At 39.7% G+C, this 576,716-nt stretch overlaps 4 protein-coding genes, 1 long non-coding RNA gene, 2 other non-coding genes and 10 pseudogenes across 44 annotated transcripts, besides 36 other annotated features; 8 read left to right on the forward strand and 9 right to left on the reverse strand.

Annotated features, from left to right (window-relative positions):
* On the reverse strand, positions 59,497-73,379 carry GFI1 (growth factor independent 1 transcriptional repressor). 6 transcript variants are annotated; one of them, NM_005263.5, is made up of 7 exons: positions 73,180-73,379; positions 69,827-70,040; positions 69,318-69,500; positions 67,055-67,542; positions 66,802-66,939; positions 65,042-65,207; positions 59,497-62,661 (listed from the first exon to the last, which is right to left on the reverse strand). In NM_005263.5, exons 2-7 carry the CDS (start codon positions 69,939-69,941, stop codon positions 62,483-62,485), a joined length of 1,269 nt encoding a protein of 422 aa, NP_005254.2. In that variant the 5' UTR covers positions 69,942-70,040; positions 73,180-73,379; the 3' UTR covers positions 59,497-62,482. The 6 variants fall into 6 exon arrangements, with proteins under 6 accessions (NP_005254.2, NP_001120688.1, XP_011539548.1 ...); NM_001127216.3 differs by lacking the exon at positions 73,180-73,379 and adding an exon at positions 72,468-72,553; XM_011541246.3 differs by lacking the exon at positions 73,180-73,379 and adding an exon at positions 72,125-72,553.
* Positions 62,521-62,750: an enhancer, noted in NCBI's record as "active region_1314". NCBI's record gives its function as "activates an Ori minimal core promoter by ATAC-STARR-seq in GM12878 lymphoblastoid cells {active_cell/tissue: GM12878}" and the evidence as "EXISTENCE:reporter gene assay evidence [ECO:0000049][PMID:35858748]".
* Positions 68,836-68,925: a silencer, noted in NCBI's record as "silent region_1070". NCBI's record gives its function as "represses an Ori minimal core promoter by ATAC-STARR-seq in GM12878 lymphoblastoid cells {active_cell/tissue: GM12878}" and the evidence as "EXISTENCE:reporter gene assay evidence [ECO:0000049][PMID:35858748]".
* Positions 69,562-70,161: an enhancer, noted in NCBI's record as "H3K27ac-H3K4me1 hESC enhancer chr1:92948665-92949264 (GRCh37/hg19 assembly coordinates)". NCBI's record gives its function as "activates a minimal SCP1, AML or CMV promoter by ChIP-STARR-seq in naive H9 embryonic stem cells {active_cell/tissue: H9 hESC(naive)}" and the evidence as "EXISTENCE:reporter gene assay evidence [ECO:0000049][PMID:30033119]".
* Positions 69,562-70,175: a biological region, named in NCBI's record as "H3K27ac-H3K4me1 hESC enhancer GRCh37_chr1:92948665-92949264".
* Positions 70,046-70,175: a silencer, noted in NCBI's record as "silent region_1071". NCBI's record gives its function as "represses an Ori minimal core promoter by ATAC-STARR-seq in GM12878 lymphoblastoid cells {active_cell/tissue: GM12878}" and the evidence as "EXISTENCE:reporter gene assay evidence [ECO:0000049][PMID:35858748]".
* Positions 70,762-71,362: an enhancer, noted in NCBI's record as "H3K4me1 hESC enhancer chr1:92949865-92950465 (GRCh37/hg19 assembly coordinates)". NCBI's record gives its function as "activates a minimal SCP1, AML or CMV promoter by ChIP-STARR-seq in primed H9 embryonic stem cells {active_cell/tissue: H9 hESC(primed)}" and the evidence as "EXISTENCE:reporter gene assay evidence [ECO:0000049][PMID:30033119]".
* Positions 71,956-72,135: a silencer, noted in NCBI's record as "silent region_1072". NCBI's record gives its function as "represses an Ori minimal core promoter by ATAC-STARR-seq in GM12878 lymphoblastoid cells {active_cell/tissue: GM12878}" and the evidence as "EXISTENCE:reporter gene assay evidence [ECO:0000049][PMID:35858748]".
* Positions 71,956-72,635: a biological region, named in NCBI's record as "H3K4me1 hESC enhancer GRCh37_chr1:92951066-92951666".
* Positions 71,963-72,563: an enhancer, noted in NCBI's record as "H3K4me1 hESC enhancer chr1:92951066-92951666 (GRCh37/hg19 assembly coordinates)". NCBI's record gives its function as "activates a minimal SCP1, AML or CMV promoter by ChIP-STARR-seq in primed H9 embryonic stem cells {active_cell/tissue: H9 hESC(primed)}" and the evidence as "EXISTENCE:reporter gene assay evidence [ECO:0000049][PMID:30033119]".
* Positions 72,336-72,385: a silencer, noted in NCBI's record as "silent region_1073". NCBI's record gives its function as "represses an Ori minimal core promoter by ATAC-STARR-seq in GM12878 lymphoblastoid cells {active_cell/tissue: GM12878}" and the evidence as "EXISTENCE:reporter gene assay evidence [ECO:0000049][PMID:35858748]".
* Positions 72,486-72,635: an enhancer, noted in NCBI's record as "active region_1315". NCBI's record gives its function as "activates an Ori minimal core promoter by ATAC-STARR-seq in GM12878 lymphoblastoid cells {active_cell/tissue: GM12878}" and the evidence as "EXISTENCE:reporter gene assay evidence [ECO:0000049][PMID:35858748]".
* Positions 73,006-73,115: a silencer, noted in NCBI's record as "silent region_1074". NCBI's record gives its function as "represses an Ori minimal core promoter by ATAC-STARR-seq in GM12878 lymphoblastoid cells {active_cell/tissue: GM12878}" and the evidence as "EXISTENCE:reporter gene assay evidence [ECO:0000049][PMID:35858748]".
* Positions 73,206-73,415: a silencer, noted in NCBI's record as "silent region_1075". NCBI's record gives its function as "represses an Ori minimal core promoter by ATAC-STARR-seq in GM12878 lymphoblastoid cells {active_cell/tissue: GM12878}" and the evidence as "EXISTENCE:reporter gene assay evidence [ECO:0000049][PMID:35858748]".
* Positions 73,536-73,585: an enhancer, noted in NCBI's record as "active region_1316". NCBI's record gives its function as "activates an Ori minimal core promoter by ATAC-STARR-seq in GM12878 lymphoblastoid cells {active_cell/tissue: GM12878}" and the evidence as "EXISTENCE:reporter gene assay evidence [ECO:0000049][PMID:35858748]".
* Positions 90,856-91,045: an enhancer, noted in NCBI's record as "active region_1317". NCBI's record gives its function as "activates an Ori minimal core promoter by ATAC-STARR-seq in GM12878 lymphoblastoid cells {active_cell/tissue: GM12878}" and the evidence as "EXISTENCE:reporter gene assay evidence [ECO:0000049][PMID:35858748]".
* Positions 95,150-378,864, reverse strand: EVI5 (ecotropic viral integration site 5). Of its 28 annotated transcripts, none has more exons than NM_001377213.1 (22): positions 371,290-371,562; positions 322,852-323,081; positions 291,009-291,198; positions 290,295-290,375; positions 289,849-290,073; positions 288,595-288,669; positions 284,314-284,439; positions 281,764-281,907; positions 280,753-280,842; positions 280,256-280,353; positions 263,612-263,672; positions 252,393-252,446; positions 249,874-249,906; positions 249,173-249,319; positions 222,656-222,790; positions 212,248-212,388; positions 210,630-210,788; positions 194,035-194,181; positions 191,761-191,856; positions 150,096-150,191; positions 122,491-122,500; positions 95,150-100,424 (listed from the first exon to the last, which is right to left on the reverse strand). In NM_001377213.1, exons 2-22 carry the CDS (start codon positions 322,998-323,000, stop codon positions 100,375-100,377), a joined length of 2,307 nt encoding a protein of 768 aa, NP_001364142.1. In that variant the 5' UTR covers positions 323,001-323,081; positions 371,290-371,562; the 3' UTR covers positions 95,150-100,374. The 28 variants fall into 28 exon arrangements, 27 of the variants coding, with proteins under 27 accessions (NP_001364142.1, NP_001337127.1, NP_001337126.1 ...); XM_017002269.2 differs by lacking the exons at positions 122,491-122,500; positions 371,290-371,562 and adding exons at positions 101,400-101,498; positions 378,798-378,864 and having other exon boundaries at positions 100,022-100,424; XM_017002282.2 differs by lacking the exon at positions 371,290-371,562 and adding an exon at positions 378,798-378,864 and having other exon boundaries at positions 100,022-100,424.
* LOC107985727 (succinate dehydrogenase assembly factor 3, mitochondrial-like) lies at positions 161,417-171,071 on the reverse strand (annotated as a pseudogene).
* Positions 170,923-171,072: a silencer, noted in NCBI's record as "silent region_1076". NCBI's record gives its function as "represses an Ori minimal core promoter by ATAC-STARR-seq in GM12878 lymphoblastoid cells {active_cell/tissue: GM12878}" and the evidence as "EXISTENCE:reporter gene assay evidence [ECO:0000049][PMID:35858748]".
* Positions 233,302-234,184, reverse strand: HMGB3P9 (high mobility group box 3 pseudogene 9; annotated as a pseudogene).
* Positions 268,566-268,860: a silencer, noted in NCBI's record as "tiled region #13174; HepG2 Repressive non-DNase unmatched - State 15:Elon". NCBI's record gives its function as "represses a minimal TATA promoter and a strong SV40 promoter by Sharpr-MPRA in HepG2 cells {active_cell/tissue: HepG2}" and the evidence as "EXISTENCE:reporter gene assay evidence [ECO:0000049][PMID:27701403]".
* Positions 279,150-279,651: an enhancer, noted in NCBI's record as "H3K27ac hESC enhancer chr1:93158253-93158754 (GRCh37/hg19 assembly coordinates)". NCBI's record gives its function as "activates a minimal SCP1, AML or CMV promoter by ChIP-STARR-seq in naive H9 embryonic stem cells {active_cell/tissue: H9 hESC(naive)}" and the evidence as "EXISTENCE:reporter gene assay evidence [ECO:0000049][PMID:30033119]".
* On the reverse strand, positions 287,273-287,388 carry RNU4-59P (RNA, U4 small nuclear 59, pseudogene; annotated as a pseudogene).
* Positions 310,231-310,757: an enhancer, noted in NCBI's record as "OCT4-NANOG hESC enhancer chr1:93189334-93189860 (GRCh37/hg19 assembly coordinates)". NCBI's record gives its function as "activates a minimal SCP1, AML or CMV promoter by ChIP-STARR-seq in primed H9 embryonic stem cells {active_cell/tissue: H9 hESC(primed)}" and the evidence as "EXISTENCE:reporter gene assay evidence [ECO:0000049][PMID:30033119]".
* Positions 318,472-319,072, forward strand: LOC100289500 (zinc finger AN1-type containing 1 pseudogene; annotated as a pseudogene).
* H3P3 (H3 histone pseudogene 3) lies at positions 335,629-335,784 on the reverse strand (annotated as a pseudogene).
* On the forward strand, positions 342,125-343,707 carry CCNJP2 (cyclin J pseudogene 2; annotated as a pseudogene).
* Positions 360,799-361,462: an enhancer, noted in NCBI's record as "NANOG hESC enhancer chr1:93239902-93240565 (GRCh37/hg19 assembly coordinates)". NCBI's record gives its function as "activates a minimal SCP1, AML or CMV promoter by ChIP-STARR-seq in naive H9 embryonic stem cells {active_cell/tissue: H9 hESC(naive)}" and the evidence as "EXISTENCE:reporter gene assay evidence [ECO:0000049][PMID:30033119]".
* Positions 371,143-371,412: a silencer, noted in NCBI's record as "silent region_1077". NCBI's record gives its function as "represses an Ori minimal core promoter by ATAC-STARR-seq in GM12878 lymphoblastoid cells {active_cell/tissue: GM12878}" and the evidence as "EXISTENCE:reporter gene assay evidence [ECO:0000049][PMID:35858748]".
* Positions 371,683-371,962: an enhancer, noted in NCBI's record as "active region_1318". NCBI's record gives its function as "activates an Ori minimal core promoter by ATAC-STARR-seq in GM12878 lymphoblastoid cells {active_cell/tissue: GM12878}" and the evidence as "EXISTENCE:reporter gene assay evidence [ECO:0000049][PMID:35858748]".
* Positions 418,243-418,292: an enhancer, noted in NCBI's record as "active region_1319". NCBI's record gives its function as "activates an Ori minimal core promoter by ATAC-STARR-seq in GM12878 lymphoblastoid cells {active_cell/tissue: GM12878}" and the evidence as "EXISTENCE:reporter gene assay evidence [ECO:0000049][PMID:35858748]".
* Positions 418,296-418,934: an enhancer, noted in NCBI's record as "NANOG-H3K27ac-H3K4me1 hESC enhancer chr1:93297399-93298037 (GRCh37/hg19 assembly coordinates)". NCBI's record gives its function as "activates a minimal SCP1, AML or CMV promoter by ChIP-STARR-seq in naive H9 embryonic stem cells {active_cell/tissue: H9 hESC(naive)}" and the evidence as "EXISTENCE:reporter gene assay evidence [ECO:0000049][PMID:30033119]".
* On the forward strand, positions 418,440-428,378 carry RPL5 (ribosomal protein L5). Of its 2 annotated transcripts, none has more exons than NR_146333.1 (8): positions 418,440-418,571; positions 419,843-419,912; positions 419,999-420,114; positions 421,233-421,334; positions 422,681-422,846; positions 423,910-424,087; positions 427,005-427,093; positions 428,220-428,378. NR_146333.1 is itself a non-coding variant. In NM_000969.5 (8 exons), the coding sequence occupies exons 1-8, from the start codon at positions 418,569-418,571 to the stop codon at positions 428,317-428,319; spliced, it is 894 nt and encodes a 297-aa protein (NP_000960.2). In that variant the 5' UTR covers positions 418,494-418,568; the 3' UTR covers positions 428,320-428,378. The 2 variants fall into 2 exon arrangements, 1 of the variants encoding a protein (NP_000960.2); NM_000969.5 differs by having other exon boundaries at positions 418,494-418,571; positions 421,233-421,367; positions 422,644-422,846.
* Positions 418,463-418,782: an enhancer, noted in NCBI's record as "active region_1320". NCBI's record gives its function as "activates an Ori minimal core promoter by ATAC-STARR-seq in GM12878 lymphoblastoid cells {active_cell/tissue: GM12878}" and the evidence as "EXISTENCE:reporter gene assay evidence [ECO:0000049][PMID:35858748]".
* Positions 418,935-419,572: an enhancer, noted in NCBI's record as "NANOG-H3K27ac-H3K4me1 hESC enhancer chr1:93298038-93298675 (GRCh37/hg19 assembly coordinates)". NCBI's record gives its function as "activates a minimal SCP1, AML or CMV promoter by ChIP-STARR-seq in primed H9 embryonic stem cells {active_cell/tissue: H9 hESC(primed)}" and the evidence as "EXISTENCE:reporter gene assay evidence [ECO:0000049][PMID:30033119]".
* DIPK1A (divergent protein kinase domain 1A) lies at positions 419,183-547,916 on the reverse strand. 5 transcript variants are annotated; one of them, NM_001252273.2, is made up of 5 exons: positions 547,830-547,916; positions 462,750-462,884; positions 437,302-437,409; positions 433,637-433,813; positions 419,183-419,488 (listed from the first exon to the last, which is right to left on the reverse strand). In NM_001252273.2, the coding sequence occupies exons 1-5, from the start codon at positions 547,881-547,883 to the stop codon at positions 419,474-419,476; spliced, it is 489 nt and encodes a 162-aa protein (NP_001239202.1). In that variant the 5' UTR covers positions 547,884-547,916; the 3' UTR covers positions 419,183-419,473. The 5 variants fall into 5 exon arrangements, with proteins under 5 accessions (NP_001239202.1, NP_001006606.2, NP_001239200.1 ...); NM_001006605.5 differs by lacking the exon at positions 419,183-419,488 and adding an exon at positions 428,621-430,649; NM_001252271.2 differs by lacking the exons at positions 419,183-419,488; positions 547,830-547,916 and adding exons at positions 428,621-430,649; positions 463,415-463,604.
* On the forward strand, positions 423,743-423,837 carry SNORD21 (small nucleolar RNA, C/D box 21). Its single transcript, NR_000006.8, has one exon. It is a non-coding gene; the product is annotated as a small nucleolar RNA, C/D box 21 (small nucleolar RNA).
* Positions 427,173-427,305, forward strand: SNORA66 (small nucleolar RNA, H/ACA box 66). The gene has a single exon (NR_002444.2). It is a non-coding gene; the product is annotated as a small nucleolar RNA, H/ACA box 66 (small nucleolar RNA).
* Positions 432,513-432,636, forward strand: LOC124900443 (uncharacterized; annotated as a pseudogene).
* Positions 488,818-489,317: an enhancer, noted in NCBI's record as "H3K27ac hESC enhancer chr1:93367921-93368420 (GRCh37/hg19 assembly coordinates)". NCBI's record gives its function as "activates a minimal SCP1, AML or CMV promoter by ChIP-STARR-seq in naive H9 embryonic stem cells {active_cell/tissue: H9 hESC(naive)}" and the evidence as "EXISTENCE:reporter gene assay evidence [ECO:0000049][PMID:30033119]".
* MND1P1 (MND1 pseudogene 1) lies at positions 518,032-518,640 on the forward strand (annotated as a pseudogene).
* Positions 536,322-536,381: an enhancer, noted in NCBI's record as "active region_1321". NCBI's record gives its function as "activates an Ori minimal core promoter by ATAC-STARR-seq in GM12878 lymphoblastoid cells {active_cell/tissue: GM12878}" and the evidence as "EXISTENCE:reporter gene assay evidence [ECO:0000049][PMID:35858748]".
* Positions 536,366-536,660: a silencer, noted in NCBI's record as "tiled region #12717; K562 Repressive DNase matched - State 7:EnhWF". NCBI's record gives its function as "represses a minimal TATA promoter and a strong SV40 promoter by Sharpr-MPRA in K562 cells {active_cell/tissue: K562}" and the evidence as "EXISTENCE:reporter gene assay evidence [ECO:0000049][PMID:27701403]".
* Positions 537,787-537,876: an enhancer, noted in NCBI's record as "active region_1322". NCBI's record gives its function as "activates an Ori minimal core promoter by ATAC-STARR-seq in GM12878 lymphoblastoid cells {active_cell/tissue: GM12878}" and the evidence as "EXISTENCE:reporter gene assay evidence [ECO:0000049][PMID:35858748]".
* Positions 540,962-541,145: a silencer, noted in NCBI's record as "fragment chr1:93420065-93420248 (GRCh37/hg19 assembly coordinates)". NCBI's record gives its function as "represses an EF-1alpha promoter that drives an FKBP-Casp9 reporter gene in an ReSE screen in K562 erythroleukemia cells {active_cell/tissue: K562}" and the evidence as "EXISTENCE:reporter gene assay evidence [ECO:0000049][PMID:32094911]".
* Positions 543,496-543,595: an enhancer, noted in NCBI's record as "active region_1323". NCBI's record gives its function as "activates an Ori minimal core promoter by ATAC-STARR-seq in GM12878 lymphoblastoid cells {active_cell/tissue: GM12878}" and the evidence as "EXISTENCE:reporter gene assay evidence [ECO:0000049][PMID:35858748]".
* Positions 547,477-548,036: a silencer, noted in NCBI's record as "silent region_1078". NCBI's record gives its function as "represses an Ori minimal core promoter by ATAC-STARR-seq in GM12878 lymphoblastoid cells {active_cell/tissue: GM12878}" and the evidence as "EXISTENCE:reporter gene assay evidence [ECO:0000049][PMID:35858748]".
* Positions 548,197-548,276: a silencer, noted in NCBI's record as "silent region_1079". NCBI's record gives its function as "represses an Ori minimal core promoter by ATAC-STARR-seq in GM12878 lymphoblastoid cells {active_cell/tissue: GM12878}" and the evidence as "EXISTENCE:reporter gene assay evidence [ECO:0000049][PMID:35858748]".
* RNU6-970P (RNA, U6 small nuclear 970, pseudogene) lies at positions 556,058-556,164 on the reverse strand (annotated as a pseudogene).
* Positions 560,191-560,380: an enhancer, noted in NCBI's record as "active region_1324". NCBI's record gives its function as "activates an Ori minimal core promoter by ATAC-STARR-seq in GM12878 lymphoblastoid cells {active_cell/tissue: GM12878}" and the evidence as "EXISTENCE:reporter gene assay evidence [ECO:0000049][PMID:35858748]".
* RN7SL692P (RNA, 7SL, cytoplasmic 692, pseudogene) lies at positions 561,281-561,568 on the reverse strand (annotated as a pseudogene).
* On the forward strand, positions 564,724-573,861 carry LOC124904219 (uncharacterized). The gene is made up of 2 exons (XR_007066223.1): positions 564,724-565,107; positions 571,762-573,861. It is a non-coding gene; the product is annotated as an uncharacterized LOC124904219 (long non-coding RNA).
* Positions 565,821-565,870: a silencer, noted in NCBI's record as "silent region_1080". NCBI's record gives its function as "represses an Ori minimal core promoter by ATAC-STARR-seq in GM12878 lymphoblastoid cells {active_cell/tissue: GM12878}" and the evidence as "EXISTENCE:reporter gene assay evidence [ECO:0000049][PMID:35858748]".
* Positions 573,862-576,716: the final 2,855 nt, after the last annotated feature.

Here is a 576,716-nt window from a genome sequence, read left to right on the forward strand (position 1 = left end):
ACCACCACCTTAGGATCTTGATTTGGAATAAAAATATTTCCCAGCATCCCTTAGACCAAAACACGGCCACATCACTCAGCTCTGGTCAGTAAGATGTGAGTAAAATTATTATGTGGCAGCTTCTAGGAAATTTCTTTAAAATACACCCAGAATGTACCCTTCATCTCATCTTCTTCTCCTCCATCCTTCTTGGAACATGGATATGATGGCTGGACTTCATCCTGGACCATAAGGATAAGGGTCACACCTGACGGATGGCAGAATGGAAAGCTAGAAGCAATCTGGGTCCCGCAGAACTGTAGAACCTGAATTGCCTACAATAGGCTTTCTTTTATATGAGAAAGAAAGAAATGTCATTATGTTTAATCCACTGTTTTTAGGTCACTGTTACTCACAGCTCCTCACAATAGAACTGAATTCTACTAACACAATGCCCTACACACACAGTCAATTCTTCTGCTTTTCCTTGGTCTGCTTACTTTCCTGACCCACTCAGGCTCTAGGGCAAGACAGTGTCTCACAGTTTTCAACACACTCAACTGCCACCCCTTCCCTAATCTCACCAAGTGACCTTCCAGTCTTTAGTTAGGTGGCTAGATACAAGATAAACATTTTAAAATTCATAACCTTTCTCTATTCCAGCAGCAAGCACTACAAAGGAAATGGGGAAAGTATTGCACTTAGGCAGCCAAAATTATAACACATTTAGAGATCTATTTAATACAAAGACACTGAAACCTAAATGAAGAACATGTATTAGAAGATATAAAACAATATCTGGGTAATAGAAAGCTATGGCATTTTCTTGGAGAAGACCTACTGGCTTAAAAAATGTCAGTTTGGGCCAGGCATGGTGCCTCATGCCTGTAATCCCAGCACCTTGGAAGGCTGAGGCAGGCAGATTGGTTGAGTCCAGGAGTTCAAGACTAGCCTGGGCAACATGGTGAAACCTCATCTCTACGAAAAGTACAAAAATTAGCTGAGTGTGCGGTGGCATGCACCTGTAGTCCCAGCAACTCAGGAGGCTGAGGTAAGAGGATCCCTTGAGCCTGGGAGGTTGAGCTGTGATCATGTCACTGCACTCTAATCTGGGCACCAGAGTGAGACCATGTCTCAAAAAAAAAAGTCAGTTTCCTCAAAATGTGTGTGTGTGTGTGTGTGTGTGTGTGTGTGTGTGTGTGTGTGTATGATTAGTTCCAATTAGAATCCCAACAATGTTTTTAATAGAATTTTATGAAGATCCCTGAAAAGAATAAATGACTGAAAATACTAAGAAAATTATAAAAAAAGAACAGTAAAAGGGACTTGCCTTACCAGAACATATTATAAGGTCAAACGGAAATAGAGAAATAGATCAGTAAAATAAAATAGAAAATCCACAATCAATAGAAGTATTTATGAAAAGTTACCACGATGCATGTGAAAGTCTAATTTGGTAGGAAATAAAGTTTCCTTTTTTTATAGTGTATAATGTGAACTTTTGATATCTGTATACATTGTGAGATGGCAAAATCAAGCTAATTAACATACCCATTACTTCACATACTTATCATTTGTTTTTGTAATAAGAATATTAAAATATACACTCTTAGTAATTTTCAACAATACAGGCCATCGCTGGGTGCGGTGGCTCACACTTGTAATCCCAGCACTTTGGGAGGCCGAGTCAGGAGGATTGCTTGAGTCAAGGAGTTAGAGACCAGCCTGGGCAACTCAGCAAGACCCTGTCTCTAGTTAAAATAAAATTTAAATTTAAAAAAGACTCTATGGCCGGGTGTGGTGGCTCACGCCTGTAATCCCAGCACTTTGGGAGGCTGAGACAGGTGGATTACCTGAGGTCAGAAGTTCAAGACCAGCCTGACCAATATGGTGAAACCCTGTCTCTACTAAAAATACAAAAATTAGCTGGGCGTGGTGGCAGGCACCTGTAGTCCCAGCTACCCCGGAGGCTGAGACAGGAAAATTGCTTGAACCCGGGAGGCAGAGGTTGCAGTGAGCTGAGATTGTACCATTGCACTCCAGCCTGGGTGACAAAGCAAGACTCCGTTTCAAAAAAATAAATAAATAAATAAAAAAGACACTTATCATTCAGAAAATAAGGAAAAAAAAGAATACAGGTCAAGCTTAGTGGCTCATGCCTGTAATCCCAAAACTTTGAGAATCCGAGGTGAGAGGGTCACTTGAGCCCAAGAGTTTGAACCAGCCTAGGCAATATAGTGAGACTTTGTCTCTACTAAAAATGAAAAGAAATAGCCAGGTGTGGTAGCACATACCTGTGGTCCTAGCTACTCGGGAGGCTGAGGTGGGAAGATCATTTGAGCCCGAGAGGTCAAGGCTGCAGTGAGCTGTGTTCATGTCACTGCACTCCAGCCTGGGTGCCACAGACAGACCCTGTCTTCAAAAAAAATACTAAAAGAATACAATACATTCTTGGAAAGCTGAGTCAGGAGGATCACTTGAACCCAGAAGTTTTAAGACTGCAGTGAGCAATCATATCATGCCACTGCACTCTAGCCCAAGCAACTAAGCAAGACCCCATTTCAAAAAAAAAAAAAAACATAAGTGTGATCCAACGAGTATATTAGCATGACCCCAAAACCGTGTGTGTGTGTGTGTGTGTGTGTGTGTGTGTGTGTGTGTGTGTGTGTGTGTGTGTTAGGGCTTGAAGAAGTCTTCCATGAATAAGTAGCACCCTTCTTCCTTGCCCAAGGGTCTGAAAAAGTTGAGAGTAAACAATGAATAAATACAGGGCCAAAATATCCTTTTTTTCTTTTTCTTTTCTTTTTTTTTTTTTTTTTTTTGAGACAGGGTCTCACTATGTTGCCCAGGCTGGTCTCAAACTTCTGAGCTCAAGGGACCCTTCCAGCTTGGCCCCCCAAAGTGCTAGAATTATAGGTGTGAGCCACCATGCCTGGCCATTTTTTTTTTTGAGACAGATTTTTGCTTTGCCACCCAGGCTGCAGTGTTGTGATCACGGCTCACAGCATCCTCAAGCCCCCACAGGCTCAAGTGATCCTCAGCCTCAGCCTACCAAGTAGCTGGGACTATGGGTACATGCCACCATGCCTGGCTAATTAAAAAAAATTTTTTTTTTGTAGAGATGGGTGTCTCACTCTGTTGCCCAGGATGTTCTCAAACTCATGAGCTCAGTGATCCTCCCATCTTGGCCTCCTAAAGTGCTGGGATTACAGGTGTAAGCCATTGCACCTGGCCCACAATATCCTATTTTTAATGATGCGGCTGATTCCCCTACCATCAGACTGTCACTCCTTAAGCCCCTCCTCTGTTAAATTCTGGATTGCCCATAGCCAGTCCAAATATCTACATCCTATCTCAGTCAGTCTCATAGAAAAGAAGATGACTCTTTGGGTAACTAACTCTCAAAATCTGTAGTTTTTCCTTATTTCAGTAGTTGTGAGTATACCTCTGTCCCTGAACTGATCACAGTGATAGGCAGAATGGGATATGTTGATTGGCTTAAACAATCAGACCCCTGCCTGGAGCTTGGGGAGAAGAGTCAGTCGTACCAATGAGGGGGTAGAGTGAATTTCCCAAATGGGAATCCAAGAACTGCCTGCAAGAGAAGAAGGAAAATAAGTCTGGGCGAGGTGGTTCATGCCTGTAATCCCAGCACTTTGGGAGGCCGAGGCAGGCAGATCGCCTGAGGTCAGGAGTTCGAGACCAGCCTGGCCAACATGGTGAAACCCTGTCTCTACTAAAAATACAAAAATTAGCTGGGCACAGTGGCAGTCGCCTGTAATCTCAGCTACTCGGGACGCTGAGGCAGGAGAATCGCTTGAACCTGGGAGGCGGAGGTTGCGGTGAGCCAAGATCACGCCATTGCACTCCAGCCTGGGTGACAAGAGTGAAACTCCATCTCAAAAAAAAAAAGAGAGAGAGAGAGAGACGGAAGAAGGGAAATAGAAGTAGGGAGCTAACTAGCAAATGCCCCCTACACATGGGTGTGAAGTACCCAGAACTGGAGAGCCAGGTCACAGTCAAGCTGAGACCTGAAAGTGAGAAAGGAGTTAACAGGAAAAGAGGGATAGAAGACATTCTGGGCAGAGGGAACAAAGGTACAAAGCTTGGAGGTAAGAGATAATATAATGCATGCAAGAACTGCTAGGATTTCAGTATGCCTAGTGCACAGAGTGATAAGAGATGACAAGAGAACGTGCTGAATGGGTGAGCAGAGAGCAGACAAGGATTGTGAGCTCTTTGGTGATGGGATGGAATTTATATCTCCTAGGCAGTTTAGCACAAGCTTCAGATAAACAGACCTGGGATCGAGTTCAAATCCCAACACTGTCCCTCAATGATTTTGGACAACCTCTCTGAGCTTCAGTTTTTTTAATGTCTAATTTTATAATCTATAAAATACAGCTATTAATAGCTCTTTTTCAGAGTTGTTGAAGGGTTATACAACAGGGTATATGTATGGTCTCTGACATATAGATAGTCTGGATAAAAAGTAACTGTTATTATTACTATCAGTGCTTCTCTCAGGCCTGGCATCCCTGCCCTCAAAAACCAAACAATACCTAAGTAGTATCAGTAAACATCTGTGGATTGAAGGGCTGGCATCCCCTGTGAGTCAGCCTTGCCCCTGTACATAGCTCCATACTCCAGCAACTCCTTAGCCCCTGACCCCAGTCCTGCAGTGTCCTCCTCAATTTCACGGTGCTCACAACTGCCAAGAAATACCCAAAGCACAGGTATCAAAAGACTGGGACCCCAGGCTGTTGGGCCTGCAGAGATGACGGACTCTGCCCCACATGTGTACTCTGGCTGGCAGGTCCTGAAAAGACACAGCAACCAGGGCTTGGGAGAGACCAAGAGACCAAGGAGGACACAGCTGCCTGAAGATTAGGGAAAGCTTGGCTGAGTGAGACATCCCAAAGGTGATTTTTGTTGGCCTCCTCCAGAACCTAGGAGACTAACTCTTAGTGGTATATATTCCGGGATCTTAGCACCCCTTTCAGGGCATTTGGAAGTGTAAAGGATCACCATGTCTGAAGATCTGGATGTCAAATCTGTCACTGTCTATCTCCCCAGAGGCTGAAGGCCTTTAGGTGTCTATTCAGAAGCTGCTGGACACAGACCTTTTTCAGGCATCCCTAAAGGGTCTAGAGAATTGGTAGGTGTTGACCACATTATACCTGCCTGATCATCAGTGTGCACAGTGCATAAAAACTTGTACATGGAGGCCAGGTGCGGTGGCTCACACCTGTAATCCCAGCACTTTGGGAGGCCAAGCAGGGCGGATCACTTGAGGTCAGGAGTTCAAGACCAGCGTGGCCAACATGGTGAAACCTCATCTCTACTAAAAATGCAAAAATTAGCTGGGTGTGGTGGTGCATACCTGTAATCTCAGCTACTCGGGAGGCTGAGGCAGGAGATTCACTTGAATCCGGGAGCTGGAGGTTTCAGTGAGCCAAGATCGTGCCACCACTCCAGCCTGGGCAACAGAGACTGTGTCTCAAAAAAAAAAAAAAAAAAAAAGAACTTGTACGTGGAACTCTCACAGAAATAGGCTTGAACCTCAGCTCTGCTATTCCATATTTGACTTTGGGCAAGGTACTTTACATCCTCATCTTCAGTTTTCTCATCTGTAAACTGGGGATGGCAATGCCGAGAATTAAATAAGAAAAAATACGCATAGTGCAGCCAAAAGCGGTGGCTCATGCCTATAATCCTAGCACTTTGGAAGGCCAAGGCAGGTGGATCACTTGAGGTCAGGAGTTCAAGACCAGCGTGGCCAACATGGTGAAACCCCGTCTCTACTAAAAATACAAAAATTAGCCAGACATGGTGGCATGTGTCTGTAATCCCAATTACTTGGGAGGCTAAGGCAGAAGAATAACTTGAACCCAGGAAGCGGAGGTTTCAGTGAGCCGAGATCACGGGCCACTGCGCTCCAGCCCACGCAACAGAGCGAGATTCCATCTCAAAAAGAAAATATATGTGTGTGTGTGTGTGTGTGTGTATACACATACATATATGTGCAAAGTGCTAAATATGAACATCCTTCATAAATATTAGTTCCTTTCCTTCCTTTGTTGCTATCAGGCTTTTTTCCTTACTCTTGGGTTCTTTCTCCTATTCTTTGGCACCCATCCATCTTGTCTCCTATTCTTGCTGTGTACTGACTGTCAGGAAGCTTCATAGTGCTGTCCTCTTGGATTAACTTCCTCCCAACCCACGGCACTGGCACTTCAGAAGACTTGGCAGTAAAAAGAGCCATAATCATTCAGTCATGCAAATTGAGCACTCTATGCTAGGTCTTACGCTAAGCGAAGGAAATACCAAGGAGAATAAGGCAGTCTGTTCCTCATGAAGCTCCACCCCAGTGAGAGACACCAGCACAAAAGAGCTCATAATAACGCTGTGTAAAAATGCAGTGACTTTGGCAAAGAAGGGCCTACCTGCTGGGTGTGGGAGCCTCTAGGAGGAAGCAACACACAAGATGAGTCTTAAAGGATGAGTAGATACTGCCTAGAGGAGGGAAGGCGAGGGGAAGCATAAGCAAAATCAAGGAGGAGACCTAGAGCCTGGCATGTGCAAAGAAACATGGGCAGTTCTGCATTGCTGGAAAATAAAGTGGCACATAGCCTACAGTAGATGGCCAATTAATATTTGTTTGGGTAAGCATAGAAAGAGACTGATGGACAATACAGCAAACTGTTCAATACTATGAAGTTGAGAACAGGAGGCAAGGGAATCCTTCAGTTTTCACATTATACACTACCATGTTGTTTGAAATTGTTACAAGCATGTATCAATTTTATAATTTAAAAATACACTTTTGGCCTGGTGCAGTGGCTCATGCCCATAATCCCAGCACTTTGGGAGGCCGAGGCAGGTGGATCACCTGAGGTCAGGAGTCCAAGACCAGCCTGGCCAACATGGTGAAAACCCGTCTCTACTTAAAATACAAAAGATAGCCAGGAGTAGTGACAGGCACCTGTAATCCCGCTGCTCGGAAGGCTGAGGCAGGAGAATTGCTTGAACCCAGGAGGCAGAGGTTGCAGTGAGCTGAGATTGCATGATTGCACTCCAGCCTGGGTGACAGAGTGAGACTCCACCTCAAAAAAAAAACAACAAAAAACACTTTTTTGAAAATAATAAAAAGTTAATTTTGGCTGCAATGTGTAGAACAAGTTGGAGTTGGGGTAAGCCTGAGGCAGGGCGACCCAGTTATAAGGCTACTGCAGATGATGAAGGAGTCTTTTTTTTTTGTTGTATTTTTAGTAGAGATGGGGTTTCAACATGTTGGCCAGGCTGGTCTCAAACTCCTGACCTTGTGTTCCACCCTCCTCAGTCTCCCAAAGTGCTAGGATTACAGGCGTGAGCCACCGCACCTGGCTGATGAAGGAGTCTTAAACCAGAGAAGTAGCTATGGGGGTCGGGAGAAGGAAAAGTCTAGAGCTTCAAGATTGTACAGCTGTGTGGGTGGTGGTACCTTTACTGAGACAGAGACCATGAGGGAAAACAGGTCTGGGTTAGGAGGGGAGGAGAGGTAGAGACAATGAGAGTAGTTTTGTCCATGTAGGAGCTGTGGTGTTCATGGGATACCCAGCTGGTAACTTGACTATATGAGTCTGATGTTTCAAAAGAGACAAGAAGTGCCGGGCACGGTGGCTCATTCCTGTAATCCCAGCACTTTGGGAGGCCGAGGTGGGTGGATCACAAGGTCAGGAGATGGAGACCATCCTGGCTAACATGGTGAAACCCCGTCTCTACTAAAAATACAAAATTAGCTGGGCACGGTGGCGCATGCCTGTAATCCCAGCTACTCGAAAGGCTGAGACAGGAGGTTGCTTGAACCCGGGAGATGGAGGTTGCGGTGAGCCGAGATCATGCCATTGCACTCCAGCCTGGGTGACAGAGCAAGATTCCGTCTAAAAAAAAAAAAAAAAAAAGCTAGGTGTGGTGACACACGCTCGTAGTCCCAGCTACTAAGGAGGCTGAGGTGGGAGAATCGCTTGAATCAGGGAAGCTGAGGTTGCAGTGCCAGGGCACTCCAGCCTGGGCGACAGAGCCAGACTCTGTCTCAAAAAAAAAAAAAAAAAAAAAAAGACAAGAAGAAAATGTAAATTTGAGACATACCAGCATGTAAATCATTAAAACCAAGAGGATAGATGATACCACACAGGAAAAATATGGCAAAGAAGAAAAAGAGAGGGTCTGGGATGGACACCAGCCTTTAAAATCAGGCAGAACAGGCCAGGCACAGTGGTTCATGCCTGTAATCCCAGCACTTTCGGAGGCCTACGCGAGTGGATCACCTTAGGTCAGGAGTTCTAGACCAGCCTGACCAACATGGTGAAACCCGTCTCTACTAAAAATACAAAAATTAGCTGGGCATGGTGGGTGCACCTGTAGTCCCAGCTACTCGGGCAGCTGAGGCAGAATTGCTTGAACCCAGGAGGCAGAGGTTGCAGTGAGCCAAGATCACACCATTGCACTCCAGCCTGGATGACAGAGTGAGACTCTGTCTCAAAAAAAAAAAAGAAAAGAAAAGAAAAATCAGGTGGAAGAAGAATCCATGGTGACAGAGGAAGAACAGCCAGAGGAGTAGGAAGAAAACCAAGAGGTTATATGCTTCCTTGGAGGAAGAATGGTTTGGAAGAGGGAATAGATACCAGTGTCAAATACTTCTAAGAAGTCAAGGAAGATGAAGTCTCAAAGTGACCTTGACATGTCCATCAAGACCTCTGGGTTTCCTGGGAGTGTCACTCAGAATAATCCTAGGTAGGAAGGGCAGATACTGGAGCTTCCATCCTGCTAATGACTGTATGTGTGAGCTGACTTTTGCCTTTTCCTTTTTTATCCCAATACTGCAGGACCCAAACCTTATCACTACACTTAGTCTGGCTTTGTACATTCTGAGTTCTAGAAAGTCTCAAATGGAAAGGGCTGCGAACCACCCTTGGGCATCCTGAAAAAGGCACCAATCCTGGCACATCCCTAACTTTCTTTTTGACCCTGAGTAAGCCATAGTTCCTCTGTTGGCCTCAGTTTTCCCATTACTAACTAAAAGGGTCAGAGGGAATCATATTTAAGGGCCCCCTCCCAATCCTCATATTCCATGATCCAATAAACCCCATGAAGAGACAGCCTAGCTTTTTCTGAGCAGGGAGCATTTTAAGATCTGGCTTTGGCCGGGTGCAGTGGCTCACTCCTGTAATCCCAGCACTTTGGGAGTCTGAGGCCCAGCAGATCACGAGGTCAGATGGACACCATCCTGGCCAACATGATGAAACCCCATCTCTACTAAAATACAAAAAGCTGGGCGTGGTAGTGCATGCCTGTAGTCCCAGCTACTCAGGAGGCTGAGGCAGGGGAATCATTTGAACCCAGGAGGCAGAGATTGCAGTGAGCCGAGATCGTGCCACTGTACTCCAGCCTGGCGACAGAGCGAGACTCCGTCTCAAAAAAAAAAGATCTGGCTTCCTGGCTGGATGCCATGGCTGACGCCTATAATCCCAACACTTCGGGAGGCTGAGGCAGGAGGATTGCTTGAGTCCAGTAGTTCAAGATCGGCCTGGACAACATAGTGAGACCCTGTCTCCACAAAATTAAAATAAAAAAATTAGCTGTGCATGGAGGCACATGTTTGTAGTCCCAGCTACTCGGGAGACTGAGGCAGGAGAATTGCTTGAGCCCAGGAGATTGAGGCTGCAGTGAGACATGATGGCCCCACTGTACTCAAGCCCAGGTGACACAGTGAGAAGCTGTCTCAAAAAAAAATTAAAATTAAATTAAATTTTTAAAATCTGGTTTTCTGATGTAAAAGCTTGCTCAGAGATCACAGGCTGTGGTTTCCTTTTTGTTTTTTTTTGTTTGTTTGTTTGCTTTGTTTTTTGAGATGGAGTTTCGCTCTTGTTGCCCAGGCTGGAGTGCAATGGTGCAATCTTGGCTCACTGCAACCTCTGCCTCCCGGGTTCAAGCAATTCTCCTGCCTCAGCCTCCTGAGTAGCTGGGATTACAGGCATGCGCCACCACACCCGGCTAATTTTGTATTTTTAGTAGAGATGGGGTTTCTCCACGTTGGTCAGGCTGGTCTCGAACTCCTGACCTCAGGTGATCTGCCTGCCTCAAGCCTCCCAAAGTGCTGGGATTACAGGCATGAGCCACCGTGCCCAGCCAAAAGCACATCTCTTCTAATTGCTGCCACAGAACAGAAAGGAAGCTTTTCTTTCCAAAAAATGTTTATTCTCCAGTTGCCTAAGGAGAAACAGCGCAGGTTAAAACGGAACAGGTCAAAACTCCCATGCTAATCAGTAGTGGGATTTCACCTACGAATGGGCACTAATGGGCACTGCACTCCAGCCTGGGCAACACAGCAAGAACCTGTTTAGAAACGTATTTTTGTTTCATTAAAAAAAGCTTTAGTATGTTTTCTTCTCACTTGCTGTAATTGGAGGAACCTATTCTTGGAGGTAGGATGAGGTCAGTCCCATCCAAACCTATGGCTCAACGGAAGACAGTGGACAGGTCCCCAGAGGAAGATCAGGATATAATTTGACCAAAGGATGGAAGATGTTTACTACAGGTCTCTACTAGACACCAAGCACCATGCTACATTCTGGAGACATAATGTTCAAAGACACAATTCCTGCCTTCCAGGAGTTCACAGGAGAACAGTGATGAGGAAACAGTTATAATACAGCACAAGGAGAAAAGCATGAACCTGAGAACACACAGGAGCTCCTCCTGCTCAGCCACTCCAACGGGGTGAAGGGTCATAAAAGAGTGAAAGTGGGGGGTTGTCATGGAACTTCCCAAAAGAGGTAAATCTTTTAAACTTTTTTTAACATTATTTTTTACACACAGCCTCCCATAGGAGAAGGGAGTGAAATCTTGAAGGATAAGTAAAGCTTTATCAAGTGTAGATGGAAGAAGGGATTTCTAAGCACAGAGCACATCAGCAAAAGCATAAAAATCTCAAGAAAATGGGAGTAGCTGAGAATGACTGGACCATAAAGTACATGCAAGAGCCAAGGAGAAGAGGAAGCAGTCAGGAGAGAGTGGTGACACACGAGGCTGGAGAGGTGGGCAGACCTCAAAATCAGGCCGTGCTGACATTTATGCCAAGATTTAAGTGGCATTGACATAAACTCGACAGTTGGAGATCTGGGTAGGGTAAAGCATGAGGAAAACGTCAGGCAAAAAAACAGGGAACCAGAAAAAAGCCTGAAAAGGTGTTACCACAGAGGTGGAAGGACCAAGTAAAACAGAAGGAAAAACATTTAAAAGGGAAAGATAGGAAGTGGCAGTTGCTGCAAAGAGATTAGGGAGGCTAATTCCTGAGAAGACTTGTGATTAGTAATTAATATTGACCTTGACCTCTGACAGAACGATTTCAGTGACAGTGAAAGGGTTACGTTTGCTTGGAATTTAGTGAATGGGATTTAAAGTTGAAGTGACGACAGTAGGCTACTCTTTCAAAATATTTATGTTTTGCAAAAGCTATGTATCCAAATACTTATAAGATGCACTCAGTAATTCCCCTTCAGAAATTTATATTAAAGAAATAATCAGAAATATGTGCAAAGATGTATCACAAAGGTTGTACTGTTACTAATTATAGCAAATAATTGAGAATAACCTTGTGGTTATGGTTTAAAATGGCTAAATAAATTATAATGCATCCATATAATGAAAAGTTTAATGCCATGATTAAAAAATAATGTGGTAGAATACTTACTGGTAGAGTAGAAGTGTCAGATTACAAAATATAACATCCAGAATGCTCTCAATGTTGAAATAAATGAATATTATATATGCACAGAAATAAGATTTGAAGGATATAAACCAGAATGTGAACCTCAGTAGTTACCTCCAGAAGTGTGATTACAAGTGTTTGAAACATGTTTAGTTATTTGTACTTTCCATTTTTCTACTATAAATATATATTACTTTTGTAATGAAAAATACTAAGAGCTTGACAATAGAGAAAGGAGGAAGGGATTAGCTTTGAGGGAAACATGGTAGAGGCTTCTATAGTTCGAGGAAGATTTGAGCTTGTTTATGGGTCAAGGGAAAAGAAGGGAGAAATTGAAGCTATATGAGAGGAAATAATAGGAGAAGCCTGCCCTGGGCAGAGAAGAGGGTACCTGGGGACGAGGGCCCTGGGGAGATGAGGTGAGGATGGCAAAGAACCCAAAGGCAGCAGGAAAGAGAACTGTTCACGGATGCATGATCACCTGCCACTGTGTTGAGAGCAGGGAGGGGATTAAGGAGATGGAGGAGAGTGGAAAAGGTTTATAACAGCTGCTATGAGGAATTAGGAAGTCAATTAGCAATAAAAAAGGGGATTGCAGAAAGGCTCCAAGGGAGGGCCCAGCTGCCACTGAGGAGCAGGACTTGATTCCATTGCCAGTTAATTTACTAACTGCAGCTAAAGAGGAGCTATGTGGCCTGGATCCATCCAATGAATGTCCAAAAAATATCCAGAAAATGTGACTCAGAATAACTACAATCACTAAGGTCTATACTCACATATTAACTAATTTAAGTGCTGCTTCCTTCTTCTGGTTTGGTCCCAGGCAGTTGTACATCTTCACTATAATTATTATTTTTAAAAATAAGAGAGGTGAGCAAAGTTAGTAAAATGAAAAAGAATTTAAGAAAATGACATTTTATCAGTAAAATGAAGAAGTGTCAAAACACCACTAACACATTCGACCAAAAGACAAAGCTGTTTTCAGGGCTGCTGGTGCTTGTTCACATCTAGATGAATGTTTGTAGAAGCCTTCCTAGTGTCTGATAGTAAACATTTGCTTTGCTTTGGCCTTACAGGTAGGTGATTACAAGGGATTCTAGTCACATAAATAAATGATACCCAGATTTTTCCAATCTGGCCAGTATAATCATTATAATTCACCTGGAAGGAAAAGTATGAAGAAATTCAGGATTGCTAGCAACCAAGCAGAATTCTCTTATAATGTAGTTTGTGCTTAAGGAAATCATTTCCTGGACTGAAGGAAAAGAGCTACCATCTGTTAAGCACCTACTATGTGCATGTTCTTTGTTCAGCCCTTTATGTTCACTATTTGTATGTAATCCTCACAACAGTTCTGCAAGGTAGATATAATTTTCCTCATTTTACAGATGACAGAAGAAGCTCAGAGGTGGTAAATGGTAAAAATGATAGTACCTGCCTCATAAAACTGTGCATTACATGAGGTAACATCTGTAAAGCATTTAACACATAGCACTTAGCACATAGTATACTTAGCATAAGCATTAGCTGCAATAATGATTTAGCCACAATAATATACCAGCATTTATGATATTGTTTGACAAAATAAGGTGGATCTTCTTATCATCATCCTTACTTCACAACAAATGAAACTGGTTTACCCAAGGTTCCAGTAAGCTCTCTATAGTCAATATTTCAGTAATCACTTTCACTAGGATCTACTGGGCCTTCATGCTTCCCCCCTAGATTTGAATTTATGTTTTCTCTGTGTTCCCAATCAAATAATTTTGCAATCCCTTGAGCACACATCACTGGGGAGGAGGACAGCCCAGAGAAGCAGCTTAGTTAGGCTCCAGCCAGAATAAATTTGGCATCAAAAAAGTGCTGCATATAGGGAAAGGAAAATCTTTTCAGCAAATGGTGTCAGGGAAACTAGATGTCCCCAACCACAAGAATGAAGTTGGACTCTTACATTATATCATATACAAAAGTTAAATCAAAATGGATCAAAGACCTAAATATGAGACCAAAAACCATAAAACTCTTAGAAGAACATGGAGGGAAAAAGTTTCATGACATTGGATTTGGCAGAGTATACTTAGATACCAAAAGCACAGACAATGAAAGAAAAAATGGACTGCATCAAAATTAAACAATTTTATGCATCAAAGGGCACTATCAACAGAGAAAAGGCAACCCACACAATGGGGAAAAATATTTGCAAATCATTTATCTGATAAAGGATTAATATCTGGAATATATAAATAACTCCTATAACTCAAGAATATAAAAACCAAATAGCCCAATTAAAAAATGAGAGAAAGACTTGAATAGATATTTCTCCAAAGAAGATATACAAACAGTTAATATGCTCAACATCACTAATCACTAGGGAAATGCAAATCAAAACCACCATGAGGGCCGGGCGCGGTGGCTCACACCTGTAATCCCAGCACTTTGGGAGACCGAGGCGGGTGGATCATGAGGTCAGGAGTTCAAGACCAGCCTGTCCAACAAAGTGAAACCCCGTCTCTACTGAAAATACAAAAATTAGCCGGGCGTTGTGGCATGTACCTGTAGTCCCAGCTACTCAGGAGGCTGAGGCACTTGAACCCAGGAGGCAGAGGTTGCAGTGAGCCGAGACCGCGCCATTGCACTCCAGCCTGGGTGACAGAGTGAGACTCTGTCTCAAAAAAAAAAAAAGAAAAAAAAAAAACTCGCAATGAGATACCACTTCACATCCATTAGGATAGGAATTATCAAAAATTGAAAATAGGTGGGGCACAGTGACTCACTTCTATAATCACAGCACTTTGGGAGGCTGAGGTGGGAGGACTGCTTGAGTCCAGGGGTTCAAGACCAGCCAGGGCAATATAGCGAGACCCCTGTTTCAATTCTTTAAAAAAAATGGAAATAACAAGTTGATATGGAGAAACTGGAACCCTTCTGCACTGCTGACAAAAATGTAAAATGGTGCAGTTGCTATGGAAAACAGTATGGTGGTTCTTCAAAATGTTAACCATTGAATCAGTACATGATTCAGCTATTCCACTCTGGGTATTTTCAAAACAGAATTCAAATTAGGGATACAAACAGATATTTGTACACCAGTGTTCATAGCAGCACTATTCACAGTAGCCAAAAGATAGAGATAACCCAAATGTCTACTGACAGATGAATGAATAAACAAAATGTAGTATATACATATAATGGAATATTATTCAACCTTACAAAGGAAGGAGACTCTGGTACATGTTACAACAGGGATGAACCTTAAAAACATAATGCTAAGTAGAATAAGCAAGACATGGCCGGGCGCAGTGGCTCATACCTGTAATCCCAGCACTTTGGGAGGCCAAGGTAGGCAGACCACCTGAGGTCAGGGGTTCAAGACCAGCCTGGCCAACATGGTGAAACTCTGTATCTACTAAAAAATACAAAAAATTAGCTGGGTGTGGTGGCAGGTGCCTGTAATCACAGCTACTCGGTAGGCTGAGGCAGGAGAATAGCTTGAACCCAAGAGGCAGAGGTTGCAGTGAGCCGAGATCGTGCCATTGCACTCCAGCCTGGGCAACAAGAGCGAAACTCCGTCTCAAAAAAAAAAAAAAAAAGATAAAATAGACAAGACACAAAAGGACAAATATTGTATGATTCCACTTATATGAGGTACTTAGAGACATAAGGTCAAATTCATAGAGACAGAAAGTAGAAGAGTGGTTGCCAGGGGCTGGGGGAGAGAATAATGGGCAATTATTGTTTATGGACATAGGGTTTCAGTTTGGGATGTTGAAAAGTTCTGGAGATGGATAGCCATGCTGGTTGCACCACAGTGTGAATGCACTTAATGCCACTGAATTGTACACTTAGAAATAATTAAAATGGCAGGGCGTGGTGGTCACACCTGTAATCCCAGAACTTTGGGAGGCCGAGGTGGCAGATCACCTGAGGTCGGGAGCCTGACCAGTATGGAGAAAAAAACCCGTCTCTACTAAAAATACAAAATTAGCCGGGCGTGGTGGTGCATGCCTGTAATCCCAGCTACTCAGGAGGCTGAGGCAGGAGAATTGCTTGAACCCAGGAGGCGGAGGTTGCGGTGAGCCGAGATCATGCCATTGCACTCCAGCCTGGGCAACAAGAGCGAAACTCCGTCTCAAAAAAAAAAAAAAAAAGAAGAAGAAATAATTAAAACGGTAAATTTTACATTGTATGTGTGTTTGTGTATATATGTATATGCGTTACACATATAATTTTTTTGTGTGATTCTTCTGCCTCAGCCTCCCAAGTAACTGGGACTACAGGCACGTGCCACCACACCCAGCTAATTTTGGTACTAATATTTTTAGTAGAGACGAGGTTTTGCCATTTTGGCCAGGCTGGTCTCGAACTCCTGGCCTCAAGTGATGCACCCGCTTCAGCCTCCTGAGGTGTTGGGATTACAGGCATGAGCCACCGCACCCAGCTGGTGCACTGTGTATATTTTATCATAATTAAAAAATGTAGTAAAAAAAAGTGCCGCAGATAAAACAAGAAGACAAGAAAGGAGTTCATTTAAAGCTTCACAGCGATTATCTTTGGAGTGCGGATTACAGGCAACTTTGTTTTCTTTATACTTTTTCTTATTTTCTACATTTTCTTCGATGAGCTTTTAAAATGAGGGGAAAAAACTTTTGGGGTTTTTTTTCATATCAATTATATTTATTTGATCATACAGCTTCTTCTTTCCTACCTCACCCCCCTTAAAAGTAGATTATGTATAAGGTATTTTAAAAGTAGATATGTATAAGCTGTTTTACACACACACACACACACACACACAAACTTATTTTTAGAGCAGTTTTAGGATCACATCAAAATTGAACAGAAAGTAGAGAGATTTATTATATGTCCCCTGCCCCACATGTGCACAGCCTCCAAGTTTTGGGTTTTTTTAACTGCTGTATCTCCACTGGGATGACAATGGAAATGATGTCATCAAGCACCAATTTTAAAATGCCAATAATGATTTTCTCCAGAACAAATATGGAGTTTATCCTAATATTATGCGTTAAAACAGTTTAAAGTATTCTGAAGAGCAGACAAGCAATTTTGATACTTTGGGGAAGATTGATTTGGAATTTTTTTTAAGATGATTGTTCACTGTACCAGCAATAAACTTTAAATTACATAATACATACTGAAGACATGCCAGTCTCTCTTAATCAATTTAACAGACATTAGTTGAGCACCCAGGATGTGTCAGACCTGAGGCTCGGTGCATAGAAAACCCTTATCCTTTGAGCCTAAAATGTAAGGGGGTGGATCTTGACTGCTGAGAGTTCTCTCACTCTTCTATCACCACTTCCACCCCAGGGGTAACCATTGTTAATAAACTGAAGTATATGCTTCCAAATCATTTTGCAATGCACACCATATAAAAATACTCTTTTTACAAATATAGTTACAAAAATTACATTTTATGTTTTTAAATTTTTATTTTTTAATTCTTATTTATTATAAGTTAGTTTTATTTTTATTATTTTTTATTATACTTTAAGTTCTAGGGTACATGTGCACAACGTGCAGGTTTGCTACATATGTATACATGTGCCATGTTGGTGTGCTGCACCCATTAACTCGTCATTTACATTAGGTGTATCTCCTAATGCTATCCCTCCCCATTCCCCTGATCCCATGACAGGCCGTGGTGTGTGATGTTCCCCACCCTGTGTCCAAGTGTTCTCATTGTTCAATTCTCACCTATGAGTGAGAACATGTGGTGTTTGGATTTCTGTCCTTGCGATAGTTTGCTCAGAATGATGGTTTCCAGCTTCATCCATGTCCCTACAAAGGACATGAACTCATCCTTTTTTATGGCTGCATAGTATTCCATGGTATATATGTGCCACATTTTCTTAATCCAGTCTATCATTGTTGGACATTTGGGTTGGTTCCAAGTCTTTGCTATTGTGAATAGTGCCACAATAAACATACCTGTGCATGTGTCTTTATGGTAGCATGATTTATAATCCTTTGGGTATATACCCAGTAATGGGATGGCTGGGTCAAATGGTATTTCTAGTTCTAGATCCTTGAGGAATCGCCACACTGTCTTCCACAATGGTTGAACTAGTTTACAGTCCCACCAACAGTGTAAAAGCATTCCTATTTCTCCACATCCTCTCCAGCACCTGTTGTTTCCTGACTTTTTAATGATCGCCATTCTAACTGATGTGAGATGGTATCTCATTGTGGTTTTGATTGGCGTTTCTCTGATGGCCAGTGATGATAAGCATTTTTTCATGTGTCTGTTGGCTGCATAAATGTCTTCTTTTGGGAAGTGTCTGTTTACATCCTTTGCCCACTTTTTGATGGGGTTGTTTGGTTTTTTCTTGTAAATTTCTTTAAGTTCTTTGTAGATTCTGGATATTAGTTCTTTGTCAGATGGGTAGATTGTAAAAATTTTTCTCCCATTCTGTAGGTTGCCTGTACACTCTGATGGTAGTTTCTATTGCTGTGCAGAAGCTCTTTAATTAGATCCCATTTGTCAATTTTGGCTTTTGTTGCCATTGCTTTTGGTGTTTTAGACATGAAGTCCTTGCCCATGCCTATGTCCTGAATGGTATTGCCTAGGTTTTCTTCTAGGGTTTTTATGGTTTTAGGTCTAACATTTAAGTCTTTAATCCATCTTGAATTAATTTTTGTATAAGGTGAAAGGAAGGGATCCAGTTTCAGCTTTCTACATATGGCTAGCCAGTTTTCCCAGCACCATTGATTAAATAGGGAATCCTTCCCCATTCCTTGTTTTTGTCAAGTTTGTCAAAGATCAGATGGTTGTAGATGTGTGGTATTATTTCTGAGGGCTCTGTTCTGTTCCATTGGTCTATATCTCTGTTTTGGTACCAGTACCATACTGTTTTGGGTACTGTAGCCTTGTAGCATAGTTTGAAGTCAGGTAGTGTGATGCCTCCAGCTTTGTTCTTTTGGCTTAGGATTGTCTTGGCTATACAGGCTTTTTTTTGATTCCATATAAACTTTAAAGTAGTTTTTTCCAATTCTTTGAAGAAAGTCAGTGCTAGCTTGATGGGGATGGCATTGAATCTATAAATTACCTTGGGCGGTATGGCCATTTTCACAATATTGATTCTTCCTATCCATGAGCATGGAATGTTCTTCCATTTGTTTGTGTCCTCCGTTATTTCGTTGAGCAGTGGTTTGTAGTTCTCCTTGAAGAGTCCTTCACATCCCTTGTAAGTTGGATTCCTAGGTGTTTTATTCTCTTTGTAGCAATTGTGAATGGGAGTTCACTCATGATTTGGCTCTCTGTTTGTCTGTTACTGGTGTATAGGAATGCTTGTGATTTTTGCACATTCATTTTGTATCCTGAGACTTTGCTGAAGTTGCTTATCAGCTTAAGGAGATTTGGGGCTGAGACAATGGGGTTTTCTAAATATACAATCATGTCATCTGCATATAGGGACAATTTGACTTCCTCTTTTCCTAATTGAATACCCTTTATTTCTTTCTCCTGCCTGATTGCCCTGGCCAGAACTTCCAACACTATGTTGAATAGGAGTGGTGAGAGAGGGCATCCCTGTCTTGTGCCAGTTTTCAAAGGGAATGCTTCCAGCTTTTGCCTATTCAGTATGCTATTGGCTGTGGGTTTGTCATAAATAGCTCTTATTATTTTGATATGTCCCATCAATACCTAGTTTATTGAGAGTTTTTAGTATGAAGGGCTGTTGAATTTTGTCGAAGGCCTTTTCTGCATCTATTGAGATAATTATGTGGTTTTTGTCTTTGGTTCTGTTTATATGATGGATTACATTTATTGATTTGTGTATATTGAACCAGCCTTGCATCCCAGGGATGAAGCCAACTTGATCGTGGTGGATAAGCTTTTTGATGTGCTGCTGGATTCGGTTCACCAAGTATTTTACTGAGGATTTTTGCACTGATGTTCATCAGGGATATTGGTCTAAAATCCTCTTTTCTTGTTGTGTCTCTGCCAGGCTTTGGTATCAGGATGATGCTGGCCTTATAAAATGAGTTAGGGAGGATTCCCTCTTTTTCTATTGATTGGAATAATTTCAGAAGGAATGGTACCAGCTCCTCTTTGTACCTCTGGCAGACTTCAGCTGTGAATCTGTCTGGTCCTGGACTTTTTTTTTGGTTGGTAGGCTATTAATTATTGCCTCAATTTCAGAGCCTGTTATTGGTCTATTCAGGGATTCAAATTCTTCCTGGTTTAGTCTTGGGAGGGTGTATGTGTCAAGGAATTTATCCATTTCTTACAGATTTTCTAGTTTATTTGTGTAGAGGTGTTCATAGTATTCTCTGATAGTAGTTTGTATTTCTGTGGGATCGGTGGTGATATCCCCTTTATCATTTTTTATTGCGTCTATTTGATTCTTCTCTCTTTTCTTCTTTATTAGTCTTGCTTGAGGTCTATCAATTTTGTTTATCTTTTCAAAAAACCAGCTCCTGGATTCATTGATTTTTTGAAGTGTTTCTTGTGTAACTATCTCCTTCAGTTCTGTTCTGATCTTAGTTATTTCTTGCCTTCTGCTAGCTTCTGAATGTGTTTGCTCTTGCTTCTCTAGTTTTTTTCATTGTGATGCTGTGGCGTCAATTTTAGATCTTTCCTGCTTTCTCTTGTGGGCATTTAGTGCCATAAATTTCCCTCTACACACTGCTTTAAATGTGTCCCAGAGATTCCGGTATGTTGTGTCTTTGTTCTCATTCATTTCAGAGAACATCTTTATTTTTGCCTTCTTTTCGTTATGTACCCAGTAGTCATTCAGGAGCAGGTTGTTCAGTTTCCATGCAGTTGTGTGGTTTTGAGTGAGTTTCTGAATCCTCAGTTCTAAATTGATTGCACTGTGGTCTGATAGACAGTTTGTTGTGATTTCTGTTCTTTTACATTTGCTGAGGAGTGCTTTATTTCCAACTATGTGGTCAATTTTGGAATAAGTGTGATGTGGTGCTGATAATAATGTATATTCTGTTGATTTGGGGTGGAGAGTTCTGTAGATGTCTGTTAGGTCCGCCTGGTGCAGAGCTGAGTTCAATTCCTGGATATCCTTGTTAACTTTCTGTCTTGTTGATCTGTCTAATGTTGACAGTGGGGTGTTAAAATCTCCCATTATTATTGTGTGGGAGTCTAAGTCTCTTTGTAGGTCTCTAAGGACTTGCTTTATGAATCTGGGTGCTCCTGTATTGGGTGCATATATATTTAGGATAGTTAGCTCTTCTTGTTGAATTGATTCCTTTACCATTATGTAATGGCCTTGTCTCTTTTGATCTTTGTTGGTTTAAAGTCTGCTTTATCAGAGACTAGGATTGCAACCCCTCCTTTTTGTTTTGTTTTGTTTTCCATTTGCTTGGTAGATCTTCCTCCATCCCTTTATTTTGAGCCTATGTGTGTCTCTGCACATGAGATGGGTTTCCTGAATACAGCACACTGATGGGTCTTGACTCTGTATCCAATTTGCCAGTCTGTGTCTTTTAATTAGAGCATTTAGCCCATTTACATTTAAGGTTAATATTGTTACATGTGAATTTGATCCTGTTATTATGATGTTAGCTGGTTATTTTGCTCATTAGTTGATGCAGTTTCTTCCTAGCCTCTATGGTCTTTACAATTTGGCATGTTTTTGCAGTGGCTCGTACTGGTTGTTCCTTTCCATGTTTAGTGCTTCCTTCAGGAGCTCTTGTAAGGCAGGCCTGGTGGTGACAAAATCTCTCAGCATTTGCTTGTCTGTAAAGGATTTTATTTCTTCTTCACTTATGAAGCTTAGTTTGGCTGGATATGAAATTCTGTGTTGAAAATTCTTTTCTTTAAGAATGTTGAATATTGGCCCCCACTCTCTTCTGGCTTGTAGAGTTTCTGCCGAGAGATCAGCTGTTAGTCTGATGGGCTTTCCTTTGTGGGTAACCCGACCTTTCTCTCTGGCTGCCCTTAACATTTTCTCCTTCATTTCAACTTTGGTGAATCTGATAATTATGTGTCTTGGAGTTACTCTTCTCGAGGAGTATTTTTGTGGCATTCTCTGTATTTCCTGAATGTGAATGTTGGCCTGCCTTGCTAGGTTGGGGGCGTTCTCCTGGATAATATCCTGAAGAGTGTTTTCCATCTTGGTTCCATTCTCCCCATCACTTTCAGGTACACCAATCAGACGTAGATTTGGTCTTTTCACATAGTCCCCTATTTCTTGGAGGCTTTGTTCGTTTCTTTTTACTCTTTTTTCTCTAAACTTCTCTTCTCGCTTCATTTCATTCATTTTATCTTCAATCACTGATACCCTTTCTTCCACTTGATCAAATCGGCTACTGAAGCTTGTGCATGCATCACGTAGTTCTTGTGCCATGGTTTTCGGACATGTAAGTTCTTCTCTACACTGTTTATTCTATTTAGCCATTCGTCTAATCTTTTTTCAAGGTTTTTAGCTTCTTTGCGATGGGTTCAAACATCCTCCTTTAGCTCAGAGAAGTTTGTTATTACCGATCATCTGAAGCCTTCTTCTCTCAACTCATCAAAGTCATTCTCCATCTAGCTTTGTTCCATTGCTGGCGAGGAGCTTCATTCCTTTGGAGGAGCAGAGGTGCTCTGATTTTTAGAATTTTCAGTTTTTCTGCTCTGGTTTCTCCCCATCTTTGTGGTTTTATCTACCTTTGGTCTTTGATGATGGTGACGTACAGATGGGGTTTTGGTGTGGATGTCCTTTCTGTTTGTTAGTTTTCCTTCTAACAGTGAGGACCCTCAGCTGCAGGTCTGTTGGAGTTTACTGGAGGTCCACTCCAGACCCTGTTTGCCTTGGTATCACCAGTGGAGGCTGCAGAACAGCGAATATTGCAGAATGGCAAATGTTGCTGCCTGATCCCTCCTCTGGAAGCTTCGTCTCAGATGGGTACCTGGCTGTATGAGGTGTCAGTCAGCCCGTACTGGGAGGTGTCCCCCAGTTAGGCTACTTAGGGGTCAGGGACCCACTTGAGGACGCAGTCTGTCTGTTCCCAGATCTCAAACTTCATGCTGGGAGAACCACTACTCTCTTCAAAGCTGTTAGACAGGGATGTTTAAGTCTGCAGAGGTTTCTGCTGCCTTTTGTTCGGCTATGCCCTGCCCCTAGAGGTGGAGTCTACAGAGGCAGGCAGGCCTCCTTGAGCTGTGGTGGGCTCCACCCAGTTTGAGCTTCCCGACCACTCTGTTTACCTACTCAAGCCTCAGCAATGGTGGACACCCCTCCCCGAGCCTCGCTGCCACCTTGCAGTTTGATCTCAGACTGCTGTGCTAGCAGTAAGCGAGGCTCCCTGGCGGTGGGACCCTCCAAGCCACGCACGGGATATAATCTCCTGGTGTGCAGTTTGCTAAGACCATTGGAAAAGCACAGTATTAGGGTGGGAGTGTCCCGATTTTCCAGGTACCATCTGTCACGGCTTCCCTTGGCTAGGAAAGGGAATTCCCCGACCCCTTGCACTTTCTGGGTGAGGTGATGCCCCACCCTGCTTCAGCTCACACTCCGTGGGCTGCACCCACTGTCCGACAAGCCCCAGTGAGATGAACCTGTTACCTCAGTTGGAAATGCAGAAATCACCCATCTTCTGCGTCACTCACGCTGGGAGGTGTAGACTGGAGCTGTTCCTATTTGGCCATCTTCAATTTTTATTTATTTTTTCGAAACAGGATTTTGTTCTGTCACCCAGGCCAGAGTGCAGTAGTGTGATCATAGGTCACTGCAGCCTCAAACTCCTGGGTTCAAGGAATCCTCTTGCCTCAACTTCCCAAATGGCTAGGACTACAGGCAAGCACCACCAGGCCAGGCTAATTTTTTGTATTTTTTTATTTATTATTAATTTTTTTTTAGAGACAGGATCTTGCTATGTTGCCCAGGGTGGTTTCAAACTCCTGGTCTCAATCGATTGATCCCCCCGCCTCCCCCAAAGCTCTGGGATTACAGGCATGAACCACCGCACCTGGCTCAAAAATTACTTTTTAAATTCCACATTATGTTACTGACATTTTTCTATGTTACTACATAAAGACCTACCTTTTTGTTTTAACAGTTACAGAGTATTTCAAAGTGAGGGTATTCCATTATTATTTATTATTTAGTTAAGCATGTCCTTATTGATGGACATTTAAATTGCCTATAATATACAATAAAAGCACTTGAATATTTACCCTTGTAAGCACCTATGACTTTTATTTATTTATTTATTTATTTTAGAGACAGGGTCTTTCTCTGTCTCCCAGGCTAACGTGCAGTGGTGGCGTGATCATGGCTCACTGCAGCCTCAATCTCCCACCTCAGCCTCCCAAGTAGCTGAGACTACAGCCATGCACCCACTATATCTGGCTAATTTTTTGATTTTTTATAGAGATAAGGTCTCACTATGTTGCCCAGGTTGGCCTCTAGTACTTGGCCTCAAGTGACTCTCCTGCCTTGGCCTCTTGAAGTACTGGGATTACAGGTGTGAGCTACTGCAGATGGCCTTCTGTGACTATTTCTGAAGAACAAATATCTAGATGTGAAGTTGCTGGATCATGTCATACACTTTTAGTTTATACTATTTAATTGTTTTTATAATCTTTGTAGGCCATCTTAATCCATCTTATAATATAGTGTAAACACATAGAGTGAGAACTTTACTTTCAAAAGACACAAGACAAAGAGGGAACTTTGTGTCTTTTCAGGAAGCCCACAGAACTGGAGGTGGGTCAGGAATGTTTAGTGAAGGCAGAGCAGATTAAGGGATTTTATTCTTTGTGCTCATCACTCTTCTTTGTACCTCTTTCTTGTTTAGATAACAGGAAACCATTTTGGACAACTGTCTATGGTTTGAACCAACAAATAAAGGGAAGACATTCTAACTGATGAAGCTGCTCAACAACAAAACCAGGAATCTTCTGAGACAGTGAGCTTCCCATGACTGGAATGGTTATAGCTGAAGCCAAAATGGCTTACAAGAGAGGCCACACATTGTGCTGGTTAAAAGCACAGACCCTGGAGCCAGGATGCCTGGATTTGAATCCTGATTCTCATATATAGCTGGGAAACCTTGGGCAAGTTTACTTGACATTTTTTGTGCCTCAGTTTATTTATTATTGTTATTTTTTTCCAAGACGGAGTCTTGCTCTGTTGCCCAGAGCTGGAGTGCAATGGCACAATCTTGGCTCACTGCAACCTCCACTTCCCAGGTTCAAGTGATTCTCCTGCCTCAGCCTCCCAGGTAGCTGGGATTATAGGCGCAAACTACCATGCCTGGCTAATTTTTGTATTTTTAGTAGATACGGGTTTCACTATGTTGGCCAGGTTGGTCTTGAACTCCTGACCTCGTGATCTGCCCACCTCAGCCTCCCAAAGTGCTGGGATTACAGGCATGAGCCACTGCACCCGGCCGTGCCTCAGTTTCTTCATCAGAAAATAGGAATAATAAAGTACCTACCTCATAGAGTTGTTATGCGTCACTTGTTCTCTCCATGTTTAAATATACCTTTCAAAAGAAACAAGGAAGAAATTAGCTTTCTAAGATTATATACCTTGTAACAGTTTTTTTTTGTTTGTTTGTTTGTTTGTTTTTGTTTTTTAATTCCCATAGAAGTTAAATCACCCAAAATGAGGTTGGGAGAGGGAAGACCCTGAGGATAAAAAACTGATCAGGAACTTTGGCTCTGAATCCCTCAGGCCTAGGTCCATTCCAGAGTTGTTAGGGGAGTAGCATCATAATAAGGAAACTAACAAAACAAAAATGTATTTAAATTCTTCTAGGAAATTCTCTGCAGGAAAGTTGGAAGTCAAGCATCACATCTCATCATGGTGAAGTGAAAAGAACACTGGATGGGAGTCACAGACTAGGGTTTTAGTTCTAAATCTGTCACTGTGCCACCTTGGTCAAGTGACTTCACCTGCCTGAGTCTCATTTGCCTTAAAATAAAATCATCTCCATGCACTTTACACCCATTAGCTCCCCAAATCTTTGATTTTAACAATTAGTACTCAAGTTCAGAAGATAGCTGCTGGTCAAGCCCCTCACACTAAGGCAAATGAAGGGCTGTGGTATGTACGTAAAACCCCTCCATCAAGGAAGCAAATCAAGGGAATCCCAGAGGGCTGAAATGTAGAATAGGGTGCTTATCAAGGATTCTGTTCTCTAGGGAACAGTTTGATGTAGATGTTTCTTTCTAACCATAGATTGTCAAAACTGGAAAGTACCCACTCTTGCCCTCTCATTCTGCAGGTTCACAAAGGTTAACTAACCTGGCTGAGGTCATCCACCCAGGAAGTGGCAGAGATGGGACTAGATCTCATGTCTTCTGACAGATCAGAGTTTTGCCACTACCCTTGTTATCTGGAAGTGTGGGGCTCAGGGCCTAGCACACAGAAAGTGATCAGTTACATTAGGTTTTTAGTAAAATAGCATCCTGGACACAAGCTGGGCTGGGACTAAAGTGAGGCAATAAAGCACCTGTGTCAAGTACAAAATTTAAAAAGGGCAGGGAGCAAAATGCTCAGTATTCAAAACAAATAATATTTTACAAGTTGAATATCTCTGATCTGAAACGCTTGGGACCAGGAATATTTTGGATTTCAGTACGGGTTTTTGCTTGGTTGGTTGGTTTTTGTTTTGTTTTGTTTTGTTTTGCATATACATAACGAGGTATCTTGGGGATGGGACCCAAGTTTAAACACGAAATTCATTTATGTTTTCATATATACTTTACACACATAGTCTGACGGTAATTTTATACAATTTTTTTTTTGTTTTTGAGACGGAGTCTCACTCTGTCGCCCAAGCTGGAGTGCAGTGGCACAATCTCGGCTCACTGCAACCTCCCAGGTTCAAGTGATTCTTCCGCCTCAGCCTCCTGAGTAGCTGGGATTACAGGTGCCCGCCACGACGACTGGCAAATTTTTTGTGTTTTTAGTAGAGATGGGGTTTCACCACGTTGGCCAGGCTGGTCTCAAACTCCTGGCCTCAGGTCATCCGCCCGCCTCAGCCTCCCAAAGTGCTGGGATTATAGGCGTGAGCCACCACACCCAGCCTACAATATTTTTTAAAATGTGCATGAAACCAAGTTTGTATACACGGAACCATCAGAAAGCAAAGGTGTCACTATCTCAGGACCCATGTAGACAATCTGTGGTTGTTTGGCATCGCCATCACTCACTTAGGGATGCTGAATAAACTGTGTGTTGTGTGCCTGTGTTTTGACTGTGACCTGTCACATGAGATAGATTGTGGAATTTTCCACTTGTGGTGTCATGTCAGCACTCAAAAAGTTTTGGAACATTTTGGACTTTGAATTTTCTGATTAGGGATACTCAACCTATAATGCACTATTTAATTTTTTTAAAATCCATGATGAACAAAATACAAAATATAAAAATTTAATCAAAGACAAGCTCTGGCCCTGCACTTGGACAATCCTGTCTCACCCATCTCACCATACTCCCTAGTTCCAATAAAAGGTTGTTTACAAAAAAAGGCAACAGTCCATGGTTTGCAGATATGATTGTTTAAAATGCTACATTAAAATATTATCCATCTTGGCCCAGCGGGGTGGCCCATGCCTGTAATCCCAGCACTTTGGGAGGCCCAGACGGGCAGATCACTTGAGGTCAGGAGTTCGAGACCAGCCTGGCTAACGTGGTGAAACCCCGTCTCTACTAAAAATACAAAGATTAGCCAGGTGTGGTGGTGCGTGCCTTTAATTCCAGCTACTCGGGAGGCTGAGGCAGGAGAATCACTTGAACCTGGGAGGTGAGATTGCAGTGAACCGAGATTGCACCACAGCACTCAAGCCTAGGTGACAGAGTGAGACTTCGTCTCAAATAAATAAATAAATAAATAAATAAATAAATAAATAAAATATTATCCATCTTGATTTCCATACTTTTGTATGGCCCCTTAAATTGTGTATCCAACGCATAATTTGGACACTCCTCAACCTAGTCCTATCTCTGGGCACGACAAGAAATTCTGGGTCCTCAGGCCCAGGTCATCGGGGCATGCTGTACCTAGAATCCAAGGTTTCCTAACCTGGGAGTCTGTAGATGGGTTCCTCCGATTACAGGCAAAATACTGTGTTGACATTTCTCTTCCCAGGGAAACGGCTCTTAGTTTTCGTCTAAATCTCAAAAGACCCCAAAAAGGTTAAGAAATGCTGCCACAGAATGAGACATTAAGTTTGCTTCTAATACTCTCAACCTACCCCCCCCCCCCAATTTTCCTATGTCCCCATTCCCAGCCTAAAACTTGCTGCCTTAAAACGTATCGCCCTGCACGTTTTCAGGTAGGGAATGCGGACATACGAAAATTTAAGGAATAGGCTAAGACATGCATTCCCACTGAAATGCAAATGACTTTATAAGACACAAAGCCCAGAGCACTGTTTATTCACGGCAGCTCAAAAGCCTTGGGCCAATTTTAAGTCTCCCTAGGATAGCAATTAACGCAATGGACACAGGCCTTAGGAGGCCTTTTCCAGGCCTTTCCCCTCAAATCACGCCTGTCACCATGCGTCCTTGGAAGCCTCCTAACCCTTCCCTGGCATGTCACGACACCTCCAGACGGCCACAATCAACACCCTTTCGACAGGTCATGGGGCGTGAGCAAAGGCAACACCTGCCTGAAAAGGTTATTAGCTCCGCGAAGCGAGCAACTCAGCAAAAACGCCTCCTCCCTTCTCAGGCATTCGCCTCTCAGAAGCGCAGGCCTCGAGGCCGGAAGCGTGGGGGCGGCGCCTGCGCGGGGGCTCACGGGAGAGGGGCGGGGCCGGGACTCCCTAGCAGCTGCGCCGGTCCCGATTGAAAGTTGATTAGTGGGTCCCTGTTTCATGCTACCAATGTTACTGCAATCGAACTGGCAAATATTTGCCTTGGGATTAGAGTGACTGAAAATATTTGGTTGGAGCCAGATGCGTCGCGTGTCTGTCCCTGAAATATTAGCTAAAGGAGTGATTTAGCAAAATAAAATGGTGGGTGGGGCCCCTGCCTGGCGGAGCTGTTTACTCGGAGTGGAGCTTCTAACAATCCCGGAGGGAAGGTGAACAGCTGGGAAGCAGGCCAGACCCAGAGGGAGAAAGGGTCTGTTTTGGTTTGGGGCAGATGGTTTTACATAAATCAGAGATGTGAGAATACACATCTTCCTTAAAAAGTTCTTTGTAATATTCCGAAACAAATGACTGTCTGGAGATAAACCGTGAAGTGGTTTTGTTATATACAATTGTAGAGCTCATCTGAAATAAAGGCGCTTGTTACTAGGAAACCAACAGCACCACTCAGAAATGCTGCTGTTCTCTGAGCAGCTTGTCTGTTCCTGAGGTGTTGGTGAGCCAATTCATACAGCTCAGTGTTGTCCAACATGCCTACTGCTTCATACCTAGCAATGTGGTCACCTCGGTTGGCGCATTGTCTAGCAGTCTCACAGCCAGCACAAACCCAAGATGAGTTATCATTAGCTCCATTTTGTAGATGAGGATCAGTTTCTGAGCCACAGCAAAATATGCCCAAGATCTCCGAACTCGAGAGTGGCAGAGCTGGGATTGGAACCCAGACTCTCTCTGGACCCCTTGAGAGTCCACGTGATTGTGTGATAGGTCCTATAATTCTACACATGAGGGCAGTGGGACTCATGCTGCTGATTGGGACACTTTGTGTGTCTGTGGCCAAAGGTAACCTCTTTCGCTGATCCTTGTTGCTAACTATGCAGTACTGGGAGATGCTGCTTCTAAAGAAAATAAAACTAAAAATAAAACAAATGCAACTACAATAAGCTGCTAGCAAAGCACTCAAAAGAAGTGGGCCGGGTGCGATTGCTCACGCCTGTAATCCCAGCACTTTGGGAGGCCCAGGCGGGCGGATCACCTGAGGCCAGGAGTTTGAGACCAGACTGGCCAACATGGTGAAACCCCGTCTCTACTAAAAATACAAAAATTAGCCGGGCGCGGTGGTGGGTGCCTGTAATCCCAGCTACTCGGGAGGCTGAGGCGGGAGAATAACTCGAATCCAGGAGGCAGAGGTTGGAGTAAGCCGAGATCACGCCACTGCACTCCAGCCTAGGTGACAGAGTGAGACTCTGTCCCCCACCCCCCAGCAAAAAAAATAGTGAATATTTTATTTCTTTTTTTTTGTTTTCAAATGTAAAGAGAATACAAAGTTTGTAGGGGCATGGACTCAATAGAAATTTTATTTCCTAAGGGCAGACAAAGATTCAGAGGAGGCAGGCCGGGTGCGGTGGCTCACGCTTGTAATCCCAACACTTCAGGAGGCCGAGGCAGGCGGATCCCTTGAGGTCAGGAGTTCGAGACCAGCCTGGCCAACATGGTGAAACCCCGTCTCTACTAAAAATTCAAAAATTAGCTGGGCATCGTGGCAGTCGCCTGTAGTCCCAGCTATTCAGGAGGCTGAGGCAGAATAATCGTTCGAACCCAGGAGGCGGAGGCTGCAGTGAGCCGAGATCGCACCACTGCACTGAAGTTTGGGCGACAGAGGGAGACCCTGTCTCAAAAAAAAAAAAAAAAAAAAAAAAAAAAAAGGAGGCAAATCACCTATAACAGAATGTACCTACTTTCTCTAACCCTAGTGTGCTTTTTAAAACTATAATCTGTGTCTAAAGACATGACTTTTGTTTTAAGAGGTTACTTTCCAATCAAATAGTTACTTTGTAACAATTGATTGTCTTTAATTAAACAAATATTTTTTCTAGAACAGACTCTGTTTACACAAGCCATGTAATATGAAATTACAGTTACCAAAATGTAATTTCCAGCTTCCCAATCACTTGGCCTAGAAACCTCGAAATTAGCTTCTGCCTCACCTTTGCCACTCACATCCTGCTCAAAACTTTTAGTGGCTTCCCTCTGCGATGAGACAATCGCTTAACTCTAGCCTGGCATTCAAGATACTCCTTGGTCTGTCTCAACCTAACTGAAAGCTCAAGCTGGGAGCCAGGAGAGCTTGAGGTCCAATTCCTTCCCCACCACTGAATAACTGAGAGGACCCCTGTCTCTGTGAGCCTTAGTGCCTTCATCTGTCAAATGAATGTGTTGGGATAAATTATTCGCTGCCCTTTATAACTGGAACTTTCCTGGCATCTGCTCTTCTAGCCTTCTTTCCTGTGTCTTCCCTTCTTGTACCACATGCTCTGGCCCCTACACAACCCAGGACGCTTCACATGCTCTGAACATTCCCACTTCTGACTTCCTGCCTTTATTTAGAATGCTCCTTCTCCTTCTTCTCCAGATGACCAAATCCTTCACTTAAAGACTCAAAGATACTGCCAACCCCCCAGGAAGTTTCCTCAGTTTCCTTGATAGGAAGTCATTTATTCAGCTGAGGAATTGCATAGCCTGGTATCTGACATCAGCACCACCACCCACTTTTGAGCACAGAGCCATGTTTGGATTATTTACATACCATCAGGTCTAGGTCATCTTTGTGTCTTCCCCAATGCCAGGTTAAAATAAGCCATTTAACTAAATAACAGCAGGTAATAAATGGATATTAAATGTTAACCAATATTAGCTATCAGCAAGTAATAAACACCTATTAAATTGTAAACTACTATTTTTAATACTAATGATGATAACAGATGTTTGTTAAATAAGTAAATGAATGAAATAAATTGCAAACCAAAAAGCCTATGAAAATATGCCAAGTTTTGTTAGGCTGAGTCCCTAGAAATAAAGTCAAAGGACATACATTCCCTGGAAACATCCAGGAAACAGAGCCAGTGTTTGGGGCCAAGATTTCCAGTTGTACATGTGTAGATATGTTTAAATTTAAAGACAACCCATAGGAATCTTAAAGTTTTGAATGGGTAATTTACATCAGATTTTAATCTCATCATCTTGAAATTCTCCATTCTTCCTATTTGAATAAATATCCTCACATATTGAATACTTTTTAAAAAATGAAACTTTAAAATTTCAAAAACAGTATGACTCCTTTATTAGTTTAACTGAAAATGGTACATAAATAAATCTCAAATTCAGTGGTCAAATATGACACCAAGCTACCTCAAGTATTTTAATATATAAATATCTACAGGTACATGCCTGGTTGGAAACAGTCATTGCAAATGAATGAAGGCAAGAAGCTGCTATTGAGCACTGTGGAGTAAGACCTGCAGTTATGGAAACAAAGTGTCTCTGGGTCTCAAGGAAACTTTTTTTTTTTTTTTGCTTTTGAAATGGAGTCTTGCTGTGTTACCCAGGCTGGAGTGCAGTGGCAAGATCTTGGGTCACTGCAGCCTCCACCTCCCGGGCTCAAGCAATTCTCCTGCCTCAGCTTCCTGAGTAGCTGGGGCTACAGGCACCCACCACCATGCCTGGCTAATTTTTGTATTTGTATTTGTATTTATTTTTATTTTTATTTTGAGATGGAGTCTTGCTCTGTCTCCCAGGCTGGAGTGCAGTGGCGCATCTCTGCTCACTGCAAACCCCACCTCCTGGGTTCAAGCAATTCTCCTGCCTCAGCCTCCTGAGTAGCTGGGACTACAGGCTACAGGCACCCACCACCATGCCTGACTAATTTTTGTATTTTTAGTGGAGACGGGATTTCACCATGTTGGCCAGGCTGGTCTTGAATTCCTGATCTCAGGTGATCCACCTGCCTCAGCCTCCCAAAGTGCTGGGATTACAGGTGAGCCACTGCACCCGGTTCAAGAAAACATTTGACCATGAATTCGAATCAGCACCAAATCTTCACCTTGGCTAGTGAGAGGGCACAGCAAGCATCAGTGAGGCTAGGAATGGAGAAATGTTTCTGACACTGCCTTTCTTTTCTTTCTTTCTCTTTCTCCTTTTCCTTTCCTTTCCTCTCCCTTTCTTTCCCTTCCTTCCTTTTCTTTTCTTCTTTCTCTTTCTTTCTTTCCTTCTTTTTCTTTCTTTCTTTTCCTTTCTTTCCTTCTTTTCTTTCTTTCCCCTCCCACCCTCCCTCCCTCCCTTCCTTCCTTTTCCTTTCTTCTTTCTTTCCTTCTGATCCAAAAGTAATGCAAAGTTATATAAAATTCAAACATTGCAGAGTACATAACACATATATCATAATCTCCCCAAGTTCCATCCCACTTCAGCCCATCCCCATGTAATCAATGTTAACATTTTGGTGTACTTGTATGTTCTTCTGATTTTTTTCCTATGTATGCTAACATTATTATTGTTATCATTGATTTTTACCACTCGGGAACTTGCTTTGCCACATATCAAATCGCTAGCATTATGACATACGGATGTGCCCATGTCTTTGCTGAGCAGATATTACCAAGGTTTCACTTGATGAACATCTTTGTGTATTATATCTTTTGCTTATGACATTACTTTCAGACAGGGCAGACTCCATCTTCAAAAGCTGTGGAGGAGGAGATCCAGCGGATTTCTCAGTGATAAAGCAGTTAGTCAGCAGAGTAGTTTCAAGGCAGATTAGATAAACCATACTTGAGAACAGCAGAAGGAATCCCACCACACCCACATTCAAGGGAACTTTCCCAGAGGCTTGGATAAACCCAGCTCTCTGCCCTCCTCCCTCAGCAGCCACCACACAAGACCAGATTTATCTTTGGAAACCAAGCCAGTTATCTTCCATACCCAGTTCTCTCTGCAACACGTAGATCTGGAGGGCATTATCATATCACAATGTGTGTAAAATGCATAAAGAGCAGGCTATCTCATCTGTGAATTAGAAGGATGATTGGTGTGAGGAGTCAAGAAGTTCAACATTGAAGACTTTCAGTGGTGGGTGGGCGGGGGGCAGTGAAGTGGGGGTACATTCGAAAAGTCTTCGTATAATTAGGAGAAAGGTTGGCAGCTTCGCACCCATCTAGCAGCCCAGACCCAGTGCTTCCATGCAGAGCTCTCAGCCTGCAGGCTCCTCGGAGAGCCTCTGGAATTCCTTCTGACTGGCTGGAAGGGTGCCTTCCCAAGCAAGGCTCCTCTGAATGGGGGTTTGCTTTGTCCCTGCTCAGCCAGCCTCCAAACCAGTCAGGTTCTGGTATGAGAGAGAAGAGCCCCTGCTTCCTATTTGGTGAGCACTGAACTTCTGAACTTGTGAGTGCTTATGATGTTGTGAGGGCTGCTCACTCAAATAAACCATTTCTGACCTTTTTCTTTCTTTTTTTTTTTTTTTTGGCTTGAGTCAAATTTCCTCTTTCTCTGGGTTCATGAGGATTTAAAAATACAGTATCATCCAATTTGAACTTCTCCAACCCTCTCATTTGACAAGGAAACTGGGGCCAAATAATGAAATGACTAGCCTCAGGTTACACTTTGTGAGTAATAGAGCTCTTCAGTTCCTCCACATTCCTTCTTGTCTTTGAATTAGTATCATCAACTCGTTAACATCAGGAGCTATCAGAACAAGTAGGACTTGCCTATTAAAGGGTCCCTGTCTTGAATGCCACAGAGAGAGATTTATCAAAAAAGAAATAACAGCAATAATAATAAATTATTATATGTGTAATATATTTTTATTTTTTAATGTAATAACTATTATTATAATGATAACATGCCAGGCACTGATCTAAGTGCTCTAGACCCTGTTAGTATCTGTTGCTTTTTTCTCTCTTTCTTGCTTTGCATTCTCGTGAATTGATTTTTTTTTCCAATTTCATTTCCCTTAACTTGTTTGGAAAGTATATGCATTGTGTTTCTTATTTCAGGGGTTACACTAGCTTGTTTAGCATTCTGACCTAAGGTGAAGTCTGAAGTTGATATCTTTACCTCACTCCTAAATAATCAAGAACTTTGGACAACTTTAATTCTAGTATAAGCCCAGTATGTTAATTCTCTTTTTTCCCTCCAAAAGTTGAACATTGTTATAGTTTGTTGTTCCATAGTCAATGTTTGCTGAGATATGCCCTCATATTCCATATTCACTGCTCCTTTTTATTTATTTATTTTTTTGAGACAGGGTCTCACTGTGTTATCCAGGCTGGAGTTCAGTGGCGCACACAGGCTCACTGCAGCCTTGACCTCCTGGCCTCAAGTGATCCTCCCACCTCAGCCACCCAAGTAACTGGGACTACAGGCGCATGCCACTGCATCTTTTTTTTTTTTTTTTTTTTTTTTTAAGAGATGAGGTCTCACTATGTTCACCTGGCTGGTCTCAAACTTCTGGTCTCAAGTGATTCTCCAGCCTTTGGCCTCCCAAAGCACTGGATTACAGGCATGAGCCACCGCATCCATCCACTCACCACTCTTTTTTGCATCTTGGGCTTTTCAGTTTTTATTCTCTTAAAGTATATCCTTTAGGATTTCCTTTAATGAATCTCTTTGGATGGTAAATTTTCAAGTTATTGGGGAGGCAGATGTTTTCATTGTTTTTCTCTGTTTTGTTTGCCTGAAAATATTCTGTGGTTTTTTTTTTTTTTTTTTTTTTTTTTTGAGACAGAGTTTCGCTCTTGTTGCCCAGGCTGGAGTGCAATGGTGCGATCTTGGCTCACCACAACCTCCATCTCCCAGGTTCAAGTGCTTCTCCTGCCTCAGCCTCCCGAGTAGCTGGGATTACAGGCATGCGCCACCATGCCCGGCTAATTTTGCATTTTGACTAGATGGGGTCTCGAACTCCGTACCTCAGGTGATCCACGTGCCTCGGCCTCCCAAAGTGCTGGGATTACAAGCATGAGCCACTGTGTTGGGCTGAAAATATTCTTTATATAATTTGTTTTTCTTGAAATATAACCTCACTGGGTGTGAAATTCTGGGTTGATAGCCATTTTCTCTCAACACATCAAAGAAATTATAACATAGTATTCTCTTAATTGTTCTTAAAAAGTGAACTATATGCCTAATTGCCCATTTTCTTGTAGGTGATTTGTCTTTTCTCCCTGGAAGCTTTTACGAGTCTCCTCTCTCTCTCTCTCTCTCGTTTATGTGAATATCCTGCAGTTTCACTATGATGTCTCTAGGTGAAAAGTTTCTTTAATATATCCTGCTTGAGATTCACTGGGTTCCCTGGATCTGAGAAATACTGTTCTTTTCCATTCTCATTATTATTTCCTTCTGCAACTGTTTGCTGACTTTCATACTCTAGTCTTAGTCTCTTTATAACACATCCCTCTTTCTAGCTCTCTCTAATACATGTGGATAATATCTTCAGATCCAGTTTTTTAATTCTTTCTTCAGCTATGTTTAGTTTCTTTTTAGTGCATTGAGATTTTTAAAAGCAGCTTTATTGAGGCATCAACATAAAATCAGCTGCACATATTTAAATTGTACATTTTGATAGATTTTGATATGTGAATGTGCTTATGAAACGATTACTACAACCAAGATAATGAGTAAATCCTTCGCCTCCAAAAGTTTCTCATGCCCCTTTCTAATGTTTTCCTCTCATCTTTCCCTACCCTCACTCCCCGCCAAGCAACCATTAATTTGCCTTCTGTCATTATTAGTTTGCATTTTCTAGAATTGTATAGTACAAAGTCATACAATACAACTTCTTTTTTTGGTCTGACTTTTTTCACTGAGCAAAATTATTTGAAAGTTTATTCATGTGTTTATCAATAGTTCATTTCTTTTTATTGCTGTATAGTACTCCACTGTATGGATAGACCACAGTTTGTCTTGTCATTTGGGCATTTCCAGTTCTTGGCTATTACAAATAAAATTGCTATAAACATTCATGTAGATCTTTAAATTTTTTTAAAATTTTTCTATTGGTATATAATAATCGTACATATTTATGGGATACATGTGACATTTTATTTATTTATTTTTTTGAGACAGAGTTTCACTCTGTCACCCAGGCTGGAATGCAGTGGCCAGATCTTAGCTCACTGCAACCTCCACCTCCCGGGTCCAAGTGATTCTCCTGCTTCAGCCTCCCGAATAGCTGGGATTACAGGTGCCTGCCACCATGCCCAGATAATTTTTGTATTTTTAGTAGAGACGAGGTTTCACCATGTTGGCCAGGCTTGTCTCGAATTCCTGACCTTGTGATCCACCCACCTTGGCTTCCCAAAGTGCTGGGATTACAGGCATGAGCCACCATGCCTGGCACATGTGATATTTTAATACATACATAAAATGTGTGATGATCAAATCAGGGTATTTAGAGTATCCATTACCTGAAACAGCTATCATTTCTTTCTGTTGGGAACATTTCAAAACTTCTCTTCTAGCTATTTTGAAATATACAATAAATTATTGTTAACTATAGTCACCTTACTATGCTATCGAACACTAGAACTTATTTCTTCTATCTAACTGTGTGTTCGTACCCGTTAACCAACCTCTCTTAATTCCACCCCACCCCTACCCCCATGCAGACACCCATCCCAGTCTCTGGTATCTATCATCCTACTTTCTACCTCCATGAGATCTACTTTTTTAGCTCCCACATATGAGTAAGAACATACAATATCTGTCTTTCAGTGGCTGGTTTATTTCATCTAACATAATGATCTCCAGTTCTTTCCACGTTGCTGCAAATGATGGCTTTTTATGGCTGAATAGTATTCCTTTGTGTATATATACCACATTTTCTTTATCCATTCGTCTGTTGGTAGACACTTAGGTTGAATCCATATCTTTGCTGTTATGAATAGTGCTGCGATAAATACAAGGGTGCAGATATCCCTTTAATTTACTGATCTCCTTTCCTTTGGATAAATATCCAGTAGTGAAATTACTGGATCATATGGGAGTTCTATTTTTAGTTTTTTGAGAAACATCCATACTGTTTCCATAATGGCTGTACTAGTTTACATTCCCACCAACAGTGTGTAAGAGTTCCATTATAACCACAACTTTGCCAACATTTTTTTTTTTTGTCTTTTTAGTAATAGCCATTCCAACTGGGGTAAGATGATATCTCGTTTTGGTTTTGATTTGCCTTTCCTTGTTGATTACTGATGTTGAGCTTTTTTTAATATGTCTGTTAGCCATTTATATGTCTTCTTTTGATAAATGTCTATTCAAATCATTTGCCCACTTTTTAATGTTTTTTGTTTGTTTACTGTTGAGTTGTTTGAATTCGCTATCTATTCTGAATATTAGTTCCTTTCTGGATAAATAAGTTTGCAAATACTTTCTTTTATTCTACAGGTTGTCTCTTCAGTCTGTTGATGGTTTCTTTTGCTGTGCAGAAGCGTTTTACATGTATATACCTTTATTTTTCTTTTCTTTTTTTTTTTTTTTTTTTAGATGGAGTCTCCCTCCAAGTCGCTCAGGCTGGTGTGCAGTGGCTCAATCTCGGCTGACTGCAAGCTCCGCCTCCTGGGTTCAAATGATATTCCTGCCTCAGCCTCCTGCGTAGCTGGGACTACAGGCGCCCACCACCACGCCCAGCTAATTTTTGTATTTTTAGTAGAGACGGGGTTTCACCATATTGGCCAGGCTGGTCTTGAACTCCTGACCTTCTGATCTGCCCACCTTGGCTTCCCAAAGTGCTGGGATTACAGGTGTGAGTCATTGTGCCCAGCCTAGATGTATATATCTTTTTATAGACATGTGCTTTCATTTTTCTTTGGGTATATATGTAGGAATGAAATGGCTGAACTATATAATAGGTGTATGTTTAACTATTTTTTTTTTTGTCTCGTTTTGTTTTTGAGACGGAGTCTCGCTCTGTCACCCAGGCTGGAGTGCAGTGTCGCGATCTCGGCTCACTGCGACCTCCACCTCCCAGGTTCAAGCAATTCTCTTGCCTCAGCCTCCCGAGTAGCTGGGATTACAGGCACTCTGTACCCTGACCGGCTAATATTTGTATTTTTTGTAGAGACGGGGTTTCACTGTGTTGGCCAGACTGGTCTTCAACTCCTGACCTCAGATGATCCGCCTGCCTCAGACTCCCAAAGTGCTGGGATTACAGGCATGAGCCACCATGACCGGCCTGTTTAACTATTACTTAACATACTGCCAAAGGGTTTTCCAAGTGGTGATACCATTTTACGTTCCTACCAGCCATGAATGAGGGTTTTCCATACCCTTGCCAATACATGGTAGTATGAAGCCTTTTTTTTTTTTTTTTTTTTTTTTTGAGACAGAGTCTCGCTTTGTCGCCCAGGCTGGAGTGCAGTGGCGCGATCTCGGCTCACTTCAACCTCCGCCTCCCGGGTTCAAGCGATTCTCCCATCTCAGCCTCCCGAGTAGCTGGATTACAGGCACACGCCACCACTCCCGGCTAATTTTTTTGTATTTTAGTAGAGACGGGGTTTCACCGTGCTGCCCAGGCTAGTCTCGAACTCCTGAGCTCAGGCGATCTGCCCCTTCGGCCTCCCAAAATGCTGGGATTACAGGCGTGAACCACCGTGCCCGGCCTTATGAAACTTTTTAATTGCAGCCGTTCTACTGGCGTATAACAGTGTGTTTTTAATTTGTGTTTTCCTAATGACTAATGATGTTGAGCATGTTTTCATGTGATTATTTGCCAATCATATCTTCTTTGGTGAATGTCTGTTCAAATGTTTTGACTATTTTTAAATTAGATTGTCTTCTCATTAAGTTGTAATAATTATATATTCTAGATGTACGAATTTATTTTTTTCACCCCACCTTCCCTACTCACCCAAGATATAAGAATTTAGATATATATTTTGCTAATATTTTCTCCCATTCAGTAGTTTTCCCTTTTTTTTTTTCTTTTTTTTTGAGATGGAGTTTCATTCTTGTCGCCCAGGTTGGAGTGCAATGGTGCAATCTCGGCTCAGTGCAACCTCTGCCTCCTGGGTTCAAGTGATTCTCCTGCCTCAGCCTCCCAAGTAGCTGGGATTACAGGCACCTGTCACCATACCCTGCTAATTTTTGTATTTTTAGCAGAGACGGGGTTTCACCATGTTGACCAGGTGGTCTCGAACTCCCGACTTCAGGTGATCCACCTGCCTTGGCCTCCCAAAGTGCTGGGGTTACAGGCATGAGCCACCACTGCACCACGCCCCCTTTCCATTTTTTAATGGTGCCCTTTGAGAAGCAAAACTTTATTTAGTTATTTATTTTTGAGACAAAGTCTCGCCCTGCCGCCAAGCTGGAGTGCAGTGGCGAGATCTCAGCTCACTGCAACCTCCGCCTCCCGAGTTCAAGTGATTCTCCTGCCTCAGCCTCCCGAGTAGCTGGGACTACAGGCGTGCATCACCACGCCCAGCTAATTTTTCTATTTTTAATAGAGATAGGGTTTCACCATGTTGGCCAGGATGGTCTTGATCTCTTGACCTCATGATCCATCCGCCTCGGCCTCCCAAAGTGCTAGGATTACAGGCATGAGCCAACGTGCCCAGCGAAAAGCAAAACTTTTAAATCTTGATGAAGTCCAGTTTATTTATGTTTCCTATTATAGTCATGATTTTTGTGTCACACTATTAAAAATCTTTGACAAATTCAAGGTAAGATTTTCTTGTACATTTGCATCCAGAAATTTCCTAGTTTTGATTCTATATGTTTAGGTGAGTGTTGAGTTCATTTTTATTTTTATCTATTTTTTTTGAGATGGAGTGTTGCTCTTGTTGTCCAGGCTGGAGTGCAATGGCACGATCTTGGCTCACCACAGCCTCTGGGTTCAAGTGATTCTCCTGCCTCAGCCTCTCAAGTAGCTGGGATTGCAGGCATGCGCCACCATGCCCACCTAATTTTTTTTTGTATTTTTAGTAGAGACGGGGTTTCATTATGTTGGCCAGACTGGTCTCGAACTCCTGACCTCCTGATCTGTCCGCCTCGGCCTCCTAAAGTGCTGGGATTACAGGCATGAGCCACCGCGCCCCATCTGAGTTAATTTGTAAATATGGTAGGATGTAGCATCAAAGTTGATATCTTTCCATGTGGCTATCAATTATTCCAACACTATTTGTTGAAAAGATTATTTTCCCCCATTGAATTATCTTGGTAGTTTGTTGAAAAGCAACTGACCAGATATGCCTGGGTCTATTTCTTGACTTTCTGTTCTTTTATACTGATTGATTTGTCTATCTTTACACCAAGACTATGCTGTCTTAATTATTGTAGTTTTATAATAAGTTCTGAAATCTGGCAGTGTAAGTACTCCAATTTTGTGGGGTTTTTTTAATGTTGCTTTAGTTATTCTAGGTCTATATAAACTCCATTTCTATGTAAACTACAGAATAAGTAGGTTAATTTATACCAAAAAAGCCTGTTGGGATTTTGATTGGGACATAATTGAATCTATAAATCAATTTGGGGAGAACTTATATTTTAATGACACTGAGTCGTCATTGTCTTCTTCTTCTTCTTCTTCTTTTGAGACGGAGTTTCGCTCTTGTTGCCCAGGCTGGGGTGCGATGGCATGATCTTGGCTCACCACAACCTCCGCCTCCCAGGTTCAAGAGATTCTCCTGCCTCAGCCACCTGAGTAGCTGGGATTACAGGCATGTGCCACCACCCCTGGCTAATTTTGTATTTTTAGTAGAGACGGGGTTTCACCATATTGGTAAGGCTGGTCTTGAACTCCCAACCTCAGGTCATCCACCTGCCTTGGCCTCCCAAAGTGCTGGGATTACAGGTTTGAGCCACCACGCCTGGCTGACACTGAGTCTTCTGATCCATGAGCATATAGTTTTTCTGTTTTTCAGTCTGTCAATATCGTTAATTATATTAGTTAATTTTTAAATTTTTTTTTTTTGAGACAGAGTTTCACTCTTACTGCCCAGGCTGGAGTGCAATGATGCAATCTCCTCTCACCCCATCCTCCACCTCCTGGGTTCAAGCAATTCTCCTGCCTCAGCCTCCCAAGTAGCTAGGATTACAGGCATGCACCACCATGCCTGGCTAATTTTGTATTTTTAGTAGAGACGAGGTTTTCTCCATGTTGGTCAGGCTGGTCTCGAACTCCCAACCTCAGGTGATCCACCCACCTCGGCCTCCCAAAATGCTGGGATTACAAGCGTGAGCCACCCCACCCGGCCTGCAATTTTTAAATGTTAAACCAAGCTTGTATCCCTGGAATAAAATTCTCCTGGTTACAATGTATAATCCTTTTTATATATTGTTGAATCTGATTGGCTAAAACTGTTACAAAGTTTTGCATCTATGTTTATGAAAGATATTGGTAGACTGAGGCAGGAGGATTGCTTGAGCACAGGAGATTGACACCAGCCTGGGCAACATAGTGAGACACTGTCTCTATAAAAAATACATTTTAAAAATTAACCAGGTGTGGCAGCATGAGCCTGTAGTCCCAGCTACTGAGGAGGCTGAGGTAGGAGGATTGCTTGGGCCCAGGAGTTTGAGGCTGCAGTGAGCTATGATTACATCATTGCACTTCAGCCTGGGCACCAGCAGGGAAAGCCCTGTTTCAAAAACCAGAGAGACAGAGAGAGAGAGAGAGAGAGAGAGAGAGAGAGAGAGAGAGAGAGAGAGAGAGAAAGAGAAGTTTTCTTGTAAATGCCTTTCTCTGGTTTTGATACCAGGGTAATGCTGGTTTCATAGATTGTGATGAAAAATATTTCCTTCTCTTCACTTATCTGGAAGAGTTTTTATAGAATTTGTATTATTTCTTCTGTAAATTTTTGGTAGAACAAGGAAAAATGGGGAGGTATTGGTCAAAGGGTACAAAGTTTCAGTTATACAAGATAAATCCCAGAGATCTACTGTACAGCATAGTGCCTATGTTAACAGCACTGTATTATATACTTGAAACTTTGCTAAGAGAGTAGATGTTAAGTGTTATCACACATATATACACACAAATAATAATAATAAATAAAGAGGGCAGGAAATGACTTTTGAAAGTGATGGACATGTTTATGACATTGATTATAGTGATGTTTTTATGGGTATATACTTATCCCCAAACTCATCAAGTTGGATACATTAAATACATACAGCTTTTTGTACTTCAATAAAGTGGTTAAAGAATATTTAGGATTGTGCAGAATGCAGTGGCTCACACCTGTAATCCCAGCACTTTGGGAGGCTGAGACAGGAGGATCACTGGAGTGCACCACTGCACTCCAGCCTGAGTGACAGAATGAGACCCTGTCTAAAAAAAAAAAAAAAAAAAAAAGGATTGTGACATTTTCTTGGAGAATTGTCGCCTTTATCTCTTTGAAATGACCTTCTTTATCTCTGGTATATTCTTTGCTATGAAATCTGTTTTGACTGACATTAATGTAGCTTTCTTTCTTTTTTTTTTTTTTTTTTTTGAGATGGAGTCTTGCTCTGTTGCTTAGGCTGGAGTGCAGTGGCATGATCTTGGCTCACTACAACCTCTGCCTCCCGGGTTCAAGTGATTCTCCTGTCTCAGCCTCCCGAGTAGCTGGGAGTAAAGGTGCATACCACCATGCCCAACTAATTTTTTGTATTTTTAGTAGAGATGGGTTTTTACTATGTTGGCCAGGCTGGTCTCGAACTCCTGACCTTGTGATCCGCCTGCCTTGGCCTCCCAAAGTGTTGGGATTACAGGCGTGAGCCACTGCGCCCAGCCAGCTTTCTTTCAGTTAGTATTATCATGGTATATCTCCTTCCATTCTTTTAGTTTTAATCTCTTTGTTTCTATTTTTAAAACGAATTTTTTTGAAGCCAACATATAATTAGATCTTGCTTTTTTATCTACTCAGATAATCTCTGACTTTGAATTGGGGTGTTTGGAATTGTCATGTCCAATACAATATGTGTAGCAACTAGCCATATATTCCTATTTAAATTTAAATTAATTAAAATTAAACACAATTTTAAAATCAGTCACACCAGCCACATTTCAAGTGTTCAATAGCCAAATGTGGCTAGTGGCTACTGTATTGGACAGCACCGGTTACGTCATTTGCATTTATATATAATGGGGATTATTGATATGGTTTGGTTTGAGTTGTAACATTTCACCATTTCTTTTCTTTTTCTTTTCTTTCTTTCTTTCTTTTTTTTTTTTTTGAGACAGAGTGTTGCTGTGACACGCAGGCTGGAGTGCAGTGGCACGATCTCGGCTCAGTGCAACCTCCAGCTCCCGGGTTCAAGTGATTCTCCTGCCTCAGCCTCCTGAGTAGCTGGGATTACAGGAGTGCACCACCATGCCTGGCTAATTTTTGTATTTTTAGTAGAGATGGGATTTCTCCATGTTGGCCAGGCTGGTCTCAAACTCCTGGCCTCAAGTGATACGCCCTCCTCGGCCTCCCAAAGTGCTAGGATTACAGGTGTGAGCCACCGTGCCTGACCTCTCCAATTATTTTCTATTTGTCCCATCTGTACTGGTTTTATTTCTAGAAGTTATATTTACTTTCAAATCTGCTTGGTCTTTTTTTTTTTTTCCCCGAGATGGAGTCTTGGTCTTGTCACCCAGGCTGGAGTGCAATAGGACAATCTTGGCTCACTGCAACCTCCGCCTCCTAGGTTCAAGCAATTCTCCTGCCTCAGCCTCCTGAGTAGCTGGGATTACAGGTGCCTACCACCACACCTGGTTAATTTTTTTTGTATTATTAGTGGAGACAGGGTTTCACCATGTTGGCCAGCCTGGTCTTGAACTCCTGACCTCAGGTGATCTGCCCACCTCGGCCTCCCAAAGTGCTGGGATTACAGGTGTGAGCCACCATGCCTGGCCCTCTGTGGCCATTCTTTATTGTCATTATTCTCTGCTCATATTTTTAAGCACTTATTTTTTCTCTTTAAACATAATAGATTATTTCATATCTGTTTTCCAACATCTGAAATATTTGTGAGTCTATATTTGCTGAAATTTGTTTATATTGATTCTCATTTATGGTGTCTTGCTTACATCATTATACGTCTTGTGATTTTTTAAAAAAAAAAATATAAGCTGCCTGTTCTCCTTGGAACTTAACCTGTAGGAATTCTTTAAGGTCTGGATTACAGTTAAATCCTTCCAGAGAAATTTGTTTTTGTTTCTATCAATTGCCCCAGGTGCTACCAATCTGGGACTATAGTTGAACTATAGTTAGTTTAAAATTTTAGACTGAATTCTCACAAACACACACGAAGGCCAACTTGCTTTACGAACTGTTAGGGAAGATTTCCAACCCCTCCACCAGCGCCAAGGTGGAAATAGGCATTTCTTCATTATCTCCTTCTGTGCAGAGTGACTTCCTATTCATCCTTACACTGAGGGTATAGAGGGGTGAGTTTCCTAAGATTCTCCACCTTAGTCAGCCCTAAGCTTTAACTCCTGATTCTGTGCCTTCTTCATACAGCTTCATGCAGCCTCAAAGAAGGAAGGACTCTCCAGAATTTGAAAAAACCCTGCTTCCCCGACCAGATTTCCTACTTTCACTACTGTTTCTGAAATCAACAAATTCCTTATTTTGGTGACAGATCAGTGATTTATTTATAATTATGTAAGAATAGTTTACCCAGAATTTTGGTTGTTTTAATCTACAGAGTTATTCAGGATATCTAATCTATGATACTGCCAGAAATGGGAGTTTCCAGCCCTGTTACACTTCTTTTTCTTTTTTCTTTTTTTTGAGACAGAGTTTCACTGTGTCACCCAGGTTGAGGTGCAGTGGCTCCATCTCGCCTCACTGCAACCTCCACCTCCTGGGTTCAAGCGATTCTCCTTCCTCAGCCTCCCGAGTAGCTGGGATTACAGGCATGCGCCACTACGCCCAGCTAATTCTTGTATTTTTAGTAGAAGACAGGGTTTCACCATGTTGGCCAGGCTGGTCTCGAACTCCTGACCTCAGGTGATCCACCCGCCTTGGCCTCCCAAAATGCTAGGATTACAGGTGTGAGGCACTGCTCCTGGCCAGCCCTGTTACATTTCAAAGTCATTGATTAAGAATAATAGGATAATAACTATTATATGTTGGTTGTTTCCTCTGGGCCTGGCATCTTGCAGGTATCTGCAATCCTCACAATAACCCTACAAGTAGGAATTATTCTTCCCATGTATTCCCAACAGATAAAGCAACTAGGATTAAATTGTCCAAAGGCATGCAACTAGTCAGCAAAGGAATTTGAATTCTGCTCTTTGCAATCAATCTTGATCTACTTTTCTTTTTATTTATTTATTTATTTATTTATTTTTGAGACGAAGTCTCACTCTGTTGCCCAGGCTGGAGTGCAATGGTATGATCTTGGCTCACTGCAACCTCCGCCTCCCAGGTTCAAGCGATTCTCCCACCTCACCCTCCCAGTAGCTGTGATTACAGGCACCTGCCATCATTCCCGGCTAATTTTTTTTTTTTTGTATTTTTGTAGAGACGGGGTTTCACCATGTTGGCCAGGCTGGTCTTGAACTCCTGACCTCAGGTGATCCGCCTGCCTCGGCCTCCCAAAGTGCTGGGATTACAGGCATGAGCCACTGCACCCAGGCCTGATCTACTTTTTAAGCCACAGAGATGTTTTTCTTAATATTGATGGAACACAGTGGCTTTCATATTTTAGAGGAGGCACTGAAAGCAAGGTAAGCAGAGAAAAGATTTTATGGGGTAAGTCTTTCCACTTCAGAGTTCCAACACATGGGCTCCCATCAGCTCACTCCATATCCATGATAGGTTTAATCAGATTCAGGTTTAATCTATAATGAAATAATCGTGCAGAAACCGACTTCATGATACTGGCAGTCAGAACTCTCAGATCTCCCTTGTTCTCTATTATTTCCAAAGGTGACCTTTGTTTGCTTGAGACACAAAACCAGTTCCTTCATCTGAATTGTCTTTTACACCCTCACGTATCTAATAGGACTTTCTCTCAAATACAGACTTTGGATGTCATTTTCTTCATTTTGGGGGGTTGGTGGCTTTTGTCCTTAGCAGCTGTGGCCTTAGACTTTATCTAGGTTTGCAATCAGGAAGCTGTGATACTTCCTGAGACTGTTCTGGGTAAAATTTACACAATACAAGTTGAGTTCTCTTTCTTCACTTAGGAGTTGCTCTGGGCTCTTGAAAGGACAGGCTGTGCTCTGTCCAGTTTGCTACAGGTTGAATCCAACAGTTGGTAAGAACCAGCCTCTGTGGTTTACAGCTACTTGTGCTTCCTGAGCAACACTCGTGGAGAATTTGGAAAGAAGGCAATGATTAGGATTAGAGTCTAGAAAACCGTTAAGAAGGAGGAAGTTTATCAACTTAGTGGGAGTAAATCTCCAAACCACTCTCAGAATGCTAACACGCACAGTTTCTCTTTGCCATGACCAATCGTCAGGCTGTTGAAGGAAACCAACCTAATAGCAGAGGCAAAGGGAGAAGCTGGAGAAGAATAATCATTTAAAAATATTCACATCCTTTGACCAAATAAATAAGTCAGGAATGGACATTGTTAGGTGCCCCCCCCAACTTTTTTTTGTTGTTGTTGTTGAGATGGAGTCTTGCTGTCACCCAGGCTAGAGTACAGTGGCACCATCTCAGCTCACTGCAACCTCCACCTCCTGGGTTTGAGTGATCCTCCTGCCTCAGTCCCAAGTAGCTGGGCTTACAAGTATGTGCCACCACGCCCACCTAATTTTTTTTTTTTTGTATTTTTAGTAGAGATGGGGTTTCGCAGTGTTGGCCAGGCTGGTCTCAAACTCCTGACCTCAAGTGATCCACCCACCTTGGCCCCCCAAAGTGCTGGAATTACTGTGCCCGGCCCTAGAGCCACTTATTATACACAAGTTTTTCCATTTGTGAAATGCTCCCAAAGTTGTAACCATCATTCTGTATTTATTTCTTGACTTATAGACAGGGTCTCCCTCTGTTGCCCAGGCTGGAGTGCAGTGGTGCAATCATAGCTCACTATAACCTCCAACTCCTAGGCTCAAGCAATCCTCCTGCCTCAGCCTCCCACAGTGCTGTGATAACAAGCATGAGTCACTGTGCTTGACCCTATCACTCTATATTTAAAAGTTATTTCCTTGCTGGGTACACCTTGGAACTCTCTGATGAATTAATCTATTTTTATATTTATTGATACAAATTTTAATACTATTTTAAATACTATTAAAAGTTTCATGAGCTTATTATTAAGTTTGTGTGCTAGGAGTCTAGTTTCTGGGCCTTCATCCCCAGAGTGCTGTCTTTGTCTCCTGTTGGTGAGAGGACTTAAAGGAGTAGGAGAGGGGAAAATACACAAGTTGGAGTCTGTGTAAGCAGATTTGGTAAATGAAAATGAGAGAACAGGGTGGCCTGAGGTTTGGGATGATGTCTGAATTAGAGGTGTTCAGCTTTGCCAGCCTCCACAAACAATAGTAATACAGAAGAAAATGTCAACTCACTGCCTATCAGAAAATAGCATAAATAATGCCTTTGACGACTATAGTATCTGTTCTCTGAAATTTAAAGTATTGCCTCACCAAATCCCATAACACCTCCTGTGAAGTGAATAGGATAAGTATTAGCATTTCCACTTGAAACCCCTTATTTCAGTTAGGAGTAGATTAGGGGTAGGGAGAAAAGCAGAAGAACCAGATATCTAGGAAAGAGACTGCCTGATCCTCATGAGGCTGAACTTGTCCACACATCTCATGCCTTTTCACGATCACATGCCCAGAAGACCTGATTCAAATCTTGTCTTCACCATTTAGTACCTCTCTGAGTTTCAGTTTTCTCATGCATAATACAGATGTAATGACAATCATCTAACAGGAATGTTAAATTGGGAAAATATTGGCAAAACGCTTGACACATAATAGGTGTTTAAGATATGTATGATCTCTTCCCTTCCCCGACAGTTCACAAAAGCGAAATTATTATCACATGTTTTCTATAATTGGAAGGGAACAAAAGTAGTAGAATATCCCTAAGGTTGGCAGATACCACAGTCAAACCACACTCCATTTAAGATGTGCTAAACAAGGTATTTAAGAAAGTGACCACATGGGGGAATAAAAGAGACATTTATAATGGCAACCCAAAGAGGCAAACCCCACAAGGACACAATGAAAACTGAAACCACAATAATCTCTAAATAGAGAAGTAATAATTGTAGCCTATATTTAAGTGTACGGGAAGCAAAGGTTTAGGTGGGTAGGGTTGTCTGCCATGGCAATCATGCTTATTATTTCAAAATTTGTGGAGAGAACTAGAACTATTTTTTTTAAGTCACAAAACATTTCAGGTCTTTCCACTCTTATTGAAAAAAAAAAAAGTACAGAAATAAAAGAAGTAATAAAAAGTGAGGCTGGGGAATGGGCCAGGGCAGGAGTATACAGGTAGAATCAACTGTATTGATAAAATTCTTTTTTTTTTTTTTTTTTTTTGAGACGGAGTCTCGCTCTGTCACCCAGGCTGGAGTGCAATGGCACAGTCTCAGCTCACTGCAAACTCAACCTCCCAGGTTCAAACAATTCTCCTGCCTCAGCCTCCCAAGTAGCTGGGATTACAGGCATGTGCCACCATGCCTGGCTTTGTATTTTTAGTAGAGACGGGGTTTCACCATGTTGGCCAGGCTGGTCTCGAACTCCTAACTTCAAGTGATCTGTTCGCCTCAGCCTCCCAAAGTGCTGGGATTACAGGCATGAGCCACTGTGCTCGGGCAACATAATAAAAATTTCTAAGTGGATTTGAAATAGGTGGTCAAGTTACAATAAAAAAGAATCATCGATATCTGCAGGGAGTTCTATCTGCAATCAAAAATGAAATGTGTAATCCCACTTTCCAAATGCTGCCAGAAAACATATTTGCACTTCTGATTTTAGAATCAATAAGTTAGTTAACAAAGAATACAGCTTTGCCCCTGGACACTAGTAAGTTGCTGGATCAGGTGCCTCATACAATTGTACTTATTCAGGGACATAGAGAAGCCTGGTCTCCATCAGGCAGATGGAAACAACTTGGGCTATGGCAGCAAAGGGCACCAGGCAATGGAATAGTCCTGGGCTTGGGAGAGGTGGTCTGTAAATTGCTGCCGTCAGCAATGAGTGGCTAATTTCTTAAATATCCTTGTGAATTTTTAAGAGAAAAAAATACACCAGGATAGACTTAATTGAATGTATGTGATTTAATAAGGATAAGAATAATAAGATTATCAGGGTTTCCAGAATAAAATTTTGTCATGATCTAATTGAGAAATAAAATCAACCAGTGACGTGAGCTGACCCCAAAGAAATAGTACAAATAATCTGAGATCAGCCTTGAAAACCAGACTGCCTGGGGTTTAATACCAGCTGTGTCACATATTCACTATGTGACCTTGGAAAGATGGTTAACTTTTCTGTGCCTTAGTTTACTCGCCTATAAAATGGTGATAATAATGATAGATACTTTGTTTCAGAGGAATATTGCTAGGATTAAATGAGAAAATGTATGCAGAGCATTTAGTTCATTTCTTAACATAGAGCAAAGTCTTAATAAGTGGTGGTAGTTATTCATATTAGAAGATATCAATAATGATAAAAATAGTCATGACAGCGGGTTATTTATTGAGTGCCCACTCTGCACCAGACTCTTGACATAGATGATATGGTATATATATTTTTCCTGCAGATTTACCTTACAAATTGGGTTTAATATTTAAGGTGAGGTTGTGAGCAAAGGAAACCAGACTTTTCAAAGGGACGATGATCACAGTGAAACTGAAAGCATAAATTAAGGAAAGATCAGTTATGCCCTTTTTTTCAGGGACAAGTTTCAGGAATCCAGATTTTCTTTATTTGATAGACACATATGGAGTAACTCTTAGACTCCGCTGGACTAAAAAGAGACAGCTACACTCTCCAGTTAGAAATGGCTGTTCATACTCTGAAACTGATCATCATCTAATGTAAGTACAGTATGGCATATCTCTAAGATAAATGGAGAAAGTGCAACCCAACTGAACGCTGATGGCAGTTGCTTCCTGGCTTGGAGAAACAGCGATTGCATTCTTAGTTTTAACCTTTCTGGGCCCCAAGCTTAGGATAATATAGTCTATTATTGGCCTGTTTCTCATATTATTCTGAAATTTCTAGTGTCTACCTTGTAAGAGAAAAACATTACTAGCCAGGCGCAGTGGCTCACACCTGTAATCCCAGCACTTTGGGAGGCCGAGGTGGGCGTATCACCTGAGGTCAGGGGTTCGAGACCAGTCTGGCCAACATGGTGAAACCTCTACTAAAAATACAAAAATCAGCCAGGCATGGTGGCGGGCGCCTGTAATCCCAGCTACTCAGGAGGCTGAGGCAGGAGAATTGCTTGAACCTTGGAGGCGGAGGTTGCAGTGAGCCAAGATGGCGCCACTGCACTCTAGCCTGCGCGACAGAGCGAGACTCTGTCTCAAAAAAAAAAAAAGAAAAAAAAATTACTGAGTACATAAATATATGTATGAATTTAAATGTACTCCCACCTCCCCAGCCAAAATCCTATTGCACTGAACTTAGGCTAAATTTAACAACATTTAAGTAATATTTATTCATTTAAAAAAATACTTGCTTTATAGGCCCTAGAGATGCAGTAGTAAATAAGATAGACATGATCTCTGACTCATGGGAAGTCAGATAATAAACAAGAAAACAAGTAAATAAATCACAAATCATCAGAAAATGCAGAAAGGAAGGCAATTTGTGAACAGAATGACTCTGACACAAGCCAGTCTTTTGTGAAGCCCTCTTCCAGGCTAATCTGGGCCCAGGATGTATATAGTCTCTGTCCCTCTCAGATGGTACTCCAACATCTTAGGGGAGGAGCCCTAGGGGTCATGGCTTTTCACAGCATGAGAATCAGAAGGAGAGGAAATAAGGGGGAAATGTCATGGCCACATTAGTGTTCGCACACACACACCCAGGAAGGGGTGCCGGCACTATGACCTAGGGTAAGGCTATACTCTGTAGGGGTGTGGCTGTCATCCTGATTCTTGGGAACATGAGGAAGTGAATGAATTTCCCAGGCACTGCAGGTGTCGGTTAGAAAATCCTTGGGGGAACTCTGATTCTTGTTCTTCCCTCTTGGGCTGGGAGAGACCACCTCCAAGCTGGGTGTTTCCAGGGCCCAGCCAAGGTTTTGATAGAATCATAGGACTTAGATGGTCAGAGCTGGAAAGTCCCTTCGAGAGCATTTGACACATCCTCCTCACTTTACAAAGAAGAAAACAAACTCAGAGACAGGATAACCCCAAGTTTAAAAGCTAGCTAGGGACCAGGCATGGTGGCTCACACCTGTAATCCCAGCACTTTGAGAGGCCAAGGTGGGAGGATTGCTTGAGGCCAGGAGCTCCAGGCCAGCCTGGGTAAGAGGAGACCCTGTCTCTACAAAAAATAAAAAAATTAGCGGGGGATGATGGTGCACATCTGTAGTCTTAGTTACTTGGGAGGCTGAAGCAGGGGGACTGCTTGAGCCCAGGGTGTTGAGGCTGCAGTGAGCCATAATGGTGTAATTCCAGTCTAGCCTGGGTGACAAAACAAGATCCTGTCTCTTTAAAAAAAAAAAAAAAAAAGACTCACTAGAGGCTCACCATTTTTTCTTCCTTAACAGAAAGGAAAATTACATTTCCCAGCATTCTTTGCAGCAAGGTTGGGATTTTGTGTTGAGATCTGATCAAAGGAAAGTGAACAGAAGCAATCTATACATTGCCCAGTCTGGCTTTACAAAGGTCCCATATGATCCTCTACACACCTTCTGTCTTCATTCATCAGCCAGCTAAATGCAGACAATGCAGAAGAGAACAAGAAATCCCTGGAAGATGGCAGCATTGCAAGATAGAAGGAATTGGGAGCTCTCAATCACCAGTGAAGAAAGCAGCCTGAACACACTCAAATTCACTGTGATATGTTAATTATTTATTTATTATGTAAGCTACTGCAATTTTGGAGTTATTCGTTACAGCACTAGTGCTCTTTACTCTGATAAATATACTGGCAATTTGGAGACCATGATGGTTAGTTTTTGTGTCAGTTTGACTGGGCCTCAGGTGCCCAGAAAGTTGGTTAAACATTCTTGCTTGGTATGTCTCTGAGGGTGTTTCTGGATGAGATTAACATTTAAATCAGTAGACTGAGTAAAGTAGACTGCCTTCCCTAATGTAGGTGGGCCTCATCCAATCAACTGTAGATCTGAACAGAACAAAAAGGCTAACAGGGAACTTTGCCTGTCTGACTGCTTGATCTGGGACATCTGTCTTTGTCTTCTCCTGGTCTTGAACTGGAACTATATGCAGATAAGTAATCAATATACCATATTTAAGGATCTCCTGACCTCCAAATTCAATGCAGTTTTTAACTAAACAGTTCTGCTTCTCCAAGCTAATAGAAGGTTCCCTAGGAAAGTTCAGATCCATTTCTCACACCTGGAACCTGCCAGTCTTGGACCAACAGTGACCAGTGGAAAATAAACCTCCATATAGACCCCAGGGGGTCCTTAGTGATGTACAAAGAATAAGTGTTGTGGGTGCCCTGAAATCAAATCAGCTAAACCTTTGACACTAGCATTTGGATTGCAAAGAGTCTTCCAGTTCACTGCCCACTGGTTTTTTTGTTTGTTTGTCTGTTTGTTTGGAGACAGGGTCTCACTTTATTGCCCAGGGAATTAAAAAAAAAAAAATATCAGGGACCAGGTCTCATTATGTTGTCCAGGCCGGTCACGAACTCTTTGCCTCAAGAATTCTCCCACTTCAGTCTCCCGAGTCACTGGAATTACAGGCATGAGCCACAATGCCCAGCTCCTGGATTGAAAGAGTTTTGAAGGTCATCTGGTTCTACCTTTATTTTAAACTTTTTATTTTATGTTATTTTATATAGTACCTAAATATATCATGTAAACAATAACCATGCAAAGATGACATGCAAAAATATTACACTGTGGTGGGACTCCCTCAGCCCAGTTAAGAACCTGTTACTCTTGTTTATTAGAGTCCCATGAACAGTGGTTTTTAGTACAGGGAAAGAGGAAGTTGAGTTTGTGTGATGTCTCTGGGAAGGTATATCCAAGAGGTGAAACACAGACAATTCTACTAAAGGTTAATGAAAGGATGGTTTCTGGCTCTCCCAAAAAGTCACAAGAGGCATCCACTCAGATTTTCCTTACTCTAAGAAAAACTGAAGAACTGCTATTGCAGCAAATCTTATAAAGGCGTGCCAATCAGTTCTTCTCAGAAAGGGCAACCTAGGAAATTGTCTAATTCATGTTAAAAGACAGAATTGAAACTAGGCTTCCTACTTTACCAAAAATTAAAAAACTTCTCAATGAAGTTTGTAAAACTAGCATCAAGAAACAAACCTAACTTCCTGCTTTTGGGTCTCCTTTACAGTTAAAACAAATGCAAGCTTTAAAAAACCTTGCAAGATAGAATCCTTCCTTGAATACCAAAAAATGGACTAGCAGAGTAAAGCAGTAAGCATCATATTGTTTTGGGCAGAGTGAGTACTTTTCTCTCCTGTGTGTGTGTGTAATTCTTTTTTATCAGTAAAAGCTCATTGGAAATGAGAAAACAGCAACAGATTCCTATTAGATTAAGTTGCTTAGAGATGAAAAGATCAGGTACATGTACACCACACATACATATAGTGAAACAGTATCAGAAATTATATTTTCAATTGGAAATTTTATTTTACTTATGTCTGACTTTAAAAAGGTAAATAATATTGAATTAATGCTATTTACAAAGATATATTCCTAAAGCATAAGAACATAAAAAGATTAAAAATAAAAGGACATTAAAAATACCATGTAAAAATAGGCCAGCCATAGTGGCTCACACTTGTAATCGCAGCATTTTGAAGGCCCAAGGTAGATGGATTGCTTGAGGCCAGCAGCTCAAGACCAGTGTGGGAAATATGGTGCAACCCCATCTCTACAAAAACTACAAAAATTAGAAGGGTGTGGTGGTATGTGCCTGTGGTCCCAGCCACTCAGGAGGCTAAGGTAGAAGAATCACCTGAGCCAGGGAGGTCAGGGCTGCAGTGAGCCGAGATAGCACCACTGCACTCCAGCCTAGGCAACCCTGTCTCTAAGGAAAAAAAAAAACTTAAAAAAAAAACAACCAACCAACCAAACAAAAAACTAAAGGCAATGAGTACAATAGAATGATGATTAAAAAAGGAATAATTCACCAGGAATACGAAATAGTTCAAAATTTTATGCACCTAATAACAACCCTCAAAATAGGTAAAAGAAAAAGAGTTAACAGAATTCAAAGGAGATTTTTCTCAAGCTCACATGGAAAAAAAAAAAAGAACTTAAAGGAAAAATTTATAACTTAATAATCACCATGAGAAAGTAAAACCTATCTCTCTCAGTGATTGGTTGATTAAGCAGACCAAAATTATTTAGGATATAGAAAATTCGAACAATATAATCACAAGCTTAATCATAGTGGAACTTGCACTTGGCAATTAGAATATATACATTCTTTTCAAGCACACATTATCTATAAAAATTGACCATGGAGAAGGCCACAAAATAAATCTCAACAAATATTAGAGAATTAATATTATGCAAGTCAGGTTCTCTGATCAAAATATAATTAAATTATAAATCACTTACAAAAATTACTGAAAAAACATGTTTAGAATTTTATTTTGCAACTCTAAGCCAGAGATGTTTAGAAATTTTAAATGTACTTCTAAATAATACATCTGTCAAATAAGAAATATTGTTAGATAAGATATAGAAATGAATGACAATGAAAATATGCTGCAAAAACTAATAAAATAGGGACCTTTGGCAATATTAAAGAAAAAAGATAAAGGTACAAATGAACAATATCAGAAAGAAAAATTGAACATAATTATAGGTGGAGTAGACATTTTTTAAAAATCAGAGAACTCTATGAAATGTCTGTGGCAATTAATTTGGATACTTATAAATATGCTGATATATATATATGATACAGCATTTTTTTTTTGAGATGGAGTCTTGCTCTGTCACCCAGGCTGGAATGCAGTGGGGCGATCTCGGCTCACTGCAAGCTCCACCTCCCTGGTTCATGCCATTCTCCCGCCTCAGCCTCCCAAGTAGCTGGGACCACAGATGCCCGCCACCACGCCCGGCTAATTTTTTTGTATTTTTAGTAGAGACAGGGTTTCACCATGTTAGCCAGGATGGTCTCGAACTCCTGACCTCGTGATCCAGCCGTCTCGGCCTCCCAAAGTGCTGGGATTACAGGCATGAGCCACCGTGCCCAGCCATGATACAGCATATTTAAGAAAAAATTAAAAACCTGAATAGACCTATAGTAACTAAAACTTAAATATACCCTCCTCTTTGCTAGCCTTCATCAAAAAAATCCCAGGTGAGTTCTATCAAACATTCAGAGAACATATAATTCCAGTCCTTCACAAATTGATCCAGAAAACAGAAGAAGAAGAAATGTTACCCTGTTCATTTTGAAACATGTTAAACCTTGGGCAGCATAAGAAATAAAAATTATAAGCCAATTTCACTAGTAAGTATAATGCAAAAATCCTAAGTAAAGGTCAGCAAACCAAATCAGCAATGTTGTTTAAATGACTAAGTTGGAATTTATTCCCTCTAGGTGGGGGTTTTTTCCCCAAATAATACAAGGATAATTTAAAACATTAGAGAAAATTATAAATATAATTTGCATGTTGACAAAGGATAAAAGATTAAAAATATATTTATTCTCTCAATAGATGCAGAAAAATCACACAAAAATAATTAAATACCCATTGATTAAAAACACACATACACAAGTGGAAATTCTTACCAAATAGAAACAGAAATTCCTAATCTCATTTTTAACAAGTTATCTACCAAAAACCTACCAAAAACATCACATGAAGTTGTGAAAAACTAAAAATATTTCCCTGGAATAAGGGAATAAGACAAAGATGACTATTATTCAGCCCCTATTCAGTATAGCCCTGGCCAGTGCAGTGAGGCAATAATAAGATGGAAAGAATGAAATAAAGCTATAATCACTTGAATATCTTATGGCTATCTTACTCTGAAAATCTAAAATAATCTGCAAAAACCAAAAAAGAGGGTTCAGCAAAGTTGCAGGATACAAGATCAACATATAGAAAAATTAATTTTGTTCCCATACATCAGCAGCAATGACAAAATTCAATTTTCAAAAAAAGAACTAAGAAAATAAGTTTAAAAAGTAATTAAATTATGCAGACAATGACAAAGTGTTATTGAAAGCCATAAAAGAAGATTAAATAAGTAATCAATATACCATATTTATGTATAGGAAGAATCAATAGCAAAATAATTTCAATTCTCCCCAAATTAAATAATAAATGTAATACAAACCTAAATTCCAATAGAGTTTTTCACATGCAAGAACGAAGGGCCAAAGGTAGCCAGGATACTCCTGAAGAGGATGAAACAGGTCACAAGGCAGCCTTCCCTACTAGCTATTAAGAGTTTATTGTAACTTAAATTATTTAAGACACTATGGCTTTGGCATAGAGATAGACAAAATGACCAGTGGAACAGATCAGCAAGCCTGGAAATAGAACCATACAGAAATAGAAACTTGACATATGACAGAGGTGGCATTACAATCAGAGGGAAAAGGATGAAAATAGCAATACATAATGTTGGGATAATTGGTTATCCATTACTAATGGTGAAGAAAATTTTTAAAATTAGGTCCTACTTTATACTATACACACACAAGTGGATTAAAAAGCTAATGTTTCACGCCTGTAATCCCAGCACTTTGTGAGGCCGAGGTGGGTGGATCACCTGAGATCAGGAGTTCGAGACCAGCCTGGCCAACATGTTGAAACCCTGTCTCTACTAAAAATAAAAAATTAGCCAGGTGTGGTGGCACATGCCTGTAGTCTCAGCTACTTGGGAGGCTGAGGCAGGAGAATCGCTTGAACCCGGGAGGCAGAGTTTGCAGTGAGCCAAGATTGCGCCACTGCACTCCAGCCTGGGTGACAGAGTGAGACTCCACCTAAAAAAAAAAAAAAAAAAGAAAACCTAATGTTACAAACAGAAATTTAAACACTTTTAGAAGAAAATATAGGGAATCTAATGACCACCAGCTAGGGAAAGAGTGTAAATGATATGTAAGAAGCATAAACCATTGAGGAAAAGACTAATACATTTGATTACACACAAAAACAAAACAAGCAAACAATCCTCTCTTCAAAGTGAAAAGGCAAACCATAGACTGGGATAAGTATGCAACACATTTAACTAACATAACAGTGAGCGTTTAGAATATATTTAAAGAACAAATTGATAAAAAGCAAACAACCAACAGAAAAATGGACAAAGTACATGAAGAGGCATTTCATAGGAAAGGAAATCTGTCAGGCCCATCAACTTATAAAAAGATACTCAACCTCACTAGGAATCAGGAAATGCAAATTACAATGACATTCACATCCATCTGATTGGCAGACATGTTTAAAGTTTGACAATACCAAGTGTTGGTAAGATTTGGAGTAACAGGAATTCTACATTGCTGGGGAGACTGTCAATTGGAACAACCATTTTGAAGAGCAGTTTGATAATATCCAGCATTTTCATTCCCAGGAATACATCCTAAAGAATCTCTCACAAAAGAGATACATAAAAGGTTGTTTGCTTCAGAATCATTTGTAATAGGAAAAACTGGAAATGACCCAAACTCTCCCAACAGGAGAATAAATTACCAAGCATTCATCCCATGGAATTCCATATGCAGTGGTTAAAATAAAGGAACTAAACTGCACATATCAACATGGATAAATCTCAAAAACAATGTGTTAAGCAAAAAAACCAGAAAAGTGCAGAAGTATAAACTATGATCCATTTACATGAAGTTAATATGCTAAATTATATATTTACATAATTATATATTTATATATAAATACAATTATATTTTTATTATATTAATTATATATTTATATGATTATATATTATTTATGGAATTATGTATAAATTAAAGGCATACAAATATTCGTGGCAATTATATATACTGATTTTGGTATAATGGATGCCTCTGAGGAGAAAAGAAAGGAAATGGGGCTAGAGAGGAATATATCCCAGAAGAAATTCAACTATACCTGTAACATGTTATTTCAAAAATAAAATCTGAAGTAAATATGGCAGAATGGTGGGTACACTGATGTTTATTATTCTCTGCAATTTCCAGTATGCCTAAAATGTTTTATTCAAAAAGTGATAACATTAAACTTCAGAAAAGACTTTTTCTCAATGATTGATAAGATTCCCAATAAAATACTAAGATTTCAATAAAATTTGGTCATAAAATTGTCCAAATTCTCATTGTGAAATATCTGTTTTAAGTATGTGTCCATATAATAAAAGAGCTATCTAGACAAAAATTATAAAATATAAATATACGCACATGTGCCTAAAGACTAGAAAGGAACAAACTAGAAAGGAACGCATACAAAAAGAACATAAGCTTTTAAGCTAGAAGGATTTAGGGTGCAATTTCTTTAACTTTTTAATTTTTAAAATCTGACTTAATGAATGGGAAAAGGGGGTTAAAATAAACGTATTATATACTTCCTAAAAAGTTTTTTCTGTAGAAATAATAATGGCATTTCTGTAGAAATGCCCAGTAAAAAGTAGTGAAGTCCTTTCAGGATTTCCTCTGAGTTCATTTCTTTCTGTGAAATGATCAGGTTGAACAAACAGGCACACAACAAAGTGACTTGGGTCAAATCACTATCACCACCCAGTTTTCAAGGGCAATGGCAGTCAAGAAGTCGCCGGGGAGTGATACTCTTCTATCCCTTTAATTAAGGCGGGGCTTTTAAAACTCAATTGTTCCATCCGTGTCTCAAATCAATCAGATGAAATTCACCTTTTACGTGGCCTGAATCCTGATAGCTCAGCACACTTGATAGGTAATTTAATCACGTCTGGTGTAGATGAACGCAAACTCAAATTAGCGCTGAAAGAGTTGGTCTTCTCAGAGATAGCTGTGCTTTTCCACTTTTATGCAAGAGCTGAGCTTCACCAACTGGCTAGCTGGAGGTGTTATTAAAAATTTAGTGAAAGAAACAAAGGTGTGCTCTGGTGTCTCTTGTTACCCTTTCTACTGTTACTCCAGCAGACAAAAGGCATAGAGCCTGCCTCATGAATAATGTGACATGGAATATTCACAATCTATTTTTAATGGAGTCAAGTAATAACATTAAGAGAGATATTTGCAATCTTCAAATTTCACACGGTAACAGGCACAGTAATTTGTTTTGATTCTGAACTGGGGATATCAAGATACATTTTTTACCAAAAAAAAAAAAAAAAGGCATACAGTTAACATCAAAATTACAATTCCTCACTTAGAGCATAAACAGGGATAACAAAAATGGACCAAATGTTCTAAACGTCATAAGGGAAGAGCAGGACAGCACAGGCACCTAGATTTCAATCAGTTCTACTTACCCCTCAGTGCAACTTCTTTACTTTTCAAACCAGGTTGGAAATAACCAACCAGTACACAGGGTGACTTCTGTGGGAAGGATGTTTTTGTCATTTTCATTCACTGGGAGGATTGTCTCCCAGGACACTAGGAAGTGGTTCCTGGACGCTGCAACTGTTCATCATCCATCAGTTCTGAAAAACTATCTTAAACTCCATTACAGAGTAAACGAATTTAAATTCTGAATGAGAGTAAACTGACATGGAAAGACATGGTGCTGGAAATCAGGTGAGGACAGCCAAGGACTGAGATTTGGAGAAACCAGAGAAAAGCAGCATTCAAGCCCCCCTTTCCTGCCAACCTGGAGAGAAAGTCGTGTGGATTCTATTTGTTTCCCAGGCTGTCAAGCAATCTCTCTTCCCTTTGTGCTGTAGAGAGCAGAGCCAGGCCCTAGGATGAAGCAGGAGCTTATTTTCTGTTTATTCACTTAACATCTCAGTAAATATTTATTAATCTCCTACTGTGTGCCAGGCACTATTCTGGGAACTGAGGATTCAACAATGAATAAATAAAGCTTCGTAAGACATTGTCCTCACTGCTATATCTCCACCCCCTAGAAGAATGCCCAGCACATACTGGGTGCTCAATTATATGTGTGAAATCAATTTGAGTTGGAAATGGGCAATCTGCTGGTTCTCACCATGGGGCATGCATACCCTGAATGTCTGGCTGGGAGGTGTTAAAGCACTAGTAGTAGGGATTTTGGCCAGGATTTTATTCTGGTTTCATTCTCTTAAAGGATTGACTTATGCAAAAAACTCCCACAGGTGGGACAGAACCAGAAATAACCCAGATCCTCATGGGCCTTTAGATTTGTGACTTGCATTAGGGGAGGCAGCTAACCAATCTCACACTTTTTTTCCTTTCCAGTCTCCACAGAATCAAAGCGGTCAGGGTTGGACAGGAATGACAGAGCTGTCTCCGTATTACTTGATCAAGGAAACCAGTATCGGGGAAGTCAAAAGATTTACACAAGTCACATGATGTGTTGGTGACAGAGCTGTGACTAAAACTAAAACCTAGACCTAAGACCTGTGATTTCTTTATTCATCTGGGAGCCTTCAGGCCCCTAAAAAAATATGTTGACATTTTCAGAGGAAAGAGCTTACTTACGTGCCTGTGGAACCATCAGGGGCTCTACAAGGTAGTAGCTTAGTTTTGTACACCTCCTAGTTTTTCTCTTATGAAAGAAGATGAAAGAAGTATCTCTGAGGTGTAGCAGCAAAGGAGAAAGTATATGGAAACCCGAGCAATTGGATTTTACTCTTCTGGATATTAGCTTGTGTGCTTCACTTTTATACTCCATTGCAGTTTCCTTCAGTGCCAGCTTTCCCCCTACAGACTAAAACAAAGGTCTTCCCCAAATTCCCTGCCTAAAGGAAAGGCAATCTGTAATACTCTTAATACTTTATTAACTTAAAACATCACTCTAATAAATATGTATTAACAAACATAATGCTTACCAGAAGATCTAAAAACATTTACCAACCTCATCAAAGTGAAAATACCACCTTTCCCCCCTCTATGGTACACATGGAGGGTCAAAGAGTTGAAGACAGAGCCTTCCTTCCCACATGCCTGCTAGCTCAGAAATCTTTAAAATATCAGCTTAACAATAAAAAACTGAATATACACACATATCTTTGAAGTAACTGTTCAGCTTTTTGTTTACACCTGATAAAATCCAAAAGGGTCAAAAGGGAAGGTTTACAATTCTGTGCTGTCTTCTCAGAATTCCCTCCAAGAGTAAGAACAGACCCAGCCACTTGGAGGTGCAACCGTTAGCTTTTGAGGAGCAGTCAGGGGTTGTGACTTCAGTCTCTCTTCCCCAATACCTAGCATGGTGCCTGGTACCTTGGTAGCCGGTGATCCATGAACATTTGCTGAGTGAATGAATGACATCTTGTCCACAGGCATTGCTTGTGCTTTTACCTCCAGTGATGAGGTTTTCACAGCCCTACTGAAGGGAGGACCTCTAATCCCCTCTCATTACCAACTTCTCTTCTGCTTCTTCTTGGGGGTAGCCTCGATGGTGCATCTCATGACTTCAAAGTATTAAATTCCTTCCCCAAGTCAGTTTCTGAATCAGTTTTTGAGGAGGAGAAATGATTCCTCCAAGATTTATAGGCAGCACCCAAAAGAAAGGAGTCAACAGACCCCCCAGAAGGAAAAAAATAAAAGTTAACACTCACTCTTCTTTCTAGATAAAAATATTAGCATTTGTCCACCTTGTAAATGGTGATTCCTCCTCTTCCACACAAATATCTGGGGTAGGTCAAGAGGGGGGAGGGAAGAAACCTGAAGGGCATTCCTGTCTGTAGATTAGGGCTGGAAATGGGAAGGACTGTGGGGTCTAAGATTTATTCTGGTCCCCATTTGACTTTGCCTTTGTCTTCAGGTGTAGAGGAGCCTATTTGTGTCCGAAGCCTAGAGAGTCACTTGGTTCTCACTCTCGGCTGCACTTTGAAAAGGTACCTCATTTCTTCTGGCAGCTCCAGGAGGTAAGGCGAAGGAGGAGCAACCTGGTAGGATCTGCAGACTGGACCTGGGGTCTGGAAAGTCAGAAGGGAGTGGAGGCAAGCAGGGAGCAGAGTGGTGGCAAGCAGGGAGGCTGCCCTCTGTAGTGTTGTGTAGCTGCTGCTTGCAGCCAGCCAGGGTGCTCATTTGAGCCCATGCTGCGTCTCCCGGTGCCTTCGGAGGTCCACCTTCCTCTGGAAACCCTTCCCACAGAGGTCGCAGCCGAAGGGCTTGAAGCCTGTGTGTTTGCGGCTGTGGGTGATGAGGTTGGAGCTCTGGCTGAATGCCTTGCCGCACACCTGGCACTTGTGAGGCTTCTCACCTGTGGGGATGGGAGGGGGAGGGGAGAAAGTATGAGTCTATGATAAAGCTAGAGGGGACCCACTGTGACCCACATGCTCTTGGCAGCAGCTGGTTGCACCACAGTCTAAGGCCTTCAAGCAACTTGGAGGGTGACGTGTTGCAACCTGAACTGACTCCCAGCCTGCAATGCGAGTCCCTGGAAGCACCATGGGGGCACCAGGTGAAAGGGAGACTTTCTGAAGGGGGGTTCCCAGCCAAAGGCCTCAAACGGTTTCCTGCTAAACGGAAACAGAGCAAAGGCCACGTGCCCTCCCCAGCTGAATCTACCCCGGGAGGACTCCCCTGACTTTATAAGCCATGAACACTCAGAGCAGATGTTCAACAGGAAGGGGAGGGGGAAGCTGTCCTAAAACCGTGTGACTCCGTTCTAATTCAGAGGAAGTTTTCAAATCTGAATTTCCAAGTGGGTGTTAGTTTGTATGGATCAGTGAGCCCGTCTTCTTTCTTGTTCTTGAAGGACAGCAGATTATATCTGAAAAAACATCTTAACATGGACTTTCTTTCTTTCTTTATTTCTCTCTCTCTCTCTCTTTCTTTCTAAGTTCCGGGGTACATGTGCAGGATACGTTTTTCAATATCTTATTTTAAAAATCCACATTTGGGCCACAAAGGATTAAGGCAGCTGATACTTTACTGTCTTGATTTTTCCTTAATTTTATGGGGTTAATCACATGATTCTTTATATACCAGCAATTCTTCACCACAAATTAATAAATAAGAGAACACAAGAAGGTTTTGTCTTGTTCCCCATCTCATGTGTTGTTGGGTAAATGGCATGAATTTCCAATAGCCCAGCATGGCATTATAGTCAGGGCTCAGCCTTGGAAAAAGTATAAAATAGATGAAGTTTGTTTTTGAGGAACCCTCTGTCCTCCTTGCTAAAAACTCTTTTCTGTTTTCATGCTTCAGATTTCCTTGATAAGAAACCACCCATCAAAATGTATTCTATCCCTTTAGGGTCAAACAAATCTGAGAAAACAAATTCTAGGTATAACGTAAATGTTTGATAAGGGCTTAATGTTTTATTCAGTCAAGATCCTAGTTGCATTTTGATAAGTGTCCTGAATACCTTACTTATAAGGAGTGAATTACATGGAAATTTCAGGTAAGAGGGAATGATTAAAGTAGAATACTTTTCTGGGTTTTCAATGGAAATATATACATTACCCAAGTATATTTATAAACATCAAGGGTGGGTGTTTAGAATACACTGTGATTTGTTCTAAATCAGTATTCATATTCTGCAATAAAATTTTCAGAAATTCTGGGTCTCATGTAAATGTCTTTTGACTATTAGAGTGTTCTTGGCATTAAAACTCCCACCCGCACATAAAGTGTTAGACAAACAGTCCAGGATTAAAAGCCAGAGCATTACATGGCTACATTATTCATTCAGTCTTACTTCTGATAAATCATTCACTCTTTCTGAGTTTCAGGATGGTAAGAGCAGCTCCTTCTACTTTCTTGAGTGGCAATAAGAATCAAATGAAATGATAGATTTGAAAGTACTTTGTAAATTATAAAGCATTATAATAGGTAAGGAATTATCATTATTATGGCATTAACTTGCAGATATTTTGAAAAGGGCAATAAGTGAACAGAAGCTTTCTGTCTACCAACCTCATGACTCTGAACATAAAATACAATAAACAGTGGTCAAGAGTGAACATTTGAGAGGTCAGACCTGAATTTGAGCTCTGGCCCTGTCATTTGCTAGCAGTGTGACCCTGGGCAGATTACCTAGCCTCATTTTTTTCATCTCTAAAATGGGGAGAAGGAGTAGTCGCTACCTCTCAGAGTTGTTGTGAGCATAAAATGAAATAATGCATTTAAAAAATGCTTAGCAGAGAGTTTAATCATATTTGCCATTATTTGTTCCTCTTCAATCAGAATAAGCTCTCAGACTCCTGAAAATGCAGCCGGAGAGTCCACACGAGTCCCTCCCACAAAAGGCCAGGTGGTTAGGGAAAGTCCTCAATCTCTAGGTAAGCTTTAGAGCAACTCTCTAAGAGGACCCTGGAGCTTCATATTTCACCCAGAGCAGGCAGCAGGGGAAGCAGCTGCTAACCTAAAGGAAAATGTTCTTTCCAAGTATAGAGTACCTGTGAGCTGACCTGCTGAGTGGCCTTTCAGACACAACCCCAAATCAAGGTGGCTCTGGGGAGAATTATGCCGGTAAATGAACCAAAGAACCCACCCCTTTGTTTTCTTTAACACAGAGCAGAGAATAACTCCATCAGAAAGGCCTCATCCACCACTCACTGGGGCCAGAAATCAGAGAAGATGAGTAATGTTGGCCTCAGGGTGTTTCCTACAAGCCAAGGGCCTTTTTAGCTCACCAGTGTGGATGAAAGTGTGTTTCTTCATGTCTGACTTCTGGTGGAACCTCTTGCCACAGTACTGACAGGGGTAGGGCCGAGTGTCTGAGTGGATAAGCAGGTGTGTGGACAGTGTGGATGACCTCTTGAAGCTCTTCCCACAGATCTTACAGTCAAAGCTCCGTTCCTGCAGAGAGAGAGAGAGAGAGAGAGAGAGAGAGAGAGAGATGCAGAACTCCTACTGCAGTCAACTAGACTGCTGCTCTCCTCACCCCTCAGCTGACCCTAAAATCCCTTGAACACTTTTTCTTTCTTTTTTTGAGACAGTCTCCTCTGTCGCCCAGGCTTGAGTGCAGTGGAACGATCTCAGTTCACTGCACCCTCCACCTCCCAGGTTCAAGCAATTCTCGTGTCTCAGCCTCCCAAGTAGCAGGGACTACAGGCACACGCCATCACACCTGACTAATTTTTGTATTTTTAGTAGAGATGGGGTTTCACCATGTTGGTCAGGCTGGTCTCAAACACCTGGCCTCAAGTGATTCGCCCACCTCGGCCTCTCAAAGTATTGGGATTACAGGCGTGAGCCACCGTGCCTGGCCCTTCAACACTTTTTCTACCAAAACATTCTTCACCCACAACCTTCCACACCCCATGGCAAATACATATCCACACCCTGCTTTTTTTGACACCCATTAGCACACACTTCTCCACCCTCCTCAACAGGAGGCTTAGACCTCAGTCACTTGAGATGCCACCTCCCCCCAGCCAGTGTGGGTGCTGGGGGAGATGGGCTAATACTCTTTTTAGCCTTCGTAAGTAGGCATTCTCCTGAGATAGCTATTGGCATATTTACTTGCTCATCTACTCTCCATCTCTCAGCTAAACTATAATCTTCATGTGGGCATGCTGTCAAGGACCTGATGTGTTATAAGATTCTTAAGTACTTGGCACCTGGAAGTTAGCCAACAAATATTTATTAATGAATGAATGAATAAATAGCGGCGGTGGGGCATGGTGGCTCACGCCTGTAATCCCAGCACTTTGGGAGGCCCAGGCTGGTGGATCACTTGAGGCCAGGAGTTCGTGACCAGCCTGGCTAACGTGGCGAAATCCCGTCTCTACTAAGAACACAAAAATTAGCTGTGCTGTAGTGGCATGCGCCTGTAATCCCAGCTACTTAGGAGGCTGAGGCACGAGAATCACTTTAACCTGACAGGGGGAGGTTGCAGTGAGCTGAGATTGTGCAACTGCCCTCCAGCCTGGGCAACAGAGCCAGACTCTGAAAGAAAAGAAAAGAAAAAAGAAAAGAAAAGAAAGGAAGGAAGGAAAGAATGAATAGCGGGGTGAATATGCTACTAGATGCTCTAAATGAGCTGAGATTCCTGCCTTTTCAGTCGAGAGGGGTCAATGCAAATTAAGTGACAACCATTTGGTGAAAAGAATAGGCACAAAGAAACAGAGCTAGTAAGTCTGATATATCAGCAGCACGAATCAGTGCATACAAACCTACCTCAAGCCCAAAGTAACAATGAGGATCACACTCTCGAGGCTCACAGTGGTGTGACACCAAAATCCAGGGCTGCCTCAAGGCCTGAGCCGGCCACAATCCTCCTTTCCCTACACACCTGCACCAGGGCAAGGGGACGCAGCGGAGGGCTTGGGGGAGGAAACTGGGGGAAGTCGAGGAGAAAACTTCCAGGCAGAGAGTGGCTGGTGCTGCACCGAGGAGATGCAGAAGATCCCCGAGCAGGGCCGCGCGCGGCGGTGCGCCCCGCGCTTACCTGCGAGTGCACGGCTTTGTGCTGCTCCAGGCTCACCGCGTGCCCGAAGGTCTTGCCGCACATCTCGCAGGCAAAGGGTCTGGTACCGCTGTGGGACCTGCGCACGTGCACCTCGAGCCCGTGCGGCGTGGAGAACACCTAAGGCGGGTGGGGCCAGAGAGAAGGCCGCTGAGAGGGGCCGCGGGGCGCAGGCGAGGCGCGGGTAGGGGAAGCGGGCGCACGGCAGGCGAGGTGGTGAGCTCGGGAGCCTCACCTTGCTGCACTTGATGCACTTGTAGGAGCCGCCGCCCAGCAGCAGGCGGGTGCACAGCAGCTCCGACTCCACCTTGACGCCAGCGCCCTTGTCTGCGTGCAGCCCGTGGCCACGCTCGGGGTACAGCAAGCCCGCCGCTGCCGTGGGCCTCTCATACAGCCCGGCTGCCGCAGACCCGAAGTCGCCGTAGAGCCCTAGGCCAGGGCCAGCGGTGGCACCGGCCCCTGCGCTGCAGCTCCCTGGCGCCCCGGCCCCCGCGCCGCCGGCAGCCCGCTTCGGGCCGTACAGCGCGGCCGGGTGGCCAGGCTCCGGGGCGGGTTCGCAGAAGAGGCCCAGGCCAGCGCCACGCTCCAGGGCCCCACACGGTCGGTAGCTCTGCACCAGGTGCCGCAGGTCAGAACCCGCCAGGCCGCTCCATGAGTACGGTTTGAAAGGCAGGGGGAAGGGCTGGGCTTCGTCCAGCGATGGGCACATTGACTTCTCCGAGGCTGTGGAGGCACAAGGGGAGCGTCCGGTCAGGCTTCAGACGGCAGAGCGGAGGCCGCCGGGCTGCGGCTGCGAGCGTGGCGTGTTCGCGGACTGCGGGGCACCCAGCGCTTGTAGAACACTGCGTGCGCCAGGTGCCAGGCTCGCCCCAGGGTAAAACGTGGCCCGGGCCCTGGGGCCTCGCAGGCCACTATAGGAGGCAGAACAGTAAACAGATCATTGAAAAGACCTCGGGAGAGGAGGTCGTAAATTCTGTGCGAGTGCAGCGGAGGCGCTCGGCGTTCCGAGGATCTTTTCTGGCTGGACCCGCGCACCTGGAGATCCTACAGGGAAGGGCGCATCTATAAATGCCCGTAGTTGAGCTGTTAAGAAGGAGAAGGTGGCGGCCGTTCGGCCCCTCACAGCACTCAAGGGCGGAAGGGTCCAGCCACCAGCGCAGGCACTCTCCCAGCCCCTACATGTTCCCATTCAATTCTTTTTCTTCCCAGAATCCAAGAGGAAGGAGGGAGAAGGTCCATAAATGCGGCCCCGAACTACCCGAAAGGCTGCTGTCTGAATAAACCCGAAGGTATTAAGATTTCACGAAGTTAAGTGCCCAGTGTACGTAGCAAAGGAGCAGCAGGAAAGGGGCTTTTGGGCTTAAATTGACAGCCAAATACTCCCCATTCCTGTTACAGTTTGATGGAGGCGGGGAACCTGAATTTCTCAGAGAATAACTATAACTCATAAGGTTTAGCCACCACCTGCAAGGAGACAGCTCTGAATTCTCGGCCTGCTACGCCCCCACCCACGTGAATTTTGCTAAAACTAGTGACCCCAACGCATGTGAGTGCATACGGCATTTACAAATGTGTGTGTGTGTGTGTGCGCACAACACTCCAGTTCAGGCTGGCCACTTCAGTGAGAGGCTGTACCCGGAGTTTCGTTCGGAGGGGTTCGGGGCGCGCCCAATCCTTGTCTGGCCACTTGACGCCCTGGCAGGAAGAATCCTCCCGCCGCCGGCTCCCAGACACACTTGCTGGAGCTATGGTTTTCGCCAAGTCAACTCACTGATTGTGGGACGGGTGGTGGTATCTTCTAAAACTAGCAAACATATTCTGGATATAACCGGCCCTTGACAGAATCCGGCTGGTCTGCTCATTCCTTCCCCCGGCCGGGACTCGAGACGCCCCCACCCAACGTGTGGTCACTTAGTTTGCCTGAAGCTGGATTGCTCGCTGGAAATGAAACCCAGAGAGCAGGCCCCTGAGGCTAGGTTAACCCGGCAAAACGAAAAATGAAACAGGCCCCCAATCTGCGCCTGTGAAGACCAAGCCGCGGGCTGAGATTTTCGTCCTGCCCCCTCCCTGCCGCCCAGCGCCTAGCTCCTCTGCCTGGCCCGTTCTGCCCTGTTCTCTGTTTGAGGTTTGGGGGTCTAGATTGCAGGATCCTAGCACTTTATAAAACAGTCAGGTCTGGTCAGAAAATGAAAGGTCAGCGTTGCCGCCAGTCGAAACGACTGGTTTGTTTTCCGTCACTGGCCAGCTCCGCGCAAACGAATCTAAGCGACAAGCAGCTAGGGTCCTGCCGCCTGGGATGGAGGCAGCAGCCCCAGCGGGCAAGCTGTCCAAGTCCCAGAGAAGCCGGATGCCTCCTTCCCCTACGAATCAGCTCCCTTCTCCCGGAAAGACTCTCCAACTCCCCGTTAGCATTTCTACGCCCAAGGTCGCGCCAATTCCCCCCCAGCACTGCCGGGTCCCTGCAGCTCCCGCCCAAGAGGTTCCCAGTGGGTTCCTACCTGGAGACGCGGAGGGTGACGGGGGCCTCCAGAAGTCCTCAAACTCCGAGCTCCGTTCGCAGACGCTGCCTTCGCAGCTGTCTGGGGATGCGGAGGCTCTGTCTGGGGCTTCGGTCAGCTGCGATTCGGGGGACAAACGGTCCCGGGGCTCCGCCTTCGCCCCGCCTGCATTTGAAGTGCTGTCTGCAAAGAGGAGGCAGGTGAGGGGCTCAGGCTGGGACCGGTTGAGTCTGAGGGTGCTGAAGGCTCCCCCAATCCCCCGACCAGGGCAGCCGAGCGTCTTCCCCTCTCCACCCAGACCCCGGCCGGGAACCCTCTCGGATCCGAGGGCAGGCGCAGAGAGGCCATGGCACCTAGGAGACAAACCCGGAGGAACCAGGACAGTAGGAAACAAAAACAGCAGCAAAAGGGACGTTGGGGCAGCCCCTCCCAGCTCCGGACTAATGGTGTGCCGAGGTGCAGTAGGCATCCGGGGGAGCAGCCCCGCCTGGCCCGCGCGCGCCTCGCACCTGCTCGGCTAGGCGCCGGTACATTCTCTAAACGGAGGGAATAGTCTGGTCCTGGGGAGCGCGGCTGGTGGTAGCTGTGAGCCTTCTTGCTTTTGACGAGAAATGAGCGCGGCATGGTGGTCCGGCACTTTCCCCACTGCGCCCCAAGAGTCCCTGGAGCCGCTGTCACCCACGGTCACTCCGAGGGCTTGCTCAGCCCCAGCCCGGAGGAGACCTGAGAGGGAAAGAAAACCAGGTGGAGACGTGGGTCAGTACTCTCCGGTGCGGCGGACTGGGCACCCAGGCGGAGGGAGAGCGCGGGCCAGGGAGGCGCGCAGAGGGCCCACGGGAGGAGGGGCTTGACCCTGCTGCGCCGCGCTTACCAGGTGGCACTTGGACAGGTGGCGCGAACCCGCCGTCGTTGCCGCCGCCGCCACTGACACAGCTCAGCGGTAAAACCTGTCCCGGGGCCCTGTCTCAGGCCCCTTTCCTCCTCCCTGCCCACGCCCCCCAGCTCCTCCCCTTTCCTAGCGAAGCTCGCTCCGGCAATCAAACTCCCTGGAGAGCTGTAGTTCCCATCGGGTGGGTTACCCCAACTCAGCTACTCATCGCCTGCCTGGCTGTGCTTTACGGCTGGCGAGGGAGGGCGGGGACACGCGGATCGGTTTAGGGGCCGGGGATGCCCAGTGGTCGAGGACCCGGAAGGGGCAAGGAGCCAAGACCTCCAAGAGCCAGCTACCAACTGGAGTGAAAGGACCGGGGGGAGGGGGGAACAGAACACAAGATAAAACTGTGGGGCGGCGGGAGGACAGCAGCAGAGGGATTGGGGACAGCAGAGGCCAGAGAAAGGAGGTGGGAGAGCAAAGGGACAGGAAAGTGAGGGGAACAACAGACGACCAACCCCCGCCCCAGGAGAAACTCGCATCTGGGTGATCCCACTCGCCCCTCACTAGTGCCCCACGTAGGAGAAACTTTGCCCTTGGACTCCCGGCTGCGGCGGGCACCGGTCGAGGCTGCGGCGAGCCATCCCAGACCATGGAGACCTAACCTCGGGAATCAGGTCCCGGGAAAAAAGCACTTTCCGTTCTGCTCACCAAAAAATCTTGTCCTAGGGAGGTGGAGCCCGATCCACGAACGTTGACTGGGAAATGCTAGGTGTCCCGAGTCGGTAGTGCACCGACAATTTAGCAGACAAAAAAGACAGGACGCCAGAGCGCGCAGGCTGCATTAGCAGAGAGCGGGGGTCGGGCCCGGGCCCGGGAGGGAACTAGCTGCCCGGGGCGTCGCTCTCATTAACCCCCAATCAGTTCACCTAATACCAGGTCGAAATCTGAGCGCAGCGGGAGGGCGTGGCTGCGCCTGCCGCTAGGCTCCAGCCGGCTCCGGGGGCGGTACCCCACAGTCGAGGTGGTCTGGAGTAAACGAATCTGCCTTCCTCCCGGGGTGAAGGCGATGGTGACCGGGTTCACACGTGAGCTGCAGTACAGCAGTTCTCCGTGGCCTCGGCTGGTTCAGAAACGAGGGTGCTGGGAACTCTGGGCCGGGGCAGGACCTGCAGTCCTCCGGCTTCGCGCTGTTTCCACTGCCGGACTAGGAGCCCCTCGGCTTCCTAGGCAAGATGCAGGCCACACAGTCTACGTCTGTCCGTTGGCGCTCTCAGCTCAAACGAGTCCTACAGGCCTTGGTCCCTGTAGGGTGCAGGCCCCCTGCTCCAGATCCCCAGCCCCATTGTGTCCCCTTCTCCGGAGGAATGGGAATAGACCTGGGAGAAAAGACGCCTGGGACGTGTCGCGGGGCTCCCGCGAAGTTTCCCGCTACCCAAGCGCCAGAATGCCCCTAGGGGTGAGAGTGCCATCCGCCTCCCTCCGGGGTGGCTCCTAGGGCTAGAGCTTTGTCGCTTCCTGCACTTCTCGTCCGTACAATTAGACGCCACAAACCCCAAACCCAATTCTTTAAACAGCCACGAAACTCGGAAGAAAAGAAAAACGGAGTGGCGTTGTCCCGAGGGTCCCGCTGCAGCTTGGACCCACGTTGGCTGGGAGCGGGACAGATGGGGGCGGGGTAACTGTCAGCGCCGGAGCTGGGTCTGGGCTGGCGCCACCAGAGACCAGGCGGACGCGGAGGCCGCCTCCCCACCCGGGCTGTAAGCCCACGCCTCTCTCGCACCCCGGCCCGCTTTGCTGGTTCCTGTGGGGAGCGACAGAGTTTGGAGGAGATAGGGGCCCCGGGGCCTGGGCCGAGCGCGTGGGAAGGCAACCCCGCGCTGCAGCTGGCGCGGGAGGTGGGGCGGCCCCTCCGCGCGCTCAGGCCTCTCCTCACCGTCCGGGCCCAGGAAGGAGGGAGCCGAGGGCGCTAAGGGGGCGTCCTCCCGAGCGCAGCTGCCGCCGCCTCCCCACCAGATGTTTCCTTCCCTGGTGGATTTGGCTCCCCTGCCGAACCACCAGACCGCCTGCTGCGCGCCCCCAGCTCCAGATTTCCAGTCACACTGCGCGGGTCGCGCCCTAACCCAGCTGCCGGAGCTCTCTGGGCTCCCGCACGGCGGTCCGCAGCAGGTGGGAAACCGCCCGCGCCCTCTGATCGCCCCCGCAGTGCCAGTGCTCTGCGAGTCCCCGCGGCCGCCCCCACCAGGGCAGGAGGCGCAGAACAGGCTCGGCGGACCTACCTGCGGAGTCACGGCGCGGGCACCGCGCTAGGAGAGTTTTCAAACGGAATCTTGCTTTCGGGAGAGACCGCTCTATCTCTCTGACTTAAAAAAAAAAAAAATTCTCCTTCCGAGCTCAGCCCCCAAAACCACAAGCTTCACTTCCTGAGCGTTACTGAGTCGCTCGCATAGCCCTCCCAGACCTGCTCCCAACCCCCGTCGGGCGGCCGGGCGCGCTCCTTTGCGCAAGTGGCCAGGCGGTGGGGGGCCTGGCCTTTCCAGCCCGTCCCGCGCGCCCCTTAGTAGTCCTCCCAGTTCTCTCCCTGTGGGTCGGCAGGGGATGGGGGAAATTGGAGGTCCGGACACTTAGGCACTAGAAATGACTTGAAAGAAAATGAACTATTCTTGGCTCCAGGGAGACTTCCGCAGCGAGAGAAGCCACAGATTGAGGACACAGATTGACTGGCGAGAGAGGGGTGGGGGGCGCCCCGCTCCGAGGACCCTCCCCGCCCCTCAGGCCTCGGTCACCCGCCCCCCCCACCCCCGACCCCGCCGCCTCCTAGGGCTGCACCACCCCCGGGTCGGGACCGTGAATCACCGGCCCGCGGTGCCGCCGGCCTGGAGCCCGGCGAGTGGCCACGGCGTCCGCAGAGCGAAACCTGCCCCGCAGGCCCCGAAATAGCTTGTTGTGGAAACACTTGGGGATAAATACGCCCAACGAGGCTGAAAATACCTTGACACCCAATCCGAGAGGTTTGCTCATTTCCCTTCGGATTTAGGTAATGGTTAAATTTGGAAGAGGTGGGCGAGCGCCGAGCCCCCGGCGGAGAGGGCCCTGGCGGCGCGTCCCGCGGGCGCCCGGCGGGACCGGTGGGCGCACCCTCCCTGCGCGGAGCTCGCCGGCTCTCGACCGGGTCCGCTCAGCCTTCGACTAATTTCCGGTGGTCGGAGCTGCAAAATTAAAGGCCGCGCGGGGGCAGCGCCGGCGGCTGCTAGGCTGACTCCGCCCTGCCGGGGCAAGCCAGGGAGAGCGGGACCTCGCACGCGGGCTCTGCCACCGCCTGAGGTCATACCCAGGCACTGGGTGTTGGCGGGAGCAGTAAAGCGCCATAAAAGCACCACTTGGATGACTATTGCAAAGTAAGCCTTCTTCGCTCGGATTCTATGTTTCATGAGGGTAGGCACTGGATCTTCATCTTTATGTCCTAGGCGGGCTCTTAACAAAAGGCTGTGGACTGAGTAAATGAATGAGTGGGGTTAATTAACTAATTAATTATATTAATAGAACAGGGGGAAAAAACTTAAAACCTAACTCATAGATACATGAACAAATGCAGCAACCTCCAACGCTAGACTGTATGCCATGACCCATAGTGTGTGGCCTGCTGTGTATACTCAAAGCCTACACCCTTTGCTCATTGGAGTGGATGGATGTTGTAGTCATGTTACTTTTCAAAATGAATTGACTTGGATTTTGATCACAACTTCGTGCACAATAGGCCTCCAATGTCAGACATGCACAAGGAGAAGAGAGTGGTGCTCCCCAGTTCTTGCAAAATAACTACCATGTTCTAGGTTAATCTTAAATTGTTATGGGGGGGGAAGCCCTTAAAGCTCTTTTTCTAGAAACAGTTTTTAAATTATTCTTATTTTGCACTGTAAATTTAAAATTTTGCAGGGAATATTTGGTTAGTATAGCAGTGCTTCGAGCATGTATTAATAAATTATACGTTTTGTTAAGCAATGACCTGTGCCCCTATTGTATGCCAGGCGCTGGGCAAATCTTGTCTGCCTAGCTGTCCTCCTTCATTTGCTCAACACATCCCTTCTTTATATATAAATGCAGAGGCAAGCAATTTTGGTCAGAAAGGAAAATTAAGGACATTTTGTTAATATTTTATTTCTTGTGTGCTTTGTCCTGGCCTAAGGTATAAAAATCTCACAGTAGTGCAAAAACAAATCTTTCCCTTATTCCCTTCTCTCCTACTCGATAGCAGAAAAAAACAAATTTTTAGAATAAAATTATAAATGGGACAAAATAAAATTTCTTATCAACCAAGTTCTAGAGAAATGGTTGGACTATTTCCTTTGCATATTAGCAAGTTCAAAGTCAAAATTTCTCGAAAAGGTGCTGTGACTATTTTATAGTTTAGTTGAGTGTTGCTGTTTGAAGTCTCAGAAAACTTGAGGGAGCCCATGAAGGGGGCAGATAAGCACCTTGAGCAGTGAGCAGTATCACCTTAGAATAAATCCCTTTCATTCAGATTTAGTCTAGTCATTTTGCTTTTCATTTGCCCTTCACAGACTCTTGGGATTTCTGAGTTTGAAAAAGAAAACTGAGAACTGGAACAGGGACACGCAGAAAGGAGCAGGTGGGAGGGAGATGGCACTGAATTTCCCTTTATGTCTTTTACATGTTGAACCATGTGTATGTAGTACTAACTCAAATAAATAAATACACATTTAAAAAGTATTTAACAAGTATTCAACACGTTTAAAAAGTATTTAACAATACTTTTTAACAACACAACACTCCCGGGTGTATAGTGTTGAAGTGTGACTCCCACACTTGGGGAAGAATAGGAGAAAGGTAAGAAGAGGGGAACCCAGAGAGGTTAAGAACCTTGCCAAGGACAGTGAAGAGCTAGGACTAGAAATAACGATACAATGAACCCATCTCTGACTTCCTGCTACTCCAAACTACCTCTTGCTTCTATTAAACTAAGGGCAAAGAGAATAAGCCACCCCTCCATGAACATTTTTAGAAGCTACAAATACTCCCTCTCCCTCCATATATTCCTTTGGAATTGAAATAGATCTAATGGTAAGCAAAATGTATACCTGAGGCACAATTTTCTATAAATAGGGTCTTTCCAAAGGAATAATTTTACATTTACTGCCTTTTCAATAATTTGAAACTAATTGTTTCAAATATTTAGAAACTAATTGTTTCTAAATAGCAATAATAATGTATCTGTCGATGCCAAATAACAACTGACCTTCTCATACCACAAACATTTCCAAGCCTTGGCCAGTAGCCCATTTATTTCAAGCAGCCTCTCATAGATCAGAATTTCCCTACAACAGAAGATTTGAGACATTAAAAAAAAAAAAGTGGAGATGGAGTCTCGTTATGTTGCCTAGGCTGGTCTCAAACTCCTGGCCTCAAATGATCCTCCTGCCTCAGCCTCCCAAAATGCTGGGATTACAGGCGTGAACCACTGTGCCTGGCTGAGACATTTTCAAAAAGAAAATTGTAACAGGATATTACCAGTATCTTGTTTATTTTTTCACAAAGCTTTACAATTATGATCTCTGTCCTTTGTGGGACGGCATGGGAAAAGTGGGTGATCCTGAAACCCCAGGGAGGGGCAATACCCCCATTTCCAGAATACATTTCTATGTTTGCCTCATTTGATTCTCACCATGATGATACCAGGAAGGGAAAAAAGAGTTCAGGCATTCAAAAGCTAGTAAGATGTGATTGTCAATCTCTGTTCTGCTAGTACCAGCTTTGAGACCTTGGATAAGTTAGCTCAACTCTCAGCCTGTTTCTCACCTGTAAAGTCGGAATACTGGTACCTACCACGCAAGACTGTGGAGCAACCTTTTTTTTTTTTTTTTTTTTGAGATGAAGTATTGCTCTTTTGCTCAGGTTGGAGTGCAGTGGCGTGATCTCTGCTCACTGCAACCTCCACCTACCGGGTTCAAGCGATTCTCCTGCCTCAGCCTGCCGAGTAGCTGGGATTACAGGCATGCACCACCACGCCCAGCTAATTTTTGTATTTTTAGTAGAGACGGGGTTTTACCATGTTGGCTAGGCTGGTATTGAACTCTTGACCTCGTGATCCACTTGCCTCAGCCTCCCAAAGTGCTGGGATTACAGGCATGAGCCACAATGCCCAGCTGGAACAATCTTTTAATTTGCACTCTTTACCTGTTCATTTGGGCAGCAAGAATGGGAGAATGCTCCAAATGAGGGTTTCTGAGTTTTAAATATAAACGTATAAGAAATTATGCTATATTATTTGTATATTATAAATAATAATATAAATAAGACTATATTACAAATTATGCTACATATATCTGATAAGAAAAGAATAAAACTCTGTAAAACAACTTTCAAGTATTCTTGCTCTATTATTTAACAAAAATTATAATCGTATTACAGATACAACTGAGTAGTCTGCTTTTCTTCCCGAATATTATAATTATTTTTCTTTTTTCTATTCTCTTTATTTTCCTGTTTTCTTAAATGGAATATAAACTTTTTATAGTAAAAATTATTTAAATAAAAATCATGACAATCATCTTCCTTGCTTTTTATATACAATCTTTCATTTTCAATTGCTATAAAAAAGTTCTATCAGCTAGTTTACTATAATTTACTCAATCACTCTCATCTTACTATTTAGCTTGTTTCGAGTTTTTACTATTTTAAGTAATACAATGAAAAGATTTTTGAATATAGCTTTCCCTACATTTGGAATTATTTCCTTAGGATATATTTTTAGGGGTGAAATTTCTAGATCCAACAATGATTATTTGTACGGTCCTTGATACATACCAGAACAAGTTTTATGGATGGCGCTTATGTAATGCATAAGCCAAAAGAATTCATACCACTTAACAGTTAAAAGACTACAAAAATAAACTAAGGAAAAGTTTGACTTGGATTAAAGACCAGATATAGAACTGGTCTTTATTTTATGTACAGGAAGTACTTGTTAGAACCACACCCTGTCATATTGCCATGGTTTTATCCTCATGTATACTAACAAACTATTTAATTTTTGTCTTTGGATTAGGTGTCATGATAGGTGTAGTCAAACTGAAATAAGAATTACATATATTTTAATTGTATTAATTCAAAGAAAATAAATGCAAACTGATAACTGTGTGATGCCTTAACTTGAATGACAGGTAATATAATTATCCCCTTCTAATCTTATAAGAAGCAGGCTATCAAAATAGAATTCCACTGACACCATAAGTCAGAATACGATTTAATGGTACCATCATTTGTGGGAAGTGGGTAATGTTTTTTGTACCAGCTCATGCAAAAATTGGGAAATTAAGTAAAGGAGAAACATGGAGATAAGTTAATAGAAGACTTAAGGTATAAGAACCAACTTTGTATTAATATTTTTTACTTTTCAAACATGAAGAAAAACATTTGCTTTTAATAAACATTTTGGGACTGATATATTTAAATCTCATTACATTTAAAAATATTATCTATTACTATAAAGTTTAAATTAGGCTTTTACATAAAGGATTTCAAACATCTGAAGAGGGAGGAGACTGTCAGCTTTGGTGTTCAGAGTTCAAATAAGAAAATTGTTAATCTCACCACATACGTATTTTTACATTGTTCCTAAGAATAGATTGAACGAAGTGTCATCTTACTGTGAGCTATGTGATATGACTCCTCATAGAAACACAGCCAGTGTGAACTTTTATAGGAAAAAAAAGGAGTATAGTTTGCTTTGTGAATGGAAAATCAAACGAGAGAAAATGCAAAAATTATCTTTCTTTTGAGTTTTTCACCATTTCCTCCAGTATGTTTGGTGATTAGTTCACCCTACCCCAGATGAAACACTTCACTTTAAAATAGTACAGCCTATATATTGTAAATTTTAAAAATTACTCACAAAACACAACTCCCTTAAAGGAAATATATGACCCCATATCTGGAGGTAAGGTGGGAGTTGAGGCTTCTGAAAATCTCTGGCCGCTGCTGTCTGCATGAGGCGGGGCTTGGAGGATCATCCCACATGAACAACCTCAGGCTCGCCCAAAGAGACAGACAGAAGGACAGCATGAACTGATGATAGGTAGATGCAGCCCACTGGATGTTCCACCTCAGCTGCTATCCTGGGCTTCATAGAAGAGAAAGAAATGCTGGGAGTTCTCCAAGGCAGGCATTCTGGTCATTTCTGTTTTATGGATAAGGACACCAGTGGTCCATACGTGGGAAAGGAAGGGAAAAAAAAAAGGGGGAGACACCAGTGGTTTAAGAAGCCCAGGTTCTGATAACTAGCAGCTTTCTTATTCCAACCAAATCTGTTGATTCCAAATATTGTTTCTTTCCACCAAATCACATTACTTGTTTCACATCCAGCATAGGGTAGAAAAGCCTGGAGCCAAAAGTCACGTGCCTGTCACAGACTTGAGAGGTAGTAAGGATGGGATGGTGGAGGAGAGACACATTCCCTCCTCTCCTGCTGCAAGGCCCAACCCATCACTCCCAACAGTGTGGACTTGGCAGGCATGCTGCTCATCCAAAGGTCAGAAAATAATAGTATTTAAGTTGCTGAAAGCAGCATAGTTATGTTAATTCAATAGAACATTTGTAAAGTAGACAAAATAAAAAGTAAAAATACAGCTCCATATCTCACTACCTTAGTTCAACCTCTAGTAATATTTCAGAGTGTTTTCCCCCCAGTCTTAAAAAAAGAGTCTACTATGATGATATTGTATAATTGTCCATTTAGATGATGTGCTGTGATCTTATTTATTATGTTACTGGACAGTTGGATTATTTCCCTTTTTCCCTACTATAAATGATGCTGTGATTTTTTTTTTAATTGTACCTGGGTTTTTCTATATGTAGGATTCTTTCTTTAGGATTCATAACCAGAAGTGATTCCCCTCCTGGATCAAAGGTTAGGAACCTCCTTTTTGTTGTGTTTTGTTTTTTATGTGTTTGTATGTTTGTTTTGTAGAGGTAGGCCCACTATGTTGCCCAAGCTGGTCTTGAACTCCTGGCCTCAAGGTGATCCTCCTGCCTTGGACTCCCAAACTGCTGGGATTACAGGTGTGAGCATCCATGCCCAGCTAAAGGCTAGGAACATTTTCAAGTCTATGGACACATATTGAGAAATTATTTTCCTGAATGATTGTAATAATTACACCCCTGCCAAGAAAAATTATAAATACCACAGTAGCTAAGAGGCAGAAGAGTGTAGCAATTAAGAGCATGGACTCTAAGCCAGATTTCTAATGTCTGGAAATTCTGGCTCTGCCTTCTTCTATCCTTAAACAAGTTCCTTAACCTCTCTGTACTTCAGTTTCTTCATCTGCAAACATGGTTACAATAACAACACCTACTTCATAGATTCTGGAACAGATTCAATGAGTTAATACATGTAAAGCATAGAGTAGGCATTTACTAAGTGTTAGTTATTGTCACTATTACAACAGGCACTATTGGCGGCCCTTTTTATGTACATTATCTCTAACCATCCCAATGAACAGGCTGTGGGAATAGACTCAGAGAGGCTTGCCTTCCCCAGATCACATAGCCAGAGAAGGACAGAGTCCTGATTCCAACGCAGGCCAGCCTGACTCCTGACCCTGGACTGCTGCAGGAGGTAGGCCTCAAGGCCTCCCATTGTAGGGGCAGTAGGTTTGTGCACTGCAGGCAGCCCCTGAGACTTGCCAGGAAGCATTTTTATGTGGATTTCTTTTTTTTTTTATTTTTTATTTTTTGAGACAGAGTCTCGCTCTGTCACCTAGGCTGGAGTGCAGTGGTGCGATCTTGGCTCACTGCAACCTCCGCCTCCTGGGTTCCAGCGATTGTCATGCCTTAGCCTCCTGAGTAGCTAGGATTACAGGCGCCTGCCACCACGTCCAGCTAATTTTTGTATTTTTAGTAGAGAGGGGGTTTCACCATGTTAGCCAGGCTGGTCTCGAACTCCTGACCTCAGGTGATCCATCCACCTCGGCCTCCCAAAGTGCTGGCATTACAGGCGTGAGCCACCATGACCGGCCATTTTTATATGGATTTCTGATATCCCAATTAGACCTGAGAGACTCAGGCTCCCTTCCTGAGCTCCTGGACCTTATCTCCCACAGGAGGCTTTCCAAGGATCACTTCCAACTGTCATGGTCTGTGTCCCCATAAAGCCAAGCAGTTCATCTGAGCTGAGGCTGGTAGAGAAGTGCTAGGGGATCATTGCCTCTTCCTAAAATATTCTCAACTGTTCTTACTGTCTGGCAAGGAGCAATTTATCAGTAGGGACTGTCATGAGTTTTCATTTGAGCTTTAATTAAAACACATGAAGGGCCAGGCGCAGTGGCTCAAGCCTATAATCCCAGCACTTTGGGAGGCCAAGGTGGGTGGATCACCTGAGGTCAGGAGTTTGAGACCAGCCTGGCCAACATGGTGAAACCCTGTATCTACTAAAAATACAAAAAGTAGCCAGGTGTGGTGGTGCACACCTGTAGTCCCAGCTACTTGGCAGGCTGAGGCAGGAGAATCGCTTGAAACTGGGAGGTGGAGGTTGCAGTGAGCTAAGATCGTGCCACTGCACTCCAGCCTGGATGACAGAGCGAGACTCCATCTGAAAAAAACAAAACAAAACAAAAAACACAAAAAACAAACAAACAAAAAACCCACATGAACATACACGCCACCTACACACACACACGTACACATACCCCCCACCCCTCATCAGCTGGAGAATGAACAGAGCTTCTGTACAAATCAGAGATTTGCTCATGTACCTCACAGTCACTTTGTTCGATAGTGGAAGAAATAATGGGGTGGTGGAGACAAGGAAACACCAGGCATAAACTCTGCTCAGGATGCTGACCCAGGGGTGACCAGTGTGGAGGTTGGTTTAAAAGCAGTCACTGAGGCCTGAGGAATGGAAAGTCCCAGTGCTGGCACATGTCCTAAAGGAGGACAGAGTTTGTGGACTCAGTTGTACAGTTCAAGTCAACAAATATTTACTGAACAATCTTTGTCATACGCCATGCCAGATGTGAGGTACATAGATTGGATATGGGGTCTCTGCTCTCCTTCAACTCACTCAGAAGTGAATGTAGCAAGGAAGGTGAATAAAGGAGCAAATAAATAAAGAATGTTTCCCTCCTATCCCAGGCCTCTGAGATGGCTGTCTGGCCTGGGATACAAGACTTTTCTTTTGACCAGTCAGCACTTTGCACAGTTGCCACTATAGTTCTGAAACCCACCTGATATGAGGCTGGGGTTAGGATTTTGCAGCATCAAAATATTCTACCGGCTGCAGAATAACGAGATCTACTTTTTGCACAAAGATATTTTTGCCTCTGGTTTGAGAAGCATTTAGCAGTTTGGATTGTAGAAAGCATTTGGCATATTCCACAATGCTTCTCTAACCCAAACTACTCATTGTTTTTGCTGGGATTCTTTGAGGAGGAAGTTGGAGGGCAGGTGGAAATGTTTTCCTTCTTTCCTTCCTTCCTTCCTTCCTTCCTTGCCTTCCTCCCTCCTTTCCTCCCTCCCTCCCTTCCTCTTACCCTCTCTTCCCTCCCTCCTTTCCCCACTTCTCTCCTTAATCACAAAATTGAGATAACTATGACTATTAACTGTTCTTGGTACCAGGAAGAACAGACATATTTCCCACTGCGATCCTAAAAAGTAGTTATTGTGATAGAAATTAATAGTGTTCTTACACAATCTTAAAATAAATGCAACAAATGTTATTTCCCATAACACTCAATATACATTGTTGACATCACACAAAAGTGCAATTTGATAAAAACTATACTTTGGGAAACTATGACACTGTCTAGCAAGGTACCAGCTGTCTACTGATCTGGTTTAATCCATGGATGTGTTTGAGACTAGACTGTCTGAAATAATCCTTATATGCTTCAAATAATCCTCTCTGAAAATTGCTTCTCCTTACTGAGTTTTTAATAAATATTTGATGACAGGATGAGATTATACTCTCAGCGAAATCCTGGAATTCTATTCTGTGTTGTTTAAAATTCAGATCCATATGCCTTAATAGACAATTCAAACGTAGGTTTGACCTGTTGTGAAAGCTGAGGTACCTAAGAACAGCTGGTTGTATCAAAGGCTTTCTCACCCACAAGGGAAAACCAAAGTCAGGTGTAAGCTTTACCCCAGGAAATTGTTTTGAGTCTGCATAGCACACAAATGAGACCCTACAAGGTCACATCCATAGAACAGGACCAAAATAGTATTTCCCCAAATTTGCAAATAGAGAAAAGTTTAAAGAATGGGTACAATGAACTTCCAAATAATCCAACTAGATTTGACATCAACATAATTTTAACATTAAACAAAATTTAAAACATTAACACCAATAGAAAAAAATCTTAATTTAATCAAGAGTTATTAGTATGAGTAGGGCTACTTCCTGTCACGCCCTCCAGGATTATTTGTGATGTACAGGAAGGTAATTAAACAAAGTGACTTTTATAACATTGTTATTTCTAAATCAATTAAAAGATGAAAAATACCTACCAGATACCTACCAAATGTAAATTTGCAAATATAATATATATTTTATTTTGTAAATATCAAATCTTTCTGACAGTGATTAGCCAAAAGGGTTTTATCAGGAGATCTGAGTTTCAGATAATAAGAATTATCTTATCTGCATATAGAATAGTGCATGCCTTTCTGTTTTCTACACTAGAAAGGAGTTGTGTTGCTCATCTAGGAAAACTTTTCTATTGTTCAGGTTCGTTCTTTTTTTCTTTCTTTTGAGACAGAGTCTTGCTCTGTCATCCAGGCTGGATTGCAGTGGCATGATCTCAGCTCACTGCAATGTCTGCCTCCTGGGTTCTAGCAATTCTCTTGCCTTAGCCTCCCGAGTAGCTGGGATTACAGGCGTACGCCATCACACCTGATTAATTTTTTTTTTTTTTTTTTGAGACGGGGTTTCGCTCTTGTCGCCCAGGCTGGAGTGCCATGGTACAAACTCAGCTCACTGCAACCTTCACCTCCAAGGTTCAAGCAATTCTTGTGCCTCAGCCTCCTGAGCAGCTGGGACTACAGGCACCTGCCACCATGACCAGCTAATTTTTTTGTATTTTTAGTAGAGATGGGGTTTCACCATGTTGGCCAGGCAGGTCTTGAACTCCTGACCTCAAGTGATCCACGTGGCTTGGCCTCCCAAAGTGCTGGGATTACAGGCATAAGCCACCATACCCGGCCATGTTCCTTGGTTCTCCACATAGTCAAAGGTATTATGTAGAGAGTCACTACACTGCTTGCCTCTCATGAGCGGTGAATCAGGAGTGTCAAATGCATTTATTTTGCATAACTCTAAACAGTTCACGTCAAGGACTATCAGTGTTCTCCATACTATTAGAATTACAGCCCTTAGCATTTTGGGGTCTTATCATATTAAGCAGCCAACCCCAGAAACCCAAAACCAACAAAAGAACTCCATCCTTAATATTCTGTTCCTCTAGAACCACTCCTGGTACCAAAATCTGTATTAGTCATGGGTCTCTAGAGGGACAGAACTAATAGGATACACACACACACACACACACACAGACACACACATGCACACACATGTATATATATAAAGGGAAATTTATTAAGTAGTGTTAACTCACATGATTACAAGGTCCCACAATAGGTTGTCTACAAGCTGAGGAGCAATGAAGACAGTCTGAGTCCCAAAGCTAAGAGCTTGGAGTCCGATGTTCAAGAGCAGGAAGCATCCAGCACGGGAGAAAGATGTAGGATGGGAGGTTAAGCCAGTCTAATTTTTTCACATTTTTCTACCTGCTTTATATGCTGGCAATTGATTAGATGGTGCCCACAGATTAAGGGTGGGTCTGCCATTCCCAGCCCACTGACTCAAACGTTAATCTCCATTGGCAACACCCTCACAGAGACACTCAGGATCAATACTTTGCATCCTTCAATCAAGTTGACACTCAGTATTAACCACCACAATACCCAAGTCAAGATCTAGAATATGTCCAGCACCTCAAGTGCTTTACTGAATTTGCATTTTAAATCAGTTGCTTAAAGTGGGAGACCATTACTGAGCTCTGGTTAAAGACTGGCTTGGTGGCTCCAAAAATCTGGGCTATTGACTATGGTTTGTAGAGTTAGGTAGAGTGGGCTTCCTATGAGCCAAGTTACATCTGGGATGCCAATCCTTCATCTTTCCTTGGAGATTGTTCACATTGCCAAATCCTCAGGTCCTCCCACAAGTTCACAGCAAAGGATGTTTTATTGTTTATTGCTTATTTGCATGAAAAATATTGAACATCTTTTTTTTAAATTTTATTTTACTTTAAGTTCTGGGATACGTGTGTTGAACATGCAGGTTTGTTACGTAGGTATACATGTGCCATGGTGGTTTGCTGCACCTATCAACCCCATCATCTAGGTTTTCAAACATATTTTTAAAAATCAAACTCTACCTAAGAGAATAGAAAAATATACCCAAAGTATCTATCACTCAGCTTCAGCAGTAAATCCATGGCTAATCATGTTTCATTTTTGTCCCCTGCACTGCTTCCCTCCTCCACTAGTCTACTTTGAAGTAAATTCCAATATCATTTCATTTCTTCCTGAAAATATTTCAGAATGTCTCTACAAAGAATAAGGAGTCTAATTAAACTAAAGAGCTTCTGCACAGCAAAAGAAACTATCACCAGAGTGAACAGACAACCTACAGAATGGGAGAAAATTTTTGCAATCTATCCATCTGACAAAGATCTAATATCCAGAATCTATAAGGAACTTAAACAAATTTACAAGAAAAGAGCAAACAACTCCATTAAAAAGTGGGCAAATTACATAGGCACTTCTTGAAAGAATACATACATGTGGCCAACAAACATGAAAAAAGTTCATCATCACTGATCATTAGAGAAATACAAATCAAAACCAAAATGAAATACCATTTCATGCCAGTCAGAATGGTGATTATTAAAAAGTCAAGAAACAACAGATGCTGGAGAGGCTGTGGAGAAATAGGAAAGCTTTTACACTGTTGGTGGGAATGTAAATTAGTTCAACCATTGTGGAAGACGGTGTGGTGATTCCTCAAAGACTAGACCCAGAAATACCATTTGACCCAGCAATCCTATTACTGGGTATATACCCAAAGGAATATAAATCATTCTATTATAAAGATACATGCACAAGTATGTTCACTGAAGCACTATTCATAATAGCAAAGACATGGAATCAACCCAAATGTCCATCAATGATAGACTGGATAAAGAAAATGTGGTATATATACGCTATGGAATACTGTGCAGCCATAAAAAGGAATGAGATCATGTCCTTTGCAGGGACATGGATGGAGCTGGAAGCCATTATCCTCAGCAAACTGACACAGGAACAGAAAACCAAACACCACGTGTTCTCACTTGCAAGTGAGAGCTGAACAATGAGAACACAGGGAGGGGAACAACACACACTGGAGCCTGTCGGTGGGAGTGGGGGTAGGGAGAGCATCAGGATAAACAGCTAATGCATGTGACGCTTGATACCTAGGTGATGGGTTGGTTGGTGCAGCAGACCATCATGGCACACGTTTACCTATGTAACAAGCCTGTATGTCATGCACATGTATACTGGAACTTAAAATAAAATTAAATTAAAAGAAAAAAGAATAAGGAGCCAGGTGCAGTAGCTCATGCCTGTAATCCCAGCACTTTGGAAGGCCAAGGTAGGTGGATTACTTGGGCCCAGGAGTTTGAGACCAGCCTGACAATATAGTAAGGCCCCATCTTTACAAAAAGTAAAAAAAATTAGCCAGGTGTAGTGTTGCACACCTGTAGTCCCAGCTACTTGGAGGCTGAGGTGGGAGGATCAGTTGAGCCCAGGAAGTTGAGGTTGCCATGCCACTGCATTCCAGCCTGGGTGACAGAGTGAGACCCTGTCTCAAAAAAAAAAAAAAAAAAAAAAAGAATAAAAAAAGAATAAGAACTGTTCCTAGCAATGGCTTTTGAGCCAAAGGAAAATTATAGAAAATCTTTAATTTTATATGGGTCGAATAGCCATTCCAGATTTTGGTTTTATTCATTCATCAATTTAAATTGGTAAATAAAGATGGTATATATTTATGATGTACAACATGATATTTTGAAATATATATACATTGTGGAAAGGCTAAATCAAGCCAATCAACATGTGCATTATCTCACATACTTACTATTTTGTAGTGAGAAAATTTAATATCTATTTTCTTAGCAATTTTCAAATACAGAATATGTTATTAACTATAGTTAATACTTAGTAGACAATAATTAATTGTCACCATGTTGTACAACATATCTTTTTAGCTTATTCCTCCTGTTTATTGAAATTTTGTATCCTTTGACCAACATCCCATCCCACCCAACCCCATCCCAAGAGTGGTTACCACTCCTGGTAACCACCATTCTACTCTCTGCTCTTATGAGTTCAGCTTTTATATATTCCACATATAAGTGAGATTGTGTGGTATTTGTCTTTCTATACCTGACTTATTTCACTTATGATTTTTTGTCATTAATCCTACTAAGTTTTCTTGGCTACCCAGCAGTCCTTGACAAATCATTTAACTAGGAAGATGATACCCTCATTTGCAGTGAAAACTGGCAATGAGTTTTCTATATCCAAAGCAGTTTATTTAAAATTCAGCTAATGATAAATTACCAGGTATCTGAACGCTCTCAGCCATTTCACTCTTCTCAGTGCCCTGACCACTCTAATCTCCAGGTATGCTGGCCCTGGGAGAGGGATGCTCTTAGTTAAACCAGAGAAAGGATAACTCTGTGTAATTCATAATAACCATTCTAAGGATGGTAGGAAGCATAGTAGCAATAACATATGCTATAACTACAATCTATGAAGCTATCCCTATGATTAGAGAGAAAAATAGGAAAATTTCCCCAATTATATTCAATATCACAAACTTCCATGTGTAATAAATAAAAGTTTTCAGCCTAAACATTGGTGGAAAAACTAGTAGAATCGAATAAAGTCTGTAGTTTATACTATTGTGCAATTCTTAATTTCTTAGTTTTAACAAATGTACCATGATTATATTAGATATTAGAGGAAGCTGAGAGAAGGGTATATGGAAACTCTCTACTATCTTTGCAACTTTTCTGTAAATCTAAAACTATTCCAACACAAAAAATTTATTTTAAAAAGCACTTGATTCCTACCTCTCACCATATACAAAATGATTCATCAACCTAAATGTAAGAGCTAAAACTATAAAAGTCCTAGAGGAAACATAGGAGTGAATCTTTGTGACCGTGAATTAGGCAATGGTTTCTTAGATATGACACCAAAAGCACAAGCAACCAAAGGAAAAATAGATAAAATAGACTTCATCAAATTAAAGTTTTGTGTTTCAAAGCACACCATTAGGAAAGTAAAAAGACACCTCATGGAATAGTAGAAAATATTTGCAAAATTTGCAAATAATATATCTAATAAAGAATTTGTATGCAGAATATATAAATAACTCTTACAATTAAGCAATAAAAAGCAAATAACCCAATTTTTTAAATGGGCAAAGGATTTAAGTAGACATTTTCCAAAGAATATATATGAAGGGTCAATAAGTACATGAAAAGATGTTCAACACCATTAGTCATTAGGAAAATGTAGATCAAAACCACAGTGAGATTCCACTTCATACCCACTAGGTTGGTTAAAATAATAAAAGACATAAAGTGTTTAGCCTGATTTAATCATTCTACATTATAAACATATATCAAAACATCACATTGTACCTTATAAACATATATAACAGTTATTTTTCAATTAAAATAAAATTAAATAATATTAAAAAAACAAAACAAAGGAAAAATAGTAAGTATTGATGAAGATGTGGAGAAATTGGAGCCCTTATCATATATTGCTGGTGGGATTGTAAAATACTTCAGACACTCAAAACAGTTTGGCAATTCCTCAAAATGTTAAACATGGAATTATTGGCCAGGCGCGGTGGCTCATGCCTGTAATCCCAGCACTTTGGGAGGCCAAGGCGGGCGGATCGCGAGGTCAGAAGATTGAAACCATCCTGGCTAACACGGTGAAGCCCTGTCTCTACTAAAAATACAAAAAATTAGCCAGGCATGGTGGCAGGTGCCTGTAGTCCCAGCTGCTCGGGAGGCTGAGGTAGGAAAATGGCGTGAACCCGGGAGGCGGAGCTTGCAGTGAGCCGAGATAGCGCCACTGCACTCCAGCCTGGGCGACAGAGCAAGACTCCGTCTCAAACAAACAAACAAAAAACCATGGAATTATTATATGACCCAGCAATTCTACTCCTAGGTATATGCCCAACAGAATTGAAAACCTATGTCCACATGAAAACATGTACATAAATGTTCATTGCAGCATCATTCATCATAGGAAAGAAATGACAACAGACTAAATCTTCATTAACTGATGAATAGATTAACAAAATGAGGTATACCCATATGATAGAATATTATTCAGCAAATAAAAAGAAAAAAACAATGAAGCACTAATAGATGCTACAACATGGATGAGCCTCAAAAAATTATGCTAAGTGAAGCACACACAGAAAGCCACATATTCTATGATTCATTTATATGAAATGTCCAGAATAGGCAAATCCATAGAAACAGAAAGTAGAATAATGGTTGCCAGGGGCTGAGAAGAGGAAATGGTAAGTAGTTGCCAGTGAGTATTAGGTTTCTTTTTTCATGCTGAAAATACTCTGAAATTAGATAGTGGTGATGGTTGTACAACTCTGTGCTGTACTATGCAATTGTACACTTTAAAAGGCTGAATTTTATAGTGTGTGAATTATATCACAATAAAGCCATTGTTTCTAAAATGTACTCAGAGTACTTGTTGGCACAGAGTAAGTACTATGTTTCCAAATAGTCACTGCCCTCTCCCTGGGATGTCTTAGCATGTGACTTACCTTAGCCAATGAAATGTGCCTCTGGTCGTGCGTGGTGGCTCACGCCTGTAATTCCAGCACTTTGGGAGGCCGAGACGGGTGGATCATGAGGTCAGGAGTTCGAGACCAGCCTGGCCAACATAGTTAAACCCTGTCTCTACTAAAAATACACACACACACACACACACACACACACACACACACACACACACACACAAATTAGCCGGGCATGGTGATGCACTCCTACAGTCCCAGCTACTCGAGAGGCTGAGGCAGGAAAATCGCTTGAACCCGGGAGGCAGAGGTTGCAATGAGCCGAGATCGCGCTACTGCACTTCAGCCTGGGAGACAGAGTGAGACTCCAGCTCAAAAAAAAAAAAAAAAAAAAAAAAAAAAAAAAAAGAAATGTGCCTCGAAATGATGTATATCACATCCAGGGAGAAGTTTTGGGAACGAGCATGTGGTTCACTGTATCCCTTTGCCCTCTGCCACAACACTCAGCAATGTTCAAAATAGAAGTAGCATCATCAGCCTGGGTCCTAGAGTAAAAACAGCATAGAGCAGAGCCACAGCCAGCATTTGATGGACACACAGCATGAGTGAGAACTGATGTAAACCACTGAGATTTCAGAGTATTTGTTAACACAGTAAAATCCAGCCTATCCTGACTAATGCAGGATATTACTGTATAATAATAACTACTATTATCATTACCACTACTAGCAATCAGAAAGTAGAGACTGTTGTGCAATCACCTCAAACAATACTTCCAATGTGCCACACATGGCAAACATGTGGAGATACCATGTGGACAGAGGACACAGATGAGAAGTCAAGTCAGAAGGAACATTCACATCAATAACTCCTTACCAAGCAGGCTGTACTGGTTCTGGGGAATTCAGAGATGCCATGCACAATCTTTCTCAGGGAACTCAGCTAACAACAGCAGCTGCTGTTGATTGAACACTTACTATGTGCCAAACCCTTTAGGCTCCAGTACACGCATTGTCTCCAGTCTCACCAAAGAGCAGTTTGGTGATGAACAAGAAACGTCTCCAATTTTCACCCACAAATAAACAATTCTATTTTAGAGAAATTAGTGAAGCAAATGAAAGGTTGTGGGATCCGTTTAAAATAGCTGCAGAGTGTCAGCGGCTGTGAGCCAGACCAAACAGCACACCTTCCCACACACCCTACTTGGGCCTGTGATTACTCAAATCCCAGCACTGGCCTGGGGAGCTGCCCACCAGGAACATCCCTCCACAGCACAACTAGAAGGCAGCTTGCCAGAAAAGGGCAGAGCTGGACCTGCCTTCAGCCTCTGAATGGACTAAGAGTTAACAAGTGGAAATGCATGAAATTGTTCTTTAAAAATTTGTGCTTAACATCATGACTCCCATGCTTTGGTTTTCTACCACTTCACCCGGCAGCTTGCTTTTGTAGTTCTGGCACGAATTCAGCCGGGCCGAGGGAGCTGGGAGAGGGAAATGGCTCACGGACTCCTGGGAAGCCGAAGCTTGACCTTAAGAGTATTTGGTGGTAAGGAGGCTGCAGAGACAAATATTCATTCATGTGCTAAAGGTTTTAAAACTCTCTCTTTGTAAATGGAGCATGGTTAGTCTAATTCTGCACTCCAGTGACAGGCACAAGGACAGATGCTGGACCTTGAGACATACAAAAGTGACAAAGCAGGCTGATGAATAAGATGTCATCTCTTCTACCCACGACGAAGTCATCCTGGTTGAGGTTAGGCAGGGACACACAAAATTGTGCCTTGAATGTAGAAGTACAGCAAGCACCAACGGGGTGTATCTGTTCCTGTCCTGGGACAGGAAGGGCATAGGTGACACCAGAGACTAGGAAAGCCTCTGCTGGAGGGGAAGAGCCCCTTGGTGGGGGGGAGAGACAAGGCTTGACTGGTTTGCTGTGGAGGGGGTGGTGTGCAATGGCTGCCGTCCCGCCCTCTGAGGCAGAGGCAGGGAACAGTTAGGAGCTCCCAGGTGCATCTCAACTGCCACAGCATCTCAGCCTTGGAGTCTCTCATGTGTACAGTATGCATTTCCTTTAAAAAAAAATCAGAGAAACAACATCTTTAAAGCCAACCAGTTTCTTTCCACCTGACCCTGCTTTCTCCTGTAACTGAGGACAGCCTCAGAGAAGACGCTATGTGGTCTCTGAAAAGGTGGCCAACCGTAGGCAACAGGGGAGTGAGGACACAGCAGCCTTCTGATCTCACCGTGGACACAGTGAACTGACAGTCAGTTCAGGAGGAGTTAAAAAGTTCTCTGGGCCTGGTTTAAGATGCTCATTTTCAGACATTCTTGGTAAAATCTGGAGTGCAGGAGAGATGCAGCTATAGACCCAGTTAGGTGACATCAGCAGGTCACCTCTGAGCAGGTCATAGGGTAGGAGAGAATGGGGCGTGGTACATAAAGGTTGTGGCAGGGTCACGGGCACCATCCTGTACACAGGGTGGGGAATGGGCAGGGAGGGGGTAGGGACGCAAAATAAGCCCCTCCCCCAAGTTGAAGGTAACCTCTGAATTCCCACGGCAGTGCTTCTGTTCTCCTGTATCTCTTGCCCCATGCATGAGGGTAGGAGTTGGTCTGGTTCATCTTTGCTTCCTCAACAGTGACTGATCTGTGCCTTGTGCCAAAGCAATATTGTGTAATTAGAGGACTCTGGAGCTAGGCTGGCTGCATTGGAATCCTGGACTTTCTACTGATATTTGTATTTCACAGATGTTTACCTCGTTTCAATAATGAAGACATTGAGGTAAAATGACTTCTTCAGTTATTCATGCATTCATTCAACAAATATTTATTGAGAGCCAAGGCACTGCTGGGATAGAGATAAAAATCTCTGCACTCATAAAGCTTGCATTCTGGTGTGGAGATAAACAATAAACCAACAAATATGTAAAATGGGTAGGATGTCAGACTGTAATCACTGCTATGGAGAAAAGTAAAGCTAGGAAGAGGCTTTTTCAACGGAAGGATCAGAAAAGGCCTCCTGTGCAGGTTGAGCAGAGACCTGGTGGAGGTGGGGAGCTGCCTTGTGGTATTTAGCTGAGCATCCTAGGAAGGGCAGGGTCCTGATGGGAGTCTGGTGTGTCCATGGATCAGCAAGGAGGTCATAATTTTTTGTTGTTTGTCCAGGATTAATCAATACAAAGCTTGAGTCCCAGTCTAGTGCTCTAGTGCTAGAATTTTACGCCTAAACATTTTCTTATTTCATGGGCGCTGCAAATTTTATAACCGCAGGTTTTACTTTTTTTCCTTCTAAATATCTTTATTTGAATATCTTTAGTAAATAAGTTGACTTTAAGTTCTTTATTTCTTTTGAGATGGGGTCTTGCTATGTTGCTCAGGCTGGTCTTGAACTCCTGGGCTCAAGTGATCCTCCTGTCTTGGCCTCCCAAAGTGTTGGGATTACAGGCATGAGCCACCATGCCTGGCTGATGCTAAATTCTTAACATGCCTAGTATTTTTTTTTTTTATCATTTTAACCATTTTTAAATGCACAACTCAGTGGCATTAAGTACAATCAGTGTCATGCAGCCATGACCACTATCCATCTCCAAAACTTTTCCAGCATTCCAAACAAAAGTTCTGTATTCATTATGCCGTTAACTCTCTTCCCTCACCTCCACTGCTGGGTAATGTCTACTCTATTTCTGTCTCTATGAATTTGCCTGTTCTAGATATCTCATATAAGTGGAACCATACTATGTGTCTGGCTTATTTTACTTAGCATGTTTTCAAGGTTCATCTATTTTGTAGCATTATACTTTTACTTTTTTATGGCTGAATAGTATTCCGTTGTATATGTAGTATATACCACATTTTACTTATCCATTCACCTGTTGGTCATATGGGTTGTTCCCACATGTTGGCTATCATGAGTAATGCTGCTGTGAACATTGATGTACAAGTATCTGAGTTACTGCTTTGAGTATATGTCTAGAAGTGGAATTGCTGGGTTACATGGTAATTCTACAATTAACATTTTTAAAGACCACTGAACTGTTTCTCACAGAGGCTACACCATTTTCCACTCCCAGCAGCAATGTACAAGGGTTCCAGTTTTTCCACATATTTTGCCAACGGTTTTTTTTTTTCTTTTGAGCTCCCGGGTTTTCACAGGGCATATTTTCATTTTTTAAATAGCCATCCTAATAGGTGTGTAAAATGGTACCTCGTTGTGGTTCAGATACTACTTTTTTCACTTACTGGAAACAGAGTCAAATTTGTGATGCATCTTTAATAGGGGTGTGTGTATATATATATGTGTGTGTGTGTATGTGTATAAATATATACATATAATTTTTTTTTTAAAGAGACTGGGGCTTGCTATCTTGCCCAGACTGGTCTCCAACTCCTGGCCTCAAGGGATCCTCCCATGTCATCTTCCCCAAGTGTTGGGATTACAGGCATGAATCACGGTACCTGGCTGGTGTGTGTGTGTGTGTGTGTGTGTGTGTGTGTGTGTGTGTGTGTGTGTAGTTTATGTTTTTGTATTTTACAAACCCTTGTGTCAAGGGCTGACTTTCAATAGATTGCAGTGAGGGAGCTGCTCTGCCATTTACAAAACCCCAAATGATGTATATATTCTTATGTTTGGCCCGAGTGGCTCTTTTTATGACCCAATTCTAAATTTATAGCAGTGGTTCTCAACTAGCAGTGATTTTCATTCTCTGTCCTTCCTGCTGGTGACATTTGCCCATGTTTGGAGACATTTTGGGTTGTCCCAACTAAAGGAGGGGGTGTTACTGGCATCTACTGGGTAGAGGCCAGGGATGCTGCAAAACATCCTACAATGTACAGGGCCTCCCAAAACAGAATTATTTGGCTACTTCCAAATGTCAGTGACAAAGTGGAGACTCCCTGGATTATATAGCTTGTCATATTTCAGGTATCTACAAAACGTACCTTAATTCCTGTTGGGAATAAAGCAGAATATATAGTAAGCTCTTGCTTGTGAACTAAATGACATTAACATTGTGATAAAGATGCAGAAGGTATAACTTTCCTTTTATGATAGTAGCTATATGTGTACTCAAATTATATATAATTGAATGTATTTATTGAATTAGTTGCTAATTAATAACCTAAAGTACAATGTGAGATGAAAATACTGCTATTGAGATTTCCAAAAAATTACCATGTTCCTGAAGGAAACAAACCTAGACATCTTTCACTAAAGATGGTCTTTCATTAAATTAAAAAATATTTACTGGGCCGGGCGTGGTGGCTCACGACTGAAATCCCAGCACTTTGGGAGGCTGAGGCGGGCGGATCACCTGAGGTCGGGAGTTCGAGACCAGCCTGACCAACATGGAGAAACCCCGTCTCTACTAAAAATACAAAATTGCCGGGTGTGGTGGCGCATGCTTGTAATCCCAGCTACTCAGGAGGCTGAGGCAGGAGAATCATTTGAACCCAGGAGGAGGTTGCAGTGAGCCGAGATCTTGCCATTGCACCCCAGCCTGGGCAACATGAGTGAAACTCCATCTCAAAAAAAAAAAAAAAAAAAAAAAAAAAAAAAAAAAAAAATTACTGAATGCAATCACGTGCCAGATTCTCTGTTTAGCACTAAAAATATGTGGGTGGACCAGGTGGATGTAGTCCCTGCACCTTCGGAGCACAAACCTTGCTAATGAACGTTTCACATCAGGCCAACCTTTTTTTTTTTTTTTTTTTGACATGGAGTCTTGCTCTGTCGCCCAGGCTGGAGTGCAGTAGTGTGATCACGGCTCACTGCAACCTCCACCTCCCGGGTTCAAGCGATTCTTCTGTGTCAGCCTCCTGAGTAGCTGTGACTACAGGCATGCACCACCACACCTGGCTAATTTTTGTATTTTTAGTAGAGAGAGGGTTTCACCATGTTGGCCAGGCTGTTCTCGAACTTCTGAGCTCAAGTGATCTGCCCGCCTCGGCCTCCGAAAGTACTGGGATTACAGGTGTGAGCCACCGCGCCCCACCCATTTGTTAACAGTGTTTTGATGCCCCTCCTCTTTTAAAGTTGAAAAGCTGAAGGAAACAGAAATTCTTATAAAATGGAAAACTTTAATTGTTTAAAGAAAAGGCACAAGTAAACATTTCAGGTTATCATACAATGTTACAATAAAAAATTCCAATAGCAAAATGAAACACATTATAACTTTGCTTCTTGGTAGTATACTGAATGTATTATTCTATCATCTCCTCTTTGGAGTAAAAAGAAGGGATAGGCAGATCAATGGATGTGATGTAAAAACTTGGATCATAAATAGCATCCACTATACCTTTAACCAGAAATTAAACTTCAGTAGAATTAAAATTAATTTTTAAAACTTAGTTTTGTTAATAATAGAGCAGCAGTAACTTTCAAGCTAAAACTCATTGTTTTGGTAAGTAAATAACTGATTTCATGAAATGTTCGCTGTCAATGTCTGGTATGTTAATATACATTAATCAAGCTGGTCATGAAACAGTTTTACCAAAATATAATTCATATACTTATTTTACTTTAAACCTGAATATTACAGTACATTATATAAAAGATAAATGAGAATAAGGAACTAAATTATTTCTTACGATGTCAGAAATAATATACTTAAAAAGGTGTAGACCTTATTTTCAATCAAAGGCACTATCTGGAGAGTTAACAAGCTGCATCATGTTCAGAATTGAGAAAAAGTTTTTCTCCTTCCCAAATAACTGGCTGATTAGTAGAAACCTGTCATCTCAGCAAACACTGAATACCTAGTATCTAGCCAAAAAACAAACAAACAAACAAACAAACAAAAAAGACGGTGGGGGCAGAAATTGTGTAAAATTACATCTTTGACTTCTTTTCCCAGGATTTTTTTTTTTTTTAAAGAGACAGGGTCTTGCCATGTTGCCCAGGTTGGAGTGCAGTGGTTATTCTTTCACAGGTGTGATCATTACACACTACAGCCCCAAACTCCTGTACTCTAGTGATCCTCCTGCCTCAGCCTCTTGAGTAGGTGGGACTATAGGAGTGTGCCAATTTCTAAAAAGGCTGTTGAAGTGTTTTCTTGATCTAAAAGTGTCTGTTTCATTAACTCAATGCAATTTCCATTTTATTCACATCACTTGTATCCTCTACTCTCAGCTTGTCAACCCAGGATGGCAATGACACCAGGAAGGTAACTGTCCCAAGGGAGCAAGCTTTCTTATTATGAGTCATTTCATTCACTTTTCTCCCCTGAATATACTCAACTCTAAGTGTTTAACTTAATAACATTCAAATATCACAAAATGTCAGTAATTAAATAAAATTCATCGAGAACATTGTTCAATGCTTCAAAGTCTTGAACAACATACTTACATTAATTTGAATGAAAAGGAGTCAAACCAAGGCATAATATCCTATTGCATCCTAAAGGCCTGGGAGATTTTAAACTCTTCTAAGGTGTATTTGAATCAGATCTTCAAAGAAAAGAGTGTTATTTCTAGTTTTTTGTTGTCCAAATTACAAGAGTTTCAACGGATTAAGGTTTCCTTACCATGATTCTTTTAACACCTAATTCCTAATCAGAAATGGTACTTAAGAATATCAACGTTTAGAATTCAAACATGATTCTAGAAAATTTCTTATCTTAAAGTCAAACTATAACCTTTACTCAATAAAGCATACTCTTAAAGGTCTGTGATGCATGCTTTAAAGAACAGTGATGGGATTCTGGAGTTCTTTCCTTTCTTTCTCCTTCTCCAAAGATACAGATATCTTTCTACAGTTTTCTATGGAATAAGAGACTTCATCATATAAAATGGCTGGCATGTTTTCCCTTTTGAATAGTTCTGATTATAATATCCACCATGAAATTTTACGTTTCCAAATCATAAGCTTAATAGCAAAAGCAAACAATTTGACCTACCACTGAGCTAAATTGAAGAAGAAAAACCTGCATTTTAGAGTATCTGTTATCAAGGGTTAGCAAACTTTTTCTGTAAAGGATCAGATAAATATTTTAGGCTACCTGGGCCATATGGTCTCCCTTGCAATGACTCAACTCTGCTACTGTAGCACAAAGCGGCCATACACAATATTTAAAAGGGTGAGCATGGGTGTGCCCCAATAAAACTTTACTTATGGACACTGCAATTTGAATTTCATATAATTTTCATGTGACACAAAATATCAGTCTTTGGAATTTTTTTCCCAACTATTTAAAAAAGTAAAAACTGGCAGCTGACTGCAATAGCTTGTAGGCTGCACTTTGCTGACCCCTGGTCCAGATCATTCAGATTTCTTGATGTGAGGGTCAAAGCAATAATGTGGCCATGCATCATCTCACTTCACTTGGACATTGATAGCTTTCTGGGCTGATAGTATAGAACTCCGAACAAAAATCCCCAAAGCACAAGACAATCCTACGAGTAAGTAGTATCTACACTCACAGACTGTGTAGAGCTTGTAAGTGTTGATACTCATCTATCTATCTGTATATATATTCAGGAAACATTTAAATCAAATTCATTTAAATTATGTTGTCAAAAAAGCAGGGAATTGCCAGGTGTGGTGGCTTACGTCTAGTAATCCCAGCACTTTGGGAGGTCAAAGTGGGTGGATCACCTGAGGTCAGAAGTTTGAGATCAGCCTGGCCAACATAGCGAAACCCCATCTCTACTAAAAATACAAAAATTAGCCAGTTGTGGTGGCGTGCACCTGTAGTCCCAGCTACTTGGGAGCTGAGGCAGGAGAATCGCTTGAACCCGGGAGGTGGAGGTTGCAGTGAGCCAAGATCGTACCACTGCACTCCAGCCTGAGTGCAGTGAGACTTCATCTCAAAAAACAAAAATAAAAACAAAACAAAACAGAGAATTGAGAAATTCTTCAGCTGAACCCTTTCAAAAGCTTTGGTGTTAGGGAGATCTAGGTTAAAATCTTGGCTCTTGCTGGGAGCAGTAGCTCGCACCTGTAATCCCCACACTTTGGGAGGCTGAGGCAGGAGGACCACTTGAGGCCAGGAGTTCAAGACCAGCCTGGACAACACAGTGAGACACCTGTCTCTATATTAAAAAAAATCTTGGCTCTGCTACTTACTAGCTTGTAACCACAGATAAGTTATTTAACCACCAGAATTTAGCCTGGTGTTAAGGACAGACACGCAGGGGTATGTTTTCAATTTCATTTCTCAGGCAAGCAAATAGCTACAAAAACCTTGCTGGAAAGCCTAGTCCACAACGTACCTGAAGGCTTAACTCCTAGTTTTTGACAGAAAACTACTTTTATCTCTTCTACTCTATTTCATATTTTTTTTTTTGCCGCATGCAACATACTGTGCAAAACTGTGCCTCCATACATACTGAATTCTACTTTTCTCTTCCAAGGCTTTTTCCATAGGTTAACAAAATGTTTTTTTTTTCATAGGCTAACAAAAATGAGAGTAGAAAGTACCCAGTCAACATATTCATGTCGTCTTTCCATAGTGCAAGTATAATTTGGGTGTTTTCTCTAACTTATCAGTGACAGGCATCCTGTTTTCTAGGAAATAATATCTAAATGATATAGGAAAAACTGGTAGGAAAGGATTCTTATGGCTTTATCTATAGAACAAAAACTAGAGATTCTGAAGATCATGTTAATAGATTATTTGTAGATATAATTGCTATGTTTCTTGGACCTTAGCCCATTGCTTAAATTATATTCAGTAGAATATTAGCACTAACTAATATGTGCTATAACCTCTTCAGTCATGAAAAATTTAGTAGTTACATACACATGAAATAAAAGATTCCACCAACAGTGTTTTTGAACAGGCATCAGTTATGAATCTGCTAGTATTGAATGCTAAGCAAAATACTAAAGCTCTTAAAACATTAGTGTTTTATTTTTAACTTTTAACCTATTATTTACAGAAGTCCTGTTAGATGCTGAAAGCAGTCATTTTGCAACATGTATGTTCTTCATATAAAATGATGTTCAATGTTAGGTGGTACAGATTTATAAATATGTACAAACAAAACAGTATGTCTGTAGTTAACCTACTACTCTAGTAACCAACACATGGAAGCATCATATGCACATAAAAGTTAAACATTAAAACAAAACTTAAAACTCTCAAAACAGATAATCATGAATTTGTGTTTATAAAATTATATAGAATAAAGGCTTTGTGTGTGGGGACTTTCAGTGGCCCACCAATAATTTTCATGAAAAAATAAAAATAGAAAAAAAAAACCTCCCAGACACAAACAGACAAGGTAGGCTGGGTGCAGTGGCTCACACCTGTAATCCCAGCACTTTGGGAGGCTGAGGCGGGTGGATCACTTGAGGTTAGGAGTTCGAGACCAGCCCAGCCAACATGGTGAAACCCCATCTCTACTAAAAATACAAAAAATTAGCCAGGCGTGGTGGTGCGCACATATAGTCCCAGGTACTCGGGAGGCTGAGGCAGGAAAATTGCTTGAACCTGGGAGGCGGAGGTTGCAGTGAGCTAAGATCACACCACAGCACTCCAGCCTGGGTGACAGACTGAATCTCTGTCTTAAAAAAAAAAACAACAATAAAAAAAAAAACACAAGGTAAATCAGATGTATGTCTTGGTCAAATGTCTGTAGACAGCCACCTTGAGAACAAATTGATAAACATAAATACACAATTTGCTCACTGAGCATAAAATATTGCACAAGAGCAGTTTTGTCTGAAGAAAATTCAATTTTCCATAGTTTTGAACTTCAGAATGGTTCCCACATATAGATATAGTTGCATTTTCTAAACAAGAAACATTAATATTCAGTAATACTGTTAGAACCTTGTTTTACACATTAACCATATACCAGTCTACTTTATGGCAATGGTAAATCAGTGGTAAAGATTTGGCAAAGATAAAAAGGCAGATAAGACTGTAAAATATATATATATATATATATATATATATATATATATATATATATATATATATATATGTACATATGAAACAAATTATTTCCAAAAAGCCCTAATCATATGATAACTGATCCCTTAAATAAATCCATAGTCTAGGTCACAGTGATGGTCAGACAGTGGTTGAATACGACTCTCTTCTTCTCGGGGGCCGCTCCTTTTGAACCACTTGGTTGCTCTCTCTGGTCTCCAGCACACTGTCTTCTGTTTCGCTCTCACTACCATCTGCCACTGCGGGGTCCAAAGACATCGAACCAGATTTTCCGTGCAAAGGAAAACCAACACCAGTTTCCTGTAAGGAATTATCTATAAAATCTTCATCGGAGGAATGGAATGATTCATCATCTCCTATTAAATGGTTGACAATGTGGATTCCATCAAAAGGAGGTTGGCCTGAGAAGCCCCTCTGGCCTTTTAGGCACCTGAGCTGTTAAAACAAAATCCAAGTTAATACAGTCAAATGGGGGAAACACACACACGCCAAAAAGCAAACATTCCATGTTTAAGGAAGAAGATGCCTTATTATTTTTCTATTTACAGGTATAATCATAGTTACTAATTTTTGAGTGCCTTCTATGTGTTATATATAATGGGCTCATAATTATTTTTATTTTATTTTTTTTGAGACAGGTCTCAGTCTCACTTTGTCACCCAGGCTGGAGTGCAGTGGTGCGATCTCGGCTCACTGCAACCTCCGCCTCCCAGGCTTAAGCGATTCTCCCACCTCAGCCTCCTGAGTAGCTGGGACTACAGGCGTGTGTCACCATGCCTGGCTAATTTTTTTGTATTTTTTGTAGACACGGGGTTTCACCATGTTGCCCAGGCTGGTCTCAAACTCCTGGGCTCAAGCAATCTGCCTGCCTCAGTCTCCCAAAGTGTTGGGATTACAGGTGTGAGCCACCACACCTGGCCTGTAACTTACTTTAATTGAATAATAACAACCGTCCTATGTGATAGATTTTAGTATTTACTTTTCTCATTCTACAGATTAGGAAATGGAGACTCAGGAAGAGTAACTTGCTAAGGACATATATAGCTAGTAGCAAAGTTTAGATTCAAACTAAATCTTCATTATACTAGAGATAATATAATGGACTCCATGTACCCATCACCTAATTTCAACAAGTAACACCCATCATGGACAATCTTTTTACATTACACACCTCTTGTTCCTGGATAATTTTGAGGTAAACCCCAGACATCCTATCAGTTTATCTGTAAATATTTTGCTGGTATTTCTAGAAGGTATGAACTTAAAAACCATACTATCACACACACTATCTTGAGAGAATGTCTCCATAGTTCTGTAAATGATGAAAATGATTTATAAATCATTAAAACTTTGCTAAGAGTCTCCATCCTGTTATAATAGCCCAAAGGCCAGCATATCACCGTCACTTACTGTGGGAGAGGAATGCTGCTTCCCACTCATGAGGTTTCCTTCTGCATGGGGGGAGTGCCAGTCCGGTATAACATTTCTGCCTTCTCTCCCCAACTCCCCCTGGGGAGAAGGTGAGGCTTCTCTTAGTGGGGAGGAGGAGAGAGGAATGGTATGCCTCACTCATCTCTTTTCCCTTTCTTCCCATCTTTTAGAATGAGGCTCTAGTCCTCAATCCCTGGAGTTTTATAGTACAAGACCCTCACATAAGGAGGCTTAAGGAGGTCAAAAGCTACCTGTTACTGGGTGGGCAAGTCTGACTAATTCTAGAGTTTAGTATTGAAAAAATTGTGCCACATTTAAATCTAAACCACATTTTCCAAAACCAGTTTTATCAGAATTAAAACTGATTTATTTTCATCATCTGCCACTTCTTTGCTCAAGTTTCCTCAAACTCCCAAATCCACAACCATGACAGTACCAGTTCTACTCACATACAATTAAGTCATCAGCTCTGCCCTCAAGAGTTTATGTTTTAAAGTTTGATTTTGACATTCTGTCACTTATTTCATTTCTCTCATGCACCATGAATTTTCTCCTACAATAAAGTGGAAGAGTAAAAAACCAAAACCAAAAACAAGAATTAGCTACCAAATATCTACTCTGACTATTAAGAATCTTGCTAAAATATGCTCCACGTCTCCTACCCTCATCCTTGTTTCTCAGGGACAAACTCCTAGTCACAATCTTTCAATTCTTTAGATAAAGGCAATGTGAAATATTCAGGAAATATTACATACACTTTCAAAACTAACGGTCCTGAGAATAAAGACATTACAGCCTCACCATAATACCTCCCAGCTTTCCTGAAAGACTTCCAGGAAGAAGTGAAGAAACCTCAGCACTTCCCTGCTTGTATATGACAACAAGAATCAGCAGGGATGCAGGGACTCAGAACAATGATGTCTGGCCCAAGCAGACCTTCAACTATATTCCTGTGCCCTAGACCAAGTGGACAAATTTATAGTGAGGTACAACGTAATTTAAATAATACCATTCTCCTTGGCAGAACAGAGGGATCTATACTTGGAGTTGAATCTTTAGGAAAAGGGCATATAGCACCACAAAGGCCTCCTCAAGGTTATGATACCCACTGCATTGTTACAACTGCCACGTTCTGATGCAACATCCTATCGCAATATTGCAACACACAATTTATAGCTCCAAGTGTTAAATTAAGTCAGTTAATCTCTTCCTTTCTCTTTTTCCCCCAGACCTTTTTGAAGAAATCATATGGAACATGTGTCTTCCTTCTTCCTGGCTGTTATAAAGGAGGAGTATGGCAGAAGAACCACAACTTCCCAACTGTTTGGAAAGCTGCAGCTTTCCTTTGCTCTAACAAAATTTATTGCAATTAAAACACTGCAGCCTCATCATCAGATGTAATTATAGAAAATTAACTATAGGTTGAAGGGTCATTTCCTCAACATCAAAGGAATCTCATTGAGAGCTGTTAATATGGAATAGCAAACGTAAAGGAATTTATTGGTGGAGAGAAAAAATGGTGAAGGTAAGCGACTATGTGGTAAAACTGAAGCTATCCCTTGGTTATCTGTCCCTTAGACTTAGGTGTGTGCACACTGGATCTGATGAGGGAGGAGTCCTGTACTAGGTCTGGAAGTGGGCATTTGGGGAAGGAATTCCAGGGTACTGACTACCCAGAATATGTTCTAGAAGGGGCTGCATGAACTTCAGGTAGACATGTCTTCTGGGAGTCCTCATCCTGTGGAAAGGGGTTTGGCTAGAAGAAAGCCACAGCTGGGCCCTCTAAAGTGCAGTCCTGGCTATCTGATCTAAATGATATACTGCTTATCCTTATTACCAGACTTTCAGGGGCAAACTATATTTAAGCAACAACAAAAAGCAGGCAGACAATCAACCTTTCCAACTCTCCCTTTCCTCCAAAAAAAAAAAAAGAAAAAAATCCTTATGGGTATTATCAGTAGCAAACTGAGATTAGCATATTTCAAAACGTAATCCACTAGTCATCTGCATAAGAACTGAGGATCTCTGTCAAAAATGTAGAATCCCTCTTGAGATCCAAGGATTTTGAATCCTTTTGAAAAGTGAAATCCCAGAATATACATTTTTTACACGCATTCAGGAAATTTTGAAATATGGTCGGATCTCTGTATCAGTGCGACCCACATTCATGGATTCAAACAATTGTGGGTCCAAAATAATTAGGAGAAAAAAGGATGGTTTCCTCTATACTGAACATGTACCGACTCTTTTCTTGTCATCATCACCTAAACAATACAGTATAACAACTATTTACATTGGATTAGGTGCTAAAAGTAATCTAGAGATGACTCAAAGTATATGGGAGGATGTCTGTAGGTTATATGCAAACACTACATCATTTTATATACAGAACTTGAGCATCCATGGATTTTGGTATCCATAGGGATCCGAAACCAATCCCCCATAGATACCAAGGGATGACAGTGCTCTAAACTCTCAGAATCACCGTGGTAGACCCTCTGGTTCAAATAAAATGGGGCTGAGACAGAAAAAAGTTGATTTAGCTGAAATGGAACTCTTAATTATTTAGGACAAAAGTGCTTCTGAACTATGAACATCTGACTAGTGTCTGGTATGTAGAAATGGATGCGATCTTTCCAGTAGTACAACCAAGCTGTTCCGGGCCAATTCTACCACCTGATGGTTGACACAAGGAAAACTGTTTAAATGAACGTTTTCTGCAACTTTCTTCTTGTGGTATAGAGGTAGGGGCTAAAGACCTGAATAACTCTGATGCACATCTCAGAATAGGGACCACTACTCTAGGCAATGGCTTTTGTTTGTATTTTGGTTTTGTTTGAAATCTCTTTGGGCTTATTAGGGAATCAGGAATCTGATAAAAACTATCCACTTGAAAATTACACATACAATATTATATGCTTTTTTTTTTTTTTTTTTTTTTGGTCGGGGGAGACACGGTCTGGCACTGTTGCCCAGGCTGGAGTGCAGTGGTGCAAACTCAGTTCATTGCAACCTCTGCCTCCTGGGCTTGAGCAATCCTCCTGCTTCAGCCTCCCAAGTAGCTGGGACTACAGGTGCATGGCACCACACCTGGAAAACTTTTGTATTTTTTGTAGAGACGGGGTTTCGCCATTGTTGCCCAGCTGGTCTTGAACTCCTGAGCTCAAGCCATCTGCCTGCCTTGGCCTCCCAAAGTGCTGGGATTACAGGTGTGAACCATCATGACTGGCAAAGCATATGCTTTTGAGGCCCATTGTCTTTCCTAATTTTTGAATACATACTACATGAGTATCTTCAAACACTGAGCAACAACAAAAATTTTTTGTGAAATGCCAGTAAAAACAAAAAGTATTATATTTCCAGGTAAAATGAGACACGGGTTTTTTAAAGTCACTGAATGTGCATGGAAGTATTTTTGAGACTCACTAAGGAAATAGAGGCACCAGCACTCTCTGTAATTTTTAGTAAAAGACTCCTATCTGAGGGAATCTGGGATTCCCCCCAAAAGGATCTCAGTTTGATCACCCTACAATGAAGGTCAACAAGTCCTACCCAAGAATTCAAAACACCTGTCAGTCTTTAGTTCCCTAGTCTTGAAGTTTGAGCAGAGTCACATATTACCAGAGAATTCGAGGATAGTATCTCCGAGAAGCCGGGAAAAAACTCAGTTAAGAGAGAAGGGATGCTTTAAAAAAAAAAAAAGAGGTCTTAGACGTAAATTTCTCTTACCTGAAAGTCATGAGCTTCGAGACTGAAAAGGCCTAGCAAGTGTCCAGGACAGTGGATCAAAGTGGACCTATACCATGATACATCTCAGTGAAGTTTCAGGACACTTGAAAGAAAGAAAAGGTAAAGCTTCCTGCCAAAAGCAAAAACATGTTTTGTATAAAAGATTTAAGAATCAGAATGGCATCAGACTCTCCAACTGCAAAAGACAGAGCAGTGCCTTCAAAATTCTGAGAAAAAATAATGTCTACATTAAAATTTTTATAATCATCTTCAATTTTTAAGATACTCACTCAAACTATCAAATAAATGTGAGGCTAAGTAAGAGTTAAGACCTACAAGGCCTTTTTTTGTTTTGTTTTTAAAACGTCTTTTGGATCAATCATGAGATGTAGAATCTAATAAAACCTTTTTATGATTTATCTCCCATAAACCATTTTTTCAGGAAAGTAGATAATATGCTCCACCAAAATAAAGTACATCAAGGAAAAAAGGCATCTTTTGTCTTTGATGGAAGAAAGAGGAAGTCCAGTACAAAAGTATGGCAAAGGGAATCATCCCTAGGGTAATGAAAAATGTCCCCAAGATGACAGCTGTACAAGAGACCTAGAGGCATCCAGCCCAGACTAGAGACTGGAGCAGTCAGAAGAAAGATTTCTTCAAGAAGATGAAATTCATAGAACACCTAAATTGTTTGGATAGAGGAGATTAACACATAAAAGGAGATTTCGTGACACTAGAGGAGAGTTACACATAAAAGAACACACCAAGCAAATGAAAAAACCAAGGCAATCCTTTGGGCAAATGTATACCAGCAAAACACTCACATTAAAACACTATTTCCATACAACTGATGCTATTTGGCAATAAAAAGGAATGAAGTGCTGATATATGGATGAACTTCAAAAATATTAAGTTGGCCGGGTGCAGTGGCTCATGACTGTAATCCTAGCACTTTGGGAGGCTGAGGTGGGTGGATCAGCTGAGGTCGGTACTTCGAGACCAGCCTGGCCAACATGGGGAAACTCCGTCGTCTCTACTAAAAATACAAAAATTAGTTGGGTGTGGTGGTGCACGCCTGTAATCCCAGCTACTTGGGAGGCTGAGGTATGAGAATTGCTTGAACCCCAGAGGCAGAGTTTGCAGTGAGCTGAGATCATGCCACTGCACTCCAGCCTGGGCAACAGAGTAAGACTCTGTCTTTAAAAAAAAAAAAAAAAAAAGAATATGAAAGCTAAGTGAAAGACACAAGAGACAATATATTATATGATTCCATTATATGAAATGTCCAGAACAGGCAAATCTTATAGAGACAGAAAGTAGATTAGTGGCTGCCTAGGACTGGGGGAGAGAAAAGAAAGGGGGTGATCGCAAATAGGCATGCAGTTTCTTTTGGGGTGTTCTAAAAGTTGTGCATATAGTTGCAAAACTATGCAAACATGCAAAACCCATTGAATTTTACACTTAAAATATTATAATATGTAAGTTATATCTTAATAAAGCTTTTTTTTAAAGTAGAGCCAGAAAAACAAGAACATTATTTTCCAACCCCCCTCATAACACCATCTTGGAAACTTGTGAAAAATAAAATTTCCCAGGCCTGTCTTCAGTCTCCATTCCAGAAGAGAGGCCTGAGAAGAGGCATACTTAAGCACCTATAAGCTTGCTGTTCTGTTGTGAGTGACAGTTATATAATTCTAATGATGTAAATGTAAACTAATGATGTAGATCCTGTAAATTAATCTAACAAAAATCATTACATTAGTAGCATGGTGGGATAAAAAGTCTGTGGGTTCATGGTGGGGGTGAGGAGAATGAAAAAGAGATAAATCTTTCCCCGTGTAAAGATGCCAAAACTGAACACTCAAGAATTAGCGGCCAGGCATGGTGGCTCACATCTGTAATCCTAGCACTTTGGGAGGCTAAGGCGGGTGAATCACTTGAGCCTAGGAGTATGAGACTAGCCTGGGCAACAATGTGAGACCCTGTCTCTACAAAAAACACAAAAATTAGCTGGGCGTGGTGGCGTGTACCTGTAGTCCCAACTACTCAGGAAGCTGAGGTGGGAGGATTGCTTGAGCACAGGAGGTCAAGGCTGCAGTGAGCTATGATCCCACCACCACTGCATTCTAGCCTGGGTGATAGAGTGCAACCCTGTCTAAAAAAAAAAAAAAAGAAATTAGTTTGAAAATAGTGGCCTGCAAAAAGCAAGTATGAGATTGCTTCTTCTTCTTTGGCCTGCAAAAAGCACGTATGAGATTGCTGCTTCTTCTTTTTTTTTTTTTTTGAGACAGGGTCTCACTCTGTCACCCAGGCTGGAGTACAGTGGCACGATCTCAGCTCACTGCAGACTCTACCTCCCAGGCTCAGGTGATCCTCCCACCACAGCCTTCCGAGTAGCTGGGACTACAGGCGTGGGCCACCACACCTGGCTAATTTGTGTATTTTCTTTACAGACGGAGTTTCGCTATGTTGCCCAGCCTGGTCTCAAACTCTTGGGCTCATGCAGTCCACCCACCTTTGCCTCTCAAAGTGCTGAGATTACAGGCATTAAGCCACCCTGCCCAGCCAAGACTGCTTCTTTTTGTAAAAGCCTTTTAATTATTCTTTGACTTTTTAATTTATGTGTATGATAAATGTAAACATTAAAAAATTAAAACCTCCAGTTCAAAAGAAGAAATAAAATATATGCTTTATCCAAAATTCAAAGACTAACAGCTGGGTGTTGTGGCTCACGCCTGTAATCCCAGCACTTTGGGAGGCCAAGGCGGATGGATCACTTGAGGTCAGGAGTTTGAGACCAGCCTGGCCAACATGTTGAAACCCTGTCTCTACTAAAAATACAAAAATTAGCCAGGTGTGGTGGTGTGTGCCTGTAATCCCAGCTACTTGGTAGGCTGAGGCAGGAGAATCACTTGAACCCAGAAGGCGGAGGTTGCCAGTGAGCTGAGATTGCGCTACCTCACTCTAGCCTGGGCGACAGAGTGAGACTCCGTCTCAAAAAAAAAAAAAAAATTCAAAGACTGACATTAAATAATAATCAAATAATGTCAAAAAATTATCAATGATTTCATGGACTTCTTTTTTTGAGGGCATTTTAAAAGCTTAACAGCATAAGAAACTACTGGAAATTGTCAAAAAATGGTCTTCCATATAATTTTAGTTTTATTATTTACTACACAAACTATACCTCAACTAAAGGCACCTTAGAAAATAAAGCAATTCTACAACCCACAATCCGGAGATAATCCATTAACATTTTAATATAGCTTTCAAGATAATTTCTCTAACCTTATTGACTTTTCAAAAATGGATTGGTCATTACACATGTTGTTTAATAACCTGCTTTTTCACTTAATAACATATCAAACATTTCTTGTTGTCATAATCTTTTACTGGCTGCACGGTATCTCATTTAGCAACATGTCATCATCTGCTTAACTGATTTTGTTTGGAAATTTAGCTTTCCATCTCCTCACAATAGCACTGCCATGAACTCAGTTTCTGAACTCACAGTTCTTCAGAGCCGTCTTATTCTTTCATTAAGATATATGGCCAGAAATATAAAATACAGCATGAGTTTTAACACTGAACTTTGAACACAGAACTTTGATTTCTATGTTTAAGCTGTCCTCCAGAAAGGTGGCTAAGAATTTATACCTTTGCCAGGCGTGGTGGCTCGTGCCTGTAATCTCAGCACTTTGGGAGGCCAAGGCAGAAGGATCACAAGGTCAGGAGCTTGAGACCAGCCTGGCCAACATGGTGAAACCCCATCTCTACTAAAAATACAAAAATCAGCCGGGTGTGGTGGCAGGCACCTGTAATCCCAGCTACGCGGGAGGCTGAGGCAGAACTGCTTGAACCTGGGAGGCGGGGGTTCACTAGCCGAGATCACGCCACAGCACTCCAGCCTGGGTGACAGAGCAAGACTCCATCTCCAAAAAAAAAAAAAAAAAAAAGAATTTACACCCTCAACAACACTGTAAAGTTCTGGTTTCCCTACAACTTTGCATCACTTTTTTGCTTTTTCATTTTTGTCAGTTAGGTAAGTAAAAAGTTTAAAACATTCATTCATTCATTTATGAGACAGGGTCTCCCACTGTCACCTAGGCTAGAGTGCAAGGACACAATCACAGCTCACCGCATCTTTGAACTCCTGGGCTCAAGTGATCCTCCTGCCTCAGGCTCCTGAGTAGCTAGGAATACAGGAACACTCCACCACACTAACTAGTATTTATTTTATTTCTGTAGAGATGAGGTTTCACTCGGTTGCCCAGGCTGGTCTTTAACTACTAGCCTCAAGCAATTCCCTCACCTCAGCCTTCCAAGGTGGTGGGATTACCGTCATGAGCCACTGAACTTAGCCTGTGACTAACTTTTTTTGTAGAAGCAAGGTCTATGCTCCCTAGGCTGGTCTTGAACTCCTGGCCTCAAGCAATCCTCCTGCCTCAGACTCCCAGAGTGCTGAAATTATAGATGTGAGCCACGGTGCCTGGCCTTTAACTTTTTATTATGGAATATTTTTTTAAAAATACAGTGAATAATTTAGTGAACCCCCATGTTGTCATCACCTAGCTCTAACAATCATTAAAATATGCACTTTGTTTCCATGTTAACATCCCCCCTTCACCCTCACCCTGGCAACCATGGACTATTTAATTGGAAGCAAATGAAAAAGGATTTTTAAATAACAACCTTGGCCTGTTGAAATAGTTATATTTCAACATTTTAAAAAATTTATTAATATATTTTTTAAAAAATATATTACATAATCAAATTCAGTCCTTCAGATTATTTTATCTTCAAATACGGGTATATAAAGTAAGTAAAAACAAGTTTATGTTACAATCTTTGTTTCTTTCTAATGAATGTCTTCTAGTTTCTGTAACATTTAAAAATAATGTATTTTAGGTATTCATTAGATTTGCTATCTTCCAAATAACATCAGCAAAGAGTCACAACTACCAGAGAGACATTCTCACTGGCTATTCAACTCAGCGAGCTGCTCTGGAGTCCTTACTTCTGTGAGAATATTAGAGATGTTAAGAGTACCCTTCTGACTTGCTAATTCTCTACACCAGTAATTTGGTATGTATAATTACTGCTTGGGTGACTGGACATGGTGACTTACGCTTGTAATCCCAGCACTTTGGGAGGCCGAGGCTGGTGGATCACTTGAGGTCAGAAGTTCGAGACCAGCCTGGCCAACATGGTGAAACCCTGACTCTACTAAAAATATAAAAATTAGCTGGGTGTAGTGGTGCATGCCTGTAGTCCCAGCTTAGTCCCAGCTACTTGGGAGGCTGAGGCAGCAGGATTGCTTGAACTTGGGAGGTGGAGGTTGCAGTGAGCCGAGATAGCGCCACTGCACTCCAGCCTGGGTGACAGAGCAAGACTCCATCTAAAAAAAAATAAAAGAAAAAAAAAAAAGAAACTGCCTGGGTTTATTATTTAAAAAAAAAAAAAAAAGATTCTTGAGCCCTACTCTTGAACATATGAATTCAGCAGGACAGGCCCAGGAGTTTGTATTTTAAACAAGTACTCCAGGTGATTCTGAAGACGGTGGTCCATACACTGCTCTAAAGGAACTGGATTTGGGAATTGACTATATTAGACCATGTTAAGAAAATCTGATAAGGGTAAATAAATTTAGATGTAAAGATTCCTTGTTAATTTATCACTTCCATTTTCACACTGTCCACTGTCATATTTTTAAAATACTCTGGCCTAAATGTGGCCACACAACCAACCAGAGCAGGGAAAAATCAAAATGAAAATAAACATGAGGCTAGTAAATATTACCTTTAAGATATGACCTATTCTTTGGGGTTTACAGACACCTTCACCATCTAGTTTCAAGTCTAGGCCCATTAAGGTGTTTTGTGGGATTCATCACTGAAGCGCACCACCCAATTTTAGACATCTCAACAATCACAGTCTACACTTGAGAGAACATGTGTGTTTGGGTGAAACAGCATCAGAACCTTTTCTTTTCTTCTTCCTACTAAGTGTCAATCTTCAAGTTTTATTCCAAGGATCAGCTTCATATCCAGGTGACAAGCCATATTCTTTAAGGAATAACATGTCTACCCTTAGGAATATAGTCTTAGTTTACAGACACTGATAGATTAACTACTTTTTTTTTTTTTTTTTTAGACAAAGTCTCACTGTGTTCCAGGCTGGAGTGCAGTGGCGTGATCTCAGTTTACTGTAAGCTCTCTGCCTCCCAGACTCAAGCAATTCTCCTGCCTCAGCCTCCTCAGTAGCTGGGATTATAGGTGCCCACCACCACACCCAGCTAATTTTTGTATTTTTGGTAGAGACAGGGTTTCACCATGTAGGCCAGGCTGCTCTCGAACTCCTGATCTCAAGTGATCTGCCCGCCTTGGTCTCCCAAAGTGCTGGGATTACACGCAGGAATCACTGGCGCCCAGCCAGATTAAGTATTTTTTAATACAACTCAACAGCCATAGGAGAGACACATACATCGGGGTGTGCGTGTGTGGTAGGTTGCAAGGGACATTTTGTTATAATAAGATATGAGTCAGTTCAGAATCAGTGCCAATGACAATGCCTTTTTTTTTTTTTTTTTTTTGAGACAGAGTCTCAATCTGTTGCCCAGGCTGGAGTGCAGTGGCACAATCTTGGCTGACTCCAACCTCTGCCTCCTGGGTTCAGGCAATTCTCCTGCTCAGCCTCCCGAGTAGCTGGGATTACAGGCCTACGTCACCATACTTGGCTAATTTTTGTATTTTTAGTAAAGATGGGGTTTTGCCATATTGGCTAGGCTGGCCTTGAACTTCTGGACTCAAGTGATTCACCTGTCTTGGCCTCCCAAAGTGCTGGGATTACAGGGGTGAGCCACTGCACCCGGCCAACAATGCTATTTTGATAAAATCCCACTAATGTATCTTGATGTTTGTTGACTAGGTTAGTAATTTTAGGTTGACTTTTGGAATATTCTTATAATAATTTGTTTGAAATTTGTGGAATAAAAATGATTAGGTACCACTGCCAACATTTTAAAAAACATTCTTCATGATTAGCTCATCGGACGCTGGTACTATTATTATACCATCAGTTTACTGCTTCTTTCGGACCCAGGCTCTCATTAGAACAGTAGGAAAGTTTTGCTGTAATTATGTTCCCATTTTATTTATTTTTACTTTTTTCTTAGACCAGATATCCATACCAACCCAGTTTTAGATAGGTCTCAGAAGATTATCTCTATGGAAACCCAGGAGCTTTAATATAAACGTATACACACACAAACATACAAATGAAATATATGTTTCTTAAGGGCAGGCCCTTTCCAAGACTTTGAGTAGGGTTCTGGCTTCTAGAACAATGGAATCTGTACCTATTATTGTTTTTGTTTTTTTTTGAGATGGGGTCTCCCTGTGTCATCCAGGTTGGAGTGCAGTGGCACTATCACAGCTCACTGCAGCCTCCACCTCCCTGGCTCAAGTGAGCCTTCTGCCTCAGCCTTCTGAGCAGCTGAGATCACAGACATGTGCCACCACGCCCAGCTAATTTTTAAATTATTTGTAGAGATGAGGTCTTGATATGTTGCCCAGGCTGGTCTTGAACTCCTGGGCTCAGGTGATCCTTCCACCTCAGCCTCCCAAAGTGTAGGGATTACAGGCATAAGCCGCCGTGCCCAGCCACCAATTATTCTTTCTAGCTAGAAATTATCACATGGTGTCACATCTGAAAAGCCTAATTAGATACAGAAAGCATGTGCTTAAAATATGGAGGCAAGAGAGCATGGTAGGTCTGAAGAGCTGTTAAGCAGTTTAATGAAGAGCTGTTAAGCAGTTTAATATTAGTGTATGAGGGTGTTTGGGTTAGGGGGAGTGACATGGAGGAACCTTAAATGCATATTGCAAAGCAAAAGAAGCTTATCTGAAAAAGGCCAGATAGTGTATGATTATGACTACATGACATTCTGGAAAAGGAAAAATTATGGAGACAGTAAGCAGTGGTTGCAGGAGTTCAGGAAGGAGAAGAGGGATGAACAGGTGGAACACAGGGGATTGTTAGGCAGTGCAACCATTTTGTATTCTACTGTAATGGTGGATACATGTCATTATACACTTGTCAAAACATATAGAATGTACAACACAAAGAATGAACCCTAATGTAAACTATGGACTTCAGTTAATAATAATGTGTCAATGTTGGCTCATCAATTGTAACTTATGTATTAAGCTACTGCAGGATGTCAATTACAGGAGAAAGGCAGAAGGTGTTGAAGGGGCATACGGTAACTCTCTTAATTTTCCACTTAATTTTTAATTATTCTGTAACTCTGACTGTCCCCCAAGATGAAGTCTACTGATTAAGATGTTCAGTGTTTTTTTCCTATGGCCATAACGCTCTAATAGCAAAACCGCTTGAGAAAAGTTTGAGGCTATGTGTGTTTCAAGAATGTATTTAGGGCCAGGTGCGGTGGCTCATGCTTGTAATCCCAGCAGTTTGGGAGGTGGAGGCAGGTGGATCACTTGAAGTCAGGAGTTCAAGACCAGCCTGGCCAAAGTGGTGAAATGCTGTCTTTACTAAAAACACAAAAATCAGCCAGGCAAGGTGGCACACGCCTGTACTCCTAGCTACTTGGTAGGCTGAGGTAGGAGACTCGGTTGAACCTGGGAGGTGGAGGTTGCAATGTGCTGAGATGGTGCCACTGCACTCCAGCCTGGGTGAAAGAGTGAGACACTGTCTCAAAAAAAAAAAAAAAAAAAGAAAAAAAGAAATAAAAGAAAAGAAAAAAAAAGTATGTATTTAGGCTCATTTTTAAGTGAAATATAACACAGCAAAATGTACAGATTTTATGTGTACAAGTTGGTAAAATTTTACTTACATACATAGTCATGAAATTATCACCCAGATTGAGCCATAGTGCATTTCCCACTCCCCAGAAGACTTCCATGTGTCTTCCTCCAGAAACTGCCCTACACTCGTCCAAAGGTAACCACCATTCTGATATCTACCATCACACAATAGTTTTGTCTATTCTTGTATTTAATATAAAGGATTATATGGTATGCATTTGTTTCTGTATCCTGTTACTCAGCATTGTCTGTGAGATTCACCAATGTTGGCATATAGCATGGTAGCTTATGCTTTTCCGGTGTGGCATAGTATTGCATTTGTGATTACATCATAATTTATCCTTTCTAATGTTAATGGCCATTTGGGTTGTCTCCAATCTATTATATATAATGCTGCTATGAGCATTCTTAAACATGTCTTTTGGTCAGTATATGTACTCATTTCTCTAGAGTGTAACTTCTGCGTAATAAAGAAGATTTAGTAAATACTGCCAAACCATTTTCCACAGAGTTTGTAATAGGCTCCTTACTTTTTGCAAGAGAACTTTTACCTTACCTTCTGCCTAGTTAACTGTCAAAGCCAATTAATGGTCCCTTAACTGACCACACTGAATAACTTAATTCTGTGTTCTTAATAGAAAATACAACACTGAATTTTCAGCTATCCAATCACGTTAGTGAAGATACGGAATAGGAAGTCTTGCACATTGCTGGTGGGAGTGTAAACTGGTATAAGCACTTTGGAAAATGGCTTCGCAGTATCGACTAAAGTTGAATGTCTACACACTTTATACCTAGAATAACTATACACTTCAGTGTGCTTGGGACAGTCCTGGCTTATGCCTGTTGTTACACAGTAATTTTTAATTATTTTCATTCTCAAAAGTGTCCTGGCTTGAACAATTATAGTAGTCACCCAGCAATTCCATTCCTAGGCATATGAAAAATAGAAGTAAATACATTACACCAAAAATTTTATAACAGGGCTCATAACAGTTTTATTCATAATAACCCCAAATGGAAATAACTCAAATGTTTACAATAGTCAAATGCACAAACTACAATATATTCATATGAGATACTACTATACAGTAGCAAAAATGAACAGACTACTGCTGCATGGAACTACGTGGGTAAATCTCAGCATTGAGTGAAAGATCCAAAACCCCAAATAACTCATTCTATATGATTTCATTAGTAAAATGTTAAAAACCAGGGATCTCGTTTGTCATGTTAGAAGTCAGGAAAATGAGGAGATGAGAGAGAGAGTGTGGGAGGAGTAACGAGGGCCTTCTGAAATTCTGGTAATGTTCCAGTTCTTCACCTGAGTTGAAATTAAATGGGCATGCTCATTTTTGTGATAATTCATCAAGCTAGATACTTATGGTGTGTATTTTTCTGTACATATCTCATACTTCAATAAAAATGTATCCTAAATAAAAGTCTAAGAAATAATATCTATAAAAGATTGTTGGAAAGACATGCAACTGCCATTCATTCTTCCACTAGCATACCTCTTGATCTAACCAGATGACCAGTAAGTTATGTATTTAGATCCCACTGTTTTTGCCCATTACAAAATTGCTCTTTATATGTTAGACCATTAGCCTAACACTTTCCTGTTTAGTACATTTTCTTATCCTCTTCATATAGACCCATAAGAGAAACTTCTTTCAAAGTTTAGAAATAGGAAAAGAATAACTGGTTTGGCTTTGTCTTACTAGACACACTCTTCAACATATTATGCTCCTTACTTTGCTTTGGCTACCAAATATGTGACCTACTTTGATACTGTATGCATTTCTGTTTGCTAACATGAACTCTCATCTTACCAGATTTCACCTTAGCAGTGATTCTTTTAACTGTCAGACTGAAGCATACATTGCCACTTTTTAAGTGAATGTCAAGTATCAGTAATTTATTTTGGTTTAACCTAATGTTTGATTATTTTTGTGTCATATGTATTCATGCAAACTGCCTAAAAATCTATGGGGAACAAGGTAGGGTATAAATATAAAAATAAATATTTGTCACTGTGCATAATCAGTCTCAGTTTCAATTATTTGTTTGGTTGTATTCTAAGAATAAGGTGATTAATAAAACAATCAAATATGGCTCCACATTTATTGGTAGCTTGACCATTTAGACAATAATAGAAAGACTAGCCAGAACCAAATCCCTAATCCAATAACAAAATAAAAACAAACAAGAAACCTGCTTCTTTCATTTTAAAAGTCTTTTTTTGTTTTCTAGTATTATGCTGATATTGTTAAACTATTAGCATTTTTATAAGCCATTTTAAAATAATGTTTATAGTATTTAAAATAAATCAATGGGCATATTTTCATAAATACTTTCATAAAAATTATGCTTACTGTATTTTCATAAATACTTTCATAAATATTGTACTTATTAACACATGATTGAATATATGTAGATAAATTTTTTCTAAATCATATGATTTGACATTAGAGCTAAATATTTAAAATAAGCACTGTTTAGAAAAATATGGAATAATTGGTAGGTGTGGATGTATTCTCTCTCTTCTGTTAGACCCTTGATGGTAGGGATTATTTCTTAATCATATTTATATCCTAGAACTTAGTACTCTGACTTGACAAGAGCAGGCACATGAACTATACTGAACAGACGGTAGGATTCTTGAAAAAGCCCTAGTGGTAGCAAGGCCACTGAGGCCAGACTGCCTCTCCAGATTCCCTCCTCTCTGGGCAGGGCATCTCTGAAAAAAACGCAGCAGCCCCAGTCAGGACTTATAGATACAACCCTCACCTCCCTGGGACGAAGCACCTGGGGGAAGGGGCGGTTGGGGGCACAGCCTCAGCAGACTTATACATCCCTGCCTGGCAGCTCTGAAGAGAGCAGCGGATCTCCCAACACAGCGTTCGAGCTCTGATAAGGGACAGACTGCCTCCTCAAGTGGGTTCCTGACCCCTGTGTGTCCTGAATGGGAGACACCTCCCAGTAGGGGCCAACAGACACCTCATACAAGAGAGCTCTGGCTAGCATCTGGCAGGTGCCCCTCTGGGACAAAGCTTTCAGAGGAAGAAACAGGCAGCAATCTTTGCTGTTCTGCAGCATCCACTGGTGATACCCAGGCAAACAGGGTCCAGAGTGGACCTCCAACAAACTCCAGCAGACCTGCAGCAGAGAGGCCTGTCAGAAGGAAAACTAACAAGCAGAAAGGCATAGTATCAACATCAACAAAAAGGACATCCACTCAGAGACCCCAGCCAAAGGTCACCAACTTCAAAGACCAAAGGTAGATAAATCCACGAAGATGGGGAGAAACCAGTGTAAAAAGACTGAAAATTCCAAAAACCAGAACATCTCTTTTCCTCCAAAGGATCACAACTCCTTGCCAGCAAGGGAACAAAACTGGATGGAGACTGAGTCTGACGAATTGACAGAAGTAGGCTTCAGAAAGTGGGTAATAACAAACTCCTCTGCACTAAAGGAGCATGTTCTAACCCAATGCAATGAAGCTAAGAACCTTGAAAAAAGGTCAGATGAATTGCGAACTAGAATAACCAGTTTAGAGAAGAACATAAATTACCTCATGGAGCTGAAAAACACAGCATGAGAATTTCATGAAGCATACACAAGTATCAATAGCCAAACAGATCAAGCAGAAGAAAGGATATCAGAGATTGAAGATCAACTCAATGAAATAAAGCAAGAAGACAAGATTAGAGAAAAGAGAGTGAAAAGAAACAAACAAAGCCTCCAAGAAATATGGGACTATGTAAAGAGACCAAATCTACGTTTGACTGGTGTACCTGAAAGTGATGGGGAGAATGGAACCAAGCTGGAAAACACTCTTCAGGGTATTATCCAGGAGAGCTTCCCCAACCTAGCAAGGTAGGCCAACATTCAAATTCAGGAAATACAGAGAACACCATAAAGATACTCCTCAAGAAGATCAACCTCAAGACACATAATCATCAGATTCACCAAGGTTGAAATGAAGGAAAAAATATTAAGGGCAGCCAGAAAGAAAGGGTGGGTTACCCACAAAGGGAAGTCCATCAGACTAACAACGGATCTCTCAGCAGAAATCCTACAAACCAGAAGAGATTGGGGGCCAATATTCAACATTCTTAAAGAAAAGAATTTTCAACCCAGAATTTCACATCCAGACAAACTAAGCTTCACAAGCGAAGGAAAAATAAAATCTTTTACAGACAAGCAAATGGTGAGACATTTTGTCACCACCAGGCCTGCCTTACAAGAGCTCCTGAAGGAAGCACTAAACATGGAAAGGATCAGCCAGTACCAGCCACTGCAAAAACATACCAAATTGTAAAGACCATTGACACTATGAAGAAACTGCAACAACTAACGGGCAAAATAACCAGCTAGCATCATAATGGCAGGATCAAATTCACACATAACAATATTAACCTTAAACATAAATGGGCTAAATGCCCCAATTAAAAGACACAGACTGGCGAACTGGAGAGAGGCAAGACCCATCAGTGTGCTGTATTCAGGAGACTCATCTCATGTGCAAAGACACACATAGGCTCAAAATAAACGGATGGAGGAGTATTTACCAAGCAAATGGAAAGCAAAAAAAAGCAGGGGTTGCAATCCTAGTCTCTGATAAAACAGACTTTAAACTAACAAAGATCAAGAGACAAAGAAAGGCATTACATAATGGTAAAGGGATCAATTCAACAGGATAAGCTAACTATCCTAAATATATATGCATCCAATACAAGAGCGCCCAGATTCATAAAGCAAGTCCTTAGAGACCTACAAAGAGACTTAGACTCCTACACAATAATAGTGGGGGAATTTAACACCCCACTGTCAATATTAGACAGATCAATAAGACAGAAAATGAACAAGGATATCCAGGGCTTAAAATCAGCTCTGGCCCAAGCAGACCTAGTAGACATCTACAGAACTCTCCACTCCAAATCAACAGAATATATGTTCTTCTCGGCACCGCATCACACTTATTCTAAAATTGACCACATAGTTGGAAGTAAAACACTCCTCAGCAAATGCAAAAGAACGGAAATCATAACAAACAGTCTCTCAGACCACAGTGCAATCAAATTAGAACTCAGGATTCAGAAACTTACTCAAAACTGCACAACTACATGGAAACTGAACAACCTGCTCCTGAATGACTACTGGGTAAATAACAAAATGAAGGCAGAAATAAAGATGTTCTTTGAATCCAATGAGAACAAAGACACACGTACCAGAATCTCTGGGACACATTTAAAGCAGTGTGTAGAGGGAAATTTATAGCACCTAAATGCCTACAAGAGGAAGCAGGAAAGATCTAAAATTGACACCCTAAAATCACATTGAAAAGAACTAGAGAAGCAGGAGCAAACAAATTCAAAAGCTAGCAGAAGGCAAGAAATAACTAAGATCAGAGCAGAACTGAAGGAGATAGAGACACAAAAAACCCTTCAAAAAAATCAATGAATCTAGGAACTTTTTTTTTTTTTTGGAAAAGATCAACAAAATAGACCACTAGCCAGACTAATACAGAAGAAAAGAAAGAAGAATCAAATAGGTGCAATAAAAAAAATGATAAAGGGGATACCACCACTGATCCCACAGAAATACAAACTATCATCAGAGAATGCCATAAACACCTCTATGCAAATAAACTAGAAAATCCAGAATAAATGGATAAGTTCCTGGACACATACACCCAAGACTAAAGCAGGAAGAAGTTGAATCCCTGAATAGACCAGTAACAAGTTCTGAAATTGAGGCAGCAATTAATAGCTTACCAACCAAAAAAAGTCCAGGACCAGACAGATTCACAGCTGAATTCCACCAGAGGTACAAAGAGGAGATTGTACCATTCCTTCTGAAACTATTCCAAACGATAGAAAAAGAGGGAATCCTCCTTAACTCATGAGGCCAGCATCATCCTGATAACAAAACTTGGCAGAGACACAACAAAAAAACAAAATTTCAGGCCAATATCCCTGATGAACATTGGTGTGAAAATCCTCAATAAAATACTGGCAAACCGAATCCAGCAGCACATCAAAAAGCTTATCCACCACGATCAAGTCAGTTTCATCCCAGGGATGCAAGGCTGGTTAAACATATGCAAATCAATAAACGTAATCCATCACACAAGCAGAACCAATGACAAAAACCACGTTTATCTCAATAGATGCAGAAAAGGCCTTCAACTATATTCAACAGCCTTCATGCTAAAACCTCTCAATAAACTAGGTATTGATGGAACGTATCTCAAAATAATAAGAGCTATTTATGACAAACCCACAGCCAATATCATACTGAGTGGGCAAAAACTGGAAGCATTCCCTTTGAAAACTGGCACAAGACAAGGATGCCCTCTCTCACCACTCCTAGTCAACATAGTGTTGGAAGTTCTGGCCAGGGCAATCAGGTAAAAGAAAGAAATAAAGGGTATTCAATTAGTCAGAGAAGAAGTAAAATTGTCTCTGTTTGCAGATGACATGATTGTATACTTAGAAAACCCCATTGTCTCAGCCCAAAATCTCCCTAAGCTGATAAACAACTTCAATGAAGTCTGAGGATACAAAATCAATGTGCAAAAAATCACAAGGATTCCTATATACCAATAACAGACAAACAGAGAGCCAAATCATGAGTGAACTCCCATTCATAACTACTAGTAAGAGAGAAAAAACCAGGGAATACAACTTACAAGGGATGTGAAGGACCTCTTCAAGGAGAACTACAAACCACTGCTCAAGGAAATAAGAGAGGACACAAACAAATGGAAAAACATTCCATGCTTATGGATAGGAAGAATCAATATTGTGACAATGGCCATACTGCCCAAAGTAATTTCTAGATTCAATGCTATCCCCATCAAGCTACCATTGACTTTCTTCAAATAATTGGAAAAAACTACTTTAAATTTCATATGGAACCAAAAAAGAGCCCGTATAGCCAAGACAATCCTAAGCAAAAAGAACAAAGCTGAAGGTATCACGCTACCTGACTTCAAACTATACTACAAGGCTACAGTAACCAAAACAGCATGGTACTGGTGCCAAAACAGATATATAGACCAATGGAACAGAATAGAGGCCTCAGAAATAACGCCACACATGTACAACCATGTGATCTTTGACAAACCTGACAAAAACCAGAAATGGGAAAAGATTCCCTATTTAATAAATGGAAAACTGGCTAGCCATATCCAGAAAGCTGAAACTGGATCCCTTCCTTACACTTTATACAAAAATTAACTCACGATGGATTAAAGACTTAAACGTAAGACCTGAAACCATAAAAACCCTAGAAGAAAACCTAGGCAATACCATTCAGGACATAGGCATGGGCAAAGACTTCATGATTAAAACACCAAAAGCAATGGCAACAAAAGCCAAAATAGACAAATGGGATCTAACTAAACTAAAGAGCTTCTGCACAGCAAAAGAAACTATCATCAGGGTGAAAAGGCAACATACAGAATGGGAGAAAATTTTTGCAATTTATATTTTGCATCTGACAAAGGGCTAATATCCAGAATCTACAAAGAACTTAAACAAATTTACAAGAAAAAAAAACCCATCAAAAAGTGGACGAAGGATATGAACTTCTCAAAAGAAGAAGTTTATGCACCCAAGACATATGAAAAAAAGCTAATCATCACTGGTCATTTGAGAAATGCAAATCAAAACCACAATGAGATACCATCTCATAGAATGGTGATCATTAAAAAGTCAGGAAACAACAGATGCTGGAGAGGATGTGGAGAAATAGGAACACTTTTACACTGTTGGTGGGAGTGTAAATTAGTTCAACCATTGTGGAAGTCAGTGTGGTGATTCCTCAAGGATCTAGAACTAGAAATACCATTTGACCCAGCAATCCCCTTACTGGGTATATACCCAAAGGATTATAAATCATTCTACTATAAAGACACATGCACACACATGTTTACTGCGGCACTGTTCATGATAGCAAAGACTTGGAACCAACCCAAATGCCCATCAATGATAGACTGGATCAAGAAAATGTGGCACATATACACCATGGAATACCTTGCAGCCATAAAAAAAAATGAGTTCATGTCCTTTGCAGGGATATGGATGGAGTTGGAAACCATCATTATCAGCAAACTAACAGAAAAACAGAAAAACCAAACACTGCATGTTCTCATTCTTAAGTGGGAGTTGAACAATGAGAACACATGGACACAGGGAGAGGAACATCACACACCGGGGCCTGTCGTGGGGTGGGGGGCTAGGGGAGGGATAGCATTAGGAGAAATACCTAATGTAGATGACGGGTTGATGGGTGCAGCAAACCACCATGGCACGTGTATACCTATGTAACAAACCTGCACGTTCTGCACACGTACCCCAGAACTTACAGTATAATAAAAAAAAAGAAAAAGCCCTAGGTACTAATTATTTATCCCACCCTTTTAAATGCTGAAGGAGAACATTAATAAGCAGACAGATGGGAGTACTAACAATACAAGACCCAAATAACATATTCGTTCTTACCTGATGTGGACTGCTTCATCATGTTATGCATTAAGAGACAAAGTATAAAAAGTAAAAACATGTAGAATTTATTTAAATAATATTTAAGACATCTGACACACTCAGCACAAGTTTAATAGTTAACAAAATCTTTTTTTATAACATCTAAATCTACTTTAATGGAATCTTAACTTTGCATTATCAATAAAGAGATCGGATTTTAGAATTTCTCTGTGTGTATTAAACAATGCTGGTCCCCCAAAAACATTTAGTAATGAGAAAAGGAAAGCGATAAGTTATTATACAATTTACAAAGAATAAAGCATAAAAATGCAGTATAGTTAATAAGAAAACAGGAAACTGTCATGTTCATAGTCTGATGAAAGGTTTTGACAGGAAACAGCAGAGTTTCTTACTGTATGATAGTAAAAATTCAAACACTAAAAAAACACTATTTATAAAAGATTACAGCTATTCCACGCAAGTTATCATTGAAATTCTACAGCAGGGATAACCTGTAAAGATGAATATTCTGAAGCCCCAAAGGACTTCATCATCATTAAGGATACATAAGTATTTTTAAATTTTTCATTAGTCTACTTTATTGGCTAAACCAGTAGATATTAAGACAGAAATTTCTTTTGTGAAATAGAGAAGTGTCATGGTTTTAGAGTTTTGTAGTCTTTAAATGTAGGTTCTTTATAAGTGATAAAGAAATCTGTGCCGAGAAAATATGATCACCTGGGCAAGTGTCTGTGTGGCTAGAGGAGACAATGTGCTGTGTGTCTGCTTTCTTTTAGCACATCATAGGACACTGGTAACTTAAAAAATTACAGTTGATTTTTTTTTACACTTGGTTTTAAAGAGACGTAACAAGTTATCCTTCAATTTTAACATTGGGGTAATGGAATTAATAATACAATCTTATAATTATATAATGCTTTACAGTTAAAAGTGCTTTCATGCATATTATTTCAACTTAAAAAAAATTTCCCCTGTGTGTGACTGGAGGTTGCACTGTGCAGACAACTACCACTTTCTGAGATTCAAAAGAATAAGAGGAAGGGCTGCATTGGGTATTTTGAAAGACAATCAATCCACAACAAAGTGGAAAAAAGTCATCCACACACCAAAAAAAACCCCTAACCAAATGAACTTTGATCACTACTAGACAGGGTTTAAACCATTGAAGTGAATCATGTGACACCAAGTGAACTGCAAAACAGTTGCAGTAAGTTTCCAAGACTGAGTCATATCAGATTATAAAAGCTCCTATTCGTACATTTGAGTTTGTATAATTAATCTTTATAAAACAAAGAGCTATAGCTTTTTGAGCTAAATGTAGCATTTCTGTAAGTGATATGTAATATATACAATTTTAAATAACAATGTATTTTACTTTTCATGGAAAGATCTAATAATCACATAGTTTGTATTTCTAAGTTCTAGAGGCTTTACTTTTTTTTCCATCCTCAGAGTTTGGTCAGTAATTTTGTTGGATTCCTTATAGAATACCTTTAATAGTTTTCTGTTTTCAAAATCTAAAATAAATGTAATGGGAGATGATATGCAAAATTTATTCTCAATTATCAGCTTCTTTAAACACTGAATTGTAAACATGACAAAGGTTAGACTAGTAATAACCACACAAACAAAATGATTTCCAGAGAATCAGAACAGGAAATCAGTAAAAGTGATCGACTGGAGGTCATGATTTCTTCATTACTTTATTACACAGACAAGAGCCAAAATTCTAATCTACAGTACTTAAAAAAAAAAAACTAAAAAAAATTCAAGAATTTTATTGAAATAATACTAGGTACATAATGCTGAAAATGTTTTTGGTTTTAAGCTAAGTAAATCATAAAAAATATAAAATTTAGAATGAAAAAATTGTAGATTTCATGTAAAACTGTATATAATGCAATAGTTAAAGCTGACGTTTTTAGAAGGAAAAAACATGCACCCACATTAATAAGTAAAAAAGGTAGAAAGGAAAGGAAAGTTTGGAATAGAAGAAACTTACAACTGCACACTTTTTACCTGAGAAGAAGAGAGGGGGAGTCATTTACAGAGAATTCTTAGTCTTTCTACAGTGCATACTTAGATGTATTCAGTATTGTGGGCAAACAAAATGAAACTGCCACTGAATGTCTTCTTCCTGGCAGCTGACACATCTTGATAAAATTGAAACCATTAACATTATTTAGAAGGTACTCTAAGGTCAACGCTGATGAGGCTACGAATATGTGAGGTTCTATGTAAATTTATGACCAATTACAGGAAATAAATCACTTCACACTTGTTTCACTCTGAACTTTTAAAGCTACATCAAAGTACCATGTAGATTTCCTTTGATTTAACCTTCAGCAAAATGAAGCATTTAAAAATTCAAACCTTTAGCAAAACACCCTCATGAAAATGAAGTACTTCTTTTCTATTTGGATTGGATTCTGTTCAGAGGAAATTCTTGTTCTCTAAAGCTATATCATGTGTTTTTTCAGTCCATCAATCAATTAACCAAATATGCACCTAGTGTTTAGGTGACAAGTGTTGTGATGCTGGAAAGGCAAAGACAAATGACAAGGCTCCTGCCCTCAGTTAAAAATCTGAAGGGCAAGACAAAAAAACTAAACAGCTGATTCCAAGGTGGCACACTGTTAAGTAAACCCACAGGAGAAGCAATACACTGGCTAGAAGGGAGAATTCTTAGGGAAGGAGGAAGATGATGATGTTCGAGTTGGGTCTGTAAGGATGAGCAGAGGTGGAGGGAGGAGAAATCAGGCACAGGTGGCATGGGGAAAAGCCTAAGGCCAGAGAATGTATTATGTGTTAGGAAACTGCAAGTGGTTTGGTGTGGCTGGATATAGGTCTCAAAATGAGAGGTGAGAGATGAAACTTGAAAGAAAGCTGGGGCTAAACTATGAAGAATCTTATGCCATGTTAAAGAATTAGAACTTATCACGAAGGTTATGGGTGAGTCACTGAGGCAGTGGAGTAGTGTCATTAGATTTTATCTAATCCTTTATAATATCACACTGTGACTACATAAGTATTTTGTGGTATAGCTGGAACAATAAGAGCACTTATTTAGCCCTTACTATGTCCCAGGCTCTGTTTTAAGTGCTTTTCCAGCATTAATTTACTTAATTCCCCCAATATCTCCCACAAGATAATTGAGGGATGGAGGAAAACTTTTTTTTAGGTGTCAAATCACTCAAGAAATCTGAAAAAATCTTGAACCCGGCCGGGCGCAGTGGCTCACGCCTATAATCCCAACACTTTGGGAGGCCGAGGCGGGCGGATCACGAGGTCAGGAGATGGAGACCATCCTGGCTAACACTGGTGAAACCCCGTCTCTACTAAAAATATAAAAAATTAGCCGGGTGTAGTGGCGGGCGCCTGTAGTCCCAGCTACTTGGGAGGGTGAGGCTGGAGGATGGCGGGAACCCGGGAGGCGGAACTAGTAGTGAGACGAGATCATGCCACTGTGCTGCAGCCTGGGCGACAGAGCTAGACTCCATCTCAAAAAAAAAAAAAAAAAAAAAAAATCTTGAACCCATTCTCCCAAAGATCCGCCTATGTTTATACATAAAATATTTGTAAATACTTTAATAGACCCCATCCATGGGCCCCAGGTTAGGAAACTGTCCAGAAGAGAAAGACTATGAATTTTTAAAATGACCTTGAGATATAACTTGCCTTCCATACAATTTACCCATTTAGAGTGTACAATTTGATGGCTTTTAGTATATGCATAGAGTTGTGCAACCATCACCACAACCAATCCTAGAATATTTTTATCATGCCATAAATAAACCACACACCTCTTAGCTGTCATCCCTTAAAACCCCTCTCTTCCCCTCCAACCCCAAGGAACCACTAATCTACTTTCTTTCTCTATAAATTTATCTATTCTGGACATATAAATGAAATCATACAATATGTGGCCTTCTGTGACTGATTTTTGAAAAATTTATCATCCATGTTGTGGCATGTGTCAGCACTTGATTCCTTTTATTGCCTCATAATTGATCATATGGATATACCACATTTTATTTATCCAGTCATCAGATGATTGACATCTGAGTTGTTTCTACTCTCTAAATATTATTAATAATGCTGCTATGAACATTTATGCAGATGTCTTAGTGTAGACATGTTTTCATGTTACTTGGGTATATACCCAGGAGTGGAACTGCTAGGTCATATAGCAACTCTATGTTTACCATTTGAGGACCTGCTATATACTGTTTTCAAAGTGGCTGTACCATTTTACCTTTCTATCAGCTGTGTATGAGGGTTCCAATTTTTCTACATCCTTGCAACATTTTTATTATCTGTTTTATTATAGCCATCCTAGTAAGTGTGAAGTGGAATCTCACTGTCATTTTGGTTTGCATTCCCTTGATCACTGATGTTGGGCATATTTTCTCATGTCCACTGGCCATCTGGTATATCATTTTTGGAAAACAGTCTATTCAGATCCTTTATCCATTTTATAACTGGGTTATCTTTTTATAATTGAATTGTAAGAGTTCTTTATATATTCTAGATACAGGCCCCTTATCAGGTAAATGATTTGATTTTTTTCTTCCATTCTCTAGGTTGTCTTTTCACTTTCTTGATGGTGATCTTTGAAGCACAAAAGTTTTAAATTTTGATGATGTTCAGCTTATCTATTTTCTTCTCTGCTGCTTGTGCCTTTAATGTCATATCTAAGACAATGAATTTTTCCGTAAGTCTCATTTCCTTTTCCTATAAAAACAGAAGCTTGGCCAGGCACAGTGGCTCATGTCTGTAATCCCAGCACTTTGGGAGGCCGAGGCGGGAGGATCACCTGAGGTCAGGAGTTTGAGTACAGCCTGGCCAACATGGTGAAACCCCGCCTCTACTAAAAATACAAAAATTAGCCAGGCGTGGTGGCAGGCACCTGTAATCCAAGCTACTTGGGAGCCTGAGGCAGGAGAATTGCTTGGCCCCGGGAGGCGGAGGTTGCAGTGAGCTGAGATCGTGCCACTGCACTCCAGCCTGAGTGACAGAGAAAGACTCTGTCTCAAAAAAACAAAAAACAAATAAACAAAAAAGCAGAAGCTTAATCTATAAAGTCAACCACTCTCACTTTTAGTGTTCCATAGAAGAAAGCCTGAAAATCATTCTAGTCATATAGTTGTTTCAGTTTAAAAAATATAGTGAAGAAAAATATTTAAAAATCAGAAATAATGTATCTGATAAGGAACACATATTTAGAATATGTAAAGAACTCTTGCAACTCAATTATAAAAAGACAATCCAATTTAAAAATAGGCGAAGGATCTAAATAAGACATTTCTCTGAAGAAGCTATAAATGGCCAATAAGCATATGAAAACATGCTCAATATCATTAGCCACCAGGAATGTACATCAAAACCATAATGAGATACTACTTAATCGAAAAAATAAATAATAAATGTTAGTAAGAATGTGGATAAATCAAAACACTCATACACAGCTGGTGGGAATGTAAACTGGTACTGCTACTTTGGAAAACAGTAGGGCAGTTCCTCAAATAGTTAAACATACAGTTACCATATGACCCAGTAATTCCATTACTACGCATATACTCAGACCAATGAAAACATACGTTTATATGGAAACTTGTAAATGAATGCTCAAAATAATATTATTTATGATAGCCAAAAAGTGGGAATAAAGCAAATATCTATCAACTGATGAATGGATAAATACAAATATCAGAATAAAGCGAGTCACATGAATTTTGTTTCCCAGTGCATATAAAAGTTATCTTTACATTATACTGTAGTCTGTTAAGTGTGCAACAGTATATGTTTAAAAACAATGTATATACCTTAATTAAAAATGGTTTACTCCTAAAAAATGCTAATGATCACCTGAGTGGTCAGCAAGTAATGGATCTTTTTGCTGGTGGAGGGTCTTGCCTTGATGCTGGTGGCAGCAGGCTGGCCAGTTACTGAAGGTTGGGGTGGTTGTGGCAATTTCTTAAAGTAAGACAACAATAAAGTTTGCTGCACTTCCTCACTCGGCCTTGCATGAAGTATTTCTCTGTAGCATTAGATGCTGTTTGATAGCATTTTACTCACAGTAGAACTTCTTTCAAAATTGGAGTAAATGCTCTCAAACCCTGCCACTGCTTTATCAACTAAGTTTACGGAATATTCTAAATCCTTTGTTGCCATCTCAACAATGTTCACAGTATCTTTACCAGGAGAAGATTCTAGCTCAAGAAACCACTTTTTTTTTTTGCTCATCCCTAAGAAGCAACTCCTCGTCCATTCAAGTTTGATCATGAGATTGCAGCAATTCAGGCACATCTTCAGGCTCTACTACATTACTAATTCTAGTTTTCTTGCTCTTTCCACTACATCTGCAGTGACTTCCTCCACTGAAGTCTTCAATCCCTCAAACGGTTGGAATCAACTTCTTCCAAACTCCTGTTAATGTTGATATTTTGACCTCCTCCCATGAATCACAAATGTTCTTAACGACATCTAGAATGGTGAACCCTTTGCGGAGGATTTCAATTTACTTTGCCCAAATCCATTAGAGGAATCACTATATATGGCACTATATGTCTTCTGGATAACCTGCTGCTTCTACATCAGCACTTGCTGCTTCACCTTGTACTTTTATGTAATGGAGCCTTATGAAATGATGTCTTAAATAATAAGACTTGAAAGTTGAAATTACTCCTTGATCCACGGGCTGCAGAATGAATGTTTCGTTAGCAGCATGAAAACAACATTAATCACCATGTACATCTGCATCAGAGCTCTTGGGTGACTAGTTGCATTGTTTCTGAGCAGTAATATTTTGGAAGGAAATCATTTTTTCTGAGCAGTAGGTTTCAACAGTGGGCTTAAAATATTTATTTTACCATGCTGTAATGAGATGTGCAGTCATCCAGGCTTTGTTTTTTCATTTACAGAGCACAGGCAAAGTAGATTTAGCATAATTCTTAAGAACCCTAGGGTTTTCAGAATGGTAAATGTGCACTTGGCTTCAACTTAAAGTCAACAGCTGCATTAGGCCCTAACGAGAGAGCCATTTGAAGCTTTGAAGCCAGATATTGACTTCTCTGTCGCTAGGAAAGCCATAGAGGGCATCTTCCTCCGGTATAAGACTGTTGCATCTACATTCAAAATCTGTTGTTTGGGGTGGCCTCCTTCATCAACGATCTTAGCTAGATCTTCTGGATAACTTGCTGCAGTTTCTACATCAGCACTTGCTACTTCACCTTGTACTTTTATGTGACGGAAATGGCTTCTTTCCTTAAACCTCATGAACCAACCTCTGTTAGCCTCCCACTTTCCTTCTGCAGCTTCCTCACTTCTCTCAGCCTTCAAAGAATTGAAGAGAGTTATGGCCTTGCACTGGATTAGGCTTTGGCTTAAGAGAATGTTGTGGCTGGCTTGATCTTCTATCCAGATCACTCAAACTTTCTCCATATCAGCAATGAGGCTGCTTTGCTTTCTTATCATTTGTGTTTTCAGTGGAGTAGTAACTTTAATTTCCTTCAAGAACTCTTCCTTTGCAATCACAACTTGGCTAACTGTTTGGTGCAACAGACCTAGCTTTCAGGCTATCTCAGCTTTCAACATGCCTGCCTCACAGCTTAATCATTTCTGGCTTTTGACTATATGAGTGCAATTTGTGGCACCCAAAAACAATTACAATAGCAACATCGAAGATCAATGATCACAGATCACCAGAAGGTATAATAGTGAAAAAGTTTAAAAAATTGTGAAAATTACCAAAATATGACACAGAGACATGAAGTGAGCACACGCTGTTGGAAAAACGGCATTGAAAGACTTGCTCAATGCAGGATTGCGACAAACCTTCACTTTGTAAAAACACAGTAGGATATAACAACCATTTATTGAGGCGCAATAAAGCAAAGCATAATAAAGCCAGGTATGCCTGTTTATCCATACAGTAGAACATTATTAGGTGACAAAAATAAATAAAAGCACTGACACATGCTACGACATGAATGAGCCTTGAAAACATTATACTAAGTGAAAAAGCCAGTCACAGAAAACCACAGGTTCTATGATTCCATTTATATTAAATGTCCAGAATTGGGAAATGTGTAGAGACAGAAAGTAGATTAGTGGGTTGCCTAGGGTTGGGGGAATAAGGCTTGGAGAGAAATAGGGAGTGACAAGCTAAATGAGCATAGGATTTCTTTTTGGAGAGATAATGTTCTAGAATTGACTGTGATGATAGCTGCATAACTGTGACTATATTAAAAACCACTGAATTGTAAACTTTACGTGGGTGCATTGTATCATATGTAAATAATGTCTCAGTAAAGCTGTTATACAGATAAAATCAGACAGCATTTTGTATGTTTCTAAGGAAAGGATACCAGATTGAAAATAAGTAATTTTCTAATTAGAAAATGTAGAAATAACTTTTAATATATTTAAAAAATATTCACCAACAACATAAATCTTCTACATCCAGTTTTTTCCTCAACAGAAAAGACATATGATGACCTCCTACAACTTCATTTAAAATTTAAAATGAAGTTGTAGGAAAATATTTGCAATAAAAAGTTTAATGGTTTAGACTGAAATATTAATAAGTAGAAGGAGATGAATGCATTTGTAGTATTCACTTTTTTTCAGAAATTATAACTCCTGATAGAAAAATAATTTTTAAAATATGTAATATAAACATATAGCCACATACCCACACTATTCTGCCACTGAACCCAAATAAGCTTGCAAATAAAGTTAGTATCCCTCTCTTCCTCCTCCTGAGGTGCTCACAGGCTGCTCAGTCAAGATTGGGCACTTGCAAACCACATGACCTCATGAATGCTATCTTATCATATCACAGGTTCCTCAGACTGACCACAATAACTTAAATCAGACAGGCAGCAAAGTAGCACTAAGTCTTTGACACGTACTATTGGCATGACATTTCTAGCTGTCCAGCTTGTGGGGAGTGAAAATCTGACTATCTCGTGTCCACCTGCATCTGTAAGATATGGTTCATAAGAAGCACATGATTTACTGTATGTACTACAGACTCCCAACCACAATTTAAAATTTTAGTTTTTGTAAATCTGAGAGAGCTACATATTCATCTTTTATCAATTACTCTTTAATTGACACTTAGTAAATTAGTGGAGCACATTTTCAATTTGAAAAACTGTCAATACTGTTATTGTTTATTTTTAAAAATAACATTATTAATTAATTTTTTAAAAGAGAGACAGGGTCTTGCTTTGTTGCCCATGCTGGTCTTGAACTCCTGGCCTCAAGTGATCCTCCTGTCTCGGCCTCCCAAAGTGCTGAGACTATAGGCCATTGTGCCTGGCCTGTTTCTTTTAAAAACTAGTATTTTAAAATCAAACTACTTGATGTAAAAAAAAAAAAAAGGTTTTTAAAGTGAATTACTATATTTCAAAAATCATGGTATAGTCAAAGAAATAAGACTTTTATATTTAAGAACATAGAGAATTAAAAAAGAAGCATGATGTATTGGGTAGCTTCGTGGATAACAGTATTCAGATTGGCTCTGAAACACACCTCATATGGACCAAGACTCCAGAAGTAACACAATCCCAAACGATTTTTAAAAACACAATCAAGAAAGTAATTATATTTTATAGATTTCCTCGTTTGATTAAAAAAGCTTTACTTTCAGCCATTAGATCAATCTCTATGAATGTTATTTTCGGTACCACACTCTAAAAACAAACTGAGCAGTGCAAGTCTCTCTCTCACTTTGGCTTCAGGAGTGCCCCTCTCTACTCATTTTCCTCCTACCTTTCATACTAATCCTTCTCAGTCTCCTTTATGAAATCTTTACTTGACTCCAAGCCTCTGCATATACGCCTCTCTGCTTGAAATATCCTCTATTCTCCTTTTCCTGGCAATCTTCTACTCCTTCTCTAATACACGATTTAGGCAGCCCCATGATCAGAGATTTTCTGACATGTTTCTAGGCCATGGTGCCGTGTGATTCTACTACAGTACTGCCCACACGAACTGCTTTTCCTTATCAGTCTAAACTCATCAACTGGAACTATGACTTTTATACACCTAGCACAGCACTGGGATGGAAGGGGCTTTAAGTACCATTTAGTATAACTGCTTTGTGATCAAGAAACTGAGGCATGGCCTAAGGCATGCGTGTGAACTAAAAGATGTTCAAATATTCACTGATTAAATGGATATACGAAGTGAATTGGCATCCTAAGGTCACCCAGCTAATCAGTGACAAAGACAGAACTAGAATCCAGGTCCCCTGACTGAAGTCCACTGTTATAAAGATGATAGTTTCTCAATCACCTGTAGTATGACGGAGAACAAAGACACACAAAATCTGGAAACAAAACTAAACTTACCAAATGAAAAAAAATAGGCTGGGCGCGGTGGTTCACACCTGTAATCCCAGCACTTTGGGAGACCGAGGCGGGTGGATCACAAGGTCAGGAGTTCAAGACCAGCCTGGCCAACATAGTGAAACCCCGTCTCTACTAAAAATATAAAATTAACCGGGCATGGTGGCACACGCATGTAATACCAGCTACTCAGGAGGCTGAGGCAGGAGAATTGCTTGAATCCGGGAGGCGGAGGTTGCAGTGAGCCGAGATCACGCCACTGCACTCCAGCCTGGGCAACAGAGCAAGACTCTATCTCAAAAAAAATAAATAAATAACAGACTTTAAACCAACAAAGATCAAAAGAGACAAAGAAGGCCATTACATAATGGTAAAGGGATCAATTCAACAAGAAGAGCTAACTATCCTAAACACGTATCACCCAATACAGGAGCACCCAGATTCATAAAGCAAGTCCTTAGAGACCTACAAAGAGACTTAGACTCCCACACAATAATAATGAGAGACTTTAACACCCCACTGTCAACATTAGACAGATTAACGAGACAGAAAGTTAACAAGGATATCCAGGAATTGAACTCAGCTCTGCACCAAGCGAACCTAACAGACATCTACAGAACTCTCCACCCCAAATCAACAGAATATACATTCTTCTCAGCACCACTTCACACTTATTCCAAAATTGACCACATAGTTGGAACTAAAGCACTCCTCAGCAAATGTAAAAGAATAGAAATTATAACAAACTGTGTCTCAGACCACAGTGCAATCAAACTAGAACTCAGGATTAAGAAACTCACTCAAAACTGATCAACTACATGGAAACTGAACAACCTGCTCCTGAATGACTACTGGGTACGTAACGAAATGAAGGCAGAAATAAAGATGTTCTTTGAAACCAATGAGAACAAAGACACAACATACCAGAATCTCTGGGACACATTTAAAGCAGTGTGTAGAGGGAAATTTATGGCACTAAATGCCTACAAGAGAAAGCAGGAAAGATCTAAAATTGACACCCTAACATCACAATTAAAAGAACTAGAGAAGCAAGAGCAAACACATTCAAAAGCTAGCAGAAGGCGAGAAGTAACTAAGATCAGAGCAGAACTGAAGGAGATAGAGACACAAAAAACCCTTCAAAAAATCAATGAATCCAGGAGCTGTTTTTGAAAGGATCAACAAAATAGATAGACCGCTAGCAAGACTAATAAAGAAGAAAAGAGAGAAGAATCAAATAGACACAATAAAAAATGATAAAGGGGATATCACCACCGATCCCACATACATACAAACTACCATCAGGGAATACTATCAACACCTCTACACAAATAAACTAGAAAATCTAGAAGAAATGGATAAGTTCCTGGACACATACACCTTCCCAAGACTAAATCAGGAAGAAGTTGAATCTCTGAATAGACCAATAACAGGCTCTGAAATTGAGGCAATAATTAGTAGCCTACCAACCAAAAAAAGTCCAGGACCAGATGGATTCACAGCCGAATTCCACCAGAGGTACAAGGAGGAGCTGGTACCATTCCTTCTGAAACTATTCCAATCAATAGAAAAAGAGGGAATCCTCCCTAACTCATTTTATGAGGCCAGCATCATCCTGATACCAAAGCCTGGCAGAGACACAACAAAAAAAGAAAATTTTAGACCAATATCCCTGATGAACATCAATGTGAAAATCCTCAATAAAATACTGGCAAACCAAATCCAGCAGCACATCACAAACCTTATCCACCATGATCAAGTGGGCTTCATCCCTGGGATGCAAGACTGGTTCAACATACGAAAATCAATAAATGTAATCCAGTATATAAACAGAACCAAAGACAAAAACCACATGATTATCTCAATAGATGCAGAAAAGGCCTTTGACAAAATTCAACAGCCCTTCATGCTAAAAACTCTCAATAAATTCGGTATTGATTGGACGTATCTCAAAATAATAAGAGCTATTTATGACAAACCCACAGCCAATATCATACTGAATGGACAAAAACTGGAAGCATTCCCTTTGAAAACTGGCACAAGACAGGGATGCCCTCTCACCACTCCTATTCAACATAGTGCTGGAAGTTCTGGCCAGGGCAATCAGGCAGGAGAAAGAAATAAAGGGTATTCAATTAGGAAAAGAGGAAGTCAAATTGTCCCTGTTTGCAGATGACATGATTGTATATTTAGAAAACCCCATCGTCTCAGCCCAAAATCTCCTTAAGCTGATAAGCAACTTCAGCAAAGTCTCAGGATACAAAATCAATGTGCAAAAATCACAAGCATTCTTATACACCAATAACAGACAAACAGAGAGCCAAATCATGAGTGAACTCCTATTCACTATTGCTTCAAAGAGAATAAAATACCTAGGAATCCAACTTACAAGGGATATGAAGGACCTCTTCAAGGAGAACTACAAACCACTGCTCAACGAAATAAAAGAGGACACAAACAAATGGAAGAACATTCCATGCTCATGGATAGGAAGAATCAACATCATGGAAATGGCCACACTGCCCAAGGTAATTCATACATTCAATGCCATCCCCATCAAGCTACCAATGACTTTCTTCACAGAATTGGAAAAAACTACTTTAAAGTTCATATGGAACCAAAAAAAGAGCCTGCATTGCCAAGTCAATCCTAAGCCAAAAGAACAAAGCTGGAGGCATCACGCTACCTGACTTCAAACTATACTACAAGGCTACAGTAACCAAAACAGCATGGTACTGGTACCAAAACAGAGATATAGATCAATGGAATAGAACAGAGGCCTCAGAAATAATGCCACATGTCTACAACCAGCTGCTCTTTGACAAACTTGACAAAAACAAGAAATGGGGAAAGGATTCCCTATTTAATAAATGGTGCTGGGAAAACTGGCTAGCCATATGTAGAAAGCTGAAACTGGATCCCTTCCTTACACCTTATACTAAAATTAATTCAAGATGAATTAAAGACTTAAATGTTAGACCTAAAACTATAAAAACCCTAGAAGAAAACCTAGGCAATACCATTCAGGACATAGGCATGGGCAAGGACTTCATGTCTAAAACACCAAAAGCAATGGCATCAAAAGCCAAAATTGACAAATGGGATCTAATTAAACTAAAGAGCTTCTGCACAGCAAAAGAAACTACCATCAGAGTGAACAGGCAACCTACAGAATGGGAGAAAATTTTCGCAACCTACTCATCTGACAAAGGGCTAATATCCAGAATCTACAAAGAACTCAAACAAATTTACAAGAAAAAAACAAACAACCCCATCAAAAAGTGGGCAAAGCATATGAACAGACACTTCTCAAAAGGAGACATTTATGCAGCCAACAGACACATGAAAAAATGCTCATCATCACTGGTCATCAGAGAAATGCAAATCAAAATCACAGTGAGACACCATCTCACACCAGTTAGAATGGTGATCATTAAAAAGTCAGGAAACAACAGGTGCTGGAGAGGATGTGGAGAAATAGGAACACTTTTACACAGTTGGTGGGACTGTAAACTAGTTTAACCATTGTGGAAGACAGTGTGGCGATTACTCAAGGATCTAGAACTAGAAATACCATTTGACCCAGCCATCCCATTGCTGGGTATATACCCAAAGGATTAAAAATCATGCTGCTATAAAGACACATGCACATATGTTTACTGCAGCACTATTCACAATAGCAAAGACTTGGAACCAACCCAAATGTCCATCAATGATAGACTGGATTAAGAAAATGTGGCACATATATACCATGGAATATTATGCAGCCATAAAAAACAATGAGTTCATGTCCTTTGTAGGGACACGGATGAAGCTGGAAACCATCATTCTGAGCAAATTATTGCAAGGACAAAAAGCCAAACACCGTATGTTCTCACTCATAGGTGGGAACTGAACAATGAGAACAGCTGGACACGGGAAGGGGAACATCACACACTGGGGCCTGTCATGGGGTGGGGGGAGGGGGAGGGATAGCATTAGGAGATATATCTAATGTAAATGAGGAGTTAATGGGTGCAGCACACCAACATGGCACATGTATACAAATGTAACAAACCTGCATGTTGTGCACATGTACCCTAGAACTTAAAGTATAATTAAAAATATATATATATTAAGGCAGGAGGATCACAAGGTCAGGAGATCGAGACCATCCTGGCTAACACAGTGAAACCCCGTCTCTACTAAAAACACAAAAAATTAGCCAGGCATAGTGGTGGGCGCCTGTAGTCCCAGCTACTTGGGAGGCTGAGGCAGGGGAATGGTGTGAACCTGGGAGGCAGAGCTTGCAGTGAGCCGACATCTGGCCACTGCACTCCAGCCTGGGCAACAGAGCGAGACTCCGTCTCAAAAAAAAAAAAAAAAAAAAAAAAAAAAAAAAAAAATATATATATATATATATATATATATATATATAACAAAAAAAACAAAAGATATATTCAATTAACTTAAAATATACTCTTTGAAGTTCTCAACAGATTAAGAAAATCAATATTCAGGAAGAATATAATTAATTTAATTAATAAAATGATTTAATAGATGTATATTAAGAAAAATAAAATAAAAAAAACCCAAAATCCAGAATTAAGATTAAGAACCAGATAAATTGCACTAATTTCTTTTTTCTTTTCTTTCTTTCTTTCTTTTTTTTTTTTTTTTTTTTGAGACTTAGTCTCATTCTGCTACCCAGGCTGGAGTTCAGTGGCATGATCTTGGCTCACTGCAACCTCAACCTCCTGGGTCAAGCGATCCTCTCACTTCAGCCTCCCAGGTAGCTGGGACTACAGGTGTGCACCACCACACCCAGCTAATTTTTGTAGAGACAGGGTTTCTCCATGTTGCTCAGGCTGATCTTGAACTCCTGAGTGATCCACCCGCCTCTGCCTTCCCTAAGTGCTGGGATTACAGGCGTGAGCCACTGTGCTCGGCAACTGCATGAATTTCTATTCCTCCCCCTTCTCCATTTTATGGATATGCTTAGAAGTACTGACATGATAATGGAAGAAAAGAATGGGAGTTAGATGAAGAGTAGGAATAATCAGCTTTGAATGAATGGAAAAAAATTTAAAAATGAACACTCAAGCCCTAAAACCAGAGTAAGTTCACAAGATTTTAAAACTGTAGCTCATTTTAGCATCCCATATATCAAGTTGAATGACACATTTGAGCACATCCTATTAGTATCACTCAAATGATAAATATGCATAATACTACAGTCATGCTAAAAGTTTAGATATAATTAAAATGGTTTTAGATGTTTATATTTCATTTTCTCATGTCTGCGACCTAGTAAGAGTATGTTACCAGTATGGTCTCTTCCTGGGAATGCTAAAAGAAATAGAAGTCTCTTTCACCCTTACTGAATTAAATCTGCTTAAGAATTGCTGTAAAAAACTATAAAACCTGTCACTACAGGCTTGATAGTTAGCTCCATTTCCTTCAAAAAATGCTTATCACCATCTGCCTTTATTTTTCATAAACACTTGACTTCCAGTTTCCCTTGAAGTGGTTTCTCATGATTTATATTTCCATTCTAATTGTCAAAGAGTAATTGTTGGGACCATCTCTTCAGAAATTTACTGATAAGTATTAATAAACAGTTTTTCAGTTTTTTGGCTACATTTGAAATCTAGCTCTACCCATGTGATGTAAAGTACTATTAAAAATACTTGCCATCTAGTGCCAGGAAACACAGATGTGTTCGAGGACTAATGGGGCTGTAGGGAAAAAAAAAAAAAAAAAAAAAGACACTGGAGCCAGCTTCAAAGAGTTCCCACTGGCCAAATTTGGGACAATATGAACACCAAGAGAACTGACTGAATTCATGAGTTCAGACTACTGTGCCAGGACTTTCAAAAGACCCTAAGAAATATAAGGCTGAATAAGATAATCTTTGCTGTCAAGAAATTCACAATTCAGCTTGACTCTGAACATCAGAGAGGATATAACAACCATTAATTAGAATAAATGAAATTAAGTGCTGTGTTATCTCCCATTTCTGAACTATTAAATACTCTCTATCAGTGCCAACCACATAGTCTTTATCAAATTAACTTTTCCACTTTTCCCCACCAAACTAAAAGTTCCCTGAGAGTAGGGCCACTCTTCTCATTGTGTCTAGGACAATGTTAGAAAAAATTCCATCTAATGCAGCTTAATATCCAAGACTGACTTTACAATTCCACCTGGTTCTGTTTCTTGACCAGTGTGATATATCCCTTGAAGATATTTATTTGGTCCTCTGAGTATCAGATTCAAATCCCTTGTTTTACGTTGATTCTGTATTCTTTAAGTTGGCTGCGCACTCGAATTTTTTCCTAGAAATCTCTTAACAAACCCTCTGGAGGCATACCCTACCTTAGTTAATATTCCTAAGAGACTTCCTTACTTGGTTTCTTACATTTTTAAGTTCGAATATTTTTCCTCACCTGATTTTTAATTGCGATTTTTTTCTTTTCTAGGTGGTTTCCTTATCTAGCATCTTACCCCTCTCCTACTAGATCTTTGTGTTCATGTTTTCATTAATTAACCCCAGTTTCTTAATGAAATTACTATCATGAGAGGCACATGTTTTCATTAACAAGTTAAAATTTTTTTTTTTACCCATTGCAGGAATTACATACACAGATGCATAAAATGGGTAGAACACCAATTATACTTTATGAATATAACATAAAACTGAAAAGTGGTCTGAAAGTCTTGAATAAAGTAAGGTATCCTGTGTGGGATTATTTATTTATTTATTTATTTTGAGACAGGGTTTCGCTCTGTCACCCAGGCTGGAACGCAGTGGTACAATCTCGGCTCACTGCAACCTCTGCCTCCCAGGCTCAAGAGATCTTCCCATCTCAGCCTCCCAAGTAGCTGGAACTATAGGGGCATGCCACCACACCTGGCCAATTTTTTTTTTTTTTTTTTTTTTTGAGATGGAGTCTCACTCTGCCACCCAGGCTGGAGTGCAGTGGCACAATCTCGGCTCGCTGCAACCTCTGCCTCCTGGGTTCAAGCGATTCTCCTGCCTCAGCCTCTCCAGTAGCTGGGATTACAGGCGTGCACCACCACGCCCGGCTAATTTTTGTATTTTTAGTAGAGACAGGCTTTCTCCATGTTGGTCAGGCTGTTCTCGAACTCCTGATCTTGTGATCCCTCTGCCTCGGCCTCCCAAAGTGCTGGGATTACAGGCGTGAGCCACCGTGCCCAGCCAATTTTTGTATTTTTTTGGTAGAGGGTTTTGCCATATTGCCCAAGTTGGTCTCAAACTCCTGGGCTCATGCAATCAGCCAACCTCGGTCTCACATAGTGGTGGAATCACAGGTGTGAGCCACCACGCCCTGCCCCTGTATGTGATTATTACAGTTTTTCCCAGACTACAGTATGTTATACATTCTTTTAAATGGCAAGAAATACATGGAGAAACATATTGCCTTGGAGATTTAAAAAAATTAATCTGGAAACATTGGTGGAAGTTTGCCACCAGTTAAACTTCAAACTCTTCAAACAGAATGCTTTTAACAGCAAAGCTAATTTGTGTCTTTGAATAAGCTTGTATTTCCTAAATAAGAGGCATATATGAATTGGATTGACTTTTTGTCAAGTTCTGTGTTTCTCAAAACATCAAACATGGCTAGGAAAACTGCCTGTTTTCAGAAAGTCATCAAATATTTAAAAGCTACAATGCTAGTAGCACCAAATGGAAATTGAAGCAGAATCTGAATGTCAAGTTGGACAAATTCTGCAGTCTTAGATAGAATAGAAGTGCAGAAGCTGCTACAGAAAGAAAAATAAAGAATATGAGCTATGAGTAGATTTTTACTAACTAGATGTTAGGTTCTCATCTGAGAGAAGCAATTCAATTTAATTCAATTAAACAAATGCTTATAGAACTCCTACTATGTTTAATATGTCGCCATTAAATGGGCCAGCAGGATCATGGTAGGGCAGTGGGATGCAGCAGATCAGAAGTTAGAATGCCCAGGCATGAGTTCCATCTCAGCTACGAACTAGCTTTGTAACTTTGGGTAAGTCCCTTAACCAGGACCTCAGCTTCCTCATTTATCAAATGAAAAACAAGATAAATTTTAAGAACACTTCTGGTTTAAAAAATATGATTCTTAAATCTCAGCTTTAAGTATTTTACATAGCGCTATTGTTCCAAATATAAAAATCTGCACAATAATTTCTAAAATGGACTTTAAATAAGATAAACTGCTTATCCAAGATAAAACAGAACATATAAGAGGAAAAGGAGTAATAGCTACTCATTTAAAGAAGTCATTAAGAATGAGTTTTTGCTGGGCACAGTAGTTGATGCCTGTAATCCCAGCACTTTCAGAGGCCAAGACAGGGAGATCCCTTGAGCCCAGGAGTTCCAGACCAGCCTTGGCAACACAGTGAGACCCTGTCTCTACAAAAACAAAAACAAAAACAAACCAACCAACCCAGGTGCAGTCTCGCACACCTGTAGTCCCAGCTACTCAGGAGGCTGAGGTCGGAGGATCACTTGAGCCCAGCAGGTTGAGGCTGCAGTGAGTGGTGATGGCACCACTGCACTCCAGCTGGGCCACAGAGCAAGACCTTGTCTCCAGAAAAAAGAAAGAAAGAAAGAAAAGAATGGGTTTTTAAAATATAAGTGGAGGCTGTAAGATTAAAAAGCAGTGTATGCATTTGATGGGCTTAAAGCAATTTTCACAGAATGGCAAATACAATCTTTCATTATCTACATGGGACCTTCTGGGTAGGGGGATAAAAACCCTATTTACTTGGTTGTATGAGATCCTGAAACTTCTGCATGGTACTTTACACTGCTCTAATTAGAGAAAGAACAAATTTAAGGGAATAATTTCTTTTATTAAGAAGCTGCCACACTGGGAAAACTAATACTTTCTATTATAAAAATATTCAGGATAGCTTGTAACTCCATACACTGAAGTTCTTCTTAAACATTAAAATTTTCTTAAAAGTTAAAATTCACTCACCAGTACAAATAGATAGCACTGTTTTTAATTCTTATTTCTGTTTCTAGAAGTAGACTATTGTTATCAATGAAGTTTTACAGTAAGAATGTTAATTCTCTTCTTGAGTACCACTCTGTAAACTAGGTAACATACTTGGAACTTTGTGTTACCTAAAAGGAAATAAAGACTGGTAGAAATAGAAATAAGAATAAGCATGGCCGGGCGTGGTGGCTCATGCTTGTAATCCTAGCACTTTGGGAGGCCGAGGGGCACAGACTGCCTGAGCTCAGGAGTTCAAGACCAGCCTGGGCAACACGGTGAAACCCTGTGTCTGCTAAGATACAAAAAATTAACCAGGTGTGGCGGCATGTGCCTGTAGTCCCAGCTACTTAGGAGGCTGAGGCAGGAGAATCACTCGAACCCAGGAGGTGGAGGTTGCAGTGAGCCGAGACTGTGCCACTGCAATCCAACCTGGGTGACAGAGTGAAACTCGTCTCAAAAAAAAAAAAAAAAAAAGGAATAAGCATGAAGTTAAATAAACCAAAAAACAGTATCATTCAGTATGAAATAAAGAAAAAAAATAGCTGCCAACAACTACAGAACCAGATGACTAAGTTCTTTTCTACCTTTAGTATTTTAGTTTTAATCCCTAGATGAAGAGCAATGCTGAATGAGCCTTAAAAAGATCTTATTAACCACTTTTTTCTTTCTTTCTTTTTTTTTTTTTTCTGAGATGAAGTCTTGTTCTGTCCCCCAGCCTGGAGTGCAGTGGTGTGATCTTGGCTCACTGCAACCTCCGCCTCCTGGGTTCAAGCGATTCTCCTGCCACAGCCTCCCCAGTAGCTGAGATTACAGGTGCACACCACCATGCCTGGCTAATTTTTGTATTTTTAGTAGAGACGGGGTTTCACCATGTTGGCCAGCCTGGGCTCAAACTCCTGACCTTGTGATTCACCCGCCTCGGCTTCCCAAAGTGTTGGGATTACAGGCGTGAGCCACTGCTTTAAATAGAAAAATACAAGCATAAGGAAAAAAAAATCCAAAGAAATATAAGAGGACATATAGTAAGTTCTCACTTAAAGTTTTCCATAGGTTCTTGGAAACTGTCATTTTAAGTAAGATGACATATAAAGAAACCAAACTTTTCCCCTCATCATCATAAACAAAACGACATTATTCATGGACATGTTATATGTCTTTCACTCTGAAGTCTCAGTTTCCAAGAACCTACTGACAATGTTAAGTGAGGACTTAATGTATTGTCATCTGATTGTTAAAGTTCCTTATTTCAAAAATTCCAGTTTAGTAACAAAATGAGTACATGTATTAAAAACTACATTAAGAATATCTAGGACATTAAAAATACTTTTTGATATATATTTAAATCCATAGCTCAGGTTTATATAAACAGATATCAGAATTTAAAAACTTAAGGAATATTCACATAATTTTTTTCTTACCCTTTTATTTTTTTTTTAGAGTTAGGGTCTCACTGTCACCTAGGCTGGAGTGCAGTGGCATGATCTTAGCTCACTGCAACCTCAAACTCCTGGGTTCAGAGCAAGCCTCCTGCCTCAGTCTCCCAAGTAACCAGAACTACAAGGCCCACACTACCATTCCTGTCTATATAAACATTTTCTAAGTCAAACTTCAGTAAAGGCTTTATTTAGATTTCTTTTTATTTACTCAAATTCCTAATCACCTACTTAAAAAAAGCTTCCTGTGACACATAATTTAACTTAGAAAAATTGCCTTCCCAACAAAAAAGACAGGATGACAGAAGACCTTCTGGGTAGTAGAAACCAATACAATGATTATTCCTACAAAGTAAGTTGGTTTTATCTACCTGAGTTTTATTTTGTTTATAGCATACCAAAATAGTTCTTTTTTTTTTCCAGCTTTATCTTGAAATAGCTTACATTTCTCTTTTTTCTTTTTCTTTTTTTGTTTTTTTGAGACGGAGTCTCTGTGGCCCAGGCTGGAGTGCAGTGGTGAGATCTTGGCTCACTGCAACCTCCGCCTCCCAGGTTTAAGCCATTCTCGTGCTTCAGCTTCCTGAGTAGCTGGGGTTACAGGCACGCACCACCATGTCCTGCTAATTTTTGTATTATTTATTTATTTATTTTTAGTAGAGACGGGGTTTAGCCATGTTGGCCAGGCTAGTCTCAAACTCCTGACCTTAGATGATCTGCCTGCCGCAGCCTCTCAGAGTGCTGGGATAACAGGCATGAGCCACCATGAAGGGCTGTTTCTCTAATTTCTTCAGGAAGGGTGTTTCAGTCAGTAGTATTTAGAGATAGAACATTTCTCCTTTCAAGTTCTTTCTTAAATCATCCATTGTTCTCTGACAAATCATAAAAAATTCCGAAGAAAACTTTTTTTTTTTTTCTTGAGACAGGATCTCACTGTGTCGCCCAGGCTGGGGTGCAGTGGTGTGATCTCTGCTCACTGCAACCTCTGGTTCCCAGGCTCAAGCAATCCTCCCACCTCAGCTTCCCAAGTAGCTGGGACTACAGGCGCGCACCACCACGCCCAGCCAATTTTTGTATTTATTTATTTATTTATTTGTAGAGACAGGGTTTCTCCATGTTGGCCAGGCTAGTCTCAAACTCCTGACCTCAAGTGATCCACCTGCTTCAGCCTCCCAAAGTGCTGGGATTATAGGCATGGGCCTCCGTGCCTGGCCAAAAAATCTGTCTTAATAAGTTTATTCTTCAAAAGGATCAGGGAAGTTTAAAATCTGATTTAAATAACTACGCTGAAATGATCCCTTCCTCCTTCTGGGACTCCTGTGTCTTCATACTCTCCAGTTTCCCGCCTATCTCCCTGGTGGTTTTGGTCCTCTCCTGGCTCTCTTGACCCTAAAGGTTGGGAGAACTTCAGAACTTGCTCCTGGACACCCTTCTCTTTATATATGAACGCCATTCACATGCCAGTGATGGCTACAATTATTTTTAGCCCTGACCTCTCTTCAGAATTTCAGACTCATATCCACTGCCTATCTGATATCTTCATTTGCAGTAAGGAATCTCAACCTTACTACAAATCTTAGCATAAAAATAGAGCTCTTGTTTACCTTTCTCTATGCTGGTCAATGGCACCAACCAATCATTCACTCAATTACTCAAGCCAAAACTCTCTGGAGCCAATGAATGTTTTTTGTTATGAGATAAACATACTTCTAACACAGCCGCATTACATTTCCACTTCTTCCATCCTTCTAAGCCATGTTTGATCTTATCTGGACCATTGTAACAGACTCCTGATGAATTTCCCTGTTCTCACTCTTTCTCTTCTACAATCAGTTCACTGTACAGCAGGCAGAGCAAATGAAATTATAAAATTTTCTGTATGAAACCATCCAAAGAAGGCAGGCATGGTGGTGCAGCCCTGTAGTCCCAGCTACTCAGGAAGTTAAGGTGGAAGGATCACTTGAGCCCAGGAGTCAGAGGCCAGCCTGAGCAACATAGTGAGACCCCCATCTCTAAAAAAAAAAAAAAAGGGCAAAACAAAACAAAACAAAAAAACCCAAACAACACCAACCAAAAAAACCCCTAACAACAACAACAAACATCCAAAGGCTTTCCACTATACACCGTGGTTTACAAAGCACTATACAGTTGTCCCTCAGTATCTGTGGGAGAATGGGTCCAGGATGTCCCAAGGATACTAAAACCCATGGATGCACAAGTCCCTTATATCAAATGGCATATTTGCATATAACCTATGCCTGACTTCCTGTATACTTCAAATCATCTCTAGATAACTTATAATACCTAATACAATGTTAATGCAATATAAACTGTTATACTGTATTGTTTAGGGAATAATGATAAGGAATAAAATTTGTAGATGTTCAGTACAGATACAGATGCAATAGTCTTTAAAAAATATTTTTGATCCACGATTGGTTGAATCCACTGATGCAAAATCCACGGATACAGAGGACCAATTGCAATCTGACCTCACTTGCCTCTCTAATTTTATCTTATACCATTTTTCCTACCCTTCACTATACTCCAGCCACACTAGCATTGTTTCTCAAAATAACCATTTCATTTTCTTCTAGGGTCTTTGGGCTAGTTGTTTCTTCTGTCTGGAATACTCTTTCCACTGATTTTCACACATTAAGAGGATTCTGGCTGGGCATGGTGGCTCATGCCTGTAATCCCAGCACTTTGGGAGGCTGAGGCAGGCGGATCACAAGGTTAGGAGTTCGAGACCAGCCTGGTCAACATGGTGAAACTCCGTCTCTACTAAAAAAATGCAAAAATTAGCCAGGCATGGTGGTGTGTGCCTGTAACCCTAGCTACTCGGGAGGCTGAGGCAGGAGAATTGCTTGAACCCGGGAGGCAGAGGTTGCAGTGAGCCAAGATCGCGCCAGTGCACTCCAGCCTGGGAGACAGAGCAAGACTCCCTCTCAAAAAAAAAAAAAAAAAAAAAAAAAGCTTCTTGGCATTCCCATGCAACTTATATGTGACCTCATCTGCAAAACCTTTCACAAACATCATTTTTTCATTAGAAACATTTTCACATAGTACCTACTACATGCCATCATTGTTCTATATACTGGGGGAAAAGTACTCAATCTCATTAATAATCAGGGAAATGCACATTAAAACCATAATGAGAAATCTCTTCATAGTCACAGAATGGCTAAAATAAGAAAGACTGACAATTCCACATGTTGATGAGGATGTAGAACAGTAAGAACTTTCTTCACTGCTTATAGACAGTATAAACTGGCATAAATCACTTAAAGCAATGTTCTTAACAGACCAACTGGAAATAATCCAAATGTTCACCAACACAGTAGATGAATAAATCATGGTATATTTATGCAAAGGAAAATTACACAGTGATGAAAATGAACAACCTACAGCTACATTTTAAAATGACAAAGTAAAATCTCACAAACAATGTTGAGCAAAACAAGCAAGACACAAAAGAAAACATACTGCAAGAATCCATTTATATAAAGTTCAAAAAGTTAAACTACTGTATTAGAAGTCTGAGATCATGGTTACCTTTGAGTAGAAGGGAGAGAGTACGGGTTGAAAGAGTATGAACAGGGCTCTTGGGTCTATTTCTTGGACCTAGGTAGTACCTACATGAGTGTGATCATTTTGTGATAATTTATTGAGCTGTAAACTTTTGACTTGGACACGTCTCTGTATGCTATGCTGCTATACAAAACTTTTTTTTCTTTTTTTTTTGAGACAGGGTCTTGCTTTGACACCCAGGCTGGAGTGCAGTGGTGATCACGTTTCAGTGATCACGGTTCACTGCAGCCTTGACCTCCTGGGTTCAAGTGATCCTCCTGCCTCGGCCACTGGAGTGGCTGGGGCCACAGGTGCATGCCACCAGGCCTGGCATTTATTATTATTATTTTTAATAGAGATGGGGTCTCCCTATATTGCTCGGGCTGGTCTCGAACTCCTGGGCTAAAGTGACCCTCCAACCTCGGTCTCCCAAAGTGCTGGGATTACAGGCATGAGCCATTGCACCCAGCCTACAAAAGCTTTTTTTTTTTTTTAAAGCTTCTGTTCTTTATCTAACTTTCATGATTATGAAGCCATTCAAATGTTAAGGATAATAACCAGGGAACTCACTAGGTCTCCTTTGTGAGGAAGCAGTGGAGAACTTGTTATTTAATCTTAGTATCAGGAATAGATGTGGCTCTTCTAGCTAATTGGTCTGTTTTCATCACATAGACACTCTGAAATGTTTAAGTGACCAGGTTTTCTTTTGCGTTGGCTGCTAAAAGCCTTAGAGCCAAATCTGAGGCCCACTTACAGGAAAGAGATATTTTTATGGTAAGCATTTTTATAATGGTCTTATTCATGCTTCCATATTATATTTCTACAGTTTTTTTCTTTCCTTTTTCTCCCAAAATTGTAGTTTATTATTTTGTAGCAGTTGCAAATTTCCTTAATTCTATCTGCAACAAGGAAGGGTATTAATAAATAAAAATGCTTTAAAGGTTTTTTTTCCTTTCTTTTCAAAAAGATGCAGTTTGGTTTCCACTCTTTAAATCTGCACAATCTAGCTTTTAATTTTAACAGTAGAAAATTCTACTCTGTTGATTAATTTTCTTTTCATGTTTGTATAAGGTAAGACTGCTTTCTTAGGCCACACGTAAAAAACTGACATTAAAGTTAAACTTCATGTGAGTTATTTTCTGGCAGTCCTGATGAGACTGACTATCTATCTATCTATCTATCTATCTATCTATCTATCTATCTATCTAATCTATCCTATCTATCTATCTATCTATCTATCTATCTATCTATCTATCTATCTATCTATCTATCAGAGTCTCACTCTGCTGCCTGGAGTGCAGTGGCATGATCTCAGCTCACTGCAACCTCCGCCTCACAGGTTCAAGCGATTCTCCTGCCCCAGCCTCCCCAGTAGCTAGGTTACAGGCACACACCACCATGCCTGGCTAATTTTTGTATTTTTAGTAGAGATAGGGGTTTCACCATGTTGGATGGGCTGGTCTCAAACTCCTGACCTCAAGTGATCTGCCTGCTTCAGCCTCCCAAAGTGCTGGGATTATAGGCGTGCGCCCACACCTGGTCAGAATATCATTATTTTTAGTCAAAGCATATGACAGGGAAAGTTAATGTTTGTTGACTGACTTTTACATTAGTTTTAGAAATAAAGTCAATCTATACGTAACTTTCTTGTTTCAGCAACATTAAAGCTTCCTTATAATGAGACATCAAAATTTTAAATGGGAGGTTGCTTTATTTTAATCACAATTTCCTCTGAGAACACCTTTTGAACATAAATAATTCCTGGGGTTCTCAAAAGAATAAAGATTTCTACAACACACTTAATTGTAACTTGTTCTTTCACACTATGGCTATCGATTTAAAAATATTATAATAGGCCAGGTGCAGTGGCTCATGCCTGTAATCCCAGCACTTTGGGAGGCTGAGACGGGCGGATCATGAGGTCAGGAGATCAGGACCATCCTGGCTAACACAGTGAAACCCCGTCTCTACTAAAAAAATACAAAAAATTAGCCAGCCTGGTGGCGGGCGCCTGTAGTCCCAGCTACTCAGAAGGCTGAGGCAGAAGAATGGCATGAACCTGGGAGGCGGAGCTTGCAGTGAGCAGAGATTGCACCACTGCACTCCAGCCTGGCCGACAGAGCGAGACTCCGTCTAAAAAAAAAAATTATAATAAATACACACAAATAGGTAAAGATTATATGTAAGATCCTGAATCCCTCATATGTTATCATGGCTGAAAATTGATATTTACAGGAATGATTCCCCAAATTTCAAAACAAATTAAACTGAGCCACATCTAAGATTTACTGTTTTTGTTTATGTTTTGTTTCTTCTTCATTTAGAATTAACTCTTAGACTGACTACCTCCAGGAGGTATTACCCAAAACATACAGACTTTAACTGAAGGGTGTAATACCAGGAAAGGGTAACGTCTAAACTTTTTCCTGTGAGGTTTAAATTCATCTAGTGGTCAAAATTTCTCTTTCTTCTTCTTTTTAAACAAATAAAGGTTATACTACCCTCTCAAATCTCATCACTGTGAATAAACATTATTTTATAAATAATTCAAAACAAGAAAGATGGTATTCCATTAGTGTTTAGCCAAATATTATCATTAAAACAGAAAATAATAAAGGATAAGAAAATTGACCTCGAGCCACATTAACATATCTCTCTAATCAAAACATACTAAATACTTTAAATTACTCAGTATAGTACTTGGTAAAACTGAAAATTTTGTGAGTTGAATCTCACAGATTCAAGGTAGTACCAGTTTAAAAAGCATTCAGATACTAAGAAATCTGTTAACTGATATTAGGCAAGTATCCTTTTTTGCAATCTCAGTAATACCATCATGAGCGGTAAAAGAAGACAAGAGTAAAAAGACTTCCTTCTGCATGCAACGGTAAATACCACAAATCTATTCTATAGGTATAAGCAAAATTTTAGTTTAGTTAAAGTAACTTTGACATCTATGCAAACTATCAAGAGTTTTTACACCACAATAAAAAAATAAAATATTTGCCATGAAAATATTAATTTATCATTCTAGGTCATGCTAATGAGGTTAAGGGAAATAAATCCCCAATATTAGAACAGAAGATCCTTGCTAAAAAGACAATTTTCAAAAATGTTATTAATTATAACCAATAATTCACAGAAGATATTCAGCATGAAAGTGTCAGTCTTATAACCAGTAATAAAGTGTTGTTACAATACAGAGGAAGGAAGAAAGCAATATGTGAAGATCAAAATTTATCACTTACCTCATGATTCAGCTCTGCTATCTGATCTTTCAGTTCCCCAATATACTGGTTAGAATCAGACTTGTTAAGCTGTCCTTGAAGCTTTCCTTCTTCTTTCTGTTTTGTGACAAAACAACAAAGCAAAAACAAGAGGCAATTTTTCACAGCATGTACTCAAATAGTTCAAGGTATAGGAAAAGCATAGGCACATACCCTTTAATCACCTGAATTCTGAACAAATCCATTCTCAAACTACCTCTGACAAACAATTCATAATGAACTATGCTTTAATTAATTAATTAATTTATTTATTTAGAAACAGAGTTTCGTTCTTGTTGCCCAGGCTGGATGGAGTGCAACGGTGCCATCTCGGCTCACCGCAACCTCTGCCTCCCGGGTTCAAGCAATTCTCTTGCCTCAGCCTCTAGAGTAGCTGGGATTAACAGGCATGTGCCACCACGCCTGGCTAATTTTGTATTTTTAGTAGACACAGGGTTTCTCCATGCTGGTCAGGCTGGTCTCAAACTTCTGACCTCAGGTGTGATTATTTCTTTAAAAATGCTTAATAAAGGTTGTTTATAATAAATATAATTTATAAAATATATCTTTTGAAAGAGTCTCAGAAATCAGTAATTGAATGGATCTACTGATGAAAAAATTACCCTAGAATTTCAAAGTAATTTATCTAGTTATTTTGAGGGCAGATGATTTTCTATTCATACCGTAAGGGATTCAATACTTAGTCAAGAAGATGGCAAGCTTCCCATATTCTTTCATTCTTGGGAATCTGCTTTTGCTTGGGGAACAGAAAAGGGGGGAAAAAAAAGAAAAAGTTGTCCAAATCACTCTAAAAAGGGGAGGACAACTTTGAGTCTCCTCTGGTTAATTAGCTCTCGATGTGGACTGGAAGTCCCAGATACAGCTGATTAAAAGCTGCTTCTGATCCTAAGAGTTTGTTTCAGGTGAGCACTGGGACTATTTTCTAGGGATATAGATTGGTGAAGAGAGGCACTTTTTCTTATACCACCTGAAAACGAACATAAATTATTTTTCAGATAAAGATTTTTTTTTTTTTTTTTGAGATGGACTCTCGCTGTCACCCAGGCTGGAGTGCAATGGCGCGATTTCGGCTCATTGCAACCTCTGCCACCTGGGTTCAAGCAATTCTCCTGCCTCAGCCTCCTGAGTAGCTGGGATTACAGGTGCCCAGCACTGCGCCTGGCTAATTTTTGTATTTTTAGTAGAGACAGGGTTTTGCCATGTTGGCCAGGCTGGTTTCGAACCCCTGACCTCAGGTGATCCGCCCACCTTGGCCTCCCAAAGTGCTGAGATTACAGCGTGAGCCACCATGCCTGGCCTAGATAAAGAACTTATTAAACAGTGAAACTAGAATTGTTTTTGATGTCTCCAGATTATTTATAATTAGGAAGCCATGTGTTGATGCTTAAAATGTTAAGCAGCTCTGATCCGGAGCCATCTACTGAAACTACTGAGTAACTCCTGATACCAAAAGAGTATGGGCTTACTTTTAACAGTTGCCAATCACCCAGTTTCCTTTCATGGAGACAACAATTGTTAACAGTTTTTTGGTGTAGTCTTTCCACGATATTTTACACATATATAATCAAACACACATGAATACATGCACACGTTTATCCATACTACAGACACTATGTATGCTACTCTGTACTTTGCTATTATCTCTCAATAATACAACTTGAAGATCATTCAATATCAGTACATATGGAGCAGAAAGATACACATTCTAACTTTAGAGAGCTTTGAAATTCCTGTAAAAGTTACCTTAGTAATATCCAAGTATTTACAGGTTTTTTTAAAAGCAGGTTTAAAACGTGTCTTACAATTACCTTGAGAGAAATGGGTTGCTGTGAAAAGCATTTGTCAATGTGGAGATTCCTCCCATATTTAAAATCACAGTCAGAAGGGACCTTGAACATCCTCTGACTTAGTCCTCTGACTGGTCAACTCTACCCTCCAACTTCATCCTACATACTGTATACTAACATCATTGGCAGGAAGTACCAAATAGAACTGTTCTAGCAACAGGCCAGGCGCGGTGGCTCATGCCTGTAATCCCAGCACTTCAGGAGGCCGAGGCAGGTGGATCACCTGAGGTCAGGAATTCAAGACCAGCCTGGCCAACATGGTGAAACCCTGTCTCTACTAAAAATACAAACGATTAGCCGGGTGTGGTAGTGTGTGCCTGTAATCCCAGCTACTCAGGAGGCTGAGGCAGGAGAATCGCTTGAACCTGGGAGGCGCAGGTTGCAGTGAGCTGAGATTGCGCCACTGCATTCCAGCCCGAGCAAAAAAAAAAAAAAAAAAAAGAAATGTTCTAGCGACAGAGTGGGTAGCACTCCTATAGGGTCAAGCATCTTTCCAACAACACTGCTGTTCTGTGTTAACTGTCCTCCCTACCCAAATTGTATCTCTAACTACCCTTAGTTTGTTCTTCAACTCCTTTCATCGACTTATTCCTAAAAACTCCCTGTTTTTTGTTTGTTTTGCTTTGTTCTCTTTCTTTTGACAATCTGTCTTAAAAACCTTTTACTAGAATATGGCCTGCTGAAGTGGTTTAGTGTAATTAATATTTGCATAGATATAAAAGCCCAACTACAGCTTCTATAGACTTAAAAATTTTTTCTTATGCAGTCATGTTCCACATAATGATGTTTTGGTCAATGACGGAATGAATACATGATGATGGTCCCATAAGATTATAATAAGAAATTCGTAATGCCTAGTGACATTGTAGTTGTACAATGTCATAGTAAAACACATTACTCGTGTTTGTGGTGGTGCTGGTGTAAAGAAATCTACTGTGCTGCCAGTTGTATAAATGTATGGCATATACAATTATGCACAGTGGATAATAATTGACAATAATAAATGACTATGTTACAGATTTATGTATTTAACATACTATATTTTTTATTATTTTAGTGTATTCTTTTTATTTATACAAGAAAAATTAACTGTAAGCTTCAGCCTGGTCCTACAAGAGATATTCCAGAAGAAAGCATTGTTCTCATAGGAGATGACAGCTCCATGTGTAATACTATTGCCCCTGAAGATCTTCCAGTGGGACAAGATGTAGAGGTAGAAGACAGTGATCCTGATGATCTTGACCCTATGTAAGCAGAGAATAATGTGTGTGCCTGCTTTTTTTTTTTTTTTTTTTTTTTTGAGGCAGAGTGCCCCTCTGTCCAGGCTGGGGTGCAATGGCACAATCTCGGCTCACTGCAACCTCCACCTCCCAAGTTCAAGCGATTCTCGTGCCTCAGCCTTCTGAGTAGCTGGGACTACAGACGCACACCACCATGCCTAGCTAATTTTTATATTTTTATTAGAGACGGGGTTTCACCACATTGGCCAGTCTGGTCTTGAACTCCTGGCCTCAAGTGTTCCGCCCACCCGCCTTGGCCTCCCAAAGTGCTGGGATTTACAGGCGTGAGCCACCACGCTCGGCCATGTGCCTAAGTTTTTAATAAAAAAGTTTAAAGAGTTAAAAAAACAGCTTATAGAATAAAGACACAGAGAAAGAAGATATTTTTGTACAGCCATACAATATATTTAAACTAAGTGTTATTATAAGAGTCAAAAAGTTAAAAAAAATTAAGTTTATAAAGTGAAAAAGTTACACTAAGCTAAGGTTAATTTATTATTGAAGAAAAAGAAAATAAATTTACAGTATAGATTAACTGTACTGTGTTTATAAAGTCTACAGTAGTGTGCAGTAATGTAGGCCATTCACTCACTGACTCACCCAAAGCAACTTTCAGTCCTGCAAGCTCCATTCATGGTACCATGCTCTATACAGGTGTACCATTTTAAATCTTTTATATCATATTTTTACTGTACCTCTTCTATGTTTAGATACACAACTTCTGACCATTGTGTTACAACCGCCTACAGTATTCAGTAGAGTAACATGTTGTATAGGTTTGTAGCCTAGGAGAAATAGGCTATACCATATAGCCTAGGTGAGTAGTAGGCTATACCATCTGGGTTTGTGTAAGCACACTCTATGATTCACACACTGATGACATTGCCTAAGTATGAATTTCTCAGAACATATTCTAGTTAAGCAATGCATAACTGCATATTTACACATACTAATATCAGATACAGTTATCTAAGCCAAAACTGTCTTATTTAACAATTACTATATTCCAAATATGCTAGGCTTCTAAAATATATACAAAATACACCTTATGCTTTTTAGCCACAAGCCCATATTTAGGAAAAATATATATTATTCTTTTGAAAATTTGGTTAGAAATATTAGTTTGACCCAACTGCCAGAGAAAAGGCTGAACTAACAGAATAACTAACAGAGATACTAAGTCAGAGTCCTAATCAAATAATCTCTGAGGCCTTCCCTGTTTTCTCATTTACATGGAACAATAAAGTCTCTTTATTATTTAAACCAGTTTAAAAATAAATTTCTGGCTGGGCGTGGTGGCTTATGACTGTATTCCTAGCACTTTCAGAGGCCAAGGTGGAAGACTGCTTGAGCCCACGAGTTCAAAACCAGCCTGGGCAACATGGCAAGACCCTGTCTCTACAAAAACATTAAAAAAAATTAGCTGGGCATGGTGATGGGCACCTGTGGTCCCAGCTACCAGGGAGGGTAAGGCGGGCGGATTGCTTGAGTCTGTGAGGTTGAAGCTGCAGTGAGTTGTGTTCATGTCGCTACACTCCAGCCTGGGAGACAGCAAAAACCTATCTTAAAAAAAAAAAAAAAGGAAAAAAGAAAAAGAAAAAAATACAGATTTTTGCCACTTGCAACCAAAATAATAATAGCTATTATATATTGAACAGGTACAACACTTATGAGCCCTTCTCATTTGAGATTCCCAAAGGATTAAGCCCTAACGTCTAAAGCATCATTGTATGTGTATGATTTCATGCCTGTGCATCTAGAGTACTACCAGGTACCATCCTTGGAAGAACTGAGAAAATACAGTTGACCCATAACATGGCTTTGAACTGTGCAGGTCCACAAATATGTGGACTTTCGTCTGCCTCTGCCACCCTGAGACAGCAAGACAACCCCTTCTCTTCCTCCTCCTCCTCAGCCTAATCAATGTGAAGATAAGAATGAAGACTGTCGCCATGATCCACTTCCATTTAATGAATAATATATTTTCTCTTCCTTATGATTTTCTTAATAACATTTTCTTTTTTCTAGCTTATTTTAAGAATACAGTCTATGATGCATGTAACATACGAAATGTGTTCATCAACTGTTTATGTTATCAATAAGGCTTCTAGTCAAAAGTAAGCTCTTAGTAGTTAAGTTTTGGGGGAGTCAAAAGTTATACATAGATTTTCCACTGTGCAGGGATCAGCACCCTTAATCCCTGTGTTGTTCAGGAGTCAATGTAGTTTACTCAAACCATTTTCTGTAGAGTTTAATTCTCTTGTGGAGCTCTGGTGGAGAAATACTGGCACTTATAATGTGCCAGGAGTTTTCTAAGCTGCTTATGTGTAATCATCACAATGATCCTGTGTGACAGGTAATATTATTATTCCTACTTCATAGATGAGGAAACGTAAATGAAAGATTGAGTGAACTGGTTGCCTAAGAGTCATACAGATGGTCAATACATTTTTCACCTTAATTTATAGCATTCTGAACATGAGAAACAATTAAGCAGATAGAGATTTATGCAAAGAATCAAGCAAATTTTCTTTCTTGGATTTGTTACAAAAGTCTATGTATTTACTTTAATATTTATTTTAGCCTCTGATAATTTAAATGGGAACTACAATATATAAAGAATTGAAGATGAAATGCTACAGCTACTTGCATTAACGGCACTAAGCTAATGACTCATATTAAACACACAAGCTGTCCAATACCATTTACATGCGCTTATGTCTGCCTCTTGTTTTTAATCACCCATTTTTAAAATGAAATATTTTGGGCCAGGCGCGGTGGCTCATGCCTGAAATCCCAGCACTTTGGGAGGCCGAGGCAGGCGGATCACGAGGTCAAGAGATCGAGACCATCCTGGCCAACATGGTGAAACGCTGTCTCTACTAAAAATACAAAAACTAGCCAGGCATGGTGGCAGGCGCCTGTAATCCCAGCTACTCAGGAGGTTGACGCAGGAGAATCGCTTGAACCCGGGAGGTGGAGGTTGCAGTGAGCCGAGATTGCGCCACTGCACTCCAGCCTGGCGATGGAGGGAGACTCCATCTCAAAAAAAAAAAAAAAAAAAAAAAAAGAAATATTTCAAAGGCACAGAATAAGAACAAAAGAGTAATATAAGAAAGATAAACTCACCATTAAAATTCAGTCTGTTTCATAACTATCTCACCCTAAGATTTTCCTTGGCTCTGGACTTACTCCATTGTCAGTTCTGTCTGTATACCCTCAAAGTGGAAAAGGATGACATCAAACAGAGAATAAGAGAGTGAGTGAAACAGGAAGAATGTAGAAATAAGGGGAAAAAAAACACGAGGAAGAATGCTCATTCATATAAAAGAAACAAAATCATTATTCTCATAGGAGGTATTCTCCAAATCCCATATGTGACATAAGAAGTGTCTGAGTAAGCATGTCAGTAAACTGATATACTTCCAAGGGGGACTAATTTGATAAGAATCACCCATTTGGATACATATGCTCAGCTGTCCTTTTAGGTGTTTTTTTTTTTTTTTGGCGGGAGCGAGGGCAGGGGGGGCCTAATTTTGGTATGAGGTCATACTCACTCCCTTGGTTGGTTAGATGAAAAGTGAAATCCACTACTAGGAAGAAACCCGTCTGGATGAGATAGAAAGGTTAGATGTTTGCAATATGGAATCCAACTTGGAGAAAAGTATCTTTGAATCTCGTCCTTAATAAAGGTAAAGTTCTTGAGGATTTTGGACATCTCATAGCAATAATATGTGGGATAATATAATATTTTCAGGGCAAATAAGATGACAAAGGCCAAGGTAACCTCTAACATTGTAAGAGAGAAGTTCAAGAATGCAGAAAGACTTTAGGTTTGAAAGGCTGTAGAATGACTAGTAACAATAATTAACACCAATTCTTTCCTCCAGAGAAACTTGCAATGAAAAAAAATTCTGGTAAAACAAAAATCATTAAAGTTGTTATACAAAAGCTACCAAGTGACTCCAAAGATGTTTTTTCCAAAGGTGGGTCTTAGTAGGGTCTAGCTAAAAACTTTGTAATAGCACTTTGATTTCTTTGGAGGAAAGATAGCATTTGATGAAAAACAGTGAAGCTAAGAAATTTTACAACAATAAAGATGGATAAAACAGGGAAGCTAAGAAACTTTATGATAAAACAGATGGAATATTTTTAACTTTAAAAGTGTTTCTTGAACTTCTATTCACTGTGGAAAAAAGAATTTCAAAAAGGAAAACTATATTTTTTATTAAATCCAATTATATAGTTGTCTTATTTAGATTTAAATAAAATTTAATAAAGCTTAATGTTGGGTTTCTTCCGCAAAACTTTTACAAACAAAAAGTTGGACTATAATGACCATTAAGTCATTGCTTCTGTGGTGAGGCACACATACATAAACACATGCACACACACTCAGAAAACAACTTCTAAGGCACACTAGATAAACTGAGGAAAGAGAAAGGGTGATTAAGCAGCTCCAGGCTATGGCAGTAACCCCTGGGCAAGAAAATTACTATCTCAGCTTATTTGTCACACATTAGTGGCACACCAGTGTGACGGACCAGTTAGAAAGCTCTGAATGGGATATTCTGATTCAACAGTCTGCCTTAAGGAAATATAGCTGACATTCCAAAAACAGAAGTAAAAAGTGAGATGTCCTAAATGCTATTTAATAAATTAAAATGTATCAATAACCATTTATCAAAAGTCTGTGATTTTTATGTTCTACATTTTATGCTCTCATTTAAACTTGTTAATTCAAAGCCTTTTAGGATCCTCTTTAAAAGTTAAAACAGGGTAACTATATTTACAATACCAAAAGACATAGCAATGAATTACTATATTCTAAGTGGGTATCAATTTAATTTTAGTTCTGGGACAGTTCATTCAATTATCTAATGTTTACAATTTTTTCCTAAGTATTTTTATAACTTTCTATTTTCAAACAGTGTCCACATGGTTGTTTCTGATAAGCAGGTGGGAAAATGTCAACTACACTAATAAATTTACCAGAAACCTGCATTTTCTTGAGGTTTTCTTTTGGTCTAGCTGATAACAACAGATTGCCAGTTAACTGGTTTCCTAAGTAAAACTAATTAGGTAAGTAACAAACTTAAAGAAAAAGACGCCCAACATATCAACAACTTTGGTATTCCGTACTTTCACTGAAGAGACCTTAAATACATACGTTTTGTCATATACCACAAATGAAACTTTATAAAGAGGGCATAACATAACATGTGTAAAAGGTGTAAATGCATATTTCACTCTTGGTTCTATCTTTGAATAATTCTTTCAGAAATTACCATTACAACGTCCATACAAATCTGATTCATATTAAGGCCTTAAGCCAAGAGAGCTTTGTATGTATGAGGTTCTTAATCAAATGGTCATCAATAACTCAATTAATGATATGCATATTTAAGTGTTTAGGGGTAAAGTATAACAAAGTAACTTTGAAGTGCATTAAAAAATAAGATCCCTACAATGGAAGATGAACAGCTGATAAAGCAACAGAAAAAGAAAATATACCAAAATATTAATAGAGTGGAGATAGTGGGTTTATAGGTGTTCACTGTACAATTCTTTCAAATTCTATGTTTGAAATTTTTCACAGTAAAATACTGGGAGGAAAAGTTATTGATGAAAAACAATTCATCCCCTCTTTCCTCCTATCATCTGCTAAAAAGTAAACACTGGTCTACACTGCACTTCATTTACATATATGAAAAGATATAAGTCCCCCAAAGATTACTTTAGAGTAGGCTCCGTTAGTTTATCCCTTTAATATTTTACAGTAGGTTTTGTGATTATTACTTCAAGATCTATATGCTCTCCCCCATTATGTAGTGGTGATAGGATTGGAATGATACCACCCTAACTCCATGGGTAGGATCTGACTGGTCAAGTCTAAACCAAACAGGATAACCATATCTGTTTTGTACAGTGATGGGTTCGGGGGTGTTCAAATAGTGTGACTCACAACTTTTGCTGGTAATTATAGAGTACAGCTTCTTATTCTGGACACTATGATATATGAATATAAAGCTCATCTGTTAGCCATTTTAATATAATGAGGAAAACCTCCTGAGGATAGAAATGACAAAAACAGCAGAGCCTTCAGAATCATGATTAGTTGCAAGTTGGAGCCCAAATCAAACTTTTTCTGAAGCATATTCTACTTCTAGACTTTTTAGCTATATAAGCCAATAAATCCCCTTTATTACTTAAGCCAGTTTGAACTGGATATTCTATTATCTGCAACAAAAACATACTACCTAATAAATATTTTTTAAATGGCTAAGGAAATGAATATAGTAATATGAACAACATACCCTAGAAAATATTTAAAACAGTGATCCCCAAAGATAATTAGAGAAGTATCACTTTAGGAGTTTTACAAACATACAGATTAAGGAAACTCACCCCGACCTCCTAATTCTAAATATCTAGGAACAGGACTTGAAAATAAGTGTATTTTGAAAGCTACACAAAGAGTGATTCTGACACAGCCAGTGACCTACATTTGAAGTGTACTGGTTTGAATAACCTTTGAAAATTAACTATTTTTTAAAACATAAATTCAAAATTCTATGTATATGCTAATAATAAATGCTTTTATCCTATTTCCTGAGGATCTCAAATATTATTTTATAAGTTTAATCTCATTACAGATTTTTAGTATAGGTTTACATATAACAAAGAGATAAATATTTCCTTTAACTACCCCCACCATGGTAAATGTGGCCATGACCAAGGCTCACACACTTATTTACAAATGGTCTCCACATTTCCAGAGTGAATATATCTAAAAACAAAAATAGAGGAAAACTGTCAAGGGTCCTTAAATTAATTTCTTTCAATTCTGCTATCAGTTTCACTTCACATTATTTCCATGTTAGTTTTCAGCTGGTCAGTTCCCTGTCTACAGAGGTTGGTTCAATTTTGAACTCAAATCCCCTTCTTGGTTAACCCAGCTCTCAAGCAGAAAATATTATTTTAAAGTTTAGTAACATATGATGATGAACTAAATAAAATATTTAGGATCTGAGAAAATTCCACATATATGACTTCCATCACTGAAAACTAAGATAATCATTCTAAGGAACAAAGAAAACCCAAACATTTGGGGACCAGCAAAATAATTCTTTTAGCACTCAAAAGTGTTGTATCTGTAAAGAGACCATGGCAATAAATATGGAAACAATGAATCTTATTTTCTAACCTATATATTATATAGGTAATAGTAAAAAGCTGTGTTTTCTAATATAACACATAAGAGTATGTAGAAGAATATTGTACCAAGAGCAGTAATTCTGGTGTTTGATTACCTGGATTGTTTGATAACGACCTACGCACACACATTCACTTGTTTTATCCCTGCAATCATGGAGAGCTGTAATTAGAGAAAGGATGAAGACAAGATGGAATGTGCCCAGGATGTGTCACATATTCTGTTTGTTGAAAAATCAGTAAATGCTGCAATCCACAGGAAAATAAAAAGTGAATATGTATTTGTGCAATGTGTATATGGCCACAGTAGAAAGTGGGCATTTTATTCAGAGGTGTCTTCACCTGTATCAGCTGCACTACAACATACCACTTAAAAAGTTGAACAATTAAATGTGATGGTGCATCAACCTAAGAGATTGAAGAGAAAATGAGAAAGGTTTTCTCTACAGTTCTAAGTAGCATGGTTTTAACATGTTATAGTGCAGCAAAACTGAGACGAATAGAATGTCAAGTTGCTTTGAGCAAGTGTTTGGGATAAAGGTGGGGTTTAGTAGTGTATAATATTGAAAAACACTGGGGAGGTAAGAGAAAGAAAAGAAGTGGATCTCAAGCATGTTTAAATCCATACATTTAGTCAGGCTCATTTTTAAAGAGAAGTTGTAAAGGGTATCCTTAAGAGTCCATTCTTGTTTTTTAATCTGTTTGTGCTTGTTTTTCTATAAACAGAGTGGGGGAACATTTTAAAACATACAATAAACTGTTTATAAATAAATCTATACATAATTTATAAGGTCCTAAAAATGAATTTTTAAAAATCTGTGTTTTTAACATTGGTTATAACTTACCCTATCTTGGAAACTTTCTTAGGTAGGAAGACAGCAGATTTTAAAAGCTATGTTTCGAGCCATAGGTTTTAAAATACACTACACAATTGGACAGGTTGCTTACAAGTTGTGATTTTATTTTTTGAGCATTTAATCAGTTAACACCTAGTTAGTGTATCAGATGCATAACTGAAGTAGTAGAAAGTGCCCCAGACTAGGAGGCAAATATAAAAGCATCGAGTCCATTATTTTACAACTTACAAAATTTTCCCCTAGTTTTCAAACTTTTCAAATCTATAGAAGAGCAGAAATAATAGTACAATGACACCCATATACCCTTCAGCTATATTCACCAATTACCATTTTGCTACGTGGGCTTTCGTTCTTTTGCTCTCTATGTGTACATATGTGTGCACACACACAGATTTTTTTCCTGAACCACTGGAATGTAAATTGCAGGTGTCATGACATTTTACTACCGTATATTTCATCATGCATCCTCTAAGAATAAAGAACTGCCCTATGTAACCAAATGTCATCATAACACTTAAATTTACAGTAAGTCCATAATATCACTGAAGATAGTTTTTTTTCAGATTTCCCCAAAATGACTCAAAATATTTTATAACTGCCCATAATCAAACCAAGGTTCATGGTTACATTTTGTTATTATATCCCTTTAGCCTCTTTTAATCTACAAGAGTCCCTGTGCCTTTTTTTTTTTTTTTTTTTTTTTTTTCTGAGACAGAGTCTCACCCTGTTGCATAGTCTAGAGTGCAGTGGCATGATCCTGGTTAACTGCAATCTCTGCTTCCTGGGTTCAAGCGATTCTCATGCCTCCCGAGTAGCTGGAAGTACAGGCATGCACCAGCACACTTGGTTAATTTTTGTATTTTTAGCAGAGACAGGGTTTCACCATGTTGGCCGGGCTGGTCTCAAATTCCTGACCTCAAGTGATCCACTCACTTCAGCCTCCCAAAGTGCTGGGATTACAGGCATAATCCCAGCCACCTTGCCTGACCTTATGCATTTTAGAATTTTTATCATATTGTTAATTTTTTGGAAGAGTCCAAGTCTGTAGATTGTATATTATCTAAGCTGAAACAGAAACATTTTCCATTCCAACATTATTCCAAATAAAATACTGTTTTTATTCCTTGTTCCCAAACCAAATAGGCAGCAGAGTAAACTAATACAATGCATATTTAAGGGTTGGGTAAATCAAAGGATTAAGTATAGAAGACATGGGCACTAAAACTTAAATATCTGAAGTGAAGGACTCAGAAAACATAGGAACAGTGCTAAAAGACACTGGTAAATATGTATGACATGTATTCTACCTTAGAGTCATATGTATGATATTATGTATACATGTCCTACACATATGTATGTCATGTGTACATATGTATATTAGTTAACATACATATTTTGTATATGTACATTAAAAGTTAAACATAATATTGGCAGTTACAATTTTTAAATTTTTTTGCCTTATGTTAAACACAAGTATTGGTAGTTATAATTTTTAAATTTTTTGCCTCTTATTAAGAGACTAACCTATAGATTTAACCTTTCAGTGCTATGAAGTCCAAAGAATTCTCTCCATATTTAACATGACTTTATTTTTAAATTTTTACTAAAATATAAGTAAAATTATTAAGAAGAATATTGATAAAATGTATCAAGAGAGATAGCTAACAGGGGTAGAGTAAAAAGGTCAAATACAAAATACTGGTAGGCAAGTAACTGAATAATTTTTAGAGCAGCATTCCTACTAGAATGTCTGGTACAGAAGTGGCTTTTGAATGGCTGATTTTTACATACAAATTTACCTGTAGTTTAAGACATCTGACAGACTGCTAGCCCACTGATTCTGGTTCCTAGTTCTGTCTATATCGCTGGGCAAATACAAGAGTGATATGTATTCTCCCAGTTAAAAATAAGAATCTGAGCCCTTTGATACAACTCTTAATGGCTGAGCCTCTTGTCAATCTTACATTTTCATTGTCATCTTTGGTAGTTCAATGATAACCACTGGAATATTCACTGGAATAACATGGGGAGCATTTAAAACTTGTCAGAAACCTGGAATTCCCTTTGTAGCTTTGGGGCTAGGATTGCCAGTAATGTCCAAAGCATGAAAATAAGTGCTGAGTGCCACAAAAGGACATGAAAAAAACCTTGTAAGATACTTAAGACTTCAGAATATACTGAGAAAATGGCATTATCTCTATAACAGGGTGAGAGAACTCTAGGCCATACTCTTGCCAAGTCCAAATCAGCCTCTATACATGTTAGTCTACCAGTTCAGCAGAAGGGCCCCAATATAATTCCCTTTAAGGAACAAAGGCTTCCCTTTTCACCCCATGAAGCTTCTCCTGTTCTGTCAGGCATAGGCAGACTTAGGCTTGCTCATCTTCCCCAGGATCCTGCCCATTTCTCCTCCTCCCTTAATTTTCACTTCAGAATATGCTGGTCTGATTTGAAATATAAATTTAAGGGATTAGCTCACACCACTTGTAGGGACTGGCAGCCTGGAAGTTTTTGTACGGCTTGCCGGCAGGGCAGAAGTCCAGGAAATCCAGGTCAGACTTGATGCTGCAGGGTAGCATCAGTAGGGCGGGCCAGCAGGCTGTCTTGAGGAAAGCTGGTTAGTGAATGCTTCATAAGTTTTCATCTGAACCAAAGCCGGTTCCTAAGATGCCTTCTTCAAACTGTTGGGATCACTTTAAATACACAACAAAGCCTTTCAGCCTGTTCTATCATTTGTCTCTTTGCAAAAAATATTTTATAGAGTAGGTGGATGACTTTAAATTCTGGGAAAGCATAGGGTTAGTCACAAAGAAACCTCTAACAAAGGGAGGATCTGCCATAAAAGGAAAGCATCAAATATCCACTCATTAAGCTTCATTTTGCTCATGAGACATTGCTCACACAGCTGGAAAATTCTGTAGCTGAAGAAAATGTGATTCATCTTCTAGACAGATATTTTAATATCTTCATATTCCACGGCATGGGATTATCTCAGTGAAAGTTTTAGACCCATTTTTGCTTTCTGGCTTTGTTGTTGTTTTTTTGTTTGTTTTGGATACCATAAACTCTAAACAGATGCTTTTGTTTAGTGCAAGGTAGCTTTTGTCTTTTCCCTGTAAGGAAAGGCGCTATGGTGCTATATTTCATTTACTAGTGATAAACACTGTCATGCTAGATTAAGTTAAGATTCTGACAAGTCTTTTGGGTGGTGGTGCACTGCATACCATGACTTTTAAAGAATTAGTTTGAAAAGCCCTTTCTGGATCCATGTGAACGCTATTTCATCTTTCTGTCATTCTACTAATCCACATTGTTATTTCTCTAGATGCTCTTCTCCCAGCTTGATGACTATTATGGTCTAGAACTATTACCCCCATATGGTGGATTCTTGTCACCATTTCTTTCTTTTAGCAAAACTAAAGTGTGGAGAAATTCTGGAATGAAAAATTAATACTAAATCCTCTTTTTTTTGGCATGGCCTCTTTACCTGTGTGTATCCTCATAGGTGGCTTGAACTGAACATAGCCTGGGCCTGGCCCCAAAAGCACTAGAGATTTAAAATGGACGGCCGGGCGCCTGTAATCTCAGCACTATGGGAGGCTGAGGCGGGCGGATTACGAGGTCAGGAGATCGAGACCATCCTGGCTAACACGGTGAAACCCCGTATCTACTAAACAAAATACAAAAAATTAGCTGGGCGTGGTGGCGGGTGCCTGTAGTCCCAGCTACTCGGGAGGCTGAGGCAGGAGAATGGCGTGAACCCGGAAGGCAGAGCTTCCAGTGAGCTGAGATCGCGCCACTGCACTCCAGCCTGGGAGACAGAGCAAGACTCTGTCTAAAAAAAAAAAAAAAAGAAAAGAAAATGGACTCAGTGGTTAAGTAACTTATCAAGGACCACATGACTAGCCAGGAAAAAGCAAGGAGTAGAAGCCAGGTTTCACTCTTAGTCCCATTCTCTTTATATCATTATAAATGGCTCCAATATAAACCATGGTTTTGTTTGTTTGTTTTTAAATAGAGACCAAGTCTTGCTACATTGCCCAGGTTGGTCTCAAACTCTTGGGCTCAAGTGATCCTCCTGCCTCAGTCTCGCAAAGTGCTGGTATTACAGGTGTGAGTCATCATACCCAGCCTAAACCTAAAATCAGGATTTTGATTTGAGACAGATCATAGCAGGACATGTGCTAGAATTGTTTTTCTAAAAATGCAGTACTTATTTTATGTTATTCATGTATCTTTTCTTGAGCCCTCTGTAAAGAGTGATATCAAGTCAAAGTTGGGAAGCAAAGCTGTCAAAGTTTCTCGTGTATCTTCTGTAGCATTGGATGATCAGATGGCTCCTAAATATTCATCTTATTAATAAACCATTCCCTTCCCTAGTCTGTCTGAATGGCCTATGAAGAGTTTATTTTGCCAAAAAATATTTAAATCAACTGATCAGACTATTAGTGTATTCAAATTTAATAAGAGAGCCAATGGAAGGAGGCCAGTGTGGAAAACCAGATTATAATTACTTACGAATCCCTTCTCATATGAAGTCAAGGGAGACCAAGGTACAAAAAATAAAACAAAGATAAATCAAAGACAGCCTATAAAAAATATCAATGGTATTTTATATATTTCACGGAAATAATATACTATAAAATTAATTTCCTTTTTCAGCAATTTTAATGTGATGGTTTGGTTTTACTGTGACTAATACAGTTATTAATAGCCATTTTTCCCCTCTGTATACATTTCTCCATTACTATTTATTACTTTTAGCTTATAAATGGGAGTTCACCTTTTGTATAGAAAGATCTAAATGTTTGAGGGGAAAAAACTAGAAAAAATAGTTTTAACTAAAAAACAAAAGAAAGATATGAGCTCTCAAACTCCTGGGTTCAAGTGATCCACCCGTCTTGGCCTCCCAAAGTGCTGAGATTACAGGTGTGAGCCCCCGTGCCCAACCTAAATTATTTAACTTAAACGGTCGCTTGTGATTAATAAACAAAGTAGAAATGTATTATAGTTTGTACTATCTATTTTACAAATGATAATACTGAATCTTCAAGCTTCTCTTTAACCTTTCATTGTGAATAAACAATGACTCAGGGAGAAGGAACATTTAGAATAATAATCATATATGTATTATTAAAGTAGAAACAATGAAACCTTCAGAATGACAATGTATTTTTGTTGGAATTTTGTATCTATCATTATCGCTATACACTTATCTGATCAAGCTAAAGAAAACCCATGAGGCTAATGCTTGAACAAGAATGGCATTTAAAATTAATTTATATGTAAACATTTTTTTCAGCAAAATTCTAGAAGTTTGTCCATTTTAGAGTCATTCTTTCCTGTTTAATCCAAAAATCAAATTCCACCCAGCAAGGACTGCTATTCCAATAATGTTGTAATCTTTTGCAATTGTCTGCTAGTGATCCTGATTCATATATTGCATTCATAACAACCAAAAATAAAAGAATATTTAATTAACACTAGGCATTCTAAAAGCTTCAAAGCTTAAGTAATAAATTTTAAAAACCAATCAATGATAGTTAAAGTAAGGGGTTCTCAATTTTACATATTTTGTTAAGCTTTATTGTACAGACTAAAATTTTGGTTTTGTAGGCTCAGTATTACTAAGTTGCTTATTGTATTTAGTAGTTTCTTGTATCACCTCTTGTAAGTATCCAATTCGTTCATCACCAAAGTCATTAGGTTTTTCTTCTGAGAGGGAGGTGCCAAAACATGCTTTTTCAGTTGAATTTTGTGTTTTATCTTGCTTGCCATAACATTGCTGCATACACCTTCCATTCCTGCAAATACACTGAGCCTTGTCAGAACCAACAGTCTTATGTCTCCTAAATTAGTCCTTCATGCACTGGTTGCCCAGGGCTTTGATGTCTGGGGGCAGAACCAGGTGCAGCTGCAAGATATGTCTATACAAGGCCTGGACACAGCACTCTGTGGGTGGACTACCAGCCACTTGTTCAAAGGGCTATCTTATCTTTCAATCTGTTAATTTTATTGAATTAATGTTAAGTTGTTTTACAGTGTGAAGCAACTGTAATTCTTCTTATCCTTGAATTACCTTTCTTCTTGGTTGGGATTTTTGGTTTTGTGAATGGTATTTCTTTCTGCTAAATAATAATCAATAATAATTAATAAATAATATAAACTAAATTGTTGTGCTATTTCTTTTCACCATGTTCATGGCTAGGTGATTGTCCACATATTCCAAGTACGCTAATGATATGGATGACACTAACTATCTCTCCACCATATTTGAGATCTATTTCCTTTGCCTTCCAAGCTCAAGCTTGTTCTCACTTTTCTATAGTCTCAGGAAAATGCACAGTGAAAGAAAAAACCTAGCTAAACAAGGGCTCTTCTTACTCTTCTGAGATTTTGTTAAATATCTTGTACTACCTAGTTGGGGGAATATATCACAAAACCTGAGTTTTAGGATTCAGATCATTTCCCATATTCAGTGTGTTGCCCTAGGGCCTTCACTTAAGAGTGAGGTGTCACTTTTCTGATCTCTTTCACTTGGTTATCCTTTGCAGAAGTTTCTACCACTCCTCAGTCAGAAGATTACATACTCATTTTCCTTCTCTCCACATGTGAGATATAAATGAATTCTCCTGGGATTTTGCTGACTTACACAGCCTGGAAATGGGATAGATAGTCAAGGTTAGAAGCCAAGCCCTGGCAGGCCTCTCTGCTCTACCACTGTCTGCTTCTTTTGTTAGCTGTCACTTTTTAAAGTTTATTGCATTAGGTTATGTTCCTTTTCCTCTCAGGTTTATTGGGCAAGTTTTTGCTTAAAAAAAAAAAAACTATTTACTATTTTGTTAGATAGTTGGGGTAGGTAATTCTGGGAGTTTCAAGCCATCTTTGGTGCAACATTTATTTAAATAAAGTATGTAAAGGAATCTTTACACAGAAAGTACTTAAAACCTGCTACCTGCTCTTATGGCATAGAAGGTCAATACATGACTATTTTCTCCCTCCTAAAATTCATTCAGCAACTATTTGTTGAGCACCTGTGATATGCCAGGCACCAGGCATACAGCAGTAAATAAGACAAACAAGGTTCTAATGTAGTCACGACTCGCTTAACAATGGGGATACATTCTGAGAAATGTGTTGTTAGGGGATTTCATCGTTGTGTGAACACCGTAGGGTGTATTTACACAAACTTAAATGGTAGTGCCCACTATACATTTAGACTATACAGTATAGCCTACTGTTCCTGGGCTACAAATATGTACAGCATGTTACCGTATGGAATACTGTAGGCAACTGTAACACAGTGGTTAAGTATTTGTGTGTCTAAATATTTAAACATAGAAAAGGTACAGAACACATACTGTCTCATAATCTTATGGGACCCAGATGATATATGTGGTCCATCGTTGACTGAAACATCATGGGGTGTGAGAGTTAATTTTTAAAGTAAAAATAATTTCAGGCACTGACAAGAGCCATAAAGAATATAAGACATGATAATGAGACACAGTAACAATGTGAGGGGCCTACTTTACAAAGGTGGTCAGGCAGTGACTTATATCTAGGCTGAGATTTAAATGATGAGAAGGTATCAGTCATGGGAAGATTAGGGAGCACAGAATTGCAATCATAAAAAAGAGCACAAGCAAAAGCCTTAATGTAGGAATGAAAGAGCTTGATTCAAGAAAAAAAAAGGAGGTGAGTAGTTGCTAGAACTAACTGGTGAAGGAGAATGCCATTTAAAATGGGTCAGAGAAATGGGCAGGAGCCAGACAACACTCAGGGACTTTAAGGCCAGAAAAAAAGGTGGCCCTTTTGCTTGGTAGCCCAAGTTTCCTTTGTTACTTTTTCCCTATAATTATCTGGAAGTTCTAGTTCTTATTTCCTTTCTAGCAACAGTTACTTTAAATGTCATTTAAATATACATAAAATATTATAATGATAATCATATAAATTCATAAAGAATAAAAAGTGAACTCATATCCTCTACTCTTTTGCACCAAGCCCTTTACTATCTCCTGAAGGAATATTTCAACAGTTTTGACAGGATCACTGCAGCCAATTTCAATGCATTTAAGTACATATGCATGTAACATATATACATATTAACATGCACATGTACTTAATATATATAAATACAATACATATACTCACAAATGCTTTTTAATACATACAAATGGGAATATATATTCTGCTTATAATTTGCTTTTTTCACCTAGTATGTCTTGTAGATCTTTATTCTTTCTGAAAGACGCAGAATATTCCAGAGTATAAATATACTATAGTGTAACCATTCTCCTACTGATGGGTAGTTACTATTTTTTCTAAATATTAAAAATAACCTTGGGGTCAGGCGCGGTGGCTCATGCCTGTAATCCCAGCACTCTGGGAGGCTGAGGTGGGTGGATCACTTGAGGTCAGAAGTTTTGAGACCAGCCTGGCCAACATGGTGAAACTCCATCTCTACTAAAAATACAAAAAATTAGCTGGGCATGGTGGCACGTGCCTGTAATCCCAGCTACTTGAGAGGCTGAGGCAGGAGAATCGCTTGAACCTGGGAGGCGGAGGTTGCGGTAAGCCGAGATCACGCTACTGTGCTCCAGCCTGGGCGACAGAGTGAGGCTCTGTCTCAAAAAAAAAAAAAAAAAAAAAAAAAAATTAGATTTTTCATCCACCTTCATCAGTTACATAAAGAATACAAAGAAATCTAAAATAGAAGGAAAAAATCAGAATAGGAATAAAATTTTTAAAAAGATGGCTTATTTAAATTTGCAATTATTTTCTAGTATTGTACTGGCCAATGGTATTAGAAGTATAAGCTACTGGAAGTACCAATGCCTTCTCTCTCTCTCTCTTTTTTTTTTTTTTTACATTCTTTCCAGATATCTAATATAACAAACTGAAACTTATAATTAGTTATTAAATTTTCACATATTAACTTTAGGATAGGAAACCACTACTTAATATATTTTAACATTTTACTCCTGGCTATTAACATTTACAACATGGGTTACAAATAGGTATCATACCTCTAAAGGAAGTAACAGAAACAATTAGTAATCTCTCTCTGTTCTTTTTCATAGAGATTTCAAAATAAATCTAAGGTTATGCATAGGATGTGGGTTTTTCTCCGGGAGTAGTATTACAGAAGGTTTGTGGTATTAGAAGGGTCATGACACAATGCAAGTTGCTTAGTCTCAAACACAAGCGTAAAGCTTTCATTTTAAGAATATTTTATATTATACCCACAGATGAAAAATCTAACAAAAAGAGACACGGTGGTACATAAAGATATATTCAAGTGCTCTCTCTTTCGTAAAAAATCAAACCTTTTTAGAGACAATTTAAAAAGCAATCTCTTGATTGTTTAAAAGGTTAAATAATGCTTTTTTTTTTCCAGGCTTTATTATGAAACTATGTTCAACGGTCACAGAGGCAACCACATTAACTTGCAGCATGGATACAAATTTTAAGTTCTACATTGATATTTTCAACGCACATATGAAGCAAAATGTCTTAAGCAAATTATTACTGCATATGAAATTACTATAGTAGAAGAAAACCCAATAATTTGAGTAAATCTGTAACACTTGGTAAGTAATCACTCTGATTAATCAACATCACCTTACTGAAATATCAATAGCAACCACTAGGCTTTAGTAGGTTATTACTGATTTGTACTTTGCCAAAAGAAAAATTAATCAGAATGGTAAATGTGGTAAGCGGTAGCCTCTCCATGACTTCAAGGTGACTCATTTGAAACTTCTAAAAACAAATCATACTCATATCATGTACTACTGATAAGTTTTTGAAACAGTTTCCTGTAATTTAAAGTCATGGACAAAGGTTTGAATATTCTTCTTAGTAATTAGAAAAAGTAAAAGTACACATAAATGTCTTTTAAAAACCAATAATGAAATCTGAAAAATATATAAGGGATAAAAGAAATCAAATATTTGGCTAGTATTTTTCAGTATTAAGACTGATTTAATTCCATTTCAGAAGAGAAATATACATATACACAGGACTAGCTAAAGGCACAGTTTAAAAATACCAGCCCAAGGCCGGGTGTGGTGGCTCACACCCATAATCTCAGCACTTTGGGAGGCCGAGGTGAGCAGATCACCTGAGGTCAGGTGTTCGAGACCAGTTTGGCCAACGTGGTGAAACCCCATCTCTATTGAAAATTTAAAAATTAGCCAGGTGTGGTAGCAGTCACCTGTAATCCCAGCTACTCAGGAGGCTGAGGCAGGAGAATTGCTTGAACCAGAAGGCTGAGGTTGCAGTGAGCCGAGATTGCACCATTGCACTCTAGCCTAAGAGACAGAGTGAGACTCCATCTCAAAAAAAAAAAAAAATCAGCCCAGTGCTTTGCAGGGCTGAGTCAGGATTATTTGAGGCCAGAAGCTCAAGATCAGCCTGAGCAACATAGCAAGACCCCATCTGTACAAAAAATTTAAAAATTAGCAGGGCATGGTGGGGTGTGCCTGTATTGCTAGCTACTAGGGAGGCTTAGGTAGAACTGCTTGATCCCAGGAGTTCAAAGCTGTAGTACGCTGTGATTGCACCACTGAACTCTGTCCTGGGCAACAGAGCAAGACACTCTCCCTCTCTTAAAACAAGTCAGCATTCACACAAGGTCTAAAAGGTAGAAAATATTCCTCATAAATCATAATTTAATTGGAAACAAATCAATTTTGTGACCAATACTTAAAATTTGATATAATTCCAATGGCTCCTAAAAACTATGGACTCACAAACTAGTTTTAAAAAAAATTAGATACTTTTTAGAAAAGTTTTAAATTTACAGAAAAATTGAGAAGATAGAGAGTTCCCACATACCCTCCCACAGTTTCCCCTATTATTAATATATTAGTGTGGTACCTTTGTTACAATTAATGAACCAATATTGATACATTACTACTAAAGTCCTTAGTTTATTCAGATTTCCTTTGCCTTTGTTTTTTAACCTGTTTTTTTTTTTTCCTGTTTCTAGAATTCTATCCAAGACACATTACATTTAGTTGTAATGTCTCCTTAGGTTCCTTTTGGCTGTGACAGCTTCTTAGACTTTGCTTGTTTTTGATGATCTTGTCAGCCTTGAGTCATTACTATTCAGGTATTTTGTAAGATCTCCACAAGGGGAATCTGTCTGATAGTTTTCTCATGGTAAGACTAGGGTTATGGGTTATCAAGAGGAATACCAGAGAGGTAAAGTGCCATTTTCATCATGTCACATGATATCAAGGGTATGTACTATCAGTGTAATTTATGACTGTTGATGGTAATCTTAATCACCTGGCTTAGGTAATCTTTGTCAGGTTTCTCCACTGTAAAGTTACTCTTTTTGTCCCCCATACTTTTCCTTTGGAGGGAAGTTGCTAAGTGCAGCCCATGCTTATGGAGTGGAGATTTATACTTCCCCTCCTTGAGGGTGGAGTATCTACAAAAATTATTTAGAATTCTTCTGCATATTTGTCTCTTAACTCACATTTATTAATTTAATCATCATTTAAATCAATATAGGCTCATGGATATTTATTTTATACTTTGGGTTATAATCTACTTTGGGTTATTATACTTTGGCTTGTGTATTTCAAGTATGTAATACTTCAAAATTTTTTTTTTCTCAAATTGTTCTACCTTTGGTCATTGGGAACTCTTTCAGTTGGCTCCTCTGTCCCTTCAACACACTCCAATTAATGTAGGTTTTTTTTTTTTTTTGGCTGTGTGTGTGTGTGTGTGTGTGTGTGTGTGTGTGTGCATTTTGAGTACTTCCTTACTTATTGGCATTATAAGGTGCTCCAGGCTTATCTTCTATATTTCCTGTCCCCGTCCTAGAATCAGCCATTTCTTTTTTTTTTTAATTTTATTATTATTATACTTTAAGTTTTAGGGTACATGTGCACAATGTGCAGGTTAGCTACATATGTATACATGTGCCATGCTGGTGTGCTGCACAGAATCAGCCATTTCTGTGAGAAGCCCTGGTCCCCTTCACTGGAGAATGGTATTAAAAACCAAAATCTGGGCACTAAGTGTACATAAACTAATTTTTAATAACACCAAGTGAGCATATATATTATGGTACTTAAGAGTCCAAACTCCCCTAATTCTTAACTGAGATCTTACTATGAGCTCATCTTGGGGGATCCAAATGATGTTCTTCAATTCTAGATATAGCAATATCCTAAAAACCTCTAGATACTTCATCCCTTTAAATTTAACTGTGTACTGAAGTTGGACACGAAAGAATCTCTGAACACTTCAGAAAAAAGTTTTTAAACAGAATCTCGCAATCCCTAATGACTAGATAGCAAGCTAGGTAAAGCAGTCTATGTACGTATTTTCCTGACAATTAATATTAAGACAAGATACAATTACAGAAGATATTTTTTCAAATTAAAAATGCTTAAAATTGAGAAATGCCTTAAAGAAAAATGAAAAATATTTTAATATTTAGGTAAATTGCTCAAAACGAAAGCCATAAACGATTGTGCTTCAGGGGCAAAAAAAAAAAAAAAAAACTATTAACAAGTTAGCTCAGGAAACTGGAAAGTACAAACTAATCACAAAGCTTTATGATAAATTCCATCATTTAGTAATGTCATGGTAATTTCACATAATTAAAAAATATAATATTTTTAAGTTAATGGTAAAGGTTTTATCACTTCCTCTCCATCTCTGTCAAAACTACATACTGATCTGAGCACAGTGATTTAAACCTAGCACCCTCATTCTATGTCAGAACAGAATTTTGAGTGGGCGTTTTTAAGCCAAGAGTGGTTGGGGTATTGCCCATCTGAGGCATCCCTAGAGGTTATCTGTTGGGCAAACTAATCAAAATGGGTAAATGTTACTGGGTACCAGGAAAAAAACCAAAAGTTGGATTTGAGTAGACCTACACTCTTTTAAATGAAAAACTTTCCATTACTTGTAACAAAGTGGCGTTAATTTTATAGATGTGCTTAGCCCACAGAAGCTTTTAACATAGTTACAAAAATCAATATGCTTATCTTTATAATAACCAAAATACAAACTCAATCCCAGGTTAAATACTAGAAGGCTTGGGTTTAATTCTCACCTATTTTCCTTAACTAACTGAGGAAAAAATTGACTTTTCTATGTTTTGTTCTACTCCATGGAATTTAGAGATAGCTCCATTTAGTATTAATGTAAAAATAAAGTCTTCAAATAATAAATAGCATTTAGATGGTGGAAAACTCCAGTAATAAGAGGAAACTTAATTTTTTAACCTCATTTCCCTCCAAACTAAATACCATGAATTCTTACAAGTATTTTTTGAATCAGTTCAATTAAATCTTTTTAACAGCTTAAATGTCATCTAACTGATCACTCCCATGCTCAAAACCCTCCAATGATTTTCCATCTGAGTCGGGAAAGGTCAAAGTTTTAGGTCCTACATAATTGGCTCTATTTACCTCTCAGACTTCCTCTAATTCCCATGTCTCACTCCACCCAGACTCTACTTCAGACTTGCTCCTTATGTCAGGCCCTTTGCCTGTACTATTCTCCTAGTAAGTAGTTCTTCCCCCAAATCTTCATGCCTCATCTGATTCAAATGTTTGTTTAAATAAATATCCCCTTCTAATGAACCTTTATAAACCACATTGTGAAAATAGCAACAGTCCTCCATCCCTAATACCAATATCTTCTCATTCTCACATTTTTCTCCGTTGTCTTCCACTGTCTAAATTTCACACCATAAGATTTATTTTTTTCATCTAACTTCTCATTCTACCATAAAGCTCAATGAGGAAAGGGATTTTTGTATTTTGTTCACTAATCCAGGTAGTGTTTAGAATAGTGACAGGCACATAGTAAGTACCCCATAAATATCTACAAAATTGAAACCAATACTTCATTTAAATTAGAAACTTAATCTGTTCTTCACATGTGGGTTTTAAAATTAGAATAACATTTAAAGTCTAATTGATATTTCAAAAAATAAACTATTACATACAAATTATTTCAGTAAATAAACATATTTTGACTGTGGCTAGTATGCCGATATTGGAAATATAAAGTCAAATAATGGTCCTTACCCTCAATGAACTTCAGCTGCACATGGTGGACAGAAAAATTGAAAAGAATTAACTACAGTAGTGTGAGATGGTATAAGAAAGATCTCTAACAAAGGGTATTAGAAGAGCAGAGATACACGAAATCAGGTAAGATGGCATTAACAGGGAATGCTGATCACAACTGGTCAAGCTTAAGCTGACTTTTGGGGGTGGAGCCAATATGGCCGAATAGGAACACCTCCAGTCTACAGCTCCCAGCGTGAGTGATGCAGAAGATGAAAGATTCCTGCATTTCCAACTGAGGTACTGCGTTCATCTCACTGGGGATTGTCAGACAAGGGGTGCAGGACACTGGGTGCAGCACACCGAGCGTGAGCCGAAGTAGGACGAGGCATCACCTCACCAGGGAAGCACAAGGGGTCAGGGAATTCCCTTTCCTAGCCAAGGAAAGGGGTGACAGATGGCACGTGGAAAATCAAGTCACTCCCACCCCAATACTGCACTTTTCCAATGGTCTTAGCAAACAGCACACCAGGAGATTGTATCCTGTGCCTGGCTTGGAGGGTCCTACGCCCACAGAGTCTCGCTCATTGCTAGCACAGCAGTCTGAGATCAAACTGCAAGGCGGCAGCGAGGCTGGGGGAGGGGCGCCTGCCACTGCCGAGGCTTGAGTAGGTAAACAACACAGCCGAGAAGCTCCAACTGGGTGGAGCCCACTGCAGCTCAAGGAGGCCTGCCTGCCTCTGTAGACTCCACCTCTGGGGGCAGGGCATAGCCAAACAAAAGGCAGCAGAAACCTCCGCAGACTTAAATGTCCCTGTCTGACAGCTTTGAAGAGAGTAGCGGTTCTCCCAGCACGCAGCTTGAGATCTGAGAACCGACAGACTGCCTCCTCAAGTGGGGCCCTGACCCCTGAGTAGCCTAACTGAGAGGCACCCCCCCGTATGGGCAGACTGACACCTCACACGGCCGGGTACCCCTCTGAGACAAAGCTTCCAGAGGAACGATCAGGCAGCAACATTTGCTGTTCACCAATATCCGCTGTTCTGCAGCCTCCGCTGCTGATATACAGGCAAACAGGGTCTGGAGTGGACCTCCAGCAAACTCCAACAGACCTGCAGCTAACGGTCCTGACTGTTAGAAGGAAAACTAACAAACAGAAAGGACATCCACACCAAAACCCCATCTGTACGTCACCATCATCGAAGACCAAACGTAGATAAAACCACAAAGATGCGGAAAAAACAGAGCAGAAAAACTGAAAATTCTAAAAAGCAGAGCGCCTCTCCTCCTCTAAAGGAACGCAGCTCCTCACCAGCAATGGAACAAAGCTGGACGGAGAATGACTTTGACGAGTTGAGAGAAGAAGGCTTCAGACGATCGAACTACTCCGAGCTAAAGGAGGAAGTTCGAACCCATGGCAAAGAAGTTAAAGACCTTGAAAAAAGATTGGACAAATGGTTAACTAGAATAACCAATGCAGAGAAGTGCTTAAAGGAGCTGATGGAGCTGAAAACCACGGCACGAGAACTACGTGATGAACGCACAAGCCTCAGTAGCCGATTCGGTCAAGTGGAAGAAAGGGTATCAGCGATGGAATATCAAATGAATGAAATGAAGCGAGAAGAGAAGTTTAGAGAAAAAATAATAAAAAGAAATGAACAGTCTCCAAGAAATATGGGACTATGTGAAAAGACCAAATCTACGTCTAATTGGTGTACCTGAAAGTGACGGGGAGAATGGAACCAAGGTGGAAAACACTCTGCAGGATACTATCCAGGAGAACTTTCCCAATCTAGCAAGGCAGGCCAACATTCAAATTCAGGAAATACAGAGAATGCCACAAAGATACTCCTCGAGAAGAGCAACTCCAAGACACGTAATTGTCAGATTCATCAAAGTTGAAATGAAGGAAAAAATGTTAAGGGCAGCCAGAGAGAAAGGTCGGGTTACCCACAAAGGGAAGCCCATTAGACTAACAGCTGATCTCTCAGCAGAAACTCTACAAGTCAGAAGAGAGTGGGGGCCAATATTCAACATTCTTAAAGAAAAGAATTTTCAACCCAGAATTTCATATCCAGCCAAACTAAGCTGCATAAGTAAAGGAGAAATAAAATCCTTTACAGACAAGCAAATGCTGAGAGACTTTGTCACCACCAGGCCTGCCCTAAAAGAGCTCCTGAAGGAAGCACTAAACATGGAAAGGAACAACTGATACCAGCCACTGCAAAAACATGCCAAATTGTAAAGACCATCAAGGCTAGGAAGAAACTGCATCAACTAACGAGCAAAATAACCAGCTAACATCATAATGTCAGGATCAAATTCACACATAACAATATTAACCTTAAATGTAAAGGGGCTAAATGCTCCAATTAAAAGACACAGACTGGCAAATTGGATAGAGTCAAGACCCATCAGTGTGCTGTATTCAGGAAACCCACCTCAAGTGCAGAGACACACATAGGCTCAAAATAAAGGGATGGAGGAAGATCTACCAAGCAAATGGAAAACAAAAAAAGGCAGGGGTTGCAATCCTAGTTTCCAATAAAACAGACTTTAAACCAACAAAGATCAAAAGAGACAAAGAAGGCCATTACATAATGGTAAAGGGATCAATTCAACAAGAAGACCTAACCATCCTAAATATATATGCACCCAATACAGGCGCACCCAGATTTATAAAGCAAGTCCTCAGAGATCTACAAAAAGACTTAGACTCCCACACAATAATAATGGGAGACTTTAACACCCCACTGTCAACATTAGACAGATCGAGACAGAAAGTTAACAAGGATATCCAGGAATTGAACTCAGCTCTGCACCAAGTGGACCTAATAGACATCTACAGAACTCTCCACCCCAAATCAATAGAATATACATTCTTTTCAGCACCACACCACACCTATTCCAAAATTGACCATATAGTTGGAAGTAAAGCACTCCTCAGCAAACGTAAAACAACAGAAAGTATAACAAACTGTCTCTCAGACCACAGTACAATCAAACTAGAACTCAGGATTAAGAAACTCACTCAAGCCGGGCGCGGTGGCTCACGCTTGTAATCCCAGCACTTTGGGAGGCCAAGGCGGGCGGTTCACAAGGTCAGGAGATTGAGACCATCCTGGCTAACATGGTGAAACCCCGTCTCTACTAAAAATACAAAAAATTAGCCGGGCGTGGTAGCAGGTGCCTGCAGTCCCAGCTACTTGGGAGGCTGAGGCAGGAGAACGGCGTGAACCCAGGAGGCAGAGCTTGCAGTGAGCCAGGACCTTGCCACTGCACTCCGGCCTAGGTGACAGAGCGAGACTCCGTCTCAGAAAAAAAGAAAAAAAAGAAACTCACTCAAAACTGCTCAACTACATGGAAACTGAACAACCTGCTCCTGAATGACTACTGGGTACATAATGAAATGAAGGCAGAAATAAAGATGTTCTTTGAAACCAATGAGAACAAAGATACAACATACCAGAATCTCTGGGACACATTCCAAGCAGTGTGTAGAGGGAAATTTATAGCCTTAAATGCCCACAAGAGAAAGCAGGAAGATCTAAAATTGACACCCTAACATCACAATTAAAAGAACTAGAGAAGCAAGACCAAACACATTCAAAAACTAGCAGAAGGCAAGAAATAACTAAGATCGGAGCAGAACTGAAGGAAATAGAAACATTAAAAGCCCTTCAAAAAATCAATGAATCCAGGAGCTGCTTTTTTGAAAAGATCAACAAAATAAATAGACCACTAGCAAGACTAATAAAGAAGAAAAGAGAGAAGAATCAAATAGATGCAATACAAAATGATAAAGGGGATATCACCACCGATCCCACATACATACAAACTACCATCAGAGCATACTATAAACACCTCTATGCAAATAAACTAGAAAATCTAGAAGTAATGGATAAATTCCTCGACACATACACCCTCCCAAGACTAAACCAGGACGAAGTTGAATCTCTGAATAGACCAATAACAGGCTCTGAAATTGAGGCAATAATTAATAGCTTACCAACCAAAAAAAGTCCAGGACCAGATGGATTCACAGCCGAATTCTACCAGAGGTACAATGAGGAGCTGTTACCTTTCCTTCTGAAACTATTCCAATCAATAGAAAAAGAGGGAATCCTCCCTAACTCATTTTATGAGGCCAGCATCATCCTGATACCAAAGCCTGGCAGAGACACAACAAAAAAAGAAAATTATAGACCAATGTCCCTGATGAACATCGATGCAAATATCCTCAATATAATACTGGCAAACTGAATACAGCAGCACATCAAAAAGCTTATCTACCATGATCAAGTGGGTTTCATCCCTGGGATGCAAGGCTGGTTCAACATAGCAAATCAATAAATGTAATCCAGCATATAAACAGAACCAACGACAAAAATCACATGATTATCTCATAAGATGCAGAAAAGGCCTCTGACAAAATTCAACAACCCTTCATGCTAAAAACTCTCAATAAATTAGGTATTGATGGGACGTATCTCAAAATAATTAGAGCTATCTATGACAAACCCACAGCCAATATCATATTGAATGGGCAAAAACTGGAAGCATTCCCTTTGAAAACCGGCACAAGACAAGGATGCCCTCTCTCACCACTCCTATTCAACATAGTGTTGGAAATTCTGGCCAGGGCAATCAGGCAGGAGAAGGAAATAAAGGGTATTCCATTAGGAAAAGAGGAAGTCAAATTGTCCCTGTTTGCAGATGACATGATTGTATATCTAGAAAACCCCATCGTCTCAGCCCAAAATCTCCTTAAGCTGATAAGCAACTTCAGCAAAGTCTCAGGATACAAAATCAATGTACAAAAATCACAAGCATTCTTATACACCAATAACAGACAAACAGAGAGCCAAATCATCAGTGAACTCCCATTCGCAATTGCTTCAAAGAGAATAAAATACCTAGGAATCCAGCTTACAAGGGATGTGAAGGACCTCTTCAAGGAGAACTACAAACCACTGCTCAATGAAATAAAGGAGGACACAAACAAATGGAAAAACATTCCATGCTTATGGGTAGGAAGAATCAATATCGTGAAAATGGTCATACTGTCCAAGGTAATTTATAGATTCAATGCCATCCCCATCAAGCTACCAATGACTTTCTTCACAGAACTGGAAAAAACTAAAGTTCATATGGAACCAAAAAAGAGCCTGCATTGCCAAGTCAATCCTAAGCCAAAAGAAAAAAGCTGGAGGCACCATCCCACCTGACTTCAAATTATACTACAAGCCTACAGTAACCAAAACAGCATGGTACTGGTACCAAAACAGAGATATAGATTAATGGAACAGAACAGAGCCCTCAGAAATAATGCCACATATCTATGACTATCTGATCTTTGACAAACCTAACAAAAACAAGAAATGAGGAAAGGATTCCCTGTTTAATAAATGGTGCTGGGAAAACTGGCTAGCCATATGTAGAAAGCTGAAACTGGATCCCCTCATTACACCTTATACAAAAATTAATTCAAGATGGATTAAAGACTTACATGTTAGACCTAAAACCATAAAAACCCTAGAAGAAAACCTAGGCAATACCATTCAGGACATAGGCATGGGCAAGGACTTCATGTCTAAAACACCAAAAGCAATGGCAACAAAAGCCAAAATTGACAAATGGGATCTAATTAAACTAAAGAGCTTCTGCACAGCAAAAGAAACTACCATCAGAGTGAACAGGCAGCCTACAGAATGGGAGAAAATTTTCGCAACCTACTCATCTGACAAAGGGCTAATATCCAGAATCTACAATGAACTCAAACAAAGTTACAAGAAAAAAACAAACAACCCCATCAACAAGTGGGCGAAGGATATGAACAGACACTTCTCAAAAGAAGACATTTATGCAGCCAAAAGACACATGAAAAAATGCTCATCATCACTGGCCATCAGAGAAATGCAAATCAAAACCACAATGAGATACCATCTCACACCAGTTAGAATGGTGATCATTAAAAAGTCAGGAAACAACAGGTCCTGGAGAGGATGTGGAGATAGGAACACTTGTACACTGTTGGTGGGACTGTAAACTAGTTCAACCATTGTAGAAGTCAGTGTGGCGATTCCTCAGGGATCTAGAACTAGAAATACCATTTGACCCAGCCATCCCATCACTGGGTATATACCCAAAGGATTATAAATCATGCTGCTATAAAGACACATGCACACGTATGTTTATTGCGGCACTATTCACAATAGCAAAGACTTGGAACCAACCCAAATGTCCAACAATGATAGACTGGATTAAGAAAATGTGGCACATATATACCATGGAATACTATGCAGCCATAAAAAAGGATGAGTTCATGTCCTTTGTAGGGACATGGATGAAGCTGGAAACCATCATTCTCAGCAAACTATCACAAGGACAAAAAAACAAACACCGCATGTTCTCACTCATAGGTGGGAATTGAACAATGAGAACACACGGACACAGGAAGGGGAACATCACACACCGAGGCCTGTTGTGGGGTGGGGGGAGGTTGGAGGGATAGCATTAGGAGATATACCTAATGTTAAATGACGAGTTAATGGGTGCAGCACACCAGCATGGCACACGTATACATATGCAACAAACCTGCACGTTGTGCACACGTACCCTAAAACTTAAAGTATAATAATAAAAAGAAAAGCTGACTTTTGAAATAAAAAGCAAGATCAAAGGAGGAGGGAGAAAAACATGGAGGAAAATGAGATGACAGATTTGAAGGATTCTTAACTGGTATACTGGGCCTCAAGTACCGGGTATATATATGTCGGGGTAACTGGGAAATAAAGCTAGAAAAGTAGGCAACAATTCGAGCAGGAAGGATCTTACAAGGAGGGCCAGAGTTTGAATTTTGTCCCCAACGCTAGGGGAAACAACTGAAAAATTTTAAGTAATGAACAGGGAACTAATAGTAACTTTAGTTGTATAATAAGCAAATTCACAGGAAGCTGTCAATATGCTATTAAGAAAACTTATATAACTACCATGACAGTATGTTGAAATACTGAAGAAAAGAAATTCCTTTTATTCCTGGAAAAAATTCAAAAGTGGGTTTTCATACAAACAACAAAATCTCATTTTAAAATTTTCTCTATGCCTCAGTTTTCTCAACTATAAAATGAAGATATTAACAATATTTTGCTGGGCTTGGTGGCTCATGTCTGTAATCCCAGCACTGTGGGAGGTCAAGGTGAGTGCACTGCTTGAGCCCAGGAGATCAATACCAGTCTGGGGAACATGGCGAAACCCCACCTCTACAGAAAAAAAATACAAAAATTAGCCGGGCATGGTGGCATGTGCCTGTAGTCCCAGCTACTTGGAGGCTCAGGTGGGAGGATCTCTTGAGCCTGGGAGGTCGAGGTTACAATGAGCCGTGACTGCGCCACCGCATTACAGCTTGGATGACGAAGTGAGACCCTGTCTTGAAAACAATAACAAAAATAGCAACAAAAAAAACCCCAAAACCAATATCTCCTATGATTTTTGTGAGGATTAAATATGTGAATATCCTCAAATGGCTTAGAACACTGCCTGGTATGTACCAAGTGTTCAGTAATGCCAGCTATTATTACTCTTATTATTAGTATCCTGGAATAATTAAAGTTGTTAAGTAATAAGCTCTATATTTCCAAATACAGCAAATACACAAAAAATGAAGTGTAACTAAACAGGGTTTCATGGTGGACAGAAAGAAGCTTACTTAAGTATATATTACAGAAAAAACAAAAAGCCAAGATAATTCTTGAACTCTTGACCTCAAGTGATCAGCCTGCCTCAGCCTCCCAAAGTGCTGGGATTACAGGTGTGAGCCACCACACCTGGCCCCAAGATAATTCTTAATTTCAGGCTTTATATAATTTTTGGAAAGGGATATATATTCAGTATCTGAGGTTGTTAAAGACTATCTTTAAGGAAACTCAAAGAGTTTCAGAACTTTCTAGTTTGGTTGTAATTTTGGGGACTCTACAATATTGAATGTGACTTTTTACATAAGGTCTACGAGCTGTTTTTCCGGATATTATGTAGGCAAGAAAGAACACTTTACATGAGTTTTCTCATTTGATCCCAACAACTATAAGGCAGATAGCTTTAGAATCCTCAGTTTTGAATGAGTGAACCAACAAATACATTAAAAAACTTGTCAAAGATAAGAGGCTAATAAGAGGTTGGACTCAAAAATCCATTCTTTTAACCAATACAGAATCTCTAGCAATTAGAAGAAAACAAAAAGACAAAAAGTTGGGACCACAGAGACATTCAGGATTTTAAAATCCTCTTGTTCTTCATAACTAAATTTCTTGAAGCTCTTTATTCTGATTAAGATATGTCATATTTATTTTTGCAGGCTACTAAAAGAAGTTCCTTTAGACTGAGACATTCAAACAGAAAACTGGGTTCTAAAGCATATGTGAGGATAGCAAAAAAATTCTGATAATAGTTGGCATCTTCTTGCATGTTATTACAGTCATTAATACCAACAATAAATATACATTAATTTTCAGAGGTTTAAATTCCATTAAAAAACATTTCAGAGAAGGGACCTAAGCTCAGTCACTCCTACTCTGTAATGGTAAATTCATTTGGACAGAGGCTGAATTCATTTTCTCCTTCCTAACTGGTAGTGACCTAATAATAAAAGAACATATACAAGTTGATAAATGTGTGAATATAGTGACAACTGCATACATTAAAAATCATTTATTGTAGAAACAACATCAGAAGATGAATGAATTATTGTCAAAATTCAAATATCTACTGGTCAAATTTGGTCAAATACAAATATCTACTGAATGACGGTTATGTACCAGACATTATACAGTAAGCACCCAATATAGCAACGAGGCTGTGTGCAGTGGCTCACACCTGTAGTCCCAGCACTTTGGGAGGCCCAGGTGGGCAGATCGCTTGAGCTCAGGAGTTCTAGATCAGCCTGGGCAACATAGCCAAATTCCATCTCTACACAAAATATAAAAATTAGCCAGGTGTGGTGGTGTGCTCCTGTAGTCTCAGGTACTTGGGAGGCTGAGGTGGGGGGATTGCTTGAGCCCAGTAGGTCAAGGCTGCAGTGAGCTATGATCACACCACTGCACTCTGGTCTGAGCAACAAAGTGAGACCTTTTTTTTGAAACAGAGGCTCGTTCTGTCACCCAGGCTGGGGTGTAGTGGCGTGATCTTGAGACCTTGTCTCCCCCACCACTGCCCAAAAGAGAATATAGTAATGAATAAGACAGATAAAAATTCCACTCTTGCACTCCCATGGAGCTTATGCTCTAGTGGGGAATGTGGAAAATTAAAAATAAAAATATGTTGAGGGGGAAGCGTAGGAGGAGGGAGTGGAGCAGAAAAAATAACTATTGGGTACTGAACTTAATACCTGGGTGATGTAATAATATGTACAACAAACCCCCATGACATGTGTTTATCTACAAACCTTCACATGTACCCCCACATCTAAAATTTAAAAAGAAATGTATAATTTATGAAAAAAGTAGTAATTGTTATGAAGAAAAAATAAACCAACATAAGAGTCTAGTAACTAGAATAGGAATGTTATTTAAGGTAAAAATTTGGCCAAAGAGAAAGTCATGGAGGTATTAATAAAGTGAGATGAGTACATAATAATTAAAATTCATGGTAACTCAGAATTGTCAAAAAATATTTAAATGCTATACATGGCATAGTATTGTTTTATATGTGATAGAACCTTAGAGTTCAACTCCTTAATTTTACAGGTTGTATAATCTGTTCCCAACTGAGCATTATAGCACAACAGTGTAATAATTTTATAGCAAAAAACCCACCAATAAATAATTGTCATTCATTTAGAGAAGAAAACTAGGTAATAGTAACTTTTAAAAACAGTTCTAGGAAAATGTCTAAAATTTGAAAGCTGCTACACTTAAAAATGGTTAAGTTCACTGTAAGACGCGAATACAAAGACAGGGTGGTGGAGGAGGCATTATTATAAACAATATAACTAGATTACAGATGTAGTTATGTCAGAATAACAACATGGCAGTAGATGATAATTCTTAAATTAGACCTAAAAGTTCTAAGTAGACTGAATAATCTTTGAAAATAAATTTAATAAATTTCAGTCTACCTATATCTATATACTACATAGCATGTATATAAATATACTATATATCTATATGTAAGTATCTATATATTACAATGTTATAGTATTTATAAAAATGAGTATTTCTTCATGTAATGTATTTTCTCATCTAAATGAGATGTTTACAAAAGTATAATTTTCATAACTACATTAAAAAGCAGGCTTTCATTATATGAATAACAGATTAAATAATAATTTATTAAAAGAAGAGTTTGAAAGAATTCGGTTTGTGCAAAAACATTTTACTCGCAAGAGAGTACCAGTAATTGGAAGAGTTAATCTGAAGACATCTGAAGTACAAAAATCTTAGACTAAGTTGAGTTCTCCCCCTAGTGGAACTTGAATATGATCTAAGATATTTCCATGACTAAGAAAATAACCTAAAATATATTACTTTGATAACTGAAAAAAGTTTCAGGTTTTAATGAAAGATCTATTTATGAATCTTAATCTGTATTAAAAATATACCTCTATATATCTATATTTATATAGACATATACATATAATTAAATATTGAAACCTTAAGACATCTACTGAAAACTCATTTACTAAGCAAATTAACAGCAAGTTAGCCAAAAAGCACTCAGTCCTAAGACCTGAAAGAGAAACAGAAATACTTCAAAAGTAGAGGAGTAAGAAGTTCAGAAAAATACAGCAATTTAGGAAGATGCAGCAACATGCAGAATGGCACAGAATTCTGAAAGAATGTGATAGGTGCAGGAATAGGATAATTCACAGTGGGCAGAATACAGCATGTATGTGTAGGTGATGAGGATGGGGAGATAATGGTGAGAGATGAAGCTACAAATTCAGTTTGGGCAATAATAAAAAGGATTTTATGCTAAGGAGTTTCGATATGATTGGTATTTAAAAGGTAGTCAATGAAATTTCTATGTTTTAGAGAGACAGCTTTTTTAATCTGTAGAAGAGCTGAAGCTGGAGAAAAGGAAACTGGATGGGAGGTTACAACAACAGTTCAGGTAAGGGGTAAGCAGATGAACTAACGGAGTGGTAGGGAGAAGAGAAATGTTATTATAGACTCAAAAAAGTTTGAAAAATGACTCAAATTACCTTTTATTTAGTTTTATACTTACTTAGACTTTTCTATTTTGAAAGATTGAAGAGTTGGCGATATGCAAAACTGAGAAGCTGGGAAAACTAAACTGTATAGATCAGAAATGTATAGGAAGATGACACAATCATAAGGAAAGGCAAAAGAGTGATTGTCATAAAAGTCAGGATAGGGAACAGGGTGTGACTGAATAGACTTCTTGAGTACAGGCAATTTTGTCTGTCTTAACCTTGGTTAGAAGTTTTATGTATAATATTTGTACACATACAATGTAACTTTGTTTTATTAACTTCTCTGTACATCATGTTTCATAATTTTTAAATTATTAAACCATTTAGAAAATTATTGGTAAGGGGAAACAGGCTGGGGCTGGAGATAAATTATGATTCACTGTTGCAACAATTAGTGGTCCCCAACCTTTTTGGTACTAGTGACAGATTTCGTAGTCCATAGAGAGGGTGGGAGAATGGTTTCAGGATGAACTGTTCCACCTCAGATCATCAGGCATTAGATTCTCTCATAAGGAGAGTGCAACCAACACCCCTGACATGTGCAGTTCACAATAGGATTCGTGCTCCTGTGACAATCTAATGATGCCACTGATCTGACAGGAGGTGGAGCTCAGACAGTATGCTGCTGGCTGCCCGCTCACCTCCTGCTGTGCGGCCCGGTTCCTAACAGGCCATGGACTGATACCTGTCTGTGGCCTGGGGGTTGGGAAACCCTGGTAAAGATGGTTCCTGAAGCCATGTAAGTGAGACCCTTCATTTGGGTATAGTTTGTAAAAGCCAAAACCTCGGATTTCAGAGGAATACACACATCCACGACTGATAAAGATGACTGTAAACAACAGTTAAACAAGAAAAAAGAGAGTCAAAAGTAAGTGGTGGTAGCAAAGTTAGGGGAGGTGAGAATGCAAGGAGGACGAAATGGTCAAAAACAAATGCAATAAGCATGAGCAGGCAAATACTGAAAAAATAGCAACAAATTTGGCAATTAGGATTCCAGTGACCACTTTATCAAGAGCCAGTTGATGATAATATACCCCTACTATAATAACAGTAACAATTCTATCACCTCACACCTGTTAGAATGGCCATTATCAAAAAGATGAAAGACAGTAAGTGCTGGAGAGGATGTGGTGAAAAGGGAACTCTTACACACTGTGGGTAGAAATGTAAATCCTCAAAAAATCAAAAACAGATGATATGATCTAACAATTCCACTACTGGGTATATATCCAAAGGAAATTAAATCAGTATGTTGAAAAGATATCTGCACTCCCGTGTTCACTGCATTATTCACAATAGCCAAGACATGCAACCAACCTAAATGTCCATCAGTAGATGAATGAATAAAGAAAAAGTGGTTTACATATACACAATGGAATATTATTCAATCTTAAAAAGGAAGGAAATTCTGTCATTCACAACAACATGAATGAGCCTGGAGAACCTTAAGTGAAATTGAAATAAGCTAGGCTCAGAAAGACAAACACTACATGATCTCACATGTGGGATACAAAAAGTTGAACTCAAAAGTACAGAGTAGAATGGTGGTTACCAGGGGCTAGATGCGGGGTTAGGGGTAAAGGATTGGAAGATGTTAAAAAAAATTCCATGAATTTTCTATTTTTCAAAAATAATGTAACACATTACATTTCATTTTAAACAAAAATCCTGCATACCAGGTTCTTCGTTTTAATAAATATTTCAGAATCAACAAAAAGAGTGATTTAAATTTTACTATTTTGTGATTAAGATGTATAGAAATATGGCAAATTCTTAGGATTTTCTTGATGTTTAGAAAAGTACAGACTAATGCTAAAATCACATACGATAGCATGATTTAAACAACTGATTACAAATATATTATGCAGTTGGCTCATGTCTGAGGTTTTTCTGAATATGTGCACTTTATGGGGACTACTACCAGCAGAACATAAAGGATACCTTTTTATAAACATACAAATCATAATGTGTTGTGGTTACTTTTGATCCAGATCAAAAAATGAAGTTATAATATAATATGTAAGTTTGGAAATTAATTACATTTGAAATTGAAATTTAAAGACAAAAGGAAATTTCAGGTGGGAAGAAAATTCTAGATGTTACAGCAAAGACTATTGTGACTTGGAGTACAATATAATTAAAGACTTTGAAAGACATAAGATTTTAAACATAGTATTTTGTCCATAGGGAAAACTTACTACTTTTATCATATTATACAAGAAGTAAGGCATAAGAAGTGACAAAACACATTTATTTTTATTAAAAAAATTTTTTTTTGAGACAAGGTCTCATTCTGTCACTCAGATTGGAGTGCAGTGGCTTGATCATAGCTCCTTGTAATATGGAACTCCTACTTCTGGCCTCAAGGGATCATTCCACCTTAGCCTTCCAAGTAGCCAGAGCTACAGGAGTGTACTATCATGCCCTCAGCTAATTTTTAAAAATTGTTTTGTAGAGACAGGGTCTTATTCTATTGCCCAGGCCGGTCTTGAACTCCTGGCCTCCAGCAATCCCCTGACCTTGGCCTCTCAAAGCACTGGGATTACAGGCATGAGTTACTGTGCCCTGTAAAAACATATTTATTTTTAAAGCTTTGAATTTTCTTTTGAAGATAGTTTTGATAATATAGAAATATGATAAATTTTCACTAAAAAATGGACTTGGAGCACAGTCAACACCACCAAAAAAAACAAAACAAAACAAAACCCAGGTACGTTGATTCAGCAAAATTAAAAACTTTTGTGATAAAAACACTATCAACAAAGAAAAGGCAACAAACATAATGGGAGAAAATATTTGCAAACCATATATATGATAAGAAAGTGATACTGAGAATATATAAATAACTCCTATAACTCAACAACAAAAACAACAAACAACCTGGTTCAATTAAGCAAAGGACCTGAATAGCCATTTCTCCAAAGAAGATATATAAATGCGAAATAAGCACATGAAAGTATGCCCAACATAGCTCATCATTAGGGAAATGCAAATCAAAACCACAATGAGATACCACTTCACACCCATTAGGATGGTACTTATAAAAACAACAACAGAAAATTAACAAGTGTTGGTGCAAATGCGGAAAAAATGAAATCCTCATGCATTGCTGGTAGAAATGTAAAATGGTGTAGGTTCTGTGGAAAATGGTATGGCAATTTCTTAAAAAAATTAAACAATTACTATATGATCCAGCAATTCCACTTCTACGTACTCAAAAGAAGTTAAAGCAGGGACCTGAACAGAAATTTGTACACCTGTATTCATAGCAGCATTATTCACAATAGCTCAAACATGGAAGCACCCTAAATGTCCATCAATGAATGAACAGATAAAAAATGTGGTATATACATACAATGGAATATTATTCAGCTTTAAAAATGAAGAAAATTTGTAAATATACTATAACATTATAAAAAATGGTTTTTCTTTCAATAATAAATTAACTTACTGTAAGTTTATTTATAAACTTCCAATTTTTTAAACTTTTTGACTCTTTTATAACATTTAGCTTAGCAAACATTGTACAGGTGTATAAAATTTTTTTTATATCTTTATTCTATAAGCTTTTTTCTATTTTTAATTTTAATTTTTAATAAATATATTTTTTGAAACAGGGTCTTACTCTGTGGCCCAGGCTGGAGTGCAGTGCTGTGATCATGGCTTACTGCAGCCTTGACCTCCCAGGCTCAGGCAACCCACCCACCTCAGCCTCCTAAGTAACCGCGACTGGGACTATAGGTGCACCACCAGGTCCAACTAATTTTATTTTGTATTTTTTGTAGAGAGGGAGTCTCACTTTGTTTGTCAGGTTGGTTTCAAACTCTTGGGCTCAAGATCTGCCTGCCTCAGCCTCCCAAAGTGCTGAGATTACAGGCATGAGTCATTACACCTGATGAACAAAAAATTTTTTAAGTTAAAAAAAAATTAAGGCTGGGCGCAGTGGCTCATGCTTGTAATCCCAGCACTGTGGAAGGCAGAGGTGGGCGGATCACTTAAGCCCAGGAGTTCGAAACCAGCCTGGCCAGCAAAGGGAGACCTCATTGCTACTAAATAAATAAATAAATAAATAAATAAGCTGGGTGTGGTCATGTGTGCCTGTAGTCCCAGGTACTCGGGAAGCTGATGAGGACTGCTTGAGCCAGGAGTTGGAGTCTGCAGTGAGCTATGACTGTGCCACTAAACTCCGGTCTGGGCAACAGAGTGAGATCCTGCCTCAAAAAAAAAAAAAATTAAAACATTTGTGTTAAAAACTAAGATATTAGCTTAGGCCTACACAGGGTCAGCACCACCAATATCACTATCTTCAACCTCCACATCTTGTCCCACTGGAAGGTCTTCAGGGACAATAACACACATGAAGCTGTCATCTCCTATGAAAACAATGCCTTCTGGAAAACCTCCTGAAGGATCTGAGACTGTCTTAGAGTTAACTCTTGTTTTGTATAAGTAGAATTAGACTCTAAAATAGCAATATTAGTATAGCAAAACAACAAATAGTATAGCAAACATATGAACCAGTAACATAGTCATTTATTATCAAGTATTATGTGCTATACACAACTGTACGTGCTACACTTTTATAAGAGTGGCAGTGCAGTGGGTTTGTTTATACCAGCCTCATCACAAACACATGAGTAATGTGTTGCACTATAACATAATGATGGCTATAGTCACTAGGCAAAAGGAATTTTTCAGCTTCATTATCATCCTATGGGACCATTACCATATATGCTGTCCGTCACTGAAATGTCCTTATGCAGCATATGACTGTATTGTATGATCCCACTTATATGAGGTAACCAGAGTGGTCAAACTCATAGAGACAAAGTAGAATGGTGGTTTCCAGTTGCTGGTGGTTGCCAGTTGCTGGGGAATGGGAAGTTAGTGTTTAATGGGCAAAGAGGTTCAGTTAGGGAGGATGAAAAAGTTCTGGATATGGATGGTGGTGATGGCTGCACAACAGTGTCAAATATACTTAATGCTGCAGAACTGTATACTTTAAAATGGTAAGTTTTATGTCTATTTTACCACAATAAAAAAAAATTGGAAATGAATGATTACTGAAAAAAGAATCACAGTCACGAGGATAAAGAGTAAGTTACTGTTCAGACAAAGAGGATAGAAGAAACTATATTTTTACATGTACTTTATTATTTTCATATGGTACCTGGATTTCAAGCTCAGCAATGTGTTGTCGTAGTTCAGCCACAGCAGCTATGCTATCTGCTTCCCGAAGCCTCACAGCCATCACTTCTTCCTTATTCTAGTGTGGTAAACCAAACCGAAACAAAATAAACCAGGTGTGTTTGGAATTCAGATTTTAGAAAAGTAATAGGTTGCATAAACCATACGTTAAGTATTATCTAGCAGGGTCTAAGGCAGCATCCATAATGAAACAATATGCTCAATACATACAACGAAGCAGTGAGATATAAATGTTCACATCAAGTGGAATAAATAACAATTATAAATGGCCATATATCAATTCAAATTAAGTTTTGCCTCCAAAGGAATTTGTGTGAAATTTATGAAAAAACTCCAGGGTTTTAGAGTGTTTTGCATTTTGAAACTGGGGTTCACAGGCTTGTAATATTTCAACTTTAAGTGAGAACATTCAAATTAAGTTGAGAGGGAAAATAACATTAATATTATAAACAATATCCACACATTTTACACAACTAAAAATAAAAAAGCTTTAATAATTATAAATTAATCATAAGCTATAATATTATAATACTAAATGAAAATGAATCAGATTTACATAATTCACGGACTGGCTTTCTTGAAAAATTAACTTTGTTCCCGAATTATTCCAACATAACAGGGTAAAACATACACATTTAATCAGAATGTACTAGGTGCTAGGGTAACAATACATTGGTCATTCTCAAAACCTGCAAAGGCATCACGAAAGATTGAATAAATTAACACACAGCTTAAACACAGGGGAGATATCAGAGTTTGCATCTGTAACATACTTCACAGAGGTATTAATGAACAATTAAAAATTAAATAAAATCCCATATTAGTTCATAAAATCCTCTAATATTCTAAATCTGAGCCCATTACTTAGACAAGTTCAAAGAAAATTATTATTTTCAACAGCAAGTTCCTCAAAGATTTATTTCCAAAGAACACTTTACTTTGCTCAACAGGTACTAAGGCATTTGAGGAGCAATATTTAATCTAGTAACACCATTATCAAAATATGTTTAAGGAAAACTAACACCAATAATAAATAAAAGATTAAATTTAGTTATCTATAAGATGTCAACACAGACAATTTAGCATCATAAAAACTCAATCAGATATTGGTATGACAAATCAGACTGATACAACCTCATTTAATATTATTTTATTTATAGTTTAGTCATATCCTTCAAAAGTGACTGTGCTTTTAGTAGGAATTTCAGTACTGCCTACAGATTTCTGTCAGTATACATTGTAACAGCCATGCATATTTATAAGGATGTAATTTCATCTCTGGATTTCAGTGACACTGATAAACCATTCAAGCTTCACTCTTGGTTTTTAATGTCACCAGAATAAGCTGATGGAATTACAGCTTTACATGTGCCATCAAAAGTCTTATTTCTTATACAATAATAAGGCTGGAATCTTTAAAGGGCATCATTCCTACTATCTCACCATGGAAAGGTGGATGCCTAGTTTATTTTTTTAAATCCCATAACTTGCCTTTAGTAATCCATTCTAATGCCCAGTCTACAGTCATCTCTTTAGTTATTTCACACACACACACACACACACACACACACACACACACCCCCCCAAACCCTCCCTCCTCTCCTTCCATCTCACTGCCTTTCCCCCACTCTCTCACCACTGCTATATTGTAAATTTATTTCAGGAAAGAATGTACTTGCATTCAAATACTTTTGATGCTTTTTGAATCCAAACACTTCACAAAAAAGTAAAGTATATAACTGATTAAAATAATAATGGGTAATATACCCATTTTTCCCAACACACTGGTACATACACATTTCTTTTGCTCTCTAGTCTATCCAGAAAACATGTATCAATGTTATTAACATTACTGCCCACTAATAAGATACCAATCAAAGCAGAGGAGCCCTAACCTCTCTAAATGACCCATCTTTTTTGATCAAGCCATTAAAAGCTCTGGTTTTAAAGGGTTACCAGTCAAAAGAAAAACTGTAAAGAAATACTAGTAAATGCCAATCCAGGAAATTAAATTAACCAAGGAAGTGACTGAAAATGTTTCTTGACTAAAATCCACCCCAGAAGCAAGATGAGCTGACCTGGTCTGAAAGCAACTACCAAAACAAGTTCAGGAAAAGTAGAAAATAGGACGAGCTTTTTTGTTTTGTTTTTAAGATAATCTAATCACGATAAAACAAACAAAAAAAAGGCATTATTATATTGACAAAAAACAAAATCAGTTAGTTGACATATTTACCTTGCATTCAATCTCTGCTTGTTTACGCTTTGCTTCACTTAATTGAGTAAGGAGTCCTTTGTTCTGTGCAGAAAGATACTGCACTTTCTCCTGTAGGCTAATCACCTCTTGTTCTGCTCTTCGAAGATGGTTACTATTGATCTGGTTCTAATAATCAGAAATATAAATACTGAGACTATAGATACAAGACCTAAAAATTAAAAAAAATTACCTATCCATTTTATACCATAACATTATTAAAAATGTTACTAGTTATAGGTCACTGTTATTCAACAAAATCAACATTAAAAAATAAGATAAAACTGCCTTTAAAATCAAGTCATTCAAGGCTGAGGCGGGCGGATCACAAGGTCAGGAGATCAAGACCATCCCGGCTAACGCGGTGAAACCCCGTCTCTACTAAAATTACAAAAAAAAAAAATTAGCCAGGCATGGTGGCGGGCACCTGTAGTCCCAGGTACTCGGGAGGCTGAAGCTGGAGAATGGCGTGAACCCAGGAGGTGGAGCCTGCAGTGAGCGGAGACTGAGCCACTGCACTCCAGCCTGGGCGACAGAGCGAGACTCCGTCTCAAAAAAAAAAAATTAAAAATAAATAAATAAATAAATAAAATCAAGTCATCCAAAGGAATGCATACTGTCAATATTAGAGACTCTCAATATAGCTCAATATACCATTTATACAAAAAATAGGTGTAAACTATAAAAATTCTTATACACAACTTGAAGGTATTCCTTTCTAAGATTGGCAATGGGAGTACAAAATGGATAGATACAGGAATGGTGAGTTTAATTCCTCTTTCCAGTTCCAGAAAGAAAGCACAAACCAGTCAAAAGGTACCATCATGGCCAGTGCAGTGGCTCATGTCTAATCCCAGCATTCTGGGAGACCAAGGTGGGCAGATCACTTGTGGCCAGGAGTTTGGGACCAACTTGGCCAAAATGGTGAAACCCCGTATCTACTAAAAATACAAAAATTAGTCAGGCATGGTGGTGCACGTCTATAATCCCAGGTACTTGGGAGGCTGAGGCACAAGAATCACTTGAACCCAGGAGGCAGAGGTTGCAGTGAGCTGAGATCACACAACTGCACTCTAGCCTGGGTGACAAGAAGACTCTGTCTCAGAGAAAAAAAAAGGAAAGGAAAAAAAAAAGGTACCATCACTATTTATTGGGCTGTAAACTTGATGTCACACAATACGGCATATGTGTATTTCTACATGCTCTCAATGTCTAGCACAGTCTCTTTTTATGAAGCACACAGATTTTGAATCCTGGTTTTAATATTTGGTCATTAAGCAAACAAGCTAGTATCTCTGAGTCTCTATTTCCTTATTTGAAAAATGCATATAAAATAGTTTCTATTTCTCAGTTTGGTGTCTTCAGAATTAAATGAGATAATATGCGTAACAGGGCCTAAATATGTAGCAATAAATGCTAGCTGTTTATTGTATTATAATTACAGAATGTGCTAAAAAAACATATAGACCTTGAACTAACATGAGGTAGTTTTCACACTCAGGTATGACCCAGCCAGAATTCTCTCAACCCGAAATTATTCTATCAGAGGCCTGAAAGAAATAGTAGGGACTTTCATAACAGAAAGAAGTAAAAATCTAACTTCTCATTTAACAGTTCTTAAAACTTGGCCAAGTTATTTAATCCTACCAAATTTCAGTAGAGATAGTACTACTTGCCTTTTGAGACTATGTTGTGAAGATTAGATTATGGGCGAAAAGTTTATGAAAGCAGTCTCACACAATCATGTCATGTCATGTAATTTCATTTCATTTTTTTTTTGAGACAGTCTCACTTTGTTGCTCAGGCTGGAGTGCAGTGGCACGACCTTGGCTCACTGCAACCTCCACCTCCTGGGTTCAAGTGATTCTCCTGCCTCAGCCTCCCAAGTAGCTGGGATTACAGGCACCCACCACCATGCCCAGCTAATTTTTGTATTTTTAGTAGAGACAGGGTTTCATCATGTTGGCCAGGCTGGTCTCGAACTCCTAACCTCAAGTAATCCGCCCGCCTCAGCCTCCCAAAGTGCTGGGAGATTACAGGCATGAGCCACTGCACCCGGGAAATTTTAGATACTTAATAAATGTTCAGTTGTTGCCATTATTATACCTACTTTACCTCGCCCTATGAAAAAGACCCCCCTCCAGTTTTAATGAAAAAATGTAGATCATCTAATAGATGTAAGCTCCAAAACTTTCAACCACTTAGAACTTTCTTCATCTTTACTTTTACTTGTCTTCCTGTAACACATACTCTAGTCGTTCTCATTCTCTCTCTCTTTTTTGTTTTTTTTTTTTTAGATAGGGTCTCACAGGAGCTTGCTCTGTTGCCCAGGCTAGAGTGCAGAGGCACAATCATAGCTTACTTGTAGCCTCAATCTCCCAGGCTCAAGCTATCCTCCCACCTCGGTCTCCTGAATAGCTGGGACCACAGGCATGTGCCACTACGCCCAGATAATTTTTTTTATTTTTAGTAGAGACGAGGTCCTACTATGTTGCTCAGGCCAGTCTTGAACTCCTGAGCCCAAGTGATCCTCCCATCTTGGTCTCCCAAAATCCTGCGATCACAGGCATGAGTCACTGCACCTGGCCTCTTTCTCATTTTGAATCAACAAATAAGTCTGTCTACAAAATTAACTAAACTTCTTAGTGCCGTATTCAAAATGTATCACAGCCTCTTTTTACTGTCTTACCTGCTACCATTAAAACAAATAACTACACTTCAGAGGGACCCATCTTTGACATAAGCTGCAAATAATGTCCATAGATAAAACCCTTCCCTGCATCCCTGAACACAAGACCATAATTCAACATTATGGTTGATAAATAATACACATAAAACCCAAGAACTGACCATGAGTGAGAGACAGCAGACAGAAAAAATATATTTTAAGAACTCTAGAGATAATTATAGGACTTTACCTAACATAGGTTATGTCTAAAATTACAGTATTAATGACATAAAAGGAAAATGCCAAAACATAAGCAAAGAACAAGTCACTATCAAAAAAAATTAAGCAAATCAGAAAAATAACCAAAGAAAATTTCTATAAATACAGCCACTGAATTCAATGAATGGGTTAGATTGGAGATTAGCTATACTGAAGAAATAATTAGTGTCCCAGAAGAGGTTATTAGACACAGAAAAGAGAATAAGGTCCAAAATATACCTAATATGGGTTGCAGGATAAAATAGAAAAAAAAAAGTGAGATATGATGGTTTAAGAGATGGTAACAGTTGAGAATTTTTTACAATTAAACCAAACACCACATATTCTCACCCACAGGTGGGAATTGAACAATGAGATCACATGGACATAGGAAGGGGAATATCACACTCTGGGGACTGTTGTGGGGTTGGGGGAGGGGGGAGGGATAGCATTGGGAGATATACCTAATGCTAGATGACGAGTTAGTGGGTGCAGCGCACCAGCATGGCACATGTATACATATGTAACTAACCTGCACAATGTGCACATGTACCCTAAAACTTAAAGTATAATAAAAAATAAAAATAAAAAAATAAATCCCCCCAAAAAAAAGAAATAAAAGATATAAATCTACAATTTAGGAAACACAACTAGTTCCAACCAGGATAAAAACAAATAAATCCCCACCAATATATACTGTAACAAAACTTAGAATGCTAAAGAGGCAAATCAAGGGAAAAACTGAGATCTATAAAGGAAGGGTAATGAAATGTCTAGCAGATATTTCAATGGCAAAAATTCATAATGCTTAAAAAAGAATCTTCACCCTATAGTAGTATACTGAGCTAAACTATCATACAAGAAAGAAAAGTAAATTTATTTTAAGAAAGTGGGCCGGGCGTGGTGGCTCACACCTGTAATCCCAGCACTTTGGGAGGCCAAGGCAGGCGGATCACAAGGTCAGGAGATTGCAACCATCCTGGCTAACACAATGAAACCCTGTCTCTACTAAAAAAAAAAAAAAAAAATTAGCCAGGCGTGATGGCGGGCGCCTGTACTCCCAACTCGGGAGGCTGAGGCAGGAGAATGGCGTGAACCTGGGAGGCAGGACTTGCAGTGAGCCAAGATTGCGCCACTGCACTCCAGCCTGGGTGACAGAGTGAGACTCCGTCACAAAAAAAAAAAAAAAAAAAAAGAGTGACAGATTTAGAATGCAGGATGGAAACCAGAAACTGTCAAATATAAGAAGAGAGAAGAGCCTGTAGTCCCAGCTACTTGGGAGGCTGGGGCAGGAGAACTGTTTGAGGTCAGGAGCTTGAGGCTGTAGTGAGATACGATGGAGCCTATGAACAGCCACCGCACTCAAGCCTGGACAAAACAGTGAGACCCTATTTAAAAAAGAAAAAAAAATTAAATAGAAAAAAAAGAATTCAGAGCAAAAATAACTGACTAACAGGTGAACAAATCCAGATAAGCTCTGACTCCATAAAATAATAATATCTAGTAGTTTGGAGGTATTAAAAGATGTACAATAATAACTTGTAAGACAGAAGAACACATGAAGTTATTCACAGGCCCTTCTAAATGTTTGGAAAGGATACAGAGATGATGACTAAGTTTAGACTTTGTTCACCCAGGTAAGCATTTTCAACTTTTTTCAGGTAGCAAACATTAATAGAAAACAAAAGGAATTATAAGAGTCAAACCAGTACAGAGAAAGTGAAAGAAAAAACTAAATCCAATAAAGAGGAGGAAAGGAAGAAAAAAGGAACAAAAAAGAAAGAAACCAAAAGTACCAAACAAAACAATCACAAATACATCATAATCAGGACTTTTGATTTGTGATCTGGGATGTAGAAGGTCAAAGAACTGCTCCTACCCTTCCAATGAAAAAAGAAGGAAGGCCAGGCACAGTGGCTCATGCCTGTAATCCCAGTACTTTGGGAGGCCGAGGCGGGAGGATCACTTGAGGTCAGGAGTTCGACACTAGCCTGGCCAATATGGTGAAACCCCTGTCTCCACTAAAAATACAAATATTAGCCAGATGTGGTAGCATGCGCCTGTAGTCCCAGCTACTCAGGAGGCTGAGGCAGAAGAATCGCTTCAACCCCGGAGGCGGAGGTTGCAGTGAGCTGAGATCGCGCCACTGCACTCCAGCCTGGGTGACAGAATAAGACTCCATCTCAAAAAAAAAAAAAAAGGAAAAAAAAAAAAAAAGCCAGCCAAACTAAGTTCAAACCCGGAGCCTTCCAGGAGAGATGCAATGGGATTTAAGCACTTTCTCACCTGAGGCAGATACGGCCACAAGCTAAGAATGATACAGCTAGAATAAATATCAGACTGGTGGAAGCTAAGTATTGGCTGGCTAGACAGTGTGAAGGCGCAGGAGGCAGCAGACTTAGAGTCTAAGTTCACAAACTCTTGCACACTTTTCTTCAGGTACCCCAACGGGTACACACACAAAAGACTGGTGAGTCTTGAGAAAGAAACCTTCATGGTACAGGACTCAAGAAGGGGAATAGCAGTCACTATAGGAAGGCGCTAAACCTTGCCTGTCTCCTCTAGGGAATATATGCTTTCATCTGTGTGGATCAGGGCCAAGAAACGCTGCTGTCTTTGGGGCACTGGTGAAAGCCATTGCATCTTGGGGAAGGGGCAGAACTGCGTTTTGTGCCTAGTACTACATCTGGGGTGGGCAGGAGCACTAAAGACCAAACACACCAGATCAAAGGACATAATGAAGCCTAAGACTGAATTTATTTATTTATTTATTTAATTTATTTTTTTCTTTGAGACAGAGTTTCACTCTTGTTGCCCAGGCTGGAGTGCAATGGTGCGACCTTGGCTCACTGCAACCTCTGCCTCCCAGGTTCAAGTGATTCTCCTCCCTCAGCCTCCCAAGTAGCTGTGATTACAGGCATACAGCACCACGTCTGGCTAATTTTTGTATTTTTAGTAGAGATGGGGTTTCACCATGCTGGTCTTAAACTCCTGACCTCAGGTCATCCACCTGCCTCAGCCTCCCAAAGTGCTGGGATTACAGGCGTGAGCCACCACGCCCAGCCATTTATTTTTTTTTAATTTAGAAACAGGATCTTACTTTGTGGCTTAGGCTGGAGTGCAGAGGTGTCATAGTTCACTACAGCCTCAAACTCCTGGGCTCAAGCGATCCTCCCACCTCGGCCTCTCAAGTAGCTGGGACTACAGGCACATACTACCACACCTGGCTAATTTTTAAAAATTTTTATACAAGACAGGGTCTCACTATGTTGCCCAGGCTAGTCTCAAACTCCTGGCCTCAAGTGATCCTCCTGCCTGGGCCTCCCAAAGTGTTGGGGATTATAGGCATTAGCCACTGTGCCTGTCTAAGACTGAGGCTTCATCAGAACAATAGAAAACACTGTTGCCCCTCCAACTCTTCTGTAATAAGTAACAAATGGAATACTGCTGAAGACAGACCCTTTTAAAATGTTATGCAAAGGGAAAACCTAAAGACACAAAATTCCTCTGGCAAACAGCTCCTACTCTAAAAATAAGGTATTACTAAGGGAAAAATAAAGTATTGCTAAGGGAATTTGAAGCCTATGGTGCACTGATGATACCACAGAAACAACAAACCTCAAACTCAACCCATCTCTGGACTATATTAACTTGAATCTCCCACTTTAAAGGCCTAGCAGAAGGAAAAATGTGCCCATTTCCAGGCAGAAAAACTATTTGACTCAGTCTGCAGTCCTACACAAGATATCCAGCTTTCAACAAAAAAATTACAAAGCATAGGAAAAGGCAAGGAAAAACAAAGCACTCCCAAAAGACAAAGCAATCAACAGAACCAGCATTACATATGGCACAGATGTTAAAAATATCTGTGATGGTTAATACTAAGTGTCAACTTGATTGGATTGAAGGATATAAAGTATTGATCCTGTGTGTGTCTGTGAGGGTGTTGCCAAAAGAGATTAACATTTGAGTCAGTGGGATGGGAAAGGCAGATCCACCCTTAATCTGGTGGACACAATCTAATCAGCTGCCAGCGAATATAAAGCAGGCAGAAAAATGTGAAAAGGAGATACTGGCCTAGCCTCCCAGCCTACATCTTTGTCCCGTGCTGGATGCTTCCTGCCCTCAAACATCAGACTCCAGGCTCTTCAGTTTTGGGACTCGGATTGGCTCTCCTTGCTCCTCATCTTGCAGACGGCCTATTGTGGGATCTTGCGATCGTGTAAGTTAATACTTAATAAACTCATATATATATATATGAGTTATATATATGTATGTGTATTATATATAATATACATGTATTTTATGTTATATTTTATATATATATATATATATATATATATATATATATATATATATATCTCCTATTATTCCTATATATATCCTATTAGTTCTGTCCCTCTAGAGAACCCTGACTAATATAGATTTTGGTACCAGGAGTGGTTCTAGAGGAACAGAATATTAAGGATGGAGTTCTTAAATTGGTTTGGGGGTTTCTGGAGTTGGCTGCTTAATACGGTAAGACCCAAAAATGCTAAGGACTCTACTTCTAACAGTATGGAGCACACTGATAGTTCTTGGCATGAACTGTTTGTAGAGAGTTACGCAAAATAAATGCATTTGACACTCCTGATTTACTATTTGTGAGAGGCAAGCAGTTTAGTGACTCTATACATAATACCTTTGACTATATGTGGAGAACCAAGGAATGTAATGAAGTTGGTTGGTTGCTCCTAAGTTCACTGGACAAATTGATGAAAGAAAATGATGAATTCAGGGGATTCTGTCCCCCTGCTTCAGAAGCAGATACTACGCCTCAAATCTGCTAAGATTGCCCTGAATGAGAGTAGACAGTCACAAGCTCTTCATGCGAGTGGCTGACCTGCAACGAAAGATGCATGCACAGCCTTGCCAGGTGTCTACTGTTAAAGTGAGGGCATTGATTGGAAAAGAATGGGACCCTAAAACTTGGAATGGGGACATGTGGGAGGACCCTGATGAAGCTGGGGACATAGAGGTTTGTAAACTCTGATGAACCTTTTTTGTCAGAAGGAACAACTTCCCCATCCCCAGTAGTGGAAACAACCCCTCCCCAACCCATGCTGCCATCAGCCTTTCTGCCTTTGTCTGAGGAGATGAACCCTGCGCTGCTTGAGGCAACATTGATGCCCTCCCCTGAGGCAGTTGCCAGGGAAGATAATGTTGATTCTCCTCAGGAGCCACCCCCAACACCTGTTTGCTTCTAGACCTATAACTAAGTTAAAGTCTCAGTGGGACCCTAGAGGGTGAGGTTGAGTGTGACCCATGAGGAGGTGTGCTACACTTGAAAAAAACCAAGTTCTCTAATTTATATAAACAGAAATCTGGAAAACAAACCATGGGAATGGATATTAAGGGTATGGGATAATGGTGGAAGGAACAGAGTTGGATCAGGCTGAATTTATTGATTTGGGCCCACTAAGTAGGGATTCTGCATTCAATGTTGCAACTTGGGGAGTTAAAAAAGGTTCTAATAGTTTATTTGCTTGGTTAGTTGAAAGACGGACTAGAAGATGGCCCACTGTGAGAGAGCTGGAAACGCCTGATCTCCCTTGGTTTAATGTAGAGGATGGAATCCAAAGGCTTAGGGAGACTGGGATGGTGGAGTGGATTAGTCACTTTAGACCTACTCATCTCAGCTGGGAGGGTCCAGAAGACGTACTCTTGACCAATGCCTTTTGAAATAGATTTGTGAGGGCAGCACCTGCATCTTTGAAGAGGCCTGTAATTGCTCTTCTTAGTATGTCAGATCTAATGGTGGGAACCGCAGTTACTCAACTACAAAATTTAAATACAATGGGAATAATTGAATACTGAGGTGCCGGGGCCAAGTGGCAGCACTCAACCATCAAACGCAAGGTAGGCATAGCTACTGTCATGAACAGCAGCGGCAAAGCGGCAATCAGAATAGTCTGACTTGTGTAGAGCTCTGGCATTGGCTAATTAATCACGGTGTTCCTAGAAGTGAAATTGATAGGAAGTCTGCTCATTCCTACTTAATTTATACAAGCAGAAAACTTCTAGGTCAAATGAGCAAAATACTAATTTGAATTATAAAAACAGAGATTCATGGCCCCCATAGGTGAATCACAGCAGAGACCTCTAGGATTTTGGAGCGAGACCCTGCCATCTTCTTCAGATAACTACTCTCCTTTTGAGAGACAGCTGTTGGCCTGTTACTGGACTTTGGTGGAAACTGAACCATTGTTCATCATAGTCATGAAGTGACTATGGGTCATCAAGTCACCACGCGACCTGAACTGCCTATCATGAACTGGGTGCTTTCTGACCCATCTAGCCATGAAGTGGGCTGTGCACAGCAGCACTCCATCATCAAATGGAAGTGGTATGTACGTGATCAGGCTTGAGCAGGTCCTGAAGGGACAAGTAAGTTTCATGAGGAAGTAGCTCAAATGCCCATGGTCTCCACTCCTGCCACCCTGTCTTCTCTTCTCCAGCCCGCACTGATGGCCTCATGGGGAGTTCCCTATGATCAGCTGACAGAGGAAGAGAAGACCAGGGCCTGGTTCACAGATGGTTCTGCACGATATGCAGGCACCACCTGAAAGTGGACAGCCACAGCACTACAGCCCCTTTCTAGGACATCCCTGAAGGACAGCGGTGAAGGTAAATCTTCCCAGTGGGCAGAACTTCGAGCAGAGCACTTGGTTGTGCACTCTGCATGGAAGTAGAAATGGCCAGATGTGTGATTATATAATGATTCATGGGCTGTAGCCAATGGTTTGGCTGGATGGTCAGGGACTTCAAAGAAGCATGATTAGAAAATTGGTGACAAAGAAATTTGGAGAAGAGGTATGTGGATGGACCTCTCTGAGTGGCCAAAATCTGTGAAGACATTTGTATCCCATGTGAGTGCTCACCAACGGGTGACCTCAGCAGAGGAGGAGTTTAATTATTGAGTGGATAAGATGACCTGTTCTGAGGACACCACTCAGCCTCTTTTCCAAGCCACCCATCGTCGCCCAATAAGCCCATGAACAAAGTGGCCATGGTGGCAGGGATGGAAGTTACACATGGTCTCAGCAACATGGATTTCCACTCACCAAGGCTGACCTGGCTACAGCCACTGCTAAGTGCCCAATTTCCCAGCAGCAGAGACCAACACTGAGCCCTTGATATGGCACCATTCCTCACGGTGATCAGCTAGCTACCTGGTGGCAGGTTGATTATATTGGACCTTTTCCATCATGGAAAGGGCAGAGGTTTGTCCTCACTGGAATAGACACTTACTCTGGATATGGGTTTACCTATCCTGCATGTAATGCTTCTGCCAAGACCACCATCTGTGCACTCACGGAATACCTTAAACACCATCATGGTATTCCACACAGCATTGCCTCTGACTAAGGCACTCACTTTATGGCCAAAGAAGTGTTGCAGTAGGCTCACGTTCATGGAATTCACTGGTCTTACCATGTTCCCCATCATCCTAAAGCAGCTGGATGGATAGAATGGTGGAATGGGCTTTTGAAGTCACAATTACAATGTCAACTAGGTGACAATACTTTGCAGGGCTGGGGCAAAGTTCTCCAGAAGGCCATGTATGCTCTGAATCAGCATCCAACATATGGTACTGTTTCTCCCATAGCCACGATTCACGGGTCCAGGAATCAAGGGGTGGAAGTGCAAGTGGCACCACTCACCATCACCCCTAGTGACCCACTAGCAAAATTTTTGCTTCCTATTCCCTCAACATTAATTCTGCTGGCCTAGAGGTCTTAGTTCCAGAGGGAGGAACGCTACCACCAGAAGACACAACAACGACTCCATTAAACTGCAAGTTAAGATTGCCACCTGGACACTTCGGGCTGTTCCTACCTTTAAGTCAACAAGCTAAGAAGGGAATTACAGTGTTGGCTGGGATGACTGACCCGGACTATCAAGATGAAATCAGTCTGCTAATCCACAACGGAGGTAAAGAAGAGTATGCATGGAATACAGGAGATCCATCAGGGCATCTTAGTATTACCATGCCCTGTGATTAAGGTCAATGGGAAACTACAACATCCCAATCCAGGCAGGACTACAGATGGCCCAGACCCCTCAGGAATGAAGGTTTGGGTCACTCCACCAGGAAAAAAAACATGACCTGCTGAGGTGCTTGCTGAAGGCAAAGGGAATACAGAATGGGTAACGGAAGGTTAGTCATTAATACCAGATACCACTACGTGACCAGCTGCAGAAACAAGGACTGTAATTGTCATGAGTATTTCCTCCTTCTTTTGTTAAAATCATGTTTGTGTATGTATACATTTGTACTAAGAAAATATATTTTATCATGTGACATAAGATTTATTGACTTCATATCAGCATTTAAGTACTGTTAACTTTATGTAATAGTATTTGAGTCAGGGATTGGTGTGTTTCCAGGTGTACAAAGGATAGTTGTATTATGTTAGGCATAATTATTACCTCATTATTGTCTTTATTTGAAGATTATGTATGATCTCAGGAGATGTGCATAGGTTCAAGTTCAAGCTGACAAGGGGTGGACTTGTGATGGTTAATACTGAGTTAGTATCCAAGATCAATACAAAGTACTGATCCCGGATGTGTCTGTGAGGGTGTTGCCAAAAGAGATTAACATTTGAGTCAGTGGGCTGGGGTAGGCAGATCCACCCTTAGCTGATGGGCACAATCTAATCAGCTGCCAGTGAATATAAAGCAGGCAGAAAAATGTGAAAAGGAGAGACTGGCCCAGCCTATATCTTTCCCCCATCCTGGATGCTTCCTGTCCTTGAACACTGGACTTCAAGCTCTTCCGTTTTGGGACTTTGACTGGCACTTCTTGCTCCTCAGCTTGTAGGCAGCCTATTGTGGGACCTTGTGATCATGTAAGTTAATACTTGAAATAAACTCCCATATATATATATATATATATCCTATTAGTTCTGCCCCTCTAGAGAACCCTGACTAATACAACATCTGACAGAGAATTTAAAATAACTGTGATTAATATGCTAAAGGCTCTAAGGGAAAGGTGAAAAACATAAAATTAGATAGGTAATAGCAGAAAAATGAAAACTATGAGTCAAAAAGAAAAGCTAGAGATGAGCTGGGCACAGTGGCTCGTGACTGTAATCCTAGCACTTTGGGGAGGCTGAGATGGGAGGATCACTTGGGCTCAGGAGTTCGAGACCTGGGCAACACAGTGAGACCTTTTCTCTTTGAAAAAAAAAAAATTTTTTTTTTGTTAAAGAAAAGCTAGAAATGAAAAACAGTAACAGACGTAAAGAATACCTTCAGTTGGCTCATCAAACAACTTGACAAAGCAATGGAAAGAATGAGTGAACTTAATAATTTGTCGGTAAAAATGTTTTAGTCAATGGAAACTGAAAACACAGAGAAAAATGATAGGGGCAAAACGAACAGAGCAACCAAGAGTTGTTAGACAACCTTGAACAATCTAACACATGTATAATTGAAACCCCTCAAGAAGGGAGCATGAGAAGAAATACTTGAAGAAATAACAACCAAGGGCCGGGCGTGCTGGCTCACGCCTATAATCCTAGAACTTTGGGAGGCCGAGACGGGCGGATCACCTGAAGTCGGAAGTTTGAGAACAGCCTGACCAACATGGAGAAACCCCGTCTCTACTAAGAATACAAAATTAGCCAGGTGTGGTGGCACATGCCTGTAATCCCAGTTACTTAGGAGGCTGAGGCAGGGGATCATGGCTTGAACCCAGGTGGCTGAGGTTGTGGTGAGCTGAGATCACACCATTGCACTCCAGCCTGGGCAACAAGAGTGAAACTCCATCTCAAAAAAAAAAAAAAAAGAAAGAAATAACAACCAAGAAGTTTCCAAAATTTGTGGCATACACAAATCTATAAATCAAAGAAACTCAGAGAAAAAAAAAAAAGAGAGAAAAAAAAACCCAGATCTGGGTATATCATATTCGACCTGCTACAAACAAAGAGAAAAGCTTGAAGGCAACCAGAGGAAAAAATACATTACATGTTGAGGAACAAAAATAAGAATTACAACAGAATCCTGGCTGGCATGGTTTCTGACAAGAAGATAGCAGAGTGATTTAAAGTGTTAAAAGAAAAAAACTGTCAAGGCAGAATTCAATATCCTGCAAATATATCTTTTAAAATTGAAGAAATAAACATTTTATCAAACAAAAACCAGCACTAAAGGAAATGATAAAAGAACTTCTTAAAGCAGAAAAGATAAGATACCAGACAGAAACATGGATCTGCACAAAGAAAGAGTGCTGAAACAGAATATCTTGAAGGAAAAACACATTTCATTAAAAGTTTTTCAATTTCTATGAAAGAAAACTTTAATGCAAAATTAGTAGCATATATATTTGGACAATATGTAAAATGTATGACAATTTCACAAAAGAGGTAGAAAGATTTGAAAACACACTGTTGTAAGAGCCTTAGATTACACATGAAGTGTATAGTTATTTATTCATTTATTATTATTTATAATTTATTATTTGAAGGTAAACTCTATTTATTGTAAAACCTGGAACAACCACTAAAAAAACTCTTGAAAGATGTATAAATAAATAAGTCAAATGTGAAGATAAAAATGGAATCACAATAAATATCTAATAAATCCAAGAGAAGGTAGAAAAAAAGAAACAAAGAAACAAAGAACAGATGGAATAAACAAAATAGCTAGCAAGGTGACAGATATCAATCCAAGTAAAATTACAAAACTGAGACCAAACTTGACAGCAAAAGAAACTATGAGACTAAATTGTTTTTAGTTTTTTGTTTTTCTTTGAGATGGAGTCTTGCTCCGTCACCCAGGCTGGAGTGCAGTGGCGTGATCTTGGCTCACTGCTGCAACCTCCACCTACCGGGTTCAACCGATTCTCCTGCCTCAGCCTCCCGAATAGCTGGGACTACAGGCATGTGCCACCACACCTGGATAATTTTTTTGTATTTTTAGTAGAGATGGGGTTTCACCGTGTTGGCCAGGCTGGTCTCAAACTCCTGATCTCAGGTGATCCACCTGCCTTGGCCTCCCAAAATGTTGGGATTACATGCGTGAGCTACTGCACCCAGCCAGTTTTTATAGCTTTATTGAGATACAGTTCACACATTATAAAATTGACCTCCCTCAAGTGTACATATATTCAGTGGTTTTTAGCCTATTGAGAGTTGAACAATCATTTATCAGACTGCATTTTAAAAAGTACCCATCTATATGTTGTTTATCAGAGATATAAACACATAAACTGAAATTAAGATGGGAAAAAATGTAGTACAATTTATCTTAAGAAATCTAAATCAAGGCAGGGCACGGTGGCTCACGCCTGTAATCCCAGCACTTTGGGAGGCCAAGGTGGGTGGATCACAAGGTCAGGAGTTCAAGACTAGCCTGGCCAACATGGTGAAACCCCGTCTCTACCAAAAATACAAAAATTAGCCAGGCGTGGTAGTGGGCGCCTGTAATCCCAGCTACTTGGGAGGCTGAGGAGGAGAATAGCTTGAACCCGGGAGGCAGAGGTTGCACTGAGCTGAGATCTGGCCACTGCACTCCAGCCTGGGCGACAAAGCAAGGCTCCGTCTAAAAAATAAAAATTAAAAAAAAAAAGAAATCTAAATCTAAAATATTAAAAACCTGAATCTAGCAATGGGAATGTGTTGTATCTCTATGTGATCTACAGCACAAACATGTTTTTAGTATTTTGATAACTGTACCTCAGTAGAAGTGGCTTCCTTTGCAATCCTTTGTACTTGGTTTTACGCATTAAAAAATATTATTTTAAGAAGGGGTCCACAGGTTCCAGACTGCCAACAGTGTTGATAGCAGACACAAACACAAAAACGGTAAGAACCTTTGTACTTAAGAAACTCTTGAAGATATACACAAGGAAACATAAGCAAGAATGTTCAGAGTAGCACTGTTTGCAAGAGCAAAAAGGAGAGTGGATCAATAAATTGAGGTATAGTCACTGACAGACTTTTCTAAAAGTCCTTAAAATGACAGAACTGGAGTTACATGTATAAACATGGACAAATTTCTTAATCTAAATACATGGGTGTTTGATACAATAATCTTTAGATTACTACACACCACCACCATTACCCTATACTATTTTTATTTATTTATTTTTCATTTATCAATGTAAAAATTTCATGGATTACCACCAGTCCAAATACTGGCATTTAGGAACCAGTGCCTATTACCATCCTGCTTCCAGCAAAATCCATCCAAAATCACACTTATTAGTCAGCAATGGTATTAAGCACAATACAAATTCCTTAGGAAATCTTTCTCCAAACCACCTAGTTGAAATTAATTTTCCCCGCCTAGTCTCCGTAGCAATTCCTATCTAACTCTCTACTTACCAAATTTCTGAATTATATTAAATATAGTCTATGCATACCTGATTTCTCAAGTGTAAGTCCTTTAATGGCTGAGACAGTGCTTTGTGTTTCACAAGTTCTCAAAATCATGTCTACTGGATTTGATTTATTCACCTCTACCCACTGTGAAATAAATCCTCAACAATGGCTTAAAAGCTGTGTTTTCATCTTTAGTATCTATACTAAAATAAAATCTGATTACAAAAATAAAACTTCCCATTGTAAAACTTAAGATTTCTACTATTCATAATCTCAATAGTACCTCTTCCTATTTTAATTATACTGAATAAAATAACGTGTGGAAAGTATTTTATATAGAATAATACAAGAAAAATATAAGAAAATAACTTTGAACAATGTAAAACAAGATATATTTATTCTGAAGAAATTACATATTCATGTTACCATGTTTGAGATTATGATCATTTTGCACTGGAATACAGAATGATGTATGAGTTAAGTATGCCCCCTACTGACTGAATAAATACTTTAAAAGCCAAAAAACAACATTCACAGAGTATAAGAATATGGTCCAAACAAATGTACCACATGAAAACCAAATGTGCCTTTACCATGCAAATGGGTTTCATAAAAAGACCTTTGCAGATCTTAAGTATATTTAAGATAGAATTTATTGGAGAAAAGAGAGACCTGAGAAGAAAGAAGGGCAATTTTGAATTCACTGCCCAGGGTCACCACATTAAACAACTTTAGGAAGCATCATTCACATTATAGTATACATCTGTGGTTCCCAATTGGGGCAATTTTGTCCCCCAGGGGACATTTGGCAATGTGTGCAGAAACATTTTTGGTCATCGCAACCTGAGGTAGGAGAGCCGTTACTGGCATCTAGTGGGTAGAGGCCAGGGATGCTGCTAAACATCTACAACGCATGGACCAGCTCCGTAAAACAAAGTATCTTCTAGCCAAAAATGTTAAAAGTGTTGAGGTTGAGAAATTTTGCTCTGCATGGTGTTCCTTCTCAAGTCATGCAACAGGGCAATGCTATGAGTTTTACCCAAAAAAGTCAAATAAAATTTGACTTCCTTGAACTTTGTTGAATGGGTCAAAGAAGGATTAAATCTCTGAAATCCAATATAATAATTTTTTGCCATCTTCATTTGGGCTAGAAAACTGCGGTCTATACAGCTTCATATCTTTACCTTTTATCTCTGTTCTAGGGATGATACAATCTGTGCACAAACCCTTGATCAGCTAATGATACTTTTTAAAGATACTGGGCTTTCCCATCATACCTGTGTTTCCATTTCCATCATCCTTTGTTTTATTTCTCTTATTTCTGCTTGTGTTTCAGCTTCTCTAAGTCGAATGGTCATCAGTTCATCTTGTAACTCATTCATAGCATTTTTCTTGGGTGGGTCTTTCCATCTCCCAGTAGTACGAGCTAAGTGGCGCTAAAGCATAAAAAATTATATTGCAACAAATACTCTCAGTATCAAAATAAGAGCTAATATTACTGAGCGCTTATTTCAGGCCTGTGATATATAAAACACTTTCCACACATTATTTTATTTAATCCCTAGAAAATCCTATTAATCAGGCACTATTATCATCTGAATAAAAGGGTTTCATAAAAAGACCTTTGCAGATCTTAAGTATATTTAAGATAGAATTTATTGGCCAGGCGCAGTGGCTCTCACACCTGTAATCCCAGCACTTTGGGAGGCCAAGGCGGGCAGATCACCTGAGGTCAGGAGTTTGAGATCAGCCTGGCCAACATGTTGAAACCCTGTCTCTAGTCTCTACTTCAAAAAAAAAAAAAAAAAAAAAAAAAAAAAAAGAATTTATTGGAGAAAAGAGAGACCTGAGAAGAAAGACAGGCAATTTTAGAATTCACTGCCTAGGGTCACCATATTAAACAACTTTAGGAAGCATCATTCACATTATTGCCATTATTGGTTCCCAACTGGGGCAATTTTGCCCCGCCAGGGGACATTTGGCAATGTGTGTGGAAACATTTTTGGCTTTTCACAGGTAAGAAAATGAACACTGTGATTAAGTAACTTTAGGAGGATCACACACAGCCAGTGCAGATCTGGGATATAAACTCAAATACAGTTCAAATTTTTTCTCTATATACTGAGGATTAATTCTTGAAAAGATTACAATTTTCACTGTAATTTTTTTAATGAGAGATTTTTCATATTATCTTCAATGAAATCCCAATACATTAGAAAAAAAATGGGGCCATTAAGGAAGGAATGTTAGAAGTTAAGGGCAGTGTTTCTCAAAATATCTGTGATAAAAGACAAGTTTTGTCTTTTTTGTTTTAAAATTTCAAGTTTATTGCAATCTGATACTTTGTCAAAACATGTTTTAAAAAAAGGCATGACAATGTCAAGGCCTAATTTCGGTCCTTATATAGAATATGTATTTTGTTCCTTGTCAACATTTCCCTCATACATGAATAAATTTGTGGTCACATACCAGATAAATGTCATTTATCTGGTGAGGTAACTAAGTTACTAATTTATACATTAAATTTATAATGTTGTCACCCTTCTGGTGTTTCACACTAACCAACAATGGACTTAATATCAAAGTTTAAGACAAAATATGTATTATATAGAACACTTTCACAGTTTGCAGAAAAAGTTACACAAGGCACAATGGTACAATGACAAAAATATTATCTGATGTCTACTGTATCTTTTATTTTATTATAAGAATTAAAGAGGGAGAAACAGCTTAAGTGCACTTTCAGTTTATAAATACTCTCAATTTTGACATTAAACAGGGTCTCTCTCACTTTAAACTCATCTACTATAGGTCATCAGGTACTTCAAACTCTTACAAATTGGATATTTCGGTTTTACTCTCTTTTAAAAAAGCACACAAAATATATTAATATACCTGCCAGTGTTCCTCTAAATCCTTGACTTGCTGTCTAAGTTCTTTCAAACCCATAATGGCTTCTGCTTCTCTAAGTTTCACAGCAATGAGTTCTTCCTGAAGCCTTGCAATATTATTCTCATCAGGAAGGGAGTTATTCCTCTAAAGAAGAAGAAAATTTAATTTGGGATTTTTAAATTTAAGGAATAAAATACAGCACACACAACAGCTATTGTGTTCCACACTTAAATGTATTTAATTTTATACAGCTATACTGAAATATAATTCACAAACTATGAAACTCACCCTTTTAAAATACACAAGAGCCAGTGGTTTTTAGAGTATTTACAGGGTTGTTTAAACATCACCATGACCTAATTTCAGAATATTTTTATCATGCAAAAAAGAAAACCTATACTCATCACCAGTCATTCTACATTCCCCACTTCCCCATCCCCTGGCAACCACCAATCTACTTTTTGTTTCCATGAGTTTGTCTACCTGGACATTTCTTATAAGTGGAATCATATGTATTTATAGCTTTCTGTGACAACCTTACTTCACTTAGAACAATGTTTTCAAGGTTCAATCTTTTTTTTATGCCAAATGATATTCCACTGTATAGATATACCACATTTAATCTATTTATTCATCAGTTAATAGAAATTTGGGTTGTTTCCACTTTTTGACTATTATAATGTTGCTATGAACATTGGTGCAAAAGTTTTTGTGTAGACTTAGGCTTTCCATGTTCTTAAGATATACTTAGGAGTAGAACTGCTGGCTCAGATGGTAATTGTTCTATGTTTAACTTTTAAGAAACTGCCAAACTTTTCCAAAGCAGCTGTACTGCTTTTCATTTTCACTAGCAATGTATGAGGGGAACTGCACTTAATTTTGAGAACACAGAAATCTAACTCTGATTTGTTAATAAAATACTAATCAGAGTTACGGAGCAACAGGATTAAAATTTTTTTCAATATGGCAATAAACTTACTAACTTCTGATCAGGACTCCAGATAAAGCATGAACATCATTTACTTTTTAAATATTCATAGAAAATAGTAGTCCAAAATCTGTTTTTGTTGTATTTCCTCAGCATGTTATTTTTGAGAGGCATCAAATCTCTGTGTATTAGTCACTATTTACATCAACAGTCAAGAAATTAATACAAATTAAACAATTTACCAATTGATTCAAATGAAATGACTGAAATTAACTTGATTCATGGATACAAGGTTTATTTATATTTTTCCGTAAGTTATTGGGGTACAGGTGGTATTTGGTTACATGAGTAAGTTCTTTAGTGGTGATTTGTGAGATTTTGGTGTACCCATCACCCAAGCAGTATACACTGCACCTTATTTGTAGTCTTCTATCCCTCACTCCCCTCCCACTCTTCCCCACAAGTCCTCAAAGTCCACTGAATTATTCTTATGCCTTTGCATCCTCCTAGCTTAGCTCCCACATATCAGTGAGAACATACGATGCTTGGTTTTCCATTCCTGAGTTACTTCACTTAGAATAATAGTCTCCAATCTCATCCAGGACACTGCAAATGCTGTTAATTCGTTCCTTTTTATGGCTAAGTAGTATTCCATCATATATATACATATATACACCACAGTTTCTTTATCCACTTGTTGATTGATGGGCATTTGAGTTGGTTCCACGATTTTGCAATTGTGAATTGTGCTGCTATAAACATGCGTGTGCAAGTATCTTTTTCAAATAATGACCTTTTCTTCCCTCTGGGTAGACAGATACCCAGTAGTGGGATTGCTGGATCAAATGGTACTTCTACTTTTAGTTCTTTAAGGAATCTCCACACTGTTTTCCATAGTGGCAGTACTAGTTTACATTCCCACTAGCAGTGCAGAAGTGTTCCCTGTTCATTGCATCCACGCCAACATCTACTGTTTTTTGATTTTTTGATTATGGCTAATCTTGTGGAAGTAAGATGGTATTACATTGTGGTTTTGATTTGCATTTCCCTGATCATTAGTGATGTTTAGTATTTTTTCTTTTTTTTTTTGAAACGGAGTCTTGCTCTGTCGCCCAGGCTGGAGCGCAATGGCACAATCTCGGCTCACTGCAACTTCTGCCTCCCGGGTTCAAGCAATTCTCTGCCTCAGCCTCCCGAGTAGCTGGGATTACAGGCGCCGGCCACCATGCCTGGCTAATTTTTTGTATTTTTAGTAGAGACAAGGTTTCATTATCTTGGCCAGGCTGCTCTTGAACTCCTGACCTTGTGATCCACCAACCTCGGCCTCCCAAAGGGCTGGGATTACAGGCGTGAGCCACCGCACCCAGCCGATGTTTAGTACATTTTCATGTTTGTTGGCCATTTGTATATCTTCTTTTGAGAATTGTCTATTCATGTCCTTAGCCCACTTTTTGATGAGATTGTTTTCGTCTTACTGATTTGAGTTCGTTGTAGATTCTGGATATTAGTCCTTTGTCACATGTATAGATTGTGAAGATTTTCTCCCACTCTGTGGGTTGTCTGTTCACTCTGCTGACTGTTCCTTTCTCCGTGCAAAAGCTCCTCAGTTTAATTAGGTCCCAGCTATTTATCTTTGTTCTAATTGCATTTGATTTTGGGTTCTTGGTCATGAAATCCTTGCCTAAGCAAACGTCTAGAAGGGTTTTTCCAATGTTATCTTCTAGAATTTTTATAGTTTCAGGTCTTAGGTTTAAGTCCTTAATCCATCTCTTAAGTTGATTTTTGTATAACGTGAGAGAAGAGGATCCAGTTTCATTCTCCTACATGTGGCTAGCCAATTATCCCAGCACACGGATACAAGACTTAGATCAATTTCCCACCATATTAAAAGATAAAAAGGATACAGGGTAGCCCAGTATCAAACTTCTCTGGAGAGTTACCAAGAGATCCAAAATGAGGCCGTAGGGAAAGCTCCCTAGATAAAAAGGTAAACTGAGGTAACACTGAGATTTCAAGGCCTGATTCTATGAAATTTTCTATCTCTAAATATTTCACGGTACACATGCAAATTTTTGCTCATAGGGATGATGGAATGAAGTTATTCTCACCAATTACACTTTCTTATAATGGACTTTAAATATTTTCTCAATTGAAAACCAAAAATTTACTGCATATTCATTTAAAAGACTGCTGGAAGCAGAAAAAAAGAGGATGCTGCAGGAAGAAATTACCATAGGAAGCATGCTACCTTTCAAATTCCTTTCTACTTTATAACATGAAAAACAACACAGCCACTTACGAAATCCATTTTTGAATGGAACCCAAATACACTTCTATCAAATATTCAAAATCTTTCTAATTGTAAGACACAGATTCTGCTCTAAATCATGTAACCCAGAATACGCCTAAGTTAAAGACCAAATATTCTGTTAGCCATTTCTTTCAGCATTCTTGCTGGCTTTTTTTCTCAACAAATCGAGATAATACATTATCCAGAAATATAAAAATAGGAAGGAGCTTTCTAGCAAAATTATTCCATTACTGATTCTAGTTACACTTGTTCTGTTTCATTAAGAAAATAGTTAAAAACACCTGAGACTGTTATGTCCATTATCTATCAGGTTTTTGGATTCAGTAGGTAGCTATTACCTAAGAGTAAAAAGGAACAAACGACACAGAGCCCAGGCCACCAATAAATTTACAGATAAGGAAACAAGAGATTTGGAGTTTGTAATCTAGAACTTTTAAATCTGAAAGCTATAAGAAACCTGAAGTTCTTCTACTCCCATTACTTATCTCATCTTTGATGTTCTTTAATATCCTTGAAAAGAAGTTAGCTTCTGTAAGTACATTCAGGCTAAAAGGAACTTCCTACATATCCTGAGGTAACTTGTTCTAGATTGGACAGTTCTAACAACTACACTCAGATGAAATTTTCTTTTTTTTTCTTTTTTTCTTTTATTATACTTTAAGTTTTAGGGTACATGTGCACAATGTGCAGGTTTGTTAAATATACATACATGTGCCATGTTGGTGTGCTGCACCCATTAACTCGTCATTTAACATTAGGTATATCTCCTAATGCTATCCCTCCACCCTCCCCCCACCCCAAAACAGGCCCCAGGGTGCGATGTTCCCCTTCCTGTGTCCATGTGTTCCCATTGTTCAATTCCCACCTATGAGTGAGAACATGTGGTGTTTGGTATTTTGTCCTTGTGATAGTTTGCTGAGAATGATGGTTTCCAGCTTCATCCACGTCCCTACAAAGGATATGGAACTCATCCTTTTTAATGGCTGCATAGTATTCCATGGTGTATATGTGCCACATTTTCTTAATCCAGTCTATCATTGTTGGACATTTGGATTGGTTCCAAGTCTTTGCTATTGTGAATAGTGCCACAAGAAACATACGTGTGCATGTGTCCTTATAGCAGCATGATTTATAATCCTTTGGGTATATACCCAGTAATGGGATGGCTGGGTCAAATGGTATTTCTAGTTCTAGATCCCTGAGGAATCGCCACACTGACTTCCACAATGGTTGAACTAGTTTACAGTCCCACCAACAGCGTAAAAGTGTTCCTATTTCTCCACATCCTCTCCAGGACCTGTTGTTTCCTGACTTTTTAATGATCACCATTCTAACTGGTATGAGATGGTATCTCATTGTGGTTTTGATTTGCATTTCTCTGATGGCCAGTGATGATGAGCATTTTTTCATGTGTCTTTTGGCTGCATAAGTGTCTTCTTTTGAGAAGTGTCTGTTCATATCCTTCACCCACTTGTTGATGGGGTTGTTTGTTTTTTTCTTGTAAATTTGTTTGAGTTCATTGTAGATTCTGGATATTAGCCCTTCGTCAGATAAGTAGATTGCAAAAATTTTCTCCCATTCTGTAGGTTGCCTGTTCACTCTGATGGTAGTTTCTTTTGCTGTGCAGAAGCTCTTTAGTTTAATTAGATCCCATTTGTCAATTTTGGCTTTTGTTGCCATTGCTTTTGGTGTTTTAGACATGAAGTCCTTGCCCACGCCTATGTCCTAAATGATACTGCCTAGGTTTTCTTCTAGGGTTTTTATGGTTTTAGGTCTAACATTTAAATCTTTAATCCATCTTGAATTAATTTTTGTATAAGGTGTAAGGAAGGGATCCAGTTTCAGCTTTCTATATATGGCTAGCCAGTTTTCCCAGCACCATTTATTAAATAGGGAATCCTTTCCCCATTGCTTGTTTTTCTCAGGTTTGTCAAAGATCAGATAGTTGTAGATATGTGGGATTATTTCTGAGGGCTGTTCCATTGGTCTGTTCTGTTCCATTGATCTATATCTCTGTTTTGGTACCAGTACCATGCTGTTTTGGTTACTGTAGCCTTGTAGTATAGTTTGAAGTCAGGTAGTGTGATGCCTCCAGCTTTGTTCTTTTGGCTTAGGATTGACTTGGCAATGCAGGCTCTTTTTTGGTTCCATATGAACTTTAAAGTAGTTTTTTCCAATTCTGTGAAGAAAGTCATTGGTAGCTTGATGGGGATGGCATTGAATCTATAAATTACCTTGGGCAGTATGGCCATTTTCACAATATTGATTCTTCCTACCCATGAGCATGGAATGTTATTCCATCTCTTTGTATCCTCTTTTATTTCATTGAGCAGTGGTTTGTAGTTCTCCTTGAAGAGGTCCTTCACATCCCTTGTAAGTTGGATTCCCAGGTATTTTATTCTCTTTGAAGCAATTGTGAATGGGAATTCACTCATGATTTGGCTCTCTGTTTGTCTGTTATTGGTGTATAAGAATGCTTGTGGTTTTTGCACACTGATTTTGTATCCTGAGACTTTGCTGAAGTTGCTTATCAGCTTAAGGAGATTCTGGGCTGAGATGATGGGATTTTCTAGATATACCATCATGTCATCTGCAAACAGGGACAATTTGACTTCCTCTTTTCCTAATGGAATACCCTTTATTTCCTTCTCCTGCCTGATTGCCCTGGCCAGAACTTCCAACACTATGTTGAATAGCAGTGGTGAGAGAGGGCATCCCTGTCTTGTGCCCGTTTTCAAAGGGAATGCTTCCAGTTTTTGCCCATTCAGTATGATATTGGCTGTGGGTTTGTCATAAACAGCTCTTATGATTTTGAGATACGTCCCATTGATACCTAATTTATTGAGAGTTTTTGGCATGAAGGGCTGCTGAATTTTGTCAAAGGCCTTTTCTGCATCTATTGAGATAATTATGTGGTTTCTGTCATTGGTTCTGTTTATATGCTGGATTACATTTATTGATTTGCTATGTTGAACCAGCCTTGCATCCCAGGGATGAAGCCCACTTGATCATGGTGGATAAGCTTTTTGATGTGCTGCTGGATTCGGTTTGCCAGTATTTTATTGAGGATTTTCACATTGATGTTCATCAGGGATATTGGTCTAAAATTCTCTTTTTTTCATTGTGTCTCTGCCAACCTTTGGTATCAGGATGATGCTGGCCTCATAAAATGAGTTAGGGAGGATTCCCTCTTTTTCTATTGATTGGAATAGTTTCAGTAGGTATGGTACCAGCTCCTCCTTGTACCTCTGGTAGAATTTGGCTGTGAATCCATCTGGTCCTGGACTTTTTTTGGTTGGTAAGCTATTAATTATTGCCTCAATTTCAGAGCCTGTTATTGGTCTATTCAGAGATTCAACTTCTTCCTGGTTTAGTCTTGGGAAGGTGTATGTGTCGAGGAATTTATCCATTACTTCCAGATTTTCTAATTTGCATAGAGATGTTTATAGTATGCTCTGATGGTAGTTTGTATTTCTGTGGGATAGTTGGTGATATCCCCTTTATCATTTTTTATTGCGTCTATTTGATTATTCTCTCTTTTCTTCTTTATTAGTCTTGCTAGCGGTCTATTTTGTTGATCTTTTCAAAAAACCAGCTCCTGGATTCATTGATTTTTTGAAGGGCTTTTTATGTCTCTATTTCCTTCAGTTCTGCTCCGATCTTAGTTATTTCTTGCCTTCTGCTAGTTTTTGAATGTGTTTGCTCTTGCTTCTCTAGTTCTTTTAATTGTGATGTTAGGGTGTCAATTTTAGATCTTTCCTGCTTTCTCTTGTGGGCATTTAGTGCCATAAATTTCCCTCTACACACTGCTTTGAATGTGTCCCAGAGATTCTGGTATGCTGTGTCTTTGTCCTCATTGGTTTCAAAGGACATCTTTATTTCTGCCTTCATTTTGTTATGTACCCAGTAGTCATTCAGGAGCAGGTTGTTCAGTTTCCATGCAGTTGATCGGTTTTGAGTGAGTTTCTTAATCCTGAGTTCTAGTTTGATTGCACTGTGGTTTGAGACACAGTTTGTTATAATTTCTGTTCTTTTACATTCGCTGAGGAGTGCTTTACTTCCAACTACGTGGTCAATTTTGGAGTAGGTGTTGTGTGCTGCTGAAAGAATGTATATTCTGTTGATTTGGGGTGGAGAGTTCTGTAGATGTCTATTAGGTCCACTTCGTGCAGAGCTGAGTTCAATTCCTGGATAACCTTGTTAACTTTCTGTCTCACTGATCTGTCTAATGTTGACAGTGGGGTGTTAAAGTCTCCCATTATTATTGTGTGGGAGTCTAAGTCTCTTTGTAGCTCTCTAAGGACTTGCTTTATGAATCGGTTGCTCCTGTATTAGGTGCACATATATTTAGGATAGTTAGCTCTTCTTGTTGAATTGATCCCTTTACCATTATGTAATGGCCTTCTTTGTCTCTTTTGATCTTTGTTGGTTTAAAGTCTGTTTTATCAGAGACTAGGATTGCAACCCCTGCCTTTTTTTGTTTTCCATTTGCTTGGTAGATCTTCCTCCATCCCTTTATTTTGAGCCTGTGTGTGTCTTTGCATGTGAGATGGGTTTCCTGAATACAGCACACTGATGGGTCTTGACTCTTTATCCAATTTGCCAGTCTGTGTCTTTTAATTGGAGCATTTAGCCCCTTTACATTTAAGGTTAATATTGTTATGTGTGAATTTGATCCTGACATTATGATGTTAGCTGATAACGAGCATATTTTGCTCGTTAGTGGAAGCAGTTTCTTCCTAGCCTCTATGGTCTTTACAATTTGGCATGTTTTTGCAGTGGCTGGTACCAGCTGTTCCTTTCCATGTTTAGTGCTTCCTTCAGGAGCTCTTTTAGGGCAGGCCTGGTGGTGACAAAATCTCTCACCATTTGCTTGACTGAGGAGGATTTTATTTCTCCTTCACTTATGAAGCTTAGTTTGGCTGGATATGAAATTCTGGGTTGAAAATTCTTTTCTTTAAGAATGTTGAATATTGGCCCCCACTCTCTTCTGGCTTGTAGTTTCTGCTGAGAGATCAGCTGTTAGTCTGATGGGCTTCCCTTTGTGGGTAACCCGACCTTTCTCTCTGGCTGCCCTTAACATTTCTAAAACTTCATTTCAACTTTGGTGAATCTGACAATTATGTGTCTTGGAGTTGCTCTTCTTGAGGAGTATCTTTGTGGTATTCTCTGTAATTCCTGAATTTGAATGTTGGCCTGCCTTGCTAGATTGGGGAAGTTCTCCTGGATAATATCCTGCAGAGTTTTCCAACTTGGTTCCATTCTCCCCGTCACTTTCAGGTACACCAATCAGACGTAGATTTGGTCTTTTCACATAGTCCCATATTTCTTGGAGACTTTTTTCGTTTCTTTTTATTCTTTTTTCTCCAAACTTCTCTTCTCGCTTCATTTCATTCATTTGATATTCCATCGCTGATACCCTTTCTTCCACTTGATCGAATCGGCTACTGAGGCTTGTGCATTCGTCACGTAGTTCTCGTGCCGTGGTTTTCAGCTCCATCAGGTCCTTTAAGGACTTCTCTGCATTGGTTATTCTAGTTAACCATTTGTCCAATCTTTTTTCAAGGTCTTTAACTTCTTTGCCATGGGTTCGAACTTCCTCCTTTAGCTCGGAGTAGTTTGGTCGTCTGAAGCCTTCTTCTCTCAACTCGTCAAAGTCATTCTCCATTCAGCTTTTTTCCGGTGCTGGTGAGGAGCTGCGTTCCTTTAGAGGAGAAGAGGCACTCTGCTTTTTAGAATTTTCAGTTTTTCTGCTCTGTTTTTTCCCCATCTTTGTGGTTTTATCTACGTTTGGTCTTCAATGGTGGTGACGTACAGATGGGGTTTTGGTGTGGATGTCCTTTCTGTTTGTTAGTTTTCCTTCTACCAGTCAGGACCCTTAGCTGCAAGTCTGTTGGAGTTTGCTGGAGGTCCACTCCAGACCCTGTTTGCCTGTGTATCAGCAGCGGAGGCTGCAGAACAGCAGATATTTGGTGAACAGCAAATGTTGCTGCCTGATCGTTCCTCTGGAAGCTTTGTCTCAGAGGGGTACCCGGCCGTGTGAGGTGTCAGTCTGCCCCTACTGGGGGGTGCCTCCCAGTTAGGCTACTCGGGGGTCAGGGCCCCACTTGAGGAGGCAGTCTGTCGGTTCTCAGATCTCAAGCTGCGTGCTGGGAGAACCACTACTCTCTTCAAAGCTGACAGACAGGGACATTTAAGTCTGCAGAGGTTTCTGCTGACTTTTGATTCGCTATGCCCTGCCCCCGAGGTGGAGTCTACAGGGGCAGGCAGGCCTCCTTGAGCTGCAGTGGGCTCCACCCAGTTGGAGCTTCCTGGCCGCGTTGTTTACCTACTCAAGCCTCGGCAATGGCAGGCGCCCCCGCTGCAGCCTCGCTGCCGCCTTGCAGTTTGATCTCAGACTGCTGTGCTAGTAATGAGTGAGGCTCTGTGAGCGTAGGACCCTCCGAGCCAGGCACAGGACATAACCTCCTGGTGTGCTGTTTGCTCAGACCATCGGAAAAGCGCAGTATTAGGGTGCGAGTGACCCGATTTTCCAGGTGCCGTCCATCACCCCTTTCCTTGGCTAGGAAAGGGAATTTCCTGACCCCTTGCGCTTCGCGGCTCAGGCTCGGTGCACTACACCCACTATCCTGCACCCACTGTCCAACAATCCCAATGAGATGCACCTGGTACGGCAGTTGGAAATGCAGAAATCATTCGTCTTCTGCGTCGCTCACACTGGGAGCTGTAGACAGGAGCTGTTCCTATTCAGCTATCTTGGCTCCACCCGCTCAGATGAAATTTTCCCGAAATGTCTATGTATTAGTCCTATTCTATCTCTTCCACATGAAAATATTGCAATATTTGATGATAACAGTTAATTTCTGTCACCTGAGTTTCTCTCTTCTGCAACATTTAGATACTCTTTTTATGAAAATTATTCTGGTCGTTTTCCTCCAAAAGGGCTCTAATCTCCATTTTTATCCTTAAATACGGGGCTGTGATTAGTATGAAGGCAACAAGGAATAACTGGCAATTTTAAAAATCTTTTTTTCCTTTTCCTCTTAGTAACTAATATGTAAGGCTTCTAATGTATAAAAACACCAAGTCAATTAAATTGCTCAGTAAGTACTTAATAAATATCACATATCCCCTCTAATTTGGGAATGACTGCATTTGTGTAGGTTTCTTACCTTCTCTATATCCAAGACTTTATCCTGCATCTCTTTTAATGCACACTGAGACTCAGCTTCACTCAGTCGGGCTTGGACCAATTCCTTCTCTAGCTGTAGCACAAAATCTTCGTTGTAGTTGGAACTGCATTTATGCTAAAGGTTACAGACATACACTGAAATTTCATGAAAGTATAAACATGTATATACAATAAAAACAATGCAACCACATAATACAGTTATATTACATTAAGGGCAACTAAATAGGAGAAGTTCCATCTACCCAATATTTCCAATGTATCTCCTCCAATTAACTTCTCCAATGAGTAAAAAAGCCCACCTTTGATATCTATAAAGATGACCACATTATTGGGTTTTGGTAACTAGTTATTACGCTGATCAAATCTGATTCATATAAGATAAACATCTCCTTTTATCTGTCCATCCATCCAGATACAAAGAATTTTTTCTGACTTTACAGACCTACACTGCACAATAAATAGGATAGCAATTAGCCACATGTGGCTACTGAACACTTGAAATGTGGCTAATACAGATTAAAACAAGTTATAAGTATAAAATACAAACTGGATTTTGAAGAATTAATATGAAATAAAAAAATCTCAATGATTTTTATATTGATTACATTAAAATAATATTTTGAATATACTGAGGTAAATAAAAATATTAATTTTACCTTTTTTTGCTCCTTTTAATGTGGGTATTAGAAAATCTTAAATTGCATATGTGACACATTATATTGCTATTTGATAGTACTGTTATATACTACAGAAGACATGTAAAGATTACTGAAAAATATATTTTAATCTAATAGAAAAAAAACAGGGTACCTACAATAATGTGAACCATCTAAATTCCAAAATAACAAAATTGTATTTGTCCTTAGAAATGTAGAAATCTTCTTCAAAAGATATGCATGGTTTCCCAGCACTTTGGGAGGCCGAGGCGGGTGGATCACTTGAGGCCAGGAGTTCAAGATCAGCCTGGCCAACGTGGTGAAACCCTGTCTCTACTAAAAATACAAAAATTAGCTGGGCATGGTGGCACACGCCTGTAATCCCCGCTACTAGGGAGTGTGAGGCAGGAGAATGGCTTGAGCCCGGGAGGTGGAGGTTGCAGTAAGCCAAGATCATGCCACTGTACTCCAGCCCAGGTGACAGAGCAAGACTCTTGTCTCAAGAAAAAAAAAAAAAAAAGATATACATAGAAATAATTGCTGGAAGTAGAGAAGACGCAGATGCTGCACAAAGAAATTAACCACGGAAGCACGCAACTTTCCCATTTGCTTTCCTACTCTATAAAACATGAATATTGATGCAAACACTTAAGTCGTCATTTTTAAGCCAGTGCCCATAGAAAAGCTTCTGTACAAAAGCAATATGTAATTCATCATTATAAAATACTTTCTAAAATAAATTGTCTATCACTTCACATTTAATTTATGTAGTAAAGAAAATGTGGCAACTCAAAATTTCAAAATAAAGTCATAAAAAACAATCTTCTACTGAACTAGCATGAATAAAGCACAGTTATTTTTACTCTTTAATATGTTAGGAACAAAACAGATGTCAAATCAAAACTATTAAAAATAACCAGATGCTTAATACATGGTACTCTCCTGCCCCAGTTACCAAAAAAAGATGTGCAAATGAGGACTTTAATTCAATGCATTATACATTATTTCTTCTAGTAATTTTGATACTATTGAAACAATATTTCAATACGAGAAGTGCATCTGCAACAGACACATCATCTTAGCAAATACTTACCTTTTATCAATTAGGAAAAAGGCATTCTTTTGGAATGACCACATCCAAACTAGATGTGCCATAATTTATTTAATTAGATCACAGTTATTTCGTGGGTACTGGAAGAATTTTTTTGCCCTCAACTTAAAGCCCTGGCAACTGTAGCACAGGTTTGTTTGCAAAGACTTTATATTAGAAGATCCCCAAGAAAACATCAAACTCAAAGGCCCATATGAGAATGGAATTCTTGATTGGCATAAACCAACTAATCCAATCAAGTACAAAAAGCTATAGTAATGTTGGGCACAAATCTTTATTAATAAAATTTACAGAGAGCTGAAATGCTCTGATAACAAGTCATTCTGGATAATATATATCTTATGCTTTTTATACTCTAAAACATATTATTTTAGTCTTCTGGATTAAAATAACTCTAAACGTATTATGTAAATTTTTTTGCCACTGACAGAGTTTACAGAATATAATTCCCAGGTCATCATGATGGTGGCCAATTAACATACTGCAAATTACACAGTGTCTAAGGAAAAGATGCTGCTGTGAACTATAAATTACCTGAAGCTAACCACTGTAGTTTCAATTTATTCTATTTTCCACAGGGGGAAAACAGTTTTATAAACATGTTTTAATGTTTGACAGAAATGACAATTATGACAGCAGCTAACATCTACTCACCACTTACTATGTGCCAGACACATGTTAAGCACTTTATATTCTCCTTTAACCTTCACCACAATTACTGTCTTACTAATAAGGAAACTAATAGGGTACACCAAGGTCAAACAGCAGTTGATAGTGCTATTAATTGACAGTTTGTATTACAGAGCCCATGTTCCTCACCTTTAAGCCATATAGGTGTTGAAGAGTTTAATATATTGTTTTAATATATACTGTTCTAAAAATTAATTATATAATATTAAAAAAATCCAAACCTCTAAAAAAAATCTAAGCATATAGATCTCACATAATGTTCTTGTATTAAGAAATTCCTAGAAGAGTGCATTTCATATTCAAGTGAGTAACTTGGACAGACACACAATTTGTTTTACCAAATGACAACTGCCACAATTATGATGGCTGGCAGTCTCAGCAAGGGGAGCCGTTTATTTAAAAGCATAGAAATGACAGATGACTTCTCTATACTTACATCAAGTTAATTTATGTAAATGAATCTCATAATGTTTCTGTGATACCAGCAATCCCATTCCAATGAAACTGACAGAAATTCTTTTTAGTAAGCAGAGTCTGCTTTTCAATCCTATGTGCTTTTCTGGTGTTGCAAAAATTACAAAGGTAAAGGTAAGTTAGAAAGTCCTCAGTAATCCTTTTTGCTTGTGTCTTGAGCTTAAAAAAAAATCTTCAATATTTGAAGGAAATAGGAGTAATACAGTAAAAAGTAAATATTTGTATTGGGGGAAGTTTCTCATATTATTAAAAAAAATTTCAATATTTGAAGGAAATAGGAGTAATACAGTAAAAAGTAAATATTTGTATTGGGGGAAGTTTCTCATATTATTAAGTGAAAAAAAATTGAAATTAGAAAAAGGGTTGTCCATGCAAATGTATCCAATATTGCTTGAATTTAAGTATACATTAAGCTTTTAACTAAGTTCAAGATATGACATTTATATGCTCTTTTCAGGAACCCAAACATTTCATGGAACCCTGTTCTCATCTCTTTTGTAACACTTATCACAACTCTAAATAAAAAATTGTGCATGCTGCCCAAAGTAATTATAGATTCAATGCTATTCCCATCAAACTACCATTGACATTCTTCACAGAATTAGAAAAAAACTACTTTAAATTTCATATGGAACCAAAGAAGAGCCTGTATAGCCAAGACAATCCTAAGCAAAAAGAACAAAGCTGGAGGCATCACGCTACCTGACTTCAAACTATACTACAAGGCTACAGTAACCCAACAGCATGGTACTGGTACCAAAAAGACATATAAACCAATGGAACAAAACAGAGACCTGAGAAATAACACCGTACTTCTACAACCATCTGATCTTCAACAAACCCGACAAAAGCAATGGGGAAAGGATCTCCTATTCAATAAATGGTGCTTGGAAAACTGGCTAGCCATATGCAGCAAACTGAAACCGGATCCCTTCCTCACATGTTATACAAAAATTTACTCAAGATGGATTGAAGACTTAAATGTAAAACCCCAAACCATAAAAACCCTAGAAGAAAACCTAGGCAATACCATTCAGGACATAGGCATGGGCAAAGACTTCATGTCTAAAACACCAAAAGCAATTGTAACAAAAGCCAAAACTGACAAATGGGATCTAATTAAAGAGCTTCTGCACAGCAAAAGAAACTATCATCAGAGTGAACAGTCAACCTACAGAACAGGAGAAAATTTTTGCAATCTACCCATCTGACAAAGGTCTAAAATTCAGAATCTATGGGGAACCTAAACAAATTTACAAGAGAAAAACAACCCCATCAAAAAGTGGGCAAAGGATATGAATAGACACTTCTCAAAAGATGACATTTACACGGCCAAAAAACATCAAAAAAAAGCTCAACATCACTGATCATTAGAGAAATGCAAATCAAACCCACAATGAGATACCATCTCATGCCAATCAGAATGGCAATTATTAAAAAGCCAAGAAACAACAGATGCTGGTGAGGCTGCGGACAGATAGGAATGCTTTTATAGTGTTCATGGTAATGTAAATTAGTTCAACCAACACGGTTCTAGAACCAGAAATACCATTTGACCCAGCAATACCATTACCAGGCATATACCCAAAAGAATACAAATCATTCTACTATAAAGACACATACATACATATGTTTACCGCAGCACTGTTTACAATAGCGAAGAGTTGGAACCAACCCAAATGCCCATCAATGATAGACTAGATTAAGAAAATGTGGTACATAAACACCATGGAATACTATGCAGCCATAAAAAGGAATGAGATCATGTCTTTTGCAGGGACATAGAAGCCATCATCCTCAGCAAACTGACACAGGAACAGAATACCAAACACCGTATGTTCTCACTCTTAAGTGGGAGCTGAGCAATGAGAACACATGGACACAGGGGAGAGAACAACACACACCAGGGCCTGTTGGGGGTTGAGGGAGAAGAGGGAACTTAGAGGATGAGTCAATATGTGCAGCAAGCCACCATGGCACACATATACCTATGTAACAAACCTGCACATTCTGCACATGTATCCCAGAACTTAAAAGTAAAATTGAAAAAAAAAATTGTGTGATTAATTTTTAAAATGTTTATCTCTATATATACTATACAAGCAAATGCTGGAGACAGTTTGACTGACTTACCATTATAAATCAATAACTGCCTGGTTAACAGAACCAAACAGTGCTTTTCATAGGTAGGTTAGCAAAATATTAACTGCTGAATCAATCAGTTAACTCCTGGTTTAACAACAAAATCCCTGTATTATATAATTTACATTAAACATAGGAAGTGGAAGTTGAATGCTGCAAAAAAAAATCTATAAAACTGATGGTTAATCTATTTTTAATTGAAATGCCTATGTAGCAATCTTGAACCACTTTCCCAAAACAAAATAATGATACAATGTTTCCATTTGTTCCAGAAACAAAATTTGTAATAATGTGGGAAGATGGCACATTTGGACCGCCATATCCAAAAGCATCTGAAAAAAGTTATACAAGGCAAGTACTCTGGAATAGGTTTCTACACCACAAAATCACAGCAGAAAAAGATAAAAAGTTGTATCTTCCTCTCCCTCAGCATATGACCCCAAAAGGATGTTTGTAATCCTCCCTACCACATGCTGTAAACAGGATTTAAAAAAACCCAAGCAATACTGTTGTACTATTTAAGTATTTGCTACACTAAAATTGTTGAAAAATAGGCCGGGAGCGGTGGTGCACGGTGGCTCACGCCTGTAATCCCAGCACTTTAGGAGGCTGAGGCGGGTGGATCACGACGTCAGGAGATCAAGACCATCCTGGCTAACACAGTGAAACCCCGTCTCTACTAAAAATACAAAAAATTAGCCAGGCATGTACCTGTAGTCCCAGCTACTCAGGAGGCTGAGGCAGGAGAGTCACTTGAACCCAAGAGGTGGAGGTTGCCGTGAGCCAAGACTGTGCCACTGCACTCCAGCCTGGGCAACAGAGCGATACTCCATCCCAAAAAAAAAAAATTGTTGAAAAATCTATAATTTTTATATGATTTGCGCTCAACATCCAAAAATTACATCCTTTAAGAAGACATTTACCTCTGGTTATTTGTGTAACTGTAAGATTTTGTTGTTATTGTTGTTAATGCTAAGAAAATGTTAAGAAAACAATTTCCATTAAAGTAACGCCTCATTTATTATTTAAAAGGAAAATATAATCACATACGAATGTAAAACATTTTATCTTTAGACTAAGGTCAAAATTAGTTCTGGAAAAAATCTCCGTCCAGATTTATAGGTATAGTGACCAAAAGTTAAAGAATTTACCAAATTATAAGTGTAAAGTCATCTATCTATCTTGGATTTTTAGAGAGACCTATATCAACTAACTTCCATTTTCCTAAAGAAAAACAAACCCACCAGGTATATCAGGTGTGAATAATTCCTAAATGCTGCTGAACAAACATTTTCTAAAATACATTATCTAGAAGAATTCACAACTTCACTGATAAACAGGTAGTTTTAATTTTATTAACATTTATTCATGTGTTTAATCCAGGTAAGATGGGTTTATATTCTTCATATCAAATCCTTGGTTCTTAAAAGTCCTACATAATTCTTTGATGTTCTCTCTAGAATTATAGAAAAGGGAGGGAAGGTCAGAAGAAATCCTGTCTAGCCTCCCATTAAGTACTTCCTAGTATGAAGGTCCCAATAACTTCAAACGGCAGTCATTTCAGCATTCAGCAGCTTTTAACTCAAATTCCTCCTTATTTATGATGAACTAAACTGCATAATAAAAATACCTGAATGGTAAGACCAAGAACAGCTGGATAAAACTGCATAATAAAAACACCTGAATGATAAGTAGTCATAGGTAGGTCACAAAGCTTTTAAATGGATCAAGCTAGACTTAGACAGTTGGTCTCATCAGGAAAAGTTGTCCAACATAAACACATTTGTTATACCCCACATTAGCAGGAGTCAGATGTGCAACTGTGTGAAATATCACTGGAGGATTTCTACATCTAGGGGCTTCTTGGAAAAACTCATATGGAGCATGTAAAATACTTAAATGGAAAGTTTAATCTATATCTCAGTTTGATCTTATACTTATTTACTTAATTTATTTAGTGCACTAAATACAAATTCAATAATAAATTAACTCAAATCTTTTTTTTTTTTTTTTTTTTTTTAAAGAGATAGGGTCTTGCTCTGTCACCCAATCTGGAGTGCAGTGGCATCATCAATGATCACTCAAGTGATCCTCCCACCTCAGCCTCCCCAGTAGCTAGGACTTTTAGGCATGTGCCACCATGCTTGGCTAATTTTTTTTATTTCTTGTAGAGACAGGGTCCTGCTGTGTCGCTGGTCTTGAACTCCCGGCCTCAAGCAATCCTCTTGTCTTGTCTCCCAAAGAGCTATGGTTACAGGCATGAGTCACTGTGCCTGGCCTTCAATCATTTTTGAAAACTAACAATATTAGGTTCAAACTACCAAGTGCCAGCGTAAAATGGAAGCAGTGATCTACTAAAGACAATCATTCTATAACTGGAACTGCAGAAACACTTGTTAAATAATGCCAATACTCAAAATTAGTTAAAAATAAACTTTACCTTTTAAAAAACTGCTGTTCTGAAGTTTAATATTCTATTGTAACATAACTATATAGCATATCACTGTACCAATAGCATTGAAACTATTAAGAATTATATGACATATTGAACAAAAGTCAATAAATCTGGAGTAACATGAAAGAGTTCATAGTGAGTCAGAGGGAGCTAGAGATATTAAAAGAAAAAAAGAGAAAGATTCTTGTTTATAACTAATAAATGTAGAAAAATGAGAGAATATGAAAGTCACCATTCTGGAAACCTAATGTAATAACTGATTCCATAAGGATCATTTGTGGAGGGTAAAACCATTAGGTAAAAGGTGGATGGAGAACAAGATAGTTATTTGGTACAAAAATATTTCCAACAGATCACTTAATAGTGGCAAACATGAAATCATAGCTTTTACAAGGGAGAGAGTCTGGGATAACCAAACCTAGCATGGAAATCAAACTCAGCATCACTAATAATGGGCACAATTTATATCATGTGCCTTCCTGATTTAAAGCAAAAAGAAGTTTACAACATCATCTATAATCTAGATGTCTGAGTCCAGTTGACAAGAAATACAATGACACCACGAGGAAGGAATTAGACAAATCTAGAATATGAAATAAGACAACTGGGCCACACCTGTAAAAAGTTAATGTCATTCCTGACATTGGTTGTTTCTTCCATCAGTCTGGACACAGATCTGTCAACTTTACTGATCATTTCAAGAAGCCAGCTTTTGGTTTGACAAAGTTTCTCTACTTTTGTTTTCAATTTAACTGATTTCTACACTTTTTATTATTTGTCCATTCTGCTTGGTTAGCTTGAATTTCTTTATATGTCTAGTTTATTAAGGTGGGAGCTTAGATTATTGGTTTGAGACTTACTGACTTGCCTAATAAGCACTTAATACATTTTCCACTTAATATTATAAGCACTTAATACATTTTCCACTAAGCACTGCATTAGATGTGTCCCACAAATTTTTAGATATTGTGTCTTCATTTTCATTTAATTAAAATATGTTCTAATTTCCTTTTAGACTTCCTCTTTGACCCATGGGTAAAAACGTATTAATTTCCAAATATTAGGGGATTTTCCAGATACCTATTATTAATTTCTAATTGAATGATATTAGAGTCAGAGAAGATCCTTTGTATGATTTCAATTACTTCAAATTTGATAAAGTTCCTTTTAAGGCCCAGAATATGTTCTATCTTCATAAATCTTCCATGTATGTTTGAAAGGATATGTATTCTGCTGTTATTAGGTACAGTGTTCCATAAATATCTATCAGGGCAGGTTGGATGATAGTACTGTTCAGGTCTTCTGCTACCTACTTGCTTCATCAATTACTGAGACAGGGATGTCGAAGACCTGAACTTGTTCACTCTACCTTTCAGTTCTATCAGTTCAAGTTACTGTTCCTGTTAGCATACATATATTAGGTGACATACATTCCTAAACACATACAATCTTAAATAAGATTGTTATGTCTTCTTGGTGAACTATCATTATAGATAGTTCTCTTTACTCTTGGTGCTATTCCTTGTTCTAAAGTCCACCTTGTCTATGATACTAATGCAGACACTCCAGGCTTTGTTTTGATTAGATTTCCATATTATATCTTTTTCATCCTTTTAATTTTTTTCCAGTTGTAATTAAAATATTATGTCCAATAATTATAGGCAGACCATCTTGATCCTTCACTCCTAGAAGTCCACTGTGGGGGAAAGTCACTGTCATTAGCTATCAAGCTCTACACATTTCCATAGCTACACAGCAACCTACTTTGGCCTCTGTAATTTCTAATCTTTGCAACTGAGACTATTTCACCCCTACCTACAGGCTCAGATTCACTGATATTTTGGGACCAACCTTATTTCTAACTAGAGGAACATAAAGAACCTTATGTCTGCTCTACTCTGGCACATTAAATTGAGCTATCCTATCCAAATATCACATCCCCAAATCATATCAAATCTTAGCTGTGGGTAATAGCCCCCATATTCATCCTTGTCCAAGCTGCTCTCCCATTAATCTAGTAAATGCTGATACTCCAAATTAATGTCTCTTATATCTAAATCCCCTTGCCTTTGGGCTACAGGTCATTGGTCTGATAATCTGTTGCAACTCACTTCTCTTGCTGCCACCAACCTGCTCTGCTTCACTTCACGTTGCATTCTCCTTTATAAGTCTCAAGGCAACCACAACTCTGATCAAGACATGCCCAACCCCAGCCCTGAGTGAATCTCCTAATCCTCCCAGGCTCCCCCTGCAAACCAGATCACTTGTTGTTGGTTCTAACCTGACCCTCACCAATGGGTTCTAGCACAGGGACTTTACACGTTCTCCCATAAACTCGTCTTCTACTGCAATCACTTAAATGTGTCGAGTTTCTTTGAGCTTTATATTATCATTTATTTAGTCTTTTTAAAAACAATTTATTGAAGCAAAATTCTAAAATCATTTTTAACACTATTTAACTTCAAAAACATTTCAGCATTCTAAACATACAAAAAAAACCCCAGAACACTGAAAATCACATTTAAGTACAGAAGGTTCTTTCTTGAACTTTCATTGATGCAGTGGCTCTTTACTTTGCTGACAACAGTTCTACAGCTTGTTCAAAAAGTTTATAGACAATGCACTTAATTAAAAAAATCCCAACACTTCTCAGGCCAGCTGACCCCTCTTTGTCCACAGCTAAGAATGGTAGCAGACTGTTATATTACCGTTTGTAGAAACAAGACAAGCTGAAGCTAAATGGCTGAACATTACAGGGGAAACAGGACTAGCCTCACAGTGCACGCTCTAAGCTACGACCCCTCCAAAAGGCATTGTCCCCCACAGGCTCAGCGCCAAGAAACGAGCACCAAGAGTTTGTCTTGGTTGTTTTGTTCTTTTTATAAACTATATATATGTACAGTTGATAACAGGATTTCTAGCCAATAACCGTATAGTTAATACCACCTTACAAATGTTTTTTAAAATGTCAGAAATATCTTTAAATGCTTTGTCACACCAACAGCAAAGTGCATAGAGTGAGGAAAACATGAGATTATCTTTTCGTTTTGGGGATGTTTGGAAATATGTACAACTTTGATACAATTTCAGAGTGTTCCAGACACACATGACCACTTCAGGTAAACCACTGACAATTTTTAGAGCACTCTGAGAGACTGCAATATGATTGTGATCAAATTCTGTAATTAAACCTAATGAGGGCAACAGACATTTCTCAAACAACAGATGTGTCAATCATGGCCCTCCCCTACTCTAAGGTATTCACAAGGAGACAGATGAACAGTTTTTTATTCATCATCACCTTCTTCTTCCTCTTCCTCCTCCTCCTCCTCTTCCTCACATCTTCTTTGACTACTTCTTCCACCTTTTTCCAAGGAACTTTAAGCAGGACCCTTTGCACCAGACTTGCCGTTAGACTTAAAGTCAGCAACATCCTTCTCGTATTTCTCCCTCAGCTTCACTGCCTTAGTGATGCAAGGCTGCTTTTCACTGACATTTAAGTTATCCCACACCTCACACAGCTTTTTTGCTACATCTCTAATAAAGATGCCAGGGTTTGTGGATTTGATCTTGGGGTGAAATTCTGAACGGTGCAGGAAGAATACAGACATGTCTCTTTTGGAGACATGAAGGTCCTTCTTCTTGCCTCACTTAACTGGTTCACAATCCTGCACCTTCCAAGCATAGCATACTTTATCTGCCTTTGTCATTTCACCACATTTAGGATTCTCTTTGCCAGACACTGTCTTCCACCTCTCAGAGCACTTCTTGGAAAATTCTGCAAAATTGACAGAGACCTCTGGGTTTCTCTTATGTTCTTCTCTGCATGTCTGCACAAAGAAGGAATAAGCAGACACCTTTCCCTCTGGTTTCTTGGGATCACCTTTAGCCATCCTGACTAAATTGCTTCTTCCTTCCTGGTCACCTAGCAAGAGGGAAGGTGAAGGGGGCAGGAAGGGTGCTTGGAGGAGAGGTAGGAGGTCAATAACATTTTTTGAGGGGGTGGGGGGTATAGAATTTCTCCCTGTCGCCCAGGCTGGAGTGCAGTGGCGCAATCTTAGCTCACTGTAAACTCCACCTCCTGGGTTCAAGTGATTCTCATGCCTCAGCCTCCTAAATAGCTGGGATTACTAGACCACCATGCACCACCATGCCCAGCTAAATTTTGTATCTTTAGTAGAGATGGGGTTTCACCATGTTGGCCAAGCTGGTCTCAAACTCCTGGCCTCAAGTGATCCGCCCATCTCAGCCTCTCAAAGTGCTGGGATTACAGGCATGAGCCACCATGCCTGGCCTCAAATAACCATTTTAAAGTGGCCAGGCACGGTGGCTCACGCCTGTAATCCCAGCACTTTGGGAGGCTGAGGTGGGTAGATTACAAGGTCAGGAGATCGAGACCATCCTGGCTAACACGGTGAAACCCCGACTCTACTAAAAATACAAAAAAAAAAAAAAAAAAAAAAAAAAAACAAAAACCAGCCGGGCATGGTGGCAGGTGCCTTAGTCCCAGATACTCGGGAGGCTGAGGGAGGAGAATGGCGTGAACCCGGGAGGCGGAGCTTGCAATGAGCAGAGATCACACCACCGCACTCCATCCTGGGCAACAGAGCGAGACTCAGTCTCAAAAAAATAATAATAATAAAAATAAAAAAATAAAAAAAATAAAGTGAACAATTCAGTGTCTTATAGTATATTAAGAATGTTGTATGACCATCCACATCTAGTTCCATATCATTTCCATCATTCTAAAGTAAAACCCCTTACCTATTAAGCAGTTTCTTATCTTTCCCCCATCACCACCTTCTGGAAACCACTAATCTGTGTTCTGTTCTCTTTAGATTTATCTATTCTAGATATTTCCTATAAATGGAGTCATACAATATGTGATCTTTTGGGTCTGGCTTTTTTCACTTAGCTTAAGGTTTTGGAAGTTTATCTACTTTATACCATATATTAGTACTTCATTCCTTTTTATGGCTGAATAATATTCCATTGTGTGTATACGACAATTTGTTAATCCATTCACCCACTGAAGGATTTTTGGGTTGTGTCCACTTTTCTGTGAATGCTGCTGCTACAAACGTGTATACACATACTTGTTTGAGTACAAGCATTCTCTTATTTGCGGTACATACCTCTGAGTTGAATAGCAGGGTACCATGATAATTCTATGCTTAACTTTTTGAGGAACTGCCAAACTGTTTTCCACAGCAGCTTTATATTTTATTTTATATTCCTACCAAAAAGAAATGTATGAGGGTTTCAACTTTTCCACCTCATTGCCAACATGTCTCTTAAAAAATTATAGCCATCCATTATAATGGATGTGAAGAGGCACCTCATCATGGTTTTGCTCTGCATTTCCCTCATGAAAAATGATGTTGAGCATCTTTTCATTTGCTTTTTGGCCATCTGCATATCTTCTTTGGAGAAAAGTCCACTCAAGTCTTTTGCCCACTTTATAACTGGGTTGTCTTTTTGTTGTTGAGTTGTAAGAGTTCATGATATATTCTGGATGGTAGATCCTGATCAGCTACAAAACTTGCAACTATTTTCTACCATTCTACAGGTTGCCTTTTCACTTTCTTAATCTCCTTTGATGCACAAAAAGTTTTCATTTAGATGAAGTCCAGTTTATCTTTTGTTGCTCATGCCTTTGGTGCCTAAGAACCAATATCTAAAACCACTGACAAATCCAAGGTCATGAAGATTTATCTCTATGTATTCTTCTCAGGGTTTTATGGCTTTAAAAACATAAACATGTTATTTTTAAATCATAAAGTTGGCTGAGCACAGTGGCTTATGCTTGTAATCTCAGCACTTTGGGAGGCTGAGGCAGGCAGATCGCTTGAGTTCAGCTTGAGGCCAGCCTGGGCAACATGGCAAAACCTCATCTCTATTAAAAAATATGGAAATTAGCTGGGCATGGTGGCATGTGCCTGTAGTCTCAGCTACTCGGGAGGCTGAGGTGAGAGGATCATTTGAGCCCTGGAGGTTAAGGCTGCAGTGAGCTGATTGTGCCCTTACACTCGAGCCTGGCGACAGAGAAAGACCCTGCCTAAAACAAAACAAAACTGTAAAATCTATGGAATATTTTTAGTTAATTTTTGTATACAGTATGTTAGGCATCTAATTTCATTCTTTAGCAGGAGAATATCCAGTTTTCCCAGCATCATTTGTTGAAGAGACTATTCGTTCCTCATTGAATGTTCTTAGCATCCTTGTGGAAAACCAACTGGCCATAGATGTATGGGTTTATTTCTGGACTCTCATTTCTATTCCATTAATCTATGTGTCTATCCTTATGCCAGTACTACTTTGACTACTCTAGCTTTGTATTAAGTTTACAAATCAGAAAGTGTGAGTCCTCCAACTTTGTTCTTTTTTTTCAAGATTGTTTGGCTATTCAAGGCCACTTGCAATTCCATGTGAATTTTAAGATCAGCTTTTGCATTTCTGCAAAAGTCCATGGGAATTTTGATAGGTTTGATAGGATTGAATCTGTAGGTGATTTTGGGTAGTACTGACATCTTAACATTAAGACTTCCAATATACAAATACGAGATAGATTTTCACTTATTTATATCTTCTTTATTTTGACAAATGAGTAAACATCCTTTTTTTCAGAGTACAAGTTTTCAGAGTACAAGTCTTTACCTTCTTGGTTAAATTTATTCTTATGCATTTTATTCTTTTGGAAGCTACTGTGAATGGACTTTTTTTCTTAATTTCCTTCTCTAGTTATTCATTGCTGGCGCATTCTTTTACTTTTAACCTAACAAGATCTTTGTATTTAAAGCAAATTTCTTACAGATATGTTTTAACTTTTTATCCAATCTTATAATTGGTATATTTAAAATACATTTAATATAATTATTGATATGGTTGGAATAAAATCTATAATCTTCCAAATTTTCTATCTGATCCACTTACTTGCTGTTCCTTTTTTCTTTTTCCTGATTAAATAATTTCTTAAATTACTCAATTTTATCTCTGTTATTTGCTACCTAATTATATATTTTTCTCTAAAAAAATTTTAGGTGGTTTCCCTATGGTTTATAAATATACATTTTACTGTTCCTTGAAAACCACAAATTTATTCCTTGATAAAGGCCTTTCTACTAAGTGTATGCTCTATCTGGAATGTTTCTTCCCAGATCTTCAAATAGTTTCCATCTTCATATCATTGAGTCTCTGGTCAAATCTTAGCTCCTCAGGGAAGCTCTCCAAAACTAGCTTACCTACAGTAGCACCTGCACAAACCACCTCTCCTCTGCTTTATTTTTATTTTTCTTCATCACCTTATTACCACCTGAAATTGTATCTGTTTAATGTGTCTCCCCAACTAGAACACTTCACGTAACAGCAGTCTTCGTTTTTCTTGTTTACTATTATCGTACCCTCTGCACTTAAGACAATACTTTGCACATTAGTTTTCAAATAAATATATGAATAAGTTCATTCCATTATAAGATTAACACATATAGGACTAAGGAAAATACAAAGTATTTACACAAATTGAACCTGATATATTTACAATAAATTACAGAATAAAGAAATTAGTTGTTATCTTTCCCATGACTAAATTGGCCGCTACTTATATTTGGAGAAAAGGAGAAAGAGAGGAACCATAAACAAAATCTCGGTCAAAAAATTATTTAAATGTCTATTTGATATAGTCTTTGCATTGAAAGAATTTTAAAGTTAAAAAAAGATTTGAACCACAATGAGATACTACCCCACACCTACTAGGATAGCTATTACTTAACAAACAAAAATCAGAAAATAACAACAGTTGGCAAGGATATTAAGAAATTGGGGGCCGGGCGCAGTGGCTCACGCCTGTAATCCCAGCACTTTGGGAGGCCGAGGCGGGCGGATCACGAGGTCAGGAGATCGAGACCATCCCGGCTAAAACGGTGAAACCCCGTCTCTATTAAAAATACAAAAAATTAGCCAGGCGTAGTGGCGGGCGCCTGTAGTCCCAGCTACTTGGGAGGCTGAGGCAGGAGAATGGCGTGAACCCGGGAGGCGGAGCTTGCAGTGAGCCGAGATCCCGCCACTGCACTCCAGCCTGGGCGACAGAGCGAGACTCCGTCTCAAAAAAAAAAAAAAAAGAAAGAAATTGGAACCCTTGTACACTGCTTGTGGGAATGGAAAGTGGTACAGTTGCTATAGATAAGTCTGACACAACCTCAAAAAATTAAACATAAAATTACATATGATCCAGCAACTCTACTTCTAGGTATATGCTTAAAAGAATTAAGAGCAGGAACTTAAACAGATACTTATAGGGCAATGTTCATAGCAACATTATCCACAATAGCTAAAAGGCAGAAATAACCCAAATGTCCATCAACAAACAAACGGATGAACAAAACGTAGTATATACATACTATGGAATTTTATCAGCCATAAAAATGAATGAGATTCTGATACCTGTTATAACAATGATGGACTTTGAAAACATCATGCTTAGTGCAATAAGCCACACACAAAAGGACAAATATTATGTGCTTCCACTTAAATAAGCTACCCAGAATAAGCAAATTCATAGAGACAGAAAGTAGAACAGAGGTTACCGGAGGCTGGGAAGATGGGAAAAGATTATTGTTACTAGATACAGAGCTTCTGTTTCAGACAATGAAAAGGTTCTATAAATGAACAGTGGAGATGGCTGCACAATATTATAAATGTACTTAATGACACTGAACTGTACACTTAAATGGTAAATTTTAGGTTGTATATATTTTATCACAATGAAAAAAATCAGATCCAACAATCCCACTGCTGGCTCCAAAAGAAATAAAATCAGTATGTTGAAGAGGTATCTGTACTCCCACATTTATTGCAACACTACTCACAAAAGCTAAGATATGGAATCAACCTAAATATCCATCAACAGACAAACGGATAAGGGAAATGTGGTGTGTATGCACAATCAAATACTATTCTTGGGGAGAGGGTTCGAGATGAATGACTAGAGGTGTCCAATGCCAGTTCTCTTCAGAAAGAAGAACCAAGGTTACAAGTGAATAACCATAATGTGAATAGACTATCCAGAGAATGCTGGAGGCTAGTAGAGAACTCATGTGAAGAAGCTGGGGCACAGAAAAAGAAGGAAGCAAGAAGCTGGCAGAGATCGGCTAGGAACCCCGAGGGATTTGGTATCTAGTCAAAAGGGTAGTTGGGAGTGTTTGGGCTCCTCTTTAACCTGTGACAAACCACTGGTAACTGAACTGTCGGAGATCTCCTCTACCCTGCAAACCCAAACACTGGTGTGGGCAGTGATTTGGGGACTTCTTGAGGGCACTGCACCAGATTACCAACTTGCACTGGGTTGCTCACTCTGCCCCCGGACTTGAGCAGCAGCGATAGGGTGCTATACTGGGAGCACAGCCATCAGGGGTCTGTACCCTGCCCAGGGAACCTCAGCCTTTGTGTCTCCACATCACCAGAGCCCCATAGACATTCCCTGGCATCTGCTCAGATTGTGGCAGCAGCAAAGGGATGGCTGGACCCAGGGAGCTGCAGGGTTCCTCGGCAACTGCTGCCCCGAAGAGAAGAACAAGTATTGCACGCCAAGGGAGCACCCACTGGGACAAAGGAAACCAGAACACATACTTTCCTGTGCCCAAGAGCTCACCACCTGTGGACTCTGAGTGACTGCACTGCCTCCAGCAAAGATGTGGGCACTGTGCTTGGCTCTACAAGGCTTTGCAAGTGTGATTTCATCCCAGGGGCCAACCTAGTATGAGTGCTCAGACCCAGGCATGGAGATGGGGACTCCTCCTCAACCCCACTGCTGTAGGCATAGCCATGGCTGATACCACAGGAAACTGGCATGGGTGCATCAGAGCACACAGACTTTCTGGGGCAGACAGGGGTGACTGTGGTCTTACTGGCAATCAGTCCACCATATCTAAGCTTGTGCAAAAGGTGGGACCCCCTCCCCCTCTCCATGCAGAGCAGCAGCGTTCCTGCAAGGGAGAGGAGAGCCAAAAAGCTGTGTGTTTTGGACTGAGGAAGAAGACTCCAAAACAAAGACATTCTGGCAGCAAGCCAAGGGGCAGTCATCTTTTATGGCTCTCAGGTACATTGCAGCCTGGAGATAGACAGTGGTGTCTGACCAATTTGAGTGTTCTGAGTTTGGGGACAGGGGCATGACAGGGAGAGAGATTACATTCCTGCCTGCCCGGGCTATGGAACTGGGGTGGCTCCCTGCCTCTCTGCAGAGACCTCAGTGTACTTACCAGGAGCTTCCCTGCCACCCCCACTCAGGTCTTCTGCTTGTGCTCATCATTGGGGAATCCAAGGGCCGGCTTGGCTGTCCATCTCTGCCCTGACTTGTCCCCTGCTAGGGGGTGAGCAGAGAGCTCAAGCCACTGTACATTCCACAGCCCAGCCCATTGCCTGAAGCAACAAAGAACTTCCCCCATTAAACAAAGATCAAGCACCTGTCCATCTGCTTCTGTTGCAGCAGGCTCTTACCCACAACCACCACCTACTGTCCTGGAGGCTGAAATGCACAACCCAACAGAAAATCTGCTGACACAAGTGCACAGTGCTGGGAAATGAGATAAGATTCTTGAGACTTCCGCCATCCCAGCCCTGCAGGAAGCTGTGATACTACTCACACAGCCAGTACACTACTACTACAACTAGCATTTGAGAAAACCACCACACAAAGGCTATCTATATTCAAAGAACTCATACATTCTGCCAAGGAAGCACCCAGAACATACATTGTAGTTATATCCTTCAGAGGAAAAAAATTCCTGTCCAAATGAAAGTAAATTCAAAAATAAGAAGAAAAGATAAGTTTCTCCATATGAGAAGGAAACAGCCAAACAATTCTGGAAGTATAAAGACAGTGTTATGACATTCTCAAAAGATCACACTAAATCTCTAGCAATAGATCCTAACTAAAATGAAATCTCTGAAATACCATATAAAGAATTAAAAATACTGATTTCCAAGAAGCTCAATGAGATCTAAGAGAAAGCTGAATGAAAATCAACACCAAGAAATCTGAAAATCAAGTCTGGAAATGAAAAATTCATTGAAGAAATTATAAAATACAGGTAAAAGCTTTAACAGTAGACTAAACCCAGCAGAAAAAACAATCTCAGAGCTTAAAGACAGGTCTATTGAATTAGTCCAGTCAGACGAAAATAAAGAAAAAATAATTTTCAAAAATGAACAAAGCCTTTGAGAAGTATAGGGGTTATATAAAATGTCTAAACCTACAAGTCATAGGTATTCCTGAGGGAGATGAAAAAGCAAAAAGTTTGGAAAACCTATCTGAGGAAGTAATTGAGGAAAACTCCCTACTCTTGCTAGAGATTTAGACATCCAAATAGAAGATGCTCAGAGAACTCTAGGAAAATACAGTGCAAGAAGGACTTCACCAACACATATACTCATCAGACTAATGACAACATGAAGGAAAAAAAAAAATCCTAAAATCAGCAAGAGAAAGGTGTCTAATCATCAGTAAAGGAAATCCCCTCAGACTAACAGTGGACATACTGGCAGAAACTTTACAAGCCAGAAAAAAAATCACAATCCCATTTTAAGACTTATTAAAGAAAAAAAAAAACCTGTCAACCATGAATTTTTTATCCTGCTAGAACAAGCTTCATAAATGGAGAAAAAGTCTTTCCCAGACAAGCAAATGCTAACAGAATTCATCACCATTAGACCAGCCTTACAAGAAATGTTCAAGTGAGTTCTAAACATGTAAACAAAAGGTCAATACTCAACATCATAAAAACAGACAAAAGTATAAAACTTACAGGTCTTACAAAAAGGATGATCCAGTAATATGCTGCTTACAAGAAACCCACCTAATACAGACTGAAGGAAAAAGGGTAGAAAATGATATCCCACACCAACAGAAACCAAAAGCAGGCAGGAGTAGCTATCTTTGTATCAGATAAAACAGACTTTAAATCAACAACAGTGAAAAAAGACAAGGAAGGTCATTTTAAAATGATAACGGGATAAAGTCAACGGGAAGATGTAACAATCCTAAATATATATGTACCCGATATAGGAGGTACCCAGATTCATAAGACAACTACTACTGGGGCACATGTTCTCAGGACATCCTGAGACAGTGCCTTGGAAACAAAAATAAATAAAAAGAAAAAGAAAAGAAAACCAAAGAAAAACTACTCTATCTAAGAAAAGAGACAGCAAAACAATAATAGAGAAGGACTTCAACACCCCAATGACAGCATTAAAGATCACTGAGACAGGAAATCAACAAAGAAATACTGGACATAAATTGGACTCTAATAGACATTTATAGGACATTCTATTCAACAACCACAGAATATACATTCTTCTCATCAGCACATGAAATGTTCTCTAAGGCAGACCATATTTTAGCCCATGAAACAAGTCTCAATAAATTTTCAAAAATCAAAATCATATCAAGTCTCTTCTTGGACCACAGTGGAATGTAACTAGAAACTGATTCCAAGAAGAACTCTCAAAACTATACAAATACATAAAAATTCACCTGCTCCCAAATCATCTTTGGGTCAGCAACAAAATTAAAATAGAAATCTAAAACTTTTTTGAAACAAATGAACATGGAGACACAACATACAAAAACCTCTGGGATATAGCAAAAGCAGCACCAAGTGGGAAGTCTGCAGCATTATATGCCTAAATAAAAAAACCAGAAGGATCACAAATTAACAACCTGGCATCGTACCTCAAGAACTAGAAAAACAAGAACCTAAAGCAAGCAGAAGAACAGAAATAACAAAGACCATAGCAGAACTAAATGAAACTGAGAACAACAACAACAAAATATACTAAGGATCAAAGAAATGAAAAGTGGGTTCTTTGAAAAAAATAAACAAAACCAATATACTGCTCAATTAACCAAGAAAAGAGAGAAGACCCAAATTAACAAGTGATCAGAAATGAAAAAGGAGACATTACAACTGATACCACAGAAATACAAATGAACAGAGACTACTATGAACATCTCTACACTCACACTAGAAAACCTAGAAGAAAGGGATAAATCCCTGGAAGAATAAAGCTTTCTAAGGCTGAACTAGGAAGAGACAGAAATCCTAAAAAGACTAATAATGAGTAGTGCAATTAAATCAGTAATAACAAATCTCCCAACAAGAACAAGAAGCCCAGGATCAGATGAATTCACAGCCAAATTCTACCATACATACAATGAAGAACTAGTACCAATTCTCCTGAAACTCTTCCAAAAAACATCAAGGAGGGACTCCTCCTTAACTCATTCTATGAAGCCGGCATCACCGTGATACCAGGGAAGGACCCACAAAAATAACAAAACTACAGACCAATATCTCTGATGAACACAGATGCAAAAATCCTCAACAAGATCCTAGCAAACCAAATCCAGCAGCACATCATAAAGATAATATATCACAATCAAGTGGGTCATACTGCAGGGATGCAAGGATGGTTCAACATAAATAAATCAATAACTGTGATTCACCACATAAACAGAACTAAAAACAAAAACTGTATGATCATCTCAACAGATGCAAAAAAAAGCACTTGATAAAATTCGGCATCCCTTCATGATTAAAAACAGAAAAAACCCAACGAAACAAAAACCAAACATACGCCAGGTACGTCGGCTCATGCCTGTAATCCCAGCACTTTGAGAGGCCAAGGCAGGTGGATCGCTTGAGCCCTGGAGTTCAAGGCCAGCCTGGGTAACATGGCGAAAACCCATCTCTACAAAAAATTCAAAAATTAATGAGGTATGGTGGTGTGTGCTTGTAGTCCCAGCTACTCAGGAGGCTAAAGCAGGAGGATCACTTGAACCTGGGAGGTTGAGGCTGCAGTGAGCCATGACTGTGCCACTGTACTCCAGCCTAGGTGACAGAGCAAGATCCTGTTAAAACAAACAAACAAAAAAAAACTAAAAAACCTAGGTTCTCCTTGCATTGTTATGAAGAAATACCTGAGGCTGGGTAATTTATAAAGAAAAGAGGTTTAATAGGCTTATGGTTCTGCAAGCTGTACAGGAAGCACTGGCATTTACTTCTGGGAAGGCTTTTACTCATTGAGGAAGGCGAAGCAGGAGCAGGTATGTCACACAGTGAGAGTGGGAGCAAGAGAGTAGGGGAGGGGGTTGCCACACAGTCTTAAACAATCTGATTTCACAAGGACTCACTCACATGAGGACAGCACCAAGTCATGAGGTCTTTGCCCCATGATCCAAACACATCCCACCAGGTACCACCTCCAACAATGAGGATTACATCTCAACATGAAATCTGGAAGGGAGATCCAAGCCATATCATAGGCATTGAAGGAATATACCTGAAAATAATAAAAACCATATACAACAAACCCACAGCCAACATCATAATGAATGGGGAAAAGTTGAAAGCACTCCTCTAAGATCTGGAACAAGACAAGGATGCTTACTTTCACCACTCTTATTCAACATAGTACTAACAGTCTTAGCCAGAGCAACCAGGAAAGAGAAAGAAATAAAAGATATTCAAATTGGAAAAGAGGAAGTCAAATTATCTGTTTGCTGATGTTATGATCTTATACCTAGAAAACCCTAGAGATTCCTCCAAAAGGCTCTTAGATTTGATAAAAGAATTCATTAAAGTTTCATAAAACCAATGTACAGAATCAGTAACATTTCTGTACACCAATAACAATCAAGCTGAGATCCAAATCTAGAAGTAAATTCCATTGACAACAGCTACAAAAAAATTTAAATACCTGGGAATACTGTTAACCAAGGAGGTGGAAGATCTTTACAAGGAAAACTTCAAAATACTGATGAAATAAATTGCGGATGACACCAACAAATGGAAAAAACATTCCATGCTCATGGATTGGAAGAATCAGTATCATTAAAATGACCATACTGCCCAAAGCAGTCTACAGAGTCAATGTATTTCCTATAAAAATACCAATGTCTTTTTTCACAGTTAGGAAAAAAAAATCCTAAAATTCATATGAAACCAAGAAAGACCCAGAACAGCCAAAGCAATCCTAGGTAGAAAGAACAATACTGGAGATATTGCATTACTTAACTTCAAATTATACTACAAGGCTATAGTAACCAAGACAGCATGGTACTGGTATTAAAAACAGACACACAGATCAAAGAAACAGAACAGAAAACCAGAAATAAAGTCACATACCTACAGTTTCCTGATCTTCAACAAAGTTGATAGAAACATACACTGAGAAAAGGACACCCTATTCAATAAATGGTGCTGGGAAAATTAGCCATATGAAGAAGAATGAAATTGGATTCATATCTCTCATCATTTACAAAATTAACTCAAGATGGATTAAAGAGAAGGAAAAAAATATGGATTAAAGACTTAAACTTAAGACCTGAAAATTTAAAAAGCCTAGAAGAAAACCTGGGAAGAACCTATCTGCTCATTGGCCTAGGCAAAGAATTCATGACTAAGACCTCAAAAGCAAATGCAACAAAAACAAAAATAGACAAATAGGACTTAATTAAACTATAAAGCTTCTGCACAGCAAAAGGAATAATCAACAGAGTGAATAGACAACCTACAGAATGGGAGAAAATATTTGCAAACTACACATAAGACAAAAGACAAATATCCAGAATCTACAAGGAACGCAAACAACTCAACAAGAAAAATAAAACTCCATTAAAAAGTGAGCAAAGGACATGAACAGACTTTTTCAAAAGAAGACATACAAATGGCTAACAAACATATGAAAAAAATGCTCAACATCACTATCATCAGAGAAATTAAAACCACAATGAGATACCATCTTACACCAGTCAGAATGGCTATTAAAAAGTCAGAAAATAACAGATATTGGTGAGGATGTGGAAAAAGGAGGACACATATACACTACTGGTGGGAATGGAAATTAGTACAACCTGTATGACAAATGGTATGGAGATTTCTCAAAGAACTAAAAACAGAACTGCCATTCAGTCCAGCAATCCTACTACTGGGTATCTACCCAAAGGAAAAATCATTATATCAAAGATACCTGTACTCATATATTTCTTGTAGATTTATTCACAACAGCAAAGATATGGAATCAACCTAAGTATCCATTGATGGATGACTGAATACAAAAAAATGGTGTGTATATACACCATGAAATATTACTCAGCCATTAAAAAGAATGAAATTATGTGTTTTGGAGCAACATGGATAAAACTAGAGGATATTATCTTAAGTAAAATAACTCAGAAAGTCAAATATTGCATACCGTCACTTATAAATGAGAAATAATGTATACACATGGACATAGAGCATAGAATAATAGACACTGGAGACTCAGAAAGGTAACATGGTGAGAGGCGGTGAGGAATGAGAAATTAACTCATGGATACAATATATACTATTCAGCTGATGGTTACACTAAAAGCCCAGACTCCACTACTATGAAATATATCCATGTAACAAAATGCACTTGGATCCCCTAAATGTATAAAAATAACACTATTGAGCCATTTTAAAAAATGAAATTGTCATTTGTGACAACATGGATGAACCTGGAGGACATTATGTTAAGTGAAATAAGCCAGACACAGAAAGACAAATACCACATGATCTCACTCATATGTGGAATCTAAAAAAGTTGATCTCATAGAAACTGAGAATACAATAGTGGTTACTAGAGACTAGGGAGGGAATTGGGAACATGGTGATGGGAAGAGAATGGTCAACAGGTATGAGTTACAGTTAGATAGGAAGAATAAATTCTGGTGTTACATTGCACAGTAGAGTGACTATAGTTAACAATAACGTATTGTATATTTGAAAATAGCTAGAAGAGGGGATTTTGAATGTTCTCACCACAAAGGAATGTTCGAGGCAATCAATGTGTTAGCTAATTACTCTGATTTGATGTGTCAATTAAAAATAAAACTTTCAAAAATCATCAAAAAAGTGAATAGATATGCTAAGTGAAAGAAGCCAGACATAAAAGTCACATACCTTACAATTCTATTTATTTGAAATTCTAGAAGAGGTAAAACTATAGTGAAAGAAAGCACACAGGTTGCTGGGGTTGGGGGGTGGTGAACCATAAAGGGAATGATAGAAATATTATTTGTTTTGATTGTGGTAGTGTTTCATAACTACATACATTTCCAACACATCAAGCTACATACCTACATTTGATGAATTTTATTACATATAAATTATACTTTAATAAAGTTAATTTTAAAAGTGAAAGAGAGAGACCTGAGAAGGTCTAGCCCTATTTAATCATTTGGGAAAAAACACACACACACACACAAAACTGTCTTTGAGTATACAAGATCACATAGTTGGCAAAACAGGACTAGAATCTAGTTCCATAAATAAAATCCAAAGCTCTTTATATCATATAAATTGCCACTATTTGGCAGTAGGGAGTGGTGGCGGTGGATGCTTATATTGGTAATTCAATACCTCCTGCTGGAATACAAATTTAAAACCCTTATTCTGAAACTTTGAAGAATTCATAAAGTTATATTGGAAGGCTATAATTAAAACAATGAGCAACAGATGTTCACTTTCTAGCCGTAATATGCTCATTCACTTTATTATGGCCATTTTTGCTCACCAAGTTAAATTTTTCACTATAAACCAGCATTCTATCCCTTTGATATACATCTATCAATAAGTCTCAATATTTGAAAAACAATGTAAAAAATTTAATTCATGATTCTAATGTATTATGACTGTAGCTTATGCTAAATGCAAACAATACTTATTGTGTTTTCTTTAGAAAATCACATTGAAGTAACTTATTTCAGGTAAATTCCTAATATAAATCCACAATTGTTTTTTTCTTTTTAATGCTTTGATATTATTGACATTACATACAAAAGTGGAGCAAAATATGAGTTCCCTTCTTTTTAGTATTATTTTGTCACTCTCCTATTCATTTTTCTTAGCAATCTTCAATAACAGAAAAAAAAAGATGTTTATGACCCTTTCAACTGCCAATTTTTCTTTTTGCTTCTGGTTTTCTGATTTTTTTGTACCGAGATGACGATGCTGTTTCTTAATTTTATTGAATAAAAAGAACGTCCTACTTTGCAGTCACTCTATTTGCCTTCCAGATCTGCATAGAGTTCCAGGATTAACACAACTTCTTCTGCTTACTTATTACAATCTAGCGCCTACTTGAGGATGGAAAACTGAAACAAGAAATAATATGTTTTCAAAGATAAACAGTTGGCTTTTCTTTTACCCTCATATTCCTGATTAAGATCGCCCTTGTCTGAATTTGCCAATGGAAAATGTCTAAGCTGCAAAAGATACCTGAGGCTAGATGTACAATTAGTAGCTGTTTAGTACGCACCCTAGGTTGATTAAGATAATTAGAAATACACCCTAGGTTAATTAAGATAATTTTTAAAGGGTTAATCTTTTTCATCTTTGCAACTTCTCTCCCTTTGAAATATAGGCATACACCTTAACCCATAATTCAATGTCTTGATGTAGGAAGTCTAAGCAATAGTATTTCGTAAGACACAAATTGCCACACTGTCGAAGCTTTAAATGAGATAACTGCATATATTCTGCATGCTGGATAATGTTTCATCTGTACAATGAACAAAAACTAGCTGAAGTTGGGATTTAAAAATTACTGTTAGCAAAATGATACCTATTATGAAAACAGATTTCTAAAAACTTAAAAGCAATTCTGACATACACTGCTTATTTCCCATTACTTAAAACACAGTGTAAGGAAAGAAAATATTACCTATTTCTAACAAAACTATGTAGACAGAAAAAAAATTAGAACAGGAGTCCTTAGGCCACAATAAGACCCCTAAATATCACAGAACATAAAATTGTATAATTTAAAAGTTCAAAGTCTAAAACAAAATTATTTAAAACAACAGCACAAAATCTGTGCTATGAAAAAAAAAATGATTGAAAGGAAGGGGGATGAGAAAGATGAGAAAAGCACTACCAGACTCCTTACCCATTGTTGTTGGTGCTGGAGCTTCCTGATGGTATTTTCAGCTTGCTCCAGCTTAGCACTGGCCTCATCACTCTGCTGTTTGATGGTGGCCAACTCCCGTTTTATGAGGTAGTTTTCCTCAGCCTCCTGGGCTCTTGTCACTTGTCCCTTAGGACATAATTTTTGTGTGTGTAAAGCAATTTAGGATAGATTCAAGAAAGACTGCCTTTGTGAGGTTTAGTTATTTACTTTGACATGTTAAAAAAAAAAAAAAAGTCACCTCAGCGAATAGAACAGCCTACGTAATCATTAGCTAGCAGCTTGTTATTGCTCCAGCAAATTTTCGGAAACTAAACGAAAAATTCACCTGACAAGAACAATTCTTTCAGTCAATAAAAATTTAATTCATGCAATATTACTGAGTTGTACATGCAGGACTAAAATTTTCAATGAATAGTAGTTAATTTCACAGAATCCACTTATTGCCATTTTGAAATAAATACTTTAAAAAATAAGGTTAGCTTTAAAACGTGCAAAAATAAACCAAGATAACACCTTGTTACAAAAAATTAAATTTATACCCACATATACCACCCAAAAAATTATTTCTAGAAAAACGCATGTAAAATTGCATGCATTAAAATATGAATTTCGAGGTTTAGGACTTTCCTTAGAAGTTAGAGAAGATGTTTTAAAAAACTAAAACAAAACAAAAACTATACCTGTATCAATCTATCTGCCAAGGAAGCACTTTCCTACAAAAGGAAAAATTCAGATAGAAATATAAGAGAAAGAAATAAAAGTGATAAAATTAGGAAAAAAGAAACAAATATACCCAAATTCCATCTACTTTTCATTGCTAATTAAAATGGACATTTAAAGTTTAAAACCATTTTTTACTGAATGTTTTTATTTTTAAACCTTAAGAAAAATATATAAAAACAAGGATAGGTGGTTGAAAATCATGTGTTTCCAGAAGATACCAAACACAAATTCCAAGTGGGTTTTCATTACCTGGAACAAGCAAATTTTTTTGTTTGTTTGTTTTGTTTTTTTAAAATAGAGACAGGGTCTCACTCTGTCACCCAGGCTAGAATGCAATGGCATCATCATGTAGCTCATTGTAACTGCCAACTCCTCGGCTCAAGGAGTTGGTCCTTCTGCTTCAGCCTCCTGAGCAGCTAGGACTACAGGTGTGTGCCACCACATGTAGCTAGTTTTAAAATTTTTTGTAGAGATACAGTCTTGCTATGTTACCCAGGCCAATCTTGAACTCCTGGCCTTACGCAATCCTCTTGTCTCAGCCTCCCGAAGTGCGGGGATCATAGGCGTGAGCCACTGCACTCAGTCAAATATTTCCTCTTCCTCTTTTGGTATATTTACATCTTTTAGACTTAATCCATATTGTCAACCCACTTACATGAAAGGGAGAAGGAATTTGAGTAAGCAATTCCAATTATAAAGTGTGACAGCAATTTGTGCAACCACAACTTTCAAAGAAACAAAGCAAGGAAAATATGACAAATAAAATTAATGAGCTAAACTTAAACTTTAGCAATAACTGAGAAAGTATACTTTTTTATTACAGAATTCAATTGATACATAGTATTTATAGAATTCTAAGTGCTAAGTGACACATCTGGGCCATCTAAGCCAATAAAAAAAGGAACTTAATTTTCTAGAAGCAAAATCCAAACTTAACACTTTCTTACAGCATCATTCTCATTCCGAAGGTTCAATGAAATATTATAATCCTTTCCCAGTTTAAATGTCTTACTCCAAAGATTTAAAAAAAAAAAAAAACTAAGAAGATGCATATTTGACTGTAAGCTAGATATTTAGTGGGAAAAAAGAGTATATAATTAAAACAACTTAAAAGCAAGCTCAATCTTCCTGTGGAGTCACCAAAAGTAGAATTACTCTCATAGCAACCCTAACATGATGAGAGAAAAACAGGGAAACTATTTTTGACTTAATATGATGTATCTGCAATTATTATACAACAAAGGCAGACATGTAATAAATATCCTGTCCTTACGCACTTCTATTTAATATGAAATCATCAATACTTTTCAAACAAACGACAAATACTGCAAAATATCCATATTTCCATTTATTTATTTCTTGATTGTAGATTTTCAGGGAAGATTTTAAGATCCTTGGCAATATGATGAGGGGTATGTTTAAATCTACTTACTCTTATCTCTAGTTAAAGAAAGAAAAAAGTGGCTGGGCACGGTGGCTCATGCTTGTAATCCCAGCACTTTCGGAGGCCGAGGCAGGCGGATCACGAGGTCAAGAGATCAAGATCATCTTGGCCAACATGGTGAAACCCTGTCTCTACCAAAAATACAAAAATTAGCTAGGCGTGGTGGCGCACGCCTATAATCCCAGCTACTCAGGAGGCTGAGGCAGGAGAATCCCTCGAACCTGGGAGGAGGAGGCTGCAGTGAGCCAAGATTGAGCCACTGCACTCCAGCCTGGGCAACAGAGCGAGACTCTCTCTCAAAAAAATAAAAAAGAAAAAGAAAAAAGCACCAAAAGAGTTTGTGAATTCAGATGTCTTTCTTTTAATAAAGCAAAATTCTTAAACCATACTTTTACTACTCAATTCATTCTTATAGCATCTGTAAATGACTACAAAAGATTTTTCATCAAAAGCACACTATGAAAAATAATGCAAAATTTCCATATTTGCCCACTCTATATAAAACAGAGAAAATGTAACAAGTAGATACTAAAATAATTATAAGAACTAAAAGTTTATGCACAATTCCTTTGTGCTGAAAATCAACATGAGTGAATTTTTATATAAGGAATCAGTCACTTCGACTAAAAGCAATCCTAGGCCTTAAAGGAATCACTGCCACACTTCCAATATGCTAGAAAGTCCAGGGCAACATTTGAAACTCATCTTTAAAATGCTATATCAGAATGGACTCCCAACTAAATTATAAAAGAACATACTTTTTAGAAATTATGTGTAAAGAAAACAAATAGTATCAATATGTTACTGTTAATCTCAGTTAAAACCTGAATACTAAAGTTTAAGAACCAGTACAACTGATCAATTTTTATTAGTAACAAGTTATCTGGCTAAATAAATAGTAAGGTAAGCAAGCTAAGCAGTCAATACTACAACATAGGAGACATGTGCCAGAATTTTTGAGGATTTTTAATAAATATACAGAAAAAACACCAGGCATTCAACAGAAGCTTGCATAAGTAGTCACTTACTTACTTTTTCTAATGTCTCGATGCGCTGTTTTAAAAGTCTATTTTCTGTGCGTAACCTCTGCCAAGAAAAAAAAAGTTTTATTTGCAAGCATTTTTGAGAGGAAAAAAAAGATTTCTAAATCACAGTCCTGAAAATGTATCACCTTTTATAAATAAGAAAGGAGTCTAAGGAATGATTACATTATCAAATGTCAAAGACTCAGAGTAAGAAATACACAGAAGGCAGGGCACCATGGTTCACGCCTGTAATCCCAGCTCTTTGGGAGGCCAAGGCCGGCAGATGGCTTGAGCTCAGAAGTTCCAGATGAGCCTGAGTCTGGGCAACATGGCGAAACCTCGTCTCTATGAAAACTACACACACACACAATTTAGCCAGGAATGGTGGTGATGAGCCTGGGCAACAGGGTGAAACCTTGTCTCTATGAAAAACACACACACACACATGCATGCATGCACACACATACACACACAGAATGGTGGTGCGAATCTGTCGTCCCAGCTACCTGGGAGGCTGAGGTGGGAGGCTGGGAGGTGGGGGCTGAGGTGGGGGGCTGGGAGGTGGGGGCTGAGGTGGGGGTGGTGGAAGTTGTAGTGAGCCGAGATTGGACCACTGTACTCCGGCCTGGGAGACAGAGTGAAACCCTGTGTCCAAAAAAGGGAGGGGAGGGGAGGGGAAGGGAGGGGTTGGGAGGGGAGGGAAGGGGAGAAGAAAGGAAAGGAAAGAGGAAAAAGAAAAGGAAAAAGAAGGGAAAGGAAAGGGATAAAGAAAGAGAAATAAATACACCACAGCAAAGGAAATACTCACATTCATCATTCCAGCTGTGATTAAATTTAAATACACTCTACAGTACATATAGAAATAAGCCCTTCCATTTCTATACATACTTACCATAATGACTCATAATCAAATATTTTCTTATGTGTTTTAACATCCTCATTAGACAAAAAAGATTCTAACTTGCCTACCTCCAACAGAGCCTACCTATATAATTAATATTCAAATGTCAGTTGAATGAAGAAACAGGAGATCTAAAAAATGCACGTTCATAGGCTAAACATCAAATTTTCCATTTAGGGCCTGGCTCAGTGGCTCACACCTGCAATCCACTTTGGGAGACCAGGCAGGTGGATCACTTGAGCTTGAGTTCAAGACCAGCCTGGACAACATGGCAAAACCCTGTCTCTACAAAAAATATAAAAATTAGCTGGGCGTAGTGGCATGTGCCTGTAGTCCCAGCTATTCAGGAGGCTCAGGGGGAAGACGGCCTCAGCCCTGGAAGTGGAGGTTGCAGTGAGCCAGTATCACATCACAGCATTCCATCCTGGGCAACAGAGCAAGACCTTGTCTCAAATTTAAAAAAAAAAAATTGCCCATTTAGACTTCAATAGTCTCCATTTATTATACAGTATAGATGACAAGTTGCAAAATTCTGAAAATACAAAGAATTTATTAATTTTTTCTGAGAAAACAACTCCAATTACTAGTATCTCCTCATAGTTCAAAAAGTAAAACCAGATTTTTTTGAAAAGCACTTTACCTAATTATTCAATGCCTGGTTCCCAAAAAACTTGTCTAATTACTGTCATTAAGTATTAAATCCAAGTCACTCTACATTTTTAAAAAGTTATTTTTGCATATCCACCAGTATAATTGCTTATTAATCCCCTTTATAAGTTATCTTTTCATTTTCAAATTCCTCAGATGTTGTCCCACTCTGTCGCCCAGGCTGGAATGCAGTGGTGCGATCTCAGCTCATTGCAACCTCTGCCTCCCAGGTTCAAGCGATTCTCCTGACTCAGCCTCCTGAGTAGCTGGACCTACAGGCACATGCCACCACGCTCAGCTAATTTTTTGTATTTTTAGTAGAGAGGGGGTTTCACCGTGTTAGCCAGGATGGTCTTGATCTCCTGACCTCATGATCCGCCCGCCTCAGCCTCCCAAAATGCTGGGATTACAGGCATAAGCCTCTGTGCCCGGCCTCAAGGTGATAACTTACTTTTTTGTACCAATTTGTTCCAGAACTCAATCAAGGGCCTTCTTCCAGCCCCACCTTCCTATAAATTTCTGCTAAAAAATGTCTGTCTCAGAAAATTCTTCCATCAATTCAACCTATTATTTTGCCAGTAAAGACTTAAATATGGCTTTATATAACATATAAAGTATTAGTTCAGGGAAATGAGAGACTCTATGAATTACTGCATCTTATTAAAGTGGATCACAAATTGAAACAAATCTTAGAGTTATTACAAAGATACTTGGCAAATTAGATTTCTTGTTCTATTCACTAAAATTCAGATGATCTGAAATAGACATTATGATATACAGGAAAGTTAATAACTAATCTCAGACAAAATAACAGCTTGAGAAGTAGAAAATGTTCTTATGTCTTGGCTCCTCCTACTGTGTGCAGCATAGTAGTCTACACAAATAAGCAATTATTAAATGCTGCTAAAGTCTAGAGAGCCAAAGAAATAAATGGGATTCTCAAAATGTTCTCAATCATATTTCATCAACAAAAGGTAATGTTTTATCTTAAAAGATTTAGAAAACTAAGTTCCCACCAGACAACTGAGTGAATAAAGTTATGACAGAAATCATGCTAAAATAAAATTTAGAACTGAAAACACTCATCTGGATTTCCTTCCCCAACCCCTTTTACGGCTTCTGAAATCTATTTCATTATAAATAAAAATCTAAATTGATTTTCTCCCACAAACAACTAACCAAATGCTTAACACCATTTAAAAAATAAATCACCACTTCCTCATTTGTATAATATTTACATCAGGAATTGATCAATAGACTTTTTCAGTTAATACAGACCATTTCAGGGTTACTTTTACGTTTCAAGTGTTACTGTCTTCTTTTTTTAAAACTAATATCACAGTATTTTGGTAATTATAGCTTTGCTATCTGTTTTAATACCTAGTAGAGCTAATATCCCCTGTTCTTACATTTGTTTATTGTTCCCAAACCCCAAATACTAGTATACTAAAGTAGCTAAGAGACTAGGTTTTGAAGTTAGGCAGATTTAAGTTCAAATTCTCATTCTACAATTAACACTTGCACATGACATTCAATGTTTTAGAATCTCCATTTCCTCATCCAGAAATTAAGAGTAATCAAACCTACAGGGAACTGAAAAATTAAATGAGATAGCATAGCACCTAATATATGCCAAATACTCAGTTAATGATAAGCACTGCCCACAATAGTTTTGAAGTTAGGCATGAATATTATTTTACTACTTTTGTCTATTTTTAGAATTATTCTTAAGATTTTTTTATTGCCCTGGAATTTTACAAGGAATTAAATTTCACTGAATTTGAGGGCCAGGTACAATGGTTTACAGCTGTAATCCCAGAACTTTGGGAGGCCAAGGCAGGTGGATCACTTGAGGCCAGAAGTTCGAGACCAGCCAGGCCAACATGGCAAAACCCCATCTCTACTAAAAATACAAAAATCAGCCTGGCATGGTGGCGCATGCCTGTAATCCCAGCTACTTAGGAGGCTGAGGCAGGAGAATCACTTGAATCCAGGAGGTGAAGGTTGCAGTGAGCCAAGACCATGCCACTGCACTCCGGCCTGGGCAACGGAGCAAGGCTCTGTCTCAAAAAAAAAAAAAATCACTGGGAAATTCATATCTTTATATAACATGGAGCTATTTTTGTCTATCTTTAGTTATCTTTTTAAAATGTCTGTGTGTAAAGTTTTCCAGTGTTTGTTAGGTCCTATTCTATTTTTCATTTAGGTTACTCCTAGATATACTTTTATTTTTATTTCAAATGGAACTTCTTCCAGTATATTTTTGAACTGTTTATTGACGATACATAGAAAGGTTAATAACTAAAATCTACCACCTGATTGATTCTCAATAATTCTTCAATATCTTCCTCACATTTTCTAGAATAGAGTGCTTCCTAAACTTTAAAGTGAAAACCACAGAGAGGAAGATACCTAGATATAGCTACATACAAATGTTTATCTTGTACATTGAAAAAGAAAATAGAGACAATTTTTTGACCTACCAAATTAGAAAAAAAAGAGACTAAAAGTGAGAGCAAGAATGAAATACTTAGTGTTGGCAAAGTAGTCATTAAATGGAAACTTGTTGCTAAGACAAACATACCCTGGACACATTCTTTAGGAAATTTACGTATTATACATCAAAAGTCTTTAAAATGCTAATATCTTGTAACTTATTAATTCTACTTTTTATAACTGGCTATGGAAATAATAATAGGAGACAAAAAACTTGTTATATACAAAGATGTTAACCATTAGCATTATTTTTAATAAGAAAAACTGAAAACAACCTTATATCCTGAAATAGGATAATCTCATTTCAAATAACCCACTCTTCAATCACTATTTCCTATTCTTTCCAGCTTACTCAGTTTACAAAGTAACCCAACCCCAACAATTGTTTTCACTGAGACAGTCTAGTGATCCCAACAACTTTTCACTGTCCCTCAATCCTTGATGTTCTCTATTCCTTCTTGACAAAGTTTAATTTGCAATCATTATACGGCTCCCTTGCTTTTAAGCCCCCTTGCCCTTCTCTCCCTTCGTAGTATAACTGCCTGGAAAAAACACTACTCTGGATCAACTATCTGACAATTTTGAGTCTGTACCTATGCCAGTAAATATGACTGAACAAAAACAAAACCATGACGTTTATTTAAATTACTGATCACTAAATTCAATATGGTTCTTAGCAATAATAATGTCCTTCTTCTATCCCCCTAGGTCACTATTTCATACCTATTCCTCTTTCTTCAAACCAGCAACCCTCCAATCCATTGTCTCTCAGTTGATAATCTGGCATATGATTTCACTGAAAAAAACTGAGGCAATTAGAAGAGAATTTCACAAGCTCCCAAAACCACATCCTACATCCTACCTGCATTTTTGCCCATATATTTTGATTTCTTGTTATTGTGTATTAACTACTCATGCTAGCATACTAAGTTACATCTCCTAACTTCGCACTAAATTCCGTATCTTCCTGACTCCAGTGATTATCCCCCATTCTTAATGATAAATTTTTCCTACTTGATTATCACCATAAAAGCATGCAGTTATTTCTCCTATCTTAAAAAAAAAACAGAAAACAGAAACAAAAAATTCAACATAATTACCCTCTCTAGCTACTGTCCCATTTCTTTTATCCTTATAGTAAATTCCTTGAAAAATATCTCTAATTTTTCTTCTTCTATTCCAGTTAGGTTTTAGTACCTACCATTCTGCTCCACTCGTTTCTAGGATAAATTATAATCATGCTGGAAAATGCAATGGTCATTTCTCCATCCTCATTTCACAAAAACTCTTCAGTATTTGACATGGTAAATCCTTCTCTCTTTCTCACTGTCTCTTGGCTTCTGGGAACTACACCTACCTGGTTTTCTCCTAGTTTGCTACTTTCTACTTGTCTTCCTCATCTTTAAATGTTGGTTTATTCTCAGGCTCAATTCTTGAATTCTTCTCTATTTTATCTACAATCCTTTCCCAAGTAATCTCACCCATTCTCATGGCTTTCAATACTATGACCCCGCCAATAACTACCAAATTTATATTTTGAGCTTGGCTTCTTTTAATTTCAGATCTGAATATTTAAGAAGCTAACTGGACATCTCCTAGGCATCTCATTCCCAAGATACCCAAAATTGGGCTCCTGGTATCCCCACTAAACCAAATCCTTCTGGAGTCTTTCCCATCTCAGGTAATGGGAACACCATTTATCTACCTGCTCAGACCACAAGGCTTGGTTCCTCCTCCTCACACATCTCTACATTCTAGCTGTCCACTTTATATTTGAAATCTATTCAGAATCCAATTACTTCTTACCTCAGTCCAAGCCACCATCATCTTTTTTTTTTTTTTTTAAGACAGGATTTCACTCTGTCACCCAGGAAGGAATGCAGTGGCATGATCACAGCTCACTGCAGCCTCAAATTCCCTGGTTCTAGTGATCCTCCTTCCTCCGCCTCCTGAGTAGCTAGGACTACAGGCATGCACCACCATGCCTGGCAATTTGAAAAAAAAAATTTGTGGAGACAGGGGCCCACTATGTTGCCCAGGCTGGTCTTGAACTCCTGGGCTCAAGGAATCCGCCCACCTTGGCCTCCCTAAGTGCTGGGATTACAGGCATAAGCCACCCTGATGGTAGGCATGCCTGGCCCACCATCATCTTTTGTCTGCATTACCACATCAGCGTTCATCAGAAATGCTCTCAATCCCTGCAATTTACTCTTAACACAGCAACCAGAATGATCTACTGAACTTAAATCACATTTTGTCCTTCTCTGCTGAAAACTGCCATCTAACCAGAGTAAAAGCCAAAGTCCTTACCACTGTCGACAACATCCTACATTATCTGCAACCTGCTCCATCTTACTTCCTACCACTTTTCTCATCATTCATGCTGTCCCATCCACAATGCCACCTTACTGCTCCTCACCAGGCACACCCCGAATAGGTTCTGCCATTCTTCCAGATAGTCACATATCTAGTCCCATCACTTCCTTCAGGTCTTTTTTCAAAAATCACCTGGTTAACTTCTCTAAATTTTCTACCCAAACACTACCATTTTACATTCTCTTTCCCTGAGGTTATTTTTTCTCCTTAAGACTTTACCACCATCCAAAATACCGTACATTTGACTTTTCTGTTTATTGTTATTTCCATATTAAAATATAATCTCCATGAGGACAGATCATGGTCTACTTCATAACCACATTTCAAGTGCCTAGAACAGTGCTTGGGCATCTAGGAGGCACTATGAATTATCTGTTAAATGAAGTGTTATTGAATAAATCAGGCTAGCATACCTCCCTTGGATATTATGTAGCCATTAGTTTTTTTAATGAAAAGTTTGATATGCCAGAGAAAAATGGGCATCCAAATCTTACATCACAAATATATCAAAGTCTCTCTTGGAAAGCAGCAGCAGCACAGTGTATATACTGAAGAATACACATGGGCCTTAGAATAACACAAATCAGACTTCAAATCCTTGACTCTGTTTCCTCGCAATGTGACCACTGGCATAATATTTGAGCTTTCTGAAGCCTAATTTCTTCACAGGTAAGGATAAGAACCCTTTAATAATGCTGTTTTAAGAATAAGGGGAAATAATGCATGTAAGTGACCCATCATATATTAAGGGCTAAATAAATGTGAGCTTCAATTCTAATACTTCACATTGATTGTTAAAATGTAATTCCTGGGCAACTTAGATAACACTTCTCTTTTTTTTTTTTTTTTTCATTTTTATGCCAGGCAGTGAATATGTGAGCACTTTTATATTATTTTCTGGCTTTCAGCATATCTGAAATGTACCATAGTTTTTAAACAGGAAAAAATACTTTACTTTTGACTAAAAACTGGCCAGAATTTCTCATACTTCTCATTTTAGGGCTTTAGATCTCTGCGTCCCGAAGCACAAATTTAAATATAAAAATTAGATTAACTGTTCGTATGTCTATCAGAATCAAAGTTTTTTTCCTTTTTAAAGATTTGTGGGTTACCCTAATATAAGCTAGAATTTTAGTTTTATAATTTTTTTCTTTTTTAAAATTGAGATGGGGTCTTGCTATGTTGTCCAGGCTGGTCTCAAACTCCTGGGCTCAAGTGATCTGCCTGCCTCGGCCTCCCAAAGTGCTGGGATTATAGGCGTGAGCCACCGCGCCCGGCCAAACTAGAATTTTAATATTTTTCACCTCCTCCCAATCAGGTAGAACATCAATAGACTGGAAGAAGATACTGATAAAGATGTTTCTATTAACAAAAAATTTCACACGCAAAATTTAAGATTTTCCATATGAAGACATTATTATCAAAATCTTCCTATAACACTTTTAGGGAAGAGGTGAAAAAATATTTAAAAGTCGCATCTTAACCGGGGGCTCACTGACAGATATAGTTCTTAGAATAGAAGGTCATCACCCCAAAGGTCTTATAATTTAATTAAAGTAAAAACAACAGAGACCTTATAAACACATTTCACAACATCAAAGGCTAATTTTATACTTCCATATCAAAACATCAAACAATTTGATGATCATACCAATGGGCTGTAAAAATAATGGCACAAAACTATCTTCCCATGGACTTTTAAAAAGAACCAAGGCAAGAAAGTACTAGTTTACAACCAGAACCCATTCTCTTGTAAAAGAGACTTTTGCGGGAGGGAGGGAGTGTGTGTAAGAAGTAGCATTTCCCATTTTACAGCAAGGCTCAATTAATATTATACCTGGCTAATGAATTGTAAATAAGGTGGTCATCTGATCATGATTAGAATGAGTTGTCAGGGTCTAAGTAAAAAAATCAGACACCCTGGAACCAACCCAAATGCCCATCAATGATAGACTGGATAAAGAAAATGTAGCACATATACACCATGGAATACTAAGCAGCCATAAAAAAGGATGAGTTCATGTCCTGTGCAGGTACATGGATGAAGCTGAAAACCATCATTCTCAGCAAACTAACACAGGAACAGAATACCAAACACCACATGTTCTTGCTCATAAGCAGGAGTTGAACAATGAGAACACATGGACACAGGGGAGGGGAACATCACACACTGGGGCCTGTCAGGGGGTGGAGGGCTAGGGAAGGAATAGCATTAGGAGAAATACCTAATGTAGATGACGGGTTAATGGGTGCAGCAAACCACCATGGCACGTGTATACCTATGTAACAAACCTGCATGTTCTGCACATGTATCCCAGAACTTAAAGTATAATTAAAAAAAAAAAAGTATTCAGTTGAAAAAAAAATCAGACACCCCTAAATATGAAGTTTAAAAAAAGTATAGTCATTCAAAAGTTGTTTTGGTTTTTCTATCTGGTGGAACTGGGGAGTGAAGAAAGAGATGAAAATGGTATAAGAAAGAACTACATGGAAACAATATTATAAAAAGAGAACAGACTACCTTTGAGATCAGCACTTTATTTACCTGATATGTTCCACTAACTTTCTAAACTCTTTTTTCCGATTCTTCTCTATAGACAATTTTATGCCAACTGCCTGAGACACATGGAGCTAGATTCAAAAACATTTCTTCAGGCATATGAACTATATATTTCCTCAAAAAACAAAGTATAGAAAATACTGCAAATGGCTGGGCGTGGTGGCTCATGCCTGTAATCCCAGCGCTTTGGAAGGCCAATGCAGGTGGATCGCCTGCACTCAGGAGTTCGAGACCAGCCTGGGCAACATGGTGAAACCCTGTCTCTACCGAAAATACAAAAAATTAGCCAGGCATGGTGGTGTGCACCTGTAGTCCCAGCTACTTAGGAGGCTGAGGTGAGAGGATCGCTTGAGCGCGGGAGGTCAAGGCTGCAAATGAGCCAAGATCATGCCACTGAACTCCAGCTTGAGTGACAGAGGGAGACCCTGTCTAAAAGAAAAGAAAATACTGCAGGTATAGGTGAAAGTCTGCTAAAAATCTGTTTTCTGAAAATGCCTTTTGGTATTCCTATATTCATGTACTTAATTTTATAAGAAATTTCTTCAAGAGTAAGGATTGTTCATAGAACTGTGATTTTTTTTTCAATAATATAGTGTGGTGAAATGAACAGGATGGCTTCCCCATCCTCAGATTCTTGATTTGCAGTTCCGAATATTCGTAGTATGTGAAAACTCATACTCTCTCCCCACTCATCAGGATGACGTACTTTTTACTTGCAGTAAAAGTACCCTTACTCATAGTACCTAAAAGAAAAGCAAATAGGGCTGGACGCGGTGGCTCACGCCTGTAATCCTAGCACTTTGGGAGGCTAAGGCAGGTGGATCACGAGGTCAGGAGATCGAGACCATCCTGGCTAACACGGTGAAACCCCATCTTTACTAAAAATACAAAAAATTAGGCGGGCTTGGTGGCGGGCGCCTGTAGTCCCAGCTACTTGGGAAGCTGAGGCAGGAGAATGGCGTGCACCTGGGAGGCGGAGCTTGCAGTGAGCCAAGATCGCACCACTGCACTCCAGCCTGGGCGATACAGCGAGACTTCGTCTCAAAAAAAAAAAAAAAGAAAAAGAAAAAAAGCAAAGCAAATAGCAGAGCAGCAGTTGGGTGACAGAATTAAAAAAAAAAAAAGGAAGGAAAAAACATCCACAGGGGTCTTTTCTATATATATAAAAAATGTGGAAGTATCTACTTCCATTTGATAAGGAAAAGGTGACAGAAATGGGAATAGAACCTCTAGAAAAGGGAGGAGAGTTGATAAGAGAGAGTTAACATAAGAAAACTGGAGAGACTGTCTCCCTAGAGGCTTTTGAGGAGGACCAAGGCAGGAAAGAGTATTAGTTTAACAGAACCCATTTCCTTGTAAAAGGAGAAAAATAAGGTGGTCATATAATGTCTCGCCAGATCCAAGTCAAAAATCAGACACATTCAAACACAAAGTTTAAAAAGGGAGGAGGGAGTCACTCCACTAAAATTATTTTACTTTTAACCCTTTCTCCAGGGGTTGGGGGTAGGGGGTGGAGGGGAATAAAGAGATTAGAAAGTGAATTGGCCAATCACTAAGTTCTTTGACTCATGCTTCCACTTATCAACGCCATCCTACAATATCAGCATAAAAGGCAACACAATTTTTCTCAAGTCCCAGCTCCAACAGTGCCACAGACCCTCACCTCAAGAATTCCGTGTTTTATGGAGGGGGGTACAAATTTTATATTTTTAGGGTACATATAGGGTATTTATATGCCCTTCGAATTGAAAATCTGCTTGATTTTCTGGAGAGGAGTAGTTCAAAAGTATAACCCTTGCTTAGAGAAGAAAAAGTCGTATCAGTCAAAGCTTTCTGCAGCTCTAGAGCAACCATAATTAGTTCTAGTGTAATATATGCTCTATTTAATGTTTGCCTGAGATTACACTCTTGTTGGTCTCAGCATAGAAAGTGTTATTATAGATTGTCTTCTCTGCAACTTTAAAAAACATGCTTAAATGGAATGATAATTTTCTTCTCCATGGAAGTGTTTTCTCCTGATGAGCCACCAACAAATCTAGAAAAAGGGAAGAGCTTGCTCTCCTTCATACTGGAATGAAAGCCACTTCAGTCGCATTATTCTGCTTTTTTGAAATGTCTATTTTTAACTATAATCTAGTAGGATGGTAAATACATTTATGAATATAAGAAGTACAAACTTTAAACATCTACTGTCCAATAATTGATTTCAATCAATCAGTACTTTAAAAAGCCCCCAACTGCTTACTTTAATTTCAACTTGCTCTTCCATTTCTTTCGTTTTTATTGTAGTGTATTCCTTTTCAAGCCTAAGAAAGGAAAAAAAAAGAGTTAAAGGTAATGTTTTCATTCAAAAGTAGTTATTAAATTACAAAATTTAAAAATACATATGAACATAAAATACAATTTCTTTAGTTTCTTCTAGCTTATAACTTGGAGATATTTGATGTGAGAAAAATCATGTGGCTTCATGAGTTCTTATTAAAAACTCACTTTACAAATGACAAAAATAAAAACCACACAAAAAGAAAATTTACAAACTGAAATGTATAAAGCACAAAATGCAACTTAGTTTACAGATTCTTTTCAGCCCTAAACTTACAAATGAACCATTATTCTTATTTCTCAAATTAAAACACACCTGTAGGTTCAACTGGCTCTTAACTTAAAAATCCTGGTACCAACATTGACTTTGAAAATTTTAATGAGGGAAAGGGGACAACTCTTCCTTATAGAATTCCAATTAATAGACATAGGAGGAATAAGGTTAATATAAAAATCACCATTAGAATTCCTCAGTAATAACTACTGCGGGAGGAACCACTAATGGATGCTAAAATTAGTGGGTGAAAGTTTAAGCATAGTCTCAAATTATCTCTCCTAAAATATTTAGTAAGTGTTAAAGGAAAATACTAAATTTACAGTACAGAATCCTAGTAGACTGCACCTGAACTAACTGATTAAGGTTAACATCACCAGTAATACATACTGACATCATGCACCCCTGTTAAGATGTACTGAGTTAAGTGAATTAACACAGGAACAGAAAACCAAAAACCCATGTTCTCCCTTACAACTAGGAGCTAAACACTGGGTACTCATGGACATAAAGATGGGAACAACAGATACTGAGGACTAATAGAAGGCGAAGGCAGGGAGGGGGACAAGGGCTGAAAAACTAACCGTTGGGTACTATGCTTGCTATCTGGGTGATGGGATCATTCATATCTCAAACCTCAGCATCATGCAATATGCCCATGAAATACATATGTGCATGTACCCCCTGAATTTAAAATAAAGGTCAAAATTATTAAAAAGTAAAAATAATTTAAAACATGACACTGACCACGGTGGATCATGCCTCTAATCCCAGCACTTTGGGGGGCCAAGGGGGGCCAAGTGCTTGAGGCCAGGGGTTCAAGACCAGCCTGGGCAACATGGTGAAACCCAGTCTCTACAAAAAATACAAAAATTAGCCAGGTGCGGTGGGTGCATGCCTGTAGTTGCAGGTACTCAGAGGCTGAGGTGGGAGGATTGCTTGAGCCAGGAAAGTCAAGGTTGCAGTGAGCCATGATCTAGCCACTGCACTCCAGCCTGGGACCCTTCCCTGCAACGCCCAGAAAGTGATAAACCATTTTTTTAAAAGAAAAAAGATGTCCTGAAAAGGGCATATCATCTCTGTGGTCTGTCACTGATTGGAGGAGAGTAAGCACGATATGCAACTCTATGGTAAGTCTAAATTTACCTTTATAAAAATGTATAGGCCACACAAAAATTAGTACCACCAAATTTTTTTTATCTTGCTCTTGACAAAAAATATCAATACCAAGGTTACTCCAAATATAAACCAGACCAGGCTCCAAATAACTTACAGCTGCTTTCAAAAATAAAATTCTCCCTCAAAGGACAGAAATCTATTACTTATCTCATTTAGCTCACAACAACTTTTTAATATAAGTTGTTATACCCACTCTGGGGTTTAGAAAGCTTGAGAAACTTCTGTATAGTCACAGATTTGACTGCTACATTACTCTGTCTCTCACTAAAGTGTATCTTAAAACAGCAGTCCCCAACCCCTGGGCAGTGGACCAATACCAGTCTGTGGCCTGTTAGGAACTGGGTCATACAGCAGGAGGTGAACGGCAGGCAAGTGAACATCACTGCCTGAGCTCCACCTCCTGTCAGATCAGTGGCAGCATTAGATTCTCAAAGGAGTGCAAACCCTATTGTGAATTGTGCATGCTGGGGATCTAGGCTGCGGGCTCCTTATGAGAATCTCATGACTGATGATCTGACATGAGGTGGAACAGTTTCAACCTGAAGCCATACCCCCAGCCCCCATAAGTGGAGAAATGGTCTTCCACGAAAGCGGTCCCTAGTGTCAAAAAGGCTGGGGACCACTGTCTTAAAAGACTATAAGATAGCCGACAGAATTTATTAAAGACTCCAAAGAGCTGCAAAACATTTTCAACAGCTGCACTACTGAAATAAGTTTATAGCCTTCACAAATGACTACTCTGAAGTAGTTATCATTATGCATTATGTAAAAATATCACTCATTTATACACCTAAAAATAAACCCTACTTATTTAACTCCACTGATAGTGTTTTTCAATAAACTTAATTTAAAAAAAAATATTTGGTTTACAAAAAGATTGTGAAGATAGTACAGAGATTCCATGTATCCCATCCCAGTTTACCCTATTATTAACATGTTACAGTAGTATGGTACATTGTTATAATTAATGAACCAATATTAACACATTGCTGTTACCTAAAGCCCATGACAGTTTTGATGAGAACCTTGACAGTTTTGAGGAGTACTGGTCAGGTATTTTGTAGTTATCATTATGTGATCTTCAAAAGGGACCATTCCGTCCTTCAAATGGGATTTGTCTCATGTTTTTCTCATGATTATACTGGGGTTATTGGGTTTTCAGGAGGAAGACCACAGACATAAATGCCGTTTTCATTGCCTCATACTAAGGGTACAAACTATCAACAGAACATCACTATTGATGTTGACCTTGATCATCTGGCTGAAGGAGTACACACCAGGTTTTTCCAGTGTAAAGTTATTTGTTCCCCCTTCACTGATAGTGTTTTTAGACCCGCATTATGATTTGTCTAAATTACTGGAAAATACTCATAATTGTTCTTTCTATGGCCAGTTTCATAACTCAATATTTTCTATACACTATTAACAGAGTGATCTTTTTTTAAAATGTTGATTTGGATCACGCCACACCCAGCGTGTCAGTGGTTACTCATCACCTTCAGACTAAATTTCAAAGGCTTACAAAAAAGTAATCAAAGCTCTCTGGAGAAATAGCTCATTACTGCGCAGGAGCCAAGAAGGTATAAGTTGAACCTGGAATATTTTGTTGCCCCAAAGAAAGGAAATTCCCAAAGAATAATGGGGAAAATATCAAAAGAACAAAGCACCCAGGTTGCAAGGGTTCCCACTGGACAAATCAGGGATAATTTAATAGTAATGGATTATAGCTCACTGAATAAAATAATCCATGAATTCACACTGATGTAAATAAATGAATAAATAAATGAGGGTGAAGGGAAAGCTCTTCCTTACAGTAGAATGCTGATTAATAAATAAAGAATGAGGGAGTGGGAAAATCATAAATGGATATAAAACTGGTATGGTTAAGTTTGGTAAAGAAAGAGGTTACTACATAATCTCAAAGTAGCCTGCCACAAATTACTTATTACAAAAGGGGAAATAATAACTTTACAGTAGTAAAACCCAGCAAACATCACCTTAATCAAGTGACCAAAGCTAACATTACCAGTTCTGAGAGAAAGTAATATCATATATATCGTATGGTGAAATGAGAAGATATAATATCAGGGGTATACCTGCCAAAAATGCACAACCTGAATCTAATCCTGGGGAAATCCCAGAAAAACTCAGACTTTGAGATTTTCTACAAAATAATTGGCCTGTACACTCTTTAAATATATCAGAAACACAAAGACTGAGGAAATATGTCAGATTAAAGAAAACCAAATAGGTATTAACACCTAAATCCTACACATGATCCTAGAGCGGACCCTGGACGGAGGGTGGGGGAGATAGTTATACAGCATATTATTGGGACAGCATATATACAGCATATATTGGTGATAAAATCTGAACATACACTGTGGATTAGATAATAGTATTGTATCTATTAGGTTGGTCCAAAAGTAACTGGTTTTTGCCGTTGAAAGTAATGCAAAAACTGCAATTACTTTTGCACCAACCTAATATAATTTCCTTGTTTTGATTAACTACTGGGTTTATGTTAAAGGAGAGAAAAGTTGTTGTTCATAGGAAGTACACATTCAAGTATTTACAGATAAAGGGCACAATATCTCAATTTACTCTCAAATGGACCTCCCCCAAAATGGGAATGGATTTTACACACACACACTATATTTATATACGCATACAGAGGAGAGAGGATAATAAAGCAAATGGGATGAAATGTAAACAATTGGTGAATCTTGGTAAAGAGTATATCGTACCCCCTTAAGTTTAAAAGTATACCAACGTAAAAATTCATCAAAAAAAAGTCAAAGGCTAAGATTCAACTCTTACAACTGTCATGTAGTAAGGGAACCTATGAGCCTTTGTACCTATTACCGTTCTTCTTAAAATGCCCTCCTTCTCTTCACCTGGCCAACCTTCATTACAGCAAAGAGTAAAACTTTTAAAACCAGATCATGTCACTTTTCGCAAAATCCTCTACTGGTTTCCCCTCAGATGTGGAAAAAGTCTGGCCCATGAGGAGGACAATAACCAACAAAACGTTTGACAATGACGAAAACGTGCTAGATCTGTATTGTCCAATAGAGTAGCCATTAGCCACATGTGAGTGACTAATTAGCACTTGAAATATAACTGATGAAATAAATTTTAATCATATTTAGACTAGATAGTCACATATGGGTAATGGCTACCACAGTAGATGGCATTGCTCTAAATACCCCTAGCACCCTACCATGTTTCTGACTTCACTGCTCACCACACTCCTATTTGCCTATGCTACTACAGTCCCATTGGTTTTCCTCCTTTTCATTTTTGCAGAGATGGGGTTTTACTATGTTGCCCAGGCTGGTCTCAAACTCCTAGGCTCAATGGATCCTCCCACCTCAGCCTCTCCAAGTGCTGGGATTATAGGTGTGAGCCACTGTGCCCGGCCTCTCACTGGTTTTCTATTCCTTGAATGTATCAATCACATTCTTGCCTCAGTCTTTACATTTACTGTTATTGTACTGTAGGACACACTTCCCCCAGATAATCCCATGACTCGCACTCTTACTTCCCTCTGGTGTCGGCTCAAATAGTATCTTACCGGCCTGTGAGCCCTATCTCTGCGTGCCCTGTCTAAAAGAGTGCTCATCTCTCCATGTCCTTTATCTGGCTTTGTTTTCTTCATGGCACGTTCACTGATGGATGTTACACTGTATATCATTCTGTCAGTCTTCTGTATTTCAGTAAGTTCCATATCAGCAGGGATTTTCTGTTGCAGGCATAATTTAACCCTAGCAATTAGAAACAACAGTCTTCGGCCAGGCATGGTGGCTCATGCCTGTAATCCCAGCACTTTGGGAGGCCGAGGTGGGTGGATCACCTGAGGTCAGGAGTTCGAGACCAGCCTGGCCAACATAGCGAAACCCAGTCTCTACTAAAAATTTTTAAAAAATTAGCTGGACATGGTGGCATGCGCCTCTAGTCCCAGCTACTCAGGAGGCTGAGGCTTGAACCTTGGAGGAGGTTGCAATGAGCCAAGATCGCACCATTGTACTCCAGCCTGCAAGACTTCGTCTCAAAAAAAAAGAAAGAAACAAAGGTCTTCAAAATTGTACTCAGGTATCATCTCCTTCAGAGAACTACCTGAAATTTCCTCCTCTGCCATCATCCTATGCCATCCTGTGGTCTTATTTTTCTGCTCATGTATCTGCTAAAAGAATGTTTCCTCATATACATTTTAAAGACTTCTAAATTTTGTTTTATCTCAAGTGTAAATATAGTTAAAAAGGACATACAGTTGTAATTTATATGTACTTTAAAATTTTTCCACTGAAACTTAAGTGACATTTATCTTATTTATGGACGTCTAATCTAGGACCTAACTGGCAAAGGCAGTCATTATTATTAAACCAATGAGCCAAATTACATTTACTTCCTGTCATTAAAGTGTTGCCTTCACTTTTCAATTCAAATAAACATGAGTTAATAATCTGCCCCATGATCACAATTCTACTTCTGAATTCTAATTCAGAAATTTTTTCTGAATTCTAATTCAGAACACCAATATTTGCTGTTCTGCAGTCTCCGCTGATGATACCCATGCAAACAGGGTCTGGAGTGGACCTCCAGCAAACTCCAAAAGATCTGCAGCTGAGGGTTCTGACTGTTAGAAGAAAAACTAACAAACAGAAAGAAATCGCATCATCAACAAAAAGGACTTCCATACCAAAACCCCATCCATAGGTCACCAACATCAAAGACCAAAGGTAGATAAAACCACAAAGATGAGGAGAAACCAGAGAAGCTAAAAATTCCAAAACACAGAGCACCTCTTCGCCTCCAAAGGATCACAGCTCCTCGCCAGCAAGGGAACAAAACTGGATGGAGAATGAGTTTGACGAGTTGACAGAAGTAGGCTTCAGAAGGTAGGTAATAACAAACTTCTCTGAGCTAAAGGAGCATGCTCTAACCCATCACAAGGAAGCTAAAAACCTTGAAAAAAGGTTAGATGATTGGCTAACTAGAATAAACACTATAGAGAAGACCTTAAATGACCTGATGGAGCTGAAAACCATGGCACAAGAACTTCGTGACACATGCACAAGCTTCAATAGTTGATTCGATCAAGTGGAAGAAAGTGACTGAAGATGAAATTAATGAAATAAAACGAAAAGACAAGATGAGAGAAAAAAAGAGTGAAAAGAAATGAACAAAGACTCCAAGAAATATGGGAGTATGTGAAAAGACCAAATATACATTTGATTGTTGTACCAGAAAGTGATGGGGACAATGGAACCAAGTTAGAAAACACTCTTCACGATATTATCCAAAAGAACTTCCCTAACCTAGCAAGGCAGGACAACATTCAAATTGAGGAAAAACAGAGAACACCACAAAGATACTCCTCGAGAAGAGCAATCCCAAGACACATAAATGTCAGATTCACCAAGGTTGAAATGAAGGAAAAAATGTTAAGGGCAGCCACAGAGAAAGGTCGGGTTACCCACAAAGGGAAGCCCATCAGACTAACAGCGGATCTCTAGGCAGAAACCCTACAAGCCAGAAGAGATTGGGGGCCAATATTCAACATTCTTAAAGAAAAGAATTTTCAACCCAGAATCTCATATCCAGCCAAACTAAGCTTCAGAAGTGAAGGAGAAATAAAATTCTTTACAGACACAGAAATGCTGAGAGATTTTGTCACCACCAGGCCTGCCTTACAAGAGCTCCTGAAGGAAGCACTAAACATGGAAAAGAACAACTGGTGCCAGCCACTGCAAAAACATGACAAATTGTAAAGACCAGTGACACTGTGAAGAAACTGAATCAATTAATGGGCAAAATAACCAGCTAACATCACAATGACGGGGTCAAATTCAAACATAACAATATTAACCTTAAATGTAAATGGGCTAAATGCTCCAATTAAAAGACACAGACTGGCAAATTAGATAAAGAGTCAAGACCCATCAGTGTGCTGTATTCAGGAGACCCACCTCACGTGCAAAGACACACATAGGCTCAAAGTAAAGGGATGGAGGAAGATCTACCAAGCAATTGGAAAGCAAAAAAAAAAGCATGGGTTGCAATCCTAGTCTCTGATAAAACAAACTTTAAACCAACAAAGATAAAAACAGACAAAGAAGGTCACTACATAATGGTAAAGGGATCAATTCAACAAGAAGAGCTAACTATCCTAAATATACATGCACCCAATACAAGAGCACCCAGATTCATAAAGCAAGTCCTGAGAGACCTACAAAGAGACTTAGACTCCTACACAATAATAATGGGAGACTTTAACACCCCACTGTCAATACTAGACAGATCAACAAGACAGAAGGTTAACAAGGATATCCAGGACTTGAACTCAGCTCTGGACCAAGCAGACCTACTAGATATCTACAGAACTATCCACCCCAAATCAACAGAATATACATTCTTCTCAGCACCACATGGCACTTATTCCAAAATTGACCACATAGTTGGAAGTAAAGCACTCCTCAGCAAATGTAAAAGAACAGAAATCACAACAAACGGTCTCTCAGACAACAGTGCAATTAAATTAGAACTCAGGATTCAGAAACTCACTCAAAACGCACAACTATATGGAAACTGAACAACCTGCTCCTGAGTGACTACTGGGTACATAACAAAATGAAGGCAGAAATAAAGATGTTCTTTGAAACCAGTGAGAACAAACACAATGTACCAGAATCTCTGGGACACATTTAAAGCAGTGTGTAGAGGGAAATTTATAGCACTAAATGCCCACAAGAGAAAGCAGAAAAGATCTAAAATTGACACACTAACATCACAATTAAAAGAACTAGAGAAGCAAGAGCAAACACATTCAAAAGCTAGCAGAAGGCAAGAAATAACTAAGATCAGAGCAGAACTGAAGGAAATAGAGACACAAAAATCCCTTCAAAAAATCAATGAATTCAGGAGCTGGTGTTTTGAAGAGATTAACAAAATAGACCACTAGCAACACTAATAAAGAAGGAAAGAGGGAAGAATCAAATAGATGCAATAAAAAATGATAAAGGGGATATCACCACCGATCCCACAGAAATAAACAACCATCAGAGAATACTATAAATACCTCTGTGCAAATAAACTAGAAAATCTAGAAGAAATGGATAAAATCCTGGAAACATACACCCTCCCAAGACTAAACCAGGAAGAAGTAGAATCCCTGAATAGACCAATTAACAGGTTCTGAAATTGAGGCAATAATCAACAGCCTACCAACCAAAAAAAGTCCAGGACCTGATGGATTCACAGTCAAATTCTTCCAGAGGTACAAAAAGGAGCTTGCACCATTCCTTCCGAAACCATTTCAATCAACAGAAAAAGAGGGAATCCACCTTAGCTCATTTTATGAGGCTAGCATCATCCTGATACCAAAGCCTGGTAGAGACACAACAAAAAAAGAGAATTTTAGGCCAATACCCCGATGAACACTGATGTGAAAATCCTCAATAAAATATTGGCAAACCGAATACAGCAGCACATCAAAAAGCTTATCCACCATGATCAAGTTGGCTTCATCCCTGGGATGCAAGGCTGCTTCAACATACGAAAATCAATAAACATAATCCACCACGTAAACAGAACCAACGACAAAAACCACATGATTATCTCAATAGATGCAGAAAAGGCCTTTGACAAAAGTCAACAGCCTTCATGCTAAAAACTCTCAATAAACTAGGTATTGATGGAACGTATCTCAAAATAATGAGCTATTTATGACAAACCCATAGCCAATATCATACTGAATGGGCAAAAGCTGGAAGCATTCCCTTTGAAAACCTGCACAAGGCAAGGATGCCCTCTCTCACCACTCCTATTCAACATAGTGTTGGAAGTTCTGGCCAGGGCAATCAGGCAAGAGAAAGAAATACAGGGTATTCAGTTAGGAAAAGAGGAAGTCAAATTGTCCCTGTTTGCAGATGACATGGTTGGATATTTAGAAAACCCCATCATCTCAGTGCAAAATCTCCTTAAGCTGATAAACAACTTCAGCAAAGTCTCAGGATACAAAATCAATGTGCAAAAATCACAAGTATTTCTATACACCAATAATAGACAAACAGCCAAATCATGAGTGAACTCCCATTCACAATTACTACAAAGAGAATAAAATACCTGGGAATACAACTTACAAGGGATGTGAAGGACCTCTTCAAGGAGAACTACAAATCACTGCTCAATGAAATAAGAGGACACAAACAAACGGAAGAACATTCCATGCTCATGGATTGGAAGAATCAATATCATGAAAATGGCCATACTGCCCAAGGTAATTTATAGATTAAATGCCATCCCCATCAAGCTACCACTGGTTTTCTTCACAGAATTAGAAAAAACTACTTTAAAGTTCATATGGAACCAAAAAAGAGCCCACATTGCCGAAACAATCCTAAGCAAAAAGAACAAAGCTGGAGGCATCACGCTACCTGACTTCAAACTATACTACAAGGCTACAGTAACCAAAACAGCATGGTACTGGTACCAAAACAGATATATAGACCAATGGAACAGAACAGAGGCCTCAGAAATAACACCACACATCTACAACCATCTGCTCTTTGACAAACCTGACAAAAACAAAAAATGGGAAAAAGATTCCCTATTTAATAAATGATGCTGGGAAAACTGGCTAGCTATATGTAGAAAGCTGAAACTGGATCCCTTCCTCACACCTTATACAAAAATTAATTCAAGATGGATTAAAGACTTAAATGTTAGACCTAAAACCATAAAAACCCTAGAAGAAAACCTAGGCAGTACCATTCAGGACATAGGCATGGGCAAAGACTTCATGACTAAAACACCAAAAGCAATGGCAACAAAAGCCAAAATTGACAAATGGGATCTAATTAAACTAAAGAGCTTCTGCACAGCAGAAGAAACTATCACCAGAGTGAACAGGCAACCTAAAGAATGGGAGAAAATCTTTGCAATCTACCCATCTGACAAAGGGCTAATATCCAGCATCTACAAAGAACTTAAACAAATTTACAAGAAAAAGACAACTCCATCAAAAAGTGGGCCAAGGATATGAACAAATACTTCTCAAAAGAAGACATTTATGCAGCCAACAGACATGTGATAAAATGCTCATCACCACTGGTCATCACAGAATGCAAATCAAAACCACAATGAGATACCATCTCATGCCAGTTAGATGGTGATCATTAAAAAGTCAGGAAACAACAGATGCTGGAGAGGATGTGAAGAAATAGGAACGCTTACACTGTTGGTGGGAGTGTAAATTAGTTCAACCATTGTGGAAGGCAGTGTGGCAATTCCTCAAGGATCTAGAACTAGAAATACCATTTGATCCAGCAATCCCATTACTGGGTATATACCCAAAGGATTATAAATTATGCTATTATAAAGACACATGCACATGTATATTTATTGCGGCACTATTTACAATAGCAAAGACTTGGAACCAACCCAAATGTCCATCAATGATAGACTGGATTAAGAAAATGTGGCGCATATACACCATGGAATACTATGCATCCATAAAAAAGGATGGGTTCATGTCCTTTGCAGGGACATGGATGAAGCTGGAAACCATGATTCTACACAAACTATCACAAGGACAGAAAACCAAACACCGCATGCTCTCACTCATAGGTGGGAGCTGAACAAAACCTGTACGTTGTGCACATGTACCCTAGAACTTAAAGTATAATAATAATAATAAAGAAAACTTCCATTTTTCTTGCTTTGCTCTCTCAGGGGATGCTCTCTCAGGGGATACTCCCTCAGGAGCAAGTCATTCTGAAATTGTTCATTTTGTTTGGAGCCACAGAGATTTTTTATAAACTAAAGTAAGGTACCATAGTAAGATCTAGGTTGGGTGACAGGTTTTCCTTCCTTCCTTTAATAAAGTGGGAGAAGGCATGCTGTAAAAAGGAAGGTGCGAAGAAGAACCGAGGCACCTCTACTACAGAAATGTTATCAGAAAGATAAATTGTAGGAAAGACTATAGATAGAAATTGAAAGTCTACTTAACCAAGCTCTGAACATTTTCCTGACACCCAGCAGTCTGTGTATGCCAGTCTGAAGACATACGGGTTAGGTATCTCTAACATATAATTTTAATAATCTGTTACATATTTGCATCTAACAAGCCATTTACTTTTCTGTGCTGCTACCCTCCAACCAACAGGAAGCTTGAGCATTTTTGAGAGGTAGGTCCAATTGTTGAGTTTATTATATATTCCAAAACTGATACTTAGTAGAAATGGACAAGACTTATCTTTTAATGCTGACAAAAGATTACAACCCAGATCATAAACAACTAGTAACCACTAACAAGTCAAAGCAGTATGAAGTAGACACTGCAGTAAAAAAGGGAGGAAAAAAATAGAAGAAAAACATGAGGCCAATAAACATATGAAAAGATGCTTAGTCTTATTAACAATCAAGGAAATGTAAATTAAGTGGAAAATGAGACATTTTATACTGGCCACAATGAGAACACATACACTGCTGGGTTAGACTACAAATTAGTGTCACTTTGGCAAAATTCTGTGATGCTGAACACAGCTTACTTTGCAACCTTAAAACATTCTGAATATAAACCTGTAAGTCCTTAATAATGCCCCCTGCTACTGGTAAAAATTAAGTAGATTGGCAAAAATTAAGAATAACCAAGCACTGATGACAAAGTAGAACAATGAGACTTTTTTTTTAGACAGGGTCTCACTCTGTCACTCAGGCTGGAGTGTAGTGGCACAATCATGGATCACTGCAGCCAGGACCGCCCAGGCTCAAGTGATCCTCCCACCTTGGCTTCTTGAGTAGCTGGGACCACAGGTGTGCTGGCGCCACCACATCCAGCTAATTTTTCTATTTTTTTGTAGAGACAAAGTTTCACCATGTTGCCTGGGCTGGTCTCAAACTCCTAGGCTCAAACAATCTGCCTGCCTCAGCCTCCTGAAGTGAAAGGACTACAGATGTTAAACCACTGCACGTGGCCACAATAAGAACTCTTACACTGCCGGGTTAGACTATAGATTAGTGTCACTTTGGCAAAATTTTGTGATGTTGAACACAGCTTACTTTGCAACCTTAAAACATTCTGAATATAGGCTGTAATTCGTTAATAATGCCACCTGCAAAAGAATAGACTAATTTAAAAGAACACCATTCCCACTAACTCTTTTCTCTGGAAATTGGTAATTAAAGGGAATAATAAAGTTGTTTTGTTTTGTTTAAGAGAGAGGGTCTCACTCTGTCACCCAGGCTGGAGTGCAGTGCTGTGATCACAGCTCACTGCAGCCTCCAACTCCAGACTCAAGCAATCTTCCCACCTCAGCCTATGGAAAAGCCAGGACTACAGGCACCTGGTTAGCTTATTTTATTTATTGCAGAGATGGGGTCTCGCTATGTTGCCCAGGCTGGTCTCAAACTCCCAGGCTCAAGCAATCCTCTTGCCTGGGCCTCCCAAAGTGCTGGTATTGTGGGTGTGAGCCACCACGCCTGGCTGAAATAATGAAGTGTTTATATGTGTTTCCAGTAGAATGAAGTTAGCTGCAGTTAAAGAAGAAAAGGTTATGAAGAAAGCTGACTGATAAATGTAAGAAGAATAACATTTTTAAAATCATGCTTTTGTTATCCTAAATGAAATAATTTAACATGAAAAGTATCCCCAATGATACTTTTTTTTTTTTTTTGGAGACAGGGTCTCACTCTATTGCCAAGGCTGAAGTACAGTGACGCAATCACAGTTCACTGCATCCTAGACTTCTCAAGTGATTCTCCCAACTTAGTATCTTGAGTAGCTGGAACTAAAGGTGTACACCACCATACCTGGCTAATTTTTGGTCTTTTTTTTTTCTATACAGTCAGGATTTCACCACGTTGCCCAGGCTGGTCTTGAATTCCTGGCCTCAAGTGATCTGCCTACCTCGGCCTCCCAAAGTACTGGGATTATAGGTGTGAGCCACTGTGCCTGGCCCTCAATAATAACTTTTGAGCAGACTGAGCCAAGAGGTGGAAGGTCATAATGAACTGGATATTCTTACAATGCCAAAGTATCAACTTACAAAGTACTTACTGGGTGCCAAGAGGGAAAACATAACCTCATAATAAAGAAATCTGTCATTACCTTAACCTAGTCACCAATCATGGCATCTCTAATAACAGTGAGACAGACATTATGCATCTTTTAAGATGAATAAAGTACATGGTATCACCTATTAAGTATTCTTGTCAGAAATGTTTGCACTTAATTAGATTAAGTCTTCACATTAGCTCCCAGTTTATAGAAAACACAAGAGATACAGAAGTTAAATGAGATAACAAGGAAATAATCAGATGAATCCTTCAGGTTGGATATTCTCGGTATAACTGACTTGGTCTCTTCAACAAGCCAATATATTAAAAAAGAAGATTGGAATAGGTGGTGCTGATCTAAATTTTTAAAAATGTAAGTGAACAACTGAATACAATGAAATCAATGGCAAAGACATTTTTGGCACAACTGAGGAAATGTGAACATAGACTGAGTATTAGGCAGTATTATGGAACTACTGTTAAGTGGTGGAAGCAATGTGGTAAATGAGGCAAATTACTTTATGGACATGAATACTGATGTATTAAAGAGTGAAGTGTCACAATTTCTGAGCTTTACTTTGAAAAAAATAAATATGACAAAATATTAACAATATTTACTTTGAAATACTTTGAAAAAAATAAATATGACAAAATATTAACAGTTGTTAAATACAGACAATAAGCAATGGATATTTATTATTCTATTTTTGTTATGTCTGAAAATTTTCCCAAGTGAAAAAAAGCAAATAGAATGTGATCTGTAGCTAATGAGTAAAATCTATTCTTTCCTTCACAGCTAAGCTTCATAAAAGGAAAATGAAATGCTATGTTGAGGAAGGTTTTGTTTTGTTGCTTCTAAGTCAGAACTCAAAATTATCTTCTTAGATTGAAGAAAATGAAACAACAGAGAGAGAGGTTGAAGATAGAGAAGGAATAATTAATGGAGCAAAGACCTGGAAGAGATGGAAATGAGTAACATCACGTATTCTGAATTAGCATTATAAAGGAAAAAAAAATACTGTATTCTAAAAAGAGAAGAAAAAGAACATAGCTAAGTCTACAAGCTGGAAGACAGCAAGTTTAGGAAGTTTGGAAATGACTGCTGAATTAGGAATAAGGTAATCTGGTGAGAGTTACATATAGCAAAAAGGGGATGGGAGTTTGGGAAGAATGGTAAGGTTTGAAGTAACCACTGTGAGGAATGAGATAATTAATCAAAGTCAATATAAATATACATGGAAGGCCACTGGAAACATAATTTACTGTCAGCAATCTCAGTAACTATGCAATAACAATTGGATACATGAATACAGGAAACAAAAGGGCAGAGGAAGCACAGTTGTTCATATCAGAAGAAGGCTTTTAAACCTCAATCTAGAGATCTTGATAAAGCAGAATGGGGAGAGCACGAATAAGGAAGTGAAAGAAATAGAGGGCCAGAAATCTGATAAGTAAACAGGATTAATTGAAATTTCAGAAATGGATTGTACATATGACAAGATCTATGCAAGGAGAATTAGTTACCAAGAAGGTTAAGGAACCTCATTCTCTATCAGACTTTTAAAGTCAAATAAATTCTCTGCCTGGCTAGTGTGAGTTCAATGTGGTTTTACCAAGTGACAAAAATTGAGATAATTTGTTTTTATCAGTTACAAGGCACAGCGGCTTTTTGTCTATATGATGTCTCCACACATGGTAGTTATTTAAAACGTATCAACATGATGGTGGTTATTTAAAACATCACAAGTAACTTAATAAAAGCTGAAGCTCAAAAATCGGCTTGGCTTGCTTTTGTCAATTAGAGCTAACTTTTTAATTTTTTTAAAAGAGATAAGGTATCACTATGTTACCTAGGCTGATTGTGAACTCCTGAGCTCAAGCAATCCTCCTGCCTCAGCCTCCGGAGTAGCTGGGACTACAGGTACACATCATTGTGCATGGAAAAGCTAACTAATTTTAATAACATTAATTCTCACTCATATTTAAATATACTTTGTGGAGTAGGAATATCCATGGGAGTAGTATGTTGTACATGTTAATGTAATTTCATATTGCAGCAGAAAAACTGCTAACTGCTAGCATACAGTACTGTTATCATTTTAAAGCATTTTATACCATAGAAAGTACAGTATCAGAAATGCTAACTATGACCGCAGGCTAAGAATTAAGTACTGGAAGCTAGAGAAATCACAGCTATTATTTTAATTAATACACTTAATCTGTTTCAAAAATAAAACTAATGAGCAGAGACTTTATTTTGAACTTTTAGGACATGAATGCCAAAAAAAGCTTCATTAGAAAGTAGTACAAAAAATAAGATTTGACCAGGTGCAGCGGCTCACACCTGTAATCCCAACATTTTAGGAGGCTGAGGTGGGAGGATCACTTGAGCCCAGGGGTTCGAGACCAGCCTGGGCAACATAGTGACACTCTGTCTCTACAAAACAAATTTTAAAATTAGCCAGGCATGGTGGTGTGCGCCTGTAGTACACCTGTGCTTTAGTAGAGACAGGGTACTTCCTGTACTCAGGAAGCTGATGTGGGAGGATCACTTGAGCCTAGGATTTCAAGGCTACAGTGAGCAGCCATAATCACACCACTGTACTCCAGCCTGGGTGACAGAGCAAAAGCCTGTCTCTAAAATAAATAAATAAAATTTTAAGTTCTCAATCCATACCTCATGTCTATCTTGCTGGTTATGCTAATTTTGAACTTAAGTGACACTGTGGGGTCAAACTAAGAGGAAAAGAATGTCAATGAATGGGACCACACCAGAAAAGTGGTTTTAAAAATAACAGCATCCTCATATATGTATATCCATTCCAGGCTCCTAATTCTAGTCAACGTGGAAAAGGAGGAAAGTTTTAAAGGTAGTACATGCTAGTCCCATGCACCACTGTTAAAAGCAGTATATTCCAACATTAGCTTTATGCTATATTGAAACCAATACCACCGAAGAAAATAATATAGTTCTATAACCTAAGGAGGAAAACTGTATCACTAGAATGTTTTGCAACTTCCACTGAATTTCCAACAAAAATATAAAATACTTACTTTTTCATTTTTTTTGAATTGTATTTGACTTGGTAAGCTGCTTGGATTAGCTTGTCTGGGACACCATCAAACTGATGTGGAATGACCTTTTGAAAGTGCTAAGATACAATTAAAAAAAAAACATAAGAATGACTTAGTGCTGTTAATAGTGAAATCCAAAGACATTCAAGAAATTATGGGCTGGGCGTGGTGGCTCATGCTTGTAATCTCAGCATTTTGGGAGGCCAAGGCAGGCGGATCACTTCAGGTCAGGAGTTCAAGACCAGCCTGGCCAACATGATGAAACCCTGTTTCTACTAAAAATACAAAACTTAGCCAGGTGTAGTGGTGCATGCTTGTAATTCCAGCTACACAGAAGGCTGAAGCGGTAGGAGGATCACTTGAACCTGGGAGGCAGAGGTTGCAGTGAGCCAAGATCACGCCACTGCACTCCAGCCTGGGCAACAGAACTAAACTCTGTCTCAAAAAAAAAAAAAGAAAATAAATTATGAACTTACCTGTAACATCCCTTCCATGTCAAGTTGCATCAGTTCTGCCTGATTCATCTGAAGAAGTGCTAATCCTACACGAAACACTATTTCTAAACCCTGAGGAAACAAATTAAATAAATCCAAATTTATGTTACTCTTCCATCAACAAAAACGAGTCATTTGAAATAATACTAAGGTAAACATTTAGGGATCTAAACTAGGGGCTGGCAAACATTTTCTGTCAAGAGTCAGAAAGCAAGTATTTTAGGTTTGGTGGGCTATATTGTCTGTCAAAATTACTCAGTTCTGCCACTACAACCCTAAAGCAGACATACACGACATATAAATAAATGGGCAGGGTTGTGTTCTAGGAAAACTTTATAAAAAACAGGTGTGGAAGAATGGATTTCGCACAAAAATCTGTCCATCTGATTGGTACATGAATCACAGCTGACCAACTGTGATCTGAACTAATTTAGATAGGTAATACAAATTGATTTTCCCAAGATGTAATTAATAACAACATTGAGTTCACAGACTAGAAAACAAAGGATTACCTCTATGTGCTACTGACAAAAGGACAACAACCTGCAATGTGTTCATAGAAGAAACATGCTTATTACTTCTTACTCTTTGGATGACAGATGCATTTCAACAATATTAACTGTAAGACAAATTTTACCTCTCACTAACTTTCACTGTATGAGTTAGGAGGTGATAAAGAGGTATGATTAACAGTGTAGGCTCCAAACTGCCTATGTTTGAATCCTGGTTACAACACCACTTATGTATTGTGTGTCCATAGACAAGCTACTTAACCTTTCTCTAAGTCTCAACTTCCTCATCTATCATCTAACAAATGCAATAAAAACAGTATCTACCTGATAGGGTTATTATAAGGTTTAAATGAGATTATCCATGTAAGCAGTTTTGCATGGGACACATGGCTTTCCTTCATTGCTCTCCTCATTGCCCTGCTCTCACTAACTCAGTGACCCCTTTGCTCAGCTCCTGCTCTTTGTCTGCCCATTAGCTTACCTCAGACATAAAGATATCAAATATCCTTGTTGCAATTGGTAGTGGAAAAGTTGTAAGAAAGATAGTCAGAAACCAGGATGATGCATACATTGAGGTATGAAAACTCTGAGATTGAAAATGTACAAAGAGCTCTGGAAGATGCTCCTAAAGAGAAGAAAATAATTAGTTATAACACAGTAAAACTGAGTATTTTAAATTAGATTATATTTATACTAGATTAGCCTATACCAAACACAGATTAGATCAAGCATCATATGGAAAAGGTAAGACATAGACATTGAAACATCTGGGACAGTGGCTAGTATCTAGGAAAGAAAGAAGGGGGAAAGAATGTGAAGTTGGAATTTTGAGTATAACATTTAATTTATTAATAAAAAGAAACTGAATAAAAGTTTTATATTTGTTTAATCCTGTTGGTGGATACAAGAGTGACTGACATTTTCTATACTCTTCTATCAACTATAATATTTTAAAAAGACGTTTAAAAAGAAAATAAATGGTATGTTAAAATACTTTCAGGCACTATCTACCACTGATCACCCATTCTTACCTTCCTAAAGAATAGGAAAAATATTCAAAATACAGATGTTTCAGCAACTCTAGTAATTCAAAACATAAATGAGACTTTTTTTTTTTTTTGAGATGGGGTCTCACTCTGTCACCCAGGCTAGGGTACAGTGGTGTGATCTTGGCTCACTGCAACCTCTGCCTCCCAAGCTCAAGCAATCCTCCCATCTCAGCCTCCCAGGCAGCTGGTACTACAGGTGCACACCACCATGCCCAGCCAATTTTTTTTATTTTTAGTAGAGGCAAGGTTTTGCCATGTTGCCCAGGCTGGTCTCAAACTCCTGGGCTCAAGTGACCTGTCCACCTCAGCCTCCTAAAGTGCTGGGATTACAAACATGGGCCACTGCGTCCAGCCATAAATGACACATTAATTGAAAATATAACATTAAGAGAGTTTAAGGCTGCTAAAAACAAGCTTACTATTTCAGAAAAGAATTAATTAAGAATCATCTCAAGTCCAGGCACAGTGGCTCATGCCTGTAATCCCAGCACTTTGGGAGGCTGAGATAGGAAGATCACTTGAGCTCAGGAGTTCAACACCAACCTGGACAACAGAGTGAAACCCTGTCTCTACAAAAATTAAAAAATAAAAAATCAAAATAGATAAAAAACTATTCAGGTGCAGTGGTATACACCTGTAGTTTCAGCTATCCAGGAGGCTGAGGGAGGAGGATGGCTTGAACCCAGGAGGTCAAGGCGGCAGTGAACTGTGATTGTGTCATTGTACTTCAGCCTGGACAACAGAGCTAGATAGACTCTGTCTCAGGAAAAAAAAAAAAATCATCTCAAAACCTATTCTGGCTTTTTCTTTAAAATATATAAAAACAAAAAATATGTACCCCATAATGTACAACTATTGTATGTCAATTAAAAAATTAGCCAGGCACAGCGGTGGCTCACGCCTGTGATCCCAGCACTTTGGAAGGCCAAGGCGGGCGGTTCATGAGGTCAGGAGATCGAGACCATCCTGGCTAACATGGTGAAACCCCATCTCTACTAAAAAAATACAAAAAATTAGCTGGGCGTGGTGGCAGGCACCTGTAGTCCCAGCTACTTGGGAGACTGAGGCAGGAGAATGGCATGAACCCAGGAGGCGGAGCTTGCAGTGAGCCGACACCACGCCACTGCACTCCAGCCTGGGCCACAGAGCGAGACTCCATCTCAAAAATAAATAAATGAATAAATAAAAAATAAAATATAAGAACATTTTACATATCCCCTTGCTCCCACCACAGATGGGAAAAACTGGAGTTTATAAGGCTGCCAGGAGAGAGGAAACTAATAAAAATGGCTCTCATGCCAGCTGATTCATTCACCTATTTTCTTAAATTCTGCTCATTTAATTGAAATTGAAATTGAAATAAATGAAAATATTTACATTATAGCAAACTTAAATATATAAAATATAAAAATTAAATCCAGAAAGGTAAAATACTTCAAAGGTATTTTTCCCTTGATTTTGATTCTGCTCCTATTCTCTCCACCTTCATACAGTCACTAGATAACTTGAGTCTTAAACTAGCAACATAAGAAAACATTACAGGAAAAAAAATTACGGGCTAGCAAAAAATAAAAATAAAATAAAAGTAAAAAGGCAGAGGAGAGGACTCAAAGAGACAGTCTCCAAGTAAATGGACTGATGTCAGTGTAATATCATAAAGCTCCTGTAAGAGAGCTTAGACTACGTAACAATAATAGGATATAATAAGGAAATTCATGTGCTTAGGTAAGGGGTGTATAGTACATTTGGCAGAAATGCTTAAGGATTGAATATGAAAACTGGAGTCAAGTCCTAGACTGTGATCTACCTAATTTGAAGGGTCAAATTGTACATTAACCAACCAAAAAACAATCATGTAATTAAAACACTTACTTCTTCAAGTGCTTTAATGCTTTTAACATTAAATTTGCTTAGTTGGCACTCAGAACAAGATATAAAAAATATAAAGGCAATATGCCTTTTTATCAACACTGCACTTTTACCTGTATCATACATTCAAACTGGTACATACAAAGGCCCAATTCTGCCATACTTGGTTTAAAAAGTTCACGAAGTCTATAATCTTGCATTAATTTAACAAATACACAGAAAGCTTCTTCTTCTGGCATCTACATTGGAAGAAAAAAAAACAACATAGGTTAATGTTCTCTGATACACAAATAAACCAATGATATTTAAACTAAGTACACAGCCAACCACAAACATTGTTTGAGTGGCTGTGTGCTGCAATGTTAAGAGCAATGAGGTAAGAATCAGAAAGTTCTAGTCTCCCATTCTATCACCAAGAATGAGAAGTTAAACAAATCTTACAACCTCTGAAACCAACTGCCTCAACTTGCCTCATTCATTAATTCAACCCAAAATACTGATTTACAGCCAGATACTTTTCTCTCTCTGGGTATACACCAGTGAACAAAATAAACACAATCTCTATTCTCAAGGAACCTGAATTTCTAATGGAGGGAGACAGACAAGACATGGAATAAATCAACTAATATATATGTCAGATGGTGATGGATGCTACAGAAATAAAATAAAGTAGGGAATGCTGGGGAGACACACGGCTATTGATATAGATCAGGAAAGGTCCCCTGATACGGTAACAGTTAAGCAGAATCCTGAAGAAAGCAAGGGAGCATTTGAGGAAAGAACAGTTCCAGAAGACCAAAGAGTACAAAGGTCCTAAAATGGAATCACACTTGGCATGCTCAAGAAACAGCAAATAGAGAACTACTAAATTAGAATACTATGAGTGAAGGTTACATCATGGAGGAGAAATAACAGGGAACCAAAATGCAGAGGACTGTAGAGGCCACTGTAAGGATTTCGACTTTTACCTTAAGTGAGAGAGAGGGATTTTTGAGGATTCTGAGCAAAAAATCATATGACATGGTACAAGTATTAAAAGGACATATAAATTAAGTTTTCACATTATCTGAAATTGGGGTTTAAAGGTACCAATTTCACATTTTATGTGTAAATCACTAGGAAATCATATCAAATAAGATAATGAATGTGAAAGCTCTGTAAAGAGCTACAAAGATATTCAGAATACTTAGGCAAATAACTATCCAAATTGTTAAACCATCTTTCTCAAAATAATAAAATTTGCTAATTCTCATTCATTCCCGTTATACCAGTGTGTTTCAAAAGAGAACATCCCAAAGGATCTCCAGGCCTTCTTCTTACTGAAGACTGCTGCTAATAACAAGACATTTTTCCTGGCCTTGACACAGCCACGGACAGGGGGCCAAGAGTCACTCTTGGCAAAACCTGCACTTCTTCCTTCCTCTCAACACAGATGGCCACAATTCTACTTAGGAGACTATCTCTATTAATTCTATCAAGCCCCACAGCCCCACTGAATTATGTCAGTCACTACGAGAAGCCCCAAATCCCAGGACTCTCATCCTAAATGATTTTACTGTTCTCCTAATCTGACCCCATTTCCAATCTTTCCTAAATCTTTTCCACAGCATTTTCTGGAACCCATATCCTACCATCAACAGAATAGTCTACCTATATCCTCAATCTCTTTTCCAAATGTTCCTCTCTTTCTTTAGCTGAAATCTGTATCTCCCCTAAGAATATTTCAACACTGAAACCTGGCTCTCTCCTAAGGTAGTTGTTTTCTCTTTTCTCTCCCACAGCACTGGAAGGGGACAGAGATTACTGAGGTATATGTCCTCAGGCGATTTAATCATTGTGCGAACATCATAGAGTGCACCTACACAAACCTATACCATATAGCTTACTATACACCTAGGCTATATGCTATATAGCCTATTGCTCCTAGGCTACAAACCTGTATAGTATGTTACTGTACTGAATACTGTAGGCCAACTGTAACATGATGGCACATGTTTGTGTATCTAAACATAGAAAAAGCAAAGTAAAAATAGGGTATTATAATCTTATGGGCGCACCATCACACATGCAGTCCACCGTTGACCAAAATGTCATTATGCAGTATGTAATTATAATTTCCCTTTTTGTCTTACAACAATTTCTTCTCTTCTGAACATATCAAAACAAGTTTCATTCCCTCTCCTCTTTGCAATAGCATTGATATGGGAACTAGAGGAGAATTTTTTTTAATGGCAACATTTTAAAAAATAAGTTGAGGTAATTTGACAAAAGAGGAAAAGGAGACAGAAAAAGTATCACTAGGTCCTTCTCAAAAAAATTGAAACCATGGTGACAAAATGAAAAAATGTGACACGGAGTGGCATACACCAAGTTGTTTTATAGTCATTCCTTTCCATTAGAAAGAAATCAAGACACTTGAGTCCTAGAGCAATGTGCTGCTACATAACTTTCTCTGTGACTCTGAGCTGATAAGAATCCATGTCTTTTGCAAAGGTCTAATGCAGACAATATACCTAATATTATAGGAGTGAGATATATACAAAACATACATACTTCTAACCATTTTGATAAAGTATGTACTAATTTTGCAAATTTTATCAGACTCTCTGAGTTACATTTCTAAACTGAAGTTATGGGAGAATATAGCATAAGGTGTCGGCATAAACTTTAGAAACAAAAAGAGGAGCTTTTCTACCTTATGGCCCTGGGCCATAAGTGACTACTGTTCTTGTGTTAATATACTGCTGCCACTGACAACAGCTAAGTAGATCAATCACCAAAATATTATTTATTACTCCAATGGTGGTAATAATACTTATTGAAGTTAATATCTCTACCACCACTGCTTGCCCTGTCTTGAAGGAAACTGTGATTCCTAGAGGATTCACAGGATCCACAGGATTCCTAGAGAGCTAGGTCAGCTGTTGAGAGATTCAGACCTCAAGCAGAGAAAAACTGCTCTTTAGATGCCCAAGAGAAATGACTACTAAAAGGTTATTGTGGAGCTAACAGGAAAATAAAAGGAATAGAACAGCAGCAAAAATCACTAGACTGATAATAAGGATGTCTGAGTTCAATAATGAAGGATCTACCAATACTAAATAAAGTAGGAAAATCATAATTTCAATTAGCAATAATTGCGCCTCGGATAAACCTCACTGGCTACGATACTGCCACTGCGCAAAGCTGGAAAATCATAATTTTGTTAAACAACTATACCTTAACATTAACAAATCTAGTTTTGCATTGTATTATTTATAACCTAATTCCACTTAGAAATCAATAACCACTGGGAGCACTTCTTATGTGTTCTTATATATGCTGTAACACAAAGTAAAAATTATTTTTATTATAAATCAGTGTCTCTGACATCAGGTCTCTTCTACTTAGAAAAGTGTATACTCCTGACAGCAACAAGAGCTTTAAAACTCAAAGCAGTTGGGAAGCTGAAGCAAAGCATCAGGAAACGGTTTCTGATTCCTACTTTGCTTTTATCTACCAGGATGTGTGATCTTGGGTAAGCCACTGAACTTTCACTGCCTATCTCCTATGAGCCAAACACCATGCTAGGCTTCTACATACATTACCTCAAATAACCCTCACAACTAATCTGAAAGTAGATAGTATTATCTTACTAAGGCTCAGAGAGAGGTTAAATAATCTAGCCTAAATTCATACAGCATGTGCAGAACTGAGTTGCAAAACCACCCTATATGACTCAAACCAAGTATCTCCATGATTCCTTTTCAGGACTAAAATCTGAGACTAAATAAAGAGTAAGATGGACTTAACATTTCAACAAAGCTGAAGAGATAATACTATATGCCATTTCCCTTCAAAGCTATGATTATCCTACCCCCGAATTCTGAAAACATTCCACCCAAACCCACTGCACACTCAATAACAAAGTTATATCCCTAGGGGGTAAAAGTGGCTGAGTACCACTATTTTAGGGCATGCAGTGAGGTATGCATAACAAGCTTTTAGCTCCATGATAAATTAAATTCTCTATAAATCTCTAAAGATGTTGTACAATATAAATAAGATTTTCTTACCAACACTTTAATTATTTCCTCCTTGGTTAGAAAAAGATTACTCTTCATTAAATGTTAACAAATAAGATTTTAAACTACTGTAGATTCAAGCTTTAGTAGAATATTACAGTAAAAATGTATCTATCATGAAGTTGAAATTTCATTTGGTGGTAAGATATTACTATGTTATTTTAACATGTTTAATCTTTTAAAATGCAAACTAAATATTTGTATTCAAATTATGCCTAGGAAAAAATACCCATATCCACTTACATTTAATAAAACAAAGATGCTTTTTAAACTCTCCAATCCAACTTAATAAAAAATTTCATTGGACATTTAATACTTATATTAACTTACCTGCATAAGCAACAATCCAACTATAAAAGCACTTCCTTGACAGTAACCAACCTCACGATCTACTAAAGAGTAAGCCTAAAAAGTAAAAAAAAGTTGTTCAAAATACATGGTAAGTTATACCTTCCTTCTCCAAAAAACCTAAAATTGGCAAGACAGACAGATTAAAAAACATTTATTTTTGAGAAAAGCTCTTGCTTGCTTGTTATAGATGTTATCCTATACATATTTAAAAAGCAAATGTTTTATTACATGAAATTTTATTTTGACAATTTCCCAATCCAAACTTGCTAGCTCTAAAGACATAAAATAAAATAAAATAAAATAAAATAAAATAAAATAAAATAAAGGAATTTGTAACAGGGCTTAAAAATCAAGTAAAATTGAGCTGGGCACAGTGGCTCATGCCTATAATCCCAGCACTTTGGGAGGCAGAGGCAGGCGGATCACCTGAGGCCAGGAGTTCGAGATCAGCCTGGCCAACATAGTGAAACCCTGTCTCTACTAAAAATACAAAAATTAGCTGGGCGTAGTGGCGGGCGCATGTAATCCCAGCTACTAGGGAGGCTGAGGCAGGAGAATTGCTTGAACCTGGGAGGTGGAGGTTGCAGTGAGCTGAGATCACACCGCTGCACTCCAGCCTGGGCAAAAAGAGTGCAACTCCATCTCAAAAAAAAAAAAAAAAATTCAAGTAAAATTTATATTGATGTATATAAAACTAGACTAGGTTTAAGGCAAAGGATTGGCGAAATTGAAATGATTTAACAAGAAGTCAGTATTTCAAAGAAGTAGCTAAAAGAAAAAGTAACTGTGGGAAGGGAAATGGCAATATTGAAGAAAAAATGACAATGGTACACCTTTCAAGGGCTAAGTGCTCTTAACAGTGCTGGCCATAGAAAGCAGAAAAATTTGCTCACTGTAGGAACACAGATATGATAGGAGAAACCCACATCCCAGGTTTTGAACTTCACAGATGGTGAATTATTCCTTTTCATGAGGATCCCTCTATGATATGTGACTTTTAAGCTATTCCATTTCCATCAACTAATGCTAAATAACGTAGTAAATGTTCTAACAAGTTCTCTATACTAGATAGTAATGTAGCATAAGAATTAAGGCAAAAATGATGCTAAAACCAATTTCACTGCCAAAGCAACTGATTATTGTGGTGGGAGGTCATGCTTCATCATGAAAAATGTATAATTTCAACCTTCCAGGAATTCATTTCATTTCAAAAAATGAATAAATAAAACTTACCTTCATTACATTAAATAAAACCTCCTGTCCAAGGCTATCTTTTTCCTTAAAAAAGTTGTGTTCAGGGTAAGTTCTAGCAATGTCCCTTCGGATCAATTTTTCACAAGGCGAGGTCATTTTCAGGAGTTCTGAATACTGATCCTTAATTGGCATACTTTGTGCACTGCATAAAAGTTGCCAAACTATTGCTCTAAAGTGATGGGGTATCCCTTTATGAACAAGTTCCTAAAAATAAAATAAAATTACAAAAATGAATTATTTAAGTGTCCTATCTTGCAAGCCAAGGAAGACTTATTAGGGGGTTGGAATGAAGTAGAAGACATCATTAAATTTGTAACTCACAAAGCTAGCTTTATAATAAGACTAGGGAACCCTGTAAGTCAAGGGTAAGATTGGGCCCTGGGTGTATCCTCTTCTGGTCAGGGGATTAATAATGATCATTTCACCTCAGTGTGTGACCTCTTAAGGTAATGGACTTGAAACCTGCAGAGCTGTGAATGATGGTACAGTACCCAACATTCAAAGGGCTGTTGAAGGCAAAAAAAAAAAAAAAAAGGAAAATACTGTTATTCAAGAATGCAGGATATCACAACTTCATTTCTGAATCAATAAAATGAGAGAATTTAATTTCTAAAACAATTTTCGGGCCGGGTGTAGTAGCTCACAACACTTGGAGAGGCGGAGGTAGGAAGACTGCTTGAGGCCAGGAGTTTGAGACCAGCCTGGGCAACAAAGCAAGACCCTATCTCTACAAAAAGGAAAATAAAAAATTAGCGAGGTGTGGTGACACACACCTGTAATCATAGCTACTCAGGAGCCTGAGGCAGGAGAACAGCTTAAGCCCAGAAATTCGAGGTTATAGTGAGCTATGACTGCATCACTGCACTCCAGCCTGAGCAACAAAGTGAGTCTTTATAAAATAATAATAAGTAAATAAAATAATTTTCAGTTATATATTTCTATATGATCAGGACCTCTGTAACAACTGATGTCTACAAATTAAAACTTTTAGGGGTACAAGTAAGTGAAAACAAATAAAGCAGACCTCTTTAATATATAGCTTGGAAGTTGTATTTGGGGTTTTTTTCCCAATCCTCTATTAAGTTATGTCTGACGCACTATGGAATAAGAATAAGAACTTCAACAAAGAACATGAATACCTTAACTTGCTTTTCCTTCTTTTTGCGTACATCTTCCCATTCATTAACAATTCTTCCCCAAAGAATCCAAGAATCTTCTTCAAGGTGACTGAGGTTGCTAGAGGCTGATGAACTCGACACAAGAGAAGAGCCACTGTTTCTTCTTGACCCATTTACAGATCTTAAAGACTTACTATCCGTTTCTAACAATCTAAAATATAATTAAAAACTGTTCAAGATCTAATCGGACAGTGATATTAGAAGAGGCATTGATGATACTTAGAGCTTTATTACTGCAATTTAACCATTGTTTTAAAATATAGTTTTAATAATATACATAATTTAAATAAATTTTGGTCACATCAATAAAATTACTGCTATATTTTTTTCACCTATTATAGCAGTTTGAAAATTTGAAAAAGCAAATTACGTTAAAAATTTTTGAGCTACTAGCCCCATTATAATTTCCCTTCGTCTCCATTAAAAATTCAAATTAGGGGAAATCTGATGAGAAAAGTATTTGGGTAGGCTTCAGGAAAAAAGAACTTATACTTGGAAGAGGTACAACAAATCTATGAAATAACCAATCCTAAAACGTTTACAATGTGTCTAAGGCTTAAAAGTAAGGCAGAGCCCCCAAAATTAACCAAATCACTTCTCTTTTTTCATTTTGCTTCACACATGCATAACCAATCTGCCCAAACAAAAAGTATTTATTTGGCCTATGCAGTGTTTGTGTAAAAACTGAGCTATTACTAATATACTAAAATTGGAGGATTTCACATATTTGCTTATATGCATTTATACTTTATTTATAATTCTAGATTCTCTTGAAAAATAAAAAGATAAGGCAAAACCGGTCCATATTCCTGCACAGTAAGAACAGGATATAGCTGCGTGGGAGCTTCTTCCTTCAAATGCAGAAGGACTTTAATCTGCTCACTTTCCATAATCCCTACAGTCTCCCCTAAAACTCAGGCCAGCTAACAGCTGCTATTTATTACTAGGTTTACACTGTTAAACTGGGACCTCCTCACTCATAAGGTCCCTGTTGAATTTTGAGCTTGCAACCCTGTGTTAGGCCTCCTCCTTATCTGTTGAAAGAAGGGTTAAGATAATTTCCAAGATCCAATCCATGACTAATCACTACATTAAGTCTTTTATTTATAAAAGGAAGGTGGAAAACGTAGCTCTATCACTATTTTATATAGCTACTACTCACTTCCAGTAATTCTTCAGGAAAAGTCATCTGCTTAGGCTACAACAAAAGCTCACAATACTAATTCATAAAATACAAAAGCTGAGAAAGAAAATAAACATATAGAGGTCAAATCCTATTTAACAGATTATACAACCACCCTTTGAGAGCCAGATTTATATGCTACTCATCTTTATATCCCTTAGAACATTTAGCTCAATGCAAAGTATATTATCAAAATGAAATAAAATCATAAGTCCAAATTTTAAAATTCCAAATTCCAGGTATGTCATTTTCAATAATACAACAGTATAAACTGAACAAACAAATTCTATCCTTACTGAAGGAAAATTTAATATATTTTCATGGCAACAATAATTAAAATAAAATTTCCCAAATATTGCTAAAAACATAAAAACATACCAAACAGCCAAAGTGAGCATCAACTAATTATTATAAATAATTTTACTTGAAAAAAATTATTTCAGAACAAGGTCTCTGAGGAAAATAAAAAGATAAAAAAAGAATTAATGATGATGTTTTACTTTAAATACTGTTTTAAAATACATATTATTTCAGTAAGTCCGTAATATATCTTATGGAAAAATTAGTTTACATAGGTAATTTTCCACATGATTCTAAACCCTAAGAATTGTAAATGCAATAAAGAAACAAATTTTACTGAAATAACCTGAATCCTAGTTATTTGCCATACTTATTTACTGACTGCTTGCTACATCTCAATTAAATTGCATCACTATCAACAGAGATATGCAGTTCAAAGAAAATAATGGTTTTCCTAAGTTAAACCTAAGTTCGAGGTGTAATCCAAGTATAGATGAAGAAGCACCTAAACAGAAGGCTTTTAGAGAGTCAAAAAGTCTTGGATTGCTGAGTTATTAATACAACTTCTAGGATAGGCACAAATATCAAGTGAATTCGTGGCATTCGTGGGTTAGAGAAGATTAAGCAGTTAACCTTCCGAGAACATTGAAATAGCACATCCAATTATACAAAGCTGTGAGGAACGTTTACAAATAAAATATCTCAAGACATTACACTATTTAAAGATACTGTCCCTGCTTTATCTTATAAAATGGTTTAAAATAGATAAGCCTAAATATAACAAAACTATAAAACTCCTAAAAACAAAATACAGGAAAACCATGGCCGGGCGTGGTGGCTCATGCCTGTAATCCCAGCACTTTGGGAGGCCGAGGCGGGCGGATGACCTGAGGTTGGGAGTTCGAGACCAGCCTGACCAACATGGAGAAACCCTGTCTACTAAAAATATAAAATTAGCCGGGCATGGTGGCACATGCCTGTAATCTCAGCTACTAGGGAGGCTGAGGCAGGAGAATTGCTTGAACCTGGGAGGCGGAGGTTGCGGTGAGCCGAGATCGTGCCATTGCACTCCAGCCTGGGCAACAAGAGCGAAACTCTGTCTCAAAAAAAAAAAAAAAAAAAAACACAAGAAAACCTCTTCACAGCCTTTGGGGTAGGCAAAAATTTGTTTGCAGGACATAAGGAAACAGTAACTACAAAAGAAAAAATTGATTTAAAAACTGGACTTCACCGAAATTAAAGAGCTGTGCTCCTCAAAAGATACTATTTTAAAAATGAAAAGGCAAGCCAGACCAGAGAGTAAGAAGAAAAAAAAAAGTCTAAACACAGGTATCTGACAAAAGATAGTATACAGAATATATGAACCACTCTTAAAGTCAATAACTAAGAAACCAAACACCACACTTTAAAAAATGAGTAAGAGACGTAAACTGATACTTTCTAAACAAGATAATCAAATGGTCAATAAGTACTTGAAAAATGTTAGCATCTTTAGTCATCAATGGAAATGCAAGTTAAAACCAAACTATATACATATTAGAATGGCTACAATTCTAAAGACTGACCATACCAAATGTTGGCCAGGATGGAAGCAATTCTATCAATATTAAAAGTACAAAATAGTATAACACATTTGAGAACTGTTTGATAATTCCTCATACAGTTGAAATACATATCCATATGGTCCAGCAGTAAAATGAAAACATATGTACAAAGAAGACATAGTTGAAAGTTCATAGCAGCTTTATTCACAATAGCCCCAAACCAGAAACAATCCAAATGTTCAGAAAAATAAGTGATCAAATTGTGGTACATTCATTCAGTGTGATACTACTCAGCAATAAAAAGAAATAAACTGCTGACATGTGCATCAACATGGATGAATCTGATAGATGTTAGAACGAAAGAAGCCAGGTGCAAAAGAGTACATACGATATGATTCCATCTATATAAAGTTCAAGAACAAGCATAATATAGAAGAAAATACAGGAATAAATCTTCATGACTTTGAGTTAGGTAAAGCCTTAATTATGACCAAAACTACAAGTGACAAAAGAAAAAACAGATACACTGGAATTCATCAAAATTAAAAACATTTTGTACTTTATTGGCTACCACCAAGAAAGTGGAAAGACAATCTACAGAATGGGAGAAAATACTTGCGAATCATAAGGGACTTGTATCTAGAATATAGAAAGAACCCTTACAAATCAACAATAACGTGATTTAAAAATGGACAAAAGATCTGAATAAACATTTTTCCAAAGAAAACGGCCAATAAATACATAAGAAGATGTTCAACATCACTAGTCATAGGGAAAAAGCAAATTGAAAACACAATGAGATATTTTACAACCATTAAGATAGTTACAATCGAGATGACAAATAACAAACAGTTAAGTGTTTGTGAGAATATGGAGACAATGGAACTCTCATACACTACTTGTGGGAATGTAAAATGGTACAAGCACTTCAGCCTGGCAGTTCCTCAAATGATAAGCACAAAATTACCATGACTCAGCAATTCCACTCTTAGGTATATATCCAAAAGAAATGAAAATTTATATCCATCAAAAACTTATATACAAGCATTCACAGAAACATTATTCATGATATCAAAAAAAAGAAAAATCCAAGTGTCCATCAACTGATGAATGGATTAAAAAAACATGGTATACCCAAACAATGGAATACCAGCCACGAGAAGGAATTATATTCTGATACACACTATGACATCCATGAACCTTGAAAACATGATGTTAAGTTAATGAAGCCAGTCACAAAAGGGCACATATTCCATGAATACATTTATATGAAATATCTAGAAGAAAGAAAATAGATCAGCAGCTGCTGAGGGTTGTAGTAGGAGTGAAGGTAGTCAGGAAAACATAGACTGCTAATGTGTGTGCAGTTTCTTTTTGGAGTGATGAAAAAAATTCTAAAATTGATTGTGTTGACAATTGCACAATTCTGTGAGTAGACAAAACACAACTGAACTGTAAACTTTAAGTGGGGGAATTAAATATATGGTATATGAATATCTGAATAAAGCCATTATACAAAAAAGAACAGGTAGAAGAGAAGTTTTGACAGAGGGTGGGGTTGCTAGAAAGGACACAAAGGAATTTTCTGAGATGATGGACATTTTCTAATATGATAGAAACTTTCTAAGTCTTAATAGGTATGTGGGTTATACATAGGTATATACATTCTTTGAAATTCAAACTTTACACTTAAGAACTACACATTTCTCTGCATATTATTCATCAATTTTTATCACTTCATCAATATTTGTAAAAAATATTATCTACTTAATGGCACTAGGGATAGTAAAAATTCGGTGAGAAATGACTGCATTTTATTATTGTAAGCCCTTCTGAACTTTTTAAAACCGTAACTATTACTTTTTGTAAAAGATTATTTTGGGCATATTTTATAAATAAAGGAAGATATAAACATGACTTCATATTTGCCTTTTCAAATTTCCTGGTCATTCCAGCAAATTTTAAAATTCTCTAAAGAAAAACTTTAGAATTTTTATAATGAAGAAGTCTTTCTCTGTGAGAGAGTCGGAACATTTTGCAGAAGTAGTAACACTTGAATTGATACCATGAAGTCTCTCCCCAGTGAACTATAGCATGTATTTTCCTATAGCATGTAGAAAAATAATTTACGTGTTCAAGAATATGTAAACTTTATAGACTATGTAGTTAGAATCAAGCATTTTTATTCCTTATTGCTAAACGTGATGAGGAACAACTCAAGAAGGCTTTTAAACAGGTTTCCACCTAGTTTCAGTATAATTAAGGTAGTCTGGCATGGTGGGGGAGGGGCGCACTGCCTGAAAGTCAACAATTTACAAAGCCTTGAGCTTGGCAGCTGGGAAAATGGTAATACAGCATTACTCATAGGTCTGTGGGCTAGTGAGAAGTATATCTAAAACTTTTTCACATATTTTCCTCCTCCCAGATCACATGGGTGCACTGCCTTACATGGATTTATTGCAAAGCAAAAAAAAAAAAAAGGGAGGCCGAGGCAGGTGGATTGCTTGAGCCCAGGAATTTGAGACCAAACTGGGCAACATGGAGAAACCCCATCTCTACTAAAAATACAAAAAATTAGCCAGGTGTGGTAGTGCACACCTATAGTCTCAGCTACTGGGGGGCTTTGGTGGAAGAATCGCCTGAGCCCCGGAAGTTGAGACTGCAGTGTGCCATGATTGCACTGCACCACTGCACTCTAGCCAGGGTGACAGAGTGAGATCCTGTCTCGAAAAAAAAGCAGGGGGGATGGTGGGGGAATAATTCACCTCACTTCCCATCCCATCCCATCATAATCTCCTTCTAACACAAGAATTCTGACTATCACAGATTAAAGAAAAAGAATACTGTCCAAGCAGGAATATTGTACATTGTAATCTAAGGTGTCCCTATAGGTTTGTGTAGCCTCCTGGCCATTTCTAATATTCCACTTTTATACAGTAAATAATTCACAGGCCTAAATTCATTCATTCTCCCAGAATGACAGACTAGGACATAAGACATTGTTTTTCTATCAACAAGGGAACACACAATCCTGTCTCCTAACTGGGTCACTACAGGTTTCTCTTAGAGTAGCTCCTGATCCAAGGGCAGCCACTGAAACTGGCTACAGCCACACAATAGTGAGATTGGGGTTGGGGGGGGGGTGCCAATATACCAACTGGACTCCAAACAGTATTAAAGATCGAGAGTCTAGGAGTGGTTGCTTCTGGAAGTTTGGTAGACTTTGTAGGGAGAAAGCATTTCCAGTTCCCTAATGGGTGGGACTGGGGAATAAGTTGAGAACAAGAAAATATTCCAGCATGGAGAACAGCCTCGGTCTTATCTTAGACAGATGACCTTCACCGTATCTTTGCTTCTGAGAATCAAAACTTCTTATCGAGATGCCACCTATGTAAGGAAAATGACAGAGTACAGACTTCACGATGGCCATATAAGAAAAAAGAATAGCTTGTGTATGGCAGCATGCAGATGATAAACAGCCCCCCAAAAAGGCTTATCTATAATACTATGATTTGAAAATACAAGGGAGGAAAGGGAAAAGAATGAGTTCTCTTTTGAGTATTTGGAGTTTGAAGTACTTGGGGGAAAATCCATGTAGACAATAAGCACAGCAGTTGAAAAGACAAATCTGAAGTTCATAAGCAAGGTGAACGCCACAAACAAAAATCTGGTAATTATCTGAAAACAGTTGATATTAAACTTCTTGAGTATCCTATTGTACTCAGCATAATGTTTTCCTATGGATACCAGAACTCAGAAAGCAGGATACAACAGCAACTGGTCAACATGCCAGTTGGTAATTTATAAACTGCTAAGATAATTTATAAGGAGCTAAGAAAGGATCTAAGGAAGAAAAACGCTGTATGATACAAACACCTGGGAAGCTAAATACACTGGCACTTACAAGTGCAGTAGTCCCAGCTACTTGGAAGGCTGAAGTAGAAGGACTGCTTGAGCCCAGGAGGTCAAGGCTTCAGTGAGCCATGATCACACGACTGCACTCTAGCCTACGTGACAGAGCAAGACCCTGTTTCAAAAAAAAGGCAGAGAGATTTATTACGGAGGAGGCAACTTTTCAAACACAAGGTTCAAACATCTCTTTGTAATGTAACACCAAAGAAACAAGATATGAATGTGCAGCAACTTGCCAGGTAAAAGAATGGAAAATGATTAACAAAAAACTTATTTTAGTCCATTTGAGCTTCTATAACAAAATATCTTGGACTGGGTAATTTTTAAACAACAGAAATTTATTGCTCACAGTTTGGAGGGTGGGAAGCCCAAGATCAAGGCACCAGCAAGTTTGGCATAAGATAAGGACCCATTCCTCACAGATGGAGGCCTTTACGGGCCCTCACATGGTGGAAGGGGCAAAGGACTCCCTCAAGCCTCTTATAACCACACTAATCCCATTTATGAGGATTACAGACTCCCAAAGGCCCAATATATTAATACCATCACCTTTGGGATTAGCTTTCAACGCATGAATTTTAGAGGGTAACAAAAAGACCATAGCAAAACTACATGCCTAACCCAGAGAGGAATCACATCCTTTCACATCAACAACACCAAGCACAAATTCATGTCTCAGAGCAATAGAAATACTGTAACAATGAGAGAATTCAGAGAAGACACAAGGAATTAGGACAGGAAACAACTCAGAGACAACACAGAAGAAAGATACCTAAATGACAGGGATTTCTCTAGTTCTGAAAAATAGAATTTTTTTTTTTCTGTGTTTAAGATCAGGGCTTGGAGAAGGTTTATAGGCTCCTCCCAAATATTATGATCAGAAACTAATAGTATGGAGATTATTTTATACAGACATTCCAGAAAAACAAGCCTAGCCGACTTCAGTCTTAAGATTTCTTAATTTCAAGAGACTATCTTAGGCTAAGCTAGTTGCCACAGAAAAGGTAATATAATAAATTGTTTAATTAATTATACCATCAAATTCTTTAGGAAATCAGAGAACTGATAAAAAAATTTAAAACAATCCTCAATGAAAATAATAAGAACAAAGACTTCAAATGAAGATCTACAGACCTTTCCTATGATTAAAAATACAAGAATTTTTAAATAGAGACTTGAAAATATCTATTTTGCTTGCAAGCTCTTCACTTCCTTGGTGTTGCTGGATGTTTTATGGAGAGTATCCTCAGGAAAACTGAGGTAATGCTATGGTGGTAAAATTATAAATATAAGATGGACATTAGGTCATCTAGATCAGCCTGTCCAAAAGAGATATAATGCAGTCCACTTATGCAAAGCTAAATGTTCTAATCACTACAATTAAAAGCTTTTTAAAAAAGATGAAAAATATATATATAAGATATATATATTAAGATATATCTTAAATAGAGATGGGGTCTTGAGAGGCTGGTCTCAAACTCCTGGGCTTAAGCAATCCTCCCACCTAGGCCTCCCAAAGTGCTACCATTAGAGGAGTGAGCCACCAGGCCCAGCCTGAAATTAATTTTAATAATTTATTTTATCAAATACAGTTGAAATGTCACTTCAACAGGTAAACAAAATTTTTTCAATTACCAAGATAGTCTCTTTTTCAAATCAAGTTTTAAAATCTAGTACATATTTTACTCTTACAGCATATCACAAGTCAAACCAGCCAGATTTTGGGTACTCAATTGCTACATATGGTTACTGGCTACCATACTACACAATACTAGTATTGTCTAGTATTGCCTTTTCTTTTTTCATTTTATGGTAGACAATATGGTCGACCATACTAGACCATACTAGATCTAGATTTTGGTAGGATATAAAGATACATAAATTAAGTTTTCAAAGATTCCTGTTGACTATATTTTTAAAAATCATAAAATACATTTGCTAGTTTAAAAAGAACCCTTTCTGGCCAGGCGCAGTGGCTCACACCTATAATCCCAGCACTTTGGGAGGCTGAAACGGGCCAATCGCTTGAGGTCAGGAGTTTGAGACCAGCCTGGCTAACATGGTGAAACCCCATCTCTACCAAAAACTACAAAAATTAGCCAGGCACAGTGGTGCATGCCTGTGATCCCAGCTACTTGGGAGGCTGGGGTCAGAGAATCACTTGAACCCAGGAGGCAGAGGTTGCAGTGAGCCGAGATTGCACCACTGCACTCCAGCCTGGCCGACAGAGTAAGACCCTGTCTCATAAATCAATAAACCACTTCTTTTTCTTCATTCTCATATCTCAGCCCCCAAAATATGCTAAAAAGCAAAATATGATTCCAAATAACAGAATATAAAAACGGAACAAATATGGCTGCAATGCCAAAGTTTTAAACCACGCAAATAATGGCTCACTCAAAATTTAAATTAGCAACATTCCCCTCCTTAATTAAAATGCAATCCTATTATACTTGAGACTTACCTCCATAAATTCATCTCTGCCAAAGCCTTTGTGATTTTAAAATGAAAAAAGAAAAGCACATTTAACACACAAGGGGGAAAAAAAACTATCCGATTTCAACTTTAAAGCTATCAATTATTAACTTTCATCAAATAGATCTTTGACATTACATTAAACCATTTCTTCACATCTTTCTGGGGTTGCTACATGCACTTATTTTTAAAAAGTAATAGCCGCAGTAAAACTATGAAAAGAAAAAAGTTTCTTCATAGAATTTGATATTTTCATGTTTCTTAAATTTTAATTTTCTAAAATGTTATTTTTATACTTTCTGAATCAAAGAGAGTGAACACAACCAGAGAATCATCTACATTTGGGGAAGGGAAGAATAAATCCTAAATAAAAGCATCTACTTTGTTATGCTACAAAGTGTAAGTTGTATCTCATAATTTTTACTTTAGATATATAACTTACATATCTATATTACAAACCACAGAAGTAGAGAGAATTCAAATTATTATCCTTGCAATTTTTCCCCAGACTTACTAGTTGGTGGGGCGATAGGACAGAACAGGAAGAAGAGCACTAAAGCTTAGTGTTTGTCATTTTACTTTACTTAATCTTATTTTTCAAAGAGAGGGTCTTGCTCTGTCTCTCAGGCTGGAGTATAGTAATGTGATCAGAGCTCACTGCAACCTTAAATTTCTGGGCTACAGCAATACTTCTGCCTCAGCCTCCTAGGTAGCTAGGACTACAGGAACATGCCATCACACCCAGCTAATTCTTTTATTTTCTGTACTGATGGGGTCTTGCAAATGTTGCCCAGGCTGGTCTTGAACTCTTGGCCTCATGCAATTCTCCCACCTCGGACTCCCAAAATCCTGGGATTACAGGCATGAACCACTGCACCTAACCTTTACTTTTAACTAAAGTCAGAGAGATGTTTTTCCACCAGGATTGTTCTCCCAAGGCAAAACAAGACTCATTCTCTACATATAAATCCTTCCCATGGATTCTGAGTTTTAATGATTTTTTTTTCTTTTTTTTTGAGATGGAGTCTCACTCTGTCACCCACGATGGAGTGCAGTGGCACGATCTCGGCTCACTGCAACCTCCGCCTCCCAGGTTCAAACAATTCTCCTGTCTCAGCCTTCCAAGTAGCTGGGACTACAGGTGCCTGCCACCATGTCCAGCTAATTTTTTTGTATTTTTAGTAGAGACAGGGTTTCACCATATTGGTCAGGGCTGGTATCGAACTCCTGACCTCAGGTGATCCACCCGCCTCGGCCTCCCAAAGTGCTGGGATTACAGGCATAAGCCACCGTGCCCTGACAGTTTCAATGATTTTTAAAAATACACACACGCGACTCAAAATTTGAACCCAAAAGTTCAAATTTTTTAGTACTTCCACACAAGAATAAAGAGTGACTTAAACTTCTGCTCCTTTTATTTCTTCAAGTTCTTGTCAAAATCTCTTTTCTGAACATCTTTCAACAACTCTAGTAAGGAGGCGTGTTCCAAGATGGCTGAATAGGAACAGCTCTGGTCTGCAGCTCCCAGCGTGATCGACGCAGAAGACGGGTGATTTCTGCATTTCCAACTGAGGTACCTGGTTCATCTCACTGAGACTGGTTGGACAGTGGGTGCAGCCCACAGAGGGCGAGCCAAAGCAGGGCGGGGCGTCACCTCACCCAGTAAGCACAAGGCTTCGGGGGATTTCCCTTTCCTAACCAAGGGAAGCAGTGACAGACTGTACCTGGAAAAACGGGACACTCCTGCTCAAATATTGTGCTTTTCCAACAGTCTTAGCAAATGGTACACCAGGAGATTATATCTCGCGCCTGGCTCGGTGGGTCCCACACCCACAGAGCTTTGCTCACTGCTAGCTCAGCAGTCTGATATCGACCTGCGAGGCAGCAGCCTGGCAGGTGGAGGGACATCCACCATTGCTGAGGCTTGAGTAGGTAAACAAAGCGGCCGGGAAGCTCAAACTTGTCGGAGCCCACCAAAGTGCTGCAAGGCTTGCTATCTCTATAAACTCCACCTCTGGGGGGCAAGGTGTAGCTGAACAAAAGGCAGCAGAAACTTCCACAGACTTAAATATTCCTGTCTGACAGCTCTGAAGAGAGCAGTAGTTCTCCCATCATGGTGTTTGAGCTCTAAGAACAGACAGACTGCCTCCTCAAGTGGGTTCCTGACCCCCATGTAGCCTAACTGGGAGACACCTCCCAGTAGGGGCCGACTGACACCTCATACAGGCAGGTGCCCCTCTGGGACAGAGCTTCCAGAGGAAAGATCAGGCAGCAATATTTGCTGTTCTGCAGCCTCTGCTGGTGATACCCAGGCAAACAGGGTCTGGAGTGGACCTCTGGCAAATTCCAACAGACCTGAAACTGAGGGTTCTGACTGTTAGAAGGAAAACTAACAAACAGAAAGGAATAGCATCAACATCAACAAAAAGGACATCCACACCAAAATCCCATGTGTAGGTCACCAACATCAAAGACCAAAGGTAGATAAAACCACAAAGATGAGGAGAAACCAGAGCAGAAAAGCTAAAAATTCTAAAAACCAGAGCGCCTCTTTCCCTCCAAAGGATCGCAGCTCCTCGCCAGCAACGGAACAAAGCTGGATGGAGAATGACTTTGAGGAGCTGACAGAAATAGGCTTCAGAAGGTCGGTAATAACAAACTTCTCCAAGCTAAAGGAGGATGTTCAAACCCATCACAAGGAAGCTAAAAACCCTGAAAAAAGATTAGACGAATGGCTAACTAGAATAAACAGTGTAGAGAAGACCTTAAATGACTTGATGGAGCTGAAAACCATGGCATGAGAACTACATGACGCATGCACAAGCTTCAATAGCCAATTCGATTCTAAAAACCAGAGCGCCTCTTCCCCTCCAAAGGATCGCAGCTCCTCGCCAGCAACGGAACAAAGCTGGATGGAGAATGACTTTGAGGAGATGACAGAAATAGGCTTCAGAAGGTCAGTAATAACAAACTTCTCCGAGCTAAAGGAGGATGTTCGAACCCATCACAAGGCAGCTAAAAACCTTGAAAAAAGATTAGACGAATGGCTAACTAGAATAAACAGTGTAGAGAAGACCTTAAATGACTTGATGGAGCCGAAAACCATGGCATGAGAACTACGTGATGCATACACAAGTTTCAATAGCTGATTTGATCAAGGGGAAGAAAGGATATCAGTGACTGAAGTTCAAATTAATGAAATACTCCTCAAGAAGAGCAACCCCAAGACACATAATTGTCAGATTCACCAAGGTTGAAATAAAGGAAAAAATGTTAAGGGCAGACAGAAAGGTCGGGTTACCCACAAACGGAAGCCCATCAAACTAACAGCTGATCTCTCAGCAGAAACTCTACAAGCCAGAAGAGAGTAGGGGCCAATCTTCAACATTCTTAAAGAAAAGAATTTTCAACACAGAATTTCATATCCAGCCAAACTAAGCTTCAGAAGTGAAGGAGAAATAAAATCCTTTACAGACAAGCAAATGCTGAGAGATTTTGTCACCACCAGGCCTGCCTTACAAGAGCTCCTGAAGGAAGCACTAAACATGGAAAGGAACAACCGTTACCAGCCTCTGCAAAAACATGACAAACTGTAAAGACCATCGACACTATGAAGAAACTGTATCAATTAACGGGCAAAATAACCAGCTAGCATCATAATGACAGGATCAAATTCACACATAACAATATTAACCTTAAATGTAAATGGGCTAAATGCTCCAATTAAAAGACACAGACTGGCAAATTAGATAAAGAGTCAAGACCCATCAGTGTGCTGTATTCAGAAGATCCATCTCACGTGCAAAGACGCACATAGGCTCAAAATAAAGGGATGGAGGAAGATCTACCAAGCAATTGGAAAGCAAAAAAAAAAACCAGGGGTTGCAATCCTAGTCTCTGATAAAACAAATTTTAAACCAACAAAGATCAAAAGAGACAAAGAAGGCCACTACATAATGGTAAAGGGATCAATTCAACAAGAGCTAACTATCCTAAATATATATGCACCCAATACAGGAGCACCCAGATTCAAAAAGCAAGTCCTGAGAGACCTACAGAGACTTAGACTCCCACACAATAATAACAGGAGACTTTAACACCCCACTGTCAATATTAGACAGATCAACAAGACAGAACATTAACAAGGATATCCACGACTTGAACTCAGCTCTCGAGCAAGCAGACCTAATAGACATCTACAGAACTCTCCACTGCAAATCAACAGAATATACATTCTTCTCAGCACCACATGGCACTTATTCCAAAATTGACCACATAGTTGGAAGTAAAGCACTCCTCAGCAAATATAAAAGAACAGAAATCACAACAAACGGTCTCTCAGACAACAGTGCAATCAAATTAGAACTCAGGATTCAGAAACTCACTCAAAACGCACAATTATATGGAAACTGAACAACCTGCTCCTGAATGACGACTGGGTAAATAACAAAATGAAGGCAGAAATAAAGATGTTCTTTGAAACCAATGAGAACAAAGACACAATGTACCAGAATTTCTGGGACACATTTAAAGCAGTGTGTAGAGGGAAATTTATAGCACTAAATGCCCACAAGACAAAGCAGGAAAGATCTAAAATTGACACCATAACATCACAATTAAAAGAACTAGAGAAGCAAGAGCAAACAAATTCAAAAGTTAGCAGAAGGCAAGAAATAACTAAGAACAGAGCAGAACTGAAGGAGATAGAGACACAAAAAACCCTTCAAAAAAAATCGGTGAATCCAGGAGCTGGTTTTTTGAAAAGATCAACAAAATTGATAGACCTCAAGCAAGATTAATAAAGAAGAAAAGAGAGAAGAATCAAATAGACATAATAAAAAAATTATAAGAGGGATATCACCACCGATCCCACAGAAATACAAACTACCGTCAGAGAATATAATAAACACCTCTGTGCAAATAAACAAGAAAAATCTAGAAGAAATGGATGAATCCTGGACACATACACCTTCCCAAGCTAAACCAGGAAGAAGCCGAATCTCTGAATATACCAATAACAGGCTCTGAAATTGAGGCAATAATTAATACCCTACCAACGAAAAAAAGTTCAGGACCAGATGGATTCACAGCCGAATTCTACCAGAGGTACAAAGAGGAGATGGTACCATTTCTTCTGAAAATATTCCAATCAATAGAAAAAGAGGGAATCCTCCCTAACTCATTTTCTGAGGCCAGCATCATCCTGATACCAAAGGTTGGCAGAGACACGATGAAAAAAAGAGAATTTTAGACCAACATCCCTCATGAACATCAATGTGAAAATCCTCAATAAAATACTGGCAAACCGAATCCAGCAGCACATCAAAAAGCTTATCCACTATGACAAAGTGGCCTTCATCCCTGGGATGCAAGGCTGGTTCAACATACACAAATCAATAAACGTAATCCATCACATAAACAGAACCAACGACAAAAACCACATGATTATCTCAATAGATGCAGAAAAGGTCTTCGACAAAATTCAACAGTCCTTCATGCTAAAAGCTCTCAATAAACTAGGTATTGATGGAACATATCTCAAAATAATAAGAGCTATTTATGACAAACCCACAGCCAATATCATACTGAATGGGCAAAAACTGGAAGCATTCCCTTTGAAAACCGGCACAAGACAGGGATGCCCTCTCTCTCCACTCCTATTCAACATACTGTTGGAAGTTCTCGCCAGGGTAATCAGGCAAGAGAAAGAAATAAAGGATATTCAATTAGGAAAAGAGGAAGTCAAATTGCTCCTGTTTGCAGATGACGTGATTGTATATTTGTAAAACCCCATTGTCTCAGCCCAAAATCTCCTTAAGCTGATAAGCAACTTCATACAAAATCAATGTGCAAAAATCACAAGCATTCTTATAAACCAATAACAGACAGCCAAATTATGAGCAAACTCCCATTCACAATTGCTACAAATAGAATAAAACACCTAGGAATCCAATTTACAAGGGATGTGAAGGACCTCTTCAAGGAGAACTACAAACCACTGCTCAACAAAATAAAAGAGGACACAAACAAATGGAAGAACATTCCATGCTCATGAATAGGAAGAATCAATACTGTGAAAATGGCCATACTGCCCAAAGTAATTTATAGATTCAATGCTATCCCCATGAAGCTACAATTGACTTTCTTCACAGAATTGGAAAAAACTACTTTAAAGTTCATATGGAACCAAAAAAGAGCCCACATTGCCGAAACAATCCTAAGCAAAAAGAACAAAGCTGGAAGCATCATGCCACCTGACTTCAAACTACACTACAAGGCTACAGTAACCAAAACAGCATGGTACTGGTATCAAAACAGAGATATAGACCAATAGAACAGAACAGAGGCCTCAGAAATAACACCGCACATCTACAACCATCTGCTCTTTGACAAACCTGACAAAAACAAAAAATGGGGAAAGGATTCCCTATTTAATAAATGATGCTGGGAAAACTGGCTAGCCATATGTAGAAAGCTGAAACTGGATCCCTTCCTTACACCTTATACAAAAAGTAATTCAAGATGGATTAAAGACTTAAATGTTAGACCTGAACCATAAAAACCCTAGAAGAAAACCTAAGCAATACCATTCAGGACACAGGCATGGGCAAGGACTTCATGACTAAAACACCAAAAGCAATGGCAACAAAAGCCAAAATTAACAAATGGGATCTAATTAAACTAAAGAGCTTCTGCACAGCAAAAGAAACTACCATCAGAGTGAACAGGCAACCTACAGAATGGGAAAAAATCTTTGCAATCTACCCAACTGACAAAGGGCTAATATCTAAAATCTACAAAGAACTTAAACAAATTTACAAGAAAAAAACAAACAACCCCATCAAAAAATGGGCAAAGGTTATAAACAGACACTTCTCAAAAGAAGACATTTATGCAGCATACAAATGAAAAAATGCTCATCATCACTGGTCATCAGAGAAATGCAAATCAAAACCACAATGAGATACCATACCATCTCAAGCCAGTTAGAATGGCAATCATTAAAAAGTCAGGAAACAACAGATGCTGGAGAGGATGTGGAGAAATAGGAATGCTTTTACACTGTTGGTGGGAGTGTAAATTAGTTCAACCATTGTGGAAGACAGTGTGGCAATTCCTCAAGCATCTAGAACTAGAAATACCACTTGACTCAGTGATCCCATTACTGGGTATATACCCAAAGGATTATAAATCATGCTACTATAAAGATACATGCACACGTATGTTTATTGCGGCACTATTCACAATAGCAAAAACTTGGAACCAACCCAAATGTCCATCAATGATAGACTGGATTAAGAAAATGTGGCACATATATACCATGGAATACTATGCAGCCATAAAAAAGGATGAGTTCATGTACTTTGTAGGGACATGGATAAAGCTGGAAACCATCATTCTGAGCAAACTATCATAAGGACTGAAAACCAAACACTGTATGTTCTCACTCATAGGTGGGAATTGAACAATGAAAACACTTGGACACAGGGAGGGAAACATCACACCCTGGTGCCTGTCAAGGGGTGGAGGGCTGGGGGAGGGATAGCATTAGGAGAAATACCTAATGTAAACGATGAGTTAATGGGTGCAGCAAACCAACATGGCACATGTATACCTATATAACAAACCTGTACGTTGTGCACATGTACCCTAGAACTTAAAGTATAACAATAATTTTTTTTAAAACTCCAGTAATTATTCCTTAGTTGTCAACATATATATTAAACACATCTGGTATTCTGGGGTAAATTGTGAATTGTATGGGAATAAGCAATTCATCTACAACCACACCTTACCTACAACAATTTTAATATAACGCTTTGTGTATTTTAGTTGCACAGTAATTACTGATCACAACCGTAAAAATAAATTCAACTTTGGTCACTTACAAAATCTATACCAGAAGTTATCTTTACTGGAAACTACTTCATCCTTGTATATAATAACCAACTGAACACTTAAAAATCCTTTATACCCTTTAGCACTGTCTGTAAGTGCTTTACTTTGTCAGTCCTGCCCCAACTTCATGTCCCACTATTTTAATTACTTAAAATTATATTTTATGCTGACAAATACAAATTGTATATATTTATCATGTACCACATGGCTAAATCAAGCTAATTCACATACTCATTACCTCTCATACTTTTTTTTGTGGTAAGAACACAAAAGCTACTCTCTTAGCAATTTTCAGGAATATAATATACTGTTATTAACAATAGTAACTGTATTATACTATAGATCTCTTGAACTTATTCCTCTTATCTAACTGATATTTCATATCCTTTGATCAATATCTTTTTTTTAAATTTTATTATTATTAGACTTTTAAGTTTTAGGGTACATGTGCACAACGTGCAGGTTTGTTATATATGTATACATGAGCCATGTTGGTGTGCTGCACCCATTACCTCGTCATTTAGCATTAGGTATATCTCCTAATGCTATCCTTCCCCCCTCCCCCCACCCCACAACCGTCCCCAGTGTGTGATGTTCCCCTTCCTGTGTCCATGTGTTCTCACTGTTCAATTCTCACCTATGAGTGAGAACATGCAGTGTTTGGTTTTCCCACTATTTTTCTATCACATATCTCCTTTTGCTCTATTTAATAGTCCCTTTCATTTCCTTTTCTGAGAACCTATTTGCTCATAACAGCCCTCACACAACCTAACACTCCACTTTGATCTTTCAAGATCCTCTTCTAATTTCATCTTATCCAAGAAACTTTCAGAATCTACATATTATTTTAAAAGACTATCTCTTCCCAAAACTTCTGACCAGAGGATTTGCTCAAAATCTTTCAAATGTAGTAAACAAAGGGGTAAAAAGTTAAAACCAAAACACATATACACACACTAAACCCACAAAAAGTTATGTGGCACACCCAGCTTTCTACCTTACCCACTGAGTGCTGAGAGCCAAAGAAAACCTTTAAAAGGGCTTCCTAAGAAATGATAAGAAAGCAGTATTTTCTATCACCAGGTTTGCATGAGTTGATATTAGGTCCTATTCCTGGGGCTCAATTAAGCCAGACTCAAAATCTATAGTTCCTAATCCTGTTCCCTGTGAATTTCCTTCAAGCTACTGTTGTCTGTCTCCATCTCAATAGGAAGGGACCAAGTCTGAGGACAGGTCTATTTAAAGTAAAAATAATCTCAGCAGTAAAATTATAAAATTACTTCAATAATTACCTCAGCAGTACATTTTTTTAAAGCTAAGCAGAAGTAACATTCACAATATATTTATACATGATATTAAGTCCAATATCTAATTGTCAAATAATATAAATCAATTTTTCTAATTCTATTCAGACTTCTTCCCATGCTGTTGCGGGAAGTCAGGGACCCTGAACGGAGGGACCGGCTGGAGCCAAGGCAGAAGAAGATAAATTGTGAAGATTTCATGGACATTTATCAGTTCCCAAAATTAATACTTTGATAATTTCTTACACCTGTCTTTACTGCAATCTCTGAACATAAATTATGAAGATTTCATGGACATTTATCACTTCTCCAATCAATACTCTTATAATTTCTTAGGCATGTCTTTACTTTAATCTCTTAATCCTGTTATCTTCGTAAACTGAGAATATACGTCACCTCAGGATCACTATTGTACAAATTGATTGTAAAATATGTGTGTTTGAACAATAGAAAATCAGTGCACCCTGAAAAAGAACAGAATAACAGCGATTTTCAGGGAACAAGGGAAGATAACCATAAGGTCTGACTGCTTGCGGGGTCGAGCAGAACAGAGCCATATTTTTCTTCTTGCAGAAAGTGAGTAGCAGAAATATCGCTGAATTATTTTCCCAGCAAGGAATAACCCTGGGGAAGGAATGCAATTCCTGTGGGTAGGTCTATGAACGGCTGCTCTGGGAATGTCTGTCTTACGCGGTTGAGATAAGGACTGAAATACGCCCTGGTCTCCTGCAGTACCCTCAGACTTACTAGGATTGGGAAATTCCAGCCTGTTAAATTCTAGTCAGACTGGTTGTCTGCTCTCGAACCCTGTTTCCTGTTAAGATGTTTATCAAGACAATGCGTGCACAGTGGGACATAGACCCTCATCAGTAATTCTAATTTTGCCTTGCCTTGTGATCTTTATTGCCCTTTAAAGCATGTGATCCTTGTGACCTACTCCCTGTTCCACCCCCTCCCCTTTTAAAATCCCTAATAAAAACTTGCTGGTTTTGCAGCTCGGGGTCATCATCAAGGTCCTACCAATATGTGATGACACCCCCTGAGGCCCAGCTGTAAAATTTATCTCTTTGTACTCTTTCTCTTTATTTCTCAGACCGGCCGACACTTAGGGAAAATAGAAAAGAACCTACGTTGAAATACTGGGGGCTGGTTCCTCCGATACCATGCCAAAGGAAAATACAAAACTTTATATGAAAAATTATTTCATTCTTGCCGTGATTAAATAATAGAGACTAGCTTTACCCTCTTTCCTGAAACCAAAAAATATTGAACAAAATACATTAAATTATATCGAACAATGATTTTCAAGACTTTAGGCTTGGCACACTCATTCATGCCTGTAATTCCAACACCCTGGGAGGCCAAGGTGGGCAGATTGCTTCAGCCCAGGCGTTCGAGACAAGCCTGGACAACACGGCGAAACCCCATCTCTATAAAAAGTACAAAAATTAGCTGGGCATAGTGGCACACACCTATAGTCCCAGCTACTCGGGAGGCAGAGGTGGAAGGATCACCCGAGCCCAGGAGGTCAAGGATGCAGTGAGCTGTGATGGCACCATTGCACTCCAGCCTGAGCAACAGAGTAAGACCCTGTCTTTAAAAAAAATAAATATATATATAAATAAAGACTTCAGACAACAGGCAGCATTGGAGAAGAATTCCTGAGACTCGGGACATAAGTAAAGTAAACTCTGTGACTGCCATTTTAACCACCTTGAAATTCAGTTTCAGGGCCCTATAACAGGTGGGGAAAATTGAGATACAGTCTTGTGTGCTCCCTGAACTGAGGAGATGATGAGAAGAGTCATTGCAAGTCAGATAAACCATATTTCAGGTACTCAATGGCAGTGAGACCAAGGTGTCTAGAGTTCACAGGTCATGACCAGAGATGAAAGAACTATACAGAGATCTTCAGAGATAGGTAGATCTCCATCAAATATTCAGCTGGGAACTGATCAATGCATTCATGTAAGGAAACTATCCATGGCCAGAGAATCAACCACCAGAAAAGATTAGATGTAACCATGGCTAACATTCACACATGGTAGAAAATTATACCTATCCTCACCAGCCAGACTGGAAAAGTTACTGTTTCAAGACACATTGGGAAGAGTACACAAAAGGGTCTCGCCTCAGTAGGGGGGAATAATAGTCCTAGGTTCTGTATTACTCCAGAACAAATTCTTTTGAAGTAATTTAACTGCATGCCAGAACAAAATTCAAGAATATTTATAGGAAAATAGAAAATAGTCAAACACGACAAGATAAAATTCACAATCTCAGGTATTCAATAAAAAATTATCAGGCTTTGAGACCAGCCTGAATAACACGGTGAAACCCCATCTCTACAAAAAATACAAAAATTAGCAGGGCATGATGGCACACACCTGTAGTCCCAGCCACTTGGGAGGCAGAGGTCGAAGGATCACCTGAGCCAAGGAGGTCAAAGCTGCAGTGAGCCGTGGTCACGCCACTGTACTCAAGCCTGGGTGACAGAGTGAGATTTTGTTTAAAAAAAAAAAAAAATCGGGCATGCAAAGCAGAAGAAAAGCATAACCAATAATGAGGTGGGGGGGAAATCAATCCATCAAAAGCAAACCAGCATTAACTCAAATGTTAGAATGACCAGAGAGCCCATTAAAAGTTATTATAACTGTATCCTATATATTCAAAAGTTTAATAGAGACATATTAAAAAACACTCAGCTCTAGCTTCTAAAGATAAAACTATAACACAATGTGAGAGATAAAAAATACACTAGATGGGATTAATAGCAACTTAGATATGGCAAAAGACAGTATTAGTGAATTTGAATACGTAGCAACTTTCCAAAAAATGAACAAAGCATCAGTGAGCTGTGGAACAACTTCAAGTGGCCTAATATGTGTGTACTTAGAGTCTCTAAAGAAGAGGCAAGAAAGGGACAAAAAATTATCTGAAGAAAACATTGGCTCCAAAATTTCCACATTTGAAGAAAACTATAAATCCATAAGAAGTTCAATACATCACAAATGTAAGAAACATGGAAAAAACAATGACACCTCAGAATCAAATTGCTTAAAACCAGTGATAAAGCAGAGAAAAGAGACATATACAAAGAAACAAATGTGCTTGAGAGTAACAAACAAACAAAAAGACAAGGAACACACTGAATTTCTCACTGAAAACACAAGAGAGAAATCAATGAAATCGCAACATTAAAATATTTGGAAAATAAAAACTGTCAACCTATTAAATAGAATTCTATAGTCAAAGAAATATATGTAAAAATCAAAGCCAAAATGATGACCTTCTCAAACATACAAACGCTAAATAATTCATCACCAATACCACCAACTACATGAAATGTTAAAGAAAAAGTATTTCAAGAAGGAAATATCAGATGGAAATCTGGATCTAAAGAAAGGACAGAAGAGCATTAGAAATGGTAACTAAATAGGTAAACACATAAAAGTTTTTTCTTATTATTTCAATCTCATTTAAAGATAATTGACTGTTGAGTTAAAAAATAATGTAGTGTAGAGTTTATAACACATATAAAAGTAAAATGCATGACAAAACTGGTACAAAGGACTGGACAGGAGAAATGCAAGTGTGCTATTATAAGGTGCTTACAGTACATGTGAAGTGGTATAACCCTCAAAGTCAGACTGATAAGTTAAAGATTTATATTATAAATCTTAACACAACCACCAAAATAACAGTTATAGCTTATAAATCAATAAATGAACTATAACAAAATCATAAAAATATTCAATAAAGTCAAAGATGGCAGAATTAAAGGAAACAATATAAGACAAGTTTAAATATAACAATATTAATAATCACCTTAAATGTAAATAACCTATTTTCCTCAAAAATCTCAAAAACATTATGTTGTATGAAAGAAGTCGGTTACAAAAGGCCACTTATTGTATCCATCATAATGAAATGTCCAGAATAGGCAAATCCATAGAGACAGAAAATATATTAGTGGTTACCAGGGGCTGGAAGGAAGGTGAATGAGGAGACTAATGGGTACAGAGTTTCTTTTTGGGGTGATGGAAATATTCTGAATGGGAGTTTGGATAGTAGTAATAATGGCACAAATTTGTGAACATATTAAAAACCACTAAACTGTACCCTTTAAAAGTGTGAATTTTAGATCCATCCCTGCTAGATTTGCTCATAAAAGGTTTGGCCATCTGACTTACTTTGGCCAATAAAATTTAAGTAGAAATTATGTATACCACTCCCTAGGGGATGCTTTAAGGTATTTCAACTAGATCTCTTTTCTGTCTGTCATGAGTCTGATTTATCCCAGATAGATGCCGGCTGCGGTCACAGAACAAAGCACAGTAAAGCAAAGATGTATCCAACCTACTAATTGAGATGAATGTAAATGTGAGCAAAAAATAAAACTTTAATTTTTTAAAAAAATAAAATGGCTTAAATAACCCAATTAAAAGACAAAGATTGTCAGATTGTATTTTTAAAAGCAAAACCCAACTAAATGCTACTAACAGACAAACTCCAAAGATTTTTTCTAGGTATGATGGCTCACACATGTAATCCAAACATTTTAGGAGGCTGAGGTGAGAGGATTGCTTGAATCCGGGAGTTCAAGAACAGCCTGGGCAACATAGTGGGACCCCATCTCTTAAAAAAATAATAAAATTTTGTAGTCCCAGCTACTTGGGAGGCTGAGATGGAAGAACTGCTTGAGTCTGGGAGATGAAGGCTGCAGTGAGCCATGATCATACCATTGCACTCCAGCCTGGGTGACAGAGTGCGACCCTGTCTCAAAAAAAAAAAAGTTAAAGATAAACAAAAAAAAATAGAATACAAGCAAAAGGCTGGGAAAATATATAAGATGTTAACACTATTCAAAAGGAAGCTAGAGTGACTATATTAATATAAGATAAAGTAGATTTCCAAGGAAACAACATTACCAAAGATAAAGAAGGTCATTTTACAAGAGGATATAACAATCCTAAATGTTTATATACCTAAAATAGAACTCCAAATTACATGAAAGACAGAATTTAAAAAGAAATAGATAAATCCACAATTATAATTTGAAGTTACTGCTCTTCTCTCAATATCTGATATAACATGTAAACAGAAAGCCAACAAAGATGTACCAATAATAGTCACCCCTTATCCACAGTTTCACTTGCCATGGTTTCTTTTTTTTCTTTTTTTTTTGGAGACAAAGTCTCGCTCTGTCGCCCAGGCTAGAGTGCAGAGTACAGAGGCGCGATCTCTGCTCACTGCAATCTCTGTCTCCTGGGTTCAAACAGTTCTCCTGCCTCACCCTCTGGAGTAGCTGGGATTACAGGCACCCGCCACCATGCCCAGCTAATTGTTGTATTTTTAGTAGAGACAGGGTTTCGCCATGTTGGCCAGGTTGGTCTTGAACTCCTGATCTCAGGTGATCCGCCCACCTTGGCCTCCCAAAGTGCTAAGATTACAGGCATGAGCCACCGGGCCCAGCGAATCATGGTTTCAATTATGCACAATCAACTGTAGTCCAAAAATATTAAACAGAAAGTTCCAGAAGTAAATAATTCAAAAGTTTTAAATTGTGTACCATTCTGAGCAGCACGATGAAATCTCATGCCATGCTACTCCGTCCTGCCTGGGAAGTGAATCATCCCCTTGCCCAGTGTACCCATGCTGTATGTGCTACCAGCTGGCTAATATTTAGTAACCATCTGAGTCAGTTATCAGATATACTATTGCGATATCACAGTGATTGCATTCAACCCACCCTTATTTTACTTAATAACGGCCCCAAACCACAAAAGTAGTGATGCTGGCAATTTGAATATGTCAAAGGGAAGCTGTTAAAGTGCTTCCTTCAAGTGAGAAGGTGAAAGTTCTCTACTTAATAAGGAAACAAACAAAATTGAATGCTGAGGCTGCTAAGATTTATGGTAAGAATAAATCTTCTATCTGTGAAACTGTGAAGGAAAAATAAATTCATACTGATTTTATTCTTGCACTTCAAACTACAAAAGTTATGGTCACAATGTATGATAAATGCTTAATTAAGATGAAAACAGCATTAAATTTGTGAGTAGAAGTCATGAACAGAAATACGTTTCAGTTGATGACAATGAGGTCTGAAACTATCCACAGTTTCAGGTATCTCCTGGGTGTCTTGGAAAGTATCCCGCACACATAAGGGGGGACTACTATATAGCACTAAATGACTTTATTAGAAAAGAAAGGTCACACAGACATTACAAGGTGACAACATATTACCGATAAAGGTCAAGGACTTTTGAAGACAACTTCATATCCATTTCCCTCATGAACACAGATGCAAATACATTCAACTCTCCATATCCTTCAGGGATTGGTTCCCTGATACCAAAGATACCAAAGATACCAAAATGTGTGGGTGGTGACGTCCTTAGATCAAATGGTATAGTATTTGCATATGACCTATGCACATCCTCCTTATATTTTAAATCAGCTCTGGATGACTTTTAGTACCTAATACAATGTAAACATTATATAATAGTTATATGTATTTTTTATTTGTATTATTTTTATTGTTGTATGTTATTTCTTATTTTAAAATGTATTTTCCATCTGTGGTTCTGCAAATGCAGAACTTGTGGATATGGAGCGCAGACTGTATCACAAACAAAATTTTAGCAAATTGAATCCAATACTTTACAAAGAAAAGATATAATGATGAAGTGGGGTTTATCCTAAGAATGTAAAGTCGGTTTAACATTGAAAAATCAATGTAATTTGCCGTATTATCAGACTGAAAGAAGAAAACCATTAATGATCATTTCAGTAGAGGCAAAAAAAGCATTTGACAAAATCCAAAATCTGTTTTACATAAATTCTCAGCAAACAAGAAATAGAAAGAGGTGTCAAGTGCAATAGCTAATGCCGGTAATGCCAGCCTTTGGGAGGCAGAGGCAGGAGGATCACTTGAGCCCAGGAGTTTAAGACCAGCCTGGGCAATATGGCAAAACCCCATCTCTACAAAAAAGTACAAAAGTTAGCCAGGCATGATGGCACGTGCCTGTAATCCCAGGAGGCAGGGCTTGGAGAATCACTTGAGCCCAGGAGAAGGCTACAGCAAGCCCTGATTGTGCCACTGCACTACAGCAGCCTAAGTGACAGAGCAAGACCCCCATCTCTAAAAGAAAGAAAGAAGGAAATGGAGAAAGAAAGAAATGGAAAGCGGCTGGTCACAGTGGTTCACGCCTGTAATCCCAGCACTTTGGGAACCCAAGTCCTTGAAGCCAGGAGTTTGAGATTAATCCAGGCAACGAAGCAAGACCCCGTCTCTACAAAAATATTAAAAAAAAAAATTAACCAAGTGTAGTGGTGCATGCATGTAATTCTAGCTACTCAGGAGGCTGAGGTGGAAGGATCACTTGAGCCCAGGAGACCAAGGCAGCAGCAAGCCATGATTATGCCACTGCATTCCAGCCTTGGTGACAAAGCAAGACCTTCTCTCACAAAAAAAAAAAAAAAAAAAAGGAACTTCCTCAATCTGACAAAGGCCATATCCAAAAAATACAGTTAACATCAAGCTTAATGCTTTCTTCTTAAGATCAGAAAAAGAACAGGTATGTCTGTTCACCACTTCCATTCAAATTTATACAGGAGGTTCCCAGTTAGTAGCAATGGTCAAGAAAATAAATAAAAGGCATCCAGATTGGAAAGAAGCAAAAGTGCTCTTATTCACAGATGATAGGCTCATCTACATAGCAAATCTAATGGAATCTAGACAAAAACCAAAAAAAACTACCAAAACAATAACTGAGTTTAGCAAAGCTGCAGGATACATGAATCAATATAAGAAAAACAATTGTAGAGCCAGGCACAGTGGCTCAGGCCTGTAATCCCAGCACTTTGGGAGGCCGAGGTAGGCAAATCACTTGAGGTCAGGAGCTCGAGACCAGTCTGGCCAACATGGTGAAACCCCATCTCTACTAAAAATACAAAAATTAGCCGTCATAGTGGCACATGCCTATAATCCTAGCTACTCAGGAGGCTGAGGGAGAAGAATTGCTTCAACTCAGGAGGCAGAGGTCACAGTGAGCAGAGATCACACCACTGCACTCCAGCCTGAGTGAGTGAGGCCCCATTTCAAAAAAACAAAAAAAGAAATACAATTGTATTTTCTTTTTAACACAGAAGGTGTTGACAATTGTAGTTCTATATGCCAGCAATGAAAAATTAAAAATGAAGTTTACAAAAACAATACCATTGACAAATAATAATTGAGAAATACATTGTGTTCATGGGGAGGAAGGCAATATTGTTAGAGATTTAATGCAATCCCAACCAAAATTTCAGCAGGCGTTTTTGTAGAAATTAACAACTTGATTGTAAAATTCATTTGGGGATGCCAAGGACCAAAAATAGGCCAAAAAAAGAACAACAGTGGAGGCCTAACACTATCTGATTTCAAGACTCAGTATAAGCCTACAATAATCAAGGCAGTATAGTGCTAGTATTAAGATAGACATGTAGACCAACAGAACAGAATAGAGCCCAGAAATAGACTCATACACATACAGACAACTGATATCTGACAAAAATGCAAAAGTAATTAAGTAAAGAAAGAACAGCCATTTCAATAAATGGTACAGGAATAATTAGATGTCCATATTCAAAAAATGAACTCCAAATGTATCACAGAGCTAAATGTCAAACTTAAAACTATAAAACGTTCAGGAAAAAAATAGGAGAGAAACGGTATAATCTTGGATCACCGAAAGCACAATCCATAAAAGAACAATTTGAAATTGTAACTTAATCAAAATTTAAAATTTCTGTTCTTTAGTGGCACGAGAGAGATGGCACAGTTGAACACTGGGCAGCACTGCCAGATTTTCTTTCATTTGTGTGTGATACTCAGGAATATTTTGCCTTGAATACAAAAGCTGGCGGCAGTCTCATGGTTGTCCTGAGATGACTGTAATCAATGAGAGACTGAAGACATAAACATAAATTTTACCCATGCTCATTCAAGGACCGTGTTGAAAAACTTGTGGCAGTTATACGTCCTTACTGTGAGAATAATTTTTGCCTGAGACACCATCATCAGTCAGATCACAAGTGTGAAAAACTGGAAATCCCAAAGCCTTACATGACTGCCACTCAGTAACTTGTTAAAGACATTGATTCCAAAACAGGAGAGACAGCAAGCAAAGAAGGGAAAGGTGACAAAAAATAGTGAAACAGCTGCAAAGGAATTGCATTGAAATTGAGGATATATGCTGATGGAGATATATCACTGCCACAGGGAGAAACTATTTGCTTTCAAGTTTTCTTACCTAAGGGGAGCAAAGAGAAGGGCAAACCAATGTTCTTTTCCATGGATGAAGCATCAGAAAGGTCACAAACTTTGCCACTTCTCTGGCCAGTCTTAAAGCTTTGACAATAGGCTGGGCACGGTGGCTCACGTCTGTAATCCTGGCACTTTGGGAGGCTGAGGAGGGCGGATCACAAGGTCAGGAGTTTGAGACCAGCCTGGCCAACATAGAGAAACACCGTCACTACTAAAAATACAAAATATTAGCTGGGCGTGGTGGCGGGCACCTGTAATCCTAGCTACTTGGGAGGCTGAGGGAGAAGAATTGCTTGAACCCAGGAGGCAGACATTGCAGTGAGCAGAGATCGCACCACTGCACTCCAGCCTGGGAGACATGTGAGACTCCATCTCAAAAAAAAAAAAAAAAAAAAATTACACTAACAGGCCAGGCACAGTGGCTCACACCTGTAATCCTGACATGTTGGGAGGCCGAGGCAGGAGGATCACTTGAGACCAGGAGTTTGAGACCAGCCTGGGCAATACAGTGAGACCTCGTCTCCATTTTATTTAAAAAAAAAAAAGAAAAAAAAAATTAACAGCTAAGAAATTAAGGTTGTGTCACATTACTTCAGGAGAAGCCTTATCCTTAGAACTTACTTTGGAAACCTGGATTGCTAAATTGGATTGTCCTTTATAAAATGGTGGAAATAAAATCTTGGAGTATCTTAATGATGAATGATAATTTTGTAAAAATGTTGAATCTTACTTGGAATAGTCATTCAAGGATTCGGGCCAGAAATCACAAGGAAAATTCTACATACATGGTTAAGTCAATTTCTTTTACTACAATTTCTTTTTTTAATTCTTAAAAGTTGCTTTTTAACTTATTTCCACTGATGTCGTATTTTACATTATCATCTTTTTTTTTTTTTTAAATGAGACGGACTCTTACTCCATAGCCCAAGCTGGAATGCAGTGGCATGATCTCAGCTAACTGCAACCTCCACCTCCCACGCTCAAGCAATTTCCTGCCTCAGCCTCCCGAGTAGCTGGAACTACAGGCACGCGCCACCACACCCAGCTAATTTTTTTTTTTTTAATTTTAGTAAAGATGAGGTTTCACCATGTTGCCCAAGGTGGTCTCGAACTCCTGAGACTGGGCAATCCGCCCACCTCAGCCTCCCAAAGTACTGGGATTACAGGCGTGAGACACAGCACCCGGTCTACATTATCAGCTTTCTATTAAATTTGAGTGTTTGTGTTTTAACTATGTGCTGATCCTCAATTATTTGCAAATTATTATAATTAATTAGCTTTCATTAGGTTATGCTGCAGTTAACAACAACAAAGGTGCGTTTCCTGTTGAGTACTGTCAGCTGTTGACTGGCTGTAGCACTGCTCCAAGTCATCTTCACTCCAGGATCAAAAGTGAAGCAAAGTCCCTTTTGGGACACTGTCATTCTTTTGGCAGAGGAAGCAAGAGATGAAAGAAACTTCAGTTTTCTCTTACAAGACACATGTACCATATTTGCTTTAAGCAAGTTATATGGCCACGCCTAGCATCATGGGGGCCGGAAAGTATAGCCTCGCTGTCTACCTACATCATGATGTATAAATTGATGTATATACATTAATTGTAGGAACTTACAGATCATATTCATTCAATCTCCTAATTTTTGCATGAAGAATGTTAGGCCTAGGATGAGAGAATGATTTTCTTGGTATCACTTAACTGCATTGGGGCATATTTCTGATAAAGACCCACTTCCAGTAGGATTCATCTTTTTTGTTTGTATGAATGTGTTACAAATGAGAAGAAAGATGGGATAGCTCAACTTCATTACGGTCCGTGTATAAATACCAAAGCAAAACACTTGCCGAAAGTAACTACATTTTACCAACAAATTCAGATAAATGCTCTTGACTGATGTTTTCTATTGACACCCAGAAAATACTACTATAAGCAGAACAGAAACTATTTCTTTTTCTTCTTTTTTTTTTGAGACGGAGTCTCACTCTGTCGCCCAGGCTGCAGTGCAGTGGCATGATCTCCGCTCACTGCAAGCTCCACCTCCAACAGAAAATATTTCTATTTATCCTTTGTCTCTTTTCTATTCTAATTGTCATGGACATGTATAGTGGCTTTAGATTTACTTAAAGGAGTAAACTTGGAATGCTCAAAGATAAATAAAATAAGATAAAACTTCTGCTTTTTGAAAGACACTTTTAAGAGAATGGTAAGCTGCCAGCTGGGGGAAGAATTTGAAAGTCATGTGCTTGATACAAGACTTTTACCCCAAACATATAAAGAACTCTCCAAACATAGTAATAAGAAAGCAAATAATCAAATTTTTTTTTAAAAATCAAAGAATATATACAGATGACAAATAAACACATAAAAAGATGCTCAAAACCAACAGAGAAATGCAAATTAAAACCAGAGATACTAATACCTAATAAAATGGCTTAAACTAAAAAGACTGATCATACCAAGTGTTGACAAGGATGTAGAAGAACTGGTAATTTCATACACTGCTGGCGGGATATCAAAAATACAGGCCCTTTGAAAAACAGTTTGGCAGTTAAACATATACCTACCATATGATCCAGTCATTCCATTCCAAGAGAAATGAAAGCATATATCCATGCAAAGGCTTAAACACAAATGTTTATGGCATTTAATAGCAACAGGTGAGTGAATAAACTGTGCTATTTCCACATGATGGAATACTATAAAAAGGAATCAACTATCAATATGTGCTATAACATGACTTTCAAAATTATGCTGAGTGAAATAATCCATACCAAAAAAACTACATACTGTATGATTCCATTTCTACAAAATTCTAGAAAATGCAAACTACAGTGGCTGCCTGGGGACAGCGACGGGGATAATGGAGATGTTCATTTTCTTGATTTTGGCGACAATTTCACAGGTGTATACATATGTCAGAATGTATCAAATTGTACAGTTTACGCATAGTTGATTACAACAATACATCAAAAAACCTGTTAAAAGTTATTTTTGTTATGATTTTAAGCCAGTAGCATTATATAGCTTGACTGAGCACAAAAGGGTGCTCTTCCATATGTATATAATGTATATATTATATTATGTATTATATATAATTATATGATATATGATATATGTCATATATATATATAATTATATAATTCAACAAAATATATTATATATAACATATATATGATTGAAATATACAATATTATATTATATATAATATAATATAATATAATCATATTAAAATATAATATGATATATGTTATATATAACATATTATAAAGTATATTATATATTTTGTATATTATATATTATTATAATATAATCTATTATAATATATATTATATATATATAAATAAATATATAAAAGAGATGATGCCCTAAAGAGCCTCTGACAATAACATGGTAAGGAAACAAACGGAGTCCGGAATATGCATTCCTAGCAGAGCAGAAAACTATTCTATTTAATACCATTAGGAGAAAAGGATATTTTGCTTTCTATGAATAATTTATGAAAAGATTTTGCACTCTAAACCACAAATCAGATATCTATACTGGATTAAATTATTTTATGCTTTTACCAAAGGAGACTGTTCAGAGAGTTTAAAATTATAAAGTTATAGTTTCATTTACTTTTTAAAAAATTGATAAAATTCAAGAAGGATTTAGGGAATTTGCTATATTAAGAAAACAAATCTCTAAAGCTATTTGAGCCAGAAGAAAATGTTAGTCTCTTTTAAGACCAATCTCCCCCCAAAAAAGATGAACACTTCTGTAAATAACTTTGATAAATAAGAAACCAAAAAATAGAAAAAAAAATTCTAGTGTAAGTAAATATGAATGGCTGGATTTGTATAATTGGAGAGAAAAAAGCTAAGCAACCTCACTCACCTATTCTGTTCTTCCAGTTTAGCCAGGAGTTCTAAGTCGTCTGGACTCAACTGTGATGGGGAAGATGGTGAAAGGGCTGGTGTTGATAGTGTGGTAGATGAGGATGTGGTATGTAATGAAGTAGATGGACTTGCCACCTGACTGGCCATCTGACTGACTGTATGCGATACTGTGTTCTTCACCCATGAGAGAGTAGAGCTCAGCTTTTCTGCAACTTTGTCTGTCGCCACCTAAGGACAAAAATAAAAGTTGCATATACTTTAGTTACACTGTATTCATTACCGAGAACTTAATAATTCTGTTAGGATTTACTTAATAACCATCATCAGAATATTCTCTTTGAGGAAGTAAAGGTAAAACCTGTTTTAGCAACAATACCCTAATATCCAGCTTTTGCAAACTGTTTATTTCAGTTCTGCAGCATGAACAAATCAGAACAGTGTTCCAAACTGAGACCCATCAGGAGTGACAAAAATCAACCAGCATGTTTCAAAAATGAAAAAGAGCAAAAATATCAAATTAAAGATATGCTGTCTAATGAAATTTTTGTTATTTTAAAAATACATCCTACATGTATGTATGTATATGGGTGTATTGAGTGAGGATGTAAAATGTATTCTTGGGGTTTTAGTCAAAAACATATGCAAGTCAAGGAATTAAAACATGTCCATTAGATGATCAGGGAAATCCTGTAACATGACTAACAATTCAACAAAAACTGGGTGTATTTAGCATAAATAAAATGTAGTGAGGCCCTTGATTGATCTCTCTTCAAACCACTAAAGAGTGTTGTTATAGAAGAGGGACTAGCACCCCAGGAACAAAATTATGGTAAATGGCTGGGTTAATAGAATGAGAGGGGTTCAAGGTAGAATTTCTAATAGTTGGCTTATTCAGAAATAGAATGGGATGCCTAGGAAAGAGTAGTACATTCTCTACCAATAGCTACGTTAATGTGGCAATTGTAAAAGCCAAATGTCAAGCGTTGGTTAAGGGTTAAGTTTCTGTTTTAGGTGGCTAACCAGGAAGAAAAAAGCCTTTAAGATTCCTCTCTTTTCTAAGATTCAACGAATTATACATATGCTCACATATTTGTCATAAACCATGCCAACCTCCTAAGCAGATATGTATACAACAAATTCAGCTGAAAAAGAAAATGTACATACTGTTCAAAGCTAACACTGGTTTATATATGGCAATCCATATGAACATATGTACACACACAAAAAAAAATCCTGTCCAGGTCCTGGTAGTAGGTACCACTCTCCTCATTGGTTACCCAAGCATTTCCTCCTGCCCTCAATATATACATGGCTTTTTCTCTGTCTCCACTTCCTCCACTTCAATTTAGCAGGGAAATTCCATGTACGGAAAGGATAAAATGGAAAAGCAATTCTAAGGACATAGTTAAGCCACTTAACCTGAGGATGGAGCATCTAAAAGGACAAAGATTCCATTACAAGTGCTGAATAGGGGCAAGAGTTTTATTAAACTCAAGATGCCTCTCATTTTCTTTCCATTTGCCAATAATTTTCCCCTTTTAGAACTTACTTCCTTTAGAAATGATATTATAGAAAGGATCAGTGGGCTGTTACCGTTGAGAGACGAATCCCAAGAAAGAAAAGTTGAATGGCATAAGAGACCTAAGAAAGAGAAGCATGAGGTGATCGTTTATGCCTGCTTCCAGGCAAAAGAAGTCCTTCCTGTCAACTCATAGATGAAAACAGCTCATCAGGGCAAAAGGCCGTATAGGAACCAAATAATAATTTAGCCAAAACTTTATTTGTGCCACGAAATGACAGAAGCCATAGTAGGCACTAAGATAGCCTACTGTGTGATTTGTTATCCTATCGATCTTAGGATAACAACTATAAACTCAATTGTGAAAATGGCACAAATTCGCATCCCCAAAGCACACTCTAATATTTAAAAAGAGAAAACCTAATGTATAAAATTTACAGAAAAACGGAAGAAAACCTAATGTATAAAATTTATAAAAAAATGGTACACTTTACCAATAATTTCAAATATACTTACAATTTTCAATAATTAATGCTTTACATTTTCATTATATTAAACTCCCCTACTCAGTAAGTTAATTGCTGCAAAAGCAAAAGACACCTATTAATTGCTTTATTAAAAGAAATTTATATCATACCCCTTCTGCACACTGTAGCAACAGGCTTCGATTTAAAGAGTCTGAAATAATCAAAAGCACAATTCTGACATGCTTTAGACCTCACTGAAATGGAATTCAGCCTATAACTACTAAAGACTGAACTTCAAGTTTTAAGTTCTTAAATATAGTTAGAGTATTTAATTGCATCTGCAATTTAATAAAGTTTAATATTCATAGAATCTAGAAATCCCACAGGGCTAAATTATTTTTTCATATATCATCAGGTACTATTTTTCCTTTAATTTTACTTTTCCAAACTTCCACCCTGCCACCTCTGAATCTCTTTTCCTCAACCTAGGGTAAATTGAGGTCACATAAATAAATATAAACAAATCTGACAATGTAAATATGTCACAAAGTTCCTGTCTATCTCATAGAGGTGTTATGCATTTATTTTAAAAAGTGAACATACTGGCCGGGCACGGTGGCTCACACCTGTAATCCCAACACTTTGGGAGGCCAACGCAGGCAGATCACCCTGAGGTCAGGAGTTCGAGACCAGCTTGGCCAACATGACAAAACCCCGTGTCTACTAAAAATACAAAAATTAGCTGGGCATGGTGGCGGGCGCCTGTAATCCCAGCTACTCAGGAGTCTGAGGCAGGAGAATCACTTGAACCCGAGAGGCAGAGGTTGCAATGCACCAAGATCACGCCACTGCTCTCCAGCCTGAGCAACAAAAGCGAAACTCCGTCTCAAAAAAAAAAAAAAAAAAAGCGAACACACTTTGAAAATGCTAAAACCATCATTAAAAAGGCTTAGTAATCACACACAAAAAAGGCCACATATTGTATGATTCCATTTACATAAAAGTTCCAAACAGGCAAATCCAGAAGTAGATCAGTAATTTCCAGGGCCTGGGAAAAGGGATGGAAAATGACTACTAATGGGTACAGGATTTCTTTATGGGGTGATGAAAATAATCTGGGATTGGTCAGTGGTGAAGGTTGCACAACCTTGTGAATATAATAAATGCCACTGAATTATACACTTTAAAAGGAGCAAATTTATGGTATATAAATTATATCTCAATTTTTTAAGTGTAGTAAAAGCGTTACATACTATTACAATAGTTGAATACAATCTCCCATGAGAAACAGACATGATTATATCACTTTATATTTTATTAAAAGGATGCTCTTAACTTCCCTAAAATAGATCTATTTTTAAAGATTCTGATTTTAGATCAAAAAATCATGAGGGAGAAAAGGACATGGCTATGGTTAATTACTTCCTGAATCATACTGTGAAACTGAATCACATTTCTAGAGTATAATATTCCCCCCTGGGTAAAGGGTACTATTGTGGGTAAAGAGGAACTATGAGTATGGGTACCTGTGCCATCACCGAGAGTCAAAAACCCAACAGATCTTTAAATGTCAAAAGTCAAGTTACCTTTAAAAAAAAAAAAAAGGGGCAGTGCGGCAGAACACATTTCATAATGTCAGGACTTCAGCTATATACAGATGTCACAAAGATTCACCAATCATTTTGCAGTTCTATCTTTTTACCCTTCCTTAGAGCCAGGGAATATTTCCTAATACTTTTTCATATCTGTTTACTGAATGAACACATGAGATGATTTTAAAATATAGTTACCATTAGTGTACATACAGCTTGCTTATATAAACATTTCACTATCTATTATCATTTTACAATCTTCCTTCAAAAAGTACAGGAACCAGAGACAAGTAGCTTTTAACACAGAAGCTCAAACACTTTCAAGGGCTATTGAGGACTAAGAGACTTTTCCACCACCACACCACAATGCAAAACTGCTTTATTTTCCGTCTCTTATTAGCTTCTCCAAAGTACCTGCTGTTTATCCCCACCCCTCTAATCTGTGTTACACTCATTTTTATCTCCGCTTTTTCTTTTCTTTTCTGGTTTCTTGTCTCTTGACAATTTTCTTACACTCTTTGATTCTCACAAAACTGGCCATTATGAGGGACTGCCAACCAGACATCTCATGTTCCTTCCTCGAGATGAGTGGACCAAAGACACACAGGTCAAGATTTTGGTTTTATTTTTTATTGGGCTCACTTTTACTATGTCAGATATACATATGTGTGTATGTGTGTGTCTGTATACATGTATGTATAAAATCAACTAATATTTACTGAGTATTCTGTGTAAGTCACTATGCAAAGCATGGAGACTGCTATAATTAAAGATAGTACCTTACCCTGTCATTATTCCTGTATTTCTTATAGTCATATGGAAAAGTATCTAAAATAGTATCCCTATCACTCCCTTCAGTATCTTTGTTAATTGTATGGCAGTCTTAGACTTAGTACTGAAAGCCAGTATAACAGTTTCCACATGGTATGGTTTTTAGGGACTCTGATATGAAATTTTGACCAGCCTTCTGCGCTACCTAAACTCTACGTAGATTCCATGCAACTCCCACTGTATGGTGCCAGAGGTTTGGAAACAAAGTTTCAAAAAGGAGGGGAATATATCCGCAAACACTTTTTCAGCATTTAAATCGCACCAGGTACTGTTGTAAACACTTTATATGTATTAAATCTATTTAATTATTGAAATGCTATAAAGTAGGTATTACTATTTTCCACATTTTACAAGTGAAGAAATGATGACACAAAAATGCTATACAACTTACATAAGGTCACAAAGCTAATAAAAGTCAAACACAGGCAATCTGGTTGGAGATTCCTTGCTCTTAACCACTATCAAGAATGAGCAAGACCAAAGGTTGGCAATGGATGTGGTCACTAATGACTTCAGTGAGTCCATTTCACCAAAAGAAGGCAGAAACCAGATTATAGTAAGTTGAGGAGTATCTGAGAGATACAGAAATAAGAGCTGCAAAATATTCCCATTCCTACCACAATGACCTTTATTTTTGAGATTTCTTGAATCAGACTAATTCCTAAAGCCTGCAGATTCCAAAAGGATAGTCAGGATATTATTACATAACAAACTCTATTTTCGAAAAGGGCCTTCAAACAGACAGTAACTTCATTTGATTTTATTTTAAAAAGAAAAAAAAACTGGTACAATTCAGAAAACTGGGCTGATGGGGTTATTCTTTGTCACTGTGGAGTTAGCTTGTTTTATAATATAAAGGCTGATCTGACAACTCAGTATTTTATTTTTTAGGACTTTTCACATTATTTCATATTAACTCATTTTAGTGCTCATTCATAATTCTATAAAGTAGGTAATGTCTCCATTTTAGAGATAAGAAATCAAAGATTCAGCTCATTTAAAAGACCTCTTAAATCACAATGGATTGAAGACCTAAATAATAGAACTAAAACTATAAAACTTAGAAGAAAACGTAAGGGAAAAACTTCATGACAATGATTTGGCAATGATTCCTTAGACTAACACAAAAAGCACAGGCAACAAAAGGAAAAAAAAGATAAATTGGACTCCATCAAAATTAAAAACTTTTGTGTATCAACAGAGTAAAAATAACCCAGAAAAATGAAAGCAAATATTTGCAAATCATATAGCTGTATGGGTTTAATATCTAGAATATATAAAGAACTCCTACAAATTAATAACACAAAAAAAAACAAATAATCTGATTAAAAGATGAGCAAAGGATTTGAACAGACATTTCCCCAAAGAAGATATATAAATGGCCAATAATCACAGGGGCTTTTGAAAATACGTTCAACATTACTAATTTTTTTAAGAGATGAGGTCTTGCTATATTGCCCAGGCTGGTCTTGAACTCCTGGCCTCAAGCAATCCTCCTGCTTCAGCCTCCTGAGTAGCTGGTACTATAGGCACGAGCCACTGTGCCCAGCTAACATCACCAATCATTAATAAAATGCAAATCAGCCAGGCATGGTAGCTCATGCCTGTAATCCCAGCACTTCGGGAGGCTGAAGCAGGTGGATCACCTGAGGTCAGGAGTTCGAGACCAGCCTGGCCAACATGGAGAAACCCCATCTCTACTAAAAATACAAAAATTAGCTGGGTGTGGTGGCGGGTCCCTGTAATCTCAGCTACTCAGGAGGCTGAGGCAGGAGAATCGCTTGAACGCAGGAGGTGGAGGTTGCAGTGAGCCGAGACAGTGCCATTGCACTCCAGCCTGGGCGACAAGACCAAAACTCTGTCTCACAAAAAAAAAAATTAAATTAAAATTAAATAAAATGCAAATCAAAACCACAATGAGATATCATTTCACACACATTTTGATGGCTATTATCAAAAAGGAAAATAACAAGTGTTGACATTGTTAATGGAAATATAAATGGCACAGCTGCTGTCGAAAACAGTATGGCAGTTCCTCAAAAAATTTAACACAGAATTATAAGATCCAGCAATTCCACTTCTGGGTATTTATCCAAAGAACTGAAACAAGGACTTAGACATTTATATACCCATATTCATAGCAGCATTATTCACAATAGCCAAAAGGGATAAACAACCAAGTGTACATCAATGGATTAATGGATAAACAAAATGTGCTATCTCTATACAATGGACTATTATTCAGCCTTAAAAAGGAAGGAGGGCCAAGCGTGATGGCTCACGCCTGTAATCCCAGCACTTTGGGAGGCTGAGGTGGGCGGATCACCTGAGGTCAGGAGTTCGAGACCAGTTTGGCCAACATGGCAAAACCCCGTGTCTACTAAAAATACAAAAATTAGCTGGGCACGGTGGCGAGCGCCTGTAATCCCAGCTACTTGGGAGGTTGAGGCAAGAGAATCGCTTGAACCCAGGAGGCGGAGGTTGCAGTGCATCAAGATCGTGCCACTGCACTCCAGCCTGGCGACAGAGCAAGACTCCGTCTCAAAAAAAAAAGGGAAGGAAATTCTGACATACCACAACATGAACACACCCTGAGGACATTATACGAAGTGAAAAAAGCCAGCCATAAAATGACAAATATTGTGTGATTCCACTTTTATGAGATAGTCAAATCCACAGAGACAGAAAGTAAAATGGTGGTTGCCATGGGAAGAGGAAATAGGGAGTTATTGATTAGTGGCCACAGAGTTTCTTTGGAAAGATGAAAAAATTATAGAGATGATGGTGATGGTGGTTGTACAACAATATGAATATACTTAATTATAGACTTAAAATGGTTAAAACTGTAAATTTTGTTATGAATACTTTATCACAATGAAATCTGGGGGAAAAAATTACCCCTTTCATTCTTGACATTAGTAATTTGTGTCTTCTCTCTTTTGTTCTTGTTACCCTGGCTAGAGGTCCGTCACTTTCAATGCCTTTTAAAAGAAACAGTTTTTCTTTCATTAATTTTGTAATTGTTTTCCTGTTTTCTATTTCACTGATTTCTACTAATTTTTATTATTTATTTTATTCTGCTTGCTTTAGGTTTATATTGCTCTTCTATCTAGTTCCCTAAAGTAGAAGCTTAATCACTGATTTTTGAATCTTTTTTTCTACTATATGATTCAATATAAATCAAACTCTAAGCACTGCTTTTGCTGCTTTTCATTTTCCTTCAGTTCAAAATATTTTTAGTTTGAGACTTCAACTCATGTGTTACTTAGAAGTGTGTTTTTTAATTCCCAAGTATTTTCAGATTTTCCAAATATCTTTCTAACTATACAACACAAGTTGTATAGATAATTGTTAGTGATCTCTAACTTAATTCCACCGTGGTCTGAGAATACAAGTTAAGATGTGTTTTATGTCCCAGAATGTGGTTAATCTTGGCGAATGTTCCATATGAGTTTGAGAAAAATGTGTTTTTTGCTGTTGTTGGATGAAGCAGTCTATATATATCAATTAAATCCAGTTGATAAATGGTGCTATTCAGCTATAGCCTAACTGATTTTCTGTCTGCTACACTATAAATTACTGAGAGGTGTTGAGGCATCCAACTATAATAGTGAATTTGTCTATTACTCCTTACACTGCTATTGGTTTTTGCCTCACAGACTATTTTGTCTTCTTTGAGAACGGACCCATTTATCATTATGTAATGCCTGTCTTTATCCCTGATAATTCTCCTTCTTAAGTTTGCTTTGTTTGAAATTAATATAATTATGCCAAATATCTCTCTCTCTCTCTCACACACACACACACACACACACACACACACACACACACACACACAGAGGACGGCAGACTTGAAGACAATCTGGTGGTTTCTAGAGTGGCTCTGTTTTTGGAGAAGGGGCATTTCTCTTACATTCTTGAAAATACAACTTTGCATTTAAAAGGATGTTTGCATTTTGAGGTGCTTTATAGAGGAAGAGTTTTTCCAAGCTATGTAGTGAATCACATCATTAAAAGCTGAAGTCCGTAAGTAAAATTTTTTTTATTACAGCAATTCTCAGGCATTATTATACACTGTCAAAAGTAGAAGGTAGAGGAATTTACTTTCCAAACTTGACTAGTCAGGAATCGTTTTTCTCTTTTTTGAGACAGAGTCTTGTCACCCAGGCTGGAGTGCAGTGGTGCAATCATGGCTTGTTGCAGTCTCAACCTCCCAAGCTCAAGCAATCCTCCCACCTCAGCCTCCTGAGTAGCTGGGACCACAGGCACACAACTACCATGCCAGGCTAATTTTTTTTTTTTTTTTTTTTGGTAGAGACAGGGTTTCACCATGTTGCCCAGGCTGGTCTCAAACTCCTGGGGCTCAAGCGATCCACCTGCCTCAGGCTCCAAAAGTGCTGAGATGACAGGCGTGGACCACCCACCCAGCCTTTTTCACTCTTTACTGCAAAACAAATTCTGAGAAATGCTGCTCAGTTGCCAACAGTACTCATTCTTTAAGGTGTTTGTGTGCTCTGTGTCATGTTTCTCTTCACTTCTATGGTACTTCTTGTTTATATTAAATATTGTGACATTCATTAATAATGATAATATTCACTGAGTACTTTCACATACATTATCACCTCATCTCCACAGTGCTATATGTGCCATATTATGCTTACACTGTTATATTATAAACCATTAGATGTACTACTGCCTCTCAGTACCTTAAGAAAGAAAAACAGGCCACATATGGTGGCTCAGGCCTATAATCCCAACACTTTGGGAGGCAGAGGCAGGAGGATCACTTGAGATCAAGAATTCAAGACCAGCCTGGGCAACATAATGAGACCTCATCTCTACAAAAAAAATTAGCTGGGTGTGGTGGCACAGACCTGTAGTAGAGGCACTTGTGAGGCCGAGGTGGAGGATCACTTGAGCCCAGGAGCATAAAGCTGCAGTGAGCCATGATTATGCCACTGCACTCTAGCCTGGGCAACAGAATGAGAGCTTGTCTGAAAAATAAAACAAAAACATTATTTCATATATATTCCTGTAGGTCAAAGACAGACCATTCATTACTCTTCATGAATCTTCTTGATGACCTGAAAACAAAATTGGTGAATAGTGTTAAACTAAACTTGGCCTAAGGATGCCCATGTCCTTGAGTCCTTACATAACAAAGAGCAACCTAACTTAGTTGGCAAACTAACTGAAAGCCTAAGTTGGGTGTACAGTATACTTACGTAATAAATAGCTGAGTCTCAATCAATCACAGCAACCAAGCTTTAGGCAGCCAACATTGAACCCATGTTCTAATAAAGCAAATGCCAAGCTGTAACCAAAAGAGCTGTCTCTTTACCTCGCTTCTGTTTTCTGTCCAAAAATGCTGCTTGACCACATTGCAGGTCAGAGTTCTCTGAACTTATTCTGGTTCTGAAGGCTGTCCGAGTTGTGAATCGTTCTTTGCTCAATTAAACTCTGTTAAATTTAATGTGTCTAAGGCCTTTCCTTTTTACCAGTGAGTACTCAATACTTTCTCAATGACTTTTGATTAATTTTGATTGTTAAATAGCACATTTCAATGAAGGTATCTCCTATTCAAAATTCCCTTTGCAGCTATACACACTAAAAATAACTTTTAAAGTACTGTACTGGCTGGGCACAGTGGCTCACGCCTGAAATCCCAGCACTCTGGGAGGCCGAGGTGGGTGGATCACTTGAGGTCAGGAGCTCGAGATCAGTCTGGCCAACATGGTGAAACCCTGTCTCCACTAAAAATACAAAAATTAGCCGGGTGTAGTGGTGCATGCCTGTAGTCTCACCTACTTGGGAGGCTGAGGTGGGAGGATGACTTGAGCCCAGGAGGCCAAGGCAGAAGGACTGCTTGTGTCCAGCAGTTCAAGATCAGCCTGGGCAATAGAGCGAGACCCTGTCTCTACAAAAAATTAAAAAGAAAATTAGCCAGGCATGGTGGCGTGTGTCTGTGATCCCAGCTACTTGGGATGCTAAGGCGGGAGGATCACTTGAGCCTGAGGTCAAGGCTGCAGTGAACTGTGATCATACCACTGCTCTCCAGCCTGGGCAACAGAGCAAGACTCTGGTTCAAAAAAAAAAAAAAAGTTTTTTTAAAAAAGAAGTATAAGTGAGCAAAACAACCATATATTATTATATATTGTTACCCAATACAAGTAACGGGGGAAAAGCTATAGAATAATTTTTATGACACATTTGTAAAAGTCTGTATTTCCCAAAGATGGCCTATATAGTCCACAGGTTCCACATCCGCAGGTTCTGAACCAACCATGCATCACAAATATTCAAAATATAATAATACAATTAAAAATAATACAGATTTTTTTTAAAACAGTACTGTATAACAACTACTTACACAGCATTTACATTGTATTAGGTATCATAAGTAATCTAGAAATGATTTTAAAGTATACAGGAAGATGTGTGTATATTATATACAAATACTGCACTATTTTATATATGGGATTTAAGCATCCATGGTAGTATGAGGGCAGTGATCTTGGAACCAATCCCCTGCAGATGCAGCAAGAAAACTAATTGTTATCTTAGTTTCCTAGTACTGCTGTTACAAAGTACCACAAACTGGGTGGCTTAAAACAACAGAAATAAGCCGGGTGTGGTGGCTCATGCCTGTAATCCCAGCACTGTGGGAGGCCGAGGTAGGTGGATCACTTGAGATCAGGAGTTTGAGACTAGCCTGGCCAATATGACAAAACTCCGTCTCTACCAAAAATACAAAAATTAGCCGGGAGTGATGTTGGGTGCCTGTAGTCCCAGCTACTTGAGAGGCTGAGACAGGAGAATTGTTTGAACCCGGAAGGCGGAGGTTGCAGTGAGCTGAGATCACGCCACTGCACTCCAGCCTGGGTGACAGAGCCAGACTCCATCTCACCAAAAAAAAAAACAAAAAAAAAAACCACCCAGAAATGTATTGTCTCACAGTTCTGGAGGCTAGAAGTCCAAAACCAAGTTGTCAGCAGGGTCATTCTCCCTCTAAAACTTGTAGGGAGAATCTTCCCTTGCCTCTTCCTAGCTTTGGGTGGTTTGCCAGTAATGACCAGCATTTCTTGGTTTGCAGTTGCAGCACTTCAAGCACTTGGATCTCAGCCTCCATGATCACATGACATTCTCCCCTCCAGTGACTGTATCTTCCCTAATTACATTTACAACAACCCTGTTTCCAAATAAAGTCACATTCTGAGGTACAAGGGTACTGTGATAGCTGGACTTCAACATATCTTTTTGAAGGACACAATCCAATCTGTAACACGGCCACATTTCCTATCTCACATCTTCCCATAGAGTGGTGAAGTCCACATCCCCTCCCCTTGAGCCCAAGCAAAGCTCGCTGACTGCTTCAACCAAAAGTGGGTACCAAAAGTTATTACTGAGCTTAACTCTTGGAATCTGGCTACCATGCTTTCAAGAAGCCCAAACTAGCCCACGCAGAGACCACATGGAGAGTACAGGCATTCTCACTAACAGTCCAGCTGAGGTTCCAGCCTCAACCACCAGGCACAAATGTGAACATACCCCCAACTGATTCTAGGCCCTAAGTGAAGAGTCAGCCCCAGACTCTAAGTCTTCCCAGCTGAGACCAAAGACGTGAAGCAGAGACAAGTCCTCTTCATAATCCTCTGTCTAAATTCCTGACCCACAGAATCTAAGCACATACTAAAATGATTATTTGAAGCCATTAAGTTTCATGGTGGTTTGTTACACCGCTACAGTAACTGGAACAATATCACATTATCCCACAAAACAAAATTAAAATATTTAACAGTGCTTGAAATAAAACCAAGAAACTAAAAGTATAGAGTATCAGTAAAGACAGCATACCAGACTTATTTTTATTTTGGGGAGACAGAGGCTTCAAATAATTGAGAAAAAAACATCTTTTCACTTGTCTATAGTGTGCTATGAGTAGGTACAAGTACACTAAGAAAATATAAATACATATTGGCCAGTCACGGTGGCTCATGGTTGTAATCCCAGCACTCTGGGAGGCCGATGCGGGCAGATCACCTGAGGTCGGGAGTTTGACACCAGCCTGACCAACAGAAGAAACCCCATCTCTACTAAAAATACAAAAATTAGCTGGGCGTGGTGGCGTATATGTGTAATCCCAGCTACTTGGGAGGCTGAGGCAGGAGAATCACTTGAACCTGGGAGGCAGAGGTTGCGGTGAGCCGAGATCGTGCCATTGCACTCTAGCCTGGGCAACAAGAGCGAAACTCTGTCTCAAAAAAAAAAAAAAAAAAAGAAAAAGAAAACCTTCATAGCTACTTTATTCTTAATAGCCAAATAGATAGGAGATAGGACAAATAAATTGTATTATAGTCATGATGATAAGGCTTCTTCACTCCTCCAGTAGAGGGCACACTCTTGCAAGCAGCTTTTGTAGCCAGTTGCTTCCTGGGTGTTTTACCACTGGTGCATCTGCTGGCAGTTAGCTTTGTACCAGCCATGGTATAGAGCTCTCCTTACTTAACCTCCTCCTTCAGCTGGAGCTCCTAATTTTTAACTTCTTAAAAGGCAACCATTCTACAATATGAACATATAAGCCTGGGCATTCAGAAGCTTTTAATATGGATACTCTAGCACATCTTTAATAATATATACAAAGTTCAGTTTCATCTACTATTTAATTTTCCAACAGGAGAGACTGCCTTGAATACCTCTATATCCCCAGTATCAAAGACCTTGTCTATCATAAACCAGATGCTCAATAAATGTCTCTGTGGAATAAAGGGTAATTTCTACATATATATATAGTATCTATAAATATATGTAAATAAATATATACACCTAGTTAAGCAGGAGAGTACTAACTACTGAATATGAGTATTCACTTAATTAGCCAAATCATGCTAACTTCAGACAAGGAAAAACTCCCTCCCCATTTAGAGCACAGAAAGTGTTATAAAATAATGTACTTTGCCAAGCATTCGAAGAGTCACTAAAATGTAGATCCAACCTTATCACACATAATCTACATCCTGCTAAAAGGGGGCCCACAGCCTCAGATTTCCAAATATCCATACTAATTCATGTTCACATAACTGCTCTCTAAGTCTCTTAAAATGCTCAATCAAGCCACCAAAGTTGACACAGATGAAAATAAGCTCACCACTCAAAAATATAACTCACACAAGAGACAAAACTCAATAAATGACAGCTGAGCATAGAATTAGACCCACAAGCACTTCAACTATTGGAATTATCAAATACAGAATATATAACTACTTTTAAAATGCTTAAAGCAATAAAAGAATTTTTTAAATGAGCAAGGAATAGGATACAAACAAAGATCATGCAAATTTTTGAAGTATCCAAGTGGAACTTATAGAAATAAAAAATTTAATAAATGAAATAGGAAAAAAAGGGAGGTGAGATGTGGGGAAGACAGAGGGATAGAGAATTAAACAGACATAAACAGAAAATCAATGAACTAGAAGAGCCGAAGACATTAACTCAGAAGGCAGCACAGATACAAATCAATACTTAAGAGGTTTATTTTAATACAAAACCAAATAAAAAATGGTATTTGCTTTACCAAACTAAGTCATCTTTCATATAACAAGATAATGAATACATGAAAACATAAAAATAAATCAAGAATCAAAACTAAAACTAACACTTTCACGAACACGCTGAAAAACACCACAATCATCACACTACACTATACTCTTTAGACATTTTAGGGGTCACAAACTCCTTTGAGAAATTCATGCACATATGAACAAAATTTTGCAAATAATTTTTGAACTTTCCTATCATCCCCAGATCCAGAAGTAGAATTCCTGACCCTCCTTTGGCTATAATAAATGTCTACCCCGTTGCCTTTTTCCCCTTACTTTTAATTTTTACCACTTACATGAGGTTATGACCAGAAAAAAAAAAGTAATATTTTATCTGTTGACTTCTTCCTGTGAAAAAGGTCAATTAGTTCTTTCCCCATCATCCATATCATCAACCTTGCCCACCATAACATACAAACACTTCATACATTCCATTATCCCTATGTAATTAAAACATATTTTTGGGCCGGGTGCGGTGGCTCACGCCTGTAATCCCAGCACTTTGGGAGGCCGAGGCGGGCGGATCATGAGGTCAGGAGATCGAGACCATCCTGGCTAACACGGTAAAACCCCGTTTCTACTAAAAATACAAAAAATTAGCCAGGCATGGTGGCGGGCACCTGTAGTCCCAGCTACTCAGGAGGCTGAGGCAGGAGAATGGCATGAACCCGGGAGGCAGAGCTGGCAATGAGCCAAGATCGCACCACTGCACTGTAGCCTGAGCGACAGAACAAGACTCCCTCTCAAAAAAAATAAAAATAAATAAAAAACATATTTTTGGTTACACCAATATTCAGTGTATGCATTAACATGACTATGTAACTTTAGTCACAGTTGTTCTATGAGGTATACTGTGATTACTTTTACTTTCTTGGACCAATTTTTTACTTTCCCTGGAGTTAATAAATGTCTAATTGTTTAGCTTTATTTGTACTTATAAATTCACCCCCAATTCATCCAATTATATAAATCTCCTCAACATATTCGAGCATATCACATGTGCTATCAATCTTATATTTTTGTACAAGTCCTTTCTGCAACCTTCTGACTTGCTCCATTCTGGACTAGTTGCTCTACACCTGGTACACAACTGTGATCCCAGGTATTCCTTTCACCTCACTTGGGTTGGATCATTTGTTTCCTAAACACTATGTCTTCCCTTTGCTCAAAACACTCTTATTTTGGTGGAGTACCTCCTCTACTACCTTCCTGAAAGGGGTTGCATGAGAGGTGAGTTTGAGACACTGCATATGTGAAAATGCTTTTTCTACTGTTACACTTGAAAATGACTGCACTATAAACTCTTAGATTACAAATAATTTTCCCAACCGGGCACAGTGGCTCCCGTCTGTAATCTCAGCACTTTGGGAAGCCAAGGTGGGTGGATCATCTGGCTCAGGAGTTCGAAACCAGCCTAGGCAACATGGTGAAACCCCATCTCTACTAAAAACACAAAAAATTAGCCGGGCATGGTGGTGCACGCCTATAATAATTACAACTACTTGGGAGGCTGAGGCAGGAGAGTTGCTTGAACCCAGGGGGCGGAGGTAGCAGTGAGCCAAGATCACGCCACTGCACTCAAGCCTGGGCGACAGAGAGACACCCTGTCTTAAAAAAATAATAATTTTCCCTTATACTTAAGATATTGCCCTCTATTGTCTTTTGCTTCCAGTATTCTTGTTGAAGAGCCTGTAACTACTCTAATTTTATTAACTAACCCATTTTTCCTTTACCTCTGGGAACTTCTCTATCTTCTCCTTAGCCCCTTAGTTGTGAAAATTCAATAAAATGACGGAATCTCGCTCTGTTGCCCAGGCTAGAGTACAGTGGCACAATCTCAGCTCACTACAGCCTCCGCCTCTTGGGTTCAAGCAATTCTCCTGCCTCAGCCTCCTGAGTACCTGGAATTACAGGCACGTGCCACCACGCCTGGCTACTTTTTGTATTTTTAGTAGAGACAGGGTTTCACCATGTTGGCCAGGCTGGTCTCGAACTCCTGGCCTCAAGTGATTTGCCCGCCTCGACCTCCCAAAGTGCTGGGATTACAGGCGTGAGCCACTCACTGCACCCAGCCTAATGAAACGTCTTAATACAGATATTTTTTTCACCTGTTGTGCTTAGCACTCCAATGGGCCCTTTTAATTTAGAAAAGGACCAATCGGAGTGCTAAGCACAGCAGGTTGTTCAGTTCTGGGAACTTTTCCTTCTTTGTGGGGAGCGGGGAGTCGACCTGAGCATGACGAGGGGCAGCGGTGCAGCACAGCCCTGTTTTCCTAATTTCTTTTATGACATCCTCCTCCATATTTTCTTTCTGAAACTCCTGTCTCCTTGCCAGTCAGCTCACAATAAAGCCCTTTTTCTTTTCTCAAAAGCCGGTGTCATAGTATTGGGTTCTATGAGCATCAAGCAGTGAGCCCACTGCTTAGTAATACCAGTATCACTCACTGAACAAGAATTTATTTAGAATCTACTTTCTAAAAGAACACTTTATTGGGTGCTAAAAGTGTCGTCATAAACAAAATAGACATGGTCCTTTCCCTCACAGAGCTAGTTAAGAAGTCAGACAAATAGTGAATAAATAAATGCAGAGAAGGATACATGACATGAGGGCAAAACACTAAAGAACTTAATTTGATAGGGTGGATAAGGACTGCCTTTCTGAGGAGGCAACGTTTAAGATAAGATCTATGAAATGAGCAGGAAGAAGCCAGATAAACAAAGAGTCAGGCAAAAAAAAAAAAAGAAGGAAAATGTACAAAGGCCCTGAAGAACTGAATATTTTGATGGGTTAAAAACCACTCTCATCCAGTCGACATGGCTCAGGCCTGTGATCTCAGCACCTTGGAAGGCCAAGGCAGGAGGATCACTTGAGCCCAGGAGTTCAAGACTAGCCTAGGCTACACAGTGAGACTTCATCTCAATCAAACAGTCAATCAACCAATCAATCAATCAATAGAAAAGCACTCTCTAATAGAAATATAAGGCAAGCCACAAATGCAAGCCATATCAGTTAAGATTCTCTAGTAGCTATATTCTAAAAAGTAAAAACAAGTAAAACAAATGAAATTATATTTTTTAACCCAATATACTCAAAACATTATTTCAATAGATAAGGAATATGAAGAAATTATTAGTGTAATATTTTACATTCTTTCTTTAATATTAAGTCTGAAATTCAGTATGAATTTTACATGTACACCACATCTCAATTCAGACTAGTCACAGTTCAAGAGCTCACTCATCACATGTAGCTAGGGGCCTCCATATTAAACAACACAGGTTACAAGAACTAAAAAGTACCAAATGTGTGACTCAAAATTACACCTAATTTTGGAATCTAATTTTGGAATATATTTTCTGAATATAATTAGATATAATCCTCTGTAGTAATACTGTCTCTCCATAATCTATAAAAACAATCCACTAGGATATAGTTAAGTACTGTCTCTTGCTACATATACCAGCAAAATCCTAAACTGACAGGACTTTAGGTTTTTTACATTCTTCCATATTTTGAAAAAGAAAAAGGAAAAAATTTAGCTTCAGTTAATATGCCTAGAAGGAAGTCTGAAATGAAAGTCATCTAGGAAAGATTGTATCCTAACCCAAGCCCCAGAGAATAGTAAAGTAAAAGCCACATGCCATAACTTCAAAATCAATGCCATACTCCCATAGCCAGGGTAGCATTAGTAGCTGAGAGGCTTACTTTAACTACTATTCAGAAGAAACAATGTGGTCTTTACATGCTATCCAACAATGACTCATGATTCAAACATCAGGCTATCTCAGCTTTAGGGATTTAATATCCCTTCTAAATTTTTTACTTCCACCAGAATACTATCAATTTCACTCAACAAATACTTACTAAACATAGGCATAAGGCTAGGCATTGAGTGGGAAAATAAGTAAGACATATGGTTCCTGTCCTGTCTTCAAATTGCTCACCAGTAATGAAGTATGGGGAGGCAAACATGGAAACAATTACAAGTCTCTTTCTCTCATCCATTACTACCAAACCTAGTAGCTTAATACATTAAATATTTATTATCTCCCAGTTTCTGTATGTCAGAAACTGCAGTACAGTTTAGCTGGGCGATTCTGGCTCATGGCCTCTCATGAGCTTGCAGACAAGATCTTGGCTAGTGCTGCTGTCATCTGAAGGCTTGACTGGGGCTGGAAGAGCTGCTTCAAAGATGGCTCCCTCATATAGTTATTGGCAAAAGTCCTCAGTTTCTCACCATGTGGACCTTTCCATAAGACTGCTGAGTATCTTCACCTTGTGGCAACTGGCTTCCCCCAGAACAAGAAAGCAAGACAGAAAATGCTTACATGATTTAGCTTCATAAGTCACTCTGATATTTTTGTAATATTCAATTGGTTACACAAGTCAGCCCTATTCAACATGGGAAGAAAGCGCATAACAGCATAAATATAAGGAAGTGGAGACCACTGACAGCCATCCTGGAGGCTAATGACCTCATGTGACATATTATGTTCAACACACAAAGTTGGGCAATAATGAAAATGTAAAAGGGCATGTTTATATGATATACTGTTTATAAACATACATGTAAGTATAATGTTATATCTTAAAGAAGATGGGGATTATGTTTACAAGTACATTTATAATGTTTATTTCTTAAGGTGGGTGATGTGAACATAGGTTTTTTTTTTTTTTTTTTTTTGCATCTGAAATATTCATTATAAAAAACTGATGCTTTGGGCCAGCTGTAGTGGCTCACGCCTGAAATCCTAGCACTTTGAGAGGCTGAGGTGGGTGGATCACTACAGGTCAGGAGTTCAAGACCAGCCTGGCCAACATGTTGAAACCCCGTCTCCACTAAAAAATATAAAAATTAGCCGGACGTGGGTGGCACACACCTGTAGTCCCAGCTATTCAGGAGGCTGAAGCAGGAGAATCACTTGAACCCAGGAGGCAGATATTGCAGTGAGCCAAGATCACACCACTGCACTCCAGCCTGGGCGACACAGCAAGATTCCGTCTTAAAAACAAAACGAACAAACCAAAAAACCCAAAAACAAAAAAACTAATGATTTGTCTAAAGGAAATTAGTATTTTTAAAGACATTATTGCTGAATACATTCATTCATACAGCTGTTTAGAACGACTATTTGGAAGTATCCATGATACATGTCGATGGGCTGACTCAGAAATCTGTCCCAATACTCAAATAAGCAAGGACCTACGTACTGAAATTAATCACAGAATTGGGAGCCGCCTGCCAGTCCTTTAACAATGGGGGGAGCTTGGCCAGAGCTGAGACTGGTGCTTCGCAGCCAACTGTCTGCAGCACCAGTGGGGCCGACGCCAAGGGGACTGAGGCTGTGAGGGCCTCGGGGCGGGACTGTAGTTGTCGTGTCTGGCTGCATGCACCTCAGGGTCCCAGGGAGCTGGAGAAGCAGTGATGGCGAGGAGAGCTGGCTGCCAATATTCACCGAGCACTTGGTACAAAGAGCTGAAGTTGCCCTCATACAAAGGCCAGTCCCCTCAACTGAGTCTCAGCCAGTATTTTGCTGACTTGACTGCCATTGTGAGCGATCACGTCACGCTCTTTCTACACCAGCATCTTGCTATTTACTAGAACTATTTATGGATTGCTATGACATCTCTATCTAGCAGCTGTATTTAGCTGCAGTTTCCCATCTGCTTCTAGCAAGTAAATCTGAAGAAAAAGAAGATAGTGTGCCTAAGCTGGAACAGCTCAACAGCCTAGGTGTTATGACTAATATGAATGTAGTATTAACAAAACAAAATTTGCTACATGTGTAACTCTTATCATTAGAAACCTATCAGTGGAATGGACCTCCGCCTTCCAACAGCTGCCCATTTCATTGAATTTGTTCTCTCTGAAGTAGTACACAAAACAGATCTTCACGATGGCTGGCCAACGATTTGCCTGGAAAAGATTAAACACTACACAGCCAAATATGCAGATTTCCTGGAAGTACTGTTGCAAAATTACCCCTTTCTAAATTATGCACTTTCTTCTGTAGCTGCTACATGTATGGCTTCTTCGAGGATTATACTTCGTCTTTCTCCAACATGGCCTACAAGACTACATCATTACATCATCTTACTGCTTACTCCTGGTATTTCTTAGTGCCGTGTACTGAACAGCTATTGACTGCTCATGATAATGATGTGAAAGAAGCAAAGAGAGGACAAGCAGGACCTCAAATGGCACAACTAAGTGTGTTCTAGACAGTCTCCCAGCCCTCACAGCCAGTTCACTTTCAGCAACCTCAGCATGTCAAACAGTCACATAGACCTCACCGCTGTATCGCCATCCTACATCAACCAAGCTGTTGTTAGCAGATGGTATCTACTATGCACGCCTCATCTTACAAGCTACAGATGTGTCCTCCTGGCTTCCAAACTAGTGTTCAGGGCCTTGGGCACATGCGCACTGGTATTGGGCTGTCCCTCACTGGCAATAGTAGCAGAAGTTAAGCCCTGTCTGAATGTTTCTTATAACCAGAGCTTTCAGACAAATGAACATTACCCTTGTATTACTTCATGCTTTGAAAGGTGATTATGTGTAAGGGTAATAACTGACCCAGACTGCTCTGTGACTTGAAGCTCTGGGTAAGCTTTTTGTAAACTTCCATTCAAAAGTAAAGAGATCCAAATGACATCAGAACTCTTCAGGTACCAGCACCAGGAAGACTGAATATCTCTTTCAATATGCCATGAACACCTGCAAGGACTAAACAAACACTTTGACGGTGCGTGTGTCAAATTTAGTTACAACAAATCCGTGTATGACAAAAATGCTCACGTCCTGGCTAATAGTTCAAATATTTCAAAAATATTCAATACAACAGAAAATTTGGACAGACTCCAATTTGCCGTTTTGAGATTTGACCTATGGTAGATTATGGGCCTAACATTGGCTTATAAGTCAAAAACAAACGTTTATCTTGGGCTTGCCAAACAGTCTTTTATGATGTAAAGTACTAATTTTTGAAGAGGTTTTTTTTTATTCTACAGTTTTGAGTTTTATCTTTGTTCTCTAGAAGAAATTTTGAGTAAGTTTAAAGTCATGAATTCCTATGCTGTGGCAATCTGTACAATAAAAAAAATTTAGATGATTCTACATAACTTCCTATTATAAATAGTATAGGTATATGGATTTATGCACTAAAATTAAGGCTGGAGTAGATCTCTTATTTTTAAAAAGAAAAAAAAAATCAGGCCAAGTATGGTAGCTCACACTTGTAATCCCAGCACTTTGGGAGGCCAAAGTGGGTGGATCACTTGAGGCCAGGAGTTTGAGACCAGCCTGGCCAACATGACAAAACCCCGTCTCTATTAAAGATACAAAAATTAGCCAGGCATGGTGGTGCACGCCTGTAATCCTAGCTACTCAGCAGGCTGAGGCATAAGAATCACTTGAACCCGGGAGGCAGAGGTTGCAGTGAGCCGAGACTGAGCCACTGCACAATCCAGCCTGGGCAAAAGAGTGAGCGAGACTCTGCCTCAAAAAAAAAAAAAAAAAAAAAAAATCACAGAATTATTTATAAGAAAAAACTGGTAATAACCACAATGTTCATCAATCAGAAAATAAGCAAATAAATTATGACACTACCATACAACAGAATGTGATGCAGCCATTAAAAATAACATGGTTCCCAATTTGATGGAGCCAATCAAATATAGGTAAAGAATAGGATATACATACAATATAATACCATATTTTGATAGGCTATGAAACTATTAACAGCTACCTCAAGATAGTGAGAATGTAGCAAGTGAAATAAAAACAGAGAAAGAAAACTTTGCTACTTTAGCGACTTCTGTATTTAAAATTTTTTAGTATCATGTAAGCCTTTTGTGATTTTGTTTTAAAAAGTTGGTTAAGGCTGGGCGCGGTGGCTCATACCTGTAATCCCAGCACTCTGGAAGGCCAAAGCAGGTGGATTGCTCGAGCCCAGGAGTTCAAGACCAGCTTGGGCAACATGGCAAAACCCCGTCTCTACAAAAAATACAAAAATTAGCCGGGCATAGTGGCGCACACCTGTGGTCCCAGCTACTCAGGAGCCTGAGGCAGGACTATTGATTGAGTCTACGAGGTCAGAGGCTGCAGTGAGCCATTATTCAGCCACTGCACTCCAGCCTGGGTGACAGGGCAAGACCCTGTCTCACAAAAAAAAAAAAAAAATCTGGTTAAGACAACAATCAGGCAGACCACATGCAAAATGTTAATGCAACAAAAAGTGAAAAAAGAACTCAAATTACACATATATTCAAATTAGATCAAAGATATAGGCAGAGACATGAAGAAAATACATCAAAATTAAAATAAAGGTTATGTCAGAATACTAAATTTGGGGTCAGAGAGAGTTCTTTCTCTTTTTTCTAATTATCTCCAATATGGTTACATAAAACTTATAATTAAGGAATGAGACCTACACATCAAAAAAAAAAGGTGAAAGATGATCAAGAGCAGATAGAAAAAAAAAGACACTAGACAGCAGCCTAAAGAAGACAAATACTGTCTAATGTAATTTTGTTTTTAAAGTAATTCTTAGCTGGGCGCAGTGGCTCATGCCTGCAATCCCAACACTTTGGGAGGCCCAAGCAGGCAGATCACTTGAGCTCAGACCAGCCTGGGCAACATGGTGAAACCCCATCTCTACCGAAAATACAAAAACTTAGCCGGGTGTGGTGGCGCACGTTCCAGATACTTAGGAGGCTGAGGAGGGAGAACTGCTTGAGCTCAGGGGGCAGAGGTTACAGTGAGCCGAGATCATGCCGCTGTACTCCAGCCTGAGCAACAGTGAGATCCCATCTCAAAAAGAAAAAAAAGTAATTCTTATGTGTAAATGTTTTCATTATAAGTGATCCATATTTATGGAAAAAAAGAAAACCAAGAAGAAAATTTAATTGTCAACAAACTCACCACTCACATAATCAGTACTTTTTTTGAAAAAATGATGGAGCATGAACAATATATAGAGAGACACCTAAGCCTCACTCAGAAGTAAAACTGTGAACTAGCTACAAGTCCTTAACGGTTTCAAACAGACTTTTTTTAAAAGTATGTTTATAGTAAAACATATAAAATTTGCCATTCTCATTATTTTTAAATGTATGATTCATGGCATTTAATACATTCACAATCTTGTGCAACCATCAGCATTCTTTCCAAAACTTTTTCATCATCCCCAACAGAAATACTATATCCATTTCCCTTTCTTGCATCCCTGGGTAAACTCTAATCTACTTTCTGACTCTATGAATTTGCCTATTCTATATATATCATATAGGTGGGATCATACTTATATCATTATATGTAAAACTAGCCTTTTCTGTCTGGCTTATTTTACTTAGCATAATGTTTTCAAGGTTCATCCATGTTGTAGCATGTATCAGAACCTCATTCCTTTTTGTGGCTAAATAATATTCATATTCATACATATACAAATACCCTCCCCCCCACATACATTTTGTCTATGCATTCATCTCTATGCTGAGGAACATTTGGGTTATTTCCACCTTTTGACTCTTGGGAATCATGCTGCTATAAACATGAGCATACAAGTACCAAAGTGAGTTTTAATAGTTTGCTCTGGCTAAACTATAAAGAGAACAGAAGTAACAGAAACTGCCAAAAGCAATTACCACAATAAAATTCAATATAAGACATTAACTTTGTGATTTTTAATATTATTTATACTTCTTTTTCCAAATTTTGTTAAATATGTATTATTTTGCATAAATGAGGGGAAATTAATTTTTGGAGAGTCCTTTGTCATGACAAGAAAAATATGTTCTAATCTGAAAAGATACAAAGTAAGGAAATAAAAGGGAGAGAGCAACACAATGCTGAAGATATCAGGAGATCATTACTGAGGTCAGGATTGCAGGTTAGCAGCACAGCTGAGAAGGGAGCTGACCTGGAGCCTAAAAGCATCTTTTTTTCTTTTTTCCTGTTCTGAATAAGAGAGGGTACTAGTCTTCCCTCCCTAATGACGAGCACAGCAGCTAGTATACACTAAACAACAAAAGTTGGCTAAAAGAAGCGGGGCACAGTGGCTCATGCTTGTAATCCCAGCACACTGGGAGGCTGAGGCGGGAGGATCACTTGAGGTCAGGAGTTCGAGACCAGCCTGGCCAACATGGTAAAACTCTGTCTCTACTAAAAATACAAAAAAATTAGCTGGGTGTGGTGGCACACACCTGTAATCCCAGCTTCTTGAGACGCTAAGGCAGGAGAATTGCTTGAACCCAGGAGGCGGAGGTTGCAGTGACGCAAGATCGCGCCACAGCACTCCAGCCTGGGCGAAGACTGAGACTCTGTCTCAAAAAAAAAAAAAAAAAAGGTGGCATAAAGAATTAATGAATAGGCCGGGCGCAGTGGCTCACGCCTGTAATCCCAGCACTTTGGGAGGCCGAGGCGGGCAGATCACGAAGTCAGGAGATCGAGACCATCCTGGCTAATACGGTGAAACCCCATCTCTACTAAAAAAATACAAAAAATTAAACGGGCGTGGTGGTGGGCGCCTGTAGTCCCAGCTACTCAGAAGGCTGAGGCAGGAGAATGGCATGAACCCGGGAGGCGGAGCCTGCAGTGAGCCGAGATAGCGCCACTGCACTCCAGCCCGGGCAACACAGCGAGGCTCCATCTCAAAAAAAAAAAAAAAAAAAGAATTAATGAATAGGTAATTTCTACAGACCTCTAAGCTCTACCACCTATGTCATATTTTTTTAATTATTTATATTTTTAGTCTCAAATTGACTATTACAAGTACCTCAAGTTTCATAGTAAGTTTTATAGAAACCATACACTAGGGGAAATTGGCAGGTAGGTGAATGACAGGTAATTATATCTCAGGGATCATTATTTAAACTGCAACTTTGCTTAAACAAAATTACAAACCAGAGTGTGCAGACTTATAGCACGATTTTTTTTTAGTGGGTATTTGTCTAAGTATTTGTAACGCCAAATGCATCCACAGTTCTTTTCTTATTTGCCTCCAAAATAAATAGCAATATATCAAACTGAGAAGTACATCCTAAAATGTTTGCTCAAATTTCAAAATGCTGTATCAATGCAAATATAAAAGGTCATTAATTTGTATCTGCATACATCGTTATGTCTCCCACTTTAAGGAGTTTTCAAGGAGTTAAAAACTCTGAGCCCATAAAAAACCTGATATACAACTGAATTAATATGTGGAGAGTTAAAAATAATATTCACACCAGTTCCAGTAAGATTTTTTTAAGAAATGGTGTCTTGCTATATTGCCCAGGTTGGTCTCAAACTCCTGGGCTCTAGTAATGCTCCCGGCTCAGTCTCCCAAGTAGCTTGGACTACAGATGTGTGCTATCACAAATGGCTTAGTTCCAGTAAGATTTAAGGTTGGTACAAATATCTTATTACAGTAGGATTTAAGACTAGTACAAATGTAATACCTATCTTCAATCTTTTAACAGGTTATAAGAATTGTTGTTCCAATTCTGTAAATGGGAATAAACGCCCATGCAATGTCTTGCATATTATAAGTATTACCAAAATACTTGATATTAAAATGGAATATAGGTTTTAAAACATATCCAAAAAGAAGAATTTCAAGTTATGTCTTTCACTTATTTAAGCTAACAACTATCAGAGAGAGATGGAAGTTGCAAAGATACACAGAGCACTGGCTTCAGAAGAAATAAAAAAACACAAGAGTAGGAATTACAGAAAAAGGGAAAAAAGAGGAAATAATGGTAACACGACAATTATCTTTTCTTAGATGTCTATATGGCATGTTTCTCCAAGTTAATATTATCTGTAGGCATATAACATATTTCTATCTCTCTCTGATCCTTCCTGCCTTACAGCTAAATTTCAGGAAACAAAACATGTACACAATGACACATTACTGCTGCTGCTACCACCATCATTTACTATATGCTTTATTATGAGCCAGGCACTGTGACAAGACTTTAGATTCATTATCTTATTTAATCTTCACCATAACCCTGAGATATATTTTACTGAAGCTTATAGAGGTTAAACAACTTACCCAAGATCCCTTAGCTAATTAATAAATGATAGAGCCAAGATACTAAACATTCAGCCCTAAATGTTATGACAACTATAAATCACTGCTAAGAAGGTAAGCTAAAACTAACTGTAGAACATAAAAGTCAAAACATAGCATATCAGAATACGTCATGACCCTGAGGATTTTATTGCCTGCCTAAAACTAATCTTATTACCTATTTAAGAAATTCTATTAACTAAAATATTAAGGCAGAAATTATATTTGAAAAATGAAATTATCAACATACCACATGAAAATTCCCAACTCCTCTGAAAACAGCCTATTATAGACTATACTTAATCTTTTTCTGCTACATCGATGTAGTAAAACCAGTATTTTTTAAAAGGTCTCAGAGTGGGAGGGTGGGAGGCAGGTAAGGAAGGAGAAGTTATTTACTGGGTACAATATACACTATCCAGGTGATGGCTACACTAAAAGTCCAGACCTCACCACTACACAATATAACCATGTAGTGAAAACTGCACTTGTACCCCTAAATCTGTAAAAATAAAAAAAAGGGGCTGTGCATGGTGGCTCACACCTGTAATCCCAGCACCTTGAAGGCCAAGGTAGGAGGATCAATCCCTTGAGTCCAGGAGTTCGAGACCAGCCTGGGCAAAATAGGAAGCCCTTGTCTCTACAAATAAATTAAAAAGTAGCCAAGTGTAGTGGCACATGCCTGTGGTCCCAGCTACTTGAGAAGATGAGGTGGGAGGACTGCTTAAGCCTGGGAGGTCAAGACTGCAGTGAGCCATGATCACACCACTGCACTTGGCCTGGGCAGCAGAGTGAGACTTTGTCTCAAATAAATAAATACATATATAAAATATAAATGTTTAAAGGTCTCAAGAATATCAATAAAAATTTTGATAATTTTTATATTAAATATAAACCCTATAAACCCTAACAGAAACATCGGAAATTTTCCTGATTTTAAAATTAACATTTTGAGGCAGGCACGGTGGCTCACACCTGTAATCCTAGTGCTTTCGGAGGCCAAATTAGCTGGGCATGGTGGTGTGTGCCTGTAGTCCCAGCTACTTGGGAGGCTGACGCAGGAGAATCACTGGCACCCTGGAGTTTGACGCTGCAATGAGCTATGATCATGCCACTACACTCTGGCCTGGGTGAAAGAACAAGACTCTGTCTTTAAAACTAAATTAATTAATTTAATTTAAACATTTGGGGCTGGACATGGTGGCTCACACCTGGAATCCCAGCACTTTAGGAGGCCCAGGAGTGAGAATCACTTGAGGCCAAGAGTTTGAGGCTGTAGTGAGCTATGATTGTGACACTCCACTCCAGCCTAGGTGACAGAGGGAGTCTCTTAAAAAATAAATAATAAAATTTACATGAAAGGAAACCTTCCAACTTCATAAACTATAAGCAACAGTTTCTAAAGAAAGGAAGAAAAGAAGAGAAAATGAGAGAAAATTAATAGAGAAAAAGCATCCAATGGCTACCACATCATAATTACATGCCTGTATCAGAGGCAAATGGAAGTTTACGAAGGGTAAGAGAAACACCAAACTAATCTATGTTGGTTACAGGGCTTAAGTTTAAAAAAAAATCTAAATATAAAATGTCAGGTTTGTGGTTAATTTTTTTATATTTAATGCTCCAGTAGTATGAGTTTGTGTTTTAGCTGCAAATACATATTTATATTCACTGCTAGAGAACTTCACTAAATAGTACCACATGCACTGCTCTCCAGCTAAATAAAACCCCCTAAATCAGCTAAACAGCTCAGAAATATCTTAAGCTACATACAAAGTTACCACACATACCTACACTCATTTTTGCAACAGTTCAAAACATCTGAGTACAGCTGATATTTTTGTGTTATCTGATCAAGACATTTCACGTGAATAAATGAAGTATTACTCAGTTTTAGCATTTTCAATGTTTGTTAATCTAGGAATATTTAAAATGATAGTAGACCACAGGTGTGGCAAGAATTCTTTCCATAATTCCGTTTCTACTCTGAGACAGAACACTTAAACTTCCTCTCCCTGGTCCAATGTAACGAAAAATACCAGCCATATCCTTAGACTCAATAAAACCAGAGTTAGCAGCTGGTGATACTGATTACCAAACTTATTTCAAGATATCCAAAACTGTACAAGATACAGCATGCAATTACCTTGAAGAATTAGGATTTATTTGGCATTTGAAACCTTTTGAACTATACAAGTGCAACTTCATTCAAAAATAATTAATGAAATACTTTAACCAGCCATTTAATCTACTACCTAGTATTAAAAGATTTTTCAAGTTAATATGTCCAGTATAGTCATTGCTAGGTTATACTTATTTCTTATGAAGAAATAATGACCTTAAAACTATAAATAACAAATTACAATTTATTTGTTACAAATAACGAAAATTACCATGGTCTGTGTATCCGAAATAAGTTTCCTACATGCCAAAAAATTATGTCTTATTTAATGTTATATGCTTCGGTAAACACAATCTATAAAAGAATTATACAAACCCAGGACCTTTTCTGCTACTAGGCCAACCTAAATCATCCAACAAATAGAATAATTAATATTTTTAAGCACATACATCAGTTTTATGAGGCGGACAATATAATCCTCCATATTAACATGAGAAAACTGTCATATAGGTAATTTTGGTAATATACTTAACCATTTGGTAATTCAACAAAATTGAAATCAATTCTGCTACCAGACATTCCTTATATATATCTTCAATTTCATCTGAGGTTTCTGCATTTTTTTTCCTTCCTTTTTTTTTTTTTTTTTTTAATAGAGACAGGGTCTCACCATGTTGCCCAGGCTGGTCTTGAACTCCTAGGCTCAAGTGATCCTCCCACCTCAGCCTCTCAAAGTGCTGGGATTATGGGCGTGAGCCACCAAGACCGGCTGCTTTATGCATTTAGCCTTCCTTTAATATCATAATCACAAAATTAATATAGCTGCTATTTATATTGACCACCAAAACATATAGCAAGTACTGTTATAGGCACTACATGCTATTATTTCCACTCCTCATGACCAACTTTACACAGTAAATATCAAGACACATATTTTTCTGATTAAAAAAAAAAAAGACCCAGAAAAGTTATAAACAACAAAGACACGAAACAAAACCCATGCTCTACTACACCATGCCACTTTATTTCCCAGGCATCAATTCTTTTTATAATCAAATTCTTTTCAACACAGAATTTTGCTGGATTCCCTACCAAACCTAAAGTTGTCTTCCTTCATAGAGAAGGAATTATTATTACATGAACCACTTTGCTGTATTACCAAATTACTGACTTCCCCACAAATTCTTTTGTATTAAAACTGGGGGGAAAGGGCGGGGCATGGTGGTTCATGCCTGTAATCCTAACACTTTGGGAAGCCAAGGCGGGAGGGTCGCTTCAGGCTGCAAGCTCGAGATCAGCCTGGGTAACATATTGAGATCTCATATCCACAAAAAAATCTTTTAAAAACTAGCCAGGCATGGTGGCATGTGCCTGTAGTCCTGGCTACTCAGGAGTCTGTCCAAGTGTCAGATGTCTGACACTTGGGATTACTTGAGCCCAAGAGTTCAAGTTTACAGTGAGCTATGATCATGCCACTCCACTCCAGGCTGGGTGACAGAGCAAGACCCTGCAAAATAATAATAATAATAATAATAATAATAATAATAATAATAATTAATAAAATATATTGAATAAGAACACTGGAAAACTGAAATTTGATTATTTAAGCTGCACCTAAAATTGTTATACCTAAGCTGTTCAAGCTCGCAAGTGAGGAGCTAAGCCTATTCCCTAACCTCAACCTTCCAACGCCACAAACACAAAATTGTTTTGTTTCATTTTGTTTTTTTAAAAAAAGGATATCCACACACAATTTTTTCTTGACAGCAGCAAAGGTATTAAAATACCTGTTTCCTTATGTTTCATGCTAGTCCTTAAAAATACAAATTCAGAACAAGTAACTCTTAAAATATAGCATATATTATATGAATTTTAAATTTCAGTATACACAATATATCGAGCACTATGTTAAGTATGCTCAACAGCACTATCATTCCCTGCCCAATGTGAAATAAGAATTACCACTGTTTTGAAAAATCCTAAAATGTCAATAAAAATCTCAATATAATCCTCCAAAAGGGTAAATAGTGTCTAGATCATAGCAAAGGCCTAAAAACTCTATTTTAATGCTAGCCATTTTAGTTACTTTAACTACACAGGTACAGTAGTTCCTCCTTATCTGAGGTTTCACTCTCCATGGTTTCAGCTACCTGCCATCAAGCTGGTCCAAAAATATTACATGGAAAATTCCAGAAATAAACAATTCATTAATTCTCGGCCAGGCGCAGTGATTCAAGCCTATAATCCCAGCACTTTGGGAGGCCAAAGCAGGCGGATCACTTGAGGTCAGGAGTTTGAGAACAGCCTGGCCAAAATGGTGAAACTCTGTCCCTACTGAAAATACAAAAATTAGCTGGGCGTGGTGGCACACACCTGTAATCCCAGCGACTCGGGAGGCTGAGGCAGGACAATCACTGGAACCTGTGGAGGCAGAGGTTGCAGTGAGCTGATATCACACCACTGCACTCCAGCCTGGGAGACAGAGCAAGACTCCCTCTCAAAAAAAAAAAAAAAAAAAATCCAATTCATCAATTCTAAATTATATGCCATCTGCCCTGTTCCACCTGGGACATGAACCATCACTTTGCCCAGTGTATCCATACTGTATATGCTATCCGCCTGTTAGTTACTTAGTATGCATCTCATTTATCAGATCCACTATTGTTGCTGTATGACAGTGCTTGTGCTCAAGTAATCCTTATTTTACTTAATAATATTTGACTAGTAATAATTATTAATTGTTGTCTTTACTCTGTTACTGTGCCTAATTTATAAATAAAACTCTATCATAGGTAGGTATGAACAGGTAAATACATGCTACGCATAGGATTTGGTCCCATCCACAGTTTCAGGTATCACTAGTAGTCTTGGAATGTATCTCCCGAGGATAAGGGGGAACTACTATATACGTAAAAGAAAAGAGTGATGAAATTATGAGGTGGAAAAAATGTTCTCTTAATCAAAACTGGAAAAAGATACATGTGAAAAATCAGGGAATCCTGGCACAAATATACTAAATATCAATAAAATAATTTTTTAAAGGTCTTCAGCATCTCACCAGGTAAAGCACCATGTTCTATTAACAAGATGTATGGCTCTGACAAGTTATTTAAGCTCTTTGAATCTTGGTTTCCTTGAATTAAGCAATAATTCTAATGCTTTACTGTTGTAACATTCCAGGAAATTTATACAGACTCAAATAAGCAGATTTTTTGGCAGAGCACAGTGGTTCACGCCTGTAATCCCAGCACCTTGGGAGGCCAAGGCGGGTGAATCACTCGAGGCCAGGAGTTCGAGACCAGCCTGGCCAATGTGGCGAAACACTGTCTCTACTAAAAATACAAAAATTAGCTAGGCATGGTGGCAAACGCCTATAATCCCAGCTACTTGGGAAGCTGAGGAAAGAGAATCACTTGAACCTCGGAGGCGGAGGTTGCAGTGAGCCAAGATCACACCACTGCACTCCAACCTGGGCAACAGAGCAAGACCCTATCTCAAAAAAAAAAAAAAGAGAACTCATATAAGCAAATTTTTTATGCAATGGTTAGTTTCAAATATAACAGGAAAAAAAAAATCCTCAAAATGCTGCACTATAATAGAAAACTAAGGTCTTAATTCCCTGAGCTCCATATACTAGGTTACAGAAAAAATCAGACATTTCTGGGACAAGTCAATACAATGAGAGTACATAAGCAAGACTAAAGATACACAGCTACACAATAAAAGACTTTCAGAAGACGCCAAAAAAGCATTTAGGACTGCAAGAGGTTTTTTTAAATCTGATAATATTAAAGGAATCTAAAGTGTTACATACTCAACTCCAACACATCCACACCTTTCTAGTTCTCACCTGCCATAGGCAAGTAGGTATTCTGTCTAAAGTCAGAAGACTTCCGTCAGAGCTTATGCTCTTTGGACTCTCCTAGAGCTCAGGTGATTGCTCCCTTCTTCCCAGTTTCTGCTCTCAATTTTTAAACCTGCTCCTCTGCCATATTTAAAAATCTTGGCTGGGTGTGGTGACTGACTGACATCTGTAATCCCAGGACTTTGGGAGGCCAAGGCAGGTGGACTGCTTGATCCCAGGAGTTTAAGACCAGTCTGGGCAACAAGATGAAGCCCCATCTCTACAAAAAATACAAAAAGTAGCCGGGTGTGGCAGCACATGCCTGTAGTCCCAGCTACTCAGGAGGCTGAGGTGAGAGGACTGCTTGAGCCCAGTAGATCAAGACTGCAGTGAGCCATGAACGCACCACCACACTCCAGCTTGGGCGACCGGGCAAGACCCTGTCTCAAAAAAACAAAACAAAAACAAAATCTCGCTGAATCTTACATCCCCCTAAGTACCCTGTGTCTCACTGTATTCTCCCTTCCCCATAGCTAAGCAACTACAAAAAATGTTTAGCTTTTCACTCTTTCCTTTCTCACCTCCCACTTTTTCATTGCAAATTCTATTCTGCCATTTTTCTGAAACCACACTTAACCAAGGTTACTTACCAAGAACCTCTTTGTTGCTAAATCAAGTAAACACTTGACAGTCCTTATCTTAACTTGATCTCTCTGCAACATATGCCCCAGTACCATTCTCTCCTTTTATTCTGATTTTTCTGATTAGAAAATACATGTTAAGAACCCAAATATCCAGAAGAAAATGGAAGTCCAAGTACTCTGTAATCTCACTCTCAAAGACAGTCACAGTTAACAATATGGTATATATTCATCAAGATTTCTTTTCTAATAATACATATGACATTTAGGTATATATGTAATGTTTTAAATTTTACAAAATTAGAAAATTTTACATATTTCCTTGACAATTTATTTTACTTAAAGTACTTTGATCTTCTGTCCTTGTCAGTATTTGTGGTACGAAGATTAATTCCCTCCCTCCTCTCACGCCCCCTGCCACCCTACCTGCCCCAGGCAAAGAGCTCCACATCCCAATACCTGGAACCTGTGACTATGTTATCTTATACGGCAGAGGGTGCTTTGCAGCTATGATTAAGTTAAAGATCTTGAGGTAGGCTGGGCACGGTGGCTCACGCCTGTAATCCCAGCACTTTGGGAGGCCGAGGCAGGCAGATCACAAGGTCAGATCAAGACCATCCTGGGTAACATGGTGAAACCTCGTCTCTACTAAAAAAAATATATAAAAAATTAGCCGGGTGTGGTGGTGGGCATCTGTACTCCCAGCTACTCAGGAGGCTGAGGCAGGAGAATGGCATGAACCCGAGAGGCAGAGCCTGCAGTGAGCCGAGATGGCACCACTGCACTCCAGCCTGGGTGACAGAGTGAGACTCCCATCTCAACAACAAAAAAAAGATCATGAGAAGGGAGGTTATCTTGAATTATCTGGGTTGTGACTGATATAATCACATAAGTCTTTATGAGAGAGAAAACAATGTGAAGGCACAAACAGAAAAAAATTTGAAGATGCTATGCTGCTGGGTTTGAAGATGGAGGATGGAGACAAGGAATGCAAAGTAAGGAATACAAGGAACGCAGCTCGAGAAGCTAGAGAAGATTCTCCCCCAGAGCCTCCAGAAGAAACCAGCCCTGCTACAATCTTGACTTTAACCCAGTGAAACATTTTGAACTCTGACCTTCAGAACTGTGAGAGATTAAATTTGTTTTAAGTCACTAAGTTTGTACTAATTTGTTACAGCCGCACAGGAAAGTAACACAGTATAGACACCATACTCCATCAGCTGTATAGCATTCCATCATATAAATATAAATGTACTATACTTGATTTAACCAATCCTCTATTGATGGATACTTGGAGTGCTTCCGATTTTTTACTATTATTAATATATGTTAAAGACATTTCTCCACATGTGTACGTTTCTCTAGGATTTATTCCATAAAGTATAACTACTGGGACAAGTAACATAATACTACAAGTTTTAACAGATATAAAAAGAAACTGGCCAGGCGAGGTGGCTCACGCCTGTAATCCCAGCACTTTGGGAGGCCAAGGCGGGCTGATCACGAGGTCAGGAGATCAAGACCATCCTGGCTAACACAGTGAAACCCTGATTCTACTAAAAATACCAAAAATTAGCCGGGCGTGGTGGCAGGTGCCTGTAGTCCCAGCTACTTGGGAGGCTGAGGCAGGAGAATGGTGTGAACCCGGGAGGTGGAGGTTGCAGTGAGCCGAAATCGCGCCACTGAACTCCAGCCTGGGCGACAGAGCGGGACTCCATCTCAAAAAAAAGAAAAAGAAACCTCCAAAAGTCTGGGTTTTTTTGTTTGTTTGTTTTTTCGATCTGCCACCCAAACTGGAATGTAATGGCCCGATCCCGGTTCACTGCAACCTCCGCCTCCTGGGTTCAAGTGATTCTCCTGCCTCAGCCTCCCAAGTAGCTGGGATTACAGGCACCTGACACCACTCCCGGCTAATTTTTGTATTTTTAGTAGTGACAGGGTTTCACCATGTTGCCCAGGTTAGTCTTGAACTCCTGACCTCAGGTGATCCACCCACCTCGGCCTCCCAAAGTACTGGGATTACAGGAGAGAGCCACAGCGCCTGGCGAGAAGTCTGTATTTTTACTCACACTAACAACATTCCAGCCGCTTCCTCCCTCTTCAAAGTTCTATTCTTTTAACTTCTGTTAAATCACTTTCCTTGGTTTCCTTTTATAGTGGCTACTCCTTTTGTTCTTATGCAGACTCTTCATCAGCTCATTTCTTAAATGTTACTGGTCCCCAACATTCCAATTCTACTCCATCCTTCCTACACACACTCCCAGAGATATCTCATACTTCCTTTACTCCCAGTTACTACTTACAAACAAAATGGAACTCATCACTCCTTCCCTTTAAATCTTTTCCTCCACAGTGTTCACTCTATTGTCATACCAACATCCAGCAGCCTATAACAGATACATAGGGGTCACCTGATCCCTACCTTATCCTCACCCCATATATCAAGTCTAAGGATTCCATGTCCTTACAGCGCTAGAATCCATAAGCTTATCTACCTCCCTACCAATTCCTTGGATAAGGAATATATCAATTTTCTTTTCTTTTTTTTTTTTTTTTGAGACGGAGTCTCCCTCTGTCACCCAGGCTGGAGTGCAGTGGCACGATCTCGGCTCACCACAATCTCCACCTCCCAAGGTTCAAGCAATTCTCCTGCCTCAGCCTCCCAAGTAGCTGGGATTACAGACATGTGCCACCACGCCTGCCCGGAATACATCAATTTTCAAGTGTATTACTTTACTGTGTGTTTTACCTATTCCAAGTCTTATACCCCACTGTACTAGAATACTCTTTTTATTATTTTTTTTGAGACGGAGTCTCGCTCTGTCGCCCAGGCTGGAGTGCAATGGTGCAATCTCAGCTCACTGCAACCTCCGCCTCCTGGGTTCAAGCAATTCTCCTGCCTCACCCTCCTGAGTAACTGGGATTACAGGCACACACCACCACGCCCAGCTAATTTTTTATTTTTAGTAGAAACGGGGTTTCACCATGTTGATCAGGCTGGTCTCAAACTCCTGACCTTGTGATCTGCCCACCTCGGCCTCCCAAAGTGCTGGAATTACAGGCGTGAGCCACCACACCCGGCCTGCCCACTGTACCAGAATAATCTTTCTAAAACTCAATTCTGATTTGTCACTCAACTAGATCTTTTATAGATGGCAGAGTGGAATGTAAAATGGTAATTTTACAAATTTCCCCAAGAAATACAAGAAATAATACTACAAGTTTTAACAGATATAAAAAGAAACTGGCCAGGCGAGGTGGCTCACGCCTGTAATCCCAGCACTTTGGGAGGCCAAGGCGGGCTGATCACGAGGTCAGGAGATCAAGACCATCCTGGCTAACACAGTGAAACCCTGATTCTACTAAAAATACCAAAAATTAGCCGGGCTTGGTGGCGGGTGCCTGTAATTTCTTGGGGAAAATTGTTTAGCATTGTCTTCTAAAGTTAAACATACATCTTCCCTACAACTCAGTAATTCCACCACTATTCATTTATCCAAAATAAATGAAAGTGTATGTCTACAAAAAGACTCACAGCCAAAACTTCATAGCGGCTGGGTGCAGTAGCTCATGCCTGTAATCCCAGCACTTTGGGAGGGCGAGGCAGGTGGATCACCTGAGGACAGGAGGAGTTCAAGACCAGCCTGCCAAAGATGGTGAAACCCTGTCTCTACTAAAAATACAAACATTAGCTAGGCATGGTGTCAGGCACCTGTAATCCCAGCTACTCGGGAGGCTGAGGCAGGAGAATCACTTGAACCTGGGAGGTGGAGGTTGTACTGAGCCGAGATTGCACCATTGCACTCCAGCCTGGGCGACAAGAGAGAAACCCCATCTTAAAAAAAAAAAAAAAAAAGGGCCAGGCATGGTGGCTCACACTTGTAATCCCAGCACTTTCAGAGCCCGAGGTGGGCAGATCACCTGAGGTCAGGAGTTCAAGACCAGCCTGACCAACATGGAGAAACCCCATCTCTACTAAAAATGCAAAATTAGCCGGATGTGGTGGCACATGCCTGTAATCCCAGCACTCGGGAGGCTGAGCCAGGAGAATCTCTTGAACCCAGGAGGCAGAGGTTGCAGTGAGCCGAGATCGTGCCATTGCACTCCAGCCTGAGCAACAGGCTGTCTCAAAAAAAAAAAAAAAAACTTCATAGCTACTTTATTCATAATAGCCAAATAGGAGATAGGACAAATAAACTGTATTATATTCATACAATGTATTAATATGCATGGATTAAAAAGAACTACTGATATGTACAAGATCACGGATGAATTTCAAAAACATTATTTTGACCAAAAGAAGCAGACACAAAAGAAAACACACTGTTATTCTACTTATGTGAAGTTCAAGAACAAGAAAAACTAATCTATGGTAAAAGATATCACAATTCCAGACTGGGCAACAGAGCAAGACCCCCAAAAATTAGCCAAGTGCGGTGGCACAAACCCTGTTGTCCCCACTACTTAGAAAGCTGAGGCAGGAAGATCGCTTGAGCCCAGGAGCTCAAGGCTGCACTGAGCTATGATCACACTACTGCACTCCAGCCTGGGAAACAGGGCAAGACCTCATCTCTGAAAATAAAACAAAAAAATCACAACAATGGGGATTAACTACAGCAACCACAATAGGAATGATTCACATAGGTGTATAACTTTATCAAAACTCATTAAATTGGTCAGGTGCAGTGGCTGACGCCTGTAATCCCAACACTTTGGGAGCCTGAGGCAGAAGGATCACTGAAGCCCAGGAATTCGAGACTAGCCTGGACAACATAACAAGACCCCATCTCTATGAGAAAAAAAAATTTTTTAATTAGCCAGGTGTGGCAGCACATACCTGTAATCCCAGCTACTCAGGAGGCTGAGGTGGGAGGATTGCTTGAGCCCAGGAGGTCAAGGTTGCAGTAAGCCATGATCACCCCACTGCACTACAGTCTGGGCAACAGAGCAAGACCCTGTCTCCAAAAAAAAAAAAACAAAAAAAAACTTACAAATTATTTCTGGAATTTTCCATTTAATATTTTCAGACTGTAATTGACCACAGTTAAGTAAAACTGCAGATAAGGGAGGACTACTGTATTCAAAGACATTACATTATTCATGACTTATCCCCAAAATTCATTTTCAATTTACTTCAAGGTCTTTTCACCATCAAATTATGCTCAGTTTTCCAAACTATCCTGATTTCTGGTATGCCTGAAGATATTACATTTTTCTTCTACCTTTCTCATGTATTTCATTCAAATATATTATATAATTAATCATTAAAGCTACACTTTTATACAGTATCTGCTAACGCTGTTCTGATAAAGTCACTAGCATAATTTATGAGCATACTGGATTCATTTCTGACATACAAAAGATTCAGGCCAAAGACAACAGCAAATAATCATTTGAGCACCAACTCAGACAAAATCCCCATCCTTCCTTCTATCTCAGTGCTTACGCTTTCCTATGAACAAACAAAAAAAGCATTATCCATAATAAAGCAAGTTTTGTTCCTATCTCTCATCAAGGTCCCTTTCAAGAACAAAGGAGCTAGCAGTTACTTAAGAGGAGTCCTGATAACAAACTTACAAGACACTAAATAGCAAAAACAACAACAAAAACCCAGATAATAGCCAGTTTAACTAACTTTAGGGAACACTTTTCAGAGAGTTTAACTGTGTGAGTTGGATGAGCACAAAGAACAATGAACAAGGCACTAAACCCACATTGGTTTTGGCCACTTAAAAGGATAAACTGCAAACAGTACAAGCAGAGAAAGCTCTCTTGAAGTAAACAGCTAAAAATGCAAAATAAACATACCAGGCTAGTAGCAATACCTAGTGAGAAATGAGATGACACTTTGCAAGCAAACTTAGGGGGTCACAATCAACAGGTTCTAACAACAATTAATCAATCTACATTCTTCCAATGAGGAAGGACTATCGTAACACCATGAGAGATAGTAAAAATTCCCCATGTCATCTGATTGATATCTTGAATTTTATATACAAACACAAAAGTAAAATACAGTCATGCACCGCATAAGAACATTTCAGTCAATGGATACCACATATAAGAGGGTAGTCCCTGCCTGAGCATAGTGGCTCACGCCTGTAATCCCAGCACTTTGGGAGACTGAGGCAGGTGGATCATTTGAGGTCAGGAGTTCAAGACCAACCTGGCCAACGTGGTGAAACTCCATCTCTAATAAAAATGTAGAAATTAGCCATGTGTAGTGGTGTGTGCCTATAATCCCAGCTACTGGGAGGCTCAGGCAGGAGAATAGTTTGAACCCAGGAGGCAGAAGTTGCAGTGAGCTGAGATAGCGCCACTGCACTCCAGCCTGCGAGACACAGCGAGACTGCATTTCAAAAAAAAAAAAAAAGAGGGTGGTCTCATGAGATTATAATATAGTACTTTTGGTGTATCTTTGCTGTTTAGATACACAAGTACCACTGTGTTACAACTGCCTACAGTATTCCATACAATAACATACTGTACAGGTTTGTAGCCTAGGAGCAAAAGGCTATACCATATAGCCTAGGTGTGTATAGTAGGCTCTATTATCTAGCTTTGTCTAAGTGTATTCTACGATGTTCATGCAACAGTGAAATTGTCTAACAACTCATTTCTCAGAACATATCCCCATTGTTAAGCAACACATGACTGACTGTTACTAACTTGTGGTAGAAAGAAAAGGCCAATGGGGATTTTGTGCAGTTGAGAAGCAGGCTTCTGTATTTTATAAAACTTGTTAAAAATTAATTTGAGGCCGGGCACGGTGGCTCACGCCTGTAATCCCAGCACTTTGGGAGGCCGAGGCAGGTGGATCACGAGGTCAGGAGATCAAGACCATCCTGGCTAACACGGTGAAACCCTGATTCTACTAAAAATATCAAAAATTAGCCAGGCGTGGTGGTGGGCGCCTGTAGTCCCAGCTACTTGGGAGGCTGAGGCAGGAGAATGGCGTGAACCCGGGAGGCGGAGGTTGCAGTGAGCCAAAATTGCGCCACTGCACTCCAGCCTGGGCGACAGAGCAAGACTCCATCTCAAAAAAAAAAAAAAAAAATTAATTTGAAGAGCAATATGTAGAGCTCGCAGGTTTTTATTTTTTGCCAAATATTAGAAGGAAAAAATCTATCTACTATCTAGAATCACAACTTCATAAGAAAAAGGGCATTTTAACACAGAAAAAGGATGGATATAATTTAAAGGTGAATAAATTGTATAAACATTGATAACATTTCTATTTCATCATGAACTTCATGGTAAAAATTCTAACTCAAAGAGCAACATTTGGGAAGCTACTGACTTAGTGTTTTAAAGAAAATAAAAATATAGAATGTCAAAGAATAACAAAGCTATTAGAGATATTTAAAATAGAGACTTTAATGGGTGGTTTTATCATTCACTTTATGTTAACTATACACTAAAATCTCCACAACTTTATTAATCTTTAGTAATAGCTCATAACTTTTTCTAGTCTAGAAGCTTTTTTCAAAATAAAAAATTCTGAGTACTACCTCTCCCCATGATTGGATTTAAGCATTACTAAATGAAATGATAACACCATCATGACTTTTTTTTTTTTTTTTGAGATGGAGTTTCACTCACTGTCACCCAAGCTGGAGTGCAGTGGTATGATCTCGACTCACTGCAGCCTCTGCCTCTCATGTTCAAGTGATTCTCCTGCCTCAGCCTACCAAGTAGCTGGGACTACAGGTGCACACCACCATAGCCAGCTAACTTTTTTTTTTTTTTTTTTGAGACAGAGTCTCGCTCGTCGCCCAGGCTGGAGTGCAGTGGCAAGATCTCAGCTCACTGCAAGCTCCGCCTCCCGGGTTCACGCCATTCTCCTGCCTCAGCCTCCCGAGTAGCTGGGACTACAGACGCCCGCCACCACGCCTGGCTAATTTTTTGTATTTTTAGTAGAGACGGGGTTTCACCATGTTAGCCAAGATGGTCTCAATCTCCTGACCTCGTGATCCACCCGCCTTGGCCTCCCAAAGTGCTGGGATTACAGGTGTGAACCACTGCACCCAGCCAATTTTTTGTATTTTTAGTAGAGATGGGGTTTCACTATGTTGGCCAGGCTGGTCTTAAACTCCTGACCTCAGGTGATCCAGCTGCCTCAGACTCCCAAAGTGCTGGGATTACAGGCGTGAGCCACCACCACGCCCGGCCCATTATGACTTTTTAATAAATTTTATTATATATTACAAATATGCAAGAACTATTATTCATGCAACATTTAATGTACACATGGATTTCCAGACCCCTTGCAGAGATCTACAGCCCAATCCATTTCTCCAGGCACTCATCTCCTCCTACCACAAGTTTCTCACATTTTAGGCTGGACAATTCCTTTAGAGAAGGTATCAAATAGCTCGTTAAACCGGATTATCTTCAAAATCACTTCCAATCTTGAGATTATAAGATCCTGGGACAACGAGTACTTCTAAAAAGAATTTTGAGACTCCTAAAGAAATGATATCTTGACCAATATTTAGGTCCTCTACCTCCTGACACTCTTTTCAGACAACTATGAAGAAATTTAAAAGGTATAACCCCATAAGGAGGAGACAACAATGGAGGACAGGTGGCAACAAGTTTCTGTATAATGGAAAGCAGACAGTGGACTTCCAAGGTGAGATGGCAGATTGAACACACACACATCTAATTTTGCTTCCTCCCAAAACGTTACTAAAACAAGGATAAAGAAAGTTGTGTTATTGTTGTTTGTTCTGTTTTTAGGACACAAGCCATTATGACAGGGAGAATGAGACAATAGCAACAAAATTTTGGAAGCTGGAAAGCAGCTGGATAACTGACCTAGTCAAAGATGCCAAAATCTTTTTTTTTTTTTTTTTGTGACGGAGTGTCACTCTGTCGCCAGGCTGGAGGTGCAGTGGCGCAATCTCAGCTCACTGCTACCTCCACCTCCTGGGTTCAAGCAATCCTCCTGCCTCAGCCTCCTGAGTAGCTGGGACTACAGGCGCACGCCACCACGCACAGCTAATTTTTGTATTTTTAGTAGAGACGGGGTTTCACCATGTTGGCCAGGATGGTCTCGATCTCTTGACCTCATGATCTGCCTGCCTCAGCCTCCCAAAGGGCTGGGATTACAGGGGTGAGCCACTGCACCCCGCCAAAGATGGCCAAATTCTAAGCCAGCAATGCTGACAACTAAGAACAAACCGGTTTATGCCATAGATTCCTCAAAAGGCTCAGGAACTGCCAGAACAAAGAGTGGAAGGGGGACTAAAAGAAAGGAGCAAGTGAATGCTGAACAGTTAGAATCCCAGATTTCTTCCAAGCTGCTGAGTGGCCCCACCCTCAATGTGGCAGGTGACAGATTTCTCTTCTCAAGAGGGTAAACCATACAAGGTGGAAGACATAGGCATCCTAACAGAGACAGATTGTGTGAGCCCAATATACTAAATGTTCTTTGGCTCCTTACCCAACCCTCTTTTCCTGAGTTCCCAGATACTGACAACCAGACCTCAACTCTCCAAGCAGAAAACTGGAAGATACTCTCTGGAAAATATGACTGGGACAAAAGGAAAGATAAATACAGTGGAGACAGCCTCAAACAATCCACCCAGATCAATTATTTCAATCTTGGCTACACACTGGAATTATCTTGGCAGCTTTAAAAAATACTGGTGCTAATCTTCGGAGATAGAAATCAGAATAGTGGTCACCTCTAGGCTGGGAGTGAGACAACAGAAGAAAGGGATATGAAGGAATTTTCTAGAATTTTTTGCCATGCTCTACATCTTATATCGGTTACATGGTAAAAATCAAACTATACACTTAAATTCTGTGCATTTTACTGTATGTAGCCACACCTAATTTTTTTAACTATCCCTACCTGGGACCTAGTCTCAGAGATTCTGACGTATTAGCAGCAGGGATTTTTTTTTTTAATTCTCCATGTGATTATAATGTGCAGCCGAAGCTGAGAATCACTGCTTTAGACTCTAGAATATAGGGTAAAACAACATGTCCTTAAGTCCTACTTACAAGTTCAGGACTTCCCATCAGCTTTCAGTAGCCCACTGTTAATCATGAACAGACAACCAAGGATTACCAGTCTTCCGAGGAGGGCCTCTACTAATAAGACTATACCAAATAGGAAAAAAAGTAACTTGGAAGAAACTATGCAAGGAAAAGAAGGTCTAGGCCAGGTGCAGTGCCTCACAGCTGTAGTCCTAGCACTTTGGGAGGCCAAGGTGGACGGATCACCTGAGGTAAGGAGTTCAAGACCAGCCTGGCCAACATGGTGAAAACCCGGCTCTACTAAAAATACAAAAATTAGCTGGGCATGATGGCAGATGCCTGTAATACCAGCTACTTGGAGGGCCGAGACGGGGAATCGCTTGTACCCGGAAGATGGTGGCTGCAGTGAGCCGAGATCACGCCACTGCACTCTAGCCTGGGTGGCTGAGACTCCGTCTCAAAAAAAAAAAAAGAAAGGCTTAAGAAAACGATTTTTAACATTCTCAGAGAGATAAGAACAGATATGGCACCCATGAAACAAGAAGAGATGGAGAAATAAGTGACTGAGTAGAGGAGGCTGAACCTACTGGCCTGCAAAAGGGAATACAATCAAGAAACAAGCTGAGGAGTCTCTCTGAGCCTATTCTGGCTCAGAAGAAGGCTGCCAGATAAAGTGATATAAAAATTTTTTTAATTTAAAAAATAAAAAGAAGCAAGCTGATTTGGCTAACTCACAGAATCACAGAAAGGCTCAGAATCTAGGAGCCTAGGAGTTCCCAGGTATAGGGTCAGTGGAGAGGCATGGGGCTAAAGAGAAAGTAAATGGTTTAAAGTTTATGTAAGGTACAGTTGGACTCTAGTCTAGGTTCCCTCCTCTGCCACCATTCCTATCTCATAAATTTATTTTCTAGAAACTCTGACCTGGTGATACGATTTGGCTCTGTGTCCCCACCCAAATCTCACCTTAAATTGTTAATAATCCCCACATGTCAAGGGCAGGACCAGGTGGAGATAAATGAATCAAAGGGGCAATTTCCCCCACCCTGTTATTGTGATAGTGAGTGAGTTCTCACGAGATCTGATGGTTTTACAGGGGGCTTCACCCTTTGCTGGGCATTCATTCGCTCTCCTGTTCCCCTGTGAAGAGGTGCTTTCCACCATGGTTGTAAGTTTCCTGATGCCTCCCCAGCCATATGGCACTGTAAGTCAATTACACCTCTTTTCTTTATAAATTACCCCGTCTTGGGTATTCTTCATAGCAGCATGAGAACAGACTAATACACCTGTGAGACTCCAGACTCAAGAAAAGTAAAGTAAGGCTCAAGGCTGAAAGCCAAGGGGTTAAACAGAAGTGTGTTTGATGAAAAGCAGCCCCTGCCCACAGCCCACTTTCTTTGCCCACCTCTCAAAGTTGGAGAGCTTATATTACCACATATCAAAGCTTATTATAAAGTTACATTAATACAGTGATATTAGTGCAAGGATGACAAATATACAAATAGAACAAAGTATCCAGAAACAGACCCACACTAATTTCATAAATTAGCTGACCATACTGTTATCTAATTTATGAAAAAAAGTGCCACACAGTGCAGATGGACAAGGATGGTATTTGCAATAAATGGTGCTGGATCAAACAGACGTCTATATAGAAAAAAGTGAATCTTGGCCCGGTGCAGTGGGTCATGCCTAAATCCCAGCACTTTGGGAGGTCAAAGCAGGTGGAGATCATGTTACTGCACTCCAGCCTGGGTGATACAGTGAGACCTTGTCTCAAAGAAAAAAAAAAGTAAATTTTTTTTTTTTTTTTTGAGACCGAGTCTCACTCTGTCGCCCAGGCTAGAGTGCAATGGCACAATCTCGGCTCACTGCAACCTCTGCCTCCTAGGTTCAAGCGATTCTCCTGCCTCAGCCTCCTGAGTAGCTGGGATTACAGGCACCCGCCACCACGCCCAGCTAATTTTTGTATTTTTAGTAGAGACAGGGTTTCGCCATGTTGGCTAGGCTGGTCTCAAACTCCTGACCTCATGATCCGCTCGCCTCGGCCTCCCAAAGTGCTGGGATTTCAGGCATGAGCCACCACGCCCGGCCTAAAAAGTGAATCTTGACCCCTGCGATTCATCAAGAATTTACTCTAAATTATATACCTTAAATGCAAAAAGTAGGGGATGGGTACAGTGGCTCACACCTGTAATCCCAGCACTTTGGGAAGCCGAAGAGGGCAGATTGCTTGAGCCCAAGAGTTTGAGACCAGCCTGGGTAATATGTTGAAACCCTGACTCTACAAAACATACAAAAATTAGCCAGGCATGGTGGCATATGCCTGTAGTCGTAGTCACAGCTACTCAGGAGGCTGAGGTGGGAGGAATGCTTGAGCACAGGAGGCGGAGGTTGCAGTGTTCTGAGACTGCACCACTGCACTTCAGACCCTGTCTGAAAAAAAAAAAAATTTTTTTTGCAAAAAGTAAAATAAAATTGCTATAAGACAACACAGAAAAATATGTTCATATTCTCAGGTTAGGCATTGATTTCTTAAATAGGACACAAAAAGCAGTAACCATAAAGGACAAGATTGATAAAGTATACTTCATTAAAATTAAGAATCTCAGGCTGGGTGCAGTGGTTCATGCCTGTAATCACAACACTTTGGGAGGCTGAGGCTGGTGTAGGTGTATGACTTGAGCCCAGGAGTTCGAGACCAGCCTATGCAACATGGCAAAACCCCATTTCCACTAAAGATACAAAAATTAGCTGGGCATGGTGGTGCTCATCTGTAGTTCCAGCTACTTGGGGGTTAAGGCAGGAGGAATACCTGAGTCTTGGGAGATCAAGATTGCAGTGAGCCGTGATCGTGCCACTGCACTCCAACCTGGGCAACAGAGTGAGATTCTGTCTCAAAAAAAAAAAAAAAAAAAAAAAAGGCCAGGCACGGTGGCTCACACCTGTAATCCCAGCACTTTAGGAGGCCGAGGTGGATGGATCATGAGGTCAAGAAATCAAGACCACCCTGGCCAACATGGTGAAGCCCTGTCTCTACTAAAAATACAAAAATTAGCCGGGCATGGTGGCACACACCTATAGTCCCAGCTACTCAGTAGGCTGAGGCAGGAGAATTGCTTGAACCCGGGAGGCGAGGGTGCAGTGAGCCGAGATCGCGCCACTGCACTCTAGCCTGGCAACAGAGTGAGACTCCATCTTACAAAACAAACAAACAAAAAACACACACACACACAAATTAAGAATCTCCAGGCATGAAAAAAAACACCATTAAAAGACTGAAAAGGCAAAATACAGACTGAAAAAAATAAAAATGCAATACATATATATCCTAGAAAGGACTCATATCCAGAATAAAGCATTATAAATGAGAGAAAAATAAGCATATCAACGAAAACTGGGCAAAAAGACTTAACAGGCACTTCACAAGAGGAAATATAAATGGTCAACAAAAGATACTCAACCTCAGTACCAGGAAAATGCAAAATGAAACCACACTGATATATTACTGTACCTCTACTAGACTAGCAAAAAAAATTTCAACTGACAAGCACCAGCAAGGATGTGGGGTAACCGGAACATTCCCTGCTAATTGGTAGAACCACTTTGGGAAAATGTTCAACAATTTCTAATACTAGAGTTTTATCACCCACGTACCTATAAAACCAACAATGCCACTCCTACGTACATACTCCAATCTAGTAATGTCCTATTTCTTGATCTTTGGTGGTTCACTTAGTAAAAATTCATTACCTGCGATGTTTTTTGTTTTTGTTTTTTTTGAAAGACGGTCTCACTCTGCCGCTCAGGCTGGAGTGCAGTGGCATGATCAAGGCTCACTGCAACTTCGACCTCCCCGGCTTTGGTGATCCTCCCACCTCAGCCTCCTGGGTAGCTCGGACTACCAGCGCACACAACCACACCCAGCTAATTTTTGTATTTTTAGTAGAAAATGGGGTTTTGCCACGTTGCCCTGGCTGGTCTCAAACTCCTGGGCTCAAGTGATCCACCTGCCTCTGCCTCCCAAAATGCTAGGATCACATGCGTGAGCCACCGCACCCAGACCACCTGCACATTTAGAATTGTGAACTTTTTCTCTATACTTCAATAACTTAGTTCTAAGATTTATTTGACACAAAGTTCTCGGAAATCGTAGTTATCATTTTAGAACAGAAAAAAGACCACCTGGGCCAGGTGCGCTGGCTCACGCCTGTAATCCCAGCACTTTCGAAGGCCGAGGCGGGCAGATCATTTGAGGTCAGGAGTTCGAGACCAGCCTGACCAACACGGTGAAACCCCGTTTCTACTAAAAATACAAAAAAAAAAAAATTAGCCGGGCGTGGTGATGTACGCCTGTAATCCCAGCTACTCGGGAGGCTGAGGCAGGAGAATATATCCAGCCTAGGCAACAGAGTGAGACTCAGCCTTAAAAAAAAAAAAAAAAAAAAAAAAGAAAAGAAAAGAAAAGAAAAAGAAGGCCGGGCACGGTGGCTCACGCCTGTAACCCCAACACTTTGGGAGGCTGAGGCGGGTGGAACACGAGGTCAAGAGATCAAGACCATCGTGGCCAACATGGTGAAACCTCATCTCTACTAAAAATACAAAAATTAGCTGGGAGTGGTGGCGCGCGCCTGTAGTCCCAGCTACTCGCGGGGCTGAGGCAGGAGAATTGCTTAAACGCAGGAGGTGGAGGTTGCAGTGAACCAACGTCGCCACTGCACTCCAGTCTGGCGACAGAGCGAGACTCCCTGTCAAAAAAAAAAAAAAAAAAGAAAAGAAAAGAAAAAGAAAAAGAGCTTCTGGTACACTGGTGAAATTCTACTAACAAAATTTTAAAACAAAAAAAGTTACTTACATCAGCTCAGAACAAAGATTAAAAACTACCAGCAGATCACTTTTCTTTAACTTCAGTAAGCACTGGAATTCATTCTTTCGGCAAAGAAAGGAGTTTATTATTCAACACTGTAACCCAAAGAAAAGATACCACTTCAAGAAAATACTTCTTTTCGAAAGCAGCTCTACCAGCAATAGATAGGAGGAAAGCGAGGAAACCATTCCAAAAGGCTTGGTTTAACTCTTGGGTGAAAGGATGCCAAATGAGATGATCTAAGAAGCCCCAAAGACAGACAGACAGACAGACACAGGGAAATCACAGCAACTCTTTTGAGTGGAAACACCAACACCACAATCCAACCTACCGGAAATCCTGAGGTTAATTTGAGGCTTGCCCCACTAGTCATAAGGTGATTCAGGAATGGCTACAAACTCTTCTCAAGTTCATTCTGGACCTGGCACATCTGTCTTGCCCATCAGCAGCCTGGAGACACGCCATGCGCAGAATCCCGGAGGCCAAGTAAAGACGCCAACTTTGCAAGTCAGGGGGGCGAGTGCTCTCGCCCCTCAGGTCCCCAAAGGGAACCGACTTCTGGCCTCGAGGGTGGGGTGCAGGGTCAGTGTCCTCCACGGGATTTACGAGGACGTGCCCCCGAAGCTGCTCCGTCCCTCCACCGCCCTGGGACGCCACAGTTAGACCCGCCGACGAGTTTCTTCCCCAGCGCCCACGAGAAGGAGGGCTGCGGGCGGCGGCGGCGGCGACAGGCGAGGAAGCGAGTGCAGGGAACTTAGGCCCTGGCGGGGCCAGGCGCGCCCGCCCCGCTCCCACAGCAAAACTTGCGGCGGCCCCCGCCCGCCGCGCCTCGGCCCAGCTGTGCGCCAGCGGAACACGGACTCACCGCCCGCCCGGCCTCCCGGCCCGCCCGGCCTGGCGCAGCGCCCCTCACCTTGGAAACGTTGAGTAGACTTCGCCGTAAACATTAACTTCCCATCCAGCCGGCAGCCGCGCCGCCGCGTCTCAGCGCCTCGGCCCCGCTCCTGGCTCCACGGGTCGCCCGTCCCGAGTTCCCAAAAGCACCACGCTCACTCAGAAGCTCAGGGCCGCCTCGCGACCCTCACCTACCCCTCCCGGCACCGCCGCTGTCGGAACTGCAGCCAGCCCCTTGCCAGCTGGCCAGCTGGTTCCTCCGGGGTCCGGCCCGGCCGCGTCAGGAGAGCCCAAGGCGCAGGCGCGGGAGGGCCTTAAAGAGACCCGGCAGCCTCTACCGCAGAATGGGTTGGAGCAGGTTAGGGGCCGGGCGGGCCGGCCGAGAAAAGGAGAAGGCGAAGGGATTGGACGGAGTGCAGAGGAGGCGGGGAAATCGCTCTCGCCCTCCGCCTCTCTTTCAAAGCACCAGCCTTCAGTCCTGCAAGTCGCCGACTTCCCCGGCCACTGGAACCGCCCCTTCCATGTTAAAACGGTAGAAGACACACCCCCTCGGGGGCCCGAAGCGACCCCGAGCTTAGGACTGCAGGCCTCGCGCTGCCGCACCGACGCGGAGCCTGACTTTCAGGGCCCTGGCACGCGGTGCTGACGCGCATGCTTCGGAAGGCAGCCCCGAGCTCCCCCAGAGGTGGCCTTAGGGCACTCGCAAAAACAATAATCAACGCGTAAATGACACTTGTAATTGTAATGTACTCTTACACGTGTCTTCGCATTGGGTTTATGCAGACTACTGCAGGGGGCAGAACATGGGCACGAATACGTAAGATTCAGCCGGGCAGCCCTCCAGCGTCAACGAAGACATTCTTAGAAGGAAAGTACTTTGTTTGGGACGGAAACAGCCTATTAATTTCTGGTCCAGGAAAAGCAGGCAAGAAAAAGTAAAAAGGCAATACAGATTACTTTCATTATATGTTTAGAAGTGACAGCCGGGCGCGGTGGCTCACACCTGTAATCCCAACACTTTGGGAGGCCGAGGCGGGCGGATTGCCTGAGGTCAGGAGTTGGAGACCAATCTGGCCAACATGGTGAAACCCCGTCTCTACTAAAAATACAAAAAAAAAAAATAGCCCGGCGTCGTGGCGTGCGCCTGTACTCCCAGCCAAGCTACTCTGGAGGCTGAGGCAGGGGAATTGCTTGAACCACGGAGGTGGAGGTTGCAGTGAGCCAAGATCGCGCCACTGCACTCCAGCCTGGGCGACAGAACGATACTCTGTCTCAAAAAAAAAAAGGGACAAAAATTATAATAATTAGCAGCACAAGAAACTCCGGAATTATTTGTCTAGAAATTAGTATCCCTATTTTTAAATTTAAATTTATAAGACAGAATTCGCAGATGGGTTTCCACTGAACTAAGCATTTCAGAAAAAAAAAAAAAAAAAAACCTTACTTTTTTTTCAACAAGATTAGGAAATACCAAGAAATAGGAAGTAAAGCCATGCCCTCCACCCAGCTAAAAACTTTGAAAACTTGAACTTTTATCTGAGGCATATGTTTGCATAACTTTAGGTTGTGCCATTATTTAAAGAAATTTCAATTAACAATTTTATTGCAACTCAATCCTTGTATAAGAAAACTAAGCTACATCCTTGATAATGTACCTCTCCCCTCTTATATTCCATCCGTCAGCAAATTCTATTGGTTTTTCCCTTACAAATGGTCCTTGAATCTGTCCTCTCCTATTTCCTCCATCACCACCCTAGTCTAGGCTACCTTCACCTGGGGAGTGGGGGTGGAGGGATTACTGACCTAGTCTTCTTGTGGTTTACCCATATTCCCTTTATCCCCTCTCTAATCTCAACACAACAGGCAGAGTGACTTTTTCAAAATAACAGTGTGACCCTGTCACTTCCCAGCCTAAACCACTTAAACACTTTCCCATTCTCTTAGAAAAAACCCTCCTAACTAACCAAGCCCTGAATGGCCAGGTGCCTTGCCCACCTCTCCACCTCTTCTCACTGCTCAGACCAATTCCACCCTGCTGTCTGTGCTCCAGCCACGCTAGCCTCTTTTATTCCCTATTTACCGGCTTCCTGGCCTCAACAGAGCTTTTACTCATGCTTTGCTCTGTGCCCAGAAAGTTCTCCCAGTCCTCATCCTTTGACAACGGCTCTAGTATCCACCTCTGAGAAGCATCTTCTGACCTCCCTATGGTGGTCTCTTACTCCTTTCACATCGCATGAAACTGTAATTGGGTAGTTATATTGGTGAATTTTTTACTATTAGCTCCTTAAGTCCAGGATTTGATTTTGTTTGTTTCATGGTTGTATTTTCATATTTGTTAAATATATATTTGTTCAGTAAATGAAAATTATAGATGCTAAAACTTAAACTAAATTTGGCATAAAGTCAGAGAAAGGTAAAATGTCACCATCTGACATTTGGAATCAGAATCTAAAAACTTCAGTTATGTTAAAACTGATTTTATATCATTTTAGCTGGGTTGTCACAAGATTCTTTGGGTAACCTTTAAAACAGTTCTCAAAGAGCCTTTTGTAAGCACCTGAATTAATAATGATAAGACATGGGATGGCCCACATAAAACTAATAACATTGATTGCTTCAAGAGAGGAAGACTGAGCCAAGCACGGTGGCTCACGCCTATAATCTAAACACTTTGGAAGGCTGAGGCCGGCGGATCATTTAAGATCAGGAGTTTAAGACTAGCCTGAGCAATATGGCAAAACCCTATCTTTACAAAAAAAAAATACAAAAAAAAATTTAGACAGGTGTGGTGGTAGGCACCTGTAGTCCTGCTACTTGGGAGCCTGAGGCAGGAGGATTGCTTGAGCCTGGAAGGGTGAGGCCGAAGTGAGCCATGATCGTGCCACTGCACTCCAGCCTGGGCGACAGAGAAAGATCTTGTCTCAAAAAAAAAAAAAAGAGAGAGAAAGAGAGAGGAAGACTGGGTGACTGGTGGGTACCAGTGGGAAGGAGATTTTTACTGCATGCCCAAAAGGTTTAAAATTGTACCTTTTTTATCTTAAAGTATGTGAATTATCTATGTGAAGATAAATGACACAAAGTATGTGAATTATCTATGTGAAGATAAATAAATGACACAAAAGAGTGTCATACTGTTCCATTTATTTGAAATTCTAGAAAAGAAAATTAATCTGTGGTGAAAAAAAATCATAACAGTGGTTCCCTGTGGCAGGGGATTGACTGGGATGGTACATGAGTGAAATTTCTGGGTGGTAAAAATGGTCTCTATCTTGATAGGGATGTGAGTTACATAGGTATATTCACTTATCAAAAAATATGCAGGTAACATTTCAGTGAATGTAAATTTTACCTTAAAAACTATAAAAAATAGTGGCCGGGCGTAGTGGCTCACACCTGTAATCCTAGCACTTTGGGAGGCCAAGGTGGGTGGATTGCCCGAGCGGAAGAGTTCAAGACCAGCCTGGACAACACAGTGAAACCCCATCTCTACTGAAATACAAAAAAAAAATTAGCCGGGCATGGTGGCGTGTGCCTGTAATCTCAGCTACTCGGGAGACTGAGACAGGAGAATCACTTGAACCCGGGGGGCGGAGGTTGCAGTGAGCCGAGATTGCACCATTGCACTCCAGCCTAGGTGACAGAGTGAGAGACTCCATCTCAAAAACAAAACAAAACAAAACAAAACAAAAAAAAAACTAGGCAGGACATGATGGCTCATGCCTGTAATCCCAGCACTTTGGGAGGCCGAGGTGGTGGATCACAAGGTCGGGAGTTCAAGACCAACCTGGCCAACATGGTGAAACCCCATCTCTACTAAAAATACAGAAATTAGCTGGGCGTGGTGGTGTGTGCCTGTAGTCCCAGCTGCTCGGGAGGCTGAGGCAGGAGAACTGCTTGAACCCAAGAGGTGGAGCTTGCAGTGAGCCGAGATCGCGCCACTGCTCTCCAGCCTGGGCAACAGAGCAAGACTCTGTCTCAACAGCAACAACAACAACAAAAAAAACCCCATAAAAATTAAATAAAATTTTAAAATCTAATAGCTAACACCTGGTTGAGCACTCAACATGTATGGGTATTGGCTAAGGCTGTATACATACACTATTTCGTTTAATCCTCATATTGTCCTCATGGGGTAGGTATTATTATCATAACCCCCTTGCATATGAAGAAGCTGAAATTTAATAAATACCAAATAACTTACCTCAATTTATACCCCTGGAAAGTGGTGGCAGAGTTTTTAACACAGTCAGTTGAATGCCAGAAGTGGTTAAACATTAGGCCCTGTAGCACTTCTCTGAAATTGTAATATTTTGGTTTATATACATTACTCATCTACTAGATCGAGAGCTTCACAATGATTGAAATCCTGTTTTGTCTTTTTGTTTGTTTGAGGTTTGTGGTTTCATTTTATTTTATTAATTTAAAAGACTGGGTCTCACTATGTTGCTCAGGCTGGACTTGGACTCCTGAATTCAAGCCATCCTCCTGCCTCAGCTTCTTCTTCTTTTTTTTTTCTCGCTCCGTCGCCCAGGCTGGAGTGCAGTGGCAAGATCTTGACTCACTGCAAGCTCTGCCTCCTGGGTTCACGCCATTCTCCTGCCTCAGCCTCCCGAGCAGCTGGGACTACAGGCGCCTGCCACCACACCTGGCTAATTTTTTGTATTTTTAGTAGAAACGGGGTTTCACCATGTTAGCCAGGACGGTCTCAATCTCCTGACCTTGTGATCCGCCCACCTCAGCCTCCCAAAGTGCTGAGATTACAGGCATGAACCACCGCGCCTGGCCTTCAGATAGTTTTATTTGCGGTAAATTCAGTGAGCAATTCAAAGTTTTCTATGTTCTGATACTGTACAGCCTTAGCATTGATTTGGGTCACTGTCTGGGAGGGGAACCCCTCTAAACTTGGCAAGGGTTAAACCCTGGAACACCGTGCTCTAAACTGCCAAAGGTGTTTAAGTCAGTCATGTTAGCTCCATTGTTCACAGAAAGGAAATGCAAGGGAGACAGTCCTCTGAAAGGCAAAAAACAACCCAAGGTACAAAGAAGGAACTCACCAGAGAAGTCAAACCCACTGTGAACAATATTCCTCCCTCACCCTGGGAGCTTTTTAGAGAACTAGACCATCTCAGTTACATTCTAGGTTTGCACTGTCCAATACAGCAACCACTAGAGATACTAGCAACATGTGACTATTTACATTTAAACTTAAATTAAGCCAGGCATGGTGGCTCATGCCTGTAATCCCAGCACTTTGGGAGGCCAAGACAGGAGGATCACTTGAGGCCAAGAGTTTGAGGCCAGCCTGAGCAACATAGTCAGACCCTATCTGTACAAAAATAAAAATAAAAAAATTAGCTAGGTATGTTGGCACAACTGTAGCTATTCTGGAGACTGAAGTGGGAGGGTCACTTGAGCCCAAGAGGTGGAGGTTGCAGTGAGTTAAGATCACACCCCTGCACTCCAGCCTGTGTGCCAGAGTGGGGCCCTGTCTCAAAAATAAATAAACTTAAAAGTTCAGTTTCATAGTCACACTCACATAGTTCAAGTGCTCAATAATAGCACATGTGGCTAGTGGCTACTGTCTGACAGCACAAATATAGAACATTTCCACTCATCAGAAAGTCCTATTGGTAGCACTATTAAAGAAAAAGGAGACATAACACTCCATTTCAACTCCTACTAATGTTCAAAACTGGTTTTTTTTTTTGGTTTTTTTTTTTAAATGAAGGCTCACAATGAAATAGTGACAGCTATTCATTACTAGGCTCATTACTTTCTACAATATGAATCTGAAAGGTACTCAAATAAAAAGCTATGGCCTCCATGCACTGGAGTTATAAGAATAGCTTTAACTTAGCAGGGCATGGTGGCGTGCACCTGTAGTCCCAGCAACTAGGGAGGCTAAGGTGGGAAGATCACTTGAGCCCAGGAGGTGGAGGTTGCAGTGAGCTGACATCACGCCAATGCACTGCACTGCACCCTGGGCAACAGAGCAAGATCCTGTCTCAAAAAAAAAAAAAAGGAAAGAATAGCTTTAACCTCACCACTTTACCACTTTACCTCCACCGTATGCATTCTTTAGAAGACTCTGACATCATCTTAGGAAAGAACATTATTAAGAGACACACAATTCTGTTTATCTCTTGATACTTGTGCACAGGTGGAGACTAGATCTGCCATGACTATGGGAAAGAACAAGCTCTCTGGATCTACAGCTCAGACATCATTTCTATATGTGATACTACACATTAACACTGTCAGCCCAAAAAACTTTCGAAATTGAGTCACCAGAATGGGACATCAATAGTGTGCCAGTTTCTAGCCTACCCACCAAAAGGAGAAATTCATTCATTTCTTGACTTTGCAAAATACTTGTTTTAAAGCAAGAGAAAATTTGGTGGAACTAGAGGTAGTAACTCCACTTAAACTATCCAATTATCTAGGAACTAGTAACTTCTACATTCATGCAAGTGACTAGACTGTGACCTAAAATTTCAAGTGTTCTTGCCAAAAACGTGATCAACCCCTTTGAGCTCTTCAAGCTCCAATCTTCTCATTCATAAACTGGAGATAATAATATCTACTTAAGCACTGAAGTGACAGTTAAGTGGAATAATATATGCCATGTGTATAACAAATATTCAAAAATAATAGCTATTGTAATTGCTATTTTCCAAAGCCACAAAACACCAATGTGCAAAAACAAAAAGACAAATAAAAAAGACTGAATTAGAAGAATCCTGATTTTGACACCTGCTAATAGTCTGGCTTTTAACCTCTGTAAGCTTCAGTCTCTTCATCAAGCAAATAAAAATAAGAGTCCCAATCATAGATGCGACGTGAGATGTGTTTTGATTTCGTGTGAAATTGTCTAATTAAAGCCAGGTACAAACATTAGCTAATGTTAATTAGCAGTTTCTCCCACCTCCACCAAAAAAAAAAAAAGGATGAGGTGAGGAAACTATTTTAGGAACATGATACTTTACAGAAAAATTTATGTAGCTTTTATTATGAACTGTGTTCCCAAACACGACGGGAGGCAACACTTCTGAAATCATTGAGAGGCCATGCAACCATCAACACTGTCACCAAATAGAGTTTGTGAACAAATGCTATGGTAACCAGTCATTTTCTTCTTCTCCATATGAGAAATGTGAAGCCCATACAGACATGCTAGGTCTCCTCTGTGAATGTGTATATTCAAAGAAACGTAAACAGCAGCCAATTACAGCTAGGAGAGAATTGCGGCAAGTGTTGAATTACAAAAAGCCAATTACTAAAATACCTTTCTTGCAGGTATGGAATTAAACCTAACACTTCATAAATTTTGTTCATCACTCGAATGGCTGCAGTACAATGAGATAACAGTCTTAAAATAAAACTGAAGAAATGTTAACAAGCTGTTCCTGTGTTTTGAAGATTAAGCGAAATATACAAATCCTAACTCAATAACAAATTACTTTCTGTTACAGCAATTACATTTTTATAAGTTTTAATATAAAATCAAACATCGTTTTACACATTTACCTGTTTCCCACTAGGGTTTCTAAAGGCAGCAGTCATTTTGTTGGTAACCATGATAAGCAGAGAAGACAGAGAGACTGGGGATTTGAATTGAATTTATAGCTGACTCATAGGCAGTGTTAACAAAGACATTGCCACTGGGATCCACCCATTTAACACCCTTTCAGTTCCACCTTATACACTTGTTAGGTAGTAGGGAGCTGGGAATGTGGAGGATTAGGAATGCTGAAACCAAAGCCTTTTTGTCTTAGGTATGCTAATTGATTTTGGTTTTTCATTCCTTCTTTCCTTCTTTTCTCCCCTTCCTCCCTCCCTTCCTTCCTTCCTTCCCTCTTCCATCTTCCTTCTTCTGTCCCTCCTTCCTTCCTTCTATGACTTATCTCAGAATGACGTTACAATTGTTATTGTGTTTGAGTGCCGACGCTGAGGCATTGGCTAGAAACTTCTATAATTAGGTGTTTTCTGACACTAGACAAAATTATTAATTTGGTAGAACTTTCCTCTTTGTCTTTTTTTTTTTTTTTCTCATTCTTTACCTGAGGTTTTGGAATTCTGCAGGCTATGTTGTGTTCTATTAATGGATATTGCAGTTTGTTACTCAGAGGCTATTGAGAGTTTACTATGCAGTACAGAAGCAAGTGATATAGCTTGTGAGAGGTACCTAAATAGAGAGAAAGCCACTTCTCCAATTCTTTTCTAGGAGATCTGATATATTGGTTTTAAAGGATTACCTCTCTCATGATGGCTCCCATTTTGTTTCATTTTTTAAAGACAGGGTCTCGCTATGTTTCTCAGGCTGGCCTTGAACTCCTAGGCTCCAGTGACCCTCCTGCCTCAGCCTCCTGAATGGCTGGGACTGTAGGTGAACACCCCCAAGTTGCTGATGGCTTATGCTTTTAAAGCACTTACCATAGCTGGGCACTGTGGAAGCGCTTTTCATCTATCATCTCACTTAATCTTTATCATAATCCTATTGTTATCCCCATTTACAAGTGAATCCCCAAGCCAGTCGCCAAGAATGCTGAATTTATTTACTCCTTCATTTATTCACAAATATATTAAAATTATTCAACTATGTCAGCTACTTTCCTAAGAGGAAGGACAGTAACTAACATTTTCAGCTCCTACAGCATGTCAGAAATAATGTTATGTGCTTCCACATGACACAACTATTATTTGGCCCATTTAAAAGACAGGGAAGCTATGCCTGGTCCAAAGTCACATTGTTAGTAGAAGGAAAAAGCAAAAATGCAACCATGAGTCTCTCTTGACTACAAAACCTATATCATTTGGAGCTACAAAAATGTGGTACCTGTGTTCACATTCTAGTGTAAGAATGTGTAGTCTAGTATAGAAGACAAACATATGAACAAGTAAATGAACAATAACATTATATGTTCTGTTGTACCAAGATATAATGGTGGGAACATAGAGAAAGGGGAGTACCTAGCATGGCTGAGTTGTACTATTTTTATTGTCAATACCCCCTTCCATCTTTTTCCATTAACAGGTATAGATGCCTGACTCAAACAAAGCCAGTCACATTACCTTAACTCCCTGATCATACTGATTGATTCAAGGGGTTATGCCTGGGAGAATCCTGCCCTGGGGTTTTTCAAACCAGAGCTGGAAAAGTAAAAGCCCTGTGCCCTCTCATTATAAAGCTCTAAGGATGAAACTCTAAGGAGATCCTGGCTATACTCAGAGAAGCTAAATGAGATGGAGAATATCCTGAGGATATTAAAATCCCCGGTTCCAGTAATCCTGCCTTTCCTAAGCCTTTGCTGTTCTAATCTTTCTTTAATGCTGTGACCACCCCCATAACCTTCAAAGGAAGGAGAGAAGGAGGAAGGGAAAAAGGAAAGAAGGAAGGACTCATGTACTTATCAAACTTTTTTTTAACATATTGTACCAGGCATTGTTCTAGGCACTGGAAATATGTACAGGTGGTAGCCATTCTGATTTGACCCTGAGTGATCCTTGCTTTTGACCCCCAGTGATCCTCTTTGCCTGGTATTCATTTATGTATCCATGTGTAATCCCTCCTACATCGAATAAGGCTTGTCTGTGTGACCAATAAAATATGGCAAAAGTGACCAATTATGGCTGGGTGTAGTGGCTCATGCCTGTAATCCCAGGACTTTGGGAGGCCAAGGCAGGTGGATCACCTGAGGTCAGGAGTTCCAGACCAGCCTGACCAATATGGTGAAACCCCATCTCTACTAAAAACACAAAAATCAGCCGGGCATAGTGGTGTGCCCCTGTAGTTCCAGCTACTAGGGAGGATGAGACAGGATAATTGCTTGCACCTGGGAGGTGGAGCTTGCAGTGAACCGAGGTCACGCCACTGAACTCCAGCCTGGGCGACAGAGCGAGACTCTGTCTCAAGAAAAAAAAAAAAAAGTGACCAATTATAACCTTTGAGACTAGGTTATTGCACTTTTTGCCTTGTTTTCTTAAATTGCATGCTTTAGGGGAAGCCAGCCACCATGTGTGAACAGCTCTGTGAAGGAAAAGAACTAAGGCCTCCCATCAACATTCAGGACCAACTTGACAGCCATGCCAATGAGCCACCTCAAAAGCAAATCTTTCAGCCCCAGTCAAGCCTTCAGATTACTTCAGTACCAGCTCACATCAGACTGAATCTCATGAAAAACCAAAAGTCAGAACCAGTCAGCAAGCTGCTGCTAAATTCCTATTACATAGAAACTGTGAATGCACCATTGCATTCTAGCCTAGGCAACAGAGTGAGACCCTGTCTCAAATTTAAAAAGGGTAGGGGGTAGCAAAGAACTTGAACATTTCTCCAAAGAAGATATGCAATGAGCACGTGAAAAGATGCACCGCGTTATTAGTGATTAGGGACAAGCAAATCAAAACCAAATGATACACCACTTCACACTTACTAGAACGCTGTTATGAAAAAAGCAGAAAATTACAAATGTTGGTGAGATGTGGAGAAATGTAAACCCTTGTGCATTGCTGGTGGGAATGTAAACTGATACAGCCACTGTGGAAAACAGTTTGGCAGTTCCTCAAGTTAAAAATAGAATTACCATATGATTCAGTAATTCCACTCCAAGCTGAAAGAATTTAAAACAGGAGCTCAAATAGATACTTCTTCACCAATATTCATAGCAGCACTATTTACAATAGCCAAAAGGGGGAAACAATCCAAATGTCTATCAAAAAATAAATGGATAAAGAAAAAGTGACACACTGAGGTCAGGAGTTCGAGACCAGCCTGGCCAACACAGTGAAACCCTGTCTCTACTAAAAATACAAAAAAATTAGCCAGGCGTGGTGGCAGGCACCTGTAATCCCAGCTACTCAAGAGGCTGAGGCAGGAGAATCGCTTAAACCCTGGAGGCGGAGATTGCAGTAAGCCAAGATCGCACCACTGCACTCCTGCCTGGGTGACAAAGCTAGACTCAGTCTCAAAAGAAAAAAAAAAGAAAATGTGATACAATTAAATATATTATTCAGGCATACAGAGGAATGAAGTTCTGCTACATGCTATAACATGAATGAGCCTTGAAAACATTATGGTAAGTGAAATAAATCCATCGTGAAAGGACAAATATTATATTCTTCCACTTATATGAGGTATCTAGAGTAGTCAAATTCATAAAGAGAGAAAGTAAAATGGTGATTACTAAGGTCTGGGGGAACAGGGAATGAGGAGTTAGTGCTTAATGGACAGTTTCTGGTGGGGCAATAAAAGAGTTTTGCAACTAAGTAGTGATGGTGGTTATCAATACTGTAAATATACTTAATGCCACCGAATTATACACCTAAATATGGTTAAATCAGCAAACTTCAGGTTATGTATATTTTTCCACAAAATATACATTAAAAATATATCTATGAACAAAATATACATGAAAAAAGAAAATGATACCTTCTGGGAATTTAGATCATCTTGGAAAAGAAAAATAAAATAGAAAAATAATCTTGATTTGACTTAGTCGAAAAAATAAGTTGAACACATTAATAAATACATATATAATATATATGATATGAGATGGTATGAGTGAAGGAGAAAGGGAGTATGAAGAAAGGTTATTACAAATTTATTTTATTTTATTGAGACAGGATCTGACTGTGTTGCCCAAGGTGGAATGAGATCAGAGCTCACTGCAGCCTCAACCTCCTGGATTCAAGCAATCCTCCCATCTCAGCCCCCAAGTATCTGAGACTACAGGCACATGCTACCATGCCCAGCTAACTTTTATTTTTCATTTGTTTGGGTTTTTTTATTTTTTGGGTTTTTGTTGTTGTTGTTGTTTGTTTGTTTGGTAGAGACAGGGTTTCACCATGTTGCCCAGGCTGGTCTAGAACTCCTGAGCTCAAGTGATCCAACTGCCTCAGCCTCCCAAAGTGCTGAGATTACAAGCATGAGCCACTGTACCTGGTGGTTATTATAATTTTAAACAGGACAGTCAGGGAAGACCTCACAAAGTAGGTGGTGGGGGCTGGGCACAGTGGCTCACGCCTGCAATCCCAGCACTTTGGGAGGCCAAGGCAGGTGGATCGCTTGAGCTCATGATGTTCAAGACCAGCCTGGGCAAGTTGGCAAAACCTAGTCTCTACAAAAAATACAAAAATTAGCTGGGTGTGGTGGTGCATGCCTGTAATCCCAACTACTTGGGAGGCTGAGATGGGAGGATGGCTTGAGCTTGGGAGGCGGAGGTTACAGTGAGCTGAGATCGTGCCAATGCACTCCAGCTGGGCAACAAGAGTGAAACTCGGTCTCAAAAAAGAAAAAAAAAAAAGGTGACGGTGGGCAAGCAAGCCATATCTAGGAAAGAGCATTCTAAACAGAGAGAACAGCAAGTACAAAGGCTTTGAGGCAGAAATGCACTGGGCATATTCAAGGAACAAGGAGACCAGTGGTGTGGTTAGAATGGAGTAAGCAAGACAAATACTAGGATATGAAATCAGAGAAAACAGAATCAGATTACATAGAAGGCCCTATAGGCCTTTTTAGGACTTTGGTTTTTATTCTAAATTGGATGGATAAGCAAAGTGACATCTGACTTCTATGGGGTGTGTGTGTGTGTGTGTGTGTGTGTGTGTGTGTTTGTGTTTTAAGAGGCAGAGTCTTGCTATATTGCCTGGGCTGGAGTGCAGCAGCTCTTTACAGATGCAATCAAAGCACACTGCAACCTCCCAAGTAGCTGAGATTACAGGTGCATGCAGCTGTGCCCAGCTTTCTGACTCATGTTTTATGTTTAAAAGCATTGGCTGCTGTGAAGTAAATTCTCTAGGGGGTAGCAGTATAAACCTGGAGACCAGTTGGAAGATATTGAGAGATGATGATTGCTTGAACTATGGTGGAAAGTGCAAGTGATGAGAAGTGATTAAGTTTGGATATATTTTCAGCCAACATGATTTGCCTTCAGACTGGCTATGAGATAAAAGAGAGAACGCAAGGTTAACTTTGAGATTTGGGGCTTGGGCAACTTTAAGGATGGAGTTGCCATTTACGGAGACTGGGAGGGAGGAGCAGGTTGAAAGGTTGGGTTGGGTTTCTGTCATATGCAATCAAGAGTCCTGACTAGCCTGGGCAACAACGTAAGACCCCGTCTCTAAAAAAACTAAAAATAAAAATTTAGCCGAGCATGGTGGCTAATTTTATTTTATTTTACTGAGACAGAGTCTGACTGTTACCCAAGGTGGCACTTGTAGTCTCAGCTACTCAGGAGGCTGAGGCAGGAGGATTCCCTGGGCCCTGAGTTAGAGGTTTCAGTGAGCTATGATGGCATCACTGCACTCCAGCCTGGGAAAAAAAGGAAAGAAAAGAGTTCTGACTAAATACTTGAGTAGCCAGAGGAACAAAGTAAGTAATGTTTGAGGCAGATCTTAGTGAACAAGAATTCCATTCTTTCTGTTAGGGAATGAAGTGTGTGGGTGTAGTTAATGCTTATTGAACTATCTTTGGAATCTCATCTGCTGGTCCATCTGTATGTGTATATTATATATGCCGTATCATTGAGCTTTTGCTGGTTATGTTACATTAACAAAAGCCCCAAAATCTTAGCACCTATACGTACAAAGGTTTATTTTTCATTTGCATTTTCTTTTATGACAGGTTGGCTGTGACTCTGCCCTACACAATCTATTTTATTTGTTAGATGGTAAAACCTATAATACTTGTAGAATTGTTAAATGTGGTATCAGTATTTTCATTCATTCATTCATTCATTTAACAAATATTTATTCGATATCTGTTTCATGCAAGACAAGGTCAAGTACTGAGAATAGAGTAGTGAATAAGATAGACAAAATCTTTGATTTCCAGGAGCTTATATTGCAAATGAGATTAAACACATACAAAATAATCACAATAACAATAATGAATGCTATATTCGTAAATAATAGCTGTAAGAGATTTTAGTACCTTTTTTAAGTTAGAAAAATATAAAAATTATTAAAACTAAAATGGCCAGCCGGGCACGGTGGCTCCCGCATGTAATCCCAGCACTTTGGGAGGCCGAGGCGGGCGGATCACGAAGTCAAGAGATCGAGGACATCCTGGCCAACACGGTGAAACCCTGTCTCTACTAAAAATACGAAAATTAGCTGGGTGTGGTGGCATGCGCCTGTAGCCCCAGCCTGGCCAACATGGCGAAACCCTGTCTCTACTAAAAATACAAAATTAGCCGGGCGTGGTGGTGTGCACCTGTAATCCTAGCTACTCAGGAGGCTGAGGCAGGAGAATCACTTGAACCTGGGATGCGGAAGTTGTGATCTCAGCCGAGATCGCGCCACTGCACTGCAGCCTGGCAACCGAGCAAGATTCTGTCTCATTAAAAAAAAAAAAAAGAAACCTAAAATGACCAGGTGTGATGGCTCACACCTGTAATCCCAACACTTTGGGATGCCAAGGTGGGAGGATCACTTGAGCCCAGGAATTTGAAACCAGCCTGGGCACCATAGAAAGACCCTGTCTCTACAAAAAATAAAAAATCAGCCGGGCATAGTGGTGCATGCTTGTAGTACCACCTACTAAGGAGGCTGAGGTGGGAGGACTGCTTGAGCCTGGGATGTCAAGGCTGCAGTGAGCCAGGATCACGCCACAGCACTTGAGCCTGGGTGACAGAGCCTGTCTCAAAAACAGAAAATCTAATCAATGTAGACCTGAAATTATTGTGTAGAATACTATTGTCTATATCACATCACATCAGCCCTTTAAATGACTTAACACTTATTTAGGTATGATCCACAAAGTTTTCCTGGTAATTAAGTATACCTAAGTACAATTAAGTATAAAAGAGTTAATGCCTTGACAAGAATATTGTAAAAATTTTAAAAAGATAAATAAAAAATAAATAAATAAAGAGCAAAAACTGTAGCTTTGTGAGTCTCATTGTCTAATTCACATCACACTGAACATCTAGAAATAATTCTGAACACCATGTAATTCACTTAATACATTTTGCCTGAATGCCCAACAGATCTGAGTTACCAACACCTGCATGTAGCCAATAAATTGACAATCATTTATAAATGATCACTTATGACTCCATCCACTCTACCCACTTATTTTTTTAAACTTTCATTTATTTATTTTTATATATTTATTTTGAGATAGAGTCTCCCTCTGTTGCCCAGGCTGGAGTGCAGTGGTGCGATTTCAGCTCACTGCAACCTCTGCCTCCCAGTTTCTAAGCGATTCTCCTGCCTCAGCCTCCAGAGTAGCTGGGATTACAAGCGCACACCACCACGCCCGGCTAATTTTGTATTTTTAGTAGAGACAGGGTTTCACCATGTTGGCCAGGCTGGTCTCGAACTCCAGACCACAGGTGATCCACCCACCTCGGCCTCCCAAAGTGCTGGGATTACAGGTGTGAGCCACCGCGCCCGGCATTCTTTTTTTTTTTTTTTTTTTTTTTTTTTTTGAGATGGAGTCTTGCTCTCTTGCTCTGTCGCCAGGCTGGGGTGCAGTGGCGGGATCTCAGCTCACTGCAACCTCCGCCTTTTGGGTTCAAGCGATTGTCATGCCTCAGCCTCCTGAGTAGCTGGGATTACAGGTGCGAGCCACCACACTCAGCTAATTTTTGTATTTTTAGTAGTGACAGGGTTTCACCAAGTTGGCCAGGATGGTCTCCATCTCCTGACCTCGTGACCCGCCCACCTCAGCCTCCCAAAGTACTAGAATTACAGGTGTGAGCACCGCACACGGCCAATTTATTTATTTATTATTTATTATTTGTAGAGACAGGATCTCACTATGTTGCCCAGGCTGGCCTGAAACTCCTGGCCTCAAGAAATTCTTCTGCCTCAGCCTCCCAAAGCACTGGGATTACACGCATGAGCCACTGCACCCAGCCTATTTTTTTAAATTATAACTATTTCTTTTACATTTTTATCTTAGATCTTCCCACACCTATACCACAAGAAAAATTCTGAATCTATCCAAAGTTAGAAACATTGTAATAAAACTGAAGAATATCAAAGAAAATATCTCAACAGCAGCCTGAGATAAATGAATAGCAGACTTAAGAGCAAATAAAGCAAGCTAGAAGACGATAAAGTAAGATCATTAAAAATGCTAAGAAAAAGTAATTATTGGCCGGGCACAGTGGCTCACACCTGTAATCCTAGCACTTTGGGAGGCCGAGGTGGGCAGATCACGAGGTCAGGAGATCGAGACCATCCTGGCTAACACGGTGAAACCCCGTCTCTACTAAAACACAAAAAATTAGCAGGGCGTGGTGGTGGGCGCCTGTGGTCCCAGCTACTTGGGAGGCTGAGGCAGGAGAAGGCCGCGAACCCGGGAGGCGGAGTTTGCAGTGAGCAGAGATCGCGCCACTGCACTCCAGCCTGGGCGACAGAGCAAGACTCCGTCTCAAAAAAAAAAAAAAAAGAAAAAGAAAAAGTAATTGTTAGGCCGGGCATGGTGGCTCACTCCCGTAGTCCCTGCAGTTTGGGAGGTCAAGGCAGGTGGATCACCTGAGGTCAGGAGTTCAAGACCAGCCTGACCAACATGGCGAAACCCCGTTTCTACTAAAAATACAAAACTTAGCCTGGTGTGGTGGCACGCACGCCTGTAATCCCAGCTACTTGGGAAGCTGAGGCAGAAGAATCACTTGAACCTGGAAGGTGGAGGTTGCAGTGAGCTGAGATTGCACCATTGCACTCCAGCCTGGGCGACAGAGTGAGACTCTGTCTCAAAAAAAAAAAAAAGAAAGAAAGAAAGAAATGAAAATAAATAAAAATAATTGTTAATGTAGAATTGTGTGCCCATTCAAGAATGGTGAAATAAGGACCTTTTTGGATAAATAACAACTGTTTACCACAAGAGATCTGCACTAAGAGAATTTCTAAAAGGAATACTTTGGGACAGTGCTTTTCAAACTTTAATGTACATACAAATCACTTGGAGATTTTATTAAAATCAGATACTAATTCTGCATTTCTCATAATTAACCAGCTGATGCCAACGCTGCTGGCCTTAGAGCCAGAGCAGCAAAAGAGGTAAGAAGAAAACACTTAGTTGGAAGGTAGGAGATGAACTAATGAGCAAAGGTATAGATAAGCATGTATTAAACCTAAACAAATATCTATATAACAATAAACATTTCTAATTTGGAGGTTTAAGAAAAAACTAAAAAACTGGAAATAATAAATCAACAGAGAGTAACTACATAATGAAAATCTACCAATTCACCAAGAACAAATATAGCAACTCTATTTTTAAAACATTGTTATGGAAATATTCAAACATACACAAAAATAGACAGAGTAGTATAATACAGTGGTTCTCAAACTTTGGCATGCATCAGAATCACCTGGAGAGTTTGTTAAAACACAGATTGCAGGGTCCTGTCCCCAGAGTTTCTGATTTAGTAGGTGTTAGGTGGGATCCAAGTATTTGCACTTCTAGCAAGTTCCCAAGTAATGTTGATGCTAATGGTTGAGAGACCACACTTTCAGAAACCCTCATATGATGATGAACCTCTAGGTATTACCATCCATTTTGACAATCTTGTTTCAGATATTTCCCCAATTTTTTTCAGAGGGTGGAGGTGGTGAGTGAAAGGAACTGGATTTTTTTTTTTTTTTTTTGAGACGGATTCTTCTCTGTTGCCCAGGCTAGAGTGCAGTGGCGTGATCTTGGCTCACTGCAACCTCTGCCTCCTGGGTTCAAGCAATTCTCCAGCCTCAGCCTCCTGAGTAGCTGGGATTACAGGCGTGCGCCACCATGCTGGCTAATTTTTGTATTTTTAGTAGAGACCGGGTTTCGCCATATTGGCTAGGCTGATCTTGAACTCCTGACCTCAAGTGATCTGCTTGCCTCAGCTTCCTAAAGTGCTGGGATTACAGGCATGAACCAACGCGCCCAGCCTGGAACTGGAGTATTTTAAAGCAAATTCTGACAGCATATCATTTCACCTGTTAATACTAAAAAATTTTTGTAAACACAGTAATTAACAGCCTTAATTTATTATGTGAAGATAGAATCCTATATCCAACATTTTGAAAATATTCATTCTTCTAAAGCACACATAGAACATTTATAAAAATTAATGTGAGACTGGGAGTAGTGGCTGATGCCTGTAATCTCAGCACTTTGGAAGGCTGGGGAGGGGCAGATGGCTTGAGCTCAGAAGTTCAAGACCACCCTGGGCAACATGGTGAAACCCCTGTCTTTACAAAAAAATACAAAAATTAGCGAGGCGTGATGGTACATGCCTGCAGTCCCAGCTACCCGGGAGGCTGAGGTGGGAGGATTGCTTGAGCCTGGGAGGTCAAGGCTGCAGTGAGCCAAGATCGCACTACTGAACTCCAGTGAGACCCTGTCACAAACAAAACAAAACAAAACAAAATAAAACAAAACTGGGGATTCTCGAATCTCAGGTTCTCCCATTGTCTTTCCTTAGGGAATGCCCCTAACTCTCAGTTACTCAATGCCTGGGAAATATAAGTAGGCCCCATCCAGGAAAATGCACGCAGATTGGCAGAGTTTTTGATGACCAAAGCTTTTTCTCTCCCAACTTTAAGGAATTGCTTCAACTCTGCGTGCTTCGCATTCATTTCCAAAGTGTTCTGATGCTTAGGGTGGGAAGGAAATGTTTCAAAGTTCATTGAGTAAGTTTCTCTGCACTCTTCCAGCCATACATCCTTTTTGTTTTGTTTTTTTAGTCTGATTAAAGAAATATTACATATTAATTGTGTAAAATGTGATTACAGAAAAGCACAAAGATTAAAATCACTTGTAACCTAGCTGAGCCAATGGCGGGTGCCCGTAGTTCCAGCAACTAGGGAGGCTGAAACAGGAGAAACTCTTGAGCACAGGAGTTGACCACAGTGGCTATGATCATTTCTGTAAATAGCCATTGCACTCCAGCCTGGGCAATATTGCAAGACCCCATTTCCAAAAAAAAAAATCACTTCTAATCTCATCACCAAATGATAATCACTATTGATGTTTTGGTCTTTTTCCTTTCTATTTCATTTCTGAGTATATACATACGTATAATTTATTTGTTTACAAAAAATGGGATAATGAAAAAATGGAATAATACATAATACTTCCTCATATATATAGTGAGAGATTGAGAGAGAGAGAGAGAGAGACAGAGTCTCCCTCTGTTCCCCAGGCTGGAGTGCTGTGGTGCAATCTTAGCTCACTGTACCCTCCGCCCCCTGGGTTCAAGTGATTCTCCTGCCTCAGCCTCCCAAGTAGCTGGGATTACAAGCCCGGGGCACCATGCCTGGCTAATTTTTGTATTTTTAGTAGCGATGGGGTTTCACCATGTTGGCCAGGCTGGTCTTGAACCCCTGACCTCAGGTGATCCGCCCACCTTGGCTTCCTAAAGTGCTGGGATTACAGGCGTGAGCCACCGTGCCCGGCCATTTCTGATATATTTAAAGCTATTAAATCGAATGAGATCTGAGATCCATAAGGGTATGAGTATAGATGGAAAACAGAAGTTCAAAGGCTGAGTCTCAACTAGAGCACAATTAGAGGTTGGAGGAAAGAGGAGCTAACAGACTGAATGGCCAGTGAAGTAGAAGGGAAATCAGGAGAGTGTAGTATCTGGGAAGACACACAGAAAAAGGTACACAGAAAAAGGTACTACAAGAATATTGAGTTGGCCAGGTCCAGTGGCTCATGTCTGTAATCCCAACACTGTGAGGTCGAGGCAGATGGATTGCTTGAGGCTAGGAGTTCAAGAGCAGCCTGGGCAACATAGTGAGACTCTATCTCTACAAATAAAATAAAAATAAAATAAAATAAAATAAAATAAAATCATTGCTACTGATGGGTCAAGAGAAATGACCATTGGATTCAGCAACATGGAAATGTCAACCAAAGGAAAAAAACACTAGAGAAAATGATCTCTAAATATGTTGAGTTTACGCAGGAATATAAATAAGGATTCTAATCTGGAATGCACAGAATGGCAAGCCACCAGTGCATTCCGTGAGAGACGAGTGAAAGGAGCTTTTATTAGCAAAATAGAGATTTACATAAACTGCCTAGAAACAGAGTTCATTGGTTCCAGAGGTTCAAACCAGAGTTATTGTCAGTTCTTTGGTGGAGATGCCGTTGCCGGGCAAGTGTTCTTTCGAGAACATCTTATCTGAGTTACTGCAGTTCTAAAGAATGTCTAGTGATAAACCTTATCGAAACAGGATGTGCTGGCTGGCCTAGTGGCTCACGCCTGTAACCTCAGCACTTTGGAATGCTGAGATGGGAGGATCACTTGAACTCAGGAGTTCAAGACTAGCCTGGGAAACATAGTGAGACCTCATCTCTACTAAAAATCAAAAAAAGTAGGAGATGCATAAAGGATCAGAAAGGGTCTTTAGAAAGTACTAGAGGCCTGTGTGGTGGTTTATACCTATAATCCCAGCACTTTAGGAGGCTTAGGCAGGAGGATCCTTTGAGCTCAGAATTTTGAGTCTGCAGTGACCTGTTTTGCCACAGCACTCCAGGTTTGGTGACAGAACAAGACCCTGTCTCTCAAAAAAAAAAAAAGGGGCTTGGAAACAGTTTTTGTCTCAGACATGTAGGCATGAACTGCCTCTACTTTGGGGCTTCCCAGCCCTAGTTTGTTTGGATATAACAAAAGTGATTTCATCCTGCTATCTGCAACTTTCACAGTAGTCATTGGTGACCATGATAGGACCTATTTTCGTGCAATGGTAGAGGCAAAAGCCTGACTGGAGTGAATCCAGGAGAAAACAGGAGGAGAGAGTAGAGTCCAAGGAACAGACAAATCTTTGAAAGGATTTTGTTGTACAGGAAAAGAGAAAAATGGAAGGTTAGTTGTAAGGAAGAGTGTTTTTTGTTGGTTTGTAAAGTGGGATAAATAACAGCATGTTTGCATGCTGATATGGTTTGGCTGTGTCCCCACCCAAATCTCAACTTGAATTGTATCTCCCAGAATTCCCATGTCTTGTGGGAGGGACCCAGGTGGGGGTAATTGAATCATGAGTTCTGGTCTTTCCCATGCTATTCTTGTGACAGTTAATAAGTCTCATGAGATCTTATGGGCTTATCAGGGGTTTCCACTTTTGCTTTTTTCTCATTTTCTCTTGCCACCACCATGTAAGACGTGCCTTTCATCTCCTGCCATGACTCTGAGGCCTTCCTAGCCATGTGGAACTGTAAGTCCAATTAAACCTCTTTTTCTTCCCAGTCTCAGGTATGTCTTTATCAGTAGCGTAAAAACAGACTAATACACATGCTGATAGGAAAATCCATTAGAGGGGGGAATTGAGGGTGCAGTAGAAAAGGGGGAGAATTACTGGAGCAACATCACAGAGTAAGTCAGAAGGGATGGGATCTAGTGCACTGGTGGAAGGGTTAGCCTCACAGCCTCATGTGAGAGCATGGACAATTCCTCTGTTATTACAAGAAAGAAGGCAGGATATATGTACACAAAAGCATGTAGATGTGTGGATATGCTGAGAATTTGTAGACATTCTTTTCTGATTGTTCTTATAATTTCTCAGTGAAATAAGAAAGGTCATCATCTGAGATTGAGGGTAGAGGAAATATTGGCAGTTTGAGGAGCAAACAGAAGGTATGAAATTGTTGTCTCAGTAAGTTTGTGTCCTCCCCTGACCCAAGTTCATATGATGAAAACCTAATCGGCAATGGGATAGTATTAGGAGGTAAGGCCCTTGGTCGGTGATTAGATCATTAGGATAAAGCCCTCATAATGAGATTCATGCCCTTATCAAAGAGGCCCCCAGAGACCGGTTTTGTCTGTTCCACCATGTGAGGACACAACTAGAAGACACCATCTATGAACAAGAAAGTGGGCCCACACCAGACACCAAATCCGCTGGCCCCTTGATCTTAGACTTCCCAAACTCTAGAACTGTTAGAAATAAATTTCTGTTGTTTATAAGCAACCTAATTTATTGTGTTTTGATATAGCAGTCAGAATGGACTACAACACTAGGAGAATGAAAAAGCAGGCTGGGCTTGGTGACTCACGCCTGTAATCCCAGTACTTTGGGAGGCCGAGGCAGGCGGATCACTTGAGGTCAGGAGATTGAGACCAGCCTGGCCAATATGGTGAGACCCTGTCTCTACTAATAATACAAAAATTAGCCAGGCATGGTGGCACACACCTGTTATCCCAGCTACCCGGGAGACTGAAGCAGGAGAATCGCTTGAACCTGGGAAGTGGAGGTTGCAGTAAGTGGAGATCACACCACTGCACTCCAGCCTGGGCGACACAGCAGAACTCTGTCTCAAAAAAAAAAAAAAAAGGAAATTCACTAGAGAAATATAATATAGTAGGCAAAGATACAAATAAGATTAAAACTCAGATTTTGGTCAAATGAACAATATTTTGCTGTGGCTTTAAAACTGCATTTTTCCCCAAATTATTTTTCTTTCTTTCTTCTTTTTTTTTTAATACAAAGAGTCTCGCTCTATCACCCAGGCTGGAGTGCAGTGGCATGATGACATCTCACTGCAGCCTCGACCTCCCATGCTCAAGGGATCCTCCTATCTTGGCCTCCCAAGTAGCTGGGACTACAGGCACATGCCACTATGCCCAGCTAATTTATTTTATTTTATTTATTTATTTTTAGATAAAGTCTGTCAGCAAGGGTGGAGTGCGGTGGCATGATCACAGCTCACTGAAGCCTTGAACTCGTGGGCTTAAGCAATCCTCCTGCCTCTGCCTTCCGAGTACCTGGGACTACAGGCTGCACCACCTCACCCGTTTTGTTTTGTTTTTTTTTGAGACGGAGTCTGTCGCCCAGGCTGGAGTGCAGTGGCGCGATCTTGGCTCACTGCAAGCTCCACCTCCCGGGTTCACGCCATTCTCCTGCCTCAGCCTCCCGAGTAGCTGGGATTACAGGCGCCTGCCACCATGCCCGGCTAATTTTTTTGTATTTTTAGTAGAGACAGGGTTTCACCATGTTAGCCAGGATGGTCTCAATCTCCTGACCTCAGGTGATCCACCTGCCTAGGCCTCCCAAAGCGCTGGGATTACAGGCGTGAGCCACTGTGCCCGGCTAGGCTAAACTTTTTTGGAAGTAATTTTTCCAACTCCCAACATAATTTCCAATAAATACCACTGTCATTACAATGATTTTGCACCATCTTTGGAAATGCTTTTAAAATGGGAAGAAAATTTCATTTTTAATCAGAAAATATGAATAAATATTGCTTACTGTTTTATGTACTTGAAGTTAGAGGAAGCTCATTATTAATCATGATCTGATAAAAGTGGAGTTTTAGAAAAGTGAAACTTATGGAAGCATGGAGAGCAGATGGAGGAAGAAAATGCTGGTCATAAGTTGGAAAATTATCCATGGTGCAGTAATTTAAGTGAGATAAAAGGATGTGTTTGTTTGTTTATTTACTTGAGACAGGGTCTCATTTTGTCACCCATGCTGGAGTACAGTGGCGTGATCATGGCTCACTGCAGCCTCCACATCCTGGGTTCAAGCAATCCTCCTGCCTCAGCCCTCCAAGTGGCTAGGACTACAGGCCCGCACCACTACGCCTGGCTAATTTTTGTAGAGACAGAGTTTTGCCATGTTGCTCAGGCTAGAAGTGTGTTTAATTGGTCATGTTTAATCAGACAGCCATTTAATATTTATAATACCAAAAAAATGTTTCTCACTGAGACCATCCACACTACTACTATGTCTATTAGGTTTTCCTTTGTTCAGATGGTCCTCAAAGCATAGTAATGCTTTGATTTGTAAGTGTTTTTTAAGAATGTGAAGTGAGTAGTTTTTGAATCATTTGGCAAGTTCAATTTTTAAAATCTGAATCATTAATATGAGTAATGTCTGAACAAATCCTGGTTACATAACTGCTCCTTTCCCAGGTGTAACAATTAGTTTATCTGAGTTTTAATCAATAGCTGGGTGCCCTTTGGGACTCCAAAATTGCAATTTCTAACTTGGATCCCAATCAATATGTTATATCTATAGTAGTTTTGGAAACGCATAATGGCTGATATATGACATAAGCCAGGAAAGGTCTATCACTTGAAATCTTTAGAGGTTGGAGGCTATTTCTGTTCCCTATGCTTTTTTTTTTTTTGTCTTTACCTTTTGTCCTTAAGGAATAGGATGCTAAGAGGGCCAGTCTTCCTGCAGTGATCCTGGTACAGTGGGATCCGCAGTCTAACTGTAAAGTCCCTAAGCCACGAGAAAAGAGGCATCTCTGACAGCTCCTCCCTGGGGATCCCAGAGGCCACAGAGGAAGGTGGCAGAACAAGCAACTCATAGTGGACAAATGTTCTCAGTAACAGTGCAGTGAAAGTTCTCTGGAGGGACCAGGCCCAGCTTTGTGTAGCCACTTTGCGTTGAGCACTAGTTGAGGGTCTCCCATTTCCTGTGGGAGTTCTCATTTGGGTCCTATTTTTATTAGAACTTTTCTTGCATTATCTCCCTCCTTTTAGTGTCTCTACTGGATTTTGTTGACATTGTGTTGACCTATGCCCAAAGTATACCCCATGTATCAGAGAAACAGAACCAATAAGACACACATCCAGCCTACCCTACACACGATTCCTTTATTTTAGGAAACTGGCTCATGCGATTGTGGGGGTTGGTTAGTCTGAAATCTGTAGGACAGGCTGGCAAGATAGAAAATCAGGTAGGAATCGATGCGTCAGTCTTGAGTCTGAAATTTGTAGGGCAGACTGGTTGGGTAGAAACCCAGGCAGAATTTTATGCTGCATTTCTTTTTCTCTAGGAAATCTGTTTTACTCTTTAGGTTTCCAACTGATTAGATGAGGCCTACCCACATTACAGAGAGTAATCTCCTTCACCCTCAGTCAACTGATCGTAGATGTTAACCACATCTACAAAATATCTTCATACAACTTCTGCATTAGCACTTGATTAAATAACTGGGTATTATAACTTAGCCCAGTTAATACACATAAGGCTAACCACCATACCTAACATAAAAAGAATTACAAAAATAACTATGTGCCAAGTGTAAGGCTAAACACTTCAAATGAACTATATTATTTAAGTTCAGTTGAACTTAAATACTCACAACAAACCCAAGAGGTAAGTATTATTATCATTATCATTATTTTTTAATAATACAACAAACCGAAGAGGTAAGTATTATTACCATTATTATTATTATTATTATTTTGAGACAGAATCTCGCTCTGTCACCCAGGCTGGAGTACAGTGGCCCAATCTCGGCTCACTGCAAGCTCTGCCTCCCGGGTTCACACCATTCTCCTGCCTCAGCCTCCCGAGTAGCTGGGACTATAGGCGTCTGCCACCATGCCCAGCTAATTTTTTGTATTTTTAGTAGAGATGGGGTTTCACTGTGTTAGCCAGGATGGACTTGATCTCCTGACCTCATGATCCGCCCGCCTCGGCCTCCCAAAGTGCTGGGATTACAGGCATGAGCCACCGTGCCCGGCGGTAAGTAGTATTATTAATCCCATTGTACAGATAGGGAAACTGAGGGTTAGAGTAGTTAAGCAATTTGCTTAAAGTCACACAATGAGTGAGGCATTGAGTCAGTACTCAAACTTAAGTCTGTCTAATTCCTGAGTTCACGTTCTAGGAAGTTCTTTATAACTAATAGATCTCCTGTGCTTAGTTCCCAAATCTCCAGTAAAATCACTGAAACTGCCTCAAAGCTGAGAGCCACAAGCCTGAGAGTGGCCAACACACTGTGATTCTTAGTTCTAGTTCTTAGCCTTCAAGACCACGTGAGCTTCCAGAGATATTAGCCCAGAGGAATTCCAACAGTATGGTTAAGCAACATAAGAATGAAAAGCAGGTAGGCAAGCCTAACCACTTACTCTGGTTTTGAAGGCAATACCCACAGAGGGAAGTTTCCACTCTCCATTTTGGCTTATCTAACATTGTCCAGATTCATCATCTACTATACTGTTAAGATTTTGAAGATGGACTCTCTTAATTCCTAACATTTTAATCACTAAATCCTTCAAGTTCTTCAAGTTTGCCTTTGGGACCCTCCTCTTTTTTTTTTTTTTTTCTTTTTGAGAGGGAGTCTTGCTCTGTCGCCCAGGCTAGAGTGCAGTGGCGCGATCTCGGCTTACTGCAAGCTCCGCCTCCCGGGTTCACGCCATTCTCCTGCCTCAGCCTCCAGAGTAGCTGGGACTACAGGCGCCCCCCACCACGCCCGGCTAATTTTTTGTATTTTTAGTAGAGACGGGGCTTCACCGCGTTAGCCAGGATGGTCTCGATCTCCTGACCGAGACCGCGCCTTCCTGACCGCGCCCGGCCGACCCTCCTCTTTTTTCTATTTGTTTTTTCTCTTTTTATCATTATCAAAAGCCCATTGTCCCATACTTTCTCCTTCCTAATTTCATTCAAAACCTTTCCTCTTAGGAAAAGAATGTTTAAAATTATTCACTCCACGGTGTGAATAATTGTTCATCCCAAGGTTATCTCTCCTAGCAGCCTTTGCATTTGCATTGAAGGAAAACCTTCATTTAAATGACTAGATTTCTAATTATGGGATGTTAGGCATTAGCCAAGGAGGCATTTAGTAGCTATGGAAGCTTCCAGTTGAGGTCATTCTGAGAAATTCTTTGTTATCACTGCCTGCCTTGTTTATGTCTAGCCCTATTCGGAAGAAACTCTCTTTGTGTTCAAGTACTGACACTTTCCCCATATCCATTTCAAGAGATAAACTTGAAACTAAGATGATAGTGAAATAATAGGGTAGGAATTAGGCTTATATGTTGCTGTGGTTTATGTTACTTTCAAAATTCATGGTGAAATTAATTGTCGGCTGGGCGTGGTGGGTCACATCTGTAATCCCAGAACTTTGGGAGGTCAAGGCAGGCTGATGACTTGAGCCCAGGAGTTTGAGACCAGCTGGGAAACATGGCAAAAACCCATCCCTAAAAAAAAGACAAAAATTAGCAGGGTGTGGTAGCACACACCTGTAGTCCCAGCTACTTGGAAAGCTGAGGTAGGAGGATTACTTGAGCCTGGGAGGTCAAGGCTGCAGTGAGCCGAGATCACACTACTGCACTCCAGCCTGGACAACATGAGACCCTGTCTCAAAAAATGAAAGAAAGAAGGAAAGAAAAAAAGAAAAAAAGAAAAAGAAAGAAGGAAGGAAGGAAGGAAAGAAAAGGAAAAGGAAGGAAGGAAGGAAGGTGGAAGCTTCCATTTAAAATAAATATTTTTTAAAATGAAATTTAATTAGCATTATAACAGTATTAAGAGGTCAGACCTTTAAGAGGTGATTAGAATCCTCTCCTTGTCTTTGGTTTTTAAGAGGTTGATTACCACATGTCTTGAGGTAGACTTATTTGGGTTGGATCTGGTTAGTGATATTTTACCTTCCTGTAAGATATTTGTATCTTTCTCTAAATTTGGGAAGCTTTCTGTTATCTCTTTGAAGAAGCTTTCTACTCCTTTGGCATTTTCAAGAACCTCTTGAACCCCAACAACCTACATGGTACTGGCATAAAAACAAATAGACCAATGGAGCAAAACAGAAAGTCCAGAAATAAACTCATGCATCTACAGTCAACTGATTTTCAACAAAGGTGCCCAGTACCCAAACTGGAGAAAGAGCAGCCTCTTCAATAAAAGATGCTGGGAAACCTGGCTATCCAGATGCAGAAGAATGAAACTAGACCCTTATCTCTCACCATATGCAAAAATTAACTCAAAATGGATTACAGACTTACATGTAAGACCCAAAATGACAAAACTACTAGAAGAAAACACAGAAGGGGAAGCTCTGTGATATGTGGCCTAGGCAAGGATTTTTGTGTGTGTGTGTGTGTAAAACTCAAAAACACAAACAACAAAAGCTAATGTAGACAAATAGGATTACATCAAACTCAGAAGCTTCTGCACAGCAAAAGAAACAACAGGCCAGGAGCAGTGGCTCACGCCTATAATCCCAGCACTTTGAGAGGCCAAGGCAGGTGGATCACCTGAGGTCAGAAGTTCCAGACCAGCCTGACCAATATGGTGAAACCCCATCTCTACTAAAAATACAAAAATTAGCCAGGTGTGGTGGCGGGCACCTGTAATCCCAGCTACTGGGGAGGCTGAGACAGGAGAATCTCTTGAACCAGAGAGGCAGAGGTTGCAGTGAGCTGAGATTGTGCCACTGCACTCCAGCCTGGGAAATAGAGTGAGACTCCATCTTAAAAAAAAAAAATCAACAGAGAAAAGAGATAACCTACTGAACAGGAGACTACATTAGCAAACTATACATCTCATAAGGTGTAATAACCCAAATATGTAAGGAACTCAAACGACTCAGCAACCATAACAACAAACAAATCATCTGATTTTAAAATGGGCAAAAAACCTGAATAGACATTTCTCAAAAGAAGATATACAAATGGCCAGCATATATGTGAAAAATGCTCAACATCACTAATCATCAGGAAAATGCAAATCAAAACTCCATGAAATATCATCTCAGTCCTGTCAAAATGGCTACTATCAAAAAATAAAAAGATAACAAGTATTGAAAAGGTTATGGTGAAAAGGTTACCCTTATACACTGCTGATAAAACTACCATAAGATCCAGCAATCCCACTACTGGATATATATCCAAAAGAAAGAAAATCAGTATGTCAGAGAGATATCTTTACTTCTATGTTTACTGCAGCAGTATTCATAATAGTCAGGATGTGAAATCAACATAAGTTGATTTTGATAAGTGTCCATTGATGGATGAATGGATAAAGGAAATGTGGTAAATAATACCCAATGGAATACCAGTCAGCCTTAAAAAAGATGGACAGCCTGGCATTTGTGACAACATGGATGAACCTGGAGGACATTATATTAAGTGAAATTAGGCAGATATAGAAAGACAAATACCACATGATCTCACTCATATTTAGAATCTAAAAAGTTTTTATCATACAAGTACAGAGTAGAATAATGGTTACCAGTGGATGGAGAGAGTAAGAAGGAGGAGGGGGTGATGAGAGATTGGTCAATAGGTACAAAGCTACAGTTAGATAGAAGAATTAAGTTCTGATGGTCTATTGTATAGTAGGTTGACTAGAGTTAACAATAATATATATCTCAAAATAGAAAACATTTAAAAATATTCTTATCACAAAAAATGATAAATATTTGAGGTGATGGATATGGTAATTACCTTGGTTTGATCATTAAGTAATTTATATATGTATCTAAATACTACATTGTATCCTATAAATAAGTGTAATTATTGTGTGTCAATTGTATTTCTTTTAAAAGAGGTGACTAGGTCATGAGAGCTCTGCCCTCCTGAATAAATTAATGTTTTGGGTTTTTGGTTTTTTTTGAGACACAGTCTAATTCTGTCACCTAGGCTGGGGTACAGTGGTGTGAACACAGCTCACGGCAGCCTTGACCTCCTGGGCTCAAGTGATCCTCCTGCCTCAGCCTCTCATGTAGCTGGGACCACAGGCATGTACCACAGTGCCTGGCTAATTTTTTTTTTTTTTTTTTGAGACAGAGTCTCACTCTGTTGCCTAGGATGGAGTGCAGTGGCATGATCTTGGCTCACTGCAACCTCTGCTTCCAGGGTTCAAGGGATTCTTGTGCCTCAGCCTGCTGCACAGTTGGGATGACAGGTGCCCACCACCGTGCCCAGCTAATTCTTTCTTTTTTCTTTTTTTTTTTAGTACAGACGGGGGTACCACCTGTTGGCCAGGCTGATCTTAAACTCCTGGCCTCAAGTGATCTGCCCACCTTGGCTTCCCAAAGTATTGGGATTACACGTGTGAGTCACCGTGCCTGGCCTAATTTTTTTATTTTCTGTAGAGATGGGATCTCCCTGTGTTGCCCAGGCTGGTTTCAAACTCCTGGGCTCAAGTGTTCCTCCTGCCTCAACCTCCCAAAGTGCTTGGATTACAAGCGTGAGCCATGATGCCCAGACTAAATTAACGTTGTTATTGTGGGAGTGGGTTAGTTATCGTGAGAGTTTGGCTTTCTTTTCTCTCTGTCTCACATGCTCACTTGTCTTCCACTTTCCACCATAAATTATCCTCACCAAACACTAGACTATGCTGTTGGACTTCTCAGGCTCCAAAACCATGAGCCACATAAACTTCTACTCTTTATGTTATCCAATCTGTGGTATTCTGCCATAGCAGCAGAAAATAGATCAAGACATATCTATTTCCATCAATACTACTTCTAACAATGAATATTGAGCATTTATTTAATCCTCACAATAATTCTTGGAGGTAGTACTATTACTATTGCCATTTTATGGGTAAAAAATTGGGGGCTTAGGGAGGTAGTAAGTGTTGGAGCCACGCAGAAACCTAGAACCTGTTTACTCTCAAGCTCAGGCCTTAACAGGTACAGCTAACATTCATCCCAAAGAACAGGATGCAGAGGGATAGAGCAGGAAAATGACATAAATTACCTCTGGGGGGATTTCTTAAAGTTGACTCGAGTTTATCGAAATTTCAGTCTTAAGCCTCATTTTCTAACAGTTAATTAGTTTAAAATGAGATATATTTCTGCAAAGTTTTGGGGATGGGAGAGAGTGTTTTGGTTTTTTGGTTTTTGGTTTTTTTTGAGACGTACTCTCGCTCTGTCGCCCAGGCTGGAGTGCAGTGGCATAATCTTGGCTCACTGCAACCTCTTCCTCCTAGGTTCAAGCAATTCTTCTGTCTCAGCCTCCCGAGTAGCTGGGACTACAGGCGCTCACCACCATGCCCGGCTGATTTTTGTATTTTTAGTAGAGACAGAGTTTCACCATATTGGTCAGGCTGGTCTCGAACTCCTGACCTCAGGTGATCCGCCCATCTCGGCCTCCCAAAATTCTGGGATTACAGGTGTGGGCCACCATGCCCAGCCACAACCAGTAGATTCTTAAAGGTGATATGGAAAAGCCAATCCTGATTTTGTTTGTTTGTTTGGGTTTTTTTGTTTGTTTGTTTGTTTTTGAGACCGGGTCTCACTCTGTCACCCAGGCTGAAGTGCAGTGGTGTGATCACAGCTCACTGCGGCCTCTACCTCCCAGGATCCATTGATCCTACTGCCTCAGCCTCTCAAGTAGCTGGGACTACAGGCACATGCCATCATACAGAGCGAATTGTTTTTTGTATATAAATATGCGATTTTACTGGCCTAAAATTTGGGAAGGGAAGGAGGATATAGAGAAAGCCTGGGAGAAGCTTGCCAAGATTCCTCTGTTTCCAATAATGGAGGGGCAGGAGCAGGCACCACCTTCTCTCTCTGAGGCACACACTCTCAGTTTGAGAGTGTGTGTGTGTGTGTGTGTGTGTGTGTATTTGTGTATGTAGAGATGAGGTTTCACCATGTTGCCCAGGCTAGCCTCGAACTCCTAGGCTCAAGTGATCTGCCTGCCTTGGCCTCCCAAAGAGCTGGGACCACAGGCATGAGTCACTGTGCCTGGCTACCAATTCTTATTATATGGATTTTAAATTTCCAAATAATAAAGTTAGAAACTAGTTACCCTTCCTTGCGACGTGAATTTTCAGGCCTGAAGATTTGTGTTAGGCAGTGCTTCACCTTCCCAAAATAATTCCCTTTGAGAATTATTTCAGATGTCAACTAGGGAAGCTCTTTCCCCTCAGAAAAGCAGTTAAATTCCACTCAATCTTTCAGTTTCTGAGGTCTGTAAAATCCAATGTCCTAACCAGGATTCCTGCTAATTCCCAGTGACTTATAATTTCATGATCATTTCTGCCTTCAGCTCATATTTTGGGGCGTGCTGTTTTTGTTCCTCTTTCATTCATGCCAGCCCAGAATTTAGCCCCACATGACTTTTCAAAGGAAATTCATTTCCACCAACATTTTACGGATTTTAGTAGACTTCACTGAAGATAGTGGGATCATGGAGAAGAGTCAATTCATAGAAAGCCATCACGGTGGCTTCACTCTCCTCTCTTTCCTTTCCCCCGTCTCATTCATATGACTTCCTTTCAGAAGCAAAGCAAATTCTTCCCCTGGCTCTGCCCCTGATGGAGACAGGGTCTTGCTATGTTGACCTGGTTTGTTTGTTTGTTTTTTAGAGAGATGAGATCTCACTCTGTCGCCTAGGCTGGAGTGCAGCTGTGTAATCCTCCTACTTCAGCTCCCAAAATGCTAGGATTACAGGTGTGCAAAGCAAATTCTTCGCCTGGCTGTCTGCATAGCAGTTTTTCAAGCCTGATGCTTCAGCAAGTCCTTGAGGCCTCACCCTCCACAGCAGCACCTTATCCAAGTATTTCCTCCAGCAGAGGATTCTAGTAGAAAAAAGAAAAAATATAGCTATTCTATTATAGAAAAAAAAAAGCTTATTTTATTCTGGAAAAGAGGACTTATTCTATATTCTTCAACAAGTGTGTAAATAATGGTGACAGTAAAATTTAAAAAGTCTCATCTAGGAAGTCATGTTAAGTTTCTACTTTTGGTGAATGAAAAATTATTGGTGAATGAAAAATTATTCTAAATTGGGTGGGTTTTAAAGGAAAAAATCATCTAGAGATTTTCTTGCCTGGGCCTTTACTTAATCTATGATGGGGACAACACCAAGGTTTAATGATTACTTCAGCAATAAATGACCAAAGAAAGTACACATGGTGATCTAAAGGCAAACATTCTAGTTTAGTAAGTAAGTTAAAACTATATCCACTTTGCCCATACTAATGCTGATCAGAACCTGTTTTTCCAATGTAAATACTGCAACTACACTGGTTGTGTTACACTTAAAATTGGGCAAAGTTCAAAGAATCTCAATTGCACCTACTCCAGGAAGCCAAGTGTTATGGGTCGTTGCAGATGACCAACCAGGGACAGCTTTAGGATTTTTACACAGCAGGAGCATACAGCAGCTTTCTAGGTGGAGAGGTAGGGTGAGAGAACAGGTCTTGAAGGTGCATGTACATAGCACTTTATAAAAATTGAGAAAATACTAATCGTCTGTATCAATGATGGGGGTGCTAATGAAGACTGTAGGGATACTAAAGCCCATTCTCTCCTTTGGTGCTACCCATGGCCCTGGGGGCTGAAATGGTCTGGAGTCTTTCTGACTTGTTGGTTTCAAACTTGAAGCCATCCAAGAATTGTTTCAGCCCCTTTTGGTATTGAGAATATATAAATTCACTACTACTGATAGCCTCAGACATTCTTGAAAAAAGGAGTCCCCACCCAAGGCTGGTCTTTGTCTCAACCAAAGACTGGCAGCAAGGATTCATGGGTTAAAGAGAGGGGCAAGAATTAGGAGGTAGTGGGTCTAGGAGGTAAAATCAATTTCATAGCTGAAGGAAGAATGGCCATTTATGTATTATAGAGGACAAAATGCAAAAGACAGTTGTGGAACACATACAGGTTATACCATATTTTTGGACCAAACTCAGAAGTGCACATGAATATGACCTGTGTACAATCCATGAGGTCCTGTGCTTACTTCCTGGTTTTAGGATAGCAACACTTTGAATTGCAAAGTCACTTACTGACATCTAATGACCCTGTCATTAGCCGCCTTCTCTCTCTGAGGCATTGCCCCAAACACCCACAAACACACAAACTCAAACTCACCTGCTCCTGCCCCTCTGTTACTGGAAACAGATGAATCTTGGCAAGCTTCTCCCAGGCTTTCACCAATATCCTCCTTCCCTTCCCAAATTTTAGGCCAGTAGCCAGTAGCTGCACCCTTCTTCAGGTATACTTAGATGGAAAGAAGTAGGTCATTTGTTCATTTCCCAATTTTCTTTCTGCCCCTAGAAATACAGCTTCATCTTCTGGCAGCTTGCTGGCCACACTCCTCCTTCTGGTGAGTAGAAGCACTGCAAGCAAGACCAAATTACCCCTAATCCACTGCAAATCTCTATTTGTCAAAACAAAACAAAACAACAACAAAACACCTCAAATAAAACTAGAGGCCAGGCCTGGTGGCTCATGCCTGTAATCCCAGCACCTTAGGAGCCCAAGGACATCATATTACCTGAGGTCAGGAGTTCGAGACCACCCTGGCCAACATGGCGAAACCCCGTCTCTAATAAAAATACACAAAAACTAAGCTGGGAGCAGTGGCTCATGCCTGTAATCCCAGCACTTTGGGAGGCCGAGGTGGGGGGAACACTTGAGGTCAGGAGTTCGAGACCAGCCTGGCCAAAATGGCGAAACTCTGTCTCTACTAAAAATACAAAAAGTAGCTAGGCGTTCTGGTGTGCGCCTGTAGTCCCAGCTACTTGGGAGGCTGAGGCAGGAGAATCGCTTGAACCTGGGAGGCAGAGGTTGCAGTAAGCTGAGATTGTGCCATCGCACTCCAGCCTGGGTGACAGAGCAAGACTCTGTCTCAGAAAAAAAAAAAAGAAAAGAAAGAAAAAACCCACAAAAATTAGCTGGGTTCACGTGATGGCATGTGCCTGTAATCCCAGCTACTTGGGAGGCAGAGGCAGGAGAATCGCTTGAATCCTGGAGGAAAAGATTGCAGTGAGCTGAAATCGCACCACTGCTCTCCAGCCTGCGCAACAGAGTGAGACCCTGTCTAAAAAAAAAAAAAAAAAAAAAACTAGAAGGCCAGGCTCAGTGGCTCACGTCTGTAATCCCAACACTTTGGGAGGCCAAGACAGAAGGAGAACTTGAGCCCAGGAGTTCGGGACCAGCCTGGGCAACATAGCAAGATCCTGTCTCTACAAAAAAATTTAAAAGGCCAGATGCAATGGCTTACACTTTGTAATCCCAACACTTTGGGAGGTGGGAGGATTGCTTGAGTCCAGGAGTTTGAGACCAGCCTGGGCGACATAGCAAGATTCCATCTCTACAAAAAATAAAAAATTAGCTGGGCATGGGGGCATGCATCTGTAGTCCCAACTACTCTGGAGGCTGAGGTGGGAGGATCCCTTGAGCCCAGGAGATCAATGCTGCGGTGAGCTCCGATAGCACCATTACACTACAGCCTGGGTGACAGAGTGAGACCCTATCTCAAAATAAATAAATAAGTGTTATTATTTTAAGCCTCTATATTTTCAAGTAGATTGTTATATACTAACTGATAAATGGAACAACTAAAATAAATGGTGAGAGGTTATAATGTGCCTGCCATAATAGTATACCCATTTCATTTACTCATTAAATTTATTTTATACCAAACTCTGCTATGCATGCTGGGAATACAGCAGTGATTGCAACAGATAATGTCCCTTTCCTGACTTCACAGACTGTTTGGGGTAGGGAGGGTAGATGCACTAAACAAATTAACAAATGTGTAATTCCTAGGTTGTAACAAATGCTGTGGAGAAAAAGCAGGATACAGGGAAGAGAGAGTGATGGGGTATTTTATTTTAGATGTAATGATGAGGGAAGGCCTTCCTGAAAAGAAGACCTAAAGAAGTAAAGCAGCACACCAAATGAATATTTGGTGGCTGACTAGTGAAAGCAGAGGGAGCAGCTAGTACAACGACTCTGAGCTAGGAGTGCGCCTAGAGGCCAGTATTTGGAATGGAATGAGGAAAGGTTGAAAGGAGAAGAGGTGAGGTCAGAGAAACATGTGGAGTCCAGAGCATGTAGGATTTTGTGGGCTGTGATGAGGAATTTGGCCACTGGAGAATTTTGAGCAGAGGAGTAGCATACTCTGACTTGTATTTTTAAAATATCAGTCGGGCTGTGTGGAGAATAACCTGTAGAAGGGCAAAGTTTGAAGCAGAGTGAACTGTTGAAGTTAATGCAATGACCTGGGCAATGATGATGGTAGCTTGGACCAGGGCAGTAGCAGTGGAGGGCATGAGAAATGGTTGGCTATTTTATATATACATATTTTAAAGTGCAGCCACTAGGATATGGATGTGGAACTTGAGAAAAAGAGAATCATCAAGGGTGACTTGGGTTTCTGGTGTTATTTGCTCTTTATCAAGTATTCTTAATGTACTTGTCCTGCCTCTTCCATCGGAGCTCCTGGAGTCATTCGGTGTATTCAAACACTCATCTGATGGCTGTGCTGTCAGTGCTAAGTGCCATTCCGATGACTCCTTTAAGCACAGACTCTCTAAGATGCTGACCCCATGCAGAAACATGAAAATGACTAAGAGCATTATGAGCATCACTTTGAGGTTGTCTATAACAAATATAATTACACCTTTATGTTTGCAATATTTCCTTGAAGAAGTTGGCTTTATTGTCATGTGCTAAGGGAAAAAGCCATAATTTATGTTGTTTCTCCCAAAAACTTGGTGAGCTTTCATGTATATATCTTAGGTCCTCTTTATATGCCCAAATAATTGAAGAGGGAGACAGACATTGGTGTAATTTAACAGGTAGATTCTCAAAAGGATTTATAAAGTTTGTCATTAGTCATATATTTTAAACCTTGATGAACTGGCAAAATAAGACCATGGTCACTTTCAATAATTCCAGAAAAGATGTAGACTCACAATTTTAGTTCTCAGGTAGGATTCTTAGCTTGTAACACACTCCCAAACTCACACACACACACTATATATACGTGTGTATATATATATATATATATATATAGGTGTATATATATATATACACACACACACATATATATACACGTATATATACACACTTATATATATATACACGCGTATATATATACATATATATATACACGCGTATATATATACACATATATATACACGCGTATATATACATGTATATATACACACGTGTATATATATGTGTATATATACATATATATTCGTATATACGTGTATATATACATATATATTCGTATATACGTGTATATATATATATATATACGAATATATATTCGTATATATACGTGTATATATATATATATATATATATATTAGACAGGCAGGGTGAAAGAAAACTACTTTATTTACTGATTTATTTATTTTTGAGACAGAGTCTCTCACTGTCGCCCAGGCTGGAGTGCAATGGCGTGATCTCAGCTCACTGCAACCTCCGCCTCCCGGGTTTAAGCGATTCTCCTGCCTCAGCCTCCTGAGTAGCTGGGACTACAGGCGTCCGCCACCACGCCTGGCTAATTTTTTGTATTTTTAGTAGAGATGGGGTTTCACTATGTTGGCCAGGATGGTCTCGAACTCCTGACCTCGTGACCCACCCGCCTCGGCCTCCCAGAGTGCTGGGATTATAGGTGTGAGCCACCGTGCCTGGCTGAAAACTGCTTTTAAAGTGGCATTGACCTCTAAAGTTTAGCAATCCTTGGGCATTCCAACTTTCTTTTTTATGACTTGTTGTAAACTTCACCTCTAGGAAGCCATCTAAATATTACAGAATTACTTAAATATTTTGACTTTTGTATGTTAGGTAGCTGAAAAATTGATGTTTAACTTCCCAGAGTTGTCCTGAGACCACCTTCTTTAGGTTTGCAGGGCTTCCCTCATATTTCTTTCTTTTTTTTTTTTTTTTTGAGACGGAGTCTCACTCTGTCGCCCAGGCTGGAGTGCAGTGGTGCAATCTTTGCTCACTGCAACCCCCGCCTCGCGGGTACAAGCGATTCTGCTGCCTCAGCCTCTGGAGTAGTTGGGATTACAGAAGTGCGCCACCACGCCCGGCTAATTTTTGTATTTTCAGTAGAGACAGAGTTTCACCATGTTGGCCAGGCTGGTCTTGAACTCCTGACCTCAGGTGATCCACCCGCCTCAGCCTCCCAAAGTGCTGGGATTACAGGCGTGAGCCACCGCCTGGCCTGACATTTCTTTCTATTCATAGGGGCTTCCATCTGGTAACAGGACTATGTCCCTTAGTTCATACTGATCAGAGTTTTGAAAGTCTTCATTTTCTGGAAGATTTGTAATGCTTCAGTTTCAGCCTGATGACCTGGGAGATAACAATCAGCTTCCCAGCTACAGTTTCATCTTTATTTTGTCTGTTTGTTTGTTTGAGACAGGGTCTCATTCTGTCACCCAGGCTGCTCAGGAGGCTAAGGCAGGAGAATCGCTTGAACCCAGTAGGCGGAGATTGTGGTGAGCCAAGATTGCACCACCACACTCCAGCCTGGGTGACAAAGTGAGACCCTGTCTCAAAAAAAAAACAACTTTTTTTTTTTTTTGCAGAGATGGGGTCCCCCTATATTGCCCAGGATGGTCTCAAACTCCTGGACTCAAGCAATCCTCTTGCCTTGGCCTCCTAAAGTGCTGAGATTACAGGCGCGAGTCACTATTTGTGTCCAGCCCACTATTTTTAATATATAGAAATCTGGGAGCCCCCTTTCTTTTCCCCATGCACTGTCCCAATCAAGTCTGAGTCATCAACAACAGATCAGTGGAAGCCAGTGAAAGTCTAGCACAAGCCAGGCCAGGCATGGTGGTGCATACCTATAGTCCCAGCTGGTGGAAAGGCTGAGGCCAGAAGATTGCTTGGGCCCAGGAGTTCAGGCTGCAGTGACCTGTGGTTGCACCACTGCATTCCAGCCTGAGTGACAGAGTAAAACCCTGTCTAAAAAAAAATGACAAAAGAAGTCCAGCACAGCAGACCAGCAGGGAGAGGCTCAGGCATTGTGATCTTTGTAGGGTGTGAAGTTTCCATGAAGTATTTCCCTTTGACCCGGGCAAGAGGGAAACTTCCTCTGACCCTGCACTTTATAAAACTCTTCATGTCACAAACATACAGAAAAGTAAGTTTAAAGAATGATGGCTACAGGCCAGGTACGGTGGCTCATGCTTGTAATCCCAGCACTTTGGGAGGCTGAGGCAAGGCAGATCACAAGGTCAGGAGTTCAAGACCAGCTTGGCCAACATGACGAAACCCCGTCTCTTCTAAAAATACAAAAATTACCCGGGGTTGGTGGCAGGCCCCTGTAATCCCAGCTACTTGGGAGGCTGAGGCAGGAGAATAGCTTGAACCCGGGAGGTGGAGCTTCCAGTGAGCCAAGATCGCACCATTGCACTCCAGCCAGGATGACGAGTGAGACTCCATCTCAAAAAAAAAAAAAAAAAAAGAAGAAGAAGAAGAATGCATGGCTACAAAACAAAAACAAAAACAATGCATGGCTATGGTTGCCTCTGTCACTTAGGACTTGGTACTCAGTTCTGACCAGAAACTCTAAGCATCTGCCCTAGAAATCAACACCTTCCAGGCTCTAGGGATATGCTCCTTCTCATTTCTCATGCTGTGACCTGAAAACAAAAGGCGACTGTGTCTGAATGTCATGAAGATTTTGGAGTTGTGCTGCAGTTGACATTTGAAATGGACGCTGCTTTGGAAAGCAGGGAGGTTTGAGTAATGGAAAGTTGTTTACCTAGTAGGGAAAAAACAAATTAACTTATCAAATCCTGTCTTTCTGATAATGGGAATGCAAAGGATTCTTTAATAACAAAGTAGCATGCCTTGAGTAATGAAGAAAGCATATTCATTTTCTTGTTTGTCTTTATGTTCTAATTTCTGGTTCCAAGGGCATTCATCTTGTTGAAACAGATTTGATTTAGACAAGATATGAGATGATCTAGAAGAGTAAAGTGAAATAACGGAAGGTGCTCAAGTAAAGAGCAAATCAGGAGCCTAGGCAGAAAATGATTTTTTTTGAGTGTGTACTCTCTAGTTTTTTGATATGTGGCATTGCTTGCTCTTTTTAATTAATTTATTTTTTAAGACAGGGTCTCACTCTGTCACCCAGACTGGAATGCAGTGGCACTATCATGGCTCTCTGCAGCCTTGGCCTCCTGGGCTCAAGCAATCCTCCCACCTCAGCCTCCTGAGTAGCTGGGGCTACAGGCACTCGCCACCACACTTGGCTAATTTTTTCTATTTTGTGTAGAGACGGGGTCTCACTATGTTGCCTAGGCTGGTCTTGAACTCCTGGGCTCAAGTGATCCTCCTGCCTTGGCCTCTCAAAGTGCTGGGGTTACAGGCATGAGCCACCACACCCAGCCTTGCTTGCTTTTAATAATGTTGATACAGACAGGCACGGTGGCTCACGCCTGTAATCCCAGCACTTTGGGAGGCCAAGGCGGGCAGAACATGAGGTCAAGAGATCGAGACAATCCTGGCCAACATGGTGAAACCGCGTTTCTACAAAAAATACAAAAATTAGCTGGGTGTGGTAGTGCATGCCTGTAATCGCAGCTACTTGGGAGGCTGAGGCACGAGAATCACTTGAACCCAGGAGGCGGAGGTTGCAGTGAGCCGAGATCACGCCACTCACTGCACTCCAGCCCAGTGACAGAGCCAGACTCCATCTCAAAAAAAAAAAAAAGTTAATATAAGTGTTCAAAAACTCAAATAAATTTAAATTGTAAAAGAATTAACATTTTTTAGAGAAATTTTTTTTTCTGAAGTGAATGAAACTGAATGAAAACCAACAAAAGTGACATTCCAATTCAATACAAGGGAATTAGAATGAGGAGACAAAGTTTACATAACTGTAAGGAAGAAAACGTATGTAAAAATAAACCTAAAACTAATTTTTATATTGTTTTCTGAACCTGATAAATTAGTGTATAGTCTAATTGAAAAGATATTTGAACAAATCAAGCAACATACTGCTAGTTTTGTTTTTCTTTATTATACTCCAGCATTGAAATATTGGAAAGGAGAAGAATTTACCAAAACCTTAATGGATGTAGATACAACTACAAGACAGTGAAAATAGCAATCAGGCCAGGCGCGGTGGCTCATGCCTGTAATCTCAGCACCTTGGGAGGCCGAGGCGGGCGGATTACGAGGTCAAGAGATCGAGATCATCCTGGCCAACATGGTGAAACCCCATCTCTACTAAAAATACAAAAATTAGCTGGGTGTGATGTTGCGTGCCTATAGTCCCAGCTACTCAGAAGGCTGAGGCAGGAGAATCGCTTGAACCCGGGAGGGCGAGGTTGCGGTGGGCCGAGATCACGCCACTGCACTCCCAGGCTGGGTGACAGAGTGAGACTCCATCTCAAAAAAAAAAAAAAAAAAAGAAAGAAAATAGCAATCAAAGTGACAATGATTTACATGGCAATATGAAAATATAAAGTAATAGTTTCTGTGAAAACAATGAATGATCGTATGTGATACCATCACATTGTTTAAATGTGATATATAAAAATCATGGTTCGTTTCCAAATCTAAGTATTGCTTTAAGAATTTTATTTAAAATTCCAGTTTCTCTTGCTTCAGCAGAACAAAATTTATTGGAAATAATAAAACTATTTAAGAATGACAATAGGGTGGACTCGGTGGCTCACGCCTGTAATCCCAGCCCTTTGGGAGGCTGAGGCGGGTGGGTCATTTGAGCCCAGGAGTTTGAGACCAGACTGGGCAACATGGCAAAAAGAATGACAATGACCCAAGAAACATTATCTAATTTGGCATTACTATCTGTAGAACATAAATTATGTGATATCTTAATGATAACAACAAAGAAACTTTGCTGAAATGAAGACACAAAAAGGAATTTTTATGAAATGCATATATTATAATTATGAATTGTGTACGTCTTTATTAGTCATCCAAACATCAATAGCCTATTAGCAGAACACCCAGTCATAATCATAATTGTCATTGATATTTTGCTGACTTTCAGTCCCATTAAAAACCATAGATTTACACTTTTTCTTTTTCTTTTTTTTTTTTTGAGATGGAGTGTCACTGTCACCCAGGCTGGAGTGCAGTGGCACCATCTCTGCTCACTGCAAGCTCCGCCTCCCGGGTTCATGCCATTCTCCTGCCTCAGCCTCCCAAGTAGCTGTGACTACAGGCGCCCGCCACAACACCCGGCTAATTTTTTGTATTTTTAGTAGAGACGGGGTTTCATTGTATTAGCCAGGATGGTCTCGATCTCCTGACCTCATGATCCGCCCGCCTTGGCCTCCCAAAGTGCTGGGATTATAGGCGTGACCCACTGCACCCGGCCTGATTTACACATTTTTTAAAAAAGAAACAAAATTTACTCTTTCTTTGGCTAATTAATTTTTCCTAGATAAAAGTACAGGTTTAAAAATGTTTCAGCGGGGTCAGGGGGCTCACACCTGTAATCCCAGCACTTTGAGAGGTCAAGGCTGGAGGATCACTTGAGCCCAGAGTTCGAGACCAGCCTGGGCAACATGGCAACATTCTGTTGCTACAAAAAATTTAAAAATTAGTGGGGCATGGTGGTGTGTGCCTGTGGTCCTAGCTACTCCAGAGGCTGAAGTTGGAGAATCATTTGAGTCCAGCCAGGAGTTCGAGGCTGCAGTGAGCTTTCATTGAGCCACTATGCTACAACGTGGGAGACAGTGAGGCCTTGTCTCAAAACAAACAAACAAAAATGTTTCAGCTGGGCATGGTGACTCATGCCTTAATCCCAGTGCTTTGGGAGGCTGAGATCGGAGAATTGTTTGAGGCCAGGAGTTTCAGACCAGCGAGGACAATGTAGTGAGACTCTGTCTCTTTTTTTTTTTTTTTTTTGAGGTGGATTCTCGCTCTGTCACCCAGGCTAGAGTGCAGTGGCACCATCTCTGCTCACTGCAAGCTCCGCCTCCCAGGTTCACACCATTCTCCTGCCTCAGCCTCACAAGTAGCTGGGACTACAGGTGCCCGCCACCACGCCCAGCTAATTTTTTGTATTTTTAGTAGAGACGGGGTTTCACCGTATTAGCCAGGATGATCTCAATCTCCTGACCTCATGATCCGCCCACCTCGGCCTCCCAAAGTGCTGGGATTACAGGCGTGAGCCACTGTGCCTGGCCCAAGACTCTGTCTCTTAAAACAAAAAATTGGTGAGGTTTGGTGGCATGGGCCTGTAGTCCTAGCTACTCAGAAGGCTGAGGTGGTAGGATTCCCTGAGTCCAGGAGTTCAAGATTGCAGTGAGCCAGGATCGTGCCACTGCACTCCAGCCTGGCAACAGAGCAAGACCCTGTATCAGAAAACGTTTCAAATTTTTCCACTGGATTAATATCTATAAAGAAGATTCAACTGTAAAGTAGATGGCTCTATACACTCTCATGTAAAGCAAAAATCAATTACAAAAAAATTGTAAATAACATATTTTTAAAATATGATTGACAAATATTAGACACATTTATTGTGTACAACATGTTGTGAAATATATAAACTGTGGTATGGCTAAATAGAACTAATTAATATATGCATTACCTCACATACTTATTTTTTTTTCTGATGAGAACACTTAAAATCTATTAAGTGTTAAGATTTTAACACTTAAAATCTTTCTTAGCAATTTTCAAGAATATATTCTACATTGTTATTAACTATGGCCATCATATTGTACAATGGATCTCTTGAACTTATTCCCCCTAGCTGAAATTTTGTATTAAGATGTTCTTTGATCATAATCATGAAAGTTGCTGGTTTCAATACATAACCAGCTAATTAGGGCAGTAAGTAGGCACCTCAAAATCATACTATGTAGTTAATATCTTAAAATCTTTTCACATATTTGTGTTAAATCATCAAATAAATCATCAGTGACAGAACAAAAAATTGCTGATTTTTTTTTAAACTTATAAACAACAGAAATTTATTTCTCACAGTTCCAGGAGGCTGGAAGTCCGAGATCAAGGTGCCTGCATGGTTCAGTTCTGGTGAAGGCCTCTTCCGGGCTGCAGACTGCTGACTCCTCCTTGTGTCCTCACATGGTGGAGAGCAGACAGAGCTGCTGATTTATTTTCTATTTGTAATGTATGGTTGACATATTTGATGAAACTGAGTTCACTTTCTTTTTTTTTTTTTTTTGAGATGGAGTCTCGCTCTGTCACCCAGGCTGGAGTGCAGTGGCGCGATCTCGGCTCATTGCAACCTCCACCCACAACATTCAACAGATTCTCCTGCCTCAGCCTCCCGAGTAGCTGGGACTACAGGTGCCCACGACCACGCTCAGCTAATTTTTGTATTTTTAGTTGAGATGGGGTTTCACCATATTGGCCAGGCTGGTCTCGAACTCCTGACCTTGTGATCTGCCCGCGTGGGCCTCCCAAAGTGCTGGGATTACAGGCGTGAGCCACTGTGCCCAGCCAAATCTGAGTTCACTTTCATTTCAAATAATAAAAGCTATATTCTAGAAGGAATAATAAATAACAAATAGCTCCCATTCTAGCGCAGGTTTTTTGTTTTTTGGTTTTACAAGACAGGGTCTTACTGTATCACCCAGGCTGGAGTGCAGTGGCAAGATCATGACCCGCTGTAATCTCTGCCTCCTGGGCTCATGTGATCCTGCCGCTTCAGCCTCCCGAGTAGCTGGGACCACAGGCACGTACCACCACGCCCAGCTACAATTTTTATTTTTTGTAGAGATGAGGAGTTGTCATGTTGCCCAGGCTGGTCTCAAACTCCTGACTTCAAGTGATCCACCTGCTTAGGCTTCCCAAAGTCCTGGGATTACAGGGGTGAGCCATGACACCCAGCCAATGTTTTGTTTTTTATTTTGAAATAATTTCAAAACCACTGCTTGGGTTAAGAACCGTACAAAGAATTTCCATATACTCTTCTCCCAAGTTCCCCACTGTCACCATTTTAACACATTTTTGCCTTATTAATCTCTCTCTTTACATGCACATATATGTGTATGTATATACACACATGTAATTTTCTTCCTAAGCCATTTACTGGGACCAAGTTGCAGAAATAATGCCCACTACTCCAAAATAGTTCAGTGTGTATTACCTTAAAAAAAAAAAAGAACTCTCATTCATAACCAGTCTACCTATGAAAATCAGAATTTAGCCAGGCTTGGTGGCTCACACCTGTAATCCCAGCACTTTGGGAGGCCAAGGTGGGGGGTGGATCATCTGAGGTCAGGAGTTCGAGACCAGCCTGATCAATATGGAGAAACCCCGTCTCTACTAAAAATACAAAATTAGCCGGGCATAGTGGCACATGCCTGTAATCCTAGCTACTCGGGAGGCTGAGGCAGGAGAATCGCTTGAACCCAGGAGGCAGAGGTTGTGGTGAGCCGAGATTGCGCCATTGCACTCCAGCCTCAGCAACAAGAGCGAAACTCCATCTCAAAAAAAAATCAGAATTTAACATTGATTCATTACTATCACCTAATCCAGACTTCAGTAAAGTTTCACCGATTGTTCTGACAATGTCCTTTGAACAAAAGAAATACAAAGACTTCTTATTTCCCTTTTTCCTTTCTTGTCCAGGATGCAATATGGAATCACACATTGCATACAGTTGTCATGTCACTTTGGTCTCTTTCAGTCTGGAATATTGTTTAGGCTTTCCTTATCTTTCATGATCTTGTCATTTTTGAAGAGTACAGGCCAGTTACTTTGTAGAATTATCTAAATCTGGATTTACGTGTAGTTTCATCATGATTAGATTTGGTTGGTACATATTAGATAACTATTTTAGATTAGATTATGTAAATTTGGTAGGAAGTGTTTTGTGTTCTTCTCAGTGCATCAGGAGGCATATAATGTTAATTTATTTTTTCTTTGCTTTCCTTTTTCTTTTTCCCTAGAGATAGAGGTCTTCTTATGTGCCCAGGCTGGTCTCGAACTCCTGGGCTGAAGTGATCCTCCTGGCTCAGCCTCCCAAAATGTTGGGATTACAGGTGTGAACCTATAATGTTAATTCATCCCACTATTGGTGGTTTTTTAACTTTTACCACTTGAATAAGATGCTGTTGGCTGAGGATGCTGGACAATTACCCCCTAGCTCCTGGTGTCACCAACTGCACTGGCTGAACCAGCCATGCTAGCCACAGACCCCTGACTGTGACCAAGGGGAATAGGTATACATATTTTTAATTTTCTTGTTATGGATTTATAAGGTAAGAAGGAGAGGGATAAGGATGATAAAGTATATTTAATTTAACATGTTGTTTGTTTCATAACTTCTTTTTTTGGATTTTATTTTTTATAGAGACAGGGGCTCACCAAGTCTCCCAGGCTGGTCCCGAACTCCTGGGTTTAAGTGATCCTCCTGCCTTGGCCTCCCAAAATGCTGGGATTACAGGCCTGAGCCAGCACATCCAGCCTGCTTCATGACTTCTTTCTTTTTTTTTTTTTTTGAGACGGAGTCTCACTGTCGCCAGGCTGGAGTGCAGTGGTGTGATCTCGGCTCACTGCAACCTCTGCCTCCTGGGTTCAAGCGATTCTCCTGTCTCAGTCTCCCGAGTAGCTGGGACTACAGGTGCGTGCCACCATGCCCGGCTGGTTTTTGTATTTTTAGCAGAGATGGGGTTTCACCATGTTGTCCAGGATGGTCTCGATCTCTTGACCTCGCGATCCGCCTGCCTCGGCCTCCCAAAGCGCTGGGATTACAGGCGTGACCCACCGCACCTGGCCTGAGCTACCGTGCCCGGCCCACAACTTCTAAATATTCAGATGAATAGTATGTGGGTCTTCCTATGAACCCTTGCCCTAAAACATGCAGAAGTTAGGAGTCGGCCTGTTTCCAGGCAGACTTTCCTTCCTGATGCTTTTGCCTCCAGTGTAAGCAGGGCCTGACCAAGACATGGAGCACCTTTGGTAGGCTAATAACTTGATAATCCACCAAAATGAAGGTTTTTAAATATTTTCTATAAATACGAATTGAATACCTCTTTCTTTACCCTTTCAAAGGTGGCTCCACAAAAGTAGAATCACACTTCCTGTGAAAAGTGTTTTAAGTTTTCTCCTCTAGAGCTCTGTTGACATCGGCCATAGCGAACTCTGTTTATTTTTCCTATTATATAAGGAATTACAAGTTGGAATCAGAAGTAATTGGCATCCTAATCCTGATTTATTCTAGTGGCAGTGTTTTGGAGTCACTTAACCCTGTCATCCTGGTTGGCCGTCCCTTCTCCCAGCTCTAACGGTGAGCAGCTGATACCCTGCTAGGTGCTGGAGAGTCAGAGGTGGACATCAGGGCCCACCTCGAAAAGTTGACAGTCTGTGGTGGGCTGAAGCCAGTAGAAAGCTGCTGTAGGAAGGCAGAGGAGTGGCCCCTATCCCAGGCTTGGGGCTCTCAGGGAAGGCTTCCTGGGGGTGAGATGGGAGGGTGGGTCCATATGCTCTTGGACCAGAATGAGTAGCCCAGAGAAGGCAAGAGGGCTCCCAAGCAAACTTGTCCTATTTAATTTTTTTTTTTTTTCCTGCTTAGAAAAGCAAAATGCGTTATGAACAAAACAAAACAAAACAAAACAAAACAAAACAAAACAAAACAAAACAAAACGCTGTAGCAAAGAAAGCGAAAGGCTCCAGTAATCCTCCCTGCTCCTCCTCACCGCACGGATCCTGTGAGATACCCCGAGCATTGGAACCTGGAGAGCTTGGGCAGGCATTCACCCTCCTTCCAGCAGGGGGCGGAACGTAAAACGCCTTGTGGCCGACGCCCTCTCTCTTTCACACGTCACTGGCGTGACCGTCCGCGCTACATACTGCGCCTGCGCAAGGGCTGTGGCCCTTTTCCCACCCCCTAGCGCCGCTGGGCCTGCAGGTCTCTGTCGAGCAGCGGACGCCGGTCTCTGTTCCGCAGGATGGTGAGTGGATGCCTCGGTCTCGGGGCTTTAGATGCATGGAGGTTCCCTTTTCTTGCCCGTATGCCAGCCTAGGGCCCGTCTCGCGCGTCGCAGGGGCCGGATGGCGTTAGATTGCTAGCTCTGACTTGGTCGAGGTGCAGTTCCCAGCGTGGCCTTAAATGGCTGCCGCCCGGTGCGCGAACTTGGGGGGAGGGGTTGGCGAAGAAGGGTTGCGTGAGCTTGGACGGCGGATTGGGGAGAAGGGTGAGTTTAGTAGACAGCCTGAGTGCGGATACTGCCGTCTAGTGTGAGGGGGCGCTGGCAAGCGGCCGGGCGTGAGAGGTCGCAAGCAGTCGACCTCAGCCTAGCTGGGGAACGCCAGAATGGAGGGGGGCTGCAGGTCCTCGGGTCCCACTCGACCTCCGAGTACCGAGTACTTCGTGGGTTTTCCAGGAGAATGTCGGAGCCGGCAAGTCTTAGATTTAGGAAGCTTGTGCCCGTGGGCTGAGCAAGTGGCTTTTAAGCCAAAATTGTCAGTGGAGCTTGGAGGCCGAGGGGTCCCTGGGCCCCGGAAGCTCCTTTAACATGGAATACGTGCCTCCTGCCTCTTCCTCTAGAGTCCGTCGCCGGATGAGTTTTTAATTATTGGGGTAGGGCCCCAAGGGTGGGATGAAATGTTGCTTTAGCTGATGGGGAACAGTGCTGTTTTAGTGGGGGAATTACTGCTGAATGTGCTCTTGCCCAGTTAAGCTTTGTGGCAGGTAATTTAGGCTTTTGAAAAACATAACATGGGAAGCGAGAGAGGTACGTAGTTGTTATTTGAGGCTAGGTTTTCGAAGTGGGACATAGCGTGTTCCGAACAAACCGACGTTTGGCATCACTGATTGCTGTCTGGAGCAGTGCTTCGCAAAAGTTTGGCACAATTACCGGTGCTGGTCCTTGAAGAAACAAATATGGAAATTGAAAGCGTTTAAAACCTTTTGAAAGCAATATAACAATAATTTTATACCTGTTAAATGTAATAAATTGGGGCCTGCATTTTGTATGTTTCTTTTATTCCATATTTCTCTAAGGATTCATTTTTATTGTTTTATGAAACTACTAGTCTGTGACATGGAAGGTAGAGGAAAAAGATTCTTGACCCTAGTTGCTTGTGAAACCTGGGATTCTACAAGTGACAGTTGTCTGTTTACTCTTGAAGTTCAAGTGTTACTTTGTTACATGGTTAATTTATGTCAAAAGTATCATAGGCTAAGACATCAAAGTTTTAATAACATTCTTTTTTCTTTAAGGGGTTTGTTAAAGTTGTTAAGAATAAGGCCTACTTTAAGAGATACCAAGTGAAATTTAGAAGACGACGAGGTACTGTCACCTTTTTGTGTTTACAATATTAATCTGCTTTGCAGATGCAGTGGAGTATCCTTTCTACAATTATTTTTTTCTTTCAGAGGGTAAAACTGATTATTATGCTCGGAAACGCTTGGTGATACAAGATAAAAATAAATACAACACACCCAAATACAGGATGATAGTTCGTGTGACAAACAGAGATATCATTTGTCAGGTAAGTTGTATTCTAGACAGTCCCCTTTTTTTATTGCTAGAGAAATTGTGCTTGGGAAGCAAAGCACATGGTGTGTGTGTTAGAAGGGCTGTCTAGCACCTCCAAAAGCATCCAGTGAATAATTTTTCCTTTTAGTAGGTCTAGAATTGGAACCTGGGAACTTGGTACTTTAAAAAATGCTCTTGGTTGCGCTCATGCCTGTAATCCCAGCACTTCGGGAAGATTGCTTGAGCCCAGGAGTTTGAGACCAGCCTGGGCAATATAGTGAGAGTTTGTCTTCACAAAAAATGTAAGAAAATTAGCTGGGCATGGCGGGGCGCACCTGTAGTCCCAGCTACTCAGTGGGAGGATTGTTTGAGCCCCGAGGTTGAGGCTGCAGTGAAGTGAGATCACACCCAGCCCTCCAACCTAGGTGACAGAGCAAGACACTGAAACCTAGTTTATGTGTGTGGGGTGGGGAGATTAGAAGTAAGTAAGAAGTTCTTGCCCATCCCAATTCCAGTAGAAGAATAGGGTTTGTCCTGATTTTTCCTATATGGCCTTATATGCCACTTAACCACTGAAAAGGTAGTTGTGAATTAAACAGGGCTTTAAGATTGTTCTGCTTATTCTTTGAAATAGGTTTTAATAAAATGTACAAAGGTGGCTCCCGCATGAAAGACCTTTAGGAAGTGTCAGTTTTGCTCTTGTACTAAGAGCATTCTCACTGGACTCTGAAAGCTAGAATCCTGGGCTTTTACAACTAGGAGAAATTCTGAGAGTTAAGATTTATTGATATTTTGCAGCAGGTAGGCACACCTGTTTCCTGGGCAAATAGTTTGTTGATTGTGAAGGCATTGTCTTCCTCCGTACCCAAGTTCAGATAACTAAACGTTAGGTTCCTGAGACTTTGCTGACTTTAGTTATGTTTAGTTCAAAAGATGATTGAAATATTTGGGTATTCCTCTTTGACTTTTTAAGCACCTCTAATTTACTGGTAACCCAGCTAAGAGTCTTAAGCATTTTAAGTGATGTTCATCTGTGTCCATCAATGTTTTTTTATTCCCTTGAAAAATAATTAAGATGTAGTAAGACAGTGAAAGCAACAGATTACTAACCTAGTTTCTCTCTTACTATAGATTGCTTATGCCCGTATAGAGGGGGATATGATAGTCTGCGCAGCGTATGCACACGAACTGCCAAAATATGGTGTGAAGGTTGGCCTGACAAATTATGCTGCAGCATATTGTACTGGCCTGCTGCTGGCCCGCAGGGTATGTACAAGATGATTTTAATTGATGTAGTTTGTGGCTGATTGCTTGGAGAGTTTTCTGCAAGATGTTTGTACATGGATAAGATAGCTTAAGTTGTGCTTCAGGAGAGTGCTTGCTTCCAGTTTTCTGCTTTGTTAATGGATCTATCTAGGTCAGCTCTTTCCAATAAAATTTTCTGCAATGACACAAATCTGTAATTTGCTGTCCAGTGGTTTTGCCACTAGCGACCTGCAGCTGTTGAGTTCCAGCAGTATGTAAACTTGAATTTGAAAATCCACTTGTAGCTAGTGTCTACTTAATTGGACAATGAAGACCCTTGCTACTTAGGTATACATTCTGAATGTTGGCAAACATTAAAAATGCAGACTCGTGGGAACTCCACTCTAGACCTTCTGGAATCTGTATTTTGATAGTATGTACCAAGTGATTTATATGCACATTAAAACTGGAGAATCTTGGCTAGGCGCGGTGGCTCACACTTATAATCCCAGCACTTTGGGAGGCCGAGGAGGGTGGATCACTTGAGGTCAGGAGTTTGAGACTAGCCTGGCCAGCATGGTGAAGCCCTGTCTCTACTAAAAAAGTAGAAAAAAAAAAAAAGCCAGGCATGATGGTGTGTGTCTGTAGTCCCAACTACTTGGGAGGCTGAGGCAGGAGAATCACTTGAACCCAGAAGGCAGAGGTTGCAGTGAGCTGAGATCACGCCATTGCACTCCAGCCTGGGCAACAAGAGCGAAACTGTGTCTCAAAAAAAAAAAAAAAAAAATGAGAATCTTAGTGTTTTGGAGAGTGGCCATTGACGGGAAGATTCATTTTTGTTTTAAACATTTTTCCTGGTAGATGAAGATGGGATTTTGCCTTGTTTTTATTATCTGAGTTTTTTACCTTGTTTTGCAATGGAATTGTTAAGCATGTGCAGCAAGGTTGATGACAACCCACTCATTGGTTATAAACATGTTTTAATGGAGGGAACATTGTAAGTATAAGAATCAAGTTTATGCATTCTCATTGATTGCTGCATAAGTCAAGTGTGGACATGTAGCAAAGATGCAAAAGTCATAAAACAAAATTGTTTCAAGTGAAATTGAATGTTTTAAGTTTTTTTTTTAAATAGCATTTAAAAATTCATGAGCAAGTGGATCTGGTGAAAGGGTGGGTGTGGAAGGAAATTTTCTTTTCCAGATGTCAGTGGTCCTTACGGTTATGACATAAGCTATTTTAATTTTAGAGCAGTTTGAATAATTGAAACCAGCATTTACATTGGTTTCTTGAATAGCTTCTCAATAGGTTTGGCATGGACAAGATCTATGAAGGCCAAGTGGAGGTGACTGGTGATGAATACAATGTGGAAAGCATTGATGGTCAGCCAGGTGCCTTCACCTGCTATTTGGATGCAGGCCTTGCCAGAACTACCACTGGCAATAAAGTTTTTGGTGCCCTGAAGGGAGCTGTGGATGGAGGCTTGTCTATCCCTCACAGGTAAGAATACTATTTAAGACCTTGGTGCCTGGACCGTGGTACTTCCCTGTTTTTAACTAGTTGGACTGTGGAGATAACCGAATTAAAGTAGCTATCAATTGAATGCCTGCTGTATGCCTAGGTACCATGCAGGAGGAACCTAGTAGGGCAGGAAGGAATTATAGCCCATTTTATAAATTAAGAGTCTGAGGCCCAGAGTTATTTGTCCCAAGTTTTTCGGGCCAGTTATTGAAAGAGATGGGATTGAAACCACTACCTTTTGCATATGACTTAATTCTTATTAGAAATGAGCAACTCCATCCTCTTTCCCCATGCACTTTCTTTTTTCAATCAGAATAAAAATGATTTACTGAATTATGCAAAAAGGTGGATCCTAGAATTTTATAAGAAGTTTGAGGAAAAGGCTTATGAAAGATTTCTAAACCTGCAACTAGGAATAAGATTGTAGGCCATTTTGGGAAGTTAAGTAGGTTAATTTGTAGTTCCATTGGTTTAATGATATTTTTTGTTGTTGAGTCTGTGCATCTTGATTTATTAACTTCTTAGGAATATTTTAGCATTTGGTGATTTAACCAAGAAATAGTAATTTTTGGTAAGCCTAAAATACAACCCAACTGAAATTTTGCTTTTATGATGTGGAGGTGGGTGGGGGGAGTTAGTTGCAAGTACACCAAGAGCATTCTCACTTGACAATTTCATTAACTGTGATCTTGGACAAATCACTTATTCCCATGTACCCACTGAAAATTAAAGGATTTAGAGTATAAGTTTTGAAACTCCTTCCTGTGCTGATGTGCTGGATGACTAATTTTGTAGTGGTGGAAAGCCTTGGTAATGGCTTTTAAAGGTTTTTGTAGCATGAATTTCTTTTCTGTCCTGGAATTCAGAGATGAGCTGCTGAATGATGATATCCCACTAACTGAGCAGTCAGTAGTTGGTCCTTTGGTTGCATATGATGCGATAATTGTTTCAAGACGGGACTGATGGCAGCTACTAAAGTAAATTCTTACTAGTAAACTAAGTTAAGTGAGTCTATACTAAAATATGAATAACTTTATTTTAGTACCAAACGATTCCCTGGTTATGATTCTGAAAGCAAGGAATTTAATGCAGAAGTACATCGGAAGCACATCATGGGCCAGAATGTTGCAGATTACATGCGCTACTTAATGGAAGAAGATGAAGATGCTTACAAGAAACAGTTCTCTCAATACATAAAGAACAGCGTAACTCCAGACATGGTAAAACATTTACCTAAAAATGCCTATATTGGTTAATTTATGGAAATAGGTTTATTACTTGTTTTGGGGGCAGGTAACATTCTTATATAGGTGTGTTTCTTGACAACATGAGCTAGACTTGTCAACATTCTTTTAGTAATCTTTTAGATGCTCAAGTGTGGGAGACTTCAAGCATCTGAAGATTTGGCTACCTTTTATGCTTTGGCTGTTCTGTATTTGTAGATGTCATTTCTGTAATCATAGTTGTAATCTGCTTTGTTGGATAAGAGGTGCTAGATAATAAACTTCACTTATTTTGATACCATCTGGGAGGAAAGCTCTTCATAGCATATGTGTGCTATATTCTGGACTTTCCCATTATCTCAGACATGTACACAGGAAAAGAGATTTGATCACTGGGTCTGCGTGATGTTGTAGAAATGAGGGGAGCCATGTTTGCAAGAATGAGTCCCAAAGTGCTGGGCTTACAGATGAGAGCCATTCCTGACCCAGGTTCTTTTTCGTTAGTGTGTAGTAGCTTCTATTTTGGCATAGCTATTGGTTAGGAAAATTTTTAAAAACAGTAGTTGGGAAATGACCACTTTCTGTTATTTCTATGCTTTGGACACAGTGTAAAGGCTGAATAAACAAATAGCTTGAGTTTCTGAGTTAGGAAAAGGAGTAGTTTTTTATCAATAATGTAGGTGCATGTTAATTTTTACTGCGTTATATTTCTTTGTTACTTATGACTTCATCCTGGTAAAGAGGTCATTTACTTTTGGATTATGATTCTACTAGTCTTGCAAAATTTACTTCCTAACCTATATCTTTATGTAGTCATGTCATACTTGCTCAGAACTTTTCAGACTCCCAGTTTGTGCTTTCAGATGTTTACTTCCTAATGCTTTCCTGTATATGTGCCTTCCTTCAGCTAGACTACTTTTTGGCTAATGTATTTTTCTAGCTGGCTCATTAATTTTATCTACAGTGGCCTCTATCCTCCTGTGTGCCTGCTGAAATCCTGTGCAGACATCTGATGTGTCTCCAACAGGAGGTGGTCTTTACCTCAATTCAGGCATTATCTACATGTCTGCTTGTCTGACGTCTTGGAAGGAACTGGGTTGCTTAGATTTGTTGAATGACTATATATGAAGTCATCAAATGGATTTGTTATTTGTTAGTGAACAGCTAGCTATAATAGAGTGCTAAAAGAGGTAGGGAAATTAACTTTCAAAATGGGTATAGGTAGTTGAGGTTTCAAATGCAGTGAGCATTTTTGCATTATTTTCCTTTAATAATCTTTATGCAAATGCATGTAGTAATCACATCTCCACATTGATTGAATAATTTTAGAGACCTGGATTACTGTGACATAGTCTGTAGTGGGCTATAATTATTAGATATTCAGAGAGTTGCAGCTTTTTTTTTTTTTTTTTTTCAGTGAGTTTTAGAACAAAATTGCCCTGGCGGGGCATGGTGGCTCACGCCTGTAATCCCCGGACTTGGGAGGCCGTGGTGGGCAGATCACCTGATGTCAGGAGTTCGAGACCAGCCTGGCCAATATGGTGAAACCCTGTCTCTGCTAAAAATACAAAAATTAGCTGGGCATGGTGGCTCACTCCTGTAATCCCAGCGACTCGGGAGGCTGAGGCAGAAGAATTGCTTGAACCCTGGAGGTGGAGGTTGCACTGAGCTGGGATCGCGCTACTGCACTCCAGCCTGGGCAACAGAGCGAGACTTCATGTCAAAAAACAAAAAATTGCCCAATAAAATATCTGATCGGTTGGCTTTTCAGGAAAACTTCTGACATCTTTCTGGTCTAGAGGCCTTATATTACCACTAGATACTAGGGATAGATTGGTGGTAGTGAAAGACAGAAGAGAGGTCCTTGGTACATAATGCTGGGAATTACTTTTAAAGGCCTGTGAGATAAAGATGGAAAACAAAAGTCTAGGGATTGTGGGATGACAGATGAATTTGCTTGTTGGCCTGTGTCCAGTCCTTGGTCTCAGTTAAGCTATGTCAGTGTTGTGACTCTTGGTCCCATACGTTCATCATCTTAATATCTTAATACTTTTGGCACTTGTTCTTGAATGAAAGAATCTAGGTCAGACAGTATTTAAAATGAGAAGCGCAATATTTGTTTCTGCAGACAAAAATTTGATTTAGAGTGACTCAAGAAGTGTGGCTGAATTTCTCAGAAGTACATGCAGATTTTTCTTTTTGTTTTCTTACTTTTTTTTTTTGAGGCAGGATCTTGTTCTGTTTCCTGGGCTGGGGTGCAATGGCACAATTATAGCTCATTGCAACTTCAGACTTCTGGGCTCAAGCAATTCTCCCACCTCAGCCTCTCGAGGTAGCTGGGGTTATAGGTGTGCACCACCATGCCCTGCTAATTTTTTTTTTTTTTTTTTAATTTTTGGTAGAGATGAGGTCTCATTCTGTCATCTAGGCTGGGGTCCAGTGAGCTGTGATTGTGCCACTGCAGCCTTGACCTCCTGGACTCACGTGTAGTCCTGTAGCTGGGACTACAGGTGCATGCCACCATTAATAATTGCCACCTGGCTAATTAGTTTTTTTATGGAGACAGGTCTCACTGTGTTGCCTTAGCTGGTCTCAAACTCCTGGGCTGAAGTGATCCTCCCACTTCAGACTCCCAAAGTGCTTGAGATTACAGGCATGAACCACCACACCTGGCCTGATTTTTTTCTTGAGTAAGATGGAGTTCTGTAGTGATAATTCACATTGCATAAGGTGAAAATTGGGAATTTGTTAGGAAAAGGTGAGTTACATTTAGAAGTTAAAGTGTTTACCAACATTGATTTAGTTTAGTTCCTTTTGAGAATCTGGCTTAGAAGGACAAGATAAGTTATGGTTGCATTAATATAGTAGGGCACATGAAATGAAACCAAGTACTGTTTGCTTTCCTTTGTTTCAGATGGAGGAGATGTATAAGAAAGCTCATGCTGCTATACGAGAGAATCCAGTCTATGAAAAGAAGCCCAAGAAAGAAGTTAAAAAGAAGAGGTATGTCGTCTTTTTTTTTGTCTTTTCAAGAAAACAGGTTGGGAATGGTTCCCACGTGGGGCAGACTGTTGGTGTAATTGTGCAAACTCGATCACTAGCTCTGCGTGATGTGGCAGAAGCGAAGGGAACCAGGTTTGCAAAAGTAACTGTGGTGATGGAAATGTGTTAGCCTCAGACACTACTGAGGTGGTTCTTTCTATCCTAGTACAGTCTAAGTACTGGTTACTGCATTTTTTTATTGGCTGACAAGTTGCTTTTTGTTGATCTTTCATGTTTTGATCTTTAAATGGAATAGAAAGTAATACTTAATGAACATGTAAGCATAAAGTGATGTGATGGCCCACAAATACAATGTATAGTAATTAAATCAATGTATTTAACATATTCACCTCAAATACTTAACACTTTGTGGCAACAACATTTGAAATTTATTCTCTTAATTGTGAAATGTACGATATTCTATATTCATCATGCTGTGCAATAGAACTAAAAACAAAATCATACTCCTCCTGTTGGAGATTTTATACTTGACTATCATCTGCCCATTCTTTGCACCCACCAGCCTCTGTAACCACCATTCTGCTCTCTGCTTCTGTGAGTTCCATTGTTTTAGATTCTATATGAATATGAAGTATTTGTCTTTTTGTGCCTGGCTTATTTCACTGAGCACAATATTCTCCACTTCATTCATGTTGCAAATGACAGAATTTCCATCATTTTTAAAGACTGGGTAATAATCCATTATGTATATGTATACCACATTTCCTTTATCCATTTATCTGTTGCTATTAATATATAGTGCTGCAATGAACATGGGAGTGCCACTCTCTTGGACAAACTGATTTCAAAACATTTGGGCAAATACCTAGAAGTGGTATTACTGAATCTAACATGTCTTCTATTTGACTTTTGGCCCTATGGTAGTAGGACATCACAGAAGTTGGGGTTTGGGAAAGTTAGCTTAAGATCATACATAAGTAAATGTATTTGAACTTGGATTATTTAACCTTCTGATTGCAAAGTCTTAAATATTCTCTATCAAAATTAAATTTTATTAAAATTTTAAATTAAATATTCTATTCTCTTCAGTTATAGTTTAAAAAATATATATTCCTATCTTTTGTAGGTGGAACCGTCCCAAAATGTCCCTTGCTCAGAAGAAGGATCGGGTAGCTCAAAAGAAGGCAAGCTTCCTCAGAGCTCAGGAGCGGGCTGCTGAGAGCTAAACCCAGCAATTTTCTATGATTTTTTCAGATATAGATAATAAACTTATGAACAGCAACTATTTCTGTGTTAAGCTCTTATTCTTATGAACCTTATAGGAAATACCCTGAAATATTTTGGAAAAGCAAAGGAGTTGACAGGTTTTTTTCTCCAAGAAAACAAGTGTAACTAACTTTTTAAGAAAAAAAGTTGTTATTTCTTGGGCTTCTGTTTTACCTGACAGGAGTCATTATCCCTTATGTTGTATGATGAACAGCTCTCCCTAAAAATTTGGCAAGCAACAGACCAACCATCAGTGGGAAATATTTCTTCCATCCATTTATTATAACCAGATGATGAATGGGAAAAGTACCTTAAAGTAAACAAAACTGGTGCTAATCCATGGCGTTGAAGGAAAGTTTTGAGAGAAAGCTGTCCAGTGATGGTCACATAGATTTTTAACATGTTCCACTTTAGGTAGGCGAAACCTTTGAGCAGAAAATAGTGGTTCTTTTCTCCAAAAGGTGTTTAATTTTATGGAGATGTTGAAAGGTACATGCCAAATCTGAGTATACGTGTGAAAATAATATGAAAGAGGAGCAAATACTAAACCTTGTATATCAAGTTTACATGGGGAAAAAAACATTAGATAAATAAATACATTTACATGCCTCTTTAAGAAATAGCCCTTTGGCCCACAGGATATACTGTTTGAAAATGGAAAGTTATTACTAAAAAGTCTGCTATAATTTATTTTAGTCTTGCACTTACAGTCCCACTTTCACATAGTTCAAAATCAGGATATGTGGATCTTGATTGGGCCTTAAGATGTCAGTTTTGAAGGGCTCAGTCAGCTGCGTGATACTAAGATGGGCCCTTTGAATCTTTAGGAAAGTTCATCCATTTTTAGTCAATAAAATTGGTGTACTGTCAAGTATAAGATTTCTTGAAGTAAGCCACTTGAACCATTGTGAAGCTACACATAACTTGATGTCTGAATGAGGTTAAAAATGGGTGTATAAGTCTTTAATACAGTAAACCATGCTATTAACCCAACATCTGTTTTATAAAGAAGCAAGTTTAACCTGCTTTGCAGTCTTAATTTCTGTTAATGTGCAAACTTTACCATGCTAAGACATTAGTAAATTTATAAATTTTCTTGTTGAACAGCAGCTTCAATGCAAACACAATGCTTCCAGCATTGGTATTTTGGCTAAGGTAAATCTACAAATCACTCACTGTTGATGTTTATGGAATGAAGCTTTTCACAGCATTGGTTTTTAAAGTCAGTCAAAATAGTTACACAATGAATGTACTTCGGAGATGTAACAGGGCTTCTAAAAGGGCAGGAATGACATCTTGGGGACCTGTTGATCCTACACCTGCCATTACTTCAGTGATCACATACTGATGGCTTCTCAGGCCTGGGGGGAAGGAGTTTTGTGTAACTGGCCGGAATTTGAAGCCATTTTTTTTTAATGCTCAAAATTGTTCTTTAAAAGTGGCAGGTTTCTTAAAATGGTAATTATGTCCAAATGAACTAAGAGTCATTAGTGTAGGAAATTTTCTTCCACAATAATGTTTTTAGGTTATTTAGTATCAAAGAATGTTCCATTTCCATTTGATTTGCTGTGACTTTGAGAGCAATACAAGAATAAAGCTGCTTTTCTAATTCTTCACGAATTTCACTTGGAGCACCACGCAGTAGGTAGTCTTTGAGTAACTGACAAGCTTTTGCCAAGTTTGGTTGTATCACTTCTGAAGTACACTTCATTGTACTCTGATCACAGCTAGTTCTACAATCTGTGCCATAGACACAGTCCAAATCAGACTCACAGTGACGATCCTTAATAAGTTCTTTCAGGTTTGTCTCTGGCACAATTTTTCTCATATCCACCATTTTCAAATCATACTTATCATTATATCCTAGGTTTTTGGCACTAGTATCGCACATGAGGAAATTTCCGTAGGGGCCATGGAAAACATCTTCCACAAATTCTAGAAGTCCTATGGCTATTTTGGCCTTTCTTGGCCATGATGGTGTGAACAGCTGATCCATGCTTCTTCTGAACCCAGATGGAATAAAAAGTTCAATGACCCAAGGAAGGCTTATTCCATAAAGAGAGGTATATTCAACACTTTCCATCACATAGAGGTCACCACAGAATCCCATTAATTTGGGGGTATGTTCTTTATCTTGAAGTATCACCATGAGAAGAAATTCATTCAGTTGAAGAAGTGCCCATGCCGACTTTGCTTCTCCCAAGGAAACCTGGCCATCTTTGTCTCCATCAGCCACCGTCAAGATGAGATTAACCAGTTCAGAGAGGTTTCCTTGGTCACCCAATTTTGCCTGTCAAGAATTTGGCTAGTTACACAGAAGGAATGAAAAATACCTCCCATGCAACATACTAAGTTTCTTTACGGGCATTATTAACCATGCCAGAAATAATCTTGGTACTGAATCCCCAAACAGGAACTTAATGTATTATATCTCCAAATATTTATGATACTTCCTAAGTGAACTAGAACCATGCTTTATGTAACTGCAGTAAAACCCACTTTAAAATACTTGTCTGTTTGTTAGGAAATGGCCACTAACTCCCCTGTCCCCTTCAGGCCCCTTAGATAGTTAACCAACAATGTAATTATTCCTCATTCATACATTAAAAAACCACCGCCTCATATGTGGACTTGAAAAATTGTACTGTAATGTACTTACATCAAAGTTACAATAAGGGTCAACTAAAAATTATTTTCCTTTTTTTAGAGATGGGGATCTCACTATGTTGCCCAGGCTGGTCTCAAACTCCTGGGCTCAGGTGATCCTCCTACCTCAGCCTCCCAAAGTGCTCGGATTACAGGCATGAGCCAGCATGCCTGGCCTAATTATTTTATCCTATTTTGTATTTATCACAATAATTATTTTGTTCAAATAGTAGTATTACAATAATGAAGATTAAAAAGTATTTCCGTTAGTCTGAAATACATGTAAAATGGCCAAATAAAAAATTTGAGTGAAAATAAAAGAGCAATGAAAATAAAACTTTTTTCTAAAACTTTGTTTTATTTCTATTTAATCTATATATTAGTATTTCTTTTTTTTTTTTTTTTTTTTTTGAGACGGAGTCTCGCTCTTTCGCCCAGGCTGGAGTGCAGTGGCGCGATCTCAGCTCACTGCAAGCTCCACCTCCCAGGTTCACGCCATTCTCCTGCCTCACCCTCCCGAGCAGCTGGGACTACAGGCGCCTGCCACCACGCCCAGCTAATTTTTTTTTGTATTTTTAGTAGAGACGGGGTTTCACCATGTTAGCCAGGATGGTCTCGATCTCCTGACCTTGTGATCCATCCGTCTCGGCTTCCCAAAGTGCTGGGATTACAGGCGTGAGCCACCGCGCCCGGCCTATATTGGTATTCCTTTAAATTAAAAAAATAATTTGCAGAGTACCGTTTTTTTTTTTTTTTTTTTTGCATAGGAAGAACTGCTATGCTTTTTTTCCCGTTAGTTTTAGTGACATGTAATAACTACAAATTTATGGGATACTGATGGGCACAATTGCTCAAGCCAGTAATTCCAGCACTTTGGGAAGCCAAGGTGGGCAGATAGCTTGAGCTCAGGAGTTCTAGACCCGCCTGGGCAACATGGTGAAACCGTGTCTATGCTAGAAAAAAAAAAAAAAAAAAAAACCGTCTCTGCTGAAAAAAAAAAAAAAATGCTGGATGCGGTGGCTCACGCCTGTAATCCCAGCGCTTTGGGAGGCTGAGGCGGGTGGATCACCATGAGGTCAGGAGTTCGAGACCAGCCTGGCCAAAATAGTGAAATCCCATCTCTACTAAAAATACAAAAATTAGGTGTGGTGGCGGGTGCCTGTAATCCCAGCTACTCGGGAGGCTGAGGCAGGAGAACTGCTTGAATCTGGGAGGCAAGGTTGCAGTGAGCTGAGACCATGCCACTGCACTCCAGCCTGGGCAACAGAGCGAGACTCCGTCTAAAAAAAAAAAAAATTAGCCAGGTGCGGTGGTGCGCCTGTGATCCCAGCTACTTGGGGGGCTGAGGCAGGAGGATGGCTTAAACCCAGGAGGCTGAGGCTGCAATGAGCCGAGATCATGCCACTGCACACTCCAGCTTGGGCACCAGGGCAAGACCCTGCCAAAACAAAACAAAACAAATAACCAACCATCTTTTAAAAAAAGAAAGAAAGAAAAAAAATCCCCAGGCCTCCTGGTGCTTACCCCAGGCTGTGTTCTTATACTGACTGTATAGAATGAGGAGGTGAACTCCCATGTACACCTCAGCCCAGGCCCTGCGCCTTGTCTGTATTGTGAACGGGAGCACACAGAAAAAAAATTCATGGGATACATAGTGATATTTCAATACACACATACAATTTGTAATGATCAAATCAAGGTAATTAGCATATTTATGTCTCAGTTATCATTGTGTTGTGAACATTCACAATCCTTTTAGTTTTTTGAAAATAACCAAAAATTATTAATCCCTTTACCCTATAGTGCTATAGAACACTAGAACTTATTCTGCCTATCTAGCGGTAATTTTGTATCTGTTAACCAACCTCTCCTTATTCTCCTCTCCTCTGTACCCTTCCCAGCCTCTAATAGCCACAATTCTAAGAGTATACTCATTTTATTTCACCTTTTTTGAATTAATTTTCATGTCAAACTGTACAGCACTCCAATTAATTAATGAACTCCCTCCTCATATCTGGACATTTTTAGCTATCATAAATAATGTTAAAGTAAACATTCTCCAACACAGATTTCTTTTCTTTTTCTTTTTTTTTTTGAAACAGGGTCTCACTTTGTCGTCCAGGCTGGAGTGCAGTGGTGAGATCTTGGCTCACTGCAACCTCGACCTCCCAGGCTCAAGCAATCCTCGCACCTCAGCATCTCAAGTAGTTAGGACTACAGGCACATGCCACCACTCCTGGCATATATATATATATATATATATATATATATATATATATATATATATATATGTGTGTATATATATATGTGTGTATATATATATATATATATACACACACACGTATATATATATATACGTGTATATATATATATATATAGCTGAGGTCTTACTATGTTGCCCAGGCTGGACTTGAACTCCTGGGCTCAAGTGATCCTCCTGCCTTGGCCTCCCAAAGTGCTGGGATAACAGGCGTGAGCCACCACGCCCGGCCTCTTATAATTATTTCCTCAGGATGGAGAATCTGATAGAGGTCAAAGAATATCAACACTTTAATGGCTTAGGATGAGGTCCTGCCAATTCCTCTAAAGAGTCCCACTTCACACTAGCAACATATGAATGGGTATGCTTACCTTAAAGAGACTATAGACCATTTCTTTAAATTTTTGTACAGTAGTTCCTCTAGTTGGCTTATCAAATAGCACTATTTCTTTTCTTGGTTCCAATTCAGTTCCAAAATCAAGATGAAGCGCTTGTTCCATTTGACATTTCACAACACCTGGTAGATTATCCCAAATCCCTAAATACATCTATGTAAAAAAGAGTGGCAAGTTATGTATTATACTGAGTAGAAAACTCTAAAAAATATACTACTATATTTTTAGGGTCCTCCTCCTCTGAACAAAACAAAACAAGCATCAAACATTGAGGTTAAGGTGTGACTTTATTTCTGAACTGCAAACTTGAAATCACACTCAAGATTTTTTCCTTAAACTAATTTTTTAAATTATAAGAGTAATGCATGCCTAAATATATTTTTCAAAAAGTCCAATGAGAAGGATGTAAGGCAAAAGCAAAGTTCCCAGACATTCTACTTCCATAATCCCACTTCCCCAGAATTAACTACTATTTAAGTATCTAGTTATTTATCAAACTAATATTATATAGTGTTAACTATGTCCTATGGTCTACTAATTTATTTTAGAGACAGGGTCTTGCTTTGTCACCCAGGCTGGGGTTCAGTGGCATAATCATAGCTCATTGCAGCCTCAAAGTCCTGAGCTCAAGGAATCTTCCTGCCTCAGTCTCCCAAGTAGCCAGGACTATAGGCATGTACCACTAAACCTGGCTAATTAAAAACATTTTTTGTAGAGATGGGGTCTTGCTGTATTGCTCAGGCTGGTCCTGAACTGCTAGCCTTAAGTGACCCACCTGCCTCAGCCTCTCAAGTTGCTGGGATTGTAGGTATGAGGCACCACACCTGGCTTTTACTGATTTATGTTATTATTTTAATCCTTGTACCAATCTTAGGTGGTAGGTACTATCATTATACTTATTTCACTGATGGGGAAACTGAAGCAGATACAGGTGAAGTAACATGCTGAAAAGAGCTGAGGTCTTTACCACTAGGATAGGTTGCCCCTCTTCTACATAAAAAAATAAATAAGATCATATTCATTCTTAATATTAATCCAAAGAAAACATTATTTCACTGCCTTGCTCCAAACCCTCTAATAAATTCCCCTTTCAATTAAAGTCCAAAGTCCTTTCCATGACCGGTTGGGCTCCATTTGAGCTAGCCTCGCCTATGTCTCCAACCTGATCTTGTACCACGTACTCCGTTTCTCAAAGTCCCAGCTACACTGGTCTTTCTGTGACAGGTTGAAGCTTGTTTCTGCTTCCTGACCTGCTTCACTTGCTGCTGGCTCTGCCTGGAATGTACTCTCCCAGATCTTCACATGGCTGGCTCCTTTACATCATTCAAGTCTCAGATTAGACATTGCATTTAGAAAGCCTTCCCTGACCCCCTGTCTAGAAGAGATCCTCTTCCACCCCCAGGTCACCTCTAACCCTGTTTCATTATCCTCATAGCCTTTTGCACTGTCTAAAATTATCATATTTATTTATTTATCAGTTCATTACTATCTGTCTCATCTCACATTAGAACATGAGGCCAGAGGCTTTATCTGTCTCCCTCAGTGCCTCAAACAGTGCCTGGCATGCAGGAGACACTCAAATGTTGGACTTTGTTTTAGAAATTGTCTTTAACATGATTAATACTGTCAACTGAAAAATTAGTTTAAATTTCTATAATAATAATGCATATTTATATAGGAAAATTTAGGAACCATAAGATGAACATTAAAATGCAATTTTCCACTGCTCCAGATGTTTCGTTGTATTTTCTTCTACCCCAATTAGATATTCTACTGTTTTATTCTTATTTCTCTGATGAAAAGTAAGGTAGAATTTTTTTTCATTATGTTCATCAGCTGTTTGCAGTTCTTTTGTGATTTAGTTCATCCTGTCCTTTTCCCATGCCTATGAATTTTTTATTAAGGTATAAGTTCAAATATTATTTCAGAAAGGTCTTCTCTGATCACATCCTCTAAAGCACTTCTCACCATCCCTTACACTGCATTCTCTATCAATTTGCCCTCTGTGTCTCCTACAGAACACACCATATTCTACAATTATTTTGTTTGTTTATTTATTTATTTATCAACTGTTTGTACCTCCTGTCCCTCTGGAATCATGTAAGGTCTGTAAGGGAAGCAATCTTGTCTGGTTTTTTTTTGTTTTTTTTTTTTTTTTTGAGACAGGGTGTCACTCTGTCACCCAGGCTGGAGTGCAGTGACATGAACACGGCTCACTGCAGCCCTGACCTCCTGGGCTCAAGTGATTGTCCCACCTCAGCCTCCCGAGTAGCTGGGACCATAGGTGTGTGCCACCACACCCAGCTAATACATATATATTTTTTGAGACAGTCTCGCTCTATTGTCCAGGCTGGAGTGCAGTGATGTGAGATCTTGGCTCACTGGAACCTCCGCCTCCCAGGTTCAAGCGATTCTTGTGCCTCAGCCTCTGGAGTTGCTGGGATTACAGGCATGTGCCACCACACCCGGCTAATTTTTTGTGTTTTTAGTAGAGAGGGGGTATCGCAATGTTGCTCAGGTTGGTCTTGAATGCCTGGCCTCAAGTGACCTACCGCCTCAGCCTCCCAAAGTGCTGGGATTACAGGTGTATGCCACTGTGCCTGGCCACCCAGCTAATTTTTGTATTTTTTGTAGAGACAGGGTTTTGCTATGTTGCTCAGGTAGGCCTCAAACTCCTGGACTAAAGCAATCCACCCACCTTGGCCTCCTGAAGTGCTGGGATTACAGGCCCGTGCCACGGGCCCGGCTGTTTGTATTTTTTTATTTTTATTTTTTATTTTTTGAGACACTCACTCACTCTGTCACCCAGGCTGGAGTGCAGTGGTGGGACCATAGCTCACTGCAGCCTCAACCTCCTGGGCTCAAGCAATCTTCCCACTTCAGCCTCCTGAGTAGCTAGAACCACAGGTGTGTGCCACCACACCTGGCATTTTTTTTAAATTTTGGAGAGACAGGGTCTCACTACATTGCCCAGGCTGGTCTCAGACTCCTGGGCGCAAGTGGTCCTCCCATCTCAGCCTCCCAAAGTGTTGGGATTACATGCGTGAGCCACCGCACCAGGTTGCCTTAATCACCATTGTATTCCTGGTAACTGAAACAGCATCTAACATCAAAGTGCTGACAGAAAAAAAAAAACAAAACAAAACAGTGTCTGGAATATACTGGGGATAGATTAATAAATATCTTTTGACTGGCCAGGTGTGGTGGCTGACATCTATAATCCCAGCACTTTGGAAGGCCAAGGCGGGTGGATTGCTTGAGCTCAGGAGTTCGAGACCAGCCTGGGCAACATGGCGGGACTCTGTTTCTACAAAAATACAAAAAATTAGCCAAGTGTGGTTGTGTGAGCCTGTAGTCCCAGCTACATGGGAGGCTGAGGTGGGAGGCTCACTTGAGCCTGGGAAGTGGAGGTTGCAGTGAGCAGAGATCTCACCACTGTACTCCAGCCTGGACAACAGATCCTGTCTCAAAAAATTAAAATAAAATAAATGTCTGTTTAATGAATGAATCAAAGCATACAAAATTGAAATACATATAATGTCTCAAAGCTTTGGTTCAAGAATTCTTTTAATAATGCCTTTAATTTCTGGTAAAATTAGAGTACACTATAATTCTGGAATGTTTATTCATAATGGCCATACCTGATTGTTGGGCTTGGTGGATAAACATTTTCCAAAGTAAAGAGTTTCTGTAACACAAAGGCTGTTACATGCAGGCCCATCAATAACTCCAGTCTTGTACTTGTCACACTAAAAACCAGGAAATAAAAAAGTAGTTAATAGAAAAATATTCACAAGAAGAAGCATAAAGAGATATCTATATCCTTTATGAGTAAGTTCTATGACAAAAAGAACTGAGGCTTTGGACTTAGACAGACCTGGATTTGATCTAAGCTCTGTTACTTATACCTATATGATTATGAGAAAGCTTGTTGCTGCTGGGGTGTGCGTAGAATTTTGAAACTATTTTTCCCACATGACATGGTCTAAGGTGGTATGTTACCTACTCCTTCCAAGAATAGAGGCACTCTATCTTTAAAAATGGTTCCGGTTTTAGGCCAGGCACCGTGGCTCACGCTTGTAATCCCAGCACTTTGGGAGGCCGAGGCTGGTGGATCATTTGAGGTCAGGAGTTCGAGACCAGCCTGGCTAACATGGTGAAACCCCATCTCTACTAAAATAAAAAAATGAGCCAGGCGTGGTGGCGGGCGCCTGTAATGCCAGCTACTCGGGAGGCTGAGGCAGAAGAATCACTTGAGCCTGGGAGGCAGAGGTTGTGGTGAGCCGAGATCATGCCACTGCACTCCAGCCTGGGTGAGAGAGTGAGACCCTATCTCAAAAAAAAAAAAAAAAAAAACTTCTGGTTTTAAAATAAATAAAGTTTAGAATAACAAAATAAAGTTACCTCTGTCACATTGTCATCCTTGAGATCACCCAAAAACAAGAAAGGGAAAAAAACCCATCCACTCTCTGAAAAAATATGGTACCAATGAAACCCTAGGCACAATAAATGAGGATGACCTGCCAAATTCAGTGAAGATTACACCAGAGCCTACAAGTATGCTGAGATTAAACACCTGCTGTGGTCCCCACTCTCAGACAAAGTTGGCAGAGCACCAAGTAGGTGGTACATCTGCAGAGCACAACCATTATCCTGGTTGCAACAAAGATTTAAGGGGCACAAGCTGTGGGAACTTCCCAGAACTCTATTTGGCACCATGAAATAGTAAGATAAGACAGGCCTGAATGATAAAATGCTCAGAAATGTTCTCTTTGCTGGAGGCAGTCTGTTGATGAACTACGGTTGGGAGAGAGGGCCAGAAGCAGCTTCACTACCAGCTCAGTTCACTGCCCAGTTGCTTCCCGCACATGGCTGGCTGAAGGAGACCTCATTTCACTCAGTAATGAGTAATAATCAAAACCAAACAAGCAAAAGATCTATACAGCAAATCTACAAGAATTAGGAAGAATGGAATAGGAAAAGCAAATGTCAGATAAAAAAAATTTTCTAGGCAGGGTGCAGTGGCTCACGCCTATAATCCCAGCACTTTGGGGGGCCGAGGCAGGTGGATCACCTGAGGTCAGGAGTTCGAGACGAGCCTGACAAACATGGAGAAACCCCGCCTCTACTAAAAATACAAAATTAGCTGGGCGTGGTGGCGCATGCCTGTAATCTCAAGTATTCAGGAGGCTGCGGTGGAAGAGTCGCTTGAACCCTGCGGGGGCGGAGGTTGCAGTGAGCCGAGATCACACCATTGCACTCCAGCCTGGGCAAGAAGAGCGAATCTCCGTCTCAAAAAAAAAGAAAAAAATTTCTAGAAGAATGTTGCTATGAAACAGACCAAACATATTGTTATGAATTTAAAGGACTTACTGAACCAGTTTAAAATAAGACTTCAAAGCAGAAGAAATGATGAGGCAATAGAAGGAAGTTTAAAATAAGCTAACAGAACTCAGACAGGAAGGAAAATAAAACATCTAGAAATAAAAGCCACATTATAAATGAGGGGAAAGACAGACAGGGATAAAACACAGTAAGATTTAGGAGGACTAGGCCAGGCGTGGTGGCTCATCCCTGTAATAACAGCACTTTGGGAGGCTGGGCAGGCAGATCGCTTGAGCTCAGGAGTTCAAGAGCAGCCTGGGCAATACAGCAAGACCCCATCTCTACAAATAATACAAAAGAATTAGCTGGGTTTGGGGGCACATATATGTAGTACTAGCTACTTGGGAGGCTGAGGTAGGAGGATCGCTTTAGCCTGGGAGGCAGAGGTTGCAGTGAGCCAAGATCACACGACTGTACTCCAGCCTGGGTGACAGAGTGAGACCCTGTCTTAAACAAACAAAAACAATAACAACAACAAAAAACTTTGGAGGACAAGGTTGAGAAATGCAAGCAAAATGAAATGGAAATTTAAAAATAATAAAATGAATTTAAGATAAATGTATAGATAAAAAAGACAAAGTATATCCACCATGTCCATATGAAGGAGAATGGGAACTGAAGGAGAATGGGAACAAGTGGAAAAGAAAAAATATTCAAAGTAGAATTCAAGGGAAACTTCACATAAATTAAAACACTTTAATCTATAGATTGAAAGGACATACAATGAATGTCCCAAGAAAAACTGACAAGAATGACCCCTGTGACATATCCCACTGAGGTTCACTGGACTTCAAAAATAAGTTATCCTTTGAGCATCCAGGCAAAAAGATCAAGGCACCTTTAAGGGGAAACCAATCAGATTGGCCCCAGATTTCTCCATAGCCACATTCAATAGTAGACAACAGTGGTGCAATGCCAGCGGAGGCTTTGGGGAAGGAAGTGAGACTCGCCTGTGTCCTAATAGTCTCATCTGTGAAGGGGATGTTAATAGGTCTTAATTTACAGCATCCTTATGAGGATTAAATAGTGTAAGTATAGACCACCTGTGACTTTAAAAAGTGCTCAGTCATAGCTATTATTATTTTACATAGCTGAACTTTCTTTCAGTAGGCACCAAATGTTTTTGAACACATAAGGTTCAGAAAATATAATTTCCATGAGCATCTCTTGAAGAAATGATTAGAGAAGGAATTTCAGCCAACAAAGAGATGAATGGAGAAATGGAACATGAAAGCCAGTTGAAATGGACTGGAATAAAAACAGCTCAGGTAACTGAATTAATAAAAACTGATTTTTTTTTGTTTTGTTTTTTTGAGACAGAGTCTCACTCTGTTGCCCAGACTGGAGTGCAATGGCACAATCATGGCTCACCACAGCCTCGATCTCCCAGGCTCAAGTGATCCTCTTGCCTCAGTCTCCCGAGTAGCTGGGACTACAAGAATGTGCCACTATGCCTGGTTAATTTTTTAATTTTTTGTAGAGATGGGGTTTCACTTTGTTGCCCAGGCTGGTTTCAAATTCCTGGGCTCATGTAAGCTTCCCACCTCAGCCTCCCAAACTGCTAGATCTACAGGCATGAGCCACTGTGCCTGCCAATAAAAACTGTTAATATAATACCTGATAGTAGGTGCTTCTTATGTGTCAGGCATTGTTCCTAGCACTATACATTTATTACCATGACAACAACCCTGGGAGGTGGAACCTAATATCCATTAAAAGATAAGAAAACAGAAACAGAAATATCTGTTATGTAATTTGTTCACAACTACAAAATAATAAAGCCAGGATTCTAGCCCAGTCAGTTTGGCTCCAGAGCCCACTCTCTTAATGACTATTGTATATTGCTCAGAATGGCACAGGCTCCTCAGGCCTGCCTCCTGTACCCTCCTACCAATACTCCTTACAGTTTGCTTGGAGGATATGGGCAGTCCTGATAGAGATCAAGAGCCCTGCCCATGTGCAGAGTTAAGTGTCAACACCAAGGCACTGTTGCCCTTCAGCTAGTAGTAGTGGAGAAGTTCCTGGACAAGCCCTTGGCTATGACCTGGTTTCTCTTTCAGATCTGTCTGTAGCTAAGAATATTAAGTTTCATCTTCAGGAGAGGAGCAAAGCAATCTAGTTCTTAAACTCAAGTTTGGGAGGCCACTTGGGAGAGGCCCAATGCCTTTCTTCCATCTGGTCAACCTCTGGGGATATTTTAGAAAATGCAGAACCATCTGTTAGGCATATCTGCTTGGTAGCAGATGGCCCGCAATTTCATTGGCATGTTTCTTCCTTGATGCAAAGGTGATGGGAAGTCTGAGGCCTCATTAGGAGGAGCTTGAGTGAAAGCTCCTGTAGGTATGGTTTAGGGTTTCCAAGGAAGTCATATCATATAGACCACATTCTCTGACCACATATAAATAAAAAATAAGTGGAAGAAAAAAAGTCAAGTTGAAGTCCCATAGCTCAAACATGGCCCATTGCAAAAGAAAAGAGAAAAAAAAAGACCAAAAAACTGTACAATTTTTTTAAAAAGTAAAAAGTAAAACAAAAAAACAAACATATGTTTGGAAACTAAAAAGCATATTCCTAAATAATTTGTGGGTTAAAGTAGAAATTACCATGGAAATGCAGAAATATTTAGAAGTGAACAACAATGCAAGTGTATATATCAAAACTTGTGGGAGGCAGCCAAAGCAGTTCTTACAGTGAAAATTATAGCAATTTCCAAATTTAAACGCAATGACGAAAAAACCAAGATACTGAATATAAATAATCGCTCAACTAAAGAGACTTAAAAAAACCAACCAACCAACCAAACAAACAAACAAAAAAAACCCAACAGACCGGCTCAGTGGCTCACAACTGTAATCCCAGCACTTTGGGAGATCAGGGCAGGAGGACTGCTTGAGGCCAGAAGTTTAAGACCAGCCTAGGCAACATAGTGAGACCTCATATCTAAAAATTTTTTTTTTTTTAAATTAGCCAGGCATGGTGGTGTGTGCCTGTAGTCCCAGCTACTCAGGAGGGTGAGGAAGGAGGATCCCTTGAACCCATGAGGTTGAGGCTGCCACGATCATGCCATTGTACTCCAGCCTGGGCAACAAAGTGAGACTCTGTCTCTAAGAAAAAAAAAAGAAAACCCAACAATAATGAAAATAAACTCTCAAAATAAGTAGGAGAAAAGAAATAATAAATGAAGAAATAAATGGAAAAAAAATCAGGCCAGGTGTGGTGGCTCACGTCGATAATCCCCAGCACTTTGGGAGGCTGAGGAGGGTGAATCACTTGAGTCCAGGAGTTCCAGACCAGACTGGACAACATGGCAAAACTTTGTATCTACAAAAAATACAAAAATTAGCCAGGTGTGGATGCACACCTGTGTCCTAGCTACTCGGAAGGCTGAGGTGGGAGGATGGCTTGAGCCCTGGAGGTCAAGGCTGCAGTGAAATGTGATTGTGCCACTGCACTCCAGCCTGAGTGACAGAGTGAGACCCTGTCTCAAAATAAATAAATAAATAAAAATAAAAAGGTAGCTCTTTGAAAACTTTACCAAAAAAGATACACTTTTAGCAAGACTGATTATGAGAAAAAGAGGAGAAACAAACATTATTAGGAAAGAAAAGAGTAGTGGTGGCAAAAAAATAGAAACAATTTATGGTAATACATTTGAAATAAACAATTTTTCTAGAAAAATATACATAATAGAAAGTCATACAGGAACAAACAAAAAAGCTGAATTAGATTAATACATATAAAAATTGAATCAATAACCAAAAATGTTTCCTTCCAAAGAAAGCAGGCCAATAACTCTATAAAAGATTAGTTTATTTACTATTATTTATTATTATTATTATTTTTTGAGACGGAGTTTCCTCTTGTTGCCCAGGCTGGAGTGCAATGGCACGATCTCGGCTCACTGCAACCTCCTCCTCCTGGGATCAAGCGATTCTCCTGCCTCGGCCTCCCAAGTAGCTGGGATTACAGGTGTCCACCACCAAGCCCAGGTAATTTTGTATTTTTAGTAGAGATGGGGTTTCTCCATGTTGGTCAGGCTGGGCTCGAACTTTTGACCTCAGGTTATCCACCCGCCTTGGCCTCCCAAAGTGCTGGGATTACAGGCGTGAACCACTGCGCCAGGTCTTGAGAGATTAGTTTTAAGGAAGGAAAAAAAGAAAAGGAAAAGAAGAGAAAAGACAAGATAAGACAAGATGTGATGCAGGCCAGGGTACAGTCTTGGAAGGACTGCAGCATGCCATCTAGGTGCAGTACTGGGAGATTTGCCATCCAGATGCAGTTTGTGAGAGTGGAAAATGGGTAAGAACGTTAATGCCCCTCAACAGGAGAATGGTTGAATAAAGTGGTATATTCATAGTACGAAATACTATGCAGTCATTAAAATGAAATAAATAGGCCCAGACATATCAACATAATGTGAAATAGAAACAATTTCAGAATGACGTGAGCAGTTTAGTACCATTTATTAAAGTTTAGATATATGCAAACATAAACATAGTATTTATGTACCCCTGCCACATGCAGTGAAAGTAGAAAAACATCATGGCAAAAACTCATACCAAATTCAAGATGGTGATTCCTCTAAAGAGGGAGGAAGGAGAATATCAGGCAGGATAAGAGAGCTTCAACTATACCTGTAATGTTTTACTTCTTTTTAAAAATGAAGCAAATATGGCAAAAGGTTAAGATTTGTTAAGAAGGTGGTAGCTACACAGCGTTTGTCATATTGTTTTTTTTTTTTTTTTCTGAGATGGAGTTTCGCTTTTGTCACCCAGGCTGGAGTGCAGTGGCGTGGTCTTGGCTTACTGCAAACTCCACCTCCCCAGTTCAAGTGATTCTCCTGCCTCAGTCTCCCGAATAGCTAGGATTATAGGAACCTGCCATCACGCCCAGCTAATTTTTGTATTTTTAGTAGAGATGGGGTTTCACCATGTTAGCTAGGCTGGTCTGGAACTCCTGACCTCAGGCGATCTGCCTGCCTTGGCCTCCCAAAGTGCTTGGGATTACAGGAGTGAGCCACCGTGCCCGGCTGTCATATTGTTTTTTATATGCCAATACTGTTCTATGAGATTTGCATGTATATATCTTAAATTCTCAAAATCTCCCTATGGAATAGGTATTACCATTATCTCCATTTTATTGATAAAGAAACTGAGGCAAGAGAGGTTAAGAAGAGGGTAAGAAATTTACAGAGAGCAGGTTAATGGCAGAGTTGGAACCTGAGCCCAGATAGTCTGCCTCCAGAGCCTGTTCTTTTAACCACTAAAGTAACAGAACCAGGATTATTTATGTTGGAGAGGAGCATGCAGAGCAGGTTTAGCACCGACTGTGTCAGATACCCCTCCCGAGTGCACCCACTAAAGGTGTCTCTGGTCATTCCCTCCATACAAGCAACTCACAACAGGGCTAGGACTTTCATCCTTATTTCCTGAGGACTTTGTACAATGCCTGACGCATAATCAAATACAGATAAAAAAGCACTTGCCAAATGGATGAATGAAGTGTATGCTGGGTTTTTATCCGGAAGTAGGGCCCTCTGTCATGAACAATTCATGGGATCGGACTTAAAGAGTGATATCCTTCCACTGTCCTGATCTTGGGCTCCTGAATCTTAAGAAACACTTCATCTTAACTCTGTTCAATGTCAGGATTTAAACATGACTCTTTCCACAACCATCTTTCAATAATCATCTTGGGAGTTTATATTTCTTTCCTGACACTATTTTCTTCCTCCCTTCTTTCTGTATATTCTGAAATCTAACATTATTTGTGTCCAAGTTATCTTCCCTTGTGGAAAGCTGGATGATTTGAAGGCAGATACTTGGTTACATTCATCTTCAAACCTCCCCTCCTCTCTAGCACACAGCACAGTTTGGTATTTAAGTGTTCCGTAAATGTTTATTAAATAACCAACATAAATAGTGGCTTTGGCTTTAAAATCTCATTGAGGATTAAAGTGCATACTTTTCTATAATATTTAATACTTTTTTTTTTTAAAGCACAAACCAGGTAGCTCATTAGTAAACTTATTGGGAAGCAGTAAAGACTAGTCTGGCATTCAGCTACAAGACAAATTCTAGTTCTAAGAAAAAATCTCAAGCCAACCCTTCATCAAAGAGGCAGTTACAATGAGCAGGCTCTTCCACTTGTGGCTTACATCAAAAACCAAAAGCAAATTTCCCACATGCTTGTATAGAAAGGATGGTTGGCCACGTACTGTTTTGTTTTGTTTTGTTGTTTTTCAGGCACAGCCACAGACACAAACTGTAATTACTGTCAGTAAAACGATATTCTAAATAAAAAGACACAGAAATTATAGAGAATGTTTCACTTTACCATAGGATGATCAGCGAAAACATCAAAGGTTTTTCCTGTCCTAAGATTGTTCTTTACTCCGGTGATTCTCCTAAATGCCTCTCTTGCCTGCACATACCTCATCAAACCAGGAGATGGCACTCTTTAGTCTTATTTGACGAAACCCACCCGAGTTGAATGAATAATTTCATCAACTATGGAAACTATACCACAAGGGGGCAATAACAATGAACAGATGTATACTACCAGGTTTTAAGTAATTTTCTAAGATGTGTGTTCTAAAAATGTATTTCAGACAAACTCATCAATTTTTCCTAAGGAAAAAAAATAGCTGAGTTGGGTTAACAATGCCTGAAAATCTTCCACGTCTCTCGTCAACACCCTCTCCCGTTCCCCGTATCAACGATACTAAATCTTCACCATTTTCTAGACTTGCACTTCATGTTCGCGTTCTCATCCTCTCTCTCTCTCAGCCATTAAAAGTGCTCAAATCTCTCTCCCCCCTGCCCGCAACACACACATCCTCTCCACTCTTTCCTTCCTTCGGTTATAATAGAGTCTGCAATTTATTTTAGAATTCCTCAGCACACACAGTTTAATATATGTGTGTAAGTTATAGTCCAGATGTCTCTCATATCCAAATCAGGAATGCACAGGTGCTTGGCTAGAGCTGTAATCAGGAAGCCAATGCTCGAGGCAGCTACTCCAAGCGCTTCTATATTCCTTATCTCCTTACTTTGATCAAGATTGGTCAATTTCTGAGACTTGTTAATTAGGAAATCTGGCTTTTATTGGTGAAATTTGTCATTTTCTCGAGACAGGGTCTCACTCTGTCGCCCAGGCTGGAAGTGCAGTGGCATGATCACAGCTCACTGCAGCCTTGACCTCCTGGGCTCAAGCAATCCTCCCACCTCAGCTTCCTAAGTAGCTAGGATTATAGGTGCATGCCACCACCCTGGCTAATTTTTTATTTTTAGTAGAGATGGTGTGTCAATTTGTTGCCAAGGCTGGTCTCAAGCTACTGGCCTCAGGCAATCTGCCTGCCTTGGTCTCCCAAAGTGCTGAGATTACAGGCATAAGCCACTGCACCCGGCCTGTGGTTTGTTAAATAGCATGATAAATGGATGGATAAATATTACAAATGAATGATAACTGGTAAAATTAAAGGTATCTAAGATATGTGTTGTGGATTGGCTGAAATATGAGATATTCCATACCTTTTAATGAAGAGGTTTTAAGAACTAGTTGAGGCTATAATCTTTACCTTTAGGGAGGTACCTGGAGCTAACAGTTTTACAGTTAGAGGTTCTCAAACTTTAGAGAGCTTCAGATTGCACGGAGGGCTGATGAAAACACAGTTTGCTGGACCTGTCTCAGAGTTTCTGGACTCAGTAGGTCTTGGATTAGGCTGAAAATATGCATTAATTTTAAGTGCCCACGCTGGCCTAAGAGACCACGTACTGAGAATTATTGGTTCAGAATTTCTAGTGGCCTGATGCTAATTATAAGGAAACACAAGCCTGCCTTTGAAGTATCATTGGTTTTGTCTTGACTAAATCTTTCATGCAAGTTGATAGAGCACTTAAAAAGGCAGACTTGGGGGCCGGACACAGTGGCTCACACCTATAATCCCAGTACTTTGGGAGGCCAAGGCAGGTGGATAACCTGAGGTCAGGAGTTCGAGACCAGCCTGGCCAACTTGGTGAAACCCAATTTCTACTAAAAAAAAAAAAAAAAAAATGGTGGTGTGCACCTTAGTCCCAGCTACTGGGGTGGCTGAGACAGGAGAATTGCTTGAACCCAGGAGGAGGAGGTTGTAGTGGGCCAAGATTGTACCACTGCACTCCAGCGTGGGCGACAGAGCAAGACTGCATCTCAAAAAAAAGAAAAAAAAAGGCAGGGTTAGAACTTTAATAAGTTTACAGGCAGATTATATGAAATGTTTCATGATTGCTTGAAAATAAATATATTTATTGCAAATAAAATGTTTTATGACTGAATAAATGTCTACATGTCTAGCAGAAATTGCTTTCATTACAACCTAGTAATAAGGTTGCATGGGGGTACTTAATCCTCACTTACATCAAACATCGGTGGATTCAGTTCCTTCTCTCCCTCCTTCCCAATCTCTATGTCTTTTATTTTTTTTCTTGACTTATTACAGTGACTAGGATATTCAGTAATATGTGGAATAGAAATGACAACGTATATCCTTGCTTTGATCCTAATATCAGTGATTATATATTCAGACTTTCACCATTACATAAGATGTTGGCTGTGGGTTTTTCATAAATGTCTTTTATCAGGTTAAGAAAGTTCCCTCCTATTCTTAGTTTGCTAAGAATTGATTGAATTTTGCCAAATGCATCTATTCAGATAATCATATATTAATAGCTTTTCTATTCTCTCTCTCTCTTTTTTTTTTTTTTTTTTTTTTTGAGACAGGGTCTCACTCTGTCACCCAGGCTGGAGTGCAATGGCGTGATCTCGGCTCACTGCAACCTCTGCCTCCTGGGTTCCGGCAATTCTTGTGCCTCAGCCTCCCGGGTAGCTGGGATTGCAGGCAAGAACAACCAGGCATGGCCAAATTTTGTATTTCTAGTAGAGACGGGTTTTTGTCATGTTGCCCAGGCTGGTCTCTAACTCTTGGCCTCAAGTGATCCACCCACCTTGGCCTCCCAATGTGCTGGGATTACAGGCGTGAGCTGCTGCGCTCAGCCAATACTCATAACAGTTTTAACAATGATCTCTGACTTGCAAATTTTAGTCCTTATATTATTTAACCTCCTTCAGCATTTGTCCTGGTTGACCACACTGTTTTAAAACTCTTTCCTATGGCTTCTCTCTTCATATTTTCCTCCTCCTTCTCTAGCAACTCTTTTCAATCTTTTTTGAGACAGGGTCTCACTCTGCCGCCCAGTCTGGAGTGCAGTGGCGTTATGCCTCACTGTAGCCTCGACCTCCCTGGGCTCGGGTGATCCTCCCACCTCGGCCTCCCAAGTAGCTGGGACTATAGGCACGCACTACCACACCCGGCTAAGTTTTGTATTTTTTGTAGAGACGAGGTTTCGCCATATTGCTCAGGCTGATCTTGCACTCTTGAGCTCAAGTGAACCACCTGTCTGGCAACTCTTTATGAGTGTTCTTTATGGAATTCTCTTCCTTTCTCACCATCTTAAGTATTAGTGTTTTCCAGGGTTTTGTTCCATTTTCCTTGTGTTCTCTGTATACCATCATCAGTGACATTCCCACAGCTCTGAGGAATCCTGGCTCTATCCCAGCCTAGGCCTTTTTCGTGAATTAAATATCCAAGTGCTCCCTGAACATCTCTTGCCTCGATTTGGATAACCTAAAAGCAATTCACACTCAATCTATCAAAGACTGAACCCATCACACCCTTCCCTCCTCTGTCCCAAGGTTGTCCTCCTTCATGGCCTGCCTCAGTGGAAGGTGCCATCAACCACCTAGGCACCGAGGGAGGAAGCAGTGAGTTGTCCTAAATTTCTTGTTCTTCCCAATTTCCCCAAACTCAACTGGTCACCAATTGCTGGCAATCAAATTATTTCCTTCATATCCTTTGAGGCTGTTTCATCCCTTCCATTCCCATTGTCAATGCCATAGTTTAAACCCTCGTCACTTGTGCCTGGATTATTACAACTGCCATAAAACAGATCCCCCTGCTTGTGCTGTCTCCTGTCTAATCCACCCTCTCCACTACAAGTAGCAAAATTTTTCTAAAACATAAATCGGATCAGTCACTTCCCTGCTTAAAAACTTCTACTGACTCTCTACTGCTCTGAAGGTAAAAGGCGAACTCCTTACCATGAGATACAAGGTCTGTTATGAGTTTGACCCTGCTTCCTTCACCTCTGCAAACTGCCGTTCATCTTCTCTGCTCTAGCTATGCTATGCCTGGAATGTAGCATTATTTCTCATGTTTGTAGCTTTGCACATGCCTCCTTCTGTCTGCAATGCTCATTCATCAAAATTCAGCTCAGATGTAACCTTTTCCAGAAAGCCTTCTGGGACCTTCTTCATTAGGGTTGCCGAGCAAAATACTGCTTAGGATACACTTATGCTGAAAAATTATTGTTGTTTATTGGCAATATTTGGGATATACTTATACTCAAGGTAGTCCTAGTTTATTTTAAATTCAAATGTAACTGAGCATCCTTATTTTTATTTGCTACATCTAGCAACCCTAATCCCAGTCTCACTTATGTGCTCCTCCTTTTTATTTTTCCATATCCCCTACTAGTCTGTAAGCATCTTCAGGGCAGGGATACCTCTCATCTCTGTATCCCCAGGCTCAAGCACAGTGCAGTAAGCAGACAATAAATATTTAACTGAAATCAAATGTTTTATTGCTGGCTTGTCTTTTCTAAGTTGGCTTTAACCCTTAGTCTCTTTCTTGCTTCACAGGAATGAGCTAATCCTAACAGTGATACTGCCTGTCCCAGGATTACAAGAAATATCACAAAATATAAGAGAGTGTAGCATAAGACATGAAGGCCACCAGAAGTGCTACTATGATTTAAGATTGGCCGGGCAGTGGTGGCTCATGCCTACAATCCCAGCACTTTGGGAGGCTGAGGTGGGGGAAATCAATTGAAGCTAAGAGTTCAAGACTAGGCTGGGCAACATAGAAAGACCCCTGTCTCTACCAAAAAAAAAAAAAAAAAACCCACAAAAATTAAAATAAAATAGAGATTTCCTTAGAATAGGGTTTATGTGTGTTAAGATTTCAAATAAATCTGTTTAATAGATTTTTTATAAGTTCATAAAGACTTAAGTTGGTATAAAGGGAAAAGGGCTATACTTTTCTTAAAAGGAAAAAAGCTTGTACTTTAAAACAGTGTGTTCCGGCCAGGTGCAGTGGCTCACACCTATAATCTCAGCACTTTGGGAGGCCGAGGAGAGGCTCACTTAAGGTCGGTCAGGAGTTCAAGATCAGCCTAGTCAACATGGTGAAACCCCGTCTCTACTAAAAATACAAAAAAATTAGCCGGGTGTGGTGGCCCATGCCTGTAATCCCAGCTACTCAGGAGGCTGAGGCAGGAGAATCTCTTGAACCCGGGAGGTGAAGGTTGCAGTGAGCTGAGATGCGCCACTGCACTCCAGCATGGGTGACACAGCGAGACTCCATCTCAAAAAAACCAAAAAACAAAAACAAAAAAACAACAAAAAAACCCAGTATGTTCCAAGTAGGACTGGTTCAGTATATTTAAAAAACACAGGATAATGGCAGAAAAGAAACTTTTCAAGTTAAATAATAATTGATCCTAAGCAAAGGCAAAGCTAAATGAAATACAGTTAGCTATATATCACTATCTAATTGAAAACATGGTTCCAAATATCTTAAATTTAGTATATCTTATGTTAGTTGCTTTAAGCAATAAACCATTACCCAACAAATCAAATTTCATAAGAGACTGTAATAACATTTAGAGGCCCTTTTATTTTGTAATACTTCCATTTAAAGGATGTGCTCATATAATGGCCACAAAGGTTTGCTAGAGTAATGTAGTGAGTAATTCCTCATTATTACCCAGGTAGAAACTTAGAACTTGCTTGCATAGAGGAATATGTCAGAAGAGATCAATATTAAACAATATGGTCCTGAGAAATGTATAGAAGGGAAATATTCTTCTCTGCTTCTTTTTTTCCCTTTATGAAAGAACCCAACAAACAAAATATGCTATGTCAAGAGAATCTTACCTACAAATCTTACTTACAAAGTCAAACTGTAAAATTTCTTTATGGGTAGACACCAAATAGGATTTGCTGAAATAATGAATAAATTAGTGATTTCTATAATCAGAGAAAATGTAAAAAAAAAATGATATAACAAGGCCGGGTACAGTGGCACACACCTATAATCCTAGCACTCGGGAAGGCCAAGGTGGGCAGATTACCTGAGATCAGGGGATTGAGACCAGCCTGGCCAACATGGCAAAATCCTGTCTCTACTAAAAATACAAAAAAATTAGCTGGGCATACTGGTGTGTGTCTGTAATCCCAGCTACTCAGGAGGCTGAGGCAAGAGAATTGCTTGAACCCAGGAGGCAGAGGTTGCAATGAGCTGAGATTGCGCCACTGCACTCCAGCCTGGGCTACAGAGTGAGACTCCGTCTCAAAAAAAAAAAAAAAAAAAAAGATATAACATACTATATAGCCAAGAACATTGACTTACACCTGTAATCCCAGCTACTCAGGATATCTAGGTGGGAGGATCGCTTAAGGGCAGGAGTTGGAGATCAGCCTGGGCAACACAGTGATAACCCATCTCTAATAAAAATTTTAAAAATTAGCTGGGCATGGTAGCTCATGCCTGTAGTCTCAGCTACTTGAGAGGCTGAGGTGGGAGGATCCCTGGATCCCAGGAATTCAAGGCTGCAGTGAGCTATGATCCTGCCACTACACTCCAGCCTGGGTGGCAGAGAGGGATCCTGTCTCCAAACAAAACAAAAAAAGCAACCCCTCCTCCACCATATTATATAATTAGCTTGATGGAAAAAGAAAAAAGCACAAGTGAAAAAAAAAATGGATTTTTCCAAGCACATCTAATTAGGGTTAGTTGTTGCTCTCATTTTTAGACAGTTCTCATTGCCTACAACTTTCATAAGTTAACATTGGCTTTTCTGGGTGTACCATTCCCACTCCATTTCCCTTCTTGGAGTTTTAAAAGCCTATTATCCATCTCACTAGAGTCAAGCCCTAAATAATGGATGATGACAGTGGAAAGTTTCATATTTTTACTAAAACTGAAAACAGTAAACTTGAATTCAAATTGCAAACTAATGTACAGTGTGCAAAATTAATCTCAGTTCTGGTTCCTACCTTATAGCATTACCCTAAATCTTTTAACAAACATTATCCATTGGTTAGAGAAAACATCTCAGGAAAATAATATTAATATTCTATAGTGATTTCCAATGTTGAAACGATATACTTGATTAATAGATTAATATGCACTGTACATAATTTATACGAAATGCATATATAATTTGTTCAACATTCTGTTTGTTTTTAGAATTTACTACAAAAAGACAAAAGAGAAAAATATATTAATTTATAGTCAATTAAAAGCCCCAACCAAGGCTGTGGTTCAGTGGCTACTAATACATAGTTCTGGGAATTCTCTGGTCTAGTGTTAATCAGATATAAAAAGAAACCTCCAAAAGTCTGGGGTTTTCTTGTTTGTTTGTTTTTTGAGACAGAGTCTCTCACTGTCACCCATGCTGGAGTGCAATGGCGTGATCTCAGCTCACTGCAGCCTCCGTCTCCCGGGTTCAAGTGATTCTCCTGCCTCAGCCTCCTGAGTAGCTGCGATTATAGGCATGTGCCACCAGGCCCGGCTAATTCTTGTATTTTTAGTAGAGATGGGTTTTCACCATGTTGGCCAGGATGGTCTCAAACTCCTGACCTCAGGTGATCCACCCGCCTCGGCCTCTCAAAGTGCTGGGATTACAGGCATGAGCCACCGCACCTGGCCTTGAAGGCCCTGTAGAAGTTCTGCCTCCTCTATGAAGCCTTTCCCCACTATTCTATCTAAAATAATCTCCCTATTCATAGATCCTTTCTTTCTTTACATTTTTGTAGTACAACTATTTACCGTACAAACTAAATCATTTTAACCTGATGTGATGGTCTTTTGATCTGCCAACTAGGTTGGCTAGGCCATAGCCCCCAGTTATCAAAACAAACAATCTAGGTGTTGCTGTGAGGGTATTTTGCAGATGTAATTAAAATTCATAATCAGTTGACTTTAAGAGAGAGTATCCTAGATAGTCTGGGTGAGCCTGATTCTACCAGTTGAAGGGCCTTAAGAGCGCCACTGAGGATTCCTTGATGAAAAAATGTTGCCTGTAGACAGCAGCTTCAGCCAATGCCTGAGAATTCCAGCCTGCCCTTCCTGATAGCCTTCCATATGGATTTTAGATTTGCCCAGCCAGCTCCCACAACTGTATAAACCAACTCCTTACAATAAATCTCTTTATATCACTTTTGCTTCTCTGATTGAATCCTGACTGATACACCTGATTAAATAATGTGTGTGTGTGTGTCTTATCTTCCCAGTCAGACTGAAGGGCGGAACTTGAGAATATAACAATAATAACTTACTGTACATTTACCATGTGTCAGACACAGTGTTGTCTTTCAATACATGAACTCATTTTATCCTTACGACCACCTGATATGAAAGTATTATTAATCTCCATTTACAAAGCCTAAATAATTTGCCCAACTTATACAGCTCAGAAATGGCAAAGCTGGAACTGAAACCTAAAGTTCTTTTACTCCAATTCTTTTTTTTTTTTTTTTTTTTAGTAGAGTTGGGGTTTCACTGTGTTGGCCAGGATGGTCTTGATCTCTTGACCTCGTGATCCGCCCGCCTCGGCCTCCCAAAGTGCTGGGATTACAGGCATGGGCCACTGCGCCTGGCCCTTTTACTCCAATTCTTATGCTCTTAACTACTGCAATGGATGGGACCCTTCACACACAAATGGAGAGAGAGAGAAAAAGACAGAGGCATGCAGAGAAGAAAGCTATGGAACACAAGATAGACCACAACTGTTAAACAGATATAAACTTTGTTGTTGTTGTTGTTGTTGTTGAGACAGGGTCTTGCTCTGTCACCCAGGCTGGAGTGCAGTGGCACAATCTCAGCTCACTGCAACCTCTGCCTCCCAGGTTCAAGCGATTCTCCTGCCTTGGCTTTCTGACTAGCTGGGATTATAGGCGTGCACTGGCACACCTGGCTAATTTTTGTATTTTTAGTAGAGATGGGGTTTCACCATGTTGGCCGGGCTGATCTCAAACTCCAGACCTCAAGTGATCTGCCCATCTCAGCCTCCCAAAGCACTGGGATTACAGGTGTGAGCCACCGTGCCCGGCCGTAAACTGCTTATTACACTTTGTTGATAATCTGTCCTCCCTAACTCCTAAGCAATGATTTCAGCTTGGAGGCAATGCTCTCAATGGAACAGCTACAGCAATCTTCCAGGAAATTTTTGAATTACAATGCTATGTTACAGCAATGACAAGTAATGGGGTACTTGTCTCAGATCAAATGAAAAAAGTCAAGGACTTGAGAACCTTCTCTATGTTCAACGGATATGTCAGAGCATCAATCAGTGTTAGATTATCAGGTTAATTGGTTCAATTCTACTTTATCTTCATAAAATCTGTGATGCAGGTAGGACAGAGATACTTTTCTCGAGCCTGTATAGTGTAGTTAAAGCAAGCCAATGAAATAAAATCACTTACTCAAAGCTACACAGTACAGCACAAGAAAAAGTGAGGCTGGGGCTTTCACTTCAGCCTAGCATTTTTTCCAACAGGCTAACATGATATGGTTTAGCTGCTAGTAATCAAGAAGTTCTTCACAGTGGGTTGGTTGTACCACTAATATCTAACATTTAAAAACGTACATGGTGTTACTAAAGTAATAAGACAGATTTTCATAAGCCATATATGAAAGCAATCAGGTTCCTCAAGCTCCCTTCTTTGGGCATTTGCATTCACTGTCCTTTCTCTTTAAATGCTTTTTGCCTAGATTCTCACACAATTGCTTCCTCTCATCACCTTCCAATTCAAAATGCCATCTTTTCAGGCAGGTTTTTCCCAATCACTCCAGTTAAGACAGCATGCCCTAGCCATTCTCTACGAAACATTGCTATTACATATGTTTTCATTGCACTTGTCAGTACCTTATTTATTTACTTGTTTTTGTTTTTAATTATACACATTCCACAATAAGAACGTAAGCTCCTTGGCTGGGTGCGGTGGCTCATACCTGTAATCCCAGCACTTTTGAAGGCCGAGGCAGGTGGATCACCTGAGGTCAGGAGTTCGAGACCAGCCTGGCCAACGTGGTGAAACCTTGTCTCTACTAAAAATAAAAAAATTAGCCGGGCATGGTGGCAGGCGCCTGTAATCCCAGCTGCTTGGGAGGCTGAGGCAGGAGAATTGCTTGAATCTGGGAGGTGGAGGTTGTGGTGAGCTGAGATCGTGCCACTGCACTCCAGCCTGTGTGACAGAGTGAGACTCAATCTTAAAAAAAAAAAAAGCTCCTAAGGCATTCTATCTTGCTTACCACAATATCCCTAGCACCTAGAAAAATAACTTAGATGTAGATGTTCAATAAATATTTAACTGACTGATAGATACCTCTTCTAAAATGGATTATACTTTTTATATGATTGCTATATGACAGTAGTTACCTTGAAAATAAATATTACACTATTATTATTATTATTATTATTATTTTGATACAGGGTCTCATTCTGTTGCCCAGGCTGGAGTGTAGTGGTGCTATCATGGCTCACTGCAGCCTCGACCCCTTTTGCTCAAGTGATCCTCTCACCTCAGCCTCCAAGTAGCTGGGACTACAGGTGCATGCCACCATGCCCAGCTAACTTTTTATTTTTTGTAGAGATGGATTCTCACTATGTTGCCTAGCTGGTCTTAAACTCCTGGGCTCAAGCAATCTTCCCACCTTGGCCTCCTAAAGTGCTAGGATTACAGATGTGAGCCACCATGCCTGGTGCTGACTAAATTATTAAGAATAGGAAAAATAAGCTAAAGGAAAGATTTTGCCAACTTTTGAAGAGAATAAAAGGACCCACACTTTAAAACTTAAAACTTTAGCAAATAATATTTGTGGAACCTCTTTTGGATCTTCTGTGTCTCTTTATAATCTTCTTTAGTTGACAAAGATGAAATTGACTGAAGATTTTGAACGGAATCTGTTCAAAGGTTATACACAGGATATTGTAATCCTTTGATGAGCATGTGTTTACTAAGCATGACTTTAAGATTATGCAGTTTTATATATATATACCTAAAATTCAAAATTAGCAATTTTATTATACGCTTTGGTTCTCTTCAATCCACTTAAAAAAAGAACAGTCCATGCACTAATACAGAGGGAGAGAGGCAATCGGTTTAGACTCCACATTTCAAAACAGTAATGACCAGGACCAGAAGTATGTGTGGATATTGCCATAATTCATGAAATGGCCAGGTAATTACTTAGGCAGCTATTGTAAAACTGAACCATGGGAGAAGCCAATTTAAAATATATTACATTTCAAGTTAGGAAGGGCTGATTAGACTTTAAAAAAAGGTATAATCTGCAATAAAAAACTTACATGAATTATATATACACACACACACACACACACACACACACACACACACACATATCTGTTGCTCTCCTCCAAACATCCAAGAATTTGCATATTTGCATAAGTGGCTTCATATTGTTTTACTTTCAACATCTTCATATATTTCAGATGTCTCTCTTATAGCTGGATTTTAATTTTTATTTTGTAAACAGAGTCTTGCTTTGTTGCCCAGGCTGGAGTGCAGTGGTGCAATCTCAGCTCACTGCAGCCTCTGCCTCCCAGGTTCCAGCGATTCTCCTGCCTCAGCCTCCTGGGTAGCTGGGATTACAGGCACCCACCACCATGCCCGGCTAATTTTTACAGTTTTAGCAGAGACGGGGTTTCACCATGTTGGCCAGGCTGGTCTCACACTCCTGACCTCAGGTGATCCACCCGCCTCAGCCTCCCAAAATGCTGGGATTACAGGCGTGAGCCACTGCGCCCAGCCTGGATTTTGATTTTTAAATACAGCCTCACAATCTTTGTCTTTCAACTAAATCATTTGGTCCACTGATAACATACTGCAATTACCATCATATGTGGGTTTAAATATACTACATCTGATGCCATGGTAAGCCACCCAAATCTCCTTCTCCAGGACTGGAGCACTTATTCCTTCAGCACTGGGAGTACAGGTAGTAAACAGCTCTCAGCTGAGTCCTTTAGGACTGCCCTCAGCTAGAGTACAGCCTTGCTCAAGGTCATATCTCCTTGGCATGGATCGGGGTAAAGGTGGGAATCTGCTTCCACTGACTGGTCAGTGAGGGGGATAAAGGTCTGGACCTTTGCAAGGTCATCCCAGCTCCAGAATTCCCTGTAGCGTTGACCTTTAAGGCCTTTGTTACTACTGCAGTGTAGTTCAACTTTTCCCTCTGACTTAACTCTGCTTCCTCACTCTCTACAGATGTTAATCCCAAGAGCCGAATTTAATCAACTTGCTGCAGGCAAACCTTAGTCTCTAAGTCTGCTTTCCAGGGAATTCAATCTGTGACATCTTTCATCTTATGTATTTATTTTTACTTATCCTGCCTGTTCTTTTTCTTTACTTTCTTGCCTTCCTTTGGACTGACTATTCTTTTATTCTTTTATTTATTTATTTTTTTCTGAGACTAAGTTTCGCTCTTGTTGACCAGGCTGGAGTACAGTGGCACAATCTTGGCTCACTGCAACCTCCTCCTCCCGGGTTCAAGCAATTCTCCTGCCTCAGCCTCCTGAGTAGCTGGGATTACAGGCATGCACCACCACGCACGGCTAATTTTGTATTTTTAGTAGAGACAGGATTTCTCCATGTTGGTTGGACTGGTCTCGAACTACCGACCTCAGGTGATCTGCCTGCCTCAGCTTCCCAAAGTGCTGGGATTACAGGTGTGAGACACTGCACCCGGCCTCTTTTATTCTTTTATTATTCCATTTTTTCTATGTTAGTTTGGAAATGGTACACTCTTTCTATTGTATAGGTTATCCTAGAAATAATAATATGCATCCTTGAATTATCAAAGTCTAAAGTTAACTGGTTGATTCTTTTATCCTACTCTGCAATATTGTAAGGACTTAAACACTTTAACTTCCTTTATCCTTCTCCCATTTTATATGTAATTGTTATTCTAGGTATTGCAGCATATAAATGGAATCATACAATATTTGTCTTTTTGTGTTTGGCTTCTTTCACTTAGCATAATGTTTCCAATATTCATCCATGTTGTAGCATGTATCAGAATTTTACTCTTTTTAAAGGCTAATATTCCATTGTATCTATATACAATATTTTGTTTATCCATTCATCTGTGGATGGACAGTTGGCTTGTTTCCACCTTTTGGCTACTATGAATAATGCTACTGTGAACATTGGTGTGCCAGAATCCATTTGAAACCCTGATTTCAATTTTTTTGGTATGTATACCCAGAAGTGGATTTACTGGATCATATGGTAATTCCATGTTTAACAATTTGAGAACCCTCCATACTATTTTCCTGATTCTTTTTCTTTAAATCTTTTTTTTTTTTTTTTTTTTTTTTTTTTGAGACAGAGTCTCCCTCTGTCACCCAGGCTGGAGTGCAGTGATGTGATCTCAGCTCACTGCAACCTCTGCCTCCTGGGTTCATGTGATTCTTGTGCCTCAGCCTTCTGAGTAGCTGGAATTACAGATGTGTGCCACTACACTCGGCTAATTTTTTTGTATTTTTAGTAGAGACAGGTTTTTGCTATGTTGGCCAGGCTGGTCTCAAACTCCTGGAGTCAAGTGATCTGCCCACCTTGGCCTCCCAAAGTGCTGGGATTACAGGTACGAGCCACCATGCCCAGCCTTGATTCTTTTTTATATATTACAATTCTCTGTTGAAATTCTCCATTGTTTTACCTATTTCTTCTACCTTTATTCCTATTTAACTGAACATGAATATAAAGTTATTTTTACATTCTTTTTGAATAACTCTTAATATCTGGATCATCTGGAGATCTGCTTCTAGTATCTGTGTTTATCTCTTGATTTTTGGTCATTTTATTTTGTCTTTTGGCATTCTTTGTACTTTTTTACATAATGTCTCCAGAGAGGGTTTCCTTCTGTCTAGCAGACAAAGGTAATGGTAGCTGATCACCTTAACAAAATCAGGAGCTGTTTGAAGTTGAGACTTGGTTGTAGCTCTGGGTAAAGCTCTAGCTACTTATGTCCAAGGGTATATAGCCCTCTAGGATTTTTAACTGAGAGCTTGGTATTCATTGGGGCTTCTCCTTCTGGCAAGTTCATAACTCTAATCTGTATCTTGTGAGACTGCCAAAGAGTCTGTTCTGCTTTTCAAAGGCTTTCCAATGAGGTTTTTAACCTCTCATTCTGCAGAGCCCCGGGAATTGGCAAATATCCCAACAGGATAACTGGCTGTATGCATGAGGTTCCCCTGGTTTTCCACAAAGCCTCTGCTGATTTCTTGTCCCCAGTAGGGGCTTTCCGCCAACATAAGGTTTCTGCTTCTCAGATCCCTGCCCATGCCCAGAATCAGCAAATTCCCCCCAGGGTAAAAGAGGCCATAAAAGTCAGCTCACCATTCTGAGATTCTTTTAGTTTACCTTTACTCCTGGGGTTCATTCCTTTAAGGTCTCAGCACAAAGCATGGTGTGCCAGTGTTCCCATCCTTGGTTGGATGTAGTAGATTTTTATTACCCTAGCCCCTTAAGACTGTATATTTCAATTTTAGATCATACATCACCAGTGAAAAGCAGCCACAAAAACTAGGCCCACCTCTTTCAAATCTTATCCTCTCGGCTGGGTGTGGTGCCTTACGCCTGTAATCCCAGCACTTTGGGAGGCCGAGGCAGGTGGATCACCTGAGGTCAGGAGTTTGAGACCAGCCTGGCCAACATGGCAAAACCCCATCTCTACTAAAAATAGAAAAATTAGCCAGGTGTGGTGGTGGGTACCTGTAGTCCCAGCTACTTGGGAGGCTGAGGCAGGAGAATCATTTGAACCCGGGAGGCAGAGGTTGCAGTGAGCCGAGATTGCACCACTGCACTGCAGCCCGGGTGACAGAGCAAAACTCTGTCTCAAAAAAAAAAAAAAAAAATCTTATCCTCTCCCAGGTCTTGATCAAGTAATTCCTCCCTATCTTGTTAGCACTTTGAGGCTTTAAAATATACTTTTAAAGAAGTTATTTTATTTTTGAGATGAAGTCTTGCTCTGTTGCCCAGGCTGGAGTGTTGTGGCAGGATCATAGTTCACTGCAATCTCAAATTCCTGGATTTAAGGGATCCTCCCACCTCAGCCTCTCAAGTAGGTGGGACAACATGTGCATGCCATCATGCCTGGCTAAAATATACTTTAACAATATTTTTTCTGCTTGCTTTTTAGTTCTAATCCCACAATTGTGATACAATATTAGTACTATCTTAGCTTAGTACTATTGACTTTAGTACTACTACTTATGATAGGTTTTAAGAACATAATCCCAAATGCAGAATAACTATAATTTTTTAAAAGCCAGTCTTAGGAAAATGATGTATTTTAGACTCAGAAAGCTCTTTCATTATCTTCAGGGTTTGATAAAATAACCATTAAATTATGCTAGAATTATGTTCTGGTTTCCTTTCTTATAAATTAAAGGGAAATTAAATTAAAGTGAAAAGTAATGAAGCACTTCAACTCTAATTTACTCATGACAGAATATGTACCAATATTTGCCCTACATTTGAAGGATACTGTAATGATACAAGATATTTAAAAGCATATCCACTTCATTTTGTCTTAATCTCTTAGATTTCTAACATTACCAGATGATGTTAACAGGTCTTCCTGGGAGGGCTGTGGTGGGGATATGGTTTTTTCTGATCAAGTATATTTGCTGTCTCTTGGAGATGCATAACACATATTAGTATCTAAAAGAACCTAAGAAGTCCTTAGTAAAGTCAGTTGTTATCTTTATTTAACCCTCTGTTTCCAAATACATCTGACCAGGGACATATTTTATCCATGGAATATCTATTAATGTGCTCCAAGGTACCTAGTTTGAGAAAGGTGGCCTAGAGAAAGAGAAATAAACATTTCAAATAGTTTCGGTTATTTGTATGTTTTTGAACTTGATTATCTACCTCCTGTTTCCTCCTTCTTCACTGAAGGTTAGAAACTGAGTTTTGTGGGGTTTTATTAGCTTTATTAGACTGTAACTTCTTCTGTCAGTCTTTTCTGATGTAGGGTAGCAGAAGGAGTATGAGCTTCATAGAGAGACAGAATTAGGATCAAATTCTGGTTCCATCATCTTGGGCAAATTCTCCTGTCTCTCTGGGTCATAGTTCTTTATCTGTACACTATTATGCTAAGGATTAATGAACATGTAAAGTACCCAGTACATTGGCCCCAGAGATACCTCCTATCTTAAAATTCCTTAAGGATCTAGAATGGCCAGTTGGAATGAACACAGGATTGCTATCTTTGAACCTTGACTTAGGACTCTTCTTTACTAACTCATTCCCCTCTCTTGCCTAGTTAAAAGACTGTAACACTCCTGTGGAATAACGTGTTTTTGTATCCTAACTGATGAAGCACCTTGTGTTAAACTGGTTTTTATTTTCTTAGAACTTGGGGAAGCTCCAGGTTTCCGTCTTATGTTCCCATAACAGTTGCTATCTTATTTATCTTACCTTACTGTAATTACTCATTTTCTTTCCTGATCCACTGTAAGTTTTATAAGGTCAAAGATATTTTGCTCCCTGTTATATGCATACACCACTGGCCTGGGTAAAGAGTAGCTACTCAACAACTATAGAATCTTTAACAAGTTATAATAATTGGAACCCTCCAAATCATTACTATTCAAATATAATTCTGAGATGGAGTGTTTTAATATTCTTTATATTAGAAAGTACTGGTAGAGGCCAGGTGCGGTGGCTCATGCCTGTAATCCCAGCTCTTTGGGAAGTCAAGGAGGGCGGATCACTTGAGGCTAGGAGTTCAAGACCAGCCTGGGCAACATGGTGAAACCCCGTCTTTACTGAAAATACAAAAATTAGCCAGGCGTGGTAGTGCGAGCCTGTGATTCCAGCTACTTGGGAGGTTGAGGCAGGAGAATTGCTTGAACCTGGGAGGCAGTTGCAGTAGGCTGAGATTGTACCACTGCACTCCAGCCTGGGCAATAAAGCAAGACTTCGTCTCAAAAAAAAAAAAAAAAAGAGAGAAAGTACTGGTGGAAAAAAAGGAGTTAAATTTACTTGAAATTCTCAAATTTTTAAAATATAAGTCTATAGAATTAATGATCACTACTAGAAATCTTAGACTGATACAGTCATTTTTCTGAGATACATCCAATCACTAGGATAGAAACAGAATAATAATCCTTTTAGATAAATTTTGGTATTCAAGAGTAAAAGATGTGTTCTAGAAAGTCTGCCTGTAAATACGCTTTTATAGTCTAAACATTAAAAAACTCATCTGATTGAAATAAACTAAAACTTAAATATATTAAAAATATATATATATATAATAAAAATCCTTCTTTGTATTGAGGATGCCCCCACACTAACTTATTTATGTGTTATATATTTAAATTTCTGAACACTGGAATTTTCAAAGTGGGGAAAACTTTACTAATGGGTCATGTCAAAAAGCTAAGAAGATTAGCACAATTCTAATGTCAAATTAACTTTTATTTTTAAAAACATCATTAGTAAGTATGTAAGCAGTAAATATAGTGTTATGAAGAGGCTTTTTAGTAAACAGGAAATTTAAAATACTTACTATTATTTTCTTACAGTCCTTTCCTCTGCATAATTCTGTATAGGTAGAATACTGCACATATATAATCCAGCTTCCAACAAAAACCACTAACCAGGAAAAGAAAAGATATTTCATCCGCACATATGAGAAGCGAGCCTGTGAGTAAAAAAGAACATAACGATCATTCATTCAGCACCAAATCAGCATTCAATGTCCTAGAACACGACTTCTCACCCTTCTTGGAACAACTCAATATATATTCCAGGCTTTTATATGGCAATTCTAGAACAAAGTGCACTTTCACTGAGTCCAAACAGCACTGGTCTTAGAAAAGGAAGCTCCTTGGTCCTGCCAAGGAAAAAGGGAACAAAATATCCTTTAAGATGTATAACCTTTCAAATACCACCATCATCCAAAGCTACTTTTTAGGCACAAGCACATGTACCATGCTACCCTGGGCACCTTGTGAGATCAGGTAAAGAGAGGTACAATTCCTATTTACTAGAAGCTTACAAAAGACTCTTTCACATAAGAATCTTAAAGGTCTTTAGGAAAATCATGATAAAAATAATTTTGTTTTAAAGAAATAAGAACAGAAAATCTGGCTATTTGTCTAATGTCTCATACTGACAACCAGAACAAGAAATTAAGCTCTACAGTCATTTCTATTTCCCTATTGTATTCACCAGGGCTTTATGTTCCTCTTGTTCAGCGAACCAAATGTTTCACCGAATAGATATTCTGGAAACTGAGGAGACGCTAACAATTGTTAAAGGAGAAATGACTGGAGAAGGGTTAAGATATATTAAAAATAAGTTACTCTTTGCATATCAACTTGCAAAGTGTAAAGCTGCACAATAGGATCCTCTTTGCATTGTTTTGTTTCCAGTGCTCTTGTATCTAATTGCAACTCGGGCTGGTTGATGCCTTTTTTCCATCAATTACATATCAAACAGTTTCATCTTCAAAAGTGACACTTGATCAAGACTATTTGACATTTATTTTTTGAGTCTGTAGCACCCATGGTCTGGTTTTATAAACAGCAGAACTGAGGACTACGAAGAGAATTCGGCAGAATAAATTAAAGATATGTAAACAAACAATGAAAAGCTAGTTTTGCTTTTACAATCACGAGCCAGTTTCTCACACTGGGAACAGTAGGATATTGTGAGCATTGTGAGCATGCAAAGAAGCAGAAAGAGATGAGAGAGACATAAGCACACCTGCAGAAGACAATGAGTGCAAAGGAAAAAGAGACTCAGGAAATACTGAATTCTATTGGCCCTATTTGTGGTTTAGATATCTTTGTGAGGTTAACAGATGGTGAATCCCTGTACCAAAAGGCTTGAGTACAATGAGTTCTCAGTAAAATTGTAGGTCTCTGAGCTTTATTATTAAAATGAAAAAGTGCCTTAATGCAAGATACTTTTGTATTGCTCTAAGTAAAAAGAAAGTTCAGATTAAACTCCAAATTAAATCACATAAAAGACAATGGGGTATATACCATGGGGTTTGTTTGAAAGATATTTAAGATGACTCGTCTCTAATAAGAGGTTTGGTCATCAGACAGAAATCGACATGTACTAATATTGTGAACCTAAATAAGATTAAATGACATAATGCCTATAAAACATAAGCATATTGCTGGGCACGTAGTAAGTATTCAGCAAATGTTAGCTAAATCAATTTGCAAGTCACTGGGCAAGAAGCCAACAATACTGTCAGTGGCTATCATCTTCTTTTCGGACTTGCCAAAAAGAAAACTGAATCTGAATCTGATCAAGCCTTTTAGCTCCAGCTACCAGTTTACAGGAAATACATGAGACAGAGAAACACAAGTGACACTTAAGTAAGTGACACTATAAGGATATAATCAGCAAACTCCAGGCTGTGGGAAACACTGCAATACAAACAATCCAGTTTCTTCAACAAATAAATTACAAGAAGGGAAAAAAAGGCAAGGGGAAACTTAAAGATTAAAAATCATTTAAGATATATATTAGGCTAGATCTGTAATCCCAGCACTTTCGGAGGCTGAGGTAGGAGAATCACTTAAGTATAGGAATTTGAGATCAGTCTGGACAATATAGTGAGACATTGTCTCTATGAAAAAATTTAAAAATTAGCCAAGGCCAGCCAGGAGCTCACGCCTGTAATCCCAGAACTTCGGGAGGCCAAGACAGGCGAACAACTTGAGGTGAGGAGTTCAAGACCAGCCTGGCCAACATGGTAAAACCCCGCCTATACTAAAAATACAAAAATTAGGCCAGGCGCAGTGGCTCACACCTGTAATCCCAGCACTTTGGGAGGCCGAGGTGGGCGGATCACGAGGTCAGGAGATCGAGACCATCCTGGCTAACACGGTGAAACCCCATCTCTACTAAAAATACAAAAAATTAGCCGGGCGAGGTGGCGGGGGCCTGTAGTCCCAGCTACTCGGGAGTCTGAGGCAGGAGAATAGCGTGAACCCCGGGGGGCGGAGCCTGCAGTGAGCCGAGATCGCACCACTGCACTCCAGCCTGGGCGACAGCGAGACTCTGTCTCAAAAACAAACAAACAAACAAACAAACAAACAAACAAAAATTAGCCGAGTGTGGTGGCATGCACCTGTAATCCCAGCTACTCAGGAGGCTGAGGCAGGAAAACTGCTTGAACCTGGGGGGCGGAGGTTGCAGTGAGCCGAGATTGTGCCACTGCATTCCAACCTGGGTGACAGAGCAAGACTCCATCTCAAAAAATAAAAATAAAAATAAAAATTAGCCAAGCATAGTGGCTCATGCCTGTAGTCCCAGCTATTTGGGAGGCTAGGGTGAGAGGATTGCTTGAGCCTGGGAGGCAGAGGTTGCAGTGAGCCAAGATCGCACCACTGCACTACAGCCTGGGTGACACAGAGAGACCCTGTTGCAAAAAAAGAGAGAAATATATCAAATAATTACAACACATGTATCTTTTTTGAGTCCTGATTCAAATGAAAACCTGTAAAAAATGACATTTATAAGACAATTGAAAATTTTAAGAATGACAGTATACTTGATGATAGTAAAGGATTATTTTAGTTTTTTAAGGTGTGATAATGGTTCTGTGACAATATTTAAATATTTTTCTTTTCTCTACCTATCAAATAGCTACGTTTTTCTACTTCCTCTGGCATATGTTTAAATGGAGAAAAACCCTATGAACTGGACTGCCCGATGCCTACTTGTCATGACAAAGAATGCCAAACATTTTTGAGAGGAAGTTAGATTGATGATGTTCCCAGCAGGGCACTGGGCATCACCTGTTGTAGACAAAATGATAAAAGGAGTGAGACACCTTTTTCTTTCAGCATGCCATTGAGAATTGCTGTGATTTGGGGGTAACACAAAGTAGTAAAAGGACCTTCATGCGTCCTTTAATATCTGCAGATCCTGCAGCCTCACATTTAAAAATAATGATTGAAGAAAGAGCCATAAATTACATCTGTAGCTATTAACCAATTTAATTTCCCTGTGTGCCACTCACTAAAATGTTTCTAGTGGTCTGTTCTGTACCAATTACCTAGATAATGTAGTCTTTGATTAAGAAATGTAGTCTGACCTTTTTATTTATGCTGAACTATTCACAATGACTGCCCAGCAGTTTTTTGTTCGGCAGATTGTGTGCCTAGCTAGTAATGGTATGTTGCTTTTTTCCTAATTTTGTTCCTGAAAAGCATGATAAGAATTTTTGTAAATACACTATGGCAGTGATTCTCAAATGGACTTAGTTTTGCCCCACAGGGGACACTTGGCAATGTCTGGAGACATGTTTGGTTTCCCAACTGGAGGCTGCTACTGAAATCTTGTGGGGTAGCAGCCAGAGATGCTGCTAAACATCCTGCAATGTACAATGTAGCCCCCCACAGCAAAGCATTATCAGGCCCAAAATGTGTTTGAGAAACTTACAGTTACACAATAAAATGAAAACAAAAACTGTGGGGTTGAAAGAGCTAAATTTGTATGACATTAGCATTTTATCTTATATTAGCCTTTAATGCATAAAATATTAGTAATTTTAAAAATATAATAACATCTGTCTGGAAATAACAGAAGCAGTTATCACTAGAGTAAATGATTGCCAATATTTTATTGTAAGCCCACGATGACACAAAATGCCAATTCTACTCTAAAAAATAGTAATAGTTTTTCTTCTTTTAAAATATCGTTTGATTTCATTGTGATAACTTATTTCAAAACAAATCTGAAAATTTTTGATCTTGTTTGTAACTTTACATTAAGTTTTAAAAATAGGCAGAAAGAGGCAACAACCAAAATTTAGCCATTTAAGACTACTTCTGGCCACGCGGTGGCTCACGCCTGTTATCCCAGCACTTTGGGAGGCTGAGGTGGGAGGATCATGGAGCCAAAGGATAGAGCCCATCCTGGCCAATATGCTGAAACCCTGTCTCTACTAAAAATACAAAAAAAATTGGCTGGGCGTGGTGGCGTGCACCTGTAATCCCAGCCACTTGGGAGGCTGGGACAGGAGAATCGCTTGAACTCGGGAGGCAGAGGTTGCCTTGAGCTGAGATCGCATCACTGCACTCCAGCCTGGGCAACAGAGCGAGACTCCGTCTCCAAACAAACAAACAAACAAACAAACAAAAAAACTACTTCTGGCGGGGCGCGGTGGCTCACGCTTGTAATCTCAGCACTTTGGGAGGCTGAGGCAGGCGGATCATGAGGTCAGGAGTTCGAGACCAGCCTGGCCAACACACTGAAACCCATAAAATTAGCTGGGTGTGGTGGCGGGAGCCTGTAATCACAGCTACTCGGGAGGCTGAGGCAGGAGAATCGCTTGAACCCGGGAGGTGGAGGTTGTAGTGAGCCGAGATCATGCCACTGCACTCCAGCCTGGGTGACAGAGCGAGACTCGGTCTCAAAAAAAAAAAAAAAAAAAAAAAAGGCTACTTCTATTATCTATTTTTAATACTCTGCATCTTTCATAAACATGTAAAGCACAAAGTCCTTTTACTTTACCCCTAAATACTCCATACACAAATGTTCTTAATTTTGAGAATGGGGACTCTGTCTCAAAAAAAAAAAAAAAAAAAAAGGCATTATGAGTCTACTGGTCAGAGTTTTAGCATTCTTAATCTTTTTAAGAGGTGAATTTTAGGATTTATAGAAAGAATCTGAATTATTCTTTGATCTCAAGTTTAAAGATTTTATTTGCAGGAGCATATTCTGTGTTTTGATTTTATGAAAACTCTAGAAATAAAGTTTCAATAAAAAGCAGATAATTTTCACATGCTTAGAGGCTGACCGCAAAACAAAATGCCAAGAACAACTAGGGAATTCATTGCATGGGGTGACTCTCAAGCCTGTGACTAGGCTCAATGGTAAAACACTATTTCAAAGAAGTGTCTAAGTAAAAGCAATAGCTCGTGATATATTAAGTGAAAAAAAATTCGCTTTCAAAATCACATGTATGATATGTTCCCAATTTGGCTTTTAGAAAGAGAAATCACCAAAAAACTTTAGAAACTGCAAGGAAATAAACAAAACATTAAGGGTTGTTATCTCAAAATGTCAAGAGGTGGTGGGATTATGGATAATTTTTATTTTTCTTCTCTTAATTTTCTATAACAAATATGTATTACTTTTTTAGTTAGAAAAAACTATTTGTATATATGTGTTTAATGTACATATTTAAATGTCTCTAAGATCTACAAGTCTCTTGATGCTTTAAAAATCTTTTTAACTGTAAAATATTAACACAGAATTACTTAAAATATATAAATATAGCTTACATTATAATTATAAAGCAAATATCTAAATAACTACCACTTGGGTAAAAATACAGAATTTTCTGGCCAGGTGTGGTGGCTCATGCCTGTAATCCCAGCACTTTGGGAGGCCGAGGTGGGCAGATCACCTGAGGTCAGGAGTTCGAGGCCAGCCTGGCCAACATGGTGAAACCCCACCTCTATTAAAAATACAAAAATTAGCTGGGCATGATGGCATGCGCCTGTAATCCCAGCTACTTGAGAGGCTGAGGCAGGAGAATCACTTGAACCAGGGAGGCAGAGGTTGCAGTGAGCTGAGATCGTGCCATTGCACTCCAGCCTGGGCGACAAGAACAAAACTCCGTCTCAAAAAAATAAATAAATAAAACCCCCAGAATTTTCTAACACCCTCACTGACCCCTATCCTCCCAACATGCTCTTGACTACCATGATAATCATTTGTTTATGTGCTTTTCTAAGTAGTTTAACCACTGATCATGTAACCCTATAATGCAGAGTTTGATGTTGATTGCTTGAACTTTACACAAGTAGAAGCATATTCTATTTCGACTTGCATCCTTCTCTTAGCATTATGAGATTTAACCATGCTGATACATATAGCCAGTTTGTTCATTTTCTTTGCTGTAGAGTATTCCACTGATTTTTCAGTAAGCAATTTTTATACTTTTATATACAAACAATATAAAGATTTAAAAATGTATACTTTTCTCTTCAACTTCTGTAAGGAAAAAAAATCCACATAATATGGAGCTGCATTCTGTGCCAGTCACCGCAGGAGACACTCTGTGTATCCCACATATTATATACAATGTTCCTGAAAATCACAGACTTAGAATGTTTGAAAGAGACTTTGGAAACATATAATTCAACCACATGCTGATGTGATATTAGGCTTAGAATGTTAAACAGCTTTGGCTCTAACTCGGTTGTGCCAGGAGGAAGTCTAAAGATTTTACACAGGAAGTGTCACAGACATGCCCTGGGGTGGGTGCAATTCTAGGTCTTAGCCACTGAGGAAGTGACTTCTCCTGGCAAAAGCTGAAGACTATAATCCTTTCCCTTGCTGCTGCTGCTTTAGAGAACACAGGCCAGGCACATATTGAAAGAGCTTCAAGGCTAAGAAAACATAAAAGGCATCTCTAGGGTTAAAAAAGCAGGCATGCAGATGGCTTTTAATTAACAATTAGACAGCCAGTATCTTACAGAGCATATAGGAGGAAGATGCAACCTCTACTAGCAATCTATATATAAAAGGAATGTTGGCATTTGCAATTGCAGGTAAAAAGAACTCATCATAGGGATCTTCAACATCCCAGTGCAGAAGGACAAGGATAAGTAAAAAAACTAAGTGTTTTGATTTTCTATTGCTGTATAACAAACCATCTAAAAACTTGGAGGCTTAAAATAACTATCTATTTGTCTCTCATGGTTCTGAGGGATGATGACTAAGCTAAGCTCTTTAAGGTTCTCATGCATTTGTGATCAAGACTGGAGCCATCTGAAGGACTATGTGGGTTGGATGGGCAGACAGATGGCTTCTTCATTCACATGTCCAACCTCTCAACTTAGGTGGCTGGAACAGCTTTATGTGGCTAGCTGGGATTCTTCAAAGTTTGGTGGTGTCAAGGTAATTGAACTTCTTACATGATGGCTGACTTTGCTCAGAGTGAGTGTTCCAAGACAGCAAAGGGGAGGCTGCATCATTTCTGTAGAATTCTTTTGGTTAGAAATGGCCAGCTCAGAATTAATATAGGAGAGGACCACATAAGGGCATGACTACTAGTAGGCATGGCTCACTGAGGGGTCTTCTTTGGAGACTAGCTACCACCCCAGAAGAGGATCAGCAAAGCAGGGTCTAGGGGTAAGGAGAAAAGCACTGGGGACATCTCAACCAGAATAGACAGCTTTCTTAGCCATTCTAATTAAGGGTTCTTCCTTCTGCCTTAGAGGAGAACTGGAAGTTGCTATTAGAATCCATTAATAGTATTTGTAGTCACATGTATTTATGCCTAAGTTGACTGAAAACAGTTCTCATTCCATATGATGGGCTCAATAACTATCAGCAAATCTTTTGCTGTGTACACAAAGTTCCATGATAAAGAACTCCAAAGTATTAGAAATTGTTCATGATATTAAGAGCGGTGGCTCACACCTATAATCCCAGCACTTTGGGAGGCTGAGGATTGCTTGAGCTCAGGAGTTTGAGACCAGCCCAGGCAACAAAGTGGGACCCCATCTCTACAAAAAATAAAAAATAAAAAATTAGCTGGGTGTGATGGCACGTGCCTGTGATCCCAGCTACACAGGAGGCTGAGGTAGGAGGATTGCTTAAGCCCAGGAGTTCAAGGCTACAGTGAGCCATGTTCACACCACTGCACTCTAACCTAGGTGACAGAGCAAGACCCTGTCTTAAAACAAACAAACAAAAAAAAACAACTCCTTGAGATATGGATATAATAGAATTCATATTACCTTATTATTTCAGTTAAGATTCCAGCATCAGAATCTTAACTGAAGATTCAGTTAAGATTAATGGGCAAATCAGGTGTCCATTTCTCCCTTTGATTAGGCCTAACATGCCACATTGGATCTAGTGCTTACTAAAACATACAATAGCCATACACAAATCTTTGATGGGAATCCTAATTGGCACTTAAACTCACTAATGATTCAATTACTAAAAATAAAGTTTAACTCTGTTTTACCTAAACTTGGAGATGAGAATGCATGGTCCTTTTATACTTCAGATTCTAAAGCATATTTTAGGGCAAAATTTACTTGGAGTAGTTACTTCTAAGGACTTACAAGCTTATTAATATAACAATTTTCAACACAGCTTAGACTCTTGGAGTATCCAGGGGCTGATTATAATTTAGATAAAACTTTATTACTGTAAAGGGTTTTAAAAAATAATTAACTTTAATTGCTAATATTCTGTGAGATTGGTGAAAGAGGCTACGGGTTTCTGAAGCTTCCTTTCCAGTCTTTATTCATGTGACTCCTAGACACATGGTAATTAAATATTGAAACATAATCTCCCCTTGATACATAAAAAAAGCAGAGGTATATGTCCAAATACTGAAGAGACCAGGGAGGGGTGGAAGAGGTTGTTCACCTCCAAGTGTCAGTATTCTGCCTTTGTTATCACTGAAAGGACTGTGGTTGCTCAGGGAATGTGGTCCCAAAGGAGCTACTGTTGATACAGCCTGAGAATCAGTGAGGAGATGCTATTCCCATTGGTTGGTACTCTGACATAGATTTCCAGGAGTCCCAGAACAGAACAACATTTCTTTAACAACAACAACAACAAAAATTGGAAAGTGACTATCTAATTCATTTTTTTTTTGGAAGGAGTCTCACTCTGTCTCCCAGGCTGGAGTCTCAGTTCACTGCAACCTCCGCCTCCTAGGTTCAAGTGATTCTCCTACCTCAGTCTCCCAAGTAGCTGGGATTACAGGTGTGCACCACCACACCCAGCTAATTTTTGTATTTTTAGTAGAGATGGGGTTTTGCCATGTTGGCCAGGTTGGTCTCTAACTGCTGACCTCAGGTGATCCGCCCACCTCGGCCTCCCAAAGTTCTGGGATTATAGGCATGAGCTACCGTGCCCAGTCCCATCTAATCCATTCTAATCAGCCATCTCTGAAGGTAAATACTTAGTTTGTTAAGCAATTAAAACATAAGTGGAATATAAAATGATAAATACATTAGAGCTAGAAGAGTTTTCAGTGAACTCAGTCAGATTCCATCCTTCTTATTGAAATAATGCCAGATTGTTATGCCCAGTGGAGAAAAAATGGACAATAAAGAATTATATTAAAAAACTAAATGATACCGTTTGACATATTCCTTTCCTAGCTGTTTTCCATGTTTAAAATGTATTATATTTTAAGAAAAATAAAGTTGGGGTCATATGATACATATTACTTATCTCTTTTTCTCATTTAACATAAACATGTTCTTATGCCATTATATAGTGTTGATATATCTTCAAAAAATTGATATTTAAGACTGGGCACAGAGGCTCATGCCTGTAATCCCAGCACTTTGGGAGGCCAAGGTGGGTGGATTGCTTGAGTCCAGGAGTTCGAGACCAGCCTGGATAACACAGTGAGACCCTGTCTCTACAAAAAATAAAAAATTACCCAGGCACGGTGGCTTGCACCTGTAGTCCCAGGTACTTGGAAGGCTGAGGCAGGAGGATTGCTTGAGCTGGGGAGATTGAGGCTGCAGTAAGTGATGATGTGCTACTGTACTCCAGCTTGGGCGACAGAGCATGACCCTGTCTAAAAAAAAAATTGATATTAAAAAAATTTTCTTTTTAAATAAAGACAGGGTGTCACTATGTTACCCAGGGTGGTCTCCAATTCCTGGGCTCAAGCAATTGGCCTGCCTCAGCCTCCCAAAGTGCCAGGATTATATGCGTGAGCCACTGTACCCATACTGTAAAATGTTATACATCCACTTAAATATCAATTTTTTTTTTGGTATTTAAATGGATGTATAACATTTTACAGCACAGGTGTGCCATAACTTATCTAACCCTATCTGTATTGTTGAACATTTTTATTATTTCCAATATTGTGCTATAATATTGGATAGTGATAACAAACAATATTAATGAAAGCCAATATTTATTAGTGCTACTCTGTAGAGGAATGTTAAAAGCACTTTCTATATATTAATATACTTAATCCTCATAAAAACTCTATGAGCTGATGTGGTAAATTAGTCAGGAGTTGGAAAACTATGACCCATGAGCCAAATCCAGTCTGCTGCTTGGTTTTATAAATATAGCTTATTGGAACACAGTTACTCTAGTTGTCGATACATTATTATCTAAGGCTGCTTTCATGCTATAATGGCAGAGTTCAGTGGTTGTAACAGAGACAATATGGCCAACAAAGCAAAAAATATTTACTATCTGGCTCTTTACCGAAATAGTTTGCTGACCTCTGGACTGTTCAGCAAATACTCATTCTCTCCCACCGCCTCACCTTCCCTGCCTCATTGGTGTTGGGCTCAGCCATGTGACTTGCTTTAGTCAATGTTTGCTAAGTGCAAACATTAGATGCAAATAAAAGTATGCAATTGGGCCAGGTGTAGTGGCTCACACCTGTAATTCCAGCACTTTAGGAGGCCAAGCAGGAGGATCACTTGAGCCCAGGAGTTTGAGACCAACTAGAGAAACATAGGAAGACCCCATCTCTACTAAAAAAAAAAAAAAAAAAAAAATTAGCTAGGCATAGTGGCATGTGTCTGTAATCCTAGCTACCTGGGAGGCTGAGGTGAGAGTATTGATTGAGACTGGGATGTCATGGCAGCAGTGAGCTATGATCACACCACTGTACTCTAGCCTGGGTGACAGAGGGAGACCCTGTCTCAAAAACAAAAGCAAAGAAAAGGAAAGAAAAAGAAAACTATGCAACTGGACTTGCTCTCTTTCATGTCAGATACTGCCAGTAAAACAGATCCCTACTAGTCTACTGATACACACAAAAATAAATGATACTGTAGCCCCTTGAACCAAAATGATGTCCTGAAGTCAAGCCAAGCCTAGAATAGTGGAACTCCAGCTGACCTGTAGATGTGTGATTGAGAAATAAATGCTTATGGTATGTCACTAAGTTTTGGGGAAATTTATTATGCAGCGTTGCTGGGGTAACTAACTGATACTGGAGGGGACTACTATTATCCCTTTACAAGAATTCTATAAGTAGGGGACTATTCGTCATTTTACAGATGGGAAAACTGAGAACATACAGAGGATAAGCAAGGCCATACTAGTCATAACTAGGAGAAGCAGGCTTTGAATGGAGGCAGTCTGGCTTCAGAGCCTGCACTCACTCTACTCTACTGCCTATTGCATTAAATACATAAATAGTTACCTGAGTTTTTTTTTAAATTAGGTAAGAATTTATTAAATAATAATCTAGTATGGAACACTATTCTTTTTTTACCCATCACCTCAAACGTTGATCATTTCTTTGTATTTGGAACATTCAAAATCCTCTCCTCTACTATTGGAAAATATACAATGAATTGTTAATTATAGTCACCCTATATTACTATAGAACACTTGAACTTACTTCTCCTATCTAGCTGTGCTTTTGTTATCTGTTAACCAATCCTTGGTTATTGCCCTCCTCCCCTTACCCTTCCCCACCTCTAGTAACCGCTCTTCTACTCTCTACTTCTATAAGCTCAACTTTTTAAACTTTCACATGTGAGTAAGATCATGCAGCATTTACCTTTTTGTACCTGGCTTATTTCACTTAATATAATGTCCCCCAAGCTCATCCATGTGGCTGTGAATGGCAAAATTTCATTGCTTTTTATAGCTAGATAGTATTCCATTATGTATATATATCACATTTTCTTTATTCATCTGTTGATGAACACTTAGGTTTATTCCATATCTTGGCTATTGTGAATAGTGCTACAATAAATATAAGAGTACAGATACTTCTTCAACATACTGATTACCTTTCCTTGGAATATATGCCCAGTAGTGGAATTTCTGGATCATATGGCAGTTTCATTTGCAGTGTTTTGAGGAACCTCCATGTTGAGTTCCATAATGGCTACACTAATTTACATTTCCACAAACAGTGTAAGAGAGTTCCTACTTCTCCACATCCTCACCATCATTTATTTTTTGTCTTTTTGAAAATAGCCATTATAACTGGGTTTAGATATCTCATTGTGGATTTTATTTGCATTTCCCTGATGATTAGTGATGTTAAGCATTTTTTCATGTACCTGTCTTCTTTTGAAAGATGTGTCCATTCAGCTCATTTGCCCAGTTTTAAATAGAATTATGTGTTATTGTTGTTGGTTTGCTGTTGAGCTCTTTGTATATTCTGGATATTAATTCCTTGTTAGATGAATAGTTTGCAAATATTTTCTCTCATTCTGCACGTTGTCTCTTCACTCTGTTGATTTTTTTCCTTTGCTGTGCAGAAGCTTTTTTGTTTGATATAATCCCATTTGTCTATTTTGCCTGTGCTTTTGAGGTCTTCTCCATAAGATCTTTGCCCAAACTACTGTCATAAAGTGTTTCCCCTAGGCTTTTTACTAATAGTTTCATAATTTCATGCCTTCTATTCAAGTCTTTAATCCATTTTGAGTTGACTTTTAATATGGTGAAAGATAGAGGTCTGTTTTCACATTTCTCCATATGGCTATCCAGTTTTTCCAACACTACTTACTGAAGAGATAGTCCGTTTCCCAATAAATGTTCCTGGCACCTTCATCAAATATCAGATAGCTGTTTATTTCTGGGTTCTGGGTTCTGTACCACTGGTTTATTGGTCTGTTTTTATGGCTAGTACCATGCTGTTTTTGTTATTATAGCTTTGTAGTATATTTCGAAATCTGGTAGTGTGATGCCTAAAGCTTTGTTCTTTTTTCTCAGGATTACTTTGGCTATTCAGGGTCTCTTATAGTTCTATATTAGTTTTAGGATTGCTTTTTTATATTTCAGTGAATAATGTCATTGGTATTTTGATAGGGATTGCACAGAATCTGTAGATTGCTTTTGGTAGTATGGTCAAGTTAACAATATTCATTCTTCCAATCCATTAACATGAGATATCTTTCCTTTTTTTTTTTAAATCAACAATTGACAGGGTATCACTCTGTCACACAGGCTGGAGTGCAGTGATGTAATCTCGACCCACTGCAGCCTCTGTCTCCTGGGCTCAAGCAATCCTCCCACCTCAGCCTCCCAAATAGCTGAGACTACAGACATGTTCCACCATGCTCAGCTAATTATTTTGTATTTTTGGTGGAGACAGGGTTTTGCCATGTTGCCCAGGCTGGTCTTGAACTACTGAGCTCAAGCAATGTGCCTGCCTTGGCCTCCCAAAGTGCTGAGATTACAGGCGTGAGCCACCATGCCCAGCTGTCTTTCCATTTTTTTGTGTGTCCTCTTCAATTTCTTTCATCAGTGTTTTATAGTTTTCCTTGTAGAGATCTTTCATCTCCTTAAATTTATTCCTAGGTTTTATGTATTTATTTATTTATTGTAGTTATTGTAAATGGGATTTCTTTCTTAATTTCTTTTTCTGCTAGTTCATTGTTGATATATAGAAATACTACTGATTTTTGTATATTGATTTTGTATTCTGCAACTTTACTGAATTCATTGATTAGTTCTAAGAGTTTTTTGGTAGAGCTTTTAGAGTTTTCTATATATAAGATTATGTCTTTTGCAAACAGGGACAATGTAACTGACTCCTTTCTAACTCGAATGCCCTTTCTTTCTTTCTCTTGCTTAATTGCTCTAGCTAGGACTTCCAGTACTATGTTGAATAAAAGTGGTGAAAGTGGGCATCCTGGTCTTGTTCCAGATCTTAGAGAAATAGCTTTCAGCTTTTCCTTGTTCAGTATCATGTTGGCTGTGGGTTTGTCATAGATGGCCTTTATCATGGTGAGGTATTTTCCTTCTATATCCAATTTGTTGAGAATTTTCATCATGAAAAGGTGTTTAATTTTATTGAATAGTTTTTGGTATTTATTAAAATGACCATAAGGTTTTTGTCTTTGGTTCTGTTAATGTGATGTATCATATTTACTGATTTGTGTACGTTGACCTATCTTTGCATCTCTTGAATAAATCCCATTTGATCATGGTAAATTATTTTTCCAGTGTGCGGCTGGATTCAGTCTGTTACTATTTTACTGAGGATTTTTACATCTATGTTCATCAGGTATATTAGCCTATAGTTTTCTTTTTTTCTGGTGTCCTTGTCTGGTTTTGGTATTGAAGTAACACTGGCATTATAGAATAAGTTGGAAGAATGCCCTTCTTTTCAGTTTTCTGGGAGAGTTTGAGAATTGGTATTAGTTCTTTAAATATCTGGTAGAATTCTGCAGTGGAGCCATTGGGTCCTGGGCCTTTTTATGATAGGAAACATTTTATTACAAATTCATAGATTCAATCTCATTACTTGTAATTGGTCTGTTCAGGTTTTCTATTTCTTCTTGGTTCAATCTTGGTAGAATGTTTATGTCCAAAAATTTATCCATTTCCTCTAGTTTTCTAATTTGTTGGTGTGCAGTTCTTCATGATACAAAGTCTCTAATGATACTCTGTATTTCTGTGTTATCAGCTGTCATATCTCCTTTTTCATTTCTGATTTTATTTATTTAGGTATTTTCTCTTTTTTCTTGGTTAGTCCAGCTAATGGTTTACCAATTTTGTTTGTCTTTTTGAAAAACCAATTTTTCATTTCATTGATCTTTTGTGGTTTTTTTTTAGTTGATCTTTATTATTTATTTATTTCTAATTTTGGGTTTGGTTTATTCTTGCTTTTCTAGCTCCTTGAGATACATTGTTAATTCATTTATTTAAAATCTTTCTACTTTTTGGATGTAGGTGTTTATTGCTATAAATTTCCCTCTTAATCTGCTGTATCCCACAGGTTTTGTTATATTGTGTTTCTATTTTCATTTCTTTCAATAAAATAAAAAATTTCGGGGTGGAGCCAAGATGGCCGAATAGGAACAGCTCCAGTCTACAGCTCCCAGCATGAGCGATGCAGAACACAGGTGATTTCTGCATTTCCAACTGAGGTACTGGGTTCATCGCACTGGGGATTGTCAGACAGTGGGTGCAGGACAGTGGGTGCAGTGCACCGAGCCTGAGCTGAAGCAGGGTGAGGCATTGCCTCACCCGGGAAGAGGAAGGGGTCAGGGAATTCCCTTTCCTAGCCAAGGAAAGGGGTGACAGATGGCACCTGGAAAATCGGGTCACTTTACCCTAATACTGCGCTTTTCCAATGGTCTTAGCAAACAGCACACCAGGAGATTATATCCTACGCATGGCTTGGAGGGTCCTACGCCCATGGAGCCTCGCTCATTGCTAGCACAGCAGTCTGAGATCAAACTGCAAGGCGGCAGCGAGGCTGGGGGAGGGGTGCCTGCCATTGCCGAGGCTTGAGTAGGTAAACAACGCGGCCAGGAAGCTCCAACTGGGTGGAGCCCACCGCAGCTCAAGGAGGCCTGCCTGCCTCTGTAGACTCCACTTCTGGGGGCAGGGCATAGCCAAACAAAAGGCAGCAGAAACCTCTGCAGACTTAAATGTCCCTGTCTGACAGCTTTGAAGAGAGTAGTGGTTCTCCCAGCACACAGCTTGAGATCTGAGAACGGACAGACTGCCTCCTCAACTGGGTCCCTGACTCCCGAGTAGCCTAACTGGGAGGCACCCCGCAGTAGGGGCAGATACTGACACCTCGCACAGCTGGGTACTCCTCTGAGACAAAACTTCCAGAGGAACGATCAGGCAGCAACATTTGCTGTTCATCAATATCCGCTGTTCTGCAGCCTCTGCTGCTGATACCCAGGGTCTGGAGTGGACCTCCAGCAAACTCCAACAGAACTGCAGCTGAGGGTCCTAACTGTTAGAAGGAAAACTAACAAACAGAAAGGACATCCACACCAAAAACCCACCTGTACGTCACCATCATCAAAGACCAAAGGCAGATAAAACCACAAAGATGGGGAAAAAACAGAGCAGAAAAACTGAAAATTCTAAAAAGCAGAGTGCCTCTCCTTCTCCAAAGGAATGCAGCTCCTCACCAGCAATGGAACAAAGCTGGATGGAGAATGACTTTGACGAGTTGAGAGAAGAAGGCTTCAGATGATCAAACTACTCCGAGCTAAAGGAGGAAGTTCGAACCCATGGCAAAGAAGTTAAAAACCTTAAAAAAAGATTAGATGAATGGCTAACTAGAATAACCAATGCAGAGAAGTCCTTAAAGGACCTGATGGAGCTAAAAAACCACAGCACGAGAACTATGTGATGAATGCACAAGTCTCAGTAGCCGATTCGATCAACTGGAAGAAAGGGTATCAGTGATGGAAGATCAAATGAATGAAATGAAGCCAGGAGAGACGTTTAGAGAAAAAAGAATAGAAAGAAATGAACAAAGCCTCCAAGAAATATGTGACTATGTGAAAAGACCAAATCTACATCTGATTGGTGTAACTGAAAGTGACGGGGAGAATGGAACCAAGTTGGAAAACACTCTGCAGGATATTATCGAGGAGAACTTCCCCAAGCTAGCAAGGCAGGCCAACATTCAGATTCAGGAAATACAGAGAACGCCACAAAGATACTCCTCGAGAAGAGCAACTCCAAGACACATAATTGTCAGAGTGACCAAAGTTGAAATGAAGGAAAAAATGTTAAGGGCAGCCAGAGAGAAAGGTCAGGTTACCCACAAAGGGAAGCCCATCAGACTAACAGCGGATCTCTCGGCAGAAACTCTACAAGCCAGAAGAGAGTGGGGGCCAATATTCAACATGCTTAAAGAAAAGAATTTTCAACCCAGAATTTCATATCCAGCCAAACTAAGCTTCATAAGTGAAGGAGAAATAAAATCCTTTACAGACAAGCAAATGCTGAGAGATTTTGTCACCATCAGGCCTGCCCTAAAAGAGCTCCTGAAGGAAGCACTAAACATGGAAAGGAACAACCGGTACCAGCCACTGCAAAAACATGCCAAACTGTAAAGACCATCGAGGCTAGGAAGAAACTGCATCAACTAACGAGCAAAATAACCAGCTAACATCATAATGACAGGATCAAATTCACACATAACAATATTAACCTTAAATGTAAATGGGCTAAATGCTCCAATTAAAAGACACAGACTGGCAAATTGGATAAAGAGTCAAGACCCATCAGTGTGCTGTATTCAGGAAACCCATCTCACGTGCAGAGACACACATAGGCTCAAAATAAGGGGATGGAGGAAGATCTACCAAGCAAATGGAAAATAAAAAAAGGCAGGGGTTGCAATCCTAGTCTCTGATAAAACAGACTTTAAACCAACAAAGATCAAAAGAGACAAAGAAGGCCATTACATAATGGTAAAGGGATCAATTCAACAAGAAGAGCTAACTATCCTAAATATATATGCACCCAATACAGGAGCACCCAGATTCATAAAGCCAGTCCTCAGAGACCTACAAAGAGACTTAGACTCCCACACAATAATAATGGGAGACTTTAACACCCCACTGTCAACATTAGACAGATCAATGAGACAGAAAGTCAACAAGGATATCCAGGAATTGAACTCAGCTCTGCACCAAGCGGACCTAATAGGCATCTACAGAACTCTCCACCCCAAATCAACAGAATATACATTCTTTTCAGCACCACACCACACCTATTCCAAAACTGACCACGTAGTTGGAAGTAAAGCACTCCTCATCAAATGGAAAACAACAGAAATTATAACAAACTGTCTCTCAGACCACAGTGCAATCAAACTAGAACTCAGGATTAAGAAACTCACTCAAAACCGCTCAACTACATGGAAACTGAACAATCTGTTCCTGAATGACTACTGGGTACATAATGAAATGAAGGCAGAAATAAAGATGTTCTTTGAAACCAACAAGAACAAAGATACAACATACCAGAATCTCTGGAACACATTCAAAGCAGTGTGTAGAGGGAAATTTATAGCACTAAATGCCCACAAGAGAAAGCAGGAAAGATCTAAAATTGACACCCTAACATCACAATTAAAAGAACTAGAGAAGCTAGAGCAAACACATTCAAAAGCTAGCAGAAGGCAAGAAATAACTAAGATCACAGCAGAGCTGAAGGAAATAGAGACACAAAAAACCCTTCAAAAATTCAATGAATCCAGGAGCTGGTTTTTTGAAAAGATCAACAAAATAGATAGACCGCTAGCTTGACTAATAAAGAAGAAAAGAGAGAAGAATCAAATAGAGGCAATAAAAAATGATAAAGGGGATATCACCACTGATCCCACAGAAATACAAACTACCATCAGAGAATACTACAAACACCTCTACGCAAATAAACTAGAAAATCTGGAAGAAATGGATAAATTCCTCGACACATACACCCTCCCAAGACTAAACCAGAAAGAAGTTGAATCCCTGAATAGACCAATAACAGGCTCTGAAATTGAGGCAATAATTAATAGCTTACTAACCAAAAAAAGTCCAGGACCAGATGGACTCACAGCCAAATTCTACCAGAGGTACAAGGAGGAGCTGGTACCATTCCTTCTGAAACTATTCCAATCAATAGAAAAAGAGGGAATCCTCCCTAACTTATTTTATGAGGCCAGCACCATCCTGATACCAAAGCCTGGCAGAGACACAACAAAAAAAGAGAATTTTAGACCAATATCCCTGATGAACATCGATGCAAAAATCCTCAATAAAATACTGGCAAACTGAATCCAGCAGCACATCAAAAAGCTTATCCACCATGATCAAGTGGGCTTCATCCTTGGGATGCAAGGCTGGTTCAACATATACAAATCAACAAACGTAATCCAGCATATAAACAGAACCAATGACAAAAACCACATGATTATCTCAATAGATGCAGAAAAGGCCTTTGACAAAATTCAACAACCCTTCATGCTAAAAACTCTCAATAAATTAGGTATTGATGGGACATATCTCAAAATAATTAGAGCTATCTATGACAAACCCACAGCCAATATCATACTCAATGGGCAAAAATTGGAAGCATTCCCTTGAAAACTGGCACAAGACAGGGATGCCCTCTCTCACCACTCCTATTCAACACAGTGTTGGAAGTTCTGGCCAGGGCAATCAGGCAGGAGAAGGAAATAAAGGGTATTCGATTAGGAAATGAGGAAGTCAAATTGTCCCTGTTTGCAGATGACATGATTGTATATCTAGAAAACCCCATCGTCTCAGCCCAAAATCTCCTTAAGCTGATAAGCAACTTCAGCAAAGTCTCAGGATACAAAATCAATGTGCAAAAATAACAAGCATTCTTATACACCAATAACAGACAAACAGAGAGCCAAATCATCAGTGAATTCCCATTCACAATTGCTTCAAAGAGAATAAAATACCTAGGAATCCAGCTTACAAGGGATGTGAAGGACCTCTTCAAGGAGAATTACAAACCACTGCTCAAGGAAATAAAAGAGGATACAAACAAATGGAAGAACATTCCATGCTCATGGGTAGGAAGAATCAATATCGTAAAAATGGCCATACTGCCCAAAGTAATTTATAGATTCAATGCCATCCCCATCAAGCTACCAATGACTTTCTTCACAGAATTGGAAAAAACTACTTTAAAGTTCATATGGAACCAAAAAAGAGCCCGCATTGCCAAGTCAATCCTAAGCCAAAAGAACAAAGCTGGAGGCATCTCACTACCTGACTTCAAACTATACTACAAGGCTACAGTAACCAAAATAGCATGGTACTGGTACCAAAACAGAGATGTAGACCAATGGAACAGAACAGAGCCCTCAGAAATAATGCCACATATCTACAACTATCTGATCTTTGACAAACCTGACAAAAACAAGAAATGGGGAAAGGATTCCCTATTTAATAAATGGTGCTGGAAAAACTGGCTAGCCATATATAGAAAGCTGAAACTGGATCCCTTCCTTACACCTTATACAAAAATTAATTCAAGATGGATTAAAGACTTAAATGTTAGACCTAAAACCATAAAAACCCTAGAAGAAAACCTAGGCAATACCATTCAGGACATAGGCATGGGCAAGGACTTCGTGTCTAAAACACCAAAAGCAATGGCAACAAAAGCCAAAATTGACAAATGGGATCTAATTAAACTAAAGAGCTTCTGCACAGCAAAGAAACTACCATCAGAGTGAACAGGCAACCTACAGAATGGGAGAAAATTTTTGCAATCTACTCATCTGACCAAGGGCTAATATCCAGAATCTACAATGAACTCAAACAAATTTACAAGAAAAAAACAAACAACCCCATCAAAAAGTGGGTGAAGGATATGAACAGACACTTCTCAAAAGAAGACATTTATGCAGCCAAAAGACACATGAAAAAATGCTCATCATCACTGGCCATCAGAGAAATGCAAATCAAAACCACAGTGAGATACCATCTCACACCAGTTAGAATGGTGATCATTAAAAAGTCAGGAAACAACAGGTGCTGGAGAGGATGTGGAGAAATAGGAACACTTTTACACTGTTGGTGGGACTGTAAACTAGTTCAACCATTGTGGAAGTCAGTGTGGCGATTCCTCAGGGATCTAGAACTAGAAATAACATTTGACCCAGCCATCCCATTACTGGGTATATACCCAAAGGATTATAAATCATGCTGCTATAAAGACACATGCATATGTATGTTTACTGTGGCACTATTCACAATAGCAAAGACTTGGAACCAACCCAAATGTCCATCAGTGATAGACTGGATTAAGAAAATGTGGCACATATACACCATGGAATACTATGCAGCCATAAAAAAGGATGAGTTCATGTCCTTTGTAGGGACATGGATGAAGCTGGAAACCATCATTCTCAGCAAACTATCGCAAGGACAAAAAAAACAAACACCGCATGTTCACACTCATAGGTGGGAATTGAACAATGAGAACACATGGACACAGGAAGGGGAACATCACACACCGGGGCCTGTTGTGGGGTGGGCGGAGGGGGGAGGGATAGCATTAGGAGATATACCTAATGTTAAATGACGAGTTAATGGGTGCAGCACACCAACGTGGCACATGTATACATATGTAACAAACCTGCACGTTGTGCACATGTACCCTAAAACTTAAAGTATAATAAAAAAAAAATTTCCTTTTTCATTTCTTCATTGACCCATTGGTCACTCAGGAGCATGCTGTTTAATTTCCTGTTTGTAACATATCAGAAGTTCCTTTTTTTTTTTTTAAAGAGACAAGGTGTATTAATTTGTTTTGTGTCACTATAAAGGAATACCTGAGGCTAGATAATGTATAAAAACAAAAAAAAGGATTACACTTTGGGATGCCAAAGCAGGTGGATCGCTTGAGGTCAGGAGTTCAAGACCAGCCTGGCTAATGTGGTGAAACCTTATCTCTACTAAAAATACAAAAATTAGCCATGCGTGGTGGCGTGCACCTATAGTCTCAGCTACTTGGGAGGCTGAGGCAGAAGAATTGCTTGAATCTGGGAGATGGAGGTTGAAGTGGGTCAAGATTGTGTCACTGCACTCTAGCCTGGGCAACAGAGCGAGACTCCATCTCAAAAAAAACAAAAAACAAACAAACAAAAAAAACAAGAGGTTTAATTGGCTCATGGTTCTGCAGGCTGTACAAGGTACAAGAAGCATGGTGCCAACATCTGCTCAGCTTCTGATGAGGGCCTTCAGCAACTTACAGTCATGGTGAAAGTGACAGGGAGCCAGCCTGTCACATGGTGAAGAGAGCAACGGGGGAAGGGGGAAGTGCTACACACTTTTAAACAACCAGATCTCACATGAACTCAGAGCAATAACCCACTCATCACCAAGGGGATGGTGCTAAGCCATTCATGAGAGATCCACCCCCATGATCCAAACACCTCCCACCAGACCCCATCTCCAATAATGGGGATTACATTTCAACATGAGATTTGGAGGGGACAAACATTCAAACCATATCACAAAACATATCACCTTGTCATCCAGGATAGAGTGCGGTGGTATGAACATAGTCACTGCAGCCTTGAACTACTGGGCTCAAGGGATTCTCTGATCTCAGCCTCCTGAGTAGCTGGGACTATAGGTGTGAACCACCATACCTTGCTAATTTTTATTTGTTTACGGTTTTTGTAGAGATGAGGTCTTGTTTTGTTGCCCAGGCTGGTTTCAAACTCTTGGCTTCAAGTGATCCTTCTGCCTTGACTTCCCAAAGTGCTGGGATTACAGGTATGAGTCTGTCTTATTTAGAGATAGGGTCTCACTCTGTCACCCAGGCTGGAGTGCACTGGCACAATCATGGCTCACTGCAGCCTTGACCTCCTGGGCTCAAGCAACCCTCCCACTTCACCTTCCCGAGTAGCTGCGACCACAGACATGTGCCACCATGCCTGGCTATTTTGCTTTTTAATGTTTTTGTATAGACGGGGGTCACCCTATGTTGCCCAGGCTAACCTCAAACTCCTGGATTCAAATATCCTCCCATGTCAGCCTCTCAAAGTGTTGGGATTACAGGCATGAGCAATTGCACTTGGCCTAAAATGTACTTTATATTCATTTCTGTTGTTGATTTTCTGTCTAGATGATCTATCCAAATGCTGAGTGTGGAGTGCTGAAACCCCCAACTTTTATTGTATCAGACTCTATCTCTCCATTTAGATCAAATAAGATATGCTTTATATATATCTGAGTACTACAGTGTTGGGTTCATATATATTTATAATTGTTATATCCTCTGGCTGAATTGATCCCTTTAACATTATGTAATGACCTTCTTTGCCTCTTTGTATAGTTTTTGACTTAAAGTCTGTTTTATCTGACATAAGCATAGCTACTTCTGCTCACTTTTAGGTTCCATTTGTGTGAAATATCATTTTCCATCCCTTCACTTTCAGTCTATATGTGTCTTTACAATTGAAGTGAGTTTCTTGTAGGCAGCATATAGCTGGTAATGACTTTTTCATCCATTCAGCCAGTCTATACTTTTTAAGTGGGGGATTTAATCTATTTCTCTTAAAGCTTATTATTGATAGGGGAAAACTCGCTTCTTCATTTTATTAATTGTTTTCTGCTTGTTTTGTATATCCTTTGTTCCTTTTCCTTTTTTCCTCTCTTAATGTTTATCATTGTCATTTGGTGGTATTTTGTAGTGCTATGGTTTGATTCTTTTCTTGTTCTCCTTCATGAACGTGCTCTACAAGTTTTTTACTTTTGAGTGTTCATCATAGTGATGATTATCTTTTCACTTCCAGAGATAAGACTTCCTTAAGTATTTCTTGTAAGGCTGGTCTAGTGGTGTTGAATTCCCTTTATTTTTGCTTATCTGGGAAACACTTTATTTCTCCCTCATTTCTGAAGGATAGCTTTGCTGGGTGTGGTATTCCTGGCTGGCTATTTTTTTTTTCTTTCAGCACATCCCATTCTCTCCTGGCCTGTAAGGTTTCTGCAGAGAAATCTGCTGTTAGTCTAATGAGGGTTCACTTATATGTGACTTGACACTTTTCTCTTGGAGTTTTTAGAATTCTTTGTTTTTGACTTTTGACAATTTGACTGTAATGTGCCTCAGGAAGGATCATTTTGGGTTGAATCTTTGAGCTTCCTTGATCTGGATGTCTATACCTCTCCTCAGTCTTGGGAAGTTTTCAGCTATTATTTCATCAAGTAGGTTTTCTACACCTTTTCCCTTCTTTTCTCTTTCTGAACTCCCATAAGACAAATATTTGTTCACTTAATGGTGTCCCATAAGTCTTGCAGGCTTTCTTCACTGTTTTTCATTCTTACTTTTTTTTCCCCCTGACTGGGTAATTTCAAATGATCTGCCCTCAAATCCAGAGATTCTTCTGCTTGATCAAGACTGGTGTTGAAACTCTCTAACATATTTATTTCATTCATTGACTTCTTCAGCTGCAAATTTTCTGTTTGGTTCTTGTTTATGATTCTATCTCTTTGTTGAATTTCTTGGTCATATCATGAATTGTTTTCCTGATTTCATTGTCTATCTGTATTTTCTTGTATTGTATCTCAATGAGTTTCCCTAAGATCATTATTTTGAAATTCCTTTTCTAGAAATTCACTGATTTCCTTTTCATTGGGGTCTGTCACTAGAGAGTTATGTTCCTTTGGCAGTGTCAGGTTTCCAAATTGCAGCCCTACCCTACTCCTGAGGCCCAAATCTTCAGAGCACCCCTTCCTCCCTAGAGTGTGGCCAGTGTTGTGCCCTGCCCCCTAGGGTAGAATTATAGCTACAACCTAGCCCTGTGGACCCAAGCTGCTAAAAGGTATATCATACAGATCCTGGCTTGGTAAAACTGGCTTTCCTTGCTTTTCTTCAGCTTTCCTTGCTTTTTCATGTTTTTTTTTTTATGTCCATGTGTTGATGTTTGTGCAGCTGGAGCAACAACTGCCTCTTGAAAACTTTCTAAAGTGGTTTTCATAGAGAAAAACTTTCACCTATAGTTGGAACTTAGTGTGCTGATTAGGAAGAGTACAATGACTCTGTCCAGGTAAGTGTAGTGGTACAGTCTCTGTGTAGCTTCTTCAGCTGTGTTCAATGTTAGCAATAACTGCAGACACCTCAATGGCATAGGCTATAGAAATCTGTGGTTGTGGCAGGGTGGCAGCATACATTGTTAATGTCCTCAGTATCAAGGGCCTTTGGGGTCCTTCTATTCTTATTTTCCCCAGAATGGGGAGACTTAGCTGAGGGGATCCTTTTTTGTGTCAGGTCTGACATGGCCTACAAGCAGATGTAGCAGTGCTGGGTTCTGGGAGCAGGTGTTCAGAGCAGCTGTGAGGCCAGGGTCCTAGGTGCAGGGTTTTGCCAACCTATTGTAGCAGCTGGGTCTTGGGGCACAGGTTCATTTTCTGTGGCAGGTTGGATGTAGGCTGCCTACTGAGCTAGGATCTGTGATTGTGAAGTACTCCCTAGCAGCTTGGGCCCACGGAGCTAGGCTGCAGCTGTGATTGTACCCCTAGGGGTCACAGTATAGCACTGAACCACTCTGGGGAGGAAGGGGTGCTTTGGAGATTTGGGGTTCAGGAGCAGGGTATGGCTGCAACTTGGAAACCTGAGCCAATACGGCTCAGTAACAACTCAGGTCCCAGTGGATGAGGCACTGTGTAGTAGTGACTGTATACCCTGAGATGGTGGGACTTGGAAGTAACTCAGATTCTGTGATGCCAGGTGCAGTGGCAGCAAATATCCCAGAATAATGGAACACAGCTGTTGTTTGGGCCCTGGGAGGCAGGGAATGCACAGCAATGACTATATACCCCAAGGAGAGGGGTGTCAGCAGCTCAGACTCTAGGGAGCTAGTCCAGTTCCAGGGAAGCAGGGTACTAAAGTTGTCTGGCTTATAAGGTGGGATGTCTCAGCTCAGCCACTGCTCTGTTTCCCTAGGACACAGGATATTACATCAGCTCAGCCCTGGGATGCACAGCTGCTCAGCTTAGCCAGTGTACTGATTACCTAGGGGGTGAAGTGCCACTTCAGCTCAGATTGGCTGGTGGGGGACGCGGGAGGGCAGTGTGTGAATGTTCTTGGAAGCCCAGGCACCATTTCCCTGGGATGCAGGATGCCACTTCACCTTAGGTACCGAGGTGTGTGACCACTCTGGGCAGCCAAGGCATTGTTTTCTGGGATGCAGAGTGCTGCTTCAACTTAGGCACTGGGGAGGCCTGAGCAGCCTAAGTACTGTTTTCCCAAGAGACAGGTTACTACTTCAGCTCTGGCCCAAAGGGCAGGGTAAGGGGTAGGTGGAGTAGCTCCACCTCCACTTGTCCCCACAGGGAAGAGTGTAAAAGCTAAACACAGCTTGGCTTGGGGATGTGTGGCCACTGGGCTGGGGTAGTTCAGCAGTGGCTCAGCCTCAGGGATGAAGGGGAGCTGTGGCTACTCACCCATGGAGGAAGACACACTCCAGACACAGTACCGGCTCCAAGATGGCATAGTGCAGTAGCCATGAGGCCCACAAGGAGTGGAGCACAGTGTCTACTTCTTCATCTATAGGGAGACCATAGCTATGTGGACTCTAGGTGGCTCCCTCAGCTGGCCTTAGTGTCTGTGAAAACTGCAGGGGACCCTAATGGTGAGGACTATAGTTGGCCAAGGTGTTGATAGGGGTTGCTAAGATCTTCTTGCTTACCTCCTCACTGCAGGGAGAAATTTCCCCTGGTTTCCAGCTGATCCTGATTAGGGGGTGGGGTGGTGGAGGATGATGTTGCCTTCCGTTCTCTATGTGGCCCTACCAAGTTCCTGTGCTCACCTGTTTCTTTGATTTCTCCAATGTACTCCAGTACCCTCCTTCAGTTATTTTCATTAAAATGTGGTTTAGCTATTGTTTTGGTTCTTTGTGAGGATGATGACCACGAGGGGCTTCTAGTCGGCCATCTTGCTGATGTCACTTGGAGCGTGCCTGAGTGTTTTATTATTTCCTCAGGAGAGACATTCAGTAAGTAAAATTCTTAGGTCAAAGGGTATGCATTGCAGTTTTAAAAATTTCTGAAACATAATGTTACACTGCTTTCTTTTTATTTATTTTTTGAAACAGGATCTCACTCTATTGCCCAGGCTGGAATGCAGTGGCTTACTGCAGTCTTGACCTCCCAGGACCTCAGGTGATCCTCCCACCTCAGCCTCACAAGTAGCTGGGACTACAGGCACACACCACCACTCCAGGCTAATTTTTGTATTTTTTGTAGAAACAGGGTTTTGCCATGTTGACCAGGTGGGTCTTGAACTCCTGGGCTCAAGAAATCCTCCCACCTTGGCCTCCCAAAGTGCTGGGATTACAGGGGTGAACCACTATCCCCAGGCTAATGTTACACTGCTTTCTAAAATGCTTGTAACAATTAGCATTCACTGCATTTTACCTTCTCCAGCATCCAATTCTATAGGCAATTACAGTTTTAGTTTCATTTCCTTGACAGTGGCCTTGACACTTTTGAAAATATGCTCTCTTAATATTAAGTACTAACTCTGGTAAAAGTCCAGTTATACTTAGACCTGTGAGGCACTGATAAGAGCTGGTGAATGACCAACTCAGAACTTCTAAAATGCAGAATTTCAGGAATTTATCTAGGAAATGTATGTCAAAGTGATTATAGGAGGCAGGAGAGCTAGTCAAAATCTAAAGAACCCTCAACATAGGGATGACCTAGGTCAAATTCAGGTATCGTAAGAGCTACCAAGTTTGAATTCTTTGGGCTTGACCTAAAATAATTATAACAGTGAAATCTAAGATAGGCCGTCAGGTTATGTGGGCCCAGGCAATGAGAAATATGGCCTTAAACTGCCCATCTAAGTGTCTCAGAGAACAGAGAAAGGTTGTTACTGTAGCTTTCCTTCTTAGAATGAACATCACCAACACCTATTTAACTATTCTGTTTTCAGTTTGATAGTAAAATGTTGATAGCTGCAGCAGTTTTTAGAAGAGCCTAAAAATCTCTTTGGAATGGTAAAACCCTATTTTGCAAAACATGTAAACCAGATGGCCATTTCTAATTTTGGAATTTCTCAGACAGGTGTTAATCCAAAATTGTCTTCTCATTTCTCTCTTAAATTCCAAAGAAGGCTGAAACCAAAACAAAACTTATAGAAAATGTTTCAGAGACAAATGACAGATCTTTTGATCAAAGCAATTTTTACTTAGAAGGAAACAGCTGACTTACAAAGAAATTGCACTGAGACTATTTCTAAATAAAAGTGTTTTTGCTGTGGCATTGCAGGGAATTGAGGCACCTTCCATACTGGTGGTTACTTACAGCAACACAAGTACCTAGAAAAATAATAGGCTTCACCTTGCCATATGGGAAAATGCTGAAAAATAATTACCCAAAGATCCTCATGAAAATATACTGATAGAATTACCTATGGTGTTTAGGGTAATAGGTATCTGGTAAATTATGTTTTAAGTGAATGTTGCTATAAATCTCTTAAATACACAGCATATACCTATAAGCAAAAGATGGCAATGGAATTTTTCTTAATTTTTTAATTTTTGTCGGTACATTATAGGTGTATATATTTATGAGGTACACGAGATTTTGTACAGGCATGCAATGAATAATAATCAACTGAGGGTAAATGGGGTATCCATCAACTCAAGCATTTATTTTTTCTTTATGTTATGAACATTCCAATTATACCTTTTTAGTTATTTTTAAATGTACAATAAATTACTGTTGACTATAATTACTGTTGTGCTAACAAATACTAGATCTTATTCATTCTAACTATATTTTCATACCCATTAACTATCCCCACTTCCCGTCCACCCCACTACCTTTCCCAGTCTCTAATAGCCATCATTTTACTCTTTACAAGTTCGATTGTTTTAATTTTTAGCTCTCACAAATAAGTGAGAACATGTGAAGTTTGTCTTTCTATGCCTGGTTTATTTCACTTAACATAATGACCTCCAGTTCCATCCATGTTGTTGTAAATGACAGGATCTCATTTTTTTCCTATGGCTGAATAGTACTCCATTGTGTATATGTACCACATTTTCTTTATCTGTTCATCTGCTGATGGACACTTAGGTTGCTTCCAAATCTTAGCTATTGTGAATAGTGCTACAATCTAATGGGAATGCAGAAACCTATTTTATATACTTAATTCCTTTCTTTTGGGTGTATACCTAGCAGTGGGATTGCCAGATCATATGGTAGATCTATTTTTAGTTTTCTGAGGAACAACCATGCCATTCTCTATAATGGCTGTACTAACCTACATTCCCATCAAAAACATACAAGGGTTCCTTTTTATCTACATCCTTGCCAGCATTTGTTATTGCCTGTCTTTTGGATAGAAGCCATTTTAACTAGAGTGAGATACATTTCTCTGATGATCAGCAATGTTAAGTACCTTTTCATATACCTGATTGCCATTTGTATGTTTTCTTCTAAGAAACATTATTCAGATCTTTTGCCCATTTTAAAATCAGATTATTAGATTTTTTCCCTATTAAGTTCCTTATATATCCTGGTTATTAATCCCTTTGTCAGATGGGTAGTTTGCAAATATTTTCTCCCATTCTGTGGGTTGTCTCTTCACTTGGTTGATTGTTTCCATTGGTGTGCAGAAGCTTTTTAACTTGACGTGATTCCATTTGTCCATTTTCACTTTGGTTGCCTGTACTTTAGGGTATTAATCAATAAATCTTTGCCCAGACCAATTTCCTGGAGAATTTCCCCAGTGTTTTCTGGTAGTAGTTTCATAATTTCAGGTATTAGATTTAAGTCTTTAATCCATTTTGATTTGATTTTTGTTTTTGTTGAGAGATAGGGGTCTAGTTTAATTCTTCTGCATAAGGATATCCAGTTTTCTCAGGACCATTTATTGAAGACACTGTCCTTTCCCCAATGTATATTCTTGGCACCTTTGTCAAAAACGAGTTCACTGTAGATGTATATATTTATTTCTGGGTTCTCTATCCTGTTCCCTTGGTCTCTGTGCTTGTTTTTATGTCAGTGCCATGCTGTTTTGGTTATAATAGCTCTGTAGTATAATTCTAAGTCAAGTAATGTCATTCCTTTAGTTTTGTTCTTTTTGCTCAGGATGACTTTGGCTATTCTGGGTCTTCTGTGGTTCCACATAAATTTTAGGATTTTTTTTCTATTTCTGTGAAGGATTTAAAAAATTATACCAAAGAACAAGCTAGCTTGATACTGTTTTAAATGTAAGTTTCTCTTCTTCCACCCACTATTTCCTAACATTACTAGCCATTAATATATGGATAATAGGGCCATATCTGCAAAGAAATATTAAATCAGAGACTAAGTCTTAGACAGATGAGTGTTAGCTAGCATAGAAGCACAAGTTGTTAAGGGCTAGAAGAGGCCTTGAAGATAACATAGTTGGAATAACTTTATAAATGAGGCCCCAAAATGGTTTGGAATTTGTCAACTTATCATCCAACTAGTAAGTTACGTGAACTTGAGTAAGTTATTAAGCTTCTTTGAGTTTTAGTGTCTTCATCAATAAAATGCAGATATAAAATTTAATCATGGACAAAATATATATTTTAAAATTCCTATTTATATAAGTATGATAATGTATATAATATGAATACAATGATACCTACATTGGGGGATATACTCAAAAAATTTCCCAGTAGAGATGCACAGTCAAAAAAGCATGCAGATGAGTGAAAAAAAGGCACAGTATGTGGGGCCTGGTAGTGTTTGTTTCTCCCAGGTAAGTGTAATACCTAGTACTCTTGCTCTTTTCACGATGCCATGGAATTCCGTAGAGAATCTATGGACCTAAAACCAGCCTACCTGTAAATGAAAGGGCTGAGCTACTTGTATGAGAGCCTAAATTACCTCTTATCTTTAAAGATTGTACCTCTGAATTAGAACTGAATCCATTGTGGACCATTATAAACAAGCTCACATTTAACTGCCTCTACTGCACCTATCCTATAAATAAACAAAAGAAGTCAGTGTCTGGGTTCAGTTAGGCTCTTTAAATGTTTAATATTCAAATGAATGACAAAATAATCTAAAATTTCTAATCAATATTTTTAATTGCTGGAGTCTTAAGGTATGATTTAAACAAGTTAATTGGGGAAATAATATAATAAGGAGATGGGAAGATGTTGCCATAGCACAGTCCATAATGCTAAGTAAAAATTTTAAAGTTGAACAAAACAGGGCAACTAAAGTTAATCATCACATGCCACAGGTCCTATATTTTAGAACAGCCCCACTTGAATACTACCAATAAATTATTTTTAAGGTTTAGAGCATCTTTTTGTGTTTTATTCTGCAGTATTGTCTTAAAAATACATTAAAATATTTAAAAAATTGAATCAGATCAGTGGTTGCTTTGGAGAGTGACTGACTGGGAAGGGTCACAAGAGAAATTTCTAGGAAGATGGAAATGTTCTGTGCTTTAATTTTTTTTTAATTAAAAAAAGTTTTTTAGAGACAGGGTCTTGCTCTGTGGCACAGGCTGGAGTACAGTGGCACAATCAAAACTTATTACAACCTTGAACTCCTAGACTCAAGGGATCCCCTCACTTCATCCTCCTGAGTAGCTAAGACTACAGGTGTACCCCGCTATGCCTGGCTTACTTTTTATTTTTTTGTAGAGACAGGGTCTTGCTATGCTGCCCAGGCTTGTCTTGAACTCCCCTGGGCTCAAGTGATTCTCCTGCCTCAGCCTCCCAAAGTGGTGGGATTACAGGCATGAGCCACCATGCGCAGCCTGTTCTGTATCTTAATAGGGATGAGGCTTACACTAATGAATGCATTTGTCAAAGCTGAACAAACTGTACAACTTAAAATCTCAGCATTTCACTTTATGTAAATTCGATCTTGATAAGAAAATTTTAAAAATATATATTTTTTTGAGACAGGGTCTTACTCTAGCACCCAGGCTGGAGTTCAGTGGCATGATCCCAGTTCACTGCAAACTCTGCCTCCCAGGTTCAAATGATCCTCCCACCTCAGTGGATGATAGTGAGGAAGAAATCAAGTAGGAGCCCCAAGTTTCTGGCTTGAGTAACTAGATGGATTCTAGTGCCATTTTCAAAAACACTGAAGGACAAAAACATTGGGGAAGGATGAGTTCAGTTTTGAACATGTTGAGAGTGAAGTGTCTATGAGTCATGCAAGTGATATTTAGCAGGCAGCTGTATGTACAGGTCTATGGCAGGAAAAACAGAGGTCAGAACTGGAGGTAGAGGTTTGGGAATCACAGGGAAAGTAACAAGCCATGGGAGTAGTCGTCATCACCTGAGGAAAAAAATTAGAGTGAGAAAAGGGTTTAGGACTGATCCCTGAGAATCTTCACTATTTAATGGTTGGGTAAAAAAAAGACAAGCTGATAAAAGAGAGCATGGAAGATCAGATAGGGTAGAAGAAAACGAGAATGTTGTAACACAGAAATCATGGAAAGGATTTTGAGAAGAGAGTGGTCAATGGTGTCAAAGGTTGGAGACTGGAAAATATCCATTGGATTTAGTAACATGGAAGTCACTGTTGACCTTGATAAGAGCAACTTCATGGGAGAGAAGCCAGACTGGAGTAGGCTGAAGAGTAGGAGGTGTGATATTAAAGACAACCAGGTAGATACCTCTTAAGACAAGTTAGACTATGAAGGGGAGGACAGACATAGAGCATTAGGAGCCTTGAGGCAGAGGTTTTTTAAAGCCAAGAGAAACTAGCACATGTTTAAATGTTGACAGAAAAGTGAGGTGTTGACAGCTAAATAGCACAAAGGTTCCTGAGAGGTTGGAAGGGAGAGATCCAAAGAGGGGACAAAGGGGCTGGACTTGGACTCAAGGAGAGACACCAACTCCGCTGTCCCTAGAGCAGAAGGAAGAGTGTAAGGATGGATGCACATCTGAGGGTGGGGAGGTGGGACAGCTTCTACCAGATGATTTCTGTTTTCTCTGTCTTTCAGAATTAAGAGAGAGAAACTTAAAGCAGAAAAAGTATTGTAACCTAGATCGATTTTTCCATCTATTAATAATTTTAAATTACAAAACATTTCCAAATTCAGGAAAAAATATCCATATAGAAAATTAGGAAAGTAATATAAAAGGCAGCTCTGTACCCACCACTAAATGTAAACAGATGTCAACAGTTTGCTACACTAAAACTCTTTTCTAAGAGGAAATAAAATGTTATGACTACACCTAAACCCTCTCTCCATAAATTCCCCATCTTTTCCTTCATCTGCAGAGGAGAATACCTGAAATTCAGTATGTCTCATTCTATATATATTTTTGTGTCTTTACTACACAAAATACCAACTTATATAAAACACAAAATGCTATGTGCTTTGTGCTATGAGGCACAAAGATAAAATAAAAGCTGTACATCAAAATGAGGTGCCCAGAAAATACACACAATAAAAGCCAAACGGGTCCAGGCTGGTTCTCCGATGCCTCACCATCCCTGAGTCATATCTGGGGTCAAGAGGAGGGAGGATTTGCAGAGGTTTCTTTGGAGAGATGTACTTGTTCTCCTGTGATCACTCTGGAAAGGAAGGAGTTGGGAGATGCTTCCTGGCCTCAAGCCCAGAAAGAGTGGCTTTCACAGGACAACTCACCAACTCAATATGTATATCCAGGAATTGGGGAAACAGTAGGACTGGACTCTGACATAAGCCCAAGCGAAGATGTTCTGATTATTGGCCCTAGGTGTAGAGCAGAGAGTGTCACTCAGATTTCAACAAGCTGCAACCTAGGCATCCCAAAAGGTAGAACAGAATTTCTCTGTATCTGCTTTTCAATAACAGCAATCATTTTAAGTAACTTGACTACCAGGGTGTAGGGGGGAATAAAAGGACTGCCCAAGTGCTTTAGTTGGAACCTCATTTACAAAACATAAGGAATTAAATGAATAGATTATTTTCAGAGTTTATAAAGTGCTTTGGCATTCTTCACATTAGTATCTTTCCCTTTGTACAGTCTAAAGCAGGAGTCTTTGCCTTCTTTGTACCAAATAAATCACGAGTGGTCAGGCAGCTAAGAGACGGGAAGGGCTCCTTCCATCTAAGAACCTAGGGCAAGCTCTTTGTGTTCAAAGTTCTTGTTGATTCCGAGCAAGTAAAACCTTCAGTTTGGTCAAACATTCTTTCTTCAACACGTGGGTGTTTGGAAAATTTTATCAGTACTTTGCTATTAAAATTCTCACCTAACTACAAATCCTCTATGCCACAGAGAAATTTAAAGGGTTCTTATTTACTCACCATAACAAGTATGATTTATTGTTCATAATTGTTGATCTCTTGAGTCAGAATTCAATGGACTGATCTCTTGAATCACAGTCAGCTGATAACATTCTTTAATTGTACGTTGCCAGGATCCACCCCTAGACCTACTGAATCAGAATCCGTAGGGAGTAAGCCTGAGAACATGCATCTTACAAGCTCTTCAGGTTATTCACATTAAATTTAGGGGGAAAGTGTATAGACAAAAGCTAAATAGGCACCTCTCAGAAATACCTGTCTAGTTTACTAAAATGAGATTGTAGCAAACATCTACCAACAATAGTGCCAGTGACTAGAGTGCATCATTCAAAGGTCCTTTCCATTCCAAGATTCCATTCCTTTATAAATAATTTAATAATAAATAATTATTATTAAAATAAATATGCTATAGTTCTTAAAAATTTGAACCAGTAATTTTACTTAAAATTGCATTTTTTTATTTTGAGATAATGGTGCAATGATATGCAGCTGTAAGAAAGAATACAGAGATCCCTTTGCACAGTTTTCCCCATATTGACATTGATACAATCTACTGATTTTATTCAGACTTCCTGTTTTACTTGTACTCTTGTCAGGGGGGTGTAGGGGATGTATTTATTTTTATACAATTTTATCATGTGTAGGTCTATGTCTCCACTATTACAGTCAAGCACACAACCACTCCATCACTACTAGTATCCCTCATGTTGCCTTTTTATAGCCACATCCACCTCTATTACCTCCCCCATTCCCTGGCAACCGTTAATCAGTTCTCCATCTCTATGATTTCAAGAATGTTAAATAAATGGATTCATACAATATGTAAACTTTGAGACTGGCTTTTTTTCGGCAAGCATAATTCCCTGGAGATTCATTCAAGTTGTTGTATGCTATGGTCTGAGTGTCTGTGGCCCTCTCAAAATTAATGTTAAAACCTAATGTCCATTGTAATTGTATGAGGAAGTGAGTTTTGGGGAGGTGACTAAAACATGGGGGCAGAGCCCTCATTAATTGGATTAATGCTCTTATAACAGAGGCCCCAGAAAGCTGTCTTGTTCCTTCCACCCTGTGGGAACACATCTAGAAGGTACCATTTTATGAGCCAGGAAATGGATTTTCACCAGACATTGAATCTGCAGGTACCTTGTTCTTGAACTTCCCAGCCTCTAAAACTTTGAGAAATAAATTTCTGTTGTTTATATGAGCCGCCCAATTTATGGTACTTTGTTACAGCAGCCTGAAGAGACTAAGACATTACATGTATCAACAGTTCCTTGCATGGTATTGTTAAATAGTATTCTATATTATATACGTACCATAGTTTGTTTAACCTACTGAAGGACATCTGAGCTGATTCCACTTTTGGGGTATTACAAATTAAGCTACTATGCATATTTATATGAAGGTTTTTATGTTAAATTTTCATTTCTCTGGAATAAATGCTCAGGAGTATAATTGCTGGGTCATATGAAAGTTACATGTTTAGGCCAGGCGCAGTGGCTCATGCCTGTAATCCCAGCACTTTGGGAGGCCTAGGCGGGTAGATCACTTGAGGTCAGGAGTTTGAGACCAGCCTGGCCAACATGGTGAAACCTCATCTCTACTAAAAATACACAAAAAATTAGCTGGGTGTGGTGGCAGGTGCCTGTAATCCCAGCTACTTGGGAGGCTAAGGCACAAGAATCACTTGAACCCAGGAGGCAGAGGTTGCAGTGAGCTGAGATTGTGCCACTGCACTCCAGCCTGGGTGACAGAGCAGGACTCCATCTCAAAAAAAAAAAAAAAAAAAAAAAAAAAAGGGTACGTTTAGTTTTTAAAGAAACTGCCAAACTATTTTGCAGAGTAGTTATACCATTTTATACTCTCAACAGCAATGTATGAGTGATCCAGTTTCTCCACATCCTTACCAACATTTGTTGTCATTGGTTTCAATTTGTTTTAATCACAACACTACACATTTTAAAAATAAGGAATGAAATGTATCGATATAAGGATACTTATTAGGAAGAGAAGTGGACTTGTTACGAGAATGTTTAAGTTGCTGCCCCATCCCCAGCACTTACTAACACAGACTAACTTAACACTAAAGTTGTGATAGGTTTGTGGGCGTTAGTTTTTTATATGATTCATAACTTACAAATATTATATTCATAACTTACAAATAACATATATATAATATATATGCCAAACATTAATGTAATTTTAAAAGAAGATCTCTCATTATAGGTCCAAAAAATTCCCTCAGAACTAAAGGGGAAAATGCAGAGAACTAAAGTGTTATATGAATATATAGGTGTAATTTTCAAAATACTATAGAATGTTAGATACCTATAAAAAACATATTAGATCACTTTCAAGACCCACATACCCTCTTATCCAAGGCTTGATGAGTCCAAAGATCTAGAGCTTAGAGTCCAACATTCTCACTCAAATTTTCTCCAAAACCCAAGTGGTTATAAAAAACTAAAAGTCAGAGGCCAGATTTAATAATCTAAAATATGCACTTCTTTTTCCCTGATGGAGCTATACCTAATACATTAGACTACCAGCCACAACATCATGTATCTATATATATAAGCCATAGAGGCCAGGCACAGTGGCTCACGCCTACAATCCCAGCACTTTGGGAGGGCGAGGAAGGAGGATCACTTGAGTCCAGGAGTTTGAGACCAGCCTGTGCAACACAGCAAGACCCTGTCTCTATGAAATAAAAAAAAAAAATTAGCTAGGCATGGTGGCATGCATCTGTATACCCAGGTACTCAGGAAGCTAAGGCAGGAGAATTGCTTAAACCCAGGAGGTCGGGGCTGCAGTGAGCAGCCTGAGTGACAGAGTAAGACCAAGAAAAAGAAAAAGAGAGAAAAAAAAAGATAACAGAGTTAATCAGGCCATTATTTACAGCTATCTTATTCATGCCAAAACATGTTAGCTTCCTTTTTTAAAATCAAGTCACCAAGATGAGGTGTTAGCTTTCTAATTGCAGGATAAAATTCAATATTTAATGACTACAATACTGCAGTTTACACAATTTATTCCCAAGCTACTGATTGCTTCAACCCCAGGTCAGTCACCTAAGTTGACAGCAGCCCTGTATGTTTGCTCTAGTACTTTACAAATTATCATTCTTTTATACCATGATGTGAAAAAAAAAAGGGGAAAATACTGGTCTATTCATTTGTGTACCTAGTTGGAGAACATTTCTGCTTCGAGAAGACAGATTCTCAGTCAATAAATAAAAGATGGCAAAAATATCCATTTTGTCTTTCCTATTATTGGCTCCTTTTGTATTAATTAGGGTGAAAGTAGAGTTCTTTGCATGTTCCATGACACATTCTTTATAAGCAAATTAAATAATCTCTAAAGTTCCTTCTTGCTCCATGAGCTGTAACTGAATTATTTTATTGAACTGACACACAGAGGGCAGCAGTAAGTAATATACTGTATATGATACGTTATGTGCCTGGGGGCCTTAGCCAACTTCTCTGCCGCATAGCTCTCCCTCTAGCAAAGCTTTTTATTTTGGCCCTCTCTGCCTGTCTCCTCTGATCTGTATCTTTCTTTCTCCTCCTGCCAGAGCTTTCTTCCCATTTTGTCAGACTTAGAAAATCAAGAATAGATCAATATTACCATTCTGGAAAAAGGTAAGCTAATCAGCAAGAAGTCCTTAAACCCAATGTGTAAACAAATGGGATGTCTTGCCATACATACTCTGAGGCATTCATTCAATCAAAGCACACAATATTTTGAAGTCAAAGAAAATCAGTGAAATGATTATTAGAATATGCAGAGAATATAATATACATAGACACTCCATCACTGCAATTTCTTTTTCTCAGTTGTCTCTCTCTCTGACATCCAATTTGGGACAGGAAAGGAACTAAGGGTATAGAAAAAGTTAGGAGCAAAAGGCAATGGAGAAGAGAAACAGGTACCTAAAACAGTGCCTGACACATACTAGATTATCAGTAGACATCTGTCAGATGAATTGGATTAACGAGCATTAAAGGAAAGAAAACATTTTAAAAATGTAACAGTGGGGAAAAAAACCCACAGTGTAAAACAATGGCTTGTTCTAGGTTGTCTTTGTATTATCAACATTTTAATTATTAATCACATGTGAAGTTCTTTTATACGAGCTTCCCCTTAAAGTGGAAATAGGAAGACATCAGGGAGGCAACAAGGGAGTAGGGAAGAAGAAATACAGCACAGGAGGCGAGGACAGGGAAGAGAGATCACACATAAGAAGTGGGCACCGGCCAGGCACGGTGGCTCTCGCGTGTAATCCCAGCACTTTGGGAGGCCGAGGTGGGTGATCACTTGAGGTCAAGAGTTCAAGACCAGCCTGGCCAACATGGTGAAACCCCGTCTCTACTAAAAACACAAAAATTAGCTGGGCACAGTGGTGGGCACCTGTAGTCCCAGCTACTTGGGAGACTGAGGCAGGAGAAGTGCTTGAACCTAGGAGGCGGAGGTTGCAGTGAGCCAAGATTGTGCCATTGCACTCCAGCCTGGGCAACAGAGTGAGACTCCGTCTCAAAAAGAAAAAAAAAAAAAGGAAGTAGGCACTTAGGGCTGGGCGCGGTGGCTCACACCTGTAATCCCAGCACTTTGGGAGGCTGAGGTGGGGGGATTGCTTAAGGCCAGGAGTTTGAGACCAGCCTGGCCAACCTGGTGAAACCCCATCTCTACTAAAAATACAAAAAAATTAGCCAGGAGTGGTGGTGCACACCTATAATCCCAGCTACTCGGGAGGCTGAGGGACCAGAGTCTCTTGAGCCTGGGAGGTGGAGGTTGCAGTAAGCCGAGATGGCACCACTGCACTTCAGCCTGGGTGACAGAGCAAGACTGTCAAAAAAAAAAAAAAAAAAAAAAAGGACACACACACACACCCTCCTGTACTTCTAACCTCAGTGATCCTGGTGTTTAAGGTCCAGGTTTCCATTTTCCTTCTTTATCTTCCCTTGCTCTCATAGCCTGCAGCTACAACACAGCAATATCTGTAGATCTCTCTCCACTACCACACAATTCAGGACTAAGGAGGACAAAATGGCATGCCCTAAACATGTGAGTCCGTGTATTTAATATTTACAGACTTCAGATCCATGAGCGAGTAGTTTACTTGAAGAAAATGGAGGAAATTTATACACATACAGTTACAGTCTCTCTCTATAAAATGTAATTAAAATATATACCATTACCAATCAATGAGAATAACAAAGGCAAGATGCAGTGTAGTAAAGGAAATAATACAGGAACTTCATTTTACATACAGTTAATGTATCTCAGGGTAATTATCAGCTTTCCCTAATGATAGTGATGACAGTATCAGTAAGAATAGTTAGCATCTATTCTTGGGTTTCCTATTTAACAAGCACTGTGTTAAGAACTGGAAGGGGATGTCAAAAGATCATCTGGGAACTCTTCTTCATTGCTAGTTGGGATGTAAAATAGTGCAGCTACCTTGGAAAACAGTTTGGCAGTTTCACAAAAAGGTAAACATAGGCTTACAACATGACCCAGCAATTTCATTCTTAAGTATATACTCAAAAGAACTAAAAATATATGTCCACACAAAAATCTGTACACAAATATTCACAGCAGCATTACTCATAATAGTCCCAAAACGGAAACAATCCAAATGTCTATCAAGTAGATAAAAAAAATAAGGTATACCATACAATGGAATATTATTTAACTATAAAAAGAAATGAAGTATTGATACATGCTACAACATGGATGAACCTTGAAAACATTTTGCTAAGTACAAGAAGACAAGCACAAAAAGCCACATACTGTATGATTCCATTTATATGAAATGTCTAGAACAGGCAAATCCATAGAGACAGCAAGTAGATTAGTGGTTGTCAGAGGCTGGGGGAGGGAGCAATGGGGTATGATTGCTAATGGGTATTTTAATAATAATGTTCTAAAATTAGATAGTGGCAATGGTTGTAGAACTGTGAATATATTAAAAATTACTGAATTGTGTGCTTTAAAAGGGTTTTATAGTATATGAATTTTATTTCAATAAAGCTCTTAAAAAAATGATCAGATTTGATCCTTTTTTTCTTTTTTTTTTTTTTTTGAGACGGAGTTTCGCTGTTGTCACCCAGGCTGGAGTGCAATGGCTCAATCTAGGCTCACTGCAACTTCCACCTCCCAGGTTCAGGTGGTTCTCCTGCCTCAGTCTTCCAAGTAGCTGGGATTACAGGTGCCCGCCCCCATGCCCAGCTAATTTTCAGATGTTTAGTAGAGATGTGGTTTCACCATGTTGGCCAGGCTGGTCTCGAACTCCTGACCTCAGGTGATCCACCTGCCTTGGCCTCACAAAGTGCTGGGATTACAGGCATGAGCCACTGCACCCGGCCAATCCATCTTTTGTAATATGAATAAATCAATCAATACCACTTTCTGATTTTTCTTAACAATCTCTGAAAATGGAGTCTACAATCTCCCCCAGGAGGCCATTCCAGTATCATTTACCCTGATAATGTTCATTTTTATAAGTCTCTAAGAAAGTAGAGGTTTCCTTATTTCCTACAATGTAATTATTTTGGTCCATGAGAAGAAAGGGGCTCAGATTCCAGAGTTCTTCCTTCTTTTTGCTGCAAAACTCTCAGAATAACGATAATCTAAATTAACTGACAATCTGAAACTCAAATTTTTCCTATGTACTGGAAAAGCATTCAATAAAATGTCAAAACTTCCCCATAATTCCAATACACTAGAACAGCTGTTTTCATTATCCACTTTCCTTTCTAGTTGTCCACATGCAATTCATTTTATACACAGCTGTAATCAGTGTACATATAATTGTGTATTCTTTTCTCTCTGTACTGTAAACATTCAATGTTGTTAACATAGTTTTTATAATAGTCATTTTCAGTGTTGCAATAATATTCTAACTAGTTGATGTATCATTATTTACCTAACTCTTCCCCCTATGTTGACTTTAAAGTTTTCTTTCCCCAACTTTTCAGCATCTAGACAAGGCTATATATAGATTTTTTAGATTTTCATTCTTTTGAATTATTTCCTTAAGTTGTTTCTCAAAAATAGAGTTCTCAGGTCATACAGTATCAACATTTTTATGGCTTTTGCTTTCCAAATCATTATGAGTTTTTCAACACTACTTTGCACTATGTCGGTAGTGGGGTGTGTACGAGTATGTACACATATAGATAGATAGGTTCATTTAATAGACCTGAAATGGTAGAAAAGGCTCTATTCCTGACTTCATTTTTCAAAATTGAACCATCTTTACTTTTCAGTTACGAAAACAGCAAATGCTCGTTGTCAAACTTAAACAATTTATAAACTATATAAATAGAAAGTGAAAGGTTCCCCCATTCTTCTTTTGGAGGATTAAAACACACCTCCTCCTAAGTTTGAATTTACATAAGTGTAAAATGTATTTACTGATCAAAGGCTCTAGGAAGGTATGCATAGAAACTCCCATGGTCTGCCAAAAGTCCACACTAGCTCAATAGAAGAATACCCAACCAGAGAGCTGTGGGAATGGGAGGAACTAGTGGAGCAAGGAGAAGGTTTGGGTTCCTACATTCCATAAGGAAAAAGGCAGAGGCTGTGGTGGATTTTTGAGAATAAAGAGATGAAAGGACAGGCTAAGATAGTCCCTGTGTAGTATGGACTGAGAGTAGTTTGGCAGAAATCCAGAGACCCATTTTATATAAACAATAAACAATCTGTTTTATATAAACAATAAGGCAAACTGAATATCTAAAGATACAAATAAAAATAGTGGAAAATAAGTGTTAACTAAAGACATAACACATAGGCTCCCATCCTTAGTAGAGAATAAGAAAATAAATGTATTTATTATAAAGAAAAATACATTTGTTTTTTGTTTATATTACAAGGCTTAAAGATGATTACTTGTTGATCTAGGTAAGGAGTCATTTCTTTTTTTTTCTGAGACAGAGTCTCACTCTGTCGCCCAGGCTGGAGTGCAATGGCGTGATTTCAGCTCACTCCAATCTCCACCTTCCAGGTTCAAGCAATTCTCCCACCTGAGCCTCCAGAGTAGCTGGGATTACAGGCACCCACCATCATGTCTGGCTAAGTTTTGTATTTCTGTAGAGATAGAGTTTCATTACGTTGGCCAGGCTGGTCTTGAACTCTTCACCTCAGGTGATGCGCCTGCCTCAGCCTCCCAAAATGCTGGGATTACAGGCATGAGCCACTGTGCCTGGCCAGGAGCCATTTCTTTACTGTAAACTACAGAACATCAAGAAATTTCTCATTTATAAATACATTCCTCAATTTTGCATTTTCCATGCTCAGTTAGCTCTTATGGAACTTGTTTTTCTTAAGCCAAAAATCAGGTTGTCTCTTTCTAATTACGCACTCTCCTAATCATTCCTATAACTCCATCAAAATTGTGCTTATACCCCACCTTTACAATTTTGGTTGGCAGCAGTCTGTAGATTGCTTGGTAAGTGCTGTATCTAAACGAGCAGTCCCCAAACTTTTTCACATCAGGGACGGGTTTCGTGGAAGACGGTTTTGCAACAGATGGGGTGGGGAGTGCGGGTGAGGTGGGGAGATGTTTCGGGATGAAACTGTTCCACCTATGATCATCAGGCATTAGATTTTCATAAGAAGGGGGCAACCTAGATCCCTCGCATGTGCAGTTCACAACAGGGTTCCAGCTCCTGTGAGAATCTAATGCCACCGCTGATCCGGCAGGAGGCGGAGCTCAGACAGTAATGCTGCTGGCCCACCACTCTCTTCCTGCCGTGCAGCCTGGTTCCTAACAAGCCATGGGCTGGTACTGGTCTGCAGCCTGGGAGTTGGGAACCCCTGCTCTAAACTCTCTGTGTGGATATATTCTGTATCCTCAACAAGACTATAAACTCCAGGGAGCATCTTCTTTTTCATTCTCATCTACCTATACAATAAACACTAAAATATAGCTAGATGACCACAGAACTTTGTATAAAGCAATACACGGCTTCATGTTTGGATTATAAATATCATCAGCTATATTAGAGACCTTACCATTCTCTTAACTAAAAAGTCACCCAAACATAAAAGAAATATTTTGGCACTTAAAATATTGCCTACTATCCTAGCTTCATCTCTCACCACCGCTTGTATCATCATTCTACTGAACTTAATGCTGCAACAATACCAAAGTACTTATTGTTTCTGGAAGACATGGTCCTTTCACTTCTCTAGGCCTTTGCATATTCTCTTTCTTCTTTCGAAGTACCTTTCACTGACCTGAGCATGGAGAGTGTCTTTTCACCCTTGATAACTCACTCAGAAGTCACCTTCTCCAGGATACCCCGTACACCCTAAGAATTCTATCATGCTTTCCTCTGTGCTATCTCTATATCTGGAACACACTTTGATTATTACTCTGAGTATACTATGCTATAATTAACCTCCTTACGTTTATTTACTCCATTAGATGCAAATCCAGGCTCAGTAAAAATTTATCCAGACAAGGATGAATGAGAAGGAAGAATAAAGAAATGGAGGGAGGGAGACCCAGGGAAGTTTCTTCTGCACAGGAACCATGTCTTACTCATTTCCATATATCTAAGGGACAAGGCAGTACTTAGGATACATGGGTGCTCATCAAAATGTTTGATAAATTGATTTGACATCAATCTTAAAGGAAAACGAATGCCTTGGCAGATAATTCTTATCAAATGGAAAACTGCCATTAATCGACATCATGTAATATTTGAGCCAAATCTATTGTGTTGTACACAAGTATATCACAGGCTCAACTTGAGACCCTATAGAACCTACTAACTGACAAGAACTAAGCTAAACATTCAGAATTCAAAGATGCATGAGACATGATACTTTCCCTCAATCAACTCATAGTTTAGATGGGGACTCAGGTAAGTAAAAAGATAATTACCATCTAATATGATAAAAATTATATCCAAGTGATATGATTTGTCTGTGTCATCACCCAAATCTCACCTTGAATTGTAATAATCCCCATGTGTCAAGGGCGTGGCCAGTGGAGATAAATGAATAATGGGGGCAGTTTCCCCTATACTGTTCTCATGGTAGTGAATAAGTCTCATGAGATCTGATGGTTTTATAAATGGGAGTTCCCCTGCTACAAGCTCTCCTTGCCTGCCACCATGTAAGATGTGACTTTGCTCCTCCTTTGCCTTCCACCATGATTGTGAGGCTTCTCCAGCCACGTGGAACTGTGAGTCAATTAAATCTCTTTCCTTATAAATTACCCAGTATCGAGTATGTCTTTATTAGCAGTGTGAGAAGGGACTAATACACCAGGACATGTTCAGAGTAACCATGGTACAAAGAAGAGATACATATCTAGCTGGAGGTGATACAGGCAGAGGGAATTCTGAAAGGACTTCTTGGAGAAGATAGTTTCTTAACTCTACCTTAGAAGATTAACAGATGTTTTAACATGGTTGATTGGTGAGTTAGTCCATGAAGCAGGGAACACTTGTTCTGTGGCTCCAGCATCCTCCTAGGAAAAAACTCATTCTAAAGGAAAGTGAATCTAAGCACATAAGCTAGGGTAAAGACAATGGGTTGGTACTGCAGAGGCAGGGCAATACATCGCTTGAACTAGACCAGCTGAAGAACCAAACCAAAGAACTGAGTCTCAGAGAACATTGGGTATCAGAGCATGGGGGTGGCAGTAGATTTTGCATAGGAGCCAGAGAGTAAGAGGAAGGAAAGAGGTGTGGGGCATGGTATCTCAGAGAAAAACATTCATGGAATACAGGCTGGGGGAAATGGCCACCCACAGAGTAGTCTAGAGAATTGTAGTCAAAGGCAAACTTGAGCTATCCCTGGGACTCCCTGGACTAGTTGGGGAAGGGGTTGGAGGAAGCCGGTTTCCACAGTTAGGAGGGTAATGCAGAGCCAAAGAAATGCTACTTGCTGCTGTTACTGACACTTTAGTATTTTTTTTTAATCCCAAGTTGCTTTGTTCTAGGTTGCATAAGAAAAGCGTGAGACACAATTTCAGCCCTCAGACACTGTTTATTTCAGGAGTTTATAACTGTATTGAGAAAGCAATTGTGTTTTGGTTTTTAATTGCTATAGAAACACACTCAGGATGGACAAATTGTGAACGATGTCCCAGAAAAGGAGAGCCCAAAGGAGAGAACACAAAGATGACCATATCAGACCAAATCCAGAGGAAGTATGTAGAAAATGCAATGTGTTGCAAAAAAATTGACATAAGTATAAGGTAGCATATATAGGCTTACTAATTAGAAAGGAGAATTTGCTAGTCGGGAGTAAAACAATAAGACAATTTGCTACATCCTAAGTGCTTTTGAGGACAGGAGGACGGTGGGACCTGAGGAACCTGGCTCAGTGGGAGAGCAACTGTGCGTCAGTCTTGGGCAGGACATCTCTGGAGTGGAAGTACTGTCTGGAGAAAGACCAGCTCCTCGGAGTTGGGCAGTAGGTAAGAACAGGATCCAAAGTGAAGGCTAAAAGTTTGATCCTGCCTCTATTTTCAAGTACCAAACCAGGGTAGTCAGTAAGATAGTGAAAGCAAGTCATCTATAAAAGGTACAAGGAAAGGGACCAGGAGTTCTATCCTCAGCCCTTGGCTCTCCACCTAAAGAACAATTACCTGGAAAGCCCTCAAGCTTGAAGGTCATCAGAATGTGCTCTAATTGTTTGCCTCAGATTGGAGGTTACTGCACAAAGAAATTAAGACCTCACATTTATTTATTTATTTTTTTTTCCTGGTAGAGCAGTCACAAAGAACTTAACGTCTGTTTTTAAAATTTAAGAATTTTAAATCTAAAAAGGTTAGTATTTTAAATGTTCCTTTTTACATTGTTTAAGCTAATACTACTATTTAAATAATATTTATGTTCTCTAGTTTAACTGTTTAATTAAAATCTTAATTGTTTTTGGCTTTCGTTTCACTATTTTGTATGCCCTTTTGCTTAGTTAACAGCATTTTAATCAATTTTCCTTTATCTATAGTTTTATTGAAAAATACATGCTCATTTCAAAAGTAGAAGATTTGAAAATCACAACTTAGTAGTCATTTAATTTTTTAACATTTGAAATATTTCTTTTCAGTTTTTTTGGAGAAATTTTTCTTTTCTTTTTTTTTTAGCATTATTGTACTGTAATCTTATTTAATTGAACTTCTGGATCTTGTGGTAAATAATGCCTCAGGGAGAGGGTTTTCCAGACGAATTATTTGCGCCCAACTACACAATTTCGTCCGGGGAGAATAACTCATGAGGGAACTGTTTGCTTTTAAGTGTAATCCAGATGCCAACACGACACACATTTCTGCAGACTCATCCATGGACACGGTTCAATCAATGCGGTTTGCTAAGATGAGGATTCTAAGAACTCGGGAGGGCCCTATACTTGCTGGCAGTCCTCTGGAAGTCTGAAGGTGTTTAGTAACATAAATCCTATTCTTAAGTTCATTTTGATTTGTCTTTCAGTCAATTAAAACTTTGTTCATTTGTTTTAGTTCTCCAAGAAGGCTATGTGCACAGCATATTTTGAACCCTGGCATACATGAATGTCTGTAACCTTCGAGAATGAAACAAAATGCAGCCAGTACAACACTCTCTAGTCACAACCTTTTCCCCTGAAAACTTTGGCTCACAAGTTCTGGCACTGGTGCTGTAGAAAAGTCTGTCATCCATAGCTACCATCTCCCTCACAGTTTTCATCTCCTTTTTTTTTTTTCCTCTGCATTCTGAGAAAATTTCTCAAATCTGTTTTCCACATCATTGCTTCAGTACACCTCAGGGTGAATCCTGCTTTTAACACTGTCTTCAGTTTATATCTTCACTGCTATTTCATGTCCAGTTTACCTGTAGCTTTCCATGCTTATTGTTCCCTTTTCATCTCAGCCTATTTGCTCCTTATACTTTTTGTGTATGTATGTTTGTTTTTGTTTTTTTGAGATGGAGTCTCACTCTGTTGCCCAGGCTGGGGTGCAGTGGCACGATCTCGGCTCACTGCAACCTCTGCCTCCTGGGTTCAAGTGATTCTGCTGCCTCAGCCTTCCGAGTAGCTGGGACTATAGGCGCCCACCACCACGCCTGGGTAATTTTTGTATTTTTAGTAGAGACGGGATTTCACCATATTGGCCAGGCTGGTCTCGAACTCCTGACCTTGTTACTGCCTGCCTTGGCCTCCCAAAGTGCTAGGATTACAGGCATGAGCCACCTCACTCAGCCTGTTCCTTATACTTTTATACTTCAGTTCCACAGAGGCTATATCTTCCTGAATCAACTAAGGATGCTAGAAAAGTTTCAAAATTTCTTACATTTCTATAATAAATAATTTTCAGAGAGTTGCTCTTCCTCTAAATCTTCATAATGATGTTCCCTTTGTTCTGAAAGTTTTATAAGTCCCATATTGCTATGTGATCTCTCATTTGAGGATGAGGAAAACATCTAGACCTGGTATTTGACAACAAACAGGTATATGAACCACCACTGGCCCCATTCTGTCAACATATGTACTAGTGGAATCGTCTGCTCTAATCTACAGCTGCATAGTTGATGAGCATAACTTCTAATCTAATTCCCAGTGTCTTAACAGGCTTCCATCTGGGGCAGGTCTGCTAAACTCAAATCCAACCATCAGGCTTAGTGTTACACAGAAATGATGGAATATTTCGAAACAAAACAAAACAAAACAAAAACGAAACTACAATCTCCAGCATATTACTTGAGACTCTTTTCGTTATTAGTCCATGGAAAGTCTATCTCTAATTGGCTTCAACTGAAACAGAATTTAGGGACTCAAATAACATACCTCTCCATTTATTTAAATCTTTTTAAATTTCTCTCAGCAGTATTTTATACTTTTCAGTGTAGAGGTGTGCATGTTTGTTAAATTTATTCTTAAGTATTTTTGATGCTATTAAAAGATAATTGGTTTTTAAATCTTATTTAAGTAAAAACAGTTAATTTTTTATTGCCCTTGTATCTCAAGACTTTGTTAAATTTACTTATTGTTTATAGTAGTTTTAAAATTGATTCCTCAGGATATTCTACTATATAAATAATCTGAGAATAGGGAGCTTTTACTTCTTCCTTTTTAATCTTTTTTTTTTTTACTTCTCCTTGCCTTATTGCATTGGCAAGGACATTCAGAAAAATGTTGAGTAGAAATTTTGAGAATGGTATCCTTGCCTGTGTAGCACCCAATTCTGTCGCTGTTCAGGGCGCCACTATATAACCCGCACGGATCAAGGGGAACTGAAAAAAGAGGGAGTGAATGCGGGAATAGAAGACAAAGACAAAACAGTATATTTGGAAGAAGGAGTCAGGGGGCACCTTGCCTCTAGTGGACAAGGGCCCTGAGCTCTACACAGCCCTCCGTATTTCTAGGCAAAAGAGATAGTGAGAAGGTGGGTGGAAGAAGGGGTCAGCTGCTCGGTCCGGAGTAGGCTTTCAAGACTGCATTCTTCGAACAACAGGCTCTAGATGTCGCAGTAGATAACGTCGGTGTCAGGGAGTGATTGAGTCCAGCAAATCTTCTGTCGGCAGGAGCACTTGTGAGTTTGCTCATATCCTGCATTCATGATAAACAGTTTGCTGTTTGATCATATAGCTTCCAGTGGAATGCTGAGTTGGTCATGTCCCATGGGCCTTCGGCTCCCTGCACTTGCCTTGTTCCAGATATTAAAGGCATAGTCCTCAGGGGCTTATTACTAAGAATGATGTTAGCTGAAGTCATGTTGTAGATGCCCTTTATCAGATTGATGAAACTATCTTCTAATTCCAGTTTGCTGGATTTTATTTAAGCCCCATGCTGATTTTGGTCAAATGCTTTTTCTGTGTCTATTGAGATGGCCACATTTCTTCTCCTTATCATTAATGTGGTGGATTACATTTATTTATTTTCAAATACAAAACCAATTTTATATTCCTGGGATAAAACCCACTTGGTCATGTTGTATTAATCCTTTTATTTATAGCTGGATTCAATTTGTTAATATTTTGTTAAACAGCTTTATGTATGTTCATAAGAGATTTTTAACTTTTCATAATGTCTTTACTAGATTTTAGTATCTGAATTATACTAGCCTCACAAAATTAGTTGAGAAGTTATTTCTTCTTCATTTTCTGAAGCTGTTTGTTAGATTTTACAGTGTCTTTCACAAATGTTTGAGAATTCACTTTTGATACTCTCTGGGCCTGAAGTTTTCTTTGTAGGAATGTTTTCTATCACAAAGTGAATTTCCTTGACACATAAAAGACTATTCAGTTTTTTGGGGTTTTTTTGTTTTTTTGCTTTTGTTTTTGAGACAGTCTCGCGCTGCAACCCAGGATGGAGTGCAGGGGTACGATCTCGGCTCACTGCAACCTCCACCTCCCAGATTGAAGCAATTCTCCTGCCTCAGCCTCCCGAGTAGCTGGGATTACAGGCATGCACCACCATACCTGGCTTATTTTTGTATTTTTAGTAGAGATGGGGGGTTTCACCATGTTGGCCAGGCTGGTCTTGAACTTCGGACCTTGTGATCCACCCTCCTCAGCCTCCCAAAGTGTTGGGATTACAGGTGTGAGCCACCGTGCCAGGCCAAGACTATTCAGTTTTTAAATTTAATTTTGTGTCAGTTTTGGAAAGCTGCATTTTTCCAGGAATTTGTTTCATCGAAGGCATCAAATTTATTGGTGTAAAGTTGTTTTTAGAATTCGATTATCTTTTTGAAGTTTACAGATACATAATCATGCTCCTCCTTCATTATCAGTATTGGTATATAATAAGCTTTTTCTAGGCATTTTCAATTTTTTTGATCTTTTGAAAAAATCCATTTTGGTTTTGTTTATTGTCTCTGTTGTCTATTTTCTAATTAATTGATATCTGCTATTGTCTTTACTTTCTTCTTTCTTGGGTTTAATTTGCTTATTTTTTTCCACCTTCTGGTAACTTAAATATTACATTTTAACACTTCTTCCTTTCTAATATGAACAATTAAAGCTATAAATTTCTCTGTAAGCAGTGCTTTAACTGCATCCCAAAAATGCTAACACATTTTTTATTATCATTCAGTTCAAAATATTTTCAGAAATACACTATCTAATTTCCAAATCTTTGGGGGTTTTCCAAATATCTTTTTGTTACTGACTTGTATTTTAATTCAACTGTAATCAGAAAACATACTCTGTTAGATCTCAATCTTCTAAAACTTATTAAGACTTGTTTCATGGCCCTGGATATGGTCTATCTTGGTAAAAGTTCCATGGTACCTAAAAAGACTGTTTATTCTGTATTTTTTGGGTATTGGGTTCTATAAATATTAACTGGGGCAAGCTGGTTAACAGGGCTATTAAGATCTTCTATATCTGTACAGACTTTTGGCTTAGTTGTTCTACTAATTGCTCTAAAAGGGATATGAAAATCTCCAAGTATGACTGTGGACTTGAATCCTTTCTTCCATCTGTCAGTTTTATGGTTTATGTATTTTGAAGCTAATTAGGCATACATACATTTGGGATTATGTCTTTCTGATATATTGAGTTTTTAAAATTATAAAATGTCCCTGTTTATCTCTGGTAGTACTCCTTGAAGTCCATCTTTTCCATTATTAAATTATCTATTCTAACTCTCGAATTATTTGTTTGCACAGTATATCCTCTCCCATCCTTTTACTTTGAAGCTTTGTATCTTTTGTTAAGTGCATGCCTTGCAGACAGCTTAAAGTTGGGCAATGCTTTTATCCAACTTGACAATCTCTATCTTTTAATTGTAATGTTAAGTTGATTTACATTTGATTTGGCTGGATTTGGCTGGACTGGCCATTTTAGTGTTTTGCATTTGTCTCATCTGTTTGCTGTTTCTCTGTTCCTCTTTTGGGGTGAACTGAAAAAAAAAATTTAGTATTCTTATTGTCTTTTAAAAACAGCTTTATTGAAATATAACTCATATACCATACAATTCACCCATTTAAAGTATAGAATTCAATGTTTTGTTGTTGTTGTTGTTTTGAAACAAGGTCTTGCTTTGTCACCTATGATGGAGTACAGTGGCGATCACAGTCCCACAAGGTCACAAGGTCACAGCCTTGACCTTCTGTGCACAAGTGATCCTCCCATCTCAGCTTCCCAAATAGCTGGGACTACAGGTGCATGCCACCATGCCAATTTTGTTGTTTTTTTTTTTTTTTTTTTTTTTGCAGAGATGAGATCTTACTGTGTTGCCCAGGCTGGTCTCAAACTCCTGGGCTCAAGCAATTCTCCCACCTCAGCCTCCCCAAGTGCTGGGATTACAGGCATGAGCCTCTGCACCTGGCCCAGTTCAATGTTTTAAAAAATATACTCATAGGTTTGGAAAAACATCACCACAATCAAATTATAGATCATTTTCATCCCCTTCAAAGAAACCCTGTACTCATTAGCTGTCCTTCCCCTCATTTCCCCAGCCCAAAGCAAACACGAATCAACTCTCTTTCTCTATAGATCTGCTTATTCTAGACATTTTATGTAAATGATATAATACAATATGTGGTCTTCTGTGACTGGCTTTTTTCACTTAACTTTTCAAGATTCATCCATGTTACAACATGAATCAGTACTTCGTTTCTTTTTATTGCTGAACAATATCCCACTGTATGGATATACCACATTTTATTTTTCCATTCGTCAGCTGATGGACATTTGGATTGTTTCCACTTTTTTACTATTTTAAATAAGGCTGCTATGAACATCCATGTGTATGTTTTTCTGTGGATGTGGGTTTTCATTTCCACTGGGTATATATCTAGGAGGGGAACTGCTGGGTCTTGTGTAACTCTACATTTAACTTCTTAAAAACCTACCAAACTATTTTACAAAGCAGCTGCAATACTGTACACTTCCACCAGCAGTGTATGATTTCCTATTTCTCCACATCCTTGTGAACACTTGTTATTGTTCTATCTTTTTTATTATAGCCATCCTAGTGGATGTGAACTAGTATTTTGTGGGCCTCTATTGTCCTTTGCTGAACTCTTTGCATTTTTGTTTTACTGGTTGCTTTAGAAATTAAAATATACATCCATAACTAATACAATCTACTTAGAGTTAATGCTGTACTACTAAACACTAAATACAGATATCTTGTAACAGCATTATTCTATTTATCCCAATCCTTTGTGCTACTGTTATAAACCCTACAATACAGTGCTTTAATTTTTCTTTAACCACTAATATGTCTTTTGAAGAAATTAAGAAAATAATCTATAGTCTTTCAAATTTATTCACTGATTTGCCATTTCTATTGATCTTTATTCATTTCTGAAGATATGAGTTACCAGTTAGTGTCATTTCCAGTGTTATTTCTAGTATTAGTTCTTTAGCCTGAAGTACTTATTTTACCATTTCTTATATTACAGGTCTGCTGGTGATGAATTCTTGTTTTTATCTGAAAAATGTCTTCAGTTAATCTTCATTCCTGAAGACTAGTTTTTCTGGATATGAAATTCTAGAGGCTGGGTATGGTGGCACATGCCTGTAATCCCAGCACTTTGTAAGGCCAAGGTGGGCAGATCGCTTGAGCTCAGGGGTTTGAGACCAGCCTGGCCAACATGGCAAAACCCCGACTCTACTAAAAATACAAAAATCAGCTGGGCGTGGTGGTGCATGCTTGTAATCCCAGCTACTCAGGAGGCTGAGGCAGGAGAATTGCTCGAACCTGGGAGGCAGAGGTTGCAGTGAGCCAAAACCGCACCACTGAACTCCAGCCTGGGCAACAGAGTGAGACTCCATCTCAAAGAAAAAAAAAAGAAAAAAAGAAAAAATTTCTCTTTCTCTGTTTGAGGTTTCCTACTTGTTCAATTACTATACATATTTTCTTTCATAGTCCTCAAGCATATTTATAATGACTGCTTTAACATCTTTGACTTCGAATATGAACACTTGGTCATCTTGAAGATATTTTGTTATTGACTACTTTCTCTTGAACGTGGTAACATTTTCCTGTTTCTTCACATGTGTAGTGATTTTTGGATTGGTTATTACACATTATGCATAATATGTTGTCATGACTCTAGATTCTGTAACATTCCTCTGAAGATGGATCTTTGTTCTAGCAGGCAGTTAATTCGGTGAGACTCAATTTCCAAATTCTGTCTCTCCTGCCATCAGCATCTGCTGAAAGCTCTTCTCCATTCTTTTAGCTTCCACGTGCTGCTTTTTCATTGCATTTCCTGGGCCTCCCCACACATATGAAGGAATTGGGTGGATGTTAAATGCAGGTTTGGGCACTAATCTTTCTGCATCTCCTCCCCTTCCACGATTTTTTGCCAAAGTTTCTGGCTGTTCTACTAGTCCTGAGCCCTGTTATCTAAGATTTCTGCCTCTGGAGCCAGGCACAGACTGGGGAGTACCTTCAGGGGCAAGTTCCTTCCTTTCAGATTGAGTTTAATCTTTTCTTTCACTTCCTTTCCAGTGCCTTTAAATAGCTGTTTACAATATATAAATACATATATGTAATTGTTAAATCTACATTTCAATAATCTTTGTCTGTGGGAGGTTAGTGTGAGTAATCTATTATGTCATCACCAGCAGCTGAAATAATCAATGTTGTTTTGATTCAGTGTCTCACACTGGGTGAATTTTTTTGATTCTTCATCCACCTTCCAGAGGTTCATCTTCATCCTGGCTGACTTTCCAAGTTGTCACAAGATGGAACCAGCAGCTTTCAGAGCTACATGCTTCCATCTTCAAAACCAGAGAAGGAAGAAAGAGTTAAGCCAACAAACGTGGTCCTGGGCTTCACTCCAACTAAATAAATTTTTAGAAAACATAACCACCCTTGAACCAAGCACTGTGGCCAGTAGAATGCTATGAGCTGACTGGCTTAGGCTTGGGTCACTGGTCATCTTCTCCCTCTAGCCTTATTCCTTGTTTCTGACTCCCTGAAGGCCTACAACCCCACTTACAGGTCCTTGTTGCTTTTGTAAGCCAGGGGAGTGATGCTGTTGAATACTCTTCCTCAAAAGCATGGCCTTTTGTGGCTCCCAATTTTAAACACACAGGTCAATTGCAATTCTCTGACTCTCAGAAGCCTAAAGTCTTTTCTCCTCACCTCATATAGCCCTTAAAACTATGGTTCCCACTCCCCATTGGCCATTTTGGCTTTAGCTCTCTTTCATATCTGAGTTTGAGTTTTCTTGTCATTTCTGGTATCTGGAGATTTCCTTTGCTTGCTTTCAAACTTAATTAGGTAGTAATAAAAAAAAACTGAGAAAGGGAGCTTATATTTTATCCAGCATTTCTATGTATTTGCAGAAGACAAAAAGAGGAATCTTCTCATATTAACTAAATCCACCATCAGTAACTCTCCTTAGCCTTCAGGATATAGAACCAATTCTAATTCATTTAACACAGAGGGCCCTTCAAGGTATTATTTACCCTCTTAGTTTCATGACCTGAATACCCCCAAACGCAATCTTTTCTTTTGCGAAGGAAAGAACTTTTTGTAGTTCTCTGTTCATGCCATGCTGTTTCTTCTTTCTATGCCTTTTCTGATACTGTTTACTCTATACAGAATATTATCTCAAGGTGCCCATGCCCTCACACACAAATTTTGATCTAGTCAACTGATACTCATTCTAAAAGTCTCCAATAAACATGGCTTCTTAAAAGCCTTTTCTGTCTCTCCCTCCCCTATACCAACTAAGACTAAGATGGTCCCTTCCTGGGGTCCTGTAACACTCTATACACACTTCTGAAATACAAATATCACTCCAATTGTTGACTTACTTTTCCCACTAGACTACACTCCTTGAAAGAAATATGTCTTATGTAATTGATTACTTCTAGTACTTCATTCTTTGCTTGGCACATATTAGATATTTGACAAATGTTTGTTGAATGAATGGAGAGACAGATTCTTTTTTCTTATTTTTTTAAATTAATAGATTTATTATTTAGAGCATTTTTTTTTGGTTTACAGAAAAACTGAACAGAAAGTACAAAGTTCTCATATAATTGGCAAAACCTGGAAGTAACCAAGATGTCCTTCAGTAGGTGGATGATACATAAACTGCGGTACATCAGACAATGGACAATTATTTAGCAATAAAAAGAAATGAGCTGGCCCCTCACCCCATGTGCAGACCCCATCATTGGAAGGCCTGGTGCCCACACCGTATCAAAGAAAAAAGGACTGAGTGCAGAAGAAAAGAGAGCCTGCATGATGGAAACATTTTTTAAAACAAAAGATGTATTTCAATTAAAAGACATGGAGAAGGCCAGGTGCGGTGGCTCATGCTTGCAATAGTAGCACTTTGGGAGGTTGATGCAGGAGGACTGCTTGAGGCCAGGAGTTCAAGATCAATCTGGCCAACATAGCGAGATGCCATCTCTTGAAAAAAAAAAAAAAAAAGACATGGAGAGGACTGCTCCCAAAGAGAAAGGCATTACTGCTGTGTTAGTAAAAGAAAAAAGTCCTTCAAAGTTTAGTTGATAATGATATGGTTGACTGTGAGAGAACTGGAACTTCTAATTATTATCAGTCTTTTCCAAGTAAAATTCTTCATGCAAGAACGTATAAATTGGAGGTTCTGAAATCTCAGTTGTTTCAGGGAAGCCAAAAGCATGCAAACTTACAGAAAAGCATCAGAAAAACTAAAATTGGCCAACATGAGATGAAGGAGTGAACCGTGTTAGCCAAAGAGCATTCTTCACTCTTGGATCAAAGGCAGAAGTTGAAAAATGCAAATAATGTGACCCGCAAGTTGTTGAAGAAATACATCAGGCAAATAAAGTACTTGCTAACAGATAGACTGATAACATATTTGCAATAAAATCTTGGGCCAAAAGAAAATTTGGGTTTGAAGAAAATAAAATTGATAAAACTTTCGGAATTCCAGAAGACTCTGACTACATAGATTAAAATATACCAGGGTGGTAAAGAATCTACGAGCTCGCAAATATGTAAATTTTTAAATATTATCCAACTAGGCTGGGCACAGTGGCTCATGCCTGTAATCCCAGCACTTTGGGAGGCCGAGGCGGGCAGATAACTTGAGGTCAGGAGTTCGAGACCAGTCTGACCAACGTGGTGAAACCCCATCTCTACCAAACATACAAAAATTAGCCAGGTGTGGTGGCACATGCCTGTAGTCCTAGCTACTCGGGAGGCTGAGGTAGGATAATCACTTAAACCTGCGAGGCAGAGGTTGCAGTGAGCTGAGATCACGCCACTGCACTCCAGCCTGGGCAACACAGCGAGACTCTGTCTCAAAAAAAAAAATTAAAAATTTTAAAAATCTTATCCAACTAAATGTACTGAACTGTCTTTTACCTGTAACAGTGTTTATCATTTTATTAAAGTATAAAATGTAAAAAAGAGAAAGAAATGAACCATCAAGCCATGAAAAGATGTAGAGAAATCTTAAATGTGTATTCCTTTTGTAGTCATTTTAAGATTTTAGAAAATTATTTGTCAGACATACCCTACCTGATTAAATGTGTATTCCTAAGTGAAAGAAGCCAATCTGAAAAGGCTACATACATACTGTGGAATTCCAACTACATAATATTCTAGAAAAGACAATGGTAAAAACATCTGTGGTTGCTAAGGGTTGGAGGGATGAACAGGTGGAGCACCGAGGATTTTTAGGGCAGTGAAACTACTCTGATTGATAACATAATGGTGAACACATGCCATTATACACTTGTCAAAACCCAAAGAATGTACATCAAGAGTAAACCCTAATGTAAACTAAGGGCTTCAGGAGATAATGATGTGTCAGTGTAGGTTTGTCAATTGTAACATATGTACCACTCTGGTGAGGGATGTTGATAGTGGAGGAGGCTGTACATGTGTGGGGCAGAGGGGTATATGACAATGCTCTGCTTAATTTTGCCGCAAATTTTAAATTGCTCTAAAAATTAAAGTATATTTTTTAAAATATGAAAGAGCTAAACATACATCTCAAGAAGAAGAAAAGGAACAGAAAAACAAACAAAAACCCCCAAAACCCAAGAAGTAGAAGGAAAGAAATAATAAAGATAGAAACTAATGAAACAGAACATAACTTAAAATAAAAATCAACAGAACTAAAACTTTGTTCCTTTGAAAAGTTCTAAGAAGAAACTGAAAAGGTGAATAGTTTCTATACCTAAAAACTACAGAAGGAAGAAGTATCAGGGAGGCAGGCATGGTCAATAGTATATAATGCCATAACAAAGTAAAGTAAAATTCATATTGAAAACTGCCCAGTGGGGTGGTTCCCATCTATAATCTCAACACTTTGGGAGGCCAAGGCAGGAAGACTGCTTGAGGCCAGGAGTTTGAGACCAGCCTGGGCAATATAGCAAGACCCTGTTTCTTAAAAAAAGGAAAAGAAAACTGCCCAATCTAACAATGAGGACATCACTGATATCTTGGGCAAGAATAATTTAAGTGGAATGGAATGAAGTAGAACAAGTTTCTAAAAGGAAAAAAAAATCCCGGATGTGTTGACATTAATGCTGACCTATATCTGCAAGAAGCTAGATTTGATTTATCTTTATCTTTGCACAGTGCCTCACATATCGCTGCTTGCAACACTATTTGCTGAATTAATTCAGTTGGATGGAAAAGAAAGGACCACACATAAAGGGCTTTAAATGCTTGACAGTATTGAGACTTAAATGAAGAAGTTTTAAGATTTCTAAACAGATATACAGTCTGATGTTTAAAGAAGATTAATCTGGATGTTAGCTTAAGACTTTTAAAGGTAATACTGAGGAAAGGGAGACTAGTTAGGAAGTTGTTGCAGCAATCTAGGCCCTTCTGGATTAGGATAGGCCAACAGCAGTGAAGATAAAGGGTGAAATTTGAGAGACATTATGAAAGTAAACTTCTTAGGATTTGTCAACAAATGGATATGAAAGTTAGAAGAAAAAGATGTTAAAGGTATGAAAGACTGAAAAACTTTAGATAATAAAAAATGAAGGTCAGTGGTAACACACACTGGCATTTTAACTAAATGCAACCTCAACTTGATCTATTTCTATGGTTTAAGAAATTCAGGTATTTAATTTTCAGCATACAACTTTTGGTCACAAAATAAATTTTCTTGAACAAATGAATGTTAAATCTAGATGTAAACTGAGATCTTTATAAATGAATTTAAAAAGTGGAGAATTTATTCAAATTCAAATACTTTTATATTTATTTCCAGAAGGCAAGATAATGGGACAGTTTTGAAATATCTAGTAGAATATGCCAATTTTCCATAAAAGTTTTTTTTTCTTAACAGTTTAAATCTAGGAGACTAGTTTAAAATCAAAAAGTTATGCATGAGAAAAGCTAAAATGACAAATCTGGATATGTATATCAGAAGTTTTCTATTTGTGGAAACACACATACTTGCATAGTTCAAATGTATTTCCTGAGTCAGCATATACTGGAAGGTTTCTCACCTTCCTCTTTTCATCTTATTTTGGCTCACCTTCTCCCTCAAAACATCTTGAAACATAGATACTATGGAAACAAATGAAAATGATCTATCTCTGAAAGCATTCAGAATCAAATAGCTCAGCATTCCTCTTCTTTTTCACTAAACTGTGCTCTGCACCACAAAATTAAACAGACATCCCTAGGGATACAGATTTGCCAAGAGAGTTCCTGGCAAAAATAAAACCTGGCCCTTCTCCAGACTGCTATACATGGACAACAATGGAAGTTCTACAGATGGAGATTGATTGCTGGCTGGCTGGCGGGCCTGTGGTTACTTACTAGCGTCAAGATGAAGAATATTAGGCACAGATCATTTTCATGTCCAAAGACTTCTGACAACAAATGTGCTCTGCCTGACTTCTCACATTCAGCAACAGTGAGAGTTATTTACTGAAGAGATAGTTCTAATTCTAGCTCTATTCCTTTATGTATCAGACAAGCAAACTGAAGCCCAGCGAAGGTGGGTCATTTGCTCAGAATCATACAGCTAGTTGGTGACAGGACAAAACACAGGTCTTGAGATTCCCAGTTCAATATTTCCACCTCTCTATTGAGCAACACTACTGTCTAAATAATACTAAAAAGAACGTGTTGCTCACATCTTAAACTCTTTTAATCTAAGTCATTTCATAACTTGACATTCCCGTTCAGTGTTTTGCTAGAAATTGCAATATACTTTTATTTTGTGAGATACTATATATTAATATAACAGTTTTTTAAAGAACTATGTATTTTAAGTCCCAGAGTCACCAAAATAAAATGAGATTAGAAATGGTTTTAAAACTATTAAAACACAATTAATAAATTCTGAATCTTTAAACTTGGGGAGATTCTTTAAAAATTACGGCTCAATATATTTAAAAGCAGAGAGGGGTACTGGAATCAAGGTCACAAGACCAGGATTTAAGTGCTATCCCTGCTACTGACTAGCTGCGTGACCTGAACATGTTTCGTCCTTATCTATAAAATCAACAGGGTCAATCAGGGTCACTGAAATTAGTTTTATCATTTAAAATACAGTTCCAGACAACTCAAGGATAAGATCTTTATGTTATCCTTATTATATTATAACGTGTTCAAGTAACTGAGCAAAAAAAAAAAATCCCTCACTATTCTATAACTAACTAACTAAAGACATTAAAACACAGGAAATGGCTGGGCATGGTGGCTCATGTCTGTAATCCCAGCACTTTGGAAGGCTGAGGCGGGAGGATCAGGAGTTCACGACCAGCCTGGGTAACAAAGCGAGACCCTGTCTCTACAAAAAATAGGAAGATAAAAATTAGCCAGGCTGGAACATCTACTCTGGTGGCTGGAACAGCTACTCAGGTGTCTGAGGTGGGATGATCGATCACCTGGGCCCAAGAGTTCAAGGCTGCAATGAGCTATGATCACGCCACTGCATTCCAGCCTGGGCGACAGAGAGAGACTTCATCTCAAAAAGAAAAACAAAAGAACAACAATAAGAACAACAAAAAAACCTCACAGGAAACATCATCTCTACTATAAAAAAGCTGTAGATTTGGCTCTGCATAGAGTCAGCAAGAAAAACAATGTCAGAAAAATGCAGTACAGAGTTGAAGTTATGGAAATCTGGATCACATCTTTCTGCATTCATTTAACTAAATAGGCAGCTTTGAAAACCTAAGTATAGTTTTTCTGAAGGGAAAACAGAAGAACATAAAAGAAGCTCAGAGAAACTGGGCATGGTGGCTCACGCCTGTAATCCCAACACTTTGGGAGGCCGAGGCAGGCAGATCACCCGAGGTCGGGAGTTTGAGACCAGCCTGACCAACATGGAGAAACCCCCAACTCTACTAAAAATACAAAAATTAGCCAGGCATGGTGGTGCATGCCTATAATCCCAGGTACTCAGGAGGCTGAGGCAGAAGAATTGCTTGAACCCGGGACGCTGAGGTTGCGATGGGCCGAGATCACACCACTGCACTCCAGCCTGGGCAACAAGAGCGAAACTCCGTCTCAAAAAAAAAAAAAAGAAAAGAAAAAGAAGAAAGAAAGAAGCTCAGAGAAGCTGTTTTAGTCCAGTTCTGCCAGACCCTCCATAGCAAGTACCACGCAGCACTATCAGACATCAAGACCCTTTATCTATTGCTTTATTGAGTGCTGTTATACATGGTCCTGGATGATGAAGTTTGATCCTGTTTAATACACAGGTCATTTAGATCTTTGGTGAAAACTGTAAATCAACTGTAAAAACAACTTTTACTTTTGCTTTTCTACTACTTGAGACAACTGTGAATTCACAAAGATATAGATACCCTTACATGCAATTCACTGTTCATTCACTCTATGGAAATCCAAAAAGCATAAACATAGTCCCTGTACCCACTAGCTACCAAGAGTTTACAATTGAATAGGATCATGAGTTTTACTATGTAATAAATTCTTACCAGTTTTATGTCCAATTTAATTGCACTTAAGTCCTTTGTCTCTTAACAGATGTAAAACAGAAAAATTAATTTGTAAGGTACTAGAAAAAAGGATTAAGGAATCATAAAGAGCTAATCCAAGGCTGGGCATGGTGGCTCATATCTGTAATCCCAGCACTTTGGGAGGCTGAAGCGGGCAGATTACCTGAGGTCAGGAGTTTGAGACCAGCCTGGCCAACATGAAGCCCTGTCTCTACTAAAAAATATTAAAAAAAAATAGCCGGGCATGGTGACTTCTTCCTAGCACATTAACTGGTGACTAACCTATCATAAATACCTTGCAAGTATTACTTCACAGATACTGCATGATATACTTCTATCTAACTTTTGCAGATGTGACTTTCAATTTGTGGGGATCACAACAGAAATCCCCACATGCTTTATTTTTTACAGACTAAATGGTGATCCGGAAAGAAAAAGAGGCTCTGACACATCTTTCAGCCTCCTTTTGGGCTAGGATTGGAATTCATTCTAGTGGTGAATGAACCAACTATTGCCAAAGTTGCTTTTTTGGACAATGCTGCTTTTTAAAAAATCTCAGTACCAGGTCATTTGAATATCTAATTGGAAAAAATACATGTATCTTTAACTGTAATTATACCATATACAAAAATCAATTCCTAACTGACTGCAGATCTAGCATGCTGGTAAAATGGTGTTCCTTGAGCATAAATGTACATTTCAATATTCATGTTATACTTTAATGAAAAGTTAAGGACTACTTTTTCTTGCTACTTAAGGTTCTGGCCTTTCACATAAAAAGCCAGCACCCCGATCTTGGATAAATACCAAAGTATACTGTAAAGGCTAGTAATGAAACTGGTTTTAAGCTAACTACAGATTAACCTTTACCCCAGGTCACAGCTTCACAGAATTAGGAACCTAATAATAGTCTGGCAGAACAAATTTGTTCTTTTCTGATTTAAAAAATTAAAAAGGCATTAGAAATGAACGATTTTCAAGTAAAAATGTAACTGCAGCCTGGGCAACGTGGTGAAACCTTGTCTCTACAATACATACAAAAATTAGCCAGGCATGGTGGTGCACACCTGTAGTCCCAGCTACTCAGGAGGCTGAGCCAGAAGAATTAGCCAGGCATGGTGGTGCACACCTGTAGTCCCAGCTACTCAGGAGGCTGAGCCAGAAGAATTAGCCAGGCATGGTGGTGCACACCTGTAATCCCAGCTACTTGGGAGGCTGAGCCAGGAGAATTAGCCAGCCATGGTGGTGCATACTTGTAGTCCCAGCTAGTCTGGAGGCTGAGGTGAGGCTGAGGTGGGAGGATCACCTAAGCCCAGGGAGGTCAAAGCTGCAATGAGCTGTGATCACACCACTGCACTCCAGCCTGGGCAACAGAGCGAGACCTTTACTAAAAAAAAAAAAAAAAAAAAAGTTGATTCCTCTAAGGCAACTCATAAACATATACCAAAGACAGACAATTAATCTGAAAGGAGAAACTAGCCATTTCACTAATTTGACTTCAAAAAATTCTAAAAATAGCAAGAGTCCAACATAGAAAGCCATAATGTATTTTTGGAAAGTCATTCAAAAATGTATAATTTTTGGATATATCATTTTATGAGCAGGCTAAAGAATTCCTCTTTCAATAATGAATTAATTCTCCCAGAATTGTTATTAGGGAGGTAAGAAAAAACTGTCCTATCAATCATCACCTCACTGGTAAATGAAAAAAATAAGGGTCAGAAGGACAAAGGAGCTTGACACAAGTCAAATCATATACTTGAAATCTCATGCTAAAGCATATTATTCACCTTAAAGTTGGATAATGTCAGAATTCTTTCTACTTTTATCATTTATTTTTTAGACGGAGTCCTGCTCTGTCACCCAGGCTGGAGGCAGTGGTGTGATCTCGGCTCACTGCAACCTCTGCATCTCGGATTTAAGTGATTCTCCTGCCTCAGCCTCACAAGTAGCTGGGATTACAGGCGCCCGCCACCACGCCTGGCTAATTTTTCGTATTTTTAGCAGAGACGGGGCTTCACCATGTTGGACAGACTGGTCTCGAACTCCTGACCTCAGGTGATCTGCCCACCTCGGCCTCTCAAAGTGCTGGGATTACAGGTGTGAGTCACCACGCCTGGCCTTCCATTTTTCTTTAAATTCAAAATTACTTCAATAAAAATACTTGCTACATAAGACATTTATAACCAAATACTATCATTTTGTACACTGAATTTCTATCACCTTTGGGGAGGGAAGTCTACATAACCGAATGACTTTTACATTCACTGGGTAGATCTAGCTATAGGCCATTTTTGCATTAGTCTAATTTAATAGGATATATTTTAGGTTAATTAATCTTCAGGGATACAAATTTCTTAATAGAGCAGTCAGCAGTATTTTTAAAAATTAACCAAAACATTCCTAAATCATGTGAAGTAATACATTAGCAAGACTAAAATACCTCACTTCTGCTTCTATTTGTAGACTTCAAAGCTTAACCCTCTGCTTCCCCACCTTCCCATATGCCCCCTTCCACCCAATGATACCCCTTTCCTCCCACATTCTTCTCTGTCAACTAAAAAATGATCATAGAAAATTTACATTTATCAGGGCTGGAAGCAGTAGCTCATGCTTGTAATCCCAGCACTTTGGGAGGCCAAGGCAGGAAGATCACTTGAGGTCAGGAATTTAAGACCAGCCTGGCCAACATAGTGAAACCCTGTTTCTAACAAAAAACACAAAAATTAGCCAGTGGTGGCCCATGCCTGTAATCCCAGCTACTGAGGAGGCTGAGGCAGGAGAATCACTTGAACCCGGGAGGAAGAGGTTGCCGTGAGTTGAGATCACGCCACTGCACTCCAGCCTAGGCGACAGAGTGAGACCCTGTCTCAAAAAAAAAACAACTATATTTATCAAATGACTGAAATTCATTTATACTATAACTAATCCTTTAAGTACCTGTATATTAAGCTGGCTAATGGTGAAATGGAAGGCTTAATCCCCCATTTAAGAAGACTGGGACAGCATCATCAAGCATATATAGAGATTTTCCATACATGGGGAGCTAGAAATAGGAAATCTGAAATCATGCATTACCTAAAGGTAAACCTGATGTAGTCCTTTCAGGGTGATTTCTGGGAGTAGAGATGAGTGTCCGACATCACTCTGCCCTACCCAACACAGACTGCTAAAAACACAACTCTCCCCTGACTTGCCTTTCCTTTTTCTCTCTTGCCTGTTTAGAACATGGCTATTGAACACATCTGTCCGAGCACATCCCTTGACCTTGATTTAAAAATAGGCATTTAAAGCCAATAACATCATCTTAACATAGTACAACACTTCTTTTTCTTACTCTTACTAGTGCCATATTTTATGTGATTATCATTTAATTAAGGGACTTTTGGTACTACAATTCTACCCCTTAACAGACAAATGCCAAGTTCCTTAATATTTCAACTACCTCTGATATTTAAGATTCTGATTTCTTAAAAGGCATTCTTTTGGAATGTAGCCCTTTCAGCAATGGAGGTATTATGGTTTTAAACTCTAGCATTTTTGTTTGTGGATCCCACAAATAATTTGAAAACTATATACCCCCTTGCATATTTTTAAGTTGACATCTACAATTTTTCACCATAAGTTTAAATAGTTGCAAACTGCTTTCCATGGCTGTATCATTTTACATCAATGTATGAATCATCCAGTTGCTCTGCGTCCTTGCCAGCATTTGGTGTTTTCACTATTTTTAATTTTAGTCATTCTGATGATATCTCATCACGGTTTTAATGTGCAATTCCCTAATGGTTAATAAGCTTGAATGTCTTCATCTGTGTTTACTTGCCATCTATATAGCTTTGGTAAAATGTCTATGCGTGTCTTTTTCCCACTTTCTAACTGGACTATTTTTTAAAACTGAGTTTTGAGAGTTCTTTGTATATTCCAGATACTAGTCCTTTGTGAGATATGTGATTTGCAAATATTTTCTCCCAGTCTGTAGCTTGTCTTTTCATCTTTTTAACAGGGTCTTTAGCAGAGAAAAAGATTTTAATTTTGATAAGATCAAATTTATCAATTTTTCCTTTATGAACCATGCTTTTGGTGTCATCTAAGAACGTGCAGTAACTATTATTTCTTGCCAGAATGAAATAGGACTCAGCTATTAAAAAACAGAATTATCCCTATTTTTTGTTTTTATAACTTTAAGTGGTGAGAAACTTTTTTCACATAAATGAAAAGATAAAAATGGAAGTCTTGTTGTAGCAATTATCTCTCAATTCTTGGAAATCTTTTGAGTTATGTGACAAAAATAACAGTAACCTACCATCAAAAATATACTTACTGATCTATTAGTTACTTAGCAGACAACTCTATCAGGCCTTCTTTCAGTTCTGTTGACAGCAAAATATTGGAAACTAATATTGCAAAAAACTGTTATCTAGTCATTCCCTGAGACAGTATTTCTCGACATTCACTATCTTAACACAGACACCAAATTTTCAATTGCCCTTTGTTTGGTGTCCTGGTAGTTTTTACATCCAGGGCAATGGACCTTTGTAATATCTAAAATGGATTAGCAGTGTGCCTTTCCTTTCTAAAAGTGAGAAAGGATAACGACGCAAGTGAAGGTGGGAAAGCAGAGCACACACCTCCATTCCAAACACATTCTCTGGCAGAGCAATGTTAGGAAAAACTACATCGGGAATTCAAAAATCTAGAAATTGATTCCCTTAACTATCCACACTCTATACTCGAAAAGTGCACTCAAATGTACAGATAAAAGCCAAGAGTGGTGGCGCGTGCTTGTAATCCCAGCTACTCAGGAGGCTGAGGCAAGAGAATTGCTTGAACCCAGGAGGCGGAGGTTGCAGTGAGCTGAGATCACACCATTGCACTCCAGCCTGGGTGACAGAGGGAGACTCTGTCTCAAAAAAAAAAAAAAGCCAGTGTGCATCTACAGCCCACAGCAACACCGCCAGCACAGGGAATATATGGACATGAGCAGTAAATACTTTTTGATGAGGAAAAGAGAAACAGCAAAATGATGAGCAGCAAAATAGCAACATGATACAGTTTATGAAAGGAAGAACTCAAAAACTAAGAATCAGACAGAAGCAAATTAAGTTGTTGCTTAAAGCATAATAATTAAGGCTTTTAAATTCACCAAACCATTCTGCTATCACAGACTGAAAAGGCTTGTTTATCCCTTCTCTGTCCTGGGGGAATAAATTATCTCATGAGTCTTTCTATTTTACCAAATTGCTATTTAAAAGCTGGTGAAATGTTTAAGCAATTCATTACATTAATATAAAGATCTTTTATAGGACAAAAGCATTATCAAAACCAAGTATGAACAGCATTATGAGTAAAGTGGAAAGGATATTGTTTACTTAAAACCCATTGAACTCAACCACAAAATTGATTCTAATTTAAGACGCTAATCTTTTAGCAGTTTTTTTTTCTTTTTCTTTTTTATCAAAATGAACTGTATACAAGATTTTCTGGGGAAAAAAGTTCCATCTTATTTTTATTCCTCTCAAGTTATTTACTCTAATTATCTCACCTTATTTTATTGAAATACTTTGTTAATTAGGTTTTTTATTTTTATTTATTTTTGAGACAGAGTCTAGCACTGTCACCCAGGCTGGAGTGCAGTGGCGCGATCTTGGCTGACTGCAACCTCTGCCTCCTTCCTGAGTTCAAGTGATTCTCCTGCCTCAGACTCCCGAGTAGCTGGGATTACAGGCGCCCGCCACCACGCCCAGCTAATTTTTTGTATTTTTAGTAGAGACGGGGTTTCACCATGTTGGTCAGGCTGGTCTCGAACTCCTGACCTCATGATTCGCCCGCCTCGGCCTCCCAAAGTGTTGGGAATACAGGCCTGGGCCACTGCGCCCAGCTAATTTGTTAATTATGTAATGCTTAAATAGACACTGCAGTCATGAAGATAAATAGGGTAGGTAAATATTAGAAAACAGATGCTGCAGTTTAAAATTCACATCAGGACTTTCAGTTTAAGATGGTAGACTAAAGATACATGTTTGCTACTTACAGCTTGCAAAACCACACTCAAATAAGGAAGGCAAAAGAAGCAATAAATCTCTAACAGCTGAAAGAAACAAAGAAAGAAAGAAAAGTAGGAAATTCACCAGCGGATAAAAGATCCAACACATTTCTAGTTTCAAAAAGCAAATGGAATTGTGTTGATGGATGAGGCAGGCAGAGAAAGCCACAGCCCAGAATACTCTACCAGGCAACCTAAAAGGAGCTGGAAGCCAAACTGCTTCTTGGAATGCTAGAGGGAATCTAGAGAGCCAATCTGTCAGTTGGAACACCTGATGGCTCTGGGCTCCGAGCCAACAGGTACAAGGGAGGGCAGGAGTGAGAAGTGAGGTTGAAGACGGTGGGAATAATTGAAGATCTGTACCTGGAACTGCACTGGTTGGCACCCCCAACCACCTCCCCCACCCCACAGAGATCATAGGCAGCCTAGCATTAACCCTTACTCGAAAAACCAGATAGCTGAAAGAACAAACTGCAGAAAGCCAAGGCTTCTAGTGTGGGTATGTATAGTCCAACAAGAGTAAAGTACTCCGCTGGCACGAGGGACCCCAGAGCCCAGCATAGGCTCAACCTAGAGCAAACAGGCCAGCCAAGGCATCCCATCCTACATACAGGGCTCAGTCAGGCATCCATTCCGGTGATAGGTCTAATGGGAAAACAGACTAACTTTTAAAACAGCAGAGGAAAGCCACACCAGTTACCTAGTCCTTCTTTCTAAAATATGAACAGACAACCAACAATCACCAAGCACATGAGAAAGTCCAGCAGCATGAAAAAGAAGAGCTAAGATAAACATATAGAAAATAAAATCTCTGAAAGGAATGAAGACAATTACAGAGCATAAGAAAACATTAAAAAATAAAATTGTTATAATCAAAATACTGAAGAGGATGGTGCATCCACATAAACTATGAATAGGAAACCATAAAAAGAAACAAATAACTTTTAAATTAAATATAAGATCCTTAGAGTTTAAAAAGTGGTTAGAAAAGGAAAGAAAATCAACAAACGATCTGGAAAATAAAATTGAGAAACTCAACAATGAAAGTACATGAATAAAAGATAAAAATAATAGAGAAGCTAGAAAAGACATAAAGAACCAATCCAATAGCTCCACCATTTGACTAGGAAGAGCTCTAGAAGGAAGAAACAGAGGAAAAAGAAGGGAGAAACTATTCAACAAATAATATAATTTCCCAGAGCTGAGAAAGGATCCAAGTCTTAAGATTCAAAGGGCTCAGTGAGTACCCATACAACTGATAAAAGAACCCTATTTATACATTTTCTCTGGAAACTTCAAAATAAAAATATAAAACAGAGATCCTGAACAGGAAAAACAGGTCACCCACAAAGGATTGATAATCAAACTAGCTTCTTGTCAGCAACAGGGGATATCAGAAGTCAAAGCAGCTGCATCTGCAAATTTTCTGAGAAGATTATTTTTGGCCCAGAATTCTACACTGAGCCCAACTACGAACAAGTACCAGGGTACAATAAAGGCAGTTTTTGTTTTGTTTTGTTTTTCTGAGACAAGGTCTCACTCTGTCACCCAGGCTGGAGTGCAGTGGTGCGATCTTGGCTCACTGCAGCTTCCACCTCCTGGGTTCACGGGATTCTTCCACCTTAGCCTCCCAAGTAGCTGGGAGCACAGCTAATTTTTGTATTAGGATCACTTGAACCCAGGAATTTGAGACCAGCCTGGGCAACATGGCAAAACCCCACAGGCTGGCTGAAACTCCTGGGCTCAAGTGATCCTCCTGCTTTGCGCTCCTAAAGTGCTGGGATCACAGGGGTGAGCCACTGTGCCTGGCCAAAGACAGTTTTAGACATGAAAGCACTCGAAAAGTTTACTTCCCACACATCCTTGCCAAAGAAGAAGATGGCACAGATTAGGACAAGGAAAGACTTAGGGTCCTGAGAACAGTGACACCAACCAATGAGAAGAAGAGAGGGAAATCCTAGGAAGCCAGTTGTGTAGTAGGCCTAGAAAAGCATCCGGTCACCATGGGAACGCAAGCATGGAGGAGGGAGGTTTCTGGTAAGAAGAAAAAAAAGAAGGATTTCACCACAGAATATGAAATATAAGTGAGAGTACAGAAAAAATAAGGCTATGATAAAGGAAGATGGTGCCAGAAAAAGAAGGCAATTAGAAACTCCCTGCAAAAATTTTTAAAAAGGAAGGAAAAAAGACAAATAGCATTAAAAAGCTACATTTCAAACAGGAAACAAGCTTGTATGTACCCTGATTACAAGGAACTGATAGAGTGTGAGAAAAGAGGATCCAGTTACTATTAATGTTGAAGTTTTGAGAGCCCAGGGTCATTACCCTGGCCCCAGCAAGAAGAAAAAGTAGTCCTAACATAGAGTTGGCTCTGCACTAAATAATATTTATAGAATCATATTTTAGGGGGTACTAAAATTAGAAATGTCTTTCATCTTAGGCAAGAACTAACTTTGATGTATTTGGTCTCAAGACATAAACTTCAGGATCCTAAGAGAAAGAGTGGCCAAAAGTATCTCACTCCTTTTCTATTTTCTATAAACACAGAATCAAATGATACCTAGTTCCTTCCTGCAATTAACTCCCTGAAGGTGAGAGTCATTTTCATTATTTGAATGGTCCAGAACTCCAGAAGAAGCTCAGTTCACTTGGATTTGGGGAGCGGATGACAGAAGAAATGTCCACTTTCTGCAGCTAAGTGTAACCAGGTAATTATTGCAAAAGACAAATACTGCATATTGACTGTTCAGGGGAGAAACTGTGGCCGATGGACAGTGATTTCAAATCATAATTCTGTTACTTCATTAGGGATCCCAAAGGCTAGGTTTTAATTATTATTTTTTAATAGAAACGTCAAAAAGCAAACAAGCATGATTTCTAAATACAAGGGACTTTTTAATAGGGAATTTACAAACATCACATGTTCTTTTCCCTATTGGCAGAAATATGGTCTAGCTTCTGGGAAGGGACAAATCCTTGTAGTAATGTGCTAAATAACAAGGGGCAATTGTTGAGGTCTGTTAATTCTACGTGCTTCCTATAATAAAAGGAAAATAACTATAAGCTGCAGACAATGGGTTTCAGGTTTATAAGGGAGATTTTCCTTTATGGAAGAATTAACAAGTCATAATAATATAATATTATTTATAGTTCTCATATTCAAAATTCAACTTATATGGAGACTTGGTTGTATAAAAGGAAAAAATATAAATGTTATCAACTTTGGCAGTGTAAAATTAAAAGTAGCTGACAGAAAGTGGGAAGTAGAAGAGAGGAAAAAACAGGTAGAAAAAGGAGCACATGTTCTCATGTCCCTTCTAAAAAAGGGGAGAGTCAAGAAAGACTGTCAAAAGCGGATAAAATAAGAAACAGTTGTTATTTCTGAGGTTACCAAGTTAAGCAACAGAATAAGTTAAATTAAAATTACAACTATCAAACAATGGAGAGGGATAATGATGTGAGAAAACTAAATATTCATTTTTTAACACCAAGTTAGCAAATATTAACTAAACTTGATAAATCAAGAAACAGAGGTAGGCTGGGCCCGATGGCTCATGCCTGTAGTCCCAGTACTTTGGGGGCTGAGGCAGGCAGATTGCTTGAGCCCAGGAGTTTGAGATCAGCCTGGGCAACATGGTGAAACCCTGCCTCTATAAAAAAATACAAAAATTGGCCAAGCCTGGTGGCACTTGTCTATGGTCCCAACTACTTGGGAGGCTGAGGTGGGAGGATCTCCCGAGCCTGCGATGTTGAAGCGGCAGTGAGCTGAGACTGTGCCACTGTACTCCAGCCTGGGTGACAGAGTGAGACCCTGTCTCAAAAAAAAAAAAAAAAAACCACACAGACATAAAAGTCTATTATGTAGAGCAGTGATCTCCAAATTTTTTTGATAATGCAATCCTTTCAGGAAAATAGTAATAAGCACAAATCCCTGATATAATTATATTTAGTTATTTCTATTCTATGTAAAACTACGACTATACTCATCTATTATATGTATATAGTAACTTACACAAAAATAAAAGTTTTAAGTATGTAAGAATAATTTTGAATGCATTTTTCAAGGCGGGGAAATACTTATAATAATACATCAAAATACAGAAAATCATCAGTTATTCTTATACAAAAATAAACATTTTAAGATATTTTTTAAAAGTATATAAGCTGGGCAAATGATCTGAACAGACATTTCTCAAAAGAAGACATACAAATGGTCAAAACAAGGATAAGAAAATCATCAGGGAAATGCAAATCAAAACTACAATGAGCTATCATCTCACCCCAGTTAGAATGGCTATTACCAAAAAGACAAAAAATAACAAATACTGGCAAAGATGCAGAGAAAAGGGAACTCTTATACACAGTTGGTGGGAATATAAATTAGTACAGCCATTATGGGAAAGATTATGGAGGTTCTTCAAAAAAACTACAAACAGAATTACCATATAATGCAGCAATCCCACTACTGGGTATTTATCCAAAGGAAAGGAAATCAGTATGGAGAGACAGCTGTACTTCCATGTTTACTGCAGCATGATTCACAATAGCCAAGATAGGGAATCAATCAAAGTAATGGAATACTATTCAGCCACAGAAAACAATGAAATCTTGTCTTTCACGGCAATATGGATGAGCCTGCAGGACAGTATGTTAAGTGAAACAAGCCAGGCGCAGCAAGATAAATACCACATGTTTTCACTCATATGTGGAAACTAAAACAGTTGATCTCATAGAAATAGATAGTAGAATGGTGGTTACCAGAGGTAGGAAAAGGTACGGGGGACAGAGGAATAGCTAAAGATTGGTTAACCGACACAAAAGTGCAGCTAGATAGGAGGAATAAGTTCTAGTATTCTACAGCACTGTAGAGTGACTCTAGTTAACAATAATTTATTGCATATTTTCAAATAGCTAGGAGAGGATTTTGTATGTTCCCAGTTTAAAGAAATGATAAAAGTTTAAGGGGATAGACGTGCTAATTATCCTGATTTGATCATTATACTTACATGGAGACTTGGTTGTACAATAGGAAAAAATATAAATGTTATCAACTTTGGCAGTATAAAAGTAAAAGTGTAGCTGACAGAAAGTGGGAGGGACATTCCAAGGCAAAGAGGAAAGGTAGGGTAGACATGTTGACACATGAGACAGCATGTTGTCTGGAAAACTGGAAGTTTTTCAGGATTGCTAGAGCAAATGGTACATGAGGTGGTGGTGGCAGGAATGGAACATGTATTGAAATATCACATTGTACCCCATAAATATGTACAATTATGTGTCAACTAAAAATAATTTTTAAAAACTTTTTTAAAAAGGTAATTAACTTTTTTCTTTAAAAAATAGAGACGGGTTCTCATTATGTTGCCCAGGCTGGTCTCGAACTCTTGAGCTCAAGTGATCCTCTTGCCTCAGCCTCCCAAAGTGCTGGGATTACAGGCATGAGCCACCACACCCAGCTAAAAGGTAGTTAACTTCATATTCATATATATATATTTATTTTATATTTTTTTGTATTTAATATATATACGTATATATACATATGTGTATATATACATGTATATGTATATATACACATATGTATATACACATATATTTTTTATATTTAATATATATGTATATATACATATATATGTATATATATGTGTGTGTGTGTATATATATATATGTGTGTGTATATATATATATTTTTCCCCCCTGAGGTGGAGTTTCACTCTTGTTGCCCAGGCTGGAGTGCAATGGTGCGATCTTGGCTCACTGCAGCCTCCACCTCCCGGGTTCAAGCGATTCTCCTGCCTCAGCCTCACAAGTAGCTGGGATTACAGATGACCACCACCATACCCGGCTAATTTTTTGTATTTTTAGTAGAGATGGGGTTTCACCATATTGGCCTGGCTGGTCTCGAACTCCTGACCTCAGGTGATCCACCCACTTCAGCCTCTCAAAGTACTGGGATTAGTTAACTTCATTTTTTTAAAGCAGCATACAAATAAAGAACCAACGATTTGACATTCTTCTTACCCACTTCTCTACCCTCCCACTCCCACCCCCAAAATTAGAACTTCACCTTCCTTCAGGAAGTATTTGGGGAACTTAAAAAACTTAATAAAGTTAATATACTTTCCAAAATGTATACAATAAATAAAATTTCAAATAATTCTTTTTTTTTGAGACAGAGTTTCGCTCTTGTTGCCCAGGCTGGAGTGCAATGGCGCAATCTCAGCTCACTGCAACCTCCACCTCCCGGGTTCAAGCAATTCTCCTGCCTCAGCCTTCTGAGTAGCTGAGATTACAGGCACCCACCACCACACCTAGCTAATTTTTTTGTATTTTTAGTAGAGACGGGGTTTTACCATGTTGGCCAGGTTGGTCTCGAACTTCTGACCTCAGGTGATCTACCCACCTCGGCCTCCCAAAGTGCTAGGATTACAAGCATGAGCCACTGTGCCCAGCAATAATTTCTTTCAGTACTCAAATTAAGAATCTTATGAACCTCCCAGGATGTGTACAGTTTTCTTTAGAGATATAGCTATAGAAGTAAGAGGCATAGTAACCAGGAAATCCAAAAATATAAATGGTTAAAGAGAGGCTACCTTTAGGGAATAAAGCTAGGGGCAGGATGAAGTGGAAGGAGAAACATAGTTTGTATCATAAGCTCATCTATACTATTTGACTTGCTGTGTACACATTCTTTCAGATAAGGAATTAGTTTATCTAATCAGTTCTATAAAACTCTGTATCTTTACAATTATGTATGCTGATTCATTTCATTCAACAAATATTTTTTCCTCATCTGCTCTGCCCTAGCCACAAAAGACAGAGAAAACTGACATTTTAGCTCTCAAAGAGATCACAGTCTGGGATGGAAGAAGGATATGGAAACCACTGACAACATTTCAGTCTTCTAAGTGCTTAAGAGAAGAGCATGCCAGGTATCATGCACTCGCAGTTTGGGTCACAGAAGAGGTACACTAATACTGTGGAGTATTAAGGAGGGACTGCTGAAAGGTCACTTCCTCTTTGAGTTGAGACTTAAAGGACAAGTAAAAAAAAGACAATAAACCAGATGAATGGGTATGGAGAGCAAATGGGGAAAGGACATTCTAAGGCAAAGAGGAAAGGTGGGGTGGACACGTTGACACATGAGAGAGAGCATGTTGTCTGGAAACTGGAAGTTTTTCAGGATTGATAGAGCAAATGGTGCACAAGGTGGTAGTGGCAGGAATGGAACGACAATATAGGAAGGGGCAAGAAATGAAGAGCGGTGCTCAGAACTCTGCATAGACTCCTAAAGGCAATGGGAAGCCACTGAAGGATTTCACCAGCAGGAAGGGAGACCTGAACAAATTACTTTGGAAGCAATGTGGAGGATAGATCTGAAAGGGTTAGACTGGGCTATTACAATGGGCCTAATTAGACAAAAGGAGATGTGAATTACAGTAACAGCAGAAGAATGAAGATGAGATGATGCATTCAAAAGTTATTTGGGAGGCGGGAGGATAGCTTGCTTGAGCCTGGGACGACGCTGCAGTGAGCTATGATTGTGCCACTGCACTCCAGTCTAGGAAACAGAGGGAGAGCCTGTCTCAAACAAACAAACAAAAAAGAATAGTGTTTATGGTAAAAACAAGTATTTCCAAATGTAATTGTTAGCAGCTATTTTCATTTTCCTTCCTTTAATAAACATCCAAGACTCCTTTCATAGTTATTGCCAGAAGGATTAATATAATCATAGCTCTCTTATAAAAATCTCTTGCTTTGGTACCACCGTTAAACCTAATACTAATAGGAAAGAAACAAAGTATTTTAAGAAATAATTACTTTTTTTTACTATTAGAATTCAATTATATCTTCCTGTGGAGGCAGAATTCTATAGATATCCACCAACATTTCCACCCTCTGGTTATTTCAAATACTAATCCAAGTACTGCTGTGAAGGAGGGACTTTGCAAGTGGAACTAAGGTTACTACTCAGATGACTTTAAAATAGAGATTATCCTGGATTATCTGAGTGGATCCAACGCAATCATACGAGCTCTTAAAAGCAGAAGAGGAAGGCAGAGGAGTTAGTAAGATGAGGCAGAAGAGGGAGGCAGAGAGATGTGAAACAAAGGACTCCACCCATAGTTGCTGGCTTTGAAGTTGGAGAAAGGGAAACATGAACCATGAACCATGAACCATGAAATGCAGGTGGCCTCTAGAGGCTGAGAACAATCCTCAGCCAGCAGCCAGCAAGGAAATGGAGACTCAGTCCTGCAACCACATGTAACTGAATTCTGACAACTGGAAAGAATCTGGAAGCCGAATCATTCCCAAAACTCTAGAAAGAAACTCAGCCCTGGTGACACTGATTTCAACCTTGTGAAACTTGGAGCAGAGAAACAGCTGAGTCACACTGTGCCCTGACTTCTAAGTTAACAAAACTCTGAGATCAGGGTACAAACAAATGGGCGTTGTTTTAAGCCACTAAATTTGTGGTAATTCGTTACAGGAGCACTGGAAAACTAATACTCTTTATTTAATCACTGACTTCAAATATGCTCTGTCAAATCTCATTTTTCTATTAAGAGATGTAACTTTGAACAGAGTTCATACATTTCCAGTCATACTCAATTACTATAAAATCCAGTCTAATTTACTTTCCCCAAACTAATTTTGAAAATGTTTAAACCTACAGAAAATTTAAAAGACTAATACAATGAATACTCTTATACCCTATACCTACCTATATTTATCAACTGCTAACATTGTTCTAATTTATTTGCCTTTTCACTCTTCCTAAATATACATAAATACTCCCCCGCCCCCCACCCTCTCCTTCTCTGTATCAGGCATTCTAAACTGTAGATGATTTTGCCCCCCAGAGGACAACTTATCATCAGGAAAATGAAATTAAAACTACAATGAAATACCAACTCACACCCATGAGAATGGCCACTCTTTAAAAAAAAAAAAAACACACACAAATGTCTGGAGACATATCTGATAGTCACTACTGGGGGAATGCTACTGATATCTAACGGGTAGAGCCCATGGATGCTGCTAAACATCCTGCAACACCAAGTCCCACACAATTATCCAGCCCAAAATATCAATAATGCTGAGATTAAGAAACCCTGCTTTCTGTATATGTATATACAAACATTTTTTTCCTGAACCATTTGTAAGTAAATTACAGACATTATGATACTTTTTACCCTAAAGGCTTTAGTTTTGGCTGGGCATAGTGGCTCACGCCTGTAATGCCAGGACTTTGGGAGGCCAAGGTGGGCCGACTGCTTGAGCCCAGGAGTTCGAGACCAGCCTGGGCAACATGGTGAAACCTGGTCTCTACAAAAAATACAAAAACTAGCCAGGTGTGGTGGCACAGGCCTGTGGGCCCAGCTATTTGGGAGGCTGAGGTGGGAGATCGCTTGAGCCAGGAAGGCTAGGTTGCAGTGAACCATTGAGCCATGATGACGCCACTGCACTCCAGCCTGGGTAACAAAGCAAGACTTTGCCTGAAAAAAACACTACAGTTTATATTTTCTGAAAACCAGAACACTATCCCATACAGCACAATTTAACATTGATACAATACTACTATCCAATATGTAATCCATTTTCAAATTTCCCCGTAATCTAAAAAAAATCCTTTATGGCTTTTTTTTAAAAAAAAATACAGGATCCAATGAAAGGTACATAGGATGGCAGCCTGATCAACATTCTAGATTTAAAATAAATAAGGAGTCCCAATTTTCAAGCAGTGGGGGACAGGGAGTAAAACTTGTGGCACTAGCTCTAAGATCTAATAATAGTCTATGACTCTGATACTATGCTACATCTGAAATGGATGTACTAATTCAGAAGCTTGTTAATACATTAAAATCTCTCTTGGAAGAATATCTTCAAACATGTTTACCCTGTTCTTAAGAAAGGGGAACTCTGCTCACAATAACACATAACCCTGTTGAATAAATATCAATCTGAAACAACAAATCAAGAAGGAACTTTCTCCAAAGAAGATATACAAATGGCCAAAAAGCATATGAAAAGATGTTCAACACCACTAATCATCAGGAAAGTGAATAAAAACTAAAACAAGGTATCAGCTCACGCCCGTGAGAATGGTCACTCTTAAAAAAAAAAAAAGAAAAGAAGTGCAGACGGGGATGTGGAAAAATTGAAACCCTTGTGTATTGTTGGTGGGAATGTAAAAGGGTAAAGCCACTTTGGAAAACAGTATGAAGGTTGCTAAAAAAATTAAAAATAGAATTACCATGTGATCCAACAATCCCACTTCTGGATATACAAAAAAATTGAAAGCAAGATCTCAAAGAGATATTTGCACTCCCATGTTCATTGTAGTACAATTCACAATAGCCAAGAGGTAGAGGCAACCTAAATGTTCATCGACTAATGAATGGATAAAGGAAATGTGGAATATACATACAATGGAATACTATTCACCTTTAAAAAAGAAGGAAATCCTGTCATAATCTACATGGGTGACATTATGTTAAGTGAAATAAGGCAGTCACAAAAAGACAAATGCTGTGTGATTCCACTTATATGAAGTATAAAGCAGTCTAATGGAAACAGAAAGCAGAATGTGGTCACCAAGGGCCAGGGGCAGGAGGAAATGAGGAGTCGTTCAATGGGTAGAGTTTCGACTTTGCAGGATGAAGAAGTTCTAGAGATCTGCTGCACAGATCTTTGTTGCTGCACAAAGTGCATAAAATAGTTAATACTACTATACTATATGCTTAAAAATGGTTAAGATAGCAAATTTTATGTGCTTTTGACCATAATTTAAAAAAACAAAAAATGAAACAGAAAAAAATAACCACCATTCCATGATCACACCTAAGAAAGATAACTATTTAATTTCATTAAATACCCAATCAACAACAAAAAAGGAATTGCTTATTTTCAAAGATAAATTCATTTACTAATATTTTGGGTTATTAAAACATGCACATTGCAATATCCTGGTTTTCTAAACTCGCATACTTCGTAGATTAAAAAGTTTTAAAGGAAAATTATTTGCAAATGATTTGAACATCTAGAAATGAATATGGCCAGACATAGTAGCTCATACATATAATCCTAGCATTTTGGAAGTCCAAGGTGGGAAGGTGCACTTGAACCCAGGAGTTTGAGACCAGCCTGGGCAACAAAGCAAGACCCTGTCTCACAAAAAAAAAAATAAATAAATAAATAAAAGAAATGGATATGTTAAAAATATTAACACTTTATCTTTTCTTTCTTTTTTTTTTTTTTTTTTTTGTTTTGAGACAGAGTCTCACTCTGTCACCCAGACTGGAGTGCAGTGGCGTGATCTTGGCTCACTGCAACCTCCAACTCCCGGGTTCAAGCTCTCCCACCTCAGCCTCCCAAGTAGCTGGGACTACAGGCACATGCCACCATACCCGGCTATTTTTTGTACTTTTAGTAGAGACAGGGTTTCGCCACATTGGCCAGACTGGTCTCAAACTCCTGACCTCAAGTGATCCACCTGCCTCAGCCTCTCAAAGTGCTGGGATTACAGACGTGAGCCTCCGTGCCCAGCCGACAACACCTTACCTCTTCAATCAGACAATGTAAAATGATGGTATTTAACAGGATGATATAGTGTTGCTTTTAGAAACAACTTTTAAAAATAAAAACAATAAAATGTACCTAACTGCTACAAAAAAAGAAAACTTTCATGGAGAATAAAAAATAATACTATAATCCATCAAGATGAAAAACTGGGGCACTCCACAAAAAAACCTGCACACAGATGTTTATGTAGCAGCCTTATTCATAATTGCCAAATACTGGAAGCAACTAAGATGCCCTTCAGTAAGTGAATGGATAAACTGTGGTACACCCAGACAACGAAATATTATTCAGCGTTAAAAAGAAATGAGCTATTAAGCCATGAAAAGCCATAGAGGAGACGTAAATGCATATTACTAAGTGAAAGAAGCCTATTTGAAAAGGCTACCTAAAATACTACGTGATTCCAACTAGATGACATTTTAGAAAAAGGCAAAACTATGGAGACAATAAAGACCAGTGGCTTTTGGGGGCTCAGTGGGGACAGAAGGATAAATAAGCAGAGCACAGATTTTTAAGGCAGTGAAACTACACTCTATACAATAATGATGGATACATGTCATTATGCATTTATCCAAACACACTGAATGTACAACACAAAGAATGAACTCTAATGTAAAACTATGGACTTTGGGTGATAATACGTCAGTGTAAGTTCATTAACTGTAAAACATGTACCATTATGTGGGGGATGTTAAATATAGGGGAGGGGGCTGGGCACGGTGGCTCACGCCTGTAATCCCAGCACTTTGGGAGGCCAAGGCAGGCAGATCACGAGGTCAGGAGATCGAGACCATCCTGGCTAACACAGTGAAGCCCCGTCTCTGCTAAAAACACAAAAAATTAGCCAGGAGTGGTGGCGGGCACCTGTAGTCCCAGCTACTTGGGAGGCTGAGGCAGGAGAATGGCATGAACCTGGGAGGCAAAGCTTGCAGTGAGCTGAGATCGCACCACTGCACTACAGCCTGGGTGACAGAGTGAGACTCTGTCTCAAAAAAAAAAAAAAAGAAAAGAAAAGAAAGAAAAAAGAAAAAAAAATGAAAATAGGGGAGGGGCCAGGCACAGTGGTTAATTCCTATAATTCCAGCACTTTGGGAGGCCAAGGCAGGAGGATCACTTGAGCCCAAGAATTCAAGACCAGCCTGGGCAATGCAGTGGGACCACTGTCTCTTAAAAAAATATTTAAATTAGCTGGACTTGGTGGGATGTGCCTGTAGCTACTCAGGAGGCTGAAGCAGTAGGATCACTTGAGTATGGGAGGTAGAGGCTGCAGTGAGCCATGATTGTGTCACTGAACTCCAGCCTGGGTGACAGAGGGAGATCCTGTATCAAGAAGAGAAAAGAAAAGAAGAAAAGGGGAAAAAAAAGAAAAGAAAAGGAGGGAGGCTATTCATGTGTCAGGACAAGGGGTATATGGGAAATCTCTCTGCATTCCTCTCAATTTTGCTGTGAACTTAAAATGGCTCTAAAAACTTTTAAATCTTTAACTTAAAAAAAAAATCTGAGGCACTGAGAAGACTACAGTGAAGAAACACTTTTACTGTATGGTCCAGTTTGAAAGAAATGTGGTAAGGATGCAATCTGCCTGAGAATTCACCATTTCTTTGAGCTTCTAACAAAGGTTCAAAAGCAACTAATGGTAATATCAAGTGGCTCTCTGTACACATACCAGTCTCAGAAAGCTAATCATAGTTCTGGAGATTAAATTTCAGGCAAAGGCAAAAGCTAATCTCTGAACAGCAGGTCTAATAAAGTTAATGAGAACTATACAAACTACAGATCTTCTCCCTCTATTGTCTTTGGAGGATAGAGAACAACCATAGGCTCTAATTATCCTTAGATTTAAAATAATCCTGGAGACTGAAAATGGGCAAAAAGCCCATTTTTACTACAGTATTTGGCAACATTACTACTATTACCAATTAATCTGTATCAGTAACCCTGTCTGGCACTAAATCTCACAAAATATCCACATTAACTCATAAGGAACCAAACCATCCACAGCAGTCATGTTTGAAAAATTGTACTAATACGAGCCAAAGTGCCAGGTATCAGAAATGTTAAACAAGTGCAAACACCCTAGCTAGAACATGCCATCTACCCATTCACTCATAACAACCCTACTGAACACATACTGAAATTGCTAGGGCAGTCATTTTCAAGAGGATACTTCTAAAACTTTAAGCCCCTTACAAGCAAAACGGCTTGAAAACCTTCAAAGGACCCAAGTACATGGGACTTCAAATTCCATTAGAACTGCACCAACTTTTCATATGCAACAGAACACATAGGCAGAATGATTGGAATGGAAAATGTGTATAATCTAAGTACAGAGAATTATGCTGAATTGTCTTGACTTTCATTCTTTCAGGACTTAACGATGGTGAGAAGGAAGAAGGTATTTTAAACCAAAACCAACAAATTATAGGGTTGCTGTGTTATCAGCTTCACTCAGACTATGAGTAAACCCTAAACAAAGTAGATCTTAGTTTGTAGAAAACACACTGCTAAAAAAAGACAAATGCAGGTGTCATTCTGGGTTATCACACCCAAGCAGGCCACAAGTAGTATGCACCATAATGGCACGTGGAAGAAAATACTGCCTAAAAATGGTTTAAGCAGTTAATACATCCACAGTTTCTGATCTCAGAGGCAGGATTCTACTCTGTTCAATGTGCTGCATCATTTAGCCAGTCCAGGAAGTGTTATTTCCCAAGTAATGTTTCAACAAAATATCTGGAAAACATGGAACTGTAAATTAGCTTGCTTGCTCTGGGCAAGATGCCTTGCCATGAGAAGCTTGTTGCTCAGGTAAACGTCTGTTGGCCCTTCCAGGCAGGTCACAAGTCCTTCTAGCCCACAGAGAGGCTGCACAGACTAACAGTGTGCCTGCCCAGCTCCCCTGGAAGAAGTGCTCCCTGCACCAAAAAGCTGACCTTGGTGGAATCTGCAGCAAAAGGCAGAGAGAAGAAGGACGACTTTCATGAGATAAACTCGGTTCATTTATTTTTCAACTGTTTTATGGAGATATACTAATAATTCACATATCCTACAATTTATTCATTTAAAGCATAACGTTCAGTAGGTTTTAGTATATTCACATACTTGGGCAACCATCACCACTATCAATTTTAGAACATTTCTGTCCCCCTCAAGAACACTTCATATCCATCAGTAGTTACTCCCCATTTCCCCCCAGGCAACCACTAATCTATCTTTTTGTCTTTATAGATTTGCCCATTCTGGACATCTCATATGAATGAAATAATACGTGATCTTTTGTGACTAGTTTCATATATTTAATGTTTTTAAGGTTCATCCATGTTACAGTGTGTATCAGAACTTCATTTCACTTTATTGCTGAATAATATTCTGTTGTATGCATATACCACACAAGTTCTTTTCTTCACAGGCAGTAGAATCTCTTCTGCTATATAAGCAAAGCTATAAACAGTGAATAGGTGCCTGCATTAGCTCATGAATGTCTATTATGGCTGAAAATATATCATTAATTGTGTAATGCCACAGTTTTCCAAAAGCGTTACCAAATGCCACAGTGATATCTGGATTAATAAAAATACTGAGAATGAAGTTCCTTTACAAGTAAGCTGACTGCTTAAAAGTTTTCTCCTGTACACTGCAGAAAAAAGGGAACTCACAGCTCCTAAGGCCTGAACACCTCAGGACATAACTGGTCTTTGACCCCATCCAGTTAAAGACAAACAGCATAACTGCAAGTATACAAAGCTGGTCTCTGCAACCTTTCTCTCCTCTTCCTGGCCCTCCATCTCTTCCCTCTATCTGTGAAATAAATCCAACTTCTTCCTGTACTCTTACCCTTCCCCTCCCCCCAAACAGAACAAGATCTCTTATACCTGCTGAATAGTTATACCCTCACTCTAAATTAAAATAATACATTCATTCACAGGAAAAGTTACTTAAACCAGACATCTGTATTCTAAGACATTCTTTCAAAACATGAAATCAAACTAGTTTCCCTCATAAGAATTTGTGGCATGAATGAGCTGATAAGAGGAGGGTTTTTTGTTTTGCTTTTTGCAGAGAGACCCATCCAAATCACAGTAAACTCACTCCATGGCAAATCAAATTTAGTTAGTAATCTCAGGTTGATGCATATCTAGAAAGGGGTGGGAAAAATAAATTGTTATTAACTTTGTTAGGCATGATAATGGTATTATGATTATGTCTGAAAATATCTTTATCTATTAGAAATGTATATTGAGGTACTGAGATGAAATGATGTGATGCCTGAGGTTTACTTTAAAATACTTTGGTTCAGCCAGGCTTGATGGCTCATGCCTGTAATCCCATCACTTTGGGAGGTCAAGGCAGGAGGACTGCTTGAGCCCAGGAGTTTGAGACTAGCCTGGGCAACACGGCGAAACTCCGTGTCTACAAAAATTAAAAAAATTAGCTGGGCATGGTGGTGTGCGCCTGTAGTCCCAGCTTCTCAGGAGGCTGAGGTGAAAGGATTACCTGAGCCTGGAAAGTCCAGGCTGCAGTGAGCCCAGATGGCACCACTGCACTCCAGCCTGGGCAACAGAAGGAGACCCGTCTCTAAATAAATAAATAAATGAATAAATAAATAAATAAGTTTGGTTGGAAGAGGGAGTGGGGGAGGTGAAATGAAATAAAATACTGATGAGGGTGGCTGATGGGCATATGACAGTTCATTATTGTTTTCTGTTTTCTGAAGGTATACAAATTTCCACAGTAAAACACTTTTTTTTTTTTTTTTTTTTTGAGACGGAGTCGCACTCTGTCGCCCAGGCTGGAATGCAGTGGCACGATCACGGCTCACCACAAGCTCTGCCTCCCAAGTTCACGCCATTCTCCTGCCTCAGCCTCCCGAGTAGCTGGGACTACAGGCGCCCGCCACCACGCCCGGCTAATATTTTGTATTTTTAGTAGAGACGGGGTTTCACCGTGTTAGCCAGGATGGTCTCGATCTCCTGACCTCGTGATCCGCCCGCCTCGGCCTCCCAAAGTGCATGAGCCACTGCGCCTGGCCGTTTTTTTGTTTTTGTTTTTGTTTTTAAGAGGCAAGGTCTCACTCTGTTGCCCAGGCTGGAGTGCAGTGGCGTGATCTCAGCTCACTGCAATCTCCGCTCCGGGGCTCAAGCCATACTCCCACTTCAGCCTCCCGGAGTAGCTGGGACCACAGGCACCCAACCAACTTTTTTTTTTTTTTTTTTTTTTTTGTATTTTTAGTAGAGGCGGGGTTTCACAATGTTGCCCAGGCTGGTCTCAAACTCCAGAGCTCAAGGAATCAGCCCGCCTCGGCCTCCCAAGTGCCGGGATTACACGTGTGAGCCATCGCGCCTGGCCGGTAAGCTTTTTTTTAAACTCACATAAAAGATTACACAGAGGTACCTGGCCTGGGTTGAATTCTAGAAGGGGTTGTGACAGTGTTACTCAAGTGCACAATTACTATTGGTGGTGCTTGCTACAAAGACTCAGTTTTATTCGTACACGCTTAATATCATGGGTTGTCAAATCATGCTTCCAATTTGCAATACGTCACTCATTTCAGGGTAATGACTTACACATACAATTTTCAAACAAAAATGTAAGATTTACTTGCCTCATGATGGTTACCTTCTCAACTTTTTTCATAATTTATAAAAGCACCAGCTGACCCCAAATCATCTACCTCTTGGCCTTTTAATGTAAGCGGTAAAGGAATACTGTCCTCTGAATGCAGCGTTGGCTAACACTGCTGACCCACGCAAGGCATTGATTTGTAGTTGTTTTTCCATCGGAGTGATGGATTTGCGCTCAGCTACTCGCGGTGTCTACTAGGTCCCCCTGGTGACCAAACAGTACACTTAGGCAGTAGTAGGGTTCCAAGGCACAGACTGGCAGCGGAACAGAGGGTGGAACGGGAAATCATGAAAAATTAACACGCGAACCGTACACACGACATGACTGAGAATTACGTTTGCATTACTAGGGTATTTGGGATCCACAGACCAGCCACTAGCCCCTTTCCTTTAAAAAGCAAACACCCATCCGCCTGGTTCAGGCTTATCGGTCTCCACCTCCCATTTAAATCTTGGGTGTGATGGAACGACCCAACCAAGGGGCTCGGCACGAGGCACACGCTGCTTTTTGGAGCCTGGGGAAACACTGGTGTGACAAATTGTCATAATTTTCTAAGACACGGAGGAATGCTACACCACCTTTCCTACCACCGACTTAAGACCCAAGACACTGAGTCAAGGGCAACCGACCTGCGGGGGCCCACGGGGGAGGGGGGAAAGCCCCGAAAACACCAGGGAGAAGGCGGCCCGTCGAGCTCCGCCTGGAGCGGCGCAGGGCTGCGGGCAATGCCCGGAGCGCGGGGTCGTACCCAGGTCACGTCTCGGGGCTCTCAGGATGCGAGGGCGTACCCGGGCGGGACGACTCGGGCCCTGGAGCCCGGCTGGCCGCGGCGCGGGAGCCGCGAGGGCCGCGGTGGGGGGCGTCGGCAGAGCCGCTGAGGGGGCTGGGGAGGGCGCGCCGCCAGGTGCCGGACGGCAGGGGGCAGCGGGGTTCGGGCGGGCACAGACCCAGGGAGGGAGGAGGGGAGCGGGCGAGTCCTGCGCGGCGCGGCAGGGCACACGGCCGGGTGCTCCCGCAGCTGGTGGCTGGGCGGCCGCCGGCCTACCTGGAGGTAATAGGGTTTCCTTAGCCAGGCCCCCGGACAGAGACTCCTCGCCATGGTAATCACACATCGCCCCGCCGCGCTGCAGTCAGAGGCGGACCCGAGCGCTGGCGGCCGGGCTCCCCGCCTCCCCCCGCCTCCCCGCCCCCTGCCCGGCCGGGCCCGCCCACTCCCCCGCCCCCGCCGCGGCGCGCGCCGCGCTCCCCTCGGCCCGGCTGCAGTGAAGGCGGCGAGAGGCCAGAGGCCCAGCCTCCTGCCCTGTTCGCCCGCCGGCCGCCGCGGCTGTCAGAGAGGCTGCTGCCGACTCCGCCATAAAGGGGAGTCGCACCTCGCCTCCGCCGACACAAATCGACTGCGCCTGGAGCTTAAAGGGGAGGCGCGCGGAGGCGGGAGGGGGCGCCGCGGCAGCGGGGGTGTCGCACGCTCGGCGCGGATTGGGGCGTGCTTCTCGCTGGCTGATGCGGCGACCCCCGGACCGCGCTGGCCTCGCAGTCTGCTCCGGCTTCCGGCTCCCCGCGCTGCGCCCAGCTGCGCGTCCCGCCACCCGCCCCGGCAGCACCGACGCTCCCCATGGACTCTTCTCCTGGAGTCAGGACGTGTCTGGACGGGTTGTTTGGAAATTCAAGGGAAGCTTGGGGCTCCTTCCCTGGGGACTGGCTCGTCCTCCCTCGCCCTTGGTGGCGGTCGGGGGAAGGGGGTGTCTGCCGCAGCTGGAGACGCAGACCGGGGCATCCCCCCAGGACTGGGCTCAGCTTCGAACGCGGACAGGGCGCCCCACTGCTGAACTCGGTGCCCCCCTTACCACGCTCCAGTTCGCCTCTAACGGCCTACAACTTTTTTTAAAAATGTACTTTTAAAAAATTCCGACTTTTTTGGTTTATATTGTTTTTAAGACAGCTTCAGAGTTTTCCTGGCCCCGTCCAGGAACACTGATTTCAAAAGAAAACAAAAACAAAAACACCGAATTAAATACAGTCCTGAAGGCAGGGAGCCTGGGACGTGGCCTGCTGCTTGGTTAAGGCTACATAACACAGGGTGTGGTGTCTTTCTTTTGACAATGAGTTCCAAATAAGGGAAAAAAGAGCCACCCTAGTGGGAGAACAGCTGTTGATCCAAGTGACTTGTAATGGAAGAAGCAGCTTTTTTTTTTTTTTTTTTTTTTTTGGCTGCTTTTTACCCCACCTACCACGTTTAAGCGTGATGCTAACAAAGTTTAGGTGGCCCGTTAGAGCTCATTCCGGCCTGTTGCTCTGAGAAGGGGTTTCCCCAGAAGCAAACCATTACTCATTCTCACTTGGTTTTTGCATAAGCCTTGTTCAGGTGCCTTGTTCTGAAGAGATACCTTCATGTCTGCCCCTTCCCTCAACCCACACACAGACACAGGTTTTAAACCTAGGTGATTTTTGTTGTGGTGGTTGTTCTTTCTGTTTTTGAGAGGGGTCTTACCATGTTGCCTAGGCTGGACTCAAACTCCTGGGCTGAAGCCATCCTCCCATGTAGCTGGAACTACAGCTACTTGGTCTTATTTTATTGCTTGCAGATAAACCAATTTTTCATTGATTTTGTTTGGGTCAAGAGACAGTAATTTCTGAGTAAGATAAGGATGAATCCTAGTGGTTTCATTCATTCATTTAATAAAGATTTATGAGTACCCAGGCACCATTCAAGTTGTTTCGGTTACATAAACAAAACAGACAAAAATCCTTGCGCTTGTGGATGTGAGAGAGAGGGGCAATAAATAATAAATGTAATCAATAAAATCAAATTGGATAAGAATGCTAATAAAGGTTATGGGGAAAACACCAAGGGAGATGGGGAAGACTACAAATAGAGGAAGTTTGAGGCAAAAGAGGAGTTCAGTTTTGGAGAAGTTCCATTTTAAGGTATCTATTAGAAATTGAAGTGGAGATCTTGATTAGGCAGTTGTATGTATGAATGAGTCTAGGATTAAGGAGCGTGGTCCAAGCTAGAGGTATATGAGAGATATCAGCATTTAGATGGCGTTTAAAGCCATGAGACTGCCTAAGATCACCAAGGAAGTGAGTGTAAATAAAAGACGACTGAGGATGGAGCTCTGGGGACCAATGCAGCTTTAAGACAGGGTAGTGGGTGAGCCAGCCAAGGAGACTGAAAGGGAGCAGCCAGTGAAGTGGGAGACCCGAGTGAGGTGCCCTGAAGCCGAGTGAAGCTTGTGGATCTAGGAAGAGGGAGTGCTCCTCTGCGAGTGAGCACTGAGAATTGACTGTTGGATTTAGTGACATGGAGGCCATTGATAACCCTTCAGTGGAGCAATAGAGGAAAAACTTGATTGGAGTGGTTTTAAGAAAAAAATGAGAGGAGAGAAACTGGAGGTGGCTAATACAAACAATTCTTTTGAGAAGTTCTCTTACAAAGGGGAGCCCAAATCTGGGACAGTAGAAGCAGAGTCAAAAGAAGATTGAAAAAAAATGGGGAGAGGCCAAGCACAGGAGGTCAAGGCTGTAGTGAGCTATGATCGCATCAGTGCACTCCATCCTGGGTGACAGAGTGAGACCCTGTTTCTTTAAAAAAAAAAAAAAAGAGAGAAAGAAGGTGGTAGGGGGAGAAATACTTGTTTTTAATGGGAATGATCCGGAAGAAAAGGGAAAATTCATGTAGAAACAAGAAGTGAGAAGTGCTGGAGTGGTGTCCTTGAGAGGGAAAAAGCGTTTGAAAACTAACACACAAGTGGAAGGATCATTTGTAGACGAGTACAGACTGTTGATCTATGGAAACAGGCAGGCAGGTGGGTAGGCATGGTAAATAGGAATCTTTGGAAGTTCTCTTCTGATTGCTTCAATTTTCTTAGAGATGTAGAAAGAAATGCTATCAGCTGGGAGGAGATGGGAAAGATTATGTGAAAAGGGAAGAGAAGGTGTGAAATGTCATCTAGGAGAATGAGAAGACAATGGACCAGAGAATAATTGTGTGCTTGTTGAGTGTCATGTAGGGCCCACTTCAGTTTATGGTCATGAATTTAAGTGAGACAAGTTAGTATGAGTGTGCTTCTTTCTCCAGCAATAATTAGCTCCTAGGAAGCAGGTCCAGAGTAGGCTGAAATTCTGTTTAATCACATTTTACTAAAGGAACAAGAGCAAGGAGAGGAGAACAAGGAAGTTGAGGATATAAGCAAGGGCATGATTATGATTCACCATGGAACTTAAGATGATTAAGGAGGGAAGAGTGGATATGGAGAGTTTAAGGACAGTGAAAAGGTGGTAGGATCAATGAATTGCAAGTCCTTCTGGGGTTGAGGGGTTGTAGGAGTCTAGGGAAAAGAGAGAATGATCTGGAAAGATAGGAGGTATGTAATAGTCTGAGGCTGGGCATAGTGTCACATGTCTGTAAACCCAGTACTTTGGGAGGCTGGGACGGGAGGATCATTTGAGGCTAGGAGCGCAAGACCAGCCTGAGCAACATAGTGAGATCCCATTCCTATAGAAAATTTAAAAATTAGCCAAGCATGGCTAAAAACCCCAAAAAACTGTCACAAAACTCTTTAGTGTGATGTGCACCTGTAGTCCCAGCTACTCCGGAGGCTGAAGCAGGAGGATCCCTTGAGACCAGGAGGTGGAGGTTGCAACAAGCCATGATCGTTCCATATATTCCAACCTGGGCAACAGAGTGAGACACTGTCTCTAAATATATATCTATATTGCAAGTCTGACTCCATTTTTTATATGTGCTGACAGCTTTGAAGCCCTGCCACTCCTGTTTCCTCTGTGCAAACATAAGAAAGCCTAGATGCCTTTGATGCCAGCAGGAAGTTCAAACCGTGCAAGACCCAGCCCATGTGAGAGAGCCCTCACCGTGGTCCTACCCCTTAACCACCATGACATCCTAAGATAGTCTCCTTTCTTTGCTCCCTTAAGCCATTTTTGAACCAGTTTGGGAGCCTGCCCTGCTCTCCCCAGAAAGCTGCAGTATGTGAATAAACCTTTTCACACCCTCTTGGTGCAAGTGTAACATCATCAGTCTCAACGTCCAAATTAAATTTTAGGTGGAGGAGCCCATCTGGCTTCTGCAGGGTGACCACAACAATGTGGTAATTTTAGTGGGATCCATGAAATTGAGACTATGGAGGAGTGATTAAACCTAGGGTGGGATGCCACCATGGCAGTGAATGGCTAAGGGATGTGGAGGCAGGATCATTGGAAGAGAGTCAAGGACAGACTGTCATACAGATTATATGCATGCGTATTAAAAACAGTAAGACTTAGGACAGGAGGTGCTGGGGAAGATGTCAGTAGCAAAAGCTAAAGTCCTTGATAAGACAGTGATCTGTGAGTGAGTAGGTGAGGAATGAGGAAGGTGAGTGACAACATCAGAGGACATGAGTTTTAAGATAATGGGCAGGGGCAGGAATTAGAGAGGAAGCAGGAAGAATATCTTAAAAGAAGCATGGAAGAGCCCTCTCCTACCTCCCACTTCAGTGGTATGAGGGCGCTGGGAAGGCTGCAGGGACAACAGCATCCACAGGGATGAGCCAGGTTGGTGTTAGGACAAGAAGGTGCAGGAGATATTTAGAGAAGCGTTGGAGGACATAGAGGATTTTGCTGATGATAGACAGAGGGCACAGTGGAAAAGCCTCAAAAACTGGGGAGTCTTGAGAAGAGTTCAGAATAGGTGATGTGAAGAGCCTTGAGAGGGTCAGGTGAGAAGTGAGGGAGGCATGGTGGTCTGGTGTTTCTCACGGTAAAAGATATAAACAAGGATACCAAGGACAAAATTTGAACCAAATGAGAAGAAATGGTTATTCGGGTTTCCTTTTAGAGTCACCCAAGACTAAATGAAATTAATGTTTTATTTGAATGGAGAAAAGTAGTTTAGAAGATTTTCATTTCCAACTTGAGTTGCTTCCCTTGTCTTCACATGCCCCAGGACCCTTGCCCTCCAGGGCCCATCCTGAGGACCTTGCATACAGGTGGGTACGGTGAGCCCTTGTACCACTGAACTTGCAGTTTGGCTATAAATCCACTTGGATGAGTCCCAAGATGGATCCAAGCACGTTGGCCTTGGCAAATTTAGGCAAGATCCTTTCTGCCTCTGGTCTGATGTTCTCCTGAACTCTCACTGCAGAGGCCTGGCCAGCCTTTATGTCATATACTGGACCTACTTTACAAACATCCAAATGTACTTGTGCTGGTGCCTGTTCTTATGGCACTTAAAAATTTAAGTTTTTCTAAGTAAAAGCTAGCTAATCCAAAACTAATTCATATGGTTATGTTCAGAGGTGCTAATTTGTGGCCTCTTAGTCATCATATGTAATGTAACTTTGGCCTTCCAGAGACAAAGAAATTACTCCAGTGGGTTCCAGTACAGGAAAATCAAGATCGGTGGTCTTTGAACTTTCTTGTTTGCACATTCTCAAAAGAATTTTGAAAAAGATATGAATTCTCTGATGTTTTATATCAACATCCAAAATTTTTATCATAAAATTAAACAATTGTAAAGGAAGTAATTTTCAGTTTTGTGTTGTAAATATTGGCATTTAAAAATAAAACTGTGGCTGGGCGCGGTGGCTCATGCCTGTAATCCCAGCACTTTGGGAGGCCGAGGCAGGTGGATCACGAGGTCAGGAGTTCAAGACCAGCCTGGCCAAGATGGTGAAACCCCATCTCTACTAAAAAATACAAAAATTAGCTAGGCGTGGTGGCGGGTGCCTGTAATCCCAGCTACTCGGGAGGCTGAGGCAGAGAATTGCTTGAAATTGGGAGGCGGAGTTTGCAGTGAGCCGAGATCACACCACTGCACACCAGCCTGGGCGACAGAGCGAGACTCCATCTAAAAAAAAAAAAAAAAAAACCCCAAAAAACTGTCACACAACTCTTAAGTGTATCCAGTGGAATATATATAAATACCATGCACCTTGATACCATTTAAAGAGTATCATCCTTTAAGTTACAAGATTATTTATTTAGCTATCAGAAATATAACATTGTTCCCTTTTCTTCTTCTTGAACTTTTATAATTCTGCTTCCCTCATACAGCGTTATAGTTTTTTATTTTTATGCTTTCTAATTTATTTATTTATTTAATCTTGCTCTGTCACCTAGGCTGGAGTGCTGTGGTATGATCATAGCTCATCATAATCTAGAACTCCTGGGCTCAAGCAACCCTCCCATATGAGCCTCCCTAGTAATTAGGACTACAGATACATGGCACGGTGCCCAGTCTCTATTTTTCAACCTATCGTACTTCTCTGTATGATAGGTAATTTTAAAAATGTGATTTTAATGTTTTTTATTTTTATTTTTAAATTTATTGTAATTTTTGAATATGTAATATTTTCATCTGGTTCAAAAATAAAAACTAAATTAAAAGTAGTCATTGAGAAATTTTATTATTCTACCTTGTCCTACCCCTCATAGGTAATCACTTTTACTAATTTTAAATTTATCCTTCCAGTGCCAATTTTTTATATAAATAAAAGCAAAATTGAATATGTATTTTTAAAATTTAATATATATTTGTTTCATTCCCCCTTTCTTACCTAAAAAAAGTCACTTTATTACATTTTTTTAAAACTGAAGAATGGAAACCTATTAATTAGACTAATGAAAATGTACTAATTAGACCAACATCAAATCACACTCCTGATAAGAATCTTTCCCTTCTCTTTTGCCTTGACAGTAAGGTTAGATCACAGAACTCAACTGACATTCTTCAAGGACATTTCGGAAACCTGTGGTGTTTTCAGTGCTTTGAATTCAATACCAATGAGAACACAGGTTGCTAATGGCAGCCCTGGGCAGATTGTGTTTTGTTTCTTCCAATATTTACAAATTGGGACATTTTACATAAACATCTAGATTTCTGGCGCTTTTGAAAATTAGATCAGCTAACCAAGCCTCTCACACACACCAATGGTGGGCTGGTGTGACCTCTGTGTGGCACTTGTCCTGCGGTCTGCTATAGTCCCTCTCACTTCCTAGTTTTCTTGCTTCAGCCCTCAGCATTTATTTATCTTTCCTGTCTGGTCCCTGTAGGTATTTGACTTAGTGACCTCTGAGTTAAAATCATAGCAGTGACTTGGGAAAGTACACTTAAAGAGGAGCTTCTTTGAAGCTTCAGAATGGGAAGCAAGAAAGGAGCAAGTGAAGAGAATAGAGAAAGATTAGGCTCTGGATTAATGATTCCATTAAAAAGAACCCATGTTTTACCTGAAATTCCTCAGATAACAGGACAAGTGAATTCTTTCCATATACTGTGTAGTCTGTATTCACCTTCTCAGGCCACTAGATGGTGCAGGGTATTGATAAGCCAAGGTGGTGACTGAATTTGCACCCCAGGAAAAATGAAATCTATTGTGATTGAATCATGAGAACATAGACTGAAATGAGAGACAGAGCTCTTTTTTATCTTCTATGAAAAGGCCCATTGGACATTGGAATTTAAAAATACAGTGGTTCCCTAATTTTCTACTAACACTACCACCAAATATTAAGAATCTATTGTGTCCAAAATTTTATAAAATGCTGTTCAGAGTATGGAACAAAAGAAACTTATAAAGTAGGGCAGGTATTTTGTGTATCTGCTTTTAATATAGAATACAGTGCTTTAAAAAAAGAGGAAGAATGATAAGAAGGGAAATGATAAGAATGATTGAAGGGAAATTATAATTTATTGTTATTTCCTTAACAGTTGGCCTAGAGAAGGTAATCCATAAACATTTCTTAAGAAAATAAAAGAATGAATGAATAAGTGAGGCTTCCAAGAAGATAAGAAGTATAAAAATAAAATAGGTTTTAAAAAGAGCTTTTACCTTGAAAGCAGCGTTCAAAATCTGAAACAGTCATGAATGACAATCTTTATTTTGTTCTTTATTCTTATCAGTACATTCCCTGAAGAAGTGCTGGGTTTTTTTTGGAATAGTTCTTCAAGAAAATGAAACACCTGTAATAATTTGGTGCTAAGATTTTGTCTGATTTAAGGCATAACACTTTAATTCTGGATCTTGAAATTCCTCCTAATGAAAATGTTGCACTAAAAGACTTATGTTGAGAATTCACAGTGACTGCAGCAATAATGTCAGAAATGAACATCTTATGAGACCTATCACATGGAAGTTACTGAAGGAGTCACCTTATTGTGGTGGGTTAGACTTCAGGAGGATATGAACTTGTCCTGAGACCATTTGATGACATTTTCAGTCTCTGGCAATAGTCTCTGGGATTTTGTATAAACTGTCAATGTCATAATATACAGATTTTAAAAATATGGAATGCTTCACGAATTGGCATGTCATCCTTGTGCAGAAGCCATGATACTCTTCTCTATATGGTTCCATTTTTAGTATATGAGCTGTCAAAGCAAGCATGACAATGTCATAATATTAAAATAGTATTTCACAATAGGGTTTCCCTACTCTCTTAATTTTGTGTATAAGAATATGCCATGTTCTCCACAGAAGAGGAAAATCAGGTAGAAACATAACGCAGCAAGAGATGACCGGGTGGCACTACAAGAGCACTGTTTACTGGGTGATTTCTAGTGCTTTCTTCCTTCTGATGACTAACCCTAAGCACTCCCCAATTTTCTTGAGCACAAGAATAACCATCCAAGTCCAGGAAACATTTGATTCTCTCAGATGACAGTAAAGGTTCTTAGAGAACCCAGATGTTTCCTTGCTGATCACCCCCAGTAAAATCCAGTTAGAACCAACAAGTTCAGAAAATGTCATAAGGATTCCAAACTTCTTGTGGAGCATATTCTTCATCTTTTCCTGAGTTTTTTTCCTGCTTTTCAATGTTTCTTTGTTGCATTATAGTGGTTAGGAGCTCTACAAGAACCACTGAAAACAGATAGGCTCTCTTTGTTTAGTTCTGCTACTTTTTAGCTGTATGACCTTGGGCCAGCTATTTAAAATCTCTATGCCTCAGTTTCATCTTCAGCAACAAGAGATTAAATGGGGTTATGTGTTATAAAGTGCTCAGCATGATGCTTAGCACAGAGTAGGCACTGGACTCAAGTAGAAGTCTGAAAAAGATGTCTAAAATGTCCTGCTATAAGGCCATATATGATTACTGTTTTGTTTTGTTTGTTTTTTTTGAGACAGAGTCTTGCTCTGTTGCCCAGGCTGGGATGCAGGGGCTCTATCTCGGCTCACTTCTACCTCTGCCTCCTGGGTTCAAGCAGTTCTCGCGTCTCAGCCTCTTGAGTAGCTGGGATTACAGGCGCCCACCACCATGCCCCGCTAATTGTTTTGTATTTTTAGTAGAGACAAGGTTTCACTATGCTGGCCAGGCTGGTCTCAAACTCCTGACCTCAGGTGATCCGCTTCTCTCTGCCTCCCAAAGTGCTGGGATTAAAGGTGTGAGCTGCCGCGCCCAGCCTGATTACTCTTGTTATTGAACAAATCAATGGAGAGCCAGCATCTTCAACAAACCTTCTCAAAAAGCTTTAGGTAAAAATTAATTTTTGAGTTATAGGGAAATGGGCTTTTCCACACAAATTAATTTTCTTAGTAAACAAAACTAGTCCCTTTAAGGCACCAACTCTTGTAAAACTGTTGACCGTTGTTACATTAATAGAGATCTTTTTGAACTATGACACCCATGTCTCTGTTTTATGAAACTCTGTAATGAATATAATCTAACTATTTATTGATGCTGTAGGATTATACAATACAGAATCACATATCTGACATCTCAGAGTGGGCCAAGTATGGCCTGCTAATACCAGAGAGGAGAAGAGAACCAGCATTGAACACATCCGCTGGGATGGACTGGAACTTGGTGATGCTGATAGGGCCAACAGGCGTTCAAAATAGTTCCAGTTATCAGGTTATAGTTTGTGAAAGCAGTTGTCAGTGTTGGATTAGGCAGCAGCTGGATAGAGTCAAGCTGACACAGAATCAAGTACTTCAGAAGGAGAGACTCTGAAATTCAGGCCAGCAGGTTGGAGGTGGTAACTGGGAAGTCCGTTCAAAGACTGTCAGGGTCTATAGCCACCACCTGTATGAAGGCAAAATTTAATTTCCAGTTGCCTGCACAGCACAGTTATCTCTAGTTATAAGAATAAGGACTCACAGAAAGAGCTCAAAGTCACAGAGTATGTGGCTGGAGTTGGTTAAAAATCTTTCTTAGGCGGGGAAAGGTTGGGTAACTTGCCTAAGGTCATACTGTGAAGGTGCACGCCCAGAATTCTATCACAGGCGAACTCCCTATCTGTCTCTGCTACTTCGCTCTATTCATTTTAAAATAAAACAAACATTTTACTATTTTGGCAAATGTAGAAATGACTGGATTTGTTTTTCTGATTCTAAGGAAAATTCCAACTATACAACTCTAGAGTCACATAATTCATTTTTGAAGGGACAAGAGTGAGTTACATATTTATCTATAAGAAAAATATGTTGTTGTTATAGAACTGATTACTATAGGGGTACCTTAAGAATTATCTGTCTTAAATTCCTACAACCTAAAATTAAACCTTTCAAAAGGAGCCAGTGAATCGCTATGAAAATAGCACAGTTCAATTAGATTTAAATTAAACACTGGTTTCAAATTTGGGATACTAAAAATAAATTATTATAACTGTGAATTCTAAATTATTCTACCTATTAAAAAACCTAAATTAATATATTTAAAATTTGATAATGAGCTAAAAACATTTAGTTCAAAGGAACTACATTTTCATGATATGAAAAACAGAACTTTTGTTCTTCCTCATCCTCAGACTCTCAAAAAAAAAACACAGAATATTATTAAGAAACAATGATCAGGCTGGGCGTGGTGGCTCATGCCTGTAAACCCAGCACTTTGGGAGGCCAAGGTGGGTGGATGGTGAGGTCAGGAGTTCAAGACCAGTCTGGCCAAGATAGTGAAACCCCGTCTCTACTAAAAATACAAAAAAAATTAGCCAGGCACAGTGGCAGCCGCCTGTAATCCCAGCTACTCGGGAGGCTAAGGCAGGAGAATCGCTCGAACCCCAGATGGCAGAGGTTGCAGTGAGCCAAGATCACACCACTGCATTCCAGCCTGGGTGACAGAGTGAGACACTGTCTCAAAAAAAAAAAAAAAAAGCAATGATCTCTCAGGTTCTTACTTTAAATTATTCTTAGATGATTACTATTTTGTTACTTAAATTACCAACAATAAAAGGATTTCTATTTGAATTCAGGTATTTTTCACCTTATATTCTCCATTATTGCCTTCCTGAGATTCAGTTCTAAAGAAGACTAAACTTGCCTCCACTCTAATCCTGCATTTCCTCTTTCCAAAAAGGCATTTCCTCTTGATTACTCCACTTCAAGCTCTAAATATATGTCAGTTCTGGGACTGTGAATGATGATGGTGCTTTGCAAAAACAGGTTAAAAAATATCAAATAGGTGAAGGAAGCTGCAAGTAGGGTCTTGGCCAGGCAATGGGCCAGCAAGATGGAAAAACAGGAGTTGAGTAAGACCCAAGAACCAAAGGGCAGGACAAATTAGTGACCTAGAAGCCAAAGGCAGGCAGAATTTAGAGTATGCCAGAAACTAGGCATGCAGATAGCAACAAAAGAGATCAGAAATCCCAAAGGAGAATGCTTTAGGAGACTAGGCATGCCACAAGCCAGGCAGGGTTAGGGACCCTGTGAGTAAAAGGGGTGGTCAGGAGGTAAGAGCACAGTCTCAGCAAGAGGTAGGGGCAGCAGAAGTCAAGCACCCGTGCAAAGAAGCCTCCAAGGAGACCTTGATTCTCAGGCTAAACAGTGTCCTGCCTGGGACTGTCAGAAGAAGTAGAAAAAGACACCTAGTTGCCCAGGGAATATGAATTTGGACCGACCAGAGCAGGTCTTTCCTTTTCCTACGGTTAACAAATGATTTGGCTCCATGACCAGATAGCTGGCGAATTTTCTTCACTTTTGGATGCTTTTATCCTGACACTCTCTGCTGCTCTCTTCCTAGGTAATGTAGAGTTCTTAATCGGTACCCACAGATGCTGCACTGATTCAACTTGGCAAGAGACTTAGAGCGTCTCAGGACAAGTTGGAAACTGAAAATAGATTCTGCCCATTGACTCAGCAGGATTGGGGGGTTGCCTCTTAATAATCGCACACCAAGTTAGAACTCGTCATGTCTAAGATGTCCTATTCCAGTGTGGTCTCATTTTGTTCCAAAGGTGGTTTTCTTTTTTAAAAACAGAAGTATTGACAGTTGGTCCCATGTTATATTTTTCCGCTTTACAGACTCTAACAAAGTTCTACAGATATGAAAGTCTGGTGACATTTCCCTTCTCTTTATAAAGTGTGGATTTCACAGAACCCACTCCCTGTCAAGGCCATCTGGGGAAGTGTAGAATCTTTTATCTCTCTAGGCAAAAGGGTTTATCTGTTTTACTTCCTTCTTTTAAGCTGAGGACCTTCTGAGGTAGTTTCTTTAATAAGTAAATTACTTTCTTCCCCTGTCTTACCTGACTGTGTTGATAGCAGAAGTGAGGGCATTTTCTTAGAAGATAAGATTTCTTTTACATTGGGTTTATGAATGAGGATTGGTGGGTCTAGTCCCCACCTCCCCACCATGGGGCTGAAATGAAGAGCTGAAGGTCTCATAGGCAATTCTGGGCCACATTCAGTCTTGTTGAGACCTCTTTGGTGTGATTTGTATGAATTTGGATCAGATTACCTGAATTTGAATCCCAGTTATATGATTTTCTGGCTATATGACTTTGAATAAGTCATATACCTAATTTCTCTGGCTTTAGTTTTCTCATTTCTAAAATAGAAAAAAATAATATATCCCAACCTCGTTGTGCAGATTAAACAAAATAATATATCTGAAAGTGCCTTATGTATTTTCTGTAAGTATTCTGTGCATGTTAACAAAATCCTTAAGAAGGTAGGGCGGACAGTGCTCCCTGTAGGTTACCCATCATAGGACTATTTACACCTGAGGCTGTTCTTTCACAGTGCATTATTTATTTATTTTTATTTAATTTATTTATTTATTTATTTATTTATTTATTTATTTTTGAGATGGAGTCTCGCTCTATCACCCAGGCTGGAGTGCAGTGGCAGGGTCTTGGCTCACCACAACCTCTGCCTCCCGGGTTCAAGCCATTCTCCTGCCTCTCAGCCTCCCAAGTAGCTGGGATTACAGGTGCGTGCCACCACACCTGGCTAATTTTTGCATTTTGAATAGAGACAGGGTTTCACCATGTTGGCCAGGCTGGTCTTGAACTCCTGACCTCGTGATCCACCTGCCTCGGCCTCCCAAAGTGCTGGGATTACAGGTGTGAGCCACTGCGCCTGGCCTATTTTTTTAATTAGAGAGGAAGTCTTGCTTTGTTGCCCAGGCTGGAGTGCAGTGATGTAATCATAGCTAGTGCAACCTCAAACTACTGGGCTCAAGTGATCCTTCTGCCTGGGCCTTCCAAAGTGCTAGGATTACAGGTGTGAGCCACCATGCCCAGCCCATAATTTGGTTTTTATTTTATTTTTTAATTTTATTTTGGGAGACAGGTTCTGACTATGTTGACTATGAGTGCAGTGGCTATTCACAGGTGCAATCCCACTACTGATCAGCATGGGAGTTTCGACCTGCTCTGTTTCTGACCTGGGCCAGTTCACTCCTCCTTAGGCAACCTGGTGGTCCCCTACTACTGGGAGGTCACCACACTGATGCCGAACTCAGTGCTGAGACCCAGTGACCACAGTGCACTACATCCCAGAACCCCTACACGCACGCTATCCTCCTGTCCTCTGTCCCCTCCTCCCAAGTGGCTGGAACTACAGGCCTGACACTGCACCCCACTGATGTAGAAAACTCCCAAAAGGCCCTTTTTCTGTAGTCTTCCTCCTGAGTTAAGTGGAAATTTCCAATATGCTGTTCCCTAGAGAAAGTTTAGCTCAAATTTGTTTGTAGGTTTTTTTTTTTTTTTTAGAGGGAGTCTCGCTCTGTCGCCCAGGCTGGAGTGCAGTGGCGTGATCTCCGCTAGGCTGGAGTGCAGTGGTGCGATGGGCTCACTGCAAGCTCCGCCTCCCTGAGTGCATGCCATTCTCCTGCCACAGCCTCCCGAGTAGCTGGGACTACAGGCGCCCGCCATCATGCCCAGCTAATTTTTTTGTATTTTTAGTAGAGACAGGGTTTCACTGTGTTAGCCAGGATGATCTCGATCTCCTGAACTCGTGATCCGCCCATCTCGGCCTCCCAAAGTGCTGGGATTACAGGCATGAGCCACCGCGCCTGGCCGTTTGTTTGTAGCTTTAATGGTAGCTCAGTAGGTCGTTCAGCATCACCGTGTGCTTAAGGAACAGAGATTTTCACCCTAGAAAACAGTCTTTGGAAGGTTGAGTTATTTATCATAGCTCATGTGGTTAGTCATTTAAAACAGTTCAGTGGTTTAGTGGCACCTGTCTTCTGCCCCACCCTCAGCTAATGCCACTGTCCCTCAAATGTTCTGCGTTTAGCCACAGGGCTCTTCTTTCAGTTCCTCCAGTGCCTATAAACCCTCCTGTCACGTGGCTCATGCACATGCTGTTCCCACTTCCCAAAATGCTTCTTGCCTCTCCCCATCCTCTACCAAACTTCTAATTATCCTGCAGATCTCAATTCAGAGAAGTCTTCCCTGACTTCCAAGAAAAGTTCTGATGCCTCTGCAGTCCAACCCACTCATCATCATTGATAATTAGATGTAACTATATTTATGTGATTATTTGATTGATGTCTGTCTTCACTTCTAGATAATAAACTCTATGAGGACACAGGCCATGTTCATTTCTGTTTATCATTTTTATCTGCAGAACCCAGCTGGATGCCTGGTACAAAGGAAACTTATTACAGATATTTAAATAAATAAATGAATTTCCCAGTGGCCAGGGAAAAACAAAGCTATTACAATACTCACAGTGTCTATAAGATAAAAGAGGACCAGATACTTTCAAACAGAAACCAGCTTTGCTTGTGTTATTGTGATATGTAGACAATGTTCTTGTAGGGGAGAAAAAATATATTTTCCTTCTACCCATCTTAGGTTCATTGGCTGGGACCAGTGGAACAAGAGAGATTAACAAGAGAAAAAGCACACAAATTTATTTAATATAAGTTTTACATGACACAGGTGACTTCATAAGGAAATGAGAGCTGAAGAAGCGGTTGAGAGTTTTTATGCTACGTTTGATGAAGAGTAAAGCGTCATGGAGAAATGTGAAAGGATAATGAAAAAGCATGAGCTAGCTAAATGTAATAAACTGGGAGATGGCATGGCCTGTTCACCCAGATTCCCTTTGGTGTTCCTGTGTCAATGGAGATAGGGATGCTCCTTTTCTCCAAGTATGGGAGGGCATCTCTCACATGAGGATCTTATGACTTGCTTCAAGGGAAGGCCGGAATATCCTTCCTGTACATGTTGTTTCTCAAATTCCTTCAGCTTAAAATATTCAGTATGCCAAGTTGCCATATTTTGGAATAGTGTGTGGTGGTTTTTTTTTTTTTAGAGACAAATTCTCACTATGTTACCCAGGCTGGACTTCAACTCCTGGGTTCAAGCAATTCTCCCACCTCAGCCTCCCCAAGTAGCGGGGATTCCAGGTGCATACCACTGTGCCCAACTCTGTAGTGTGTTCCATCATTCTCAACAATTATCCTACAGTTTATACAATGGTGAACGTAATGTATTTCTTTTTTTGTTGTTCTTCTTTTTTTATTTTGAGACAGAGTCTCACTCTGTTGCCCAGGCTGGAGTGCAGTGACATGATCTCGGCTCACTGCAACCTCCGCCTCCCGGGTTCAAGTGATTCTCCTGCCTCGGCCTCCCCAGTAGCTGGGACTATAGTCAGGTAGAGATGGGGTTTCACCATGTTGCCCAGGCTGGTCTCGAACTCCCAGGCTCCCACGTGCCACCACACCTGACTAATTTTTGTATTTTTAGTAGAGACAGGGTTTTGCCATGTTGGCCAGGCTGGTCTCAAACTCCTGACCTCAGGTGATCTGCCTGCCTCAGCCTCCCAAAGTGTTGGAATTATGGGTGTGAGCCACAGTGCCTGGCCATGTATTTCTTAAAACACCTCTCAGTATAGATTCAAGGCCAAATGCTAAATGTAGGTCAGCAAAGGGCCAAGTCATGGGGGAGGTGGGTATTGATATTGAGACAATGTAATCCAAGAAATCTCTCCAAGGATCTATCTCCAAACCTGACAAAATTTAGGATGACTATGGAATGAGCCCATCCTATCAGGCAATTCTCCTCAACATGATCCTTACAAGTAAACGTTTGCTAAGAATTCAACACCAGATAATTCAAGATTATATTTTCTGAGAACTTGAAGTGTGGAAGTTCCAAGGTGTAGTAAAGCATAATTAACTGAGAATTGATGCCCTTTCTGAAAGGAAAGCACCTAACCAGTATGCATACTTAAATAGAAAGTCACCCAACTTCCCCATGGGGGTGAACTGGAAAATGCAGGGCAAAGATTTTCCTTAGATTATATTTTTGGGTTCATTCTAACATATACACAATGAGCATGTAACATGAATTCTCAGCTGGAAGTAAAAGAGTTTTAATTATGAAAGTAATAATCACTCGTAAATTATTCAAACACACAGAAAGCCCTCCTACTCCCATCCTCCCTATTCTTGCTCCTTCTTGGTAACCACAAGGATGGTTTCTTGTGTCTCCTTCTAGACCTTTGTCTATGTGTATCTTTAAGGAAATCCCCTGGGGGGGCCATGATATCCTAATATTGTTACTTAATGATTCTGTTTTTCCACAGAGCAGGTGAGATGAGCAGGCCATAACTATTGTCTATTATTCTTCAGCAAGGTACAGCAAGATCCGTGTGGTCCTGCCAAGAAGATGGGGCTCATAATCTGCAATAAAGGAGAATTTCTTTTTTTCTTTCTTTCTTTCTTTTTTTTTTTTTTTTTTGAGATGGAGTCTCGCTCTGTCGCCCAGGCTGGAGTGCAGTGGCGCGATCTCGGCTCACTGCAAGCTCCGCCTCCCGGGTTCACGCCATTCTCCTGCCTCAGCCTCCTGAGTAGCTGGGACTACAGGCGTCCGCCACCAAACCCGGCTAATTTCTTTTGTATTTTTAGTAGAGACGGGGTTTCACCATGTTACCTAGGATGGTCTCGATCTCCTGACCTCATGATCCGCCCGCCTTGGCCTCCCAAAGTGCTGGGATTACAGGCGTGAGCCACCGTGCCCGGCCAATAAGGGAGAATTTCTGGAGCATCTGTAAATTCTCTACTTTAAGCTGCTTCAAATAGAAAGCAGCCCTGCTTTTTGTGTTTCTACAAAAGACTGGGCAGAAACCTGCCTGTCCTTCAGGGTCCCAAATGAGGTAAGAGGCCAAAGTTGGCCATCACCATGGGGGTCACAATTTATGCCCTGAAAGAATTAATGGAAGGCATCAGAACATTTCATTTTGGAGCATTTGTTCACTCAGTTTGGCGGAGGTTGAGCAGAAGTAGAGATGTCCCTCCTGTTGATTGATGCTCATTGCCTAGTGAGCAGAACCCACTGTGGGGCCCAGTCCTCTTCAGATCACTGAGCAAGCCCACCTTCAGGCAGAAGGGCAGGGGTAATGTGGTGGGTATCAAGACATTGCCAGGTCTAACTGCAAAGCAACCCCCACCCTCACTAAAAATAGACGTGTGTGTGTGTGGGTGTGTATGTGTGTATTTTAAATTAAACAAACCCCCCAAAACCCTCATAACACTCTCTATGTATCCTTCAATTTTCATCTTCTGACTTCTTTAAAAAATGAAAATAGAGTCCTACTCTGAGAGATGAGGAATCCCCAATTTTGGCAGATTCTATATATATGTATTGTTTAAATAAAGGAAAATAAATGAAATTATATTCTATATTTCATTCTATAATTTGTTCTTTCCATTTTACGCTATATTACCTATATGCTACCACCTAAATTCATTCTTTTTTTTTTTTTTTGAGATGGAGTCTTGCTCTGTCAGTGCAGTGGTGCAATCTTGGCTCACTGCAACCAACCCTCCTGGATTCAAGCAATCCTCTTGCCTCAGCCTCCTGAATAGCTCAGATTATAGGCATGCGTCAAGACACCCAGCTCATTTTTGTATTTTTAGTAGAGATGGGGTTTCACTATGTTGGCCAGGTTGGTCTTGAACTCCTGACCTCAGGTGATCAGCCACTCTTGGTCATTCTATTTTTTATAACAGTTTTATAATAAATATAGGGCCATAGTTATAAAGGATCTTGTTATAAAATTATTATAAAAATGTACCATCACATGAATGCACCACAAATTACTGAAGCTTTTTTATTAACAAATATTTTACATTGACTCCAATTTTCACTTGTTCAAATCATGTTTTAGTGAATATTCTTTTGTGTATCCCCTTAAACTCTAGAGTGCAGTTTCTTAGAAATAAAATTGTTGGTCAAAAGATACATGCATTTTAAATTGTGGTAGTTATAGGTAGACTATCCCTTATGTGAAATACTTGGTAATAGAAGTGTTTCAGATTTTGGATTGTTTAGTATTTGCATGTATTTATCAACTGAACATCCCTAATCTGAAAATCCAAAATCTGAAGTGCTCCAATCAACATTTCCTTTGAGAATGACCTGTAAGCTTCATGTCAATGCGCAAAAACATTTCAGATTTTGGAGCATTTTAGATTTCAGATTTTTAGATTATGGAAGCTCAACCTATATTAGAAAATTTTTCTCTACAAACATGGTACCAATTTTTATTCTCGCAATAGTATATTACAATATATGTATCCTCCTTTTGTTTTTTGTTTTTGTTTTTGTTTTGAGTCGAGGCCTTACTCTATCACCCAGGCTGGAATGCAGTGGCCCTATCACAACTCACTGCAGCCTCAACCTACTGGGCTCAAGTGATCTTCCTGCCTTAGCCCTTCGGGCAACTGGGACTACAGGCATGTGTCACCACTCCTGGCTGTTTTATATTTTTTTGTAGAGATGGGGTTTCACCATGTTGCCCAGGCTAGTCTCGAACTCCCGGGCTCAAGCTATCTGCCCACCTTGGCCTCGCTAAGTGCCAGGATAACAGGCGTGAACCACCACACCCAGCCAGCCTCCTTTTGTTTTAATAATTATTTTCCTAATTAGAACTCAGAGTGTGAATCTTTTTTATATGTGCACTATTTATTATTTCTTCTCATGTGATTTGCTGTGAATGTAGTGTTAATTCTTTAGTTAAATTGGCCCTGTAAGATGCTGCTCAAGGACCAAAACTAGCCCCTAAGTTTTCTCTTTTATTGACAACTGGGGACATATTAGGCACAGGCATGCTTTGTTTTATTGCACTTTGCAGATACTGTGATTTTTACAAGTTGAAGGTTTGTGGCAACTCTGTGTTGAGCAAGTCTGCCAGCACAATGCTTCTAACAGCATGTGCTCACTTTGTGTCTCTGTCACATTTTGGTAATTCAGGCAATATTTCAAGCTTTTTCATTATTATTATATCTGTTACGGTGACCAGTGATCTTTTACAGTGCTATTGTTATTGTTTTGGGACACCATGAACCGTACCCATATAAGACAGAGACCTTCATCCAAAAATGTTATGTGTGGTCTGACTGTTCCACTGACTGGCCACTCCCCTGTCTGTCTCTCTCTCTTAGGGCCTCTCTATTCCCTGAGGCACAACAATATTGGAATTAGGTGAATTAATAACTCTAGAATGACCTATAAGTGTTCAAGTGAAAGGAAGAGTCACAGGTCTTTCACTTTAAATCAAAAGCTAGAAATGATTAAGCTTAGTGAGGAAGTAATGTCAAAGGCTGAGATAGGCTGTAAGCTCGGCCTCTTGCACAAACAGTTAGCCAAGTTGTAAACGCAAAGGAAAAGTTCTTGAAGGAAGTTAAAAGTGCTACTCCAGTGAACACATGAATGGTAAGAAAGTAGAACAGTCTTATTGCTGATATGGAGAAAACTCTAGTGATCTGGATGGAAGATTAAATCAGCTAAAGCCTAATCCAGAGCAAGGTTCTAACTCTCTTCCATTCTATGAAGGGTGAGAGAGATGAGAAAGCTCCAGAAGAAAAGTTAACAGAGGTTAGTTCATGAGGTTTGTGAGGTTTAAAGATGCCACCTCCATCATGTAAAAGCACAAGGTGGAGCCGTAACCACTGACGTAGAAGCTGAGCAAGTTATCTAGAAGATCTAGCAAAGATCTAAGACTACACTAAACAACAGATTTTCTTTTCTTTTCTTTTTTTTTGAGACGGAGTTTCACTCTTGTTGCCCAGGCTGGAGTGCAGTGGCGCAATCTCAGTTCACTCCAACCTCCACCTCCCAGGTTCAAGTGATCCTTTCACCTTAGCCTCCTGAGTAGCTGGAATTACAGGCTTGAGCCACCACACCCAGCTAATTTTTGTATTTTTCATAGAGACAGGGTTTCGCCATGTTGCCCAGGCAGGTCTTGAACTCCGGGCCTCAAGTGATCCGCCCACCTCAGTCTCCCAAAGTGCTGGGATTAGCGGCATGACCCACGGTGCCCAGCCCAAATTTTCTTTTCTCTTCTTTCTTTCTTTTTTCTTTTTCTTTTCTTTTCTTTTCTTTCTTTCTTTTTTTTTTTTTTTTTTTGAGACAGAGTCTCCCTCTCTCGCCCAGGCTGGAGTACAGTGGTGCAATTATGGCTTACGGCAGCCTCAACTTCCTGGGCTCAGGTGATCCTCCCATCTCAGCCTCATAAGTAACCGGGATTATAGGCCCGTGCCATTATGCTTGGCTAATTTTTGCATTTTTTTGTAGAGACAGGGTTTCGCCATGTTGCCCAGGCTGGTCTTAAACAACTGGACTCGAGCAATCTGTCGGCCTTGGCCTCCCAAAGTTCTGAGATTACAGGCGTGAACCACCACGGCTGGCCAACAACAGATTATCAGGGTAGGCAGAACAGTCTTACATTGGGAAAGATGTCACCTAGGACTTTAATAGATAGAGAGAAGTCAATGCCTGACTTCAAATCTTCAAAAAACAGGCTGACTGTCTTGTTAGGGGCTAATGCAGCTGGTGACTTTAAGTTGAAGCCAATGCTTATCTACCAGCCTGAAAATTCTAGGGCAATTAAGAATTATGCCAAATCTACTCTATCTGTGCCCTGTAAATGGAACAACAAAACCTGGATGACAGCACATACGATTACAACCTAGTTTACTAAATATTTTAAGCCCACTGTTGAGACCTACTGCTAAGAAAAAAATATTATTTTAAAAATATTACTGCTCTTGACAATGCACCTGGTCTCCCAAGACTTCTGATGAAGATGTACAAGGAGATGAATGTTTTCATGCCTGCTTACAACATTCATTCTGCAGCCCATGGATCAAGAAGTAACTTGGGGCCGGGTGCAGTGGCTCACTCCTGTAATCCCAGCACTTTGGAAAGCCAAGGCAGGCAGATTACTTGAGCCCGGGAGCTCAAGACCAGCCTGGGCAACATGGCAAAAAGCTATCTCTACAAAAAATACAAAAATTAGCCAGAAGTGGTGGTGTGCACCTGTAGTCCCAGCTGCCAGGGAGGCTGAGGATCACCTGAGCCTGGGAGGTCAAGGCTGAGCTGAGATCATACCACTGCACTCCAGCCTGAGTGACAGAGTGAGACACCGTCTCAAAAAAAAAAAAAAAAGTAATTTTGATTTACTTCAAAATTTTCAGTCTTATTTAAGAAATACATTTCTTAAGGCAATAGCTGCCGTAGATGGTGATTCCTCTGACAGATTTGGACAAGTAAATAGAAAACCTTCTGGAAGGGATTCACCATTCTAGATGCCATTAGGAACATTCATAAGTCAGATCCGGTGGCATGCACCTAGCTACTCAGGAGGCTAAAGCAGGAGGATTAGTTTAAGCCAGGAGTTCAAGGCTGCAGTGTGCCATGATTGTGCCTGTGAATAGCCGCCGTACTCCAGCCTGGGAAACCTAGTGAGACCCTATCTCTAAAAAAATATGTGATTCATGGGAGGAGGTCAAAATATCAACATTAACAGGAGTTTGGAAGAAGTTGATCCAACTCCCACAAATGACTTTGAGGGGTTCAAGACTTCAGTGAAGGAAGTGACTGCAGATGTGGAAAAAGCAAGAGAACGAGAATTAGAAGTGGAGGCCAGCCATGGTGGCTCATGCCTGTAATCCCAGCACTTTGGGAGGCCGAGGTGGGCAGATCACTTGAGGTCGGGAGTTCAAGACCAGCCTGACCAACATGGATAAACCCCATCTCTACTAAAAACACAAAATTAGCCAGGCATGGTGGTGCATGCCTGTAATCCCAGCTACTCGGGAGGCTGAGGCATGAGAATCGCTTGAACCTGGGAGGTGGAGGTTGCGGTGAGCCGAGTTTGTGCCATTGCACTCCAGCCTAGGGAACAAGAGTGAAATTCTATCTCAAAAAAAAAAAAAAAAAGTGGAGCCTGAAGATGGGACTGAATTGCTGCAATCTCATGATCAAACTTGAACCAATGAGGAGTTGCTTCTTGTGGATGAGCAAAGAAAGTAATTTCTCAAGATGGAATCTACTCCTGGTGAAGATGCTGTGAACATTGTTGAAATGACAACAAAGGATTTAGGTATTACATAAACATCATTGATAAAGCAGCAGCAGGGTTTGGGAGGATTGGCTCCAATTTTGAAAGAAGTTCTACTATGGATAAAGTGCTATCAAGCAACATCGCATGCTAGAGAAATCTTTCATGAAAGAAAGAGTCAATTCAGGTGACAAACATCATTGTTGTCTTATTTTAAGAAATTGGGGCCGGGTGTGGTGGCTCACGTCTGTAATCCCAGCACTTTGGGAGGCTGAGGCGGGTGGATCGCTTGAGGCCAGGAGTTCGAGACCAGCCTGGACAACATGGCGAAACCCTGTCTCTACTAAAAATACAAAAATTAGCTGGGCATGGTGGCAGGCGCCTGTAATCCCAGCTACTTGTGAGACTGAAGCACGAGAATCGCTTGAACCTAGGAGGTAGAAGTCGCAGTGAACCAAGATGGCACCACTGCACTCCAGCCTGGGTGACAGAGCAAAACTTTGTCTCAAAAAAAGAAAAAAAAAAGAATAGAGACAGCATTTCCTAAGTCTGCCTGCCTGACTATCATCTTACCAACCCTAAACTGCCTAGATTTATGGAAGGGAAAAGTTAAACTTTTAACTTGTCTAAGCTCCTACTGTGTTGAATTTGCTGTCACTTGCAGCCAATACAAATCCTAACTGATACAGAAGGTGCTATTACACCAGAAGAAGGGAAAATTTCCGGGTAAACAAAAAATCCAAATGTCTCTGCACAGATTTTGTTAATAACTTTTCAAAAATCTCCCATTAGTTATCCACAAGGTGAATTTTCTCACTTCCTTTAAGTTCTTGCCAAACTATCACTTTTGTCTTTAAACACTTTCATCGAGATATAATTGATATACAATAAACTGCATGTATTTGAAGTGTACAATTTGGTAAGTTTTGACATATGTATATACTGTCAAGCAATCACCACACAAGATAGGGGATATATTCATCACCCACACAAGTTTCCTGTATCCCTGTCCTTCTGCCCCTCTCTAGCCACCCCTCCCCAGGTAATCATTTATCTATTTTCATCACTATAGATGACTTTCCATCTTCTAGAGTTTTATATAAATGAAATACTACAGTGTGCCTTATTTTTTTCTAGATTCTTTCACTCAGTGTAATTATTTTGAGATTCATCCATGCTGTTGTGTATATAAGTAGTTCATTGTTATTTACTGTAAGTAGTGTGCCTTTGTTTGGATAGATCACAGTTTGTCTATTCACACATTAATAGACATTTGGATTGCTCCAGTTTTTTGCTATTACAAAGAACTCTGCTATGAATGTTAATGTACAAGTATTTATATAAATATATGCTTACTTTCCTCTTGGGTAAATGCCTAGGAGTTGGCTGGATCATATGATAGATATATATTTTACTTTTTGAAAATCTTCCAAACTAATTGGTATCATTTTGTATTCCCACCAGCAGTGTATGAAGTTCCAGTTTCTTCACATCTTTGACAACAATTTCCTATTATATGGCTGGACAGTGGTAACTTATTGTGGTTTTAATTTGCATTTCCCTAATGTCTAATGATGTTGAGCATCTTTTCATATGCTTATTTGTCATCTGTATAGCTTCTTTGGTGAAGCAACAGCTCAAATAGTTTGCCCATTTTTTATTGGAGGTTTGTTTTCTTATGTAGTTGTAAGAGTTCTTTATATATTCTGAGTACAAGTTCTTTATGAGATGTATCCTTTGAAATGTTCTTTCCTGGTTGATGACTTGTCTTTTCATTATCTTAACAGTATATTTTGAAGAGCAGAAGTTTTTAATTTTTCTGAAGTTGAATTTCTTTCTTTCTTTCTTTCTTTTTTTTGAGACAGAGTCTTGCAATGTCACCCAGGCCGGAGTGCAATGGCGTGATCTCGTCTCACTGCAACCTCCACCTCCCGGGATCAAGCGATTCTCCTGCCTCAGCCTCCCAAGCAGCTGGGATTACAGGCGCCCGCCACCATGCCCGGCTAATTTTTTGTATTTTAGTAGAGACGGGGTTTCACTATGTTGCCCAGGCTGGTCTCAAACACCTGCCCTCGTGATCCGCCCGCGTCGGCCTCCCAAAGTGCTGGGATTACAGGTGTGAGTCACTGTGCCCGGCCTCTTTTTCTTTTTGTTTGAGACTGAGTCTCACTCTGTCATCCAGGCTGGAGTGCAGTGGGACCATCACAGATCACTGCAGCCTCAAGCTCCCCGGCTCAAGCGAGCCTTCCACCTCAGTCTCCAGAGTAGCTGAGACTATAGGCATGTGCCATCATGTCCAGCCAGTTTTTAAATTTTTTGTATAGACAGGGTCTTTCTATGTTGCCAGGGCTGGTCTGGAACTCCTGGGCTCAAGTGATCTTCCCGCCTCAGCCTCCCAAAGTGCTGTGATTAGAGGCATGAGTCACTGTGCCCAGTTTTAATTTTCTTTTATGGATTTTGGTGCTATACCTAGGAAATCTTTACCTGACCTAGTATCACAGACTTTATTCTATTTATAAGAAATGTTATAGCTTTAGGTTTTATGTTTCGGCTATGATCCATTTTGAGTTAATTTCTGCATATGATATGAGGTATGGATGGGAGTTCATTGTTTTCCATCTGGATATGCAATTGTTCCAGCACCATTTATTGAAAAGACTATCCTTGACCCACTGAATTTTCTTCATACATTTGTTAAAAATCAGTGTCCATAATATGTGGGTGTTTTTCTCAGACTCTCTTGTCATAGTCAGTTTGGGCTGCTATGACAGAGCACCATAAACTGGGTGGTTCATAAACCACAAAAATATTTTTCTCATAGTTCTGGAAGCTGGAAGTCCAAGAGAAGGTGCCAGCATGGTAGGGTTCTCCTGAGGGCCCTCTCCAAGTTGTAGATGGCTTACTTCTTGCTGTATCTTCACATAGCAGAGAACAGAGAGGGAAAGCAAGCTCTCTCATGACTTTATAAGTACACTAATTCCATTAATGAGGTCTCCATCCATACGACCTCATCTAAACCTAATCACCTCTCAAAGGTCCCACCTCCTGATACCATCATATTGGGCAGTAGGGTTTCAACATATACATTTTGAATAGGACACAAACATTCAGTCCATACCACTCAATTCTATTGTTTTGTTCTATTTTTCTATCTTCACACCAATAATACACAGTCTTGAATACTGTATAAGTCTTTATAAGTCTTTAAATCAGGTAGTATTTGCCTTCCAAATTTGTTCTTTTTTTTTCCAAAATTGTTTTGGTTATTGCAGTACTTTACATTTCCACATAAATTTTATAATCAATTTGCAAATTCCAAAAAAAGTCTGCTGGGATTTTGATTTGAATTGCTTTGAATATGTAGAACAAATTGGAAATAATTGACATCATAACAATATTTAGTTTTCTGGATCAGAACAAAGTATGACTCTCCATTTATTAAGTTATTCTTTCACTTCTTTCAACAATGTTTTATAGTGTTCAGTGTGTAGGCTTTTCACATCTTATGTCAGATTTATCTCTATGTATTTAATGTTTTTTAATTAAAAAATTTTTATGAATCAAGAAAGAGCTGGAGTATTATATTTGTGACACTATTGTAAATGATATTTCAAAATTTCAATTTATAATTCTTTGTTACAGATGTATAACAATACAATAGATTTTTGAATGTTAATCTTGTATCTTGAGACCTTGCTAAAGTCATTTATTAGTTCTAATAGTTTTTTGTTTTTTTTTTTTTGTTTTGGAGACAGGGTCTTGCTCTGTCCTGCAGGCTGGAGTACAGTGATGCAATCATAGCTCAATGTAACCTTGAACTCCTGGGCTCAAGCAATCCTCCCACCTCAGTTTCCCAAGTAGCTGAAACTACAGGCATGAATCACTGTGCCTGGCTAATTTTTTTTGTTTGTTTTTTATTTTTGTAGAGACAGGGCCTCATTAAATTGCTCAAGCTGGTCTAGAACTCTTGGGCTCAAGCAATCCTCCCACCTCAGCCTCCCATAGTGTTGGGATTATAGGGTTGAGCCACCATGCTCAGCCTATATCTATTTTTTGTTTATTAGTTCTAGTAGATTTTGGGAGATCCTGTCGACTTTCTACATAGATAATTATTTTATTTGTAAATAAAGACATTTTTACTTCTTCTTTTCTAATTTGTATCTTCTTTTTAAATTATATTGCCTAGAACCTCTAGTATGATGTTAAGCAGAGATGATGAGAATGATTATCAATAGTAGGTAGAAAGTACTTAGTCTTTTACCATTAAGTATGATGTTAGCTGTAGGTTTTTCATAAAGGCCATTGTCAAGTTAAGGAAGTTCCCTTCTAATCTTTCTCTGTAGAGAAGATTTATCATCAATGGATGCTGGATTTTGTTGAATGATTTTCCTGCATCTATTGAGATGATCATATGCTTTTTCTTTTTCAGCTTGTTAATGTGATAAATTACATTGATTTTCAAATGTTAAACCAATTTTGCATTCCTGGGTTAAACTGTATTTGGCTATGATGTACTGTCCTTTTTATATATTATTGCATTTAATTTGCTAAAAATATTTTTAGAATTTTTGCAACCATATTTATGAGGGATATTTGTCTATAGTTTTCTTATAATGTCTTTGTCTGGTTTTTGGTATCAGGATAATACTGGCCTTATAGAATTATTTGGGGGAAAATTCTCTACTTTTCAATTTTCTGGTAAAATTTGTATAGAATTGATATTGTTTCTTCCTTCTACATTATTTAGAATTTACCAGTTAAGCAACTTGGACTTTTCTTTGTGGGAAGATTTTTTAAAACAAATTCAATTCTTTAATAGATATAAGGCTATTCAGGTTACTTATTTCTTCTTGAGTGAATTTTAATAGTTTCTGTCACTCAAAAAATTTATCCATTTCATCTATGCTGTTAAATTGATATGTAAAAAGTTTCTTATAATATTTCCATATTATTATTTTAATAACTATAGAAACTTTAGTGATGTTACCACTCACATTCTTGATATTGATAATTCATATATTCTTTCTTTTTTCCTGACAAGTCTGGCTAGAGATTTATCACTTTTATTATCTTCTCAAAGAACCAGCTTTTGGTTTCATTAATTTTTTCCTACTGTTTTTGCCTTTTCTTTTTTATTTATTTGTATCTCATATTTATTATTTCTTTTCTTCTGCTCACCCTTAGTTGAATTTGCTCTTCTTCTTCCAGTTTCTTAATTTTTTTTTTTTTTTTTTTTTAGAGACAGAGACTCACTATGTTGCCCAGGCTGGCCTCGAACTGGGCTCAAGCAATCCTCCTGCCTCAGCCTCCTGAGTAGCTAGGACTATAGGAGCACACCACTGTGCCTTGTTCTTAAATTAGTTTCTTAAGTTTCAAAAGAATTTTGCTTGTTTTTGTTGTTGCTGGCAGAAGAGTAAATCTAGTTCCCAAATCCCATCGTGCCTGGAAATGAAATAGGATTAAGTTCATAATCATGTCTTCATCAAACTATTTTTGATCACTGAGCCCAGATCTTTCTTTTCATATTTGTTAGGCCTACAGATTCCAAATCTGCTAGAGACAGGGCCTTGCTATGTTGCCTAGGCTGGAGTGCAGTGACACGATTATTGCTCACTGTGGTTTTGAACTCCTGGGCTCAAGTGATCCTCCTGTCTTGGCCTCAGAGTGCTAGGATTTCTGGCATGAGCCACTGTACCTGACCTGGTTTTCATTTGTTCATTTGAGCAAAATTGGAAAAAAATGGATAGTTCTTTCTGAGTGAAACACCTATCCTTTTTATATTCTATGCCCTTACTTTATGTCTTAATCCATTAGTGTTGCTAAAACAAAACACCTGAGACTAGGTAACTTATAAACAACAGAAGTTTATTTCTCACAGTCTGGAGACTAGGAAGTCCAAGATCCCAGCAGGTTCGGTGTCTGATGAGGGCCCGGTCTTCCCTCCCAAGACAGTGATTTGTTGAGGCATCCTCTGGAGAGGAGAAACACTGTGTCCTCACATAGAGGAAGGGATAGAAGGGGCAAAAAGAGGCAAACTTTCTCCATCAAGCCCTTTATAAGGGCACCCAATCTTATTCATGAGGGTGAAGCTGTCATGACTCAATCACCTTTTATAGGCCACGCCTCCTAATATTGTTGCATTGGGGATTAAGTTTCAATATGAATTTTGGAGAGGACAAAACATTCGAATTATAGCATTTTGTACTTTGTGAGCTTAGAGCTCAACACATTTTTTAAAAAGAAATAATCACTGCTAGCATTTTTAGCAGTAAAAGCATGACTGGCAATCTAAGGGAAGAAAATATTAAAAAAAAAAAAGCTCACAAGATGCGGTGACTCACGCCTGTAATCCCAACAGTTTGGGAGAGTGAGGCAGCAGGATCACTTGAGTTCAGGAGCTGGAGACCAGCCTGGGTAAC

Source organism: Homo sapiens, chromosome 1 (genome assembly GCF_000001405.40).
Source record: "Homo sapiens chromosome 1, GRCh38.p14 Primary Assembly".
Lineage (NCBI taxonomy): Eukaryota > Metazoa > Chordata > Mammalia > Primates > Hominidae > Homo > Homo sapiens.

Bases quoted from the DNA above. Each gene is read 5' to 3' on its own strand.
- GFI1 (NM_005263.5), bottom strand. From the start codon at position 69,941: ATGCCGCGCTCATTTCTCGTCAAAAGCAAGAAGGCTCACAGCTACCAC. The intron at 69,501-69,826 runs GTGCGAGGCGCG...TCCTCTTTGCAG, and splicing joins ACCGGCGCCTAGCCGAGCAG to ACAGCACTTCAAATGCAGGC. The intron at 67,543-69,317 runs GTAGGAACCCAC...GTGCCTCCACAG, and splicing joins GTCACCCTCCGCGTCTCCAG to CCTCGGAGAAGTCAATGTGC.
- EVI5 (XM_017002269.2), bottom strand. From the start codon at position 378,848: ATGGTTACCAACAAAATGACTGCTGCCTTTAGAAACCCTAGTGGGAAA. The intron at 288,670-289,848 runs GTAAGTTTTATT...TTTACTTTTTAG, and splicing joins TTTTATTTAATGTAATGAAG to GCTTACTCTTTAGTAGATCG. The intron at 281,908-284,313 runs GTAAAAGTGCAG...TCTTCTCTTTAG, and splicing joins AGTTTGAATGTATGATACAG to GAGCATCTTCCAGAGCTCTT.
- RPL5 (NM_000969.5), top strand. The intron at 420,115-421,232 runs GTAAGTTGTATT...CTCTTACTATAG, and splicing joins ACAGAGATATCATTTGTCAG to ATTGCTTATGCCCGTATAGA. The intron at 424,088-427,004 runs GTAAAACATTTA...CCTTTGTTTCAG, and splicing joins ACAGCGTAACTCCAGACATG to ATGGAGGAGATGTATAAGAA.
- DIPK1A (NM_001006605.5), bottom strand. From the start codon at position 547,883: ATGGCGAGGAGTCTCTGTCCGGGGGCCTGGCTAAGGAAACCCTATTAC. The intron at 462,885-547,829 runs GTAGGCCGGCGG...TTTTACTCACAG, and splicing joins GGAAACCCTATTACCTCCAG to GCTCGCTTCTCATATGTGCG. The intron at 430,650-433,636 runs GTAAGCATACCC...AATTCTTGACAG, and splicing joins TGGTCTATAGTCTCTTTAAG to GCAAAATTGGGTGACCAAGG.